Source organism: Juglans regia, chromosome 13 (assembly GCF_001411555.2).
Source record: "Juglans regia cultivar Chandler chromosome 13, Walnut 2.0, whole genome shotgun sequence".
Lineage (NCBI taxonomy): Eukaryota > Viridiplantae > Streptophyta > Magnoliopsida > Fagales > Juglandaceae > Juglans > Juglans regia.
Genome location: NC_049913.1, coordinates 9,102,257 through 9,675,906, shown reverse-complemented (window position 1 = coordinate 9,675,906; position 573,650 = coordinate 9,102,257). Strand labels below are relative to the sequence as shown.

General features: G+C 35.9%; 49 protein-coding genes, 6 long non-coding RNA genes, 8 other non-coding genes and 7 pseudogenes across 102 annotated transcripts; 32 read left to right on the top strand and 38 right to left on the bottom strand.

Annotated features, from left to right (window-relative positions):
- The first annotated feature begins 12,599 nt into the window (after positions 1-12,599).
- LOC109019476 (lysine histidine transporter 2-like) lies at positions 12,600-15,329 on the top strand. Its single transcript, XM_019001766.2, has 7 exons — positions 12,600-12,960; positions 13,435-13,818; positions 13,907-14,300; positions 14,376-14,481; positions 14,567-14,658; positions 14,743-14,811; positions 14,938-15,329. Exons 1-7 carry the CDS (start codon positions 12,788-12,790, stop codon positions 15,034-15,036), a joined length of 1,317 nt encoding a protein of 438 aa, XP_018857311.1. The 5' UTR covers positions 12,600-12,787; the 3' UTR covers positions 15,037-15,329.
- A 7,867-nt stretch (positions 15,330-23,196) lies between these two features.
- LOC109019496 (TLC domain-containing protein At5g14285-like) lies at positions 23,197-24,618 on the bottom strand. The gene has a single exon (XM_019001786.2). It carries the CDS (start codon positions 24,247-24,249, stop codon positions 23,500-23,502), a length of 750 nt encoding a protein of 249 aa, XP_018857331.1. The 5' UTR covers positions 24,250-24,618; the 3' UTR covers positions 23,197-23,499.
- A 2,927-nt stretch (positions 24,619-27,545) lies between these two features.
- On the bottom strand, positions 27,546-29,829 carry LOC118344275. Its single transcript, XR_004798018.1, has 3 exons — positions 28,342-29,829; positions 28,058-28,140; positions 27,546-27,799 (listed from the first exon to the last, which is right to left on the bottom strand). It is a non-coding gene; the product is annotated as an uncharacterized LOC118344275 (long non-coding RNA).
- A 298-nt stretch (positions 29,830-30,127) lies between these two features.
- LOC109019358 (putative F-box protein At1g67623) lies at positions 30,128-31,003 on the bottom strand. Its single transcript, XM_019001638.2, has one exon. It carries the CDS (start codon positions 31,001-31,003, stop codon positions 30,224-30,226), a length of 780 nt encoding a protein of 259 aa, XP_018857183.1. The 3' UTR covers positions 30,128-30,223.
- Positions 31,004-35,988: 4,985 nt separating this feature from the next.
- On the bottom strand, positions 35,989-39,574 carry LOC109019502 (protein Iojap-related, mitochondrial). Its single transcript, XM_019001794.2, has 4 exons — positions 39,204-39,574; positions 38,626-38,713; positions 38,185-38,282; positions 35,989-36,327 (listed from the first exon to the last, which is right to left on the bottom strand). Exons 1-4 carry the CDS (start codon positions 39,507-39,509, stop codon positions 36,256-36,258), a joined length of 564 nt encoding a protein of 187 aa, XP_018857339.1. The 5' UTR covers positions 39,510-39,574; the 3' UTR covers positions 35,989-36,255.
- A 7,792-nt stretch (positions 39,575-47,366) lies between these two features.
- LOC109019366 lies at positions 47,367-48,184 on the bottom strand (annotated as a pseudogene).
- A 54,182-nt stretch (positions 48,185-102,366) lies between these two features.
- Positions 102,367-109,236, top strand: LOC109019517. Of its 2 annotated transcripts, none has more exons than XM_019001814.2 (7): positions 102,367-102,686; positions 103,071-103,499; positions 103,626-103,734; positions 104,232-104,352; positions 104,475-105,224; positions 105,684-107,622; positions 108,449-109,236. In XM_019001814.2, the coding sequence occupies exons 2-7, from the start codon at positions 103,307-103,309 to the stop codon at positions 108,874-108,876; spliced, it is 3,540 nt and encodes a 1,179-aa protein (XP_018857359.2). In that variant the 5' UTR covers positions 102,367-102,686; positions 103,071-103,306; the 3' UTR covers positions 108,877-109,236. The 2 variants fall into 2 exon arrangements, with proteins under 2 accessions (XP_018857359.2, XP_018857354.2); XM_019001809.2 differs by having other exon boundaries at positions 102,367-102,732.
- Positions 109,237-112,652: 3,416 nt separating this feature from the next.
- Positions 112,653-123,982, top strand: LOC109019534 (ATP-dependent DNA helicase Q-like 5). Of its 3 annotated transcripts, none has more exons than XM_019001839.2 (20): positions 112,653-113,875; positions 113,954-114,007; positions 114,295-114,407; positions 114,572-114,784; positions 115,226-115,304; positions 115,627-115,680; positions 115,797-115,871; positions 116,035-116,088; positions 116,632-116,676; positions 116,761-116,855; positions 116,947-117,076; positions 118,811-118,909; positions 119,104-119,159; positions 119,256-119,358; positions 119,505-119,633; positions 120,940-121,109; positions 121,288-121,312; positions 121,405-121,520; positions 122,431-122,565; positions 123,267-123,982. In XM_019001839.2, the coding sequence occupies exons 1-19, from the start codon at positions 112,718-112,720 to the stop codon at positions 122,516-122,518; spliced, it is 2,856 nt and encodes a 951-aa protein (XP_018857384.2). In that variant the 5' UTR covers positions 112,653-112,717; the 3' UTR covers positions 122,519-122,565; positions 123,267-123,982. The 3 variants fall into 3 exon arrangements, with proteins under 3 accessions (XP_018857384.2, XP_018857377.2, XP_018857390.2); XM_019001832.2 differs by having other exon boundaries at positions 123,263-123,982; XM_019001845.2 differs by lacking the exon at positions 116,035-116,088 and having other exon boundaries at positions 123,263-123,982.
- A 350-nt stretch (positions 123,983-124,332) lies between these two features.
- Positions 124,333-127,282, top strand: LOC109019550 (uncharacterized membrane protein YuiD-like). Of its 2 annotated transcripts, XM_019001863.2 has the most exons (6): positions 124,333-124,458; positions 124,574-124,874; positions 125,627-125,783; positions 126,011-126,061; positions 126,203-126,295; positions 127,074-127,282. In XM_019001863.2, exons 2-6 carry the CDS (start codon positions 124,747-124,749, stop codon positions 127,143-127,145), a joined length of 501 nt encoding a protein of 166 aa, XP_018857408.2. In that variant the 5' UTR covers positions 124,333-124,458; positions 124,574-124,746; the 3' UTR covers positions 127,146-127,282. The 2 variants fall into 2 exon arrangements, with proteins under 2 accessions (XP_018857408.2, XP_018857401.2); XM_019001856.2 differs by having other exon boundaries at positions 124,333-124,874.
- A 1,807-nt stretch (positions 127,283-129,089) lies between these two features.
- Positions 129,090-137,367, bottom strand: LOC109019562 (2,4-dichlorophenol 6-monooxygenase). 2 transcript variants are annotated; one of them, XM_019001873.2, is made up of 11 exons: positions 136,993-137,367; positions 136,447-136,529; positions 136,189-136,324; positions 135,373-135,866; positions 135,241-135,288; positions 134,915-135,089; positions 131,034-131,146; positions 130,835-130,931; positions 130,478-130,697; positions 130,058-130,211; positions 129,090-129,793 (listed from the first exon to the last, which is right to left on the bottom strand). In XM_019001873.2, exons 1-11 carry the CDS (start codon positions 137,210-137,212, stop codon positions 129,362-129,364), a joined length of 2,172 nt encoding a protein of 723 aa, XP_018857418.1. In that variant the 5' UTR covers positions 137,213-137,367; the 3' UTR covers positions 129,090-129,361. The 2 variants fall into 2 exon arrangements, with proteins under 2 accessions (XP_018857418.1, XP_035540475.1); XM_035684582.1 differs by lacking the exon at positions 136,993-137,367 and having other exon boundaries at positions 136,455-136,529.
- A 5,513-nt stretch (positions 137,368-142,880) lies between these two features.
- On the top strand, positions 142,881-146,022 carry LOC109019570 (uncharacterized protein At3g61260). The gene is made up of 3 exons (XM_019001892.2): positions 142,881-144,535; positions 144,721-144,802; positions 145,650-146,022. Exons 1-3 carry the CDS (start codon positions 143,727-143,729, stop codon positions 145,857-145,859), a joined length of 1,101 nt encoding a protein of 366 aa, XP_018857437.1. The 5' UTR covers positions 142,881-143,726; the 3' UTR covers positions 145,860-146,022.
- Positions 146,023-149,457: 3,435 nt separating this feature from the next.
- LOC109019582 (cyclin-dependent kinase G-2) lies at positions 149,458-157,783 on the top strand. 8 transcript variants are annotated; one of them, XM_019001969.2, is made up of 10 exons: positions 149,458-149,587; positions 149,737-149,783; positions 150,395-151,758; positions 152,980-153,115; positions 153,227-153,315; positions 153,505-153,616; positions 153,705-153,811; positions 153,920-154,540; positions 155,652-155,737; positions 157,392-157,783. In XM_019001969.2, the coding sequence occupies exons 3-8, from the start codon at positions 150,422-150,424 to the stop codon at positions 154,017-154,019; spliced, it is 1,881 nt and encodes a 626-aa protein (XP_018857514.2). In that variant the 5' UTR covers positions 149,458-149,587; positions 149,737-149,783; positions 150,395-150,421; the 3' UTR covers positions 154,020-154,540; positions 155,652-155,737; positions 157,392-157,783. The 8 variants fall into 8 exon arrangements, with proteins under 8 accessions (XP_018857514.2, XP_018857509.2, XP_018857504.2 ...); XM_019001964.2 differs by having other exon boundaries at positions 149,737-149,792; XM_019001959.2 differs by having other exon boundaries at positions 149,458-149,783.
- Positions 157,784-158,549: 766 nt separating this feature from the next.
- Positions 158,550-163,004, bottom strand: LOC109019668 (annotated as a pseudogene).
- A 1,288-nt stretch (positions 163,005-164,292) lies between these two features.
- Positions 164,293-169,477, bottom strand: LOC109019660 (lipoxygenase 6, chloroplastic-like). The gene is made up of 9 exons (XM_035684580.1): positions 168,871-169,477; positions 168,000-168,277; positions 167,682-167,919; positions 167,249-167,581; positions 166,976-167,061; positions 166,777-166,884; positions 165,989-166,290; positions 165,502-165,768; positions 164,293-165,312 (listed from the first exon to the last, which is right to left on the bottom strand). Exons 1-9 carry the CDS (start codon positions 169,262-169,264, stop codon positions 164,553-164,555), a joined length of 2,766 nt encoding a protein of 921 aa, XP_035540473.1. The 5' UTR covers positions 169,265-169,477; the 3' UTR covers positions 164,293-164,552.
- Positions 169,478-178,102: 8,625 nt separating this feature from the next.
- LOC109019684 lies at positions 178,103-180,666 on the bottom strand. Of its 2 annotated transcripts, none has more exons than XM_035684579.1 (3): positions 180,594-180,666; positions 180,056-180,207; positions 178,103-179,946 (listed from the first exon to the last, which is right to left on the bottom strand). In XM_035684579.1, the coding sequence occupies exon 3, from the start codon at positions 179,908-179,910 to the stop codon at positions 178,246-178,248; it is 1,665 nt and encodes a 554-aa protein (XP_035540472.1). In that variant the 5' UTR covers positions 179,911-179,946; positions 180,056-180,207; positions 180,594-180,666; the 3' UTR covers positions 178,103-178,245. The 2 variants fall into 2 exon arrangements, with proteins under 2 accessions (XP_035540472.1, XP_035540471.1); XM_035684578.1 differs by having other exon boundaries at positions 180,087-180,207.
- Positions 180,667-182,107: 1,441 nt separating this feature from the next.
- LOC109014748 (urease-like) lies at positions 182,108-191,631 on the bottom strand. 2 transcript variants are annotated; one of them, XM_035684576.1, is made up of 19 exons: positions 191,530-191,631; positions 191,167-191,360; positions 190,913-190,986; positions 190,583-190,628; positions 190,106-190,211; positions 189,460-189,602; positions 188,358-188,468; positions 187,893-188,056; positions 187,379-187,754; positions 187,181-187,289; positions 186,528-186,667; positions 186,167-186,304; positions 185,979-186,070; positions 184,697-184,826; positions 184,460-184,618; positions 183,722-183,889; positions 183,202-183,336; positions 182,618-182,689; positions 182,108-182,508 (listed from the first exon to the last, which is right to left on the bottom strand). In XM_035684576.1, the coding sequence occupies exons 2-19, from the start codon at positions 191,290-191,292 to the stop codon at positions 182,287-182,289; spliced, it is 2,511 nt and encodes an 836-aa protein (XP_035540469.1). In that variant the 5' UTR covers positions 191,293-191,360; positions 191,530-191,631; the 3' UTR covers positions 182,108-182,286. The 2 variants fall into 2 exon arrangements, with proteins under 2 accessions (XP_035540469.1, XP_035540468.1); XM_035684575.1 differs by having other exon boundaries at positions 191,434-191,613.
- Positions 191,632-195,328: 3,697 nt separating this feature from the next.
- On the bottom strand, positions 195,329-199,076 carry LOC109019734 (adenylate kinase 4-like). Its single transcript, XM_019002091.2, has 6 exons — positions 198,697-199,076; positions 198,117-198,262; positions 197,915-198,034; positions 197,658-197,825; positions 197,162-197,251; positions 195,329-195,648 (listed from the first exon to the last, which is right to left on the bottom strand). Exons 1-6 carry the CDS (start codon positions 198,806-198,808, stop codon positions 195,547-195,549), a joined length of 738 nt encoding a protein of 245 aa, XP_018857636.1. The 5' UTR covers positions 198,809-199,076; the 3' UTR covers positions 195,329-195,546.
- Positions 199,077-203,095: 4,019 nt separating this feature from the next.
- LOC109019720 (probable pre-mRNA-splicing factor ATP-dependent RNA helicase DEAH4) lies at positions 203,096-215,277 on the bottom strand. The gene is made up of 16 exons (XM_035684577.1): positions 214,964-215,277; positions 214,259-214,351; positions 214,047-214,151; positions 213,660-213,877; positions 212,024-212,076; positions 211,773-211,889; positions 210,002-210,093; positions 209,435-209,521; positions 209,098-209,312; positions 208,918-209,010; positions 208,014-208,137; positions 206,849-206,996; positions 206,214-206,283; positions 204,206-204,366; positions 203,380-203,555; positions 203,096-203,270 (listed from the first exon to the last, which is right to left on the bottom strand). Exons 1-16 carry the CDS (start codon positions 215,161-215,163, stop codon positions 203,120-203,122), a joined length of 2,103 nt encoding a protein of 700 aa, XP_035540470.1. The 5' UTR covers positions 215,164-215,277; the 3' UTR covers positions 203,096-203,119.
- A 1,314-nt stretch (positions 215,278-216,591) lies between these two features.
- Positions 216,592-219,585, bottom strand: LOC109019379 (annotated as a pseudogene).
- Positions 219,586-222,915: 3,330 nt separating this feature from the next.
- LOC109019742 (NADH dehydrogenase [ubiquinone] flavoprotein 1, mitochondrial-like) lies at positions 222,916-227,427 on the top strand. Its single transcript, XM_019002104.2, has 3 exons — positions 222,916-223,038; positions 224,449-225,919; positions 226,721-227,427. Exons 1-2 carry the CDS (start codon positions 223,036-223,038, stop codon positions 225,904-225,906), a joined length of 1,461 nt encoding a protein of 486 aa, XP_018857649.2. The 5' UTR covers positions 222,916-223,035; the 3' UTR covers positions 225,907-225,919; positions 226,721-227,427.
- Positions 227,428-228,009: 582 nt separating this feature from the next.
- Positions 228,010-236,412, top strand: LOC109019749. 3 transcript variants are annotated; one of them, XR_004798017.1, is made up of 10 exons: positions 228,010-228,342; positions 229,030-229,779; positions 231,151-232,007; positions 232,301-232,586; positions 232,691-232,897; positions 233,726-233,899; positions 234,790-234,987; positions 235,078-235,191; positions 235,457-236,047; positions 236,165-236,412. XR_004798017.1 is itself a non-coding variant. In XM_019002122.2 (9 exons), exons 2-9 carry the CDS (start codon positions 229,084-229,086, stop codon positions 235,877-235,879), a joined length of 2,955 nt encoding a protein of 984 aa, XP_018857667.2. In that variant the 5' UTR covers positions 228,010-228,297; positions 229,030-229,083; the 3' UTR covers positions 235,880-236,412. The 3 variants fall into 3 exon arrangements, 2 of the variants coding, with proteins under 2 accessions (XP_018857667.2, XP_018857658.2); XM_019002122.2 differs by having other exon boundaries at positions 228,010-228,297; positions 235,457-236,412; XM_019002113.2 differs by having other exon boundaries at positions 235,457-236,412.
- A 4,849-nt stretch (positions 236,413-241,261) lies between these two features.
- LOC109019763 (UPF0481 protein At3g47200-like) lies at positions 241,262-243,724 on the top strand. The gene is made up of 2 exons (XM_019002129.2): positions 241,262-241,454; positions 242,237-243,724. The coding sequence occupies exon 2, from the start codon at positions 242,271-242,273 to the stop codon at positions 243,564-243,566; it is 1,296 nt and encodes a 431-aa protein (XP_018857674.2). The 5' UTR covers positions 241,262-241,454; positions 242,237-242,270; the 3' UTR covers positions 243,567-243,724.
- A 136-nt stretch (positions 243,725-243,860) lies between these two features.
- LOC109019778 (OVARIAN TUMOR DOMAIN-containing deubiquitinating enzyme 4-like) lies at positions 243,861-246,808 on the bottom strand. Of its 3 annotated transcripts, none has more exons than XM_019002155.2 (7): positions 246,686-246,808; positions 246,382-246,448; positions 245,594-245,715; positions 245,187-245,227; positions 244,832-244,930; positions 244,467-244,631; positions 243,861-244,086 (listed from the first exon to the last, which is right to left on the bottom strand). In XM_019002155.2, the coding sequence occupies exons 2-7, from the start codon at positions 246,395-246,397 to the stop codon at positions 244,071-244,073; spliced, it is 459 nt and encodes a 152-aa protein (XP_018857700.1). In that variant the 5' UTR covers positions 246,398-246,448; positions 246,686-246,808; the 3' UTR covers positions 243,861-244,070. The 3 variants fall into 3 exon arrangements, with proteins under 3 accessions (XP_018857700.1, XP_018857706.1, XP_018857692.1); XM_019002161.1 differs by having other exon boundaries at positions 246,597-246,708; XM_019002147.2 differs by lacking the exon at positions 246,382-246,448 and having other exon boundaries at positions 246,686-246,806.
- A 685-nt stretch (positions 246,809-247,493) lies between these two features.
- Positions 247,494-247,656, bottom strand: LOC118344383. Its single transcript, XR_004798155.1, has one exon. It is a non-coding gene; the product is annotated as a U1 spliceosomal RNA (small nuclear RNA).
- Positions 247,657-249,769: 2,113 nt separating this feature from the next.
- Positions 249,770-252,113, top strand: LOC109019795 (annotated as a pseudogene).
- LOC118344395 lies at positions 251,972-252,134 on the bottom strand. The gene has a single exon (XR_004798168.1). It is a non-coding gene; the product is annotated as a U1 spliceosomal RNA (small nuclear RNA).
- A 3,605-nt stretch (positions 252,135-255,739) lies between these two features.
- Positions 255,740-262,551, bottom strand: LOC109019801 (U-box domain-containing protein 45). The gene is made up of 6 exons (XM_019002180.2): positions 262,221-262,551; positions 261,089-261,181; positions 260,260-260,445; positions 259,952-260,059; positions 258,516-259,684; positions 255,740-256,652 (listed from the first exon to the last, which is right to left on the bottom strand). Exons 2-6 carry the CDS (start codon positions 261,137-261,139, stop codon positions 255,866-255,868), a joined length of 2,301 nt encoding a protein of 766 aa, XP_018857725.1. The 5' UTR covers positions 261,140-261,181; positions 262,221-262,551; the 3' UTR covers positions 255,740-255,865.
- Positions 262,552-271,049: 8,498 nt separating this feature from the next.
- TRNAL-UAA lies at positions 271,050-271,132 on the top strand. The gene has a single exon. It is a non-coding gene; the product is annotated as a tRNA-Leu (tRNA).
- Positions 271,133-273,489: 2,357 nt separating this feature from the next.
- LOC109003152 (proteasome subunit beta type-5-like) lies at positions 273,490-277,488 on the top strand. The gene is made up of 8 exons (XM_018981168.2): positions 273,490-273,628; positions 274,510-274,633; positions 274,743-274,872; positions 275,191-275,297; positions 275,624-275,758; positions 275,844-275,947; positions 276,856-276,956; positions 277,034-277,488. The coding sequence occupies exons 2-8, from the start codon at positions 274,523-274,525 to the stop codon at positions 277,159-277,161; spliced, it is 816 nt and encodes a 271-aa protein (XP_018836713.1). The 5' UTR covers positions 273,490-273,628; positions 274,510-274,522; the 3' UTR covers positions 277,162-277,488.
- A 2,184-nt stretch (positions 277,489-279,672) lies between these two features.
- On the top strand, positions 279,673-283,886 carry LOC109003149 (receptor protein kinase-like protein ZAR1). The gene is made up of 2 exons (XM_018981165.2): positions 279,673-281,541; positions 282,897-283,886. Exons 1-2 carry the CDS (start codon positions 280,005-280,007, stop codon positions 283,532-283,534), a joined length of 2,175 nt encoding a protein of 724 aa, XP_018836710.2. The 5' UTR covers positions 279,673-280,004; the 3' UTR covers positions 283,535-283,886.
- Positions 283,887-288,514: 4,628 nt separating this feature from the next.
- Positions 288,515-301,224, top strand: LOC109003147 (pre-mRNA-splicing factor ATP-dependent RNA helicase DEAH7). Of its 2 annotated transcripts, XM_018981154.2 has the most exons (18): positions 288,515-288,768; positions 290,099-290,149; positions 290,318-290,459; positions 290,652-290,864; positions 291,946-292,022; positions 292,907-293,159; positions 293,518-293,691; positions 293,804-293,949; positions 294,156-294,253; positions 296,466-296,574; positions 296,802-296,979; positions 297,136-297,365; positions 297,500-297,676; positions 298,342-298,413; positions 298,532-298,708; positions 298,917-298,978; positions 299,074-299,226; positions 299,313-301,224. In XM_018981154.2, exons 2-18 carry the CDS (start codon positions 290,144-290,146, stop codon positions 300,907-300,909), a joined length of 3,864 nt encoding a protein of 1,287 aa, XP_018836699.1. In that variant the 5' UTR covers positions 288,515-288,768; positions 290,099-290,143; the 3' UTR covers positions 300,910-301,224. The 2 variants fall into 2 exon arrangements, with proteins under 2 accessions (XP_018836699.1, XP_035540467.1); XM_035684574.1 differs by lacking the exon at positions 290,099-290,149 and having other exon boundaries at positions 290,328-290,459.
- A 537-nt stretch (positions 301,225-301,761) lies between these two features.
- On the top strand, positions 301,762-306,129 carry LOC109003155 (protein kish-like). 2 transcript variants are annotated; one of them, XM_018981172.2, is made up of 6 exons: positions 301,762-302,008; positions 303,569-303,615; positions 303,708-303,814; positions 304,816-304,850; positions 305,502-305,592; positions 305,798-306,129. In XM_018981172.2, exons 2-5 carry the CDS (start codon positions 303,613-303,615, stop codon positions 305,567-305,569), a joined length of 213 nt encoding a protein of 70 aa, XP_018836717.1. In that variant the 5' UTR covers positions 301,762-302,008; positions 303,569-303,612; the 3' UTR covers positions 305,570-305,592; positions 305,798-306,129. The 2 variants fall into 2 exon arrangements, with proteins under 2 accessions (XP_018836717.1, XP_018836716.1); XM_018981171.2 differs by lacking the exon at positions 305,798-306,129 and having other exon boundaries at positions 305,502-305,796.
- Positions 306,130-309,501: 3,372 nt separating this feature from the next.
- Positions 309,502-311,894, top strand: LOC109003153. The gene is made up of 3 exons (XM_018981169.2): positions 309,502-309,771; positions 311,000-311,077; positions 311,183-311,894. The coding sequence occupies exons 1-3, from the start codon at positions 309,558-309,560 to the stop codon at positions 311,641-311,643; spliced, it is 753 nt and encodes a 250-aa protein (XP_018836714.1). The 5' UTR covers positions 309,502-309,557; the 3' UTR covers positions 311,644-311,894.
- Positions 311,895-312,822: 928 nt separating this feature from the next.
- LOC109003148 (mannosyl-oligosaccharide glucosidase GCS1-like) lies at positions 312,823-326,545 on the top strand. 4 transcript variants are annotated; one of them, XM_018981164.2, is made up of 22 exons: positions 312,823-313,291; positions 313,388-313,461; positions 314,201-314,452; positions 315,562-315,724; positions 316,001-316,087; positions 316,215-316,283; positions 316,669-316,765; positions 317,578-317,660; positions 318,240-318,347; positions 319,012-319,133; positions 319,485-319,592; positions 319,742-319,815; positions 321,922-322,047; positions 322,530-322,597; positions 323,425-323,574; positions 323,655-323,705; positions 324,176-324,232; positions 325,294-325,443; positions 325,565-325,656; positions 325,780-325,889; positions 325,986-326,049; positions 326,132-326,545. In XM_018981164.2, exons 1-22 carry the CDS (start codon positions 312,992-312,994, stop codon positions 326,274-326,276), a joined length of 2,550 nt encoding a protein of 849 aa, XP_018836709.1. In that variant the 5' UTR covers positions 312,823-312,991; the 3' UTR covers positions 326,277-326,545. The 4 variants fall into 4 exon arrangements, with proteins under 4 accessions (XP_018836709.1, XP_018836708.1, XP_018836707.1 ...); XM_018981163.2 differs by having other exon boundaries at positions 323,652-323,705; XM_018981162.2 differs by having other exon boundaries at positions 315,998-316,087.
- A 3,454-nt stretch (positions 326,546-329,999) lies between these two features.
- On the bottom strand, positions 330,000-332,538 carry LOC109003157 (annotated as a pseudogene).
- A 769-nt stretch (positions 332,539-333,307) lies between these two features.
- Positions 333,308-337,864, bottom strand: LOC109003158 (F-box/kelch-repeat protein At1g67480-like). 3 transcript variants are annotated; one of them, XM_018981176.2, is made up of 5 exons: positions 337,662-337,864; positions 336,982-337,019; positions 336,510-336,577; positions 335,504-336,372; positions 333,308-334,258 (listed from the first exon to the last, which is right to left on the bottom strand). In XM_018981176.2, the coding sequence occupies exons 4-5, from the start codon at positions 336,028-336,030 to the stop codon at positions 333,631-333,633; spliced, it is 1,155 nt and encodes a 384-aa protein (XP_018836721.1). In that variant the 5' UTR covers positions 336,031-336,372; positions 336,510-336,577; positions 336,982-337,019; positions 337,662-337,864; the 3' UTR covers positions 333,308-333,630. The 3 variants fall into 3 exon arrangements, with proteins under 3 accessions (XP_018836721.1, XP_018836719.1, XP_018836720.1); XM_018981174.2 differs by lacking the exon at positions 336,982-337,019; XM_018981175.1 differs by lacking the exon at positions 337,662-337,864 and having other exon boundaries at positions 336,982-337,087.
- A 10,684-nt stretch (positions 337,865-348,548) lies between these two features.
- On the top strand, positions 348,549-351,709 carry LOC109003159 (small ribosomal subunit biogenesis GTPase RsgA 1, mitochondrial). The gene is made up of 5 exons (XM_018981177.2): positions 348,549-349,473; positions 350,033-350,254; positions 350,364-350,558; positions 350,698-350,891; positions 351,319-351,709. Exons 1-5 carry the CDS (start codon positions 348,793-348,795, stop codon positions 351,500-351,502), a joined length of 1,476 nt encoding a protein of 491 aa, XP_018836722.1. The 5' UTR covers positions 348,549-348,792; the 3' UTR covers positions 351,503-351,709.
- A 2,332-nt stretch (positions 351,710-354,041) lies between these two features.
- On the bottom strand, positions 354,042-355,366 carry LOC109003160 (probable signal peptidase complex subunit 1). Of its 3 annotated transcripts, none has more exons than XM_018981179.2 (2): positions 355,237-355,366; positions 354,042-354,713 (listed from the first exon to the last, which is right to left on the bottom strand). In XM_018981179.2, exons 1-2 carry the CDS (start codon positions 355,246-355,248, stop codon positions 354,441-354,443), a joined length of 285 nt encoding a protein of 94 aa, XP_018836724.1. In that variant the 5' UTR covers positions 355,249-355,366; the 3' UTR covers positions 354,042-354,440. The 3 variants fall into 3 exon arrangements, with proteins under 3 accessions (XP_018836724.1, XP_035540464.1, XP_035540465.1); XM_035684571.1 differs by having other exon boundaries at positions 355,124-355,351; XM_035684572.1 differs by having other exon boundaries at positions 355,220-355,351.
- LOC118343768 lies at positions 355,116-355,266 on the bottom strand. Its single transcript, XR_004798129.1, has one exon. It is a non-coding gene; the product is annotated as a U4 spliceosomal RNA (small nuclear RNA).
- Positions 355,367-357,057: 1,691 nt separating the features above from the next.
- On the bottom strand, positions 357,058-359,607 carry LOC109003161 (60S ribosomal protein L17-2). The gene is made up of 7 exons (XM_018981180.2): positions 359,518-359,607; positions 359,391-359,427; positions 359,246-359,286; positions 357,832-358,062; positions 357,646-357,748; positions 357,491-357,558; positions 357,058-357,370 (listed from the first exon to the last, which is right to left on the bottom strand). The coding sequence occupies exons 1-7, from the start codon at positions 359,518-359,520 to the stop codon at positions 357,302-357,304; spliced, it is 552 nt and encodes a 183-aa protein (XP_018836725.1). The 5' UTR covers positions 359,521-359,607; the 3' UTR covers positions 357,058-357,301.
- On the bottom strand, positions 358,322-358,450 carry LOC118344355. The gene has a single exon (XR_004798128.1). It is a non-coding gene; the product is annotated as a small nucleolar RNA snoR74 (small nucleolar RNA).
- LOC118344357 lies at positions 358,962-359,044 on the bottom strand. The gene has a single exon (XR_004798130.1). It is a non-coding gene; the product is annotated as a small nucleolar RNA snoR74 (small nucleolar RNA).
- A 906-nt stretch (positions 359,608-360,513) lies between the features above and the next one.
- On the bottom strand, positions 360,514-371,817 carry LOC109003163 (endoplasmic reticulum metallopeptidase 1-like). Its single transcript, XM_018981183.2, has 21 exons — positions 371,322-371,817; positions 370,880-370,965; positions 370,584-370,685; positions 370,018-370,124; positions 369,812-369,912; positions 368,716-368,803; positions 367,977-368,065; positions 367,244-367,383; positions 366,978-367,143; positions 366,689-366,824; positions 366,424-366,520; positions 365,338-365,467; positions 364,884-364,943; positions 364,668-364,786; positions 364,006-364,130; positions 363,095-363,319; positions 362,583-362,743; positions 361,961-362,124; positions 361,053-361,135; positions 360,881-360,966; positions 360,514-360,785 (listed from the first exon to the last, which is right to left on the bottom strand). The coding sequence occupies exons 1-21, from the start codon at positions 371,532-371,534 to the stop codon at positions 360,642-360,644; spliced, it is 2,622 nt and encodes an 873-aa protein (XP_018836728.1). The 5' UTR covers positions 371,535-371,817; the 3' UTR covers positions 360,514-360,641.
- A 9,090-nt stretch (positions 371,818-380,907) lies between these two features.
- LOC109003164 lies at positions 380,908-382,191 on the bottom strand. Its single transcript, XR_004798016.1, has 3 exons — positions 381,686-382,191; positions 381,494-381,549; positions 380,908-381,120 (listed from the first exon to the last, which is right to left on the bottom strand). It is a non-coding gene; the product is annotated as an uncharacterized LOC109003164 (long non-coding RNA).
- A 362-nt stretch (positions 382,192-382,553) lies between these two features.
- LOC109003162 (endoplasmic reticulum metallopeptidase 1-like) lies at positions 382,554-393,593 on the bottom strand. The gene is made up of 21 exons (XM_018981181.2): positions 393,231-393,593; positions 392,810-392,895; positions 392,512-392,613; positions 391,919-392,025; positions 391,713-391,813; positions 390,604-390,691; positions 389,885-389,973; positions 389,323-389,462; positions 389,057-389,222; positions 388,768-388,903; positions 388,509-388,605; positions 387,417-387,546; positions 386,975-387,034; positions 386,759-386,877; positions 386,125-386,249; positions 384,898-385,122; positions 384,403-384,563; positions 383,776-383,939; positions 383,075-383,157; positions 382,900-382,985; positions 382,554-382,804 (listed from the first exon to the last, which is right to left on the bottom strand). Exons 1-21 carry the CDS (start codon positions 393,441-393,443, stop codon positions 382,661-382,663), a joined length of 2,622 nt encoding a protein of 873 aa, XP_018836726.1. The 5' UTR covers positions 393,444-393,593; the 3' UTR covers positions 382,554-382,660.
- A 5,072-nt stretch (positions 393,594-398,665) lies between these two features.
- LOC118344196 (secreted RxLR effector protein 161-like) lies at positions 398,666-399,346 on the bottom strand. Its single transcript, XM_035684298.1, has 2 exons — positions 398,850-399,346; positions 398,666-398,753 (listed from the first exon to the last, which is right to left on the bottom strand). Exons 1-2 carry the CDS (start codon positions 399,344-399,346, stop codon positions 398,666-398,668), a joined length of 585 nt encoding a protein of 194 aa, XP_035540191.1.
- Positions 399,347-404,604: 5,258 nt separating this feature from the next.
- Positions 404,605-407,896, top strand: LOC109003165 (probable arabinosyltransferase ARAD1). 5 transcript variants are annotated; one of them, XM_018981187.2, is made up of 4 exons: positions 404,605-405,197; positions 406,396-406,506; positions 406,773-406,868; positions 407,256-407,896. In XM_018981187.2, exons 1-4 carry the CDS (start codon positions 404,712-404,714, stop codon positions 407,679-407,681), a joined length of 1,119 nt encoding a protein of 372 aa, XP_018836732.1. In that variant the 5' UTR covers positions 404,605-404,711; the 3' UTR covers positions 407,682-407,896. The 5 variants fall into 5 exon arrangements, with proteins under 5 accessions (XP_018836732.1, XP_018836734.1, XP_018836733.1 ...); XM_018981189.2 differs by having other exon boundaries at positions 404,607-405,197; positions 406,396-406,692; positions 406,773-406,885; positions 407,302-407,896; XM_018981188.2 differs by having other exon boundaries at positions 404,607-405,197; positions 406,396-406,692; positions 406,773-406,885; positions 407,256-407,460.
- An 8,560-nt stretch (positions 407,897-416,456) lies between these two features.
- Positions 416,457-419,253, top strand: LOC109003166 (flavonoid 3',5'-methyltransferase-like). The gene is made up of 5 exons (XM_018981192.2): positions 416,457-416,556; positions 417,542-417,627; positions 417,719-417,863; positions 418,243-418,374; positions 418,766-419,253. Exons 1-5 carry the CDS (start codon positions 416,506-416,508, stop codon positions 419,057-419,059), a joined length of 708 nt encoding a protein of 235 aa, XP_018836737.1. The 5' UTR covers positions 416,457-416,505; the 3' UTR covers positions 419,060-419,253.
- A 17,353-nt stretch (positions 419,254-436,606) lies between these two features.
- Positions 436,607-437,913, top strand: LOC109003167 (annotated as a pseudogene).
- Positions 437,914-442,886: 4,973 nt separating this feature from the next.
- On the top strand, positions 442,887-448,261 carry LOC109003169 (ELMO domain-containing protein A). The gene is made up of 9 exons (XM_018981195.2): positions 442,887-443,119; positions 444,438-444,547; positions 445,209-445,277; positions 445,485-445,600; positions 445,705-445,759; positions 445,885-446,005; positions 446,222-446,269; positions 446,402-446,496; positions 446,765-448,261. Exons 1-9 carry the CDS (start codon positions 442,963-442,965, stop codon positions 446,861-446,863), a joined length of 870 nt encoding a protein of 289 aa, XP_018836740.1. The 5' UTR covers positions 442,887-442,962; the 3' UTR covers positions 446,864-448,261.
- Positions 447,050-450,054, bottom strand: LOC109003174. The gene is made up of 2 exons (XR_001998103.2): positions 449,516-450,054; positions 447,050-449,101 (listed from the first exon to the last, which is right to left on the bottom strand). It is a non-coding gene; the product is annotated as an uncharacterized LOC109003174 (long non-coding RNA).
- Positions 449,966-450,068, bottom strand: LOC118344366. The gene has a single exon (XR_004798140.1). It is a non-coding gene; the product is annotated as a U6 spliceosomal RNA (small nuclear RNA).
- Positions 450,069-454,775: 4,707 nt separating this feature from the next.
- Positions 454,776-454,878, bottom strand: LOC118344365. Its single transcript, XR_004798139.1, has one exon. It is a non-coding gene; the product is annotated as a U6 spliceosomal RNA (small nuclear RNA).
- Positions 454,879-457,356: 2,478 nt separating this feature from the next.
- On the top strand, positions 457,357-462,501 carry LOC109003168 (65-kDa microtubule-associated protein 8-like). 2 transcript variants are annotated; one of them, XM_018981194.2, is made up of 11 exons: positions 457,357-457,971; positions 458,069-458,272; positions 458,569-458,826; positions 458,923-459,135; positions 459,498-459,653; positions 459,737-459,896; positions 459,992-460,143; positions 460,236-460,323; positions 460,685-460,758; positions 461,678-461,752; positions 462,020-462,501. In XM_018981194.2, the coding sequence occupies exons 1-11, from the start codon at positions 457,876-457,878 to the stop codon at positions 462,071-462,073; spliced, it is 1,530 nt and encodes a 509-aa protein (XP_018836739.1). In that variant the 5' UTR covers positions 457,357-457,875; the 3' UTR covers positions 462,074-462,501. The 2 variants fall into 2 exon arrangements, with proteins under 2 accessions (XP_018836739.1, XP_018836738.1); XM_018981193.2 differs by having other exon boundaries at positions 457,359-457,971; positions 461,961-462,304.
- On the bottom strand, positions 457,965-458,620 carry LOC118344274. The gene is made up of 3 exons (XR_004798015.1): positions 458,539-458,620; positions 458,153-458,264; positions 457,965-458,073 (listed from the first exon to the last, which is right to left on the bottom strand). It is a non-coding gene; the product is annotated as an uncharacterized LOC118344274 (long non-coding RNA).
- On the bottom strand, positions 460,733-462,019 carry LOC118344273. The gene is made up of 3 exons (XR_004798014.1): positions 461,944-462,019; positions 460,971-461,145; positions 460,733-460,824 (listed from the first exon to the last, which is right to left on the bottom strand). It is a non-coding gene; the product is annotated as an uncharacterized LOC118344273 (long non-coding RNA).
- Positions 462,292-463,958, bottom strand: LOC109003171 (DNA polymerase epsilon subunit C). The gene is made up of 2 exons (XM_018981198.2): positions 463,206-463,958; positions 462,292-462,376 (listed from the first exon to the last, which is right to left on the bottom strand). The coding sequence occupies exon 1, from the start codon at positions 463,825-463,827 to the stop codon at positions 463,399-463,401; it is 429 nt and encodes a 142-aa protein (XP_018836743.1). The 5' UTR covers positions 463,828-463,958; the 3' UTR covers positions 462,292-462,376; positions 463,206-463,398.
- Positions 463,959-474,858: 10,900 nt separating this feature from the next.
- Positions 474,859-477,305, top strand: LOC109003172 (transcription and mRNA export factor ENY2-like). Its single transcript, XM_018981199.2, has 5 exons — positions 474,859-475,027; positions 475,150-475,237; positions 475,528-475,622; positions 476,124-476,200; positions 476,860-477,305. Coding segments are annotated over exons 1-5 (336 nt in total). The 5' UTR covers positions 474,859-475,025; the 3' UTR covers positions 476,934-477,305.
- A 1,735-nt stretch (positions 477,306-479,040) lies between these two features.
- On the top strand, positions 479,041-488,189 carry LOC109003170 (mitochondrial import receptor subunit TOM20-like). Its single transcript, XM_018981197.2, has 6 exons — positions 479,041-479,227; positions 479,548-479,626; positions 479,716-479,885; positions 479,978-480,025; positions 483,258-483,344; positions 487,608-488,189. Exons 1-6 carry the CDS (start codon positions 479,129-479,131, stop codon positions 487,731-487,733), a joined length of 609 nt encoding a protein of 202 aa, XP_018836742.1. The 5' UTR covers positions 479,041-479,128; the 3' UTR covers positions 487,734-488,189.
- Positions 488,190-491,740: 3,551 nt separating this feature from the next.
- On the top strand, positions 491,741-494,747 carry LOC109003177 (cytochrome P450 78A5-like). The gene is made up of 2 exons (XM_018981200.2): positions 491,741-492,800; positions 493,886-494,747. Exons 1-2 carry the CDS (start codon positions 491,838-491,840, stop codon positions 494,495-494,497), a joined length of 1,575 nt encoding a protein of 524 aa, XP_018836745.1. The 5' UTR covers positions 491,741-491,837; the 3' UTR covers positions 494,498-494,747.
- Positions 494,748-497,607: 2,860 nt separating this feature from the next.
- Positions 497,608-506,444, top strand: LOC109003179 (CTD small phosphatase-like protein 2). Of its 2 annotated transcripts, none has more exons than XM_018981203.2 (8): positions 497,608-497,830; positions 499,554-499,610; positions 502,128-502,388; positions 503,806-503,942; positions 504,081-504,177; positions 504,299-504,838; positions 505,333-505,670; positions 505,889-506,444. In XM_018981203.2, the coding sequence occupies exons 3-8, from the start codon at positions 502,232-502,234 to the stop codon at positions 506,102-506,104; spliced, it is 1,485 nt and encodes a 494-aa protein (XP_018836748.1). In that variant the 5' UTR covers positions 497,608-497,830; positions 499,554-499,610; positions 502,128-502,231; the 3' UTR covers positions 506,105-506,444. The 2 variants fall into 2 exon arrangements, with proteins under 2 accessions (XP_018836748.1, XP_018836749.1); XM_018981204.2 differs by having other exon boundaries at positions 497,616-497,830; positions 502,133-502,388.
- A 411-nt stretch (positions 506,445-506,855) lies between these two features.
- Positions 506,856-512,414, top strand: LOC109003178 (meiosis-specific protein ASY1). The gene is made up of 22 exons (XM_018981202.2): positions 506,856-506,941; positions 507,056-507,112; positions 507,721-507,817; positions 507,916-507,984; positions 508,091-508,183; positions 508,337-508,463; positions 508,564-508,633; positions 508,763-508,804; positions 509,174-509,302; positions 509,389-509,502; positions 509,641-509,683; positions 509,792-509,833; positions 510,026-510,150; positions 510,316-510,328; positions 510,440-510,516; positions 510,608-510,709; positions 511,085-511,235; positions 511,330-511,406; positions 511,488-511,545; positions 511,652-511,821; positions 511,941-512,078; positions 512,195-512,414. The coding sequence occupies exons 1-22, from the start codon at positions 506,939-506,941 to the stop codon at positions 512,246-512,248; spliced, it is 1,851 nt and encodes a 616-aa protein (XP_018836747.1). The 5' UTR covers positions 506,856-506,938; the 3' UTR covers positions 512,249-512,414.
- Positions 512,415-514,336: 1,922 nt separating this feature from the next.
- Positions 514,337-516,006, top strand: LOC109003180 (REF/SRPP-like protein At1g67360). 2 transcript variants are annotated; one of them, XM_018981208.2, is made up of 3 exons: positions 514,337-514,598; positions 514,724-514,957; positions 515,316-516,006. In XM_018981208.2, exons 1-3 carry the CDS (start codon positions 514,590-514,592, stop codon positions 515,763-515,765), a joined length of 693 nt encoding a protein of 230 aa, XP_018836753.1. In that variant the 5' UTR covers positions 514,337-514,589; the 3' UTR covers positions 515,766-516,006. The 2 variants fall into 2 exon arrangements, with proteins under 2 accessions (XP_018836753.1, XP_018836752.1); XM_018981207.2 differs by having other exon boundaries at positions 514,721-514,957.
- Positions 516,007-516,533: 527 nt separating this feature from the next.
- LOC109003181 lies at positions 516,534-518,253 on the bottom strand. 4 transcript variants are annotated; one of them, XM_018981212.2, is made up of 3 exons: positions 518,159-518,253; positions 517,393-517,699; positions 516,534-516,807 (listed from the first exon to the last, which is right to left on the bottom strand). In XM_018981212.2, the coding sequence occupies exon 2, from the start codon at positions 517,675-517,677 to the stop codon at positions 517,402-517,404; it is 276 nt and encodes a 91-aa protein (XP_018836757.1). In that variant the 5' UTR covers positions 517,678-517,699; positions 518,159-518,253; the 3' UTR covers positions 516,534-516,807; positions 517,393-517,401. The 4 variants fall into 4 exon arrangements, with proteins under 4 accessions (XP_018836757.1, XP_018836756.1, XP_018836754.1 ...); XM_018981211.2 differs by having other exon boundaries at positions 517,398-517,713; positions 518,159-518,247; XM_018981209.2 differs by having other exon boundaries at positions 517,393-517,713; positions 518,159-518,245.
- Positions 518,254-520,983: 2,730 nt separating this feature from the next.
- LOC109003182 (F-box protein At1g67340) lies at positions 520,984-523,467 on the bottom strand. 2 transcript variants are annotated; one of them, XM_018981215.2, is made up of 4 exons: positions 523,287-523,467; positions 522,753-523,091; positions 522,339-522,501; positions 520,984-522,153 (listed from the first exon to the last, which is right to left on the bottom strand). In XM_018981215.2, exons 2-4 carry the CDS (start codon positions 523,025-523,027, stop codon positions 521,380-521,382), a joined length of 1,212 nt encoding a protein of 403 aa, XP_018836760.1. In that variant the 5' UTR covers positions 523,028-523,091; positions 523,287-523,467; the 3' UTR covers positions 520,984-521,379. The 2 variants fall into 2 exon arrangements, with proteins under 2 accessions (XP_018836760.1, XP_018836759.1); XM_018981214.2 differs by lacking the exon at positions 523,287-523,467 and having other exon boundaries at positions 522,753-523,200.
- A 15,767-nt stretch (positions 523,468-539,234) lies between these two features.
- LOC109003125 lies at positions 539,235-545,767 on the top strand. Of its 2 annotated transcripts, XR_004798013.1 has the most exons (7): positions 539,235-540,155; positions 542,431-542,536; positions 542,619-542,733; positions 542,898-542,958; positions 543,068-543,157; positions 544,277-544,340; positions 545,508-545,767. It is a non-coding gene; the product is annotated as an uncharacterized LOC109003125 (long non-coding RNA). The 2 variants fall into 2 exon arrangements; XR_004798012.1 differs by lacking the exon at positions 544,277-544,340.
- A 6,912-nt stretch (positions 545,768-552,679) lies between these two features.
- Positions 552,680-554,361, top strand: LOC109003183 (annotated as a pseudogene).
- Positions 554,362-563,361: 9,000 nt separating this feature from the next.
- LOC109003184 lies at positions 563,362-564,160 on the bottom strand. The gene is made up of 2 exons (XM_035684737.1): positions 564,053-564,160; positions 563,362-563,843 (listed from the first exon to the last, which is right to left on the bottom strand). Exon 2 carries the CDS (start codon positions 563,823-563,825, stop codon positions 563,532-563,534), a length of 294 nt encoding a protein of 97 aa, XP_035540630.1. The 5' UTR covers positions 563,826-563,843; positions 564,053-564,160; the 3' UTR covers positions 563,362-563,531.
- A 776-nt stretch (positions 564,161-564,936) lies between these two features.
- LOC109003185 (alpha-ketoglutarate-dependent dioxygenase alkB) lies at positions 564,937-568,446 on the bottom strand. Its single transcript, XM_018981219.2, has 7 exons — positions 568,153-568,446; positions 567,908-568,059; positions 567,003-567,361; positions 566,178-566,316; positions 565,999-566,065; positions 565,727-565,848; positions 564,937-565,412 (listed from the first exon to the last, which is right to left on the bottom strand). The coding sequence occupies exons 1-7, from the start codon at positions 568,257-568,259 to the stop codon at positions 565,273-565,275; spliced, it is 1,086 nt and encodes a 361-aa protein (XP_018836764.1). The 5' UTR covers positions 568,260-568,446; the 3' UTR covers positions 564,937-565,272.
- An 826-nt stretch (positions 568,447-569,272) lies between these two features.
- LOC109003187 lies at positions 569,273-573,207 on the top strand. The gene is made up of 5 exons (XM_018981221.2): positions 569,273-569,734; positions 569,811-569,914; positions 570,192-570,305; positions 572,609-572,692; positions 572,850-573,207. The coding sequence occupies exons 1-5, from the start codon at positions 569,467-569,469 to the stop codon at positions 572,904-572,906; spliced, it is 627 nt and encodes a 208-aa protein (XP_018836766.1). The 5' UTR covers positions 569,273-569,466; the 3' UTR covers positions 572,907-573,207.
- Positions 573,208-573,650: the final 443 nt, after the last annotated feature.

Sequence of the window (573,650 nt, the reverse complement as noted above, 5' to 3'; positions counted from 1 at the left end):
GCATTACAAAATATATATATTTTTTAATTATTATTTTTTAATAGTTAAGAAAGTTATTATCAATAAAAATTTGTGTATTTTTTTAAATATTTTTTTTAAAAAAAGAAAAGAGGAGAAGAAGAAGAAGAAAAAAAAAAAAAGCAATTACACTGATGATGCCCCCAACGTACGCCAACGGTACATACTAGGCGACAGGATAGCTGCTAGATGACAAAATTTAGTAGAAAGAATCAAAATCTCAATTGCGAATGACTTAACTCCCAAAAAAACAAAAGTCAAGAATCCCATCCCATGGAAACCACAAGTGCACAAATCTTGAGAACCCACTCTCCCACTTCCATGTCTCTTGATCTTCTCTAATCATTTCCCCATCCTCTCCATAAAATGATTAACATTCTACGTAACATTTACATTTTATTTTCATTTCATTATATAAAATATGTCATATTTATTATTATTAAATAATAAAAAATTATCAAATAAAATAACATCTAATAATAATAAATATGTCACATATTATATAATAGAATGAAAATAAAATAATAGTGTAATATATAAAATTGTCCTAAAATACCCTGATTTTCCCACAGTAATATTACAAATATTTATTGTTGTTGTCTTGTCCCCGTTTTGCTTCTGCACTGCAGGACAGCTTAATTAGCAAGCGATCTACCACAGAATCTCGTCATAAAAGAAGATGGATATTTAGCAGTTATAGAAAATGTGGGTAACATGGTAGTTTTATGAAGAGAATTCTTGTATTTAATCACATAAAGTTCTCGACAATACATGAAATCATGAAAAAAGACGAATATGTTGATTAAGGTGGATGAAGACGGATAAAGACAAAGTAAAGAGATGTTAGGAATATAATACAAACAATTAAATCTATTATTTTTTTACATTCAAATGTAATTTCAATTTTCTTCATTTTCTTTATTGACAATAAAATATCTTTCTATAAAAATAAAAAGCCCATTGTCCCAACATTATTAAGTTAATAACATATCTATAAAATCGTATGTTAAATTAAAATAAAGAAATAAAATCTTTTCATTCCAATGATTCTATGATTAAAGCAAGGATTGACAATTTTATTGCTTCTTATATATGGTCATACAGCTACTTCTATAGTAGTCAATCTGAGATATCCAAAGCCACTGAGTTGATGGCATGACTTCCAATCTTGTTGTTTGAAGTTCATCTCGTCTTTCACTAGCTTAATCTCCTCCAATATATGGCTAAGTTCCTGCAAAAATTTTAGAAATTCAACAATTAAAGTCTCTTGCCTTGTATGTTTATCTCTTTTACTCCTAGAACACTACAATCCAACCACTACAATCTGAGATAAATAGAACAAACCAGGTTTAGCTTAAATGTAGCATGCAACCATAAATGCTCACAAACTAACATCATATATATTTATGGTATACATTGCAAGACAACAATTGGTATACATCGCAGTAAATGCTCACAAACCAAAATCATATGGTCCTAACAAATCATTAGCACAGTTAACATAGCATGTACCCATAACAACAAATGTTTCAACGTCAAACCACCAGCAAATCACTACAACAAAAAAGAGCTATTGGGACGATTTTTATCTTGAACTAATAAAAATCGTTCCAAAAAATGAGATGCAGGGATGAATTTCAAAATTCGTCCCTAATAAGATAGCCGTTCAAATATCCAGAAAAAACGTTCGAACAAAATAAAATGAACATTTGAATGGAAATAATATATGGTTAAACGATAATTTGGCGCGTTTAGTGAAAACATTTAGCGGGACATTGACTTAACGTTCGAACAACATACAAAAATGTTCAAACTCTAAGGTAAAACAATGTTCGAATAGATATTATTTATAATCAAACAGTAAATTGGCAGGTTAAGTCAATAAATTTTGGCAGGACATTGACTTACCGTTCGAACATATTACTATATTGTTCGAATGGTAAGTTAAACAATGTTCAAATGTACATTAAAGTGTTCAAATGGTGGTTAGATGAATGCTACTTTACAAATTTTAAAATTATTTTTTTATCATTTTTTACGTTTTTATTTTAAATTTTATTTTATTCTTATTAAACTAATTGAATTGTTCTATTTATCATCTATACACCATATACTTATTATAGGAAAAATGAAAAAATAAAATAAAATAGGTAAAATGTGTGGCGTGTACTAGGGATAATAAATATAATTATTCTTATATTAACTAATAATTTATATAAAATTTATAAATTAAATAACAGGAATAATACAAATCAATAATTGATCTAGAAAAGACAAACAATATTTAATTCATAATTAAATCAAATTTACAAAATACCAGATATTATCCATACTAAAAACAAAAATAAATAAATATAGAAACTACTATGATCTCAACTCTATGCACACATCCTCAACTGCAGCTAAGTGTGTCTCTATCTATATCAGTCGAATAGTGATCGTGACCTGAGTCGCAATAATCTATGTACGTAACTCAGAGATACTAGCATTAATCTCTGTACATAATTATGAGATACTAGCATTAATTTCTGTATGCAACTCAGATTACATGGCAGTACGGACCTCCGTACGTACTGCATCTATCACCGCTTATGTGTGTCCACTAATCTCTGCAAACACTATATCGTTCATTCTCCTCACGAGTAGTTGTGTGTGATGCATCGACCTGCGTAGATGTCTCACCTGCCGATACTTCATGATCTTCCGACTGTGCATCTCCCTAAATATTAACCCGGTCTAGAACAGGTTCAGGAAGTTTTTACATAAGTTCTGAGTCAAAATTCAAGATATTTGAGAGGTTTGGGTCGCTTTGTAAAGCCGTCTAGCTCTTCCTCAACATCAAGTACATCTATAGTGTTAGAGAATGCGAATTCCAGGATCAAAGAGTTGATTACAAGACATCATGAGTTAGAGGCTCAATTGGCGAAACAAGCAGACATAGAAATGCGCATGAAATAGCAAAAAGAATGACAATAAGAGTTCAGGAAAGAGATGATTCTCCAAATGCATATGCTTATCCAACATTTCAGACATCCAAGCAACTGATTTTCATGTTTTGCATATATTTTGAGATTTAAATATAAAGTTCGGTACGGTTGACATTATTAGTATTATTATTTTATTTATTGAGTTCGGACATATGACTAGTTTTATTTGTAATGAATTTTTTTAAATATTATTTAATTATGCCTATTTTGTTTTAAATTTTTGGTTAAAATAAAACATTAACCGTTCGAACGACTATGAAATGTTTGAATAGGATACATAAAAAACAACCGTTCGACCGGTTGTTAACTGGCAAATCACTCAATCATTTCATTATACGTTCGAACATCTTACTCAATCCATAAAAATATAATTTCCGTTCGATCATGAATTTGTTTGTTCGAATGTTCCCTCATGTTTATTTGGTCAAACGAACTAGTATCGATCGACCACCTATGTAGGATATGTTCGAACATATGTTGAACGTTTTGTTTTGGCATTTGAACTCCTTTCTAGGATGAAATTCAGCTGTCCCAAAAAAAGTGGTCTTTTGAACATGTTTGAATGGCCCAGCAAACGTTCGTCCCAAAATACCTTTTGGGATATTGATATTGGGATGACCTTGAGACGTTTTATTTTCGTCCCAAAATATATTTTGGGACAAACACCCACTCTTTTGGGAAGAAAATTTTCGTGTCAATAGACATGATTTGTTGTGGTGAATGTTTGTTGGTGCAGCAAATGGTGTGCACAATATTTTACACTTCAATATTTACTTTAACCCAATTGTTCAAAGGAGGCCTTGTTGGTTATACTGAGAAAAATCTTTAGAGCACAATCCACTAACTAAAGACTTGAGTATTAGACAAGTCACACAATGACGATGCACATAAAATATAAACATGTCACTCACTTTATTTTAGATATTAATCATAGAAAATTTACAGCCAGAAAATCCAGCCTTGCACCTCCAAATATCCAAAAGACACATACATATTCAAGAAAATTATATCTAGACTTATCCATAAAAATAACCACAAAAATAACCCAAATCCAACTTAATCTTCCTTCACTCAGATTAAATCCAAAAAATCTACAAAAATATTCAAGCTATTTGGAGACAAAGACTTACCATGGGGGCGTCACAACTTGGAGGACAGAGGTGGTGTAATGGAGATGCGACTGGTTGTAGTCTTTGTCTACTGCAATTGGTTGATGAAGAAATACAATTTTTAGTGGTCTTTGTCAACTGCAAAATGTTGGTTCATATTCATCAAAACTAACCCTTTAAATTTGTAAAAGAAACAACTGGGAATAGAAAAGTGGTCCACTGTAAACTTAACAAAGAAAATTATTTCTCTTGATAAGTAATATCATTTTTATCTACTTTTTTAATACATTTATTTTTTTAAAGATTTTTTTATTTTCAGTTTCATAATTTCCAACAATCTATACATCAAAATTCATAAAACTCATCTATCAATCTAAAACTATCAACCTAAAACTCATCAATCAAAACATTAAAATTTTGAAAAGTGTAGAGAATGGAGTCCATTTTAACCATAAGAAGATACACAAGCACAAGCTCTGCCAATCAAACCAATGAAACAAATGAGTGTAGGTGGAAATAGACAAGCACAAGTTCTACCACATTAACCTAAATATTAAGCCACGGCCATTGTGTAATCCTAAAACAAATTGGAATTAAAAAATCAAATCTTGGGTCCTATTTCTAATACCACCTATCCCTTTGACATCAAATATTTAAATCAAGAATAAATACAAAATTAAGCCGATATATGATAAGAAAAAGTGATGATCTCTTTTGCTTTTCATTTTCCATCAATTTGTTGACAAGTGAGAGCTGATGAATCCAGCTACACTGGCTGTGGCATGTCTTCTTACAATCCCGATGGCTAACCTGAAAAAAAGAGAGAGGGACAATATGAGAGAGAAGCCGAGAGAGAGTGAGAGAAACAGACAGGGAGATAGAGATAGAGACTAAACCATACGAAGTGCAGTGTGGAGGGCGGAGGTGCTGCCCATCCGAGAGGACGAGAGCGATGTAGAGGGCGGTGGCGTTGCCCAACCGAAAGGACGAGAGCTGCATGGGTGGCGGCGGTAACAAAGAAATGCATAGAGAAACGAGAGAAACTGATGGGAAGAAGTAAAATTTATTATTTAATTTATATCTTAATACTCTCTCTCACGTGTAGACCAGACTCCCCCTTAATGATTAGGTCCAACACATAAAATATTTAATTAAATGAAGTGAAGTGTATAGTAGTCAGATTCGAACTTAAAACATTTGCTTTGATATCAAGTAAAATCACTATTTGTTCAAAAACTTTAAGTTAATAGAAAGTAAGGGTGTAAATTTAAACCGAAAAACCGGATCAGACTGGTTGGTCCGATTTTGAACTAGTCCGATCCGAAACCGGTTCCTATATTATGAAAACTGACCGGAATCGGTCCGGTTTCGGTTCCGTATTTTTTGGAACCGGACCGGTTGGAAATATATATATATATATATAAATTAATTTTATATATTATACAAAATATTTATATACATAAGTTTTATATATAATATATAATAATATATTAAATTTTTATATATAATTATATATCATATATGAAATAATTTTATATTATAATTTATAAATTATAACATAAAATGTTAATCTTAAATATGAACATTTGTAATTTATTTGATCGTATGTTATTAATATAATTATATATAAGATAATGTTATTATAATTTATAAAATAAAAGTTTAATCTTAAAAATAAAAATTTAATTGATCATATGCTTTAAACATAATATGTATATATATTAAATTATTAATAATATTTTATCATAAGAAGTAACATTTTATTATATGTTTTTTACATTTTAAAAAAACTGGAAAACCGGACCGGACCGGACCGGAAACAGGTAAAACCAGATGTACCGGTTTAGGAGGGTAACCGGGGCGTAATCGGATTTGAAAAATGAAAAATCGGTACATACCAATTCGATCCTAGATTCTATCTAAAACCGGACCAGACCGGTTACACCCCTAATAGAAAGAGATAATTTAATTATTTGTATTATATTCTTAAGATTCTTTCAACTTTCGATACTAAATATTTTTCCTAACTTTCGGCCACACTTACTAAATGTTGTCTTTAATTTCTACTCGGAACATTGGTCTCACAAATCCAAGGCATTTTGCAAATCAGGTAAGCATCGATGAAACTAATTGTCCCAAAATTATGGTTTCCTCTTGTCACTTTTTCTGAGACGATCTCTATTATTTTTGCAATAATTCATCCATTTTTTGGATCCGAGAAACAAGAATGCAACCAAAGAAAATAGGAAAAACAGAAACCCCCAAAAACCCGAAGAAAATTGAAAATAAGAGATCTTTAAGGATGATCTAGAAGTAATCGTTAAATATGGGGTGCTTTAAACTCTAATAATGCATAGAGACTCATTTTTCATCTTCCAAGTTTACTTTCTAATTCAAATAAACTCAAATTAGATAAAATGGTACGTTCAGGAAACTTAATATAGGCAAAGATCATTTTACTTTGGTTTTGAAAGTAAATATATCTTTAAATAATGTTGTATCCCTAGACTCTATAATGGTGTTAGGATCAATGTCTTAGACATCTGATTTAATAATTAAAAATGTATATATAGAATTATCTTTAGCATTCCCAATGAATACTACATATACTGTGTTGGGACCTAATTTCATTTTCTTGACTTTTGGAGCATTAACCAATATTTTAAATTCTGTTCTGGTGATCCTTTCGATTTAAGTACTGTAACAAAATATTTCAGTATCGGTACATTCCAGTTTGCCATTTCGGGATTGTATATATTTTTATATGTATATATAAACCGATAACTAATCAAATATACATGTATATGTAAGTGTGCATCATGTGCGTGCGTGCGTGCGTGTGTGTGTGTATATATATATATATATATATATATATATGAAAGAATTGACGATTTATCAAATAAATATATGTTAAAAAGATTAAAAAAATAGAGATATTAGTGTCAAAAGATAATATTAAAAAAATCATAAGCTTGAGTCGAGACACAAAAAAATAAAATGAAAAATACAAAAGCAAAGAAATTATAATTATATTTAAAATTAGACAAATACATTTTTATTTTGGAATTAATTAAATATCATCTAGACTAAATATTTACAACATACCATCAAAACTCAGGAAAATTACAAAAGTGCCATTAAAATAGCCATGAATGGAATGGGTTCATAAATGTCAATTTCGGTCGAAATGACCAAAATTTTATTGGAATAATTGAAGCGGGCCAAAACGGACCGAAATTTGAAACGAAATAGAACGGGGAGGTATAGTATACTAGGTACAATAGTGGTACGGAAAATTTCGACCGAAATGGCTGGAACGGAACAAAATTGAACCTTTGCAAAACAATCCAAACTCTAAAGAATTTAATGTTGGGCATTCTATCATTCCAGAGTTTATACGGTGTCTTGTCAGATACCTTAAATAATACTATATTCAAAATTTTATCATGCAAGTATTACTTCCCCCCACCATTGCTCACGTAAGTCAAAACTAGAAAGAATGCATTTGATTATATCTATCAAGGTTCTATTTTTTCTTTCAGCAACATCATTGGATTGAGGAGAATATGGAGGGGCTTACTCATATACAATACCATCATTTTCACAGTATTAAACCAAATGATTAGAGAAGTATTCACCTCTTATATCAGACATGATAATCTTAATTTTTTTCTCTAATTGATTTCACTTTCATTTTATAGATGACAAATTTATTAAAAAAATTACTTTTTGTTTTCACCAAATAAAGATAACAAAATTTGGACATATTATCAACAAAAGTAAGGAAATATTTATTACCACATTCTGAAGAGACACTGTCTAAATAGTAACCATTACCATGAATTGATTCAAGTAGTGACAAATTTTTTTACAACATATTTAAATGGCTTTCTAGGCAATTTTGATTGAATACATTAATATTTTTCATTATACTTTTAACATTATGATAACTAACATTACCTAATCTAGCATGCTATATTGAAGAGGAACAAGTAGAAAGAAAATGTTATTAGAGACAAATTTGTCTACTACATTATTTTAAATATTTATTACAAATAAACCATCACACACATAATCTCATGTTTAAGAGATAAACCAAAATGTTTCCATTAATGAGGCAGCTTGTCTATTGTACAAGCAATTTGGAAATGTTCGGTAATACCCATTTTCCGTTGGCTTAATTCATGGTAAATGATAGTTAACACATGAGCTTGCTCTATCACAGATTTGGAATCATTCATCTTAAAGACAAGAAATTAGCTTATGCTATATTTTTCCATTCTGGAATTTTGTATACTATATTTCTTATTAAGAGCATTCCAAATCTCTTTGGTAGATTTAATATGTAGGTAAATATTAAAAAGTGTATCACTTAAATAATTTAAAATCCTACATCTACGCAAATTATCTTTTTCTCTTTGTAGTTTTGCAATTCAACAGTATGTGTGGGTTCATGTAAATCATTATAATGAGGATCATTTTCAATAACAAAATATAATCCAAGCATTGTAAAAAATATTTTCATCTTTTCTTGCAACGCTTAAAATTTACTTCTCCAAGTTTCTCGGGTGCAATAGGTTTATTAGAAGTCATGATAATAGCCAAATAATTAACAATACATCTCTAGTTTAAAAAATAGAATTTCTACTCTAAGATTTTTGGGAAAATATGGGTATAAGAGATATACGTGCATACGCTTTGTGATGGACTTTTTTTTAGAGTAGATTTTATCTCCTCCAAATCTTAACATGTACTATGCTTCTTAACAGTCTACTCCTAAAATAGAACGTCGGTTCCCGTTAATTTCCTTTTTAGTGCACACAAAAGAAAATTCGCAGACCTTATATAAAATAGCCAAAGTCCAAATAAAGAAAAACAAAATGAAAGAGAAAGTGTTTCTCTAATTTTCTAGAGAATTTGGAATAGGTAAATTTTTGGGTAGGATTTTCTATTTATAAAGAATGAAATAGTACTTATAAAAAGTCACAATTAAAATGAAAGAGCACTCGCGAAAAATCACAACTAAAATAAAAAAGCATTCATGAAAAGTCACAACTTTTCAATTCACAGTGAACACATTCAAAAGGTTTCTAATTCACCAAAGGGCACAATTCTTGATGACCAAGCAGTTAAGGCTCTTATCCATAAGAGGCATGCATCGATTGAAGTCACCAAGATACATTTTCATTTAAAACTTTGACCATCGAACTGACACATTGAACAACGACAATGGTTTACATTAACTTTTTACTTAACAATAAAATATTTTAATCATCTTAAATCTAAAACCAACACATTTTTATCCTAAGATTGTTGTTTAAGATTAAAAAAACAAATATACATGTAGATTGATTGGTCTAACTATCCGGCCCTTGCGTCTGAATATACTTATCCGATGAGCCTGTCTCATTGTATTGTCACTGCCAATGAGAGATCAATGGCTATGAACTGTCTGGTGCATGTTAGGCCAAGTCATAAGAGTGATGCTTTAGAACTTCATGGTCAAGCTAAATATCTGACTCATTGTCTTAGATTTATGCTATTACGGTGAATTATAATCTCTCAAGTATTTTCCGCGGGCAATAGACTTAAAGTGTACATACACTAAGCAGATAGAAAGCTCTTCTACTTTGTTGAGGAAAGTCCTACTTGAGGCCAATTATAACGAGTTATGATAAAAGCAAAAGCGAGAACCAACGATGAACTCATGCAGATCACAGAAGAATTCCTTCGAAAAGAGGTTGATGAAACCAGTCAGTATTTCTGTGTTGCATGGTGCACAATTAATTAGGCCTTGATGTTGAAATCAGTTCACTATGCACAACCAGCTTCGTTTGGTTCTTAAAATCATCTCAACTCATCATAACAATTTTTTCAAATTTCAATACAAAATATAATAAATAATTCAACTTTTTTAAATTCTAAAATAATAATAATATTAAAAAATAATATTCTAACAATATTTTATCATCTCAACTCAACTCAACTCAGTTCAATATCTAAATGCAGTTGAATCACAAGCGATTAAGTTCTCTACTAACCTTTTTGTGAGCTAAAATATTATTTTCATCCTCTCTGTTTCTGAAGGAATGGTTTAATTATTAGCTTATTTACTCGTACTGTTCTCCTTGTATTATTTTTCCCTTAATTTTCTCATTTCTCCACTGTGGTTTTGCTGTTCCCACTTTTGGTTGGAGGCATAAGAAAAGGAAGGTCGTTCTCTACCGTTCTTGATGCAAACTTGCTGTTAATAGGAATCAACATTGGCACTTTGAAAATGACAGAGTAGAATAGAAGCAAGCAATGCATGAAAAATACAACTATAATCCTAAACGAGGAAACAAAAGCTGGGCAGCTACACCCAAGTTGTCAAGTATCATGCCCCTAATTAAATCAGGAGGTGGTCATTAAATAACCAACCTTTTTTAGGTCCATGAGGCTCCAGAGCATGTGCCATCTTTGCCACATCTTTCTTTTGCAAACACATAATTATGAGCTTCATGAAAATCCTTTACGTTTATCTTGACCTAATTGATGGCACGTTCCACAGATCGATCCAGCTAAGAATACTGAACGGCTGAAATGGTAAGAGAATAAGTGGTTGAAAAGAGGGATATATATAGCGGGACTTTCGCTGTAATTTTATCGTATTGTGTTGATATCACATTGTTCATTAAATTAATTCTACTTTTTTAAATAACAAATTAAATGATAGCTTATTAGATTATTGATAAATAGTGTCGTATGAGCATTGATATAGTAGAAGATTCAACTATTGAATTTCATCTATAAATGTATGCAAAGGAGGTGTTTGACAAACTATTAACTCATTTAATCAAATTATAAACCAACCCTAAAATGGGAAATAATATTTGCATTCGTAGAGTGTGCAAGCGCCGCACAATCTCTTTAAAAAAAGTGAGTAAAAAGGAAATCCACTTGAAAAAAAAATACTGATTTTTTAATAGTGGACTCAAATCTTTTTCAAAATGATTGCGCCACTTACACGCTTCACGACTGCATCATTAATCCGCTAAAATAGAAGTATTTTTATTTTATACAATTAATTCGTTTAATTACAAAATCGCGTGTTTAGTCTTTTATGGAAACATGTAACACTAATTTTGAAACTCAAAATGGAAAATTAAAAATTAGTTCTACATTTTACAGAAATTGACAATTAAGCACAAAAGAATTTTTAAACACCTTTATCTTTCTTTCTTTTATCTCTATTAATTTTCTCCCAACAGAAAAAGATGTATCTGACATCACTTGATATATAAGAGAGAAGAGAAAGGCTTCGTACTTTGGAAAATTAAAAGCTTTTAATGATTAATTATATTATATTGTTTAGTTATGTTTATAATCGTTGATGCAATTTTTCAACGTCTCACAAGTTAATTACGGTTGAATGACTTATGATAATGTTTTGACGTTGATATGGTACTGTTTGGTTGTTCATTCTTTAATTAAATAATAAATAAAAATTATAATAAATAAATAAATAAATAAAGAGATATTTACGTGGTAAGTAAATTTAAAGATGTTGTCGTCCTGGTAAAACTCTGAGATATATCAAAGAGAGTCCTAAAAGAGATCATCTTCTTTTATAGATTTATTTATTTATTTATTTTGAATTAACTAAATCGTACTTGTTTTATGTCACTTGTATATTTTTGTATGTCAATCAACTACTTTTAATTTTATCTTAATAAAGATGGAAGGATAGAGACGGACAAAATTTAAAAAAAAAATTAATTTTAATTTTATCTTAACAAAAATTTAAAAAATTACTTAAAAGCATGGATAAATATATAGGAATTTTCAAATTTGAATATAAAATAAAAATAAAAACAATTAATATATCAATTGATCTCAATATTCTTTCAACAAATAAAGATCATTAATTATCACGTTCTTTATGATTAATAAAGACAATCAAATTATTTATAAGAAAATTATTATTTATTTTATTTCAAAATTTTATCTTAATAATATTAAAAACTGAAAACAAAATTCAAATTTAAAATTATTTAAGATAAAGTTTTAAAATTATGTTAAACATAAATAATTGAACGGATGAATATGAAAAATGAATGTTGGATTCGAATAACAACCAATGCTAATTTGTTGGGATGAGACTCCGGTGCTAGAGATACCATACCTCCTCGTACGTATCCAATCAGATTCATCGTATGTACGATTTTATAGAGAGCCAAAATTACCAAAAGCAACTAGATCTTGAGTCGGTACGATAACATACTCACTATCCCATGCAGCATCATTGACTGCAGAATCGAGGGACTTTCATGTCATTTAAGACACCCCCGCACAGCTCAGAATCCCAATGAACGGCTAATTTCATAGATTCAAAATTCAGTTATAAGCAGAAACTTTCTGCCAGAAAGTATCGCTACCGATAATTACGCCTCCAATTGTCACGTTTCATTCTTAGCAAATTTGCTTTGCTAATAACTGTGCCATTCTCGATTCCCTCGGATTGCTATACATATCTCTCTCTCTCTCTCTATATATGTGTGTGTGTGTGCGTGTGTGTGGCCGTTTCCATTTGCGTAAGTTGATCGTTCTGCGACTCAGTCGGCCTCCATTGTTTGTCCTTAATTCAAACTTTAATTTCCAAAGGGTTTGATTCTTGAGAGAAGCAAATTAAAGATGGCGCAGAATGGGTCACAGAACGATGCAGCCAAGCAGAAGGAAATCGACGATTGGCTTCCGATCACTTCTTCTCGGAACGCCAAATGGTGGTACTCGGCTTTCCACAATATCACCGCCATGGTTGGTGCCGGTGTCCTCAGCCTGCCTTATGCCATGTCACAACTTGGATGGTATGCTTATTGATTCGTTTCTACTTAATTTGGATTTTCATATTTGGTTTCATGGTTTTGAGCAAAACCGACGATGTTTTTGTCACCTAAAACATGATGTTGAACAACGATAATGACCATAAGGTTTCCTTCTAGAATTTGATTCTTTTCGAACATTTTTTGTTGAATATTTAAGATGTCTACACTATGTTTCTTGCGTTTAAAAGATAAATTGCTTTCTGTTTGCCATTTTTGGAGGGCTAAAATCATGCAAGAGAGACTGTTCGATAAAATTTTAGAATCAGCATGATGTTGGTTTTTCCCCCCAACATGATCTTGTTAATTTTATTGTCAGACAAATTACCTAAAGAAATACCTGGAATATACAGTTTAGAATCAATCAAGTTTTGTGTCTGACCACAAAATAACAGATCTATCGTTGTCAACGCACGATGTAACCAGATGTTTTTTTTTTCCCTTCAATAATAATAATAGGGGTCCTGGTGTAACCATTCTTATATTGTCATGGGTGATCACCTTATACACTCTATGGCAAATGGTTGAGATGCACGAAATGGTACCCGGGAAGCGATTCGATAGGTACCATGAGCTTGGCCAGTATGCATTTGGTGAAAAGCTGGGACTTTGGATTGTGGTGCCCCAACAGCTGATCGTTGAAGTTGGTGTGAACATTGTCTACATGGTCACTGGAGGGAGATCTCTGAAGAAGTTCCACGACTCGGTTTGCCCTGATTGCAAGGAAATCAAGACTTCCTACTTCATCATGATTTTCGCTTCAGTGCACTTTGTTCTCTCTCATCTCCCAAACTTCAACTCTATTTCCATCGTGTCACTGGCCGCGGCGGTCATGTCCTTAAGGTGAATCCCTGTCTGTGTCAACATTGTCTGGAAGGTACGTACAATCATGAAACAGTTAGATTAATTCATATTGGTGTTATATGTGCAGTTACTCAACCATTGCTTGGGCAGCTTCTGCTGGGAAGGGAGTTAAACCAGATGTGGACTATAGTTACACAGCTAAAACCACATCTGATGCTACCTTCAATTTCTTTAACGCATTGGGTGATGTGGCATTTGCCTATGCTGGCCACAATGTGGTTTTGGAGATCCAAGCAACAATCCCTTCAACTCCAGAAAAGCCTTCCAAGGGACCCATGTGGAAAGGAGTGTTGGTTGCATACATCGTTGTGGCCATTTGCTACTTCCCTGTTGCTCTGATTGGGTACTGGATTTTTGGGAACAGCGTCGATGACAACATCCTCCTCACCCTGGAGAAGCCCTCATGGCTTATTGCTATGGCTAACATGTTTGTTGTTGTTCATGTCATTGGAAGTTACCAGGTGCGTGCATTTCCATAGTTCCAATGTCTGCTTTATCTTCATTTATTTTCTTTGCTGAAGTGTTGAAAACCGCAGATCTACGCGATGCCGGTGTTCGATATGTTGGAAACTTTGCTGGTGAAGAAACTGAACTTCCAACCTTCTTTCATTCTTCGCTTTGTTACTCGGACCTCATATGTTGGTAAGCCAGCCTTCTCTCTCTCACACACACAAACGAATTCTGAATTTCTTTACCATAAAACTCTGACTTGTTTGAATGACTACAGCGTTTACCATGATCGTAGCCATAGCAGTCCCCTTCTTTGGGGGCCTCCTTGGCTTCTTTGGCGGATTCGCTTTTGCCCCGACCACATACTTCGTAAGAAAAATGGATTTTCTTTTCCCTTCGTCACATGATAATCCAATATAATGCTAACAGATTTTGTTTTTTGACTCATTACAGCTCCCCTGCATCATGTGGCTCGCCATCTATAAACCCAAAAAGTTCAGCTTATCTTGGATCACAAACTGGGTAATGTTGACATTGCTTCAAACTACCAAACTAGATGAAACTCGGATTTTATTGAATTATTGTTCTTTTTCATGTTCTTTGCAATATCTATCTTAAACTGATTCTGTTTTGATTTCTACATGTCAGATCTGCATTGTGCTAGGTGTTATGTTGATGGTCCTATCACCCATTGGTGGGCTAAGGTCGATCATCCTTTCAGCCAAGAACTACAGGTTCTTCTCGTGAACTGCTGTAACAGGAATTCAGACATTTCCCCTGATGATAATGAAGACTAGTATCTCCCTTTATGAATATTCCAGTTTAAGGCTTCACAAGTTCTGTTTGTTTGCAGAGTCTACCTGTAAACACATGAATGTAGAATTTAGTACATAAAAGTGATCTGGTATTAGGATTCTCTATTTCTGTCTCGTATTGGTAATTATGGTCTGTACACATTCGAACATTTCTGTTATATATTATATTAAGCTGTTCTTTCAATAGTTTGATAAATTCAAATGGCACATATCTTTAACGGCAAACACACTTCGAGAGTTGTTCAAAATAATCCCAAGAAACTGAGACTGAAACTGAGCGAACGTCAAACAGCAACTATCTGATTAGGCTAACCCTGGTTTTTTATGTTAGCAGTTAGCACTAATGATTGAATATACCCTGCCAAGGATTTTTCTTCTCTCAAGTAAAACGCCCTCAAAAGTAGAGTCTGTATATCTTCAAAGCCAATTGATTTCTGTATGAAATGGATATAGTAGAAAGAGCAGTACTGCTCTTCTTCATCCTAATTCTTGTCATCTCCAATCTCTTTTGGTGATGTTGCACATTTCTAGTGAACGCCATTTAAGTAGTTGGCATATGAAGTCACTTAATATATGATACCTTACCATGCATCAAAATCTCAATTCCAAATGACTTAACTCCCAAAATAGAGAGACAAGAATGCCATCCCATAGAGCCCAAAATTCCCAGCAACAAGGGTTATAAAGTGCACAAATCTAGAGAACCAACTGTCCCACTCCCATCTCTCTTGATCGTCTCTAATCATTCCCCCTCCCTCCACATAAAATGACTTGATTGTCCCGAATTTGCTTCTGTAGTACAGCTAATTAGCAAGCATTCTACCACAGAATCTCGACATAAAAGAAGATGGATTTTTAGCAGCCATAGAAATGTGGGTGACAGGGTAGTTCCATGAAGAGAATCCATGTATTCAATCACATAAAGTTCTCGACAATGCGTGGAATGTTTAGTAAGGTGGATCAAAACGGATAAAGACAGAGCACAATTGGGTACAAATATCCATTTTCCATCGAAGCAAAGAGACTCGTGGCTGAAGCAATACCTCAAAAAGAAAAAGAACTTGAATCACAGCACATTTTAAAAAACGGAGGATTTGGTTAATATCAGCCGGAAGGAAGAAGAGTTTTATTAACTGATACCTGCTATACACAAGCAAAGCTACCAGTGGAATGTTAGCTTGTTTTCTATAATTAGTCTAAGATGGGTTCTCTTCATTTTCTATTTGAGCATTGTTGGAGTTAATCCTCATGATTCAGCATGCAAGCCCGAGTCTTCAGCAGATAAAGATCTCCCACAACAGAAGTCTGATATACATTCATATTTAAATTCAAATTCAAATATTGTATATAGATAACATCAGTTCAAATAGATATCAGTTCAAATAGATTTAAATTTTAATCGATAACATCTTGTAATCTATATATAACAAACTACATTACTCTGTTTTGGTATTGAGAACCAAAGCAATCCAATACACTGCGTAGTTTATTTCATGGTATCAGAGATATTATAAGCTCACGCTTTCTATCTCGATCCTTATGGCATCTTCTTCTGCTCCCTTCCACTTTCCTAATGTTGCTCAGCTTGGTACTATCAAGCTCGATGGATCCAACTATCTTAGTTGGATTTCTATCACTACTCCAATCCTTCGTACTTATGATTTGATGGGTATCGTTGATGGCTCCGAACCGTGCCCTCCAAAACTTCTATCTACTGACTCTATTTCAGGATCTGCAATCAATCATGCTTATTCCCTTTGGGTTAAGAATGATCAATTCATCTTGAGTTGGATTAATGCCTCTCTTTCTGAATCTATTCTACCCACCGTCTATGGTCTCCACACTTCTCGTGAAGTCTAGAATTCTCTTGAACTGAAATTTGCCTCTCATTCTCGCTCTTGGATTACTCAACTTAAACGCCAACTACAAACTCTTCATCAAGGGTCCAAATCCTGCACTGACTTTGTCACTTTTGCCAAATCTTTGGCTGCCCAACTTGCTACTTCTTGTCATCCAATTACTGATGATGACCTTGTCTCGTTCATTATTGGTGGGCTGACTCCAATTTTCAACCCTTTTATTACATCTTACTCATTTGCTTCTCGTGATTCAGCACTGTCACTTGCTGATTTCACTGCTGAGTTGTTATCCTTTGAATTTTTGCTGGACAACCAACACCAACAGATTGCACCCGAACCCAATGTTGCCTATTTCTCGTGCAACAATTCTCAGCTATCTCATAAAAAGCAGAAGCCTCCATACGGTAAATAAATTCATCACAAACAATCCTCCTCTCACCAAGGTTTTTCTTCCACTCCACAAGTGTCCTGTAGCTCCTCTCAACAAACTACTGCACCTCACTTTCCTTGCCAAATTTGTGGAAAGAGTAGTCACTGTGCACTTGACTGCTACCATCGGATGGATTATGCATATCAAGGTCGTCATCCCCCTGCTTAGCTGGCTGCCTTGGTTGCTCAGTCTAATTCTCTCTCTGATAATGATGCTTAGTTTGCTGACAGTGGAGCTAATGCTCATCTCCCCCTGCTCTTGAGAATCTCACTATTCATGAACCATATACTGGAAATGAAAACATTGTTGTAGGCAATGGTACATGTTTGGATATACACAACACTGGTTCTCTTACTTTACAAACTTCTTCTAACCCTTTCAAGCTTTCTCGTGTTCTTCATTGTCCCAATGCATCTGTCAATCTTCTTTCCATAAATCAGGTTGGTAAAGATAATTCTTGTTTCTTTATCTTAACCGATTCTTTCTTTTATATTAAGGACAAACACACGAGTCGCACTCTACTGCAAGGAAGGAGTGAAGGTGGTCTGTATCCTATCCATCCTCACAAAGTTCATAAATCCAATGTTCATACTGCCATGTTAGGGGTCAAAACTCCAGTTGATGTATGGCATTCCCGTCTCGGTCACGCCTCTTTGACCACAGTTTCAAGTCTTCTGTCCAGTCATAATCTCCCTCTTATGGGCTCTCATCGTCATTCAACTATTTGTCCTTCGTGTCAATTTGACAAGAGCAAACAACTTCCATTTCAGCAATCTACATGTATCTCCACTGCTCCACTTCAAACTATCCATTCAGATGTTTGGTGCTCTCCAGTTGTATCTCTTGGTGGATTTTGCTACTATGTCATTTTTGTAGACGATTTCTCCCATTATACATGGATGTACCCTTTATTTAATAAATCAGATGTCTTTCTATCTTTTGTTAAATTTAAAGCTCTAGTGGAAAAACAGTTCCCCTCCTCTATTAAACAACTCCAATCTAATGGTGGTGGGGAATATGTTTCAAAATAATTCAGTAATGTTTTGGAACTCCATGGTATTTATCACCAAATTAGTTGTCCTTATATTGCCCAACAAAATGGACTCGGTGAGCGTAAGCATCGCCACATTGTGGAAATGGGTCTCTCCATGCTTGCTCACTCTCATTTACCACAATCATTTTGGGTTGAATCATTACTTACTGCTGCTTACATAATTAACAGCTTCACACTCCAGTGTTTTCCACTGCTTGTGTTTTCCGTCCCTATAATTCTCACAAATTAATGTATCGGAGCAAACAATGTATGTTTTTTGGTTATGGCTATCGTTGCCTTGATCCCGTCTCTAACAAAGTTCTTGTCACTCGACATGTTATATTTGTTGAAACTGTGTTTCCACTTCTCCAAGTACCACCTTATCTCCTCCTACAAATGCAGCTCGTGTGCTTGTCCTTCTTCCTACTGAAGCTATTCCCACCACTACCAGTTCCAACTCAAGTATATCTATATCTTTTGAGAGTATAAATTCTGATTTTCATGACCAATCTCCAACCTTTCTTCCTGCAGGTTCCCATAGTTCTGTTTCTGACCTCCCATTAGTCTCACCACCTATTCAACCTCATCGTCATCTAATGATAACACGGTCCCATACAGGTTCTCTTTGTCCTAAAAAATTTTCCGATTATCAAATGTTTTATTCTACAAAGCATCCACTTCGTGCTTTGAGTAGTGTAATTCAACCAACTGAACCTACTTGCTATTCGCAAGCTTCCACCTCCTCTGAATGGCGAGCTGTTATGGGTCAAGAGTTTGATGCTCTTATCTCAGATGATACTTGGACACTATGTCCTAAACCTATTGATCACAACATTGTACGCAATAAGTGGGTCTATAAAATTAAACGGAAGCTAGATGGTTCTATCGAGCGCTTCAAAGCAAGGCTGGTTTCCAAGGGGTATGATCAACAATGTGGCATTGATTTTACTGAAACGTTTAGCCTAGTAGTCAAATCTTCCACTATTCGACTTATCCTTGCTTTGGCAATAAACTTTGACTGGTGCATTCGACAGTTAGATGTCTCAAATGCATTTTTACATGGATATTTAGATGAGATTGTTTACATAGAACAACCCCGTGGCTTTGTTGATCCTCAATATCCTTAGCATGTGTGTCGTCTGCACATGGCTCTTTATGGCTTGAAACAGGCACCACGTGCATGGTATTATAAACTCTCTCAAGTTCTCATGGAACTCGGTTTCTCTACATCTATAGTGGACTATTTCTTATTTATTATCCCAAAATCATATTATGATTTATGTTCTTCTATACGTGGATGATATTCTTATCACAGGCAACAACACTTCCACTATTTTCTCTGTTATCAAACAGCTGCAGTAATCCTTCGCCATGAAGGATCTTGGTGATCTTGGCTATTTCTTGGGTATAGAAGCTCATCAGACTTCAAATGATTTACACCTACAACACTCCAAATATATTTAAACCGTATACTGCTCCTTCGGTTAGTGGAACCAAACTCTCTAGTTTTGAGGGGTCTCCTATGTCTGAGACTGAAACTACTACATATAGACAGCTTGTTGGTGGATTACAGTATTGCACACTTACTCGGCCTGATCTCGCATACTCCGTAAATCAATTATGCCAATTCATGCACTCTCCCACTTCTTCACATTGGATTGCACTCAAAAGGGTCCTTCGCCATCTTAAAAGAAGTGTAGATTACGGCTTGTTCTATAGCAAAGGAAAGTCTGAAATCAATATTTATTGTGATTCGGATTGGGCTGGAAGTCCTGATAATCGACGCTCAACAACTGGTAATGGTGTCTTCTTTGGCTCATGCCTTGTCTCTTGGTATGCCAAGAAGTAGTCCGTTGTCTCTCGGTATAGTACCGAGACATAATATTGGGCTCTATCTTATGCTACAGCTGAAACATACTAGATACGCATGCTTCTACAGGAATTCCATCTTCCGTTATCCACTCCACCAACCATATGGTGCGATAATATTGGGGCTATTTCATTGGCCTCTAATCCGATTTATCATGCTCTTACTAAACACATTGAAATAGACTTCCATTTTATTAGGGAGAAAGTGCTCAACAAGGATATTATCATTTGGTTTATCTCTACCATAGATCAAATAGCTGATATCTTCACAAAATGTCTTACTACATCTCGTTTCACAACACTCCGTGACAAGCTTCAGGTTATTCCTCCTCCCATCAACTTGCGGGGGGCTGTTAGAGTTAATCCTCATAATTCAGCATGCAAGCTTGAGTCTTCAGATAAAGATCTCCCATAACAGAAGTCTGATATACATCCATATTTAAATTCAAATTCAAATATTGTATATAGATAACATCAGTTAAAATATATTTAAATTGTAATCGATAACATATTGTAATCTATATATAACAAACTACATTACTCTGTTTTGGTATTGAGAACCAAAGCAATCCAATACACTACGTAGTTTATTTCAAGCATATTTTTGGTTTTGCTAGATTATTGCATCGGCCCCTTCAACCACAGCAGACAGCTTATTGTTTGAACCTCTCACAGAGCTGCTAGCATATGCAACAAGAAAGCAGCCCCAGATGCTTATATTGGTGAGTTTCTGTCCTTCGATTCAATAAATCTTTGAACAGTTTTGTTTTTGAGTATGTAAGTTTCAGTTCTTCAATTCAATAATCATTTTTATCACTATTTTGTATCGAGTGAGGCAAGCATATGGAGAGATAAACCAAGTTGCTGATTTTCTTGTAAAAAAATGTGTCAAGGCGAATACGGTAGATATTGAACTAGCCCCAAAGGTGATTACAGGTTTTTATAACTATATATAGTTAATTGTTAAGGGCTTTTAGTTTTATCATTTCTGATCTTAGTTCATTTTACACTTTGGTTTTGGTTCTTTTGCAACCTTGAGGTGTTCGATTGATTCTACAGTATTTTTCCGCCATAAATAAAGGCTTTAATAAAATTTAGGTCTCGTTCTCTTATATAAAAAGAAAAATGATACTTACAGTCGTGAGTGTACAAACGCCGTGTAGTTATTTTGAAATAAATAAATAAATACAAGACCCACATGAAAAAAATTAATTTTTTAATAATAGATCTCATTCTTTTTTAAAGTTACTGTACAATACTTACGTACTCAACGACTATATGCAACATTACTCATTAAAAAAAAAAAAAATACGAAAGTTTCGTGAGATTGGCATTATTAAAATTTTCTGCAACTGGGACCTTTTGTTTTGCTGCTTATCATAATTGTTTTAGAGAAAAGTTATTTCTGATTCTTTAATCTCTATCTTAACGCGATGCAAACCATGACTTTCTTTTTCCCTCAGATAATGTCTTTTTTAAAGAAATAAAATAAATATGAACTCAGTAATGGTATGGCTTTTGTGCAGCCTCTTTTTGATATCCAACCACCTTATCTCAAGCATCAGGTGTTTGCCTTTCGACTTTCGATCCTAAATATCTTTCGTAACTTTCGGTCACGCTTACTGTATGTTGTCTTTTCGACTCAGATCACCAGTCTCACAAATCCAGGGCTTTTTGCAGAGGGAAATGCTAGGGGGGGCTCCCGGTTGATTTTTCGATTGTCTTTTTTTTTTTTTTTTTAATTTTTTAATTTTTTTTGAACTTAATTATTAAGAAAATATTATTTAATAATATTATAAATTTTTTTTAAAATATTTAAAAGTGTTAAAAAAATGATGTGTCACATCATTTTTTTAACACTTTTAAATATTTAAAAAAAATAAAAAAAAATCTATAATATTATTAACCAATATTTTTTTAATTACTAAGTAAAAAAAAAAAAACTGAAAAAAAAAATAAAAAAAGAAATCGGGAAAAAAATACGAGAGACCAAAACGGGCTGCTGCTAGCATTTTTCTTTTGCAAATCAGGTAAAGCATCGATGAAACTTGTCCCAAAAGTATGGTTACCTGCAATAATTCATCCATTTTTGGATCTAAGAAACAAGAATGAAGAAAACAAAAACCCCCCAAAAACCGTAGAAAACTGGAAATAAGAGATCTTTCAGGATTGTCTAGAAGTAGGAAATTGTTTAATATGCGGTGCTTAAACTTTCTTTATTGCGGCCAAAACCAAGTCAAGCTACTGCCTTGACTGTTCTTGCAGTGTTCATATTGAAAACTTAAACTTGCAGGACTAAAACATCGTGATGTGCTAGAGATTGTAATTTTGGAAAGCCCTCACGTACAGTACAACAATAGTTCTTACAAATTGGCCAAGCACAACTTCAAAAGAAACCTTGGCTCAAGGTTGTCCGTTTTTGTAGACTTTCAACCTGTCCGTCAGTAATGTTTTATTTCTCATGGGCGGGTATTATAATTCATCGGCCTTAAAAGTACAGAGCCTTTGGCCATTAAGAAAACATACATGGAACAAATTTTCAGTGCATTTTGCGAGTGAACCCCTTCACAATTTGGTATTTCAGGTCAAGATAGGTTGCTGCAGCGTGGATATTCTCAAACACCTTAACGGAGAGGAGATGTCCCCAAACCCAACAGATGGAAGGGGAACAACCAGTGATCGCATGAGTATATGTATATCAGGGTCGGCATGGTTGCTTCGGATCTAAAAGGGTAATAGAGTTGATTTATTTCACTAATCATTGGGTTAAAAAGGCTCAATTCCCTAGGTAGACCGACCATATTAGCTAGCTCAAGGTCACTCCAATTCAGAAGGATAGGCCAGAAAGTTGGAGAAGAATAGCTTAGAGAAACAAACGGGAAAACAATTCATTCTCTCTACTTCTTCTAAGCAAATAGGCTTTTTTGGGATATCTTCTTCATTGCAACAAACATCACAAATGCCCATTGTACATGATCATATACAGATAAATGTTGTACCTTCCCCACCACCATATCACCCATAAATTGAACTACAAAGTTACAAACCCTTTAATTACAGACCTTCATTATGAACATTTTAGGGATCCATAATCTCACTTCCAATTCTGACTTTGCCTGTTGAGCTGTTGAACCCCATGATTCCCAATTTCCATCCAGCTAAAAAAGAAAAGAAAAAAAAAAAAAAAAACCCACAGATTTTATTTTACCTGACTTTCTTCTGGGCTTGGAGACTTTTTTCTTTATACCAATATATCCATTTATTCAAAATCCATAATAAGCTAATCAAGATTGCAGAAACAATCACAACCATCCAGGAAATCCATGCCCACCTCGGAATAGCATTATCAGCTGCCCCACTTGCGTAAAACGCCCCCATCTTATACACCACCACCGTCCCCAAAATCCCTCTAACAACAGAATAGAAAACATAGAAAGGAGGAGACAGAAATTCGTACAATTTTGCAGCCGCAGGAACATCAGCTTTTTTCAACCTAGCAATGCTCCACACGTTCTGACAAGCACTGGTAACCTCAGCCAGAACAAGAAGCACGATAATCGCCAAGGCCCCATGACGAACCACAAAACGACAGGTCACAAACACGTATAGCGTGGCTAAATGGTGACTGATGAATAAGATGTCGTTAGGGAAGAATACCAGGTAGTGGATGAGGTCCATCAAGAAGTAAGCTATGCTGAATTCCAAGACAGTGTTTTGGAAAGCAACGTTCGGAGAAGCAAAACTACGCGGCGTCGGGGCGTTTCTTAGTGCGTGGATGGCCATGATAACAGCAGGAGTGCCATGGCTAAGAGAGAGGAGACAGCTTGAAGCGTCCGGTCGATGCTTTGGACCCCAGTTGCGAAGAATTACAAAGAAAACAAAGAGATATAGAAAGACAAACATGAGGAAGAATGTAGGGAAGGTTGGGCTGAAAAGATTGAGCAGAGTCTCCATGAAAACCCAGATTCAGAAACTCCAAGATAGACGATAAAATCAAAGCTTCAACTTCAAGCGTCGAGAGTATGAAGGAATTTAGCCCAACCAACCAACCAGCAGAGTCGGAGAGGTTGTGACGGATTGGAGGAAAGTCGTCCACACTCACAGAGAAGCGATGAAACCTCCTGAGTCGAAGACGAAAAACAAATTGGGGAAAGTTTTGATGCGTACTAGCGATCAATTAATCCGTAAAGAATGAACAATATACGTAGTTATAGATGAGACAAAATCAGAAGGGATCATTGAAGAGAACGGGCTAGGAGGAACACAAATTGAAATGGACGATGATTGTCGCGTGGGGCTTAGATCATTACGGTAGTCGTTTCGTTTTGGGGACCAAAACTATTTAATTAAGTTTTAAGTTACATATGATTGATTTGAACTAAATCATGATATTATTGCTTGTGCTTCGTTGGCTTTTTAAAAAGTGAGCATCCACCCACTCGTTCAATGACACGTTATTCTTTGTGCTTCCGCGTATGGTCATTTGGTAATTTGGTATATTCCTTTCAATTATAATTAAAAAATAAATAAACAATTGCGAAGCGATGATTTTAATTATAATTTTTGTATTTTATTTTATTTTCTTTTCTTTTTTAATAGTCAATAAATTAATCTCTCATGTTTTTAGATATCCCCTCTTTTTTCTAAAGAGGTATTATTCCTTTTAATTTGGAGTCACCCTTTTAGTAGTAGAGTCCCACTTAATTTAAAATTCTTCTATTTATTATTTTTATACTATACATTTTTTTAAAAAATATAAATAAAAAAATAAAAGCAAATATATGGTATAAAAAATAGAAATGATGAGTAGAATAACTCTTTTTATGTATCAATTAATCACTTTTAACTTTATCTCTTCTTTTTATTATTAGTGATAAATTTGTTCTAATAAACTAGACCATAGTTCATTTTATACCTAACAACGAGTATTGCATGCATATTGTAAAAAAAAAACGAAAATTACGTGTTAAAGAAAAAAAATAAAAATAAATATATTTAATGTGCAAATATATTGTAATAAGATTGGAAATATGGTACGAAATGTTTAAGAACTTTGGTTGCTTTTTAACGAATTAAATCTTTGTTTCGTTTTTCTAAAGTTTTCTGACAGCCAGCCTTACCACTGAACATTGTTTGCGTGTAATCTACCTATATATAATTAAGAATATATGGATATGCTTGCCGTGTGATGGTGCACAAACAAGTTTTCAGCAGTCGAGATAAATTGAGTTTTTTAAGAATAATAATAAGTTGAGTTGACTTCGTTTGATGAGTAAATTCATTTTAATTTATTATTATAATTTTTTTAATTTTTAATATAAAATATAATAAATAATTCAATTTTTTTAAATCTTAAAATAATATTAATATTAAAAAATAATATTCTAATAATATTTTATCATCTCAATTCAACTCAGTTCAACATCCAAACGCAATTTTAATAGAATGAGTTGTGTAGAACTCACTTAAGATGAGTTTAGATATTTTTAAATGTTAAGATGAGTTTAGATGTATTTATGAGAAGTTAAAAAATTATGAATCATGCGTATAAAGAGGTTTTGAATTGAAAAAAATTATAAATCATACATGTAAAAAAATTTTAAATTAAGATAAATTTAAAAATTTAATATTTAAATATTAAACTCAACTGAAACTTCCAAACTGATCCTTTCTCTCAAGAAATCAAATACCCCCAACAGGGGGATTTTTTTTCCAACCTTAAATAAGCTGGAAACTTCAAATACAGCAAGGCAACCACCCCCATCAGGAAGTACCGTGCCTCAGCCTAGCTAATTCCTACCCATTAGTTATTTATTTTTGAGAAATGCTGGGAGCAGCCGGAAGCCGCAGCACACTGTGATGAATTTTTTTTTTTTTTTCATCCCAACACGTTAGGTGTGCTGGGGCTTCTTCACACAGTAGAGTGTGAAAAAGAATTTTTCTTTATTTTTTAGTGGATTTTAAGGTTAGGCTATGTTTTGTTTTGAAGAAATATATTAGTTTTATGGAAAGGTTTGCGTACTAATCGCAGAAAATGGAAAGTTAACGGGAAATGGAATCACTTGATCATCGATCTCCGGCAAATGAAATGGATAGAGTAAGTAGAGGCATTAGAATTCTTTTTTTTCTAAGGGACTAGATCAAGTACTCAATCAATGACAATTCTACGTCACGTTAAAGAAATTAATCATTTTATTTTTCTGTGACGACGTAATGAATGGTTATGAAAACATTGTATCGTTCGAAAAGTGGCAACAACGTCGTACAGAACCATTTGGATGAGCAGCAACATCAAGAGTACTAGTAGTACTAGTAGTGTTGTGATGCGACTCTTGTTCATGTATTTACGTGGTTTTAGTACGAGGTAATATAATTCACTTCGGTTCTCCACTCAATGGTTAGAACTTGGTGGCATTCCAGACGCAAATTCATGTGAAATTGTGAACATTGGTGGCACATGAGCCACACGCGCAACCTAGATAGCTAAGCTCTTGAAGCACATGACTCTTATGTAGAAATGGAATGCTGCTTGCCCAAGCATGAAGATTGGCGTTAGGAGATGCTTGTTGTGGCCGGGTGCGTGTAGCGGCTTTAGAGAGGCCGCCAACATGATCAGTTGATCTTCTTCATGCATAGCTCTCTTGAAAAAACACAAGAGATATGGAAACCGTGGATTGAGGATGGAAAGGAAGAGGCGGCTTTGGGGATAGACAGTTTGTGGGGAACCCACTAAAACATACCGTATTGGCATTCGGCCTGGTAGTCAAAGTTCCTACCTCCGAGAAGAAATCCTCAAGCCATTCATTACGATAAAGACAGGTTGGGAAACCCACTAAACCTGTCCTATCGATCGGCATCATTCCTAGTCTTAAAATTAATAAAGAATATATTAAGCTTAATAATGCAGAAAGATTGAGCGACTATTTGATTCATTAAGACCACTTTTATTGCCTGCTTCTACATAATTTTGAGATCTATATGCTCATCTGTCGGTACCAAACAGTTGGGAGTATTTCCTACCTATTGTAATTTTTTGTATTATATAAATGCTCTGTCATCACAATAGCAGCAATTGCTCCCTAAAATCTACATTTCAACAATGAAAAACACAGGCAAAAAGAAAGAGTTTTTTTCAAAAACAAAAAAAATTGAAATATGTTGTTGCATTACCACTTATCAGGGTTCTTTAAGGCAAAAAGAAAGAATTTTTTTCAAAAACAAAAAAAATTGAAATATTTTGTTGCATTACCACTTATCAGGGTTCTTTAAGAAGCTTATTTGAAATTCTATCAAAACTTGCCAGAGTGTTATTTTAAAACCTAACCATCTCAAGCAAGAATGCTAAACTACATAAGCATCCACATAAATTCTTACAGGAAGTTGAATTTTGTGATATCAGTGGCATTAGCTTAACTGTGAAAAGCTCAAACGTTCTGCTTGGGCTTGACCAGGCAGGGCGGACACAGCTGACCTACATCACCATCCCTCCATCAATGGTCAACACCTGAAAGACAGAAATTGGGGGTCTGAGTAACAAACCGGGGAAAAACAGGTAAACATAGATATTGGAGCGATTACTGGTAACAAATAGACGGATGCTAACACAGACTTGACTCATTACATCAGAAAATTGGTCAAGATAATATATTGGGACCTCGATGAACAACACCCCCAGCAGGGCACTTGTGGGAGGGACTAACAGATCCTTATGAGAGAGAGAAAAGTATCTGAAACAGTCTCAAAACAAACTGTAACACTCAACCTGTCCAGTTATGTAACTGGCCGCAGGGTTAAGGGCCAAGAATTCTACTAGTCCAGTGACTTCTTCCGGTTGGCCATACCTTCCTGATTCCACAGTGTAAATAAAAACCGTCATTACAATCTATTCTTTATAGGTAAACAAAATTTTATTGATCATAAGAATAGGCAAGAGCCCACAACCATCACTACAATCTTAAGGAGACAAGTTTTATTATCATTCTTAACTATCCCGTCTAATCTGGCACTCTCGCATACGAAGCGATAAAGCCTTTCTTAAAGTCTCACCTAATGGGATGATCTCCAGCAGTTTCTTCTCAACGTCTTCCCCTAGCTTGGCTGTCATGTCAGCAGCAGTTCTTCTACTAACTCAGCGCAAGTATATCAACAGTCTGCTCCTTCGAAGTCAGATGCAGCATGCCAAGCCAATTTCCTCACCAATGGCAGCCTCCCTCAAGCTCTCAAAATTTGATTCCCCAGATTTTGATGATCCAACTCTATACCACAGCATTGTTGGTGGTCTACAATACCTCTCCCTCACCAGGCCCGACATCTCCTTTGCAGTGAATAAAATCTGCCAGTTCATGCACTCTCCCAAGGCATCTCATTGGAATGCTGTTAAAAGGGTCTGTCCTTCGGTATCTAAAAGCGACAATTAATTATGGCTTACTCTTCAAAAGGCAGTCCACATTCACTCTTCAAGCATACTCAGATTCTGATTGGGGAGATTGTCTAGATGATCGAAGATCAACTAGAGGCTTTTGCATCTATCTTGGCAGCCATCTAATCTCGTGGAGCTCAAAGAAACAAAAGGCTGTTGCTCATTCTTCAGCTGAGGCCGAGTACAAGTCATTAGCATCATCAGCTGCTGAGACCATATGGCTTCAAACAGTGCTTAGAGAGTTGGGTATTCCTCTTGCCAAGGCTCCAATATTGTGATGTGACAACATTGGAGCCACTTATCTTTCTGTCAACCCAATCTATCATTCCAAGACAAAACATATGGACATTGATTTTCATTTCGTGAGGGATCGAATTGCTGCCCGTACACTACGTGTCCAATTTTGCAGCTCCAAGGATCCACTAGCAGATGTCCTAACTAAGCCACTGGTTGCAGAGAAATTTACTACCCTCAGAACGAGTCTCAATGTGGTTGATACCCCATTGGACTCGAGGGGGCTATTAGAATAGCTGAAGCTCTGCGGCATTTTCACAAACAGAAGGCAGGCGTCCATGCCACTGTAGCAAGTAAAGAAGACAAATCACAGAGCCATTGCCATATACAAAAACAGAATGAAAAGTAACAGTAGAAAAATTAGTTATTGCTCCCAACGGTTATTTGTAACAAACTCAAATCATTTTTATTCCTTTTCCTCATGTAAAAAAACGCCACACATATACGAGCTCAATAAGAAAGAATTCTTCTTCTTCTGGAAAATATTCTCCTTCTCTAACAGCCAACGCAAGGTCGGACCTGACCCGAACCAACCACACCCAAAACCGGAGACCACTGCCGAAAGTGAACGTATTTACGGTCGAGGGTACATCCAAATTTCGCTGCGAATCTGAAGGCCAAGACGTCTGATCCGGCAATAGAATAAGCCATTGCAGCTCCGAAGGGTCTCCGAACCGTTGAAGAAGAAGAGGAAGAATGGGAAGCGAGAAGTTTAGACAGAAATGAAAGCAGAAAACTACGAGTCGATCTTATAAAGAGAAAACAGAGGAAATGTTTATGGCTCTTTCGGTTTCGGTCTTCGGCTTTGGAAGATCCGGAGACCGTTGGGGCAACCAGCCGTTCATTAATACATGCTTTAATTTTCATGTTTATATTTGTATAAAGAATAATTATTAATATTTTTATATAAATTAATATATATATATATATATATAATAAACTTCTATAATAATAAAGTGACTGATGCATTAATAAAGAGATCACTTATAATAAATAAATTATTTTTTAAAATTTTAATTTAAAAAACCTAAAAATACAAAGATAAAATCATGATAAAATACCAAAAAAAAAAAAAAAAAAACATATTATTCATCATTGTTTCAACTAGAATTACGCTTTTCAGATACAAAAGCTGCATGATCTCGATGGTATCATAACCCAGCTAGACTTACATGAAGCTAGCATTAATACATGCATGCATGGCTGGCTGGCTGCCTAGAAAGAATAATAATCTGTTCCAAACTGCCCATTACAGAACCAAGTTATTTCACGATTGCATCTGCAACCTTCGCAAAGCACATCGTCATATTCATCCACCTCCTCGTCCGTTGACAGCCATCCGTTCGTGATCTTTTGTATCTTGCATGGTTCCTTACCCAGACACGATTGTTGTCTTCTAACGATGATGTTCTTTTTTAACGACCACATGCATATCCACATCATACTCTTCGTTCTCTCTCGGCATTCTTTCATTCTCTGGCGTCCAGATTTAGCCTTCAAAGAAGACAAAATCTTCATCCCTTCCAGCTTTGATTCACGATCACCATCATCTCCCAAACATAGCAGGATAATACTGTAAACGTACGTTGCCTCCATGTGTCCTTTCTCTGCCGCTCTTTTCAAATACTCCAACCCCGATTCTGTCATTCCTTGCTGGAAATAATCGAGCATTCCTTGTCTATACAACGACTCGGGGTTTCTACATTCTTTGCAGCGTTCCAAGAATGACAAGATTTTGGGGTTCGCACTGCATGGAATCGCAGAAAATTTATCCAAGGATACGCGTTGAAATATTTGATCTTCCTCCGATAGTTTGAGAAAGTCTTTGCAACTCAGTTTTGCGTTGTATAAATCGGTGAAAGAAGCCGAGCCGACCTCTGCAAGAACTTCCGTCAGCAGTTCATCAGGAAGAGATTTGATGGAGGTCGAACCGGCCCGAAGCAGCTTGTATTGATGATGATCTGTTGTCTTCTTCGCCTTCATCAGCAAATCCATTAAGGCTTGAACTTACGTACCGACTGGAGAAGAACTTTCTTTAATAATTAATTACGCCTCATGAACATTCTTAGCTCTATATATAAATATATATCTGAAGGCCGCATGAAATTAAAAACAAAATCTCAGATAATCGGTCCTCTGTGAAGGAAGCGGGTCCCCAGATATGCTATATTTATAGAGAGATCGAGTCGAAATCCAAATCCTGTTGAGATTAGGAAGGTCTGAAAAAAGACCAAGCTATCACCGCCTCTCTCTGTCTCTTTTATTTTCATAGCTTCTATATTTGGTGAATCCAAATCCTGCTGAGATTAGGAAATTTGTATAGGAAAAAGTTATTAATCCCCAGCACCGTTGCTTGCTCACTAATTAATAAAGCCTCATTGGCTCTTCTTCAGATAATCATGTGAACCGAACGTTGAATAAAACAATTGAGTTTTAACTTTTTTATTTTTTATTTTTTTATTTTTTTTTCTTTATAAATGTTAGAAGATCCGACCATCGATCCAAAAATCTTATCACCGTTAGATATTAATTTAGTTAAATTTTTAATTCTCAAAATCAAAACATTCCCTTCCACTTTCGAATTCAATAGCTACATTAACGATATACTCTATCGATAATGATCCGATAGTATTAATTTACTTTTTGGCGGCTTTACTTGTCTGTTAGTATTAAATGACTTAACACGATACTCATACATAATATCAAGATACTTTAATCAACCAACCATAGCTATGATATCAATTATTAAAGATCTAACCAATATTGATCCAAAAAATTTATGATTGTTGGATACTAATTTGGTCAAACGTTTAACACTTAGAATTATAACATTAAAAATAATAAATATGAAATTCTATAATCTTGTTCTTATAATCTTATTGTTATATTATTAAATTTATTGTTTTTTTAAATGGATCTAATGATTTATAAACAATATATATATACACACACGAAAGACTTGAATAAATTGTTCCCTTGAATACCTAAACTAAATTCTAGCTCCAACTAATTATTTTAAAATTAACCGTAAAGCAAATTTGTCAAACTATAGTTTTTGAGAAATGTTTAACTATAAAAAAAAATTACAAAATTAAATAAATTGATAAAACGACATGCTAAAAGCCCAATACGTCACGCGCTAGGTGATTAAAATAGTGTGTAGCTTGTTGAGTGGAGCTGAAATGAATTGAGTATTTTATAAATAATAGTAAGTTGAAATTGTAGAGTAAGTTTTATGGGGTCCACTTAAAATAAATTTAAATGTGTTTGGATGTTAAGATAAGTTTAGATGTATTAATTATGAGAAGTTAAAAAAAAATTGTGGGTCTCACATGTAAAAAGATTTTGGGTTAAAAAAAATTATGGGCTCCACGTGTAAAAAAGTTTTTAGTTGAGTGATATTTAGTGATTTGGAAATTATGTGTTTAGATTTTAAGATAGATCTAAAACAGAATCCAATTCAGATTAGCTAACAAACGAAGCCTTATAGTTTTAAATAGGGATGTAACCGATCTGGTTTGGTCCCGTTTTGAACAAAATCTAGGATCAAACTGGTATGTACTGGTTTTACATTTTTCAAAACCGATTACGCACCGATTATCCTCCTAAACTGGTACTTTCGGTTTTACCGATTTTTTGTTTGGCCCAGTCCCATTTTTTGGTTTGTTTAAAATGAAATTTAAACAGTTTATCATTAAAAATCTGTTTATAAGAAAAAAAAAACCTGGTTTAATTGTTGAGCCTTCACAATTTATTCAAATCCTCAACCCCAATTGATAAACATTAAACATGACAAATGTTATTCAAGTAGAAAAATTACAAAACCATATCAATGTAATTTCACAAATCCAATCACAAAACACAATTTCACAAACCCAATCACAAAACTCAATCAAAGTAAATTTCATATTCAAAAAACCCTAATATCACAAATATCATCTATAATAATTTCAAAATAATTTCACAAACCCAATCATAAAACCCTAATATCACAAACAGAATAATAAACACAATCACAAAAAATCCTAAATTTCGGATTCAAAAACCCTAATATCACAAAACTCAATCACAAAATTCTCAATATCACAAAACCCAATCACAACAAGTCTAGTATGTAATTTAAAAAAAAAAAAAAACCTTTGAGGGGGCACTGGACAGACTCGGCAGAGAGACAGAGTGAGGCCGAGAGAGTTGAGACTTGTGAGAAGAGAGAGTGGGGGACGAGAGAGTTGAGAGAAGAGAGAGTGAGAGTGAGAGACGAGAGAGTTGAGAGACGAGAGACAAGAGACAAGAGACGAGAGAGTGAGAAGGGGAGAGGTCGCAAGACAGAGACGCATACGAGAGAGTGAGCGGACGAGAGAGTTGAGAGAAGAGAGAGTGAGCAGACGAGAGAGTTGAGAGAAGAGAGAGTGAGAGACAAGAGAGTTGAGAGACGAGATACTCGAGAGTGAGAATGGGCGAGGCTGCAAGGTAGAGACGCAAACGAGAGAGTGAGCCATGAGAGAGAGAGAGAGAGAGAGAGAGAGAGAGAGAGAGAGAGAGAGAGAGAATAAGACTTTAGGAATTAGGGTTTAGTTATAGGGGAAACGGCGTCGTTTCCTATTGAGTTAATATTTTAATGTGTTTTTTTTCTTTTAAATGGTGATTAAAACTTTTTTTGATGGTTTGGAAAATTGATTTAATATATTATAGTCTAATATATTAGACTATATAATAGTATTAACTATTAATATTAGACTATTAGTATAGTTATATATTAGTATTAGTTATAATGATTTAGTATAACTATATTAGTATAAGTATAACTATAGTTTATAATAAACTATTAGTCTATTAGTATTAGTTAAATAGTTATAAACTTATATATAGTATAGCTATATAATATATTAGACTATATAATAGTATTAATATTAGACTATTAGTGTTGTAACTATAGTTATATATTAGTATTAGTTATAAACTATATATTAGTATTAGTTATAAACTTTTAGTGATTTAGTATAACTATATTAATATAAGTATAACTATGATCTATATTAAAATATTGGTATTAGTTAAATAGTTGTAGACTTATATATTAGACTATATAATAGTATTAATGTTAGACTATTAGTAAAGTTATATATTAGTATTAGTTATAAACTTTTAGTGATTTAGTATAACTATATTAATTATAAGTATAACTATAGTCTATATTATATTTGTAATATATATATATAGACTATATAACATATATATATATTGAATCATTGATATATATATATATTTGTAATACAATTAATATACTATAGTCTAATATATTAGACTAAATAATAGTATTAATATTAGACTATTAATATAGTTATATATTAGTATTAGTGATAGTGATTTAGTATAACTATAGTCTATATTAAACTATTAGTATTAGTTAAATAGTTGTAGACTTATATATTGCATATCTATATAATATATTAAACTATATAATAGTATTAATATTAGACTATTAGTGTAGTTATATATTAGTATTAGTTATAAACTTATATATTAGTATAGCTATATAAATTATTAGACTATATAATAGTATTAATATTAGACTATTAGTATAGTTATATATTAGTATTAGTTATAAACTTGTAGTGATTTAGTATAACTATATTAGTATAAGTATAATTATAGTTTATATTAGACTATTAGTATTAGTTATAAACTTATATATTAGTATAGCTATATAAATTATTAGACTATATAATAGTATTAATATTAGACTATTATTATAGTTATATATTAGTATTAGTTATAAACTATATATTAGTATAGCTATATAATATATGATCAATTAAATTTTCATTTTTGAGATTAAACTTTTATTTTATAATAACATTATCTTATATATAATTATATTAATAGCGTATGATCAAACAAATTACAAATGTTCACATTTAAAATTAACATTTTATGTTAAAATTTATAAATTATAATATGAAATTATTTCATGTATATTATATAATTATATATTATATATAAAAATTCAACATATAATTTTATACATTATATATAAAACTTATATATATAAAATATTTTGTATAATATTAATTCTGTATAAAACTTATATATAAAATATTATTTTTTATATATTTTTTTATCAACCGGTCCGGAAAATCGTAAAACCGAAACCGGACCAGTTCCGGCCGATTTTTACATTACAAAAATCAATCATGGACTGGACCGGTTCGAAATCAGTCTAACCGGTTGGGATCGATTTTCCAATTTAAATTTACACCCTTAGTTTTAAGGAGGTGCCGACATCCGATCGAGTCTTCTTGAATCTTGTGCTTGCCATTTGAAAGAATTATTTAGGTGGAAGATTTGTTTTGAGAATTTTAGAGAAAATTCAGATGGCCTTATGAAAATGGTGGGATCTATCGTATGAAAAAAATATTTGGAAGTGTACAAAAAGACTTTTTTTCTGGAAAACATGCGTGAGCCCGTTGTAGTGTAAATAGCAAGTTATTCATGATATTGTTATTGGAATAATAGTTAGAGTGTGTAATTTTAAAAATAGTGAAACCAGCGCGAAACTTGCTTATTGTATAATTGATTTTCCTTGTTATTGTGATCAAAAGTGCAATTTCTTCGCGTTGAAACAAAATCCTGTCTACGATTCTGTACTCCGCCTGAACGCAACCATTGTGCAATGAGGCCGTCCTTGCTAGAATTTTTCATGGTAATAATGAAAATTGATACTAGTCCCACCACTCCCAGCTCCCTGGAGCTGGCGCTAGCAATTTTTGTATTTATTTATTTTTACTTCGTAATTAATGAAGAATTTTTAAATAATGTTGTGAATTTTTAACAAAAAAATATTAAAAGTGTTAAAAAAAAATACATGTAAATAAAAAACCAAAAAAAAATTGTGAGAAAAATATTCTCATCCTTTACAATAATTTCAACGGATTCCGATTGTGACCATGACTTGTCTTCTATGAAAACATGTTCAAATGTGACTTAAAATTTTTCATGGATCATTTCTTCGTAACTATTTCTACGAATTAATAATCTCATTTGTTGGTCCCCTGAGAACAGAACATTATGACATCCACATCTCCAACTCCAAGCCCAGAAGAAGCAGAGACGGCGATTTAATGTATCAACGTTGGAAGGCATGCAAGAACACCCTGATTAGATAACAATCCACAGTTTACATGAAACTTTATGACATAGAAATTAGAACGTGGAGTTGGACAAACATCATCGCATGGGCAAAAGCATCATGCACTTTGTTGCGGTCGTTTTTTGGAGTTGTTCTTGGGACGAACCTTCACGAAAGCTTTTTCCAAATCCTGAACACGTTAAAAAGATGAGCTCATATAGGGGTAAACGTGCAGCTTAAAATATTTTTCATCTACAAGCAAGAGAAGGCAAAAACACCAATACTGGCATACTGCCTTTTTTTAAAAAATAAAGAATGAAAAATACTAGAGAAAAGTGTCCATACGATTTCTCATTCTAGGTTTCGACGAACAATAATCACTCAAGCTGAGCAAGGACAATATTGAACCGTAAATGATAAATGGATTAATGAGGTTTCTACCATTGTCTTGGCTTGGCTTTTCTATCTATTAGACATCTTGAATTGCATTATGGCTTTTACAATTTCTAAAACAAGAGGTAACCTTTCATGGTGGCCAACAAAAGCATACCTCTCCCTCATCCTCCCCCGCCCAACCCCTGGTTTGGCAAGCTCAAAATTAGAATCAGCATTTCAATGACTAGCTGTGTTTGGTTGTTGAACTCATCTCAACCCAATCATTAATGGGACCCACTACTTTTTCAACTTCCTATAAAAAAGTTAAACTCATCTCAATCTACTTCATACATGTAAACATCTATCTCAACCTATTTACATTCAAACACATCTCAATGGGGCCTACAAAACATTATTATTCATAGATTAACTCAAATCATCTAAGATCGTATCAGAATCCAAACACAGCCGAATAACCAAAAACTCGTAGGGGTATTGAAACCAAAAATGGTTAAAACTCCTGGTAAAATACAGCCAATCAAAACCATATTCATTCGTCCATCAAGCCTTTTCACTGTGATTGGTGACTGACCCTTAGTGCGTATATGTACTGGCCATTGTTTAATATAACATGCTTAATTGTGCATGCAGGAGATTAAGGAAAAGAAACTATTTGCGCTTTTCACAAAGGACCTGGGATCCTGCAATCAGCAATGCATACAGGGGAAATGAGAGGGGGCATGCGAGCCTCACCTACCCAGGCACCTGCTCAAGCGGGGGGCCCCACAGGCCCCTCTCTCAATTAGCTGCCTGAATTGCAGAGAATCCCCATCCTTTCTAGAAAAATGATAAACACACATCACATTTCACAACACTTTACACAACAAAGTTTTAAAAGGATCAGTATTTTTGTAAAATACCTTATAAAACTAACATCATTTTACAAAAATACCCTTATTTTACAACATGTGTTGTGAAATATATTGTGAAATGTGTTGTGTGGGTATCATTACTCATTCAAATGACTATTCATCCCTCCAAATAGATGATGTGTGCAGCCATGCCTGCATACAGCATAGATGCAGCCACTGCCACCAAAAATCCATCTGCACAGTGAGGTCTCAGGGAGGGTGTTTGTCATGCACCACCATGCTGGAGCATTGTGGCAGCATAGTGTTAGGAACGATAAGAGAAAAAAAAAAGGGTGGAACCAATCATACACGATATAAGATTTACATAGCTCAGCAATGTGCCTACGTCCACGGAGCTAGAGATAAATTTATTTTCAATGATAACCAGATTTACATGGTTCAGCAATGTGCCTACATCTAGCTTGGGCTGATACAAGCTCATTGAAGATCTACCAAAATACCATAACAAATCCTTGGTTGGGTCATCAACCTGACCTCCACTAACAAAACTAGGCTTCACACAAAAAAGTCCCAACACATGGCTGGCAGCATTGGAGAAAAGAGCAGAGAGCATTAGCATCCAAAGATCAGGCAGAAGCACTTATGTGAATTCCAACTTGTAGGTGTTAAGAGTCAAATTAACCACAGCCGAAACCAAGTGATGATCAATGACTATTTTCAGTATATACGTTCAAATATTCCCTTAACAATTCAGCATAAGCTAATGAGTGCGAGAAAGTTTATAAGAAAACTCAAAGTACCTGGGCCGTGTCGTTTTGGGATTTGTCTGTGGTCCACAGACCCTCCAAATTGTAGTATTCTCTAGCCTTCTCATCAAGGGCATGAACAATCACTTTGCCTGAACAAGAAAAAACAAAACAAAAGAAAACACCACTATAAAGAACACAAATAGATAAATATATGGTACCAACAAACGATGTCATTAGATCCAAACATTGTGAAAAGTATAATATGGACATTATAAATGAATATACAGGACATCCAATTAACCATTTTGAATTCCCCTTGAAGTGCAAGCACCATTCACCATTGACTAATGGTTGGAATATCGACAGCTAGTTTATTCCTGACTGTTCAGTATCTTGCAGTAGAATTAGGGGATGGTACCGGTTATAACAGAATGTAAGTTCTAAACACTTTGAAAACAGCCGCATTGGGAATTCTACAAGAGCGGCACTGACCAGAGTCGATGACAATCCACTTTCCTCCCTCTTCCCCTTCCACACTTGGCAGCACTAACCGAGCCGCTCCTTTCTGCTTTTGCTTAGCCTGTTCATTCAAAATAACATAATCGCACAAAAAAATAATAAGTAAAGAACTTAGACAGATGAGGAGAAATAGCTAATCACAAAACAGCGTTACATATTAGCCATTGAGAAAAAAGGTGGAAAATATTTTGCTTCTTAGACTTATCATTATCTGCCCAATTTCCCTTTTATTTTTCCATGATTAATACAGCATAAAAGCCTCGGTGTTCTGTTCTCCATGAATTTCCTCAAAATTCTCAAAAAGTAAACAGGGAATTGGGAATTCAATCTTTTCTTAATCAAAGATAACAGCTGAAGGCATTACATATCAACGAAAATGAAGCAGAGCTTGAACTATTTTCGCTATTATATTCCGTCTGGCTACTAAGTGGGAAGAAAAAGGTACTGCGCTGAACTCAAAGATCCTTCTCATTTTATCTTCCTCCCGTATATTCCCGGAAACCAAACGGAAACTAGAAGGCTGAGCAAAACGGAGAAGGGACCGAACCTGCCTTATAGATTAGGGCTTGAGCAATATTCTTGACGTGCCAAGTAGACCTACCGGTGGCGACCACCATGAAATCGGCCCAGTCACAGTGCTTCGGGGCTGGTATGACCTTCACGTTGTCTGCTCTAACGTCACTCAGAACATTCTCGATCTCCTGAAGATCCAGCAGGCCTCTATCACTGGTAGAGGACGAAGCGGAGGTGGTGAAGTTAAGGTCGAGAAGCCCTTGCTTCCATGGTCTGAAGAATGCAGAAGATGATGAAGATTGAGCTGAAAACAGGAGGGAGCGAGATCGTAGAGCGCCCCACATATAGTCGGATATGAAGCAGAACGGCTAACCCCTAAACATTTGGTATTGCAGGTGCTTTTGGTGCTGATACATGTGTAAGGAGACTTACGGTGTCGTTTTGTAGACTATTTCCATGAGCTCTATATAGTCGTGCTGTCCACAAATTTCCTCGTTAGAAAATGCTAGTTTAACTCTCACTTTGTCCTCTCATTTTAATCTATATTTATTTTTTAAAAAATTTTCAATATATTAGTATATTTTTTTATTTTTTAAAAATATTTAAATATATTAAAAAATATTTTTAAAAAATGAGAAAAAAAAGACTAAAATAACCTAACGATCAAATAGAGCGATCATACTCAATGAGCAGAATATCACCGCTTGCTCTTCCTCAATTTTTAAGAGGTTGGAGTATGGATAGATATTTCACAGAGATTATGGATAATGATTCCAATAATATTTAACGTTATTATGTAAGATTCTTACATAATATTAACCCAAACATTATTATGTAAGATTCCTAGATACTATTAACCCATACGAATAATTAATAATTATGTGCATTAGATCGTTCAATTGAGATAAACAGATTAAGGGCTCGTTTAATTCCTTGGATGCACCCAGCTCAGTTGAATTCGGTTCAAATTAGATCTCTTCTAATATTCAAATACCAAACTCTCAGGCTTTGTTTAGAAACTAAACTCATCTCAATTCATCATTACAATTTTTTCAAATCTCAACATAAAATATAATAAACAATTCAACTTTTTCAAATTTCAACACAAAATATAATAAACAATTCAATTTTTTCAAATCTCAAAATAATAATAATAATAAATAATATTCTAACAATATTTTATCAATTCAACTCAACTCAACTCAATTCAACATTCAAACGTACCCTTAAATCACTAAATTTATCTCAGCTCAAAATATTTTTACATGTGAGACCCATAATATTTTTCAACTTAACACCTTTTTACATGTGGGACTCATAATTTTTTTCAACTTCTCATAAATACATCTAAACTTATCTTAACATCCAAATATATTTAAATTTATTTTTGGTAGACCTCACAGAAGTCACCTACATTAATCTTAATTCACTATTATTTATAAAGAACTTAATTCAGTTCAATTCAATTTAACATCCAAACACAGCTTAAAAGAATCTCTATTAACATTAAAGAGTTGAATTGCCCCTTAACCATGAGAGTGTAGCTGAACTAAGGGGTTTAAACAATGAGAGTGGCAGCACATTTAATCACGTTATATGCATAAAAACTAGCTCTGCAATGAATTTCGTCCTTCCACATTGATGGAATCTTGATAAGGGAATTTATGTCTTTAATTGTCTAGACGGAAACTAGAGATTGGCACCAAACAGAATAAATATTATTTTGATGATCAACTAAATAACGAAAACTAGAGATTGAAATTGAAAAAATGCAAACAGAAAGAAAATCCTGAAATTAGGATTTCTTTATAAAAATCGAATATATCCTCTGAATCTAAATAACTAAGGGAACAAATTATAATTATGACCAAATAATAAAATACATAATAAAATAAATATCTTGTTAAAATATAGCTGAAAATTTGGAATAAAATCGTTATTCAAAATAAGCACTACCATAAAAAAATAAAAAATAAAAAAATAACTTAAAATAACAATTTGAAACGGAAAACGACTAATTTTGGACTCAAAATGAGGACCATTAGGAATAACTTAATGAACATGACGTGTGTGCAAAAGAGAGCTTTATGAATTGAGGTCATATGTGCAATTCTAACACTTCTAGCTAAAATTATGACCAAAATACTGACATGTATGCAATATCATATCCATTTTCAGGTCAACCGATGAATGTTGTTCCTCGCCCAACCGATAAATTTTCATCATTTTCTTTCTTTTTTGCATTGGTCTACATTTTTAAGATAGTCGTCTAGTGCTATTAAAGTCGAATCTATCAGCCGAACATTATCGAGCTCAAATCCCCTGCATCAAAATTGGCTTGGAAGTAGCATCCATTACCATTAACAAGTCTTCTTCAAGATATAATTTTTTTTATTGGCACCGGGTGTCCAAGAATAGCATCTCAACTAATCTCGGGGGTGCACAGATCCTCGATAAGGAGTTTCCCGCAAATGCACCTCGAGTAATTCAAAGAAAAAATCTCCCAATTCGATGATCTTTAGAGATTGTTTGCATCCAAAGAAATTTGAACCTTAGATCTGGAAGAAACATACCACTAAGTCCAATGCCTTTATCACTTGAGTCAACCACTAAGAGTTAAGATATATGTTATTCATCTTAAGTTTTGCGGTTTATGAGATAGTAAACAATGTAAATTGTCTTGTTTATTTTCGCATATGAGATCAGATGATATTAAAGTTGAAATTTAAATAAAATATTATTATAATATTTTTTTAATATTATTTTTATTTTGAGATTTAAAAAAATTGAATTGTTTATTTTATTTTGTGTGAGAAATTGAAAAAGTTGTAATGATTAGATGAGATGAAAATAATTGTAAATAGTTATGAAAACAAAAAACAAAAAAACACAAGAAAAACGTAAATTTTCCAAATTGATCACCGGATGTGTCTCGTTAAAATGTGAATGAATAATTTGTATATATTTTAATCGATACTGTCTATTTTATCAATTTAATAATTCAAAAAGTATACTACAATATTTAAATAATTTAAGGGTTAAAATGTACCTTTTTCATATATTAGTCTACACCAGAATTGACTTCTATTCGTTCTAGGATTCATCAGAGTTGGAACTCAGAGATAAAAAGATGATTATGGCTTCTTGTCAATTCTAGGACTTTTTAACTGTCGTGGTTACAAAAAGCTCGACATAAGGTTCACTCAGTGATGGTTTCCGATTTGACTTTATTCTCTTTACTATCGCCACAAGGCAAATGTATGCACAGAAAAACATCCTAAGCTAACATCCTCCGCACTTGTAATGCAGGGACAAGTTGAAAATGCATAAATTTTATGTAACTTTTTTTTTTTTGTAAAAATATAGGTTAAAAAAATAATTTTTTATAGATTATTTTAGAATTGAAATTCACTTTTTTAATAAAATATTTGTGTAAAACTTATATATTTAAGGCTTGTATATGTTATTACAGGACCCATCTAGAGTCCGTACCGAATTGGGACCTACTAGTGCATTATGTTCTTTTTTATTTTTTATTTTTTGTATTTTTAAATTAAAAAATACTAAAAAATATAAAATACAATACTAAAAAATATACAAACATAAATACTAAAAAAACACACATAATCCGATATAAATGATAGGTACCTATACTTTTCTATTATTATTCGTTATATAAATAAGAAAAATTATATTCATCATTCCCAAACTACATACCACACATAATTTTTTTATTTTTTATTTTTTCCCTTAGAGCATTAGAATTGGATTATGTAAATACAGATGTAAAATTTGTATAATATGACATAATTTTGCATTTGGCTATTTCATTCAAAACTTATTCTCACATTGGATAATTATCCAGCTATTAGTCAAAATAATAATAAAATATTATAAATTTAATAATATTTTTTTCCAAATTTTTTTATTTTATTAATTTTTTTCTAAATTAATAGATATATGAAAATATTAATGTTATACAATATAAGACATGGAGTATACAACCATTCATGATACAAACATTAATTGAAAAATTAATACAATCGTTCAGTATATAACAATTAATATATAACAATTAATGTTCTTAATACTATAGGAAAAAATTTGAGTTTAACAATTATTGCTATTAATGCAACAGAAAAAAAAAAGAAAAAAAAAAAGAAAAGACAAGACAACAAAATACAAATGCTACCAGAGAGGGAGAAGACGTGGAAAAAAATGAAAAAAAGAAAGAAAGAAAGCTCAGTTGAAGCCAAAACCAAGAGAAAAGAAAGAGCTTGCAAGGAAGGAAAAAAAATTTATACCCTTTGATCATTATACAATGATTATCAAATATGACCCAAAGAATTAATTTACTGTAGCTAAAAGTCATTCATTTTTCCATTTGTATAATTCAATGCAACACATTTTAGGTTCCTATTAAGTCAAACCCTACGTTGGATTTGCATAATCCAATAAGAATATTCTAAATATATGATGTATGGATGATGAGTAAAAAATTAATTAGTCTAGAAGGAATAAAACTAAAAATAAATATGATGTGTAGTGTGTGCAATGATTAGCATTAAACTTCAAGGGTAATTCTACCGCCTCCACTCCTAAGTCCCACTCCCCATTCCCGCTTGACGTGGCATGCCCACGTGGCATCAATTTTAAATATTAAAAAAAAATTGAATTAGACTGCTTCCTTTCTTTCTGTTCTTGTTCTTCTCTCTTGAAAAGTTTCCTCTTTTATTTTTTATTTTTATTTTTTTGTTTTGGGTGAACAGACGAGACTCAGGCTGTGTTTGGATAACCAAGTATCCTCAACACTTTCCAAGTATTCTCGTACTTTTGAAAATACTTCACATATCAAACAACTTCAAATACTCTCAATGGGACCCACAAACTCACTCCAATCTCTACTCATAACTATTCACAAATATTCTATAATACTTATCACCATTATATATAAATAAAAAATAAAATCACTATAATATTTATTACTATTAAATATATAAAAAAAATCATTATAATATATAAATAAATAAATAAATCACTATAATATATAAATAAAAAATATTTATCACTATTATATATAAATAAAAAATAAAATCACTATAATATATAAATAAAAAATAAAATCATTATAATATATAAATAAAAAATAAATAACTATAATATATAAATAAAAAATAAAATCGCTATAATATATAAATAAAAAATAAATCATCACTATAATATATAAATAAAAAATAAAATCACTATAATATATAAATAAAAAATAAATCACTATAATATATAAATAAAAAATATTTATCACCATTATATATAAATAAAAAATAAAATCGCTATAATATATAAATAAAAAATAAAATCACTATAATATATAAATAAAAAATAAAATCACTATAATATTTATCACTATTAAATATAAATAAAAAATAAAATCATTATAATATATAAATAAAAAATAAAATCGCTATAATATATAAATAAAAAATAAAATCACTATAATATATATATAAAAAATAAAGTCACTATAATATATAAATAAAAAACATTTATCACTATTATATATAAATAAAAAATAAAATCGCTATAATATATAAATAAAAAATAAAATCACTATAATATATAAATAAAAATAAAATCACTATAATATATAAATAAAAAATAAAATCACTATAATATATAAATAAAAAATATTATAATATAAAAATAATAAAAAATCACTATAATATATAAATAAAAAATATTTATCACTATAATATATAAATAAAAAATAAAATCACTATAATATATAAATAAAAAATAAAATCACGATAATATATAAATAAAAAATAAAATCACTATAATATATAAATAAAAAATAAAATCACTATAATATATAAATAAAAAATAAAATCACTATAATATATAAATAAAAAATATTTATCACTATTATATATAAATAAAATATAAAATCGCTATAATATATAAATAAAAAATAAAATCACTATAATATATAAATAAAAAATAAAATCACTATAATATATAAAAAATAAAAAATAAAATTACTATAATATTTATCACTATTAAATATAAATAAAAAATAAAATCATTATAATATATAAATAAAAAATATAATCACTATAATATATAAATAAAAAATAAAATCATTATAATATTTATTTCTATTATATATAAATAAAAAATAAAATCATTATAATATTTATCTCTATTATATATAAATAAAAAATAAAAAACTAAAATATATAAATAAAAATAAAATCAATATTATATATAAATTAAAAATAAAATCATTATAATATTTATCACTAGTATATATAAATTAAAAATAAAATCATAATAATATTTATCATTATTATATATAAATTAAAAATAAAATCATTATAATATTTATCATTATTATATATAAAAGTAAAATAAAATCACTACAATATTTATTAATATTAAAAAATCATTATAATAAAATCATTATAATATTTATTATTAAAAATCAAATTACTATAATATTTATGAGATCTACATATTTTCCAACTACCTACTCAAAAGTCAACAACTCAACATACTTCACACATCCAAACAACTCAAAATAATCTCAATGGGATCCACAAACTCACTCCAATCTCTACTCATAATTATTCACAAACATTCTCAACACTTCTCAGCACACAAACATTCTCAGCTTTGAATCTTCCTTTCTAGCTTAATTTTTTATTTTTTAATCACTCGGCTTCTGTTCTTCTCTCCTGAAAAATCTCCACTTCGTAGCAGAATTGGGTAGCTTCATTTCTTTTTGTTCTTCTCTCCCCATAAAAAAAAAAAACCCTAACTCCACTCTCCACTTCGTAGCATTTTCCCCTGCCCTGGGCGAACCTCAGCTTCGAATCTTCCATCCCAACTCAAAAAAAAAAAAAAAAATTTGAATTAGTCGGGTTGTTCTTGCCTTCTTCGAATCTTCCATCTGAACTCCACATTGTAGAAGCTTCCCATGTTTTGTCTCTTTCACATCATCTTCTCCATCTCACCGGAAACAGTGTCTCGACGGTTGAACATTTGGACATAACCCAAAGCCTCAGGTTAGAATCAACGTACTTTCCTTTGTTGGATTTATTTTCTACAATCCATGGGAAAGAAAAACATTTTTTTTTATTAATTTAGTTTTATGCTCTGGGATTTTTAAAGGTATTTTGAGTAAAAATGGCTGCTTTTTTTATGGGTATTGAGATGTTGAGTTTAGCCTTTCCCACCGATGGCTGTTAATAAGTGTCTCAGTATGAGCACAACCTCTTTGACGAAATGTCTCGATTTTCCTTCTTCCGAATTGCTTGCATATCGCTTGGTCTTAATAAATCCATATGCACCATTTTAATTTTTCTGGAACTAGATTCTAAGTTATAGGTAATTGAGTTATGCTTTTATTATTGGATGTTTTTTCTTTATAAGTATGGATGCTTTTATTACTTCATTTTATATTTTGTGTATAAATATCAGCCGGAATAATGGGAACCCTGACCATCATCCAAAAACAGTAAAACTATATGAGAGAGAGAGAAGTTAGTGGAAAAAAATATAATATGATTTGTGATTCCTATATTAATATTGGTCAAATGGTTTAGGGGGATATAGACAATTACCCGAGGCACCAGAAAAAAAGTTGGTTTTCTTAGCCTTTCTTGTTGCTTTGGGCTTAGCCATTCTTTCTATTACAATTGGGTTAAGTCCTACAACAAGGTTGCTTTATGCATGTTGTATTGCTGTCTCCTTGAGTGAGGGAACTGAGTGTTGTGTATTTGTTGATAAAATGGAATTAAGTGTTTAATTGTCATTTTTAATAGAAACTTATTTAATTATGAGTGTCATTGCTCATGAAAGGTTGGAAGAGTTGGCATTCGATCCACACATCTTCAATAATGAAGTTTGGTTGTGAAGCTGAGCGTGGCTTTGATTAAACACTGGCAGGTAATGCATTCAGATAAGTTGTTCAGAAATAGCTAGCAATTATTCGACATTTGGCAATTTAGAAATAGAGGCTATTAATATTGATACAATGTTTGAAGCACGTAGCAGTAGTAGCAATATCTCACGCTCAAGAAACTCTTGTCAAAATAAATATCTAATATGCTTTTGTGGTATTAAAGCATGTCGACGAACTGCGCATACGGAGGATAATGAGGGGCACCAATTTTTCAATTGCCAAAACTTTGAGGTATGTTATTTAATTGTTTGCTAAGAAGTTACTTTTTAATCTTTGTCTATTTTACCTTAAACTAAAGCATGCATTTCGAACTCCACTCTTTATATATCACTCAATAGCGAGTATAAAAAGTAAAAACTCTTATAAAAAACTGTTACCAACTAACAAATACAAGCATATAAACAACATTGCCAACAAAATTTCCTTGCATCTTAACAAAAATGGAAAGAACAAAGTCACTCATATATGCCGCACCATGAGCAGAATGGCATTTGCTTCCAAAGGGCAATACCCCGTCAACTCCCACTTGTTGCAAATCATTGTCTTCCAATTTGATGGTTTGGCATTCTGCTCACTGGCACTCTCGGCAGCAGCACCATTGGCACCGCCCCCAGAGCTACCACTGCTGCCGCCCCCAGAGATGTCGTCACCGCCGCCACCATAGCCCCCAAGCCCCAAACTTATAGCCATGCTCTCTCAATTCTTCGATTGCTCGTCGTGAAGGAACGTGCCATTCTCTCCATAGGAGCAACCCTCCTCTGTGTAGAATTTCTTGCAATGCCGCCCCTTAGACGACCTCTGCGTCTCCACCACAAAATTCGAAGATCCCAATGACAGTATCTGATACTCCTCCCTTGACTCAGATGAAACCACTGACTTCTCCTCCTCATGAGCCGCCACGATATCCTGCCAATTTGGAAGTGGCCGCTGAAGCTCTTCAATGTTGTGGGCAAAATTACAGTTAGTTATATATGGGCACATTCCGACGCGGAATTCGCAACAAAGTTTGGTCTTGAAAAACATTTTCCCAATAGCTTTGAATCGATTGGAATGTAATGAACCCAATTAACTTTGAAGGCTTGATGGGCCTCTAGCTAATTGGTCTTCCTTGTTGTTCGATTGAGTTATTGAGTTTGTTTTAGTGGGCTGGAATTGTGATGTTGGCCCATATTTTATTAGCTTTAGTTATTGGCCTTAGACCTTAGTTTCTGAATTGGCCCAAGGCCTTAGTCATTGCTGTCTAATTAGGGGTCCCTTCCAGTATATGTACTGGAGGTAGCCTTTGTGGGAGGGGATCTGGAATGGAGTGAATTGTAAGAACTTTTATGGAGGAATTTGGGTGACCTTGAATACACCCATGTGTATGAATATAATGGCCCTTTTATCGTCTTCATTCTTTGATTCATCTACCATTACTACCATTACACTGAGAGCAAGTGAGGTTTATAGCAAGTGGTATCTAGAGACAACGATCTTGCCATGGAGTTGAGTAATGAAGAACTTTATGAATGTTTTCAGAATTATCACCGTGCCCTCTATGATGATTTCTATAGAGATCCTGGCCAAATAGTGCTTACAATGAAGTCTTCCAAAGGTAAAAACCTAAAATTTTAGTCGATTCTTCCTTCACTATTTACTATGTGAAGCTCAATATTGAATATGCATATGGGAGACACATATATCCAATGGAGCAACAAGAAGTGCGAGACAGAGGAGTTGTTTTAGAAGATGAGGTTATGTTGTTAGGGACGACGATATTTGACGATGGATATGTTGTTCTTGATATGGAGAGTGAAGAAGTTGGCTCAAAAAAATTAGAAGAAGGGGAAACAACTACTGATCCAACAGAAGAAATACAAAAATCGGTAGTGAACGAAGAGAATCAAAATGGTGGAAATCTGGTCATAACTGTTGGTTCTGAACTTGATGTATCTGATTGTCACGATTTTGTAGAACACGTTGCTATGCAACATACCAATTTGATCAGTGAGGTGATTGGCACCGAAGTGGATGATTTGAAGGAGGAGGTTGCAATTAGTACAGAAAGTCAAAGGTTAGCATCTGAGGAAGTGGAAGAAGAGATTTGGGATGCCTCTTGCTCTAAGAGGGTGAAGCTCTTCCTTGGATCTGAAGTTGAAGATGATTCTAACTTAGTTGAGCTTCATGCACAGCTTGTTTTGGCCCAGTTTGCTGCAAGCTTCCCTGGCAAAGATGTTGGGGTGAGAGTGAGTGGCAAGGCCTCTCCAATTGAAGCTGCTCCCGTCGAGGAAGTTAAAGATGCCCCTGCTAAAGATAATGTTACTGTGTATACAACTATTTTGGCACTAGAAGAGGGAGAGAATCATGTTGTCATGTAACAACCCGACCCTAAGATTAGGATATAAAATAAATTTTATGTAAAATTTTTCATATAGCTATAAATATTATTATTATTATTATTATTATTATTGTTATTATTATTATTATTATTAGATTTTTACTAGAGTTTTAGTTTGAATTTAAATCTTATTTCTTCTTATCTTAACTCATAAGCAACAACCTCATACTCATCCTTATCCCCTAAATTGATAAATTCGAATCCTATTAGAAGACCAACTCATATGAGAAACCCTACCATATATCCTTCAATTTTTCCTCTATAAAAGTTCATGAAGCCTCTACATTAAATATAACACAAAACAACAGACCTCCCTTGTTTTCTCTTCGTCAAAACAGAGCACCGCTGCGTTCAAGAGAAAACCACGAGTCTCCACCACGCCGAAGCAGCTATGGACGGCCCAGAAATTTTCCGCTGGTCATCGCCGGAATACACCTACCAACCATCTCGCTAGAAACCACCCAGGCAGCCACAGAAACCACCGCCCGAGCACTCTCCGTCGGCCTAGATCCACTGCACATTGCTCTCTACTGCCGCACTCACCACCATTAGCCATGGCAGCAACCATGTCTCATTTCTCTTCTCTCGACGCCACCACACGGTGCACGCACAGAGGAAGCCGACTAGCGACCACCGTGATTCTCAGCCCAGCCACCGTTCTGTCGGTCTCTATTTCTCTTACATGGTGACGAGTTACGAGGTGATATTCAGGAAGAAGCGCAGCAATTTAAGTAATTTGATCATAAATTAGGATCATCACAGTTCAGCTTATATATAAATATTATTCAAGCCAGTTCATTGACAACTATTATTTATGAACCACTCATGTCATATGCAAACATGTAATCCAGCATAACATACGATCATGTCATTCCACATCATGTTCAGATTCAGAAATTATAATTATGTATGTATTATGTCATGCATCTTATGTGTATAAGACACGTAAGCTATCTTAAGTTGAAAGTGCAAGATAAGATCATATCAGTTAATAAGATGACCATTCAGATGCATGGTACTAATGCAGTTCAGTTCAGGGTGGATGTGCAAGTCACGAACTCAATCGTGGTCCACCATAGTATGCCAGAATACTATCAGTGGCTCCCCTTGCGGCCGCGGGACGTAGGGCCGGTGCACAACCTTGCACGCAGGGTTTAGTGTGTTGGCCAGTCAGATAAATCAGTTAAATCAGTCAGATCAGTCAGTTAAGTCAGTTAATTCAAATAAATCAGTCATGCATAACATAAGCATCAGTATGAACAGTCATGAATTTTAAGTTCAACATGAAAGTTTTCTATGAAAATCTTATGTTTATTACGTCTACGTTGTGATGGATTTCTTACTGAGTCTTCGACTCATTTTAGTTTGTTTTCATGTTTTTAACCACCCAGGTGAAGATGATGATTACGAGCAGGCAGGCCAGGAATAGAATGAGCAGTTTAATTTTAGTTTCAGACTTTCTAAAATAAAACATGTTTTTATGACATGAATTTATTCAGTTTATTCATTTAATGTTTTTGGAAGACATTTTATTAGACAATTTTTCTACAAAATAAATCCTAAGTTCATTTATAAAAAATGAGATCTCTTACTGGATTTATTTTATGAAAAACACGTGACACACTTAGCCTACGGGAAGGGGGTGTTACATGTCAATGCACTCATCAAAACTAAGATTGGAGTTCCTATGGTAGAAAAGCACGACACGACATTTGGGTTGAGGAGGATTGATGATGAAGGCAGTGTGGTTGCGTTTGCTAAAAAATTTTAAGGGCAAGATTTTTTTTGCTCACTATTTGTTTGATGTATTGTCACTTAAAGTGATTTTTGAGACTTTTGATAGAGGAAGGGAAAGAACCCTTGTGGGAATAAATTTTGATGGCCAGGATGTTATGGAGGAACTTGGACTGGGTTCCAATGGAGGCAACATCTTGAAGATGTATCTACTTAAGTATGTGAAAGTGTACCATGGGTTCAGGGAGCTATCGGAGGAAAAAGTTGGGGCCTATGAGAATATGTTGTTACGGGATTCTTTTGATGGGCCTAATTATGCTCTCAATGATACTTTTTTGCTACTAGTTGAAGCCTACTTGTTTGCTCGGAATGAAGATATTGAAGACAAACCAAAGGATAATTCATATCCATGCACTATTGCGATTGTGCAGGGTACTGCTGTAAAAACAACTGTGAAGAAAAAAATAATTAAGAGGATGGCTAAAAACAATTGTTGCGGTTTTGCTCCCCAGTTGCTTGATATTTTGCCCCATAAAATTGTGTTTAGGCCTTTTGAGGAAGACCAAGGGCAGGCATGGCAGCTGATTTTCATGCTAGGGGTCTTGCACCAGATGAGGCTTTTGAGGGCTGCTTAAGAGTTGTGCAAACATTTTCTCTTGCACAGTTCCAAAATTGGTCTTGCAAAGCTTGCTCTGTTGTCAGGACATCTCTCATCTTCATGGGTTTTTGGAGCTATCAAGCAAGCTATGCAGCATGCACCTCACTTACCTGAATCACATTATTTACATGGGTTGGTTTGTGAGGCACGATTTGATTATCAATCTGCTGCTGCAACTTATTGGTTGGCATGCTGTGCAATTAGCAGTGTTTCAACTATTTTTCCAAATTCTCATACTTGAGATATATTACTTAATTTGGAAAGATCTCTTTGTAAGGCCGAGAATGCTCAAGATGCTTTGCAGGAATGTGAGAATTTGAAAAAAGAAGGTATGCTTGACACAGAGGGGTTGCAAATATGTGCTTTCTCTTTATGGCAGCTTGGCAAATGTGACTTGGCCCTCTTCGTGGTGAGAAGTCTGGTAGTGAGTATTTCTACCATGAAACAGACATCTGTGGCCGCCCCAGTTGGTTTCATATGTATAATGCCCTATTTCATGTCTTGAGTGGATTCAGTAATCAGTAATATCCTAAAAATGCCAAAGGAACTCTTTTCGAATTCAGGAATTAGTTTTATAGTGTTTGCTATTAATGCTCTTGATCAAATTGTTGGGCTAGAGCCAGTTGTTTCAAGCCACCGATCAGTTCTTAGATCTCATGAAGAGATCACTGGAATGCTTTTTTTTTTATATATAGCACTTGGTAAACTCATCAGACATGTGACAGAGTTTTGTCTTGGATTTCGGAGCAGAGTTGCTCATCTAAGTCTTCACAAGTTTCCTAACAGCATTTTGTTGAGGAACCCACTTGGTTATCTTCTGCTCTCTAGTACGGATTGGAATGACACTCATCTTGCAACTAGGTGTTACAATGTAGATGCCTAGACCTTGATTTTTACCTTCCAAATCAAGGTTTACCAATCAGCGATTGAAATTCTTGGTGCTGGAGCAGTTGCTTGTTATGCGATGGGCAATAAGAGTCCAAAGTTTTCTTTTCCACCATGTACAAACCACGGCTTCTCTAATTCTTTATGTTAAAGGCATACCTATGAGATAAAGGAGGAGGAGGCCAATTTGCAAGCCATGACAGAATATATGTTATTTACAATTGTAACATCTCATTCCTGGAGGTCCGGAGAGTTAGTGTTTGTAACCTAAATATCAACTCAAAATCACAACTATAAATAATCCAGAAACTCCATAAAAATATTCATTTACCCAAATCAAATATCTATGTTCCTTCATAAGGACAATACATAAATTCTTAATCAAATAAATTGAAACTCTCCAAAAGACTCGAAAATATCCTTAACTCATCAAATCAAAATAACTGAAAATAACCAAATTACTAACTAAGACTCTCAAATAAAAACTTGTACTCTCGGGTACTTATTTCTCAGCAAACATTAAACCTCTATAATACTGCCTACTCTTGCTCTGCAGTAGAACCATCAAGATTATTTGAAAAATGTTTAGAGATAAGGAGTGAGTTATCAGCAACTCAGTAAGCAGAGAGCATATACCAGTGTGTAAACATGAGCATTTATAGAGATCAGAATGCAGAACAAAATATTTTCATTTTCAGAGTGCGGAAGCTGAACATATGATCAAAATATTAGAGCAAAAATTCAGAAACAATTTCATTCAAAAATATCATTTGGCATAGTATAAATGATCATCATCATCATCAGAACATCATATCAGAACAGAAGCCATGTATAACCCCCGTGGTAGGATTGTGCATCTGCGGATAACCAAGTAGAACATAAATCACTCTGTCACCAAGGTGTGCACTCTAAACAGAGACCACTACTATAACCCGTGGTAGGGCCGTATCCACAATTATTACCCGTGGTTGGGCCGTATCCATTATTATAACCTGTGGTTGGGCCGTATTCTCTATTGTAACCCGTGGTTGGGCAGTATGCCACTATTATCACTCGTGGCAGGACCGTAACTGAACAAAGCGAAAACATAATCAAATTCAGAATCAGAGAGTCATGCCAAAGGTTTTCACAAATCACGTCTCATCCAAACAGAATACTGAACAAAATCTTCAGAACAGAACAAAATCATATCACAACGTAATTTATGCACAAATTTTATATTCGCTCTCTTTTTCAAATCAGAAACAGAATGCACAAAATTAAGCTCATGTCTACACCAGTCATGATAGAAAATATTTTATTCTTAAACAGAATCTCATGAGTAATGCAGAACAAATAACTGAGGTAGTTCAAATTTATTTTCATAACCAAATATATATATATTTTTCAAAAATCAACCTCAACTCATTTTATTTTAATGCAAAATCTAGCATTGGAATCCCGCTTACCTGGACTTCTTAGTTTGTTCTGAATTTTCCTAAAAAATGCCGAACAATGATTAATTGTCATATATAAAATAATCACATAATTCTCGTAAATTTCCAATCAATCACGTATTATTTTGATATTTAAGTCTAAGCTTATAAAATAATCTACTTTAATTCCTCAAAACTTAAAATCCTCATAACCCCAAAATATATCATCCCTTTCTAAAATCGCCAATGTCCATCTAATAACTTCGACTAAAAACATTTAAAAGTCTAACTTAATTACTATTGAAGTGTAATTATAAAATCTAAGACTAGATAATATAATTATATCAAAATATTTAAAATTATACAGCAGCTATATAATAAACTAAGTCATAGTAAAAATACAACATTATCGATTATTCTTTTGAAAGAAATAACAAATTTAAAGCACTTTAAGAAACATTTTTTACTAACATAATATGAGATGAAACTCTCGTAACATTAACATAAGAATTATCTGTAATGATACTGAAACCCTTCGTAAAAGTCAACCCAACCAAAAAATATATAAACTCAAACCACCTTGTGATTTGGCTTGTAACTCAAGGGTAAAATCGTCTTACCCTAGATCTAATCTTCCATAACCTTACGTAAAGAGCAAAACACCTCTATATGCAGGGCAACAAGTTACTGGAACCACAAATGCATGCGACGGAAACTCACTAAAACTGGAATTTAAGCCAACTAAACGCTAACGGCACTATTGGGATCCACTAAAATTGAAACTTGTTTTCAAGTCTGAAAAGAAAGAGGCAGCGACGAGGCTTATCGAGGAAGGAGGCTACACCAGGGATTCGGTTGGAGCTGAGTGGCTTTGGTGGATACGCTGGCAGTTGGGTGGCGTGCTAATGATGAACGTACGACTGATTAGGGCTGACGAAGAGTATTTAGACGACGGTTTGAGGTTGGCTAGGTGGTTTCCCGTCGTCTAACGAGGCTAAAAAACTGAGGAACGAGGCGATTTTCTTACTCTATTTTGGGGGGGCTAAAACATGGGAATTTTCGGTTCACTATGTAGGTGGTTGTCCTCGACAATATGGTGGTGGTCTAGTGGTATACGGTAGAGGAGCTGGAGCTCCAGTGATGGTCAAGTGGAGGTGGCACACGGTGAAGTGGAGCTGCGATCTGTGGAGATGCAGTGTATGCACGGTTTGCGTTGATTCTGCATGAGGTGGCGGCTTGCATTCTGTATGGTGTAGCAGCACTGCGGTTCACTGTTGTTGCTAGACGTTTTCTGGACGAGGACTAGAGGCCAGTGGTGCGTCGAGAAGGGGTGGTAACCTAGTCTAGGGTTGCAGGTGGTCGAAACAAAACGAGGTTTTGCGTGAACTGCTCGTGAAGTGAAAAACAATTATGAATAAATAGTGGTGCCATTAACCCTAGCGGAAATAGACGTGCACGCAAAGGATACGAACGTGCACATCGTGGGTTTTGGTACTATCCTACGGCTTGGGCTGTTTGGCCAATTCAAAAAACAAATTTCTTGGCTCCCCGACATAGTGAATAAAGAAGAATCAATGGGCTTTTTCATGTGTCAAACCCAAGAAAAAAAAATTTAGAGAGCGGACTTAGTGCTTTGGCCCGGATGTTACAACAATAATATTGGGAATTCCGCTACTGCGTTTGGCAAGGAAGGGCTTAAATCGTGCTCTATTTTTTTTAAGGTTGTATCAATGTTCTCAACCTTAAAGACAAGTTTCTTTGAAGGGGTGGATAATGAAATGAACTCAATTAACTTTGAAGGCTTGATGGGCCTCTAGCTAATTTGTCTTCCTTATTGTTTGGCTGAGTTACTGAGTTTGTTTTAGTGGGTTGAAATTTTGATGTTGGCCCATATTTTATTAGCTTCAGTTATGGGCCTTAGACCTTAGTTTCTAAATTGGCCTAGGGCCTTAGTCATTGCTGTCCAATTAGGGGTCCCTGCCGTTATATGTACTGTGGAGGTAGTCTTTGTGGGAGGGGATCTGGAATGAGTGAATTGTAAGAACTTTTATGAGAGGAATTTGGGTGACCTCGAATACACATGCGTATGAATATAGTGGCCCTTTTATCATCTTCATTCTTTGATTCATCTACCATTACTACCATTACATCCTGGGAATACCTCGATTTCTTGTTCGTGGGTTCGCTCCTAGAGCGACTTTGTGATTGCCTTTGGTCGTAATTCGAATTCGTCGACATCGTGTTGTCGCCATTGTTGTTCCAGGCTCGGTAATCGTCCTCCGTCGCCCACATGGCATGGTTGCGGCTAGACCAGTTGTCTGGACCACTTCCGGTGATTACTTGGACCACGTTGCCGCTGGAGAAATCCATCGGCAAAAGAAGAAGGTGCAATTTTCTTTCCTCAAAACCCTAAAGTGTTGATCGGAGTAGCTGAAATTGCCAGAGATTGAGAGGAATGGACGGGAAAGTGATCGAATTTCAACGATTTGAGAAATAGGTCTTTCACCATTTTAACAAATCTAACTCTAGATTACATAGATTCTCTGGGTTGCAAGAGTTCCCAAAGGAAAAGAAGAAGAGATGACTAAACTCTTCCGAACAACAAAGACAAGAGTAAGCGGATCTTAACAGATAAAAGAAAGAAAGATAATTTGAGAGAGTTTGCAAAATGGGAAGTGGGGTTAGATCCACAACATCGAGAAACGAAGACAAAAATCAGGGAAACCACCTACAAAATGTTGGTAAAAATGAAGAAAATCCTTCTAGGAATAAATGTTTCCTTCCACTAAGCACGGATGGTGTTAGTTATAGATTGAAAAGAAAGAATAGAAATTTAGAGAGAGATTTAGGACATGGAGCGAGCAATTGAGAGATCATAGAGAAGCCTCCTAGTCTCCCCCCCTCCCCCCGGCGCCAAAATAAAGGAGGAGAAATATATTTTTTCCAAGAATTAACGCGTCGGTGAAGATGGTGTTGGCGGATGAAGTAAAAAAAAAGAAGAGGTTGTGAACTTGAGGAAGCTGGAGAGGGGTCATTACGAGTGCATTTAGATATTAAATTGAGTTAAGTTGAGATGGTAAAATATTGTTAGAATATAATTTATTATTATTTTTATTTTAGAATTTGAAAAAATTAAATTATTTATTATATTTTTTATTGAGATTTGAAAAAATTATAATGATAAATTGAGATGAATTTATTTTCCAAACGAAGTATCATCATTTCGAGGGGGCATATGTATTAGTGCAGCATTGTTGACTTCGAAATTTTTTATGACTGTCAAAAATTGCAGTCATTGGTCTGGAGCAATGTGTTCTCAAATATGCGAAGGAAGATGGGTTAGGGAAAGTAAGGAAAACTCTTAACTCCGGCAAATTTGTGCACCGAAGTTCACCGAGAAGCTGACATGGATTAATTTAATAAAACAAATCGTTTTGATTTTAACCGAGCATAGTTTTGGATGTGGGATCTAAAGTTAAACGAATTCTTCATTGTGCCTCTTCCCCGCGTGCTCTCTCTGTTCTATGATAATCTTCTCTCCGTGCCTTCCATGCAAAAGCTAGATGGGTCATATCTTTATGCATTCAACAAGTACTAATTAATGAAACCTCTTTAGTTTCCCATTTTATGAGCTTTTTCTGTTTGGTTCCTCAGAAAAACCATGACCACAAAATACTCATGCAAAATGCTTCAACGCAATAAAGACCAGCTAAAACTTGCATGATTTTCTGCTATATAAGCACAGAAAAAAATAACAGAACTGCAAAGGGCAAAAAAGTTGTGAGAAAAGAAGAGGTAAATGAATATAAGAAACAAGTTTTGAGAAACAAAATGAATCACAAAGCAAAATGAGAAGGAGATTTTGTTTGAGCCTCAAGAAACGAAAACCACAATATTCGAGATGTGAAGACAGAGGAGACAGAGGAGAGAGATTGGCGCACAGATTTGAAGTGGAAATATTAAGAAGAACAGAAAATTTATGGAGACCAAGATGAGATTCGCGTTTTCCTCTTTTTTTTTTTTTTTTTTTAAATAAAAATTATTCTAACAACAGCAGGCCACGTAAATTTGGTACGTGGATTCGTCCGCTAAGTTGCTTGTACCTAGACAAACTTGGAAAGTAAATTGGGCCGTTTTGTGTAGCCTTTTAGCCTAATGCTGGCCTAGTAATTCAAAAGGTACATCATTAATGAGAAATGAAAAACATCAGCCTACATCCTCAACACACCGTGTTGAGTTAAAGAAAAAAAAAAAATTTTTTTGAAGGGTATGCTGCGGCTTCCGGCTGATGCCCAGCATTACCCATCATTAATATTAAGATCTAAAATGATAAAAGGCTCGAGAAAAATAAATAATAATAAATGTTTTGAGTTGTCATTGTTAATGGTATATTTAGGTTGGTTTGAATAGTTAAAGTATTTCATCTCATCTTATTATATTTTATCTAATTATAATAATTTTTTTAAATTTTCATATAAAATATAATAAATAATTCAATTTTTTTAAGTCTCAAAACAATAATAATATTAAAAAAAATAATATTATAATAATATTTTATTCAATTTTTAACTTTCATCTAAGACCATCCCATCTCATCTCACTATCCAAATCACACCTTAGTTTCAGTTTGGATATAAGAAATGTTTCATCTTATTTTATTCTATCTTATCTTATTATTATAATTTTTTTAAATTTTCACAAAAAATATAATAAGTAATTCAATTTTTTCAAATCTCAAAATAATAATAATATTAAAAAATAATATTTTAACAATATTTTATTCAATTTTTAAGTTTCATCTAAACTCATTTTATCTCAATTCATTATCTAAGTGGCACCTTAGTAAAATCTAGATGGATGATATAAATGTTGAGTGTAGTGTTAACCTACACCAGTATATCTAGGCAAAAAAAAAAAAAAAACATGTCTACCTAAAACCAATAAAATTTGACATATCTATTAATCTAAAAATTCCAAGAATAAGTTGCAAAGAAAATAAGAAGGCTGCAGACCAGTAGGGAAAAAACGAGAAGGAGAAGAGGAATAAGCAAGAAGAAGAAATAGACGAAGAAGGGAGTAGGAGTAGATGATGGCAATGAGCATATCTCATATAATGGAACGAAAACCAAAATATATAGGACACGATTTATAGGGCCAAAATATATATATATATATATATATATATATAATAAGCATTCCATCTTTTTATAATTATTTCTTTAGTAATTATAATATATTCTTTATCATAGATATTGTCTTAAATAAAATAATAATAACAACAACAACATCCTGGCAAAATAGTATATTTAGCCATTGTTTGGATAGTGAGATAATTTTAGATAAAAATTAAAAGTTGAATAAAATATTGTTAGAATAATATTTTTTAATATTATTATTGTTTTGAAATTTAAAAAAGTTGAATTGAGATTTGAAAAAGTTGAATTATTTATTATATTTTATGTGAGAATTTAAAAAAATTATAATAATAATATGAATTAAGATGATTTATAAATCCAAACGAACCCTTGTTGAAAAAAGTCACTTTTAGGACCCGAATACAACTAATTAAAGTCTTCTAGATACAACTTCAACCGAATAAACAATAAACACAGAGATAAATAGAGAGAGATATAATCAAAAGTAAGAAACAATACATTTGCATGCTTTTAAAATTTGTACATGTTCAACCTTTACTTCCTGCGACAGGGTACCACACAAACAGAGAGATCTATACTCAAAAATTATTATCACCTACTTGTATAACTATTACATGTGATCCAAGTACTTCCAAGAGTATAGCTTATCCTAATATTATTAGGATCTCACGAAAGGAATGATAATAATTATTATTTTTGAATTAATAAAAATGAATTTTATGGCAAGTGAATACACGTTATAAAGAATAAAAGGTTGAACAAAGGACTGGAAAAACACAAACAATAACGAGTCATTTGCCTAGCTATTGTTTATGGTACATTTATTAACATTTAGGTGGATTAATGAATTCAAGGGTTATGTGCAATGTTACAACCAAAATCAATACATCTAAGCAAAATAAAAACAAAAATCAACATATCTACCCAAAACCATCTGAGGTTGACAATGTTTATCAAAATCTAAAAAGTCCAAGAATAAGTTACGAAGAAGAACAAGAAGGCATCCCATAAATTTAATCCTCGATTATTATGTTAAACATAATATTCCAAGATTTTAACTTTTCAAATTTTCGCCCGGTGCCTTAATTACCTCCAAATCCTCATGGCGAATACATTCACAAGCATAGCATCGATCGTCATACACTCAGGGGTCTAGCTCAAGTCCAGAAATGTAAACATGAACAATGGAATTAAAAGCCTAATAATAATTCACCCCAAATTCTTATCTTAGTTTCATATAAAATATTAACTAGAACACACCAGATGATATAATAAACTCATACAAAAAGCAAAAGAAAATTCTCTAAATTTCGGGGTCCTTAATCTAACACTTGAATCATGAAAGTATCTAATTTGTGGGCTCTAAGAATTTATTGTTCCTCATAATTGTCAAAAATTGAAAATCCATGGGCACCAGATTTATGTTCTAAATGATCTCATGCCAGCTAATTTCGAAACCATCACGAAGTTTACTTCCAACCCATCATGCCAAGCTTCCATTACACACACTAACAAATTCACCACTACTTCCTCAATCTCATATTTACATCACCACCATGTCTATTATCATTTACCTCAGGTCACAAAAATCTCTTGTTCTAATAATTCTCACAAAGTTTACTTTTGAACCATCATATTATAAAAATAAACCCAAGCTTTTGTTCCGTACTTTAATAACTTTGCCAAAATGTCTAAAACTATGAGTCTAATCCATTTCAGTACCTACTAAGATGACTCTTACCACACTTTCATAGTAAACTGACTTCTTGTCTCCCAAATCCATGCACAAACACCTATACTCTTAAATACTCTCTTTCCTTCTCAACTGCAATCAATAACCTTTAAGTACACATTTATGTCTTATGACCTCATACCACTACCCACGCATCCAAAGCGTACCAACTTGCATAAAACAAATATCACCGTACCAATGTGGTAAAATTTGATGCTAACAAGAGTAATCTAAAAGAGTCTACACACGACATCTTTACCATTCTTTTACTTTGGAGTGATTCGAGAACTCAGAAACCTATACACTAAGTCAAGCTCATGGGGTGGATAAAGTCGAGTCTTCATAATGGAGTGGTTGGAAGCCAAAGATGAGGCTGTAAAATTTGAAATTTTCTTGTATGCATCCAATCGGTGTGAGAAAATTGATATAATGAATGAAATCACATTTAGGCACTAAAGGTGTGCTCCGCCAGGTGACTTTGGAAGTAATGTAGCTAGAATGCGAAGGAGCACTAAAGGTGTGCTCCAAATTTTCCATAAAATAAAAATTCATTTATTCAACCCAAATATATATGTTCCTTCACTAGGATACCAAATAACTACCTCAATGAAATAAATTATAAACTCTACAAAGTCTCAGAAATATCCATGACTCAAAGTACCAAAATAAGATAAAATCATAAACGTATTAATTAAGACTCTCCAATAAATACTTGTACTCCTTTGGCACTTATTTCTCTATGATCATTAAATATTGCTAACACTTTCTACTCTTGACTTCTAGCTGAGGCATTAAGTTATCTGAAAAAAAATATTGTGAAGATAAGGAGTGAGTTATCAATTACTCAGTAAGCAGAAAATATATACTAGTATGTAAACATGAATATTTTCAGAATTCAGAATACAAAACAAAATATTTACTTTCAGAATGCAGAATTAGAAGCATTTGCTTTCAAAATGCAAAATCAAAACACGTTATCAAAATTATCAGAGCGAAACTTTCAAAAAACATTCTTATTCAAAAATTATTTTGCTTATAAAAATTTGAGACCTCATCTTCATCATATATGAGCATCACATCGGCATAGATACCATGTTTAACCCTTGTGGTAGGGTTATAAACTACAATTATAACTCGTGGAAAGTCGTATGCCACTGTTATCACCCGTGGCTGGGCCGTATATCATGTTTAACCCCTGTGGTAGAGTTATAAACCACAATTATGACTCGTGAAATGATCGTATCCCACTATTATCACTAGTGACTGAATCGTATGTCACTTTATCACCCGTGACTAGGCCATATGTCACTATTATCACCTGTTCGCATAAAAATATATCTGCAAGTGCACATAATCATAACAAATAGTAAAGTATTTTAAAGAAAACTGATATCGAACCCACAGAGAATAATTATGCTATGAAGTATTGAAATTGACTAAATTAATTACTATTTAGAAAACCAAAATTTGAAGAATGAATTATCTAAATTAAATTGATGACAAAAGCATTAAAATTAAGATTTTAAAGATAATAAGAATAGATTTAGAGCATTTGACTTCACCTAACAAATCTTACACAGTTTATTCTTCCTTGTTATAGAATCTCAATTATCTCAAGTTGATGATAAAAATCCCTTAACTATTCAATATTTTCTCTCGAACAATATAAAAAATATTCCCAACTAATAACTTCATATCTCTATATGAATTTAACTAATTAAAGACTCATTAAATTCTTTAGATTTTTCTTGAAAATCACACTAGTTCCGGTAAAGTATATATGCTTTCTCTCAACTAATGGTGTTTAATCCTAGAGCTTTGATCACAAATCACATCTTTGTCTCATTGTGATTCAATAGATCGAACAATAGTTAGTTAGAAAATTTCAAGCATTAAGAACAAGGAATAAACACTAAATCATGAAAATATTGAAAATAAAATAACTTGAAATATAAACTGTGTGTTCAATGCTATGCTACATCAAAATTCTAAAAAATAGAATTAGTTCATAATAAAATTGAAAAGAAAAATAATAAAATTGGTGTTCTTCGTTGAAGTCGGTTGATGAAGTATGCGGTTCTCTCATCTGTCTTCCAGTTCCGTCTTCTCGAAATAACACTTAGGCTGCGTTTGGATGTTAAACTGAGTTAAGTTGAGTTGAGTTGAGATGATAAAATATTGTTAGAATATTATTTTTTAATATTATTATTATTTTATGATTTGAAAAAATTGAATTGTTTATTATATTTTATGTTAAAATTTGAAAAATTTGTAATTATGAGTTGAGATGAGTTGAGGAACCAAACGAGCCCTTAAAGAATAAATTCTGGAACTCTAAACTCAAACTCAAACTCTAAAACATAAAAACTCTCGACTCTGATTCAGAACTCTAAAACATAAAAACTCTCGACTCCGATTTAGAACTCCCTTTATTCATCCTACAAGACGGGATTACAAAGATGTCGAAATTCAAATCTGAAAACAAAATAAATGTGGCTACATTCTAGCCTCAAAATCTGAAAAATAGTTCTTAAAAATAGTTGTTAACATAAAAGGAAATTATCCCAAGAATATCATAATTATCTAAAATGGAAAATTCAGTGATATGCGACTTGAATTGCAGAATTCGGGAGGATTTGGCCGTCAATAGATTGATTGCGGAACTCGGAAGGGTCCAACCGGGTAGATGTCATGTGCACTGAATATAACTTGCAGGAAGGTTTCAAATGAACGGGTGTAAAGGTCACAAAGACCACATAGCCCTCTCCTCGCCTACCGAGTGGAAAGATTCCCGACTAGGATGAAAGACTCCTCTCGCATTTTTTAGTTGTTGCCCACAATGTCGTTTAGATTGGTCTTTTAAGTTGGTCGTTTAGACTAGTCACCCAATCTAACCGCCTAGAGCCTTGTCGCCAAATCTTCGCGCCTTCAGGTCGCGCCTTCAGGTCGCGCCTTCTGGTCGCGTTTCCTCGCTTACTGAGAGGTAAGTCTTCTCACCTTTGGGCGAGAGAAACTCTTTACTGCCTATGGGACAAGGCTCCTAGCCCAAATCTCATCGGCTCTCTTTAGATTTTGCTGCCTCTCATTGATCTGGATCCGGAGTCTCTTCATTTGTACTAAAATGCTCTCATTTTACACTAAATCTTCTCATTCCTTCAAATCCAAGAAAATAAATAAAAATATGTAGAAATAAAATAAAATAAATAGTATTGAAGGAAAAATGACATTTTTCATAAATAAAAGAGTGATAAAAATCACATAAAAATAACATTAATCATCACGCATGGCTGGGCCATATGCCACTATTATCACCCATGGCGGGGCCGTATCGAAACATAACATAAACATCATAATTAGACTTTAATCAAAATACAGCTTTAGAAAACATGCCAAGGTCTTCAAATGCCACAACACATCAAAATAGAGTACTAAATAAATTTAGATCATTTCACATCTTGGAAAAAAGATTCAGAATATTTTCATGTCACATGCAAAAATTATCAATCAAATTTTCATATTTGCTCTTTTTCTCAGTTGAGAAAACAGAATGCACAACATTAACTCATGTCTACACCTGTCATGACAAAAATACTCTTCTCTTTCATACAGATCTCATGAGTAATGCAGAACAAATAACTGAGATTATTTTCACATTTCTTTTCAAAAACATATCATGCACATTTTCATAAACCAACCTCATTTCATTTTCTTTTATACAAAGTTTAGCATAGAAACTCCGCTTACCTTGACTTCTTTATTTTTCTGAATTTTTTCACAATAGTGCCAAACAAATATCAATCGTCACCTATAAAATACACACATAACTTAAATCTCTAATTAAACACATAATTTGATATTTAAGCCTAAAATACTAAAAATGACCTATTTTCTAGAAAATATCTAAAAACACGTAATCCTACAATATCATCACTTCACAAATTAATTGATATCCAATTAATTTCTGTCTAATTCTAAATTATTACTGTAACCTAAAGTGTAAGGCTAACTCATTTACTCAATTAAAAATAAGCACATGTAAAACTTAACATTTGCTTAACATAATCCCAACTCAACACAAGTCTATTTTAAAAATTAAGCCCCCACATGATACTATAGTGGTGTTTGTAACAATTACTATCAGACCCAACATTCGACCAAGACCCACGTGAATGAAATAACCCAACCTGTCATGACTTACAAATAAAAGGTAGGGATGTAATTTAAAATTAAAGGAAAACTTGAATCTTTGCTAGAGGCTACGTGTGGTCTTACAAAAGCTACAGAAAAATAAGAAAACAAGTTTTAGAGGGCTACCGTGAGGGAGGAAACATGCGAGATACTCACCGAGAAAGATGGAGGGGTGCAATGAGGAAGTGAGTTGGTGGAGGTCGACAAAGGTGAGCTCGACGGCTGGGCACTCAGAAAAAGAGAGAGAGAGAGAGAGAGAGAGAGAGAGAGAGAGACCATTGCGAGTGATAGAAGGATGGAAAGGAGGCCGTGGGAGGATTAGCGTGGGCTTACTAGATTGCCACAGGGTGACTAGAGGTGGCATGGGCAGCAATTTCTGTGGCTTTTATTGGTGGTTCCCACTTGAGGCTAAGCAACGGGCGGTGGCATTGTGGCTCACCTTGGAGGAAAATGGGTGCCCTGTTTTCATGTGGAGAAACAAAGCCTTTTTGTGGTGGTGCAATTGGGTGGTGTAGTGGTCTGCAAGGAGGGTCTCACAGTGGTAGCGTGGTGGTGTAGGGCAGAGGCTTAAGGGCACGTTGAGGTGGCTTCCATTTGGGGTTGTTGTGATGTGATATAGAGGTTGAGTGTAGGCTAGGCAGTGGGCTATTACACGGCGGTTTTGAGTGGAGGGACGGCTCACTGTGTGATGGAGAGGTGGGCTATGAAGGTGCAACTGGGTGGGCTGTTGGTTGGGTGGTTCTGTGCATTCAGTTGCCATTGGCTTGGTAGTTGTAGTCTTTGTGCGGAGCTGTGCATTCAGTTGCCATTGGCTTGGTGGTGGTGGTGCAGGGATGGCAATAGGGACGGCTTAGCTTTGGAGTGTGGCTTGTGGCAGTAACAAGGGCTTGGGCAGTTTCTTCATGTAGTAGAGAAATACGTGTATATATATATATATATAGAGAGAGAGAGAGAGAGAGAGAGAGAGAGAGAGAGAGAGAGAGAGAGAGAGAGAGAGGTGATGGTAAAACCCTAGAGAAAAATGGGAGGAAGAAACATGCATGGGGACGTGCATGGGATGGGCGTGGGACTAATCCCTGTGTTCTCACGGGCTTGGGTTTCTTGGACCCATTTCAAAATCTTTGGCCCACGGATCGAATATTGTATGAGTTAATAAATTGGGCCAGTTAGACCAGTGCAAAAATCTCTTTGGTTTGTCTGAAACTTTTTGAATCAAGTATTTAATAAATATTAATGCCTTGACTCAAATTCTAAACTAACCAAATCTAGTCGTAAATTTTTCGGGTCACTTCCAAAATAAAAAGATCTCACTTGGTCCCTTAAATAACTTTAACCTAATGATCACACCCAATACAAATTAATATACTGCCGAAATAAATTTTGGGCCCGTAGCCTACTCTAAAATTAGTAGTTAAATCTCAAGTGGACCTTTCATAGATATTAACCCAAAATAAAATAAAATAAAAAATTTAGAACCTACGGTTAGCTTGGGCTTGGTGCTCGGCATGGGTGTTACAACTAAAATCAATATCAATCATTGTTACAGTCCACTAGAATCACAATTGAATTTTTGACTTAGATATAAACTTGTCTACTCAATCCTACTCTCAAACTAAGTTGATCTACCATCAAATAAAGATATCATTTCCAATAGTTTGCTATACCTATATCCTTAGATCCAATAATACTCGTTTGCCCAAAAATCTACATAGTCTATATCCAAGTCTAAAAATAATAGTGCTTACCGCTTGCAGAATTTATAACCTAAGATTCGATCAAACGTAGGTATTAAAATCTACATAATCAATAACCTCAGGCATCAAAATCACGTATCAAAGTCTCTAGTTTCTAAATCCACAAATCCACAAATCTTATAAAAATTGTTCTCCTAAAGTTCGCTGAATGTATAACCTTAAATATCGAATGAATTATTTCTTAATATTTACGTAGTCCAAATCTCAAACCAGGGGCGAAACCAGAAAATCTAGTTTGGGGGGGCTAAGTTAAAAAAAATAAAATTTGGGGGGGTCAAATACTAATTTTTATATAGTCTACTTAATAAAAACACCTTCTAAAACTTAAATTTTATCAAATTTTAAAAACTTTGGAGGGGCCAAAGCCCCCCCAAGCCATAAGGTAGTTCCGCCCCTATCTCAAACCTTATCGAGATCACTTCGTAAATGTCGTGACTGCTACTGGGTGTGGAGATGGACCCAAGCGATAGAGGTGTTGCGGCTTGGACCACGACCTTCTGTATGCAAGACTTCTAGGCAACATGTGTAGCTTGGCGGCGCACGGTGGTTGAGCAAAGGAAGGAGGTTGCAGCAGTGTGGTCTTCTTGGAGTTTGTTGTTTCATCCTATAAAGGGGCTGAGGGAAGACCGTGAGTGCAAAGTTATGAGACGTGGGACTTCACGGTGGGAGAAACCGCTGTGCGTGAAGTGTGATCTAGGTTTATGGTTATGTATATATACACGCTGTTGGAAACCCTAATGAAAGAGAAAGGGGAGATCAACATGCGTGGAGTTATGCAAGTGTCTAAGGCAGATCTTTTGGGCTTAGCTTGTGGGCTTTGGGTTTTGGATCCATTTCGAAACATTTGGGCCTACATCTTGGTGGTAAACTTAATAAATGGGTTTGGCCAGTTAAAGCAATCCGAATAATCTCTTTGACTTGTTCATGTTTTCTTAAATATTAATGGGTCTCGACTCAAATTCTAAAATAGCCTAACTTGTTTTATAAATTTTTAGAGCCAATTACCAAATAAAAAGATTCCACTTGGTCCATAAAATATTAACTGGATTTAACCAAATTATCAAGCCCAATAAAAATCCATATTCCATTATAACAAATTTTTGGGTCCGTGACCTATTCAAAATTACTCGTTAAATCTTAAATGGGCATCCCATAAATATTAATCTCAATAAATTATTAGTTTCGTGGTCTTGGGCCTGGGCCCGAGTGTTACACACGAACAGAAATCTACTAAAAATAAGAAAAAATACAAACAGAGACAAATAGCAAGATTGAAAGTTAGAGAATGAGAAGGAAATGATGGGTCTGGGAATTGTTATCAGAGACTGTGAAGGGGATTTGCAAGTGATTGCTCCAAGTGAATGTGTTAACTCAGTGTTTCTAGAAGAAAGCAATGCCCTTCTAAGAGCTATGGAACTTTGCCAAGACTTGGGGTTTCAATTTGGTTGAATTTGAAGGTGATGCTAAGGTAGTTATTGATGCTGTTAAGTCTAATTCAGATGATAATTCACGGTTGGGGCAAGTAACAAATGATATTTAGCCGATGATGGGAAGATACCCTTTGTGGCAGCTTTCTTTTATTCATAGATCTGGCAATAAGGCTGCTCATGTGGCTACTAAGTTAGATTTGAGAATAGATTGTGAGAGGGTGTGGTTAGAGGAGGGGCCTTCTGAGTTTTTTGTCTTTGTCGTTTTGGAAGACGAATTATATATTGGTTAATGCTTATGAAATGAAGTAATAAACAGAACCTTTGCATGATTGTAGAAATGTACAGCTTCAGGCAATATCACACAGAAATGCCTGCACGTACCAACAAACAAATTCTCACGCACCTGCACCCGCACCCGCACCCACACACACGCCACAATACCAAGCACACACATGCACACCTGGACACACGCATGTAAAGCATTGCACACACCAAACACCCAAACAACTCGCATGCGTGCGCATACTTGCACACACACTCACAAACAAGCGGAGGTACGTACATATGCGCACACCGAAATAAACAAGCACACACACACATATGCATTAACACACATGCACATCTGCAGATATCCTAATACACACCTGCACACACACATCTAGACACAAGCACACATGCACACACGCAAACAAACACACACAAGTACCTACAAACAAACCCTCAAGCACCCATACTTGCAACCACGTATAGGTACACTCACACACTCGCAAACCTGCACACATACCCACACACACACACTCAACACAAGCACATCAGCACACACAAGCAAGCATAGCACGAAACACATGTATATATACTCAAAAGCACGGACACTGGCGCACAAATACACACCCCCACACACTCAAACATGTAAAGAAGCACACATGCACATAAACACAAACACAAACACATGCATACACACCTGCACACACATCTGCATACACACCCAAACACACGTATACACACCTACACTCACATGCAAAAGCACGCACACCGACACACATACACACCCCCACACACTCAAAAGCCGCGTACCTGCAAGCACACACTCATGGACTTGCAACTTGCACACACACCCAAACAAATGCACGCACGCATATCTACACACGCATGCACACACATTTGCACACAGCCACACACCGAAATAGACACGCATGCAAAAATGCACACACACATACAACCATAAGCCATAATAAAAACAAAACAAAAAAACACTCTAGCACACTTGCGCACAATTCACGGAACCTGTAAACACACCGTCACACACCCACACACAAAACACGCATGCACGCACACCTGCACACACACATACACCAACAAACCATAACACACGTGCAAGATGCATGTACCCACCAACACACATCCATCCGTGTGCGCATGACAATTGCACAGACAAGCACGCACACACGAATGCATGGACGTGCTCGCAAAGACACTCACACCCACACACCCAAGCACATGCACCCCACCCATACACCCAAACACACGCCCGCACGCACATCTACACACAACCAAACACGCCCACACATGCAAGCACCAAACACACAACGAACACACGCACCCACCCGCTCACACGTGCTGACCCCCAAACTTAAACATCATAACAAAAATAAAACTAAAAAGTTAGTCCAAATTATACCTTATTGAAGCCATTTAGGATGTTGGGCATAACAACTCCAACAATCAATGAACATTCTATTAGTAATCCCAATATCTTCCTTATCATACGTATAATCTGGAATCAAAGGAAAAGTAATTGCCTTCTAGTAGGTACATATCTTTAAAAAATAACTCTAGGGTTGGAATACAACTAATTAAAGCTTTCGTCTTTATACAGATTCGATACAATAAACACACATAGACAAAAAAAAAAAATATAGAAAGCGAGTGAGAGAGCTATATTGAAAAGCTAAAAACGATATCATTGCATACTTATAGAACTTCTACAACTTCAACCAAAACCATGCATGCACATACGGACAAAATCAACACACACAACCCAAGCCACACCCAAACTCGCACACACACCCACACACCCAAACAACACGTGCGTACACACCCACATACCCAAACAAACATGCACACACACACATTTGTGCTAACACACACATCTGCACACACCAAAACACATGCATACACACCTGTACACACATCGACCCACATGCACACAAATGCACGCACGTACCCACAAACAAACCCTCAAGCACCTGCATCCACAACCACACACACGCACACAAACTTGCACATCCACGCAAGCACCAAACAAACCCACACACACGCACACGCACACAGACACAAACACACCCAAACACAAGCACATCTAAACACACACGCACGCACATCTCAACACATACATATATACACAAACGCATGCACATCGGCACACACATAGACACCCGTACACACTTAAACATGCATACAAGCAACGCACAAATGCACGCACGTACCTACAAACACAACCTCCTACACACTTGGACACACACATACATCCATGCAAGCATGCATCCCAAAGCCACAGAAAAATAGAGCTCTACTAAAAAACGAGAAACAATACTCATAGATTCAAATAGCAAGAGTGGAAGTGAGAGAGCTATACTCAAAAGTTAAAAAACGGTACCTTTGCATGCTTGTAGAACTGTGTAGGTTCAACCAATACAACACCCATACACAAGTGCATGCACGCACCCACACGCACATCTTTGCACAGCCGCACACACACTCACCCACAAAGGTGCATCCAATACCTTGCACGCACGTGTGCACCAAATACACACACTTGTACACAAGTGCATGCACCCACCCGTGCAGGCTGACTCCTGAAATTAAATATCATAACAAAAACAAAAAGTTAGTCCAGATTATACCTTATTGAAGTCGTTAGAATATATGTTATTGAGGCCATTAGAATGTTGGGCACGACAACTCAAGCAATCAACAACCATTCCATTACTAATTGCAATATTTCATTGTCACAAAGATAACCTGAAAAGAAAAGAAAAGAATTGCCTTCCAGGTCATACAAATATTAAAAAAGCAATTCTATGGTTTGAATACAACTAATTGAAGTTTCCTTCTTTATACAGATTTGATCCAATACACAGATAGAGACAAAACATAAAGAGAGTGAGCGAGAGAGCTGTAGTGAAAAGTTAGAAATGGTACCTTTGCATGGTTATAGAACTTGTACAACTTCAACTAATACCATACATGCACGTGCGCACCAAATACACATCCGTACACAAGTGCATGCACCCACCTGCGCACGGGCTGACTCTCGAAATTAAACATCATAACAAAAACAAAAAGTTTGTCCAAATTATACCTTATTGAAGCCATTAGAATGTTGAGCACAACAACTCAAGTAATCGCTAAGCATTTCATTAGTAATCGCGATATCTTCCTTGTCACGGAGATTATCTGAAAGGAAAAGAAAAATAATTGTCATCCGTAAATATATTTAAAAAAAAAAAGCAATTCTAGGGTTAAAAATACAACTAATTGCGAGTTCCTCCTTTACACAGATCCAATCCAATATACACACAGAGACAAAAAATAGAGAGAGCGAGTGAGAGCGCTGTATTGAAAAGTTAAAAACAATACCTTTACATGCTATAGAACTTGTATAGCTTCAACCAATACCATGCATGCACGTGGCACCAAATACACACCCAGACGCACACAACCCAACCCACACCAAAATCCGCAAACCCACCCATCCACATAGACACTGACAAATGCGCACATGCACAAACACACAAACAACGATCTACTAAAAAATAAGAAACAATACAAACAGAGACAAATAGCAAGATTCAAAGTGAGAGACATTTACTCAAAAGTAAGAAACAGAGTCATTGCATGATTGTAGAAATGTACAACTTCAACCAATACCACACAGAGGCACACGCACGTAGCCGCAAACGAACCCTTACTGTAACACCCGAGACCAGTCAAGATTTTTTGGGGTTTATAGTTATGAAAAATCATTTGGAATTATGAGTAAAATTTTTGGAAGAGAGAGTTTGGGCCTAAGATATTTTTGGCGGAATATAATTTTTTTTCAATAAGTTTGATAATTAGGTTTTAAAATTTTTAATGGACCCAATAGATGATCATTAGAAAAATTTATGGGATAAATGTATTATTTTTGTAGGTTGAATCAAGGCCTAAAAGTTAAGGTAAAAGTCCATGCAATAAGCCCATACATGATCCAAGACGTGGGCCAAGTATATATATATTTTTTTAGACTGAAGAGCCCAACCCATAGAAGTGTTTTTCCAGACTCTGTCGTATAATTTTCGTCCCTTTTTCCATTTTCATGCATTTCCTCCATCCTTTCCCTCTAGGTTTTTATTTCTTTACTATATATATATCGTATATATATGTGTGTGTGTGTGTGTGTGTGTGTGTGTGTGTGTGTGTGTGTGTGTGTGTGTGTGTGTGTGTGTGTTAAGCATCCTCAACCTAGATTCAATGCCTTTGCCCTCTCTTCACACTCTTAGCCATCCAAAGTTATTTGAGTCTCGACCCCTCCCCCATCGTGAACCTCAGTACAGACCGTAACCAGCCATCGCTTCTCCGTAAAACACCAACCGAAGGGCTTGATTTGCATCCAGTAAACCGCCACCCCCAAAGCCAATCCACGTGCCGTAACTCCACCAAACACAGTCTGTGCCGGTACCTCAGCCTCTCAAAGTCCACCACTCAAGCCGTGCACCACCACCCTCTCCGTGTAAACACCACCTATGTTTGCACCACCAAAAAACAGAGCACCAGCCTTCCTCCATGGTGAACCCAGCGCCGCCACCCAACTGCTCAGCCTCAAGAGGGAACAACCGAAAGACGCCGGTCGTACGCCCAGGTCCTCCGTGACCACCCTCGGTAAGTCGAGCTCTGTCTCGGGGCTTTGTCTCCCACCGTTCTCTCTCTCGCTCACCTATCCCTCTCTTTCTCTCGTGCTTAGTGCAGCTCAACGGAAGCTTCGCCGCACTCCTGCTCTTCTACCGCGCCACCTCAGCCCCTCCAGCCAGCCCTGTCGCGCCTTACCCCTCCACGCATGCCTCGGTTTCCCTTGGGTAAGCCCCTGCCGCCGCATACTGGGTGTTATTCCTGTGTATTGTTTGTTCATCTGGTTTTATTCTTATAAGTGTTATGTACATAATATTATATATATATATAAATATATATACTAAGTGTTAACTTGATAGTTGAGTTCTATTACCAGTTTTACCTCTAGTACTGTACTTTCCAGAAATATGTTTTCGGATGAGAGGTCTTTTTGGTTATGTTTAAATGAGTTTTGTTTTAAATCTCATAAAACATAATTTTTGTGAAGAAATATTTTAATAACATTGTTAACTAAAGGAAGTAAACCTATTTTTTAAGGGAGGAGTTTTTCATGCCGTATTTTATAAGAATTAGTCTAAGTATTTTATTAATTTATAATGCGTCGTTGGTACTTTAAATATTTTTAAATATTACTTTTTATTGAATTCCGTAATTGTCTTAATACTTGTTCGATTAAATCTCTTATTCGGTACAAATTCGATTAAATGGATATTGATGGTTTTAGAAAATGATGATTTTTTAGGAATTATGAGAATTTTAAGTTTTGAGATTTTAAAATAGGTTCTTTTAGCATTTTAGGTTTAAATATCGAAACACATGGTTGATTGAAAATTTACGGGAATTACGTGATTTTTATAGGTGACGATTAATATTTGTTTAGCTTGGTTGAGTAATTTTTTTTGAAATAAGGAGTCTAGGTAAACGGGGTTTCTATGCTAGACTTTGCATAAAAATAAATAAAATAGGCTGAGGTGATTTTTGAAAAAATATGCATGTTTTGTTATGAAAATAAATCTGAAATGACCTCAGTTATTTGTTTTACATGACTCATGAAATTCTGTTTAAGAATAAAGTACTTTCTATCATGACTGGTGTATAAATGAGCTTATTTTGACATTTTATTTCCGAACTGTGCAAAAGAGAGCGAATATGAAATTTTGTGCATAAATTATATTTTGTGAACTGATTATATTCTGTTATGAAAATGTCCTGTACTCCGATATGATAAGATGTGATTTCTGAAACCTCTGGCATGACATTCTTTTTCTGTTCTAACCTTACCATGGGTGTAAAATTATGGCCTCTGTTTGGGTTGGTACCAACTTTTCTATTTCTGGTGCACCCACTTTGGAAACAAAGTGGTTTTTTGCGTGGTATTTTCTATGTGCACACTCGGGGAGAATGATAAGGGGAAGATTCACATTCTGTTTCTGCTCGGTTGGCTGCCAGAGTTTGCACAACCCTACCACGGGGGTTAAACATGGAATTATGTTCTGATACGATGTTTCAGTTATGTTGTGCCAAGGAAATTTTGAATAAGAATATTTTTAAACTTTCACTTTGATATTTTTTATAACATGTTCTGACTCTGCATTCTGAAAATAAAAAAAGTGTCTTGTTCTGCATTCTAAAATCTGTAAATGCTCATGTTTGCATACTAGTATATGTTATCTGCTTACTGAGTTGTTGATAACTCATCCCCTTCTTATCTCTATTATTTTCAGATGATTTTTGGATATTTCAGCTGAGGATCAGGATTATGAAGAATTTGTGAGATGACTTAAGAATAGTATATTAAGAATAAAAAGCTTTCAATGAGTATCGGTGATTTTTTATAATTATATTGTTGAAATGTGAGTTTAAGTGATAGGTAGAGAAGTTGGTAATTTTTTGGGTTACTGTATTAAGGATTTTATATATGAGTATGTGTGGTTAATTAAACTCGAAGTGTTTACATTTGATTTGGAGCTTTTGGAGGTATATTAATAATGTTGGAGTTGATTATTAGGTAACGTGAGTTAACTCTCCAGACCCTTTGGAACGGGGTGTTACACTTACTCACCCGCACACACCCATAAAACAAAACACACACAAGCACACCTACACACAAGCACGAAAGCACCGCAAACACCCACACACCAAAACAACATGCACACGCGCACACAACTACACACGCACGTACGTACGCACCCGCACAACTAAACAAACATGCACACACACAACTAAACACACACGCACCTGCACAACTAAGCACACACTCACGTATATATGCACCATCACAACAAAACAAACACACGCACGCACGCACACACGCACGCACCTGACCACACGTGTTGACGCCAAAGATTAAAATGTCATAACAAAAACAAAAAGTTAGTCCAAACTATACCTTATTGAAGCCATTAGAATTTCGGGCACGACAGCTCCAACAATCCATAAGCATTCAATTAGTAAACACAATATATTCCTTGTCATAGATATAATCCGAGATGAAAAGAAAAGAAATTGCCGTCCAAGAGGTACATATATTATTAAAAAAATAACTCTAGAGTCTGAATACAACTAATTGAAGTTTCCTCTTTTACACAGATTCGATCCACTATACACAGACAAAAAATAGAGAGAGTGAATGAGAGAGTTATATTGAGAAGTTAGAAATGGTACATTCGCATGCTTTTAGAACTTATATAGCTTCAACTAATACTATGCACGCACATGCACTCTAAATACACACAACCCAACCCACACCCAAACCCAAACCCGCAAACCAACCCACAGAGACACAGACAAATGCACCCAAGCACGTGCACAAAAACAGAGATCTACTAAATAAATAAGAAATAATACACAGAGACAAACAACAAGATTAAGAGTGAGACATTTACTCACAAGTAATAAACAAAATCTTTGCATCACTGTAGAAATGTACAACGTCAACCGATACCACAAAGAAATGCATGCAGGTGCCCATAAACAAACCCTCATGCACCAGCACACACCCACATTACCAAACACACATGCACACACACCCACACATGCAAACAAGCACGCGCATTTACACACACACTCACGTACCCACTGGCATACAGACCCAAACACACGCACATAAACGCAGGCACATCCCTGCAAACAAACCCTAATGCACTCGCACCGACAAACGTGCCACAATACCAAGCACACATACGAACGTAAGAACCACAGACACCAAACACCCAAACAATACGCAAGTACGCGCATACTAGCACGCAAACAAGCAGACGTACCTACCCACACACCCAAACAAACAAACACATACACACATATGCACTAACATGCACGCATATCTGCGGACACCAAAACACATGCACGCACACATCCAGACACAAGCACACATGCAAACAAACGCACGCACGCACGCACGTACTCGCAAACAAATCATCAAGCACCCGTACCCGCAACCAAACACACCCAAATACGAACACATGCAAACCTGCACACAAAGCCACACACACACGTACATCAGCACAAACACACAAGCACATCACGAAACATATGTACATACTCAAAAGCATGCACATTGGCACACACATACACACCCCCACACTCCCAAACATGTATACAACCAGATCCAAACACACGCATACACACCTGCACACACACAAGCACACGCGCGCAAATGCACGCATGTACTCGCAGACAAACCCTCAAGCACCTGCACCAGCAACAGAACACCCACACACCCAAACACACGCACGCAAACCTGCACACCCAATCAAGCACCGAACACACCGACACACACACACTCAGACACCCAAACACACGCATGCACATCTCTACACATGTGATGTACACAAACCAATGTTTTGAATACCGTACCGGATGGCGTACCGGTCAAGACACTGGAACGAAATATTTCGATACCGGTACCGTTTTGTGTACCGTTTCGGGATAGTCGATATATGAATAAATTATATATATAAATATATATAACAATTATATTCTAAAATAATAGTTTATATATGAATAAATTATATATAAATACATACATACATACATATAAATTATAAATAGTCTAGTCTAAATTGGGGGTCAAAAAATGAACTTGTAGTTTGAAAAAACGAAAAAAAAATAAAAACACAGGCCGAAATATCGGCCGGTACCGGCCGAAATATAGGCCGGTACAGGCCGAAATTTAGGCCGAAACGGCCGGTATTTTGGCCGGTACGGAACATATATAGTACCTGTACCGGCCGGACGGCCGAAACGAAAAATTTCGACCGTACCGGCCGGTACGGTACGAAATTAAAAACATTGACACAAACGCATGCACACCGGCACACACATACACACTCAAACATGCATACACATGCACACAAACGCACACGTGTACCTGCAAACACACATACATCCACACACGCATGTGTCCCAAAGCCATAGAAAATAGAGCTCTACTAAAATGCATGAAACAATACTCATAGAGACAAATAACAAGAGTGGGAGTGAAAGAGCTACACTCAAAAGCTAAAAAACAATACATTTGCATGCTTATAGAACTATGTAGATTCAACCAATACCACACACCTATACACAATTGCATGCAGCATGCACACACACGCACATCTTCGCATAGCCGCACACATGCACACCCACCCGCTCGCATGCGCTGACGCCCAAAATTAAACATCATAACAAAAATAAAAGTTAGTCCGCATTATACCTTATTGAAGCCATTAGAATATACCTTATTCAAGCCATTAGGATATACCTCATTGAAGCCATTAGAATGTTGGGCATGACATCTCAAGCAATCAATAACCATGCAACTACTAATCGCAATATCTTCCTTGTCACAAAGACAAATTGAAAAGAAAAAGAAAAAAGTACTTGCCTTCCATGTCGTACATATATTAAAAAAAACAATTCTAGGGTCCGAATACAACTAATTGAAGTTTCCTCCTTATACAAATTAGATTCAACATACACGTTGAGACAAAAAATAGAGAGAGTGAGTGAGAGTGTCGTAGTGAAAAGTTAGAATTTGTACCTTTGCACGGTTATAGAACTTGTACAGCTTTAACTGATATCATGAACGCACGTGCGCACCTAATACACACACCTGTACACAAGTGCATGCACCCACCCACGCACGGGCTGACTCTCGAAATTAAATATCATAACAAAACAAAACGTTAGTCCACAGATTATACCTTATTGAAGTGATTAGAATGTTGGGTACGACAACTCAAGTAATTACTAAGCATTCTATTAGCAATCGCAATCCTTGTCGCAGAGATAATCTGAAAGGAAAAAAAAATGTAATTGCCAACCAAGTCGTACATATATTAAAAAAAGCAACTCCAAGGTTAGAATATAACAAATTGCAATTTTCTTCTTTACATAGATTCAATCCAATATACACACAGAAACAAAAAATAATGAGAGTGAGTGAGAGAGCTAACTTGAAAAGTTAGAAACGGTACCTTTGCATACTATATAACTTGTACAACTTCAACCAATACCATGTGCACACGTGTGCACCAAATACACACACCCCATAGGCACACAACCCATCCCACACCAAATCCTGCAAACACACCCACCCACCCACATACACACTAACAAATGTGCGCGCACACGCGCACACACACAAATAGAGATTTACTAAAAAATAAGAAACAATACAAATATAGACAATTAGCAAGATTCAAAGTGAGAGGCATTTACTCAAAAGTAAGAAAGAACCTTTGCATGATTGTAGAAATGTACAACTCCAACCAATACCACACATAAACGCACGCACGTAGCTGCAAACATACCCTCATGCACCCACACAAACACCCACAAAACCAAACACACATACAAACCTGCACACACACGATAACACCGTAGCCACACAGCAAAACAACACGCACGCACACCTGCACACACACACATAAAAGAATGCATGTACCTGCAAACAAACCCTAATGCACCCTCACTCACAAATGCGCAACAATACCAAGCACACACATGCACATAAGCACCACACCCACCAAACACCCAAACAATACACACGCGCGCACATACTAGCACACACTCACGAACAAGCGGACGTACGTAACCGCACACCCAAACAAACAAGCACACACACACATCTGCACTAACACGCATGCACATTTGCAAAGACTAAAACACAAGCATGCACACCTGCACACATGTCCAAACACAAGCACACATGCACACAAGCAAACAACTGCATGCACGTACCCACAAACAAACCCTCAAGCAGCTGTACCAGCAACCACGCACACACACCCACACACACTCAGACACACGCACATCAGCACACACGCAAGCACATCACGAAACACACATATATACTCAAAAGCACGCACACTGGCACACACATACACACCCCCACACACCCAAACATGTATACAAGCACACATGCACACAAACGCAAACACACGCATACACACCTGCACACACACCCAAACACACGTATATACACAAATGCATGCACACCAGCACACACATACACACCCCGACACACTCAAACATGCATACAAGCACACATGAACACAAACGCACAAGCATACCTACAAACATACATACATCCACGAACGCATGCATCCCAAGGCCACAGAAAAACAGTGCTCTACTAAAAATCAAAAAACAATACTCCTAGAGACAAATAACAAGAGTGTGAGTGAGAGAGCTATACTCAAAAGCTAAAAAATAATACCTTTGCATGCATGCAGAACTGTGTAGGTTCAACCAATACCACACACCCATACACAAGTGCATGCATGCACCCACACGCACATCTTCGTACAGCAGCGCACACACGCAAGCACCCGCTTGCATGCGCTGACGCCCAAAATTAAACATCATAACAAAAATAAAAAGTTTGTGCAGATTATACCTTACTGAAGCTATTAGAATATACCATATTGAGCCATTAGAAAATACCGTATTGAAGCGATTAGGATGTTGAGCATGATAGCTCAAGCAATCAATAACCATTTAATTACTAATTGCAATATCTTCTTTGTCATAAAGAAAACCTGAAAAGAAAAAGAAAAATACTTGCCTTCCATGTCATTCATATATTAAAAAAAAAAACAACTCTAGTGTCCGAATACAACTAATTGAAGTTTCCTCCTTATACAGATTTGATCCAATATACATAGAGACAAAAAATACAAAGCACTTGTACAGCTTTGCATGATTATAGAACTTGTACAGCTTCAACCAATACAAAGCACGCACGTGCGCACCAAATACAAACACACACCCATACACAAGTGTATGCACCCACCCACGCAAGGGCTTACTCCCGAAATTCAACATCCTAACAAAAACAAATTGTTAGTCCAGATTATACCTTATTGAAGCGATTAGAATGTTGGGCACAACAACTCAAGTAATCACTAAGCATTCCATTAGCAATCGCACTATCTTCCTTGTTGCAGAGATATCTGAAAGGAAAAGAAAAGTAGTTGCCAGTCAGGTCGTACATATGTTAAAAAAACAACTCCAGGGTCGGAATACAATTAATTGCAATTTCCTCCTTTACGTGGATTCAATCCAATATACACACAGAGACAAAAAATAGTGAGATCGAGCGAGAGAGCCAAATTGAAAAGTGACAGAGCCGTTTGTGTGCGCGTGCCAAAGAGAGGTGTACTTAAAAATATGAAGCAATACAAATAGAAACAAATAGTAAGGATTCAAAGTGAGAGACATTTACCCAAAAGTAAGAAACCAAACCTTTGCATACTTGTAGAAATGTACAGCTTCAATCAATACCACACAAAAACGCACGCACATAGCTGCAAACAAACCCTCATGCACCTGCACTAACACCCACAAAACCAAACACAAACGCACACTTGCACACACGCACTATAGCACCATAAATAGCCACACACCAAAACAACACGCACGTGCCAACACACCACACACGAGCGCACAGATCTGTACACCCAAACAAACACGCACACACATATCTGCACACACCCAAATACACACACATAAACGGACGCACGTACCTGCAAACAAACCCTAATGCACCTGCACCAGCAAACGCGCCCACACTACCGAGCACACACCTGCACGTAAGCACCACCCACACCAAACACCCAAACAATATGCACGCGCACGCATACTAGCACACACATTCACGAACAAGCGGACGTACGTACCCGCACAACCAAACAAACAAGCACACATGCACATCTGCACTAACACGCACGCACATCTACAGACACCCAAACACATGCATGCACACCTGCACACACATCCAGACACAAGCACACATGCACACACGCAAATAAACGCACACACAAACCCGTAAACAAACCCTCAAGCACCCATACCCGGAACCACTCACACCCAAACACACACACACACACGCACACAGAAACCTGCACACACCCATACACACACTCAGACACATGCACATCAGCACACACACACAAGCACATCACGAAACACATGTATATACTCAAAAGCATGCACACACGTACACACACCCACACACCTAAACATGTATACAACCACACATGCACACAAATGCAAACACATACACACCTGCACACACACCCACACACACGCACATCAGCACACACGCAAGCACATCATGAAACACATGTACATACTCAAAAGCATGCACACAGGCACACACAAACACACACCCAAACATGTATACGTGCACACAAACGCATACACAACGGCACACACACATCTACATACACACCAAAACACATGCATACACACCTGCACACACACACGCAAATGCACACATGTACCCCGCAAACAAATGCTCAAGCACCTGCACCCGCAACCACACACTCAAACACACATGCACGCAAACCTGCACACCCACGCAAGCACCATACACACCCACACACACGCACCTGAACCCAAACACGCACAGATCTGCACACATGCATGCACATCTCGACAAATGCTTATATACACAAACGCATGCACACCGGCACACACATACACACCCCTACACACTCAAACATGCATACAAGCACACATGCACACAAACACACGCGCGTACCTGCACACACACATACATCCACTCATGCATGAGTCCCAAAGTCATAGAAAATCAGTGCTTAAATAAAAAACAAGATACAATACTCATAGTGACAAATAGCAAGAGTCGGAGTGATAGAGCTATAATCAAAAGCTAAAAAATATACCTTTGCAAGCTTGTAGAACTGTGTAGGTTCAACCAATACCACACACACATACACAAGTGCATGCATGCACCCACACACATACACAAGTGCTAAAAAACAATACCTACACCCACCAGCTCGCACACACTGATGCCCAACATTAAACAGCATAACAAAAACAAAAAGATAATCCAGATTGTACCTTATTGAAGCCATTAGAATGTTGGTCAAGAAAGCCCAAGCAATCAATAACCATTCCATTACTAATCGTAATATCTTCCTTGTCACAAAGATAACCTGAAAAGAAAAAGAAAAATACTTGCCTTCTAGGTCGTACATATATTAAAAGAAAGTAACTCTAGGGTCCTAAGACAACTAATTAAAGTTTCCTCAATATACAGATTTGATCCAATATACACAGAGATAAAAAATAGAGAAAGTGAGTGAGAGTGTCGTAGTGAAAAGTTAGAAACAGTACCTTTGCATGATTATAGAACTTATACAGCTTTAACCAATACCATGCATGCACGTGCGCACCAAATACAAATACACACCCGTACACAAGTGTATGCACCCACCCACGCACGGGCTTACTCCCGAAATTTAACATCCTAACAAAAACAAATTGTTAGTCCAGATTATACCTTATTGCAGCGATTAGAATGTTGGGCACAACAACTCAAGTAATCACTAAGCATTCCCATTAGCAATCGCACTATCTTCCTTGTTGCAGAGATAATCTGAAAGGAAAAGAAAAGTAATTGCGAGTCAGGTCGTACATTTGTTAAAAAAACAACTCTAAGGTCGGAATACAATTAATTGCAGTTTCCTCCTTTACATGGATTAAATCCAATATACACACAGAAACAAAAAATAGTGAGATTGAGTGAGAGAGCCAAATTAAAAAGTGAGAGAGCCGTTTGTGTGCTCGTGCACAGAGAGAGATGTACTAATAAATATGAAGCAATACAAACAAAAACAAATAGTAAGGATTCAAAGTAAGAGACATTTACCCAAAAGTAAGAAACCAAACCTTTGCATGGTTGCGGAAATGTACAGCTTCAACCAATACCACACAAAAACACACGCACGTAGCTGCAAACAAACCCTCATGCACCCGCACAAACACCCACAAAACCAAACATAGACGCACACGCACACACGCACTATAGCACCACAAACAGCCACACACCAAAACACCACGAGCGTACAAACCTGTACACCCAAACAAACACGCACACACATCTGCACACACCCAAATACACACACATAAACGGACGCACGTACCTGCAAACAAACCCTAATGCACCTGCACCAGCAAACGCGCCACACTACCGAGCACACCTACACGTAAGCACCACACATACCAAACACCCAAACAATACGCACACGCATGCATACTAGCACACACATTCACAAACAAACGGACGTACCTATCCGCACACCCAAACAAACAAGCACACATGCACATCTGCACTAACACGCACGCACATCTATAGACACCCAAACACATGCATGCACACCTGCACACACATCCAGACACAAGCACACATGCACACACGCAAATAAACGCACGCACGCACCCGTAAACAAACCCTCAAGCACCCGTACCCACAACCACTCACACCCAAACACACACACACACACACACCCACACGCAAACCTGCACACACACCCACAAACACACACTCAGACACATGCACATCAACACACACACACACAAGCACATCACGAAACATATGTATATACTCAAAAGCACGCACACAGGCACACATGTACACACCCACACACCCAAACAAGTATACGTGCACACAAACGCATACACAACGACACACACACATCTACATACACACCCAAACACACGCATACACACCTGCACACATGCACGCAAATACACACATGTACCCGCAAACAAATGCTCAAGCACTTGCACCCGCAACCACACACCCAAACACACATGCACGCAAACCTGCACACCCACGCAAGTACCATACACACCCACACACACGCACCTAAACACCTAAACATGCACATCTCGACAAATGCTTATATACACAAACGCATGCACACCGGCACACACATACACACCCCTACACACTCAAACATGCATACAAGTACACATGCACACAAACACACGCGCGTACCTGCAAACACACATACATCCACTCATGCATGCGTCCCAAAGCCATAGAAAATTAGAGCCTAAATAAAAAACAAGATACAATACTCATAGCGACAAATAGCAAGAGTCGGAGTGACAGAGCTATACTTGAAAGCTAAAAAACAATACATTTGCAAGCCTTGTAGAGCTGTGTAGGTTCAACCAATACCACACACACATAGACAAGTGCATGCATGCACACACACGCACATCTTCGCACAACCGTACACACCTGCACCCACCAGCTCGCACACACTGATGCCCATAATTAAATAGCATAACAAAAAAAAAAAGATAATCCAGATTGTACCTTGTTGAAGCCATCAGAATGTTGGGCAAGACAACCCAAGCAATCAATAACCATTCCATTACTAATCGCAATATCTTCCATGTCACAAAGATAACCTGAAAAGAAAAAGAAAAGTACTTGACTTCGAGGTCATACATATATTAAAAGAAAGTAACTCTATGATCCTAATACAACTAATTGAAGTTTCCTCCTTATATAGATTTGAACCAATATACACATAGACAAAAAATAGAGAGAGTGAGTGAGAGTGTCGTAGTGAAAAGTTCGAAACGGTACCTTTGCAAGATTATAGAACTTGTACAGCCTTAACCAATACAATGCACGCACATGCGCACCAAATACAAACGCACACCCATACACAAGTGTATACACCCACCCACGCACGGGCTTACTCCAAAAATTCAACATTCCAATAAAAATAAATTGTTAGTCCAGATTATACCTTATTGAAGCGATTAGAATGTTAGGCACAACAACTCAAGTAATGACAAAGCATTCCATTAGCAATCGCACTATCTTCCTTGTTGCAGAGATAATCTGAAAGGAAAAGAAAAGTAATTGCCAGTCAGGTCGTACATATGTTAAAAAAACAACTCTAGGGTCGGAATACAATTAATTGCAGTTTCCTCCTTTATGTAGATTCAATCCAATATATACACACAGAGACAAAAAAATAGTGAGATTGAGTGAGAGAGTCGTTTGTGTGCGCGTGCACAAAGAGAGATGTACTAATAAATATGAAGCAATACAAACAGAAACAAATAGTAAGGATTCAAAGTGAGAGACATTTACCTAAAATAAGAAACCAAACCTTTGCATGGTTGTGGAAATATACAGCTTCAACCAATACCACACAAAAACACACACACGTAGCTGCAAACAAACCCTCACGCACACGCACAAACACCCACAAAACCAAACACAGACGCACACTTGCACACACGCACTATAGCACCTCAAACAGCCACACACCAAAACAATACGCACGTGCCAACACACTTGCACACACACGAGCGTACAGACCTGTACACCCAAACAAACACGCACACACATATGCACACACCCAAATACATACACATAAATGCACACAGGTACCTGCAAACAAACCCTAATGCACCTGCACCAGCAAACGCGCCACACTACCGAGCACACACCTACACGTAAGCACCACACACACCAAACACCCAAACAATACGCACCCGCACGCATACTAGAACACACATTCACGAACAAGCAGACGTACGTACCCGCACACCCAAACAAACAAGCACACACGCACATCTCCACTAACACGCACGCACATTTACAGACACCCAAACACATGCATGCACACCTGCACACACATCCAGACACAAGCACACATGCAAATAAATGCACGCACGCACCCGTAAACAAACTCTCAAGCACTCATACCCGCAACCACTCACACCCAAACACACACACCCACACGCAAACCTGCACACACACACACACACACACACATGCACATCAGCACACACACACAAGCACATCACGAAACACATGTATATACTCAAAAGCACGCACACAGGCACACACGTACACACCCACACACCCAAACATGTATATGTGCACACAAACGCATACACAACGGCACACACACATCTACATACACACCCAAACCTGCACACACGCACGCAAATGCACATATGTACCCGCAAACAAATGCTCAAGCACCTGCACCCACAACCACACACCCAAACACACATGCACGCAAACCTGCACACCCACGCAAGCACCATACACACCCACACACACGCACCTGAACACCCAAACACGCACACATCTGCACACACATGCATGCACATCTCGACAAATGCTTATATACACAAACGCATCCACACCGGCACACACATACACACCCCTACACACTCAAACATGCATACAAGCACACATGCACACAAACACACGCACGTACCTGCAAACACACATACATCCACTCACGCATGCGTCCCAAAGCCATAGAAAATCAGAGCTTAAATAAAAAACAAGAAACAGTACTCATAGCGACAAATAACAAGAGTCGGAGTGACAGAGTTATACTCAAAAGTTTAAAAATAATACATTTGCAAGCTTGTAGAATTGTGTAGGTTCAACCAATACCACACACACATACACAAGTGCATGCATGCACCCACACCCACATCTTCGCACAACCGTACACTCCTGCACCCACCAGCTCGCACACACTGATGCCCAAAATTAAACAGCATAACAAAAATAATAAGATAATCCAGATTGTACCTTATTGGAGCCATTAGAATGTTGGCAAGACAGTCCAAGCAATCAATAACCATTCCATTACTAATCGCAATATCTTCCTTGTCACAAAGATAACATGAAAAAAAAAAAAAAAAAAAAAGTACTTGCCTTCTAGGGCGTACATATATTAAAAGAAAGTAACTCTAGGGTCCTAATACAACTAATTGAAGTTTCCTCCTTTTACAGGTTTGATCCAATATACACAGAGACAAAAAATAGAGAGAGTGAGTGAGAGTGTCGTAGTGAAAAGTTAGAAATGGTACCTTTTCATGATTATAGAACTTGTACAGCTTTAACCAATACCAAGCACGCACGTGCGCACCAAATACAAACACACCCGTACACAAGTGTATGCACCCACCCACGCACGAGTTTACTCTGGAAATTCAACATCCTAACAAAAACAAATTGTTAGTCCAGATTATAGCTTATTGAAGCGATTAGAATGTTGGGCACAACAACTCAAGTAATCACTAAACATTCCCATTAGCAATCGCACTATCTTCCTTGTTGCTGAGATAATCTGAAAGGAAAAGAAAAGTAATTGCCAGTCAGGTCGTACATATGTTAAAAAAACAACTCCAGGGTCGGAATACAATTAATTGCAGTTTCCTCCTTTACGTGGATTCAATCCAATATACACACAGAGACAAAAAATAGTGAGATCGAGCGAGAGAGCCAAATTGAAAAGTGAGAGAGTCGTTTGTGTGCGCGTGCACAAAGAGAGATGTACTAATAAATATGAAGCAATACAAACAGAAACAAATAGTAAGGATTCAAAGTGAGAGACATTTACCCAAAAGTAAGAAACCAAACCTTTGCATGGTTGTGGAAATGTACAGCTTCAACCAATACCACAAAAAAACGCATGCACGTAGCTGCAAACAAACCCTCACGCACCCGTACAAACACCCACAAAACCAAACACAGAGTGCGCTTGCACACACGCACTATAGCACCACAAACAACCACACACCAAAACAACATGCACGTGCCAACACACATGCACACACACGAGCGTACAGACCTGTACACAGAAACAAACACTCACACACATCTGCACACACCCAAATACACACATAAACGCATGCACATACCTACAAACAAACCCTAATGCACATGTACACGCAAACGTGCCACACTACCGAGCACACACCTGCACGTAAGCACCACACACACCAAACACCCAAACAATACGCACGAGCACGCATACTAGCACACACATTTACGAACAAGCGGACGTACGTACCCGCACACCCAAACAAACAAGCACACACGCACATCTCCACTAACATGCACGCACATTTACAACCACTCAAACACATGCATGCACACCTGCACACACATCCAGACACAAGCACACACGCAAATAAATGCACACACGCACCCGTAAACAAACCCTCAAGCACCCATACCCACAACCACTCACACCCAAACACATACACACACACACACACCTACACGCAAACTTGCACACACACCCACACAAACACACTCAGAAAAATGCACATCAGCGCACACACACAAGCACATCACCAAACACATGTATATACTCAAAAGCATGCACACAGACACACACGTACACACACCCACACACCTAAACATGTATACAAGCACACATGCACACAAACGCACACATACACATACACACCCACCCACACACATGCACGCACATCAGCACACACACGCAAGCACATCATGAAGCACATGTATATACTCAAAAGCATGCACACAGGCACACACATACACACATCCACACACCCAAACATGTATACGTGCACACAAACGCATACACACCTGCACACACGCACGCAAATGCACACATGTACCCGCAAACAAATGCTCAAGCACCTGCACCTACACCCGCAACCACACACCTACACGCAAACCTGCACACCCTCGCAAGCACCATACAGACCCACACACATGCACCTGAACACCCAAACATGCACACATCTGCACACGCATGCATGCACATCTCAACAAATGCTTATATACACCAATGCATGCACACCGGCACACACATACACACCCCTACACACTCAAACATGCATACAAGCACACATGCACACAAACACACGCACGTACCTGCAAACACACATACATCCACTCACGCATGCGTTCCAAAGCCATAGAAAATCAGAGCTTAAATAAAAAATAAGAAACAATACTCATAGCGACAAATAGCAAGAGTCGGAATGATAGAGCTATACTCAAAAGCTAAAAAACAATACATTTGCAAGTTTGTAGAACTGTGTAGGTTCAACCAATACCACACACACATACACAAGTGCATGCATGCACCCACACGCACATCTTCGCATAACCGTACGCACCTGCACCCACCAGCTCGCACGCACTGATGCCCAAAATTAAACAGCATAACAAAAACAAAAAGATAATCCAGATTGTACCTTATTAAAGCCATTAGAATGTTGGGCAAGACAGCTCAAGCAATCAATAACCATTCTATTACTAATCGCAATATCTTCCTTGTCACAAAGATAACCTGAAAAGAAATAGAAAAGGACTTGCCTTCTAGGTCGTACATATATTAAAAGAAAGTAACTCTAGGTTCCTAATACAACTAATTGAAGTTTCCTCCTTATACAGATTTGATCCAATATACATAGAGACAAAAAATAGAGAGAGTGAGTGAGAGTGTCGTAGTGAAAAGTTAGAAACGGTACATTTGCATGATTATAGAACTTGTACAGCTTTAACCAATACCATGCACGCTCGTACGCACTAAATACAAACACACACCCGTACACAAGTGCATGCACCCACCCACGCATGGGTTGACTCCCGAAGTTAAGCATCCTAACAAAAAGAAAAAGTTAGTCCAGATTATACATTATTAATGCAATTAGAATGTTGGGCACAACAACTCAAGTAATCACTAAGCATTCCATTAGCAATCGTAACATCTTCCTTGTTGCAGAGCTAACCTGAAAGGAAAAGAAAAGAAATTGCCAGTCAGGTTGTACATATGTTAAAAAAGCAACTCTAGGATCGGAATACAACTAATTGCAGCTTCCTCTTTTACATGGATTCAATCCAATATACACACAAAGACAAAAAATAGTGAGTTCGAGAGAGAGTCATATTGAAAAGTGAGAGAGCCGTTTGTGTGCACAGGCACAAACACAGATGTACTAAAAAATAAGAAACAATACAAACAGAGACAAATAGTAATGATTCAAAGTGAGACATTTACTCAAAAGTAAGAAACCAAACATTTGCATGATTGTAGAAATGTACACGTTCAACCAATAACCCAAAAAAATGCACATGTAGCCACAGACAAACCCTCACGCACCCGCACAAACATCCACAAAACCAAACACACACGCTCACCTGCACACACGCACGATAGCACCGCAAACAACCACACACCAAAACAACATGCATGTGCACGCACCCAAACACAAGCACGTAGACGAATGCTCATACCCGCAAACAAACCCTATTGCACCCGCAAACACACCATAATAGCGAGCACACATGCACGTAAGCAGCACACACCAAACACCCAAACAATACGCACATGCGCGAATACTAGCACACACACTCACGAACAGGCGGACGTACAAACCCGCACACCCAAATAAACAAGCACACATGCACATCTGCACTAACACACATGCACATCTACAACCACGCAAATACACGCATGCACACCTGCACACACACCTCCAGACACAAGCACACATGCACACACGCAAACAAAAGCGCACACGCACCAACAAACAAACACTCAAGCACCCATACCCTCAACCACACAAACCCACTCAGACACACGCACATCAACACACACACACACAAGCACATCAGGAAACACATGTATATATTCAAAAGCATGCTCACAGGCACACACATACACACACCCAACATGTATACAAGCACACATGCACACAAACGCAAACACATGCATACACACCTTCACACACGCATCTGCATACACACTCAAACATACGCATACACACATCGACACACTCACGCAAATGCATGCATGTACCCGCAAACAAACCCACAAGCACCTACACCCGCAACCACACACCCAAACACACACGAACGCAAACCTGCACACTCACACAAACACCAAACACACCCACACGCACCTAAACACCCAAACACACATATCTGCACACACACGCATGCACATCTCAACAAATGCATATATACACAAACGTATGCACACCATCACACACATACACACTCCAAAACACTCAAACATGCATACAAATACACATGCACACAAATGCACGTGCGTACCTACAAACACACATACATCCACTCAAGCATGCGTTCCAAAGCCACAAAAAATCATAGCTCTATTAAAAAAAAGAAACAATACTCATAGAAACAAATTGCAAGAGTGTGAATGAGAGGGCTATACTCAAAAGCTAAAAAACAATAACTTTGCATGCTTGTAGAACTGTGTAGGTTCAACCAATACCATACACACATGCAAAAGAGCATGCATGCATGCATTGAAGCCCAAAATTAAAAAGCATAACAAAATCAAAAAGTTAGTAAAGATTATACCTTATTGAAGCCATTAATAATGTTGGGCAGGACAACTCAAGCAATCAATAACCATTCCATTACTAATCGCAATATCTCTTTCTTGTCACAAAGATAACCTGAAAAGAAAAAGAAAAGTACTTGCCTTCTAGGTTGTACATATATTAAAAAAAAACAACTCTAGGGTCCGAATACAACTAATTGAAGTTTCCTCCTTGTACAGATTCAATCTAATATACACAGAGACAAAAAATTGAGAGACTAAGCGAGAGTGTCGTAGTGAAAAGTTAGAAACGGTACCTTTGCATAGTTATAGAACTTGTACAGGTTTAACCAATACCATGCACGCACGTGCGCACCAAATACACACACCCGTACAGAAGTGCATGGACCCACCCGCACATAGGCTAACTCCCAAAATTAAACATCATAACAAAAAGAAAAAGTTAGTCCAGATTATACCTTATTGAAGCAATTAGAATGTTGGACACGACAACTCAAGTAATTACTAAGCATTCCATTAGCAATCCTAATATCTTCCTTGTCACATAGATAATCTGAAAGGAAAAGAAAAGTAATTGCCAGTCAGGTCGTATATATATTAAAAAAAACAACTCTAGGGATGGAATATAACTAATTGCAGTTTCCTCTTTTACACAGATTCAATCAATATACACGCAGAGACAAAAAATAGGGAGAGCAAGTAAAAGAGTTGTATTGAAAAGTTAGAAACGGTACCTTTGCATGCTATAGAACTTGTACAGCTTCAACCAATATCCTGCACACACATGCGCACCAAATACACACACCCAAACGCACACAACTCAACCCACACCAAAACCTATAAACCCACCCACCCACAATACACTAACAAATGTGTGCACGCACGCATACACAAACAGAGATCTACTAGAAAATAAGAAACAATACAAATAAAGACAAATACCAAGATTCACAAAGTGAGACATTTATTCAAAAGTAAGAAACAAAAACATTTGCATAATTGTAAAAATGTACAACTTCAATCAAATACCACACAGAAACGCACGCACGTAGCTACAAACAAACCCTCACACACCCGCACAAACACCCACAAAACCAAACACACATGCACACCTGGACACATGCACGATAGCATCGTAGACAGCCACACACTCACGTACACACGGGCGTACAGACCCATACACACACATCTGCACACACGCATATAAACGCACGCACATACCTATAAACAAACCCTAATGAACCCACACCTGTAGACGCGCCACAATACCAAGCACACGCACGCATGTAAGCACCACACACACCAAACACCCAAACAATACGCATGCGAGATCATATTAGCACACACTCACGAACAAGTGGACATACGTACCTGCACACCCAAACAAACAAGCGCACACACACATCTGCACTAACAAGCATGCACATCTGCAGACACGCAAACACGCGCATGCACACCTGCACACACATATCCAGACACAAGCACACATGCACACACGTAAACAAATGCAAGCACATACCTGCAAACTATCCGTCAAGCACCCAAACACACACCCACACACGCACACACTCGAACACAAGCACAACTGCACACACAAGCTAGCACATCACGAAACAACATGTATATACTCAAAAGCACACTCATCGGCACACACATACACACCCACACTCCCACACATGTATATAAGCACACATACACACAAACACAAACACTCGCATACACACCTGTACACACGCACGATAGCATCGCAAACACCCACACACCAAAACAACAAGCACGCGCGCACTTGCACACACGTTCATGAACACACGCACGTACGTACACACCCGCACAACTAAACAAACACGCACACACGCTCTAACACGCACACAAATCTTACACACCCAAACAAACACATGCACACCAGCACACATGCACATATGCACACAAATGCACGCACATACCTACAAACAATGCCTCAAATACCGGCACCCACAACCACACACACCCGCACACCCAAACACACAAGCACGCAAACCTACACAATCGCAAGAACCAAACACACCAACAAGCACACACTCAAACACACGCACATTTGCACACACAATCAAGCACATGTCGAAACACAAGAATATACATAAACGCACGGCACACACATACACACCCCCACACACCCAAACATGCATACAAGCACACATGCAGACAAACTCACTCATGTACATGCAATATCTTCCTTATCATAAAGATAATTTGAAAGGAAAAAAAAAAAATTACTTTCCAAGAGATACATATATTAAAAAAAGCAACTCTAGGGTCCGAATACAACTAATTGAAATTTCCTCATTTATATAGATTCAATCAAATATACACAAAGACAAAAAAAAAAAAATAGTGAGAAAGAGAGAGCTGTGGTGAAAAATTAGAAACGGTACCTTTGCATGCTTAAAGAACTTGTACAGCTTCAAACAATACCATGCACACACGTGCGCACCAAATACACACACCCAAACGAACACAACCAAACCCACACAAAAACCCGCAAACCCACCCACCCTCATAGACACAGGCAAATACGCCCACACATGTACACACAAACAGAGATCTACTAAAAAATAATAAACAATACAAACAGAGAATAGCAATATTCAGATTGTAGAAATGTACAGCTTCAATCAATACCACACGTACGCACATACCCGCAAACAAACCTCATGCACCCACACCCGCACCCACAGTACCAAGCACACACAAGCTTGCACACCTGGACACATGCACGAAATCACCGCACACACCAAACACCCAAACAACAAGCGCAGACGCACTCCTACACACACACTCACGAACATGCGCACGTACATACCCGCACACCCACACAAACAAGGACTCATGCACATCTACATAACACGCACGCTCTGCAGACACCCAAACACACGCATGCACACCTACACACACACATCTACACACATGCACACATGCACATAAACGCATGGACGTACCCACAAAAAAACCCTCAAACACCCGCACCCGCAACCGAACCATACCATACACACCCACACGCACGCATGCAAACCTGCACACACACGCAAGTACCATACACACACACACTCTAACACACACCCAAACACGCACATCTGCACACACATGTAAGCACATCTCGAAACACACGTATATACAAAAATGCACGCACATCACACACAATCACATTCCTACACACCCAAACATGCATATAAGCACACATGCACACAAACGCAAGTGCGTACCTACAAACACACCCTCACACCCACCTAGTCACACACATACATCCACGTATGCATACATCCCACAGCCACAAAACAAAAAAAACAAAAAAAGAGCTCTACTACAAAATAAGAAACAATACTCATATAGCAAATAACAAAAGTGAGAGTGAGAGAGCTATACTCAAAAGCAATGGTATCTTTTCATGCTTGTAGACTGTACAGGTTCAACCAATACCACACACCCGTACACAAGTGAATGCATGCACGCACCCACCCACTCACCCAAACACATGCACACATGCACATTTGCATGCATCCACACACCCAAACACACACACGCACAAACACACCCGAACACACACACCGCTCACACACGCTGAAGCCCAAAATTAAACATCATAACAAAAACAAAAAGTTAATCCAAATTATATCTTATTAAAGCCATTAGAATGTTTGGCACCACAAATCCATTGATCAATATGCATTCCATTAGTAAAATCTCAATATCTTCCTTGTCATAGATATAATCTGAAATGAAAAAGAAAAGTAATTACCTTCCTCTGAATACAGCTATAGGGTCTAAATACAACTAATTGAAGTTTCTTCATTTATGCAAATTCAATCCAATATACACACACAGACAAAAAAAATAGAGAGAGTGAGTGAGAGAGATAGAGTTGTATTGAAAAGTTAGGAACGGTACCTTTGCATACTTAGAGAACTTGTACGGCTTCAACCAATACCATGCACGGACATGCGTACCAAATACACACACCCAGACGCACAACCAAACCAAACCCAAACCCGCAAACCCACCTGCCAACCCACATAGACACAAACGAATGTGTGCATGCACACACACACAAATAGAGGATCGACTAAAAAATTAGAAACAATACACTTAAAGATAAATAGCAAGATTGAGAGCAAGAGACATTGACTCAAATCAAAAGTATGAAATAGAACATTTGCATGATTGTAGAAATGTACAGCTTCAACCATACCACACAAAAATGCACACATGTACCCTTAAACAAACCCTCTCACACTCGCGCACACACCTACAATACCAAACATACACACACAAGCACACTTGCACACACGCACGAAAGCACCGCACACACACCCAAACAACACATGCACACACACTCACGAACACATGCAAGCCTACATATCTACACACACCCAAACACACGCACGAACACCTGAACACACACCTCATACACCTAAACACACACGTGCACATATGCGCACGCATGCACGCGCACGCATGCATGTACCTGCCAACACACCCTCATTCACCCACTCTCGCGCACACACCCTACAGACAAATGCACACACCAGACACGACACACCTGCATGCGCGCGCACACACACACTCTTGCCCACCCATACCAGCCACATATACACACAAGCACACAACCATCCCACAGCCAAACACGAACAAAGCTCTATTCAAAAACAAGAAAGAATACTTATGGAGACAAATAGCGAAAGTGAGAGTAATTGAGAGCTCTACTCGAAAGCAAGAAACGATACATTTGCTTGCTTGCAAAGCTATACAGCTTCAACCAATACCACCCGCATGTGCACCCACACTCGCACGCACGCACAAGCATGCTCATCCGCAAGCACACATCCACCCACACACACCCATGTACACATATAGATTCCTACTCAAAAGGAAGAAACAATATATCCACCTGCTTGTTGAACTTGTACATATCCAAATACTTCAAAAACTAACTTATCCTCATAGAATATAGTGGAAGAAATGATAATAATTATTCTTAAACTAATAAAATGGATTATATATATTTCTTAGTAAAAGCAATTATTATTGAAGGGGAGAGAGAGAGCATATTATACTAAGAATAAACATCAAAATAAATAGTTAGTCGAAAGTATACCTCCTTGAAGCCATTAGAATGTTTGGGCACGACGAAAGCTCTAGCAATTAATCAGCATTCAATTTTTTTATGATCATTTTCAAGGATCACAATATGTTCCTTACCGTAGATATTGCCTGAAATGCAAAAGAAAGAATAAAGTTGTCATTTCAAAATACAAGGTAAAGTAGTACATATATTAAAAAAACAGTGTTTCTAGTGTCCAAATATAACTAATTGGAGTTTCCTCTTCGATACAACTTCAATCGGAATTTAGAGATACCGAGAGAGCTTTGCATGCTTGTAAAACTTGTACATATCATCCAGCACTTAACGGTGTAGCCTATAGGATCTCATGGAAGAAATGATTCTATTTATGTTTTTAGTTAATAAAAGTGGATTTTATATCAAGCGAATACAAAAGGGTGAAGAAACACAAAATAATATCTTTTAATCAATAAAAATGGATCTCATTGTCCAAGACATTAAACTGGGCCATATTGTTAAGTTGAAAATGGCTCTACCAAAAACTAAAATTGTGGAAGAATTTTATCGGCAAGATATATATTCTACACTATTAGCGTAATCAATAAATTCTTGTATTCGGTCCCTTTTTTCCGACAAAAATGCATATACTTTTGACACTTCGTGAGATTATCAACACAAATACACCAATGCAAAAAACAAGCACTAATTAAAGAGAACAACACAAAAATAAGCCTACCAAGATTTGGTTGAAAAACAAGAGCAAAGTAATGTCACTAACTCACTTCAATGCAATAAACAAGCAATTAATCCACAAAATAGGATGCAATAATTAGTAGAGAAGCCCATACACTTTTTTTTCAGCATCGATTGCAGGAAATGAATGCGCCAACACTTGGAAAAATTAGTCGAGTTCGCTGTAAAAATTCTTCTGGGGTTTGTGGAAGATTTGAAAGAAATAAAGAAAGTTAAAATTTTCAACATAGTATCCATTTTCAACTTTTACTGGTAGATTTATTTTAGCTTCATGCATCCCACTAAATCAAAATAGATAAAACGACTGTTTAGAAAAGCATGGAAACTGGTGTGCGTAAATTTGTTTTTCGGTGTAAAATGAGAAAATCCAAACAAACAAAAACAGTATGATAAAATGCCAATACATTACTGATACAATAAAATCCTATTGAATTAACCAGAACATGTACAAAATTCAAGGGAAATGTAAAACTAGAAAACAACATTACCACAAAGAGGGAGGGAGGGAGGTAGGGAGACACCCAGGGGGAGGGGGAAGAGATGGAGAGTTACGTTTCTTGGATATTTGAGTTTGGCAGAATTACAAAAACTTTTACGTGGAAATTATTGCGATGAAATAAGAGAGATGGAGGATAAGGACGATCTCTCTCTCTCTCTCTCTCTCTTCGCTACACTCCAACAGCCAGAGCAAAAGTTTTTTTAGCAACCCCTCGCACAGAAAATGAAATGAGCAAACTAGGAATTACGATTGACTAAAAAAAATCAAAAGAAACTAAATTCATATGGGTCTTTCGAAATTCAATAGAAAAAAATTTAAGAATGGATAATCCAAATTGGTTCGAAAAGAAAACCTGCTTCAGATTCTATCAGATTCTCCTAGGGAAATAAATCCCTAATGTCATAAATCTAGCTAACAGGTAAAAGAAAGCAAATCACATCATAAAAGAAAATCCGATTGCAGATTCAATCCAATGAAGCGAAAAAGGAATTTCATATAAAACCAACAGATCAAAAAGTGAACAAACAGAGATGAACTAAGAACTAAAAAAGAAATTTTGAAGTACCTCTGGCTGTTGCAGGGGAACGACAACTCTGGAGGCCTCTCTTGTTGTTATTGAGAGTTATAGAAAATAACGCCTTCCAAGCTCAACAACAATGATGATAGAAACACTTGAGACAACTGTTGTGCGTCTCTCCTCCTTCAGTGTCTGGGTGAGTCTGAGTCATCGCTAGCTCTTCAAACCCAAATACCGCAATCTCTCTACAGGGTTTTCTTTCTCTCTACAATGTCTGGGTGATTCTGAGTTGCTCTGTTTTTTCTCTCTACAGACAGAGTTTTGCAACTATGGAGGAACATTGTAAAATAAACAATACAAAACGATATCCTTCTTTATGAATATTCTAGCCACTAATATATTTCTCCAACGGGCTTCTTTTCAAAATTCCTCTCAGTTAGCGTCTAAAAAAAAAAAAAGTAGTAGTTTTGAATACAACGGCTAAATACGAAATACAACGGTCACTAATTTTACGTTTGCTTGTTAGTCATTTTGTATATTATGAAGAACATGATTATTATTTTTTTTTTTTTTTTAAATTTGTTTCTGTCGATGTGGGATATAAGATATGCTAGCCGCTCAACCTAGTACAACTCGGTTTGCACTAGTATAAGGTATACAACGGACTCGATGCCGGTGTCGGAGGACTATGAGAAAAAATGGAGCAGAAAGGGATGTCGAGGTTCTGAGATTCATCCAAAAACTCGGGATTTATTTTCGTTTTGATGTGCAGTTTTTCATTTTTTTAAATAATTAAAATAAACACGTGGCTATCATTTGAATATGCCACGTCAAGCGGGAAGGAGGAGCGGGACTCAGGAGCGGGCTGGAGAATTATCTAAACTTCAATTACGAAGGGTGTCGTTGCATGGGGGCATTTCAATCCTAGTTTGTCGTATTGATAGCCGTAATTTGCCAGCAACAAAGACACGGGGCGCACGTGTCCTTGGAAAAGGGAAAGTGGAAAAAAATTAGCTTTGAACTGGGGTTTGGTTGTATCGGTAGTCGGGCAACAAAATCTTTGGAATTTGGGAAGACCTCGTGGTAACGGAACTGCCAAAATGTACTTAACACCCCCGTAAGCCCCAAAAATTCAACCATAGACAGCTTGTCGTAGACTTTCTGTTCGGATCTCACTCATCTTATTCATCTCTCTTCTTTCCAAATAGCTCCGCAGTCCACTTAGCAGGAAAATAAATACTTTTTTTATAATTTTATTATAGTAACTGATATATTTATTTTAGCTTTTTAATAACATTGACTAATTATTGAGACACGTCAATAAATATGACTAATAATAATAAATAAAGATGATAAAGCATTTCTTCCAAAATATCTAAAGATTGATTAAATTATTCTTTATGTATAAGTAATGATTTGTACAGACTTCAGTAGGTAAATTTTATGCATTTTTTTTTGTTAAAAAATGGTTCACACCATGAAAAATGTAAGAAATTTATTCTATTTTAGCGAGATCTAATTTTTTATAAAAAAAAAACTTGCGCAAAATTTATCTATCTAACTATATATAAATATATATTGTATATGTACGAAAAAAAAAACTGATTTGATTACATAAAATCAAACTATCTCGTCTTATTTTATCTTATATAATTATTATAATTTTCTTAAATCCTCATATAAAATATAATAAATAATTTAATTTTTTTAAATTTTAAAATAAAAAATATATTATAATAATATTTTATTCAATCTCATCTCAATCTCATTTTTATTTAAACTGCATAATCAAACCAAATATAAACTTTTGAAACTCCTAAAAGTTAAAATCTGGATTAACAATGAAAGATTATAATCATTGACATGGTTCAAGCTTTTCATAACAAACATAATTTAAACGTTGATTTTCTTATTAGCACACAACTCTGACTTGATATTAAAAAGGGTTGAGACTTAAAACCAACCCAATAATTGGATAAAAACGAGCCGTCATCATTAACATGAATCCCTTTGAAGCTATCCAAGCCAAGCCACCAACCAATTAAAAAACGACATCATTTTAAAATTATTTTCATTGGTGGGTGTGGTAGCTAATGATAGCTTAGTTGTTATGTTGACTTTTTCCCATACTTGACCCCACACCCTCATCCGTTCCTTGTTTAGCACACCACATTTTGCATTATCAAACTACAACTGCAAACAGTTATTAAAATGTGTAGTCCCACTCAAATAATTAAGAAATAAAAATAAATAAATAAAATAGCCGTTGTTTTCATTGTCAGGTTGCTAAACCATTTCATGATACATATTAATCACCTTTTTTGATGGAGAATTGTGCCAAGAACATATGCACATGCAGCTGTTAATTATGTGTGTGTATTTAGTATGATTTAGTTAAGTACATGTATTTAATTATGTACCAATGTATGATGTTGGTTCACCATCAATAAGATGTGGCTGTCAACCTTACCTTTATTAGGAGCTGCAACAAATTGGCCTTTTATCTTGTTTTATATCTAGGAAAATATATCTCGAGCACAACACGACAACCATCATATTTTATAGAAAAATAATTTGTACAAATTTTAAATAGACGAGTTTCACGAAAAGTAGTTTTTACTTTGAGAAAGTGTAACAAAAATTATTATTTTTTAGTGGGATTTATTTTTTTACAAATAGCTTATGCATGACTTGTCTATTTGAGACTTGTACCTAACTTTACTCTTATTTATATTATTATATATTATTGTGTAAATCAATTGTCACAACTTAACCTAAGCTAAAACATCAATCGCCTTCGTTATATAAAATATGATTTTAAGGTCTTAAGTAATCTCTAAACACAACTTATAAACACAAATATCAATAAAGATCATCTTGAATTTTACTGCAAGAATTAGATGGTTAAAGCTGAAGAGAGATAGACATGTTACTTGAATCATACAAAATTTAACATACAAATCGGATAATATTTTTTTAATATGTGTATATTTCATATGAGTATTTAATGTTGTGGGGAATTTTATTTTTTTTAATTACGCCATCTAATTTGTAAAAAAAATAGAAAGAATCTTAATATCAAATATGAAAAATTATATTTGTAGTTCTAAAATATGCAAGTCTCGTGCATTCATTTTGAAATAATTTGAATAAATCTATGATCTACATGAAAAATTATTTTTTTAACGATAAATCTATTTTTTTAAAAAGATATATATAAGATTTATATTCTTTAAGACTGTATCTAACATTACTTAAGAGAAATTCATCCCACATTTATTACAAACTACAATAACAATCTGTACAATCAAACTTGTCACTTGAAATAAAGACATGGATTAAATGAATTGGGGTAAGGAATACAATTATTTTCTGAATGGGGGGTAGTGGTCATTTATAATCTATGTGCCAGAGGTATAGACTATAGTACTACTCGTCCAATTCTACACCTTCAATGAATATATACTTTGCAACATTATAATTGAAGAACCGCATTTAATTTAATGCCTTTTATTTTTTAATATATAATGTTGGGGTAAATTGGTAGAGCTTTTGTTTTTATTTAATTTTTTATTAAGTTCAAACATAAAAAATGTAATAGAATAATAAATACGTTTTTTTTTTTTTTTTATAAGTGAAAGAAAGAAAGGTAAAAATAAAATAAAATAGAAAAAAGAAAAAAGAAAAAGACAAGAAAAAATCTCATAGCTGAGAAAAGCTGAGAAAGGAAGAAAAAGAAAAGAAAAAAAGGGAAAAATGAATGCTTGCTGTGGAGGAAAGAAGCAAATCTAAACCACAACAGAAGAGGTTTTAGTTACTCTGAATCCTTGTTTTCTCGGAAAGGAGAGAATGCTGCGAAGTTACTTCAGAGTTCGTTGGAGCCGATCGATCTGTTTGCAGTTCTCCGATCCGAACGTCCTCGCAAAGCAATTAATGTTGCAGATCCCGAGTGTCTGATGCGGCATTCGTGGCATTTCGTAACTGGCGTTTAAGCTCTGCTTTCTTTTTGATCTTGAGATCGTGGTCGCACTCGACGAGGTTTCTAGCTCTCTCTGTTTGAATAATTTTGACTCGGTAAAGTTGGGTAAGTCGAGCTCTTGCGGGTAGTTTTCAGTGGTGAATTTTGCTCTGTAGATTCAACTCCATTGGCGGGCTTAGTAGTTTCTGCAAGAATTGGGGTTTAGTTGAGTTGTCACTGGCACTGTTGGGACTTTTAGCTGGACGAAAATCTAGGGTTTCAGATTCTCAAATTGGTGTTTTTTTTTTTTTTTTTTTTTAATTATTATGGACGTTGAGGCTCTACATTTTTACTGGTACAGTTGTTATAGTTTCCATGTAATTATATGCAATTCTGTGTTCAAGAATAAGATTGTACGCTGAGTTGACTTGGTCTTACAACGTATGGTTTTCGATTGGTATTAGGTTGTCAGAATTGGAATTAATTTAATTTGGCGAATTTGGCGTAGCCGGCAGATCAAAACCAAGCACGGTCTTTTGTACGAGTATGATTGTGGGCTGACCGAGCAGAAGAACATCTGTTTTTGTAGTTAGCCGGATAGCTACTATGCGGTTTTTGTTTTGGTTCAACTGTTGTATGATTTCGGGGCGAATGGACAGGTTGGGGTGACAATTCAAAAGTTTTAGCTTTTGGTGCCGTGATGCCTCCTTCTCCGGCATTGAGATGCTCTCCTGGGAGAGAGCCTAGAGGGGCCAATCACAAGCGAGGACGGAGTCTCGAGAGTGGATTGTTGTTCAGAGAGAAAGATGATCTTGCTTTGTTCAACGAAATGCAGACCAGAGAAAGAGACAATTTCTTGCTTCAGTCGACTGATGACATTGAAGACACATTTTGTAATCTTCTATACTGAACCCGGTTCTTTAATTTGTGTGTGTGAGTGTTTTTTTTTTTTTTTTTGTTCTGTTTCCCCTTAGATAACAATGCTGAATTTCTCTTTGAATTTGAATTGTCGTTTACAGCAACAAAATTGAGACACTTTTCTGCAAATAAGCTTGGAATCTCCATTCCAGCACGAGGAGAGAGTAGTGACCTGCTCAATGCCGATGAGGAGAAGAATGACTATGACTGGTAGGTCTTCTTTATCATAATCTGATTCTTAACCTTTCATCTTTGAATCACTATTGAAATTTTATTTTTTCCACATATATATTCAAATTTGAAATGATGCATTGAATGGGGTCAAAATTGAAGTGTCTTGTGGCTGGAAATTTTATTGTCTTGCAGAGTGAGAAATATTACCTATACGTACAAAAAGAAAAAAAAAAAGAAAAGAAAAAGAAAAAGATTATGTCTTGCAAGTAAGCAGAAAGAGGATTTAAATTGCAACAAAATTGTCTACTTCGCTCGTACACATTAATGGGAAATTACCTTCTTGATAGTCCGGTATTTCATCATGAAGCTTTAAATTTTACTGTAAAAAATTTGTCAAATTATTCTCCTGATCACAAGAGTTTGGTTGGAAGATATATATGGCACTTTTCTCCTGCAAGATGGTTTCTAGCTGGTATAATTGGATTTTTCATTTTTTGGTTCTAATGGAATGCCTGGTATTATTGATTTTACAGGTTACTAACCCCTCCGGACACCCCTCTGTTTCCTTCATTGGACGATGAGCCACAACCAGTTAATGCTGCACCCAGGGGCAGACCACGGAGTCAACCTATTTCTATATCAAGATCCTCCACAGTAAGTGTTTGGAACACTTTAATGATCATAATCAGCTTGCTTATACTAGAAGTTTCCTTGATGAAAAGCATGCTCGTCTTTGTGCTCCGGCTGGTTAGATAATTTGTGCATCGTTTTTGCAGATGGAGAAGAGTTTCAGAAGCAGTAGGGGTAGTGCCAGTCCAAATCGCTTAAGCCCATCTCCTCGGTCTGGGAGTGGCACATTCCAGTCGAGGGGAAGGCCTTCATCAGCAACTCATTCCAGTCCACCCCCAGGTCTACGGCACGCTACTCCATCACGGAGGCCGTCCACTCCTCCAAGTAAACCCTCAACACCTGCTCCAAGGTCTTCTACCCCAACTCCTCGGAGGGTGAGCACTGGGTCCAGTGGTAACATGGCCTCTCCAGTGACTAGAGGACCTTCCCCCATAAAGACAAATCGAGGGAACTCTGCTTCGCCAAAAGTAAGGGCATGGCAGGCCAATATTCCAGGTTTCTCCTCTGATGCGCCTCCCAATCTTCGTACTTCTCTGGCTGATCGACCAGCATCATATGTGAGGGGTTCCTCACCAGCATCCAGAAATGGTAGGGATTCTACCTCCAAATTCAACAGGCAATCAATGTCCCCAACAGCTTCTAGAAGCATCAGTTCATCTCATAGTCATGATCGAGACAGATTCAGCTCTCACAGCAAAGGTTCTGTGGCATCGTCTGGTGATGACGATGTAGACTCGCTACAATCTATTCATGTGGGGAGTTTAGACCGAGCAACATCAAGGAGAGTTGGTGCATTATCAAATAACCAAGCTCTGCCCTTCTCTAAGAAATCAACTAGAATAGTGTCCTCAATATCTACTCCAAAAAAATCATTGGACTTTGTCCTTCGACAGACGGTATATTTCAGTTACACTTTTGTTCTTCATCATCAGCCTTTTGCTAGTGAGCATCAATTGAGTTGGGAATAATTAATGTTCTCACATCTCTTGTTGAGATCAAATGACCAAACATAGAGGTTTAATCCTTAGAATAGCTGGTCTGTGTGCATATATTCTCATACTTAAAAAACTTTTTCTTAAGATTTGACTGTTATCTACTTGTAAAAGAAAAAAGATTGTTTACGTTCAGTGTACTTGGTTACTCCTATTGATATATATAATATTTTTACTTACAAAAAAAAAAAAAAAAAAAAAAAAAAGAAAGAAGATTTTACTGTTACGTTGCTACTAGAAAATTTTATGAGGATTCCCCCCTGCCCCTTGGTTTTTGCAACGGTGTGAACTCGTGAAGATTTGTCAATTAATAGTTCATATTTATTGTATCTGATGGGCTTAAGCTATTCAAAATTTGAGCAGGATAACCGGAAAATTCCTCAGAATATGTTCAGACCGCTCTTATCTAGTGTCCCCAGTACCACCTTTTATGGTGGGAAAGCAAGTTCTGCATATCGTTCGCTGATATCTAGGAACTCCTCAGTCACAACAAGCAGCAATACAAGTTCTGATCAAGGTGTAGGTGCTGCCCTTGATACTGAAGGTAGTGACCCGAACCAGGATGATGCAGCAAGTGAATGTGGGAAAGTTGCGTATCCTGACGTTCATGAAGAAGTATTTGCCTTTGATAAGATGGATGTAGTGAATGAAGGTATTGGGCATGAAGTGCCTGTTGTGTCACTTCACATTCAGAATGCTGACTTTGATAAAGGCCCTGCAGTTGACTATGTTAATGTTGACTCTGGAAACTCCAGTCACCATGGTATTGCCATGGGAATTAATTTGACTTCTGCAGCTTTTCATGCCAAGGCTGACTATTCAGAAGTTGATATTCTTGAAAATATGGAAATTTGTTTAAAGTGTGGCTCTACATACATTGCTGTTGATGAACCGGAAGGAGGCATTGAACTTTGTCCAGAATGCTGGAGGAAAGATAAAATTTTGAGTGCCATAATTCCAGAAACAGCCACCGTAGTTCCTGTAAAGTCCCCGTTGATGTCTACAAACATTTCTGCAGAAGAAAAACCTTCGGATGAGATGGAGCCCCAAATTATCATACCTGAATTTGAACACATTGCTTATGTGGGTGAACCAAACGTTTCACAGGGTGAAGAGAATGTTGAGCAAGGCCAGACTCCCCTGAGTGAGCAACAACATAACTACTCTCGAGAATATGCAAAGTCGTTGATGGAGGAGGCTGAGCATAGGGATGTCAACGAGCAAGAGAGGTGCCAACCAACTGTTGGTTACCGCATAACTGATAATGAAATTGGGGGTCGGCAATTGCATCACTATAATGAGTATCCAAATTTGAAGGTTGACTTTTCAGAAGGTACAGGCATCTCTATACTGCTGAAGAAGTCAAGCAGTAACAAGGGGCCTGTTTTTCAAGGCAGAACATTTACTGCTGCTACAATACCTTACGATGATCTTTCTCTTGCAAGAGACAGTGTAAGCAGTATGAGAAGCTCCATTGGGCATGGCAGTTTCTCAGCATCATCATCTATTGATTTCAGCTTAGCTAGACAAACGGAGAGTCGTGTACAACGACAGTTAAGCAGCAGGAAATCAGACCTGGAGAATTACCGATATGACATAAACACAAAGCCTCAAAGCAATGGGTCATCTTTATCTGGCAGTTCAAACCCTGCTCACCTTGGATCAGATCTTGCGTCAAGCACATTTATAGAAGAAAACTCTGAGGTTTCTGCTGGGAATGTAAAAGATGCTAAAGTGGAAACACCAACAGCATATGAAGAACAAGCGCTCGTGTTGGAATATATGCAAGCAGGTGCTACTGGTACATCTTTTACTGGGACAACAGTTGTCGAGAATGATAATTTTGAATGTGATGATGGTAGTAGAGCACTTGATGCTCCCAACTTTGAAATGTCCAGTCATGTTGTCAGTGTTCAGTTAGAGGATAACATAAATTATGAAGATTGTGTTTCTTGTGGAAATGGCCAAAATTTCACCGAAAATGCGAGTACCATGGATATGGAAGCATCAAATAGAACTCCAGATTCCTCTTTTGGAGAAGAATTAGCCTTGCTTAACGGTAGCATTGATGAAGTGGACGTTGCACAGGTTCCTTCACAGAGCACTTTGGTTACTATGTCAGATGGGAAAGCAGAACAATGCTGTCAGAGTACCCCTGGTTCACAGATTGATGAAGTCTCTCTGATTTGGAAGAGCACCAAGGGTGAATTGCAGGAATCTTATGTTACAGCCTCTTCAGAAGGGGATTTAATTGCTGCAGTTTCAGAGCCCAACACCTCTGATTATGCACATGGCATCCTTGGTACGCCTGTCTTGCACATCTTTTTTGTGTACTTTCTACTTGGGATTTACACTATCATAGTTGCATCTCATTGATTGCCCATGACACGTATGGTGTCTCAATTTTTGGTCTGAGCATTTTAATTTGCTACCAAATGGCTCCATCAAACCTTGAATGTACTTAGTTGTTTGTGCCACAGAAGTGAGTTTTCTGACATCTCAACATTATTTGCTTATACTCGAACAAACTTAGACAGACATGTAATGGATGATTTTGGTGACTGAGTTCTGTTTAAATGATTTTAGCTTGTCTTAGCAATAGGAATGTGATAGTTCACATTGTCCTGATTTGCTTTCTAGCATTCACCGGAAAAGGTAGATTATTCTATGAATGGACGGTATTCATAAGTTTATTGCCAAATAGCTACTAATTCCCAGACTTCATATTTGGGTTGGGATATTCTTGCAAATTTTTCCTAATTGAATGATAATTCATGCATTCAATCTATCCTCATTTTATGCCATCACTGCATACATTTTTATGTGCACCTGTATATTATGACATTGCCATGTATATTGATTTGCCTTCATTATCTGGTCTCGATTCTTCTCCTTTGTAATTTGTACTGGTTGATTCCATTTACTTGAACACTGCATTCCATCTTCTGCAAACCAGTTGCTGATCCAGTGGATATAATGGAAACCAACTTTTCTGACTTTGTTACCAGCTTTTACATCATTTGGAAATTCAGTTCTTGTGACACATTTGATGTGCTGAAGCCCTGTTTTGAGATAAAATTAACAAGTCTTGGGAAAGTTCTCTGACAAACTCCTAATGTTTTTGACAGAGGAATCAACAGTAATGGTAGACGGTCAGGGTGGAAGTAAGTCAAGAAGTCTAACACTTGAGGAGGCAACAGATACAATACTCTTCTGCAGCTCCATTGTCCAAGATCTGGCTTACCAGGCTGCCACCATGGCGATGGAGAAGGAAAGCTCAATCCCATTGGAAGGTTCCTGGCCAACAGTTACAATACTGGGAAAATCAAATTCTGAGAGAAAGGTTCCACGAGGCAGAACTGCTGGCAAGCGCACTTCGAAAGCCCAGAAGGCCAGGCAAAGGCAGGTGGAAACAGATGCGAAACCCGCATCCAATAAGACTGAGAATGATGAGAATGTTGATGACTCTTTGACCCGTTATGTTGGTATTCCCAACAAGGTAGACAGCATGAAGCCTCCAAAGCTGGAATCCAAGTGCAACTGCACAATAATGTGAAGTCCATTTTTTATTAAGGTCGTGCTCAATGGTGACCAACATGCTATTCCCTTGTATGTTACTGGCTAATGCTTGAAGGGCTGTTTGACTTGTTGCCAATCGGTTCCTGGTAATCCAATTTATTTGTGAGAAATGCCATGTTGTCTTTTGGGGCAGTAATTGTAAAGTAATTTTTTTTCTTTCCTCTTTTTTCTTTTTTTGGTTAGGCTGGCATTAGTGAGAGGCACTGGAGTTTGTGTTTGCCCCAGTAGCCACATTCTTGTTCCCTTTGGTTCAATCCTCCATAAGAGATGTGTGAACGAAATTCCACTCATTCTTATTCATTATGATTGTGAAGTATATAGCTTTGTTTCATTTGCAGTTTAGCAAGGCTGGCAACTCTTATCTCTTGAGAAACTAATTTCTAACAACTTTTATCATTTGGGAAGCATGAGTTTTGCTTCTGTTGAATTTTGTTATTCATTCCGGTGCATAGTTTGAAATTCCGTTTCATTCCAGCCATTTCAGTTGGATTTCCGTTCTTGTCTAGTATTCGGTACACTATACATTCTTGTTCCGTTTCGCTCCAAATTTCGGCCCCTTTCGGCCATTTCGGTCAATTTCTTGCCATTCAGTTGAAATTGGCATTTTGGGCCCTATTCTGTTTCGGATTATTTTTGTAAATTTTAAATTTAGTTGGTATTTAATTAATTCTAGAATATAAAATATATTTATATAATTTTAATTTTTTGTAATTTTAAATACGTGATCTCATTCTCTCTCTTTTTAAAATATTATTATTTTTAATCATTTCTATTCTTTTATTTTTTTTCTTTTTTTTATATCTCAATTCAAGTTTGTGATTTTCTCAATTTTCGTTTTTATAAATCTTCAATTCTTTCATACATCTCTGCCTATACTTAAAAGAGCGTATAATCGTTACTGTTCATTACTGTTCATCGTGAACAGTAAATCTAAATCAGCCTCTTTTTTTCTTCTTTTTTTTTTTCATATCTTATTACTGTTCATCGAAAGTATGATGAAGAGTAATGAACAGTTTTTATTTATTTATTTATTTTTTAAATTTTTATTTTTAAATCCGTGTGAATGTCAATGTGCGACATAATACCGCAATCGTGCGTTGGGAATGAGAGAGAAGAAGAAAGAAAAAGTATAAAAAATATTAATTTTTGAATTTTAAATGATCAATAAAGAAGATAATTTTTTTTTCTTCGCATGTTTTTTTCGCATATCCTATTACTGTTTATTATATCATACACTAAAAATCAACTTTGATTTATAAAATACTAATTTTTTATCATTAAATAAATGATGAAATTTTACTGTACATTTTTAAGAGAAAAAAACTATCTAATTAATTTGAATTTTTAATATAATTTAAATTTCATAATAAATGATGAATATAAATAAATAATAATTTTATTCTTATATATTAGACCATTTTAATATTTGAAATTACACTTTATTTTTTTCTTCAATTTGACAGATGTGGCAAACGTGCTTTTTTTTATCAATTAAAAAATCTTACGCCATACAGGATTTTATACAAGTACCACTAATTTCAAAATAACCAAGCCATTTATAAAATACTAATATTTCATCATTAAATAAATAATGAAATTTTGTTAAATATTTTTAAAAAATTATAACTATATAAATAATTAGAGTTTTAACATAATTTAAATATGATAATATTCTTAATTAACTAAAGATAACTGCTATAACTAATAAAAAAGTAACCTGAAAATATGTCATGAAGGTGTATTTCATTTTTTTATTTTTCTTTTCTTTTTTTCATGTATTTTTTTAATCATCATAAACATTTTTAAAAAAATAAAAAATTTACAACATCATTGGGTCATGAGGGAATTGATAATCTATTTCTTCCCAAACAAAATTATTGAGTTCGAGGAAGAGATTAATAGATTCTTAGGTTTTCAGAAACTTTTATATATTTTTTAAAATATTTTTTAATTTGTTAATTTAATCATTACAATTTTCTTAAATATAAATTTTTTAAATTTTAAAACAAAAACTACATTAAAAAATTATATTCCAATAATATTTTAACTTTTAAAATATTTTTATTTTAATTTTTTTCTCTCATTTTCTAAAATCAAATAAAATATCTTAATCCAAATAATTTTATATATTACTATTCACAAACCATATCACTATTATTAATACATCGATCCAAATCATATCTTTATATGATGTCTACATATGTTGTTTTTTAAAGGACGAGGCTGCTACTGGTACATTAAAATTTTTAAGATTTAAATCCAACCCTTCATTTTATCACTTCTCATTTTTTTTTCTTCGGTTGGATTGCTTTGATTTATGCAGTGAAGTACTATCACTATCACAAAAATTCTCCACATCTCTTTTCACTTGTTAGGTGCAGAAATTGAGTTCATAAAAAATTCTCTATATACTACTTATTTTACTTATGATTACGTTTTTTTTTTAACTCAAAATATATTTATATTTTACAAAATAAGTTATTTTTCAACTGGGCAAATGTGCCTCGCACATTATCCAACCGCTAGTATACACATATACATGATACACACATACATGTATTTATTCTATTAGTTCTTAGTTTATATATACATATAAATATTTATATATAATATATATAGTTAATCTCAAAATGGTACATCAGAATGCATTGGTACCGAAATATTTCATTTCAGTACTTAAACCAAAATGATCACCGGAACATAATTTAAAACATTGTTTTTGTGTCAAGTGACTATAAATTTGGCCATAAAATAATTTTAAAGATTTCATAACAATACTATTAAGTATTTATTATTAATTAAAGAAAGCCTATTAGGAAAATTCCATGATAAAACTATAAAATTGGAGATTAATAAAAGAAAAAATCGATTTAGAAGTTTTATTTTTTACACACTCGGGCCTCGGCACACATTGATCAGTAAGTTTTTAGAAGTTTTTTTTTTTTTTTTTTAGTGGGGGAGGTTGGTTTCGAACTTCAAACCTCCTTTTTAGAAGCTGTAGGTTATGTCAACTAGACTACAGACTTTTGACAATTTTTAGAAGTTTTTATAAAAGAGAAAATCTATTTAGAATTCATTTGTTAATATTTTAAATTTTTTTTTAAAATATAATAAGTACCACTATAAATAGTAGGCCCGACTCTTAAAGGCCAGTTTGGATATTGAGAATATTTTCAAAATTAAATATTTTAATATTGTATTTTATTATTTTTTTTATTATTTTTAACTACTATTCAATATTTTATCATTATTTACATAATATCTGAAAATAACTCACTACCTAAACGCAACCTTAATAAAATTATTATTCTTATTACACAAGCCAGTGACTAGTGGTAAATCAAAAAAGAAATCAAAGAAAAAGGATTTCAACCGTTAGAATACCTGAAGAGAAATGATTGTTACAGTCGTGAGTGTGCAAGTGCCGCGCAATCACTTTGAAAAAAATGAATAAATACAGAACCCACATGAAAAGAAATTAAATTTTTAACAATAGATCTCACTCTTTTTCATTTAAGCATGTGCCTGCACATGCAGTCCCCACTTCAAGACTGTAAATAGAATCTCTCTTTTCAAAATGACTACATGATACTTACGCATTCCACTACAGTATATAATATTACTCATTTTTTTTTTAAAACAATATATTTCCAAGGCTGTGAAGAAGGTTTTTTCTTCCTTGAAACTTCAGGGGTATTTTTGGTTATTCAAGCTCGAGATTAAACAGAAAGTCCCAAAGCGTTTGGCGGGAAAAGTATGAGGGATAGGATTAGGAATCCCTTCCCTCTGCTACTGTCAATCGATCCATCGATCTTTTCATGGAATCAGATTCAGAGTCCTCCGATGGCTCTCATATTTCTGCCACTCCTCCTAGAGACCCAAATCCACCACCACCACCACCACCACCACCACCACCACCACGACCTGCTCTTCGCTCTTCCAACAAATCCAGAATTAGGGTTAGAGCCTCCTCTTCCAATCACTCTACTCCCATTCTGAAGTCCAAAAAACTCTCTTCCAATCCACCCTCAAATTCCGATCCCAAACCCACACCCACACCCACAGCCAAAGTCCGCTCACCCATCCCCTCTCCCCTCTCTGGTCTCCCGTTCCAAATCCGCCGCCCGTCGGATCAAATTTCAGCAATCTCCACGGTCGAAACCCTCCCCGCCAGGCACCTGTCCAGCTCTGCATCTTTCTCGAAATTCCGGAGGCCCTCTCTCAATTTCGAAGATGACCCGTCCCCTCCTCCCGTGTTCGATTCAGAATCCCAGGTCGAGAGTAGCGGAACTCATCGACTTGCATCAGGCTTGGTTTCGCAAGAATCAAAAGGCGAAGCTGTCAATACTTCAAATCCGGTGAAGAGACATCCCAATTTGATAGGAGGTAAAGCTCCTCAGCCGCCTGTGAAGTTGCGGAAGTGTAGCAATGAAGGGAACTTTGTGAGGCTAAACTTGAATAGGAGTAAGCGCAGGTTTTTGAACAAAGGCAGTAGAAGTAGAAACAGTTATGTATCAGGTGGTCGAAAAAACTATAGAAAACGTAGGAGAAAATTGGAAGGTGAAGGTGAGCCTGAGAAGAGTACATGTGAAGAAGACGGTCTGGTTGTCGAAAGCGTGCAACAGAAGCAGAGGAAGGAGTCCCAAAGTGAGAAGTCAGATAGCAAATTGATTGAGGAGGTTGTATCTGTGACTAGAAATGAGCCGTCGGATGAGAACCTGGTGAAGTTGTTGAAGGTCATGTACGGTTATGATTCATTCCGAGATGGGCAGTTAGATGCGATTAAGATGGTGCTTGCTGGGGAATCGGTGATGTTGGTTTTGCCGACTGGTGCCGGAAAGTCATTGTGTTATCAGTTGCCAGCGATGATTTTGCCAGGGATAACGGTGGTGGTGAGTCCATTAATTGCGTTGATGATCGATCAACTGAAACAGCTGCCCCCGATGATTCAGGGTGGACTTCTTTGTAGCAATCAGGTACTTAATGCTCCCTCTCTTTTTTCACACAAAGTTTTTGTACAGGTTGCGTGATCAATGTGCTTTCTATTGTTATAGACAGCTGAACAAGTCTCGGAGACACTGAGGCAGATTCAAGAAAGGACCATTAAGGTGCTTTTATCAACAATCTATACATAGTTTTAGGTTTGTCAATTGTCTTTCGAACATATCTGCGCTAACACACACTGAGGATGAGAATCATATCGCTAGCATGATCTGGGTGTCACGTCCGTTTTGTATGCTACAAAGTAATTGTTGGTTTTCTTTCATGAATGTAATTTTTTTGATAGGTATTATTTCGTGAATGTAATGTTTAGATTCTACAGCACATCTAGAGTACAGGTTTTTATCACTTGCAGTAAATGCTGAAAGCTAAGGTATTGCGGTTTCTATTTCAGGTACTTTATGTCTCACCAGAGAGATTTTTCAATGCAGAATTCTTGTCATTATTTTCTACCAATTTATCTGCATCACTTGTTGTGGTAGATGAAGCTCACTGTATATCTGAATGGTGAGTGGTTGCAGTACCTCTTGAGTCTTGTCTACTTGGGTTTCGCCTTGTTGGCGAGATCAATGCTTATTCTAATCAAGATCATGTAATAGCCCTCTGTTTTCCTGCTAACATCAAATTCTTATGTGTAAATTTTGGATAAACCTATTTGAACAATTTTACAGGTCGCATAATTTTCGGCCTTCATACACGAGGCTCAGGGCATCAATGCTTCGTGCTTCGCTCAATGTTAAGTGCATTCTTGCAATGACTGCTACTGCCACTATCACAACTTTGCATGACGTAATGTTTGCCCTCGCCATTCCGCAAACCAATATTATCCAAAAAGCACAATTAAGGGACAATTTACAGTTGTCAGTATCTTTGAGTGGAAATAGGCAAGTGGAAATAGTATTTTAATATAGGGACAACTGCATTTTGCAATCCATGCTACCATTTTAATTTTAATTTGCACCATAAATTATGTATAAATCTAGTGTAATTGGATGTGCCAATGGTACGTAATGGGATTTAATTGGTTAATAAAAAAAAATGTATCATAAACTATCAAAACTGACAATCAGCACCTTAAACTGCCAAATTTTGGCAATTTGCATCCTTAGTTGAGATTTGACCTTGAGATTGTGCCAATTGTTAGTTTAGGTAATTTAGGATGCGTAATGCAAAATGGCCGTCGTTTAGGGGTGCAAACAGTAATTTCCCATTTATTCTATATTCGCAATTTTCCATCTTTAATTGATTACTTAAAAAAATATCCATCTTTAATTGAACTAATCTACTGTTGAATTTACCCATTATTACTATAATGAATATAATAGGTTGAAGGATTTGCTGATGTTGTTAAACTCCCATCCCTTCAAGGAAGTTCGTAGCATCATTGTATACTGCAAATTTCAGGTATGCACACGCAATTAATTGATTGTTGAAATACTTCATAGTCTATGGTTTGGTATTTTTTTTACACAACAACAGCGTTTGATTCCATAATGCTGTGTTCAAATGGTGGTTCTCTGCATCTCTGCAGGTTGAATCTCATCTATTGCAATTTTCTAAAAATGTCTCTTTGTATTGTGCGTTAGCATCCAAAGCTCCTGATTTTGGATCATGAAAGTGTGCACTTTAATATTTCTTGGTGTTGAACATTACATGAATATATGTATTTTTTTTTTTCATTTGCATAGCTTGGGTGGTCACTAATACTTGTATTTTGCTTTTGCAGTCTGAAACTGATCAAATAAGCAGATATTTATGTGACAACAATATCTCTGCGAAGGTTGGCCCTTCATTTTTCCAATTTTTATGTTAACAATATCTCTGTGATAACAATACTTTTATGGGCTTTTAATGCTTAATGGCAACCCTGACAATATTGATGCTGTTTGCTATTAGAGCTATCATGGTGGAATCCCTGCTAAAGACCGTACCCGCACACAGGAGTTGTTTTGTTCAAACAAAATTAGAGTGGTAAGAAAATTATTCTCAAGGCTGGAGTCTGAAATATATCTCATTGTTCAGTGTTCAAATTATATCATGTATTCACTTATTTGTCCATCTTGTTTGTGGTTCTATATGTTGTATTACGTACACCTTTCTCATGCCTGAATCAGTCACTTGCACTTTTTGGAAGGTTGTTGCAACTGTGGCGTTCGGTATGGGACTTGACAAGCAGGATGTGGGAGCTGTAAGAAAAAACCCATAGATATGATAATTGTTATTTCTCTGCATTATATTCTCATGAACTGGTGCCCAATAGGGAAGTTTTTGGTTCATTCATTAAAGGGGTACATTAGGATGGCGTGCCAAGAGTATAGTGAAACAGATTGTGTATACACACTTGTACAAAAAAAAAAAGGAACTCATTGTGCATATACCGTTGCTCCAGCATTTGTTGTGTCCTGTGCTCCAGGCTTCCTAGGGCTATCCTTCACTCAATTTAATTCCATCTCAAACAAATGACATTTTCTGAAGTAAATGTTTTTTTATGGTTAAGAGCAATAAATGGATACAATAATCTGGTGTTGGAATCTATGAAATGCTTCCATCTAGTCTGTCTATGACCCCGAGATATTAAAAGATTGGTTGTTCTCGGCTGGCATTTTTATGCACTGACACGAATGTTTAGCTGTCCATTTTGACATATCTTTCCATTGTAATATCCATGCTCTTGCGTGAAACTATCACAGAGCAATCGATATCAAAACCTCCTTCACTTTTTTTTTTCCAGGTAATTCATTACAGCTTGCCAGAAAGCTTAGAGGAATATGTTCAGGTGGAAATATGGTTATTAACCTCTGCTTGGTTGTCAGAATTTTCTCTATGTTTGCTCAATGAAATGAATGATACACTTGTGTAGGAGATTGGTCGTGCTGGAAGGGATGGGAGGTTGTCCTATTGCCATCTCCTTTTTGATGATGCCACGTACTTTAAACTCCGTAGTCTTATGCACAGGTAATCAAATATATATTGCACCTATGCTATTCACCTTTTCTTCTACGAGGCTTTATCAGTCCAGAACTGACTTGCAGTATGGTGTTCTCAGTGAAGGAGTAGATGAATATGCCATAAACAAGTTTTTGAGTGAAGTTTTCGCCAGTGAAAAGAATTTGCATGGGAAAATATGTTCATTAGTCAAAGAATCTGCATCTCGCAAGTTTGATATGAAAGAAGAGGTCATTTCCTTGTATCATTGCTGTATCAATGTTTTAAATACTGAATTACTAGAGATAATTGATGTTTATGGATAAATTTTGGGCATTTCTTGTGGCATCATCTCACAATTTCCTTTTTGTTAAGTGGTAAGTTTATTTTAACCCTTAGGGGTCGGCTCAAGTGGTAAAGGCCTTGGTCTTGGTGGTATGCTCTCTCCAGATCTAAGGTTCAAATCCTCTTGGATGCAAACAATTTCTAGTGGCCATCGGACTGAAGGATTTTCCCCTTGAATTACCCGAGGTGCACTTGCAAGAAACTCCTTGCGAAGGGCCTGTGCACCCCCGGGATTAGTCGGGATGCTATTCTCGGACACCCGATGCTAATAAAAAAAAGTGATCACTTTATTTTGATTATTGAAAAGAAAAAGAAAAAGGAAAATCTTTTTTTTTTTTTTTATAGGTAAAAGTAAGATTTATTGAAATAAGAATAGAAACAAAGTACTACTTAGGAAAATACAAATAGATCATGAAACCTAATTACAACTAGGTACTACCATACTAGTGAGAGATACAAGCAGGTCATGAAAAGTATCTGTATTACGAATAATGGCCGAAGCCCAAGAAAATAAAGTATTGTAAAAGAATCGCTTCAGCTCCCCCAAAGAATGCTCCATGTCTTCAAAGTACCTCTTATTTATTTCTAGCCACAAGCACCACATAAGACAATGAGGAATCATTCTCCACACAACAGCTAAACGTGCATTCCCTCTAATCCCTGTCCAGCAGCCCAGAATATCTCTAACTGTTCTGGGATTAACCCAAGCCACCCATGTCCTATTAAGGATCTCATTCCATAAACACCTTGCCACCTCACAATATAAAATAAGATGATCCACTGATTCCCCATCACGCTTGCACAAGAAGCACCAATCTACTTGATCATAACTTTCAGTGGAAGGTCATTTGGCAATGTAAAGTACCGTCTAAGATAGCTTTCCATGGAAGGCCATTTGCCAAAAGAAAAAGGAAAATCTCTAGTATGAGCAAGTTATTGATCGATCCAAACATTTAGAAGAATTTCAGACATGATTGAGTAAAGTGGAGTATGCATTCATCAAAAAAGGGATCAGTTCCTTAGGATGAAGTTCCTTACGTGGCTGACTTATGTAAAAGATCCTAGGATTCTAGGTATATAAGGGCTTGGTGAATGTACTTACCTTTTTACTAGTTATTTATGGAAGTATTTATATCAGTTCTGATTTCAGTTATTTATAAAGAGGTGGAGACGCTTGTTCTGATGAAGGAGACCCTGTTTTGCTGATGTCTTAAATTTGTTGAGGTTGATATGTCGATTATAATGGTACTCTTGTTTATGTAGGGTCCTTTCTTTCTCCCTCTGTCGATTTTCTAACGTGTAGCTGACAAACAATGTAATGGTTAACTTTGAGCTATGTGGTCTGTTTAGATCACTGGCATGTGTTATGAAGGCAAGGAGTATTTTCCTATTTTCCATGCAGCAGCTGAAGTTGTGGAAGATACTATGATATATGTTTTCTGTTGTCTCCTTTATCTGTTTCAGGACTATAGTTCCTATGATTGATGCAATACACATAATTTGCACTTTTGCATGGATGCTCGACACTAGCACTGTCTTCTTGGTGCTTGAAAACTGTGAATAGTGAGACGTGCCTTGTAGAATCTCCTCTAGCATATTCTATGTGCTGAATTGCTTGTTGCTGGTATTTGCTCTTGCAGGTGATGCTGACAATTCTAACTCACTTGGAGTTGGGAGAAGTGCAATACTTGCGCTTACTTCCACAGCTGAATGTAACTTGCACTCTAAACTTCCATAAGGCAGGTGGCAAACATTTTTTCAATATTTTTTTTTATTTTTTTATTTTTTATTTCTGTTAGCTTGCTTCCATGTTCTGATGGGTTCAGGAGGTATGCTATATTTTTTCTTTATTGAGATGATTTTTTATCTTTATTTATCATGTTATACCATGCATTTCATCATGCTTAAAGATTTTGGTATCTCTCAAGTGTAGACTCCCCCAGTGTTGCTTGCTGAAAAGGATATAGCAGTTGCAGCAATTCTTAAGAAGTTAGTAGACCTTCTAACTTTGATTACAAGCAACTAAATACTACTAGCTCATGGATCTCTTTAGTAAATCAACTTATGCTGAATGAGATTTTTCAGATCTGAAACTAAGCAAGGGCAACATGTTTTTGACATACCCACCACGGCGAATAGCATTGGGATTACAGCGACTGACCTATCCAATCAGTTGCAGAATCTAAAGGTTCAATATATTAGGCCACACCAAAGTTATTTCATGTTTTATTTTCTTCTCTAGTTCGAAGAACTTTATTATGTTACTTTCTCACTCTCTTTTAGATGCTAATTGATATCAAACTATTTCTCTTGTTCTTTTTGTTGTTATCTCAGTTAAAGGGAGAAATAACATATGAGCTGAAGGACCCAGCGTATTGTTATACAATTATGGAAGTCCCTGGGGATTTTTGTTCTTTATCAGCTCATCTTACAAAATGGTTATCAGAAGTCGAAATCAGCAAGGTGATTGATTATACTGTTAACGCGCATCCATCCATCCATCCATCCATCCATCCATCTATCTATATGTGCTTTTTGGCGTTGGATGTTGAATCACCTTTCCAAAGCTCCAATTGACATTTGGCGGTGTTGTCATGCCCAATGTTTTCAAGCCAAACGGCTGAAAGAACCGATAAAAGGAGAGGTTCAAGGGTTGGAGGTCCAACCGATGGGCGATGTCCATTGGGATTGGACCGTGACACCATAAATATGAAACATAAGTTATCCATAAATAAGTTTTTTAGATTTGTATACTTAAAATGATGAAAATCATTGGTCTCATGGTTGTATTTTTAAAGAGTAATGCTAGATACAGTCCTAAGGTGTGCAAGTCTTGCACACTCCCTTTGAAAAAGAGTGGGGTCTACCATTAAAAAATTTAATTTTTTCATGTAGGTCCCATATTTATTCACTTTTTCCAAAAGGAGTGCGTGGGGCTTGTACACTCTAAGACTGTAAATATCATTTCTCGTTTTTAAAATGATTATAAACCTTGAATTTAAGCTATGAAATTTGCAAATTAAATATTTTTGTGCTGATTTATGTATAAAAAATATCGTAATATTGTTAGGAAAAAAAGTTACATAATAGTGTAGGGCGAACGCAAGAAATATCTAGTTCTTGGTTGGATGGTTATAGTTCAAATCCTACCATTATTAAGCTTAATAAAATTTTCAAATTGACTCACGATAATTAATTTCATGGTTTGAACAATCCTAATTATATTTATATTGTAGGTGTTGCTCTTGTATATGTCCCATGTACTTGGCTATGCCTTTTTTTAACAAAATTCTTATTTACTGATAAAAAATTATATCGATATTGCAAAACTCTTAACAGTGTAGCTTTTATTGTTTTACATAAAAATGTCAAATTTGGTTGGACTGGCCCTAACACCCACAAAGGGCATGCTGGCCAACCGTTTTACCATTGATTTACCCACAAATGTACTAAACCAAAAGAAGACCAACTTGTGGTTCAATTGGTTCAGTTGGTTGGTTCAATTTGGATTTATAATATTGGGACAAGGGGTCCATAACATATGAACTTAATGATATGAACTATCTATTATTGCTGTTACATCATATAAATGTCATGTCTTAGCCATTTTTTATTGTATATAAGATTATTCATCGTTTAGTCTATAAGTTACTTTTTTATTAGTTATTAAGATGTTTTTCCTTTTTTCTTGAAGAGGGGTGGGGAGAGTCTTTGCTCTTTACTGTTTCAACCTACAAATGATACATGCTATACTTATTTTTTGGACTAGGTACGGAAGTTGAATGCAATGTTTGATGCTGTAGTCTTTGCGGTGAATGGGTGTGAGAAGATGCATGGTTGCTATGGGTGTCAACATACATCATGCCTTCAAAGGAAGATTGTGGCCTACTTTAATGGAGAAGATAATTCGGACATTTCTAATAAGACGAGTCAAAGCAGGTTGATATCTATCCGCACTACCATGACTTCTATCATAATAATATATTACACATGCATGTCTAAACTTCAAATGTGTGAATCCCACTGTTCATGTAATTAATTTGGAACCTCAAGTATTCATGTTTTTATTTGAAGATGCTTTTTCATTGAACTGATAACATATTATTTTCATGTGCAGCCCATTTTTACGAGCAGATATAAAGGTGAGATGTTGTACAGGGGTGCTTAAATTTTTTAATAATGGAGACTCGTGTTTAGCAGTATCAATATATTTGATTTGTTTTTGGCGTAACAGGTCTTTCTACAGAGTAACTCACATGCTAAATTCACCCCCAGAGCTGTTGCAAGGATAATGCATGGAATTGCAAGCCCCGCTTATACTTCTACAATGTGGTCTAAAACCCATTTCTGGTATATCAAAATGAACCTTCTTTCCAATTTTTACTGAAACAGTTGGGTTTTGGTTCATTGTTTAGGGCTTTTAGTGAGGTCAACATCATTCATCATTGATGGGGATAAGCCACTTAAAGACCTGGAACAAATCTTAACTTACATATTTTCTGTAACTCCTCTGTTCATTTGCTACCAGTGATTATTAAAATAAGCATCAGTGCTTCTAATCTATTGTATGATGTCAGTTTGATCGAGAAAAATGTCAAAATTATAGTTTTCTTGCTTCTTCTATCCAGTGCAAGGTCATGTGGGTATATGATGGGTCTCTATTAGGAGGTTTCCTGGACCAAATAATGCAGTCTGTCTGTTATAGCCTTCAAAGGAATGTTAATCTTTTACAGTTATCAATATCCTTAAGGAGCTCATGGAAATGTGGTTATCAGATTTTTTTTCCTTCTTAATAACTCTTCAGTGGTAGAAAGTTTCTAATGGGTCTTGAAAGGATTTGGGATTTAGCTCTTATGGATATTCTGTAAAAGAGAAAAACAAATGGAAAGTACATTCTGACCCAGAATAAATATGATCCTGCATAGTCCTTTTAACAGTCAGATCCGCTATCCATGGGTCATGATGGATTTGAATGTTTTGTGAGGTGTGAATAAAAATGGAATCATCTTATTCTAATTTTGATGCGATGAAGACACAATGACTTGATTGGGAAATTGCAATGCAATTCTTAAGTTAGTGGTTTTACTCAGTAAATGACTCCCATGTGAGAAAAGTCTAGGGTAAATCAAGCTTTAATTTGGATGCACTTGAGCCATTAGCATAGAAGTATGCTCTCGCAAACCATTTCTAGTTAGTGGTAGTTGCTTAAAATTCTTCGCCTAGGAAGAAGCTGAGCCAGTATGCTATTTCTGGGTCACAGGGGAAGATATACACAAATAGACTTCCAGATGGTAATGGAAGCGGCAAAAGCAGAACTCATGAATTTTGTTGGGAAGGATGCACTTTAGCTGTTCAGGATCAGGCATCCAGCAACTAAACTGCAGGGCTTCTGGAGGTAATATAATGGTGAAAATAATCTTTTAAGAATCATGCATTTCTTCAACTTATTTTTTCTTTGGGCTATGAGAAGCAGATGTTCCCTGGATTTATGGGTGATTTTATTTGTCATTGTTCAAAGGCGCTAACAAAATAAATGGTATGGACAATTTAGAACAAGGGACGTTGTAGAATAGATGAATGTGGGATGTATGTGGACAAAATCCTCTACAGCAACATAATTTGTGCATGATCGACTAATGTTCTTCGTGCCCGTACTTGCAGGGAACATCCAAATCCATATAGCCAAATATATTACAGCAGAATAGGAGAATTTATGTTCATATCCAGAAACAGTGGAATTCGTGTTTAATATATTCATTAATATAAGAATTGCCAAATAGATTTGTTGTCTATTAGCTGATGTTAATTTATAAGCTAGTTTTCTTTTAATTTTATTATTTACTTAAAAAAAATATAAGAATGATCAACTTAAAAAAATAAAAGAAATAGTTGGGCAATTGCTTCACTAGTAGTTTTCTGTATCGTCAACTACAGTGGTATTTCTATCCTTTTTATTCCTGCACTACAGTTTTGCTGTCCTGTCGTTGAAAATGTAGAACAAGTCATTTTTTACTATAATGGTTGAGTAATTATTGATTTCCTTCAAAATGCATCAAGACGAAGTGACTGTCTTTGGCATTGTTTTGTGGTAGGAAGGGTTAAGCCGAGATTCTGATGACGGGAAAGAGCTCGGGTCAAGATTCAAATCCTCATAGTTCTCCTTACAGCCGTCATCTTACCATCCTTACATTTGTGGCAATGTTATTCCAAGTACAAGGGGTTTAGGACCCATAAACAGTAGGAACGATCTAATCTGCATCTGCCATCAAAGGGATTGTAGCGGAGAAGGGCTAGAAGAAAATGAAGACTACTCCAGTTCTGGATTCTGATCACCATAGATTGCATCAAATCCGTGCCATTGGACTTGCATCGAGTTAAGCAGGTTTGCTTCTAAGGGGCCATAAACAAGTTAAAAGACTCAAACTATGATAGTCTTCTTGCAATGCTTACTACCAAATGGTAAGATGCCGTTAAAGCGGGGTTCATCATCAGCTTTACTATTATTTTGTAGGATTCATTAGAAAATATTTTCTAAGCAGAATTTGCATTCTTTAATTAGAAGTGAGACAGATGGGTTTGCAAGTACTTCAAAGAAACGGCACACCCTGTTGTAACTAAAGGAAAATGATTTTGGGTTTTGGGAAGGATCCATGAATACAAACTTTTGAACTCTCGATATGTAATATAACATGTGGATGCATATAAACCGGCTTACGAGTCAAAAATGTCATCTATTCGACACGGAAGACGATGTCATGGCAGGATAGAAGTTGCTCTGTTTGATTGGATTATAAAACTTTAGAGGGAAAAAACAGTCGCGCTTGAATAGTACGTTAGAAAAAGATTCAAAAAAAGGAAATTAAGGGAGTCGGTCCACGGCTGGCTCGATCAAGTTATAGAAACCTTCAACGCATGATTAGTTGAGATATCCTGTTGACTGACCCTTTTATTTTTATTTATTTATTTATTATTATTATTATTGGTCAATGGGTAATGTGGTTGTGACCACGAGCTGCACATACAAAGCTAGCTGAATGTGCGTGTATTTTAGCATTGAAAATGCTAGTAATCCACAAAATGCCTGCCCCGTAAAATGGAAATTTAGAGTGTTCCCTCAATTACGTTAAAAGTTTAGGGGGAAAGGAAGGAAAGAGAGATGTATAAATAAAGAAAAGAGAAGGGGGTAGGGGTAGAATATTCTAAGCCATGATTTGAGCAAGCGAGGAGGCTTTATTCAGTTGAGAGAGAGAGAGAGAGAGGCAGAGGCGAAGACCGTTAGTTAAATAAGGTTTTTTGGTTTGGTTCTGTCTCCCTCCTTCCTCTTCTCCTCGGTCTTCTCTTCGGTCTTCTCTTGTTCTATCCAAATGAATCGAAACTCGCCACCTAAAATAACGCTTTTGTAGGATCCCAGAACCAGCCGGTCCTATCTTTCCTCCATCCACTTCCAACGACCGTAGTCTCTTTCCCTCTCGACGAAAGAAACAGGTAATTACACCCGACAACACAATATTGTATCGCGGAAAATCGAGATTTGGGATTCCGTCTGTTCTAGCCACACACAGAGAGAGAGAGAGAGATGGGTGAGGTGGCGGCTACATCGGATTCATCATCGACCTTGTCATCTTCAATCTTTACGAATTACCCTCTCCTTTCTGCTCTCGCCGCCTTCGCCATTGCCCAGTCCATCAAGTTCTTCACCACCTGGTCTCTCTCTCTCTCTCTCTCTCTCTCTCTCTCTCTCTCTCTCTGTGTGTTAATGGGCTTTGGTTGTTTTCGAAAATAGAGATTGAAAAAAACTGGATCTTTCTTGGCTCGCCTTTTAATTTTTAAATGTGATGTTACAAGATTCATTGTCTTGTTTTGTTGTTTGCCTTGGATCAAATATAATTCTTCTACCGTGTCTTAAAAAGAAATTGTGATTTGGCTCTCTGATTACATCTTAAAATAACTGTAGCTTTGCCCCGATCTTGAAATGAATTTGCATGGCAACTTTGCGAGTCATTTTGACAAAAAGCCTTAAAACCCAAGTTCATTGTGTACTACTTTATTCTTTTTAATATCCAGCTGTATTTAAGTCCATCACCCCCATCAAAACCATGGGGGTGCGGCTGCTTTCCTATTTCTTCTCTAAATGACGACTTGTGGGGTTAATTCAGTATCAACCAATGGCACGATGGAACCAGCGCTAGATATAATACCGGAAAAGCGATATATGCATTGGTTGCCTTTCTAATCACCCAGTGGTGACATTATTATTATTATTATTTATTTTTATTTTTTTTTTAATAAGTGATATGGAAAAGGGAATGTTGGGTGAGTAATTACTTAATTATCTGAAAGCTTTTGTACCTTAAGTAAAGAGCTTTCTAGCTATATGATGCTTCGGCTTAGATTGGTGCTACAGTCCTGCTTAAATTTAGTTTATCCTGAGAGTCTTAATCCTTATAGATTCGCAGGTATAATGAAAGAAGATGGGATCTCAAGCAGCTTGTTGGATCTGGTGGAATGCCATCTTCTCATTCCGCCACTGTGACTGCTCTTACTGTGGCTGTGGGGTTCCAAGAAGGCTTTGGAGGATCCATATTTGCAATTGCATCGGTCTTAGCATGTGTTGTATGATTTCCTTTCTTTGCATAGTTGGGATTCACATATTTGAGTAACATAAATAAAACCCCCTTAGACCTTTGTATAAATACTATTGTCTGAACATCACTTTTGATGTTTGAGGTAGTCATCATTTATTTGCATCCTTTAACTATTTTCAAATGAAGTGCTAGAAGAATCATTCGAATAAAAGTTTTCCCTTAAGGAAATTCCTGATGTAATGAATTTGGTGGCAGGTGATGTATGATGCCACTGGTGTGAGATTACATGCTGGACGCCAGGCAGAGGTTTGATGCTCTTGTTGATCGTAGCTTTTGTTGTTTGAATTCATTTTGGTTTAGATCTCTATTTATAACATTGAGATGCGACTGGTCTTGCTTTCATTATAGTTAGTCAGTTTCATGTATTGAAACCGGATCTTTTTGCAGGTTTTGAATCAAATTGTGTATGAACTTCCTGCTGAGCATCCTCTGGCTGAGAGCAGACCATTGCGTGAACTTCTTGGTCACACCCCTCCCCAGGTATGCTTTATTACACAGATTACCTTTATGATTAGACAGCAGATCCGCATGACATACCTATCAGGATTGAAGGCATTTTAGTTTATAAATCTCGGAACATACATATATCTAGATTTTTTGTTATTTTCTTGTATAACCTGTCATGTTTTTGTTTAATTTATTGGATATTTTTCTAGATAGTAGCTATATGGATCATCGTAATATGCTTTGTAACAATATTTGCTCTGTAGATTGGTAGGAATGGCGATGTTGATATATATCAGCACTTAGTTGAATGACTTGTGCTAAATTCCTGGCTTAAAACTGTTAAAAAGCTCAGATTTCAGAGAATTTAAATGCCCATTTTCCTAGAAATTCTGCCTTTCACATAATGTATTGGGCACTGTGATACCATATATAGCCTGGTTACTGAGGTATCCTCATTACTATTCATTATTTTATTATTACTTTTCACTTACGTTTTACTACTATTCAATATTCTATCGTTACTTTTTCACTACTATTCACAGAATACCTCACTACCCAAACGCAACCAACTCATCAATCTTGTGTTTATGGTGCATGGATTGCTGATCACTGTAGAATTTTAATTTTCACGTTTATGAAGGTGGAATGTGAAATTCCTCTATTTTGGGGGCATCCCCGTTCTCTCAATAAAGAATGGTGCAATGAGGATCCATATTTTAAACTTACATGCATTTTTGTTTTTGGCTGAGCTAAAAGAAATCAATTGTGTTAGTTATTGTAATCATTTGTTCATTTCATTGTTTGATTACAGGTTATTGCTGGTGGAGTGCTCGGGATTGCCGCGGCATCTATTGGCCATGTGATCACCTTGGCTAGCAGCTGAGCTTGACGCTGAAGTAGATCTCGGATATCATCAGACAGCATCTCTGATTGCCACGTCTCTTTTGAGGAATAGGATGTCAGAACTGTCACTCTAGGTGGCTCCTTCGAATTTGAATACGAGGCTCTTGTTCATGGTCTCTTGTACGCATGTTCTTATATTAAGCTGCGTTCTTTTCATATAAAACAGCATAGCGTTTAATCTTTAAAAAAAAAAAAAAAAACCTTCTAATTGTACCATTCTCCATCTCAAGCAATCTAAAATCTCATATACTATTATACACCACCTACACTCATCAATGGGGTATTACAATCTCATCAAGTCCCACATTTTTTGTTGAGATAGGTTACCATTTGTATTACCCCAAGAGAAAGTCCAAGCCACATCTAAGCTATATTTCAAAATGACCGGTAATTGATATAATTAGAGAGAGTCTCTGAACCCTCCCATCCTATTGGACATTCCCTATTATCAAAATAGCAAACCATTCCTATCGTTCCAAGTACACTACATTAAACATAGAGTCACCATCTTCCAAACAGTCGCGATTTGACGATTGCCCCGTATTCCTCTCCAACATGACAATGAATCTATCACCCTCCTAGGCATTACTCATGCAATACCAAGCCTAGTAAAGATTTCATTGCATAAAAGCCTTAACCACATCACAATAAAGAAGAAGATGATCCACAAATTTCTCATTTTTTTTTATACATAAAACACCAATCCATTATAAAAAGATCACACTTTCTCAACTTATCGATAGTCAATATTTCTCATGAGAGGCTAACCAGCCAAAGAAAGTAATCTTTGAGAGGAACATTACTCCTCCAAATGTTTTTTCAAAGGAAAACAATGAAAGAATGAGTCGATATAACTTTATAAAAGGATCTGAACGAGAAGTTCATATTTTTCGAATGGGTCCAAAACAACCTATCCTCCCCTCTAGTATTTAAATTCAGCGCATATAAGCACATTAAAATTTAATAATATCCCCCACCTCCCAATCTTGGACAATTCTAATAAACCTCACAGACAATTGAAGAGAACCAGTAGAAATGTCCATGTTATCAACTACTAAGCACCTTTATCCAATGCAATCCTATAAAGAGATGGCAAAGCATTCTTCAAGGCAACATTACCATATCAAATATAATACCATTATTTGATTCGTGTTTCCATTCCCACCTCAAATTTGAAATTATTGAAGAAATCTTCCCATGCATTTTAGATAAATTTCCAAACTCCCACACCATATGCCCCTCTTCATTTGAGCAACAATCTCCCAAAATACTCTCATACTTAACATCAATAACATAATCCAAATAGCATCCTCTTCTCAATGATACCAACATAACCATTTCCCTAATAGTGCATTACTGAAGGTTCTCAATTTTCTAACCCCCAAACCACCACAAGATAAATGGATACAGATCTTATCTCACTTAATCAAATGGAATATTTTCTCATCCTCTAAACCCCCCACAAAAAATCTTCTCCAATCTATTCACCACCCCTGCAGACAAATGAAATAAAGATAGAAAGTATATTGGGAGGTTATTGTATTGAATGAGATTAGTTTTAATGACTTTTATGCTGAATTTCACAGTGCTTAACTTGTGATTAGGTTCATCTCTTATATACTTCATGTGTACTTGGGCCTTATCTAATTATATGGATTGATAAATTCTTCTTAAATATATATAAAAATAAATAAAAGAACTATAAAAAAAAACAAGAACTTCTCACTCTCAAGTAGATTGGGATTTCATAACTTACACTCGTTAGTCGGTATAGTTCAAAACAAAACTATCGGTCCCTTTTTTTTTGTCTCGTTTTCGTTATCGGTTTCTTTCGCTCTACACTTTTCCTGTTACGTCTTTAGGAGAGTGAATTGTTGCCACTTTTTCGTGAGCTGGTCTTAAAATTTAAAATTAACAGAGAACATTCAAATAACAGTACAAATTATTATATACCTGCAAAAGATAATACGGACAGCAAGCTTATAATAGCAGAAACTTCTGCCATTGGTTTGCTTCCACCCAAGAAATTTAAGGTCAAATTCCACGAACGGTCAAATATTCTATGAATCGTCTATAAAGAATTGATCAATCAGGTCTGCTCCAACATCCAGTTTGCAAGAGATCTGTGGCACCTGTTCTTGCAGGCAATAAAGCACTTTCCAAACCAGATGGAGAATTCAAATAAAGGTCATAAGATTAGTTGCTGGTTTCATAAATTTGTGTTGGCTTTACACCCAATATTGTGGAAAAAACCCTCTCCATCTCCATAATAGGATCCCCAACAATTCCCGACTTCATACGCCAAGCAATGTGCTCATCAGGCCTAACTAGAATGGCTCCTTTGTCAGTCATCTGACATATATCCCACCATGATGATGAAGTTGGTGACCTCTTCACTTCCACAACATTTACATAATCCTCCAAAGTGGTCAATGCCACCTTACTTCCTGCTACAATCCCTCTTACAGTTCCATTAGGCCATAAAACACATACCTTAGCAGAAGCTTTGAATTCCTTCGCCACCTTGACTGCAGCATGAGCAAGAGGCCAGGACTCATCAACTGGTGCTATAATCAGAAGGAACTCAACTTTGTCACTAGATACAAGATCCAGTGTTGAAATGATCTCCTACAAAAATGTTTTCTCACGTTAAAATTAATACAAATGGAAAACATGACATGCTAGCATATAAAAAGCATTCAAAACACTGCCAAGTTTGACAATTCGGGTATCAGGAGCTCAATTTCAATTTTCATCCAGCAATTTGTTACCTAAAGGTTAAACGATGTCTAATGTAAGTATCATACAAACATCTAGCAATCTTGGTATGACAAAAGGACCCTTTGAGGTAATTTCAAGCCAAAACTAAAACAAAAATAACTGACTACATACCTCACTTGATAGATCAGATAACACCCTCACATCCATATGGGGCAGCCTTGATCCTGGATCTGCAGAAGGAACATAGTCCCTCCGACGACCAGTAGGTGGTTCTGGAGCACCCAGTGAACTATTACTATCAGGAACTAGTGCTCCCTTGAGGTACCTAAATCAGTAGCCCATAATTAGACAGATGTTCAAAAACCACTCATTCAATTGATCTGACAAATGTTGATTAAAGGGGCATGTTTCTATGAAATCACATTATTAGTTAGAGCTACACAACACTAGGGACTAGTTCAATTGAATCAACTCTGGGATTTCAGCGCAGGGTTGAAGCCCACTTCAATAATCTTAAATTTTTTAGATAAGTACTTCAATAATCTTAAATGAAGCAGCACAACCAAATATTGAGTTGAAGAGATGTGATACCTGAAACCAAGATCCTCAGCAGGGAACTGAAGTTGAAGGCTCTTTCCTTCTTCAAATATACTTCTTAATCTAGCAAGCCTCAAAGAACCAAGTGGGTTTCTTTCATTCAGAAGATACTCAGAGAGCTGTGCACGACCTACTGTAAAAATTCCATCCAGAATTACTCTCTGTAGTCCATATGGTAAAACAGAACCAACTCCACCATTAATGATTTGATGTACTGCAATTCCAGAAAAAGGGACAATAAGTATCACGTCATCAGTGACAGGAAGTGAAAACATCTCAGGGTTTAAAAGGCTTGACTCATTGATTAGTGTACATAGATATTATTCAAGGCAATAAGATGTGTTGATTTACCAGAGTTTGCAACGGCTGGATCAAGACCAAGTGCTGCAGGAACTCCCATGGCTGCTCTAAAGTTTTGAACGCTAAGTGTCGTATTAAAAACGGCAATCTGGTGATGACGAATAATATAGGTAAAGGATTCACTTACATTCAGAACTAAAATTAATGGGAACCAAATTAGTTTTTTTTATTAGTGGGAATCAAATAATACCGGCTTACGTTCCATTTCATAAGTTTCGAGTATTGAAGATGGTGCAATACCCTTTACAAGAGAAGCTATTTTCCAAGCAAGATTGTGAGCATCTTGAATGCCAGTATTCATTCCTGCACAAGTTATGTAAATTATTTTTTTTTTATCGGTAATCAAAGATATTGTATTCATAGAAATAGCCTATTAGGCAAGGCCCAGGTACATAGGAAGTATACATGAAAAACACCTAGCTAGAGGTTACAATAGAAAGAAGATCATGGACACTAAGTCCGTTACAAACTATAGCCCCCGCCCATAGAAACGACGACTTAAAGAAGAAAGCTTTAAGCTCGACCAAAGTTCTCTCTTGAGCATCAAAACATCTAGCATTTCTCTCACTCCAAATACACCAATATATGCATATTGGTACCAATCTCCAAATTGCCGCTACCTAAGAATCTCCCTGAAGTCCTCTCCAGCTAGCGAGGAAGTCCACCAATCTACAAGGCATAACCCAAGACAATCCGACTCTTGAGAAGAAATCATCCCATATAGCCTTGGCCACCTCGCAGTGTAGAAGCAGATGATCAACTGACTCCCCATACTTTTTACACATACAACACCAATCTATGACAATAACTCGACGTTTCTTCAAATTATCTGTAATGAGAATCTTGTCCAAAGAAACTGTCCAGACAAAGAAAGCTGCTTTTGAAGGAGCTTTCGTCTTCCATATGCTCTTCCTCGGGAACATAGACATTCTGGAGTTTGTGAGCTTTTGATAAAAAGAACTAACAGAGAAAATACCTTTCTTAGAATGATTCCAAAACATATTGTTTCCGGAACCCTCTGGAATACTTGAGGAATATAATGCCGCAAAGAACTCCGTAAAAGACTCTAACTCCCAATCATGAGCTGCCCTAATGAAATCAACATTCTATTGAGGGGTGTCATTTGAAAAGACCAAAAGGTCAGCAATCGATGCCTCCTTTACTCTGGCAAGTGCAAAGATGGCAGGGAAGGTATGTCATAGGTAGTGGTTGCCACACCATATATCAAGCCAAAAAGGGACACGCAAACCATCGCCTACAACAAAATGTTCATGACCCCGAAAGGTCCCCCAAAGGCTTTTAATATTTTTCCACAAGCCCACTCCATGAGTACTTCATACCTCATTCGAGCACCATCATCCCCAAGCTTCCCCAAATTGAGAATTTAATAATTGACTTCCACAGTGCCTCCCTTTCATTTTGGTACCTCCACAACCACTTACCCAAGAGAGCTTGATTGAATTTTATCAAGTGGCGAATCCCCAACCCTCTTCCAGAAATTGGGGTACAAATTGTTGACCAATTAACCAGGTGGAATTTGAACTCTTCCCCCAATCCACTCCATAAAAAATTTCTTTGTAGCTTCTCAATGCGATTAGCCACATTTATGGGAAGCGGGAACAAAGACAAAAAATAGGTGGGTAAGTTAGAAATAGTGCTTTTAATCAAAGTCAACCTACCACCTTTTGACAAGTATAGCCTATGCCAAGCAGCCAATCTGCACTCCACCCTTTCGACTATATCATTCCAAATCCTTTCAGATTTAAAAGAAGCACTCAATGGTAAACCAAGATACTTCAGAGGAAACGAAGATATCTTACAACCCAGGGTAGTAGCTAGAATCTCCACATCGGAGGCAGCCCCCACTGGCACTATTTCTGACTTTGCGAGGTTAATGCTCAAACCTAACACAACAGCAAAGCATATGAGAAGCGCCCTCAAGTCTTGGACTTGTCCAAGGTGTGCACCACAAAAGATGAGCGTGTCATAAGCAAATAACAAGTGAGAAATGTGGAGATTGCATTCCCCACCGAGAAACCATGGAGTAACCCACCATCCACCAGGCCCTCAATCATCTTGCTGAGAGCTTCCATGACAAAAAGGAAAAGAAGAGGAGAAAGTGGATCTCCCTGTCTCAGGCCACGATAGGAGTTGAAGAAACCCACCGGAGAGTCATTTACCAAAATAGAGAAACGAGCTGAAGAGATACAAAATTCTACCTATTTCTGTCATTTCCCCCCAAAACCACATCTTCCAAGTAAGTAAAGAAGGAACTTCCAGTTGACATAATCGTAAGCTCTCTCCATGTCTAACTTGCAAAGTAGCCCGGGTTCTCTAGACTTCAATCGACCATCCAAGACTTCATTTGCGATAAGCACCAAGTCTAGAATTTGTCTACCTTTGACAAATGCATTTTGCGGCTTCAAAATTAGTTTTTCCACCACCGAACTTAATAATTTGCGATATGTAAAATTAAGATTAATTTTCTTAGTCTGACTAAAATAATTAGAAATATTCCTCCTCTAATCAACATAAGTATATCTCATCAAGCAGGACATGGACAATTGTTTTCATCTAATCCTACTACAAAGGCTACCTGGTTTCAGGAGTGTACAGTATCCATTTCTTTCTTTTTTATAAGTATGTACCGTATCCATTTCAAAATTATATCTATAGGTTAACTCTAATATCTTTTTTTTCTTTTAAAGTAATAAAATTTTATTGAAAAACACAAAATGTGAAATCCAAGTATACAGGAAATATACAAGAGAAGCACCTATCTAGAAAGAGAAAAGGCTACAAGAAAATCATTAAAATTAAGCCCATTGAAGTCTATAGAAGCTATCCAAAGGATGAGAATATTGAAAAGAAAGCTTGATATCCTCCATCGTCCATTCACAATTCTAAAAACGTTTATTTTTGGACAAGTACAACCCCAAAAATTTCTATCATTCATTTTCCTCCAAATACACCATATGATGCAAGTGGGAAACATTTTCCACAACACTTCAAAGTGGGCTACCACCTAACCCTCCTCAAGAGCCAAAAAGATACATTATTCTTCGGGACATGATCCAAGCCAACCCAACCTGACTGAAAAAATACTCCACCAAGCACTAGCCATCTTGCAATGGAGTAGAAGGTGATCCATGGACTCCCCCACTTCTGTTACACATGTAGCACCAATAAATAGCAACAATGTGTCTTTTTTCCTCATATTGTCAATGGTGAGGTCCTTTCCTAGGGAGACTGTCCAAGCAAAAAATGCAACTCTTGAAGATACCTTAGTCTGTCAAATACTTTTCCAAAGAAATGGATTACTAACATGGGAAATAAGATCATTATAGAAAGAACAAGCATTGAACTTCCCTTCCTTGGAAATAGCCCAGAGGAGCTTGTCTTCACCTCCTTGTCTCAAACTAATGGAGTAGCATGGAAAGCTAATTCTAGAGAAGCATGGAAGGTGATGACCCAGTAAACTATAGGTTTCACGAAAATATGTGGAAAACTCATTATCAGCATTTTTGCACATTAGCTGGCTGGTGACATGACTCCCACACCATGAATGTTTGACATATTTTTCAACATACAAAAAATCCCTGCATACTTCAGAAAACAAGTGCGTGTTGTTTATAAATGTCATAAAATCCTAAATTCCAAACCTCAAACCATTCCTAAACTGTCTAATATTCACATACAACCTAATTCAAGGTGAAAAGATATGCACGCTCAGTATGGAATCTTCATGTATACACAGCATTTCCCCCCTTTCGCATTGGCACCTTAGGGAATGCACCAAATCTAATTCACAACGCATTAATAGTGTCCAAGTATACAAAATAATAGCTTAAAGGCAGTAACTCCTGACATCCTCGGCAAGCCACAAGTCATGAAACAGATTCTCCCCAACCATCTCATTGCATGAAGAACAAATTCATTCTTAGTGATTCATGATTCTTTCTAACTTTAATTTAAAATAGTTCACAATGTTAAGACAAGCTTCAGGGAAAAACACTTTGCATCATATATACTAGAGGAATTGTAACGTCCACACAAAAGAGGGCTACTGACCAAAACCACCAGCAGGAGGAAATCGATGGGCAGCATCACCAGCAAGTATTATACGATTGCCATTACATACAAACTTCTCAGCAACCTCCGCATGCATCACCCACGGCTTTATATCAATCACATCTATGTCTGAAAGCTCTTGACCAATCAATTTGAATATCAACTTCTCGCATATCTACAAAAAGTTTAATCCTTCACAGAAAAACTAACAATAAAATTCATCACTATGGCTCAAAAATGCTCAGAAGGTTCATCACATGTAAAGTATCATGATTTTCTATAGGGCTTCTCACTCTCTCAAGCCACCTAGTAATTTTCCTTTATACCTTGGGAGTGAAATCTTCAAGGCTTTGCTGAGGCGGATAGAAAGGTATCTGTAAATTCATGAGCAGTTAGTAATTCAAAATTTGAGTATATAGTGCACATTATAATAGCATTATTACCTAATCATGAAATACCTGCAGTACAAACTCCCCTTGCTTGAGATCATGAGCAACAAGGACCCCAATGGCTTCAGTATTGAAGATAAAAAACAGCATACCGGGTCTCTCATTGATCAAGTACTGTCCAAGGTCTCTGCTTAGAAAATGGACACTGACAAGATTTTGTAAGTTTCTCTCACCTCTCAAATCTATTCCTACGAGCTTCCGGACAGTACTTCCAGCACCATCAGTACCAACAAGGATGTTACACTGAATATTCTTCCGCATATACTTCCCTTCCTCGAGAACAGCTGCAGTTGCTTTAACACATTGGCCAGTGGCATCAATGGACACACACTCATGCCCCAGCAAAATTTCCCTACCCTTGAGGGGCCTATGATTCAGGCCTTCTAGGGCTTGTGATGTGTAAACATGGAAGCTAAGATCTTCGAGCTGCTTAAGTAGTGATGCAGTTAACTTGTACTGTGAGAAGTGTGCAACAGAGACTGGGCTCACAACTTTCTCGAAATCTGGTGTGAAGAAACAAGAGGATCATGTCATGCTTGATCTTTTGAAGGTCACAACAGTCACATAAAGTGTTCTCATACCTCACATTGCCTACTTGTAGGAAATGACATACATCAACGGGCATCAAACACTTTTTTTAAGTACAAGGGCATTGAACACTTGCACAATAAACAAAAATAATACCCATGACTTCACATATAATTAACTAGCACACCACAGGTTTTAATCTCACAACCCTACATGAAAGAATGACTGCATGTAGGAAATATACCCAACAGTATTGCATAAAGAGTGGCAATATTAGAATACTGAAGAAAATCAAACCTTGAGGATGCATATGGTCCACTGAACCAAGAACAGAACCAGTGAGTGAAGTACAATATATGAACTTTCGCCATAGATTAACAGGAGATTGAGAGCTTTGGATCTCCTCTGCCAGCCTATCTATCTTGCGAAACACCTGACAAGGTAAATCAACACATTTAATGAAGTTGGAACTTTTTTATTAGTATAAAAGGAGTTCCAATTTGGAAAAAAAATAACCAGCCCAATTGAATTTTATTTTTATGCGTGCTAGCCAACCTCCATACTTCGATTGTTAATGAAATGTGCCTGTGGATGTTTAGAAAATGTCTTGGCTTTCTCCAACACCGCACATTTCACACCTACAAAGACCATTAGGGATGATAATTCAGCAGTGGAAAGAGAGAACTTTTGTAAAACTATAACCTTAAAATTGCATCACCCACATCAATGCGCAAGGGGGAACACCGAATGGTGAACAAAAAGAACGATAATAGCCTCCTACAACAACTCCCAACATTTTAAACGATGACTTGCCTTACAACATGAACCATTACATTCTCACACACCCCAACTAAAACAAAGTACCAGCATAACCAATTCCCACTAAAACCAGCATTCACTGCCCAATTAAACATAGAACTAATACACAACGATGGCACCAATATATCCAGATTCGCATTTTCATTATTATCCCAACAAAAAAAAAAAAATCTTTTACACAATGAATAAAAGCAACACATCCTGATTTCGTTTTCACTTCATAAACTCTCTAGGCAGCCAAACGAGATAGAAAAGAAATTACTAGGGTCGAAGAAGTAATACCCAATTTGGTAAGAAGTATAGCGAGAACGAGACCGACAGGTCCAGCCCCCACTATCAGAACCGGAAGCACCGTATCTTCTTGATGGCCGTTAAAAACGTTGGAGTCTGATAGGCCTCTTCTTCGAATCTGATTGAGCGGAGGTGGGTGTGCTTTGATTCTGGCAATACCATCGTTGTGTAGACCATTCAAGCTCTTCTTCGCGAACCCCAAAACCTTCATGATTGCTGAAAGACAAAGCTTCACAGCGGCAAACCGACGTCGCTATTTTCACACAGAAGCAGTCCGACTGATGAAAGAAGTCGGAGCCATGTTCAGGCTGGAGGGGTAAAATCACGTATAGAACATCATCAAAACGACGTCGGAGCGGTCCACAATGTTGGAAACGTTATTAATGGGTCAGACGTGGATCTGGTCGACAATGAACGACGTGGGTAGATATAATCCGTTACTTTGATCGAAGACTTGTGTCATCGGAACGAGAAATGATGAGAAAAGATACTTACAACCGTGAATTGCGTAACCGCCGCGTAATCACTTTGAAAAAAATGAATAAAACATGGGACTCACATGAAAAAAATTAATTTTTAAATAGTAGACCCTACTTTTTTTCAAAGCGATTACGCGGCGGTTACGCACTTCACGGTTGTATGTAGAATTACTCAGAAATGATACTTATAACAATGGTGCAACATCACGTAATTATTTTTAAAAAAATAAATAAATATGAGATTTATATGAAAAATATATATATTTTTTAATAATAAATTCTATTTTTTTTAAATAACTGTACCATACTTACATATTTTACAACTATATGTAATATTATTAATCAGATAGAGAGACATGTGATCATATACTAAGGCCTGGTTTGGTTTGATAACATCTCATGTAATTATTATAATTATTTTAAATTTTTATATAAAATATAATAAATAATTTAATTTTTTAAAATTTATTTAAAAAATTATATTAAATTTATATTCTAACAATATTTTATTAATTTTTTAACTTTTATATCATTTAATTTGTAATCAAACCAAATGATGCCTAAATATTTTGAATTGTACATATTTTCGTCTTAATTTAATAAAATGTTTGAAATTAGATGCTAGTTGAAAAATGATAAACATCAGATAAAACTTAAAAAAACGATAGTAAACCATAGATTGGAGCCCATATTACAATAAGCTGCCGTTGGTTTTCTTTGATGTAATAACTAATAAGCAGATCAATTGGTTGTGAATGTGAATCACAATTAGAAAAGACATTATAATTCTCAGTTCTGTAATTTTCCTCTGAAAATTCCACATTCACTAAAAAAACTCAATCGTTGGCAGTGCCTAAAGAATATTAGCCCTGGTTTGGTTTGAAAATTCATTTCAATTCATCTTATCTCATCATTATAATTTTTTTAAATTTTTACATAAAATATAATAAATAATTTAATTTTTTCAAATTTTAAAATAATAATAATATTAAAAAATAATATTCTAATAATATTTTATTCAACTCATTTAAAATTATTTCAACTCATTTTTTAATCTAAATAAAACCTTAGTCATTGTACCGGCACATGAGGTCCACGTGCACAACGTGAATAGAGTGTGAGAGCGTTGGTATCGGATTGGCTATTTTACTCTTTAAATTTTGACTAATATATAACTTTTTCATTTTTAACTAATCATTCAAAACATAAAGCCTACATTGAATTAGTCATCACATTATCTATAATAATAAAATATTATTATTTTTTATTTTTTTATTTTATAATTAATTTTTATTTTATAATTAATTCTATTTTCATAACCTCCTATAATCACTTATAATTTCTAATAATCATATTCATTTTCATTTTTATAATCCAATAAACAAAATCGATATCAATATTATCAAAACAATTCCATCGATCTTCAATACTCAGGAGAGAAAAGGGAAGAAGAAAGAAAAAGGAGACGGGGGAGAGAGAGCCAATATTAATAAACAATGTATTTAGAGGTAAAATAGTACTTTTCATATTTGAAGAAAAAGATGAATTTACTGTAGTTGATATTTAGGATAAAAAGTGTTTGGCTAATTCAATGTGGGCCAACTATTGATAAAGTTATTTAAATTTAAAGATGAAATGTTATTTGAAGAAGCCAATGTGAATGCTCTGAGATGGGTACCTTTTGAAGATAAGTAATCCTATATACGTACATAAATTTAAATTATTACATAAAATATAATAAATAATTTAATTTTTTTAATTTTAAAATAAAAATAATATTATAATAATATTTTTTTTAATTTTTAATTTTTAATTTTTATCTTACCTTATTTGTATAACCACCTAAGAGTTATCCAGCCCAATGGATTAACTACGTACAAGTTTCTCTTTTAACGGAGTTGGAGGACGCCGTCGATCCCATTAATTTATAACAATTCTGTGCAAATGAAATGAATTTTAGGGAGAAATGCTCCAAATGGATCCAACACTGACGATGCTTAAGGGCATGTTTGGATGGGCAGAAATAATTGTCAGAATTATTAAAACTTTTGATATTAAACATTACTCAAATATAAATTACTTTTCAATTTTATATTTTTAATTATTTCATCTAATTATTACCAAATAATTATTTAAATATAAAAAGTAATACAAATTTCTAAACAAAACATTAAAATCAATATAATTTTTACAAATTTTAAAATAAAAATAATATTTATTTTTAAAATTTATAATATTTTTAATCAAATTTTTTATTTAATTTTTTAAAAACTAATAAAACATATTCACTCAAATCATTTCCAATTCAAAAAATCACGAGATGTTTCAATTGTTCACACATAACTCAGAAGATTACAATTATTAATAAAAAGTGGTCTCTTTTGCAAGCAACATGGAATTTTCAGGATCAATGACTCACACGGTTGAAAAATAGATCATAATACCTTTGTTTTATAATTGAGAATGGAGCTTTTGGCTTTTCCTCTGCGCAGTTTCTGAAACAAGCTGGCAGCAGGAAGAAGGTCCACCAAATGGGGCTTAATATGTTACCCTGAAAGAGGCATATTCTCCTGCATTGCCAACATGGAACCATGTGGGTTTTAATGCTCCTTGCTCTGCTCACTGCAGTTGAAGATGGCGACCATTGCATACCCCTTTACAACACTCTCAGTACTGTCGAGTAGAACCAAAGACCTGGTCAAGATGGGGGCATCCAATCAATCCTTTAATTATCCTTTTGTACAATACATTACAGACCCCACAGCTGTTTGAACGCTCCTGGACAAGTGAAAAGGTTAGAAATCCACAGGCTTAATCAAGCATCAACAGGGGGAAAACGCTACATTATCTGTTCTAGCCTGCCCCACAGTACATCTAATAATCTGACACTCTTGCCAATCCTTCACCGTCCACGTGTCAGCCATCAAATCCCACGTTCAGGTAGTAACAATGACAAACAACAACCATCTTTGAGTTTGAAAACAACTCTGTTTTGAAGAGAGATGTACATATATTTTTTCCACTGCTAATAAATATTATGAGATTCTCTTATGAGTTATGAGTTCTATCACGGAAACTCTTTCCAAGATTCCGTTGTGGGTAAAAATGTGGGTTGCATTTGCACCCCCACCATGCAGAGCATTGGCAATGGGCTAGCCATTTACTAATATAAGTCTAAATTAGAAGTAAAAATGAGAAAAACCGTCTGCATTGGCCTAGTTAAATTGATGAAGTTTAACATTTATGCTATAGTATATGTTACCTCATCTCTATATCTGGCGAGCTACTATTCACGGACCAAATTATTATTTTATCATTTCTCTATTTTCCCGCTGATTCTTTCGCTCGGTTTTTCTCTGTATTCATCCCCAAAACCCTCCATTTCATCTTTCTTTCATTTATTTCTCCCGAAACTCCCTTATCTTCTTCGTTTTCTTTTTCTCCCGAAGCTTCTTCTTTTCTTCGCCCGTTTCTTCTTTTCTTCATTTCTTTCACCTGAAACTCCCTTATCTTCTTCGTTTTCTTTTTCTCCCGAAGCTTCTTCTCTTCTTCGCCCGTTTCTTCTTTTCTTCGCCCTTTTCATCTTCAACCCGCAAGCCATAATCTCCATTATTTTCTTCAACCCGCAAGCCATAATCTTCTAGCCCCATTCTTGCCGAGACATCGCTCTTCCTCAGCCCGCAAGCGTCCCCTTCTCTCCAGCGGTTGCCGTCGTCTTCGTTCTCTACAAACGTAAGTTTGTCTTCCTCGCTCTTCTCTCCCTCTTCTCTGTGTATTCTCTGTGCCGTCTCCTCTCTCCCTCTTCCTTGATTCTCACTTTATCTTCTTCGAGTGATTAAATCACCTCCTCTTTTGCGTTGCAAGGAGAAATAATTGTTGAATCGGCTTCATTCCACGAATCGTCCAGAAGGTTCTTCAATTTCCTCCACGAATCGGCTTGGCTCGACCCTATAAAGCATCTGCCACTACAAATTTGCCACTACTATTGTGTGATTTGGGTAAATACTTTGCTATTTTTTTTTCTTTTTGAGGATGAAATGGTATGGTGTAATTTGCCACGAATCGGCTTGATGCTTTTTGTGCTTAATTTCTGTTGGGAATCCAGATTGAGTTAAAATAATGTTGTTATATACTCAAATCCATCTCTTCCCGTGTCAAATTTATAGCAATTTGTGAATTGTTTTGAGGTATTTAGTGGGTTGTATTGGGTATTTGTGGACTGCTTTGGCTATTTGTGAATTGTTTTTGGGATAATTTGTAGACTATTTTAGCTCATTTGTAGACTGTATTGGGATAATTTGTGGATTGTATTGGGTATTTGTGATCTATTTTAGATAATTTATGGACTGTTTTACCAATTGTTGAACTGTTTTGAGGTATTTAGTGGACTGTATTGGGTATTTGTGGACTGTTTTGTGGACTATTTTTGGTATTTGTGATCTGTTTTGGATAATTTATGGACTGTTTTACCAATTGTTGAACCGTTTTGAGGTATTTAGTGGACTGTATTGGGTATTTGTGGAATGTTTTGTGGATTGTTTTTGGTATTTGTGATCTGTTTTGGATAATTTATGGACTGTTTTACCAATTGTTGAACTGTTTTGAGGTATTTAGTGGACTGTATTAGATATTTGTGGAATGTTTTGTGGACTATTTTTGGTATTTGTGATCTGTTTTGGATAATTTATGGACTATTTTACCAATTTGTGAACTGTTTTGAGATAATTAATGGACTGCTTTGGCAATTTGAGGACTGTTTTGAAATTTTCTGGACTGTTTTGGGGTAATTAATGGACTGTTTTGATAATTTGTAAATTGTTTTGGAATAATTTGAGGATTATTTTGTCAATTTGTGGACTGTTTTGAGATAATTAATGAACTGTTTTGGAAATTTGGCATTTATGTTTTGGGTAATTAATGTATTGTTCTTTGCAATTTGTGATCTATTTTGAGACTTCAGGATTGTAATCACAAAAGAATATTTGTGATTTATAACTATGCATGTAAATGAAAAAATTAGGTGGAGAGGAAAAATAATTAAAAAATAATAATTTTATTTATTAATAAAATAATTAATTAATATATCAACTGTCTTTGTAAAATAAAAAATATATATATTATTAAGATATATAATATTTTATTATTATTTAAAATTTAAGATAATTAATCTAATGTGAACTAATCTAACTACAAATCTATATTATAGCCAAAATTTAACATTCTCGCTAAATTTTAGACTTAACAACTGGGCCATTGTCAATGCTCATAGTCGGTGACTCTGTAGTACTGCTAACAAGGTTCGCCAATTCCCATGCAAATAATTAACTTTTTTTATTTTGTTTTTTATTTTTACCGTTGCTGCCAGATGTTGGCTGGTTCAAGTTTCAACCACGCAACTTTTCGTTATTATTATAATATCCAATGGATCTGGGTTCTGGAGTCTGGACTTCATCTCTACCTCTGCAACTCTAAAATTCCGTGTTTTTAAGGTTTTATTCTCTGCGGATAAGTTCCCAAGCAAAACCCATCTGGCAGTTGTGTTGTTGAACGTTTCGTACTTCAATCTTTTAGTGGTCTAAAGCATTTTTGAAGCTGTAATGCAGTTTACTTTATATATACCATGTGTTTTTTTCTCTAATTTGTTTGGTTAATGACTGTTTAGATTTTTTATTTTTTTTTGAGATAAGTTACTTCTTGTATAATTATTAGAGGGGGTCCCTTGCTGCAGTGATGGAAGTCTCAGATGTTTGGGGGGATTCCTGCTTCGTATTACTAATTCTTGTTTCGCTTTACACTTCTGGCAATATTTGTGTTTTAATTGCATGTAAAGTCTAAACCAAATTTTTCTCTAGCTGGTTGGTAGAAAGACGACTGTAGGCATTTCATTCACATGTATTCAGTTGTAGGCCATTGAAATCCCACTTCACTTTTGTGACCTGCCCATATCTTATCTCCTACATTCATAAAAGCTAGAGTTTGAGGGAGTATAAATGTGGGACTTAAGTCCAGATGCCCAGATTCTTGTTCAAAGTTCGAGTTTTAAGGAGGTTAAACACTAGGATTCAACAATCGAAAGTTCAAGATAGGATCCGAATCATATTGATTCCCTAGGTTCTGATGTGCTCATGGAATGCAGAGTTTTGAACTTCCATTCACAATGACTTGAATGGAGTTTTGGTCTGGTTGTCCTCCGTAACCCTTGTGAGGGCGCATATGGTGGGTGAGACTTAACTTAGTTGGGTGAAAATGAGATCTGTAGAGGACAAGGGGTGCTATGACCATGCAGGCCCAACGCAGGAGATTTCAGCGAGTAGTGCCACTAGTTTTGATTTTCACAAAGGGAATGTAGCTACTCGCAATCATAGGACTGCCCTGGGCAAACCGACACCATCAAAATGGGACGATGCACAAAAATGGTTGGTGGGGTTGTCAAGAGTGGGAGAGAAAAACCAATCATCGAAAGCCAAGCCACGAAATTCTAATGCCGATGACCTGAGACTAATAGCTCCCGTTCCTCAAAAGGAGCAGGGTTATTCGAGTGGTGAGGATGAAGGTGAAGAAGAACAAGATGGATATGATGTTTCTGGAATGACAGCTCAACTTGAAGTTGAAACAAAGAAGGTCGATGAGTCAGTTTGGCGTATCAATAAGCCTTTAGAGAATTCAACACCAGTTGTGCGATCCATATGTGTGAGGGATATGGGGACTGAGATGACCCCAGTTGCAAGCCAACAGCCTTCAAGAACTGCCACCCCCATCAGAGCTACAACTCCTGCAGCAAGGAGTCCAATAGCTTCGGGATCCTCCACCCCAGTTGGGTGTCAAAATGGAAAGCAGGCTGCTGAGGGCTATCACGCTGGTCTAACATCCACTGATGGCAGAGGAGAAGCCATTCCTATCGGCAGGGGAAATGACACAAGCAGAGAGTTTGAGGGAGACTCAAATGCTTGCAACATGCCTGAGAACAATAATTCAGATCATGCTAGAACAACGAATTCTCTAGAAAGCAGAGCAATGGCCTGGGATGAAGCAGAACGTGCCAAATACATGGCAAGGTTACCAAATAATGTTCTTTTCTTATGCTAGTGTAGTCATTCATGCAATATATTAAGTATGTTCTACTCTATTTCAAGGTTGAAGAGGTAAGTTTATTCACACTTAATAAACTGTCATAGGCCACCAGAGGCCTCAGAAAATTCAATTGTCAAGTATGATATGTTTGTTTGTTGTGAATCTGTAGGTATAAGCGTGAAGAGGTGAAGATACAAGCCTGGGAAAATCATGTGAAGAGGAAAGCTGAGATAGAAATGAGGAAAATGGAGGTACTCCTTTATAGATTCATAATTTCATACTCAAAAACATATAATCACCTCATCTTAGATGTCTTGCAGCAATATTTCTACCTATTTTTCTCATGGAATCTAACCAAACCGATTTCATAAGAAGAGATATTGTTGAACCCCCTTCCACTGTCATGCCTGCAGCACAAACTCTTTTGTTTCATTGTTAATAACACTGATAAGCATCGCCAATATGCAAGGTAGTATTGTATCTTTTTCACTAAAAAACAGTCTTTTGAGGTGCTCTCTCCAAGGAGATAGAATTCATTAATTGACAATGCATATTTCATAATACGCGAATGCTTCAAACCAGCAGAACAAAGATTCAGAGTCTAATCTAACAGCCTGTAACCGTCCTTTCTAATTTTTCTTTCAGTGTACCAGCATTACCAAGATCTCTTTCATAATAGGTACGAAAATGGTATTGATCTAATCTAACAACATTCAAGTTCTTGGTCATAAGAAAAAGAACTGGAATGGTATATATCTTCTTCATTCACGAGCTCCATTGGCCAAGCCATGTACAACAAAGTTACAAAAATTTCAAGCATGGTGGAAAGACCAGGAAAGCACATTGAAAACTTAAAACTATACGACTCTACATGATGGAAGGCAGTTTGATATGTTGGTTACAAATGCTGGCTCTCATATTATACTTGGCGAGGATTGCTGTAGTCATTGCTTAGGTGCCTCTGAAGTAATTTGAAAGAATTATGACTTAAATAGCATATCACTTCAACATATAATCTGTCAGATACGACCTTATACTGTTAACTTTACTGCAACATGTATGATATCAGCTTTCTTATTCCTAATGTTCTGTAACTAGGTGAAAGCTGAGAGATTGAAAGCTAGGGCACAAGAGAGGTTGGCGAACAAACTTTCTGCGACTAAAAGAATAGCTGAAGAAAAGCGTGCTAATGCAGAGGCCAAGCTGAATGAGAAAGCTATGCGGACTTCTGAGAGAGCAGACTATATAAGAAGGACTGGTCACTTGCCCCCCACTTTCTCCTTCAAGTTGCCTTCCTTTTGCTGGTAGCAACTATGCAGTAAATTACGTATAACCGTTGCTGGTAATTTTAATAACATGTTAACATGTGGATTGATTGTGGAGCGTTTACATATGTCCTGTTGCAAAATGCATTCATAGGGTTACTTCAATAAATTTTGGACACCCATATTTGGGTAAGTGTTCTTGGATATATAGTTTAATTGCCAAGATGAGCGAAGAAAGCAAATGACAGTCCAAATTCACACATCGGCCATTGCAGATATTCCTTTCTTGACTTGCTGATGTACCTACCTAGTCCACATTTTGCAGCAAACCTGACTGGCTGAGGTATATAAGGCTGCATCAGTTGTGAATATTCTGTTGCTCATGCCTAGCCTTTTGTTATGCTTGGCCTTTGAGATGTGATCAGTTTCTAAGGTGTTTGGTGTCTAAGTCCCACGAAGTTAGGCATCGTGTATTTGGATTACATTATAAACTGGAGGCAGAAAGCAAGCATTTATTGAGGCATCACCGCAACAAATAGGAGGCATCACATTAGAGTCTATGGTTTTTGTCAGTCATTTATAAACATCATTGTTGTTGGTTTTGTTTTTGGTTGAATTTGATTTTCAGTCTACCCCCGTGAACACCAATGCATGCCGTGCTTTAAAAAACAAACCCTGACATTGGAGTAGTGGTACCACCTATGCTTAAAAAAACCGCTCACAGTCCTCAAAATGTTATGTAATATCAAATAATGCACAACCCCCCGGTGGCCCCTGCATCAGACGGAAGGCTGGGGAGCTCTCTGCAGCAATGCCATGATTCCTACTGTACATGCTAAATCATGTAGGAGAGCTACTAAATATGCACAAACTACACTTCTATAAATAAAAGGCTTTTGTTCTAATTGCAATTGAAAAAATTCCTCCTATTAGACCTCATAGTGAAAGCATCCCATAATCAATGTTCACAAACAGTCTGGAAGGACATAATAATATTTAGGTGGAATAGTGGGTATATTTTATTTTCAAACCATCATCATCGGGGTAGAAGATTTTAATTCAGGATATGCCTCTAAAAAAAAAAAAAAACTCAATAGGGATAGCTTGCAGTAGAAGTTAGATTTTTTTTTTATTGATACCAGGTGTCTAGGAACAACATCCCGACTAATTTTGAAGATGCACAAATTTTCGGTAAGGAGTTTCCCATAAGTGCATTTCGGATAATTCATGGGAAAAGTCCTCCAATCGCCCCTAGAAATTATTTACACCCAAAGAGATTTGAACCTTAGACCTAAGGGAATATAGCCCTAAGCTCAAGGCTTTTACCACTTGAGGCAATCCCTAGGGTTAGAAGTTAGATCCTAATACCCAAAACATTGACACAACTCTTTTACAACATTTATACAAGCATATGTTAAATTGAATATATTTATTTAAAGTGATGTTATGTTATTTTATAAAAATATTCATCATTTAACACATTGTATAAAAGTTATAAAAATAATAGTAATTATATCATTTTCCTATATATTAAGGCTCGGGGGAGGAAAGAAAACCAAAGCATTTAACTGTTTCTTGATTTTCCTTAACTGCCACAAGCATCTCAACACTATCCAATTTTAACTTCTTTTTTTTTTTGGTCAATTTACAAAATTGAATTTTTCTAGAAGTGAATCACAACTTAAAAAAAAATAAAATCTGGATAAGTGACATTAGAAGGTTTTTTTTTTTTCCTTTCTAAGCAAGCAGTAAACTTCATTAAAATTAGAAAATATGATACATAGGGGGGTGGAGATACTAACAAATACCCTATTACAATAACCATAGTGCAAAGGTGGTGAAAAATAATAAAAAAAAATGGGGTTTTGGTACCAATTTATTTGTCCTTACCCTTACCCTACAAAGAAGGTTCTGTCTTAAAAGATAGTTTGTTGGTAAGCCACCACTGGAGGCGATATAAGCAAGTGCACTGCAATCAGTTGTCTTGAGATATTTTTTAGGGAGACCCGTAGTCTCTTTTTCAAGATTATTGGTTAGAAAAAACGATAACATAATAGGAAAATCAATATCGGAATGATAGATTTGCGGCGAAACAAAAGTCTTCCCATGCCCCTCTAGTTAGGGTTGTAAATGAACCAGTATGTTCGATAGCCCACTCAATACTTGTTCAGTTAAACTTAAATCAAATTCGACTCGTGAAAAAAAAAAGCTCGCTTGTGAAAGCATATACCCGCTCGAATTGTAAATGACACATACCCGACAAAACTCGACTCGACTCGGCTAAGACTCGTTAAGGCTCGCTCGTTTATACTCGAGTCGACTCGTTAACTCGATTTGATTAAAACTCAGTCATATATTAATAAATATATACATACACCTATGTATATATACACATATATATATTTGTAGTAACTAATAATATAAGCAAACCACTTTTATAATTAAATATATAATATGTAATCTAATTACTTATGTCTATACAGTGAATATACTTCATAAGTATATTTTATAATTTGCATAATAATTAGTCGATAAAACTTAATAATTTAATATACTAGTATGTTGGAACTATATATGAAATAGATATATACTATCATAATAAGTGTATGTACTAATAATATATGTAGGCATATAATATATTGTTATTTTGGATAAATATCAACTAGTTAGATATTAATTATTTATAAATTTTATAATTCAATAGAGATTCTACTTGTTAGTTGTATAAACTTAATATTAGATTTTTTTTTAATTTATGAATTATTAAATCTTATTCAAAAAATAAAAAAATCCACAATTCGAGCTCGAGCTCGTCTCGACTTGAACTCGTTTGTGGGACGAGCTCGAGCTCGAGTTAAGTATTTAGCTTATCGAGTCGAGTTCAAACAAAAAATAAAAAAAATTCGAGCTCGAGTATTTTGAGTCGAGCCGAGCTCGGCAAGCCAAAAATCGGTTCGACTCGATTACAACCCTACTTGTAGTGGTGCATGTGGGTCACGTGCTGATAGTTTAGAGGTGAGGTGAGACAGATTTGAAAGATCAAGAGGTGGGGGATCCACCGGTATGACACGTGTCACTGACGGAGGTGTCGGGATGAGGCGGTGGGTGAAGCTTACGTGCAAAAACAAGCTGCTTGTGTGGGCCACATGCCAACTTTTTTGGTGCAGTTCCACATCGTCCCGATAGATTAGTGGCTGAGGAGTGACATGGTGGGATGCGTGTCGATTGATGGTAGCTAAAGTGCGATAGATCTGAGAAAATAAAAACAGTAGAAGGAATATGAAAAAAAACTGCCATAAAAGCATATTCACACTTAGACAATGGAAATGAAAAGGAACAACCGAAAGACATGAAGAGGAGGGTGAGAGACACCAGGATAAGGATGAATTTTTTTCAAGAGAGAAGTCTGACCTTCTCTTTCTAAAAAAGTGACATTGGAAGTTATCAATGATCGAACCGTCACACGATCTGGGGTAAAATCGTAATTTAAGCGGATGGGTCTCGGGTCTGGTCTTGAGATGAAAAGACCATCGAGAGAGCCCAATGGTATTCGGGCAAAGCAACAGGGCCCGCCCAGATATTTTGGCATTCCCCAATAAACTAAACCAATAAAAATCGTGAGCCACCCTTTCCTTCCCAAACCCAAAAAGCAATCCCTCTCCTTTTCTCTCTCTTCTCGTCTTTGGGTCGTCTTCGATTGTGATTTTGAGGGTTCTCTCTCTTAGAGGCTGCGCTCGCCGACTTCTTTTGCCCACCCCCTATACCTCACCGGTAAGCAGTGTCTATCTCTCACCAGCCATTATCTCGCATGGGAAGTCGAGGATTCTCCCGCAGTTGTCCTAATTTGTAGTGTTTCTCTTCGTCTCGTGCTTCAATTTCTTGGTTTCTTTTTAATCCGATTCTTTTTCAATCTCCAATAGTCCGAGGGAAATTAGAGCTGAATTGCACGAAGATTGAAATTCTGCTGGTAATTGTGGTAATATGCTTTATTTTATCGTTTAAACCTCGTTTTGTTTTTGGATCTGAGTTTGTTTTGGTTTTGGGTTTCGCGTTGTAAGTTCTTGGTTTGTTTCTATTTTAATAGAGAAGTTGGGGAAATTTTATGTCTTTGATTTGGTGACTTTGGGTTAGGGTTTTATAGTGTTGGCATTGGGATTTTAAAAAAAATTGGGTGGAGTCATCTCTTTATAAGAAAAAAGAAATATGGCTGCTGGGAGGCACGGGGGATATCGCGAAAACGAGTTCAGGGACCGCGATTCCAGCAGTGAATTGTCAAGGAGGGATTTTGCGAATATCAAGGAAGAGTATGATCGAATTAGGAATAGTAATGGTAATCTTGACATGGAAAGGGGCCATATCCGGGATGCAAGAGATAGGGGTAGGGTTAGGCAGAAGGATATTAAAGAGAGGGAGGTAATGAATGGGGGGTATCGATCAGCTTCAAGTAGGAGTGATTCGGGCAGTAGTAGTGGTGGTGTTCGTGGGCCCAAGCGATGTGGGTTTGTGGCTAGGGCTGTGGATAGGGAACCCGGTGAGTTGTCAAGTGAATCTGATGATGCTATTGAATCTGAATCGCAGATTAAGGATCCCAATGATTCTAAGGCAATGGATAATGGGGTTCAGTCACCAGCTCCAGAGAGAAAGAGGAAGTTTTCGCCTATAATATGGGATAGAGATGACAAAGAAGTCAATAATTCATCGAGAAGTAGAGTGTCCTCAACAGTGAAGGCTCTTCATCGTCCCCCCCTTTTACCCAAGGCATACCATCAGTCACCTGATGTTGTTCTCGATGGGAGTGTACAAATATCTCCCGGTCAGAATAGCAAGGATGAGAATTTGCTGCGATATTCATCACCAATTAATCCCCCATTGGCATCTGAGTCTGTGGGGCATGGTGCGCCTGAGTCTCCAGTAGGCTTGTCTTCTGGGTCACCAAGCCAGCAGTGGGGTAATGATTTGGAAGCAGAGCAGCTAGAAAATGATGATTATGTTCCAACACGGAACATATCCTCTTCAAGATGGGCAGCTGGGAATAACTCTCCAGTTGATGAAGGCGAAATTATAGATGATGAGGGAGTACATAAAAGGAGAAAGAAAATGCCTTTGTCAGATTCATTGGAGGCCAAGGCACGTAACAAGTCATTGAGTCCAGAGCTGGGGGAACTCAGAAGAGAAGACTCTGAAAGATCTCGAGCAAAATCATCTGATTCTGATGAACTTGTCACCCGTGGAAGGTCTTTGAATCAGGATGATTATGCTGATAATAATTCAGAGAAGGATGACTCCATGCAAATTGATGAGGAACACCATAAGAAATATAGTAGTGCTAGCCAGTCAGATACAGATTCAGGGGATGAAGATGATTCTTGTGGAACACCAGAACCTTCACCTACTCCACTAAGGAGCGTAAACATGCTTCAGGGTTGTAGAAGTGTTGATGAGTTTGAGAGACTTAACAGGATTGATGAAGGCACTTATGGTGTTGTATATAGAGCAAGAGATAAAAAGAGTGGGGACATTGTGGCGTTGAAAAAGGTGAAAATGGAGAAGGAAAAAGAAGGTTTTCCATTGACTTCTCTGAGGGAAATAAACATTCTTCTTTCTCTTCATCACCCCTCAATTATAGATGTTAAAGAAGTGGTGGTGGGTAGTAGCCTCGATAGTATATTTATGGTGATGGAGTACATGGAACATGATCTTAAAGGACTCATGGAGACAATGAAACAGCCATTTAGTCAGAGTGAGGTTAAATGCCTAATGCTCCAGCTTTTGGAGGGTGTTAAGTATCTCCATGATAATTGGGTGCTTCATCGGGATTTGAAGGCATCAAATTTGCTTTTGAATAATCGGGGTGAGTTGAAGATTTGTGACTTTGGCTTGGCACGTCAATATGGGAGTCCATTGAAACCATATACTCATTTGGTGGTTACCCTTTGGTACAGGTGAGCTGCAGTTGCGTTTTTACCTTGCATCTCCTTTTGCATAGAAGATGCATTTGTCCTTGTTGTTCATTACAGAGACACCCTCACACATACTCCTGTCTTATATTTTTGGTCTTGTTTCAAAAAATCCATCTCTAGGGAACATCTTTTGATATTCCTTTCGTTAAAATATACGTTTTCCAATATTTTAGTTAATCAAAGACAAGTAAAGCAAAGAAAAAGGGTGTTAACTTTTCAAATGAAGTAGAGTATATTTGGAGAATTATTAAAATTGTTTCAGGACTCTTAGGGTAGAGGTTTTTGGACATTCTAAAATGAAATAGAGAACCGACACTATGGGAGAGAGTATATATTTCTGCATCATGTTCCGTACTGTTAACATGCTAAATTTGATCTTGTAGATTCATGTAATGGTTCTATCAGTTTTTTTTGTTTTCCTCTTCCCTCGCTCCCAACACCCCCTGCTTTAAAAAACAAAAACTGTGCAGTTCCTATGAACCTGAATGGTAATTGAACTTGATGTTGTCCTTTCCTTATAGTACTTTGTAATTGCTTTCCATCACTTTTGTGGTCAATTTGTTGACTGTTCAATACATTGTTCTTTTGGTAAGTTTTGGGGGCACAAAACTTGGTACCATCTTTTGTTACTTGAGTCATTCAATGTTTTTTCCCTAAGAAGTGACAGGATGTTAACCATGCTAGCTCAATATGGTAAAGGCTGGTAACCAGTTTTATATGTATGCCTTGTGCTTTGGTTTCAATGGATCCATTCCATTTGTTCTTTAGTCTTTTTTCTCAATTGAATTATCTCTCTCTCTCTCTCTCTCTCTCTCTATATATATATATATATATATATATATATATATATAAAATACACGCGCACACATGCTCACACATCGGTGTGTGTTTATATCTAACATCAGGAACGCAATAGAGATGCATTTTGGAAGTTTTTTATAAGCACTCTACTTTGCTGGTTCTTTGCTATTGTACTCAAGGATGGGGCTGTAAACAAGTTATTGTCTTTGTTTTTCTAAGTTTTAGAATGTAATTAGGTGTTTATTGTGTATACTTCATGTGTACTCGGGCTCCGCCTATTACATCGTGCTTAATAAAGTAACTTATAAAAAAAAAAATATATCTACACAGACACTCCTATCTACACATTATTGGCATAAACATCGCATCGTGAATGTTTTTTCCAATTGACTTGTTTTACAGGGCACCTGAACTTCTATTGGGAGCAAAACAATATTCCACGGCAATTGACATGTGGTCGCTGGGTTGCATCATGGCTGAATTCTTATCAAAGGAACCATTGTTTAATGGGAAAACCGAGTTTGATCAGCTTGACAAGGTAAATTAGAGACGGGTGAATTTTGCTTGTTCTTGATCTTTTTGACTCCTAGCTGTTAGGGTTCCATCATGACTTTCAGTACTAAAGTTTAAATGTCTTAAATGTTTGCAGATTTTTAGGATTCTTGGCACACCAAATGAGACAATTTGGCCTGGGTTTTCCAAGCTGCCTGGGGTCAAGGTCAATTTTGTCAAGCATCAGTAAGTATAAGTGATGATCTATATCTAAACTTCTACCATTTACTGTGATTATGGTTTTCTTATTTCTGTCACTGTTTTCCCAGGCTTCCAGCTTTGGGTGGTTCTGGTCTGGCTATCTGGCCTCCTATGGTGACACTTTCAGTTGGACAGTTTTACATGTTTGTATTAACCATGACATGTTCCTTTCAGGTATAATCTATTGCGGAAGAAATTCCCTGCTACATCATTCACTGGATCTCCCGTTCTCTCTGATTCTGGATTTGACTTGTTGAACAAACTTCTAACTTATGACCCTGAAAAGGTAAATTACTAGCAAGCTGTTAAATGGCTTACTTCTTTTTTTTAAAAAAATTCTGGTATAGTGACTAGGTCCTCTGTGATGCGTGCAGCGAATTACAGCTGAAGCTGCTCTTAATCATGAATGGTTCCGTGAGGTACCTCTTCCCAAGTCCAAAGAGTTCATGCCTACTTTCCCTGCTCAGCATGCTCAAGACAGGTATTATTGACATTATATGAACAAGAAATAGCTGCCAGTGTGAATTCTGGTTGCATTATCCTTGATCGTGCAATAGTTATGATTTGTGTTTGTTTCTTTTTATACTAGACGTGTGCGGAGAATAATGAAGAGTCCCGATCCTCTGGAAGAGCAGCGTAGAAAGGAGTTGCAGCAGGGGCATTTAGGGACTGGTGGTGTGCTTGGTTAAGTTAATGAATCTGCAGGGTGACCTTGATCTCCTTGCTTTTGTTTTGTTGAACGCTGACTAGTAATGTGGTTGAGGTGAGAAGACATGCATTGAAACGAAGTTACAAAAACTGTTTGTTGGGAGATCATTCGTGCTGTTTTTTAGCAGGCACTATTCAGTGATTTGGGTGGACACTCTTATAGCTTCCTGTCAACCAGACTTATTGCAGGTTAACTTTGTTCTCCAGCTTTGGTCATCATTGCTTGCATTGCAAGGTGTGGCATGACTGCCTTTCTTCTGAAAAAAGAAGTTTCAGCAGAAACTTGTGTAACATATTCTCTTTGCTACATTGCAAACATTTCTTTTGAATTTTTTTGAATATTATAAAAGTATGGAATTTCCCAGCTATCAGTTCTATCTTTTTTTTTTTCTTTTAATTATCACATTGTGTTTGCAAGAGACGGTTTGATTGGTGTGAAGTGGAGGGGATGCTCTTTGCTTTCCATTGACGAAGTAACTGTCAGTAATCATAATGCTTCAAGGTAATTTATCCACTTGATGTCTTGTAATGCTTCCATGGATCAGGGTTATGTTTTCCATCCATGAGGGATAACCTTTATGATTTGAAATAGTAGCATACACTGATTTGGTGTATGTAGGTTCAGTTGCCATGGTGGGTGGTTACTTTCCATTACTCGACCTGCATTAATTGTTGGTTGGTGGTGGAATATTTTCTAGGGTTAGCAACCGTTTTTGCTGTGCGAGGGATTGTTAACCATGTCGAAAATGCATTAAATGCTTCTGTGTGTTTTGTTCTGAATGTGCTGCTGCTGCTTTCATTAAAGGATTACTGCTACTGAGCTTCATACTCATTGTAATGGATTTCATTCCCGAGATTAAGGTTTTGGTTGTTCCAACTGTGGCATTTTGAGTCTTTTCTTTCATAAAATCATCTTCATGTACCCGTATTTTACAAGGCGTGCTTATGTGCATTGGAAGAATTGAAATACGAGAAGGCAAGCTAGAGACCTGGCATTGTAAAAGTGCTAATTTTTTTTAGGTTCAAGCATGAGTCATTTTTTGAAGGCAACTAAATAATGAAGATTATGTTAGTCTATGCTGGAGAGTTCTAAACTGAGTCATTTTTAGAAGGCAACTAAACAATACAATGCGTGTATACCCTAGGAATGGGCTCTTTTAACATTTTTCCACTGTATTAGTGTTTTCTTAGGTGTGATTTAGGCCCTGTTTGGATTCAGATATGAGTTGAGATAGTTTGAGATAAGTTGAATAAAATATTGTAAGAATATTATTTTTTAATATTATTATTGTTTTGAGATTTGAAAAAGTTGAATTGTTTATTATATTTTGTGCAAGAATTTGGAAAATTTGTAATGATGAGATGAGTTTCTAATCCAAACCGAGGCTTAGTATTTAAAATTGCACCGGCACTGGCATTTAAGTGATGATTAACTCTACAATTGCAATCCTGTTCTGTTCTGATTAACTCTACACATCCTTAAGAAGGCATGGAACTGAACGAATTCTTGGCTCTGTCCCCTGTTATTCTCTTTGTACTGATGGTGTTAGAATGATTCAAGCTTTAACTAGTCCCGGAAGTTTTATGACATTTGTCTGCGAATGTCACTGCAGCATCAAAGCAAGCAGGTTGAGGAGGTTTCCTGTCTACACTGGAATTTATAGATCTTCAATTAGGTGTTCGTTCTGGCTCGTTTAAGGTACAATGCAAACCTTTGTTATAATGCGTTATCCTAGTGTCATAATTTATTGTCCCTTATTTTTTAAGATATTCAAAAACAAATTTAATGTATGCGTTGGTTTGATGTACACTTGAGAATTCTGGGGTTGAATGCACATTGACACTGTCTGCTCGTAAAATTGAACACGATGGTTACTTGTCAAATAGTTGACTGTACTAAATAGACTTTCATTAATTGAATTAGTTGAATAAAAGCAAGATCAAAAGATGGTGAGAGATTCTATCCAGAATTTGATGCTAGGTGTAACGTGCCTTTTGGTTGGTTATATTTAGTTTTCACATTTTGCGAAAATGAACCATGTTATCTAATTATCGACTTCCCACTGAGTAGCTTTTTCCACAATCATTTCATTTTCTTCCTATTTTTTTCCCTTAAAGTGGAATATTTAAATTAAAGAAAATAGTTTAGCATCTTGACAAGGTATGTTATCATTACAAGTATAAACTGCTATAGATGCATTGCAAAAGTTGATGTATGAGTCTGAATGCTAGGATGGGATAGAACTTGCTTGATTGGTTAGAATTTCAAATATGGGAGTACCCTGTGGATCTAGTAAATAAAGGAGGGTATTATAGTTTCAATCTGATAACTTACAAATTCTAAAGCACAATTTTTATTTTCCTTGACTGCTATTCCCAATTTTACTAGAATTATTAAATGATATTACTATGTAGGATCCTTTTCAATCCCCATCTTGTGCATAGCTGTGCTGATCATTGTTTTTTTTTTTTTTTAATTTGATGTAACTTGGTTTATTCAGATTTCTTTGTTAGCTGTTGACATCTTTTGTAGCTCACATGTGATCCAATTATTATGAAAATCATTTTTTATTATTATTATTCTCTCATGATCCCTTGACATGACATCATATGATTGGCTCACGAGTGGAACACAGCAAATAGTCTTCAATAATTTAATACCACATTATGGAATGGTTGGAGAATGATAATAATAATAAAAGGGATGGTTAGTAGCATTAAGCCATTAATTACTAAAGTATTGTAGGCCCAGCTGGAAGAATGGGTTTACTGGATATGGAAAAATTACTGGATAAAGGCAGATTTAGTAGTTGTAAGTATAGAAAAGGGAACTCTATCATTGTATCGTAACTGGTGTCCAAGAGGTTGCAGGATCTGGTTGAGAACCTTTTGCCCCTGTTAGTTACTTTTTTATTTTATTTTATTTTATTTAAAGTCTCCTTTTGGTGGTGGTGAGTTGCTCTATCTGCTCCTTTTAGGTAGCTTAATGATATTACTACAGTAACTATTTTATGAATTATGAGGAAATCCGTTTCAATGTTTTACTTGAGAATCACTTATCGTGAGTAAATCTTAAGTTTATCCAGCGATTGTTTCTGTCGGTTGGCACCAAATAATTTTGTAATATGCAAATTTGGTGGCTGAGAAAGCTGCTGCTACCCCGCGACCAAAAGTAGAATTGAAATAGGATATTTTTGTTGTTTATAGTTGTTGAAAATGAAAATGGATTCTCTCCTCGTTTTCTGTTGTTGCTCAATGATGTAGAATCTTCACCATTTCGGCCATTCTCATATCTTACCAAAACATGTCAGATTTAATTTTTTTTAAATTTTGACCGTATTTTCTGACATCAGCTTTGGGCCCCCCCTCCGCAGTGGGGTTTATGGCTACGTAGCTGCATCCGGCTTGACCTACATGCTTGATGCTCGCACGTCTTTATGAAGAATGGCGTAAAAATTGCCTGTAAATTGTTAATAAACTAATTTTTTAAGTTTCTTTCTGAATATTGTTATTCAACCGACCCTCGATAGTCTCTCCTGTTTCTTTATGAATGCTGTCGTTGTTCCTAAGGAAATAAAGCAGGCTGGCAGAACCCCCACACGTTTGCTGTCGTGTGCACATGATAATTTTCTTTTTCTTGTAGCATGTTCAGTGCAATGAGGGCTTTAAAATGAAGTTAGTGATGTTGGTTACGAGCTGGATGATGATGATGCATTATCTGACCTTAAATTAATGTTCTTGTAAATCTTTAGCCCTTGTCCGTTCTGTAACCTATTCATCAATCACCATTTCGCTTTGTTCGATCCTATAGATTGTTTAGGGTTGTAGTTGCTGTACAAGACAGCTGCCCCCAGGAATGCAGCTTCTTTAAAAAAGAATCCTCTTTATTTTTTGCACAAATTTTTTACTAAAAACTGATAGCATCTGTTTAATTAAAACATGCTATGCTTGGTAATCTAGTTTTCTTAAAAGATATAATGATGCTTCGTATTTTACAATAAATGAATGGATTCATCTCCAATAGCATGCATGCTGCGCACTAGAGATACTAAAACCCATCAACATCTAGAGATTTGGGGTTTTAATGAGATTTTATCTAGCATTTACTCTAAGACCTACAACTTATGATTTTAGCAATTGGTTTCTATTCATCCAAAGACTGTAAAATAAAAAGGATAATCAATCAGCATTTTAGGCCAATCGACAATGAGTTCAACAAGGAAGATTTAAACCAAATCTGGGATTTACCATCTATATAAATTAGAAAAATTCTATTTAATTTTGTCGTGTAAATAGAAAACTCTAGTAGCGTGCTCTGGTTGGAAAGCTTTCTAAATCCGAATGATTGGGATGCTAAATAACGTGGCAATTACCATGAGAAACTTTCGTGAAAACTGATCATTCTCTTAGAATTTAGTCAAGATAAAAAAAAATGATTCTTAAGCGAAGAAACAGAATAAATTTTTAGAAACAAATATTACATTAAATAAAATTGAAAAGACCTGCTGAAGCCTAAATCACAGGTCTGAAGTTAGAGTTCTGGTGGGTCGGGGAAACCTTTGTGCTGGTGGGAGTACAAATCTTGCAAAACAGAAATTTGAGAGAGATGATTCCAACGGTCAACGGTTGTCTCGCTCTAATGAACAGTAGTTACCTATGACACCAGTCACCATGTTTCATCCAAAGGATCAAGGTCTTTGCATTAACCACTTCAGATGAATGTTAAGATATCGCAACAAAAATTTGGAATTCTATGTGTAGCACCAGGTAAACATTATCCAGAAGATCTGAGGTAGCCCCTGCAATGGCTTCACAGTTTCCTCGACTACTTTCCTGGCGCTGATGTTGACACTCAAGAGTGTGGAAGATCCGAGGAGCAACCATGGCGTGATGGAATCTTTACTCAGTTTGAAGTGAAAACTACTGTCTTGCCGAGCAAAAAGGTTACCAGAGACAGTTCGATGAAAAATAGTGTGTTGAGGAGGGCCCTATCAACCGTCCAACCAAATATCGTGATTCCTCCAGGATTTGTCTGCAAATAAGTAACTGCATTACAATACCCGAGATAAGTGTGGATTAAATGCAATATACAAAAAGGTCAACAGTATTGCATATATACCAGATGTTAACTGAAACAATGTTGAGTCTTTATAAGTAAAATACCAGAGCTATTTCCACATTTAGATTCATGCGCAGCCAGTCATCGTAAAAGCAAAACAGGACACATGAACGGAAATAATTCAGCTGCCAGAGATGAAAGCTCCACCAGGGACTGTTTCTTGTTTCTCTTACGTTTTTTACTTTCTTTTTAGGAGATTGTCATATGTATGTACACTTTTCAAACGTGAGAGCTCTTATTTTACAATAATATTCTATATTCCACTGACTTTTTTTCCCCTGAAAGTAAATGCATTTGAATGGGACAACTTCAATGTAGATAAGAAAGGGATCCTTACACAACCTAAGCATTTCATTGGAAAACATAACCAGTTTTAACCTTTGGGGGTGTTCTGTAAGTAGTAATTAAGTTGCATTAAGCTTTTTTCTATAAGCTATCTTTACTGTTAACCATGTGATTTGACAGTATCACACGCTAGTGCAGCCAAATTATGTGATTTGATTATAGTGTAGTGTGCTCTAGACAATGCGTTGGGTTTACACAGTGATGCAAATAGTGTAGCCCAGAGAAGGTCTCATACTGCTCGCTTTTGTTTGATATGTTCATTTGGAACAAATGAAAGCTACAACTACACTTAAAAAGTGAGAGTATTGTTGCAAAGTCCTCAAAAGTTGCAAGGAAGCTTCCAGGAGGTAAAAGGCGACAAGTGGGCTTATTTTGCTCATGAACATCTTAACCAACGTACCGCATTCATGAATTACAAACTATTTTTCAATTTACAGCTTTAAAAATATCAGTGCGTCGAGATAAGGAACACTTGCTAGAGGAACTCAGAAGATTCTTTTTCAACACTTTTTTCTGTGCAATAGCTTTAGATTTTAATGGGCTTAATGTTCATGATTTCCTTATAATATTTCTTCTTCCTAGTTAGATGTTTTCTCTTGTATACATCCAGTGTACTTGGCTACTCCTACTGATATTAATAAATTATTGGCAAATAAATTCTAAGTGTGTCTGATGAAGTCATCAGGTTTGCAGTTTTTTTTTTAAGTAATTGGTGCAGCAGATTTCAATTGTGGAAGCTGATCAATTTCAACTACTGAGCACACCAACAAGAAATAAAACATGATTCAATGCCTATTGCGGAGAATATAAACACAACTTCATACAACATTCATATCAACTTTAGGTTAAATCAGAAGCAATGGAAAGTAGCTATGGCATTTAGCATTACAGTTAATTCTAGAAAGCAGTCTACATCCAATGCATTTATTAGTTGATTAGTCTTGTTATATGGTGGATCATGTCATCTGTAAGCAGTTATTATGGGAACCAACTTCAAGAAACTTACTACTCATGTATGAGAAGAGAAATTGTATCATCTGCGTAATTTAATTATCCTAAGCAATAAGCATGATTACTTGATCTCTGACTGACTAAAAGAAATTGTACAGAAAGAGAAACAGATGTAATATTAAAAGAGGATGTATGAATTTCATACCAAAGGCTTGTCTTTTGTGATATGAGGACATATAGGAAGCCAGTTGAGCATTAATAGGAATTGGAACATAATCTGACGAGTCCAAATCACTTTCAGAGTAATTTATTTCCATGGAGTCCAAATTAATTGCAGCCTCCAAGTTCCCCACATTGTTGGAAACTCTGTTATGTAATGAATCTGTTGAACTGCATGTTAGCAAAGCATGCCACCTGCTTGCAAGAGATGCAATACCTTGAGCTCTATGGGAAATTTTTGTGGCTGCATGCAAGCAAATAATAATCCCAACAACCTGAACAATTGTGGACACCTGAAAAATTGAAGGAAAAAATGCTTGAATGTATTTAACAACTAAATTTTTTAATAGATGGGTATGATGAAAATAAGAAAAATGATATGGATTCAGTGTGAACATAGCAGCTACTGTTGCCATTTAACATATAATTTTGTTTCTACATGTGATAAGCTTATAGAGTGAAAAATAGGAACCAACTTACTGCAAAATGGCCGCCATTTATTATAGTAATTATTCCACTATATGCTGTGGTCCGCAGTAGGGTCACAAATTGACTTGCTGTGACGACAAAGAACCCTAGAAGAAGATAAATTCGGAATCTATGGCTTATCTTAGACAGATGATACCGCAAACGGATGTGCTCCTCCATAAAAACCAAGGCATCTGATTCTCTTTCCAAGAGCTTCCCGTAATCATCAAAGTGGATAACTTGCAGATTGCAGACCATGTGAAACAAAACGCTGGCTGATAGAGAGATCATACTCACATAAGTCCAGGGTATAATCAAAGCTAATAAAATAGCAACTGACTGCCACCATGATTCATGATTTACATACAACATGCGGATGACTTCCCGTGCAGTCTTCAGAGCGACACATGGCAGTGCCCAATATATGAGCAGGCGTAAAGAAGCCTATTATATCCCAATAAATGAATTCAGTTCATCATAAATCAGAGTCTTATGAAAACACTCTAGAGGTACATCTGGGATTAAATTCAAAGAAGCCCCATGATTCATGATGTACATATAAAATGGGATGACTGCACATGCAATCTTCAGAATGGCATGTGGCAGGGTGCAATAAATGAGCTAGCGTAAAGAAACCAGACTATCCCAATAAATTATCTCAGTACATCTTAAGATTCATAAATTTGAATCGTATGACAAACCTGAAGAGGTAAATCTGGCTTCAGATTCAGAGACGAAATCATCCCAAGCACAAACTACTCGCATACTCTTGAGAAGATACATCTATGTCCTATTCAGAGTAGTGCCTTTAGAGAAGGAAAGCGTTAAAAAAGGGATGACCTTACTAGAGACTTAATACCTACATGAGTGCATGTGCTATGCGCTTCTTTTGAGGATTTGAATAGAAAGGAAATCGTGGTAATTTTGGTAAGCACATTATGATCGTACAACAGACGCCCCTGCCACTCTCACAAAATATTATCTTTTTTCATTTGTTATAATGCATTCATACTCGTTATTATAGACCTCGATTTATGATCACCAAAATCCATCTCATTTTTCTACATATTTAGGGAATTATAATGAATGTTGATCATGGGATACCAAATCTGCATGGATTATCAAATTTTCAAGCACATCAGACAAGCAAAAGCAAAACGCATTCATAGATGTTGGTAAATGCTCACCAAAATCTGCCTAACGTAAACGTCATGAAAGCGTGACATTTGGCCATTGGATCGGTCAACGAAGAGGAACTTTCGAATCCCATACTTGCGGAGATTGTGGGAAATGCAGAGCAAAGAGACAGCAGCGAGGCACGCCTGCGAGGCCACGATGTCCAGTTCGAAAGCCTTAATCTGGTACATCTCGCACCCCGAACAGTCGGAGAGCTATAGCACCACAACAGGGAGTGCCACACTTATGAGCACGAAAGCAGTCCAAGACACAGCTGAGCTCCTCCAAGACGACTGCTTAAACCCGAGGAAAGTGAGAAACTTTTCCAACTTTTTGAGTGTCTGATCTAAATGGGTCTCTTCGTTTTGTCGTTGTTGTTGTTGCTGTCGTGGTTCTTGGGGAGGAATGTGGTTTTGGTTTGAATTGAGAAGTGGGGTTTGGGCGGGAGGGTTTTCTGCGTGCACAACATGAAGATCAGCCATGAAGCAAGCGCTTAATTGGAATTCCTAATACAGAGATTGGAGAACTATCAAATATCCTTTTGGACGATAATGCTAGAGACCCGGCCAAGATATTGGAGGTGGTTTTGGGAATGGGATTTGCAAATATCTGAGGTTTCCTATGCTTTTCCAGCCTCTATGGGATGGAAAATTGTGCACAATGACCCTCATACACACACAATGACACAAAAGCAACAACCGACAAAAATGGGAATGACGAGGAACAGACAAATATCACCTAGACAAAATGGTACTAGTTCTGGTCGGATCTCTGTTTCTCCAAGCTCGTCTTGTCCCTGACTGTTGGGAACACAAAACAACCAGTTGTCTTCAAATTATGGCCCATGAAATTGGTTTGGACAAAATTTCAGTCAAAGTTCGTAAGTTTTGAGAGAATAATTTTGATGGACGACCAGGATTGGAACACGACTTCGGACTTCGGAGCTCTGAGCTTTCGTTAAAGATTGGCTTTAACGTTTTTTTCCCATACATGGCATAGACGATCTCAATTATCTAATTTTAATTTGTTTTTCATTATTATTTACAAACCATCTCAATTCATCTCATATCCAAACGGGCTTTAGTGTGTGATTAGTTCAAATTAACCTCACCGTAAGTCTCGGATCGTTTCATAAGGTTTATGTTCCAGAAAATCACTTCACTTCAATTTCAATGACTTTTGCCATAGTTTGAGTGTTTTGACTGTTTATTAAAGGAGTTCTACTTGCAAATCGGAATAGAAGATAAAGCTCTTCATATTATTGATTCGTTAAGACTTGAATTATAAGATATCATTTTTCAGGACTTTTATCAAATAAAAAAATATTTGTTATTTATTCTAAATTTTTTTAATTTTCGAATTGCACTGCCACTAAACATGTTACATTTACATGTGCGAATCAAAATGATAACGTAAAAAGTAATATTGTAATGGCCATGTGGACTGAGCAGCATTGACGTAGGCTTGCACTGAGCCCAAATGGGGAAAGAAAAGTTATGACTCAACCATAGGCCACTCTGTAGTGAAGCTTATATGTTTTGACTGGGCTCATTTTTCAGATGAGCACGGGTCAATCAAGGTCTTGCTCTCTCTATTTTATTTTAAAAAAAAAAATTGTAAAAACCAATTAATATAAATTAATTTGGTTTTTATTTTAATTTTTTTGGAAAAATAGATGTTAAACATGCGGCAGCCTTGCAAGGTTATGGTAGACGAGATTTTTTCGCTTATTTTCACAATTTTTTTTAACTCATCTTATCTCATCTCATTTAATAATTACATATTTTTTAAATTTTTATATAAAATAAAATAAATAATTCAACTTTTTTAAATTTTAAAATAAAAATAATATTAAAAAAATATATTCTAATAATATTTTATTTTATTCTTAATTTTAATCTTAAATTATCTCAAACGAGACATTCAAACTAGTAATTCTCGAAAAAAAAAATGGCAGAAAATATCAAACTGGGGAGTTGGTAGTCCAAATTTTTCTTTTATACAAATGTATTTGTACATTTCACATCATCTTCAGTAAGAAGTACGGACCATGCAGAACTTACAAAAACACTATTAAATAGTAAATAGAATGGGGCCATTGGTGAACGTGGAGAGTGTTTGAAAAGGACGCCTACATTATAAGGCTTTTGTTTTTCTGACAAGGCAATGGTAACTAAGCACCAAGTATGGCGCCAAACATGAGAACCCTACAAAAACTTCGCATCAGCTAAATCCATCAGATGGAGATGCTATTCGGGATTCCACGACCCGTGACTCCAGGACCTGATGATGGAAGGAGCAGCTCGTAGGGAGGAATACCTGCACCACTTCTATTTCTGAGATGATTGTCTTTGTTTCTTGCATTTATTATCTCCTCTATCTCCTCTAATCTAGCAGAGAATTTCTTGAACAATTTTAAAACTTCATTGTCATTGATCCAATGGCTGAGTAGCTGATTCACCTGACCCAAGTACTCTTCATCTGGAGAGTGAGTCGACAGGGTGTCTTGAACTGCCATTACTTTGGTTGCTTGAAGTTGAGTTGCCAGAGAAGACAGGAAAGTGTGCTGAGGGTTATGAATAAACTTCTCATAATCAGGGTCATCTTCTTGTGGAATGAGTCTTCTCGTAAGGGTAGGACGGTTAGGGACATATCCTCCAAAAGGATACTGCCCAAAGTTGATAGCTGCATGCTGACCTGAAGCAATCCAAATCATTGAGGTAAGAATGCGGGATAAGTCCTCCTTGGTATTCAATTTAGGCCACCATGGTTCATTCCTTTTGTCATAGTGACCCTTGTTCTTGATTTCATTCCACCAGGCTTGCAGCTCAAGATCAGATGTGACAGAATTTGGCTCAGTGTAGAAATGGTTCACATAATTTTCCACCCATTCTTGAGTTGCGGACCATATGAGGAGGCCATCCGCAGCATAAGGGTAGTCTTCAATTACAAGTCTCACACCACATGGCATCGAAGGATCCTCCACCGCCATGCCTCTGAAGAAAAAAAAGACAAGTATTGATTATGCTGTCCTCTCTACCAGAGTGGAGCACCAGTGGCGATCCCAGGATAGAAAAGGTTCAGAAATGGTGATAAAGCGTACAGACTAGGACACTAGAGAGAATGGTGTTTAAAGACAGTCAACAAATTTAGTTTTGAATGCATTTACCGCATGAGAACCATACCTCCTAAGAAGATCCGCTGGCAATGCCTCCATGTCAAATCGCCACAAACTCTTGTAGGCTACAGAGCTAAGCTCCATGGCATAATTTCCTGGACTGAAACAAGCCTCAATTATTCCCCCTCCATTTATCAAACTTTGCCGTGCGAGTGCATTAATTTCTAAGGTGTAGCGCATATGGGGGTGAAGCAGCTTGTAAATGGGGTGCATTGAGCTGAGCTGCCTATGAGTTGCAATTATATAAGGTTCCATGCAAGCATGAGTCCTCAACCTGAATAAATTATCAAAAAATTAGTAGCCTTGTCTTACCTTTATAAAGCATGTAACTTAGCCTGCGTGAATGAACCATTTTCTTTGTTCTGAAAAAGGCTTCTAATCCAGATAATGTGTTCTCAACTTCAGTTATATTCTAGGCTCCTACATAGTCTTAATGTGATAAAAAGTAGTTCAATATGATACAGTCTAAAAGATAGTATATTTCATCTTTTTACCAGTGATTCACTAGTTGATGGACACCAGCATCATTTGAGCAAACATGAGCTTTGGCTAGCTTCCAAGTCCAATGCATAGTAGCATCATGCCCATGAGTGTAAACACGTTTATTTTGAGGTGAGGAAGGCGCTGGAGGAAGCGAAAGCTCGATAGCTATAGGCCTCAGCAAACCAGTCTTGGTATAGAAAAAAATTGTCCTAGAAGCATAAGATTTCCTTCCAGGCAAGGAGTTAATCTTCTTGATGAATGGTAAAAGCATGTCATGGTAATCAAGTATAAACAGTCTCTTTTCCTCGATAGCCTGTATCATCAAATGTCAAATAGGCAGAGTTAGAGAGGCAGATGATGCAGAGATACTTTGAAAGTAAGTAAATGCCTCTGCAGTTTATACCTTTCGGACTTCTGCAACTGTATTTCGTTGTCTTTCAAGGGTTTGAGTAAAATAATGACAAACAAAATGTGAAAGCCGGATGATACAGAAAAAGTTTGGTAAAACACTATAAATATAAAGACGTGAATTTACTGGATAGATATGCCACCAGGTCGACAAAATCATTTTCATTCATATCACATTTGAAGTGCACCAAAGGGGATGTGGTTGTGGATAAAATTAGGCACTTTGCCAAACAGAAAACAGAAGTTGCACATAGAAAATCTAAGTATCCCTTTTCTTCGGAGTCAAAACTAACAGGCATGCCGCATATGAATTTTACCAAATTAATCAAGGTATATACTAAGCAAGAGAAGATATAAAACCATATATCATAATGCAAGTAGATATTGATACCTTTTCTACACTCAATCCATTGAGTTCTTGCTCTATCAATTCCTTTGTGAGAGCCGACTCTGGAGGACCATAGACAGCAGGGTCTAGCTCGCTGAGAATTGGAAATTCCTGCAAATATGATCAACTCAAGGACTCCCTATACATGACTGATGAATGTGAATTCAACAAAATAATTGATAATAAACTGTGTTAGTATTACCTTCAAAATCTCAATGTTCACTGGATTGAGTCCAGCTAAAGTCTGACGTGAAAACTCATTGTCTCGCAGCCAAGCAAATCTATCTCCTGAAAACAGTAACCTCATAAGTTGCAAGAAAGAATGAGCTTTAGAACCAACAACACTTTCTTTTTGAGTAGATGATTAGATGTGGAATGAAATCTGACAAGAGCATCTGTAACATAATTGTAAGATATGAGCCTCAAGAATAAATTATTTTATAAAACTGGAAAGAATACAGGTATGCATACTAACTTTTTATAATGGCTGGCGTTTCATACTTCAACAACCTTTGGCCCACGCTCATAACCTGTTTCACCATCCTACCCAGCAATAGATTCTCAACTACATCTTTATTCTCATCATCTTTCAAGATAACACCATCATTATATAGCTTGTCGATATCAGAAAAGCACTTAAAAGATATGTCTGAACTTGACAAAGTAGCAGCAATGGATGGTATAAGATTGTGGAGCACGGCTTTCAACCTTCCAGTGGAGAAAGTATCCTGCTTAATCTCCTCAAAAGTTTCATCCCGTGGAACATACACTGGATGGGGCTTTTCGATTCTAGTCTCAGAAAATGGATCTATTACATTTCCATCCAAGTCAAAACACATAATTAATATTAGCTATATGGAGAAAAGATATTTCAAAGAATTACACTGACACTTTCAAGAACAGCATACCTGATTTTGTTGGAGGTCGGCCAGTTCTACAGCGCCTGGGATAAGGCCTCTCTTCGCAACCAAGAACTGGCCTAGCAAGATCTATGTCCTTGTCTGGATTACCCAAATCATTATAAAGATCATAATCATAAATCCTATCATGGGGCTTTCTCTCGCCTTTCCCATTTCCACGGATGCTCAATAAATCTTCATTTCGAAGATCTTTAATGCCAGGAGGTGATTGTGACGGTAAGTATGCCTGTTCACAACAATGTGACAATGAGCATTGGTTAAGCAAAACCATCGACTGAAAACTCCTTGATTTTTGAAAGTTCTCACTTGATTTTTGAAAATAATTCTACTTTCAGAATTATCTTTCCGTGAATGAATCCACGTATTAGCTGGGAAGAAGATGGGGCCTCCATCAAAACCATGAATGACAATCTCCAATAAGTAGAACTCCTTGCCATGAAGATTTGTAACGAGAATGGCCCCAGGACACCCAAAGTCATTCGGGACAGTGAAATTAGCAGCATACTCAACAATTTGTGAATTGTTCAATGGCCTCGTCAACCAGCCCCGTACAGAGGACTGGACACTCTTTCCTGAATTGGTAACTGTAAAAGGCAGATTAAACAACCGTTATTTTGAAAAGATGATAGATACTGACGGAAAGCAACTCATTCAGAAAATAAAAAATGTACAGAGGAAAAAGAGGAATGACGGATAACATCCATATGCTTACTTTTGGTGAAAAAGGAGAAACGGATAACCAGACTCTCTGTATACAGTTAGCAATAATTTCCCCTCTCGATAAAAGCCAATGAAAAAAGCTTTGATAATGAAGAATTAGAATCAGAGATCCTTGACAGAACGATGGACTAGTATAAAGTGTGAAAATTCAGGAACCTCGTATTAATACGTAATTAAGTATATCAAGAGTTAATTAAAAGATTAGACAACTGAATCAAAATCCCACTAAGGACCCAGTTCAGACATCTAACCTTCTTCCATTTCTACTTTTCTTACACCATCATATTAGCCGTTGTTCAGTCAAACCTAAAGGCCAGGTCATATTCTTTCACTTTACTGCATAAAAGATCATATATATACCCATGAAAGAAAGCACGACATCTTATTATGATCAGTTGATCCCTAGCCGAACAAAAAAAAGCCTTCAACATAAATGAAATAACACTAAGAGACTAACCGGGATCAATCTCTGCGCTTATAAGCTGAATGACGATGCCCTGGCCAAATCCGTTGACAAAGAACTCCCACTTGTCCTCTACTTTCTCCGTGATCGTCTCCTTCATTTTCTTCCTCACAGTCACCACCGCCCTTACTTCGATCCCTCCTCCCGAAGACAACAAAGACCCATTACTCTCTTTGCCTTCCAGGGTACTAGCAGCTTCCAAAGTCTTGTCGCCACTGCTGATCACGGCCCGGATTAGCCCGTTCCTGTTGACCCGAGAACCGAATACCGGTAACTGAGTCCTCCGAATAGGGGCTACGCTGCTTTCACCGAAGAAAGCCGGAGATGTCCTGAGTACCCCGCCGGAGATGTCAGACTTGGGAGGACCGGCCGGGTTGACCGTAAACATCTTGGTCTTTGTATACGAAAAACAAAACGAGCTCCTCGGTTCACTGTTGCTTAGGTCCAATATGAAAGAGAGAACGTTGATTGATATTGCAGAGGATGTAACAAACGGCGTCGTGCGGTTCAGTGGTATCGCTTATTGTTTGCCGTGAGTCTTGACGGAGGTGGGCGGTTGCCTGTTGATTCCCCGAGAACGGAACGCAAAACGGTGGCACAGGACAAGATAAGGGGTGGTTTGATTTTTATTTATTTTATTTTATATATATATATATAATGACTGGATTGCCCTGCTGTCTGGGTCTTCATTAACGAGACTCTCAAACATGAGCGCTTGAAATCACGGTCCAATGGTTCGGTTAGAAATCAACGAAAGATGACCCGGGAAACAAAAATTATATTTATGACCTTTTTAAGTGTTGTTTGGATATAAGAAATTTCTCCTCTCATTTAAATATTATAATATTTTTAAATTTATATATAAAATATAATAACATCTCCTTAATCATTCTTTTTTAATTAAATCTAACCACGTTGCTTTCATTTTATTTTGTAGTCTTTTTGTGAATCTAATCTTTATTTATTTATTTTGTTGTTTGAAGTAATAATGATAACTGATGAACTATTGAACAAGAATCTTGTACAACTTTCTCTTCATAACTTCATAATAATATATCGACCATATAATATTTAGTCATGCCCATTAATCCTATTCATATGAATCTTTCAAACAATACCATTATTATAAAAGCTAAACATTATGATTTTCATTTGTTTTTGCATAGATTGGTCTCAACATTTTAATTTTAAATTTATTACTCCTCGTACTTTTGATTTTAATCATTTTTTATTTTTTGTTGGTATTGAGTCAAAAATCCTGTGAGTTTTACTACTCATCATTCTTACACACCACACACCATATTTATTTTAATTTTTTATTTTATTCTTCTTAAACTAATTGAATTATTATACTCATTATCCATACACCACATATTTGATAAGAGAAAAAAATTTTAAAAAAAAAATTATGTGTAGTATGTGGTGTGAGTATGATGGGTATAATTTTCCTTAGAGATTGTTTGGATTGAGAGAGCCTTTCAATTCATCTCATCTAGTCATTATAATTTTTCTAAATTTATACATAAAATATAATAAACAATTCAATTTTTTTAAAAGAAAAATAATATTCTAACAATATTTTATTTAACTTTTATCTCATCTCATCTCATCTCAACTCACTGTCTAAACCTCTTTAATCACAACCTAGACTTATGCTTAGGTGAGGTGATCTCATTACGTCTGTATGTTGAAGTGATCTAAAATGATCCGTTAATAATAGTAAAAAAATAATGAATAGAAATTATAATATTTTTATTATATTTTTTCTCTCACACTTCTTAAAACCTAATAAAACATATTAACTCTAATAATTTTATTTCTATTTATAAATATATTGAAATATTCTTCGTATGCAAATGGACCCTCAAGGCTTCTTTATCATTTTAACATTTATTTATTGTTTGATTATTAATTTTTAAAATGATGTTATTAATTTTTTTCACACGTGTCATCTTATACCTAATAAAACATATTAACTCTAATAATTTTATTTTTATTTATAAATATATTGAAATATTCTTCGTATGCAAATGGACCCTCAAGGCTTCTTTATCATTTTAACATTTATTTATTGTTTGATTATTAGTTTTTAAAATGATGTTATTAATTTTTTTCACACGTGTCATCTTATCAATGAAGCTAAGTGATATATTTAATGGAAGTTCAACGGTACAATAACATAATGATCGAATTTTAGTTGGTATAATTTGATTTATAAAATTTAAAATTTATTTTTTAAAATTAAATTATACTGTATATAAAAATTTTTAAATAAAATTATTATTCAACCTTTCACATCACTGAAATGTTACGAAGTGATTTTCTTTGTTACAAAAAATTCAACTTTTAATTTTTTTTAAAATTAAAATATTATATTATCAATTATAATAAAAAAAAGCGCGTGAGATGTGAAAATAATAATAGCTTTGGTTGGAAGTTGGAAGAAGGTGAAAGTCAACTAAAAGAGAAAAAGAAATATATAAATTTCAGGGGTAAAATGTGTTCTTAAAAATGATAAAAAGAAATGAAAGAAAGAAAGAGGGACTGGTGGGGTGTCTTGTCTTGAAATGAAAACCAATTGACAAAAATCCATCACGTGGGATATCTGACATCCACACATCATCCTACTCTCCTTCGTGGTTTCCTCTTTCGATGACTGCTTTCTGGTGGGAGCAGTGATTTCAGGCTCTGTTGAAGATGTATTATTTCCCTAGGCAGTGATTGACAGCTCATTTACAATTTATAGATAATTTTAAATATAATAATATTTTTTATTATATTTAAATACATTAAATTTAAATTAAATTTAAAATAATATTATTTTATTAGATAGTTATATACAAATTATTATTTAGCATAACTTTATCATTTGCATTATTTAATAGCACACCATAAACTTTCTTAATATATTCACAATTATTGCTTACTCCTACTCCCCTCAATTATTGCCTACTCGTCTCTTCCTTGTTACCAAATCATATTATTTTTGTCTACAGTTTAAAAATGTTTGGTCTAGCATATACTTTTTTTTAAAAAAAATAAAATCTATAAAAAAAAAAAACTAACTTTTTCATTTTAGTTTCCATATTTTTTAAATATAATATTCCAGATTTACAAAATGGCATTTCTTTTTTTTAAGAAGGAATAGATTTTACTATTAAAAAATACGATCGACTTTTTATATATATTGTTGGAAATATTTTCAAAATAAGGATATATTATATTTATTATTTGTATTATTTTGGAGTTGATTTTGAAAGTTGTGAATTATTTTAGAAAGAGAGAAATTAAGGTAAGTGACATTGTGACGTATCTTGAAGTAAACTTTTCTCTCACTATTTTATCTTTTGCAACCATTTTTGCACCAACAATCTTAAGACAATATTTGATTATTAATGATGCATAGTTTGAGAGAGTTTGGTTCAGTTTTATAAAACTCGAACGCTTTGATGAAGCCAATTTTCGACTATGGCAAAAGTAAATGCACTTCCTATTAGGCCAACATATTCGTATAGAATAAGAGATAAGGCTTAGAGACATTAATGAAGAGCGTAACTCTTTGACGTCCAACATGTATATGGTAGAGAAAGGAAAGACCCACAACCCCGGACAACCCAATAAATCTAGATATGAAAATCGGAAGAGAAATAATAATTTTGGAAAAAAATAAAATCACTTCCAAAATGAGAATCAAAAGAATTTGGGGGTAAGTTGCTTTCATTGTGGCAAACAAGGGCATTACAAAAGAGAATGTCGTTTTATTAAAAAGAAAAAACAAGACTCGGGTTCTAGAGATAATTTTGAGGCTATGGTCTCTGAGATCAACACTCTTGAAGGAGATAATTTCTGGTGGATTGATTCAGGAGTAACAAGACATGTCTGTAAGGACATGAGTCTCAACAAGACATGTTTGTAAGGACAGGAGCCTGTTCAAGAGTTACGAGCCAATGGAAAAAGGTCATATTCTTTATATGGGGGACTCATCCACTCTCATAGTTAGAGGCAAAGAATAAAAATAGAGTTTACCTCCAAAAAAAATCTTACTCTAAAAAATGTTATCATGAACTAGAAGTTCAAAATAATATTGTATCTAGTAGTCTTCTGAATAATTATGAGTTTAAACTAATTTTTGAGTCAGATAAATTTGTACTGATCAAAAATGGTAATTTCATGGGAAAGAGATATCTCAGTGAAGGCGTTCGAGGCATCAAGGCGTGTTAGCGCGTGTGGAAATAAGCCGCGTGTGAGTGCCACACGCCGAGCTTTTTGGCACGACTACGCATCATTCTAGTAGATCGGTGGTTAGCAAATGTGGTGATGGGACGCGTGTCGACTAATGGCAGCCAGAATATAGTAGATTTGACCAAATATTTCATTCATAAACATCACTTAGATACAATATATTTTTTAATTTTTAATTTTTAACTTTTTTATCTAATCAATACAATTTTTCTAAACTATTAAACAAAACATAAAAAATAATACTACTTTTTCAAGTTCTAAAACAATACTTTTTCTCACACTTCTTAAAATTTAATAAAATATCTTAACTTAAATAATTTCATTACTATTCACTTATATATTGAGATGTTCTAAATATATAAATAGACCCATAAGCCTTCTTTATCATTTTAACTTTTATTTATTGTTTGATTATTAGTTTCTAAAATGATGTTATTATTTTTACGTGTCATTTTATCAATGAAGCTTACGTGATATATTTAATGGAAGTTTAATGGTACAATAACATAATGATCAAATTTTAGTATCATATAATTTGATTCGTAAAATTTAAAATTTATTTTTTAAAATTAAATTATTATAAATAGTATGTAGTATAAGATTTTTTAAATAAAATTATTATGGACCTTTCACATCACTGGAATATTAAGAAGTGATTTTTTTTTTTTTACAAAAAATCAACTTTTAATTTTTTTATAAATTAAAATCTTATATTTTCAATAAATAAAAAAAAAAAAACGCGTGAGATGTGAAAATAGTAAGGGTGATACTACAGCCCCCGTTGGGGGCTCCCGCTGGGATGTAGTGTTATTTTATATGTGTTTTGTTTAAGTAATTTTTTATATAGATCTTTTATTATTTTAAAATATTTTAAAAAAATAAAATAAATTTAAAACATCATTCAGAAAATATTTTCTTAATTAGAATGTAAAAAAATATAAATTAAAAAATACTTTCTTAATCATGAAGTAAAATAAAAAATTATAAAAAATATTAAAAATAAAATAAAATAAATTTAGAACATCATTAAAAACACTTCCTTAATTAGAAAGTAAAAAAAATTCATTAAAATATACTTTCTTAATCACGAAGTAAAATAAAAAATATTTTTTTATGATTTTTTATTTTACTTCGTGATTAAGAAATATGATTTTTTATTTTACTTCGTGATTAAAAAAAATATTTTTAAATTTTTTTATTTTTTAAAAATAGTTAAAATTATTAAAAAAACCTATATAAAAAATAATTTAAAAAAAAACACATAAAAAAAATATACTAATCTCCAGCGGGGGCTCCAAGCGGGAGCTCCCAGCGGGAGATATAGCATTTTCCAAATAGTAATAGCTTTGGTTGGAAGTTGGAAGAAGGTGAAAGTCAACTACCATATATAAATGAGAAAAAGAAATATCTAAATTATAATGAGCGCAGGTGTAAAATGTGTTCTTAAAAATGATAAAAAGAAATGAAAGAAAGAAAGATGGACTGGTGGGGTGTCTTGTCTTGAAATGAAAACCAATTGAATGGCGAAATCTGTGCAAATGACAAAAATCCACCACGTGGGATATCTGACATCCACACATTATCCTATTCCTACCACCTACGACACTGCTACTGATTCCTCTTGTCTGGTGGGAGCAGTGAATTCAGGCTTCGTTGAACATTCATTATGAATAATGTTAGAGCGGAGAGCTCGTTTTTTGTGTGTTTTTTTAAGTTACTTTTTATATAATTTTTTTTAATAATTTTAAATATTTTAAAAAATAAAAAATTTAAAATATTATTAAAAAATATTTTTTTAATCAATGAAGTATTTTTTAATAATTTTTTAAATATTTTTAATGATATTTTTAATTTATTTTATTTTTTAAAAATATTAAAAAAATTTATATAAAAAATTAATTAAAAAAATACATAAAAACACATGAAAACATATGCTATAGCTCTAACAGGAGCCTCAAGTGAGAGCTGTAGCATCGTCCATTTATTATTTCATAGCGCATCAGAAATTTTTTCAGAAAAATTGTATTCATCATTTTATACATTATATATTTTTTTATATATTTTTTTTGTTATATATTTAATACATAAATAATAAATAGAAAATTTTAATAAATTAAAAAAAAATAAAATCAAAAACAAAATTTAAAAACATTTTAAAAAATAAAATATATAATATGTAGAAATAATAAATAGAAAACTCTATTCACAATTATTGCCTACTCGTCTCTTCTGGTTACCAAATCATTTTTTTTTTCTACAGTTTTAAAAATATTAAAATCTATAAAAATAAAAGAAATATAATTCATCATGTAAATAATGTAAGGGGTGTTGGCATCAATGGCAAGAACCATTTTGACGTGAGGTTTGGCTCCGTTTGGTTTCTAAATTCAATTGAGCTTATCTGAATTTAATTTAACTTTAAATTGAATCTAATATCTAAATATTTAATTATTTAATTACTAAATTCATTCTAATTCAAAATATTTTTATATATAAGACTCATAATCTTTTTCAACTTAAAACATCTTTATATATAAGATCTATAATTTTTTTTAATTTTCTATAAAAGTATTAAATTCATATTACTATCTAAACACACTTTAAACATATTTATACTTAATTCATTATTATTTATAAAATAATTCAATTTAATTCAACTTATCTTAACTTAGCTTCGTTTGGTTCCTTAAATATTCTCAATTCATCTCAATTCATCATTACATTTTTTTCAAATTTTAACACAAAATATAATAAATAATTCAATTTTTTCAAATCTCAAAATAATAATAATATTAAAAAATAATATTTTAACAATATTTTATCATCTCAACTCACTTCAGTATCCAAACACAACCTTAATATCTAAACGCAATCAAAGTCATCACAACATACTCAAGAGCGCGTGACGCTTTCCAAAAAAAAAAAAGTTTGGCAAACAACACGTCAACAACAGTAGCTCCGGGAACGAAGCCAGAATTGAAATGTCGATTGACCGATATTTTGGGATCTAATATGTGTGGTTTTTTATTTCTATTTTTTAAAATAACATTATTAGGATTTCACTTCTTTCAATAACCAAATGGAACCTCTTGTAAACGTAAGCAAAGCGCACAAATATTAATCTCATTTACTTCATTTAAGTTTCATTTTGTTAATCAAATGAGATAGAGTTGAAAGTTAAATATAATTTTTTAATATAATTTTATTTTAAAAATTTAAAAAATTAAATTATTTATTATATTTTAAATAAAAATTTAAAAAATTTATAATAATGAGATGAGATAAAATAATTTATATTTTGTTACCGAATTTTAACTTTTTCAAAAAGGAAAAAGTTTTTTTTTGAAAAAAAAAATTATTAGTATAAATTACTATTTATTAATCCACATCTCACATTCTATAAAAAATATTCATACATCTTATAAAAAAATTATAAATATGAAATGTGAGAATAAACAGTAAATGATTAATAGAATTTCTCTTTTTCTTTTGTCAAATATAGAAAAAGGTTAATCAAATGGAAAATGGGTAGGATAATACTAAAAAATAAATAAATAGAATTCATGACGAAACAAGGGCAACTTTAGTCGGAACAAATTTTGAAGTGGCACTGTCAACATACCTCGCCGGCGATCATCTTGTAATTAGATCAAAGAACTAATGAGGAAGTGAAGTCGTTCGACATTTAATGGATTCCACAAAGGAGAAGACAAATTAATACTCCCAAATTACAAAAGAAAAAAAGATAATAATTATCAACCATCTTATATAATTAGATCAAGATGCAACATGCATGGTAAATCTAGTGGTACGTGCGCATGGGTACGTAGTGGCAGATTGTATAATATGGCACTTTTCTTTGTAGTCAACGTTTATTTATTGTGTTCTTCCGGTGATGATCAGTTGATCAGCTAATTTTAGTATTTGCTATTATTATTGTAGTTTTTTAATCTTATTCTTATCATTTTCACGTTCTTTCATTCTGGAAAATCCAAAATCCGAAAAAAATAAATGTCACTACGATCATCTCTTATCGATCCATACTGTATGCGATTCATTCATCCACGCAACACGTGTATATAAATATATAGCAAAACTCTATTTAAATATATAACTTTAGGGCTTATAACTTTAAGTAAAAAATTTTATCATTAAAAATCTATTTACTGATTAGTAACCATGTGTTTGAAGTACTTTCGATACATTTTGTTTGTAAACAAATTAAAAAAGTATCTTTTGATGTTGAAAAGATAATCATTTAATTTTTTAAAAATTATGATCATATTATTGAAAATTTAAAAATTGTAATTTCTTAAAGTTGTATGGATATTTTCACAGCCTATTGACAGTCTTTTTAAAACTCAAATTAGGTTTCGCATTATCTAGAAAAGAACGTTTAAAAAAAAAACACAAAAATGATGTTTTTCCTTAAATGTATTTTTTAGCTTATTTAAGATTAAAAAATATTTTAATACATAACACTCAAATAATCTAATTTTTTCACTAAAGAGTTTTTAAGCTATTTAAATAATTTTTAACACTCCTAACGTAATCCCAAACAGGCCCCAAGTATTTCACATCAACTAGTAACTATGCTAAAAAATTATTGATATTTGGACTTTTTTAAAACTACCGTGAGTCTCATAATAATAAGTAGCGTGTTAATATAAAGGAAAAATATTTGCATCAGCCCCACACCAGCACACACTCAACCTATTGAGTGTAAAAAAAAAAAAAAAAAAATGATGTGAAGTGTGTGCTGGTGTGGGGTTGATGCATAGCATTTCCCTAATATAAATAGGCCAAAACTCAAATATATATAAAATAGAACTTATACATTAATGAAACTCTCCCACTTACAGATTGTTCCAACAAGTACATGAGCCACCTAGCTAGTGCAACCTCAATTTTCTGCCTCTCCTTGACCATTATAGAATTTCATTTTTTAGTTGGGTGTTTCCAAACGCAGTTCTCAACTATATATTTATTTTCACGTTTAACTAAATACTTCAATTCAAATAGATATAAACAGCGATAAATGCTCATGTGCAGTCTATACAATACATAAAAATTCCATATGACATCATATCCTCATGATATACCGTCTATTTCTTTATAATCTTATTGCTATTGAAGCATATTGCGACTTCTAATCTTGCGTGTGGCACAAATACTCTCTGAGCCCCACAACCAAGTAAATAAGTGGGAATTGAATTTGCATTGAGTACATGCTACAGCCAAGCCATTAAATGTGGTGCCACAAGTATCACACGGAGCAGAGTACTCGTTCTTCTGGACAACAGTGAGCGGCTGATGTTGATCATGATATTCACGACATGTGAAGGTTCTTCCAAACTTGATGCGCGAATACTTGCCAATAACACAATCGGGATGCGCAGCAAAGTCGCATTCCTTACAATAGTAGAACCACTTCCTTGAGTCTCTACTTTTCTCGCAAATAAAACAATAGTATTCTCCAGAATCGTCTTCAACACTATATGTGAGTGTCAAGTAATCATGTAAATCATATTCATACCTAATTCTATATGGAAGAGTTGCGCATCTAACACACAAGCCGAACGTCTCGCATTTTTTGCATACAAATAAGTGAGAAGGACGATCCTTATCATAACAACCATTGCATATTATTTTATCACGATTCAAACCTATGAAGAGGGAGTGTTGGTGACCTTCATGCTTTAAAGTTTCCGGAAGAGAAGAGCATTGAATATCGAATTTGTTCCTGCACAAGTCACATCTATAACAGAAGCCATGTTGAAAACGGTCACAAGCATAACATCTGAATATGCCACTTGGGGAAGATGCCTGTAAGAGGAGGGTGAGTGGGTGTCGGTGAAGAAGGTGTTGCTTCTTGGAGGAAAGTATAGTACAGCGACCGTGCAGAAAGAAGTTACATTGCTCACAGCTGTAAAACGGGGGCGAGATTGAAAGCATACATCCCTCGCAAATCTTATCATCCTCGAGCTCCTTTTTACTGATGATTAATTTGTGTTCATGACTAATATGTTTGATCTCCGAGACCAAATCAGATTCACAAGGTACCGACTCTGTGGTTGCACTCAGGTCCATGTACTCCCCTTGACACTTTCGTGCGCATTGCAAGTGGGCAGCATATCTGCAATCTTGACAATAATAAACTCCGTACTTTGTTTTTACCTTTCTATGGCAAAGTTTACATAATATGTCGTCCTTCTCCTCTACCATTTGATGAAGAGAACATGTGAGAGTGAGAGAGTGATTATGTACAGTTGTACTGATGGTGCGTGGATAACCAGCACATTTTTGGTGAACCAAGAATCGACAGATGCTACATAGGTAAGCGATGTCCTTGGTTTCCTCACCACAGGCTTCGCAAATGAATTGGATCTGATTCAAGATGGGGACGAAGAGATGTTGGCGACATTCATCGATGCTACTTCGCCAGCGGTAAACACAATTGATGTCGAGGTCAAAATCACACGTATCACAACGGTAAAATAAGCGTCTACTGCATTTCTCGAGGCAGGCGTCACATGTATTAGATTTTGATGGCGCTCTGAGAATAAGGGTGTGGTTTGGGTGCAAACAGTGGTGGTGTATTTCGGGGGGTAGTTCATGGCATGATTTATGAAGTAGGAAGTAGCATTCGGAGCATTTGTAGCCGGGACCCAACACTGGTTCCTGGCACCTCGAGCAAACAGCTTCCTTGTTCCCATCATTTTCCAGATCTTCTTTGAAGACCAACGGATGCTCATGGATGAAATCAATATAATTTACTCTTGTCTCCTCCATCTCCTCACTCTCTCACATGCACACATGCAAGAACATCTGCATTCGTGAGGTTGGGACAAAGGCATAAAGCCACGGTCAAATCCAAGACATAGCCCCAGTGACAATAAGCAATTAAATTTGAAATTAGCAATTGATATCATCTTACATCGAAATCTTTTTTGGAGTAGGAGCCTGACCTGGAAGAATTGCGGATGTTTAGGACGCTGATTTCCGATGACGTTAAGGATTGGAGTCCAAATGGGGCAAATGAAGATCGGTGTCAAGGTGTAGGCTAGAGAAGAAGAGTTCAATACACGTCTGACCAAAAAACCAGAGTTTAACGTTGAGAAAAATATACCATTCACACCAAGATTCTTCTGGTATCAGTATATCAAACCATCACAAAACAGATCTATCCTCGATTTTACTGTCACTATGTATATAGAGTAACCCGCTTTTGATGATGAAAAGTTTGAAAAAAGCAATAGACATCAGATCTAAGATCGGGAAGTTACATTAATAGATGGGGAAAAACTGGCAAAGAGATAACAGATCTGAGGAAAGGGAAAATACAACTATTGTAGATGGATTGCAAAAAAAAAAAAAAAAAAAGAGAGATGGATTGCAACAAAACTACTTAGAACTAGAACTGCAAGCAAGTTATGTGAACTGAAGCTTGAAAATTACAGGATAAAAAAAAGTACCTGCTTGTTGTGCTTTGAGAGAGATACTAAAGGAGTGAAAATACTACTCCAATCCTTATCATCGTGTTTAAATGGACCCAGTATCATGCTGAAAAAAAAAAAATAAAAAAAAATAAATAAACGTGGGGTCGGTACTTTAGCGCTTTCTTTTTTATGTTTTTTTGGCATGATTCATTGACTTCAAGTCTTCCTTTTGTCGCTTCCTCCCCAAAAGGTAAGCACCGGTTTGATATATAAAATTATTCCATTTCATTTTAATTTATTATTATAATTTTTTTAAATTTTTATATAAAATATAATAAATCATTTAATTTTTAAAATTTTAAAATATAAATTATATTAAAAAATTATATTTTAATAATATTTTATTCAAATTTTAATAAAATATTTCACCTCATTTTATTTCATAACCACGTAATATCACTATTAAAATTACGTGTACAGCCACTAATTACAGAAATAGTAATGGCTGGAAAAATAATTGGGTACCTAGATTATTAAATTGGGATGTCAAATCCCATAACTGTCAAACCATACGGAGTTGATTACATATTCTTCCTTGCAAGTTTTTATAAAGAAAAATTCTTTTCCTAAGTTTCATACAATACACATCAATCTTTTTATAATTTCTTTAATTTTATTTTCTTATTAAATGTGTAGTATATAGATTATGAGTAGAATAATTCAATTATTTTAAGAATAATAAAACCAAAAAAAATTTTAAAAAAATAAAAAAATTTTAGTGTGTGGTGTATGGACTTATGAATAGCAATGCTCTTTTACAAAAGGTTATGAACGTCTGTCATGCCTTTACAAAAGGTTGATGGCGAATCCATTCCTTCCAATTTTGGAGTGATGAAAAATATAGATTCGGAGGGTAATGGAGGGATAGAGAGTTTAGTTTCTTCCGTTTCACATTTCACACCAATATTTTCCTTAAGATTTATTTTGCACATTTTACACCAATAATCTGTTTGCTCACCAAGAAAATGCAGGAAAAGAAGTTTTCCTCTTCTAATTGCTCATGTATATTTCTTCAGTTTTGAAGAACTTTAATCCTCTACTTTTTATGCACATTTTTTGGGTTTAGAGCAGCGTAACGCTCTAACTTTTTCACTACCCGAAAGAAAGAGAGGTGTTGTCATAGGTTACCTCCTATGGGTGGGTTTGGGATTTGGGGGAGCCTTCTCCCGCCTACAACGCATCGAATAATGGTTGTTTCGATAACTTTTTCTTTGTCTTTTTGGTTTTTTAATTATAGAATAGGTAAAAGATTGAAGTTAAAAGTTAGAAAACGATGTTCTTACATACTATTTTACATTGGGATCTTATTAAATCCCGAAACAGTCTAGCCATAAGAAGTTCATGACATTTTTTAACTTAGCAAAATTTTTAAACCCAAAATCATTTGTGGTTATCCACGCAAGTCCATTCAAGGAGAGATTTTGTGTTCGTTGATTTGTTACGAGGAAAACAAAAAAAGAGTTACAAAGTAAAAAGGGCAAGAATTAAAATTAGAGGTCAAGGGAAGAGCGAGGAGTAGTTCAGGTGGAGACGGAGTAGACATCCAGTCCAAGAGTCTATTAGGAAAGTGCTATTTCGGTTCATTTTGGAAGCATCGTCATTTATTTCAGTTTGGAAAGTCTACTTCAAAACATGAACTGGTAGAGGCTCAGACATATTACCAATATGCCTAAAAGAGGAAGTAATTCCGAGAAAGAGGAACGGTGGTGGCTGCAGCACAGGTAAGAACCTCACCATCGGCTGTGACCGTGTATGTCTCTGGGTCCACCGTGATGTTTGGAAGTGCATTGTTGAGTTTCATGTCAGCTTTGGTTAGCTGCCTAACCTTGCTCACAGCTTCTACTCTCTTGTTGAGTCCGTATGCGGCTTTAACTCCAATATTCAAAGCTGCCTGTTTGTAAGGGAGATATAAGAAAGGAAAACAAACACAAACTTACTTACAAGAAAGAAAGAGAGGGAAAAAAGAGAGAGAGGGGAGAGGGCAAATTAGAGATTCATGCCTTGCTGACAAAAGCAATGGAGTGAGCACTTCCAGCCTTGCCAAATGCTCCAAACATGGGCCTCATCATTACCTGAAAACGTTATCGCAGTAAGAAAGGAGCTTGATGCCATTTATCTTGAATTCTCTGTACTAATCTCAGCAGAACCACTGTGATTACTGTCAGAATCTGAACAAGATTTTTCCTCATTCATACAATCTATAACTTTCTTTTGAGTCCCCCCCCCCCCCCCCCCAAATCGAATGCAATTTTTCTAACCATCCAAAAGTATGTGAGACCTTTTAATGGTTGGAAGTTCTCGAAGTAGGTTCACTTATGTCTTAAGTAATAAACTTGTGTTTAATTAGTTCATGCATCAAAGTTGGGCACAACCGGCACCTCCGAGTCAGATTTATTATCAAGTTGCAGGTCAATGTTCCAACCCAACAATGAGACCATTTCAAACTGTGGGATGTAATTTCCATTGATGTAGTCAACATATTATAATATCATAAATTCAAAACAATTGCTCGATGTGGATAAACCATGCTCATCAATCTGTCGTGTAACATGCTCCAGAATATAGAAGTCAAAGGAAACTTTACCGGTTCAGGTGTGGGAATGCTTGCGTTTGGATCGCCCATATTAGCCCACGCAACTGCACCACCTTTTACTATCATTTCTGGTTTGGCACCAAAGAAGGATGGCTTCCAAAGAACAAGATCGGCCAACTTTCCCACCTGGAGGAACAAATGTTACTAAGAAAAGGGGAAAATTTGATACACTTCATATTAATATAAGAACAATGTTAGAACTTTTGATAAATCATCCAGAACCCACTGGATCCCATCTTCAAGTCAACTGCAATGTCACGATTTGACAGAATTACTGACTGCAGTTAACTATATCCAGATTTTGTGATTAGGGTATTGGTATCAACTTACTGTGAATGGGTTGGCTTCCTATATTGGATACATTTAGGGGGGGACCAACCAACCACTGATGAACTAATCAAAAACCGAACGAGACTGAATCCAAGTGAATGAGTGAACAAGATAAATGTGATACATTTACTTTTATTTGGCCGACATTGTATTGAGCTCTTAGATACTAGAACTAGCATACCTCAACTGAGCCAACATATTCAGAAAGCCCATTAGCTATGGCAGGATTTATTGTGTATTTAGCAATGTAACGCTTGATACGAAGATTGTCATTGTCTGGTCCACTAGGGTCAATCGACCCTCTTTGTAACTTCATCTTGTGGGCAGTTTGCCAAGTTCTGCTAATCACCTGGTAACAAAAGATTTTGCAAGACCTCTTCAGATACGAAGACTATTAATGCTGTCATATATAAACATCTGGATAAAAAAGACAATATGAGCCACAATAATTAAGGGAAGATTGATAGGACAAACGTTAAGCAGAATTCATCTGTTGGAGTGCACTCAAGAGAATGCTAAGTTGCAAACTTAATATAAGATCATAACTTGTCAACATTAGAGCTTAGCAACAAGCACTTCATTTTATCATGAGGTGACCCTGTCCTACATCCTCAGTAGGATTTGTGTTGTACGTTTGCCAGAGTCATGTTGAGTGGCTGTATCAGCACCCAGAGCCTGTCTCCATACATTGGAAGATGATTTTTCTTAGTTACCTTTAAAAACAGTGAATGTATCTTATCAATCAGAATAACTTGAAATCCACAGTATCAACTAAGCTACCAGGTCTCACGATGTTCTAATGTTTGGTTGACTGTTTTATCAGACAAGTTCTGAACATCATTGCAAATACTAACAGAATTATTCCAACAAAAACCTCTGCGAGGGAATGAAAAGAGAAAAAAGAAAAGGAATTATTAACCTCTCCAATGCGACCCATAGCTTGTGCATCGGAAGCAATGATGCTAATTGCCCCCATATCATGCAAAATATCCTCTGCAGCAATTGTTTCAGCCCTTATCCTTGATTCAGCAAAAGCAACGTCTTCTGGAATATCTTTATCGAGGTGATGGCAGACCATCTGTATGTATTAAAACCCAATTGATAACTGGACATTCAGGTTGCACACTGTATTATTATTTCCATTATTTTTGCATACCAGCATGTCAAGATGCTCATCTATAGTGTTGAAAGTAAAAGGCCGTGTGGGGTTCGTAGATGATGGCAGGACATGTTTTACACCACATACTTTAATGATATCTGGAGCATGACCACCACCAGCACCTTCACTGTCCCAAAGAATCAAGGAAGTAGGACAACCATCAAAAGCTGGAAAGGTTGAAAATAAGGCAAAAAGTAAAAAGTAGATGAACTTCTTGACTCCTATCAACAAGAGAAAGAATTAAAATCACCTAAAATGCTGCAATCAGTCATAGTTATTAGTCATGACAACCTGAAGCTTAGGAAGGATAGGCAGCAATATGCGAAAATATGAACTATGGAAAGGGTGAGAAAGTACTCCCCGTATGACCAAAAAGGGCAAGATGTCAAAGCCACTTTTAAGTAAAATTCCCATCAAGGGGTATCACGGAACATAATTCCTCAATAAACAAATACAAAACATTGATGGCTTTGATATCACTGTGTTATGCAAAAGTAACATTTTAGTTGGCTAACAATAAAGAAGAGGGAGGACGAAAAAAGTCAATAACATATAAGGGCATAGAGTAAGTCCACATTGAAGACAGTCAGGAAACCATTTTTCTGACAAAGACAGAGTATAAAAGGCAGTGGCAAACACCAAATCCAAAACCCAATACACAACAACTCAGTCACTCATAATGAGAGCTATCTGTTAACACTAATTAACTTAGTCCAGCTATTTTCTTCTCTCTATGTTTAGAAAGTGCCGACAAGTATATATAGACCAGGCGAAACTTTACCCATGGTGTGAGGAAAAGGAGCCTCAGTCATATTGCTCCTGAAGAACTAAATTACTGTATGCAACAGCCAAAAAAAAAAAGACGAGACATTGACCAAAAAATGCATTTAATGCCTTGCATAAAGAGCTATAATGCTATAACACTGTGGTGGTAAACTAGCCCACTAATGTCAAGAAACCAACAATGTCTTCTAAGGCAAAAGATTGTCATGAGGCAAAAAGGTGGCCAAGAAAATTCCACAAATCCAGCTAGCTTGAACTCCATGAACGACTTGGAGAGGCTGCAGGACTATCTGAGTAGTGGCTTCTTAGCCCAAATAAATGGTCGGCTATGTTGCTGTGGCTTTCGCGCATAAGAATTTTATAAACCTATTCTTATTCTTATTTATCATCAATTTTTACATGAAATCTAACTTAGAAGACTGAAAACAAATGCCACAAGTATGCACATGCAATTTTTTTTTTCTGGTTGATATTGCAAGCAGCATGCAAATTGTACCTGTGGTAGGTATGAATAGTTCTTCCTTTAAATGCAGCAATAGAATGTTCAACAAATCCTGATTCATTCAAGGTGTCCGTGTGGATATTAACCTGTCCAAAAAACAGATGAAAAACATTTGGGAAGTGATGTTGAAACTCAAAATGGTTTACATAAATGCAAAAGAAATATTCAAACATAAAAAGTGCCTGGATGTCATATTGTTCTGCAACATTCAAAGCATTGTCTATTGCGGCAGGAGTAGTTCCCCAGTCCTCATGCAGCTTCAGTCCCATTGCCCCGGCTCTAATTATTTCATGTAGTTCATCAGGTTTTGCACTGTTCCCCTGAAAAACAAAGATGATAACAGAAGAAAAGTATAAGAAATTGATAGGGATAGAAGAAAAAAGAAGAAACCCCAGGGGAAGCACTAAGCAGGAAAAGATTTTAGAATTCAAAGTTTGCGCTGCCCATTCATATACATAATGACTAGTAAAAAGTCTTCCATAAATGTGTAAAGGGGAAAAAAGCAGAGACAAATTTATGAAACCTATAACAAATTGAGCATACTTTTCCTGTAAAACCAAAATTTAGAGGCATCTCGTCAGTTGATTGCAGCATTAACTTCATTTGTGATATTGCTGGAGTACAAGTTGTCGCACGCGTTCCATCAGCAGGTCCTGTTCCTCCTCCAACTAATGTTGTGGTTCCTACATATAATTATGTTTCAGAAAAACGAAGTAAAAATTACGGAGAGATGATTGTTTCAGTAATTTTCTTTTACATCCAGAGGTTACTCAGATTGCTCAGGGACAGACACCTGAACTCCAGGCACCAAAAAAATAAATGTACTTCATAAAAGCATGTCAAGCAGTAATGAATGATAACGTGCAACCGGACCAAAAATATTTGAGTCTGATTCGCTTCAAGTTATTAATTAAGTTTGATACTATGGAATCGAAAAAGCATCTATGCTGTCCAGATATAACATAAGCATAACAAGATGATTGAGCTTTAATACTTTGTCATCTATATTTAACATGCCACCAATTTTATGAAAGTACAGACACATACCAGTAGTTAAATATTGATGTTTACAAGTTTCCAGTATAGACACATATCATCTATATTTAACATGCCACCAATTTTATGAAAGTATAGACACATATCAGTAGTTAAATATTGATGTTTCACAAAAAAGTATTTCCAGTTGGGTAGCTCACCACTTGATATAGCTTCATATGCCAATTGAGGGCATATGAAGTGGACATGACAGTCTATGGCTCCTGCAGTTACAATCATTCCTTCTCCCGCAATAACCTCAGTGTTAACCTTATTATTGAAAAGGGATGAGTATGTGCAATTAAAATGGTGGGTAATTGAACCATCAATACTATCTGCACTGTGAGTATGGCATTTACCCCGATAATATTTGAAAATACACCATCCATGATGTCTGGATTGCCTGCTTTCCCAAGGGAAACAATAAAACCATCCTTGATCCCAATATCGGCCTTAAAAATTCCACTATAATCAATTATCACAGCATTTGTAATAACTGTATCCAAAGAATCAGCAGGTGGATGCCCACATGACTGGCCCATTCCATCTCTTATAACCTTCCCACCTCCAAAGACACATTCATCACCATAAATAGCAAAATCTCTTTCAATTTCAGCATACAGGTCTGTATCACCAAGCTTAATTTTGTCACCAGTGGTAGGGCCATACTTGTTGACATATTCCTCATGAGAGATTATTTTGCTGAAAGCGGAATGTTCTCCAGTTAAGCCTTCACTGCAAATTCAGTTTGAGGTAAGGCTTTTGCATTTATCCTTATCATTAAATGAAACAATGTACTTATTCAACCAATCCAATTGATGTCCAAAATAAAGTGAAACAAGCAGCACACAATTGCCCAACAGAACGCCTAACCTAGCATTATTTTCTTCCAGATTCCCAAAACCTCTCAAGTTTACAGCTCCCATGACTTCTCTAAATTTAGCATGATCAACTGGACCATCAGCAATGCCATGTCCTCCTCTGATCACTTTCTTACCTCCAATGCTTACAAGTATGACACTTTTAGTTTCCCCAGGCTGGCCAAACAAAACATTTGTAGTACTAAGAATGCATAGAGTCAAATAGCAGAACATGTCTGAACACGTTGATGTAATAAGGGAAAAATAAAACAGTATTCAATTACAATATGATTTAAAAAAACAAGAAATATTTTGCTAGGGAAAAAATTTCTTACACATGAAGGTCATAAAAAGCCAAAAATATAGGCAGAATATTAATGTACAGAAGATAAACCACCCCAGAAGTTTTTGCTGTATTTTCTTGGATAATAGCAAATACTTAAAAAATAAAAATATCAATGAAGGCTGCAAGTTCAACCTCGAATCGTGTAGCTGTCCCTGCTGGTATGTTTAGGCGCATGCCATATGCTTTCCATCGATCAAAAATCAAGTAGGGATTCACCTCAATAAAGTGATAGTGGCTGCCAACCTGAAACAGCGTGGATTCGGTTTTCCATATATTTACTCAGATAAAGACAATATATATGATATGTTTACAGGCTCAACCAGTCATATAAATTGGATGATTCAATATTTTGACACGAATCACTATGCAAAACAAAGTATGTCCATACAACAAGAATCTTAAATTTTTCATTCCTGACTGATGCTGTGTGAAATCACCACTTGTCCCAAAAACTTAAGCTGATGGGAAGAGGTAGATTTTATTATCTTATATCTTAGCACTCCCCCTCACTTGTGGGCCAGACTTTCCCTCAATGAGTAAGCCCAACAAGTAGAATATTTAATTAAATAGGGTAGAGTGTAGAGTCAAGATTCGAACTCAGGACCTCTGCTCTAATACCATGTAAAATCGCCACTTGTCCCAAAAACTTAAGCTGATGGGAAGAGGTAGATTTTATTATTTCATATCTTAACATGCTGCAAGTAAGAACTACCCAAGAAAAACAATTATGTAGGGTATTTGGCGTCTAATTGGTGAGAGGTCTTTGCTATGGTGTGTACCCAATCTCATTGACACCCGCTGTATGCCAGCAATGCCCTATCCCAGACCCATGTTTGATGTGAGGAGCTCCAAAACTGTCTACGCACCCAACATAAAATAGACTCGCAACTGACTGTCAACCACGTAAGCTATACAAACCAATTCAGACTACAGAAAGGGTTTCAACTCTCCAAATAACATAGAAAGCTGAAAAAGTAGGCAGCCTGCCAGTCAAAATATCTTCGAATGATTTTTTGCTTCAAATAAATATCACAATGCAGTATTATAACTCAGAAAACATTCCGAGTTCCATCACCAAATTCTGAAGCTGCAAGGGAATATAGTAGGAAGATGATTGCAGTTAAGTAGATAATTTCCAACTAAATAACCATGGATAAATGCAAATGAGGGAAAAAGGAAAAAGGAAAAGACGAGGATCCCACAAATATAAGGATTAATAGGTTAAATGAAACACCTGAACTGGCCTGTCTCCAGTGTTGACAACTCTGAGGATTACTGCTTTTTTTCCATGATTAAGTGTAATATTTCCACCTCCAAAGATAATCTCGCCAGGAATTTTATTATCTTCTACCCCAGGAAACTTTTCTAGAGAAGGAACTGCCGAAACAAAATGCTATTTCAGCCATGCACATTCAACTCTAAACGTGGTGCATACTCTGAAAAGTTTCTCACAATTAATTGAAAAATGAGAACATGAGGAATTTTATTTTATACATGCATGTAAAGGAAGGGAACAACACCTAGAAAGTGTTTATCAATCACCACAAAAAGCTCATGGATTACTAGAAAATTTAACTTCCCAATTGAGGATCTTCATGTATGCAAAATATTGGTTTAATTCTGATTATGTCCTCAAGCCTTTTTTAAGTTAAATCGCAAGGATGCAAAGTGCCACATCCAGAGACAACAGATGGAGAGTAAGATTTAAATTCTCCATAGGATGCTTCTGCTGACAATAACCTTTTTCCTTCCAAAAACCATATTATTACTAGGCATGATGCTGATGCTGTATTATAGTACCATTACCGCTACACAATCAAGGATAAATTGCTTGTGAAAGAAAGTAGTTCCAAACTTTAAAATACAGGGCCTGGCCTTACCTGGAAGAAAAGAACCATGTAGAGCTAGCTCCAGATTTCCATGTTCACTAGCAATTGCATCGTGAACGGTGATTAACTTAGTGCCATCAGGAAAGGTCCCTTCAACCTACAATTAAATTAACTTGATAATGCAGTTCAAAGCAAGTTTCTTCCTTTTTTTCTCTTTTGATGTTCTCTCTTTTTTGCAGGGGAAGAGGAGGGCAGAGTTTCAGGGTATAACAAGGTGGAAGTTTGATACATGTTTATCATCGCGTAATATGTTTTAAGCTTCTCAAGCCTCAAATCAACAAGTAAACAGAACAAAATCCAATCAACTTTCATACCCTAAAGCAAAATGTACCAGTAAATATTAACTTTCTGAGGTAAATCGCTAGCTCGAATTATTGAAAAAATAAAAAGAAAACTAAAAACTCAGCATCCCTAATTGATGAGTTCACAGGAAGTTCAATAGTAATTTGGAACATAATCACTTTATACCTGTACAGAATCCAAAAGATATGGTACAGCAGGAAGAACTTGTCTCCTGTTAACACACAAGACAACATTTAGTTTCTATACGTCGGAACCTCTGATGATTCACAATGGAATCAATACTTAAAACAAGCTACTATGAACCAACTCTGTGCCTTGTACAACCAACATTAGAGAAAACCAAATTATACATACAATTGACAATACTACCTGGAAAATTATTCGTATATATGTATGTATGGATTTGTTTGTGTATCTAAGTCTGTACCAAAGCTTTGTACAAACAAGTGAACAACGTCATAACAAACATGTAACATACAGAATTCACAATAATACCTTCCTAAAAGTTGTTTCCCAACGTCCATCAACTCCGCCACCGATTTATCACCATCGCGTACGAACTCCAGAATCTTCAAAAATAAAAATAAATAAAAGAAATGAAATTAGTGGTAAAACACCAAATTCTTATTCTCCATGTTCCAAAATACACCGCAAAGATGCAGCTCACTCAGTATCTACACAAGGTTTATACAGCGCATATATTTATTTCTACTTCACGTTTGGTACAGTGCCTCAGAATTATACAGCACCTGCGTAGCAATGAGAGCCACAGCTTCAGTGTAATTGAGTCTTAGACCACGAGCGAGACGCTTCTGTGCTAGGTACCCGGCATTGTGAAGACCCAGTTTCTCCACCTCTCTCGGTGTGAGTTTCATATTTCAGCTCTCACTCTCGAGTCAATGCCTTCACTATCGCGTTTCTTCCTACGGGAAGCAAAGAATTCCTGATCGACCAAGCAACTAAATCAGCAATTTATCTCATCTTAATCGAAAATCTAAAAGAAGACGTAATCGTACGAGGAAATCGAAGATATAGATATAAGTCCAGGTAAATGACAGGAGAATTTGGACCAAGATTCCTGTGGGAAAATTGGGGAAGATATGTGAGTGTACAGTTTGAACTTTGAACTAGTGCGGTCCGACGTTGCACATGGAGAGACAATAAGCGAGACGTGAGTGCTTCCAACTTGTACGGTCCAACGTTGCACTGACAGAGTAGGAGGAGAAAAAAAAGGCTGAGTGCTTTCTACCGATGTCAATGCTTATAAAAAAAAAAATTATATATTATATTATCTTTTTATTTTTATTTTATTAAATATGGCGTAATATATTTATTATTATTAAATAATTACGATCAAAATAAAATAAGAGTGTGGTATATATTATTATTCATAAAAAAATTTAAGTCACGCTAATAAATATGATATTTAAAATTTTTAAAAAATATTTGACAAAATGAATTTTATAGATAAAGTTGTAAATACACGTAATACTACTCTTATTTTATTCTTTAAAATTATCAAAATTTAAAATTTTGAATTAAAAATGTGAGGTAATATTCTTGAAAAATGGTAAACAAAATGAAGTTTTCGAGTCTTGAATGATTTATCTTTTTCGTTTTTGAATTTTAGACATTACCTTTTTCTTTTTAATGTTTACAATTTTTCAAAACATGTCATTTAGTTAAAATAAGATAAAAATAAAAGAATTCGTATAAAAACCTCAAAAGTTCTTTCAAAATTTTGCAAAATCTGTTGATCACTCAGAAAAAATAAGAGTCAACTTTGTTATTTATAAGTAACTTAGATCTTCTAGACAAATAATAATTTAAAATGATATCAAAATTGAATATTTCTATACGAAAATGAAATGAAATAAGCAGTAGATAAGTTTTCAAAGGGTCACGCTGTTCAAGGTACCGTCGCATTAACGGTTGATTTAGATTTAGAAATGGAATGAGATGGTTTTAAATTAAAATTAAATAAAATATTATTTTTAATATTATTATTATTTTATAATTTATTAAAATTAAATTATTTATTATATTTTATAATGATAAAATAAAATGAAACGAAATATATTTTAAATATTAACGGGACTAAAAAATATACAAGTGAAGTGACCCGTTGAGGTCACGAGGACGCATTTGACAGGCCATCCAACTTAACTCGACCAATCCTCGAGTTCTTGTAGAAACGACAGGAGTTTGGTGCTTTTTAGGGATGTCAGCCACGGAGCCAGTATTAATAAACACGGTTTTAGAGAAGGAAAATACAAATGCTAGTTTTACTTTAAAGAAAGCAAAACGACAAGGAGAAGTTAATCAAATCTACACTGTATATATATATATATATATAGGATCTATATTGCAAAATAACTTGGTTCAAGTCATCGTGCTGTCGTTCTCTCCGACACGCACGCTCTGCCCTCAACTGACGTTACCAAGACTCTTTATTATTATTTTTTAAAAGGGTCATGAATCATGACCTGAGATCTCTTCTTTTTTTAATAGTTTTTTTGTTTCATTTGTTTTAATTTTGTAACTTTTTTAGACGAATATTTCTTCAGATCTTCATCAAATGATTAAAGGAAATTTCAACTTGTTAAAAACTAATCTCAAAAGCTAAGAAATTCATTTAAAAAAATAAAAGTAAACAGAAACCAAGACCTAAAAAATGAAGAGTAATGTTGCACAATTTTTCTAATTTTTACGTATTATATTTTTTAAAATTTTAAAATTTATTTTTTAAATTAATTCAATTATTTTATTTATTATTTATATATTAAATATTTGATAAAAAATCATAAAAGTTAAAAAAAATATGATGTGTAGAGATTGTGTAGATTTTTTAAAAAATGAAAAACTTAAAAATAGATTTAAAAAAGAAAAATCAGAGAAACAAATAATTCCAAATCCTTAAACGAGATTTGAAGCGACAGTGAATGAATATTTATACAAGAAATTTTTAACATCATAATATGTTGTAAAAAAGAATTATTCTCATAAGCCGGTTTAAGATTTTCACACCTCACACCTTATGTGATAAACCGAGTTCATTAACAAATGAACCGATTCGTACTCTCTCGCCCGACACGCCATCTCCTCTCCTCTCCTCCCTTCTTCTCTGTGAAGTCAAGCTCCCCTCTTCTCTGTAAATCAAGCTCACCTCTTCAATGACTAGTACCACGTCATATATACTCTAAACACATCCTAAACATCTGCAGACAACATAATTACAATCCAAATAACAACGTTTGGGTTATAGGCAAGGGTAAGGCGATGCTTGAGTTGCGCCATGCATCAAGATTAGTACAATTTTATAATTATTTCGTATTTATTCTCCACCCAATTTTATGAATATCCCAATTCTTATGAGAAATATTTCAGCTATTTCTCAATTGGATAATACCTTGAAAAGCGTGACACATTAAAATACTATTGATTATTTTATAAAATACTAGTTATACTCTGGACTCTCCTATTGTGAGTGACCCATAAATTTTGGTGTATCTACCATTCAATAGTATGTGACAGTGGACAATACCAAACACTTCCCGTTTATATTATTAGGTCGTACGTTGTGCTCAGTGATCAGTGAGAATTGTTAGGGCTGGTTTTAATCAAACTATTTCATTTTATCTTATTATTATAATTTTTTTAAACTTTTATATAAAATATAATAAATAATTTAACTTTTTTAAATATTAAAATAAAAGTTATATTAAAAATTTATATTATAATAATATTTTATTTAACTTTCAACAAAATATCCCATATCATATGAACTACGTAACCAAAAAATAAAATATTGCGTTCATAAAAAGAATTATACAAAATTTATTTTACAAATTGACGTATAAATTATATTTATTTTTGTTGTAAAATATCATATCAAAATACATCATTTTCTAAAATAGTATATTTTATAATTCATTTTATTTATGATTAAAGTATTTTCCTTTGCACCAAATTGTAAGCCAATAATTAAGGATGAACTTGATTAGAAAAAAAGGATGAACTTGATTGTGCATGATCAATGTCGGTCCTGCTTGATTTTGTTTTTGTTTTTAAAAATTTTAAATGATTTTTTTTTTTTTTTTGCTTTTTTCATGCTTAATTATTGGCTTACAGGTGACCTATCAAATGACACGACATAATTCTAATAGATAGAACAATTTGATATTTCTTAAAACCACTTGCAATTTGAGTTCAAGGAAAACCACAACAACAATTTTGTGTTTAAACTTTAAAACATTAAAACCTCCTTTTAAAAGAGACAGAATGTTGTCTATCTTTGCAGTATACGAAAATGTAATAACAAATAGCCTGAAACATTGGACTATGTTTCTTTAGCGGTCTTATCGGATCGGACAATTAACATAGGCTTTACCTTTCAAAAAATAACATGGGCTTAGGTCTAATTTATTGGAACCTTTACGCCACTTGTTTTTTATTGGGTCACTCCCTCTGAATCTGTCTTTAATTTAATGAAATTTTGCTTTGAAAAAAAAAAAAAAAGGCAACCTCCGTCTAATTTTATATGCTTCGGCAAACACCAATTTTCAAAGGACTCTACTACAAGGTTAGCTGGGTCTGCTATGTGAAGAGTGCACTAAACTTTTTTTATAGGTATATGAAGAGTGCACTAAATAAACACGATAACAATCTCTGTTATAGAGTATATAGACAACAACATGGTAAAGGAGGAAAGATGGTGTCCAGATTACCAAATAATGTGCATGAACAATAATAAATATCATCCAGACTACTCCCAGTTTTAGCATCATTTTTCCCTTCTGGGCATGCAACTGAATATGAAAGCTGCAAAGCATTTTGACCCAGTGATAAACTACCTGGAAATGTGAGTAGGGCGGCGTATTGCCCTGCTATAACCAATGCCTTCATGGACGGTTTTTGAAGAGTCCTCATTTTCAAATAGTGTCACAAATTTCAGAAATTTCACTGTCAACTTTTTTTTTATTATGCAGCCAAGTCAACAGCATCTATGAAAACTCTTAAAAACAGCAGCAACTGCCTCGAAGTCAAGGCACATAAAACTTGAAAGAAAGGGGAAAATCAGCCGATCTGAGAATGTCTCAGGTTACAATAGAGTAGATAACAAAAAAAGTTTACTGCGAGAGAACCTTCTGAACCTCAGTAGTGACCACATTTGGGGGTTTCTCCGCATGAAGCTGTGCAAGAACACCCTTCTTGCCATAATAATCGATAACCTGCAGATTAAACATATTTAACTTGTTCAGAATATAAACAAGTACAAGAAAAAAAAAAAAACAATACACATAATAAATCAAGAGCTAAGAGTAAACAGTGGACTTTCAAGGATACGAGAATTTTGGTCATGAGCTGCTCTAGTTTATGAGATTAGCGGGTTCTTGAATTAAGATAGCTGAGGTAATGGATTTTAAAAATCACCATGGAATCGTAAGTGTAGCAAGAGCCATAAAAAATACAAATGTGGTTTATGTCTAAAAAAGAGGACAACTCTTTGTGAAAGACAGCCCATATTCGCCTATTGTGGTGTAATTAGAGGGAAAGGAGTAATAAAATTTTAAGGACAACGGGGGAGTTTAAAACCACCTTCAGCAATACTCTGTTCCTTCGGGCAGCTGTTATAAATTTTAGTATCAGAGTTTTCATGACTTTCTTGTATCTTTTTCTACTCTTAATTAGATGTTTCTCTTGTATACCTCCTATTTACATGGGCTATGCTTTTTGTGCTATTCAATAAAGTTTTCGGTTACTTGATAAAAAATACAAATGTCTAACAATATAGACAGAAGATCATGTTTTGAGAGGCTTATTGACACAACATAAATTAGGTAAGGAAAGACCACAACTGACTCTCCTAAATGAATGATGTGATCCATAAAATTCAAATGGACATCCCTCGAGAATTCCGACAAGCAAAGGCAAGAATTTCTTCATGGTGCTTACAAAGTAATCCAATATTGTGTCATTGCCTCGTTGCATGTCTCAGAATTGTTGTTGGCCCATCTCTCTATGCATTATAATGGGAACCAAAATAACTGAAATAGATGAGCAGTTGCACATACTTTCATGCCAAATTCTGACACACAATAGTCTCTACTCGCTACGCCTCCTTGCTTCCACTAGGGGGGAAAGGGGGATTCATCAATCCAAAAAATCACCACTGAGTAATGTTTGATACAGGTTTAAGGCGTGCAAGTCTTTTGAAAAAGAAGTATGACTCACTATAAAAAGTGGGTTTTTTTCAGGTGGGTCCCATTTTTTTTCAAAGACTTTGCACAGAACTTGCAGATCCTAGGCTTGCACAAATCATTTTCCAAAAGGTATATTTATCTTTTTGGAGTTGGGCTAAAATGTGCTTTCATTTCCATATCTATGGCAAAATAAAATGTCTCCCCCTTCCAAATACAACGAGTTCCTTCAAACTATATTACTAGAATAGCTGCAAATAAGAGTGGTATTTCTCAACATTGACTCTGCAATATACATGCAAAGAAAATTGTAATGCTGTATTTTGATGTCAATTGCATAAACTTAAAAAATAACTCCACAATTCAGCAGATTCAAGTACACAAAAATAACTGAATGCAAACTATATTTGATCTTAAAGAGATGTGACATATAAATAAGAAGAAAAGAGTTCAGACTTCACCAGGGCAGCAACATCAATACATCATTCATATCAACAAGAAGACACTTTTAAAGAAATTTTCATTATAGGTTGTAGAAGTGTACTGGTTTGGTTTGTGTATGAAAGGCTGCTAGCCTTGACTTGAGAACTTCCGGATTATCATCTTTCCGTTGCATCAAAGGTTCTCCTGTGACCTTCAGTGAGAAAAGTAGAAGATCAAAACTTATGATTCACAGAAGTAAGAAACACCCCAAATTCAGAAGGTTGGCTTCACCTCATAAAATTTGAAAAATGAAATTGTTAAGCTGATCAATCCATTCAAATTCCAACCTCAACACAATATGAAAATGCATTTAAATATGCATACAAAACTCAGAACATGAAGTCCAGATTTCTTTATCGTGTAGATACAAAGTATTGCTTGGGTTATCAAGCATCTGTTTAGACTATCATGACAGGATGTACCAAACACAGAAAAACAAAAAACAAAACAATAACCCAAATCATAGCATCTCAAATTAATGTAGCAAGTTGACACTCTGGCAAATGTCAATTGTCATCAATACAGAAGTGGTCAGAGAACAAATGGCATCAACTTACATCATCAACACCAGGAACCTTGGGAGGTGCAAATTTTGTGTGGTAGGTTCGACCACTCGAAGGGTGTATCCAACGACCAGTGATCCTCTCCTCCAATATGGAATCATCAATTGCAAAGTCGAGAACCTTGTCAATTTTAACCCCCTGCTTCACAAGCATCTCATCAAGCTGCATTAATTAATGAGATCAATATATCAGAGATCTACAACAAGAAGAACATTAGATAAAAAAAATAAAAAATGAAATCTGAACACAACCTTTTGTGCTTGAACCACGGTCCTCGGAAAACCATCCAGGATGAAACCTTTTTGACATGATGGTTTCTTCATAGCTTCGTCAATGATCCCAACCACCAAATCATCAGATACAAGTTCTCCCTATGAAACAAAACCAGATTCAACGACTGAACCAATCACATACAAGAATGCCCACAAAAAATCAAAAGGCATATTATATTACCTTTTCCATGGCTTCTTTAGCCTTGATTCCAAGAGGAGTTTTAGCAGACACTGCAGCTCTCAGCATATCACCAGTTGCCAAATGACACAAGCAGTACTCATCCTTGATAATTGGCGACTGTGTGCCTTTTCCACATCCCGGTGGTCCTGCGATGTTCATACAAATTAACCGAGATGATTATTCACAATCAACATCAGCCACATACCAAAAAATTATCATGCACAATGCTATAGATAAGCCTCCAACTTACATCAATCTCGAATAACAAGGCTAAGTGCAATACAAGAAAACTTTCATATTCAAAATCGCACGTGAATAAAAAGGTCTGCTATGTGTGCGATAATTAAAGTCAAACACATCAAGGACTTCAAACGAAAGTCTAAATAACTAGGCTATTTGAACAGATCCAGACCAACCGAACAAATTGTTATGTCATCGAAGCAAAATCCCTAGGGAAAAAAAAGGTCTCCGTTTAACAAATATGAGAATTGATGATAAAAACAACCGTTCAGAAAAATAAAAAACTAAAAAAGACAACAAACTACATGTGTGAAAAGATGTGTGTGTGTGTGTGTATTACCGACGAGAATTAGACGCTTGTCAGGCTTGGAGGAGCACTTGAAGCGGCGGAGGAGTTCGGTCATGATATCAACAGAAGGTATGTCGTCCAATGCTACTCCAGAACTCGCCATTCTTGGTCTCGCTCTGTGTCTGCGCGGCTCTATCACGGTCCAAACTGGTTGGTTGGTTGGTTGGATATATGCGTACTTGTGTTTGTGTTGGTGTCGTTATTGCTGTTGCAAATAGTACAAAAGGAAGTCTTTAAAAGGAAGAGGGCGTATGGTGACGGAGTTTTCAGAGCTTTTCAAATATGGTGGGAGGTAGGTGTTCTCATCTTTGTCATTTGGGTAAGAGTGGTGGTTGCATGTCGTACCTTTTGTGGTTGGTGATCCTTTTTTTTCTTATTCTTTCTTTTTTTTTTCTTGGCTCGTGGGTTGGTGATTTGCTTCTTGACTATGTTACTTCTGGATACCGAGCTTTGAATCTTCCCTACTTTTTTTTTTTTTTAGTATAAAAAGGCTGTGCTCTTCATTCTTCTAGTTCTAAGCTGCGACTTCAAGCCAGCCTACACTCACGTTTTTATTTTTTCCTCTTTTAAATAACACTGGCACAAAAGAAAGTGGTTGGTGATTTTCTCTTCATTTTTTTAATTTTTATCCTATGTATAATTGCATGTTTAGTTTTTGAATAATGCGAAAATGATATTTATAGTTATAGAATATGTAAGTATCACGTACTTCTTTTAAAAAAAATAAATAAATATAAGACATACATAAAAAATTAATTTTTTATGAGTAAATTTTATTTTTTTTTATAAAAGTGCGCATCACTTACACAACTTATGAGTCCATAACTGTAACCAGCAATTACTCCATATGACTTTCTCATCTTACACCACTTTCATTAAAAAAGTAGAACATAAGGAAAAAAAATTGTGAAAAGCCACTAGATATATAAATTTTTTGTGAATACATATAACATTTTCTTTAAATTTTTGGTGGAACAACCTAAAACTCTAACCATACTCTCCTTTAAAATAAACTCTTTTAATTTTCACATAATGCTAACACAATAGAGAGTGAATTGATGTGACTTTAGAACACCTAGTTACCGCTTGCACAAATTTGTTGTTTATTTTAAATATTTTTTTAACATATTTAATCATTAAGAAAAAAAATATAATTTCACTAACAGTCATTTCCTTAACCACCAAGTAAAAAGAAAATTTAAAATACTCGAGCAGTAACTTTGAGTAGTAACATTAAGAGGACTAAGTAGCATTTTCCTTTTGTGTAATCCATTTGTGGCTAAAATTGTTTAATCCATTTGTGAGAAACAAAAATTGTGATAAGCCAGTGAATATATATATATATATATATTTTAGAGTTATACTACATTTAGTCATTTAGTCATTTTTATATAAAATTGTGCAATTATTTTATATTAAAAAAAGTAACACAACTAATCATATTAGTGAAGTGCGTAATGAGTACACAAAAATAACTATACATAAAATTTTTGTTAAAATAAACTCATTTAATTTTCACATAACACTAACACAAGAGAAGAGTGAATTGATGTGACTTTAGAATACTAGTTACTGATGGGCATACCGCTTACACAAATTTATTTATTTCTTTTATTATTTTCTTTTAAATATTTTTTTAACATCCTTAACACTTAAGAAAAAAATATATATATATAATTTCACTAATAGTCATTTTTTTAACCACTAAGTAAACAAAAAAATTTAAAAATTTAAAATGCTCAAGCAATAACTTTGAGCAGAAACATTGCGGGGTTGAGTAACATTTTTCTTTAATAATAATATAGTAAATGTATCGATGAGGTTTTTTTAAGCAGTGCTTCAGTATCATTTAATAATTATATACTAATTACAATCTTGCTGCTTTTTTTTGGGCTATCCATTTTTCCATTCCAGACTCCAGTTTCTTTATATATACATACACACACAAACATACACACATTGGTCAGTAGGCTATAATATTCGTTGCTACTAATACGAAAGATGATTTCATCACCAATTCAAATACTACTCTTCGGCGTGCGCTTCCCAAGTAAACGATCTCATTAGTGATGAAATCATTTCATGCCCCATTAGATCATAGAAATCCGAGATGCCCAAGAAAATTTAAAAATAGATTTGAAATTCGAGAGGATTGAGAAAACTTTTAATCCTGATTCCTCTATATCCAACCTTTAATCAAGACTCCTTACGGCTCCTTTGGTAGGTAGGATATAAATTTGAGAGTATTGAAAAACAAAATGAAATAAAAGTAATATTTTTTTTTTCTAGGGAATAATACATTTTTGTGCCATCCAGCTACCCTTATTTTACACTTCCCTTCATCAACTACAAATTCTTGCTACACCTTTAGAGTATTAGTACTGGATTCAACAAAATTTGGCCAAAATTTAACTAGAAAATTTACTTCTATAAATTTAACTAGTCACTTTTCAATAATACCGAATAACAAACTCTCTAAATTTATCACTATTCTATTTAAATATTAATTTTGACATTTTCATTTAACAAGATTTTTATGCCCTTGTGCGGGACAAATAGCAAGCGGGAGAATAATTTTTTATGCTCAAAATAATATTTAGCTAGCAACTTGGGCCGGTCAGATTTGGCCAGTGAAAAAATCTTTTGGCTAAAACTACTATAGTTATATTGAATCCATTGTAGTCATTTTTTATGCAATCTAACTGAAATTTAACTAAATTGAGTCCACTACTAGTGCTCTTAAGCTATCAAAAAATTATAATGTACACCCTTCACAATTTGACCATCAAGAATATGCCATACTACTTGTTTTGTTAAGTTGTGCCATAACAATTATTTTTTTACTCGTCTATACCGTATATCTATCTTATTTAGTTAAACAACATATCAATTTTGATAGTTTCAAATACAAAATGTAGATGATTGATGATTAAAAGAAGCAAAGTATTATGTTTCGTATTTTCTATCACTATCGTTTTGTAGAAAAATTGGAAAGGAACGAAAACAACCATTATTTTTCTGTTTGGTAGTTTTTTATAAATAATAATAAATTTGGCGATTTCAATTATTTTTCCATCCAAAATAATATACCCATACGAACATGACTTCATCTTTTACCTATATTATATGAAAACTGAAAATTTAAATAATGAGGTTTGGCTGAAATTAATTTATGTTTTTTAAAAAAATACTAATCCCACTTCCTTTCTCCTCTCACCAGAGAACCGGATCTTGTATTTTCCAATGAGCAACAGAACTTTCGTACCACAAATTCAGGTTGTTGGAGTGCGTACCTGTATCTCTGCTTCTCATCGTCCATATCTGAAACTGCTTTAACGCACCCTATCGGCCTATCCACTTCTGCAAACCAGAGACGAAGTGCTACACTTCTTCCACATCCTCTTGTAAACAGATCAGGCAACTCTACCAAATGGCAAGAAACCCCTCATCTTGTAGTATCTCCTTTTAGTTCCAGACCAGTTTTTGTAATAATATCACTGAGCCACAGCCACGTCATTCTATTTCTCTTCCGTACGAAGGATAACATTCTCAATATGTGATTTTTGTAATAATGTACAAATGTAACTCTCTTGAGCAACCGAAAAGACATACACCTTACCAGGAAAAGAAAACGCCAAGTTTAAAGGACAGGTGGCTCACACGGAACAATGTAGTTCAAAGAATATGCAGTTAAAACCCAAAAAGTGGCATGAAGAACAAGAGAATGCTAGAGCATCTTGTTTGTCCGAGAGGTATGCAGTTAAAAAAATGTCAAAGCAGTTTGATAAATGTCGTGCAATTTTATAATAAACGTGAGACTTGTAGTTCAAGTTAGATTAAAAAATATGTAGCATCAAATGGTACAGAAATATAGCATGACATTTGATTCAATTGATACATAGCCAAACATAATTAATGTGAAGTGTGCAAGTCAGGAACCTGCCCTTACAGCCAAATAGGGGAAAGAAAACGGGGAACTGCTAGCATACCTTAACAGTTGTACAGAATAGGCCAAGCCTGCAAGGACACCAAAGTAAATATGCTCCTCGTGGTAAAAGACAACCATATTTCAGCACACAACTAGTGAAAACTGTAGCTGTGCTGGATCACAACCTTCAAGGCATACACGTCACAAATGCATATCCTGGGTAAGATTAAAACGATATTGACTTGAATAAAAAGGTCTCAACAGGGTTAACAATCATATTTTGCACTTTGCATGACTTCTGTTAGTATCAAGTCGGCAGCACTTACCAGGATATCCCTCCTTTTTAGAAGTCTTTACCGCCAAACTTGTCCCCTATAAAGGAATCCTTAATTCAGAAGCCATGGCCCCTGATCCCACCGTTCTATCATCATACCAACTACTAACTAGGCTCACTTACTTTCAGATCATCAAGAGCAAAAATGAAGCTCATTTCTTTGCCTTACGAGAAAGAAAACGTTCTCTAGCTGCCTGAATTCTATTTTCATGGTCACCAGGGACCCCATCAATGTTAATCTCTTTCTTCGGCACGTCTGAGAGTTTTTCTTCAGTTTCTTCTCTAATAGGACCAGTCCCACCACTGTTCCATAAGCAAAAAGCCTCAAGGTCAACAATGTTCATGTGCGGCCTTAAATTAAATACAAAACCAGTTTTCACCTGTAATATGCTTTAGGACAAAACTGACTTACCTCAGTTTGTTTATATTTATCTTCTTAACCTTGTTTAGAATGGGCATGACCCAATTCATCTCTACAGCACATACATTGCGTAAGTATGGGCGTGAGGTTGCAATGAGTTCATGGTACACAACATACTCTGGGAACTTTCCCTCTGCATCTGGTTTCAGCACTGAAGACGGATGCACCTAAAATGAAACACATTTTACCGTCAGGTTTCTTGAATCCATGGGTAACGAAGACCACAAATATGAGCCACTGGTTCTAGACTTCAATAATCTCATTGCTAACTGCTTTCATTAACTTAAACAAACTAGACCTCACCACAATCTCTTTCCTAGTTAAATCAAGCTTTTCAAATATGAAACTGAAGTAAAGTTCAACCATCCAAAAGTTGAGTAAAATCGACAAAATTTGTAGATCATTTCTTTGTAACTATGTTTGAAGAAGATAAAGGGGATGCTTGGGGAATGAGATGAGATGAAAATTGTGAATTGTAGTAAGATGGTTGGTGAATAGTTGTGAGATAGTTTGAGTTAAGTATTTATTGGATTTTGGGAAATGAGAGAGAAAATGTTGAATAAAAAATATTATAAAGTTAAAATATTGTTAGAATATAATTTTTTAATATAATTTTCGTTTTGGGATTTGAAAAAAGTTGAATTGTTTGGAAGTTTGGGAGAGTTGTAATGATTAGTTTGAAAAAATTATAATGATTAGTTTGAAAGTGTTTGTGTTTTAATTATGTTTGGAAATGAAATGAGATAGGATAAGATGGAAATTGTTTCCAAACATCCCCTTAGTATAAGCAACATGGAATAGATTCCAAACTAATTACCTGAACTACTTGGGGCTTAAAACCTAGAGTTCGATAGCCATTGTGATGAATCATTCTCTCAGCCAGCTGATTTGCAAAACCTATGCACAAAGCTTTCCTCAAATTCCGGTAATCAAGCTCACTCTCTTTCCACCTTCCATTTTCCTGTACATCTAGGGATCCTGTTTTCCAGATACCAAATACCACATAAACCATGAAGAGAGTGAAGAAGAATAACATCCATAAAAGGTATCAAGTGGAAAGAAAACCAGAACCAGATCAATCACAGAATACTACAATAAGTAAACTGAAAAACACCAAATAATGGGAAATTTGTTACATCTTCCTCTTCCATACTGGCAGTTTCATCTTTAGTCCAATTCCCATAACAAATGCAACCATGTTTATCCTGCTAATGTTAAAACAGGGTGATCCCAAAGGCTCTCCGAATGGAGTGAGGGGTAACTCTAAATATTATTTGTAAACCATATAACTGGCTCTCATTGCATTCTAATTGCTCAAACTCTTCTTAACCCACTGAAACAAGAGCTTTGCTTCCAAGCATTACACGCTCATACTAACGGTGACTTTTTTTTTTTTTTTGTCTTTGAATGTGAAGGATTTATGTTATAGATCATCAAAATTGTAGTTTACCAGTTCATTAACTGCTGGTGTTTCATGTTCTACATAATTAGCATCTTTATATGTACAATCTCTAGATCCTAACTAGGTGTTCTCTTGTATACATCATGTGTACTTGGGATACTCCTATTTCTACTATTATAAAAAATCTGTTTTATGTATCATATTAAAAAGCATCCCCATATGTACTACTCCCTTGCCGTTTTTTCAAATTAACGACCTTTATCCTTTCAAGAATTATTTTGAATTATTTTTCATTACCATTTCTAAGTTTAATAAGAGATGGTAAAATCAGAGCTCCTTCACAAGAAACAACTATCAGTTTGTACAGAGACAAAGAACACCATGAGCTCGATGGGGGAGCCTAGATGCCAAGCCAGCAAATTCAGGCTCCCAATCTCATCGACCCAATCTAGCATTCGAGAGAAGCAAGAAGAAGAAACACAAAGACACAGATTTCAAACCAAACTAATATTTGTTTCTTCCGTACAACTGAAAGTTGCCAAAGACACTTTCACCCAAAATAAGTAAGCACTGGTGTGGGTCTGGAGGGCCCTGCCTTGGAGAGGTTCCCCGACATAAAAAAAAAAAAAAAGTATGCGCTGGTGGATGGGTCTCAGGTTCAAATTCTATGGAATGCGCAATTTAATTACCAATAAGTGTCCAACTACAAATAGATCTTCACACTTCGACGAACAATAGAATATGGATAGGAAAGTGTCGAAGTCCATAGATTTTGACCAGCAGGAAAAGATTGTTTAAATGATCTTTTTACCAAATCAACGGATTTGTAACATCAACAGTGTTCATCTCAGTGAATCAATAATCATATAAATCATAGCTTATAATCATTATAATATTGGAATCTATTATGAGAGCTTCACATATTGTACACACAGAATAAGTCATTGTTCTGTTAAAGAATATGGTTTTACCATGTTAACAAAAAGGAAGCTCAATATTGGGCGTGCCAATGATCTTTGGACCAAATGTATCAACTACTAAAAGCTTATATTGAAACGTAATGTACGTTTAAACCATCTTCTTAGATAAAGACCATGGATGGGCAAATGACGGAGCAAAAGAAAGATCAACAAATTTATGCCTCAAAAGAGATTAATAATTTCACACTTGTCAGCACTCAGCAGGTGACCAGAACATGAGATTCCAATATGTGGAGTTAGGGGTGGGCAGCGGGTACCCCCCACCCCGCACCATGTGGGTATCACCCCTATGTGGAGTAACACCAAGATTTTCGTGGAGCGACACCAAGAGGAAAATCTCAAGATTACCTTCTCTTTTTTGTAAGTAAAATCTTAATACTACAACGATAATATATGATCAATCTGCTTCAAATATAATCTCTTCAATAATGTAGAATACTAACCCTTAGTTATTTTCTGCATTATCTGAGATAATTGTTTCCGAACATCTTTGACAAACAACATCCCCCGCACCTACAATCAGAAAGTTTGAAAAGCATTATATATCAGGCCAAGATTGCAGATACCCTATGGCCCCGTTTGGTTACAGAAACGGTTTCATCTTATCACTATAACTTTTCCAAATTCCCACACAAAATATAATAAACAATTCAACTTTTTCAAATCCCAAAACAATAATAATATTAAAAAATAATATTCTAATAATATTTTATTCAACTTTCAACTTTTATCTAAAATCATTTCATCGCATCTCACTATCCAAACGGGGCCTAAGTCTAATTCAGCTATACAATTTGGTGGCACTCCCTTCTCACAACAAAAGGCCCAAATGCATGCTGGAAAAAGAATGACAAACTAGTGTACTCATCAAGTACCCATAGCAGACTTCTTTGCCCCATGGCTCAAGAAAAGTAACAATCTGAGCAATGCATGTCATACTGGGCCCTACTTCATAGATTTGCAGTAATGTTACTTGCATGACTTTATCCAAAGACCTTGGCATTAAATAATTGACATGGAAATGTCTTACAGCAAGCTTGTAAATACAGCATGCCTTCTGAACAGAATAATATATTACCTGCAAGTCATTGTCTTTGCACCAACCAATATTATAATTAGTTCTATCCCAATGCTCATAGATCTGAAGCAGCTGGATGTGATCACCCCAGCCAGACCCATCAGGAAGGTTTGAGGAATTGTGTTTCCTCTTTTTTTCAGTATTCTTGCTGCAAATGGAGCCATGGAGGTAAAGCTATTATCAAACAGAGCTTTACCGGGCCACGTAAAAATTAGCAGAGAAATGAAAACTTGTTTACACAGTCACTGTGATGCACTCATAAAACTGCTTCTTAATCCATGACGACTAAGGGCTGTTTGGTGGGGCTTTTTGTAGCTTTACAATTTCTCCATGGATGATTTAACTTTTAAAAGCAAATTCAGCATGCAGCCTATTTTGATAAGGGTATTTGGTCATTTCTAGATGACTTTTGCAAAGCAGTCCAAGGGTTGTTTCTCAAAACCTGTTGCAGCTTTTTATCTATAACATATAAAATTTCTTTTTTTTTTATCTATAACATATACAATTTCTAAAGTAAGAGCTCTGCTTTTTTTTTTTCCATGTCAACTGATTTATCCAATAAATTTTGACATTAAGATTTTTTAAAAGAAGAATTTGAAGACAAAAGGTTTCATACAATTTATGATTACTTATTCAATAGAGACGGAAAAAAAAAAAGATTTTTCATCTTATTGTAGTTATTGATTTCCCATTACTTGCCACTTTGCCTTCCCCACCACTTGCTCTTCTACCAAATTATTATTACTTCTCGAAGAAAAAAAGACTTCTTATTGCAGTGATTGAGTCTTCATTAATTACCCATTTGCTTTCCTCACCTCCTAACTAATCTATTTTGAACTCTTTGTATTCTCACTGGTTAATTTTAATGTTTATTGATATCTAAAAATTGCCCTCCCTCAAGATTATAGTAATGTTCCCGCAATTTAAAATCTTTGAAAAAAATTTTAGACAATGAATGCATGACAGTCATGTAATTATTCACATATAACGCAGTGATCAGTTTTCTGAAAAGCCGCACCTCAACCAAACTAGCCCCAAGTATCCTTTTTTTTTTTTTTTGGGGGACACAGTATTGACCGACCACACAGTAAAATCTTGAATATAACAAAACAAAACTTTTATTGCATCCACAAGAAGAAGACCTATAATAATTCCATAAGTTCACCTTCGACCAGGAAGCAATGAGGTTTCCGCTGATAACATGGCAGCAACACTCAAAGCCTGGAATAAGCAACCACACTTATTTGCCTCCATTAAGGTTCTGGAGAGTGAAGGTTCTAGTGGGAGCTCTGGATAAAATCAGATGAAAATGCTAAGTGAACACAAAGTTCTAATCCTCAAATGGAAATAAAGGAAACATACACTATGCACCCCCTAATTACCAGAAGTTATTACATTTTCCACCCAAATTACCAAAACTAGCATATTACACACTTTTTTTTATAAGTAGCAAATTACATACAAACTACCAAAAGCTGACAAATAGCTCCCTTGTCTAATTTCCACAAGTACAATAGATGAAAAATAGGGAATGTGACATGCTGTCAAATCTTAATAGATGATTCACATTGCAGCTTTTTAGTAGTCTGAGGATACAATGTATAGTGTTAGCAGTTTGAGTGCTAAGTGTAAAATGCCTGGTAGTGCAAAGTGTATTTTTCCATAGAAATAATGTCCAATATAGAGAATTATCAAATAAAAAATATTGCTTATGAAACGATGCTAAGCAAAGAAATCACAATCATATGATACTAGTAAGGGCAAAAATGATACATAAAAGATAATGTATTGAAGCAAAATAAAAATTATGATGTTCAAATGTAAGTGCATAAAAGAAACATAAATAAGACTTGGTTTCGTCATCTATCAACCATTTGTAACCTATTCATCAATAAGAAACTCATCTAAAGCACTATTAACAAATCCCAAACAACCACATTAGGACTTTACGAAAATGATGTTGAAAATTTCAAGTTACTAGAAAACACGCATGGCACAAGATGATGGCTACACATTATTATTATTCACCATCATCAAAACACTTCATACTTAGGATGAGAATCTTGTACCAGCCATTGTTCGTCCAACACTTGTGATAGAGCCATTTTCATTAATAGCATCAATGAGATATAACTGCTTCAAAGCATCTTCTAAAGACTCAACTGCAGCAAAGCCAACAAGATCTAAAGAGTAAAATCATAATTTTATGCATGAACAGTGAAGAAAACAAAGAAATTATGCCTTCTTACGTGAAGGCGGATCAAGAAAATCAAACTTGAGAATATCCATATCAGAGAGGTCCAGTGATTTCAAATAGAGAACACTCCCAGCGAGGGAAGATCGCTGTATTTCAGGAACTGTTACATCCAGAAATTCATCATGATAAACTGTGGAAGGGTATAACCGATAGCACTTCCCAGGGCGAGTTCTTCCCGCTCGGCCTGCCCGTTGATTAGCTTGCACTCTGCAAAATGCAATAAATGCAACTGGATTGCTCATCAGCCAGCACAGAAAATCATTCAGGCTACCAAAATCATTTACATATGCTGCAAGCGACATTAAAACATGATATCATCAGCTGCATACTTGCTAATTTGAACAACATCGAGGGAATACATGCCAGTTGATGGGTTGTACTGCCGTTGCTTGACATAACCAGAGTCAATAACATACCTATCATTATATTATTCAAAATATAAGTGAACTGTTTAACAAGAACCTACTATACCAATATCAATGTTCAAGATCACAATAAGTAACCCCTAATTATAAGAAGGAAAAAATCAATTCAATTACACAAAAAATAAAAGGGAAACAAAAAGAGCAGTGTATCTAGCCGCATCAACCTGAACGGGGGGAGGGTTACACAAGAGAGGGCGTGGGTGTCTTCCAACTGTTTTTTTTTTTATAGGTAATCAAGAATTTGTATTCATAAGAAGAGAAGGCATAACCCAAGTACACAAGAAGTATACATGAGAAGTACCTAACTCGGGTTTACAACCGAAAGTAGAAAATCATGGACATTAAGTCCATTACAATCAAGAGTTTCCAACTCTTAAACAGATGGAATGCACATTAAATAAATATAGACTAAAATACAACAGATGAACATAAGGCGAATGATAAATTCGACACAAGTATCAAGTCTCTTACACAACACCGTCAACCGTCAACGAAGTTTCAGCAATATTTGTGGCAACTATAAATCGTCGGCAATTCGGAGGTGGAGGACTAAATACACGCACCTGCAGGATCATAGAAAATCCAATAACTTTATCATTTTATATAATTCTACTGAATCAGCTCAAGGCAGTTAACAATTATATTTGAAATAGGATGCATTTAGGATGCAATGAAGTAAAAGATTACAAGCTATATTTCCAATCAAACCCAAAGACAGCTCATTTAAAAATAAAAAATCAACCAGACTCGTGTGCTTTATGAAGTTGTGGCACCAAATATGTTAAATCAGGATTTCAGTTAGTCAAGGCAAAAAGTGATTTGTTACAAACGAAAAACCAAAAAACTCTTTGACCGCTCATACAAAATACTTTAGCCATATCTGATGACCTAACTAAATGGTTTACTCAATACACAATTACCACATTATTTTTTTTTTTTTTACAAGTAAGAAGTTTTATTAATCCACGTAAAAAGGTAATGCCCAAGCACATAGGAAGTATACAAGAAAAAGCCTAGTGACAAACTACACGCTACGGAAAGTAGCATACAAGTAATTAAAACTCACTCCATTCAATACAATAGAAGAGGCCCAAAGCAACAAAGTGTGATAGAAAAAGGCCCTAAAACTATCCGGAGCGTTCCCTATTTTCAAAACATCGACCATTTCGTTCAATCCATGTGCACCACATTAAGCATCGAGGCACCATCTTCCAAACAGCTGCAATGTGACGGTTGCCCCTAGTCCCTCTCCAACACGACAATAAATCCAATACCCTCCTAGGCATAACCCATGCAATACCAAGCCTAGTGAAGATGTCATCCCATAAAGCCTTGACTACTTCGCAGTGGAAAAGTAGATGGTTTGCTAATTCGCTGCTGTGTTTACACATGAAGCACTAATCGGTTAAGTAGAGGCCTCGCTTTTTCAGCTTATCAATAGTCAATATCTTCCCATGGGACGCCAACCAGCCAAAAAAGGCAACTTTGAGGGGAGCATTGCTCCTCCAAATGCTCTTCCAAGGAAAGGCATTGGAGGGATGAACCGTCAAAAACTTGTAATAAGAGTGGACTGAAAAATTTCTTGTTATCGGTGTGTGTCCATAGTAATCTGTCTTTCCTATCTGCTTGCACTTTCAGCGCGTATAAAACATTGTAGAAATCAACAATGTCGTTCACCTCCCAATCCTGTACAGCTCTAGAAAAACCCATGGACCAATGAAGAGAATTAGTGGAAATGCTCATATTATCAGCCACGGAAGCATCCTTGTCTGACGCAATCCTATAAAGAGAGGGGAAAGCATTTTCCAAGGTCACATCGCCACACAAAATATCATGCCAAAACCTGATTTGCATGCCCCTTCCCACCTCAAGTCTGAAATTACCGAGTATGTCTTCCCATCCATTCCGAATGAATTTCCAAACACCCACACCGATATACAAATAACTAAGATAAACCATTGCACATAAAGAAAAAAGGTTCTTATACACATGATTTTGTAGGAATAAAATGGGACCAAATGTTCTTTTGGAAGAACTAGAGTGTTTAGTATCATGCTACAGACTCTAAAACCTAACAGGTAGCCAGTAGGAATAACATTAAAGAATCGAACACCTTAAGAGAAAGAAATATTTAAATCTTCTTCAAGTTCCATCCAGAAATTCATATCAATAATATTATCTCTTACGTATCAAAAAAAAGTTCCATCCAGAAATTCAAAATATATAAGATGAAAAAACCAACCTGCATTTCAGGTGGCAAAGAACCATGAAGGGGAAGGATGATGGCATCCATACAGGAACCCTCATCTAGACTTTGAACTCGATCCTCCAACTTTGATACCAACTTCTCTATGTCATCCTACATAAGATGTAACTTTTTCAATCAATAGAACCATTGCACAAGAAGCATTAAAAAAATAATTATACTTCAGAAGCATAAATCACATGTATAACATGCACCCCAAAAAAATAAAATGAAAAATAAAAGCCCACCTGTCCAGTCATGAATATTAGGACGTCACCCTCTGGTTGCCGAACGTGTATGTCTACAAGAAAAAATTAGTCAGCAAGACTCATACACGAGTGAAAACTTCAGTCCATAGCATACAGGAATAAGAACCTAGAGAACAAACATAAAACTTCAAACATGAAATGCAGTGGACGATGTTCTAAGTGTAGAACATAATCAAGCTAACCAATATCTGATTAACATGGCTACTGCTAGGGAAGGGCGTGCTGCCTAATTGTGAATGCAGGCTTGGGGATGCGAAACTTGAGTAATTTTAATAAGGCATTGTTAGGGAAGTGACTATGGAGGTATCAAATGGAAGGGGACTCATTGTGGAGAGAGGTTATTGATCGAAAAAACGGAGTTGATTGGGGGGGATGGTGCTCTAAGGAGGGTAGGGGATCTTATGGTGTGTGTTTATGGAAATATATTAAAAAGGGGTGGGACAATTTTGTAAAAGATACTAAGTTTGAGGTTGGAGAGGGTGCAGGAATTCGTTTTTGGTACGATGAATGGTGTGGTGAGAGAGCCCTTCATTCTATTTCCCGGTTGTTTTCAGCTTGGCTGGAAATCAGCAGCCTGCTGTTTCAGAGATGTTGAGTCGTGCTAGTGGGACTATGCATTGGAATGTTACTTTCTTCAGAAATGTACAGGATTGGGAACTTAATGAGATTGCATATTTTTTCAATTTCTTGTATTCTCTGGATATAGGAGGAAATGAGAGGGATCAAATGTTGTGGAAACACACGAGGAGCAAAAAAAATTCTGTTAAATCTTATTATAAAGGTGTTGTCTGGTTAGCAGCAATTCTCTTTTTCGTGGAAGAGAATTTGGAGGGCGTTTGTGCCGTCTAAAGTTGCTTTTTTCACTTGGACAGCTGCACTTGGGAAGATTTTGACGAATGACAATTTGAGGAAACGTGGCATGGTTGTTATGAAGTGGTGTTTTGTGTGTAAGAAAATGGTGAATCAATTGATCATTTACTCTTACATTGTGAGGTGGCTAGGGAGTTATGGGTTGGGGTTCTTAGTAGAGCTGGGTTGAGTTGGGTTATGCCAATGAGAGTGGTGAATCTACTAGCATGTTGGAATAGGTGGCACAGAAGCTCTCAGTTGACCGCATCCTGGAGAATGATTCTTTCGTGTATTATGTGGTGTTTATGTATAGAAATGAATGAGCTGTGCTTCGACGATAAGGAGCAAACCGTTGAGGATATCTGGAAATTGTTTGTGTCTTCCTTGCTGCAATGATTCTCGGTTATTTTCCTTAAGGGAGGAAATGCTCGTGAGTTTTTGTTTTCTTTTCAAGTTTCTAGAATGTAATTAGGTGCTTCTTTTGTATACTTCATGTGAACATGAGCTTCACCTAGTTTCATTAAATAAAGTTTTTCTTATAAAAAAAAAAACACAGTTACTGCTACCTATATATCCTAAAAATTAGGGATCTTGGTCACCATATAAAAAGCATATATACCCTCTGCATTAACATTTCATAAATATTCCATAAGTGCATGACAACAAAACAAAAAAAACCTACAAAACAACAGAAACAAGCTACACAAACTTATGGTATAGAATCTCTTATCGTGGCATTAGGAATGGACTAATAGCTTAATCATACCAAGAGCTGCTTTTAAAGACGACTCAAGATAGCTTTTAGGGCGCTCGTTGCTGTACAATATCTCAACAGGGTATAACTTCCCTGGGACAGTTAGTATGGGGCAATTTGAAAAGAATTTTGATACTTTTTCACCATCAAGAGTTGCTGAAGTGATAAGAACCTTTAAATTGGAGGCACGCACTCCAACCAAGCGTTTCACTAGTCCCAGCAATATATCCCTGACAAAATAATGTGTCCATGGTTAAAGTGCATACTCAAAATGCACACAGAGTTGCAAAAATAGAAAATCTACATCTTTAAAAAAACAGGGAACAACACATGATGTAGACTAATGGCCTCAAACCAAACCGAAACTGACATAGAATAGGCACACAGAGTAAATCTTACGTGTTCAGACTCCTCTCATGAGCTTCATCCAGTATGATTACCGAATACTGATTAAGCTCAGGGTTAGATAGACTCTCACGAAGTAGGACTCCATCAGTAAGATATCTGAGCAGTTCACCAGATCAAAATTAATGACATTGGCTCAACAAAACTCAAGTGACAATTATCAATCTATGATTGAAGTCTCAGTTAACATATAGTAAATCTTTTACTTGATACGAGTCCTCTCTGAGGTTCTATCTTCAAATCGGATAGCATATCCCACTTCATCCCCAAGCGGAACACCAAGCTCCTGGGCAACCCGCCTGTGAACATTAAATCATCAAATGAGAAACCAGTAGAAAATTCTGGTCAAGGATATTAGCAATTGAATTTTCTCTTATGAACTGTTTTTCACTTGCCAAAAACAATACACATTTTGATGTCACTCAAAAAACTAAAACAGAAAAAATACATTATTATGAGTGAATCAGCCGCACAAATACTTCCAGAAAACAGAATTTGCACAACCAGCTAGCGCAACAGCCAACTGACAATTCAAGATCGCATGTCCCTCTTTAGCAACATAACCAATATCCACTGTTTAGTTGCGAGTGAATTGAAGCAAATATTAAAAGGGGCACCATTTTCAATCAAGTTTTCCATAATCTTTTATTAGAATACTCTTAAATTTGAGTCAACGAGGCAAAATAACGGTATGAGGATGAATTCAGTGGAATTTGATTCTTTCAACGGTTTCCTACATTGGGAAAAGTAACATTCCTCTCCTCAATTTTCTCAGGAACAATAAAAGCATACATGATTTTTCGTAAGAACCTTTAACAAACAACACTATCATAAACAAATTCGTTCTTTGCTTTCAAATTACACCGTCGTCCCAAAAACCCAAGTCTATCGTCGAAACATTGGAACTCTACCTAGCCACGGAGACTGCGGCAACTCGGCGAGGCTGAGTGACGCCGACGATTCCAGACTTGGTGTAGCCTCTCCGGTGTAGCATCTGAGAGAGCTGGGTGCTCTTTCCCGAGCCAGTCTCTCCGATTATCACCACCACTGAGTTCCGCTCCACCGTCTCTATGATTTGATCTTCGAACTGAATGATCGGAAGGTTCGCCATGGATGATCCAAACAAATCTCCAAGCAGCAGAGTTCAAAAACTAAAACGGGTTTTTAGAGATTCTATTGGAATAAAAAGGAGAATTAGGGTTTTAGAACCCAATTTTTGAGTGCCCGCGCTTTAGAACGACCCTTTGATTCTTTATTTTTTTCTATTTAAATGGTACACTCGCCTAATTCTAACGGTTAAAATTTATAGAAAATATATATTTTTTAAAATTACATGTCATAATATTGATTTTTTTTGGTAATTTTTTTTTACGTAAAATCATTTTTATGTATTTTTTATTCATTCAACTAATGTGATTAATTGTTTTATTTTTTTATATATAAAATAATTGAATTAACCAATTACATTAATAAAATATAAAAAATCAATTATATGTAGTAAAACTCTTTTTTGAAGGTAAATATATTTAGTATAGTATTAATATTTTTTTCTAAAAGAAAGTACTAATATTATTAAAAGGGATATCTTGAACCATTGTTGCAAAAAGTTTCAAAAATAAAATTATGAAAACAAACCAGTAGAGTGGAATCCATTGATCGATTGCCCAAAACTCAACAAAGGGACTATCGTCGTGACTCGTGGTCGGTTGCATGAAACTCACACACGTATCCGTTTTCAACATCGTTCATCATAATTTGAAGATCAAAAGCTTTTGGTTCCACCAGCAACATGCAGGCCAAAGGTGTTCTAGGCACATTAGATCAAGCTTCAATCATCAGTGTACTACAAAATCAAGGAAAAAAATTAAGAAGTTTTGAGAATTTTAAAAATTTCATGTCTACCTCTGCATTCAATCATCCTCTTAGGTCCTGTTTGGATACAAAGAATTGTTTCATCTCATTTCATTATTACAATTTTTTCAAATTTCGACACAAAATATAATAAATAATTTAAAATTTTTAAATTATACAATAACAATAATATTAAAAAATAATATTTTATTAAACTTTCAACTTTCATATCAATTCATCTCACTCATCTCAACTCACTATTCAAACTGCACCTTAGGCCTCGTTTGTTTTCATAAATGAGATGAAATAAATTAAGATGAAAGTTAAAATTTGAATAAAATGTTATAATATATTTTTTTAATATTATTTTTATTTTAAAATTTTAAAAAATTGAATTATTTATTTTATTTTGTATAAAAATTTAAAAAAATTATAATGATTAAATAAAATAGGATGAATTGAGAATAATTATGAAAATAAACTAGGCCAACCTTGGCCTCTTTGAGGTGATTCCATTAATCTTAAAACTTTTGTTTTGTATCTAGTAGTGAACTACGCTATTGAATTGTCATTTAAAAGTATAATGATTTATACAAGCTTTACTATGAAAAAGTAAAGAAAAATATTTTATTTTATAATGTGACCCAATTTTTTTTAGATATAAAAGATCCGTGCGTTGTAGTTATAGTTACTCTATTTCGCATAAAAGACATCCATTTACGTGCTGCTCTCTTCCCTTCCAAAAATAGCTGGCTCGTGTCACAAGTTTGATTCCCCGCACCCAAAACTCAGCCATTTCAACCCCACCATCACATACAAAATGCACCACCTTATTGTCTGTAGTCACCACGTGGAACATTCCGGGTTCAACAGCATCAAACTTCCTCCTCCGATTCCATCGGAATGCATCACTTGGTCCAACCTCAGCACCCTTACAAATCACATTTCTCTTGTTTGATTTCCCCCACCTTAAAATCCCAACATTCCCTACCATACTCAGTTTTTTACCATGAGGAGCTCCTTTACCACTCTTCGTGTGCTTCATTACACGAGTCCCGCCCAGCACTAACGTCCGCGCAAGCTCATCCATTATCACACGCTCTGCTGCAGCGTCTTTTCCTGATCCATTCTTCCTAATTGCCAGCGACAGCGCAGTCTCGTGTCTCTCGTTCTCAACGTCGCATCTTGCTCCACAAGAGATCAAGAGCTCACACACCTTGCCATGGCTTCCCATGGCTGCCAACATCAGCGGGGTATATCCATCGTCGTTTAACGCATTAAGATCGTAGCCCCTAGTCGTTAGTTTCTCAGCAGAATTTATGTCTCCGTGGTGAGCCGCATGATGTAGAGCATAAAATCCAGAAGAACCATTGCAGCCTTTTTCTAGCTCATGTTCATTCTTATTAAGCTTTTGAAAGATTCCGCTATTTTGGTTTACTTCAAATTGGCTGGCGGCCATCTCGCCCTGTTTATCATGTAGCTTTTCATCGGCCTCTGCATAAACACGTAACTGGAAAGCCTCCACACGATTCCTTGCTGCAGCCACCATGTTAGCTGAGAGTCCATTTGCATCCTTTTCGTCTAAATTAATGTACGTACCCTTGATGATTTTCTTCAGAGCTTCCATATCGTTAGCTTGAATTATAAACGACAGTGGAGAAAATATCGATGCGTTGCTTGATTGAACAACCTTGCCTGCTCGAATTACTTCTGCAACTCCCTGCTGGAAGCCAAGGGTCCATCCAGTTGAGTTTGCGATTGAGCTTGCACATTGACCACCTGTTGAAGCCAGAATCTTAAGGCACTCTGCGTTCTTATGCCTTGCACATATCATTAATGCAGTGTCTCGAAATTCCGTTCGAGAGTTAATATCACAGCCAGAACTTACCAAGCATTCAAGAACTTCTGAACGTCCAAGTAGTGCAGCCAAATGAATGTGGCGCAACTCGGATTTCGAGGTTGTTTTCACCGAAAATTCTACATCCGCCCCACAGTGTAACAGAACATCTACTGCTCTTGCATTGTTACATAGGATGGCATGGTGGATGAGAGTCCTCCCATAGTGAAGTGTGTTTGGGGAGAGATGTTGGAGAAGCATACGCAAGATTGCACCACTCGCTTCAAAATACTCCACAGCACACCAGGTTACAGGGTAAGGCTCAGCTAGCCCTGCACCCACCCGGAATTCTTCTCCTGTATCCATGTCCCAAGACCAGGCACCTACCTGTACCTTGATATCTGTCCTGACGCCCATCTGTTTGCCAGTCGAAACCATAATAGACTGGTCATACACAATCTTGATACAATTAAGTTGCTTGTGTAAATAAAATTGTCCAAAAACTAAGAGTTGTGGTAAGCTAAATACCAATTTCTTTTCCTTTTCCTTTTTTTTTTTGTTTTGTTTTGGCAAGCTATGAAAATAAACATCGTGCACTAGTAATTTCAAACATATCCATACTTCAGAGGGAGATTGAGCTATTGTGTGAAGAGCTTACCTGCAACAACAATCCTACAACAGAAACTTGCCGACTAGCAACGGCAGCAACAAGTGCATTGCAGTCAAAATTAGTGTGCAGGAAAGGCTTCGAAGATTGAGCAGCACCCTGTCAGATGCATTGGCATCCAGACCACACTGCCAATAGCACAAAACAAATTTACTGAACAATTTCAACTTCTCAAACATCGAGATGGATCACCATCCTCGACTCATGGAATTTCAACATGACCCTATCTAGCTCAAGAGATGCCTTATACCGTCACAAAATCAGGATATTTTTGTTTGAATGATAGGTTGCACGAGAATTTAATATATTTGTTATCAAATCTCTCAGAAAAACAGGTGTGAATCTAATATCTGTCTTCGCAAATGAAAAAGAAAAGAAGACATTTTATTTGCAAAATTAAGTGTCTACATGCCAACATGATAAAGTTACCTTAATGAGTGCATCAACAACATTAACAAACCCTCTGCAGCACGCAGAGACAAGGGCATGCAAAGCAACTTGTGGGCGGACCATGTCAGACCGCATAAGCAGCTCTACTGGCCTGGCTATCCCCAGGTAGCTTGCCTCCAACAAAGACTCCTCGCATGCCTGCTGAGATGCCCCAACATTTATCAGCACTTCCAGAATTTCCGTATGACCCTCCCTCACTGCCGCCGTGGTCGCATAGCCCCGGAACACTTTTTGGTTTACGTTAGCTCCAGTACTCTGTCAAAGCACATAAAAAATAAGCCTTTTTAGTTCTTAATAATTGGTTTAAAGCACTGGAGCAGATCATATCGTTTACTATTTTCATTCAAAAATATCAAATTCGTACGTCTAAATTACAAATACATAGAAAATCCATACATTACCAGTAGCATCTTGACAAGTTTCAAATTTCCGGAATGAGCAGCGAGGAACAGCGCGGTGACCTCGGTCTTGAACTCCTCGTACTCGACGCGAACCCCGTGAGCCGACTCATCGTGCAACACAATCTCCGCCTTCCTCGTCTTCAAGCTCACTGTTCCCACGAAGTTCACGTCCACGAGAGGATTGATGATACATTCACATGCCAGCTTTAAATCGTTGCTGTACGAAGCATCCACTAGGCGCTGCGAAACCTGATCTGCGTCGTAGTCAGGGGGTAAAACATGATTTCCGGCGATAACTCCGGTGCCTGAGCAAACGAACACCGTCATTGCCGGCTGACAGAGCTTTGATCTCCACGTAACGTAAGTGCGTGCGTTGTTAGTCTTTGCCTCAGTGAATGGCTTCAAGACTTTTGGCTTGTAAGAGAAGCTATGACGTTGAAAAGCCGATCTATCGAGGAGAGGGGGGAAAGCGAAAGTGGGTGCAGCTAACCTCTCCAACCTCTTCTCATGTATCCTCCTTGTTTCTTCAGCTCGTCTTGCTGAAAAGAATCGCATCAGTTTGATACGTTGTTGAATCACTTGTCCCACGCATGGATTTCTGGTTACGTATTGCCGTATTTGGTCTGAATTTTACGCTCGGATTTATAGAACAATACAGAAGTGATTTGCGTTAAGAATGATGATATTGTTCCTAAATGAGTACCAATTAGAAAGCTAGAAAAGGACATAACAAAAGCATTATATATGTGAATTGTGCAATGTGGCTGCTGACTTGTTATTTTCCTCGGGGATCTCGCCATTTTACAAAGCCAGTTATAAAAAAGCGATATTGCAGTCTCCACTTTATACGTTTATTGGAAGGGTAATGCACTGTAGAAAATATAAGTGTCGTCGTTTTAAAAAAAATAAAATTTATTATTAAAAAATTAATTTTTTTCATGTAAATCTCGTATTTATTAAATTGATTATATAGTAATTATGTACTCACGACTGCAACTATTATTTCTCTAATTAAAATGAGAAACGATATTGATAGGAAAATAGCTAGTAAATATTAAAAAAATAATAATTTTTTAATAATAATTTTTTTTAAATAATTATGTAATACTTAAACACTCTACGATTATATATAGCATTATTTATTAAAAATTTGCGCTTAAGATATGTAGGGGTCAAAACAAGACCAAAAAGTTAATCTCGAAATAAAACCAAAGTCAAGTTAAGAGATAAGATTAAAAAAATATAAGGAAAGACACTCATGCTCCTAAAATGAAATAGATTTAGACTTCTAAAAAGAAAATGCTTTACAAGGCAAGTTTGACTCAATCATTCCAATGAAATATACCTCTATATAAGGTAGAGATCCTACAAATCCGACGATCTCTCCATAGGCTCTCCAGATAAGCTCCATATGCCTAAACTCCACCACACACAGTGACTCCAAAAGATATTCCATAAATTCCTTCATTATATTGTGAGATATGTGAAACTATAAGAGATTGTAAAATTAAAGAAATCCATGAGGCAATGTGAGATTATTCTTTAACACAAATTTATGAGATGAGTGAGATTATGTTCATGTTTATAAGGAATGAACAATCATCTATTGTTGAACTGATTTTGTTATATGAGTTAAACCCATTAATTTTTTCATGATATCGATGCTTGCCACAAAACAAATGAGGCCCACACTACATTCCCCACGATAGTGGTCAGAAAAAATATTTACTTGCATGTGAGGGAGGGTGTTGAAGAATAATTACGCATTGCCTGTAGACAAGGTCTTAGGCATGTTTATAAGAAATGAACAACCATCACTTGTAGAATCGATTTTATGAGGTGAGTTAAGTCCATTAATTTATTCATGGTATCAGAGCCTCCCACATGACGAATGGAGATCCACACTACTTATCCCATGACAAGGACCAGGAAAAATACTGGCATGCACATGAGGAAGGGTATTGAGGAATAATCTCACATTGTCTGTAGACAATGTATTGGGTATGTTTATAAAGAATGAATAATTTTCTCTTGTTGAACCGGTTTTATGAGATGAGTTAGTCATATGAATTTCTTTAAAAATCACATATCATAATGAATTTCGCTTCCAAACAACTATTTGATGTAGGCATTATACCGAATCATATAAATTTTAATATCTATTTTTATTTATTTTTATTCACTTATTTATTATTTATTTTATGGATGAACGTAAAGATTTTCGCATCAACGTCCGAATCATCATCACGAGCCAAAAATGATTCTTTTCTCCCTGCGATTTGTTGTATTAACAAGATATTTCTCCAAAGTTGATCTAACAAATTAAAGAACTCTTGATCATGCTGTCTTGTTTGATGTCTCCACTTCATTGCAATCCTTACTCGTGTCAAGCTGAATACGTTGGTTCTATTAAAAAAAAAAAAAATGAATATATTGGTTTTATTTTAAAAAAACTATATTCGCAAGTCTGTTCATTCACATAACTATATAGTACTGGTATACATACTTATAGAGTAATTTGAATTTTTTAAATTGAGAATTGCTATAATTATAATTTTTTTTATAAAAATAAATTAATAAACTAGCATGACTTTATGTGGTAGGTAATATTTATTTTATAATAAAAATAAATTTACAATTTAATATAATACATGAAGTCGCATCAATTTATGAGTTTATTTTTATGAAATTTCTTAAGAACTAAAGTATTTATCTTTAAAATTATAGTCTGACAACTTGTAAGTAGTGAGACTATTATTTAAAGAAAAATATTTTAATTATAAAGAGATCTTATAAAAATAAATCTGTAAATTAACATGACTTGATGTAATATATTAAATTATAAAATTTATTTAATATTTCATTTAAACTCTCTCAACAAATAACATTATTCAATATACTTGCAAAAAGGGTGTTTTATTCAAGAGAACTGCTACACTCACAGAAGATTTCCACCGAAATCTTCTACCGAAAGGCAAATGTTTTTTTTTTTTTTTTGCTTTTTTTTCAATCATTTTTTTAAACACTTTAAATATTTTTAAAAAATATAAAAAAATCATAAATTCATTTAAAAACATTCCTTAATCACTAAGTAAAAATAAAAAAATAAAAAAAATAAAAAATATAATTTCGATAGAAATTTTCGGTGAAAATATTCTGGAGGAATAGCATTTTCCTTTATTCAAACCAAACACCAAGCAACACCACTTCACCGCCACATACCACGTCATCGGAGTCTCAAAAATCTACAAGCATCCTAGTTCAAAAAGAAATAAAAATCTCCAACATCGATTAATGCAATGCAACATGTTGGAATCAATACGCACCTCATTTGTTTTTGCGTTGAAATTAAAATTAAAAATAAAATAAAATATTATTAAAATATATTTTTTAATATTATTTTAATTTAAAAATTTGAAAAAATAAAATTTTTTATTTTATTTTATATAAAAATTTAAAAAATTATAATAATAAGATAAAATAAATTGATAGAAATTGGGAAAATAACGAAACTCATGGGCTAACAGAAGAGACTGCACATGAAAAGGTTGGGTTCGGACTCTTCAGAGAGTGTCAGAAAGCCCAACTCAAAAGTTTGCTACGTGTAATCTATGTCAAGAATCTCAACCATTAGATCTACCGGTGTCCGCGAGTGTAGGGAATCATTTCCCACCTCCAAATCTTCTTCGTTCCGTTTAGTCCCTCTTCCAGAAGTCCTTCTTGTCAATCACCTGAGAACCGCCTACGAATTAGAGCTCATCGGCAACTTCTCCCCTTATGGTACCCATTTTACTTCGCTCCGCTCTCCATTTATCATCCTTATTTTAATTTTATGCCTATTTTTACCTTTACTTTGAGGTTTTCTCTCTTGCCGTAGGGTTTTACTTAGGTAACTCATTTTCGTGTTTTAATCAATCTGAGTGTTTTCGCGGCCTATGAATTTTTATTTTATCCCGAATTGATCTAGTAGATCCGATTTATTGCTCTATCAATTTGGGAAAGTTTTCTCAAGGTTAGGAATCTCTGAGTCAGGTTCGATTGAACTTCCCCAACGATTGAAAATTTGCGAGCTGAGCTAAGATTTTCTATTTATTTTCCTTCCTCTACAATGGTTCAGCTGGTAAGTGCAGAGTATTAGGGGGTTCTAAGAGGAAATAACATTTGCTTACTTAATTAATTAAGTTTTGTTGCGACTTCTAGACGCACTTAGCAAGTTCTCTCTCAAAGTTTTCGTTGCGTGAGATTGTAGACAGATGTTTACTCGGCCTTTTGAAATCCATCTTCAGTTTGTATAGAAATTTTTATTTTGATAGAAATATGTGCTGCTCTTGGGAAGCTAAGTTTGATCGAGATTTCATTGGTTATTATTTTATCGGTGTTATTTCAATGCACCCATTGGGGAGGCCATAAAGATCGGGTATAGTAATCCTGACAACTCATATGAGTTTTGGGCATCATCACCTTGCAGTCTGCACCTGCTATTGGAGATCATAGAATCAGATTCTGATGATGTTGTCCACCTTAGTAAGGAAGGCGCATGTTATCTGACCAAATATATTTCTCCAAGAGTTTTTTAAGAAAAAATTTACCTATGGAAATATTTTCCATGCGACTAACATTAGTCTAAACAAATGGAGCCTAGAGCTAATGCTCACATAAGATGACACCCACCCCCAAAAAGGAAAAAGAAGAAAGAAAAAGGAATTGTTCGCAAAACAGATACATACATACACACATATATATTTTTTTTGATAGGTAAAAAGAAGTTTTATTGATCCACGTAAATAGGCAAAGCCCGAGTACACAGAAAGTATACAAGAAAGAGCCTAATTACAAACTATGTGCTACTGATAGTAGTGTACAAAACATTAAGTCTCGCTCCATCCCATACAATAGAAGAGGCCCAGAGCAACAAAGTATGAAAGAAGAAGTCCCTACACACACACACACACGCGCGCGCGCGCATGTATTTCTGAGACCAGTTTCCACTGTTGATGTTTTTCACCCCTTGGGTATTCGTTTTCCAGTTATACTTGTATGTGTGGATCAGGTCATGTTGGTATATCTAAGGTAGGTAGTATTGGTTTTTTATACTTGAAATGGGCTTAGATTATACACAGAAGAATTAATTCAAATGAGTTAACTTCTGAATTTATTTTGACTGCAATATTCACATGTAATATTTGACAGGCACCCATCAAGGGTATTCCTTATTTGCGAAGGACAGCTTTGGCTTGGCGCCACAGTGACTTGAGGGGCCTTGGCTTTAGAACATTCAGCACTCAGGGTGCCACAATCGCTAATACTCCACAGCCTCCACCACCTCCCCCACCGCCAGAGAAAACCCATTTTGGTGGTTTGAAAGATGAAGATCGAATTTTTACCAACTTATATGGATTGCATGACCCTTTTCTCAAAGGTGCCATGAAACGAGGCGACTGGTACAGAACCAAAGACTTAGTACTCAAGGGTGCTGATTGGATTGTCAATGAAATGAAGAAGTCTGGCCTCCGTGGACGTGGTGGTGCTGGTTTTCCATCCGGCCTAAAGTGGTCTTTCATGCCAAAAGTATCCGATGGTCGTCCTTCATATCTTGTTGTCAACGCTGATGAAAGTGAACCTGGGACCTGTAAGGACAGGGAAATTATGCGGCACGATCCACATAAACTATTGGAGGGTTGTCTAATTGCTGGGGTAGGGATGAGGGCTAGTGCAGCGTATATCTACATAAGAGGTGAGTATGTGAATGAACGAATAAACCTTGAAAGGGCCAGAAAGGAAGCCTATGAATCTGGATTATTGGGCAAGAATGCATGTGGATCCGGTTATGATTTTGATGTTCATATCCACTATGGAGCTGGGGCTTATATTTGTGGTGAAGAAACGGCACTTTTGGAGAGTCTTGAAGGGAAACAAGGGAAACCAAGATTGAAGCCTCCTTTCCCTGCTAATGCAGGGTTATATGGCTGCCCTACCACTGTGACAAATGTGGAAACAGTGGCTGTTTCTCCAACCATTTTAAGGCGTGGACCTGAGTGGTTTGCCAGCTTTGGTAGGAAGAATAATTCGGGGACAAAATTGTATTGCATATCTGGACACGTGAACAAGCCTTGCACCGTTGAAGAGGAGATGAGTATACCATTGAAAGAATTGATAGAAAGGCACTGTGGAGGTGTTAGAGGTGGATGGGACAATTTACTTGCTATAATTCCAGGTGGTTCATCTGTGCCACTGCTTCCCAAGCACATATGTGACGATGTGCTGATGGATTATGATGCACTCAAGGCTGTCCAGTCAGGATTGGGGACTGCAGCTGTGATTGTGATGGATAAATCGACAGATGTTGTAGATGCAATTGCAAGGCTCTCTTACTTCTACAAGCATGAGAGCTGTGGGCAATGCACACCTTGTCGGGAGGGGACAGGATGGCTTTGGATGATTATGGAAAGATTGAAAGTTGGGAATGCAAAGCTGGAAGAAATTGACATGCTTCAGGAGGTAACCAAACAGATTGAAGGGCACACAATCTGTGCATTGGGGGATGCTGCTGCTTGGCCAGTGCAGGGTCTTATTAGGCACTTTAGGCCAGAGCTTGAGAGAAGGATCAAGGAGCGTGCCGAGAAGGAGTTACTGGAGGCTGCTGCTTAAGCTTTCTGCTCAGGTTATTATTCTTTCATTTTGTATTTATTAAATGATGAGAAAGAAAGAATATAGCTGCTTAACTTGGGTGATTTGGTCGGTAATGTTACTAGATAGAAGACAGTTTGTGTTGCCTTTGTTTAGTGATCATGTAGAGAGGACTGTAGTGGCTGAATGGCCTCGGCTACTATTTCTCACTTACTGGAGGGCATGTAGTTTTAGTAATGTTGCTGCTTTCATCATGGAATCCGACTAAATTTTTCTGCTTCTTGGAGGAATATAAGTGGTTACAGAACATTACTTGTTCAGTTGGGCTATGCATTCTTTCATGTCGTCATGGTTCTTTACTGGGAATCATGTGAAAACACATAAGAAAACATTTTGATCATTGCTCACGGGCACTTAGCATAAAAAAGAGGCTACTTCACCTCATTGCATGACCCCACTTCATGTTTTGAGTCATTTGACTGAGGAAAAATCAACTGTATTGGTATGTAAGACATGCTGGACGAGCAATCCTGTTTACAAAGTTCAGTTAATGATATGAGACCTTAATATATATGAAAGTAATTCTTATGCATGCTTTTTCTCAGAATACTGAAAAAGAGAAAGAAATAGACTCCAAAATAGGCTCGACATTGCTGTGTTAGTTCAACAGGAAAAAAATGTTTAACATAGTCCAAGTAGATTTAGAAATCACCTTGAGATCTTCCACCGTCTGGAGGGTAGGATATGTTTGTTCGTTGCTGGTTGCAGTATTGGTAATAAATGTCTTGACAAATCTTTGCTGTGGGCTAAGGATGAATTTGTTTCTGTTTTGTAGGCTAAATGCTTTACTAGTGAATATCATTGAATAAAATGAAGACAGGGTCCCCAGATTTTGGGAAGATGGGTTACTCAGGCTTCTGGTGGTCCATTTGATATTCTGTTTGTTGCTAAGCTTTATCAAATCTGACTTCATTCACTGCCCCAGAGAAACCATGATTCGTTCTGGATATGCTGGGAAGGGATTAATTCATGTTTAAACGTTTCATTAAAACTTCTTTTTTATGTCACATCACATGTTGAGGAATTTTGTCAATAATATTTGCATTTTTTCTGTTGTGACATAGAATGATCATATTCAACAGCTTATCAGCAAAAAACGAATAGTACTGCGTGCTATAATTCTCATCGATTCAGACCCGAAACACAAACAACTGCAAAAAACACAAGGGTGTCTCAGGAAGTCATATGAATTGGGCGGTCTGATCTCGAGCTGTTTAGATAGTTGGAACTTGCATAGACGATTGAGCCGATCGTGGTCAACTCAAACTCAACATGCACCCGTGAAGCATGTGGTTCGTGTTTACGAGATTGGAAACTTAAGCCTATTAGAAATTAGAATGGGACTTCCATCTTTGTTGCGAAACACCCTTGCTTCTTAGTAGGCACATCTATTTTTCAGTAATCAGCAAGTGCCGTCTTCGGAGGGACACATGCAACTCCAACTTTTCGTTGCCGTCCAAAGGATATAGAACTTGAATATCATGGAAGTCCACTGATATTTCCCATTCATTATATTTGTCAAAGGCAAGCACCTTCATTGCGAACTTTTCATAAAAATCTACCATTTTCATCAGCAAAAGGCTCCAGCATCGTCAAAATAGTAATATTACATACAGTTATGAAATACATAAGTGTCGAGAAATTATTTTAAAAAAGAGTAGAGTCTATTATTAAAATATTAATTTTTTATTATATAAATTTTATATTAATTTTTTTTAAAAATAATTACGAGACATTTGTACATTTTATTTTATGACTGTAAATATAATTTATTATGATAAAAAAATCAGAAAATGAATAGAATTAGAGATCTATTTTGACTTTCGATAAATGGGCTAGAAAGGCTAATTTAATTTTGTTACTCATCATTTCACACATGATAAATTATATATATTTTTATTTTTTCAAAATTTTCTTTTGATTTTATTATTTTTAAATTTATTGAATTTTTTATTCATTATTTATATATTACACATTTTTTGATAAGAATAAAAAAAATATATATATATATTGTATGGTTTGTGAAGATGATTATAGAATTTTTCAGGCCGAAAACCCAATAACGTCTTTGCCTCGGCCTCGCTCCTCCAGACCGATGCTCTCCTCTCTTTATCGTTCCTTTCCTCCCCACCTTTTTCTAGGCCTTTCAGTTTACCTAAATATTATATTCATTAAAGCACGCTTTTCACACTCGACCTCGAAAGAAAATGAGAGCTCAACTCTGACAAGCACTGCACCAACAGAGAATCCCAACCTCTCTGCGTTCTCTTCTGCATTCATCAGTCTGAATTCGCGGCCAATTCTCTCTGTCGCTCTCTCTTGCTCCCGCTCCGGGACTTAATTTTACCGCACGTGCGTTCGCTCTCAGAGCTGCGTCCTCAACCTTCCATTTTCGTAGTTATTGCCTTTTCCCTTATAACACCCGCTTCGACAATCTTACCACTCGTGTTTGATTCTTTTATCTAGATCTGCTGCTTTTTTTCAGCCATACTATGCATTACCGTTTCCGTCTTTTTCCTCTTTCGTCCTTGATTCATTGCTCTGAATGTCATGCTGATTTTCTGTTTTTCTCTTCTTTTTCAAGTAATTGTATTGACTGCGACTGGAACTTTTTAGATAGAATTTTTCATCTTCATCTTCATTTTCTTCTCTTCCCAACTGTTACAAAACTGCTTCTACAGGAGTTGGAATTGTTTTTGCTATTTTGCTCTATCCCAGAGACTATGAAGCGTATGCATTTAGAAATGATTGTTTACTCTGCTATTATTTTGTTTTGGTTCGGTATACTCTAATAATATTTTCTTCATTGACTAATCATTTGTGAGACTCTTCTCCTGGCATATAAAATAATGTTTAGTGTAGTTGAATGAATGGAGTGGGTTATATGTACGCAAGCAAGACTGTTAGAAAGTTTTAGATTTGTTTCGTTCTCTTTCTTACTCTCAGAATCGAAGATCTTTCTTTTTTATATAGGCACCTTAATCCTTATATAATAAATCGGTGGACTTCTCCGCCAGTTTTATGGTTCTTGTAGAGTTCGCGATTCTGATTTTGTTTAATTGTGTTATGGTTTCATAAACATAGATGCATTGTGACTGATCGTACCAGCTAAGGGCCCATCGGCAATATTCAATCACAATGGTGCTTGGGCTGAGATCAAAGAGTCGGAAAAGTGTTTCAGTTCAGGTTGATTACTTTATCCATGTACAGGAGGTGAAGCCATGGCCGCCATCAGAATCTTTGAAATCTTCTCGGTCACTGTTGATTCAGTGGGAAAATGGTGATCAGAACTCTGGGTCCTTTACTTGTGGTGTTGGGGATGGAAGAATTGGAATCGGCGAGTCTTTCAGGCTTCCGGTTACTTTATGTAGGGAAGTATCCAGAAAAGGCACAACCCGTGAAAGTTTTTTGAAGAACAACTTAGAGTTTTACGTGTATGATGCTCGAAGGGAGAAGGCGGTCAAAGGTCAACTCTTGGCGACGGCTACGATAAACCTTGCAGATTATGGAGTTATCAAAGAAACCATAACCATTAGTGCTCAGGTGAACTGCAAGCGGAGCTTCAAACACTCGACGCTACCAGTTCTTTACGTGAACATTCAACCTCTTGATAAAGATAGCTCTAGCTCGTCACCAATGGGCAGCTTGTTGAAGGAAGTGTCGCTGGACAAAAGCGAATCGTATTCGGAACTTACTAATGAAGGGAATGCTGAGGAAACTGAGATGGCTTCATTTACTGACGATGATAATGATGATCTTTCACCTCATTTATCACAAACCATCACCTCTTTTGCTTTCGAGGCTAGAGGATGGTCACCGCCTAAAAGAAATCAGGTGCACAATATCATTGCTTTCTTATGCGTTCTCAACGAGTGCATTAAAAAAAGAGTAATCCTTTAAAAGTATGCAAGCATCGTGCAGTTATTTTAAAAAAGAGCGTGGTGTACTATTAAAAAATTAATTTTTTTTCTAAGTTGGTCCCATATTTATACATTTTTTTCAAAGAAATTATACTGTGCTTCACTTCACGATTGTAAATATCATTTCTGTAAAAATCATATCCCCTTTTTGTTTGGATTGATTTATTTCTGTTCCTTTCATTCGGAATACATATTAGCTTTGCTTCGTTGCTTGAAGTTGAATTGGAAATAGGAATTTCATTTCTATGTGATTCGAGATTCTGGATGTTGTATAATTCTTGGATATAATATTTGTGTAATCTAATATAATTACCTGGATTTAGTGTGGGAGGGTAGTGAATGAGTCTCACATTGCTTAGAAAGAAGAAGTTTTCACCATTTATGATGATTCTAAGAGGCTCCAATTGTAACATTGAGGAGTATATGCCAAGATGTGGTTTGGGGGTTGTTGAAATCAATTCCAAACTAGGCCCTATTTGGAGAGTGAAAGTGTCTTATTTCATCTCATAATTACAACTTTTTCAAATTTCATACCAAATATAATAAACAATTCAATTTTTTCAAATTCCAAAACAATAATAATATTAAAAAATAATATTCTAACAATATATTATTCAATTTTCATCTCAACTCATTATCCAACGGCACCTAAGTGAACTGTCAAACTGGAATTGGGCTAGTAATCAAAACCAATGTCTGGAGCCCAGTTCCATGGAATAGAACATTGAAATCAAATTTTCATATGCCTGCATGTAATTATGGTCTTATTGGGTGAAGATGCTCGAGGCTGTCCAAAGATGCTCGAGGATTCAGTATGGCAACATGGGATGGCTAGTTGGATGCATAAGTCAATACGTAATTGTATATATCTGTTCCAACTTGATGAATTTATTCAAGTTGTACTCTATTGAAGTTCTTTATAAGATGATAAAAAAAAATAATGTATGTTTTTCTAGCTTATGGTATATTCTTAAGCCATACTAGCCACCCATCTGGAAGTTATTTATTGATTTTGTCCACCTAGTTAATAACTCCAACCAATGTATCTATTCTTATTTTGAATGAATAATGGATATATTTTACAAAAGGCTCATAGTGAAGTGTGTAGACATTATGGTCCTGAACCTTGCAAATGGGTGAGTTAAACGAACTGTAGCTGTGACCTGCCTGTCTACTATGCTCATATTGGAAGAGGGACGATCTGATTCGTTGCCTTTATATTTTCCTAGCAGATTTCTTTGTGCAGTTTTGGGTTCTTTAACAGTCACTTGTCTTTAAATCGCAGATCAAATCAGAATCAGCTAAGGATAGCACAGAAAGGGTTAATATTGGAATTTTGGAAGATGAAGAGACAAAGGAGCTGCAGGAAAATGGACAGGGAGAATATGGCTTACAAGTGGAGCCATACAATCTAGAAGAAAAACTAGTTGGCAAATTATCAGAACATTCTGCCCTAAATCAAGTCAAATTCAGGAATGATACTCTTTCATTAAGGAGGAATTCACTTGGATTTGCGGAAAGTGTCAATAGAATTAATGAACTAAAACAAGTGAAGTCTGCCAATAGCAGTGTCATGATCAGCACTAGTCAGCTCAGGGAACAGGGAGACAACATTATTGCTCCTGAAGCTGCTTGTACCTCAAGTTATTCAACTAATGAAAATGAAGCTACATTGAGCAGCTTGTCTGATGGAAAAGTCAAGTTAGAATCTAAAATTGAAATGATTGAGGAAGAGTTCCCTTTCAACTCTGCCAATAGCAATGGGATGTTCAGCACCAGTCAGCTCAGGGAACAGGGAGTAAACATTAATGTTCCAGAAGCTGTTAGTGCCACGAGCTATTCACCTAATGAAAGTGAAGCAACAGTACGTGGCTTCTCTGATGGAAAAGCCGAATTAGAATCTAAAATTGAAATGCTCGAGGAAGAGTTGCGGGAAGCTGCTGCTGTTGAGGTTGCCCTTTATTCAGTGGTTGCGGAGCATGGGAGTTCTGCAACCAAGGTCCATGCTCCAGCTCGGCGCCTTTCTAGGTTCTATCTCCATGCTTGTAAAGCAAGGTCCCCAGCTAACAGGGCAAGTGCAGCTAGAACTGCTGTTTCGGGATTAGTTCCAGTTGCTAAAGCATGTGGAAATGATGTTCCGAGGTATGTACAAAACGCCTTTCATAGAATGTTTAAAGCATGCGCAAATTATGTTGCATATAAAAATTTGGCTGTGTATCATAGACAAAGTCAATCTTGTTTTGCAAATTGTCAAAACCTGAAGCCCCACTAAGCTGAAGCTAAGATGCTTGACTGTTATTTTAGTGATACATATTACTCATGCTTGGGTTCCTAATTCAACTCGGAAACCTTCAGGAGAAATCATAATCTTCCAGGCTTCCAAGATTCTAGATTTTTTTTAATTTAATTTTTTAATTTTTGCCTTCTTTAAACAGGTTGACTTTCTGGTTGTCAAATTCAATTTTGTTGAGAGCCATTGTCAGCCAGGCAGTTGATAAATTACAACTTTGCGCTGGACCAAACACCAGCCGTAGTGGTGATGGAAATGGGTTGGGTGAGAAGTCCTCCCCAAACTGCCAAGAGCCATCTCTTCACCTGGAACAGAAAAATAATACGGAGGAATATTTTGATGACTGGGAGGACCCACAAACATTTATAGTTGCATTGGAAAACGTTGAAGCATGGATCTTCAGCCGAATCATTGAGTCTGTGTGGTGGCAGGTCCAATTCTCTCTCTTTTTCTTCTGCTGCTCTAAGTTCTCTCACAAAGAAGATTCTGACTTACATTTGATGACTAATTTATTTTGTTATTTGACTGTGTTCAGACTCTGACTCCACATATGCAACCTTCTGCTGCCAAGGGCTCAGGCTTAAGGAAATCCCATGGAAGGAAATATGGTTTAGGTGATCAGGAGCAGGTGAACTTCTCAATAGATCTTTGGAAGAAAGCTTTCAAGGATGCTTGTGAAAGACTTTGTCCTCTTCGAGCTGGAGGGCATCAGTGTGGCTGCTTGCCTGTGCTGGCTAGATTGGTACATTAACACATTCAAAATTCCTACCTCAAATATGTGCCATAAGTATGAGATTTCTGGTTTGTAAATCGGAATGACAACTTCAAGTTGTGTTTTGTCCAATTGTGTCACAGTTGAAAATCAAATATGGGGAGATAAATTTCCTAGCAAGCCACTTATAAAAAAAATATATTCATATAAAAAATTTGATGAATTCATTATGATCAATGATGTATGCTTGACCTGATACATTGACGATAATAGCAACCTATTGGAGGGTATGTTGATGGCAATCTCTGTAGTTCTGTCATTTGCTGTGTGAGTATTGTGGTATCTATATTGTTGGTGCTCTATTGTACTGTGGTGCAAATGCAATGTGTGGCCTGTTACCAGCACTCTAGTTTGGTGGAATAGTTGTTGTTTCCAAGCTCTCATCAATGGAATTCTTTTTGTACTTATGACCATCCAAATTAAGAATCTTAGCCATAGTTTGCTTGATTGAGTTGTATTTGAGGTTTTCTAATGAAGGTAAGTAATAAAAGAACCTAACCTTAAATGTATTTTTAGGGTTTTTGGAATGGCTACCTGCTCTAAATCACCTCAGCAGCCCATATTGTTTTTTCTTGTAACTTACACCTACGGATGTGTAGTGTTTTACTTATATAACTACAAGGTCATGTCCCATATTATAAATACCTGGCTAGATCAAGTGCCTCAAAAGGAGGCAAATCCTGTACTTCATGTTTTCTGAAATTTGTTAACATGTTTTTGTGTTTGAGATTTGTATAATTGTTAGCATTCTGGAATGCAGTCGGATAGAAAACTTGTGCTTTTGTGTTGTATTTGTAGGTAATGGAGCAGTTGGTGGGTAGATTAGACGTGGCAATGTTCAATGCTATTCTTCGCGAATCAGCTGAAGAGATTCCAACAGATCCTGTTTCTGATCCCATTAGTGATTCAAAAGTTCTGCCTGTTCCTGCTGGAAAATCAAGCTTTGGGTCTGGTGCCCAGCTAAAAAATGCTGTGAGTTCTCCCTTTTTTCTCAGCAGGCCAATTTTATATCATTATCAATCAACCATTTTCATTATTTACTCGCCTTCTCATTTCATCTCCCAGGAGTTACTGTTCTAATCCTCTTTAGTGACATTCTTGAATATTTTGTTTACTACTTTCGTCTCCATATCACAAAATTTACACCCTTTTGATCAGTCGGCAGTATATTATTCAAAATCAACTACCCTGGGGGGTGTTTGTATTTTTCTCGACTTTTTGTGGGCCCTGAGAAATACAATGCTTAATGACATTATATCTTGCACACTAATTTTCACTTGTCAGAATATGGTGGCGAAGAATCGACTAAGTTCATTGGCCAAAGAAATAAAAATAAGTAGCTTAATTAATTGATAGACGTGACTTGATGATTACATCTTTTGGATGCTTTATACCATCTTTGTGAAGTTGTGTCCATGTTACTTCTGTAGATGAATGTTAGGTATCAGAAATGAATAGTCATCGCATAGCATCACCAGAGAGAACCCTTTAAGTTGTAAATTACAAAATTGATTAATTTGCTGGTCCTTGCTTCTCGAGAGTATGCAAGATGTGTCCAGTTTGATAACACTGTTTGGAGCCTTAGTTTGAGGACAAGTCTGATTATCTTAACAGCGGTCTTCTGTCAAATTTGTACAAGCAAAAAATTTCTTCTTTAAAGTTTGCTCCTTTTCAGCATCGGTTGGGAGTTAGTTTAATCTGCATTCTGTTGAGTTATAACAACTCATCTGGATTTGTTTGAAGTTTCTTGTTCTGTCTTTGGACTTCTCTGAAAGTATGAAAGCAAATGATAGTCTCAAGTCCCATCATTGTGAAGGAATTCTTGATTAAAGTTCTTTGCTCTCCTTTCTTTGTGCTTGCAGATAGGAAACTGGTCAAGATGGCTCACAGATCTATTTGGAATTGATGATGACAATGCCTCTGAAGATGGGGTTGAACTTGATGATGACAAGAAACTGGAATGTGAGACACCCTTCAAGGCTTTCCATCTCCTTCATGCATTGAGTGATCTCATGATGCTTCCTTTTGAAATTCTTGCTGATAGGTCCACAAGAAAAGAGGTAAAATCTTGTAACTTTAATGCTTTCGATTGATTTTCCCTCTTCCTGTTCTTTTGCTTTGCATCACTGTTTAAAAGTTAATGTTTGTAGGTCTGCCCCAAATTTGGTGGGTCATTAATCAAGAGGGTTCTTATTAATTTTGTCCCCGATGAGTTTTGCCCAGACCCAATTCCACTGGCTGTTCTTAAGGCCCTGGATTCTGAGGTTAGTCCATACCAAGCATCGGCTTATATTCTCTGTAAAATTTTGCTTCCCACATGCTTGTTAAGATTACAAAGGTTTCATTTGCTTCCCCTCATGGTTGTTATACGATTTGTTGATTTGCAATGATTCCTTTACTGGTAAAAAAAAAACAGAGAGTGAATAATAATTTTCATCTGATGTAGAATCTAACTAACATCATTTTCCATAAAACTCACTGAATTAGCCTTGATATTCCTTTTTCTGTTCGGCTTTATCTTTGATTTAGGACCACCTTGAGGCCGATGAATTTTCCATCACAAGCTTTCCATGCACTGCAACTCCTACAGTCTATCAACCACCTACAGCAGCTTCACTAATAAGCATCATAGGAGAAATTGGAAATCAATCTATGACAAGTGGCTCATCAGTGCTTCGAAAATCATATACTAGTGATGATGAACTTGATGAGTTGGATTCACCCATGACTTCAATTGTCTTAGACAACTTCCGGGTTTCTCCTACTTTGGAAAAACCCAACCTGATGCCAAGAGAGGTGGAGGTCGAAAGGTTGTCAGATACAAACTTCTGCGGGAGGTATGGAGATCAGATGGCGAATAGCAATGTTTCATTTATTTCTCTCACAGATGTATGTATGTATGCATATAAAGATAGAGAGTGCTTTTGGCTAAATAGTGAATCTGGGACATAAAATTTGTACTAAAATTGAAGAGAAGGTGAGGTAACGTTAGGAGATATAGCTGGCTTATCCTCGAAATCTTAATTTGATCGTTGCCAGAATCATGATGCATATTAGTTGATGATTAGCACTTAACAGAGATGTTTTGATCAGCTGCAGCCTGCAACACAATAACTAAAGGTGAACTTTCATGATATTTCCTGTTCAAGTTCTTTTCAACTATAGTTACATTTGTTCAATTTCTCATTTTTATTAATCACCACCTCCATCCTGTATCTTCGGAATTTGGCTATAAAGACGACTCGAGAGCTTGTTATGGCTTTAACCGGTAACCCGAGTAAAATCGCACTCGCAACGTTCAATGCATGCAATTCCTTACGGTAACGACTTATTAAGGCGGAGTATGGTTAAGGAGGCGGGCAAACTGATGGCATCGACAAGCCTTCGTATAATATCCTATTTCAAGTCAGATTTCCGTGCATCGCCAACAAATGCTATAGCAGCTCAGGTAGGTAGGAGTCAAATATTTGGGGAGCAAATCATGATAGGGGACGATTCCATTAAAAAATAATATTATTCAGTTGTTTAAAATATTATATTATTCAGTTGTTTAATTATTAATTCTTCAATAAAATTCGATATTATATCTAATTTTTTCTATATTCTTCTAACGACGAATTCATCAATAACTCTTGGGTTTTTTATGCTTTTTTTTTTATTTTTAGTTTTTCATATATTATTATATAGATTTTGCAAACTCCGGTGCATGGTTATAATTAGTTAGCCATTAACTGCTCGAGTTTGGATCACTTGTAGTGACATACTATTTTAATAATTATTCATTTAAGGGTAATGCTGGGCATCAATCGGAAGTTGCAGCACACCTTTAAGATTTTTTTTTTTTCCTTCAACTCAACACGGTGTGTTGAGGATGTAAACTGATATTTTTTATTTCTCTTCATTTAAACTGATGGGCCTATCACATTTCTGAATAACAGTTCTAATTAATGAGGTAAAAAGGCAATTAATGCCCTTGTTTGTTTTTTGTTTTTGTTTTTTTTTTAAAATATCTCATTTTTTTTTAAAGATAAAATAAGATGAGTTGAAATTAAAATTAGAAATTAAATAAAATATTGTTAGAATATATATTTTTAATATTATTTTTATTTTAGAATTTGAAAAAATAGAATTGTTTATTTTATTTTGTGTAAAAATTTATAATAATTAGATGGAATGAGATGAAATGAAATGAGTTGTGAAAAAAACGAGGCTAAATCAAAGAATATTCAATAATTCATTCTATTCATAAGTTGGTGTAAGAATACACTATCTATATCATTGATGTATTACGATTTGATTCGCAAAATTTAAATTTTTTAATTTTTCTAATTACAAATCAAATCTTGCTACCTCAGTAATGAATGTGTAGCCAACACTCTTAGCTTATGAATAGAATGAGTCCTACCCAAAAACTCATAGATTAATTGGGTTCAATGACATGATTATATTATATATATAGAGATCAGATGGTGCCTGAAAAGTCAAGTTTGGTTCATATACGTGTATCCACGTCTCTCTACATGATCTGCATGCTTGTCTGTACGCTAAATATAATTTACGCATGCTATAAAAAATTTTACGCAATATCTTCTCTTCTTGATCATGTATGTATATATATATATATATATATATATATATATATATATACATACGTTGTTGATGGATCCTGATTCCGTAAGAGCACAGAGTACGTACTAAAAACATAAACAAAACGTGAACGACATGATTGCCACCTCTCGATTTCTGATCTTCTACGATGCATGCATGGTGCCAAGATATATCTACAAACACAGACACGAGTGATTGATAATATATTGCGTTCAAATCACCTTAAGAGCTTTAAGCCAATTTTAGAGTGAAATTTATATATATTATATATCTAAGCTGCGATCTCGTAATGATCGATGATCATGAGTATTAGCCATTATTCCACTAAAGAGACAAATTTGTTGTGACACCTCTCCTTATTTTTCCATTCAGTTGTCTATTTTCTTCGTGGATTAGGTTCAGTTTCGTTGTCATGCTGCGTGGTGACAAGACACTTGACCTATTTTTTTTTTTTTTTTCCATAATTACTTATCTGTACTCCTCTTCATGGATTTGGTTCAATTTCGTTTGGAGATGACGTGGTGAAATTAAAATATATGATCTATAATATTAGTTGCAAATGATCCACACGATCATCATGTCCTCTTTGTTTCTGTGTCATGAGTGATGAAAAGCCTTACATATTTTAAAACGCATATATAGCAGGAGTTCCTTGTGACGACTGAGCTTTTGATCTTTTCAATCATATGATGATCATGCGAAACAAGATTTCACTCTGTAATTTTGTCAAAGGAAAAGGACAAAACCGTGTTAGCGGTTACATGCAAATCGACCACCTTAACTTAACCCGCAACATGTTAGATCAGCTGACTCCTTTGTTGAAGCAATTAATAAAACAAAAATGCTGTTTGCACCCAGGAGGGGGTACCCACCGCGTACTCGTGATTCCACGTCAGCTTATTGAAACGGTGCGTATCACACACTCGTTTTGCCTCCTCGCTTCTTGAAACATGAGCTATCTTCTCAGTTCCTAAAACTCAGCTCCTCATGAACTTTGCACCCTCGTGACGGTATATACTCTGTTTCGAAGAAACTCGAAATCCAGCAACCTGCACGGCCATGGAACCCCGCACAGAACACAACAACCTTCCCAAGCAACCTAAAGATGATTCACACAGGGAGGTCATCTTCTTCACCACCAACAAGCTGCCCCACGGACGTGCAGGAAGACAAAACACGAAGGGAGGTACTGGATTTTTGTCATCTTCTTGTTCACATGCCCTAAACCGAATCTCCTATTGGTATTGTTTCTTCAACCCATGATTTCGATGTTCCCAAATTAACCAAATGGTATATACACATTTTGAATAACTGGAAACCCTATACACAATAGGACAAGCTTGTACGTGCTTACCTTCACAAATAAAAGTGATTGTGAAATCAGGTAACCAAACAAAAAATGCATAAACTTACAACTCTAAAGTTTGTTTGCAACAACAGAATCCAAACTCCACAAGGGTTTCACCACGAGGAGGCCACCACTGAAGGACCTGTATTGGAGTTACAAAGGGCACAAATCACATTCAGTGGCTTTTCTATAACACAAAACTGAGGTAAACCTCAACTTCTTAAGTTTACTATCAGGAATATTACTTCAAGAAAATACATTACACTTCAAGTTCTTAATGATAGCATCAAGAATATTAGATCAAATTATACATTACCCTTCGCATAAAACAGAGGCAAATAGAACCAAAACCTTTATAAAACAAAGGCATAAACCAGTTTTCATACCCACGACGGCAAACGGTACCCCACGGCGTGAACCTGTAGCACTATTGGACGTCACTCTCTAACACAGAAATCTGATCTATCTGCGCAGATGAGGGTTCGGTTCGACGGCACAGCGTTCGCAATGTAATGATGTTTCTTCTAGGATGGGTTCTACGCGACGATGGACGACGGCGATTTCACTTTCGTCGTGGTTCGTTCGACGATGATTTCAACACCACGATGCGGTTGGTTCAACGACACTCGTGGATGCAAAAATGGTAATGGCGGATGGAAAACGATTTTGGCGCTAGAGAGGATTTTGATTTGTCTGAAATCCTGAAATCGAGTTTTGTTGTTGTTGTTTTTTTTAATTAAATAATATCGGCTGAGCCGATTCCGCAAATGGTACGCATGGACGTGTACCTGTAACACTATTGTTAATAAAATCTATAAGAAGTTACACGCGACAACTTAGGCCAGGTTTGTACAATAAATTAAGATAAGATGAGATAAAAATTAAAAGTTAAATAAAATATTATTTAATATTATTTTTATTTTAAGATTTGAAAATATTGAATTGTGTATTGTATTTTATTTAAAAGTTTAAAAATTTTGTAATAATTAAATGAGATGAGATGATCAAATTATAAGTTGAGATGGTTTCAATACTATCCAAACTAGGCCTAAAGATTTGTTAATATTTTTAATTACTCTATATACTATTTGCATGTTCTAAAGTTAGTCTTTAGGTTTATATTTTGGTGTATATGTACATGCAAATGTGCGCATGTTTATGAGAAATACTTATCCTGCGCATAATTTTTATGAAAGAAAACTTATATATTAATATGATTCAATGTGATATATCAGATTGTAAAATTTATTTTTATAAAATAATTTTAACTTATCATATTGAGTCATCAATTTATAAATTTATTTTTAGAGAAATTTTTATAGGTCTAATAATTTTCCATGTCTATAGAGTTGGGATAGCCTGCATACCTGAATATTTTTAAGTATTCTCAGAATACTTCACTACTATTTATTATTTTATTACTTTTTACCTATTTTTTACTATTATTCATTACTTCACTATTATATAATATTCTATTATTACTTTTTTTTACTAATATTCACAACTTCTCAACAATTCTCACTACCCAAACGCTGGATGGGGATAACTTTAGTCAAAGATTATTTGGTTGAGATTTATCATGAACGGTACTCAAATGAAATAGTTGTTACAAATGAGTAAACGGTGAAGATTAATTGACAGTATGACATTCGTATATATATGACTGCAATTTAGTTGTCAGATTTAATTCTTTTTTATTAATTAACAGTCATAAGCCTTAACTTACTCTCATTAACTGCTTATTTTCAAACAATCAAAATCTATCCAATAATCATTAACTGCCATTAAATTTCTTAACGGTAATAAACTGTCTAAACTTGCTAATTTTGACTGAAAACATACCTAACTGGCCTGTGCTATAAATTAATTACATGTACACTATCTGAATTTCTTCTAATTTCTTCTTATTCCAGAACTTTGTATTTCTATAAAAAAATTGTGGTAATTAAGAACTATCTAGCTAGTTAATCATTTGTCAGAACTGTCATTCTTTAGGTTATTTTATTTTATTTTCTTTAGGTTATGGTAAGAAAATATATAATTTATGCGCTTCTGCAATGTGTAAGTTATCATGTGCATTTAAAAAAAATGTGGATAAATCTAAGGGTCATATGAAAAATTAATTTTTTAATGATATACGATATTAATTATTTTAAATGAAATGTGTGACTTGCATACTCTAAACTGTATCCAACATTAATCTTTAAAATAATCGAGAACATACCAGTTGATGAGAATTGGTCATTGCGTAAATATTATCTATAAATTAAAAAAGTTGTTTAATTACGCAAAGTAATTCTCGTGACACAACATAATTAAGTTTATATAATATTTCAAAAAGAGAGAGAGAGAGAGAGATAAGTCTATATAAAGACAGGAGAGAAGTTAGACGTAATTAATCTCATGTGTTATGACCTACAATATTGCAGTATGCACTCCTATCCTTCACATACGTACGGCTTAATTTAATGGCTGCCAAAATCTGAAGTTGCAGGATCAGTTGTTGATAATTTGCACTTACAGCAAGGGAGATTATTCTTTCAGCCAGCTGCTGCACAATTGATGATCGAGGTAGGCTAGGCTCTTTATAACCTCTTATTCAAAATTTATTTTTTTATTTTCTAGTTTTAAGCAACCAAAGTCATCTTTTCCTGAACCTTCAATGGCAGCAGTACCGCATGTATTTAATCTGTTAGAAATTATTTCTTTCTTCCAGTCAGTGCCCGGCCATCTTTTCTTTCAATTATTTCTTAGCTTTGCTCTGGTTGGAATATTGAAATTAATGGTGATATGCAATTTCCTTTTATCTTTGATAAATGAACTTCACCTGATCTCCTTCTCTCCTTACTCTTGATCTCTTTGAGGAGGCAAGTTTGTGATGCAATTACTGGGTAGCAAGCTATTGCCAGATTCTGTCATTGATTTCTTTGCTCTATCACAACATATGTACAAGCAATAGTGGCAACCTCCAAAGACTCAATTTGTTCCAAACACAAGGGCTGCTATAGTCACACAAAGAGATCATTACACAAAAGCAAATAAGTAATCTTACAAACTGACGTGGTTTCATGTGATCTGTTAGATCTAATTTATAATAAAAGTAACTTTACAATCTGACAAATCATATAAAGTCACGTCAGTTTGTGAGATTATTTTTGTATAATCTATTTGTGACTAAAATATTTCTCGTTACACAATAGTGGCAACCTATCACAACGCTCCCTTCTTCTTGCTGGGAATAATAAACTTGTCCCAAGTTTGAATTAAATATTGTGGTTTTCTGGTAGCATATAACTGGACAATTAAGATTATTGATGTTTATTTTGTAATTTGCTTTCTTGCTCTCCTGATAGCTTTTGGTGGGTTTGGAAAGTTGCTTGAGAGAATATGATGGGAGAGACAGATAGAACTGCGCAGGTTTCAATTGAAATGTCCGACTTAAATAGAATGTTAGCCTCATCCATCAGTGAAAAGCTGCGAGATAACTCACCTTCCTTGCTAGTGAGCAGCATTTTCAGAGTCCCTCAGAAACTTCGTCGGCGTAATGAGAATGTTTATGATCCTAACATAGTCTCAATCGGTCCCTATCACCGTGGCACTAAAAGACTAGCTCCCATGGAGAAAATAAAAATGTGGTATCTGGGTTCCCTCCTCAAAAGGTTTCCACTGCCTCCAGATGAAGCTTTGGAGCACATTGTTGAGAGCATCAGAGAGTTGCAGAGGCGTGCACGTGATTGTTATGCAAATCCATTCAAGCTCAACGAGGAAAAGTTCATTGGGATTTTAGTTGTTGATGGCTGCTTTCTCCTTGAGCTCTTTCGGAAAGATGCATACATAGCCCCAAGACACAGAGATGATCCTATATTTAACACGTCCTGGATGTTTGAAAACCTTTATCATGACTTGATTTTGATGGAGAACCAAATTCCGTGGTTCGTTCTCCATCGTTTATATGAGCTAACAGCATCTACCAGCGAACAGGAACCCGATTTTCTAGTCAAACTTGTTCTCAAGTTCTTCGAGACGATGATGCTGATGACAGTGCCAGCCGAATACAGATCAAATGGCCGTGAAGTCAAGCATATTCTTGACTTGCTGCACAGTTGCTTGCTTTCCTCATCCGGGGGAAGAATTCCTCAAAACAAAAACTTGGAGTTGTTTCCTCCAGTGATGGATCTCTTGCAGGCTGGAGTCAAATTCAAGAAGGGAACTCCTGATGACATCTTGAACATCAAGTTCAGTAAGGGATCATTTGAAATCCCTCCCATTAAAATCCGGGGGAATTCGGAATCTTTGTTCAGAAATCTTATAGCATATGAGCAGTGTGACCGCCATTGCATGGATCAATTCACGTCTTATGCAGTATTCTTGGACTGCCTCATCAACACCAGCAAGGATGCGGACTTGCTCTGTGATGAAGATATTGTTGTGCATGCCTTGAGCACAGAAGACATTTCCCTTCTCTTCAACAGGCTGTACAATGACACACTCATCTCCGAATTCTATTATGGTGGGATAGCTCGTAATATTAACGAGTATTATAGATCTCGATGGCCTAGATGGAGAGCAACCTTGATGCGTGATTATTTCAGGAATCCATGGTCGATTTCTTCATTCATAGCTGCAATTTTCATACTTATTTTCACCTTTACACAGACTTTGTTTACCATTCTCTCTTATTAATCTGGCCCTTATCCTAGTAATTATTTTTCTGTACAAAGTACAACATTCCAAAGGATTGAATTTTGTATTGCTTTTTCTCCTAGTTGGTGCGATGATGTTCCATTTGTTAAATGATTTATGCTTTATCCGGTGAATTATTAATACTTTGAAGGATCATATCTTGAAAACCATCCTAATTAGGTCATTGTTACTGTGATCATAAATAATAGACCGTCCTCCAATTCAACAGAATTTCATGGTCCCTACCAAATTGAACAAAAAAAAAAAAAAGAATGCACTGGTGGCCATGACGAATTCATTATCCACACCTGGAAACAGCGGCATGTTTGCAATTTAATTTGCAGAACAAAGTTCAGAGTTTTATTGGAGATGATTTTAAATCCATTAAGAATGATACTGTTTCCAACATCAAATAGAGAACCGTTCTCTTTTAGCATTTTGCAAACACCACAAGGTACACTTCAAGATTCCTAAGATGATCCCATATTCTACTTCCATATCCCTTTATTTTTTCTTGTACCTGCCAATACCCCACAAGAAAACTCATGAGATTCATCACTACTATTTAATCCATATGCTCTATCTGTACTTATAATAAAGTGTTGCATAAATTAAATCATAAATCCCCTGTAAAAGACCCTATATATGAGACATGTATACATTAATCAACCTGGTGAAATGGAGTAGAGATGAACGACAGATACAAGACAATCCATGAGTATCAAAAACAATATAATATCCATGTTATCGAGGCGACTTTAACAGTGATCTCAAACTAGCTTTAAAAATAATTCATATCTGCAGGCTAGAAAGAAACCACAAAACTGGAATCATGTAAATATTTCCAATGCATGCAGTTAAGCTGTGAAAAATAATTAACATGAAGGCAAGAGATCTCACCACTTGGATTCTGCGCCACCAATTGGGCTGCGCAATGCATCATAGTGTCCATATCCATGATAAAGAACACGGATAGGGTTATCCTTGCCATACTCCTGACCATACTCAGCTATGATTATGAGGATACCAGATTTCTTGTCCTTCATGTAAACAGTGATTGGCATCCTACAAATGGAAAATTTTATATGATAATGTAATGCCAAAAAGCCATAAACAATGGTCAATCTGGTACAGATCATTTCTACCGGCCTCTATGAGAACACCCCTGGCCACACTCTAGTTATTGGAATTTTAGTAAGCAGCAAGCAAGCATGAGCGAACTATATAATTGAGGAAGAGTTTTAGAGATGAGAAAAAGGACTTACTGTAGGACATGGGAGGCCATCAGCAACTCAGGCTCTCCTCCCCAAATGTGTGGCTGTCGCATCTCTCCAACATAGTTGTCAAAATCACCTTCAAGAAACCTGCCAGTGAATTGAAGACTTGAAAACTTGCATGAGGGTTGAAGTTTATTTCAATTGCTACAACAGGAAGTAAATCATCAGGTTTGGTGGATTCCATAATGTAAAAGTTTCCAATTATAATAGTATGGTATAAACATGGGGGTCCTCTTCTTAAAACAAAAGGGCAGTCCACTGTCAAATCTCCCTACTGTATTTTGGGGCCAATTGAAAATGAAACAACAGTGTAATCCCACCAAGTGTTCTCAAGAAAACTTACCATTCGGTTTCTGCTCTCCTCTTAATGAACTCATCTGCAACCTGTCCAAACCATTTGATGTTATAAGTCACATAAAAACTTGATTTGGGGCATGAGCACCGAAGAAAGTGATTAGGAAGGAAACGCAGAAAGGTACTAAAAGCAGAGAAAAAAAAAAGGAATCTAATTTTAGCTCCCGCTCTCTTCAAAACTGGGCTTGCTGGTTTGCAAGCAGTCTCTGTCCAAAAGATATGCTTGGTGATTGGAACAATTCGACCAAGTTTAATGTAGTTTTTATGTGAAATAGATGTTGCTCAGACACCATATTAAACAGTTCAACAATGAAGCAAAAGCAGTAAAAGTCGAAACATGCATATAAAGCATCAGTCTCCTAGTGAAATTAGGAAAAACTTGAGTTTATTTTGTACTTTAGCTCTGAGCTCATCTGCAAGTTCTTTCTGACGGCTATCACTTGAAGTTGGCTTCCCTGCTCTCAGGCAAGCACCATGAACTACAGACCGGAACAAACATCTTCCATCTCCAGGTATGCCTTGACCAATCAAACACATAACATGTTAATATATTCTTGAAATCAAGCAATAAATTTCACAGCTAGCTAACATTGATTCAACGTTTGCAGTGCAAACAAATTGATTCCATTCCATTGATAAGTCTAGCAAATGAAGAAAAGGGAGGATTCATGCTTATTGAGATGCCACCTTTCAAATCCTACGCTAACAACGCATGTCTTGTTATTTTGAGTTGGCAACTGCATACCCAATCTATGCAATTGCATTCATTTTCCATGATTTACACTTTCACCATGTTCTTAGCACCTCAATGAAGATTACAATTTTTTTTTTTTTTTTGACAAGTTACAATTAATTAATGCTCACTTGTTTCAATACAAAATGAAATAAGAAAAATTAGTATGGCAAATGAGTGAGGCAGCTCATAAAAAAAGAGAGTGTAGTATGACTACCGAGTTATAGGCATCATATCCAAGTACCAATAATATGAATCTCCAAAAGTACATAACAAAAGGAAATAACAAAAAATTTATTTCCTATAATTCTAAAGAACTGCAGAATTGTTGCAAAAAGATAATTCTCTTCGGAACTAAAAGGAGAATCATTAATTACGAACACATTTGCTGAGAGTCTTGCAATTAAGAAAGGAAAAATTTGAAGAGAGAGAGAGAGAGAGAGAAACAAACCTAGGCCATAATCCATGGTAATGATCACAACAACTTCTCAAACGTCAAAAAAAGAAATCACAACTCCCTAACCAGAAAACAAGATCATTAACTAATAACAAAACTTGAACTTGCACGGAAAGCATCAAAACAAAGCCAACCGTAAGAAGAAAAGCACAGAAACTACTTGTCCACCAAGTAGTTTAAACTCCTTTTGTTTCTTGTCTCATTCTTACCTAAGCGAAGGGTTTTAACATAAGATCACGAACACGAAACAGGAACAGACAACACACACAAATCATTAGAAATACAGGTGGGTCGTTACCAAGAGAAGTTTCTGGTTTCGGCTCCTTTCGGGCATATGATAAGGAGAAAACCATGCCCAATCAGAAGAATAAGCACGAGCCCTTGTAAAATGATGTGAAGCTGCAAAGTTAGCAGTGAGTGAGAGTGACTTGGTCATTCTAGGGGTGTTAGGAGTGCCACCCGTCCATAGCTTTCGGGGTTGTGGTCCCAAAGCTACCATCGAAGAATCGAATTCCATTCTTTTGACAGAGAAGCTTGGGTTGGACATTTTGGGTGGAATAATTATTTCCATATGCATCAAATAAATATTATTTATATATTGAATTTTGTACGAGGATTCATATATCTTTGTATATGTTCGTAAATGCTAATTTGTTTGCCTTTTATAATTTGATCCATTGGATGTTTTAAATTGTGATGAATTCCCCAATAAAAGTTATATAAATGATCATTTAGTGTTCGAATATATAGTTCATTAAATTCACGAATTCTTGTCAATTGATAAGATAAGATGTCCACTTTTCCTTGCTAATAGAAAGAAAAACATGCAACTATGATCATTTACGTTTTATGCGATTATTTGAAAAGCAACTTTTGACGCAGAAGCTTGCAGTTCGAATCTTCCTTAATCCTTTCCCTTCTCTTTTTTGGGACCAACTTTCTCCTCGAAAAAGGGAAAAAAAAATAATCGGGAATATATCAACTCTTGTTACAATAGTAGATAAACCTCATTCAATTAAACACACAGACGGCATGGCATTCTATCAAGCACCTCACTTGCGAAGGAAAGAGAGACCCACAAGAAAAATTTGCGTATGGAATTTGGCACGGGGGCCGCGCGAACGCAGGCCCCCACTACCACAAATTATGACGTAGGCTCTGCCACTTTGGGCAGACCTTAGGGCAGCACCCCTCCGAGAGTGCAATGGAGGTCACTGACCTAGGCCATAGGCCTTCTTGATCACCCATTGACCCCGTCCAGGTAAGTATGTTCTATAGGACCCGTGCTTTCCCTTATATATGAGCGCCTTGGCGTGGTCCTTCTTGCTCCTTCTTAATGTGGGATAATTATATGGGCAGTGCTACTCCCACCGGGAGGAGCCATCCAACGTCCAAAAAACTTTTTTTTTTTAAATATTTTTTAAACCCCTTAAACATTTGCAAAAAATAAAAAATAAATAATATATTACAAACTTATAGAGATGTTTGGATTCGCAAGTCATCTCAGCTCATCTCAACTCATCTCACTACTATTCATTACTATTCAGCAACTTTAACTCACAAATCTCATTACTATTCACAACTCATCTCATTACTATTCACAATTCATCTCAACTCATCTCAGCTCATCTCAAGTCATCTCAAGTCATCTTCAAATCCAAACGTAAAAAACACTTCCTTAATTATTAAATCAAAAATAAAATCAAAAGACGAGTTTTATAGGCGGGGAGTAACTTTTATTGAAAAATTATACTCATCATCCTTACACTACACATCACACATTATTTTTTATTTTTTTCCTTAACAACTATGTGATATAAGGATGATGAATAATAAAACTTAATTAGTTTAGTAGGAATAAAATCAAAATAAAATAAAAATAAGTATGATATATGATATGTGAGATGGTGAGTAGCAAAGATCTTAATTATTATATACACACGAGTCTTTGACCCGTGCAATGCGCTGATAGTTGTGTATGTTGTATATGAGGGAGAGAGACCGAATCTTATAGTGGAGAAATTCAAAATTATTTATAAGGCGGTTTATTTGACAAAACAATATAAATATTGAAATAGTACATTTGGATGAAGACTTGAACAATTTTATATCTTTATATGTAAGAAAATAAATGAAACTTAAAAGTTACAACAGTTCATAATGAAATATTAAAACTTAAAAGTTACAATGATTCATAATGAAACATTATTTTTAAAAGGTTTACCAGTTCATAAACATAAATAAATGAAACTTAAAAGTTACAATAGTTCATAATGAAACATTAAAACTTAAAAGTTGTAATGGCTCATAATGAAACATTGTTTTTAAAAGGTTTGTCGCTTCATAAACATAACACTTTAAATCTAATGGATATAATGTATATTTTTATGAATAGAATGTCACGTCATAATTATATGACTTCATTTTTATATATATATTTATAGTAATAGAGAGGAGGAAAGTAAAGTACGCAGGTCTCAAAGTCAAAGGTCAATTAGCTTGTTGTCTACAAGAATTGCTAGAGAAGTTTTTTTTTTTTTTTTGGGTGTGAGTAACAATATATTTCATAATATATGTTGTAAATTAAGAATATTTTTATAAAATGATGTTAATTTTATAAGGTAGTTTACAAAAATGCTCCTCCTTTTAAAATATTATTGTGTAAAGTATTGTAAAAAATAATAAATATTTATCATTTTTCAATTGTAATTAGCTTCTGATGCTACCGTTAGTTATGTTAGTTACACGTTATTTTATGTTAATATGAATTCGTCCTACATCAATTAAGGGATGATGAAATGATAATTGCTGTTTTATTTATGAAAAAATGACAATCAACGTTCTATTGTGAAATTAAATAATTAGTAAATAAATAAAATATGACAAATAGTTTTTAAATTATTTAACGTCACATCCAAAGATAAAAAGAAGATGATAGGGTAGAAGATTTTGATCTCATTTGTTTTCATAACTCATCTCATCTTATTTAATCATTATAATTTTATCAAATTTTTACATAAAATTAAATAAATAATTCAACTTTTTCAAATTCAAAAATAAAAATAATATTAAAAAATATATTCTAACAATATTTTATTTAACTTTTAACTTTAATTTTAACTCATCTTATCTTATCTGTGAAAACAAACAAAGTATATTATGACCTTTTATCTCATATCATCATTATAATTTTTTTAAATTCTCATATAAAATATAATAAATAATTTATTTTTTAAAATTTAAAATAATAATAAGATAAAATAAAATAAAATTTTATTTAACTTTCAACTTTTATCTAATTTCTGTGTGTCCAAAACGGGACCTATCTCAGCTCACGTGTATTTGACTTGGCTTGAAAATTTTGGTGGAAGCTTTCTAACAATTGAAGTTTCGAATGGAAGCCTCATCCCCCTTTTTTCTTCCTATAAAGCCCTCTACCCAGAATTGTTAACTCACCAAGCAAGTGAGGAAATCCACTAGCAAAAAAGGCATTCCCTGATTCAAACAGTTTCCCAACATATCTTTACATCACCAAGCATGTCGTTTCTAACAAGCATGCCTTCAACAACATCTATTCTATCAACATATGCCTCCTTCTCTGCATTCGCAATGCTGGTCCGGAGTATGATCAGCGAGGTCAAGACCATGAGCAGCCAACTCATACCCCAACAACTCCAAGTGAAACTCTACTCCAGGCTTGGACGCCTTTTCGGTACTCTCTCTTCTCAAATGATTCTCATCATCGATGAATATAATGGGTTTTCCGTAAATGAAGTATACCAGAATTCTGAAGTCTATTTAATTTAAGCACAAGAATCACCCCCACGATCGAAAAGCTGAAAGTTTCTAAGGCCCAGCGTGAGAAGTGCCTCTCCATCACCATCAACAGAGGAGAGCAGATTCATGACATATTCGAGGGAATCCATTTCACATGGGAATTCGTTTGTACTGAATCCCAGAAATCTTATTATGATTGTGAAAGCTATACCGAATCAACAGAAAAGTCTGAACGTAGGTCACTTCATCTCAGTTTCCCCAAGAAATACAAGGAGAAGGCACTCAGCACTTACCTGCCATATGTAGTGGACAGAGCAAAAGATATAAAGGAAGAAAACAAGGTGGTGAAACTCTATTCACTGGGAAGCTTCAATGGAGAATATGATGGGGGACCATGGGGATCAGTCAATCTTGACCACCCATCCACTTTTAACACACTGGCTATGGATCCAAAGCTGAAGAAGGAGCTAATGGATGACTTGGACAGGTTTGTGAAGAGGAAGGAATTCTACAGGAGAGTGGGAAAGGCATGGAAACGTGGGTATCTGCTATATGGCCCTCCTGGTACAGGCAAGTCAAGCTTGATAGCTGCCATGGCTAATTACCTGAAATTTGACATCTATGATTTGGAGCTTACAAATCTAGGTAGCAATTCAGAGCTCAGGAGACTTTTAGTCTCTACTGCAAATCGATCTATTCTTGTAATTGAGGATATTGACTGTAGCATTGAGTTACAGGACCGACAGTATGGAGAATTCAATCAAACCGACAGCAAGGTGAGTTTATATATTTGCAACTCCTCTTTCATCACTTCAAAATACCCAGCAAAACATCTAGGATCAACCATGGTAGTAATTTATTGAACTATTCACTCTAATTGACAGCTAACACTATCCGGCTGCTAAATTTTATTGATGGACTGTGGTCAAGCTGTGGAGATGAGAGAATAATAGTGTTCACAACCAACCACAAAGACAGACTAGACCCTGCATTGTTGAGACCAGGCCGCATGGACATGCACATCCACATGTCCTATTGCACTCCATGCGGGTTCGAGATCCTTGCTTCCAACTACCTCAGGATCCAAAGTCACTGCCTTTTCAATGAAATTCAAGGGCTAATAGAGGAGGTGGAAGTCACCCCAGCAGAGGTTGCAGAAGAGCTGATGAAAAATGAAGACCCCGATCTTTCCCTTGCAGGACTGGTTGCATCCCTCCATCAGAAGCAGCAGATGAAATGTGTTCAAGAATCCAAATTCGAAGGAGGAGGAGCGGTAAATGAAGAAGACAAACGAAGCCCGAAAATGGAGGAAGTAGGTAAGAAGAAGAAGTCAAGGAAAGCGAGGAGAGGTAAAGGCAAGCGATGAAAGGCATATTATATAAATATATATATATATATATATATATACACATATGGAAAACTGTTCGTGTGATTTGAGCTGGTCTCTCACTTGTCCTTGTTACAGATTGCCTCATGATGAGTGATATACTACGCTTTTTATAAAATAAATCCGTCTTTGCATATGGAACATGTCTCTCATACTGATCCACATAGCAGGAACTCATAATTCTTGAAATTTTCGTTAGTAGCCCATGAACAGCAGTCTCTGAACATCAGTCACAGAGACTGCTATTCTAGACGTGACCGAACCCAGCAATCAACAATATCTTTGAAGTTTTGAACCTAACAGTGTGACCTATGACATTTTATCAAACAGATTACCTGCAAAATAAAAAACGGCTACAGCTGACACTCCGTAATGGCTAAGCGTCCACTAGCAAAAGAGAAGTTTTGAGCTAGGAATGCAACAGGGGCCGCGCGAACGCAGGCCCCCGCTATCACAAATTATGACGTAGGCTCTGCCGCTTTGGGCAGACCTTAGGGCAGCACCCCTCCGACAGTGCAATGGAGGTCACTGACCTAGGCCATGGGCCTTCTTGATCACCCATCGACCCCGTCCAGGTAAGTATGTTTCAGCGTGCGCCGTGTTGTTCTATAAATAAAGCGTCTCGGCATATTCCTTCTTGCTCCATTTCGATGTGGGACTAAGTCGGCAATTTATGCATATAACTATAGTTGAAGGACATGATAATACGTGTCATATATCCTATGTAAGTGTACGGCGTTATACAACTGGTGGTCGGTTGAATCTTTGAACAACCAGCGAAGAAAAAAAAACAACAATATCGACCGACCAAAAAAACTCATGGACACGAGGGTTCTAAGATTATGAAATTAATAAAATGTCTTCATTATAATGGAACATCTTACTGCAAAAGTATTTTTTGGACCTATATTCTAAGTATGACGAAAAGAACTTGAAGCCCTCTTACGGTGATGGAAAAGGATCTGAACCGGAACATGGAGATCAACCTGTGATGAGAAGCTTGACAACAGAGTTTATTTATTGGAATTTGTGATTGATTTGGAGTGGTTATTGCCAAGTATTTAGAGGATATCCGGGCCCTCTCGTAGTGGTAGGGAGCAAAGCGTTGGGACGGACACTTGAGGACCCAAAAATCAAAATACAATAAGAACAATTTATCAATTCAAAGGTGGGTGAATTTATCACTGAACAGTTGAGGTAATTGGGAGATTTTCGTTAAAAGAAATATATCACTTCAACTTTGAAAGGAAGGACAAATTACTTATTCCATTTTGAAATAATGGGTCCTTTTATTGTTTTCTGGGTTTGGGTTTGGGTTCGTTTTCTCATTAGTTTGCTCATGAAAAAATTAAAAAAAAAAAAATCTACTCATTATTCCTACACTATACACTACATGATTTTTTTATTTTTTATTTTTCAATTCTTTTAATTTAGCAAGAATAAAACAAATTAAAAAAAAAAAGTATTGTGTGTGGTAATGGTATAGGGATGATGAATAAAATGGCTCAAAGATAAAAGGTGACTCTCAAATCGTATCCATCCCGACCAAGAGATTGTGAACACAATGAACCTGTTAGAGATCTCGATCAAGTCTCTAAACACTATGATCTCCATGCTCAAGATCTCTTTGAGATGATCGAAAGCTCGTTCCTCTCTTGCTTGATTCTCGAACAATTGTCACAATGATGACAAATTTGGTAAGGTGAGGTTAGGTATTTAAGCTTGAATTGGTGTATGGAATGGTGGTTAGGATGATGAAGTGTATGGGCTTCAATGGGTGAAAGGGGCGCACGGCAATGGAGGGGAATTAGGGTTGGCACCACTTAGGGTTTGGATGATGAGGCTAGAGTTTTAGAATTAGGGTTAGGATGTTGGGCGGCTAGGGTTGGACGGCCACAAGGTATATGACTTGATTGGTTGATTGAGAGATTTTAGGAAGGGTTTCTAAAATCTTGAAACTCAATATGGAAATGGATATGGCCGGTTATAGGAAAGGATATGGTCAACTAGGGTTCCTAAAATATAAGAACACCAATATGAAAAGAAGAGTGGGCGGCTAGGTCAATCCTAATAAGGCAAGTGATTGCCCAAATTGAGTTGGATGATGGCAATGATCTTGTATTTAGCTAGGGCAAAAGATGATGAGGCAAACAATTTATGGAAAGTTGATAAACACTAGGGTTGGTCGAAAATATGGATTGGAAGAGCAAAATTGTGATGAACACCAAGAACATAATGAATAACACTCAAGAACAAAAGCATAAAACACTTAAGAACTTGAATGAACAAATGAACAATAATGATAATTCAACATTTGATTCACGAATTGCACAAGAATTGAATAAACCTCATATATTGATAAACACAACTTGGATTTACGAATTGTACCAAGTTGCAAAAACAAGATAAATGAATCACACATATTCAAAGAATTGCAAGGTGTGATCATCTCTTTGAGATTCACGAATTTCACCCAAAAAGCTCAAGTGCAATGTCACCGTTTATGATCTCTCAAACTATAGTCTTCCCTCTAGGAAATTTTTCAAAAGATTTTAAGGCAAGTAAATAAAGTCTTATTTATAAGCAATACAATTTGGAAACCCCCAATAGATCCCTTGAAAATAAATAAATAAATAAAATAAAATAAACATGATAGTGGCATGGACCAAGCTTGGTTGTGGCATACATGAGCCTATGGTGGACTAGGTTGGTGCATGGTGGTCTTCGGGCTGGTCCATGGCTAAGTGGTGCGGCATGGCTTGCTATAATGAGCCATGTGTGTGCGCTGCATGGCCCAGGCTAGTGACCTAAGCACTGGCTGCATGGCCCAAGCTGGTGGCTTAGGCGTTGAGGCTGCAAGGCATGGGCTGGAGCCATGCGCTGGATGGCATGCCTGGTGGGCATGCCACTGGCCTGGCCAGTAAGGCACGGGCTAGAGACGTGCGCCCTGGTGGGCATGCCACTGGCCTGGCCAGTAAGGCACGGGCTAGAGACGTGCGCTGGATGGCATGCCGTGAGGCATGCCACTAACCTCGCTGGCATGCTGCAGGGGGTTATGCGTGGGAGCACGTGCTGCTGGGCTATGCAGCGCAGGGCCACGCAGCCCATAAGCATGCGCATGGGCCTGCACACTAGGACGCGCATGAGCGGGCGGCGCGATGCTGCGCACAATGCCTTGCGCATGGGTGCGCGGTGCAGTGTTGCGCGCATTGGCAGGCGCTCACTAATCTCGCTGGCCAGCCTGTTGGGCGCCTCATGTGTGCCATCACGCGGGCCAAGGCATGCATGCATGCTGAGCGCCCCGTGCATGTCACCCCCATAGCCAAGGCATGCTTGTGGGCTGGCTAAGGTGTATGTCCCCACTATAACAAGGGCATGTGAGCATCTCTAGAGGCAACTCAACATGAGGATCTAACAAACCTCAATGTAGAAAATGGGTCTGTGTACCCCAAGCTAGTGACCTAAGCACTGGCTGCATGGCCCAAGCTGGTGGCTTAGGCGTTGAGGCTGCAAGGCATGGGCTGGAGCCATGCGCTGGATGGCATGCCCACCGGTCTGGCCAACAAGGCACGAGCTAGAGACGTGCGCTGGATGGCATGCTACAGGGGGTTATGCGTGGGCGCACATGCTGTTGGGCTATGCAGCGCAGGGCCACGCAGCCCATAAGCATGCATATGGGCCTGCACACTAGGACGCGCATGAGCGCGTAGCATCGTGGGCGCACATGCTGTTGGGCTATGCAGCGCAGGACCACGCAACCCATAAGCATGCATATGGGCCTGCACACTAGGACGCGCATGAGCGCGCAGCGCGATGCTACGCGCAATGCCGTGTGCATGGGTGCGCGGTGCAGTGTTGCGCGCATTGGCAGGCGCTCACTAATCTCGCTGGCCAGCCTGTTGGGTGCCTCGTGTGTGCCATCACGCGGGCCAAGGCATGCATACATGCTGAGCGTCCCGTGCATGTCACCCCCTGAGCCAAGACATGTTTGTGGGTTGACTAAGGTGTATATCCCCACTATAACAAGGGCATGTGAGCATCTCTAGAGGCAACTCAACATGAGGATCTAACAAACCTCCCCCCCCCTCCCCCCCAAAAAACGGTAATGACAATCCCATCCAGACACTACAGATTCTTTTCAACCAACCCATAATCCTTTCCCAAAAGTGGCAAGAGAGAAGACCAAAATTAAAAGAGGCAAAAATTCCATAAATTACAAGGGGCTGTACATCTCTTCTCTATGAAAACAAAAGGCGATGCCCATGGGAACAGGACAGAAGAAATTAAAAGGAAGAAATTTACAACAGATACAGCCTAACATTGATAAACTGAATAGCTCTTGCTTTTCCGGAAGAAGCTAAATGCTTTACCCATCCTTCTTCTTGAGATTGATTTACAGAGTGGATTTGATTCCAGGGCAGGCATGGGCTTTTCACTATTTTCAGCCAGCTGATGCATCTCAGTAGTTGGTTGGTCTCGTTGTCGCTGCTCCCTAAACACCATCAAAAGTTTCTGAGCCTTCTCTCTCCCCCTCGAGGTTCCATTCACTGAGATTGACACCAGTGCAGGTATTACCCCTTCTTGTAAAACCATTTGACTGCATTTCTCATTTCCTTTGCACAAAATAAAGAGACATGAGGTTGCTTGCTCCTGTTCGATAGGTTCACCAATGTCCAGCATTGCTGCTAGTCCACTAATAAGGCCAGGTGCGGATACAATTTCATTCTTTCCCGACTGACATGAAGCCAGGTTTACAAGGACAGCAATGACTTTTTCCGCCCACGTGTGATCACGAGAGGCTGCAAGAAGGGATTGGAGACCACTGACGATGCCAGCTGAAAGGAGATTCGGAATATTGGAGGGAAGAGTGGAGAGATTATAGAGGGCATAGAGGGCATCAAGCTTGCACTGGGGTTCAGGATTTGTTAGAAGGATCTGGGTTAAGAAAGGGACAGCCCGACTTGAACCAATGACAGGCTTTGCTCCTTCAATGAAGGACAGATTCAGGTACAGTGCTGTGGCAGATTCATGGGAATTGGGGTTGGAGATCATCCCCTCCAACAATGAAATTACTCCTGCTGCAAACATCATTTCCTTATTTCTGAAAAAGAAAAATTCAAAAATAGCAATTACATCAAAAATTTTAAAAGATCTTAATAGTTTAATTTGTAAACAAATGAAAATGTATCCTAAACTACCAAATCTTGGCAATTTACACCCTCACTTAAGATCTGACTGTTTAGTTGTGCAAAATGTAGCTCCCAAAAAAAAAACACACACAGAGAGGCAAGAAGTTTAATATGCCAAACAAGTCAACAGACCAAACCCATATAAGGGTTTCAAATTCTTATAAATAAAACACTAGCTTCTAACAATTGATTTTTTTTTTTTAATTAATAAGAGAATTTTATTCTAAGTAAAATAGGCATAGCCCAAATACACAGGAAGTATACAAGAGAGTACGCCTAAACTTTAGAGCAAAACACGACAAAAACCAAACATGAAATTGATAAAAATAATGATATAGCAAATGTAATGTAATTAGCCTCGTTTAGATTCAAAAATCATCACAACTCATCTCATTTCATCTAATTATTACAACTTTTCCAAACGTTCAAACAAAATATAATAAACAATTCAACTTTTTTAGATCCCAAACCAAAAATAATATTAAAAAAATATATTCTAACAATATTTTATTCAACTTTAAACTTTCATCTCATCTCATCTCATCTCAACTCAACTCACTATCCAAACCTAAGTCCTTCTAAGGATGCATGAAGATTATAACGAATGCTTTGACATACAAAGACGCTTGCACCCATGGTGTTTTCTTATTTTCAAAATAAAAAAAGGGCGACACATTCTTTTGAAAGAAATTGAAAAAGAACAAAATCGAGAAACTTATGATTCATAGCTCATACGGTCAAAATTCTGAAAACGTGGTACGTAAGCACAAGTGAAAATTCAAACTAATGCCAGCTTTTAAAAATTACAATCTCCATGTCTTTCCTAGTAAGAATTGACATTAAACCAAAAAGGAAAATAAAACTTAGCCTCAACAACCAAACTACCATTAAGGAGCACAAGAAGACAATTGAGGGGAAATTACATCCACATAACACACTAGTTTATATAAGCCAGATCACCCAAAAGCATTAGCAAGTTGACTCTTTTGCATTTCAAACAATAAACAGGAATGAAATTATATGATGATAAATAGTATTTGCCATAATAATAAAGAAGGTAAGGAAAGTTCAAGTACAAAATTTCCTTATAACCAGATCATCGTAATTTTGATCAATTTATGACACTGAATTTTTTTTAGGTGATCAGTTTATGACACTGATAATAGAATAAAGAAAAATTCTATGCATCAGCCACTATTCACTACCCCACACCCTATAAAAAATACCTCCACACCCTATGAAAAAAAAAAAAAACTATAGGTGTGGGGTGTGAAAGTGATTAGTGGCTGATGCATAGAATTCCTCTAGAATAAATATATGAATCAAGGGAAACAAAGATGAAGATGAGTTGGCAACCAGATCATGTCTATAGTTTTTTGATCGGTAAATTAATTCAACTAAAGTGCCTATTGGGAGATTCGAACAGATCATGTCTATAATTATGGTTTAATTCTTTGGACGAGCATCTTAGGACTCGTTTGTTTTCACAGATGAGATAAAGTTGAAAGTTGAATAAAATATTATTAGAATATTTTTTTTAATATTTTTTTTGTTTTGGAATTTGAAAAGGTTGAATTGTTTATTTTATTTTGTGTGGGAATTTGGGAAAGTTGTAATGATTAAATGAGATGAAAAGTTTTTTGAAAGTGAACGAGGCCTTAATGTTTTAGTACTGTCATAACTCCCATAAATTCTGCCATGCTTCCATAAAATATATGGTCAATGGTCATGCTTGATATTGTAAAACTCCAGAAACATTGAACAAGAATACATACCTGCTATTGTTGACAGATAGGTTGAAAAGAGCCATGGCTCCACTTTCCTGAGCCATTGCATTCCCTTCACGCACAGCCGACCCTAGAAATCGCAAAAGAGCTTCCACAAACCCATTGGCTCCCATAAAAATCCTAGCCTCCTCGTCATCCTTCAGCAACAACCTTATTTGCTCCACCACCACACATTTTTCCCTCAAGTCTTCCCCCTCATCCAAGATAGACAGAAAATTCTGGTAACTTTCCAATACACCAAGCTCACACTCTTCCAGCTTAGGAGACAAACTATCTGTTTCATTTCCTTCAGCCTCCTCTATGACACCACTCTCCTCTAAAGGAACAACCTTAACCCCCTTCAACTTGCAAGACCCAACACTGTCCATAGCTCTTGAATTTGTAGATTCTGACTCGGACAACACCAGCCTCCAATAGTTGAGGTCAAGAGACTCGGGGGGACCATCAGGAATAGAAACTCCATTCTGTTCACACCAACTAGCAATGAGACCTTTAACACAGTAATTAGGGGTCAGTGAGAGATGTGAGAGGTTCTGTTGAGTCTTTGGGCAGGTGTTATGCCCATCACCAAACCATTTCTCAATGCAGATCCTTTCATATGTTTGCCCAGAAGCAATGATCACTGGATCATGCATAAGCTGTAACGATATTGGACACCTCAATTCTTCAGGCGGCATCTGCCCTGATCTCCTGTTGTTTGGCTTGAAATTAAAAGAACCAACTTTTGACAGGTGTCGTTCAAAGGCATGACCATTGCCACCAGGTCCACCATCATCAAGAGAGCCCTGAACAGTGGGAGAACAAGGTGTAGAACCTTGTGAATCATTATCATCAAAGATCTCACTTCTAAATAATTTGGAGTACTTTCTCATTAGATGTAAAAGATAAGCCACAATTGATTCCTTCCTCTTGTCTTCCTCCGCACGAGCTCTTTCTATGAGTTTCTTGAGAGCTCTTCTCTCAGAAAGAGCTGCTCTAGAAGAAGTTATTCCAAGCCTAGTAGCAGCCTGGTGAAAGCATTCTAGCTCATTACTGTCATTACTGTTGTTGAATTTTTTCCCCTGTTGGAGCAGTGCAATAATTTCATCACCAACTTGCTTCTCTAATGGATCGAGCGAGAACACAGTACCCTCAAGTTCACTCACAATCTCCTGAATCTAAATGGAAATTCAATTACAAAAGGTGTCAAAAATACTCCAAAATATTCTAGACAATAGAAATAGCAACAAAATACCACAATATCATCAAGAACGATAATTTATAGTTATTTATATAAATTTAATCAAAATCTAATAGCTCTACTGGAAATATGACCCCTAAAGAAAAAAGTAGTCTTATTAGTATGAAGCCAAAACCCATTAACTACAAATATGCACCAGAATCATTTAGAGGAGCATCCACATGAGAACTTGAATTATAATTACCTGGCATCCAATTGATTGTGGGACAATATCGTCAACACGCCTGAGGCTATCTTCAAGTGCACATCTTGCCCTCTCAAACTTTAAAAGAACAGAATCCCCAGTTATAGCCTGCACAATAAGAAAGATTATATCACTAAAAACTCCCCGGCAAAAAAATAAATTTACGGAAATAAGAACAAAGAACAAAGAATGCATAGTTATTCGTCTACCTGATATAATAGATTGAACATAAAAAGAAAATTAGCTCACTGCATTATAGTTGAACACATTCCCACTATAAAAAATGTTAATCCAATAAATAATCATACCAGATATAGTTTACTGCATTCTGAGCAGTGTTGAAGAACATTCCTCGCCTTCTCAAGTGCTACATGCAATGCACACAATGCCTGAATGCCAGATTTGCTCCTTGGGCGTGCTGCTTCCAAAGAAGGGAAAATTGATATTACTCTGCAATATATCGCAGAGAGTGTCTTGCACATTTCTCCATGTAACTGCATAAGAAAAATAATGTGAGCTAATTACCCAGTGTTATGGAACTGTATTCGAAGTATGAACTTCAAAAAGTTAATAGCAAATCCAACAATTCTATACGACTGCAGTCCCAAATAAGGAAACCCTTGTAGGAGAAAAACCAACTTATAGTACAAACTAGATGACCAAATTCTCACCAAACTCATAGATCCAGTATAACGTCTACTTGTTAGTCATTTTTTTCTGGAAAGTAGAATTAATTATCTATGAAGGAAACCAAGTACAAAATTGTAGATACAATTTTCACCAGCTAAATAAAAGTAATTCAGAAAATGCCATGACTTCATCTAGAATCCCACTCCAGATGCTAATCACCATGACAAAGGAAAAACTGAAGCGCCAAAGTATCAACTATATAGTTTCCTTAAACAACCATAATAGGGCATGCACACACATATATCCGCAAAAAGGGGGCATACACACATAGGCACAACGGATATATTTAGAATTATACAAATACATTAACCAGCCTCACGTATATAGGATCGTGTCTCCACTAACTAAAAACATAAAAGAGAAAATAAATAAAGAATTGCTCAGATAACATTTTTCACAGTAAAAGCTACCGGTAATTTGAATTCAATCCAAACATTGCACCAATACCTTGGCATCAGTAGCTGCAAACAAATTTTCTTCTATCTCTGTAACGTCCATTATTGAGATCACCGTGGAAAATTATGGAAAACCTTAGTTCATCTGCGTTAGAAAAAGAACAAAATAAATTAACAATTGCATAGGACCCAATTAACTCAATAAGAAAAGCAGTGACCAGGCCAAACTGCTACAGCTAAAGACCCTTCGTTGCATCAGCTACTTTACGTGCTAACGAATCCACATGCAAATTATTTTGATAGAATACACTGGAATCAACAATATACATGCAAAACCAACAAAAGAACGATCAAACTGTTTGGTACCTTGAAAAACAGTTGAAAAGGAAATAAAAACGAAGTTTAACATCACGATTCCGTCATTTGAGATTAAGAAAAACGATTAATTGAGGTGAATTTGGTGAAGAGCGCACCCCAACTACGCCAATCATTGTGTTGGGCTATGTTGGTGAAAAAGGAAAAAAAAAATCGTCCTACATTCTTTCAGTAACCAAACAAGGCTCTAAAAGAAAAACAGGGTCTTCAGCACGGAGTACTACTTCGTTTTTTCTATCAAACGCAATGGATCCAGACATGACAGTACGAAAGGAATGAAGAGAAAATTAATTAAATAACGATCTGAATCTGACATTTCATCAAACGCGTAAAATTTAAAATTTGAAAGAGAAAAAAATCACAAACAAAGAAAACAAATGAAGCAGGAATGATGGTAGGAAAAAAAAAACACAAATTGATTTGAACATTTACTCAAATACCGACGATTCAAGATTCCAAAAAAGCGGAATTCGAAATGACTTCCTAGATAAAGCTTTTTAGCTGGGACGAGACGAAGAAATCACCCAGAGATAATGAAATTCCAAATACAGCGAAAAAAGCAGTGCATCCACATTTATAGGAATTGGTTAGACAAATAAAGCAACTCCTAACCATAATACGCGAATTAGCTACGGAATGTGATTTACACCCAAGCAGGGAAAAAAAGACACGGAAAGAAGATCACAAAAAACAACAGAAAAAAAATTGAACACTTCCGTAAACCAAACCACAGCTCAAGCGAAAAAATAGAAATCCAGAAGTGAACTATTGGGCTTGAGGGAAGCTAGGGTTTGGAGCCCAAAACGCACCAGAAAAATACGGAATCAAGCCAAGGAGGCTTCATACAATAGCACGTAAAATGAATCCAAGAAACCAAACAGGAAATTAGGGTTGCAGTGATCTCCTAACTTCCATCTCATTGCAGTTTGTTAGGTATTGGAGGGTTCGAACCAGGGAGAGAGATGGACTGAGGAAGATTAGAGGCTTTCGATTGTTGTAGGTGGCGAAGGATATTGGGAATCGGAAATAGATTTTTCAAAGATTCGAAGGTGTTATTTAAGGGAAAATAAAATAACAGTGAAAAATAAAATGATTGTTTATTCGCGAGTCTTTTTTTTCCGGAAAAATAATAACAATAATAAGAGGGGATTGGAAATTATTTCGCCGCTATTGTCTCCCCGGTACACCGGCCGACAGTTGCCGACCTCGTCCTTTGTCGGTTAGTAGATCTGTCATAAATGTACCCAATTGACTAAATTATCCTCCTCATTGGTTATTTCTGTTTTTTTTGTTTTTTGGCCTTTTAAGCAAGTTGATGGGAGAAGATTGTAAATTTTAGGGCAGGAGCCCTCCACTTGATTTCAATTTCCATTCCTTAATCCTGACAATTTGGGAGGCTCTTATTTCACTTTTATCGTATTATATAAAATGTAATATTTGTAAGCTTAGTTTGGATAGAAAGATATTTTCATCTTATATCATTATATCTTATTTCATTTTATCATATTTTATCTTAATATTTAAATATTATAAACACAAATACAAACACTTTTTAAATTCAAATTTTAAATTTTTCATCTAATCATTACTTAATTATTACAATTTTTCCAAACTTCAAAACAAAATATAAAAAATAATTCAATTTTTTCAAATTATATTAAAATATTATATTCTAACGATATTTAAATTTATAATACTTTTATTCAATTTTTTCATTCTTTTTTTTCAAAACTCTATAAAACATTTTAACTCAAATCATTTTTAACTCATCACATCATATTTCAAATATCTTACTACTATTCACAAATTATGTCAACTCATTTCAACTCACTATCCAAATCAAGCCTTATGACTATTAGATTATCCTTTTATTACAAAAAATCAAAGGTTGATCAGCAGTATCGCCTAATTATAGTGAGATAAAAGTGGAATAAGAGTGTAGTATATAAAATTCTAATTTTTTTAATAAGCATGTATTTAATTAATTGTTTACAACCGAAGACATTGTATCAAAATAAATATAATAATATAGCATTTTTGTAAAATATAATCCTTCTCTAAGACTTGATTGGGTAGGTTTAGATTCGATTTCACTAAAAGGATAAAATAATTTAATTGGGTTTTTAAGTTTATTTTATGAAAATTATTCTTATCAGTCACTATTTACTATTTTCACACCCCACAACTTATGAAAAATATATCTATATCCTATGAAAAAAAAAATTATAAGAGTGAATAAATGTGAAAGTAAATAATGGCTGATGTATAGCATTCCTTTTATGTTATGAGTCTTTTGAATTGTAACATGGTTAATAAATAAGATACTTCTTCCTCATTTTACTTCTCAATTTATATATTAAATACTAGCTCTTTTTTCCAATTTAAAACAATCTTTTTTTAATCATAGTACCATCCATTGTACTTGATGTATAAAGATCTACATTAATAAAGGATATTTTTCTTGGTATAAAATAAATTTATATGGAGTATATTCCATTGTACTTGATCTACAAATATCTACATTAACAAGCATGCTTAAGTTACATCATCATGCACTTATTGTATGTAAGCATAATGAATAAATTACCTTTAGTTTCTAACGCTAGTATCAAATGCCCCTTTTAGAAAATTAATAATTATTCATATCAACTCATCATTTCCCATATCCTACATGGTGTGTGTATATATGTATTTACAATATTTAAATACTTTTTTGTTATTTAAAGATAAAATTTATAAAATTACTTAAAGCCTTTCGAAATTAAGAACTTGAAAATATAGCAATCAAACAATGAATTATTAAAGCATCGTAAAACATTGCAAGCCGATGATTAGAGGGAGTAATGTGGCCAAAAGCTCTATAAACTTGCATACTTTTCTATATTCATTAATCATGCTACTAAACAATAAAACATGATAAGTTGTAAATAGAAGTGGCAACAGGTAATACGACACATGAATTTAATACAAACACGATACGGAAATAATGGATTTGAATTTGAAGTTAACGGGTTGACCCGTCGATACATGATTTATAAAATGGATCAACCAGCTTAACCCAAAATCAACCTGTTTTGATCTATTTGTATTTTATTTCAAAATTACAACTTTATTATTGTTAAGTTGTAATATTGGTGATGTTAAAATTTGAAAAATGTTGACATTTTTTGTTAGTCGGCAATCTTATTTGTTTAAAATATATTGTGACTATTAATAAATATAGATTTTAACTTTTATGTGAAATTATATTAATCAATTCAATATGATTCATGCGTGTTATTTCAATTCATTTATATGAAATAGATCCAAATTAGTTGTGTTGTGTTAACTTATTTCTAATGAATTATTAAACAAGTCTAAACGGGTGACACAACACAATCCGTTATTAAAATAGATTGAGTTAGATTTTGAAAATTTGACACATTTAGTTTAACAGATCGAATTCAAATTGACATATATAGTCGAATATTCATAATTTAACATGACACAAATACGATCCAAAAACAATAATTGTTACCCTAATGGGAGGTCTATCATCGTTAACCACCATGTAGGTTTAGGGAGTGAGATGATAATTTTTTATTTTAGATAAAAGTTTAAAATATTAATTTCAAATATTATTATTTTGAAATTTGAAAAAATTGAATTGATATTTGAAAAAGTTGAGTTGAGATTTGAAAATTTTGAATTGTTTATTATATTTTATGTGAAAATTTGAAAAAGTTGTAATTATAAGATGAGATGAGATTTAGGCTTCGTTTGGTAACTAAATTCATCATTACAAATTTTTCAAATCCCAACACAAAATATAATAAACAATTTAACTTTTTCAAATTTTAAAATAATAATAATATTATAACAATATTTTATCATATCAATTCAACTCAATTCAACATTTAAACGTAATCTTAATCTCATATTGTTTTTGCCTCTAAACTTGTATATGAATTAAGATAAAAATTAAAATTTAGATAAAATATTATTTTAAAATTTTAAAAATTAAATTATTTATTATATTTTATATAAAAATTTTAAAAAATTATAATAATAAAATAAAATAAGATGAAATATTCATTATCTAAACGGCCTAAATATTCCGCATCACATCACGTTATTACAAAAGTCGCACGAGGGTACACTCGTCAACCTGAATAAAAATGATTTCAATGGCAGCGGATGTCTCCAAGCAGGAGTACGGGAACAGGAATCACCAATTCTGTCTGATTATAAAAATGCGGGTCCGGTTCGCGTCCACGTGTTGTGTTTTTAACCACAAATTTTAACAGACCTCTTTCACCGGACAGATTAGTAGAATCATCACCTAGATCCGAAACTCACGGAGTTAGCTTCTGTAGCTTTCCCTCCAATCAGGGGTGAGAAAAAGGGGGTCTTATCTCGTTAACGGGTTGCAAATCTCACACGCGCTTTCACCACGCGAGACCAAATTCAAATAGCTTTTTCTTTTAATAAATTTATTTTCAAATTTTCTTATTATTTGGTGCGGAGCAGTTAGATTTGCAAGTTTTAAAATTTAAAATTTTCTTTTAAATCAAACTATATTATATTAACAGTATTATAAATATGAACGGCTTAAAACTCTACACCGATTTATAAATATAATTTTTTTTATAAATATAATATATTTCATAATAAATAATAAGTTTGTAAATAGATAGCATAACTCGTTTTCTTTAAAATTTTATTAAGTTTATCTTAATCCTACTCAGTACATCCGTACAATTCGAACTATATACATAATATTCATAATTGATAAATTTTTTCAAAACTTGAATTCTACATAAATCTAACACAAAATTAATGAAATAGACGAAAGTATTACCAGTTTAATTATATATTCATGACTTTCAGCTTAGAAAAGTTCTTAAATATTTATTTATTTTATTTTTTTCATATTTTAATTGTGTATTAAAGGTATCAACAGTGCAAAAGTAATATTAAAAATCTATTTATACTATCAGTAAAATTACCATTTATTTTAAAATTTTAAATTGATAAAAAGAAATAAATTTAAATATTTGTATCATATTCTTCAATTAACTTATGTTGCTATTAGAATGTCTAATAACAACCGTTGGATCTCCAGATATTTGTAGATCTGAGTGGATCAATTACTTTTTTTTAAAAAAAAAACTTTATTCCAATATAACAGATAACAGCCAGCAGGTAGATGGCCAACTGTTTATACGCGTTGGGTGCGCGCGTGTAATCAATGGGAAGTCCAAACGGTGCTTACAGTTAGAGGTACATGTGGACGTCTTCTGAAACGAAACACGTGGACTTCGTTTGTTAAGACATTCCAATTGTTTACTTTAAGAGTGATTGTAGGAAAAGGCGGGATTTTTATTTTTCTAGTTTAGTTGCATCCCTACATTTGGCACGTTACCGGCAGCTACATATGATTTTGTTCCAAATAATTCCGATTTTCTATATATGTGGTCGGTTAATTGAACCGACCGCTCTCGATGAAGCCACTATTATATTTCAAAGTCCCATGGATTAATTATTATTATTATTGTGATTGTATATATATACTAAGAACATAAAAATGTCGGGGACAAGGCAGGTCCTGTTAACCAATTCCAAACCCTTTACATGATTTCCAATATCAAACATAGTTATTGTCTTCATGGTATGCTATATAAGTTGTTATAAGTTAATTATTATTGTACGTGACGGATTTAAATAATACCGTTAAATATCTTATATTAAAGGATTGGAGATATATATTTATATTAACGTACGGATGCAATTTCAGTAGACATGATTGGGATGGAAAAATGTAGAGAAGATTACTGTTATTTTAAATTTTGTATACTTTCACGTCATTTAAATAATAAAATTTGAGTTGTAAAATTTAAAATTTAAAATTGATTTTTTGAATAAAATTATTCCATGTAAGTAATATATTAAATACTATTTTTTTTTTTTTTGTTGACTTTGATCAAAAGAATCCCAAGTTCAAAAATCCGAATGGATCGGACTTTAACTATGGTAAGGACTAAGAGCATTAGTATTAGATTATGTACCTACATATTCACATAATATGACTTTAAATTGGGCTGCATTGAATTATAAATATCTAAAAATTTATATAATTATGAACAGTATTTTTACAAATTTAAAAATATACTGTTCACTTGTAAAAACTTATTTTATTATTTGTTCTCTCTCATCCCCCTCTCTCTCTACTAACTCGTGATAGAATTTTAGGAAAAAAATTATAGTAGATGCTAAATGATAGTATTTGTAATAATGCTAATTGTAAAATATAAAATAATAATAATTTTTGGAAAAAAATTTATTATTATTTAATTTAAAAATAAAATATATAATTTAATATGAGAGTTTTTTTTATATAAAAAATTAATATTTTTGAATAATTTTATATATGCATGTAAAAAAATCAATACTGATGCTTTAGAGGTAAGAAACGAGGATTTTCTTTTTTTTCCCAAGCGTAATGATGTGGGCCAAGATTAGTCCAGGACTCCTCCTAGCCCTATATGCCAGAAAGCTGAAACCGTGGCGTCGGTCCCAGGAAGCACTAAGAAACAAGAGGTGTCACGTCTCCGAGTCAGAGTCAAAATTTGGGATTTATGCACCTAACAACATGCGGATCCATTCTCAAAGCTTCACTTTTTTTTGAGAACACAGCTTTCATCGACCTCTGACCAGAGACTCGAGTAACTTTTAGTATTAATATTTTGTACAAACGACGAGTGCTGATCGTCTATATATAAATATATATATATATATATAAAACTCAGCGTCGTTTTCTCTCTTAATGATATAGGTACCCACAGTGCTGTCAATTTGGCAGCTCATTTCATCCGAAAAAAGGCTGTAACTGTGTCTTCTGCGGCGAATAACATGTCGAGTCTTTGAGATTAACATAGATCAAGATTTGGATAATTATATCATTTGTATGATGGGTTACTTTCAAGATTGTGATGGATTTGTGAAGTCTTGTTGATTGTTGTGGTAGTTTGATTTTGATGTAATCGTTAAATAATTCATTATAATTTTTAAATGAATTTTCAATAAAGCTTGTGCCATGGAGCGTGGGCTCGGGTTGAAAGTGGGCTCGAATGAAATCTAGATAGAGAGTTCACTCAATAGTCGTTTGACTCGGTACTCAAGCGAAAATCAAATAAAGAGTTCGCTTGATGCGTGTTCAATATTCCGCTTGAGCAATTGTCGCAAAAAAGTAGAAATTAAAATTGAATAATTCTACAAACAATCGTGAAATGCGTAACCGTCGCATAATTGTTTTGAAAAAGAGTGAGATCTATTATTAAAAAATTAATTTTTTTTATGTGGGTCTCATATTTTATTTATTTTTTTCAAAACGATTACGCGGCGGTTACGCAATTCACTGTTGTAAGTATATTTTCTCATTAAAATTTATGTCATGTAACCCTATAATATGTTTATTTTATACAGTACTACCGTTTTTAAAGTAAAAAATAGTTTCAAAGTGTATATTGTGATTTCTCAACATAATAAAATTATTTTCAGTTTCGTAAACATAGTCACGTTACCGAATCACATAAATTTATGTATTAATTATTTGATTATGTATTATTTACTTTCACTTTATTTGTTTAGCTTTTTTTTATAATTATGTTTAAAATAAAAGAAATTGAAGAGAACTATATATCGGAGATGGAAGCTCCTTGTTGCTATTTAACTACCACTCGGATCTTTGCCAGGTGGTTTTTTCTTTTTCTTTTTCTTTGGGGCTGCTCGGAATTTCACCACGATCATCACTTCTGGTTACTTGGTAAAAAAAAACAGCAACGTGTCGGTGAATGTTTTTGAAACGCACGCAGCCCAAGGCCGGAATTTGCCACGTTGGTCTACTTTTGAGCTTCAATTCCTGTTGTCATCATTAGTTTTGATGGCTAATCCAACTTCTCGTGGTTCAGACCCAGAAATTAAAAAGGAAATAGTCACACATATACACCTTAAGCTTATTATTTCCTTGATTATTGGACATTTTTATTTGAAGAATTATGAGTAATTGGTACTTATATTTGAATAACTATCCGTTTGATCTTGCTTAAAGTTCTTTGATCAGCACCTCGGCAAGATATCCCATTATCATTTGAATTTCCAGCTTTTACCACTTAGTGTTGATCTTATGATTGATTTTACAAGCTTTAAGAGAGTAATCATGAAGGCATGTAAATCATCACACACACCTTCCATCACAGCCACCAATACAATATTTTGGGTACATCATCATTTGGGTGTGGGGCGGGTCCAACCTAAATCGGACGTCCTGAGTTGACCATGTTCACTTTATCTTTGAAACAAAGTGGCCGTCGTTTGGTCTTACTTGAATGTTCATGTCGGGTGTATTATTATATTTTTACAGTGCAAAAAGAAAGGGAGCACTCATGGATTGATCGTTGTTAGTTAATTAATTTTCATGCAAAATGTGATTAAGAAAAAAGGACTGTAATGGCGGCGATTTACCAGTGAATTATAATTTAATCTTTTAATGCCGCTGACTTTTGCATAATTATATCCTACCACGTTTGTGAATGAAAGACTGTTATAATAAAGAATAAATATAAATGGAAGTTATTATTGAGAGTATTTATTTTGTATATATGATATAATATCATATAGATTACATATTTTTTTAAGTGAGTGTTGAGAACAATTAATTAAAAATAGCCACGCAGTGAGTACAAAGTATGTACTGCTATAGTGACTTCTCTCTAGCATTACTCTATAATAAATATCTTACCTTAATTTCTTCGTCTCCAAATTAAAGAGTAATGGTAAATATAATTTTAGGATGCTTAAGTCTTGTATATTTATTTATTTTTAAATGGATAAATTTAAAATTTATATGAAAAAATTATTTTTATATGATAGATTTCCTATTTTTTACAAGTCGCACGCTTCATTCAAAAAAAAAATTTGAGATTTACATGAAAAAAAAAAAAAATTTTTAACCTTTTTTTATAAAAAATATGCAAAACTTACACATCATAATAAGACTACGAATACGTTTGGTTACCAAATTCACTTCAACTCATCTCAACTCATCATTATAATTTTTTAAATTCTAATATAAAATATAATAAATAATTTAATTTTTTCAAATTTTAAAATAATAATAATATTAAAAAATAATATTTTAACAATATTTTATCATCTCAATTCAATTTAACTCAATTTACTTCAACATCCAAACACATCCGCATGTATAATTTCTTGAGTAGAATCTGGGTTGGGAACCCGAACTTGATGATTAGGTTGTGGCATAGGATAGGAGGCCTGTAGGCAGGACCAACTGGCAACTGGTGTGTGATATGTATGGTTGGAGTGTTAGGGGGCCTCATGGATTGCATGTGATAATCAAAGTTGCTGGAAGTAAAGTCCACGTTCTATGCATGAATCTTTTTATATATTATTAAGAGTGCATGCTAATGATTTGACACAAAAAAAAAAAAAAGTCCCATGGGTTGTATCCTTTGTCATAGGCAAACGTTTATTGAGGGTCCCGTACACATCATTAATTTTCAAACCTACCTCTCTTCTTTTACTGATTGAGGGGGGGTAAACATAGATATTGCATTTCAGAATATGCCCATGTGCTTGCTGGTTTGCCCGAGAGGTTAAGGGGGAAGACTTAAGATCTTCTGCACATAAGTGCGCATGGGTTCGAACCCCATAGCCAGCACTCTTTAATCCCTTATTTTTGGAAGTTGCGGACTCTAATAAAAGGTTCCATCTAATATATGAAAAGGATCCAATTTTAAAGGATAATAATCAATCCAGTGAATCCACCATATTTTAATTTTGAAGTAAATCGGGTGCAGAGTCATCACACTGCCTTATAATTTGAACCATTTTGTGTGCTAAAAGCATAAGCCTTCCCTATGAACAATCTCATTCATGATATACATAGGATTTAAACCAAATCACTTTCTAGTTTCTTACCCTAAACTCGGGTTGAGGAATTGAATCTTCATCGACTAATTTTTTTTTTTTTAACAAGCAAATATATTATTCAGATAAGGAAAACGAGAGACATGAGGAGGGGGATGAGTTTCTCCAACAAACACTACATTACAACAACCAGAACGTAGAAGTAAAAAAAAAAAAGTTTTGAGATCAAATACTTGGTCCCCACCCATATCCTATGAAGAGGGCACCGTCTTAAATGACAATTTTTTGCAGTTCGTACAACTGTGCGAACTATGAAGCCATTGTTGGAGGCGGTGGAAATTGAAGGTGTAATGCGGTTTGTTGTCTTGAGATATTTCCTGTAAAGACCTATATTCCCTTCCTCGAGATCATTAGTTAGGGAAAGAGAAAATATAATAAAAATACCGACATCGGATGGACTGGATTGCGATGGGCCAAGTTTCCTCACGTACACCCGTAGAAGCGTGTGGAGACCACACGCACAGTGATTATGAGACGGAGTGAGACAAATCTTGAAGATCTTTGAGGTGGATAATTTATTAGTGCGGTGCGTGTAGCTGACAGACACATTATGCAGCGGTGCGTGACGGCCACGTGCAAAACAAGCCGCACGTGCCATTCCGCTTCGTCCAGGTAGACTGGCGGCTGGACAATTACATGGTGCGGCTTATCGTCGATAGTTGGTCGTAGGAGTGTGATAAATTTGACCAAAATCAAACCGATGGAAATGAAATATAAAAAATATTAGCAAAAAAAAATATATACATATTAGTATTGAAAATGAAACAGAAAGAAGGATGAGAGCCACGCTCCGCCCTTGTCTCCGATGGAAATATTAAAAAAAAGATGTGTAGCTTTCTCTTTCTAGTAATGAAAAGGCGGACAAGTTAAATGTTAAAACCCTTGTATAATTCCAAATAATCACCCAAAAAAGAGTCATCGACTGATGTTGACTGCCTATGAATATATGATCGGTTCATTTAATAAGCTTTTCGATAAGTTACGTCGATTGCTACCTATATATTTGAATCATTTATGAACTAAGTTTATGGTTGTTTTTTTTTTTAATAAGCTTTTCTTTTTTTAATTATAGGTCCAATAAAAAGGCCAATTCTAATATGATTATACTTCTAAAAATCATAATATAGCAACACGGAGACGATCAAGCAAATATAGGGTATTGTGACAACCGAGACGACAACAAAGAGAAGAAGACAACAATTAGGAGGGAGAATAAAGCAACGACAAAACACAATTAGCGAGAAAATCGCAAGAGATTGCTCGGTTTGGATCGAGATTAATCTCGATCCATCTCATTTCGTTTGATTATATTATTATAATTTTTATACAAAATATTTAATCTCGATCCATCTCATTTCGTTTGATTATATTATTATAATTTTTATACAAAATATAATAAACAATTAAATTTTTTTAAATTTTTAAATAATAAAAATATTAAAAAAATAATATTTTAATAATATTTTATTCGATTTTCAACTTTTATTTCAATTTATCTCATCTCAACTCACTATCTAAACCTAACCTAAAGAGAGGTGTGGGTTTCGAGTGATATTAAGGTTTTTAACAGCAAAATGATGTCGTTTGAACCAAATTAAGTTAAACAGCATGTTTCATGTAAAGATTTTTTCCGAAGAAAAACTATAATATATTAAAAATTAGATATGATATATATTTGGTCAGTTGAATTCAACTTCTTTTTTCAATGTGAGCTATTCGCCTCATATTAAATGAATTCTAGTAATGCTATCTATTATATTTTTATTTTACTTTTAGCTCGTTATGTAAAATGCGACACTTTTATTATTTTTAATTTATTCCTTAATTTTATAAAATAAGACGAGAGTGTAACGTGTAAAATATTTTTTAACGAAAGAACACAACTAACTCAGAAAATTCAGAGCACAGCCAAGTTTCAGGCAAAAATATCTGACAAGTGACATCCAAACAAATTGGGCTGCTTGATGCTGCCCAAAGCCCATTAAAATATTTTTTGCATGAACGTGTACTTGTTAAAAAAAAAGTCGATGAGCCCAATTTCGAACCCATTTCTCAGTGCAATATATTCCTGGCCTGGAAATATACTTTACGGACAAAACCTAGTCATCACACTTAACCTGAAGGGCAAGAAACCCACGTCATCTTCTGCAGTCTCGCATTCGATCTCTCAGCCTGTTATTCGTCTTCGACTCTTCGTTTCCGTTTCGTTGCCTTGTCTACCACAAAGGTAATTTGAAAATTATCTTACATCCCATTGAATTTCGGTTTCTCAGTTACTTTGTAAATATAGAGGCGATTTGGATCGGGTTTTACTTCCAGGGCTTACGAATTGCCCCTCCCCCTTCCTTTTCTTTAGTCTTACGATTGTGTAATTAGGTTTTCTATATGTCTGTCCAGAAAATGTAAGAAAGAAATCAGGCATTGAACATTAGTTTTTTTTCTGGGTCTGCGAAAATTAAAATAGTTATTGGACCGAGTCTATTACGTCCTTAAGGTGTACCTAATCTGATATTTTACACTATATTCTGGTAAAGAAAAAACACAACAAACAATTGCTTTTTTCTAATTTGGGGCGACTTTTGTCTTTTGATAATTGAATTAGGTCGAAATTTGATCGGATATCTTGCTAGAAAGTTAAGCTGTAGGTTTTTTCTCCCAACGCTGTGGAACTAGCTCAAGTTCTGAGTTTATGCATATTGTGTCTTGCCCTTATGTGTTGATAGTCCAAACGGATCCAGAATGCGGTGGAACTAGCTCTGGCTCTGATTTTATGCGCATTGTGATTTTTCTTTATGTATTTATATTTCAAATGGATCCAGAATGCTGTGGAACGAGCTCAAGCTCTGATTTTATGTGCATTGTGATTTATTTATTTATATACCGTTCAATTCTGTATGTATTTATATTTCAAATGGATCCAGAATGCTGTGGAACGAGCTCAAGCTCTGACTTTATGTGCATTATGATTTATTTCTTTATTTATATACCGTTCAATGGATCCAGCGATGCTATATTTATTTTGGTCGCCATTGTTAGTTGTGCAATTCAAATTTCATATTAGTTTTGCAAGGACTCATTGTTCAGGTCAAACTCAATTCCTTGTCACAGTTTATAAAAAAGAATGAAGCTCGATACTAGTGGTCTTGAACCAACTGCACCCTTTGGGTCAAGCAATGAACTTAATGATGGGTTTTCAGCTGCCCCATCCTTTGAGATTCCTGATACGATTGATGTGAGTTCTAATCGGTGCTTCTTCTATTATATCATTTCCAAATCATATTAGAGACGTCAGGAGTTGTATCCTGCTTATTTGAAGCATTTTCTTTCTGCTTCTGTTTCAGTTTGATGGCTTTCAGAAAGAGGCTGTACAGATGGTGAAGCCAGCAAAGGGAACCACCACGCTTGCTTTCATATTCAAGGAGGGTGTCATGGTTGCTGCTGATTCTCGAGCTAGCATGGGAGGCTATATCTGTATGTTGACTCTGTTCCTTTTTTATACTTTGCCAGTAATTTTAGGTTTTTGGATACTGATTTTCCAGTTTCGCTTGATAAAATTGACTTGTTGATGAAATGCTTATGTATTCATGGTCACATGCACAAACATGCTCACCCTTGTCCCGGCCTTAAACATTCTCTTTTGTTAGTTTATGTGGCAGAGCTTATAATTGTTTCTTCCACGAATAGTTGACCATTTTCATGTTGGAAGTAACATTAGTGATGGTATTTGTTTGTGTTGCCTTTGGAATGAAAAAGATTTTGGATTTATTCTCTCTGGCTTGATCTTATCAGCATCTCAGTCTGTGAAGAAAATTATTGAAATTAATCCTTACATGCTTGGCACTATGGCTGGAGGAGCTGCTGACTGTCAATTTTGGCACAGAAATCTTGGCATTAAGGTAATGTATTTATGTTACTTTTCTCATGTTTTTAATACTCGTTTTCAGGAATGTTAGATGCAATTAATCTTGAGTGGATGGTTTTATAGCTGGTATGATAGGTTAGTGCTGTTTGCTCTGTACTGTGAAGTTTGTGGTGCAGATGTTGTCATTAAGCTTCAATGTCTTAAACTAAAGTTTTCGTAAGTGAGATTTTAATGCGAGGCATTATACCATAATGCATGTGAGTGGTGGGTTATTCAACTAGAATGCGGTCTAGTGGTGGTGCTTTTTATGTACTGGGTTACCTTCTTACATCATTTGATGGATAGTTTTGTCTTATTTAGTGCCGACTGCATGAATTAGCAAACAAGCGCAGAATTTCAGTTACAGGGGCATCAAAGTTGCTGGCAAACATTCTGTTCTCTTACCGTGGAATGGGTTTGTCCGTTGGGACCATGATTGCTGGATGGGATGAAACGGTATCAACATATGAATCTCACACGTCATTTATTTACATTTTCTTTTAATGAGACTTTTTTAACGTATTTTTTTCATGGGCTGTAGGGTCCTGGGCTATATTATGTGGACAGTGAAGGAGGAAGGCTCAAAGGAACAAGATTTTCAGTTGGATCTGGTTCACCCTATGCTTATGGTGTGCTGGATAATGGGTGCGTGACCTTTCAATAATTTTTGCATTTTCTTGTGTCCTATTGATGACTGAGCCCTTGTTTATCGAAAATGAATGTCCAAGTATCCACTTGAATTTGTTGAAGGAAACAATATGTGGCATTACTGTGAAAATGATAATAAGTAGGTAGTTTTATTTTTTGAAACGCGAGAACGATAAGCTAAAATATATAAGAAAAGAGAATGAACAAAAAAAAAAAAAAAAAGGATCAAGAAGTAGGTGGATAGTGTTAAAGAACCGGATGCATGAAAAAGCTGTGTGAAGTATGGGAGACTGGATTGTGGGCCTTTTTTATTGAAGGGTTGCAATTGCAGCAGATAGATGATGGAACTTTGTTTTTAATAATTCCACAGTTGATCAATCTTAAACGGACTTCATAGGAATGCACAGGATTCCTGAGAATGTTGTGTGGTATATAGGGAATGCAACTTTAGAGGAACTTGGCTGAACATGGCAGCCTTATCCATATTTTTTGTGCAAATTTTCAATGATTTCTGCTACATACAATCACTTTTGTATACTCTTTGCACACTCCACTAATGTGATTGGTCAAAACAGTTATTTTATATTAAAAAAAAATATCGCAGCCAATCACATTAATGGAGTGCGCAACAGTGACTGTATATAGAGTTTTTGTTTTTCAATATGTAAAACTTGTATGACTTCCATTGGAGGATGCTGCCTTACACTTTTTTCTGATTCCATCGCCCCTTGAGTTGAAGGGAGCCCTGCTTTTCTTTTCTTTTCTTTCATATTTTCTTTGGCAATATGATTGATTGTTTTTCTTTTTTTGTTTTGACCATCTTTTCTTTTGTGCCTGATTTTTCCCGGAGTTAAAATGTATTCTTATATGTAAAATTTCCACTGTTTATGTGGTACTTGCACCAGTTACCGGTATGATATGTCAATTGAAGAAGCTGCAGAGTTGGCTAGAAGGGCTATTTATCATGCAACATTCCGTGATGCAGCCAGCGGTGGAGTTGCTAGCGGTACTCTCTCTCTCTCTCCCTCTCTCCCCGGTAATGTTAATGATTTAAAAATAATTTGACCTTCTGCTTTTTATCAGTTTATTATGTGGGACCCAATGGGTGGAAGAAGCTATCAGGTGATGATGTTGGGGAACTACATTACGAATACTATCCAGTTTTGCCGAATACAGTGGAACAGGAAATGGTTGAAGTAGCTGCGGCATAAGGTTCATATTGCACTTACACCATGCTCGAGATGTTCTCCCCTTGAGAGATGAATTCCAAGCATGCTTAAAGGCAGAAAATCATTCAAGTGCACCTGTATTTGCGTTTGATCTTTGAAACACTTCATAAGTTCATAGACAGACTAATCTTCAAGCCAATGTCACGAGAACCCAAGCATTCATGGCCGTTTATTGTTATCTAGCAGTTTGTTGTTGCTGATGTTCTTAAGTGTTAACCAAACCCTATTTTGGGTATGGTAGATTTTCCTCTCTCTGAACGATCATACTTGATTTAAATTAAACCTAGGCTTTAGGCTTTATGTTTGCAATGGTGGGATTGATTTACTGCTTTGGTGACGCGAGACAGTTTCCGGGAAAATCCAATTGAGAGGGGTAACTAAAAACTAAAGACAAGAGTTGGATGACGAAATTGGTTGAAAGTGATGCCCAAGCAAGTGCGAGCGTCAGGATTCCTCAGGTTGGCTGGTTTTAATTTTTTTCGTAAGCTCGATAGATCTGAAAAAAACGCCGGAGTAAAAAGGGCATCAAGATGTGAACATCACAAAAAAGAATGCCCTAACATTTATATGATAGAGACAGAGATGTCATAAGTGAGGAACTCAGATATCATAATGACCTCTGCTGCGCAGGCACAGTGGACATATCTACAGCTCTATTAAAAGACAAAGACCAGACCAAGGGGCCGCTGAAATTAGACACGGACTCACCGAGGGATAGATATATATAGAAGGAAAAGTGGCAGAGAGAAGGGTTCCGACTCTGGGAGGTGTTTTTAAGAGTGTAGATAGTCTGCTAATTAGTGAGAGCAACCAATCATATGGCTGGCTTAGTAGTGTGAGATCAGTGAGAACCTATTTGAGCTGCAAGGGACCCACGGACGGGTTCATGATTAAACTGAACCACCAGAGGCTGATTTTGGGTTAGAATTCAAACCATGTACACCATTTAGATCCCTTAAGTAGAAAGCAAAGGGTTATTTTCTCCTTCCTACTCTTTTTCAATCCTTTTGTCCGTGAATACTCTGCTTCTGCTTCCGCCAAAGGAATATATATATATATATATATATTTTTTTTTTCTTTTCATGACTTTTTAGGAAACTTAAAGTGATCATTTTTTTTGGTACTTGGAACTTAAAAATTGGAGAACTAGTCGGGGGCTTGGTTTTGATATTACCATAATTTAAAAATCATATGAAGTTTGAACTGTTTTTTTTTTGAAGAAAAATTATTTTTATCAGTCACTATTCACTATTTCATTCTCCACATCTTATAAAAAACATTCATACACCCTATGAAAAACACTCATATACCTTATGAAAAAAAAAATAATTATAAATGTGAGATGTAAAAATTAATATATAGAATTCCTTTTTTTATAAATACGTACTGGATCATCCTACTCTTCCCCATCTAATAGGAAACCTCAAAACAAAAGAAGGATAAATGGATTCCAAAACATACTCACTGCTTAGAAACAAGACATAAAAGGATAACCAAACGCTAGTACAAGGTGGAAACTGAAAGGACAAGCTTTACGTCACTCTCTTCTCTACGTGCTTGTGTTAGCTTCTAAGTATGTTTTCATGATTAAGAATAAGATATAATCATCAACCAGAGTTCCACTCAACAATTAAATATTTATTACTTTAGTTTACATCAGTTGTACGTAGTAAAACAAAAATAATTGATAACGAAAAAGAACTCGAACCTTGAATTGAAAAATATGAATGAGACACCAAAGGAATCCATTCAAAACGTGGAAACTAATACTAGTGCCCAAAAAAAAATTGGTCTTCATTCGGACGCAGAAGGTGGTGTTGGTTGCGTGAAAGGGATGGGATCGCTCTTACAGGCAATTTCAAGCCCTTATTAACATAACGAATTAAACTTTCTTTTGGGGGGTTGTTTCCTTCTCATTATGAAGATAGTATTTAGTGTACTTTCCATTCAAGATACAATAATGTTGTTTCCATTTTATTAGTGGTCCTAAAGAACAAAAAAAGACTGTTAGGTACTGGTCATCAGCACAACAAGTGCAAAAAAGAAAAAAAAACAAGCCTTGAAGCATTTCCTAGAATCCCAAAAACAACGTAACAAAAAGTTGACGATGTCTCAAGTTCAACCTCCTCTTTGCAACACATTTTCACTTATGTCTAGTTTGAACTGAAAAATACTCTAAATTTATCTCATCATTATAATTTTTTTAAATTTTTATATAAAATATAATAAATAATTCAATTTCTTTAAATTCTAAAATAATAATAATATTTTATTCAACTTATTTAAAACTATTTCATCTCATCTCTCAATCCAAATTAGAGCTTAAAAAATCTTCTCAATATTGCATTTTACAATATTTATTATTCATTTAATATTATCTAAAATGGTTATATTGAGAATAATAATTACGATAAAATCTACTTCGTATGTCATTCACTATGAGACTCTAAAATTTCGACAATAACTCGTGCATGATCCATTAACATCGCCATCATAAGTTAATAAGACAATAACACGGCCAAACGCACGTACACGCGAGACACTGTGCAATTGCTTTTCTTCTACTTCCCCTCTTCCCGTTTCCGTTAGCTGGTCATCTTCTCTCTTTCCTTTTGGCGGGAGGTGGCCCCTCCTGCCAATCTCTTTCTCATAAATACTACACCTACCATACCCAATCCCCACGACACCATCCCATCCTCCTTCAACCTCCACGCCTTAACCCTCACTGTACTAATTTCTTGCTCGCTCCTTTTCTCTCCGCAATAGCCTATTAACCGTACCAAAGCCAGTCAACCCAATCGTCCAACCCTCTCACGTCGATCGCAATGAAAGACAATAAGAGTGTGCCGTTCTCTGTCGTAATCTCCTTCTACTTCTTCGTTCTTCATTTTGGAATCTTGGTAAAACTCGCTCTCTCTCTATCCCCAGACGGCCTGTCGTTGTTGTCTCTTAAGTCTGCCGTGGATCAACCACCGGATGGTTTGACTTTCTCCGACTGGAACGAGAATGACACTACGCCTTGCCGTTGGAGTGGCATTTCCTGCATGAACATCACGGGGTTCCCCGACCCCCGTGTCGTCGGGATCGCCCTTCCCGCGAGGAATCTTCGGGGTTATATTCCGTCCGAGCTAGGGACCCTGCTTTTTCTCCGGCGACTCAACATACACAGCAACAACTTCTACGGTTCATTACCTTCCCAGCTCTTCAACGCTACCTCGCTGCACAGCCTCTTCCTCTACGGTAATAATCTCTCCGGTTCTCTTCCTCCTTCGATTTGCAACCTCCCAAGGCTCCAAAACCTCGATCTCTCAAACAATTCTCTCTCCGGACCAATTCCGAAAGCCCTAAAGAATTGCAAGCAGTTGCAGCGGCTGATTCTCGCGAGAAACCAGTTCTCCGGCAGTATTCCGACGGGATTTTGGCCGGACATGGAGAACCTGGTCCAACTCGATCTCTCGGCGAATAACCTCAACGGATCGATTCCGGAAGATATTGGCGAGCTCAGCTCTCTCTCTGGCACTCTGAATCTCTCGTTCAATCATTTATCAGGTAAACTCCCGAAATCGCTGGGGAATTTACAGGTGACAGTGAGCTTCGATCTCCGAAACAATAATCTGAGCGGCGAAATACCTCAAACGGGGTCGTTTGCGAACCAGGGACCCACCGCGTTCCTCAATAATCCTATGCTTTGTGGTTTTCCTCTGCAAAAAACGTGCCGCAATTCCGACCAAGCATCGGCGTTTAGTCCAAATTCGGCTCCAAACATTGAGAATGGTACAAGAAAAGGTCTAAGCCCCGGTTTGATCATACTGATCTCAGTAGCTGACGCAGCTGGAGTTGCATTCATCGGCCTTGTAATAGTTTACGTATACTGGAAAAAGAAAGACAATTCAAATGGCTGTAGCTGCACTGGGAAAAGCAAATTCAGAGGAAACCACAAAATGCAGCTCTGTGCTTGTTGCGTGTGCGCCAATGGCTTCAAAAACGAGGACTCTGAATTGGAGGACCGTGAGAAGTCAGAGGCAGAGAAAGGAGGGGAAGGAGGAGAGCTAGTGGCTATTGATAAAGGGTTTACGTTCGAGCTGGACGAACTTCTGAGGGCATCGGCGTACGTGCTGGGGAAGAGTGGGTTTGGGATAGTGTACAAGGTGGTCCTGGGGAACGGGATTCCGGTGGCGGTGCGGAGATTGGGAGAGGGAGGCGATCAGCAGAGGTACAAGGAATTCGTTGCGGAGGTGCAGGCCATTGGGAGGGTCAAGCACCCCAATGTCGTGAGGCTGAGAGCTTACTATTGGGCTCCCGATGAGAAGCTTCTGATCAGCGATTTCATCTCCAATGGCAACCTGGCTTCCGCTCTCCGAGGTGAGCGTACTTTTGAAATCTTTAATCCTACGCCTTTTTGGACCTGTGTTTGTTTGTCTGTTGGTTTGCTCGTGGTTGCCTGTAGTTTCTGGATTTGGGATGCGGTCAAAAGGTGCTTCGGTGCCTTGGACTGGGTTGTGGTTACCATGTTAGGATTCGTGGATGAGAGTACCATTTAATTATTTTCCGAATTTACTAGTGAGAATTGGATCTTACCTAATTATCCATGCCACCATTAAGTCCACGTGGTTTTGTTTAACGTTGATGATGTCTGACACGCGTCGTGAGCTGGCTGACCATTCATCATATTGGACACCAAATGATGAGTAGTTCACCTTTCACCCTACGTTTTCTTTTTCAAAAACATCCACCTAGGTAGTGATATTCTTTTGTTTTTGCACATGGTGCATGCGTTATCGTGAATTCGGTGGTATTGAAGTTGAATTAATGTTAGAATTGAGGCCTGCAATTATATGCAAATATAGCCCATTATTAGTAGTACTTTGTACTTGGTTGGCTGCTGAGCACGATTTGTTGCCGTATGTGAGATGCAACTTATGTTTATGATTGGTCCCGCATTGCACGCTGTGGACCATGTCGATGAAGTGCTCGTAAAGGTAATGAAGTGGCGGTGACGTAGGCTTTGAGAATTTTACGGGCTCTTGTAAAGCATTGTTTGGCTGGTCAGAATAATATAAAAACCAACGAGTTTTAAACCACGCTCGATTCCGGTAAAAAAAAAAAGGCAGGCGGCTTTTCCATAATCCGACATTTCCTGATCTTGAACCGTGATGGAAACTTGGACTCTGTTCAACAATGTCTGTCGATGATCGTGTTCTATTATGGTACAGGTTGATGATTAAAGTGGCCCTTTTCTGCAGGTTCAGAAAGAAAGAGAGGCACTTTTGTAGCGGAAAAACATGGCTTTGTTTGTTTAGTTAAAATTAAAAGAGTGCGTCTTTCTTTATTCAAAGCTCAGTCATTCCTTTCATTACGTGGGTCCCCACATACAGTGTCCTCTTCTTGTTGCTCTGTTCTTTTTACTTCTCTATTCTTTGCCCCCGCGTGACGGATCTACACCTCAACAGCTCAACTAACTTTCTGAAAAAAAAAAAAAAAAATAGATTGGAATTTTTTTTTCACCTGGAATTGCATTTTGCACATTGAAACTTACCGATTGGTTGATGATACGTCGGTCTATAAAAGTATTAACAGATTTATATGTCATATTTGTTGTTGATATTCTTCACACGTGATCTGACGATCGATTGTACCATTGAAATTTATTATGTTACTTAAAATATGTCAACCGTAATGTTCTACATTTAATGCTATAATTGGTTCTATTGTTATAGGGAGAAGTGGTCAGCCGTCCACGAGTCTCTCATGGTCAACCAGGCTGAAAATTGCAAAGGGAGCAGCAAGGGGCTTGGCCTACCTCCACGAATGCAGTCCAAGAAAGTTTGTGCACGGTGACATCAAACCATCTAACATCCTCGTTGACAATGAATTCCAATCGTACATCTCTGATTTTGGCCTCCACCGATTGATTAGCATCACGGGGAGCAACCCCTCCTCCTCTGGCGGCTTCATGGGTGGAGCTCTCCCTTACCTGAAGTCAGTCCAAACCGAGCGAACCAACAACTACAAGGCCCCTGAGGCTCGTGCACCGGGCAGTAGACCCGCCCAAAAATGGGATGTCTATTCCTTTGGAGTTGTGCTGCTTGAAATGCTTACCGGGAAGTCCCCGGAGCTTTCTCCAACCACTTCTACATCGGTGGAAATCCCAGACCTAGTAAGATGGGTGAGAAAGGGATTTGAGGAAGAAAAGCCTCTCTCGGAAATGGTCGATCCAATGTTGCTACAAGAGGTGCATGCCAAGAAAGAGGTGCTGGCAGTGTTCCATGTAGCCCTTGCGTGCACTGAGGCAGACCCCGAGGTTCGGCCTCGGATGAAAAATGTTTCCGAGAATCTTGAAAGGATTGGAACGTAGAGAAAGTGGTGGCCTACCCTTATGCATGGTGTTGGTGCTGAGATTTTGCCCATGTGCACAAGGCACTTCACTGTCCCCATGTTGTTTTTGGCTGAAAGGTTGTGGTATGATTCAGAATTTTGCTTCGGGCCGCCAGATAATATTGAAAAGGCTAACGTTTTGCGGACAAGTGGAACAACAGTTCTGGAGATGATCTGGTTATACATTTGCTTTCCCTTCTTTTCATTTTTTGTGACAATTGTAAGGAAGTAGCTATATTTTGTAATTCGAAATTGTACCCTTGTCTCTTTAGGAAGTGATTGTAACAATAATGTTTTTCATGTCCTTTATATTTAAGTTTTTTTCCCCCACAGAGCAAATACGTCTTGTAAAATGTGTTTTCAGACTCGTTTGCGTTCAATTGATTTCCACGTTACGTCAATTTATCCAGATAATTATGTGCGCTCAAAATATCCACAGGGTAATGATTTGTACAAATTTAAATATATAAGTATCATGAAGACATTCTTATAAAAAAGTGTACACCTTTTCATGGAATGGGTCTATCTTCTTACAGAGGCTTCCACGCGATTTACATGGAGCATTACTTTAAATTTCAAATATTTAGAGAAATTTCTTTCCAATAGATGAAGGAAAAATCACATTTTAGGACTAAAAAACTTGATTATATCTCCTACCCACAATTTTAGATTCATTGATGCTTGATGAACAACACAAGAGAATGATAACCAAATTTCCAAGAAGTGATGCGGTTCATCCATCCGAGCTAAGTTTGGATAAAAAAATTATCTCATCTCATCTCATCTTTATCATTACAAATTTTTCAAATTCTCTTTTCTAAATTTTCACATAAAATATAATAAACGATTCAATTTTTTCAAATACCAAAATAATAATAATATTAAAAAATAATATTTTATTTAATTTTTAATTTTTATCTAAAATTATTTTATCACATCTCACTATCCAACTGCCACCTAAAAATGGAGGAAATGCTAGGCAGTTTTCTTTTTGGAAAATGATTTATACACACCATTTTTTATAATATTTTATCCAACTATATTTTAAATTAGGGATATTTTTGTAAAATATCTTATAAAAGTAACATAATTTTATAAAAATACCCTTATTTTATAATATTGTTGTATAATATATTGTATAATGTATTGTGTATATATTATTATTTTTTATTTTATTTTTTGATAAGGAATGCTTGGTAGTTGGTAGCGCTATCAAATCTCCAAAGTAATATGACGTGGGTTTCTTGCCCTTCAGGCTTTGTGTGAAGACTGGGCCGGACTTGGTATGGATGTCAAATATTTTTGTCTGAGACTTGGCTGTGCTCCGAGTTAATTGGTGTTTTTTCGTAGAAAAAATTTCTCGTCCCATTGTATAAACATAACCCAGATTTTTCCCAAGCCCATCTTGAGGAGCCCAGGCACTAGCCCCTCAAGAGAAAAACCCAAGCCAGCCATTTATTAAAAAAAAAAAAAAAAAAGGTTCTAGACGCACCGTTTTGTCGAAGGGAATTTCCTTTTCCCACTACAAGAAATATTTCTTCCTCCATGACTGCCGCTAGAGGGAAATAGTGGACTTATGGCTCAAAACGCTTCCGTCGCAATAAGTTTTGTCATATATGACGAGATTTCGTGTGTCGAGTGAAAAACCTTGGAGAAAAAAGACTTTGGCGACGAGATTTCATTCGTGTTAAAAGGGTTTGAGAATTACTAATTTTGTGCCCCAAGATGAGCTTATTCCACGGTAATTTATAATCGCCGAGCCCTCAAGTACTAGCGATTTTGCCTTCATCTTGCAACCTCACTGCCGACGGTGGTTTCCTTGCGTCGCCGACCTTCGACGTCCACTCACTGCCGACAGTTGCCGCCCCGTTCAACCTCACTGCCACCAGTTGCCGCCACTCACGACTTGGGCATTGATTACTGTCAACTCCAATAAAGGTGCATCTCTCTCTCAAATCTTTGCCTATTGATGATTTCTCTTCTCAAATCTCTGTCTCTCCCTCTCCCCCTTGGTAAATCTCTCGCCTATTGTTGCCTCTTTTATGTGTGTGTATTTCTGGTTCATGAGCTCGGTTTCTTCTTCACAATTTTTCATTGTCTTTGTTTAGCCACGAATATGCATAATTTCTTGAATACTTGCGTCCCATTAATTAGGTTCTGATCCCTTGTGAATCCAACTCTTTTAACTCCTACATTCAGATTCATCACCTTTAAATTTAGAATGTTATGTGCTAAAGATTATTGAGTTATGAAATTTTACTCCTTCAAAGTATGCTCATTTGTGGTTCGTAAAATAGTTTGAATTGATTGCATGTATATATAACCTGATGTGCTAGTATGCTAAGAATTTGAATGTGTGCTCCCAAATTCCCTTCTGTTTCTTCCCCCGACGGTTCCCTCCTTTCCAGTTTCTTCTCCCTATTCTCTTCCCGTTTTACCCACTCACCCACGTCCCACTCCAATTCGGATTTCAGTCTCTGTGAATCTTGTCGTCCAAACTCCACCTCAGCCTATCCATCGATCGACAGTAACCCCGGTCACAAGGGATCATCGAACTCCACCCTTTCACGCCAATACCAGACCACCACGAGCCACCGTCGTCCATTCCACCGAGCATCTCGGTATGTTTTTTTTCTCCCTCCCGATCTGTCCTTTTCCTCTTTCCCGTTAATTTCTCCGCCTTCAGCCACTAAGCGCCGTCGCAATCTCTCCCTATCTCTTCGATTCTCTCTCTCTCGGTTTCTCTCCCTCCCCTTTCTCCGTCACTCTCTCGCATCTGTGTTTTCTCTCAACTGCACCACGCTCACCCCTGCCATACACACACACAACAGGCTGTCGTAGGCCGCTGCAACGCACAGTCCTGTCCAAAGTTGCTGCCAACAAAGTTAATGTTGCACATTGCATCTTTGCCGTGAACAACTGCCATGCTGTTAAGCTTACTCTTGCTCTGTCTCATTCTCTGCCTCTCTTTATTTCTCTCTGTCTAATGGGTTTTACTTCGATTTCGCCATCCACTATTTTTGTCTAACACCGTTACTCCGTTTAGTGTGAAGCTGCCATCATCAGACAATAGATAATTTCAAAACTCTATGATGGACTTAATTGATGATTGGTTTGAATAATTGCTGGGAAATTAAAATGGTTGGATCGGGATTACCTGGAAGTTTAGGTGTGGTGGTTATATTTTGGTTCCGATCGAATCAATGGAGTGTTAGAATGGTGGGAGTATGTGAATGGTAAAGGGTCTATGATTGGTGATTGTGGAGTTGATCTAAAACGGATTTTGTTAGGCTTTGGGTGGTTGTGATGTTTCAACGAGGTTGAATGGATTTTTTATGTTTGAATGTATCAGGTTAGTGCTTAATTAGAAGTTGGGGATGTTGATATTGGGTCGAGGGATTTTATGGCAAATTTGGTTTGTATGAGAACTAGTGTCACCTTCGGGGTTAAGTGAAGGTACTGGAACGGTATTGAAGTGGAACCATGGGGCTATTTTTTTTAGTCGTTTAGTATGTTTTAGCTTATTTTAGAGGCTCTAGTTTAATTCTATTAATTCATAGGTTTGTATTAATTATGTTAGGGCTGTTTGGTTTTCGCTTGGCACTGGTGTGAGGAAATTCAGAGATGTTAAACCGCTCCTATGTTAAACTTTGCATCAAAAGAATGGATTAAGATTGATTTTATGAAAACATGCATTTTTTTTGTTATGAAAAACCTGAAAACAACCTCGGTTATTTTATCTGCATTACTCATGATATTCGTATAAGAAGAGAATAATATTTTTTGTCATGATTGGTGTAGATATGAGCAATTTTTGACATTCTATTCTCAGTTGTGTAAAAAGAGGGGTTATGAAAAAATGAAATTTGTGCATGATTATATGAAGATTATTTGTTTCTGTTCAGCACTTTGTTTTTATATGAAATGTTGCATCTTAAAACCTTTGGCACAACTATTTGTTTCTTCTTCCATTCCGACTTTACCACGAGCGTAAAACTGTGGCCTCTGTTATGATGTTGGTACCAACATCTCTGTTTCTGGTGCACCCATTTTGGAAACAAAGTGGTTTCTGCGTGATCTTTTCTGTATGCACACTCAGGATTTCAAGAATAATAAGGGAAGATTCACATTCTGTTTCTACTCGGTTGGCCGCCGGAGTTTAACCCTACTACAGAGGTTAAACATGGAATACATTTTGTTATGATGCTGTTCAGCTTTGTTTATGCCAAAGGATTTTATAAGTTCTAGTGTTGTAAATAAGTTTTTTCTGAAGTTCGCTCTTGTTTCTTACCATCCCATTGGCAGCTAAGCTCCGTTTGATAAGATGATCTCGGCAGTGAGAGACCAATTGCTGTATATACATATATATTGCCTTTTCACTTTTGGACTTTGGGGGATTCAAACCTCCGATAATAAAATTTGAAGTTCTGTTTAATAGGTGCCAAAGTAGCCTTCTGCATCAGATATGGCATAAAAAGCAATGTGCATGCAAGTTGCAACACTTTTCACATTCAAAAACATAAAAACAAAAATATAGTCGTTGTATTTTGAGGAATTTTCTTACAATAGGGCATTTTTGTTAAAGACAGCCCATCTATATGGTACCTAGTGTTTATATATTAATATATGTACAAGGCCTTTTTTGAATAGTAAAATTATCAACTCATTTCATTTCATCTAATTATTATAATTTTTTTCAAATTTTCAACAAAAAAACTATTCAATTTTTTGAATTTATAAAATAAAAATAATATTTTAATAATATTTTATTTAATTTTTATCTTCTCTCAAATTACTATCTAAATCACGCCAGAGTTAATTGTAACATGTAGACCAGTTAGTAGCTAAATCTTACCACCGATTTCTTTATTGAATTGGTATTCTTAAAAAAATATTAGATATAAAAAAAAATTATAAATACTTAACGTGATATATAAATTTATCTTATTTGAAAAAGACTTCACAATTTCACCTATGGTCTACCCGATCCAGCCCCTTTTTGCTTTCGGTTTTGCGTTTATTTTAAGATCTGTTCGTTGATCAAACATTTGTACAAAGCTGAAAGCCCGAGACGCATTCCCGATTCCGAAACGAACCTTGTCGTTTTTCAATTTTCACATCGCCTTCATTCTCCGTGCCGCTGCCGGCCTCGTGCTCAGCGCCGTTACCTCCGCGCACCGCCAATCTCTCCATCGTAGACGTCAATAACCCAAGGTGAGCCCCCCTCCGTCTCAACCTCTCTCCCTCTCTATGTATTTTGGTACAGCTTGTGTTTGAAGATACTCTATTGGATTGGTAGATTTTCTTTTTCCTTTTTTTTTTTTTGTTTTTAATTTTCCGTTTTACCGTTTTGGCTTTGAGGAATTGTGGGTGGTTTCTTGATTCAAGCTTTCTCGTGATGGGGATTTTCTCTAATTTCGATTGGGTTGGTTTGATGGGTCTGTTTGATTTTCATTTCTCCCCGAATTTTCTCTAAACATGGAATACATTTTGTTATGATGCTGTTCAGTTTTGTTTATGCCAAAGGATTTTATAAGTTCTAGTGCTGTAAATAAGTTTTTTCTGAAGTTCGCTCTGAGAATTTGATAATCTATTTTGTTTTGCATTCTATACTGGCTCATGTTTACATACTAATATATGTTCACTGCTTACTGAGTTTTTGAGAACTTATCCAATTATATTCAATATTTCAGATGATTTTGATGGTTCAGTTAGGGATCAAGAATAGGAAACGTGGCAAGATTTGCTGAGCTTAGTGGGATAAGTACCGTAGGAGTATTGGAGAGTTGTACTCGGAAACATATGTCATTATCTTTTGATAAGTAACATATGTCGTTATCTTAGTTGGTATTTTGGGACCCTGTTGATTATATATGTATATATATATATATATATATATGGAGGATTACAGTGATATTTGTAGAAGAATTTATAATTTGATTATGGGAGTTTTATGAGTTAGAGTTGTATTTAGAGTTATTGGAGTCTATAAATATACTGTTGGGATGCGATTTTAAGGTAACAGGAACTAACTCCTTGGACCTCCGGGTATAGGGCGTTACAGTTGGTATCAATGCCAGGTTTGAGATTTTGCAGATTTTAAAAATGATTTTTGAGATCTAAGGTTTTAGAATTCAACAAACTCGAGTGATGATTTTGATGAGATTTAAGGTTTCAGATCTTGCAGACTTTATGGAACGAATTTTTGGAAATTTGAGGTTTTTTCCCTGGGCATTACAATGGCATTTGCGTTGTGGTTATGCGCCCATCAGTTGATTTTGTCGCCTTTACAATATTTGGAGTTTTGTTCCATTAGGGTGTACAGCCGCATCATACAAGTTGCTTGTACACGTGATTTTAGATAGAAATGTAGGAGTGAAAAATCTCGAGGAAATTTTAGGTAAACTCATGTTGGTATATTTCATAGACGTTAGAAATTTTGTTTGCAATCTAATTTCATCTTCTAGATGAACATATTTCTTTATTTTATGTATTTAGCTCGTTACTGTTGGTTTGCTTGATTTCATTATTGCAATATGTGCAGGTGCAAACTATTGTGGGGCTTAATATATAATTTTAGCTATTACACATGGAGGTTAGTATCTTATCACCGAGCTTGTAACACTATGCTCTATATTTTCCATTTATAGCCTTGTTAGTGTGTCCTATTTTAAATCCTACAAATAGTAGGTTGCACTTTTGTGATACTAGAATTGTATTGTCAATACATATATTTCAATTTTCTGATGTTCTTGCTTGTTAGACATGTGGAGGTGATGCTGGAATTATAGATGTGGACAAGACCACAGAGACATTGGAACCTGAGAAGATGAGCAGTGGAGGATTGTGTCTTCCTGGGAAGGATAGAGTGGAATTTAGACCTCCCGAGAGGAAATCTCTTTTAGGTGTGCTTAATTTGCAAATATATGATAACGTACAATGTAATCATACTGATTTTTTTTCACATGTTTCCTATCAGTCTGGAGTCAGAGAATCCTAGTGCTTTTCTTCCAAAGATATTAATTGGAACGATACTTGCACGATCGATAGGCAAAAGTTGCTGTTTGTTACACTAACTGTAATTTACCACATAACAGGGTTAGATGTTCTTGCTATTGCAAAACGAGCAGAGTCTGTCGCTGATGGTGGATTCAAGGCCCCAAGAGAAAGAGTTGCTTCTGTTTTGGCATCTTTAGAGGAAGAGGAGAATTTTGAATCCTCTGGATTAGATGAAGTTGGAACTGATGGAGACAATCGTAGATCCAATCATGCTAGTAGGAAATATCGTGAATCAAATTCAAGCAAAACGGGTAAAACTTTGTTGTTATATTGTCTCTTTTTTCTTTACTACTCATATCAACCAGGCATTTTAACCTTGTAAAGTTATGTGGACATGATTAGCTTGCATGCTGCAGTGTCTTCTTTCTGTGTAACACAATGTGGTTATAGAGATGATCAAGTAATTTTTTCCTGAAATTGTAGTCTTGAAATTTTCATTCTTGATATACTACCCAACAATAATTATTAGTAATTTGTTTCTTTGTGTTGCCATTTAGTTAAAAGGCATCGCCTCTTATTCTTCAGGAAGGTGTTTTGGTAGTATGTGTTATGATAATATTTTAGGGGTTGGCTCAAGCAGTAAAAGCCTTGGTCTTAGTGGTATGCTTCTTCCAGGTCTAAGGTTCAAATCCTCTTGAGTGCAAACAGTATCTAGAAGCCATTAGACTAGGGGAACTTCCCCTTGAATTATCCGAGGTGCATTTGCGGGAAACTCCTTGCCGAGGGCTTGTGCACCCCCGGGATTAGTCGGTGCCAATTAAAAAAATGTGTTATGATAATATTTTAGAGAACACGGTAATGCATGCACTTGACATCATCACTTAACATTTCCAGATTTCAGATGAGTTTTACTTGAGGAGAGAAACAATAGTTGTTTACTGTTGTATATTGTCTTCAGAAGAGATATCAAGGGGATTGCATCAAATCCTTCATTTAAAAGTGTATTCCTCCAACTCTCTGTTACCCAAACTTTTTCTTTCCAGAATGATGGTGACCCATGTAAAGGTTTACTTGTGCCATAAGTATGAAAATTGTTGAAGGTATATGTTTTATCACTTTCTAGCTCCTAATTTGTTACTAGGTGCTCTCTGTTGTATACATCCTGTATATTTGGGCTATGCCTATTTACTTGTTTCAATAAGATTTTATTTTACTTATTAAAAAAAGTATGAAAATTGCATCTCTCGTATAAACATGTATTTGATGTGCTTTTGATTCATCAATTGCATACATCATGTATCATTTTATTCAGTGTGTGGGAACGGTTATATTCCTTTTTGTTTTCTTTTTCTATTTTTATTGAGCCAAAAATATGTATTCTTTGTATTGCAGGAAGTATAGTGACTCAAGAAGACCAAGTTAATGATACACCTCGGTCTCATCACTTGAGTGAATCTATGTCTTCAGATGTAAGTCAATTTTATATCGTGTTATCCCATTTGTATTGAAATGATTGGCTTGTCTAAAAGTTGAAAAGAAGCGATACTAAGTGATATGAGGCAAAATTCCATGCATATTATTCCTCACTAGAATACCTGTAGGCTGTTACTCTTGAACCTTTGGATGCTAAGAACAACCATGAATTAGCCATAGCTCTACATGCACCCGACCTCTCACGATGGAACTGAGTAACATCAAAGCCTCCTCTGTTGCACTAACCAACTTATTAATTCAGCCAACTCCATCCCATGGAAATCGTGGCCTTAATTAAGTTCGTAGACTCCTGTTAAGGCCCACACAGTTTGATATTATTACTTATATAAAAAAGACCTTTTGAAGCACAAGTTAGCCAATATAAAAGCCTTCTATGTCTCAAGTTCTATCCTTGGAGCCATTGAAACATCTAACTACAAGAATGTGAGCATGACAGCGATATCAGCAATATCAATGCACTGCATACAGGATTCAAGTTAACACATCTTACTTGCCTCTTGTTCTTGAAAGCTTTTGTGTATTTGTGGTAGCCTTTGCAATTCTATGTTCTTGTTCCTGAGTTTTTTGTCAAAATTATTTAATTGAATCATTGGTGGTAGGGACATTTGAAGGTTTGTAAGCATCTTCAAAAATACGAATTGCTGTAATTGGTGGTAGTGTAGATAAAGTCACGACACTTTTGAGTTGAAAATGGATTTGTTCATGCTTTTATTAATCTGATTGTATCTTGATGCTTAAACTGTTGAGTTGCTTCAACTTGGTTTTAGAATATGTGCTCCTTGTAATTAATGCTACAATATATTACTGCATTTGTTGTTGACAAATATTATTGATCTGCTGCTTGTTTCTCCATTTCAAGGCTTTGAATACTCCGATTAGAAGTCACCAGAATTTTCAGTCTAGGAGTCCCATGTATGACAGAGATAACCGAGATATTGAAAGAAAAGATTACGGGGATAACAGTAGAAGTGAAAGAAGAAGAGTGAGTCATAGACAGAGTGTTGATAGAGAGAATTATCATAGAAGGGAAGCACGTGGTCGGCATGATCAAGACTATGACGGAGAATATGGAAGAAAACGAAGCAGATATGAAGGTTCAAGGAGGACACCTGGTATGTAATACTTATCTTTGGTTTTGCTTAATGTTTTTTCATTCTTGCAAATATAGAAAATGGAAGAGGACAAGGTATGGATGAATATTATGTTTGAAATTGAAAATCCTCACCAATTCCAGAAACTGGCCTTTGGAAAGGGTTTTTTTTTTTTGATAAGTAACTGGCCTTTGGAAAGGTGACCTATAAGGTGTTGAATATACACATAGTTCATTGAAAAGGGACTTGTAAAAAGGAAAATGAAGTAAAGAACATATGCATACTGTCTATTCAATTTGTTAGCGTTAGTTCATCGAGGGGATACTTCCATATATCTTAAAGAAGTACAATATTACTCAATCTAATTCAAATCTTGAAGGTAGATCTGACTGGGATGATGGAAGATGGGAATGGGAAGATACACCACGCCGGGATAGTCACTCTCATACCAGTAGGCGCCATCAACCTTCACCATCCCCAATGCTAGTTGGGGCATCACCAGATGCACGACTAGTTTCCCCTTGGTTGGGTGGCCAGACACCTCTATCTGCTGGTATGTTCTCTAGATGTGAATGATTCTCCTTATATTCAATGGAACTGGGTGTTTATGACCATTTCTGTTGATTTTGGGCCTGTGACTTTGGCTCAATAATTGTTAAGCGCAGGTTCTGCCAATTCTCCCTGGGACCATGTCTCTCCCTCTCCAGTTCCAATACGTGCTTCTGGATCCTCCATGAGATCCTCAAATTCTAGACATGGTGGAAGGTCCCATCAACTTAATTTTTCTATGGAAAACTCAGAAACATTTGAGGTATTATGCTTGTGGTCAAGGAAGTTTTCTCCTCCTTTTTCTTTCATTTATTCTGGGGAATAAGAGTCATGCATGTTAAACTCTGTTTCAAGAAAGTATATTTTATCTTCTTCACCTTGAATAATGGTGATAGTTGTGGATTTCCTTGCCTCATATTATCACATGCTTTCAATCTACTGGATTTTTCATTATTAATGTATGTGCAGGATGGAGGTGCAGATAAGTCTGATGCGTCTGAAGAAAACAAGTACGAGATTACTGAAAGTATGCGTCTGCAGATGGAATACAATTCAGACCGTGCATGGTAATTAGTTAGTGAATAAGTCTTTCTTAGTTGATAAGATTTGACTTTTTGGTATTTACTGCATGACCACATCTAGATGCCGATTTCTGTAAAAGGATACAGGCATGATAACATGAAACTGTGGACATCATTTTGCTGCCTTGAATTTTCCTGATTTGCAATTCATGCTCACGATATTTTGGAATCTTTTACTTACAAAAATTATAAGAAAAATGCTAGTCACCAACGTTTGGGTCCCGATAAATTTTTTTCTTTTTCTTTTTTCTTTTTTTACTTAGTGATTAAGGAATTGTTTTTTAGTGATGTTGTGAATTTTTTTAAAAAAATATTTAAGAATATAAAAAAAAATGAATGAAAAAAAAATAAAATTTTTTTTGTTCTTCTCGGGACTGGTCTCCTGCTACATCCTCAGTGGATGTAGCACTGCTCAAATTATAAAGTTTGGAATCTTTGACCAAGCAGTAAATTTAATTGGCCTTTTGTTTTCTCTTGTATACTTCCTATGTACTAGGGTTACGCCTTTTTATTGATTCAATAAAGCTTTATTCTTATTAAAAAAAACTAATTGGTATCCGGGTCATCTTTATCTCCAAAAAAATTAATTGGCTCTTAAGGAGTAGACATCCTTAAGAGCCATATCTCCAACCCAAGCGTCATGCCAAGAACTGATTCTATGGCCATCCCCCCATACACAGCCTAATGTTGCAAGAGAAAGACCACCAGCCTTTCCGAATATGCTTCCATAACCCCACCCCATACGGCCCCCTAACTTCCTTAGAGCACCAACCCCCCCTTATACTCCCATACTTACTATCAATCACCTTCTTCCATAAGGCTTCCCTCTCATAATTATATCTCCATAGCCACTTTCCGAGAATAGCTTTATTGAAGGCCCTCACATTATGAACCCCCAATCCACCACCCCTCAAGGGAGAGCACACCTTGTCCCACCCAACTAAATGGAACTTAAACTCATCTCCAAGTCCACCCCACAAAAAGTGACGTTGAAGCTTCTCAATCCGCAAGGCAATGCCAGCGGGAAGAGGAAATAATGACAAGAAATAGGTGGGAAGGTTGGAAAGGGTACGCTTTATCAATGTAATCCATCCCCCTTTAGACAAATACATCATTTTCCATCAAGCCAACCTACGCTCTATTTTCTCTAACATACCATCCCAAATAGTCTGCTCCCAACGGTAGGCCAAGGTACTTCATAGGCAACGAGAGACCGCACATCCCAATATATTATTTAGCCCCTGACATTACGCACATTACCCACAACAACCATCTCCCTTTTTGAGAGATTTATTTTTAACCCAGATATCACTTCAAAACACATTAGAATAGCCTTTAAAGATTGTGAGTTTGTTAGGGCCATATGGAATTATTTTTTCAGCAAAGTGAGATTGGCATGGGTTATGTCGGGAAGGGTGGTTGAATTACTAGCTAGCTGGAGAGGGATCATGGGGACAACACAGATTGCAATTGTGTGGAGGATGACTCCCATTTGTGTTTTTTGGTGTATCTGGAGAGAAAGAAATGATAGAAATTTCGAGGATCGTGAGCGCTCCTTGGAAAAGTATAAGGCCCCGTTTGGATAGTGAGATGAGATGAGATGGTTTTAGATGAAAGTTGAAAAAAAATATCGTTAGAATATTATTTTTTAATATTATTATTGTTTTGGGATTTGAAAAAATTGAATTGTTTATTATATTTTGTGTGTGAATTTGAGAAAGTTGTAATGATGAAATGAGATGAAACATTTTCTGTATCTAAACGGGGCCTAAGAGTTTCTTTTGGAAGACTTTATTTATGTGGGCCATCGCTTTAGATTTAAATGGTCTCAGTTTCCATGACTTCCTTGTTACCATTTCTTAGTTCCTAAATAGGTGAAATCACATGTATACCGCCTGTGTACTTGGACTATGCCTATCTTTATATCAATGAAATATCTTCTTACTTACAAAAAAAAAAAAATTAATTGTCTTCTTCGATCTAGAACTAAATTGTCCAGGACTTTTTCTAGCCAAAAAAGAGGCCTCTTTTAGTGATTTAGCTTTATTTGTAAATATTCAGTCTTTGATTTCATATTATAACATTTTTTTTATATAAGTAACTTTTATAACATTTATTAGGGCTACTTAGCTGTCAAGTTATTATTTTGATAAGCAGTTGTCAACTTCTTTTGACCAGTACACACTTTATTTCATAGGTATGACAGAGAAGAAGGTAATACAATGTTTGATGCAGATACCTCATCATTTTTTCTGGGAGATGAGGCTTCTTTCCAGAAGAAAGAAGCAGAGCTGGCCAAAAAACTGGTATTTTAAAATGAATTTAGTTTCTGGAAATATGCTTGAACCATTTCATTGGTAATAAATATTGTACACCACAGTTACATTAATTGGTGCATGCATGTGTCTACCTGTTATCGTTCTCAAATATAAATGCAAAAGTATAAACTGTTTAAGATAGTAGTGCAGTTGGTGATTATGTCGGAAATCAACATTCTTGTCATCCCCATAAATAGTTGTGATCTCCAATACAGGTTCGCAGAGATGGTACCAAGATGACACTTGCTCAGAGCAAAAGGATGTCTCAGCTCACTGCTGATAATGCTCAGTGGGAGGACCGGCAACTATTGAGATCTGGAGCTGTTAGAGGGACAGAGGTGCAGACGGAATTTGACGATGAGGAGGAGCGCAAAGTTATTCTTCTTGTACATGGTAGGAAAACTTACAATACGCCTTCTCAATTGGTTGGTGGATTGAATGTCACTTTGCTGTTTAGAGAATCAGTGTCATCCAGTGCCGCAGGGATAATTGAGAAAAGATATGTCTACCTCCTGTAGCTAAAATATCTCCCATCTTTTCTTGTAACAGATACTAAACCTCCTTTCCTAGATGGGAGAGTTGTTTATACTAAACAAGCAGAGCCAATCATGCCACTAAAAGACCCAACATCAGATATGGCTATAATTTCACGCAAAGGATCTGGTTTGGTTAGAGAGATTCATGAGAAGCAGAGTTCGAACAAGTCACGCCAACGTTTCTGGGAGCTTGCAGGCTCAAAACTTGGTGATATTCTTGGTGTTGAAAAAACAGCAGAACAGGTAATGGTGCTTTTGCATGAAGATATGACTTTGACCCTTTAATAGGTTTTAAGGTCTCTTCATTCTCTGTTTTTTTCCTTTTGCTTTTTTGAGCAGGCACAAGCTTAAGACTCATCTTTTTATCTTAATGCTAGATTGATGCTGATACTGCTGTAGTGGGCGAAGAAGGTGAAATTGACTTTAAAGAAGACGCGAAGTTTGCCCAGCATTTAAAGAAGGGGGAAGCAGTGAGTGAGTTTGCAAAGTCAAAAACACTAGCGCAGCAACGACAGTATCTGCCAATATATTCTGTGCGAGATGAGTTATTGCAGGTTTGCCATTACTCCCTTGGCACATGTATGTTTGCTCCTAATGACTGATCACTGCTTGCAGTCGTGTGATTGAGGCAGAAAGGAATATCTATTTTTGAAATTGATGAATGTGCTTCGGGTTCTTAAATCTAGGTTTTGGGGATCAATTAGTCTAATCTAGGTTCTTAAATCATATTCTTAAATCTAGGTTGTTATTTTTTCAAGAATATTAACTACATGGTTTCGACCACCCAATTCTTTTCTTCGCTTTATATCAAGTCTCAACTAATTTTACAACCAACCAGTGGTAGTGCCACATCATAAAAAATATTAAATTTTTTTATTTGAAATTCAAATTTTACAAACTGCCCTTCATTTAGAACGGAGTTGCAAAGAGTTGTAAAAAAATGTAGCATGTGTATAATCTGCTGATTGGTTGAAAAAGGCCTGTTAAATAATACTTTGGTACTTAGGGTTGTGCCCCTTTGTGCTCTTAATAAGATCGAATTACTTGTAAACAATTAGTTCTTTGTTTTTTTCCTTAATTAATTTTGATACATTGCTTGGAATTCATTTTACAAGTGTATTTCAGAGTCATGTATATTTTTCTCGTTTAGCAGTACCCTTCAAACAATTTATATTACTCCTTGATGTGTCCTAGTTCTGTTTGAATGTATATTGGATAGGTTATTCACGAAAATCAGGTGGTCGTGGTGGTCGGAGAAACTGGTTCAGGAAAGACAACCCAACTAACACAGGTTCCTTGAAGCTTTATTAGTCAAACTACTATTATTGTGATCATTATTTCTGTTGCCATTAATGGTTGAGGCATTTGGCCTCCTAAACTGAAATCTGATATATGGATTTTGTTGACAGTATCTGCATGAAGATGGCTACACTACAAATGGTATAGTTGGTTGCACCCAACCAAGACGAGTTGCAGCTATGAGTGTTGCAAAAAGAGTTAGTGAAGAGATGGAGACCGAGCTGGGTGAAAAAGTTGGTTATGCTATTCGTTTTGAGGATGTGACTGGGCCTAACACCACCATTAAGGTGATTTTTTGGGTATTCAAAAGCACAGTTGTTGAAATTCCTAGCACTTTCAATTGTGGCTTTTTCTAATGGATTTCCTTTTGTAACTTCTTATTATTCTTGATGGTTGTTGAAATAACTCATGCTTTTTTAAGGCTGTGAATTTTGTGAGTTGAGAGATTGCCTTTATATGATTATATGCTAAATCTTTGCTAGTTCAATATTACAGTACATGACGGATGGAGTACTCTTGCGTGAAACACTCAAAGATTCTGATCTAGAAAAGTATCGGTATGGGAAGTTGGAAATTTTGTCTATCTTTACATGTAGTTGTTCAATTACCATCAGAACACAATTATTTACTGTCAAGGTCATTACTGTTGCAGTGTCATCGTGATGGATGAAGCCCATGAGAGGTCACTAAGCACAGATGTGCTGTTTGGGATATTGAAGAAAGTGGTTGCTCAACGTCGTGATTTCAAGCTCATAGTAACATCTGCAACTCTGAATGCACAAAAATTTTCAAATTTCTTTGGAAGGTAACCTTGTCATTTGACCACAACTCTATTATGTCATCGTATCCCAGTCACTTGCGTCAAATTACTAATTTCTGAATTTGCTGCAGTGTACCGATTTTCCACATCCCCGGCAGGACATTTCCTGTTAATATCCTTTACAGTAAAACTCCTTGTGAAGATTATGTTGAAGCTGCAGTGAAGCAGGCCATGACCATCCACATCACCAGCCCTCCAGGTGACATCCTCATCTTCATGACTGGCCAAGATGAGATTGAGGCAGCCTGTTATGCCCTTGCGGAGCGTGTGGAACAGCTCATGTCATCCACGAAGAAAGCAGTTCCAAAACTCTTGATACTCCCTATATATTCACAGCTGCCTGCTGACTTGCAAGCAAAGATATTCCAGAATGCTGAAGATGGGGCCCGGAAATGCATTGTGGCAACCAACATTGCCGAGACATCTTTAACTGTAGACGGGATTTTTTATGTCATTGACACGGGCTATGGTAAGATGAAAGTATACAACCCTAGGATGGGTATGGATGCTCTCCAAGTATTTCCTGTCAGCCGTGCTGCTGCTGACCAACGTGCTGGACGTGCTGGTAGAACCGGCCCTGGGACATGTTATCGGCTGTATACAGAGAGTGCATACCTAAATGAAATGCTGCCTAGTCCTGTGCCTGAGATCCAAAGGACAAACCTTGGGAATGTAGTTTTGTTGCTAAAATCTCTCAAAGTTGAGAACTTGCTGGATTTTGATTTCATGGACCCGCCTCCTCAGGATAATATTCTTAATTCTATGTACCAGTTGTGGGTCTTAGGTGCTCTTAACAATGTGGGGGGCTTGACTGATCTTGGCTGGAAAATGGTGGAGTTTCCATTGGACCCCCCACTTGCCAAGATGCTGTTGATGGGGGAACAGCTAGGATGCTTAGACGAGGTATTGACAATTGTTTCAATGCTTTCAGTGCCATCAGTATTCTTCCGTCCTAAGGACAGGGCAGAGGAAAGTGATGCTGCACGTGAAAGATTCTTCGTGCCAGAATCTGACCATTTAACGCTATACAATGTTTACAATCAATGGAAACAACATCAGTATCGGGGAGACTGGTGTAACGACAACTATTTACATGTTAAGGGATTACGAAAGGCCAGAGAAGTGAGATCCCAGCTGCTGGATATTCTCAAGACTCTAAAAATCCCTTTGACATCTTGTTGGCCTGATTCAGACATCGTGAGAAAAGCCATCTGTTCTGCATACTTCCATAATTCAGCAAGATTGAAGGGTGTGGGGGAGTATGTAAATTGCAGGAATGGGATGCCTTGCCATTTACATCCGAGCAGTGCTCTGTATGGTATGGGTTGCAATCCAGAGTATGTGGTTTATCACGAGTTGATTTTGACGACGAAGGAGTATATGCAATGTGCTACGGCAGTGGAACCTCAGTGGCTAGCTGAGCTGGGACCGATGTTTTTTTCTGTTAAGGAGTCGGATACGTCATTGTTGGAGCATAAAAAGAGACAGAAGGAAGAGAAAACAGCCATGGAGGAGGAAATGGAGAGTTTGAGAAAGGTGCAAGCAGAATCTGAGAGACGAAACAAGGATAAGGAGAAGGAAAGGAGGGCAAAGCAGCAGCAACAAGTCTCCATGCCAGGTCTGCGGCAAGGTTCTACCTATTTAAGACCGAAGAAGTTTGGTTTGTAAGTAGAAATTGTACTGTATGAAATAGTTAATTGTGTTTCGTGGAGGAGAATAGAGCTGTTGTCAACACGGGAAAGAAAATTGTTGTTCTTGATTGTGCAAGAGACATTGGGTAAAAATATAAACTGAATTTGTTGAAAAATTTAGGCATTGGTATGCCTCTTGTTTCTTACCATCCCATTGGCAGCTAAGCTCCGCTTGATAAGATGATCTCGGCAGTGAGAGACCATATGCTGTATTTACATATATATTGCCTTTTCACTTTTGGACTTTGGGGGGATTCAAACCTCCGAGAATAAAATTTGAAGTTCTGTTTAATAGGTGCCCAAGTAGCCTTCTGCATCAGATATGGCATAAAAAGCAATGTGCATGCAAGTTGCAACACTTTTCACATTCAAAAACATAAAAACAAAAATATAGTCGTTGTATTTTGAGGAATTTTCTTACAATAGGGCATTTTTGTTAAAGACAGCCCATCTATATGGTACCTAGTGTTTATATATTAATATATGTACAAGGCCTTTTTTGAATAGTGAAATTATAACAACTCATTCCATCTCATCTAATCATTATAATTTTTTTCAAATTTTCAACAAAAAAACAATTCAATTTTTTGAAATTCTAAAATAAAAATAATATTTTTATAATATTTTATTTAATTTTTATCTTATCTCAAATCATTATTTAAACCACGCCAGAGTTAATTGTAACATGTAGTAGACCAGTTAGTAGCTAAATCTTACCACCGATTTCTTTATCGAATTGGTATTCTTAAAAAAATATTAGATATAAAAAAAAATTATAAATACTTAACGTGATATATAAATTTATCTTATTTGAAAAAGACTTCACAATTTCACCTATGGTCTACCCGATCCAGCCCCTTTTTGCTTTCGGTTTTGCGTTTATTTTAAGATCTGTTCGTTGATCAAACATTTGTACAAAGCTGAAAGCCCGAGACGCATTCCCGATTCCGAAACGAACCTTGTCGTTTTTCAATTTTCACATCGCCTTCATTCTCTGTGCCGCTGCCTGCCTCGTGCTCAGCGCCGTTACCTCCGCGCACCGCCAATCTCTCCATCGTAGACGTCAATAACCCAAGGTGAGCCCCCCTCCGTCTCAACCTCTCTCCCTCTCTATGTATTTTGGTACAGCTTGTGTTTGAAGATACTCTATTGGATTGGTAGATTTTCTTTTTCCTTTTTTTTTTTTTGTTTTTAATTTTCCGTTTTACCGTTTTGGCTTTGAGGAATTGTGGGTGGTTTCTTGATTCAAGCTTTCTCGTGATGGGGATTTTCTCTAATTTCGATTGGGTTGGTTTGATGGGTCTGTTTGATTTTCATTTCTCCCCTAATTTATCTATCTTGCCGTAAAGTTTTCACCTGGGAAAAAAAAATTTGAAACTATGTCATGTGATTTATTAGTGTTTAGATGGCCCCATATTTTTTTAAAAAAATGGAAAAATTTAAACGCCCGGAATCATACTCTAAGGAATCTGTTTGGAGAAATTGCCAGTCGGCTTCAGGGCACAGTATTTGTGGACCTGTTAGGTCCTAAAACTAGGGCTAACCCTGACCGATACAAAATTTTGGATCACTTGCACCCCTGTTATTGTGTAGTTCTTTTATTTCTTTGACGGGATCCACGATGTTCTTGAGGCTCCTCAGTGTTACTTTATACGATTCAACTTTACTGGCCATGAATGACCTTGAGCCTCAATTATTAACACTATATCGAGGATGATATCAATGATTTAACGTTTGTGGGGTAGGACATTAATTATCATGGTTGTTTATTGATAAAATGGTAATGTATTCATGCTTAAACTGCTCATAATTATCAGGAGAAATATAAGACGAGACAAAATAGTCTCCACAAAACAGAAGTTGAGTACCCCTTTTTGAGTGGATTTGGACTTTCCTAATCATACTTCATATTCTTAGTAACTTCTGTCACTGTCTTTTCAACTTTCAGGCCTATGGCGGCACTCTCTTTTGTGTTTTAATATCATGCCTGTGAAATCAAACTTATTTTGAGTTTTGGCACTGCTCAAGACTGCTCATAGGATGGCACTCCCAACCAATTTGTTGAAACTAAAACTCTCGACTGTATGATACCATCTCAATGCTTCCTTGCTCTGGGGTTTTGCGAGCGCTAAGGCTGTGAAAAATAGTTTCGGTACCTATTTGTATTCAATCATATTGGATAAAATGTAGTACGAGGAAATTACATTTATTGACAGTTTTCAGTTTAGACTGTCCAGTTTAAAATATATATATATTTTTTTATTTTAACAAAAAGGGAAAGTCAATTGAAGCTTAAGAGTGAAAAGCATACCACTATTCTTTTTTTGATAAGTAAAAAAAGCATACCACTATTCATTTGAGTTAAACTCCACTTTCTCTGTTTCCAAACTGAAAAATAAAAAGGGTAGTGTTATGTGTAATCTGGTTAAATTCAATTCATATATGATACCATGAACAAATAATGAATTTGAATATTGCTGTGGGCATTAGATTTCTTTAGTACAAAGGTTCCTTAGGCATCACTTCTGCTTGCCTGGTATTCATGTGTTTGATCATGTGTATCAGATTTTGTGAACCATACTATTGCTCATGAAAAATGGCTTGCTCATTATATTTTATTTTTTCATTTTTTGTAGTGTGGAGGAAGGAAATAAGTTATCAAGTTTGAGGACAACTTGACATGGTGATGCCATTTTTCATGTTTGAATCTCAAATTGTTTACGATGATTTAGTTTTGAATCAGTACAGTTTTGACATGGTTTTTGTGGGATCCAGTCAGCACTCTTCAACTTCCATTCGTTTTTAACGGTAGTGCTGTTGGGGATCTGCGCCTGCACTTATTTGAAGATGCATTTTCCTGCTATCTTTGAACAGAGAACTGGGTATGCTATCTCTGTTGTTCTTACTGAGATTACTTGTATAAGTTTTTGGTATGATTGATAGATAGTTCTAATTTTTTATTTGTTATGATTTGATTAGACTGATACATACTCAACCATTTTCTTCTCTAATACGATTCATAAAGTTGCAGCAATTAATGGGAGAGTGATTTAATTTTATCTTTGAGCGTTATGCAGTAAACTTGCTTGCTATTCTAGCAGTTAGCCTGTTAGTTATAATTAATGGGTTAACTAGCCAATCAACTCAGCAAACAAAGCGTGCACGCTTCAAATAGCAAAATGGGTGTACCTCATTCACACTGAAGAATGAGGGATGTTATGTGTCATTTAACACAGTCCCAGGATCCTACACTGGAAATTAAATATATATACCCACTGCTTTGAAGATTTCCTTATAGCTTGGATACTGAGTGAATTCTTTTATTGCCACACATTGTACTGTGCTGGCTGATCTCCTTTCGCTCTTCTGGAGAACATTTGAGTCTCTGGCTCTAGATAATACGACAATGTCAATCTGTACCCTCTTCTATCAAAGTTCAAACAATTCTCTAATATGCTTTTAAATAGTTTTCAGTAGATGACAGAATGATTTCTTATGTAGAGAGTTTTATTGCAGGTTGTCTATTGTGATAGTCACTAGACAACCTGCAGAGATATTTTATTCAGGTTTATCTTTCCCCCTCCCTCCCTCCATCCCTCCCTTGTACACACATTACACGTTGTCTCCCTCCTTCCTTACATTGTAGCTCTGAATTTGGCGGATTACTGAAATTTGTCTAAGCTCAATTAATGTCAATTTTTGTTGTGTTTTTTTTTTCCTTTCTAAATGTATGTGTTGAGTCCATTATTAGTTTGATTTACCCTTGTTAAACACAGTTCAGTGGTGTTGCAAGATTGATTGCAACAGTAACCTGTGTTTTCTGGTGCTGACTGTTGATTTTTTTAACAGTGGGTCCTAATGAATGTGTATGCATATCCAACAGGTTTCGCGGTTTCTTTTGGAAGGCAGCCAGAATAGGTGGGCCTTCTATTATTATGTTTTACTGTCATCTGTCCACAGAACTCCATGTTTTCTTGTTTCACTTCATTTTTCTTTGACTTCTCTTGGGGAGTTCTTACCTTCCCATTTCCTTATTTTCTTCTTTGGAGTGGTGGGGGTGATAATTTGTGAAGTATGACACTTTGACATTGGGGACGCAGCAAACCTTCCTTGGGTTGGCATGGAGGTGAATGTAAACCGAAAAATAGAAAAGGAAACTGTTTCTTGAATTGATGCTCTCAGTTGTAAAAAAAAAGGGCGCCCTTAAAATCCTGGATGTGATGACATCTCTTGCCTAAATACCTATTTATTTTGCATTACACTACGAATTCTTAAGCACAGAAGTAAAGAGAGATGCTAATTTGGGTTATTGATCCAAAAAATTATCATTTATTTACAAAGGGAAGGGATTGATTTGGGAGTTTGCAATACAGCTGGTAGCATCATTACCAAAGGGTCTGCAGAATTGCAGATTGCCCATTGATTGATGTTCAGCCTGTCTGTTGAAAACTGGGGACGAGAAAATGAAATAGCACCTATATTTTAAACACTCTGAACTTCTATTTTCAAAGTCTATCTTGATCTGCAATCTGAAAGGCTGACCATTCCTTGTTTGGTTTTTTGAAATAGGTGAGCGCTTGAGTCCATGGGTGGCTGTTGGATGCTTCACCATGGGTGTGTCAATTATCTTCTTCTAAGCCACGTATTGTTATATTCAGATGTAAGCTTCAGCCTTTGGTTTTTTCTTTCTTCATATGGCAAAACTCTCACTCCTTGAAATTTGATAACAAAAGTTTTGTATGTTGAGGACTTTTAACCTCTATTTCATGACCTAGTTGACATACTCATTAAAGGCAGGCCCTTCTCTGGAACTCTATTGTATCATAATTCAACTATTCAATGGAAACTTTGATCATTCTTTGCAGACATTTCTGTCATAGTACAGGCATCGAGCGCCAAGCAGAGCCTTTTGATGGGTGTTATCATAGATTCTTAAACAGGCCTGTTAAGTTGGAAATCTGACGTGAACGCTGCATGAAATACTTATTGTTGCTGTTTGGTATTGTCACAATTTATATATGTTGCCAGATTTTAGATTCCGAGACTGGAAGCTACTTAACAGCAAAAAATATAAAATTTTGTAATCAAAGCATGCTACGAGTGGCATGTTATTCTATACTTGTATGTGCATGTAAGAGTAGAATGAAGGAAAAGTCCCGTGTTTATAGGTGAGGTTAGACTCACCATAATATGTAAATTCATCGATTGTTCATGAAACAGTGAGATTCGGAAGAAGATAGGAAGACAAAGTGGGAGATTAGGCTGAAATTAGGGCAGTAGGGGTCTTAATGCGAGCGGGGAAACATGCGATGACATAAATTACGAGCTTACATTTGAATCTCCTTAACAACAAAACTTTGTCTCCACCCCAGTGAAACACAGATAGGATAATCTTCTTCATGATTCTCTTTTGATTACTCCCATCGGCGACCCTCCCCACATCTTCTTCGTTGCATTCATCATCTCCTCCCCATTGAAGAGGATAACTTCTCAAGAACACCCTTCTAGTATTGTAGTTCTCCTCACGAAAGCTTCTTGTTCTCATCCCATCTCCCTGCTTGCCTTTCCTATCCATACTGGAAAAGATATACTATTGAACGGTGAACAAAGTTGACTTTTATACAAGGAGAGAGACTGAGAGGGTGAGAGGCTTGGAAGCTTGATGCAGACAGGATGATCCTAGGAGAAAGGGAATAAGAATTATTAATTCTGTAATTGATATGCTAGTGAGACTCTTGTAATTGGATTTCATAACTCCAAATGGATATACTTTATCCAATCATAAACTATGATTGGTAGACCTTCGATACTTGAGTTGTTGTGCAATCATCAGGCCATGAAGAGTCCTATTGCTTCCATCTTTGCCAGTGTATAACACTACACCATAGGAATAGGTGTGTGTGTGTGTGTGTATGTGTGATTTCTTTTATTAAATCCTCTGTTCGCATGTGTATGATTTTATCTTTGCTAAAGATGCTCCTCGTGTTCTCCGCCTAATTGCTAAGAGGGATCAATTGTCCTTCTAAAATGAAGGATGGATAACTTTGGTTACACTGCGAGTTCAAGGTTGCTATGTTTTAAGTCCTGTCTTCAATCAAATGGGCGTACTTGTAGCCGCCCAGCCACACTGCCGCCACGGGTACCAGTTGCCTTGGCAGCAACACATGAGACCTTATCTGTTATCACTTCTATAAACAAAGACAAAGTAGATAGTTTTCTGTTGATGCAGCAGTCAACGGCAAACTATAAATTTTCATAGTTTCTTGTTTGACGAAGTAGTCAGAAATAATTTTTCAGTAGCATCAGTGGTACGAAGGAACCATGATGGAGATATTTGAAAATCAAAACAGAAAAAATTCAAACTTCAAACTCACTGATAGCTGAAGCTTCAACGATTTAGCTAGCTTCCAAAATGGCAATTCTTTAGAATCTAGCAATTATTGAAGGCTATGCCCAAAATGTCGTCACAGCTATAGAAAGTCCCGACTCCTCACTGTTCTGGCAAGTCTCCCCATTATTGTAGACATTTAACATATCCTCTGTCATCACCAAGGATGGAAACTAGCCAAAACTCATCGATTTCTAAATGGATGTGCGCACTCAGTGGCACAGTGGGCAACAACCAATCTTGCTTTTGAATGCCTACCCTTAGATAAATTTCTTAGATATCTTTTATATATTGACAGTGGAAAAGACCCACCTTAAACTCTTATAATTTGGTTTTAATCTATAATATGCTTGATTTCAAAAAAAAAAAGAAGAAGAAGATAGTTTGCCGTTGAGGAACTATATATCAATAACTTTAACTTAAATCTCTAAGTTAATGCCTAGGGAATTCTTCATACGGGTAAGGTATGTTGAAATCAATGGCAAACGCTACGAATACCACTTTGTTTGAACTACAATTAATCAATGCAATAAATACCCTTGTCTTCTAATACAAGTATCGTAGCTAGTTGGCCTTGGTTAGGATTCCCATTCCAGTGTGAACACAAAGTCAACAGATCCCCCTACTACGCCTCTCTCCACCCAAAAAATATAAACAAAACATACACGCGCACAAAAAAGCTATATTAAGATTTTCAATTTTTAATCATATAGTTTAAAGTTGCAGTTTTGTAAGATATTGTTAAAAGTTCAACCATTGATCTAAAAGTCTTAGAACTGTTGGATATTAATTTAGTTAAATTTTTAACTTTAAGGATCATAACATTTCATCACGCTTCCGAATTCGACTTCATGGCAGACTATTATATCGATACTGATCCGGTGGTAGCCCTTTCCTCTTTGATGCATTCACTCATCTATTAGCATTCAATGACTTAACACCATATCCATATATAGTACTAAGATATTTTAATCCAATCTATAAGTCGCCCCTTCCGTGACTTGAAGATTGTGACGAAGTCCCTGGCTCTAATACCAATTGTTAAAGATCTAACTATTGATCCAAAAGTTCTAAAACTGTTTGATGCTAATTTTGATTAAACCTTTAAACCTGATAACATTATATACTTACTGCAGTTTGCGACTGGATTAATTTAGAAATAGCAACCAATAGGACACTAGAAATAGAAATAAAAAATAAATATCCACGTTTGGCCATTTGCTCTGCTTGTGAAGACTGGTTATTTGAATTCAAAACCAGGTGAAATTTAAAGTCTAATAGGGGGAAAAATGGGATTCGATCTTTGGGTTTGGAATACTCTATCATTTCAACATATGCGGTTCAATCAATCCTTGGTCTAATCATTATGTCTAAATAGTTGAATATTAATAAGTTGTTAATGTTTAAACACATTCTGGATGCCATGATTCTCGTTTGGTTTAACTTTTTGGTCTCTGATGCACCTAATATTCAAATCCCATAACTACCGGATAAAGAGAGAACATATAGTTGGAGTTATTTTTACGCATTTGCCTATTGAATACGCAAGAGAAAAGATGGTCCACCATGGGAGGAATTGACAATATATATATATATATATATATATATATATATATATATACTGATATGATACGTCAATTTTAATTTGTAAATTTTCCTTTTATTATTTTGTTTAGAGGAATATTTTAGCAATAAAGAGATTTTATAAAAATAAAATCATAAACTAACGTAGCTTGATATGATTCGTTAGATTGTAAAATTATTTTTATTGTAAAATAGATATAATATATTATACGAAGATATGTTAACTTGTAAATTTATTTTTATAAAATTTCTTTATAACTGTAAACTTGGAAATATTTCTCTAATACTGATTTATGAGAATCATTGCTATTATTGGAGTTATTGGGTTGTTGGTTGTTATGAAGATGTGTTTAAATAAATATCAATGAAAACTCAGTTCCAACTTCAAAGTTAGCTTTCTCCTTCCTTGTCTTGCACCTCTAAAATAGTCACTAAACTAAAAGAAAACAAACAAAAAAGGAAAACTTGAGGAAATTTGAAGGGACCCATGTCTGCAAGTGCCATTACTTCGCTTTCAAGACCGATCAACTCCCCCCACCCTAGAATTTAATTTTCTTTCTTAAAGCATAAAGCCAACAAACTTCCTTGTTCTCTTTAGCTCTCTCATTCTGTCTTCAATTTTTCAGAAAGCAAAATCTGATCGAATTCCTGTAATGGATAAATATAGCAATCATTTGGACGTGGGGAACTCTGCTCCTGTTTCTACAACCTCGGACTCGGCCCTGAAACTTCAATATTGGTCCAGTACTGGTTCTAAGCCGGAGATCAGCATCTTAACTGAATCTCTGTTCAAGAAAGACATAGTCAAAGGCCAAAACTCAATTGCTGAACATGCTTTGATGCCTTTAGCCAGTTCTGGTAGATCAAGTATGTTTCTAAACCTTGACAATTCTGTTGAACACAATGGATCGGAATAGGTCTGGTTGTCATCCTTATTTACGTTAACATTGTCAGTGTGTTGATTTGTGTCCTTTTCTTTATATTGTATTGTTGGAATTGATCTGAATAGTTGTTCTTGGCCTGTTTCTTACTATTTTTTGCCCAATATTCTGCATAATTGTCAACCTGTATTTTCTGTTGTCCTGAGTTCTTGTTTCAGCGACACTATCCTTGGCTTGTTTGAGATGTATCTCATATGACTTGAAATTTGTAGATTCTTACTTTTTCAAATTGATCAAGAGACTGCATTCTAAGTTTTAAAAACTTGTCGGTAATATGGCAACCGCCAAAGAAGAAGATGACGAACGGTTGTTTGGTAGTTAGTGTTGTTGATTCCGGGTCGACCCTGGTGTCTTTCAAACATGAAGCAGATCATGATGGCGGAGGTTGGGAGACTTGTGCAGTCCTACAATCATAATTGGAGAGTTTGTTAATTTGTCTATGCGAAGACGTGAGGATATATTTGGATGAGTAATATTCTTATTCATTGTTAATTTTTGCCGTTCTTAGTCACATGATTTGGTGTGATATGACAAATTTCAAGTGGTTGTAATTTAAGTAGTTGATAGAAGAAGTCACTTGAAATGTGATATATTATAAGAGCTATTCTACATAGAAGCCGATTCGCGGATTAATGTGGACTATTTTATTAAATGTTTATTTTTAAATCCGTACTATTTCATTAAAGTCTATATTTCCACCTTTAACATTGATGTGCGTATTGGTACGCAAATCCGTTTACAACCAAATTTTTCCATATTATACCATGTGTGGTTGGAGATGACAAGATTTAAAATTTTGTTTGGATGATAAACATCTCTCAACTCATCTCAACTCATCATTACAACTTTTTCAAATTTCAATATAAAATATAATAAACAATTCAATTTTTTTTAAATCTTAAAATAATAATAATATTAAAAAATAATATTCTAACAATATTTTATCATCTCAACTCAACTCAACTCAATTCACTTCAACATCCAAACGCAACCGAAGAGTAGCATTGACTCTATTTGAATACACATGCGTTTTGAAACCGATTTCTAATTTCGCACCACGCAAATAGAGTGTGCTCATTTTCCTGATCTTGGCTTGTTCGTGAACCCATGCATATAGCCCTCTTTAGCTGAATTGCGTGTCTCATTCCATGCAGGTGATGATGAGGAAATATATTTTGATCCATGGCTTCGGTTAGAATCTGACTGTGAAGATTTCTTCAGTGTCAGTGGGGGTGAGAATCGATATTTTTCAATTTGTTGGAGAATTTTTTTTTTTTTTTTTAAATCGTTTTTTCTTTGTTTGTTACTGAAGAATCTTCTACTTGTTTTTATGCCAGATACTACCCCATCTTGCCGCAACACTCCTATCCACCAAAGCTGCTGCTTCCAAGAAACTCCTCAAGTAGATAAACCTCTGTCAATTTACATGGACAGTCCACCCACTTCCATTTTTGAACCACCCTCCCCAACAGTCATGAAGAAACAACTGATTGAGCTTTTTCAAGAGAGTTTCAGGAGCGATGCTGTTGATCATGTCACTCAAAATTTGCAAGCAAGGTCAAAGGCCAATCGTTCCATTCTTCACATTCCTCCAAATTCTTCAAATAAAAGCCTTTATGATCGTGTAGTAAACTCTGCATGCAGTAGCGAGACAAGCCCTGACGTCACAAGTTACAGCCCCAGCAGGAAGGGGAGATTCGCAAAGTCCGTGCGGTGCTGCCTCCCAAATTTCGTGCCCAACCTCAGCTCTGGCGGCGGGAGGAAGAGGCTGAGCGTTTCCCATAGTTGTAAACGCTAAAAGCCTAGCTTCTAAAAGAATCTGCTTCTCCTAAAAGGACATAAATTGGAATCTGGGAAGTGGGAACCCTTTTTCATATCACTTGTCTTGAGGTCGGATAGGCAGTGCTAAAGTGAATTGCTAGTACTTATTACAGCATTTGTAAAAGAAAAATGTTTTAGAGAAATTTTATTTGCAGTCTTGAGTGGGAGATTGCGTGTGTAGTTTCATTGATGAATAAGGTAAAATGTGAAAAAAAATCATTTTAAAAATGATATTATTGTAATTTAAATTTTTTTTAAAACATAATTGTATAGACTTGCATGAGCAATCTTTATTTAGAAACTGTATGTAGACTATACATAACATTTTCTACAATACATTTTACAATAATGTGTTAAATGATGGATAATTTTATAAAACACTTTATAAAAGTAACATTACTTTACAAAAATATCATTATCTTACAATATTGTTGTGAAATATATTGTGAAAATGTGTTGCGTGTATATTGAATATAGGAAAAGCTTTTGCATGCTCAATTGTATTGAGAATATAGTTTTTTTTTTCTTTCTAAATCTGTTAAAATCCCTACTACTATTTTATAAGATGTGAAGATATAGGAAATTCTGATATCCCTACCACATTTGACTCTATTAATTTACTAAACACATCACTTTTAATTTGTTCTCCTTCCATCCACCAACGGTTTTCTTTGATAATTCATCTTTCTTAAACGAGTCATAAACAGCCTTGCAATGACTATGTCGCAAAAATTTAAATTGTAATATAACATTTTTAAATAGTAATGATACACATATACATTTTTACGACATTTTTGACATTTTTCTTATGTGAGAGAGATAATTTTGTAAGATTTAAAAATTAAATTTATAAAATATTATTATTTTTTATGAGATGGTACTATCGCATTAGTTAATTATAAAATACACTATAAAATGATTATAATACCATAATTCCTTAATTAAATAATTATTATTAAAAAATGGACGGATAAGAACGATACATTGCGGCCGGCCCAATCTAGGCTTCGAAGAAAGGCCTTGATTTAAAGCCTCACGTGACCGATACCGGATCTTCAGCTCAGTAATGGAAAAGACCGTTGGCAGTTGGCTGTGGCTTCTGCCTTGGGAGCCCAGATCCTACTGTTCAAGGACTCGACTCCACTCCTGCCCGGCTCACTTATTACACTGTTCCACTAGAACTGGTCGAAGAAACGGTCTTGAATTTCTTTGGCGTCAAAGTGAGTTTCATCTTTTGATTCGCTTATCATCGCTACCTTCAAACTACGTAAATCGGCATATGCATCTATGGATTTGATTTCGGAGTGAACCCAGATAATTTGGAAATGGCTGGAGGTGGCCGAACAAGTGCTAGAAGTAGAATCAAACCCGCTGCGGATGCCAACGACATAGACGATTCTCCCCGCAACGCAAAACGTAACCTCAAAGCACGTAAAGATAGAAGTAGAGATCACAACTACATTAGGATCTTCGATGTTAATCTGAAAGTCATGCTAGGGATGAGCGCTTTCGCGTTTCTAGTGATCCTCTTCCTGATTCGTCATCTCGTAAATCCTGCTGAAGAAGCTCGGAGACCTAGGGTTGTTACACCGTTTCCGGCGCCAAAAGTCATGGACCTTCCTCAGGTAAAATAGTCCCTCTCTCTCTCTCTCTCTCTCTCTCTCTCTCTCTCTCTCTCTCGTATCACTGTTTATCAAATATGGATAATTTGGCAATGGCAGTTTCAAGGCGAGCACCGAGAGAGCTTGTATTGGGGAACATATCGCCCTCATGTTTATCTTGGAATTCGTGCCAGGTATTTCATTGCCATTGCGAAAATTTTACTCGTCCACGAATTCTTGTTAGCTTTATATATTTTTGGTTATTGGAACGGTGATATATATTTTGAATTGTGGCATTACAACATACTCTTGTAAAGTGGACTATGTGTAGGAAATAGGCATGAAAGGAACAGTGGTCATAATCCAGGTCATGGTGGTTATCCAGAATCTTCGGGGGAAAGAACGGACCAGTTATTTCTAATGTTGATTTATGTGTTTTTGGATCGGACGTTATTAATGTATAGCTGCATAATAATTCTAGTCGTGAAGATTAAGTGTAAGAAAGCAAGTAGTTGATAATGGGTGTTCATATTTTCCATTGAAGTATGCATAAATCTGGTTTAAAGATAAAATGTGAAAAAATTGTAGCCTTTTAAGCATGCTTAGATAAATAGACTGAGTTTGAGCATCAAATTTAGTGACGTTACGCCTACAGGCATGATTGTTGTGTACTTTGAGTTCATGTTTGAAAATGATTAAAGCCACTCTAATTACTAAAACAATGCACTTGGTCATGCTCCAAGAGGTAATTGAGTTCCCTCAAAAATTAATATTGTTAGACAGATCATTTGGCCATTATTTAGAAAAAGAAGAGGAAAGGATGAGATTTTTTTGTCACATGTTATGGCTTTTAGATTTGTTCTTATTCTCCACTTTCATCCAACTTTATGTATTACAAAAGATGTGGTGGTAATAAGCTGCTGTAACTGGCAGGACTCCACAATCTCTGATTGCCGGTTTGATGTGGATTGCTGTGAAGGATGGAAGATATTTAATGAGACATGTCTGTCAAGATTCTGATGAGCTAAGCACATATGGTTGGACACATCATAATGGACGTGATTTTGGACACCAAGTTCTGGTTGACCAGGACTTAATGTTGACAACAAGTTTCTTGAAATCGAAGGTTGATGGCTGTGGCTATGGAGGAGACTGGGCTGTTCGGATAGATGTTCAAAGCAAACAGTAAATGACCTGACCTGTTTATTATGACATCTGCTTTATGAAATGCATATGCCATGTTAAGCCTGGTATTTTAGTAATATAGCCTTCAAATTGGTGAGAGGGGAGTTGCAAGAAAGTAAAAGTAGCATCTGAAACTGACTTGAAAAATGATGAATCTTTTAGAACTGCATCAAGTAATCTCTCAGTCGTTCTGTCTGACTCTTATTCATGAACACCGCACTACAGCATTTTGAGCTGTGTAAAGAAATTTATATAGTTAATTTATATAGTTTCTCTCTCCAGAGAAGTTGCTTATGCTTTTTATTTCTAGCGCATAGCTCCTGATTATCTTGTCACGCACGTGTTTTGTTTCTTAATATCCTGGAGAAAAGTGACTGGGCTTTGCCTATTTATTCCATTTCTAGATCCTAACTTGTAACTAGGTGTTCTCCATGTATACTTCCTGTATACTCAGGCTATGCATATTTACTTGATCAATAAAATCTTATTTTACCTATAAAAAAACCCTCTTTTTTTTCTTTTTTCTTTTTTCCTTTCTTATTTTTTTCTGGTTTTTCTTGGTTTGGAAAATCTCACATATAAACAAAGAGCCATTTTGTAGAGACACGTGCTCTAGCAAACCGAACTAAAAAAGCTAGATCTAGTGTTTAAACAACTAAAATGCATCAAATTAAATGAAGATGCTTTAAGATGAGTAAAAAAACTCTAGTGCTTTGCAGATCTAATTTTGCAATACGAATTCTGTACTTCTGGTCTATACATGAGGTGCATAATTAGGCAGAAGACAAGTCTTGCTCCAAATAGTTGTGTATCTCATTCATTCTTCATGTTATGAAGCATGAAACTTTGATTGCTGCTTGAGCCATCTTAGCTACAGAGACCCTGAAGGCATGAATGTTATGTTATTGACATAATGGCTGCAGCTACAATGTAGTTTTTTTTTTCTTTTAGGGATGAAGAGTTTGTACCACCATGACAACTTTGGTAATAACCCCTACATACTTTTTACAATTCCAATGCATATGGATTTTGGCTGAATAAGGGTGTGCCAATTAGCCAGTCAGTTAAACTTCATAACATTCGTTGCAATTTTTGTTGTTTATCCCCAGATCTAAGTGGAATGAGGACACTACGCATCTATTTTTCTATATGGCTGATGAAGATGGCAATGCTCTAAGTTTGAGTAGAGACTTTGACATTCATGAGGATTCTATCCTTGTGTCAGGTTCACGAATGGATGTTGGAGGTTGGCAGCTTCATTTAAAATCAATGGTATGTTGGCAAAGGAGTGTACCTGTGAAGTGAAATATTTCTCCCTTTTTGGATTTTTGGATGATAGAAGTGCTGCCTTTGATTAATCTTGTACCTGAGCCACCAAGCTTTTTGGATGTACTTTCTGCTGATACTATCTAAGGAACTGTGCCATGGAGCAGCATGGTCCTTGACATTTTCCAATTAGCAATAAAAAAAATATTATTGGAGGATCTTTTGCCTTCTTAGATTGGATTCTGACCCGTGGTCCACTTCTTTGTGTTTTCTCTTTAGCAGAATAATTTGGAAGTCCATTTTGCTGGTTTTAAGACAAACCACATTCACAATTTATCTGATCTAGTTCAGCAAAACCTTGGGTCACAAGTATGTCAGATTTTCGTGTACATTGCAATTTCTCATTCCATATTTGTGTTAGTTTGTAGAACAACGGTGCAGCTTCAAATTGCTAACCTGATTATTGATGTCTTTCCCTCTGTGTGCATGTCATCAGGCAAGAAAGTTTGGTCGACTGCAGCTATCTGACACTTCAGACGATTCTCCAAATATTCTAGTTTTTCAGGTATGTGGTTATAGATTTAATGAGTTCTACTTAGTTTTGAAAATATTTAAGGATGTTAAAGCTACGGGTTATCTGCCTTGAAAATATTTAACTACATAAATATTTAAGGATGTTAAAGCTATGGATTATCTGTCAGCTGCTCAAGATTTTTCTTATGTCTTCTTTTCCTAGTCCATTGGAGGCCACTTGAACTTATGGACTACTTAACAAAATGTAGCAGCTCCCATCTCCCCCTCCCGTTAAAAGGATATGCCTAGTGAAAGTGGGTTTCAATCCGTGGTATCGGATATGCAACCAATTGTTAATAACCAAGCTAGCTGACTACTTTCATCCTTGGATGCTAAATTCTCACAACATTCTCCTGAGGCTTTCCATTTCTATGCAGATTTCTGCTCAGATACCTTTCAAAATAGATATTGCGTTTGTCTCCGGAAATGTTTCCCAAAGCTCAAGAGTTGAAGAACGTGTCAGAAGTCTCACTGGTGCCCTCCACATCCATTAAATATGATAATATAACTATCATATGCATTTTCAAATGTTGTGTTTATCTCAAATTTGAGTCTTGGCATGTCTGCTGCGCTTCATTAAAGCATAAAGGACGTGTCTATGAGAAACCCCAGAAAATGTACAAGGTTAAAAGAGGGTAAACATAGAATAATGAAGCTCTTGAGCTGCATAAAATTACAGCTCTTGCTGGGGATGCGTGGGTTTTATCTTTCAACCATCATTTTAGCTTACAGATATGACTAAAATGCTCGACCTCTTTGCACCGTTTGTTGAATCTGACTGCTAATTTGCTTTCTATCATGGTTTCTGTAAATTCCGTAAATTATAGTCCTCTTATTTTTTATAGGATTCATTACTACAAATTTATTTAGGATATGTTACTCTATATTCAGATCTGTAGGCCTTTTCTTTTTGAGTGATGCTACGTACAGTCGTGAAGTGCACAAGCGCCGCCCAATCGTTTTGAAAAAGAGTGTGTGGTCCACTATTAAAAAATTAGTTTTTTTTCATGTGGATCCCGTATTAACTCACTTTTTTAAAAGGGATTCCGCAGCGCTTGCACACTCCACAAATGCAAGTATCATTTCTCTTTCTTTTTATATTCTTGGCTTGATAAGTTTGAAGCTAGGGCCTCATCCCCCAATTCCCACAGCTCCCTTTCCATCTTAAGCAAGGCTCAGGGGCCGGACTTTCCTAAATTTCAGGAAAGTTTTTGACTCTAGCTTCTAAATGAAAAGTTGTTATTTGTCATTTCTAGCTCTCTTTTAACTTCACTGTCAAATTTTAGGAACCATACTGACTGGTCAATTGAGAGAGAAGCAAAGAGAATTTGACGCTAAATACGAGAAGAGCTTCAACCTGGCTGACATGGTATCAAACTGTTGATCTTTGGAACTATTTCTGTTTACTTCATTATCTTTGTGGTTTGATACTGCATGTAACACACTGTTGCATCATACCTGGTTGTTGAATGTCTTGAAGTCGGTGTCATTTCCCCATTATGATAGTGCATTAGTTCTGAATGATATGGTGGAATGAGGAATGTACTGGACTAGCTTATTATCTTGGTAATTGAATTACTTACAAAAAAAAAAAAAAACTCCTGGTAATTGAATTAGTTTGTCCACCATCTTGAGTACTTTGATGTCATTATTTGATGTCATATCAGAAATTCTAAATTCTGAAACAATTAATTAACCGAAACAACTATAGGGGCTGGTTAAATACGTTCATGAAAAAAAGTGCGAATCAATCTTTGAGTTCACATTTCCATGACTTGACACTTTCTACATGTGATTTAATTCAAGAAAATGGGAAATACTCGTGCAAATTAATGGAAGGCAGAAAAGTCGTCACTCATTCCTAGTCTTTTTTCCTTGATTTTCCTTTTACGCAAATAAATATTATTGTGCTTCAACTTGAATTAAAAATATGGTTTTGTATTTTCAGATTGATTCTGAATCTCTGAATGTCGGTAAGGCTGCTCTTGGAAACTTGTTGGGTGGCATAGGATATTTCTATGGCCAGTCAAAAATTTCACTTCCACGAGACCCCAACGTAAGTAAAGTGAATTTGTTGAAGTTTTATATGCTCTTTGATGCAAGATCACTTTTGGTACCATCTTAAGTATTTAAGTGATCAGCATTGATAATCCCAAAGATAAATGATGAATCTGTCATATGACTTAGTCTACATATGAATTAATTTTGTGTGACTGCATGTACTGAGTCGTACCATTCAGCATTCTCAAGCTTGATTTCTAGTTAACTTGATCATAGTGATTAAAATGGAGTTTGAGATCTTGAGAAGTATTTTAGTTGGGTATCTACAGAATAATCAATAGATAAGAAGCAAATGAAGCCATCAGGGGTTTCCTGTCTTTCTTGAGGGTTGCCAGTAACAACTAGATAGGGACTTGCTGAATAATGATCTATAACTGGATTCACTTCACATACGGAACCAATGATGTTCAAAGTAGAAGCATATATCAGAAATTAAAATAAAAACAAGTATTAGGTGTTAGGCCTTTTGCATTTCCTTCCATTGTTTGTGATTTTGCATATCTTCTGACAAGCTTGAAGATAGCGCAGTTTCATTCTTTATTTATTTTGCATTGTTCTTTTCCTTCCCTCACAACTTGTGAAACTGCTATTATTAGTACTTAGCATCAGCTGTTTTGGACATCTGACAAAGTCATGCTGTGGGCCATTTTCTCTTACAGCCTGGGGATCATGATAATCTTATTTCATATTGGCCAGCTGAGCTTTACACAGCTGTTCCAAGTCGACCCTTCTTCCCGAGGGGATTTTTATGGGATGAAGGTTTTCATCAGCTGCTGATCTGGTTAGTGGTCTCTTTTATAGTTCAAATCAAAATTCTATTGTTCCATTTTTCACAAGTGAAGGCTTCCTGGTTCCTGCATGTTTTTCGAAATAGGTGATCTCTTCAAATTTGATGCTTTAACTGTTGGTAATTTGCATATACACCATATAGAAGTCTTAGTGATAGATCGGTATGACATGTGCAAGAAGAGCAGGGACACAACAGATCATCTCTTCTTACACTGTGAAGTGGCTAGAACAATATGGGTTTTGGCCTCTGTTTTGCGCTCTTTCAGTTAATATTTTCTTTAGTTATCTAAGAAAATTCTGATCAGGTGTTACTGATAAAAAAAAAAAAAAAAAAACTGACCAGGCGTTGGGATGTTCACATTTGCTTGGATATCATTGGGCATTGGTTAGATCTAATGAATGTTGATGGATGGATTCCACGTGAGCAAATTTTGGGTGCTGAAGCTCTAAGGTGATATAAAATATCTTTATTTGACTATTTCATTTTTTTGTCACTTAAAAAACGGTTACATAGGGTACCTTTTTGAAATACATGGCATAAATTTAGTGTTTAGATTTCTCCAGTGAAGTGATGCAAAGTCTTTGGTGGTGTACTTTCAGTAAGGTCCCAGAGGAATTTGTTCCCCAGCATCCCACTAATGGAAATCCTCCAACTCTGTTTTTAGTGTTACGTGGTAAGGCTCTCTCTCAATGAACTTTTTGTAAAATTTTGCTCCAAAGCCTGCTTCCCATTATTATATTATGTTGAAATTTTGAATCATTTGTAAATTAAGATAATGCCATTGAGTTGTTGGTGATGCTTCTGTCGATGCTGTTGTGTTGGTGCTTCTGAGCTGTGAAGGGTAGATTGGTAATTTAGGATTATTAACTCATTGCTCAGCAAAAGATCAAGCTTTTGTTAACTGGATTGTTTCTCTTTGACAATCTGTCTTTTTCTGCGCTTCCAAAAGTGATTATTAGCACAAAACTTACAAGTGAAGGGAAGGACAATGATAATTAAGGAAGGAAAGAACATTTGATAATGAGGGAATGGATCCCTTCAAAACACATTTCCACATGATGCATCAGTTCATCACTTGCCACTTCCTAGGTGTGGATAATCAGAATTGACTGTTTATATCTAATGAATACAGAGTCAGTCAATGCTGAAGGAACAAATGAACTCTAAAACTGATCGCAGGCTTTACTGCTCTTTCATACCACAATGCTAGATGCATGTATGGATGTAAAACGTTAATGAGAGATGAAATTGTGTGAACTTTTTGGGAAGCAGATCGTAATGATGAATACTACGAGAGGTAGATTCCCTGTGGAATGAGGTTTTGAGTTGGACAGGATTACATTGGGTAATGCCTAGAGAAGTGGTGGATTTTTTGGTAGGGTGGAAGGGTTTGAAGGGCTGTAAGAAGGCAGCGAGAGTTTGGAAGATGATTCCTCCTTGTCTTATATGGTGCATATGGCTTGAAAGAAATGGGAGATGCTTCGAAGATAAAGAACGCTCATTGGGAGATCTTAGGGATTTTTTCTTGAGTTCTCGAGTACTTTGATTCCTCATTGGGAGATCTGTTTTAGTTTTCTAGTGTTAGTTTCTTTTCGTTTTTGGAAGTTGTAGGTGTTTCCTTTGTATACGTCCTGTGTACTTGGGCTTATGCCTATTTCTTTGAATAAAATTATTACTTATCAAAAAAAAAAAGATTCCCTATTTATATAACTGGTGCTTCAATGCTTGAGAATTTTTTGGAGCTTCTAGCCAATGTTTCTTGCTAGAAAGCAGAATGGTATTTAAAGATTTATATGCGACTCAGTTTTTCAAAATGGACTAATGCTAAATAAATATCTCCTCAATTCAGGTTGGGATTATTAAAATAAAATTTTGATCAAATGAATGAAAAGTTATCTTGATGTGAAAATCTACAACAATAGCTCATATTTTTTCATTGGGTAGCAGATTCATGATTCATTTAGCTGTATTGACTACAAGTGCAAGGTTTTGCTGTTGGTTAAAAAATAAAATTGGACTATACTGAATTGAGAGCTGTGAATGGGATTGAAAATTGGACTACAACTCATGTTAACTGATTTTGTCAGGCTTGGTAACATGTATATGACAATTAGGCATCAGAGCTGGAATACAGTCATTTGGACTTAGTTTTGATTTTGATCACTTCCCGATTTGTAAATTGAATGATATTATCAACCTTCAGATCTTAGTGAAAAAACAAATAAAATTCACCGTAAGACTTTTGAGTCCTAATCCTGATTGAGTAAATGAGGAATCGAGGATGCCCCTTCAGACCGAGTTTTGATTTTAATCACTTCATGATTCTTAAATTGAATGATATTATCAACCTTCAGATCTTAGTTAAAAGAATACAAAATTCACCATAAAATTTGTCTGTCCTAATCTTGATTGGGTAAATGAGGATGGCCCTTCAAACAAGGTGAACACCAACCTTTGCGGTTATACAGAAGGTGAACATCCTGTACCTATAAAAAAAAAAAAAAAAAACAGAAGGTGAACATCCTGTGCCTTTATGTGCTGAAGAATTGAATTGAAAGCCCATATCATTTATGTGTATCCATGATTAATTGTCTAAAACAAGAATTCTTTTAGAATGTGCGTATTTTGTGTTTGTTTTTCAGTTATGCTTGACAACAGGAGATTTTTTATCACTTGCCACTCTTTCTTTTCATATTAAAGATATACATATATTATCTAAGTAAAAATATACTTCTGTGAAGCTAATTCTAAATATGCTGTGAAACTTTCCTTCTTCTAGAAATCACCCATAGCTTAAAGGAAAAAAGGTTCGATGCCACTGAAAGTGAAGAGATCTCTTCATTTCTAGAACGGGCTTTTGTTCGCCTGGAAGCATGGTTCCAATGGTTCAATACTACCCAGTTAGGTATATAACATTATCTTTATTTTCTTCTTTATCTTTTTCTTTATTTGGGGTTGGGCAGGGATGTGTATGTTTATAGGTTTTACATTAAGTTTTCTAAGAACACAAACCTACTTTCTCCGACTCTGATGCCGTCTGGAATCATATGATATGTATAATGATTGTCTATATTTTTATTCAAGGATATAGATTGTGTAGAGTACTTGCGGGCATGATATTTATGTGCATGCTAGTAATTGAATACCTAAACAAGATATGTAATTTTTTTTACTTTGGTCATCTACCTAATGCAAATCTCCCTAGTCGGAGCTTGACAATATCCATCATAATAGATTTTCTAAACAACTGGAATCTCACGATGATGTATGCATGCTTGTGCATGTGATTGATTTGTCTCTCTTGTATTCCCTGTGTGCTTGGATTGTGCCTTTAGCGCTTTAATGAAATTTTAATTACTTACAAAAGAATTATATTTGTTAACCCAGGGAAGGATAGGAGTAGCTATTATTGGCATGGGAGAGACAGTACGACAACTCGTGAACTAAATGCGAAGGTTCTATTCCACAACATTTCAAAAGTCTTGAAGATACAGATTCTTTTTCCCATCTCTTTCTGTTCTAATTTTTAATTTAGGTACAAAACTTTGTGTTTCTTTAAACAAGCTAGATTTTTTTCACTTTTTTTTTTTTTTTTTTTAAATCATTTAGACCTTTTTTTTCTATCTTTATTATATATTGCTTGGTGACAGAACAGCACGATTTGGTCAGGACAGGACCAGTTGTGCATCAGGGCAGATTATTATCATGAAACATTTAGGCAAATGTAAGGTTGTTAAGGGGGGTTTTTCACATCGTGCTGCAAAGTGCAACCTATTTTTTCCTTTTCGTATTTTTTCTAACTGCATTTCTGATGCTAGGAATTAGAGAGACCCATCTCTTGTATACTCCCTGTGTACTTGGGCTATGCCTATTTATGGTAATAAATCTCTTATTAATTATCAAAAAAAAAAAAATTAGAGAGACCCAGTAAAACCACTGTGCTTTATCCAAAATTCTGACTCGTTTTGCCCCTTAAATAAAATTATTTGGTGGCCAAAACTCATCTGGGTGTAGAGCAATGTGCAACTTTGCCAAACATCATTACCACCCACCATCTGAACATAATTTAGTTCTGGCAAACTTGACGCTATTGATTTTTTGGTGGTCTTTAGTACTAATACGATTTCATACATAAATTCCAAAAACTGGATATTATTTTTGGTGTCTTACTCTTATTTATATCATTACCATGTAATGTTGGATTACTGAGAAAAGTTTTACCAATTGAAATTTTACCGACTGAAGATAAGTGATAAATTGGCATTGTTTCTGACATCTCCAGACACTGTCATCTGGGCTGGATGATTATCCACGAGCTTCACACCCAAGTGAAGATGAACGTCACTTGGATCTCAGATGCTGGATGTATCTTGCAGCAGATTGCATGCATTCCATCGCTGAGCTTTTTGATAAGGATAATAAACCCAGAAAGGTATAATAATTAGAAAAGATATCCAGAAATCTATGAGCACTCATATATCAATAATTGATATTTGAAATGAAATGAAGCAGGATTATGGTACAACAGCTAAGCAGCTCTCAGATTTTGAAATTCTGAATCAGGTTTGTTTTATTATCATGCTGTCTGAAAGTGTTCCTCATTTTTCTGCTTTTTTATGCTGCTCAATTGGTAATCCGTGAAATGTTGGGTTTATTTTGTACCCTAAGCATGTAGTATTTCTGGAATCTTTGTCGCAAGTAATTCTTCCCTCGCTGTTTTTGGGAATAAAGAAATGAGGGTGGTTGGGTAAGTTATATTGGTGTTTATTTATTTATGCGGGACTGATGTTTCAAAACTCTACTAAAATCGCAAAAAGAGGGGCTGTACCCAGCAGAACATGGTGTATACAAAGGGTTGCCCCTGAAAAGAGAAAGATTAGGCCCACTGAAATGCAAGTCAAATTCAAAGCTCAATATTTAAACTCTAGGAAATGACTCAAAAGCCATAAGGATGTAGTTGATTATTAACTAGACTAGATGTTTAGCTGAGTACATTTAATTATATACCTCATACATGCTTGATGTTTGATCAGATGCACTTTGATTATGCGTACGGAGCTTATTTTGATTTTGGAAATCATACAGAAAAGGTATGCTGCGCGTACGTCTTTTTCCCTCTCAAAATGTGATATTCTTCCTTTGATTGCATTTTCATAATAATAACTGCACTTGGTATATGGGTTCTCCACGATTCTATGATTGTGTCAATGATGCAAGGATTCCACACGATTCTTTCCCAACGGTTGTTATTGAAATGTTTTCGCCTATGATGTCCATGTTTTATTCTTGTGGTGAACAAGTGCTCGGGAGATGACCTTTTTCTTTACTTTTATTTTATTACAAGTAAACATAAATTTTATACATGAACTTGCTTAACAAACAAATGGTAAAAGAGCTATAAAATCCTGAAAATTAGAAATAGAAAAAGAAGCACAATAATGGGCTTTTTCCACTGATCGTTCGCTGTCCTCGAAGCTATGCCGGTATCTTTCCCTCCATATGCCACATAGGATGCACAATGGGACCATCTTGCACAATGAAACATGCCAATGGTGGCTTAATAGTCCATTGCAACATGTTAAAAGCTCCACCACCCATTAAAGCATCACCCACTTGATCCAGAAGAGATTGAAGAGCATGCTCCATGAAATACTAGTAACCTCACAATGTAAAAGTAGGCGATCCCCGTCTCCTCACTTTTTCTACACATGCAACACCAGTTGACAATTATCATTCCTTGTCGAAGGTAAGGATTTTCTCCTCAGTGCCGCTGTCCAAGGGAAGAAAGCCACACTTGGAGGAACCCTATTTCTCCAAATAAGTTTCCACAGGATTGACCTTTATTCTGAAACCATGAATGTTTATTTATCTTATCATTTGTTGAGTTGAAGTTCATTAGCAACCTTCAATTTTATATTGCCTGTGGCTAAGTGAATAATATTTGTTGGTACGGGGACTGTAAATTTCTGGGCTTTTTAGTATATAGAAGGTTCATATGTACCATCATCATTGAAACTAGAGGCGTATAAGGATTCTGTAGTCAAATAGGCTCTTGCCCTGGCTGAATCAGACATCCAGTTGGTGAACTGCCATAACCTTTTTGCTTACAAAATTTACCTGCTTGTTTTGGATTTTTCTTTTACCATACTAGGTTCGTTTAAGTTGGAAAGAAAAGAAGGTTGGACACAATTATGCAACTAGAGAACTTGTGCGTGCAGTGTTAGAAAGGCCTGAGTTGAGATTGGTTCCTCATGTTGGTTATGTTAGTCTTTTCCCATTCATGGGGAAGCTCATTCCACCTGTAAGTTACCAAGACAATCTAATCTTGATGAGAATGTTTGAGCACTAATTTGGTGTTTGTCTTGGAATAGTTGTGTCCACTTGGTATCATATAGACATCTCACACGTATTGGTCGACACAGGGATCATGGATTCTGGAAAAGCAGCTTGACCTAATCTCCAACCAGAGCATCCTATGGACCGACTATGGACTCCGTTCTCTTGCCAAAACAAGGCGTGTCATCTACTCTTGTAAATCAATATCATTTATGCATGCATTTATTTTATGATGACTTACTTGGGACTATGTTGATTCTAGAATTTATCTTACTAAAGTGATAAATTTTGTGTACTGCAGCTCATTATACATGAAACGCAACACAGAGCATGATCCACCTTATTGGAGAGGTCCAATTTGGATGAACTTTAATTACCTAATTCTTTCAGCACTCCACCATTACTCTAACGGTATGCCTACTCGGTTCATAAAAGAGCTAAAAAGAACCAAAAGGAACACAAGAAGAAATTCTTTAACAAAAAATTCTTTTTTGGTGATTGCCACAGAGGATGGACCATATAGGGACAGAGCTAGAGCCATCTATAATGACTTGAGGGGAAATTTGATTAGGTACTGTTCATATATGTTGTCTGCATTTAATCTCACCTGAACTTGCCAATTAAATTTGAATTGCATTAATCCCTTGCTGCAGAAATGTGGTTCTCAATTATCACCAGACGGGGTTTCTATGGGAACAGTATGATCAGAAGAAAGGCAAGGGCAAAGGTACACGGCCTTTTACTGGTTGGACATCACTCGTGGTATTAATCATGGCAGAAGCTTATGGCGAAACGTAAAACACATTATTATAGATTATTTAGGACACTTGGAATTATTTGTGTCGTTCCCATCCCAAAAAGGATAGTTAGATGATTAATCGTTCAGATCATGATGCATGCAATAGCAGTAACCTCTGATGGGAATCATCATGCAAGCATTAGCGTAATGCTTTGCACGAGCCTAAATTGCAGGAGCTTGTGATTTAAAGCATTTTGACATTTTTGTAAGATGTAAACTGAGGATGTGGTACGACTCGGGGTGCCTTCTGAAATCTCTTTTTTGCAAATTATTTAGCTCATTCAGTTGAAAAGGCTAGGAAGATAGATGGTCATTGATGAGTATGGGAAGTGAGGTATTCAGTCAAATGAGCAAAAGATCAGTCTTTCGGCGCAGCCACCCATTCAAACGACGTAGTTGTGCTGAATGTTAGGCTATGTTTGACTTTGGTAAGCAGTGGATATCTATTAGGGACCTAGGTCAAGTCTCTAAACACTATGTTCTCCACGCCAATATGGTTGTTGTGATGACCGAACCTCCATTCCTCTCTTGCTTGATTCTCGAATAATGGTGGTCAAGGTGACCACTTGGATGGGATATGGTTAAGTGTTTAGGTTAGATTGGATGAATGGAATGGTGAAAAGGGTTGGTAAAGTGTATGGAGGCAAGGGTGAAAAGTGGTGCACGGCAATGGGTAGAATGAGGTTGGCGCCACTTGGAATTAGGCTAAGGTTTGGAAATATGATGATAGGCGGTTAGGGTTTGTGTTTAGGGTTTAGGAACTAGGGCAAGGCTTGGGCGGCTAGGGTTGGCCGAACAAGCTTGGGGAGTGATTGATGGAAGTTCCTAAATTCTAGGAATTCAAATGGAATGATTTGGCCAAATGGGATAAGTGTTTGGGTCAACTAGGGATTCCTAAGTTATAGGAATCCTAGTTTGGGAAGTGGAGTGGGCGGCTATGGTTGTTCCCAATTTGGTTAGTGTTGGCTGAATGGTATGTGAGCACTATGGAAAAGGATGTTCGGCTACTAGGGTTGGAAGAGTTCAACAATTTATGGAAAGTAGATTAACACTAGGTTAGTCGACTTTTATGAGTAAAATGGATTGAATAGCCGAAATTGTGGATGAACACCAAGAACAATTTGAAGATCACTCAATAACACAAGTAAGAACACTTATGCCTTGAATAATAAAAAGAACAATAAGATAATTCAACACTTGATTCACGAGTTGCACAAGAATTGAATAAACCTCATATATTGATAAACACAACTTGGATTCATGAATTGAACCAAGTTGCAAGAACAAGATAAATGAACTACACTAATTCAAAGAATTGCAAAGTGTAATCATTTTCTTAGGATCAACGAATATCACCCAAAAAGCCCAAGTGCAAAGACACCGAAAATGATCTCTCAAACAATAGTTCCCTCACTAAGAGTTTTGTCCAAAAGATGTGAATGAAATGACTAAGGGTCTTATTTATAAGTTACAACTTAGAAACCCCCAATAGGTCCTTTGAAAGTAAATAAATAATAATTAATTAAAATTAAAATAAAAACAATAAGATAAAGCCATGGACTAAACCATAGTGTGACATGCATGGGCCCATGGTGGGCTAAGTGGTTGCATGTTGGTTGATCCATGGCTAAGTGGTTCGGCATGGCCCAAGCAGGTGGCTTGGGCATTGGCTGCATGGCACGGGCTGGAGCCGTGCGCTGGATGGCATGCCTGGTGGGCATGCCACTGGCCTGCTCCGCAAGGCACAGGCTGGAATCGTGCGCTGGATGGCATGCCCCACTAACCTCGCTGGTGTGCGGCAGGATGGGTGTGGGCGTGCAGGCGTGCGGCAAGAGGGCCATGGGCACGCGGGCGTGCGGTAAGGTAAGTTTGGGCGTGCGCGCGCGCATGGGCTGGACTGCCTGTGCAGCGCATGGGCGCCCGCATGGTCTTGCGGCACAAGGGTGCGCACAGGGCCACGCGGCCCACTAATGTGCGCACGGGCCTGCGCACTGGGAAGCACTTGGGTGTGCGGCCCGCTGGGGCGCATAATGTCGCGCGCATGGGCGCGCAGTGTTATGCTGCGCGCATGGGCATGCGGCCAATGCGCACATGCTAGCCTCGCTAGCCGGCATGCTGGGAGCCCCATGGGTGCCATCACGCAGGCCAAGGCATGCATGCATGTTGGGCGCCCCGTGCGTGTCACCCCATGAGCCAAGGCATGGTTGTGGACTAGCCAAGGTGCATGTCCCCACCATGACTAGAGCATGTGCGACTCCTCTAGAGGCAACTCGACGTGGGGGTCTAACAATATCCCAACTATTGACAAACTAGTGAAAATCAAATCACCCCACCAAATGAGGATGGCATTGCAAACAGATCAACCCTCCTAGTATTCGTAATTGTGGATACCGTTACCTCTTGAAGCCAAATGGAATCGTTTAACTCCTTGGATTGCTAGTAATCCCATTAATGTAAAACAATCAGCTAACGGAACCAAAAGGATCATATTTTACCGTCAGCCATTAGCATAACCTATATGCAACGCCCAACCTTCAGGGAGAAAAGTTTCCTCAAAATTTTGTTCAAACTTGATCATAAGTGAAAAATAAATACATGAAATAAGCTTTATAATATTTATTACTATCCATAAAAATATTTCGGATAGCATTAAATGACCAATGAAGGCTATATATGATAAGGCTCGAAAAATTAAAATCAAGTGAGGACTGCTTCAATCAATCAGGTGTTTCATGACAATTTTGAATCGGTTATTTCAATATTGATAAAAAATATTAACAATTATATACAATGCAATTACAGCTTTTAATATCATGTATAAAAAAGTATAAAATATAAATTATTGACTAGTTTTAATAAAAATATAATATGAATCTAAATAATTTTAATACACATGTAATTTATGTATTTAACTTTAATTATCAACATTTTTTCACTAATACAAAAAAGATAATGATCAGGAAGTTATAAGCACATGACAAATGTAGTATTTTATACACAACCACAAATTTAATAAACACTCGTTCATCTCTTAATTATTTTGCTCAAATAAAGAAAATAAAGTACATGTTTTTGCAATTTTTATTGACTACAATGATAAAAAAAAGCTAATATATATTTAATTTTATCATATTTTTGTGCAAGATTTAAAAAAAAAAAGTCAGTTGTTAAAGAATTTAAAAATAAATACAATTTTGAATCGATTGGAATCAATTTAAAATCAGTCAATTGAAGCAGTTTAATGAGCGATTTAAAATGTTCATTAAAATCAATTCGATTTCTAACCAATTCAATTTAAATCGACTTCAATCGAACCGTTTTTTCGAGCCTTGAACTATAAAATTCATTTAATATATCTATCTCTCTCCTATTTAAAGCCTTTAAGCTGGAGAAAAAACTTAAAAAGGTTCCTTGATCCCAACCATCAGATACCTTCTCACGCAATTCCGTATCAATCTCTATAAAAAATGTGCTTCAAAACTTCTTCGGATGTGATCCATTCAAAATTCTCTTTCAGATCTTATAAAAAAAATTGAATTGTGATTAGATGAGAAGATATCTGGTGCTCAGATTTTAGATAAATTCCCGCTATTCACGTTAAACTTTCTCTGGATCGAGAGTTATATCAGCCACCACTGCCTTTTTGCTAACCTCAGATGCAAAAACTTGGTAACAGATGGTAAGCATCACTGTAAACAAATTCGGGAGTGCCTACGGCTTCTTTATACTATTAGCTTAGATCTTCTGTTTTGTTCCCTGTCCGCGGCCATTATGATCTTCATGTCCCTGACATCTCGCTTCAAAATATTGCCAAGACCAGCAATGGCTTCCGTTTGCTGTTGTAAGACCTGACCCACAAAAACAAGAATAAATACATGAACCTTACGCACCATAAGTTGTCATAAATGACATCATAAATTTTCAAAGTAAAGATACGGAACTTAACCCAAAAAAGGGTTATTGAAAATAATTCAACGGTGGAAAGAAAAAAAAAATTTACAGCTTTCAAGCTTCTTCTAGTCTCACCTCCTGCATATCAGCAAAACTCTGTTCATCGATTTTGGATGATCGTTAAAGATAAACAGTACCGCCAGCACCAATGCCATTTACTTGAACACGAGACAAAGACAGCAAGTTTTGTACCCTTCTAGAAAGTTCTGCTCCAGATCTTTTCAGCTGAAAATGTGTCTACTTGTAATCACCTGATTACAGCATAAGAGTAGGAAGCATCAAAATGAAAAGACTACCTGTCTAGTTATTGCAGCTAACTTCTCAGCCAATTCAGCTTCCCCTTTAATTAAGGGTAATCCGAAACCCTTACCCTCCAATGCCTCCACCATTCTCATTACCTTCAGGCATAGCAAACAAAAAGACAGTGGTCAGGAGTAGATTAGCAATAAACAGAAGATTAGAACAAAACAATGACCATCATGTCCAGCAGCAATGGCTATCCCAGCTTGGGCCATTCATCAATAACATCTCCATCTCAACTATGCATCACCGTGATGAAAATAAACAATGCCATGCTGTATTAATTGGAAGTTTTTGATAAGTTGTACTAATTGGAAGTTCTGGTGCAATTAAATCATATTACACAGTTACCCCAGTTTATTATACATGGAGCAGAAATTGTCCCCACCCTTAAAAGACGCCTTTGAAGACCTTTTTCCTTCTGTCTCATTCTTTCAATCCGTGGAAGAGTGTCAGCTTAAAAATGTCTTTGAAGCTGCAGATATTGTTCAATATGCAAATTTCCAATATACGTAGAGTACCATCTTCACATTACTTTGGGTATTCGCAATCTCTCAGCATCTGAAACAAGGACTTCATCTTGGAGCTGCATTTAGCCAGAATTATAAAATGTTACACTGGCCAGTCACGCCCTAACACAAAAACTATTTGCAGGACACTGGATTTGTACTTTTTTCTTTTTTTTTGGATTTTTTCAAATTCCTTTTTTTCTGGATTTGAAAAAATCTACGCATCATTTTTCTTATATCCAAGTCCTCATTGAATTATCACACTATTTTTTATTCAGACTTCTAAAAGGATGACTCATAATAGAGTAGTTTTATTCTTCAAATTAACAGATTTTACCTTAAGTCGTTGTGAAAGATCCTTAAACCCCTGAACTAGCTGGAGCCACAGGCGGTCCCTGTCAGCTCTGTCCAAACCCTCCAGCTTCCCCATAGCCTCTGTCCACATAATCTGGCAATGCAAACTTAGCCGAAACATACATATAGAAGAAACATTTGAAGTTCACAGCACACATACCAAATAAAAGGAATTAAAAGAATAATGAAAGAAAAAGACTCACATCTGATACACCAGCAGGCTTCACCCTAAACTGTGGATCCGTTACGCTGAACAACAAATGCTGCAAAACTAATGCCATCATCAACACATAGCATAAACTCCGATAGCCTTTTTCTCTATTCCTTTGCTCAGAAATGGCATGGGAATTAACTGAAATCAACATATTTCACTCGACAAGTATAACCAAAAAACGATCACGAACAAGTTTTCCAGAATCATGCTTCTCTTTAAGATTTTCCTTATTTTCTCAGGAAACAAGCAGACCTTTTCAGTCACGAGCGGGAACTAAAGCATTTGAAAATCTAAACAGAGAAAACTCAAAAGATGAACAGACCTTAAAGCATATTTGGGGTTTCCGGGCTCGTCCTTGTAGGCATCAACAATTGCCTAAAAATACGGGGGGAAAAGTCAACAACTGTAAATTAAGCGAAAGAAAAAAAGGTCCAGGGTTAGGGTTTTCCAAAAGAAAATAAGAAGTCCTACTTGAACATCACGATCGGAGAGAAAAGGGAAGGGGGGCCACGGGAGCCATCAGAGTAGTCAATTGCGCATTGGGGAAAGTAGAGGGCTGCGGCTTAGCAAATGGTGTCGTTTGGAAGCTGAAACCCGTAGAAGCTGGCTTCTGAAACGACGGAGGCTGTAGCTTCTGTTGCTGTTGCTGTTGAGGCTGAGAAGAGAATGGTGTGGCGAAGAGAGAGGAGCCGAGTCCGGTGGCAAAAGACGGCGTCGTTGGTGTCCCGAACGCCGGGGCCTAAGTCGGAGTAGCAAACGCTGGGGTCGAAGACGCAGTACCAAATGCAAGTGTCGAAGACGGAGTACCAAATGCAGGGGTCGAAGACGGAGTGCCGAAAGCGGAGGAGGAAGCTTGAGCTCTGAACATTGCTGTTGTTGTTTGGGTAGTGGAAAGATGGGAAGGAAATTGGAAAATTATGGAAATCTCCTTGAGCAGAGGGCGCCATTGAAAGGTCATTCAAATAAACCGGATTATATGTATTAAGAATTTTTAACCCTTTTTTTCAATTTCTAATTGGATACCTCCATTCATAGTATATAATCGGGATTATTTAGTCACGTATGAATTTCATTCGTGACTGAATAAATTGTTTAAGTCTTGTAGTCTGGTTGACATAATTTTAACAGCTATTTTAAAGGTCTAAAATATAAATTTGGAGTTCGAAATCCCCTAATCCAAATAAAAATAATTAATTAATTAATTAATGGTAATCTTGATTAGAAAAAAAAATTAATGGTAATCTTGACACAAACTTTGTAGTCACAGGACATTGGAGAGGTTTGGATTCAAAATCTACCTCAACTCATCTTATCTCATAATTATAATTTTTTTAAATTTTCACATAAAATATAATAATCAATTCAATTTTTTCAAATTTCAAAATAAGTTTTTTAAATTCCCACATTAAATATAATAAATAATTAAATTTTTATTTTATTATTCACAAACCATCTCAACCTATCTCCGAATCCAAACCTCTCCTGAACAAAAGCATGACAACTAACTCCAGACATTTTGTGAAGAAGAAGAAATGCAATGTAGAGTGATGTATATCATATAAGGTATATATGCCAATAAAATTTGTTCACGAAAACTTTGCAAAATAATAAAAATACTATTCACTATCACTTTAATTATTAAAATTTTAATCATACCTTAACGTGACAATATGTGATTAACAAATCAATGAAAAATAACATATAAATTTCTAATATTTTACGTCGCATTAAGAAATGAAAAACGCCCCTCAAAAGTCCGAAGAATAGTCCGACCAGACAACAAATGCATTAAAACAGAGACAAGAACTGTTCTAAAAAATAAAAATTGGCACCCACAACCCGACAATAATACATGACAATAATACAATGAGTGCAGTCGTTAATATAACACCCAACTGCCAACTCGAGAAAGGAAACGGGCACTCGTTCATTAGTCAACGCAGAAAAAGACCCAGCAAAATATTCAGACACATTCAAGAGTCGAGACTATTTGAGAAGATGATCCTCAGCTTTCAAGGACATCGGTTACGCCTTGATCGTCACACAGCACAAGCATAAACCAGACGGCTTTATATCAGAAGTTTGCCACTCAGAGCCTGGGGCTGCATTTGGGTCATACAACAGAGTACGGTATCCAGGTTCCTCATGGACAGAGAATAGCAACAATTTGCCACCCAGTATTCCAAAACGAAAACCAATACATGAGCTCCCTGTCAATGGAACTGGTACCATCTTCCATGAATTGTCCTCTGGAGTGAATATTGCTAGCTTGCGCTGGTTCTTCCACTCCATACAAAAGAGATTCTTTCCCAACACGGCATGAGCCGTGACCATGACACAACCGTTCTTCATTTCACACCAGGCGTGCCTCTCAGTGTTGTATACATCAACACACTTCGAATTCCCAATTGTGAAGTTTGATCTCCCACCCATGACATACAGCTTTCCCTCAAACCCGTAGGCAAAGCAACCCCACCTTGGGCGGCGAAGACTTTCCATTAGGGTCCATCTGTTAGTATCAGGGTTGTACATCTCTGCACTAGATAGACTGTCTCCATCCATCCCATATCCTCCAACTGCATAAACCATACCATTAACCTCTGCACAAGCAAAGTCGTACCGAGCCGCATTCATCTTTGCTAATTTACTCCAACTGCCATCACAAAAAAAAAATATGTCAAGAAGCTAGCAAAAGAGACCGTCAAAAAAAAAAAAAAAAAAGTAAAGAAAAGAGTGGAACTCTTATAAAAAGCTCAGCCTTTGGGATTCCCTCACTAAAAACCAAAGATCATTTATGGCAGTTGAAATTATGGTTCAGATGTTAAAAACCCAATTGAAGACCTAAAACAAAATGGAAAAACCCCAACAATCTTTTTTTTTTAGAAGTAGAAAAAAAAATCCCAACAATCAGCATAAATAAGATACAACTTGGTACACAGCATCCAAAAACCCAACTACATCACCTCAATTGACATCTTATGGATGGAAACCAAATCAACTGAAAGTGTTTTGTTTGCTTCTGCAACACTCAGTATGGGCATAAAAGATGGAGCCAACAGGGATAAGTCCCATTCTATACCGGAACTGAGGAAAATTGACCTGAACCAAGTTGAAATATGCCCAGATAATTCATCTGAAACATCAACTCAGAGCAGGATATTGCAACTGGGGTGTCTATGACATCTATACTACTTACTGCTACAGTGAAAGGAAGGTTATAATAAAAAACAGTCATTTGTGGGCAGGAACAATATGGCATATTCCAGAGAGCAATGTTAACCCGTTAAATGATATTGTGGATAAAGCACGGACCTCTGCAGCGAATCTGCTTTCACAGAACACTGAGGTGATGTAATCCTACTTGTAATTTCAAGTGAACTTCTTCATGTTGACGGGCAGCAATGTTATTAAATAGGGAAAATTATGAAGCAATAATAATAGTCCCTCAAACTACCACTCTATTCTCAGACACATTGACAATTATGACACGTGAAAATTTAACCTCCAAAACCTCTTGTTATGAAACGCCTATGAGTCAAATTGAGGTGTTGAATTGGATGGTAAAATGATGATACCATCCTCATATATAATACAAACAACATAATTTTCTTTCATTTAAATTAAAGTTCAAAAGAAAAAAGAAACAAAATTAACTCTTTTAGGGGGGCAACCAGCATCACCAAGTTTCGGATGCTTTAATTAAAAGTTCATTGTGTATAATAATTAAAAAAATGTGCTAAAAAAACTCCACAGTAGAGATTAGATTTCCTAACCAGCATAAATCACAAGAGACTTTTAGTTAAGTTTGAAAACTGGTCTGAATCTATAGCCTAACTAGTTTATATATCCTGAAAAGCAAGAGAGTTCCAGACTTAAAAAAATGCAACAAAAAACAAACCTGTTGAGACAGGAATCATATTGGTAAACATCTGCAGAGGCAGAACCAGTCCCATCAATCACAGAAAAGCCAGCCATGACAAGAAGCTTGCCATTAAGAACCACCAGCCCAAACCCAGATTTCATGGGACCAGGCATAGGTGGAAGAAGCCGGTGTTTCTGGCCCATACAATCCAGAACCTCCCAGTGGCTTTCCTTACCTCCAGAATCCATAATTAAGACATAGAGCCATTCCTCAAGCATCCCAGCTAATTTCCGCTCAGTAATGAATTCTTTGCTTTGAATAAATGACCTCCACCTTTTGGAGACACCACCCATAGCTGGGAAGTTGGAACGAGGAACAAGAGCAAGGCAATACTTTGCCACATCATCAGGCAACCCAGGTAGAATGGCGCTGTCTAGATCATCGACAGCCTGAGAAGATAACTGTGAATTGCATTTCGAACAAGTGGGAATATTTTGCTTGACAGAATTGGAAAGACACATATTCACTTTTGTTCTCTTCTTTCCACTCAAGAACCCCGGCATAGTCTGAATTGAACAGCTATGTGAATCTTGAAAGATATAGATGGTTCTTGTTATTGATCAACTATATCACCCGAAGAACGTCTCAATAGATTTGAATGGCAAGTGTTAACTAAAGAAATTCGTGATATCCTTCACCTATAGGGATTCTGCAAGACCAAGGCATGAAAGATGTTGCTGACCGAATCACCTGAGCTGCAAATGCCGAGGATTTTCTGTGTTTCGTCCAGTCTGATTCAAATTCCATGCCAGAAGTTTTGTTCTTACTGTGGTTTGGTCCAGTTCTTCTACGCAGAATACTTTCTAAACAAACGCTGTCTCTTTCTCCACACATTGCCCAAATATCTACATTTTAAAGAATAAAGTTAATGCAACCTGGTCTTTAGAATGAAATGTAAAAATTAAAACAACAGCAAACACAATAATAATAAAACCAATGTTTAATCTAAAAATCAGAATTAAAGAAGATGGAAAGCTCATACCAGTCAAGGCCATAAAAATCAGAGTCTTAACCCCCTGTAACTTCCATTTGATTCAAGTGCAGAGCAACCTAAGCATATGAAAGGAATTCGATTCAAACATCACCAAATACTAAAGAGCATAAACAAAGCAATGAAACAGCTACAACTGATATTCTCCAAAGCATCATCAATACAAAACTAAACAACCATCCTTTTCAAATCACGGGGCCTGCAAGGCTCGATAAGTTGCTGGAGAACACCATATTTGCAAACAAACAAAAAAAGTAAAATCCAGCTTCATGCGTTAGATTTTAGACGTCAAGTACCAATGCCCAAACAAAACTGTATTAATTTATTTAAATTGGTAGACAAAAGAAATGGACATAAATAAACAGTCCAGACTTATTCTTTTAAGAGAATTCTGCACACTTAAACCCAAAGACCAGCCAGCCTCCCACCAAGATATTGACCAAGAAGAGGAGTGTGAAATTACCAAGACGAAAGATCCACACGACTGTAGCGCTGAGCAGGCTTCATTGAATTGATGAATTTTTGTTTTTCAGTTGAAAAGAGCACAACCCAGATCAGATCTAATATAACTACCCAGAAATTTAAAAATAAAAAATAAAAAAAGAATAATATAACCAGATCAGAAGCCAATCAATTGACTATCGTATGACAAAGTGAAGCAAAAGATAAGTTCGAGGAATTAAAGCTTGTACAACAACATAAGTGCATGCAAGTGATTGCTAAGATGGAAAGTAACGATAAATCACGTGAAAGATAGACCTCAAAAATTGAAATCCATCCTGGGAGAGCGCAGGGAAAAATCCTTCGTGTATGTTTTTGCACATGCGTGCAGCTCTTAGCTCATTAACAGCAAATGAGAGAGCAATTAAACATGTTTAGCATTGAAAAAACATCTTTCAATTACTTACCAAAAAAACAAACAAACAAAAGATACAAACTTGGTGATAAATCTTGGTCAGAACAACTGGTATTAGCGACAACAAGCAAACAAGTACATTATTTGAATATATATATATATATATATTGCAATGAAGAGTAAATCAATCCGATCCGTTAGAAAATATTAAGAAAAAAAGTAAAAGAATCAGGCGAACAAATGTCGATGGATCTAAAATCAAAATCTAGAGAGAGAATGAACATTACCTGAAAGAAAGAAGAGGAAGTTATCCAAAGAGATCGTTGGAATGGGGAGGATATATAGGAAGGCGGGGGGTGAGGTGGTCGCGAGCGCAAAATGAGAACTTGAAGGGACCCAGAATAGCAGGAAGGATAAACTTGACAGGGAGCGACCACGTCAGAGAAGAATGAGATAATCCCCCAACCGGTTAGGAAAGAAAAAGACCGGCACTCTTGCGAAATAAATAAACGACTCTGAACAATTCCTGTGAAATTTCTGTCTAATCTAGAAACGAAGGGTGGGTGAGGTTAGGTTTGGGTTTGATTTACTCGGACAGACTGGTCTTTGGCTTCATTTGGATGACAAACATCTTTCAACTAATCTCAACTCATCATTACAATTTTTTCAAATCCTAACATAAAATATAATAAACAATTCAACTTTTTTAAATTCTAAAATAATAATAATATTAAAAAATAATATTCTAACAATATTTTATCATCTCAACTCAACTCAACTCAACTCATTTTAACATCCAAACGTAACCTTTGTATGCACGTTCCAAACCGCTCCATTAAAAAATATATATTATTATTTTATTACTATTTTTATATAAATAACCTATAAATTTAAATTACTTGTATTTATGTAAACGATTTGTTTTTTTTTTTTACTCGTAATTTTCCTTTTTTGAGATTCTGAAATAAAAGTCGAGATAAGGACAGGGTGCCCTCGTTATTAAATGGAAAAAGCTAGGCATCCTATGGACGAGATGAACGGGTGAAGAATGAGAAAGAACCGCTTTCTACGTATGGAGTATTCGCTCAGGTAACGCTATGATGAGGGCAACCTCATAATTTATAATATGGTATTCTTATTATTTTATTTAATATTTAAATATATATATTAAAATATAATAATAAAAATAACAAATCATATTTTAGTGAAGTGAATGTAAATAGTGTAAAATTTCTTTATAACATTTCTTTTTTATTTTTTCTTTCTCTGCCATGTACATAGAATTTCAAGGTCTTGCTCTTCACCTACGGATTTATCATTTTTCTTTTTTTTTTTTTTTTTTTTTTTTTTTTTTTTTTTTTTTTTTTTGTGGTACCATAAGAAAAATTATTTCTTTGATATTATTTTTTTTCTTATTTAAAATATACCAAAATCGTAAGGAAGCACGAGATTACAAACTTTGAATTATAAAATTTAATCTCAAGAGTTATTTTGTTTGCCTATCAACACATTTTAATTTTCTTTTAAATTATTACCACGAACATGTTTTTCCTAGAAAAATAAAAAAAGTTAAAATCGCATTGGATTTAATAATTTAATTTATATAAGAACAAAATTTATATGGATAACGCATGTACTTTAGAACTTATTGGTCCAAAAATTCTGGAGGTGTTAAGATATAGCTTGGCTAAAAAAAGGTACACCCCACATGAAAAATTATGTTTATCAATCTCCTATATCACATACTAATTTTTTTATCTTTTATTTAAAGATACGTATATTAATATATAAATATATATATTTAAATAAAATAATAAAATAACATATCATATATTAATATATGGAGATAATATAAATCACACTCTATTGTGCATAACACACTCTGCACACTAAGTGTATTGGGTGAAAAAAAAAAAAAAAACCACAGCACTGGTGTGCTACGGCGATTGGCTGATGCCCAGAAGAGCTCTAATATATGATATGGAATAATAAATAACATTTATCGATCTCTCGTAATTTACATTCAATTAAATTCGCACAACAAACAACAACTACTACAAGTGGTATCCAAATTTGCCAATACAGTGGAGTTACAAAAACTGCCAACATACCCAACTACCGAGACGGATTTATTATGCCCACATGGTTTGATTTTTATCAAAATAATAGTGATAAAAACATCCGATTTAGTAACGAACGTTACATCTTCGGATTCCCTAAGATCACTCTTTAGAGATACACCCTGAAGAGAATCTTATCCAAAACCCCAAATTCCAATAGTCCATTGCATGGTGATCATCATCACATGAGATGTCAATTATAGTTGATCCCAACATCAGAGGTTGACTTGGACACGTGATAACTTGGCACTTTATCAATCATCATTATACGCCACTAACTTTCATGTAGCCTGATGAATTAAACCACTGAAATTCGACTTTATTCGGAGAAAGCTGTAACCGGTGGAAGTCACACTCTCACTTATCATACACGTGTCCAGATTGACGCGACGAGTAACATGGCAGACAAGGTAACTTATGTTAGGAATTGCGGTTATTTCGTCGAGCTGAAATGAATTCGGGATTCAAAAAGTCTCTGGAATGTTTTTTTTTTTTTTTTTTAATAATTAAGTAAGTATTTTTTAATAATATTATAAATTTTTTATTTTTTTTATATATATAAATAATAATTAAATATATATATAAATAATAATAAATAAAATAAAATCGACTATTCGATAAATTGCTTTGGATTACTTTTTCGATAATTCTAGCAGAACTCTTTGTCGGGAGGGGATAAGGTTTTTTCTTCGAGACTTCGACGGGGATTGTTGTTGACGGGTGGAGTGATGGAGTTGTTGGATGGCTTGGGTCAAGCGTGGACTTGGACTCTGGAGTCGGGTCGAAGTTGACGGCGCATGGAGTTAGTGGTAGTGTGGGGAACCACGTAGATGCCAAATGGGAAGGTGAATGGCGGTCGAGTAGCTCAGGCTGCCCGTTAGGGGCTGGGCAGCTTCAGCTTTTTAAATGGGTGTTCATTTTGAGAAAAGAGACGTATGCTTTTGTCAGCGTAATGCTGCTTGCGCTCAATTCTATATAAAAATGGATCACAGAAGAGAGGCGCTGAACCCGACTATTGTCAATTGTGTAATGACTGGTTTGTTTTTATTTTTCATCTTATTTTATTTTATTTTATTATTATAAATTTTTAAATAAAATAAAATAAATAATTTAATTTAAAAAAAAATAAAATAATAATATTAAAAATATATATTATAATAATTTTTTTAACTTTTAATTTTTATTTCAATTTATTTCATATTACCTTATCTATCAAAATAAATGAGATTTAAAACTACTTTTTACACCAGCCAATACAAAACTGCCACATCATAGATTTGTGAAAAAAACTTACATGCCTGTCTCACACAATCTTACCTCTCTTCCCCCCTAATCTCGTGTCTTTATAATTTTTTTTCGAATAAATCTTCTACTGTGTGAAGAAGCCCCAGCACACCTAACGTGCTGGGGTGAAAAAAAAAAAATTTATGAAGGGTGTGCTGCGGCTTCCGGCTGATGCGCAACAAAGCCCTTTTTTTCTCCTCTCTCTCTCTCCTCGAGTAGATATGCATGTATGCAAATGGAAGTGGATCCCACAACACCATGGTCTTGGTTACGGTCGTGATGGCAACAAGAACATTTCCCTCTAGAGCTCGAGCCTTTAGGGCCTCCATATATGCCCCGTTTACATCATCGAGAGCATAAATGAGTCTACCATGCCTTAGAACATTGGCATTTTATCAATATAAATCCATAATTTGATTAGATGTGAAAAAAAATATCTATATTAGACTAGCTAATAATCCAAAACTCAACATACGAGCTACAGTAAATTAAGAGAATTCCCCATTATTAGTTAGTTACTGTTCATACTATATCTCATTATTTTATTATTTTCATCAACGTCCCCCTCTCTCTTTCCCTTGTTTTTTTTCTCTCTCTTCTCTCGTATGAACTGGTTGGATTCTCCCGTCTTCTTCCAGGCTAGGCCAAATGGTAACTCTTCCTTACTTTTCTCTTCCTCTTTTCTGTGCATTTTCTCTTAGTCTCTCATCTCCCTCTTCTCTCATTTTTTGCTCCAATTCTAATGTACTCCCAAAAATCTTTCATTTTCTCTTCAATAAGCAATTAAACGGAGTCATCGTGGTGGCAAATTCGTCCTTCCTCTCTAGGTACATAGCTGCTCTTCCATTTTCCCTTCTCGGATACGCACATTAAAGCTCATTTTTTTCCTACCCTTGTGTTAATTTTACTCACTGAAACTGAACTTCACCACCACCAATTTATTCTTTTGTTTGCTTCGTTTTGTCTGTGATTTTCTTTATGATAATTTTGTTTTTATATTTGAGTGTGCAAGAGTGTTGAGTACATTTTTTATTAGCACATTCATTTTTTAAAAATGTTTTATCAATGCACCTTTATGCGGTATTAGCATTGGTAATTTTGCTCAAGTTTTATTTCTCTTTAGCTAGAACAAATAGGTTATTGCAGATATATAAACTTCAGAGCACCCCTTGAGAGTCATGTAATACCAAGCACCTTAGAGGTTTGCATGATAACTATGGCAAAAGTCTGAATAATTAGGTACGATTTATCTAAGCCTAACCTAAAAATTTTGCTCGTGGTTGCACTGATACAAGATAGGTTTTAGGCTAAGAAAATTTCTCGTAAAATTTTTCTTTTTTCTCCTATAGTGGATTGGAGAATATGAAAAATATTGAGCATGCAAGAAATAAGAATATATCGTTAGTTAGTAGCTAAAACGTCACATATTGCACTTGTTGCACAAAACGATATTTTTATTAGCACTTTTTAATGCGATATTAAAGAAGTCTAGACCTAATTTGTTTTAAAACTTATTGAAAGTAGTGGTGTTAGTGATAATTCCTAAAAATTTAGAAGTTGGATGGTCAATCATTGACTTAGTGGTATTATTTCACAGGTGGGGAAATGATATACTAAAATATGCCATGAAAGCATAGGATGATGGATGTGAATCTTGAGAAATTGAAGATTTTCTCGCTAATGAGATCCCTCTCATTTGTTTAGAAGAGTCAAAGAGAAAAGGCAATATGAGCATTTTCTATGTGAAAGTTCCTATATATGCACACTAAGGACTTCGATAATAAAAATATAGTTTCATCATATAAATAGGATTCCAAACTTTTTAAGGAAAATATATTTTTTTAGTTGAGATATTTTTTTCAAAATCATAATCATATAAGTTATATGATGAGAACAATTATCTCGCAATTTATTGACTTGTTGAGAATTGTGTTATAAATAAATTATGGCACAAAGCAATTGTTACATCACACTTGGATTAATGTAATATGGTATTGCAACCTTAATTCTGATTTGTCATCTTTAGATCGAGTTCATTCACTTTTGAGAAAGGCTGAGTGACTATTTTGTGCAAACGTGAATTTTATTAAAAATCAAGAGGATCTAAGTTTGATCATTTATTGGTTGAGTCAATAAAATTACTCGTATTTTCGGCGAAGGTGGGAAATTGTGGATTTTTGTAACACTTACTTTTTTGGGAAGAACGTTTTCATCGCGTTTCATTCCACGTTACTTATTTTTTGAAAAGAATGTTTTCATCATGTTTCATTTCACATTACCTTAACCTTAATATTTTTAAAATTTTTTTTTTTTTATAAAAGATCGTAGAAAATAGTGAGAATAATTCAACAACGAGTGGGAGTATACCTTTGAGTTAAGGTATTCCATTAGTGATAGTGACTCACAAAAGTTATAGAATATAAGGATCCTCATAAATAGCGTGGTAGCTTTATATCAATATTCTCTCGTCGTTTAGAGACTATGTGAAAGAGAACTCCACCGTAATATGTATTTTACACTACATATGCTTTTGCGACCAACAGTAGAGGTGAGTGAATGGTTCCCTACTTCCTCACTGTGTGAGTCCTGTAGGTTATAATTGATGACCTTAATTTATTTATACCCTTACGAGACCTTTGACTATGTCACGAGGTTGATATTTTAATATCTGCTACTTTAACATGTTATCTATGGCCATGAATGATGCGGTCTAAAGAGGCATTGCTGGGAAAGCGACTAAACTGAAACTAAATGACATGAGCGCAAAGGGAATACTATTTGGTAATACATCGATAATGATGTATACTCATTGCCGGCAAGTTATGTTGCTTCTTGGGAGTTGCAATATAGCTGTGAGTACATAATGTTTTATGGAGATTGAGTATTATTCTGAGTCATTTGGACTCGAGAGAGATTATGGATGCCTAGTCTGATGTGACCAAATGAGTCAAGGCATAACGAGACACTTTTAGGGATGTTGCTATGCTGGTCTTCTCTCATAGAGATTTTGCATATTGCTCCCATTTTTCTTTTACAGTTGTGATCGATGGTCACACGGCCAATTTACCAGTATGAATAAGATTGAGAACATATTGAGAGATGCAGACCTGGGGTCATGCCCATTATGTGTGAGTGAGGGATGTAAGAAAGTGGCACCTATAGTGGGCACCCATTTACCTTATCTCGGAGGTTATGAAGTGGTTCTTAAACCACTTCATGAGGCTTGATGGCTGGCCATTAATGGCCAGCTGTGGATTACGTTTAGAGGGGCTATTTACATAGTCTCTCTCCCTCTTTGGATGATACACTTTGATAAATGAGCTCTCTCTCTCAAATGGTTCTCTCTAGTCATGACATCTAGGATGTGGAACTTGTGAGTGTTGCTATGGTATTACCACGTAGCACACTCTACCATCGATATGGGAGACTCCGGATGAACGATGACGATGATGATGACAAAGAATCCGTAGAATAACCGTACTATATCCTAGATATTTATGAGATAATATCGATTCTATATTGTACTTTGATTTAGTATTTCTAATAAATGGGGACAACTTTTTATCTCTTTAGGCTCACTCCCATTTATCTTTGTGGCTGAGAAGGGTGTTTGATCCATTGGAGGAAGGGCCGGATCCTCCCAATTGTGTTTACAGAGTAATGAGGAGTTAGGCGGTAGGGGAGTGGGAGGTAAGATTGTGTGAGGCATGCATGTAAATATTTTTTCATGAACCTATAACATGGCAGTTTTGTATTGGATGGTATAAAAAGGAGTAGGACAGGTTTGGAGGTGAGATGATAATTTTGTATTTTATTTTGAAGTTTAAAATATTATGTTTTAATATTATTATTATTTTAGAATTTGAAAAATGTGTATTGAGATTTAAAAAAATTGAATTGTTTATTATATTTTATATGAAGATTTGAAAAATGTCTAATAATGAGATGAGATGAGATGAGATGAGAATTTTATGTTTTGTCTTGTGTCCCAAACCTGCCCGTAACTCTACCCTGTTTGAAGTTAATCTCATCACAGAATTGTAAAAGAAATGTGATCACGACCCAAAAATAAAATAAAAATGGTGAAATATCCATTTGGTAAGATCTTATTTCACGTGTTTTTTTTTTTCTCTTAAAAAATAATTGTATTATTTACCAACGTTTAAATACACTTACACTTACAGATATTTGTCGTGAAAATCCAATTACAGTACTCACGTTTTTAACTAATTAGGGTTAGAAAAGCCAGGCTAGCTAGCTAGCTCAATTTCTCTTTTATACGGACAATATTTTAGGACTCACTTCAAAGCAATGAGCCAAATTGAAGAATATGGATCGTATTTTTATAAAGAAAAAGCTTAATTCGATGGCGTTACCATTTGTCTTTGGATCAAACCCCACTATATATATATTATATATATATATATATATATGTATAAAAAGACCCCACCATATATATATATATATATATATATATATATATATAAAAAGACCCCACCATATATATATATATATATATATAAAAAGACGAGAAAAAGGTATTGAATCAAAAGTCTTTTTTTTTTTTTTTTAATAAGAATCAACCTCCATAGTTGATTCAAAAGTCTAATATCTGAATCCACCTCCATTGATTGGACTTGATCTTAGCCAAGATGCCGATACACGCATCCTTGAGATTGCCCACTATAATAGAATATATAGTCGTATACATGATCCACCGGGTGAATCATAAAATATAGAGCAATGATATCCATATAATATATTTTACAACATATTTCATAACATATATTTTAAAGTGAAGATATTTTTATAAAATAATATTATTTTTATAAAATACTTTACTAAATTACTATTCATTTTAAAGCATGATTGTGTAATATGTCATGAAAAATAATATGTATTTATCATTTTTTCATAATATAATGACAAAGTCATGTTATTACCTACCGGTTCTACCATTCATGTCATGCTATCACAAATGTAAACAGCTCGTGATCGTCAATGTGTTTTGTACTATTAAGGGTTGGTTTGGATTCAAAAAAGAGATGAGATAGTTTTAGATGAAGAACAAAACTAATTTGCCTCCCTAATGCACTGCTCCATTTGACCGTTTGACATGGATTTTTTTTTTTTTTTTACTTAGTGATTAAGGAAATGATTTTAAGTGTATTGAGATTTTTTTTAATCTTTTTTAAATATTTAAATATATTAAAAAACATAGTCGGTCAAATGGAGCGGGCTACTCTAGGCGGCAGAGTAACCTGACTCTTAGATGAAATATGAAAGTTGAAAAAAATATTGTTAGAATATTATTTTTTAACGTTATTATTATTTTAAAATTTGAAAAAATTGAATTAGAATTTAAAAAATTTGAATTATTTATTATATTTTGTGTGAAAATTTTAAAAAATTATAATAATAAGATAAGATGATATAAAATAAAATAAAACGCTTTCGAAATTCAAATGCCGTAAATATGCATGGGAAGCTGGAAAGTCCAATCGAGAGTCATGTCATATATATATATATATATATTGCTTTTTCATATATACATATATATATTTTAATATTTTTTAAATATTTTTTTAAAAAATAAAAAAGTCACAATATTATTATATATAATATATATATATACACACATCATAAATAGGAAAAAGGTAGTAGTTGATCTCATTAGCTGCAAGTCACTTTGCGGAAGATGATGAATTATTCTTCCACGCGAATATTAATTTTAGTACTTATTGTGTATTTATATGGATCGGGGTTGTACCGTTTTAAGGGACCCTCAAGTGGGCTAAAATTCTCCTCCGAAAGAATTTAGAGAAAATCTATAACCCACAAGTGGAGTGGGGGTATAGAGAAAAATTATATATATATATATATATATATAATGAGTTATTCTATTTTAAAATTGGTATATTGAATATATATCATTCACATCATTTCAACAAAATTGGTATATATTCTATTCTAAAGTTGTGTCTTGGTACATTAGATTTATAAATAACAAAACTTTTGAATCGATAGTGCATTAGGGTCTTGAGATCAGCCTAAACAATCCCAAACTGTAAGAGGGAGCCTATATTGGGCAATAGAGACCGTTTGGAACTCAGACTCACATCAACCCATCTCAAATAAATTATTGTTGGGATCTATTATTTTTTAAATTTTTTATAAAATAGTTAAATTCATCTCAATCTACTTCATCTATTTAAGTACATATCTCAGCTTATTTACATTTAAATACATCTCAATGAAATTTATAAAATATTATTATTTATAGATTAATTCAAATCATATGAGATCATCTCAACATTCTAGCGCAGCCAGTACAACATTTAGAAGATCCAAAAATTTAGGCTGCATTTGGATGTTGAGCTGAGCTCAATTGAATTATTTATGAATAGTAATGAGTTTAGTAGTACTTTTTATAAGAAATTAAAAAAAGGTTGTGAGTCTCACGTATAAAGATATTTTAAGTTAAAAAATATTGTGGATCCCACATGTAAGAAGATTTTGAATTGGAATGAGTTTAATAATTTGAAAGTTGAATATTTAAATATTAGACTGAATTCAACTGACTTAACTAAATTTGAAAATCAAACACAGTCTTAATGTGCTTGGACCTTGTTTAGGGGTCCTCACGCAGGATGAGAGTTGGCCAAAATATTAGTGATTATATAACTTTCAGCCCAAGTATAGAAGCTGTATAATTAGGCGTGAAGCCTATGTGAGGTGGCAAAACCCACTTTAAGGCAAGTTTTTGGGCCTGAGTTCATGCCCATGTCCACTATTTTAAAGCTTTAAGAACTCATTTTAACTTATTTCAAATAAATTATTGATGAAATTTATTAATTTTTTTTTAATTTTTTATAAAAAATTTAAATTTATCTCAATTTATTTCATATATTTTAATCTAAAAGACTAAACAGATCTTATCCTAAAAAAATTAAATCTATCTCAATAAAACTTACAAAATATTACGATTTGAAATTCAACTTAACTCATTTCAACATCCAAACGTAGTCTAAAATTAGCAATCTTATATAAGACTCAGATTAGGTGATCTCTTGATGCAATCTTATATTCATTTTATAATTATATTTTTACTGTTTCATTATGTGATATTAAATAACTAAAGACGTCGTTATATCTATTTGCGAATTAATTACTTGATGTCACGCTATAAGAGGTTGAGAAGTGATAGTAAAATTGATAATAAATAGAAATTTATTTAATATCAACCACTTAAAGTTAGAAAATTATAAAACACCAGTTACAAGCATTCTGCCACTTCAAAATTAAATTGAAAAAAAAACACTCGCAAAGCAAATCAATGCAAACACTCAGCACCACTAAACAGATCACTAAAACGAGCATTGTAGAGATGATATAACACAAGCCAATCAAGATCAAGTGTTATGCAACACTCAGTTTGTGTGGTGACTCAAAACAAGGTTCCAGTGAGCAATTGATACTCATCTCCAGAGGGTTAGTATGGGAGAGAGGCGTTGGCTCGGCCTGATTCGCGTATGGTCTGGTGCGACGCAAAGGATAGGGGGCTTTTGAAAATTGCTGGGGTTTGTGATGCCGTCCAACGATGACCACGGCGGGAAGCACAACGCAATGGAGAGGAGGGGAGAGGTGGAGGGGCGCGGTGCGAAAATATTTGAGTGTAGATTGTGTTTGAATTTTAACATGCAAGAGCCTTGGTCTGACAGGAAGACAAAAGAAAGAGAAAAATAAATGCCACGTAGGCTTCGGCAGTAGACAAGTTGTAGTCGGTAGTAAGGGTATCGTAACATCGTTACCCTTTTCGATTTTAGAAGGCTGAACGCTTGATAACACGAGGAAACTGCAGGACACTGCAATTCAGCCTCCACCGGTGGTACCACCGTACCAGCCAGCAGCAATGGATAAAATGCCCAACTCTTGACTCTTCACCGGCTCTCCCATTCCCTCTCTCTCTGAACGAATTCAATCCAAAATCTGCAACCAAACAATTTAAAAACTCATGCCAATCGCCTCCGTTTCAATCATCCGCCACCGAGCCATGGCCTCCCTCCCGACCTTCAACAACCTCCTCCTCCGGCGCTTCTCAACAGTCCGATGCCTCTCGGTCTCCGCCAAACAAAAAAACCCTAGCAATGTCTCCAAGAGACCCCAACCGGACAAGAACCTCCTTAGAGCCAAGCAAAACTTCAGAGACTACTCCTCCTCTCTGGCTCCAGTCCTCTCCCCCCGAGACCCGCCTCCTCTCTCCGAATCCCAAGCCATCGGCACCGTCGCCGCCGCCCAGGCCAACTTCATGCGCGTAATCGTCCAATCGCTTCCATCCTCCGAGCCCTCTAGAAACGTTATCAAGGGCTCGGAATCTTCTGGAATCGGAGTTGAGCTGCTGTGTGTGGTGAAGGCGGTGCTGAAGAAGATAAAAAGAAGGGTCTTGGTTGGAGACAAGGTGTTGGTGGGGTCCATCGATTGGGTGGACCGGCGGGGCATGATCGAGAACGTCTTCCAGCGGAGTTCGGAGATTCTGGACCCCCCGGTGGCGAACGTGGACCATTTGCTGGTGCTCTTCTCGTTGGAGCAGCCGAGGCCCGAGGCTTTCACGCTCACGAGGTTCCTGGTGGAGGCCGAGTCGACCGGGATTCCGCTTACTCTTGCACTGAATAAGTCTGAGCTTGTGGATGAAGAGGTTTGGGTTCTTTAAAATGTGTTTGTTTGGATGTGAAATGTTGTTATTCGAAGCAGATTTTAGATGCTGGAGCTTCCTTTGATTCTTTTAGTCAATAAAAATGACAGTTGCATTTTGCTCTTTTCTATTGGTTATGAATGAAACTGAGGCATTAGATACTTGCTCATCGGAAATATGCATCACTGGAACTAGATTGTCATTGACACAAATTAGGGTATATTAACATCGAACATCGAATCTCAAACTCAGACGAAGAATTACTCTACATAATGCGATCGATGATTCGCTGTGGCTTATGCTATTAGTTTGTACTGCATGACAATAGTTTTGCTAGCCTTAGTCTTGGTTGCAAAGTGACAAATTTAGTGCTGCCATTGATAGTCAGTATAAACTTCGGTTGCTAGGGTGATTAAATTTCCAACATATAGATCTCTAAAAGATTCAAAAAAAACCGTTATATTGCGGATCAAAGACAACTGATATATATCCAAACCACTGTTAGCTTTTTTTTCCCCAGCTATTCACTCTGAAGTTTGTTAGCTTTTGATGGCATATGCAGACACTGGTTGGATGGAGGAACAGGCTACGGAGTTGGGGCTATGAACCAGTATTTTGCAGTGTTGAGTCTACATGTGGATTAGATACTCTTGCATCTTTTATGCAAGATCAAACAACTGTAATTGTGGGTCCAAGTGGAGTTGGGAAGTCTAGCCTGATTAATGCCCTGAGAAGCAACCATCATGCTTCTGATGCAGCAGAAGAGGATAATTGGTTTGATCCTGTGAGTTTGATGTCTCTCTACTTCACGTCTTGATTTTCTAAACATCTTTTGCCTATGTTTGCTCATAAGATGGTACATGTTCCCCCATAAGTTCACGCACTTCTTTCAGATTCTCGGCAGCAAATGGTTTGAGGAACAGCGTGTTGGGGAAGTTTCAATAAGAAGTGGCAGAGGGAAGCATACCACTCGCCATGTTTCTCTGCTTCCATTATCAGGAGGGGGTTATCTTGCTGATACTCCTGGGTTTAACCAGCCTAGTTTGATGAAAGTAACAAAACAATCTCTTGCACAAGCGTTCCCTGAGGTTTGTGCTGTTTGCTAGACACTATGTCCTTCGTTTGATTTATTGACACAGGATCCTTCAAATCTTCTCAATAAAATGCCGAACCTCATCTGAAATTTGTCTGTTTCAAACATGGCTTCTCTTTAACTTCCATCTTCAGATCCAGAAAATGCTTAGTGATAATGATCCTGTGAAATGTTCATTCAATGATTGCTTGCATCTCGGGGAACCAGGGTGCATTGTGAAAGGGGATTGGGAAAGATACTCGTACTATTTTCAACTTCTTGATGAAATCAGAATCAGGGAGGAGTTTCAGCTCAGGACGTTTGGAACCAAAAGAGAAGGTGATGTGAGGTATGTTAAAGTTATGTATGGAATGTGTTTAGTCAAGCATTTATCATATCATAGTGCTTGTTTAACTATTTGTGGTGCACAAATCGCTTCTGGAGCATTTTTTAGTGGTCATTGTTACAGAGAAATAAGTTTTCATCGTGATTATTGGCATTTTATTTGACCATAAAATTTTTATAATTTTCTTTTCTTTTTTCTTTTGTACTCAAGTAGTTAAATTAGAATATCTATCTATGTGGTATGAACTATAAAGTCTTAACCCTGGGTTCTGGGTCATGTAACTTATATGCGTTCTCTCATGTAACTTCTTCCTCTATTCTTATATAATAACGCTTGGACTCTTATTTTCATTTTGTTAGCATGCTTTCCATATTTCCCATCAAGATTTTAGAGTCTCATTAGCGATTCCAAATGAGTCAATTCTTTGCAGGTACAAGGTGGGATATATGGGTGTTCAGCAAGCAGAACCGCGGTTGGAGCCTAAGAAGCATAGGAGAAAATCTCGTAAGAGCATCAACCAATCAATACTAGATGAGTTGGACGACGACGACGACGACGACTTAGAAGTAGAAAATGATCCTATCTTAAGGGCAATGAGAAATGAAAACCAGTAGAAAGTTGTGTACCTCCTACCATGAAATGTAAATATCAAGTTTCCTAACCCTCCTTGTTTGAGAGGTTAAACTCCAGTCACCAGTACAGATTACAGTGAGGCTAATTAGATTTCTCTTTCTGTTTTGCTGGAGTCAAAATACTCATTTGATGGCTGATAATCAGATCTGACTAGAGAACTAATCCGCTAATGCCAATGTTCACTTTTTGCATGCTTAGGCTAAAACCAAATGACCCGCTTAATGTAACCTGACCCGACCTGACTTATACCGGGTTGTTATGTGATCGGGTTGGAGACCCGACTATTAACGGGTTTTTTTTATGTTGCTCTCAACCCATCTGAATGTAAATATCAACTTATCTTCAAATTTCAATTCTCAATTTCTCAGACTCAAGCCCTAGTTGCCACTGCTTATTTCTCGGCCTCTTAAGTTGTGGGTTGTCTTTCAGACAAGCATTGGTCGAGATCGAAGATGGAGTGTGATCGGAGAGTTGGGGTTGCGGGGGACTTTTCTCCTTGCAGCAAGAAAACGTTGAAATGGGTTTTCGTATTCCCCCCCCCCCCACCTTGTTTCCCAAAAAATTTCTCTTTGTTTTCTCTTTTATTTTACTCATGTTGGTAAAGTAAGAAGAAGATGCTTGATGTTTCAACTTTCAACTGCTTGTGCTTACACCCCCATGTCTGACTAGAAAGACTTTCGCTACTTTCTTAGACTTAGATTTACAATGTGTCAATTTCATGTGATTTTCATATTAAACATACAAAGATCGGGATGAAATGTAAACCATAAAGGACTATCATTCAAAAAAATTTCAAGAGAACTCTAGAATGGATTCCACTTTCATCATGTGAGAGGGTTTATTAATTTTAGCTATTTGAACTAAAATATTTCATTCCAAATACCTTTCGACTTTTTATCCTTATTTTTTTCTTCCTTTAGTGAAGCCATCGCCGCCTGCATCGTGTTCATAAAGATGATTGCCAACGAGGAGAACCGCAACTCTTATGCAAAGTTGCACTTCTCATTTTTTGGTTTTTGGGATGTTTTCTTGCGAGTGATGATCTGAGCTTGATAATTTGGTATTGTGATCAGGTTTAAGATATAGATAATAGAAATATTTTGTAAATTGATGTGGATGTGTAGAATATAGATTTTTTTTTTTTTTTTTTTTTTGCCCGATTTGGTGAAGGTCGGGTCGCATGGGCCCAACCCGATTTTGGTTTGTTTGGGTCGGTTCGGTTCAGGTTGGCGCCTTGGATGGTCCCGTTTGGGTTGGATTGAGTGCAAATCCAGTTGTCTCAGGTCGGATTGCAGGCCTAGTATATGCAACCTTCAAAGCCGTTTATTATTTGGCTGGACCATTCTTAAACCGGGCAGCAATGGACAAGCCTTTTTCTTGTTCGCAAAAGTTCAGGAGACTTAATCCAAGAAAGGGTGTTGATGCTAGAGAATAAATCTTTGGCGCTTATAGAATTTTAATCTGTACGTGTTTTTTTGGGGTATATAGAATGAAGAATTTCTGTAGCAGTTGGACTTAGGCAATGGCAAATTACACTTGCCGATGAGTGAATGTTGCTGTCTGACTGAGGTACCCTGAAGGGAGTACGTTATCCCCATGGTGCCGTGAGTATGTTATAACCCTGTGAGGTTGTCTCTTTAGTTAAGGCTTGTGCAAGTCTGATGTATCCTATTTCGATAGGATTGTTTGGTTCACTACATTGTAAACTACTCACAACATAACCAATTTTACTTCAGAAAATTTATTAGACGTGAATATGTTTTGTAATTCACCTGAACACGTTAGAACCAAATGCAACTGTTTCCCCAGATGAAATAGAAAAAAGAAAACGTTTTGCAATCTTAATCGTACACACGAAAAAACACATCCATTGCTTGCGAAGTCGCGAGTACGAGAAAAAATGAGTCACTAGAGGAGTAAATGGTAACCCCACCAGCGAGAGCCACAAAGGGGCCAGAGTCTCAAAAGCTAGGTGTTCACACGCCTATCACCAGTGTCATGAATATACAGAGAAACTATCATGCTTCTAAAGCACATGGTGAATCCTAGGCCAAGAACTTGCCATATGGCATCCGAACGCAATGGCACATCCCATGCTTTCGACATATAAACTTACGACAAACATTAAACATCTGTAACTAACGGGCAGAAAACAAAAATCCAGCTGCAAGAAAAGAGATCAAAGCAAAGCTATCTAACTCAATTATCAACAAAACTGCTAGAAGAGCACCCAAAACTGACGGCTACATTTCAGTCCGGGAGCATAATATCTCTAGAACATTGGACATGTGACACAAGTAGTTTTGGGGACAAAAACTTAGAACATATTTCATGATGGAATCCAGGAAGCCATTATTTACCACCATAATTGTCAATTTCATAAATCTACTACACGTACCAATTTTTTCGCGATTGGTAAGCATACGTATTGTTTGGACAAGAACTGTCGGCTACTTGGACGGACACCTTATCTGAAATTTATCTAGCCTCTATATCAACTGCAATTTCAATCACACCCAAACTGAAAATAGGTAGATTAACATAAACCTTATGAACATAAATAAAACAAACAGAATCCCATTCAATACCCTCAAACCCTAATCATATTCAACCACCATGGCGCAATCATAGCTTGACTATTTGCCGAAATATATTGCATTAAGCAAATTAAAAAAAATCTCTCTATGTGCTAAGAGTAAGGCAAAGCCACATATACAGTCTCTTTCACACAGAAAATTAAGAAATATTTTTTTTTCCAACCATAGTCTAGAGGTTCAAATTTTAGGGCAATCAAGTGCACTGAATTGTCTATTTCGGAAAAGATTTATATATATATATATATATATATATATATATATATCAGAAGGCATTGTTTCAATCCAAAGAAATGCCTATACTAAGATCAACATAAATAACCTACTACTTGGCGGGTTTCTTCTTGAAACTAACGGCCTGCTGCGGCTTCGGATGCTTCTCGGACTCGCTTGATTCCAACCACTTGAGCGGGTGGCGATTGAAGAGGGGCCAATTGGGGGCTGTCAACAATGTGGTCAGAACCACACCACCAGCATATATTAGAACCATCATCTGAAACGATCCATATATATAGCCCGTAGCGAACGATATCACAGCGAATGCCAACAGCATTATCTGCATCAGCTCCTCCGCCAATTTCTGTCCTTGCCAATCCATCTAAAAATCATATAAAAGAGAGGGGGAGGGGGGGAGATCACTTGGTATAAGTATGAACCCTAGAATCTGATAAACCTAAATTGATAAAAAGAATGAAAATTTAAGGACAGAGAGGGTTACGAAATATAAGTAAACCCTAGGTAATATCCATTACAATTTAGAACCACAGATCACTCCAATATAAGATGAGAATCGGGCGAGTATGGAATTCGGGACCCTGGAATTAAGAACAAGAACCAAGACAATAACTCCCTACTTAAGAGATAGTAGCTTAGCCGACAATGCGATGGTACAGTTGTCAATCCGAAGAGAAGAAATGAAAAAATATGCTAAGTATTGTCAAAGCTGGACAACCAATCAATCGAGCAACAAGCAAATAAAGTTCTGAATATAGAATTGTAGGGTTTTACCCCGAAGGGAACCCTTCCAGAAATTCTCGACGGCCTGGGCTTAACCCAGGCCGAAGAGGGGGTTTGGAAATAGTTTTCAACCAGCAATAGACGCGCCTCGGTTAGAACCTCACTAGCTGCGTCATTGCCCCAAGCGCAAAGATGAAGAGGAAGAGACCCTCCTTCCCCTTCTTATTTGGAAGTATCACTCCCCACTTTTCCTCTGCACCCAATGTGGGACTAAGCAGGAAGACGTCCGACCACAACGTATTTGTAATTATGTTTATTCAAAGATAGATTTTCTCAGCCCATGCACCTTAATAATTATTATCTTTGAAAATCAAAATCCCTTCTTATTTTCGCTCTAGTGTTCATCGAAATTATCGGTTAATTGTTACCCCCAAATGATGAAATGATTATAATTAAAAAAAATGATAAAAATAATTTTTCCTTCGACAATAAAATATATAGATCATTTTTTTTAACAAAAAATAAAGAGATCAGAACAATATTTGTTTTTTTTTGCTTTTTTCAAACAATTTTTTAAACCTCATAAACGTTTTAAAAAATAAAAATCACATATTCATTAAAAAAAATAATTTTTTAATCATTAAATAAATAATAAAAATAACCACAACAATCGGTGGGAAGTTCCATTTTCTAAACTTTATTTTTATAATGCTCGTAATATACCCAATATTAGTACATTTTTCATGATGGGATTATGGAGCTAAAACTAGAGCTTTATTATTGTAGTTACTAGAGCTTTCTTTTATTTTGGGTTTGTTCCTTTTTATAATGATCGTGGAAATGAAATGATTCGTTTGATATAGTGGTAAAATGATGCGTTTCATATTTGCCTTCCCTCCGTTGTCTTTTCTAATGAAATCGAGTCACTTCTTTAGACCAACTCTTCAATCTCTCTAGTATCCCTCCCTTCAACTTTTCCACGAAATCAAACTCTTCTGCTCTCCAATCTCCCTACCTTCGTCTTCCCCACGAAATTGAAACTCCACGAAATCGAAGACCACGAAGCTCTGTCTCTCCCTCGTCTTCCCCACATCTTCTGAGCTACCAAGATCCTTTTCTTCCCACACGACGACCCACACGAAGACCATGAAACATTGCCTCTCCCTCGTCTTCCTCACATCTTCCGAGCCATGAAGATAGTTTTTTTTTTTTAAGAAAAACATAATACTCTAATGTTATTGATAAATCAATTTGGAAAAAAGGTAAATTATTCTTTGAAGAGTTTTCAAATTGTAATTTTCCACATAGAAAGAGGTATGGTCTCAAACAAGAATAAAGATCATGTCATTCCTCTCCTTTTTAAACTACTTTTCTCTCATTTGTAATGCAAAATTAATGAATTTTTGACACTTTGAATCTGGAGAAGATCTCCAGGGGCCAAAACAAGACGAACCCAAAAAGAAAATTGGTCATGAGCAAACTTGAGGAAATCCACAGGCCATGGGCACAAAAATTGAGTCAAAAAGTCAAAAGCATGAAACCCACGAGTTTGAGTGCATGAAGGCAAATGTGAAAAACAAACTTTGAATCTCTATTTGAATACCAAGCCGAAGACCGCATGAAGCCAACGCAAGATGTGAAGAACAAGCTCTGTTTGAAGAACAAGCTAAAGACCACACGAAGCCAACTCAAATCTCTTCTTTTAGATTTTGTCGATTTCATTATTTGTTTTTTAAATATAACGACTGACGTCAACCGACTCCCCACCAATTGCGTGCCCCAAGTGTCTCTAGAAGAACTGATGTAAAAATAGACTTTTATTGCTTTTAACAATGGAAAGATGACGTACCGAAGGGTGTAAAACTCACATTCTCACCGCATCTTAAGGGTCTCTCTAACCTATTATTACTATTATGACTAATATTAGGTACAATCTCTAAATAGACAAACCACGTGTAAACTTTTTGTAAAAATATAGATCCCACTAAAAAAAAGCCCTATAAAACTATTGCATTCATAGGCTTTCCAACCACAAATCTCCGAAAAAGATCCCACTTTCAATGAAGTTTGAACTAGAAATAATTTGAAGACGAAGTTCATCGTAATCACCAATTCATTCTATATGGAAAAAAAAAGTAGTAAAACGAAAAACAATTCTCGTCAAAAGGCAAAAGTGCAGCAGCATGAAATTTGAGGCACTCATTCAATTGTTAGTGCTATAACTGCCATTCAAGAAGAAGCACCACTGCGCAGAGCTTGACTTTTCTTTGATTTGCTAGTTGCTAACTGTGTCTCTGGCTGCAGAATCAACAATGGTAAATGAGAAACAAACCATAACCAAAAAACAATGCACAATTTCCCTCCACCGGCACATTCCTCCTTTTTCAACAATTTACTCGATGCAATAACAATGAATACCTCTTTCTTCACTGGTTCCTCCTTCTCAGACAAAATCAACTCAATATGGCAGGGGGATGACATATAGGCTGCCCAAGACATAAGGGAATATAAAATCAATAATCATAACAAATCTAGAAAAACCAAATATAGCATTACAAGTCCTCAGAACATACGATTAATTCTTCCATGAGCACGGTAGGTACGCCGCCTTTGCTTTTGTGCTTGGTTCACCTGGACGTGAGATACGAATAGAGAATCGACGTCCAAACCCTTAACCTGGAAGATTTTAAGTAACAGTTATTAGTTAAAAATTAAGGATGAAATCGACAATGAATATGGTACAGGCAGAAGTCACATACTTCAGCATTACTCTCAGCATTCTTGAGCAAATCTAGGATGAACTTGGCAGACTTCACAGGCCAGCGCCCTTGTCCATTTGAATGCCTGTTCTTTGCCTGAGCAGTCCTTCCAACACCGCGACAGAAACGTCTGAAGGGGATTGCCTGTTTGTGGACCAGAACATCCTCTAAATATCTCTTTGCCTTTCCCAATGGCAACTTTCTGATGGCATGGGCTGTCTCCCGAGTGTTCTATAAAAAAAATGCAAAATTCAGTTTAACACCATAAAACAGAGCAAATACATTTTTTTTATTGATAAAACAGAGCAAATACATTATAAATATTAAAAATACAATTAACCAGTACATTACTTTGAAACATAAATTTCATTGAAGCTCAACACCAGTCAGGCCTCAATTGCAAAAGATGCATAATTACAAGCACCAACTAACAGAGAAGTTCGGAACAAAAAGAGCAACAAAAATTGAGCAAAATGGCAAAATGAAAAAGGGATGTAGCATCATTTACTGAACCTTCAGTCACTAACAACTACATAGGTTCACCCAATAACAATGCAAGTACTTTCCCTGAAATTTACGAGAGCCCTCTTCACAAAAGGCAAAAGGGCACTGCTTTTTAATCAGGTTCCAGCAAATGAAGTGGAGAAAATTTGGACCAATAACTGCGAAAGCTCACCAACTTTACATCTTTCACAAAGAAAGTGTGCCAAACAGAATGCTCAAGTTCAAACTGAAAATGCTGTATTATCTTACCAGTTAACCGGATTTTCTTTCTGATGAATAGTTCACTAACTCCAATTTCAAATTTAAAAAGGGCAACAACTCTTAAGATTTTTCCTCAAAACTATTTTCTGAATTGCTGAACCTGTCTCAAAATCAGAGACTAGTCTGGCAATATCCAAGCCGTATTGATATGGGATACAATTCAAACATTGATAAGCAGTTCCGGAGTATCAGTGCTTCCTAGAATCCAGCTGACTTGGTGTCTAATGGAGAGCCATCCTAAAGGCAACAGACCTCAGCTTCGCTCGTCCCATCATGTCTTACAATTCAATCTTTACGAAAAAAAAAGAGGCTTACTCATATTCAAGTTTTAAAAAAAGAGTACAAAGCTTCTACGACTGAATAGTGAATATCCCATCATTTACTGAACCTTCAGCGACGAACAACTAAAAGAGGTTCACCCAATAATAACGGCCCCCTGACATTTTTTGATCGGTTATTACAACCAAAGAAATTGCAAACAAAGAAAGGAAAAAGAACAATATCTCACACGAAAATTGCAATTCCAACATTTAAAAATAACACAACAGAACTACAGACTTGAACTTACAAATATGTAGATATATATATATATATACACCCTTTATATATAATATATAATGACAAGACAGCGACAGATCTTAGTACGTACCTTAAAATGAACCCGAAGGTCAGAGCCCCTGGCCTTGCAGGCTGGAGAAAATCCAAACAAAAATGGAAGTATCAGAAGGGAAATGATAAACATTGAGAGGAAAAAAAAACGAAAATGCGAACGTAAAGATGAAAATGGTACTTACACTTGGTGGGGTTGTCGGGCTCTCTAGAGTACTTTACCTGAGAAACCAAATAGAATCAGATTTTTTAGATTATCAGGGGAACAACAATGCTTCTTTGAATTTGAGAAAGATAGAATATGTTGGGTACCATTGCGGCTGGCTGAGGACGAGGACAACGAGCAGCAGAGAGGCTGAAATGGTTAGCAAATGGAGTGGGTGAAGATATATGAAACCCTAATCGTCGTTGAGCTTGGTTTGGGCTGGGCTTTAAACTGAGGCCCATATAATAAGCGGCCTTATACTGCTGTATGCTTAATTTTATGAAAATACTTTAACTATAAAAAAATTATATAAAAATAAATCTATTGAATTTTATTATTTAGTAAACTTTTTGTTAAGCAAAGACTGACATTGTCATTGCCTAATCAACGTGAGTCGCGGCTTAAATTTTATAAAAATTTGTGTAGAAGTAATAATTCTCTTATAATTAATTATCTCTATTTAAATAATATCAATTATTATTTTTAAATTATGACAGTAAATACACAATTATCTTTGATCACATCCTATTATTTTAAGATACGATAGTCGTGTTTATATTTGGTTATGCATTGTAAGCGTAGTGTTTATTTTCCTTTTTTTTTTTTTTTGTTCTTTTTCACTATTTGATGGAAGTCTTTTAGAGCTTTTTCTCAAGATAAAAACAAATACATGTCATGGGTTACATCATAGGTTAAACTTTTCCAATAGTTTAAAAGCTCTAAAGCAAATTTATGTTGCCTACGGAATATGCTTTGTCAATTATTTCAGTAAGAGAAATATTTTAGCCACGAATTAATTACATAAAAATAATTTTATAAATTGATGTGATTTCATAGAGCTTGTCAAATTGTAAGGTTACTCTTATTATAAAGTAGATTTGACAGATCACATAAAATCACATCAGTTTATGTGATTATTTTTATATAATCCATTTGTAGCTCTAGTACTTCTCCTAAAAAATAATTTTTTTTATGTGAGTCTCGCACACTCTACAACTGCAAATATCATTTCTCATTATTTATGACCATTTCTCGAAGATACAGTCGTGTAGAGCAAAATGGGAGACGATTGTGAAGAACATGGAGAAGAATGAAGCATTGGATGTTTTCAGGACTGAGATTAACTTTATTAATCTATCTCATGCGAGATTTAAATTTCCCAACTAATACGGGCAAAGCCCATTTCTTGGTATTTTTGGAAAAAATAAAAACAAAAACTGCCAGTGTGGGATTAAAAAACATAACTGGACATAAAGCTAGAATAAGCAGTAACATCCACCCAGTCCGGAAAAAGGCTTTTCAACTTCTTTGCCCCACCAACTAATTTCTGGTCTAATACAGCAACTTCCACTCTCAAATCTTCAGAACTGCTAGCCTGCCAAAATCACGAAGTTGTGCATGATTTAGTAACGGCTTCAAGAAAGATAGGGGCAAAAACATAAACTACTACTAATAGTGACCAGGCTTTACCTCTAACCAGAAGGTCCAATTCTCATGGCTGGCTCCACTAAGTCTGCATATATATGAAGGTGGACCACCGTCTAATGTTTCAGGAGCTGTACCGGTTTCACGATGTTAAAATCTATACAAGGGGAAATACCATAGGCCAAAATCAAATTGGAATTGGAAAGAATTTTCATACCTGGAAGAACATTATCTGCAAATGACCAATTGGATAAGGGACCAGTAATGTTTAGGACTGTAACCCAAACCTCCTCTAAGGAACTGCCATGAGCATAACACTTAAAGATGTTCAAACTTGTAGCCAGATAAAATGGTTCATAATATGTGATGAAAATTTAAGTTTTCAACTATCTCTAAACATATGAATGGACCGTTTCCATCCGTGTAAAACAAGTTACTGTGTTAATGCCCATGCAGATCAGGGAAAGGTGCGAGTAGCATGTTACTATGTAATGATAATCATGTAAAAGAATTGCTTTCACTCTATTGCAATGAGCATCCCTATGTCAAATATGTCATTGTTATGGATTTCACACTATAGCAACAAGAATCCCACGGTGAAAACAAAGTTATACTGAACTTTTTTTTTTTGCCTGAAGCAAATTCATAGAAGGCACCTTGTATCGTTCTTTGATTCTTCCCTTGTTTTTGGGTGCATTCAAGCATGCACCAATTGTGTATTACAATAAAGGTTTCTAGATAATGAGAGCACATCATGAATTCTGAACTACATGAAGACACAAATGCAGTGTGGATAAGCATCTGTGCATAGAAGCATAAAGTTACACCTTAACGAAACATAATTACAGGGAAACAAATGGGCACAAGTCATTCAAAACAAATAACAGGAAATCTTCCAGAAAACAAGTCCAACATATTGGAAATAAGTAATTTGAGTAAAGGAAAATCTACATTGATAATAAAAATATAAAAAGTATGAATATTTATCACTTTCAATATTAAACTATGCCTATGTCTGCCGCTAAATGTGTTCACAACTTTGAAATTGTAAATGCACATGAAAATGTTTGTCATATGCAGAACAATGTAACTTCATGGATAACTCGTGCATTTCAAACCACTCACCCTAAGGAAAATTCCAAGTGAACTCTTCGAGATCCCTTGCTAGAAATTGTATGTTGCTTATAAACAGACAAATGGGGGAAGTATTTATACTGCTTCAGAATGCCATCACTTTGTGTAGGGAACTTCAAGCTTCTTGAGAATAAAAAAGAAACTGGAAATAGTGCCTGCAGAAAGAGAGAGATAGATAGGTCCTCAGATGTTGCATCACTTTGCTTCACAAATTTAATGGGGGATGACAAAGCTCCATATTTGTGTCCAGTGTTTTTGTTTATAGTTGTGGCCATCCATTTGTTGCAACAAAACAATTGGTTAACAAGCCTAGTATATATCTGTGATGCGTGTGCGTGTGCGTGTGTGTGTGTGTGCGTGTGTGTGTGTGTGTGAGAGAGAGAGAGAGAGAGAGAGAGAGAGTTTTGCTGAAAACCAGCATGTTAATATTGCTCAGATCTTGAAGAAACAAAAGAATATGGATTTTCATGCAGGGATGAGGGGACTACCACTTGACAAGGACATCATGAGTTTGAAATGGAAAAGGCCAATATCCATACCTTTAGAAGGCATATAAAACAATCAAATTCATGTATTTAACATAACAATGGCTTGAAACTTCATTGTCACATACCATCCAAGTCTCCCGGCGAGACAATGTAGCAGCTTCGAAAGAAAACTCCGAACTAACGTGTAATTCATTTGCCACTTCAGGTGCATATTTGAAAACAAAAGCTAAAGAATTGGAATCCACTACAGAAAAGTCATAAGAAGAGTCCACAACCTGATTTCCATCTGTGAATTCCAGAAGTAAACACATTTTTTTTGGATTAGCAACCAACAGAGGAGGTTCTTTTGAGGGGTTTGGGGTAGCTGAGACCACTACTAGAAACAGCATGCTAATACTCAAAAATCATAAACTCTAAGTGTAATACTGGTCAAAATATAATAGTATTTAACTTGTTAGATATTGAAAAGTTATGAAATAATGTTTTGTAGTGTTTTCTAAATATATATATATATGTTTTTTTAACTTTTGTAAGTGTTTCTGAAGATAGTTTGAAAACGTTTCTGAGAACAAAAAGAAGACTTCCAAAATATGTGTTCTCTAGTTCATTTAACATATAATACTGGCAACTTCAGTACCTGCAGTAAGAAATGTATGCTGGAAGACAACCCTCTTAGGTGCATCTGTGCTGTATGGAAAGAATTGTGATGACAGAGCCAAAGCAAGCACGGTAAGATGCAGCAAAAGTTGAAAAATTGATGACCTCGCCAACCAATGACCACATATAGGTATTAGGGGGCCCACACACCAACCCATTGCAACTCCAATTATTGCTGCCACTATTATGTCTGGAAGGAAATATCCTGAAAGCAAAGACCTGATAATCATTACTAACACTAATTTCATAAGACACGGGTGATTAAATATTGCAGATTGTTGACTTTGAACTGCCTTGTAGAAGACAACTTAAAGTTATAAAAAAAAGTTCAAGAATTCAGACTTTCATGAGGCAAAAATGAATACAAATCAACCTAGCAGAAGTTGTGAATAAGATACATGACTCAGCCAGTTTATAAAGTTTCTCCAAATAAAAAAATTTTAGTTGTAAGGTATAATTCATTGATTAAAAAAGTGGAAACATCTATTTGATTGACTTTAACTGCCACATCTCTGATCTATCCAAGTGCCCACTGAGTAGTGCAGCCATAAATAAGTTCCACAACTAATAATATACAGGGAGAAGGATTTCCAGGGATGCAGGCTCTTCACTAAAAGTATATCAACGCAACGCAAACAAACTGCATCCTTCAGTATATCAAAACAATGAAGGCAGTACTGATTTAAGTAAAACATTCTTGCTACAGCTCACACATCAAGACTCTAGGCTTCACAATAGCCACCCTGTATAGAGTGAAAAATGAGTCCGCTCCCCACCCACGCCCTCCACTATAAGAAATCTAAAAACAATTTTGTGCTAGTCTTGATGTAAATGAAGGTTAATAAATAATTAGCAGTGCAAAAAGAAAGATAGAAGTTCAGAAAAACTAACCATAAGGGGGTGGAATAGCACCCATCATACCCATCTTTTCAATCAAAAATTGAGCAAGAAACCCCCCAAAGTAAACACAGTACGTAAGGCATGGAATCAGGGGTATTATGTAAAATACTGTCGACCTGACAAAACCAAAATCAATCAGATTGCAATTTTCAATATGAACTAGATGTACAAACATCTGATGAAATGACTCTGCAATCTCTGGGCTGAAACAAGAGAAAAGGCATGGTGCGACAGAGAATCTGAAACAAGAGACAAGGAGTGTGTTGTCCCAACCTCCAGATGAGAACGAAGAAAGTCCACTGAAACATCTCAACCATTTCAATAATTTTGGCAAATCCTGTGTTTAGGTATTGTAGCAATAGAGAATCTGGAAAGTGCTACCATTCCCACTTAGATACTTTTACCTTTCTCTCAAGAGATCAATTACCTTAATACAAGGTCCCCAGACAAGCCCAACACACTCCTTTTTTCCTTCTTTGGCTGGGCTGAAGCCTAACACACTCCTTTGCACATGTAGGAGTTTCACTACCCATAAACACTTGGAAACCAGACATGACATAATTTATTAATTGACTTTCAAATGAACTTCTTGTAAAATTTATATAAGACTCACAGAAGAAAGAAATCAAACAGATCACCATTGAAAAGAGTACCTGAGTGAATGGCATCCGAAATATTTGACTGAGAAGCAAAAGGAAGGCCATGCAGCAAGCATAGAGGCAGACACAAAAAAAGTCAAGAAGCCTCCACTCAGACCAGCTACAAGATAAGCCTGTTTTTATAAAGGTTCTTTAGATATTTTGAATTCTTTTGCGTTTCAATATAACTACATTTGACTAATAAAACTAATTACAGTGGCCAACACGTACCAATGTGAGTATGGCATAAAACCCAAAAGCTCCCCAAAATCTTGCTTCGTTAGATAGTGCCTACAAGATTTATCTTTCAGATCAGTGCTAAAACAACTGCATTAAGCATCTGCGGTGGTTCTAGAAACTTGAAGTAGAGAATGATCCCAACAAATAGATTTAAGTAAATTTCGAAATACAGGTGCAGCAAGTTGTGCCCAACACTTTGGGATCCATGCCATGGGCATCAGGAGAAAAAACTAAATAGATTAATTTTAGCAAGATCCACTAAATCAAAGTGTGCTGACACTTTAACAGATGAGAGAGAGAGAGAGAGAGAGAGAGAGAGAGGCCTATCCATCTGCTTTGCCAGGAAAATAAAAAGAAAAAAATAAAAGAAAACAAATCTATGAAAGATAGTATGATAATCTTGGCCTTGATCAAGGAAATATAAAAATTTCCAATAGAAATGTACCTCTCTTGAAGTTTTCAGATCTGAAACATCTTGAGACAGAGGAAAACAACTCCAAACAATTCTTGGAGTTAACAGACCAACAAGTGAACAGGGGACAAACATCATAAAAGCCAAGTATGGATGAGCAAACCTGCATAATGGCTCAGCATGTTTAGAAGAACCTTGCAATGCAGTGATACTAAAGTGCAAAAACTCAATCCTGAAATGGAACTAGAGCTATTCTAAAGAGTAGGGAATTTGTGTCATCTAGAAGTTCAACACCATAAAATTGGATGGGAATTAAAAAGTAACCATATTATTTCAATATATCATCTGAAATCTTGCAAATACTTTATCACTTTGTGCTTGGTCGAATGCTTTTGGATCTTTCTCTGAGGCATGGTCAAGCCTAGAACACAACATGTTCATATCATGGTCACTTAGAGTCCGTTTGGCAACACAATTGTTTTAAAGTATTCTTAGATATTTCCTTCCCAAACAAACACAAAACACTTTCAATTTCAATTTCAATTTCAAATCTTCAACTTTTTCATCTAATCATTACCTAATCATTATAACTTTTCCAAACTTCCAAACAAAACACAAAAAACAATACTACTTTTTCAATTTTCAAAATAAAAATTATATTCAAACAATTTTTAACTTTATAATATTTTTATTCAACTTTTTCTATTTTTTTTTTCCCAAAACCAAAAAAACATCTTAACTCAAACAATTTCATTACTGTTCACAGATGTACAGAGATATTCTAAGCATCCAAAAGGCCCTTAATTTAGCCATGACTTGCCCAATAGTTGTAATATGCCACAGGTTCAACCAGAGAATTCGAGAAAGTATAGTCAAGCATAAGGAAGAGCTTCCTTGATGGTAACAAGTTTTCTCGGCTGAAATGAATTGCCTTGAAATAAAATATTATAACATAAAACTAGAAACTATTTTATCAATTATTATATGGAATCCCAAACTCTTATAACCTACACGATTTCATGGACAATCAACACGGCATTCATTCAACACCAATACAAATGACAATATTAGCAAGATAATTTTACAGGAACGGTAATTAAAAAATATATATCCACCCACCAGCTCATTGCATGACCAGAGAACAGCAACCTTAGGATGGAAAATAAAATTGGGAAAATAATTGCAAGTATAATCCCAGCAAAATGGAACAGCATTCCTGTTAAATCAACAATTTTGACAGCAGCGTCAATGCAAATAATGATGATGATGATGATGATGATGATTAGAGAACTAAAATTCTTAACTGGAATATATTATGAAAACTGAACATTGAAGGACAGTTTCAGGAATTATTTACAAATAAAAATCAACACTGACCATTTACCTCTTGTAAAATCACAGAAGATTGCAAACCAAGAACGCAATCCAGAATACAGTAAACACAAAATGAAGGGAACACTAAGGAAGATGGCAACAGGAATACTGTGAAGTACCACAGCAACTCTTCTTGAATAGAATATCTGAAAGATTTATATTAAAAAAAAAAGGAAGAGATAGAAAGAAACAATATTAGTCATCAAGTGTGATCGTACTTGTAGACAACTAATGTATCATAATCAGATCATTAATTATTTCTTTGATAAATAAATCATTAATTATAAATGAAAGCATACCATGAACCATGTTAAGTAATCAAAGAAAATAGCCTGTTCGTCTGTATATTCATTGGAAGTAGTGGCAAAAGATTCTCTATCATGGGTATTCTGTAGCTTAGAAGAATTGGTGAAGGCCTTAATTAGGCTGAACAAATTTTCTCCACGTGCCTGGATGCTTCCGGGTCTGGAGACATTAGGATGTATAAGAGAAGTTTTTGAGAACAAAATAACATAAAGATCTCAATTAACTAAATATGTACCAAAATAGCAGATGTAATGCATACAATAGTCTCTCCATTGTATCATAGGAGGTATGATAAAAATAACCATCAAGGAGAAAGATGATATCCAGCCCAGGAATGTTGCCATAATCTTGGGAAAATATTCGATAATCTGTGTCTCCAGGAATAACAGGAAAAACATCCTGCACATAAAAAATAGAATCTTTGCAATTAAATCAGTTTTGCTGAAACGGGTGAAAACTGCAGCCAAAGCACATTAAAATGTTGAGGGGATAAAAACACGTGTACACATCCTCATGAGCAAAGAAGCTACACAACCTCCCCAACCTCCACACACCACATTTTTTCAAAATTTTAAATTTTTTAATATTTTTTTTTGAGTTTATTCTTTTTAAACTAATTCAATTCTTCAATTCATTATTCATATGTTAAATATTTGATAAAAGAAAAAAATAATAAAAATTAAAAAAAGGTGGTGTGTGGAGGTTGTGTGAATAGTAGGAAGTTTTGTAGATTTTTCTTGTAGATATAATGCATTGCCCCAACCTCGTTTTGAAATTGTAAATATGGCCAACATGATTTTTGAAACATTAAACAAAATCATGTAAATAAAGGTTCAAGAGGAAATGTGAAAGAACTGTGCTGTTTTTACATCATAATGAAAGTCAATATTTGGTACACATGAATCATGAAGAAATGAAATGATCAACACCTAGATTTGAATTTAAGACTATAAGAAAGTTGTTCAAAAAATAAATAAAAGACCAATAAAAACCTGGGCTGCACTATGTGCCATTGGGTATACTGCAGATTGGGCATAGACGTGAGAAGGCCAAGAACCAGGTCCGGACTGGCAAACTAAATCTGTTAAATTGGAGAGCAGAAACAAATCAGTGTGTTATGGCACCGCAACAATATATATGGAATGGGAAGAAATAACGAAATTAGAGTTCTTATCCTCTATCAACAAAGAAGATGATTCTCAATATATCAATTGTTCCTATCGTTTTTTTTAACTGTAAAAGAGATTTTATTAATACTGAGATAGGCATAGCCCAAGTAGACAGGAAATTGTTGCTCCTTTTTTAGTAAACATGTCATCAGGAACGGAAAGCAAGCACAAGTTAGTATTTATTGCATATACATTTCATCTCTGTTGAAGTAGTTTGTCAAACATTTCATAACAAGGCAATGTCCCCCATTATTTTTATAAAGCAAGCACCAATTAGTATTTATTACATATACATTTCATCTCTGTTGAAGTCGTTTGTCAAACATTTCATAACACAACAATGTCCCCATTATTTTTTGAGTTAGTCTATAATACAGTTGGATTATCCTAGGAAGTTGGTTTGCATGTTTTCTCGGTGATTGGTTGCCGTCTAAGTTATCCCCTAAAAGGAAAAATAAGTGCAGACCAGTTAGTTGCAGAATTGTACTCCTGCATACAGCCATAATAAGCATGCGATCTAAAATTTTTCAAAAAATAATACAGGCATTGGATCATATCCTACCAAGACCTCCAGTGCCAGATGCCTCAACATTTATAAAAGCTCCAACTGTGTCATGCCATTTATGTGTCTTCATGAAACCATGTGAACCCTGAAACAGCAGATGCAAATAAACATCTCATAAGCTTACCCGTACTAGGAGAGCATATGACAGGAAGAAAGAAAAAGTAAAATGAAATTTCAGATATATTAACTACATAATTTTCGGCTAGCATAAATTGTGATGGCTGCTTTTTTGTTGTTCACTTTGGTTTTACTTTTTGTATCGCACTCTGGCTTGCCTTATTTTCTCATAACAACCCAAGGAAAGCTCAAGGCATATATTGGCATATACTTTAAACGGAATAGTCAAGGTTACAATTGGAGCCCTTTGGAATCATTATAAAGGGCCTAAGCTTCTCCCTCCCAAACAATGTGGAATTCCATTTATCACCTCCAATATAGAATCCGGGGTATTGCAATCTCGCCCACTTAAATTCACGACGTCCTCTTCAAGCCATTCAATTAGCTTTGAACCATTTATAACGATTCAAGGAAGGCTAAAGTCAAATCCGGGCCTATACTCTAAAAGGACTAGATAATGTTACAATTGAAGCCCCTTGAAATCGTTATATAGAGCTTGAACTTCCCCCACCCAAACAATGTGAGATTCCATTTGCCGCATTCCTATACACAATCCGGAGTATTACATTGCCATATGTGTTTAGGAGGGTGCCGTGCCACATATTTCTATTTACTTCGTTTAATTAATTAGTTTGTAAGAGATAGCTTTAGAAAATTCTTGCCTCTGTCAAATTGTGATAAATTGTAACATATGTCCTACTTTATAGAAAAAGAAATGAATAAGTATTCTAAGGGGTGGATCATATTAAAGCCAAACAAATTGAACTTGTACTGTTGTACATCTGAAAATTTTAAGTACTCGCATTGACTTAGTCATAATCTTTTTTCAACCATGCAGCTGATTTGAAGAGGCAAAAGCCTAAATAAAACAACAGGACACCAGGTAAAGCACATACTTGAGAAAGTTTTAGAGGGAGGAAACAAAAAAGTTGGTAAAAATGATTCCAAAGCAATACCATTATGTCTTAATTCTTACCAACATAAATAGCTCTTCTGCACCATTAAAAAGAAAAACAATAGGCCGAGGAGGGACCCAACCAGAGTCTACAGTGAGTCTTGCTACTTCCAGCATTGATGCTAAACAAAAACAAAAGGACAGAAGTAAACATGAGAATATAAACCGATCAAGCAAGAATGACCAAGATAATATCTCTAACAGGAGTGGATTTTCATTGTACCCACCAACACAGGAACCACAGTCACCAGCACCTGGGGAACCAAGGGGGCTATCAAAATGGCCATTCAGTAAAAGTGACGGGTCAGTGTCTAGTGAATCTGCCGATGACATCCTGTCATTTGGTGCAGGTTAATCCATACTGGCATGCATAAAATAATAAAAATATAATGCTTTATTTATTCATATAAAATACACAGATTAACAAGTTTCCTCTTACAATCCTGTGCATTTTACAAAGTTTCCAACTTAACGAATGTTATATTCCTGGAGTCTTTGTCCAGATGCTTCCTCATTCTCTCCTAGTAAAGCACATTTACAAGTTATTCCCTACCTCTCTTCTTTTTGTCCCTTTCATTTCTTCTATAAAGAGGTCGTCGTCCCCACCCCACCCCACCCCCCCCGCCGGGCGGCGCGGAATAGCATCAAATAATGAAGCTTCGCATGCTTGTCTTGATAGTTAAATGATAATCCGCAATACGACTACCTCACATGTAACACTGGACGTGCGTGGGACCCAGTAGTAAAAACGCAAATAACCTCAGTACAAATCAATCAGAATAATGTGAAGTACCTCGTAACAATGTTTGTGTGATTTCTATACGCCAAAGTTATGCTGTAGCCTAAGAACATCATGTTGAAGGAGCCATTAACAATGGTCTCCTCGACATCTACTCTGCAAATTAACAATCGGGGCACAACTGCAAACTATCAAAACGCAAATAAACAAACAATTCCTCCAACTTAACTGCAATAATACCGGACAAAATCGAACTACAACTTCGGCGTTGGACATAAAAATGAAATAAACAAACAACCATAAAACTGAAGGACAAAACTTCATAACACCATGGAAATGAATAGACCAACCTAATATGGGACCCGGCCCGCTCCTTCGTCATTTCCAGCTGGCCTTTGATATAATGAGCAGCTTCTTGCAAACCAGGACGCCCTTCCTGTAAAATAATCCAACAAAAAAGCTTAAAAAGAAAAAGGCTTCTCTTACGGTTCACAGCCCCCCTCTCTTCTTTGTTGGTAAAAAAAGGCTCACAAAGATACGTTAAAAAAAAAAAATGAGTGAGAAAAATGTAAGGAAATGAAATTCGTAATTTTGAAACAAAATAAAGAAACAAAAAAAATCAACTTATTTTCCTTCTATATCCTTTCCCGGAAACTAAACGGAGCATTAACACTAACAAATCCAATTAACCACGAAACAAAACTTCATGAAAATAAGAACTTTGAAGACATCTAATAGAATTCGATTTTTATCTCAAAAACAAAACGAAGCAGCCAAAAGAACTGGTCTCACTTGGCGACCATCGATCTCTTTGGACAAAATTCGGACGTGTTCGACCGCCCTCGCCTCCGAGAAGCGATCGAGCGGCGCGTCGATCCCGAGCGGCTTTATGAACTTCATGTGGACGACGGAATAGGCCAACATCGTCATGAGCCCATACATGATAGCCAGAGAAAGCAAGAACTTGAACCCGGACACATCCGCGGCACTCAACCTCCAAGCCATTCTAATTCTGCTCCTCGTTTGTATCGTCCCCTCCGAGTTTAAACACACGAGCAGAACAAGATTTACACATCCATGTATACGTAGGAGAGGGAAGGAGTGACAGAGGTAGGATTGGTAATGGCAGTGACTGATGGATTTGGAATATGCTGGATTTTGTCAGCGGAGTCGGCTTGGAAATAGAGAGATTAGATAGATACAAACGGAGGCACCTCCCGCGACGTTGCGTTTGTTCTGGGGAACCAACTCCAAATATAATACGAGGGTTGGACCTTGGACCGGTTTTTCGCTCATGTTTTTGGTACAGGCTCCATCGCATTAATTTTCAAAACATTTTCTTCGTGAAAAGATGTAATTTTATACATGAAAATCGAATGCTTGAAATAAATGACAATTAAATGCTTAAATTATTAAAAAAATTTACAAGTCAGACATGAATTATTTATCTAACTTCAATATTTCATCACTCAATTCGATTACTATAATTAATATGTGATAAAATATTGAAGATAGATATTTTATACTGGGTTCAAAACTCTCTACCCTCATTATATAAAAATATATATATATTTATCTCTACTATTAAAAATGATAAATATTAAATTAAGAGTAACGTTAACCCCGCAAATATTAACAACTTGGTTAAGATAATATTATTTTGATGTAGGATAATTTATAGAAGAATTCTTCTTATCAACCACTATTTACTATCCCACATCCTGAGCTTCCGAGCCCACGACTATGAAACCGGCTCAAAGCTTTAACTTAGGGTTAAGAGGGCAACAACTGAAGAGCCTGCAACCATAATTACATGGTAGATAACTCCCATAAAGTAGGAGGTCTGATCCACAATTGGATGCGATTACCCTAGGGAAGATAACTCTTATAAAACAGGACTTATCCCCCTTCCGATTAATAAGGGATCATGAAGGATATACACTTGGGAATGGTGATTAGAGTCAGTTACCGTCATGCCACATCCATGCACTTCTATAAATAACCTACAAGAGGTAACAAACATTTTTATCTTCATCTTTACATACATTTATTCTCATATTGTGTTACTGACTTAAGTATCGGACATTCTCCAAGGTAACCAGTGCCGCCCCTTTGTTGTTGTAGGTCATCCTTACAGTTGGTGGTGTGAACACGTCATTTACAGTGTCACCGTTTGTAGGATCTTCTTACATATGTTAAACGTGAGTTTTACATGACAACCGTCACACAATCACACGTACACTGAGATCCAGAAACAAGCACGGTGGAAGTGGAGATGAGGTTAACAGAAACAGAAGAAAGACTGAAACAAGTAATGACAGTTGTTGAGCAATTGCAAAAGGAGAACGAAGAGTTAAAACGGCATAAGGATAACCCCCCAGCCCAGAACGAGCAAGTTGAAGGAGATGGACACAGTGCAAATGGGGTAAATAGCGAAGATATGGAAAAGAAAAGGATGCACGACGAGTTGCGCAGTCTGGTTGACAAGTACAAGGAGATGGCAAAGAGGATGGGTGGTTCCTCTTCCGTGGAGCAGCTCCTTACGCGAACAGACCTCCCTTACAGAGAGGAGGTCATGGCGGTTCCACTACCGTCAAAATTTAAGGTACTGCAAATTGACCTATATGATGGATCCAAGATCCTGTTAATCACCTTGAAAACTTTAAAGCACACATGACCCTCCTCCACAGCTTCCCCATGGAGGTGGCTTGTCGCTCATTCCCGTTAACATTAAAGGGAATAGCACGAGGTTGGTTTGGAGCCTTACGTCTCGTATCCATTGGCAGTTTTGAGGAGCTAGCAAAACAATTCCTTACACAGTTCATGGCATGTAAAAGGCGCCGTAAGCCAACCACCTATCTACTGACCATAAAGCAAAAGGAGGGTGAGAACCTGAAAACCTACCTAATGCGTTTCAACAAAGAAAGGCTCACCACGGACGATCAAGATGAAAATATCACATTGGCCACCATTTTGGGAGGAATATGGACCCGAAGCCTGTTCATGGCTGAACTGGCCAAAAGGACTCCATCCACCTTAAGGGAGTTCATGGACCGGACAGACAATTTCATTAATGCATAGGAAACCAAATTAGAGAATAGGAACCAAAACAATTCCAAAGATAAAGACAAAAGGGCCAACAACCGAGGGCACCAGGATGATAAACGCGACTGATACACCATTCACCAAGACCAAGGGCGCCGCCTAATTCACAACAACCGCAATGTGCAGGAGAACAGTAGGGTAGCAAGAAAGGAAGAGCATTCACCAGGCATGGGCCAGCGCCACTGCACATATCACCAAACCAACTCCCACTGGACCGAAGATTGCATCACCCTGAAAAAGAAGGTCGACAAGCTGTTTGGGAGTGGGGAGTTAGAAAGGATTCTGGCCGATTACATCAGGCTGCGAAGGGAGGAGAATCACCGTGAGAGCAAAGGCAGGAAAGACCAAGAAGGAATAACTTTCCTCGGCCAGGAAGGGACAAAGATTAGGCCCCTCTTGTAGAGATCTGCATGATAGTAGACGGCTTTGCTGGAGGCGGCGCTACGACATCTAACAGAAAAGCCCACGCTCGCAAGGCAAGGTATCACGAAGTATACATGGCAGACAGGCCATGCAAATACGCCAGGACTGGGGCAACCCCGACCATCTCATTCGGGGATGAGGATTGCGAGGGAGTTATGTACCCCCATGATGACGCTTTGGTAGTGATGTTACTGATAGCTAACTACACGACCAGACGAGTCTTAGTGGACAATAGGAGTTCAGCCGATATCCTATTTTGGGATAAATTCACTAGAATGGGCATTAACCCCGACAGATTGTGACCATCACCTTTTTCGCTCAAAGGGTTTTCGGGAGAAGCCGTTTAACCTATTGGCACCTTTACGCTTCCAATCACGGTGGGGTAAGGCGCCCATGCGGTCATTAGCATGATGGACTTCTTGGTGGTCAAAGCTTTGTCCTCCTATAACGCCATACTGGGGTGCCCAACCCTCAACAACTTGAAGGTGGTGACCTCCATTTACCACCTTAAAATGAAGTTCCCAACATAAGTGGAAGTTGGCAAATTTCGAGGTGAGCAGATACTGGCCCGAGATTGTTACGTCCAGGAGTTGAAGGTGGGAGCGCCGGCAGTATGTTCAGTGGGTAACTTAGGGGAGCGATAGCCACCACCACCTCAAGTAGAGGAGGAACAGGACATAAAATCCAGAGATGAAATCAATCTACTCCAAGCCAAGGCCAATGAGCCCTTAGAAATAGTAAAGCTACACCCATAACGCCTGATTGCCACCACAAGAATGGGTACGAAGCTCCCACTAGAATACCGAGAGGCCCTACAACAATTATTGATCGAACATAGAGACATATTCGCCTGAAGTCATGAAGATATGCCGATAATTGATAATACGGTCATAGAGCACAACCTCTGCATCAATCCAGAGGCTAAGAAAGTAAGACAGAAGGAGGAGGTCATTCAACACAGAGAAGTGCACGGCCATAGCTGAGGAGATCAATAAGCTCTTAGCTGCAGGTTTCATACGAGATGTGCACTACCCTGAATGGCTCTCTAATGTAGTACTCGTAAAAAAAGCCAACGATAAATGGAGGATGTACGTGGACTTCACTGACCTCAACAAAACTTGTCCCAAGGACAGTTTTCCACTCCCCCAGATTGACATTATTATAAATGCCACAATCGTACATAAATTTTTGAGCTTTATGTATTCCTACTTCGGGTACAATCAAATCAGGGTGAATAAGGTGGATGAGGAGAAGATGACGTTCATAATCGGCAGAGGACTCTACTGCTACCAATTAATGCCCTTTGGGTTGAAGAACGCTGGGGCGACATACCAAAGGTTGGTTAATCTAATGTTCAAGCACCCGATTGGGAAGACCATGGACGTGTAAGTAGATGACCTACTGGTGAAGAGCAAGGAAGTCACCCAACACTTAGTAGACCTTAGGGAGTCCTTCGCAGTGCTGTGCAAATACAAGATGAAGCTTAATCCATCTAAATTCGCATTTGGAGTGAACTTGGGCAATTTCCTGGGGTTTATAGTCTCGGAGAGAGGAATTGCAGCCAACATTAAGAAGATAGAAACAATCTTGAACATGGCGCTACTACGAACTATCAACGATGCCCAAAGACTAGCAGGAAAGGTGGTAGCCTTGAATAGGTTTGTATCGAGGTCCACGGATAAATGCCTCCCATTTTTTCGAGTTCTAAGGAAAGTACATACTTGGAATAAAGAGTGTGACCAAGCCTTCCAAGAACTAAAGAGGTACCTGACCAATCCACCCTTATTGAGGCAGCCTAATCAAGGGAACATCCTATGTGTTTACTTGGCGGTATCCCCCCAAGTTGTGTCCGCCATCCTAGTAAAGGAGGAAGAAGGAAACCAGACGACAGTCTATTACATGAGTCGCACCCTAAGGGGCACTGAAGTCAGATACCCACGAATGGAGATGCTGGCATTTGCGCTAGTGATAGCCGCCAGAAGGTTGCGACCATACTTCTAAACTCACCCAATAAAAGTATTAACAGAACATCCTCTCAAGAGAGTGCTACAAAGGCCAGACTCCTCAGAACAGCTGGTCGAGTGGTCAATTGAGCTTAGTGAGTTTGAAATCAACTATGCACCCAAAACGCAATCAAGGGCCAAGCCCTTGCAGACTTTGTAGCTGAGTTCAACGGTTTCCAAGCAGAGATCACAGTGCCACCCCCTTGTCGACCTTGGACATTTTTTGTCGATGGGTTTACCTGTCAAATGGGGGGCGATATCGAGATCCACATTATCACAAAAGCGGGTCGGAAGCATCACTATATGGCAATGCTCACCTTCAAGACTACCAATAATGAGCAGTGGCGGAACCAACAATTTTTTTTAGGTGAGGCCAAATTTTCTAGTGTGTGACACATTGAAATTCAAAAATAATAAAAACATAACTATAAATAAAATTAGATCTCGATAATTTGCAGTATACAAGTAGAAAAAAAAAATCTAAAAATACAACGTCTTAATATATATTTCAGATTTTTTATGTTAAAGTTTTATGAAATAATATTCATCCATTATTATTTTTGTAATGAAACATTTAGAATTTATTTGCTTTATAGAAACTATCAAGTGATCTTTTAGAATGTCATCTTTCATTCTAGTATCTAAACTAGTTTATTAAGTTTCATGTATACTCTAGATATTTTTATGTCACATTAAACATATAATAGTCTATAATAAAGACCTTAAATAAGTTTTTTCTTGCTCAATGAAATCTAGAGGATAAAACCTCTCAACTATTTTCCATATAGATCACCAACCTTAAATGATTTTTCTTATATTTTTACTTTGAACTCCATATTAAAAAACTTAATATTGTATAATAAAAAACTTTGGGATCCATATTAATAAGTTTGGAATTTTATTAAATTTTATAGAGCATATGGGGATTATAAATGTTTTTGGGGTGGCCATTTTCTATATTTATAAAATTATGATTAAACTAGGGTATATTTTGATTTTTCAAAAAAACTTAGGGGGGGCATGATACACGTAGGTCTATCACTGATAATGAGGCAGAGTACGAGGCCTTGATAGCAGGACTATATGCTGCCCAGGCGTTAGGCGCCAGACAGGTTGAGGTAAAAGCTGATTCCTAGATAGTGGTGAATCAGATAACAGGGGCCTACGCCACTAAGGGAAAGCAGCTGAAGAAGTATCTCAAGCAGGTACTAGCGCTCCGCGACCAATTTGAGTACTTCTCTATAGTACAAATTCCAAGGGCAGACAACCCAGTAGAGGATAGGTTGGCAAGGGCGGCATCAACGAAGAATGATGCAGAATTGCCATGGGAGGTGCAAAGAAAGCTGATCGAGGTACCAGCCGTTGGGATCTTAGTAACATAGGTGGGCCCGGGACACCAGAATGGGCCATCAAGATAGAAAACTACCTAGAAACAGGGAAGCTCCTCGAAGGAAAAGAGGTGGTGAGGAAGATTAGGTGGAAGACGTCGCGGTTTGTTAACATCGACGACGTCTTGTACAAAAAGGGTTTACAACACCCATACTAAGGTGCATCACACCCGAAGAAGCGCAATATGTCCTCGCAAAAATACACAAGGGCATCTACAATAACCATTCGGGCGGGAAAGCCTTAAGGACAGGGTACTATTGGCCCAACGCCCTCATGGATGCCAAACAATTTGCCAGGAGATGCACTCAATGCCAAACATACACCCCAGTCCCACACTGCCCACCAGAAAAATTATCCTTCATCACCTCCCCATGGCCTTTTGCCTAGTGGGGGGTCGACTTGGTCGGACCATTCCTATCAGGAAAGGGTGGGGTGAAGCACATGATAGTAGCAATAGACTACTTCACGAAGTGGGCAAAAACAGAAGCTCTAGCCACCATAACAGCCAAAGTCGTCACCAGGTTTTTATGGAAAAATGTCGTGTGCAGATTTGGGATCCCCAACACTATAATCTTCGACAACGGGAGGCAATTCGATTAAAAACATCACAGAGCGTGGTGCCAGGAGCTCGGGATAAAGGTAAGGTACTCATCGCCAGGGCACCCTCAGGCAAACGGGCAAGCAGAATCAATAAATAAGTCTTTAATCGGGATCTTGAAAAAGAAACTGGGCGACCAAAGAGGCGAGTGGGCAGAAGAGCTTCCAAGAGTCTTGTGGGCCTACATAACTTCGGTGAAGACCCCAACATGGGAGATGCCTTTCACTTTAGGATTCGGAAGTGAAACAGTCACCCCCATGGAAGTTGGCTTGCCCACATACCAAACCAGCCACTTTAATTGAACGGAGAATGACTAGGCTCTCGACGAGCAATTAGACCCACTCCAAGAGATAAGGGAAGAGACGGAAGTCCAAAACATCCTCAGAAAGAGAAAGACCAAGCGATACTTCAACAAACGGGTTAAACCCAAATCATTCAAGGTCTGCAACCTGGTCCTATGGAAAACGGGGGTCACGACCCAAGATGAAGGGAAGCTCTGCCCACAGTGGGAAGGGCCCTACGTAGTGACCACCAACAACCATCCAGGGTCATACTGGCTCAAAGACAGCGAAGGAAGGGAGTTACAACACCTGTGGAATGCCGAACACCTCAAAATGTTTTACCATTAAGAAGTTTATTTTCTTATGCATTTATTTTAAAGACAATTTTGGTTTTCGAAATGTATATTTTGACGGAATTCAAGGCAATAAAAGTGGGTAAGCATTCAACCCATCATAAACTAACAAGGGCGTGGAGGTCAAAAGACTCAACTGCCCTCTCTATAGTTAGCCACCAAAGGTCGAGTTACATACTCACGGTGTACTCAATAGTTAGCCACCAAAGGTCGAGTTGCACACTCGTGGTGCACTCAATAGTTAGCCACCAAAGGTAGAGTTACACACTCGCGGTGCACTCAATAGTTAGCTACCAAAGGTCAAGTTATACACTTGCGGTGCAACCAACAAGGGCGTGGAGGTCAGAAGACCCCATGACTCTCTTAACAGTTAGCCACTAAAGGTCGAGTTACACACTCGTAGTGCACTCAACAGTTAACCACCAAATGACGAGTTATACACTCGCAGTGCAACCAACAAGGGCGTGGAGGTTAGAAGACCCCACGACCCTCTCAACAATTAGCCACCAAAGGACGAGTTACACACTCGCGGTGCAACCAACTAGGGCGTGGAGGTCAGAAGACCCCACGACCATTTCAACAGTTAGCCACCAAAGGTCGAGTTACACACTTGCAGTGCACTCAATAGTTAGCCATCAAAGGTTGAGTTACACACTCGCGGTGCTCTCAACAGTTAGCCACCAAATGACGAGTTATACCCTCGCGATGCAACCAAAACTGGTGTGGAGGATAGAAGGCCCCATGACCTCCTAACTGGTAACCACCAAGATCGTGTACAACTCATGGGGCAAGCACACGGGCGTGAGAGCCAGAAGACCCCAGAGCCAGCTATTGGCTAGCTCCCCCAATAAATCATCATCCATAACAGATGGCTGAACAAGCAAACTAAGCTACCGAGAGGCAAAAGCAAAACTACATGGCGTAACAAAGCAACTGTTCAGAACCAACTCAAAAGCCATATGCAAAAACAAATGGCCAATTCAAGGGCCAAGAGAAAATAAATTGTTCAGGTACAATATCCAAAGAATACAAAGAACCCAAAAAAAGGGCAGTAACTACGAAAAGCCCAAAATAAGGGCCCAACACTAGCCACAAACAAAGGAATAATTCACTCTGGCAACGGGGGATGTGGGAAGGCGTCAGGCATCACGTCGCGACCCATAGCATCTGCATACTGGATCGCAGCAGCATCCGGCTCAAAATCCTTCAAATTTAGATTCCTTAAAACGGTCCGAGGACTGGCCAGCAAATGCACTTGCAGACGAGCCAGTCTCGCCCCGTACCCATATCCAAAGGCCTGGTCTCGAACGGCTTTGGCGACGGACAATTGGGAGTGCAGGCAAATAATCTTGTTGTTAGCTGTAGCCAATTGGGACTCCAACCTCTCTCCACCCCTACAACCCTTTCACCTGCTCAGCCACCTGACCACATTTGCCAGTGTTTGGTCTTGCAGGGCGTCTACTACTACACGCTACTTTTGATACTTGTCGTACCTAGCTTGCGCTTGGGATAGGTCTGCTTGCAGATAAACTATCTTCATGTCTCTATAGTGGCGCTCCTTCCAGAATGCCTCCTTTTTCTAAGCCAACTCCTCGACCATTTTCTCACGCCTCTCTTTGGAGAAGGCTAAGGCAGCAGCCGCCTCTTGACTTTTCCTTTTAGCATCACCTCGAGATTGTTTTAATGACTCTAATGCTCTCCTCAGGTGCAAATTTATGCTCTGGTAGCAGCCCTCTTCATCTCCACTATATGCAAAGCAAAAGTATCACGGGCGTGGAGAGTCTGGACACGGAGGAGCTTGGAGCGCAGGCCACACTAGGGGTGAATTCGGTTCGGTCTAGTCTGTCCCCAGGAGTTTTTGTGGACCGAACCTATTCGGTATAGGATTTTTCCACCCTAGACCAGACCAAGTACTACATAGGACAGGACCAGACCGGTCCCTTTCCGTCTGGTCTGGTCTAGTCGGTCCACTCAGTTTGGACCATGCCCAAAATGGGCCACTCAGCCCAATCCAAATTTGGTTTTTTTTTTTTTGCCCAATTTCAATTATTTTCGGCCCACTTCACATTTTGTACATTTTAAAGCTAAAAAATACTAAAAAAAACTTGCTCTTAAAAAAAATGATAAAAGAAAAATAATCTATATAAACAAGAAGTAGAAAAACCAAAAAAACGAAAAATAATACAGTTTACAAGAATAGATTCCAATAGTCCAAATAAAAGAAAAAAGAAGTTACAAAACCAAAAAAAAACACACAAAAGTTATTACAAATTACAATCCAAAACATTCTCTCTAAGATACTGCAGTGTCCACATGTAAACACTAATATTAAATAAGATGAGTTAACAACTTAACATAACTAACAACTAAGAAGAATACAATTATAGGATGATCCAAGCAAACTCAAACTGCCAAAAGCCAGGTCCCTTAGCAACCTATCTACAAAAACCAAGCCAAGTCAGATTCAATGAGTAAAAGCAAAATAAATCTATAAGTTGTTTAATTGATCAGATTATATTGGAATCCACCGACTAGTCTTTCTTTCTAATAACCATGCATGATCATTGATAAATGTAAAGTTTCTCTTTCTCTTTTGGGGTGGGTGCATGCAGATCATACCTATAATTGGGTTTACAATTATATATGTTAATTAATATAGCTGATGATGATCGTACTATATATGATTGTCAGACAACAGTATAAATAACGATGATTCAATACATATGATTAGAGTTTTAAAACCGGAGATAAAGGTAATCATAATGGATTAAAAAATCAACAATATTAGAAACATAACCAACAATCTTCTCACCTCTTTAGTCTTTAATCAGCATTGGATGTAGAGCCAGTAGGCATTGAATTTGACACCTCCACATAATTAGCAAAATCTCCAATAAGTTATATCAATAAAAATTAAAACAAAACAAATTAAATTAAGTTACATAACATAAAAGATAAAACAAAATAAAGTACAAAAGATATTAAAAGTAAATTTATTACATACTCATATCAAGCTGCTTCTCAAATTCATCCACTTCATCTATTAAAGTCCTAAGGTTTATTGGAGTAGAAGAAGAATGAAGCCAATTTTGTGCACGTATGAGACTCTTAAACATCATCGGATTTAAACTATTTCGAAAAGAGTCAACCATCATTTGTAGAAGACTCCATCTAGAAAAATAAACAACCAACAATTACATTAGATATAAAAGAGTTATTTCTGCTTATGCATAAGAAGCGTAATGTTTATTTTCCTTTTTTTTTTTTTGTTCTTTTTCACTATTTGATGGAGCCTTTTAGCGCTTTTTCTTAAACTTTTCCAATAGTTTAAAAGCTCTAAAGCAAAATTATTTGACCTTTGGAATATGCTTTGTCAATTATTTGAGTAATGCTATATATAGTCGTGAAATACGCCAGTATCACGTAGTCATTTTGAAATAGAATAAAATTAACTATTAAAAAATTAATTTTTTTTTCTTATGAATACCACATTTATTCACTTTTTTTAAAGAGATTGTACATCACTTGCACACTCTACGACTGTAAATATCATTTCTCATTATTTATTACCATTTCTCGACGATACATAAGTGTAAAGCAAAATGAGAGACGATTGTAAAGAAGATGGAGAAGAATGAAGCATTAGATGTTTCCAAGACTGAGATTAACTTTATTAATCTATCTCATGCAAGATTTAGGTCTCGTTTGGTTATGTAGTTTAGATGACATATTTTATTAAAAGTTGAATAAAATATTGTTAGAATATAATTTTTTAATATAATTTTTATTTTGAGATTTAAAAATGTTGAATTGTTTATTATATTTTATGTGTGAATTTGAAAAAATTGTAATTATGAAATGAGATGAGATGATTTAGTGTATCCAAACCGGACCTTTTAAATTTCCCAACTAATACGGGGCAAAGCCCATTTCTTGGTATTTTTGGAAAAAAATAAAAATAAAAACTGGCAGTGTAGGATTAAAAAACATAACTGGACATAAAGCTAGAATAAGCAGTAACATCCACCCAGTCAGGAAAAAGGCTTTTCAACTTCTTTGCCCCACCAACTAATTTCTGGTCTATTACAGCAACTTCCACTCTCAAATCTTCAGAACTGCTAGCCTGCCAAAATCACGAAGTTGTGCATGATTTGGTAACGGCTGCAAGAAAGATAGGGGCAAAAACATAAACTACTACTAATAGTGACCAGGCTTTACCTCTAACCAGAAGGTCCAATTCTCATGGCTGGCTCCACTAAGTCTGCATATATATGAAGGTGGACCACCGTCTAATGGTTCAGGAGCTGTACCGGTTTCACGATGTTAAAATCTATACAACAAAGGGAAATACCATAGGCCAAAATCAAATTGGAATCGGAGAGAATTTTCATACCTGGAAGAACATTATCTGCAAATGACCAACTGGATAAGGGACCGGTAATGTTTAGGACTGTAACCCAAACCTCCTCTAAGGAACTGCCATGAACATATAACACTTAAAGATGTTCAAACTTGTAGCCAGATAAAATGGTTCATAATATGTGATGAAAATTTAAGTTTTCAACTATCTCTAAACATATGAATGGACCGTTTCCATCCGTGTAAAACAAGTTACTGTGTTAATTAATGCCCATGCAGATCAGGGGAAGGTACGAGTAGCATGTTACTATGTAATGATAATCATGTAAAAGAATTGTTTTCACTCTATTGCAACGAGCATCCCAATGTCAAATATGTCATTGTTATGGATTTCACACTACAGCAACAAGAATCCCACGGTGAAAACAAAGTTATACTTTAACTAAACATAATTACAGGGAGACAAATGGGCACAAGTCATTCAAAACAAATAACAGGAAATCTTCCAGAGAACAAATCCAACATAATGGAAATAAGTAATTTGAGTAAAGGAAAATCTACATTGATAATAAAAATATAAAAAGTAGGAATATTTATGACTTTCGATATTAAACTATGCCTATGTCTGCCGCTAAAGGTGTTCACAACTTTGAAATTGTAAATGCACATGAAAATGTTTGTCATATGCAGAACAATGTAACTTCATGGATAACACGTGCATTTCAAACCACTCACCCTAAGGAAAGTTCCAAGTGAACTCTTCGAGATCCTTCGCTAGAAATTGTATGTTGCTTATAAACAGACAAATGGGGGAAGTATTTATACTGCTTCAGAATGCCATCACTTTGTGTAGGGAACTTCAAGCTTCTTGAGAACAACAAAGAAAATGGAAATACTGCCTGTGGAAAGAGAGAGAGAGGTCCTCAGATGTTGCATCACTTTGCTTCACAAATTTAATGGGGGATGACAAAGCTCCATATTTGTGTCCAGTGATTTTGTTTTATAGTTGTGGCCATCACCATTTGTTGCAACAAAACAATTGGTTAACAAGCCTAGTATGTATCTGTGATGCATGTGCATGTGCGTGTGCATGCACGCACGCGTGTTCGTGTGTGTGTGTGTGAGAGAGAGAGAGAGAGAGAGAGAGAGAGTTTTGCTGAAGACCAGCATGTTAATATTGCTCAGATCTTGAAGAAACAAAAGAATATGGATTTTCATGCAGAGATGAGGGGACTACCATTTGACAAGGACATCATGAGTTTGAAACGGGAAAGGCCAATATCCATAACTTTAGAAGGCATATAAAACCATCTAATTCATGTATTTAACATAACAATGGCTTGAAACTTCATTGTCACATACCATCCAAGTCTCCCGGCGAGACAATGTAGCAGCTTCGAAAGAAAACTCCGAACTAACGTGTAATTCATTTGCCACCTCAGGTGCATATTTGAAAACAAAAGCTAAAGAATTGGAATCCAGTACAGAAAAGTCATAAGAAGAGTCCACAACCTGATTTCCATCTGTAAATGCCAGAAGTAAACATATTTTTTTTGGATTAGACAACCAACAGAGGAGGTTCTTTGAGGGAGACCACTACTAGAAACAGCATGCTAATACTCAAAAATCATAAACTGTAAGTGTAATACTGGTCAAAATATAATTGTATTTAACTTGTTAGATATTGAAAAGTTATAAAATAATGTTTTGTAGTGTTTTCTAAAAAAAAATTTTTTTTTTTAACTTTTGTAAGTGTTTCTGAAGATAGTTTGTAAAACGTTTCTGAGAACAAAAAGAAGACTACCAAAATATGTGTTTTCTAGTTCATTTAACATATGATACTGGCAACTTCAGTACCTGCAGTAAGGAATGTATGCTGGAAGACAACCCTCTTAGGGGCATCTGTGCTGTATGGAAAGAATTGTGATGACAGAGCCAAAGCAAGCACGGTAAGATGCAGCAAAAGTTGAAAAATTGATGACCTCGCCAACCAATGACCACATATAGGTATTAGGGGGCCCACACACCAACCCATTGCAACTCCAATTATTGCTGCCACTATTATGTCTGGAAGGAAATATCCTGAAAGCAAAGACCTGATAATCATTACTAACACTAATTTCATAAGACACGGGTGATTAAATATTGCAGATTGTTGACTTTGAACTGCCTTGTAGAAGACAACTTAAAGTTATAAAACAAAGTTCAAGAATTCAGACTTTCATAAGGCAAAAATTAAAACAAGTCAACCTAACAGAAGTTGTGAATAAGATAAATGACTCAGCCAGTTAAAAAGAATTTTAGTTGTAAGGTATAATTCATTGATTAAAAAAGTGGAAACATCTATTTGATTAACTTTAATTGCCACATCTCTGATCTATCCAAGTGCCCACTGAGGAGTGCAGCCATAAATAAGTTCCACAACTAATAATATACAGGGAGAATGATTTCCAGGGATGCAGGCTCTTCGCTAAAAGTATATCAACGCAGCACAAACAAATATCAAAACAATGAAGGGAGTCAATGAACTTCTCCTTGGAACCTTATAAAAAGCAAGAACTTCTCATTCCCAAGCAATGTAAGATCACATACACCACCTACCCTTATCCTTATCATATGGGGTATCACAATCCCCCCCCCTTAAATTTCCGACGTCCTTGTCGGGCTTGTCCTTCGTAGATGGCACGGCTCAAGTCCCACATTTTTTGTTGGGATAGGCTTTGATACCATTTGTTTTGTAACACCCTAATAGAAGGCTCAAACCGCATGACTTATACTATAAAAGAACTAGTCAATGATACAATTGGAGCCCCATTGGAACCTTATAAAGAGCAAGAACTTCTCATTCCCAAGCAATGTGTGATTCTTATACACCACCTACCCTTATCCTTTTCATATGTGCAGTACTGATTTAAGTAAAACATTCTTGCTACAGCTCACAAATGAAAAATGAGTCCCGACTCCTCTCCCCTCCCACCCCCTCCACTATAAGAAATCCAAAAACAATTTTGTGCTAGTTTTGATGTAAATGAAGGTTAATAAATAATTAGCAGTGCAAAAAGAAAGGAGTTCAGAAAAACTAACCATAAGGGGGTGGAACAGAACCCATCATACCCATCTTCTCAATCAAAAACTGAGCAAGAAACCCCCCGAAGTAAACACAGTATGTAAGGCATGGAATCAGGGGTATTATGTAAAATACTGTCGACCTGACAAAACCAAAATCAATCAGATTGCAATTTTCAATATGAACTAGATGTACAGACATCCGATGAAATGACTGCAATCTCTGTGCTGAAACAAGAGAAAAGGCATGGTGCAACGGAGAATCTGAAACAAGAGACAAGGAGTGTGTTGTCCCAACCTCCAGATGAGAACGAAGAAAGTCCACTGAAACATCTCAACCATTTCAATGATTTTGGCAAATCCTGTATTTAGGTATGAATTGTAGCAATAGAGAATCTGGAAAGTGCCACCATTCCCACTTAGATACTTCTACATTTCTCTCAAGAGATCAATTACCTAAATACAAGGTCCCCAGAAAAGCCCAACACACTCCTTTTTTCCTTCTTTGGCTGGGCTGAAGCCTAACACACTCCTTTGCACGTGTAGGAGTTTCACTACCCATAAACACTTGGAAACCAGACATGACATAATTTATTAATTTACTTTCAAATGAACTTCTTGTAAAATTTATATAAGACTCACAGAAGAGTACCTGAGTGAATGGCATCCGAAATATTTGACTGAAAAGCAAAAGGAAGGCCATGCAGCAAGCATAGAGGCAGACACAAAAAAAGTCAAGAAGCCTCCACTCAGACCAGCTACAAGATAAGCCTGTTTTTATAAAGGTTCTTTAGACATTTTGAATTCTTTTGTGTTTTAATATAACTACATTTGATTAATAAAACTAATTACAGAGGCCAACACGTACCAAAGTGAGTATGGCATAAAACCCAAAAGCTCCCCAAAATCTTGCTTCTTTAGAAAGTGCCTACAAGATTTATCTTTCAGATCAGTGCTAAAACAACTGCATTAAGCATCTGCGGTGGTTCTAGAAACTTGAAGTAGAGAATGATCCCAACAAATATATTTAAGTAAATGTCGAAATACAGGTGCAGCAAGTTGTGCCAAACACTTTTGGGATTCCATGCCATGGGCATCAGGAGGAAAAAACTAAATAGATAAATTTTAGAAAGATCCACTAAATCAAAGTTTGCTGACACTTTAACAGATGAGAGAGAGAGAGAGAGAGAGAGAGAGAGGCCTATCCATCTAATTTGCCAGGAAAATAAAAAGAAAAAAAATCTATGAAAGATAGTATGATAATCTTGGCCTTGATCAAGGAAATGTAAAAATTTCCAATAGAAATGTACCTCTCTTGAAGTCTTCAGATCTGAAACATCTTGAGACAGGGGAAAACAACTCCAAACAATTCTTGGAGTTAACAGACCAACAAGTGAACAGGGGACAAACATCATAAAAGCCAAGTATGGATGAGCAAACCTGCATAACGGCTCAGCATGTTTAGAAGAACCTTGCAATGCAGTGATACTAAAGTGCAAAAACTCAATCCTGAAATGGAACTAGAGCTATTCTAAAGAGTAGGGAATTTATGTCTTCTAGAAGTTCAACACCATAAAATTGGATGGGAATTAAAAAGTAACCATATTATTTCAATAAAAAGTAACCATATTATTTCAATATATCATCTGAAATCTTGCAAATACTTTACCACTTTGTGCTTGGTCGAATCATCCTTTTGGATCTCTCTCTGAGGCATGGTCAAGCCTACTAGCATACAACATGTTCATATCATGGTCACTTAAAACACAATTGTTCTAAAGTATTCTCAGATATTTCCTTCCCAAACAAACACAAAACACTATCAATTTCAAATCTTCAACTTTTTCATCTAATCATTACCTAATCATTATAAATTTTTCAAACTTCCAAACAAAACACAAAAAACAATACTATTTTTTCAATTTTCAAAATAAAAAATATATTCAAACAACTTTTAACTTTATAATATTTTTATTCAACTTTTTCTCTTTATTTTCCCAAAACCCAATAAAACATCAACTCAAACAATTTCATTACTACTAAAAAATGTACCGAGATATTCTAGGCATCCAAAAGGGCCGTTAATTTAGCCATGACTTGCCCAATAGTTGTAATATGCCACAGGTTCAACCAGAGAAATTGAAAAGGTATCGTCAAGCATAAGGAAGAGCTTCCTTGATGGTAACAAGTTTTATCGGCTGAAATGAATTGCCTTGAAATAAAATATTATAACATAAAACTAGAAACTATTTTATCAATTATTATATGGAATCCCAAACTCTTATAACCTACACGATTTCATGGACAATCAACACACGCCAGTCATTCAACACCAATACAAATAACAATATTAGCAAGACAATTTTACAGGAACAGTAATTAAAAAATATATATCCACCCACCAGCTCATTGCACGACCAGAGAACAGCAACCTTAGGATGGAAAATAGAATTGGGAAAATAATTGCAAGTATAATCCCAGCAAAATGGAACAGCATTCCTGTTAAATCAACAATTTTGACAGCGGTGTCAATGCAAATAATGATGATGTTGATGATGATTAGAGAACTAAAATTTTTAACTGGAATATATTATGAAAACTGAACATTGAAGAACAGCTTCAGGAATTATTTACAAATAAAAATCAACACTGACCATTTACCTCTTGTAAAATCACAGAAGATTGCAAACCAAGAACGCAATCCAGAATACAGTAAACACAAAATGAAGGGAACACCAAGGAAGATGGCAACAGGAATACTGTGAAGTACCACAGCAACTCTTCTTGAATAGAATATCTGAAAGATTTATAATAAAAAAAAAAGAAGAGATAGAAAGAAACAATATTAGTCATCAAGTGCGATCGTACTTGTAGACAACTAATGTATCATAATCATATCATTAATTATTTCTTTGATAAATAAATCATTAATTATAAATGAAAAGCATACCATGAACCATGTTAAGTAATCAAAGAAAATAGCCCGTTCGTCTGTATATTCATTGGAAGTAGTGGCAAAAGATTCTCTATCATGGGTATTCTGCAGCTTAGAAGAATTGGTGAAGGCCTTAATTAGGCTGAACAAATTTTCTCCACGTGCTTGGATGCTTCCGGGTCTGGAGACATTAGGATGTATAAGAGAATTTTTTGAGATCAAAATAACATAAAGATCTCAATTAAATAAATATGTACCAAAATAGCAGATGTAATGCATACAATAGTCTCTCCAATGTATCATAGGAGGTATGATAAAAATAACCATTAAGGAGAAAGATGATATCCAGCCCAGGAATGTTGCCAAAATCTTGGGAAAATATTCGATAATCTGTGTCTCCAGGAATAATAGGAAAAATATCCTGCACATAAAAAATAGAATCTTTGCAATTAAATCAGTTCTGCTGAAACTGGTGAAAACTGCAGCCAAAGCACATTAAAATGTCGAAGGGATAAAAACACATGCACACATCCACATACACACAAAAGGAGTATGAAAGAGAGTGATAACATTATGAATGTAGAAAGATTGTAGATATAATGCATTGCCCCAACCTCGTTTTGAAATTGTAAATATTGCCAACATGATTTTTGAAACATTAAACAAAATCATGTAAATAAAGGTTCAAGAGGAAATGAGAAAGAACTGTGCTGTTTTTACATCATAATGAAAGTCAATATTCGGTACACATGAATCATAAAGAAATGAAATGATCAACACCTAGATTTGAATTTAAGACTATAAGAAAGTTGTTCAAAAAATAAATAAAAGACCAATAAAAACCTGGGCTGCACTATGTGCCATTGGGTATACTGCAGATTGGGCATAGACGTGAGAAGGCCAAGAACCAGGTCCGGACTGGCAAACTAAATCTGTTAAATTGGAGAGCAGAAACAAATCAGTGTGTTATGGCACCACAACAATATATATGGAATGGGAAGAAATAAGGAAATTAGAGTTCTTATCCTCTATCAACAAAGAAGACGATTCTCAATATATCAATTGTTCCTATCGTTTTTTTTAACTGTAAACGAGATTTTATTAATACTGAGATAGGCAGCCCAAGTAAACAGAAAATCGTTGCTCCTGTTTTAGTAAACATATCATCAGGAAAGGAAAGAGAGAACAAGTTAGTATTTATTGCATATACATTTCATCTCAGTTGAAGTTGTTTGTGAAACATTTCATAACACGACAATGTCCCCCATCATTTTTATAAAGCAAGCACTAGTTAGTATTTATTGCATATACATTTCATCTCTGTTGAACATAACACAACAATGTCCCCATTATTTTTTGAGTTAGTCTATAATACAGTTGGATTATCCTAGGAAGTTGGTTTGCATGTTTTCTCGGTGATTGGTTGCCGTCTAAGTTATCCCCTAAAAGGAAAAAAAAGTGCAGACCAGTTAGTTGCAGAATTGTACTCCTGCATACAGCCATAATAAGCATGCGATCTAAAATTTTTCAAAAAATAATACAGGCATTGGATCATATCCTACCAAGACCTCCAGTACCAGATGCCTCAACATTTATAAAAGCTCCAACTGTGTCATGCCATTTATGTGTCTTCATGAAACCATGTGAACCCTGAAACAGCAGATGCAAATAAACATCTCATAAGCTTACCCGTACTAGGAGAGAATATTACAGGAAAAAAGAAAAAGTAGAGTGAAATTTCAGATATATTAACTACATAATTTTCGGCTAGCATAAATTGTGATGGCTGCTTTTTTGTTGTTCACTTTGGTTTTACTTTTTGTGTAGCACTCTGGCTTGCCTTATTTTCTTGTAACGACCCAAGGAAAGCTCAAGGCATATTTTGGCATATACTTTAAACGGAATAGTCAAGGTTACAATTGGAGCCCTTTGGAATCATTGTAAAGGGCCTGAGCTTCTCCCTCTCAAACAATGTGGGATTCCATTTACCACCTCCAATACATAATCCGGGGTATTGCAATCTCGCCCACTTAAATTCGCAACGTCCTCATCAAGCCATCATTCCATTAGCTTTGAACCATTTATAACAATTCAAGGAAGGCTAAAGTCAAATCCGGGCCTATACTCTAAAAAGACTAGTCGATGTTACAATTGAGACCCCTTGAAATAGTTATAAAAAGCTTGAACTTCTCACTCTCAAACAATGTGAGATTCCATTTGCCACATTCCTATACACAATCCAGAGTATTACATTGCCATATGTGTTTAGGAGGGTGCCGTAACACATATTTCTATTTACTTCGTTTAATTAATTAGTTTGTAAGAGATAGCTTTAGAAAATTCTTGCCTCTGTCAATTTGTGATAAATTGTAACATATGTCCTACTTTATAGAAAAAGAAATGAATAAGTATTCTAACGGGTGGATCATATTAAAGCCAAACAAATTGAACTTGTACTGTTGTACATCTGAAAAATTAAGTACTCGCATTGACTTAGTCATAATCTATTTTCAACCATGCTGCTGATTTGAAGAGGCAAAAGCCTAAATAAAACAACAGGACACCAGGTGAAGCACATACTTGAGAGAGTTCTTTTCAGGGTAAAAATGATTCCAAAGTAAAAATATTGTTGCTTCCAGACAAAGCAATACCATTATGTCTTAATTCTTACCAACATATATAGCTCTTCTGCACCATTAAAAAGAAAAACAATAGGCCGAGGAGGGACCCAACCAGAGTCTACAGTGAGTCTTGCTACTTCCAGCATTGATGCTAAATAAAAACAAAAGGACAGAAGTAAACATGAGAATATAAACCGATCAAGCAAGAATGACCAAGATAATATCTCTAACAGGAGTGGATTTTCATTGTACCCACCAACACAGGAACCACAGTCACCAGCACCTGGGGAACCAAGGGGGCTATCAAAATGGCCATTCAGTAAAAGTGACGGGTCAGTATCTAGTGAATCTGCCGATGACATCCTGTCATTTGGTGCAGGTTAATCCATACTGACATGCATAAAATAATAAAAATATAATGCTTTATTTATTCATATAAAATACACAGATTAACAAATTTCCTCTTACAATCCTGTGCATTTTACAAGTTTCCAACTTAACGAATGTTATATTCCTGGAGTCTTTGTCCAGATGCTTCCTCATTCTCTCCTAGTAAAGCACATTTGCAAGTTATTCCCTACCTCTCTTCTTTTTGTCCCTTTCATTTCTCCTATAAAGACCCACCCCCCCCGCCCCCGGCGGGCACGAGCAGAATAGCGTCAAATAATGAAGCCTCGCATGCTTGTATTGATAGTTAAATGGTAATCCGCAATACGACTACCTCACATGTAATACTGGACGTGCGTGGGACCCAGTAGTTTTACAGCTCACTGATAACTACTTCAAAAATCAGCAAAATAAAAACACAAATAACCTCAGTACAAATTCAATCAGAATAATGTGAAGTACCTCGTAACAATGTTTGTGTGATTTCTATACGCCAAAGTTATGCTGTAGCCTAAGAACATCATGTTGAAGGAGCCATTAACAATGGTCTCCTCGACATCTACTCTGCAAATTAACAATGGGGGCACAACTGCAAACTATCAAAACGCAAATAAACAACCAATTCCTCCAGCTTAACTGCAATATTACCAGACAAACTCGAACTAAAACTTCGGCGTTGGACACAAAAATGAAATAAACAAACAATCATAAAACTGAAGGACAAAACTTCATAACAACACATGGAAATGAATAGACCGACCTAATATGGGACCCGGCCCGCTCCTTCGTCATTTCCAGCTGGCCTTTGATATAATCAGCAGCTTCTTGCAAACCAGGACGCCCTTCCTGTAAAATAATCCAACAAAAAAGTTTAAAAAGAAAAAGGCAGCCCCCCTCTCTTCTTTGTTGGTAAAAAAAGGCTCACAAAGATACGTTAAAAAAAATGAGTGATAAAAATGTAAGGAAATGAAATTCGTAATTTTGAAACAAAATAAAAATACAAAAAAATCAACTTATTTTCCCTCTATATCCTTCCCCGGAAACTAAACGGAGCATTGACACTAACAAATCCAATTAACCACGAAACAAAACCTCATGAAAATAAGAACTTTGAAGACATCTAATAGAATTCGATTTTTATCTCAAAAACAAAACGAAGCAGCCAAAAGAACTGTTCTCACTTGGCGACCATCGATCTCTTTGGACAAAATTCGGACGTGTTCGACCGCCCTCGCCTCCGAGAAGCGATCGAGCGGCGCGTCGATCTCGAGCGGCTTTATGAACTTCATGTGGACGACGGAATGGGCCAACATCGCCATGAGCCCATACATGATAGCCAGAGAAAGCAAGAACTTGAACCCGGACACATCCGCGGCACTCAACCTCCAAGCCATTCTAATTCTACTCCTCGTTTGTATCGTCCCCTCCGAGTTTAAACACACAAGCAGAACAAGATTTACACATCCATGTATACGTAGGAGAGGGAAGGAGTGACAGAGGCAGGGTTGGTAATGGTAGTGACTGATGGACTCTTTCGCTTTGGAATATGCTGAATTTTGTCATCGGTGTCGGCTTGGAAAGGAGAGATTATATAGATCAAAAGAATAATGATAGGATTATTATTTTATTATTATTTATTTATAATTTTTTAATATTTAATAATTAGAGAAGTGTGTATTAATAATTAAAAATATTAAAAAAATATTTAAGAAAAAATAATTATTTTTTTAAAAATACACTTAAATAATAAATAAATAATAAAATAATAATAATCCTATCATTACCCGATCTCTTGCTATATCCTCCGAGGACGTAGCACAGGCTCCGTCGCATTAATTTTCAAAACATTTTAATTATCTTCGTGAAAAGATTGTATTTTTATACTTCAAAATCAAATGCTTGAAATAAATGATAATTAATTAATTAAATGCTTAAATTATTAAACAAAATTTACAAGTCAGACATGAATTATTTATCTATCTTCAATATAAGATAGATATTTTATCTCGGATTCAAAACTGTCTACCCTCGTTATATAAAAATATATATATATATTTATTTGTACAATTAAAAAAGATAAATATTAAATTAAAAGTAATGTGAGCCCGGCGAATATTTACAACTTGGTTAAGATAATACTATTTTGACGTAGGATAATTTGTAATTTCCATTTCATCGTTTTTTTATTATTCAATGTTGAGGTATTGTTTAAGAATAATGTTAGTTCTTGTCTCCTCATTTTGATCACTATTTATGTATTTAATTTTTTTTATAAAAAAAATTAAAAAATCTGTTTACTAATTAAGAAAGTGACTATTAATATATTAGTATTTTTTTATTTTTTAAAAATGTTTAAACTTATTTTAAAAATGCTTGGAATAAAAGGCAAAAAATAAAAATAAAAAATACAAATTACACTAGAGTACACCAAGTAAACAAATCGAAGGAGCATAATAGCATTACCCATTAATAAGTATTAAAAGATAACTTCAAATCAAATTCTTAATTTAATATTTCTCTCCGAGAATAAGTAATAAAAATCTTCAAAAATTTCAATAGATATGGATACTTCTCAAAAAGTGATAATAACGTGATTTCTATGAACCCTACGAATTCGGCCACCAAGGTGGTCGGCTGGCCGGCTGGCCTAGTTTATTTTTAGGGATAATATGAGTAGAGATTAAAGTTAAAAAAATTAAATAAAATATTATTAAAATATATTTTTTAATATTATTTTTATTTTAAAATTTTAAAAAATTAAATTATTTATTTTATTTTATATTAAAATTTTAAATAATTATAATAATAAAACGAGAGATTTTTTAAAATTTAAAATTTTAATCTTTGAAAGAAAACTAGTGAATGCATGCATCTAATGTGATAAGATATAAATTGCGACACAGTTTAATGAGATCCAAATTCCAAGTAAGAGCACTCCCAATGGCTCTTGTAAAACTCAATTTTTTGTAAAATTTAAAGAAAATAGCTCAAAATATCTCTCTAATGGGTTATGTATTTCATCTTTAAAATACAGTTTACTACAGTATCACCGCTATATTTAGTAGATACTGTTCACAAGGGAAATGCTATGCATCAACCCCACACCAGCACACACTTCACATCACTTTTTTTTTTTTTTACACTCAATAGATTGAGTGTGTGCTGGTGTGGGGCTCATGCAAATATTTTTTCCTGTTCACAAATGTATAAATTTTTTATTCATTTCTCTCTTTTACCTTCTACTTTTTTCTCTCACTGCAGAAACTATAAAGTAAACTTTATTTTCATTTCAGCCCCAAGTTCTTTTCTTTCATTGCATAAACTAGAAAGTAAACTTTCGGAACATGGTGGTGCAGAGTAGGGGTGTAAATTTAAACCGGGAAACCGGAAAACCGGTCCGGACCGGACCGAACCGGACCGGTTGGTCCGGTTTTGAACCGGTCCGGTCCGGAACCGGTTCCTATTTTATGAAAACCGGCCGGTTCCGGTCCGGTTCCGGTTCCGTAATTTTTGGGACCGGACCGGACCGAACCGGACCGGTTGGAAAAAAAAATATAAAAATTAATTTATATATTATACAAAATATTTATATATATAATATATAATTATATGTTAAATTTTTATATATAATATATATAATTATATATCATATATGAAAAAATTTTATATTATAATTTATAAATAATAACATAAAATGTTAATCTTAAATATGAACATTTGTAATTTATTTGATCATATGTTATTAATATAATTATATATAAGATAATGTTGTTATAATTTATAAAATAAAAGTTTAATCTTAAAGATAAAAATTTAATTGATCATATGCTTTAAGCATAATATATATATTAAATTTTTAATAATATTTTATAATAAGAATTAACACTTTATTATATGTTTTTTACATTTAAAAAAAACCGGAAAACCGGACCGGACCGGACCGGAAATCGCTAAAACCGGAAGTATCGGTTTAGGAGGGTAATCGGGGCGTAATCGGTTTTGAAAAATACAAAACCGGTATATACCGATTCGGTCCTAGATTTTGTCCAAAACCGGACCGGACCGGACCGGTTACACCCCTAGTGCAGAGTGTGTAAGGGAAATCGGGATCATATGTATTGAGAAAAGAGATTATTTTCTGGGGTGCAATAGCAAACCAAAATGTCCTTTGGTGGTGAGCGTAGTTGCAGGTATATACCATGCTCTATTTTATTGAATTAATTTATATTTTAGTTTAGTTTATAAATTTGAATTAATTTAAAATAAAACATAATTATATGACATTGTATATGAAAAAATATTGTAAATATCAAAAGATATGAATATATAATTGGTAATTAGAGAAAATATTTGAAATGAATAAAAAATATTAAAAAATATAATATTAAAATGATATGAAGAAAAAATAGATAAGCTGATGTATGATATATTGTAAAAATCATTATGTAAAATAAAAAAAGTAAGTTTTTATCGTGATGTATTTTGAATGATAGGATAAAGAATCCATTGGGAGTGCTCTTAGGCTTCGTTTGGAAGTTGAGCTAATCTCAACTAATCATTACAATTTTTTCAAATCCTAATATAAAATATAATAAACAATTTAACTTTTTCAAATTCTAAAATAATAATAATAATAAATAATAATATTCTAACAATATTTTATCATCTCAACTCAATTCACTTCAACATTCAAAAACACTCTAGACAACCCAATTGAAAAGCATACGTGACAACCAACAAATCAGATGGACGTGTCACGTGTGATGATGGAAACCTCGCATTGTCAGACCCTACGCCACTGGAGTTAGAGAGCAATGGTTCTCCAATATGTACTATGGAGCACAGCAGTTGCAACCTATTCATCATCAACACCGACAAACACAAACCTTTTATCATTTTTAAGTTGTGTTGGGTTCTTATACCAAATTCAATTCATTTTAATTAATTTTTATAAAATTTATTATTTTTCTAATTTTTTTATAAAAAAAATTAAATTCATTTCAATTTTAAAATTAAATCATTTCAAATAAAAAAAATTAAATTCTTCTCAATAAAATATTATTACTATTTACAGTTCAATTCATCTAAACATAATCTTAATCATTTAAAATACAAGTAATGCAACGATATATGTATTTATAAATTAAGCAATGCCTACACAATATATTGTTAGAATGCACAGCGGAAAAATGCCTCAAGCTCAGCTTAAAGAATTGCTCCACAAGTTTTTCCAAATTGATAAACTCCAAGCGTTTCCTCTTAGTGGCGAAAGTGTACTACGTAGTATGGAACTAGAGTAACACTTAACAAATCCACAGCCTAAGTATTTTATCAAGAAAGAACAAAAAGAGAGAGAGTCTTTTTCTATTTTTCAAATGGTGCCAAAAACACAATTGAGGAGGACTATATATAGTCCAACTATGCATGGCTGGCCTTAAAGGCTAGCCTTCAATTGCATTGTAAACAGCAGTAACGCATGGCTTAAAGCCATGCGTTACAAGCAGGAGGGGGTCAGCCCCACGTGGGCGCCCCTCCATCTAATATATCACACTCGCACACAGTGGGCATGACCCCAGGTCAGCATCTCTCTAATGTTCTCAATCTTGTTCATACAAATAAATAGACCGTGCGACCACTAAGCACATCTGTAGAAAGGAGGGAGTACAAACACCAAATCTCTCCCAGAGAAGACCAGCATAGTAATATCCCTAACGTGTCTGATCATGTCCTAGATTTATTCGATCGCATCAAGATCAAGCATTTTCGAACCCTCTTGAGTTTAAAAACTCAGAACAATGCTTGACTACCTCCAAATATTTCAATGTGTTCACAACCTTTAGCCGCTACCGAGATGTAACGTCATTTGTATGACTTCAGCAAACACTATCAAAGATACGATATTGAATAGTCTTCCCTTTACACTCATATCACTCAATTTTGGTCGAACTGCTTTCCCAACAATGCCTCTTTAGACCGTATCAATCATGGCCATAGACAGCATGCCAAAGTAGCAAACATCACAACCTCCATCTCGTGACATAGTTAAAAGTAAATGACATTTTTTAAGAAATGAGACTCACACAGTGAGAAAGAGGGAAACATTTTACTCACTTACTCATTAGTCGTATAAGCACATATAGTATGAAACACATGCTACGGTGAATTTCTCTTTCTCAAAGAGCATATGTCTATATCAACACCGTACAGATCTCAGTCTAGCCGCTCCTTAAGCGTCTAACTCGAATTCCTCAATTTGCACGTCTCCAAGGCGTCAAAGAGGAACTCGCATCTGTCTTACTACAGGCTACATGGATGGTGGGGTAACCGATGCATAGTCCTATCAATGGACCTCATCTTAGCTCCCACTAAGGCGACATAACTTTGTGCCAACCAACTTATCCCTTTGGACAAGTACCTAGGGACACAATGTCTCATCTCTACTCGCTACTTAAGCGCTAGAGGCGATCGCTAGTGTGAGTGAGCCGATCTAAGCTTGTTGACATATCTTATGTGTGTGTATTAAAAACAATACGATAAAGACAAAAATTGAATCATATTGTATTAATATCCCAAAGGAAATGTTATATTTTTATGTCATTTGAAACACAAATTACATTTATAGTCTACGCAGTCTTAGATTCCTAACACGAGCCTTAAAGACATCTCTTGCTATAGGCTTCGTTAAGGGATCAGCAACCATGCGACTCGTAGAAAGATGTTTCAGAACCACTTCATTTTGCACTATCATATCTCTGATGTAGTGATATCTGATATATATGTGTTTGGTTCTTCCATGATACTTTGAGTCCTTAGCATATGCGAGAGCTGCCATGCTATCGCAGAATATTGTCACCGGATCTGATGTATCCGTGCCAATATCTAAATGCTTGAGAAACCTCCGTAACCAAACAGCTTCTTGAACTGCTGCAGAACATGCTATGTATTCTGCCTCCATGGTGGATAACGCTATACAGGGTTGTTTCTTGCTGCTCCATGTAATGGCGCCTTGGTTGAGCAGAAATACATACCCAGTGGTTGATTTGCGCTCATCTAGGTCGTTGCCCCAATCGGCATCACTGTAACCTCTTAGCTGCAAATCTGAACCCTGATAGCACAGCACATAGTCCGCAGTTCTCTTGAGATATCGCATAATCCTTTTGACCGCTTTCCAGTGAGCTAGTCCGGGGTTTGATTGGAATCTACTCACTAAACCAACTGCATAGCATATGTCAGGTCGAGTACACATCATTGCGTACATCAGACTACCCACAGCATTAGTATAAGGGACACGGGCCATCTTTTTTTTTTTTTTTTTTAGTCTTAAGACACATCACTTTAGACAAGTTCTCGCTCATTGCAACAGGGGTGTCAATGGGTTTACATCCATTCATTAGGAAGCGCTCGAGGACTTTCTTTATGTAAGTCTGTTGAGACAAACACAAAAGTCTCTTTGAGCGATCTCTGTAGATCTTAACTCCCAGAATGTATTCTGCCTCACCCATATCCTTCATCTCAAAATTGAAGAATAACCACTCTTTTGTGGCGACTATCAACCCTTTATTATTTCCAGCTAGTAGTATGTCGTCAACATATAATGACAACATTATGAAACTCTTCTTAGACCTTTTGACATAAACACAATGATCCTTTGTGATCATCGTAAACCCATTCGAGAGAATGGCTCGATGGAATCTGAGGTACCATTGTCTAGATGATTGTTTTATGCCATATATAGATCGTTTGAGCTTGCACACTTTGCGCTCTTGACCTTTGACCACAAAACCCGTTGGTTGATCTATATAGATCTCTTCATCTAGTTCTCCATTGAGAAATACTGTCTTAACGTCCATCTGGTAGAGTTCCAAATCCATGTTTGCTACTATAGCTAGAATCAGGCGAATCGAGGCAAATCTCACCACTGGTGAAAAAGTCTCCTCATAGTCTATACCTTCCTGTTGGGTATATCCTTTCGCCACTAAGCGAGTTTTGTACTTATCTATTGATCCATCCGACTTGCGTTTGACCTTAAGAACCCATTTGTTCCCAATAGTCTTACGCCCTATTGGTAGATCAACCAGATCCCAGACCTAGTTAGTCTTCATAGACTCAATCTCATCATTAAGAGTTTTCATCCACTCATCTTTAGTAGAAGATGAGAGAGCCTCATAAATTGTCCTAGACTCGTCATCATCATGCGGAGCTACCATAAAAGCTTCCCCTTCAATCTCAAAACGACGACGGGGAATACTTTCACGTGTGCTTCTAAGAGACTGAGGTTGTTGTGATTGATTGACAAGTGATGTACTCCCACTCGGATTCAAATAATTTGTAGGAGCTTGAAGAATTTCTTCCTCATTCTCAACTAAATTCCTTGGAGCACTTTCCTCTTGTTCCACAATCTCATGAAGTTCTAAACTCCTATCAACCTCACCTCTACTTGGAAACTGATCTTCAATGAAATTCACATCTCGTGACTCAATCTCAGTCACACTTCCATCAGATTGTTCACCTATTAATACATATCCTTTAGAGTGTTCTGAGTACCTTATAAAGATACACTTCTTCCCTCTAGGGCCTAACTTCCCATACTTATGAGAAAGGTTGTGAACAAAACCCGTTGAACCCCATGGCCGCAAGTTACTCAAATTGGGTTTCTCGTCGGTCCATAGTTCATATGGGGTGGAAGTTACTGATTTGGAGGGCACTCGGTTAAGAATGTAGGCAGCAGTCAAAAATGCATCCCCCCAAAAAGAAATTGGTAGGTTTGCTTGCGCCATCATTGACCTAACCATTTCAAGCAATGTTCGATTTCTCTTTTCCGCCACGCCATTTTGCTGCGGCGTACTCGGTATCGTCAACTGTCTTTTGATTCCTTTTTCATCACATAGCCTTTTAAATTGCTCAGAGAGATATTCTCGTCCTCGGTCAGTTCTTAGAGCTTTTAAACTCTTGTCTAACTGATTCTCAACCATTCTTAGATATCGCCTAAAGCATTCCAATGCTTCAGACTTATGAGAGATTATGTAGACATGACCGTAACGTGAAAAATCATCTATAAATGCGATGAAGTAGACACCTCCGTGTCTTGCCCTCACACTCATTGGACCACAGATGTCTGAGTGGACTAATTGCAATGGACAAGATGCCCTTGTGGCTTTTCCAAACGGTTTTCTCTTAGCTTTTCCCATTAGACAATGTTCACATGTGGGCAAGATGACCTTAACGAGATTGCCTATTAGGCCTTCTCTAGCTAACCTAGTCATTCTATCTTGCCTTATATTGCCAAGCCTAGCATGCCATTTATATGAATCCAAATTATCAGATGTAGAAAGAAAAGCAATAGACTCATTTATATTTGAATACTCCAAATTCAAAATCATAAAACCGTCTTGAAGAAAAGCATTGCCATAAAACACATGGCCCAAATGAAAAGAAACATAATTGTTTTCAAAAACAATTTGAAAACCAAGTCTTAATAAAGTGACTACAAAAAGTAAGTTTCGTCGGATCTCGGGAGCGTATAGCACATTGTGAAGGAAAAGAGTGCAGCCACCCCGCAAGTCCAGCTTGTAGGTACCAAGTCCCAGTACCTCCACGCTAGCTCCATTCCCCACCTTGATATCACGATTCCCAGCTGGAATCCGGCGATACTCAACAAATCCGACTCTGTCTCGCGCTATGTGTTCGGTTGCTCCTAAATCAACAGTCCACACAGGATAGGAGTGAGCAACCATCACATGTCTAGTTACAAAAACAATGCGAGAAAAGTCAGAATGTACCTTCTCCGGCTCAGTGCAGTCATGAGCGAAGTGGCCATTATTTCCACAGTTGAAGCACTCTAATTTCGACTTGTTCTTCCTGCGCTTGCCCCTCTTACTGCGCTGAGAAGTTCCTGACACCTTCTTAATTTGTCCAGCAACTACCTCATTCTTGGACTTCTTGCGCTTAGGCCTTGATGCCTTACGCGACCAGAATCAGCCACATAGGCCGTGTGATTGGGCTTGGCAGCCTCTAGGCGCTCAGCCTCCAATTCCAAGTGACGCGAGACATCATCAAAGTCTTTGATATTCTCGTTATGCGTCAGGTTCTGGCTCATATTCTCCCAAGAATTCGGCAGTGATCTTATCACTGCCTGGACTTGCTGTTCATCAGTCAGGTTGTTTCCTGCCGACTTAAGTTTGCGGATCATGGTTGACATAGCCCTAAGATGCTGCTTCATCGTGTGGTCAGAGCGCATCTTATAGGAGTCAAACCTCATGGTTAACCCACGCAACCTAGTGGCTGAAGTTTCACCAAACTTCAATTTTAAAGCCCCCCACATGCTTTGCGCAGTGTCATAGATCTCGAACTCACACATTAGATCATTGTGTATGCTGCTTAACATTATTATGCTCGCGCACCGACTTTTCTTAGCCCATTGAGTATAGACTAGTTGATCTATTATGTGTTGTTCCGAGGTCCCTTCCCCGGGCTGAGTAAGAGAGTGAGATAAGGCCTCAAATACCTCTTACTCATCTAAAACATATTGGATCTTGCGATGCCAAATGTCGTAGTTCTCCCTATCCAATTTCCCCACTTTGTTTAAATCGGCAACTATACTCTTGAATGTCATTTCACTACAATACGTAAAGAAGGGATATTACACACACACCTAAAAAATCTGCCGCGTCCATCCAAGTTAGAAAAAAAATAATTTAGACATGTTGCAAAATCGAAAAATCGCTAGGCTTCAGAATCATCTCTTGCGCCACAATATCCAATTATTAAATTTCTAACCTAATTCCCGCGCAAATTCAAAAAAAAAAATGGGAGAATTAATCATAAATCTCAACCATACTTCCACTATCTTAAGTAGTCATCTAGTTCTAGTCACATGTAAAGACATAACCTACTAAAATCGCAGTAACCTTTTGGGCCAGTCTACAAGGACAGTTACTCCAACCACAGTAACCTGTTGGGCCAGTCTGCAAAGATGGTTCATATAAGACCATTACAGTCCATTTTTCTTGTTCCATCAGTGCATTTACAGTTCTTACTAGGGTCACTGTGGTCTTTTGGCTATACAGTGCATTTACAGTTCTTACTGGGGTCACTACAATTTTTTTTCAGTCTATCATTTACACTGACAATTCTCACTAAGACTACTTAGTGGGAATTTTTCTATTTTATCAATAAAGACTAATGTTTAAACATTCAAGCCTAACATTCATAGATGATAAAATAATCACATATCTACATGTTCAATTCACATATACATGTAATCACATTTAATATAACAAATTAAATAAAAGATCACATGTAATATAACATAATGAAATAAAAAAAAATAGCATGAATATAACTATATATTCACATGTGATCAAATTTAATCTAAAACATTAAATAAAAAATCACATGTAATATAACAATATATCTTAGCATATATTAAGTCATGCAAATTTCATCCCCTCCTTTTATTTTCTGTTAAAAAAAATATGGGCTTGAATAAAGTTGGGCTTTAAAAAAAATGCCCAATTTTTTTTTTCTAAATACTGAAGGGCCAAAACAAATTGGGCCAAGCCCAGCCCGAGTCATAAAAAAAAAAAAAAAAAAACTGTTTGGGCTGGGCCGTGAGGCCCAAGCCCATGGAAGGCAGATGACCTAATGGTCATCTTCTTCCTCTATTCGGCTACTGTTCACGTGAACAGTAGCCGTTCCACAGCAGCACGCTGCTGCACCTCCGTGGTGCGCGCTGCATCGCGGTGGAGTGCGCAGCACCACTGCGTTGGTGTTCGCAGCACCACCTGGTGTGCAATTTTTTTTTTAACAGATAAAAAAAAGAGAGGATAAAAAAAAAAAGACACCATACAAATTTCAAGCATATGCGAGAAAATATTATAAACTGGAAGCAATTTAAAAAATAGCTCTGATACCAATGTTAGAATGCACAGCGGAAAAATACCTCAAGCTCAGCTTAAAGAATTGCTCCACAAGTTTTTCCAGATTGATAAACTCTAAGCGTTTCCTCTTAGTGGCGAAAGTATACTACGTAGTATGGAACTAGAGTAACACTTAACAAATCTACAGTCTAAGTATTTTATCAAGAGAAAACAAAAGAAGAGAGAATCTTTTTCTATTTTTCAGATGGTGCCAAAAATACAATTGATAAAGACTATATATAATCCAACTATGCACGGCTGGCCTTAAAAGGCCAGCCTTCAATTGCATTGTAAACGGTAGTAAGCCATGCGTTACAAGTTAAGCATGCGTTACAAGCAGGAGGGGGTCAGTCTCACGTGGGCGCCCCTCCATCTAATATATATTTTATAAAATATATTTTAAAGTAAAAATATTTTTATAAAATGATATTTTTTTTGTAAAATATTTTATTAAATTATATTTTATTTTAAAATATAATTATGTAGTATATTGTAAAAAGGGACAGGTGCTTATCATTTTTCTTACGAATTTGGTACATCTCGAAGACTGTGGTTGTGGAAGAGTGGGGAACATGTTCACAAAGGACAAAAACACTTTTCATCGACAAAAAAAAAAAAAAAAAAAGGACAAAAACACTACGTTCCTCCTCTTCGTCACTTTGTCTCTTAGACAGACCGAGATAACATGTACGATAACGATGGTTGGTGCAGATACACCAACGCCAAGTCGTAATATCTCCGATAATGTACGGAAAAGCCACGCTTTCTCTCGTTTTCGCTCTCCTCATCGTCCTCCTCCTGATCTCGTACTCTATCTTAATGGGGACCGTCAATTTCAGATCCTACTTCCTTCCTCTGCTGCAGTCACCCGCGACTGCGCACCCCCTATGTGCAACCAACCCGCCTCTCCGGGTCTACATGTACGATCTCCCGCGCCGGTTCAATGTGGGCATGCTAAACCTCCGGAACCTGGAACAGACCCCAGTGACGGACCGAAACTGGCCGTCGTGGCCCAAGAACTCGGGCCTGAAGAGGCAGCACAGCGCGGAGTACTGGATGATGGGCTCGCTTTTGTATGAAGGAGACGGTGCGGAGGAGAGAGACGCGGTTAGGGTTTCGGATCCAGAAATGGCTGACATATTCTTTGTGCCGTTTTTCTCTTCGTTGAGCTTCAATACCCACGGGCATGTAATGACGGATCCTGAGACCGAGATTGATCACCAATTGCAGGTACGTGATCGGTTTACTGTGGTTGTTTTTATTTGTTTGGGTTAATTTTGTGTGTTATTTAGTTCTTTTGTGCTGTTTATGCACGCACATATTTTACTTTTGGAGAATTGGGAAAACGGGCATTGAATTTTGTCGTTAATGGCATTGAATTGGGTGCTTTTGCTTAGTTTTTGAGCGGGTCTTTAACTATATATTGTCCTTCTTATCATGTACCAAAATAAAGGGAAAAGGGAAAAAAGAAACCCATTTAGTGTAACCACAGTTGAATAATTTGGTTGAATATTTTCTTGTTCATATTTTCCTTTGGATGAAGCAAGGTTGATTGTAAAACTCTTATACATCCTTTACTCAATTTGCTTAAGAACTGATTGGGCCGTAGGCGAACTAGTAAATCTCTTGGACAAGGAGTAAAATTGCCAACTTTCAGAGCCATTATACTTTCGGATGATAGAAGTAGCATCTGGACAATTGGATTTCTTCTTTCGAGTCATTTAATTGAACTGGCATACAAAGCAGTTGTGCGGGATTGGGAACGCTCGGATTGTAGCCTATGATAGATGGGATGGTGTGATGAGTGATGCATTTGATTCTGGACATGCAGAGGTTTTGCAATTGTGCTGTTGATTTGCCTTGTGTTTAGTTGGAAGTTTCATTGGTGGCCTTCTGTGATGATCATCACAAAGAGGTGGAGATCGAATGATTTTAGTTCTTTCGTCAGTCACCTTTCAAAAGCTTACCGAGATTTTCTTTGACTATATACTAGAAAATTATACTTGGTTCAGTTGATTGGCATTTTCAGCAATGGTTTGATAGTTCATCAGTTATAGGTCTGTTATGACCAGTTGCTTAGCCCTTGTGTTAGTTTAATTTATCGGGTTTTACCTATAAATTATTTTATGTAATGCTGCACATTTTAATTGAATATCGATTTGTCCATTATCTTAAGTTCTTCCTGTGATACTCTCTTTTCCACATCAATGTTCCTAAGAGCAGTGCATCTATCGATATCACCATTGCGGATTTTTGAAATCATAATAGCCTATTTTGACTCAATTGGTCGAGGTTAAATTATTGAATCATTCAATACTCTTTAGTTTTAAGGGAAACGGAGATTGAAAAAAAAAATCAATTGCTACACCTTTTTTGAACTTGTATGTATTTTTGTTTACAGTTCAGTATGGGTTGCTTCTGATTTCAGATTGATTTAGTGAAATTCTTGCTGCAATCCAAGTACTGGCAGCAATCTGGAGGCGGAGACCATGTAATTCCTATGACACATCCCAATGCATTCAGATTTCTACGAGAACAGGTAAATGCATCTATTCAGATTGTTGTAGATTTTGGACGCCACCCTAGAACCATGTCAAACATAAGCAAAGATGTGGTGGCCCCGTACGTGCACATTGTGGATTCGTTTACAGATGATGACTCTACAGATCCATTTGAATCCCGTACCACACTTCTTTTCTTCCGTGGGAGGACATCCCGGAAAGATGTGCGTCCATTTGAATCTTGTTACATCCTTAAATTTTACGAATAAACCATTCAATTAGTGTGGGTCTTGTTATGCTGCAGGAAGGCATTGTTCGTGTTAAATTGGCAAAGATATTAGCTGCTTATGATGATGTTCACTACGAGCGGAGTGTTGCCACGGATGAAAATATAAAAGTGGTATTTAGTACTAACCTGTGAGTTTTTTTTTTTTTCTTTTTTCATAGAATCTGGATATTGCATCCTATTTCTACCCGTAAGAGAGCACCAATTGTAATTCTTCTTCTTTCTCGCCAGCCATTGCTCTTAATTATGCGCATAGGGATGTAGTGATCTTGTCAAAAGAAAATTTTAAGTACATCGTAATCATCAATTTATTCATCTTCATGATACATGGCTTAGTTTGTTAGTTAGAAATGTGAATATATAGATACATGTTGTTACATGGAACACTCAACATCGCACCATGGTTGTGGCGTATAGTCTCTGATCTTCACCATGGCTATTCCTCTTTGCATTTGTATACTTTCCCCTCTTTCTCATTTCTTTCTTCTTATGTTATACCAGTCTTCACAAGGAATGCGTTTGTCAAAGTTCTGTCTGCATCCTGCAGGAGATACGCCTTCATCCTGTCGCCTGTTTGATGCCATTGTGAGCCACTGTGTTCCTGTCATAGTGAGTGATCATATTGACCTCCCATTTGAGGATGAAATTGACTATGCCCAATTCTCAATATTCTTCTCTTTTGAGGAGGCATTGAAACCTGGTTACATGGTTAATGAGCTACGGAATTTTCCAAAAGAGAAATGGATTGAAATGTGGAAGCGGCTTAAGAAAATCTCCCATCATTATGAATTCCAGTATCCCCCAAGAAAAGAAGACGCTGTCAATATGCTATGGAGGCAGGTTAAACACAAGCTTCCTGGGGTCAAACTTGCTGTTCATAGAATTCGGAGGTTGAAAGTTCCGGACTGGTGGCGGAGGAGAAGATGATTTTTCAAATTTTGTATTTTGTATATTTATACTCACTTCATCATTCATAGGGACAACCCTTAATTAAAGGGAAAGAATCAAAGCTAGTTACAAGCCACAATTGTCAGTTAAATCCAAAGGTTGCTGATATATTTTTTTTATCTTATCGTTTGGTTTTGGCTCTGTCTTCACTCTATGTTGAATGACACCCTCCTCACTCTACAGTGACATATTTAGTTACATTCTTTGCTGCATTTTTTTTATTTTTTATCTTGTGATGAAAAAAGAAATTGACGAACTTGGGTTGGCGCTAGTGTTTGACTTTCAATGGTGCAATGTGAGTTCTTAATAATGTAATTACAGAGATTGTTTATACACTTTCAAGCTCTGATGAGGTTACCTACGTCTCAAAAATTTTCCGTGAGTTGTGTCTCTCCATTCCTGCAAAATCCATCGCCGCTTCCAGGAATTCAATCTGTTCACTGGGGGGAGGGGGGAGGAGCTTTGCCTCCACTCACCTCCCTTCCTCGCCAACCTCAGCTCCTGTCTAGTTACCTGTTGTCTAGTTAGCTTTTATCTGTTAACACCAAAACTAGTTGATCTGCTACTTTTCGGCGAGCCAATGCCGACACGTGCCCCGCCATCAGCCTCCCCAGGCGCTGATCTTTAAGCCGGCAGAAAAAATATGTCCATACGAGCGGCGCATAAGCCTCACGCATGGCTTATGCCGTGCACAAGTTTCACTCGCCGCCACCCCTAGGGAAGTTTTGGTAGGACCCCATGTTTTGTGACCCATGGTCAAGCCACTAGCCATGTCATGACAAGGCTGGTTAGCCCCACATCAGCCCCATAGACATGTCAGCCACATGCCAACAGCCATGCCTATGGCCCATGCCATGAGCTAGCCATGCCCACCCATGGGCTCATGCATGCCATGGGTTAACTTGGCCCATGCCAATCATATTATTTTTTATTATTAATTTTTATTTAATTATTTATTTTTCAATGGACCTATTAGGAGTTTCCAAGTTGTAATCCTTATAAATAGAACTCTTAGGCTTTGCATTTACATCTTTTGACAAATTTCCTAGTGGGTAGACTATTTTGTTCTTGAAATCACCATTCGGTGCTAAGGTACTTGGACTCTTTGGGGTGCAATACGTGAATCCCCTAAGAGAGGATCACACATTGCAATTCGTGAATAGGTGTAGTTCAATCTATCTTGTTCTTGCAACTTGGTGTAATTCGTGAATCCAAGTTGTTGTTCTCTTTGTTATTTTCAAAATCATCAATAAAGAGGTTTATTTCATCTATGTGCAATTCGTGAATCATAGTTGAATTGACTATCTTTTGTTTACTTTGTTCTTGATTATTTATCACTTGTTCATCGTGTTCTTCATTTGTTCTTGGTGTACATCCATTTCATTGCTCATTTGATCCATTACATACTACATACTCGACCACTATAGTGTTTATCATCATTTCCATAAATTTGTCAACTTACCATAAATTGTTCCCTCCATACACCTTGCCCTAGCCCAAATACACATAGCATCCACTCTCACATACATCATTCGGCTAACCCTAGTATTGCCCTACTTTCCATATTGGTTCACATTTCAACTATTGACTTACCATCTCAATTCAAATTCGAATTCCCAAGTCCCTCCAAGATTCCTACCACTTAGGAATCTTCCTTCAATCATCTCTATCTACCAATCCTAACCAAATTCGAATTCCCTTATTCCCTCAAAGATTCCCTCCATTTTTCAAACTTCCATATCCATTTCCAAATCATCCAAAATCTAGCCAACATTCCAAAGGACAAGTCAACCCAATCCCTTCATCTTAGCTACCCAACATCTAAAACCCTAATCCCACCTTACCATTTCGGCAACCCTAGCCAACCAAACCCTAGCATCACTCTTCCACCTCATTCCTAAACCCTAGCATCATCCTAAACTCCAACCTTAAGCCAACTATTCCAAATCTCGAAATCCACCCTAGCCACCTTACAAAACCCTAGCTACACTTCACCATTCCTACCCTAATCACCATCCAAGTGGCCCAAACATCAATGACAACCCTTAAGCCATTCTCATTGCATCAAACACTCATAATCCTAAGCCAATCTTCCAAGACCACACCAATCCTAATTCTACCATAGCCCACGACATCCCTAGTTGCCTCCAACCTGAACCCTAACCTCATCTCATTCATTCAACCTCCATCGTCTTGGCACTTCACTCAAGAACAAGTCTAGCCGCCCACATTGATTTGCCTTAGCCTAAACACTTAGCCTACTCAAATACATTATCATCTCATTACTCAAACACCATCCTTTTGTGGAAGGCCAAACAAATTGGCAAGAACACTCGGTCACCATTATCACCAAGACGAGCCCATAGACCTTAGTGTTAGGGACAAGACTGAGGTCCCTAACAAGTTTTCAGCCATCACGCGCGGCACTGACAGGATCAGCGGTGTCAAGTCTTCGAAACCTGACCTCCCACTCCTCTCCAGGTGTGGAGCATGTACTGCACGTGCCGCCACAGACAGTGGTGGCCCCTCATCGACGATTCGTCTTAGTTTCTAGTTGCTTTCCTATGTTTCCACTTTCCCTAACCAAAGATCAAGTGAAAGTGGATGAAGTTCCTTCCTGCCAGTCCAGTCCAACATGTTGCAATTTGCATCACAAAACCTTTTACTGCGGCTTCTAGTTGTAACTTTATAGTCTATTCAGCAGACTTTTTTAAAACCGTCAACAAGCGGTCTCCCCTTGTGGGAATTGGGTGGGAACCATTTTTTGGCTCCGAAACCGGCCTTCTGTTTTTCTTTTCTGTGTTGTAATATGTTGGCTTTGGAAAGACTGTAGGGAACTCCACATCCCAAACTTGTATCTTGTATCCAATAGTTTATCTATAAATGTCTTATTTAGAGAAAAAAAAAAAAAAAAAGATGATGCTACAGCTCCCGCTAGAGCTATAGCATGTGTTTACATGTGTTTTTTTTAAGTTGTTTTTTATATAGATTTTTTTAAATATTTTTTAATAATTTTAAAAAATAAAATAAATTAAAAACATCATTAAAAACATTTTCTTAATCAAAAAGTAAAAAAAAAAAAGTTATTAAAAACTACTTCTTTAATCACGAAGTAAAATAAAAAATCATAAAAAAATATTTTTTTATTTTACTTCGTGATTAAAAAAGTATTATTTAATAATATTATGAATTTTTTTATTTTTTAAAAATATTTAAAATTATTAAAAAAATCTATATAAAAAAAACTAAAAAATATATATAATAAAATATACTAAATAAAGCTCTAGCCAAAGCTCCCAGCGAAGCTCTAGCATTTTCAAAAAAAAAAAAAAAAAAAAAAGGCTCTGATGAGGTTGTTTCTTATTGGTACCGGAGAAGATCCTTTTGTCGTGGAGATAAATTATTGTCGACGTGATGGGATTACGCGACTTGGATCAATGAATCAGAATTTGGGTCGACCCCCTGGCTCAATTCTTTTCCATTATGCTTGGGGAAAGATCCCAAAAAATAAGTTTATTAAAGAATTAATAAGAAAAGCCTAAATACATAAAAAAACTTAAAAGAAGAAGGAATATCGTATTCAATGTAATCTAAGAATATTTATGGTAGTTTACACCAAGCATTAATGAAATAGTAGAAACTTGGGGAAGAATGCTCGCCGCATTCAAATGCAGATGATAAAGTTTGGAGAGAAAGACATGCTGCATTAATGAGAAATGAAGAATTCAGAAAAGAAAGCATATTGCATTCAATGTAGCACAGAGCTCGGACTACACACAGCAAACCCAAATGGTTTATAGCTCGGCGAGTAGGCTACACAAATATACGAACTCCTACAAAGTAACACCCCACTATCATGGAGACCAAGTCGGCAAGTATAAATAGACATTACCTGCAACCAACAAATTAAGAGGTTAACTTCTACACTCATTTTCATTATTAGTTTCTCTTCATCTCTTACATCAAAATTAACTTAAGCATCGGAGGTAAAACGGAACTTGAGGTCCCCTTTTTTTACTGTGCAGGTGATAGCTCGAGCACTGTCTGCGTAGAGTTGTCCAAACTTGCGAAACACGACAACAACACCAACCAAACCAAGCACTAGAAATTGAATTTAGGGAAAGCCTATGGAAGGGGGCCATGAAATTCCCTCCGCCGCGGGTAATCCCGTAATGTTGGTGTGAGAATTATTGAGTATTAATGAACATCAACAGACCTATCTTGCTTTTAAGAAACAGGAAAATAATTTCTACAAATGCTAAGTTTAGGTTTTAAAGTCTACTATTTTTTTTTCCCACAGAAAGGTGGAATTTGAGGCTATAATTAGGGGGTTGGCGCGGGTAGGGGTGCCACAACCATATGTATAAGATGATGGGTTCAACAATCCAGAACATGAATTCTTATACGCTGTATCTGTATCGGGTTAGGTTAAAAGGAATCTGCTTTGATAACAAGTTAAAGAGTTCTGATCTAATTTCCAAGTGATTTCTTTAAGGGAAATGATATTCCCACCAATAAAGTATATCGATTAAGTTTTTTTCTTTTTTTAATAGTTAAAGGAAATATTTTTTAATGAGTTTATGATTCTCTTTAAATGTTTAAGAAATTTTAAAATATCTTAAAAAAATTGTACTATCAATAAATTTTTTCAATACCCACTCTTAGATTCTATTTGGATAATGAGATAATATGAGATGAGATGAGATTTAGATGAAAATTAAAAATTAAATAAAATATTATTAAAATATTAATTTAAAAATATTATAATAATAAGATAAGATGAGACGAAATTATTTTTATATATAAATTAATAAATGTAGAGCCATCTTTATTGACTTTGAACAGTTTAAATTGTGCTTTCTAATACTGAGAATAATTATAATTATTGAAAAATGTTAAAAGAAATGTACGTTTTTAAAAAAAAAAATAGATTTTCTCAATTAAAGAGAGAGCTCTACTACTCTTATTAGAAAAAGCAAGGGGGACTATTAATCTTATAATAAACCATGCGTTTTTTACTCAAGTAAACATTATAATTCAATTGATTAAGTTGAAGGAATTTCATCCAAATCAATTTTGGGGGAAAATATTATCTCAAGGAGGGTTCGGCTTACCTCCAGTGCATCATTAACAAAGACATCTCTGACTATTCTAATAGCTAAGCATTGAAACATGTATTTTTCCCAACAAACTCATGAGTTTTTAAAACTCTATTTTTCAAGCATCTGCCATAAGGAATATATATGTGTATATCAGTATATATATAATTTACTATTTTATGAGCATAATTATAAAATATTATAAATATATTAATATTTTATATAAGTATAATTTATTACAGTTATATATATAAGGTGTTTAGTAATTTGAGTTACGATGAATTTAGTAATTTGAGAGTTAGGTGTTTAGATATAGACTCAACTTAAAATTAAACTGAACTCAACTTAACTCAGCTAAATTTAAGAACCAAACGCTGCAACTCTGGCTAGCCATTACTCAACTCGAATTCAAATCAATTACAATACTACGTCCTGCTATTTTAAATATATATATATATATATATATATTACTAGCAGTAGGGTAACGTGCAAGGGACGTTTGCCTAATTTTTTTTTTTTTAATCTAGTGATTGAGGAAGTGTTTTTTTAATGATGTTATGAATTTTTTATTTTTTTTAAATATTTATGATGATTAAAAGAATACATGAAAAAAAAAAATACACATTCAGGACATATTTTCAGGTTACTTTTTCGTTAGTTGTAGCAGTTCTCTTTAGTTAATTAAGAATATTATCATATTTAAATTATGTTAAAGCTCTAATTATTTATATAGTTATACTTTTTTAAAAATATTTAACAAAATTTCATCATTTATTTAATGATGAAAGATTAGTATTTTATAAATTAAATTTGATAATTTATTTATGATATGATATTTATATGTTAATTATCTATTTTAAATTAATTTAAATCAGTATTTAAATTTTTACCAATTGATCAAATTTGAAAAGTTATGATGAAATATTAGATTTAAATCCTAAAAAATTTCATTTTCGTCTCGCTTTCTCTTTCTCCATCTCTCACATTTTTTTTTAATCTAGTGATTAAGGAAGTGTTTTTTAATGATGTTGTGAATTTTTTATTTTTTTTAAATGTTTATGATGATTAAAAAAATACATGAAAAAAAAAGAAAAAGAAAATAGTGAAATACACATTCAGGATACATTTTCGGACTACTTTTTCGGTAGTTGTAGCAGTTCTCTTTAGTTAATTAAGAATATTATCATATTAAAATTATGTTAAAACTCTAATTATTTATATAGTTTTACTTTTTTAAAAATATTTAACAAAATTTTATTATTTATTTAATGATGAAAGATTGGTATTTAAATTAATTTAAATCAATATTTAAATTTTCACCATTGATCAAATTTGGAGAGTTATGATGAAGGGTTAGATTTAAATCCCAAAAAGTTTCTTTTCCCCTCACTTTCACTTTCTCCCTCTCTCTCCTTCCGCTCAGCCACGGCTTCTCTCTCTCACCCGATCTCCTCCTTCAAACAGCCGTGCGCCACCGTGGGTGTCACCGACCACGTCACCGGCTTCCCCTCACGCCGGCTAGCAAACCCCACCGTCGAAGCCCCTTGGCAGCTACTCCCTTCGCCGCACATGAGCAACCCGAAATGAGTCTCAACGCTTGCGCCACTGCGCCATCGCACCACCACCATCGAGCTCATTTTCCTCCGACGATCACCCCCATGGACCCCAGCCACTGTCGAAGCCCCCAAGGCAGCCCTCGTCTCCCCGCAACTCCCTCTCCTGCATGGGTCTCACACAGTTTCTCCACCATACCGCCGCCGTACGTTGTCCCCATACCACCGCACCACCACCATCGAGCTCATCTTCCTTCGGCGGCCACCCACATGGACCCAAACCATCGTCGAAGCCCCCATGGCAGCCCTCGTCTCCTCGCAACTCCCTCTCCCGAAATGGGTCTCTCCGTTTATTGATCATTACATATAATTCAATTAAAATATTTTATGCGGTGATTTTGTGATCTGTTGTGGTATTTTATTATAATTTTTGTGATATTTTGTGGTAATTTTGTGAAGAGGATTGCTGTGAGGATGTAGAGATAGACGAAGAAAGGAAGCGTAAAATAAGAATACTGTTTATCATTGTTCATTACTGTTCATCTTACTATTCATCAGACGATACACACTTTTAAATATAAGGAGATATATATATATACGCACACATATATAAAAGGTTAATTGGCATCCTAGTATAGTAAGGTCGGCAATGACAGAAGCATCAGATCGGTCAGACGACAGTAATTAATTAGTTCATATTTTGTTATTATTTTTTTTTCTGTTTGTTCTATTTATTTAATTAAGTGATTGCGCTAATCTCTAAAATGAGCTTGGTTATTTTAAAATTAGTGGTACTTGTGTAAAATCTTATATGGCGTAAGATTTTCTAATTGATAAAAAAAAAAACACATTTGCCACATCTGTCAAATTGAAAAAAAAGAAGAAGTGTAATTTCGAATATTAAAATAGTCTAATATATAAGAATAAAATTATTATTTATTTATGTTCATCATTTATTATGAAATTTAAATTATATTAAAAATTCAAATTAATTAGATAATTTTTTTTCTCTTAAAAATGTACAATAAAATTTCATCATTTATTTAATGATAAAAAATTAGTATTTTATAAATTAAAGTTGATTTTTAGTGTATGATATAATATTATTTTCTTAAAAATGTTCAGTAAAACTTTATCTTTTATTTAATGATGAAAAATTAGTATTTTATAAATTGAAGTTAATTTTAAATGTATGATAGAAAATTTATATTTTAATTAGAATAAATATAAATAGAAGTCACTATTGGGAGCATCCATTTTGCACACATGATATGATATCATGTAGACCACACATTTCCCCAAGTGCAAGTGAGTGTTGGGAACAATCAACTAGAAGCAGTCACGCAGTGAGTGCAAAGTGTGCACTGGTATAGTGGCTTCTCTCTAGCATTACTCTTTTAATTATCTATTTTATGTTAGTTTAAATCAATATTTAAACTTTTATTGTTAGATTAAATTTGAAAATTAAAGATAAAAGGTTGTCATTTAAAACCTAAAAACTAATATTTTTTCCTTTTTTTTTTTCTCTCTCTCATTCCCCACGCACGATTGTGGTATTACGTCGCACATTAACATTCACATGGATGAACCCAAAAAGAAACAAAAAAACTAAAAAAAAAAAAAACTGTTCATCATGAACAGTAATAGAGATATGTGAAATAAAAACATTTGAAAAAAAAACTTCTTTACTGTTTATGACTGTTGATGAACAGTAATAAACAGTAATAAGAATATGCACTTTTAAGTTATAGGATTATATATATATATATATATATATTATATTCTTTATTTGGGGTATTCTTGCTGGTGGGGGGGTTTTTGCGATTTTATTTGTAATCAGGCATAGATAATTTGTTCAAGTTGTTGGTATATAGAAAAGTTAGGGCAGATACTTGAAAAATAGAGTTTTAATACTCATGAATTTGAATCTGTTAAAAAAGAATACATAGCTTAGTTATTAGAACAAGAGATGTCATGTTAATGATGGGCATAAGGTAAGCCGAACCCCTCAAGGAGAATCCTTAATTGTAAAGCGTCAGCGGGATGGAAAGAATAGACAATGGTCCACCTCAAACAGTGGGTTCTGATCTCGAGTTGCTATAAATAGAGCTGCGGTTACAGAAGGAGCATACGTGAAAAACTTCTTTAGAAATGGCAGCCAGCAGAGCAAAGACAATTCTCCAAAGCCAAGCCCTTCTAAAGGTTAGTTTTCCCATTCCGTTTGTTCAATTATGATAAACTATAGACAAATGTTTTAACTACAAAGAAATTTTGGTTTAATTTTATAAAATCAAATTTACAAATTGATATGATTGTAGTATAATACTAGATCGTAAAATTACTTTTATTATAAATTAAAATTAACGTATCATATCAAATTATATTAAGAAATCTTTTAGTGATATCTTTTTATTTGTGACTGTAACAGTTCTCTATATTAAAACAAACCAAAACTGAAACTAGTTTTTAAACTTTTCTGTCTTTGTTTTCTTGCTTTTCTATGTTGTCTTACTATATTCAGGCAGAATCTTATAAATTCAGGTGTAAATGTTATATCCTATGGTGTATCGATCTCAGTAGCAAGATTTAGATCCTTATGGTGTAAATTATGTTATTCATCTTTGTTTTGTTTCATATTAGAGCATTGATATTAGATTAGCCAAATGCCTTTTCATTTTTAAATTTAGCAAATATCATCCATATTTGTTACTCCACATTGAATTAGCTAAATTGTTTTCATCCAAACTATAAGTTACAGTAAATCTATTATTCATTTCAAATATGAAAAGAACTATAGCAAGTCTAAAAGTATTTTTTGAGATTATTATATTATAAATATGAGATTTTTATTCATTACTACCTATATACATATGAGATTATTATATTATAAATTGTTAGATTGTGAAAATAAAAATAAATATGATTTGTTAGAGGTTATTGAAGATTATGAAAATAAAATAAAAATTAATTAAATAATATAAATAATAAATAATAATAATATTTTATTACTATAGAGAGTGTGATAATTAATTCAATGTAGACTCTAAGTTTTAAATAATTAGTTAAAGATAAAAAAATTATATATTAATCAAAATTTAAAGAATAAAATTACCCATCCAATTATAATACTCTAAATGGCCGGAATGCAACCGAAATTTGATAATGCATTTGGTATTTATTATTACAGTACATTCTCGAAACAAGTGCATACCCCAGAGAGCCCGAGCATTTGAAGGAACTCAGAGAGGCCACGACCGAGAGATACTCATATTTGTAGGTTATTTCAGGCGTTTATATATGCATTTTAGTTTTCTCGTCATCTATATGATAGTTTGTAGCTTTGAGTTGTGTTCACATGTGGCAGGAGTGTGATGAATGTGCCTGTCGATGAAGGTCTATTCCTCTCGATGCTTCTTAAGCTAATGAACGCCAAGAAGACATTAGAGATCGGAGTCTTTACTGGTTATTCTCTTCTTAGTACTGCTCTAGCTCTACCTGCTGATGGCAAGGTAATAATTAGTGTCAATGTTTTTCTAGTCCTGTTGGGCTCTCTTCCTTTTCCTACCAACTTTCAACCCAATGATCCTTGCCAGAAGACCATGGTACAAGCGAGGTTGGGTTGTTGGCTCCAAATATGAGGTTCCTTTTTTTCCTTTTTTGAGCAAGATGAATACAGCCCAAGATTACAGAGAACTGAATCAGGGATTCAGGGGCTTGGTCTCTGTTCTCGATGTTGTTTGACTATGGCTTGCAGTGATCAGAGGCAAGCTCTAGGGGACACTATAGAGAGAGTGAATCTTTCTTAGATTTAGTTGAATTATTACAGTTGCTTTGTGCTTTGGATATGTCTCCTGATAACATAAAGTTGCATTTTTTTTTTCCTTTCAGATAATAGCTGTTGATCCAAACAGGGAAGCATATGAGGTTGGATTGCCATTTATTCAGAAGGCTGGAGTGGAGAACAAGATTAGCTTCATCCAATCAGACGCCTCATCGGTTCTAAATGATCTAATTACCACCGTAAGATTCTAGCATTATGCATGACAAGATGATAGTTCAAGTAGACTTCCATGTATACAATTTAAACTTCTAAGATAATTGATAATTTAATGTAGTATAAGAATAATGGGTATGCTTGTAAAAAAAGAGAGTTTCAACTTTGAACAAACATCATTAATAGTTTATCTGAGTTTCTAACATCACAACAGCCTCTTAATTATTATTATTTTTAATTTTTGTGCAAACATTAACTACATTGACTTCATGTATCTACATGCATGCCCGAACTTCTCACATTTCTTCCCCATGCAGTTCCTACATTGACTTCAAGTCCTTGTGTTAACTTCATAGCAATCAAACTAAACGTGCGTGTTGGGTTCATGTACACATTCTGACCTTTGATTAAAAGCAGGGCAAACACGAAGGGAGCTTTGATTTTGCATTTGTGGATGCTAACAAGGACGGGTACCTCAAGTATCACGAGCCGCTTCTTAAACTGGTAAAGATTGGTGGAGTAATTGCGTACGATAATACCTTATGGTATGGGACAGTGATCCTGTCCGACGATGATGAGATGGAAGACTTTTTGAGGAAAGACAGAGAACATATTGTGCAGTTTAACAACTTTCTAGCAATTGATCCTCGTATCGAAGAATCTCTCGTTTCGATCGGTGATGGCCTTACTCTCTGCAGGCGTCTTTATTAGAGAAATCATCATCAAATTCTAAGTTTGTTGATACATTAGTTTGGGGCTATGAAATAAATGCGTAGAACAAAGTCATTTTGAATGATCTTGGGAATGGGCATGACAATTTGGTTGTTCAATACTCGGATTGTACCATGCAAGTATGGTTCAATTTTCAAGTATGAAGAGAATAATGCTGTTAATTTCGTCGAATTATGAAGAGAATAATGCTGTTAATTTCGTCGAATTTTCTAAAACACATGGTCAATTATATATGCAATTGGTTAAGCATGATAATCTTATAATTCTTGCATGCTCCTGTTTATGGGTAAACATAGACCAAATTACTCATCTGCTCTCATTTGAGACAAGATTTCATTCATAGTGTTAATGCGTAAAATTGCACAACAGACCGGAAGGGAAGAAATAATTATACCCGGCCCATGATGGTGATAAGGGCGTCAATACAGTGGTCTTCGATCGTGTTCATCCATAAAATAATTAATTAATAAGGAAATACACAATGATTTACGTGGTACGGCATAAAAACTTACATCCACAGGTTGTTTGGCGACGAAATCCACTATAATGGATGATTTTACAATCTCTTATGGCTCACATATCTCATGAATTTAGGGAAGATCATTTTGAGTTGTTATGTGTAGTAGAGTTTGGCATAGAGAACTTCTGTCTAGAGAGCTTGTGGAGAGTTTGTCAGATTTGTGGGAGATCTCCTCCTTATATAGAGGTATATTTCCTTATAGTGATTTAGTCCAACTTACCTTGTAAAGCATTTTCCTTTTAGAAATCTAAGTCTCTTTCTTTTAAGGAATTTATGTGTCTTTCCTTTTAAAAGTCTGAGTCAACTTGTCTTATCTCTTCTTGGCTTTATCTCTTAGCTTGATAATTTTCAGCCTTAACTCTTAGCTAAATTATAAGTTGCTGATTTAACCCTCACGCATAGAAATTAATATTTTTTCAACAAAAAGAAATATGAAAAAAATATTTTAACAACCAACATGGCTCGATATGACATGTAGATGGTAGTTTTTTAATTTACAATAGATCAAATTTTTTTTTTTCTAATCAAGCATATTATAAATAAAAAAGTACAAAAGTTTAATGTGGATCTTTTCCACTGTCAATATACAAAAAACAACTAGGAATATTATCTAAAGGTATGCTTCCAAATACAAGATTTGTACCTGCCCATTGCGCCACCGAGTGCGCACATCGATTTTGAGATCGATGTATCTTAGTAAATTTCCAGTCTTGGTGAAGTTGGGAGATGTGAAGAATGTCGTCAATAATAGTTTATATGTTCCAGAAAGGAGTCGAATCTGGATTTTCAATATATGTAAATATCGACTGAGCATCCCTTTCTATTATTGCAAGATTCTGATTGGAAGCAGTCTTAGATGCTAACAAAGTTGCCAAGGCTTCTACGACTAGAGGAGTAGTGGTTTGGAATTTTTCCATTTTTATTCCCAGAATATCTCATCTATGATTTCTTTGTATTACCAAGCCTACTGAGAAATGATCACGCACTGCTGCATCAAAAGAGAAGCTTTGATGATTATACGGAGGAGATTTCCACTCTTCTTCTTTGATGTGTTGACTCTTTCTCGTCTTCCAGGCTTCTTTATAATCTTCAAAAATGTGTTGAAGCTGGATTTGTGCATCTGGGAATGATAAAGATGTGTGATTGTGGACTATGTCATTCCTCTTTCTCTAGATAAAATCTAACATTATGACTGCAAATAGCTGGAAATGATGATTTTCTTCTGATAGAAGGCCCAATTCTTTATCTGGATAGATGATCATCCGAATCCAATCTGATATGGAATTTATAGGCAGTCTTGCAAGATTTAAAGGCCAGCTGCTCTGTTGCCACAAGATTCTGATGATAGGACATTGTATAAAAAGATGCAGTAGAGTCTCTTTCTCTTGGTTGCAAAGTGGACATTCTTTTGAATATTGGTGAGTAATGAATTCACCAATTCGTGATTTGGTAGGAAGAATATTCCAAAGAAGTTTCCACAACATCAATTTATGGCGATCATGAATTTTAAGGTTCCACATAGGCTTGAAGAGTGATATAAAGAAGCTAGGCTGAACTAAAACTTGAGTATGCAAAGATGCATGATAGGCTGTTTTGACAAAGTATTTTCCATTGTGACTGAGTACCCATACAACTTTGTCTTGCTCAATCGATCTTACCGAGAGAGGGATTTTTATAATTTCTGATATGCTTTCTTGATCAAAAAGGTTTCGCAATTTTGGTACATCCCAACTCCTAGGATTACTAATAATGAGATCTGAAACTGTAAGAGTTGGGTGATCAAGAGTCATACCTTGTATTTGCTGTGGCTTGAAGTTATTTAGTGAAGGAACCCATGGATCTGACCAGATATTTATAGATTCTCTACTATAGATTTGGAAACATCGACCTTTATTAAGCAACTCTCTTGTTTTAAGTATTCCCTTCCACATGCATGAGTCAGTTGTTTTTTGTGTCGCCTCCCAGAAAATTGTGTTATTTAGATATTTAGCTGAAAGAATTGAATGCCACAAACCATTTGAAGGTCCACTTAATTCCCAACCTGTTTTGGTAAGCATCGCTTGATTCATCATTTCCATTAATCTGATACCTAGCACACCTTCCTTTTTGGCAAGCAGATAGATTTCCAGGACTTTAATGTCATATGATGAATTTTGTCCTTTGAGAATCCCCACCAAAAGTTCTTAAAAGATTGATCAAGCGATTTGCAGACTGATTTTGGTAATTGAAAAGAGGTCATATGATATGTTGGTATCGTGCTTACAACAGACTTGATTAACATTGTTCTGCCTGCCTGAGCCAGTAGCTTTAATTTCCATACTTCCAATTTATCCCCCACTTTGGCTAGCATATCACTGTAATTTTTTTTTTTGTTTCTATTGAACGAAGTTGGTAATCCCAGATATTTCATTCTAGCCGATGCAGATTTATAAGGTAGCCATTGGGAAATAGAAGTTTTTTGTTACTTGGCTTGTATTTCTGGTGATGAACATTGAAGACTTACTCAGGTTTATCCTCTGTCCTGACCAACGTTGGTATTTTGTCAAACACTCTGATAGGTTTTTTGCATTTTTTTTCGTGGCCTTTGTGAAGATAATAGTATCATTTGCAAAGAGTAAATGTGACACAGCTAGACTATTTCTACTGATTTGAACCCCTTCCAGTTCCTATTGAGCTTCAACCTTCAATAAGATTCTTGATAGTGCTTCTGTGACCAGAGTAAAAAGAAAGGGTGATATTGGATCTCATTGCCTTATACCTCTTTGTGACTTAAAGAAACCTCTTGGTGAACCATTAATGAGAATGGAAAAAGATACTGTAGATATGCATGCCTTTATCAAATTTATCCACTTTTGACTGAATCCCAAATTCTTCATCACTGCGTAGAGAAATTCTCATTCCACTTGATCAAAGGCTTTTTCCATGTCCAGCTTAATAGCCATCAAACATTTTTTTCCTGATTTTCTTTTGAGATGATGGAAAAGCTCATGAGCTATGATAGTATTTTCCTTGATGTTTCTGCCAGGGACAAATGCTGTTTGGAGAGGTGAGATGATTTTTGGGAGTAGATCTTTGAGACGGTTTGCCAAAATTTTGATTATGATCTTGTAGCTGACATTCGTAAGGCTAATGGGACGATATTGAGTTGGACAATTTGGACAAGAAGTCTTTGGGATAAGAGCAATGTTGGTATGATTAATCTGCTTTAGAAGTTGACCACTACTAAAGAAATTCTGCACTACTAGTATGACTTCTATTTTAACAATGTTCCAGTAGTGCTTGTAGAAGAGGGTTGTCATTCCATCCGGTCCTGGAGCTTTGTTACTGGGAATCTGTATTAGAGCTTCAAATATTTCATTTTCCTCTGGTATGGCAGTTAGAGAATCATTCTCTATGTCCGAGATTTGTTTTTCAAATAGATTATCCAATTGTTCAGGAAAGATTGGATTTGAAGAGGAATATATGGAGCTGAAATGATTAATAAATACCTGGTCCCAGTTTGATTGTTTCAATTGCATTCCTTCTTCGATGAATTGTTGTTGTCAAGTGATAAAATTTGGTGTTGAGATCCGTTGAAGTTAACCAAGTAAGTCTGGATTTTTGTTTCCATAAGATTTCTTCATATTCACGTTGCTTGTGCAGTCTATGTTGCAAGAATCTTTCTTTTTCTTGGTTTGAATGAGTCATAAGATTGCCTTGTATCTCGAGAAGTTCATTTTCAATCTGAAGGATGTTGTGATTGATCCGTCCGAAGTGACTTTTGTTCCACATTTTGAGCGCTTCTTTTGTAGACTTGATATTCTTGCACAAGATATAAGATGGGTTGCCTAAGTGTGGTTTCTTCCATACTTCACTGATTATTTGGTGGCTCAAAGGTTCACGAGTCCAGAATTCTTCAAACTTGAATGATGGAGCTTGACGTATATTAGCCGTTGTTTGCAATAAGATTGGATGATGATCCGATGCTGATGATGCCAAGTGTTGTAATGTTGCATCTGAGAAAAGTAGTCTCCATTCTTGATTAGAAATGGATCGGTCTAATCGTTCTCTTATAAGTGCATTCCCTTGTCTATTATTGGTCCAAGTGAATTTTGGTCCCATATAACTAATATCAATCAGGTCATTTCTGTCCATAAAGGCTTTAAGACCCTTATTTGGGTTGAAAGGAACAGGCCTACCCCCATATTTTCCAGACTAGTTAGTAATATCATTAAAATCACCCAAACAAACCCAGGGCCCAGGAAAAGCTTGAGATAAGTGAGTAACCAAGGTTGGTGTGGGGGATCAGAGTAAAGTAAAACAGAAATTACAGTACTATTAATATTTACAGGCTCAAGCTCTACACCCAGACGCCACAAAAGAAGAAGGCCCCCTTTTTTACAAGCAGCAGGAGTACAAACAAAATGATGGAAACCTAGACTATGAACAATAGATATGGTGTGATCATCTGCCACCAAGGTTTCCGACAAAAAAACTACATCCGGGTTATATATCCTAATATTGGCCCTAAGGTTTCTGATTGCTTTAGGGCGGGCTAATCCCCTGCAATTTCAAGCTAATGTCTTCACTTGGCTTGTGGAGGCATTTTTAAGCTTGCCTCAGAAGCTGTTTTGGATTTTCCTTGGGATGATGGTCTGCTGTAGGGATTATAATTTGCTTTCCCTTTTAACTTTTTCTCTTTTCCCGAATTTCCAGAATGCATATCTAAAAGTGCTTGAGCCATTGAAGTTTCATCTGGAATTGAGTAGTCTTTCGGGTCTTTTTTCTCTATTTTGATGAGTCTTTGAGATTTCCTCTTAGGAGCTTCTGAAAGCTCAATCATCTAGTGCCTTTTAAGAGATGGAGTAATCAATTGAAAATCCATTGGAGAGACAGATTGGTCTTCAATACTCACGGGTTCTTGGCTTGATTCAACACAGTGGGCTTGATGGAGACCCAGCCCAATTTCTGATCCAAGCCCATCGATTTTTTGCTGATGATGATAAGTCTGCATCGCATTGTGGATAGTCTTCCATTGCGTCTTCCATGGAGAGATTTGCTCTGATGCCGCATTAAAGGACGAGATGACCAGCTGAGGTTCGGTTGGTGGAATAAAGTTTTCTTGCTCAGTCGGTGCTTCCGTACTTGAAGTTAAGAGGGATATTTTGCTGAGACTTGAATTGAAGCTGCAGGAGAGAGTATTAATTGATACTTGCTCAGTCGGTGCTTCAGTAATCACATTTACACTTGTAGGTGAGAGTATTAATTGAGACTGATCACTGTAGCTAAACAGTGTTTGAGAAGCTAGTGGAGTTGTTCCCTTCGCAAGTTCATTCGGGTTTTGGAGAGAAGGAGAAGGGAGAAATTGCACCAGATCCGGAATTTTTGCTGCATTTTTCTCAACTTGAACACTGGTAAGATTACTCTGCCCACCCAAAGTTATCTCATAATTTTTCCTTGGGAGAATAACTTGCTTTCCTTTGCTGTAACCATCTACGGATGAAACCGGAGGAATAAATTGTTCAAAGTGTTCTGTTGCTTCGTGTTGCCCACTATCTGTTTGTTGGTTTGGCTGAACACTATCTGGGTTGTTGTTAAACTCAGCTCTAAGCCAAGGACCGTATGAAAGTCTTGTAGAAGGTGAGCTTAGATATCCACAAAAGATTTAAGAATGTCCAAGTCTTCCACACGCATAACAAATGTCTGATAATTTTTCATACTTGAACGCGACCCATACCTCATGATTCCCAGCTCTCGGCATCATGAATCCTTGCTTGAGAGGCTTAGTTATGTCTATCTCCACTTTAATACGAATATATTTTCTGAATGCTAAACCATAAAGAGGATCTACTTCCACTTTGATCAATGAACCGAGGGCTTTTCCAATTTCAATTGCATTTTCAAGAGTTATATGATCTAGTGGTAACCCATGTATTTGCACATTGAAAATAGCATAATTTAAACTAATTTCTTGAAGAGTAGCACCTAGTGGCCAAGGTTTCAGAATAAGTAAATGCCCTTTAAAGTTCCAAGGGACCTGATTTAGCACTCTGAATTTATCTTGAGTGGATCTAAAGGTGAAAATAAATTTGTTTATCTCCAAATCCTCAATGAGAAAATGTTTGATGAAGTTCCATGAGGCCTTTATACTTGAATGGATTGCAAATTTATTCAGAGGCCGATCAGCTACTAACCTTCCTATCAGGATTTTGTCTGAGTTTGTTTTTGCAGTTTCTGGAGCAGGTTGAAGATTCATATCACTCCATGAGAGAGCTTCCGTTTGTGAGATTAGAGATTCCATGTCCATCAAGATGCTCGTTTAGGTTGAAGAGATTGATGAGTGTAAGGAAGTGTGTAATATTAGTAGCTAAGCAACAATAAGTGCAGAAATATCACCTCCTAAATAGAGAAGCTCTGACTTCTCTCTAGCCGGTTCATATTCCTATTTTACAATAGATCAATGTTATTAGGTCAAACTACACCTGCAAACAATGAAACGGCCATAAATACTAGGTCTATCGAGCTCAAACTTTGATATTTTATTTATTTTTATATTTACTAAAATGCACTCAAAACTCTCAACAAATCACAAGTTGATTTGTAGCTTCTCTCTAATATTTTCGCTCTACCAGAGGCGTTATTTTCTCTCTACCAAATGACCCAATCATTCCAGCCTCTTCGCCCAGAGGGGGGTGGAACTTCGGCTCCTCCCTCCCTCCCCCTGTCTGGCCTACGCCGAAACTGTCCATAGGTTTTTTTTTCCCCCATTTTCTTTTGTTTTTCGTCCATAGCATCAAAATGTGCTGATCTGTTGCCTACCAGCCTCCTACGACCGCCATGCGCCCCACTATTAGATTCTCCAGCCGCCATTTGTTAGGCTGCAGAAGAAAATCGACCAAAAAAGCGACGTATACGTCTCACACGCCACTGCACCATGGGGAGTTTGACTCCACCGCGTGCGGCACCATCGGGACTAGTGGCTTCGGATCTCTCAGACTTGACCTTTACTTTCTTTCCAAGAATTACGCATGTGCTATATACACGCACCTCCACAGCAGTAATGGTCATTCGCCGACAAATCGACCCATCTTTCGGTTGCTACTTTCCTATATTCCCACTTTCTTTAATCAAGGATCAAGATGAAGTGCTTGAGAAAGTCTCCTTTAGCCAATTTAGACTAACATAATGCAACACGCTGCAACTTGTAGTCATAATATTATAGTCTGTTTATCCAGTGGTAGAGCCATGTTGGAATTGACCCCCCCCCCCAACTTTTTGAAAACACAATATACCCCCTAGACTTTATATATAATTTTATAAATATAGAAAATGGCCCCCCAAAAAAATTTATATTCTCCATGAGCTCTCTAAAATTTCCTAAAATTTCATTATACCTAAAAATGTCCCTCTCTAGTTTTTTTTCTTATAGTCCCAAAATTCTATTTAATTTCTATATATTATTTATTTTCAAGGATGTGGCATCTTCAAAATTAAACTTAAAACTAAGTTTAGGAGAAATAATAAGCTTATTAATATGGATCCCAAATTTTTTTCTTATACAATATTGAGCTTCTTAATATAGAATCTAAAGTGAAAATACAAGAAAAAATATTTAAGGTCGATGATCTATATGAAAAATAGTTGCGAGATTTTATCCTCTAAACTTCATTGAGCAAGAAAAGAATTTATTTAAATTTTCAATTATAGCATTATATGTTTAATGTGATACGAAGATATCTAGATTTTGCATGAAATCTAATAAAGTAGCTTAGAGCATTAGCATTGGTTTCATCAAAGTCATTTCTAAAATTTAGCTAAAAGTACACGTTTTCCATAAATTCAAAACCATTCAAGACATACCCCACATTGGATTAGTCAAAATAATAATATAATATAATTTTTTTAATAATAATATTTTTAATTTATTTTTTTCATATTTTGCAACTACACTAACCATATGTTAATTAATAAATTAATTTTTACTTAAGTTATTGTTTTCCAACTAATTTTTTTCTTCAACCTAATTTATAAAACCAACTTATTCTTGAAGACTAATATGTGAACCTGATATGTGAAACCAAATATACAAGACCAAGTATAATATAGAAGCAGATCTTAATATATCAAAGCAATTATGAGTAGTTGGGTCAGAATTGAGCAGTTGGGTCTGATATTTTACAATAAAATATCACTTTTGAAGATGAAAAATACATTTTCAAATATGTAGAAACACCTAGAAGCCACTAGTATTTGACTAATCCAATGCAGATGATTCCATCTCTATTTATTCAAATTTTGAAGATGAACTGGCATTTGACTAAGCCAATGCTAGTGTTCTTACATACTAGAATAAAAGATGACATTCTAAAATATCTCTTAATAGTTTATATGAAGAAAATAAATTTTAAATATTTCATTACAAAATAATAATAGATGAATATTATTCCATGAAAAATTATCGTCAGAATCTGAAACATATATTAAGTTGTGCTTTTAGAATTTTATTTACATGTATGTAGCAAATTACCAAGATATACTTTTATATGTAGTTTTGTTTTTATGATTTTTCAATCTCTTTTTAATTTACATAAGAGAAATGATGTTGGTAGTCCTAGGATGTGCAAGCTCCGCCAACTCCCTTTGAAAAGAATAGGTAAATCTATGACTCAAATGAAAAAAAAATTTTAAATGATGGACCACACTCTTTTTTTAAAGTGAGTGCATAGTGCTTACACACCCCATAACTGTATCTATTATTACTCTTTACAAAAATGTGTCACATAGTAGAAAAGTTGGCCCCTCCTCAACACAATTGTTGGTTCTGCCACTGTGTTTATTAGGCTATGCTAAAACCAGTTCAAGCGGCTTTCCCTTCGTGGGAAATGGGTGAGAGCCAAATTTTTGGCTCCAGATCCCTCTTTTTTATTATTCTTGTATTGTTTTTATTTGTTTTGGAATGACTCTTGTGGACTTCCACCCTAATGAATCTAGTATCTTGAAACCACTTAGTTTATCTATGAAATGCTTATTTCAATTGCTATGTTCTCTTTTTATAGCATAAAAGAGAATGATGCATGGGGTACTACAGATTCTAAACTTATGGGAATGCCCTCCTTTTGTAGAAATAAAAACAAATAATGAGAAATTGTGGATATAAGCATTCCGGTTGCACATACATGCTGAAAAAATATATAATGCTGGAAAATGTAAATGCATTTTGGAAATTGAAAAAAAAAAAAATTGAGAAAGCATAAAAGTTTTGTTCCAAGCACCAGATATCAAAATAAAACAGAGAAAACCAAGAATCTTAATGACCTTAATATTGCCTAGTCTAACATAGCCAATTATTAGTTGAACAAGTAGTAATAGGCTTATAACTTAGGGCACTCTGGTAAATTTTTCTTTTTTGGAGTTCTGCTAGGTTTTGTTGGTTCTAGCCTCTCATGGCTGCCGCCAGGGGCCATCCAGGCTCGCAGGCCACGGCTGGGCGACTGCGCACCTTTGCTGATATGGTTGCGCAGTCTCCCCAGGCCCTTCCGGAGGTTGTTGTCCCACAACGACCTTCAAAGTTGATTAATGGGGAGGTTTGTATTATTTTTTCGAAGGAAGAGATTGATCGCTCCGCAGAACCTTTCAAATTTTCTTTGGTTTTGAAGTTCTTGCGCCAACGTCCAATGTTGGATGCCATTCGCTCGTTTATTCGAAGTCATTGGGGTTTGGTTTCGCCACCGGTAATGTCTTCTATGCGCAGACCACAGAACGTATTGATTAAGTTATCTAATGAGGAAGATTTTTTTAAGGCTCTTTCGAGAGAAACGACTGATATTGATGGTGTGCCGTACAGAGGATTTCATTGGCATCCTGATTTCAACAAAAGTATGGAGCCATCACTGGTACCCGTTTAGATTGATCTGCCAGGTTTGCCCCTAAACTTGTACCATGAGTCTTTTTTAGGAAATCTACGTCGAGATAATGCAACGAAGTGTGCTACTCAGACTGATGGGGCTCGAGTGTGTATAGAGATGGATGCAGCAAAGGAACCCCCTCATGGGGTCCAGATTGGAATCCCGCATCAACAATCTAGTTTGTATGTCGAGATTGTTTATGGATTCCATGTTAGTAGTACACTGGCTTGAAAAAAAACGATGTGGCATTTGGTATCTTGAGGATTACTGGGAAGAAATTCAAGACATTCTTTCTACCAGACAGTTTGTGGTTTGTCATATTTTTAGGGAATGCAATACATAGTACTCTAATTTTCTTGCTCGTATGATTCCAACTTTGCCTACTACTTGGGTGATATATACTGATATTCCTCATCTCCTTAAGGGTATCTTGAAATTAGACGAGTTAGGCCTTCCTTTTTTGCGATGCTAGTTCTTTACTTCTGTTGATTTTTGGCAAAAGTTTTTTTAGTCCCTTGTTGATTTGTTTGTTCTTTATTGAGCATTAAGATGTTGATACCACGGTATTCCTCTACCAAAAGTGAGGTTTTCTAATATAGTTTTGCCTTTAAAAAAAAAAAAGGCTTACAACTTAGAAACAATTTATAGACAAGTTTAAATATAATAATATTTTTTGTTAAATTTAAACTTATCAAATCAAAAGTAAAAATCAAAATAATATTTAAAATAATATTATTTTATTACATAGTTATAAACAAGTCATAAAGTAATAAGTATATCATTTCTCTTCATGCTATAATTATTATCTTTATAATATATATATATATATATATATATATATACACTAGCGGTGGCTAAACGTGCTTTGCACGTTTACCACATCTGCCTAATTGAAGAAAAAAAAAATTATATTAAAAATTTAAATTAATTAGTTAGTTTTCTCTTAAAAATGTTCAATAAAACTTCATCATTTATTTTTTAAAAATAATTGTGTCAGCCTAATATATATATATATATATATATATATATATATGCACGTATGAGCTTATGTGATATTATATTATACTACACGCACACCAACTCATCTAAAAAAGTCGGGATCATTTTTTGTCAATACATTAAAAGAGTTCAAAACCTTTAGAAAATGAGAAAATATATTTGTAATTGTGAATTATACAACCGTCGTGTAATCGTTTTAAAAAAAGTGAATAAAACATAGGATCCACATGAAAAAAATTAATTTTTTAATAATAGACCCTACTCTTTTTCAAAACGATTATGTGACGTTTACACACTTCACAATCATATGTAAAATTATTCTTGTAAGATACTACACGGGAAATGATAGGCGGAATAAAAGGTGTCCATAGAAAACACTATTTATTACTGTTCATAAACACTATTCATTAATATTCATAAACACTATTCGTTAATGTTTACAACATTATTTATACCAGGATACGCACTTTTAAGATATAGGTACTGTTTATAAACACTATTCATTAATGTTTATAAAAACTATTCATACCAGAATATGCACTTTTACGTACTTTTAAGATATAGGTACTGTTCATAAATACTATTTATTATTGTTTATAAACACTATTCATTACTGTTTATAAATATTATTCATACCAGGATACGCATTTTTAAGATATAGGAGATATATATCTTCGTATAACTTAAAAGAGGCTATCTTCCTATTACTGTTCATTAGGCAAACGTGCGTGGGGAATGAGAGAGAGTGAAAAAGAAAAAGTGGAGAAAAATGTTAGTTTTTGGGTTTTAAATTCCAACCATTCATCTTTAATCTTTAGATTTAATCTAACGGTAGAAGTTTAAATATTAATTTAAGTTAACATAAAATAGATAATTAAAATATAAATATTCTATCATACACTTAAAATTAACTTCAATTTATAAAATACTAATTTTTCATCATTAAATAAAATATAAAGTTTTACTGAACATTTTTAAAAGAATAATATTATATCATACACTAAAAATCAACATTAATTTATAAAATACTAATTTTTTATTATTAAATAAATGATGAAATTTTACTGTATATTTTTAAGAGAAAAAACTATCTAATTAATTTGAATTTTTAATATAATTTAAATTTCATAATAAATGATGAACATAAATAAATAATAATTTTATTCTTATACATTAGACTATTTTAATATTCAAAGTTATATTTTATTTTTTTTTCATTTTGATAGATGTGGCAAACGTGCACGTTTACCATTGCTAGTATATAATATACATATGAAAAACAGATCTGACCCATTTTTGTTTTTCAAAATAAACTTCAGAAAATCTTGGTAGTTATGATTTTAATGCTGTACTGCAACCATGCATTGTGACTTTTCCAAATGAGCATTTATCACTCTCATTTACATCAAATATATACGATATGATAAATACTAATTAACCTGATAAGTGTTAGGTGGGTAGATGTATAAATGAAAGAGAAATTCTATTTGCAGTCCTGAAGTGGGGATTGTATGTGCAAGCACATGCTTAAATGAGAGAAAATATTATTTTAAGATGGATAATTTTGTAATTTTATAAAATTTTAAAGTTAAAATAGCTTAGGCCTGCACATGCAGTCTCCAAGTGGGGACTGTACCTAGCATTGCTCTAAATGAAATTAATTAAAATCTTTCAAACTTCATTGAATATTAAGATGTACGTCCAATAGACTTACTACTTTATAGCATGAAATTGGAGTCTAATGTTTGGAATCTATAGCTTTTTCTTGTATTAATTCATTTGGATATTAGCCTTGACTAAAATGAAAGTTAATTCCATTGGAACCAAACTAAACTGAAACATATTAAAATCAAGGGAACTGCTAAGCTAGCCACCGAGAGGTGGTCCCGAGAGATCCTACCGATAAGTGTAAAATCATTTTTTTATTTTGTGTGTTTTTTTACAAGTATTTTTTAAATTACTATAAATATTTTTTAAAAAAGATTCACAAACTCTTAAAAAATATTTCTTTAATCATTAAGTAAAAATAAAATAAATCAGTAGAAACTCTCGAGACAAATTTTTGGTGGATTAAGCATTTTCCTAAAATCAAATCGTTTGGTTTTCTTAATACAAATCGCGATCGGTTTCCATTTAAAAAAATATTGAACCGAACTAGTCGGTTTGATTTGCCGGGAATCGAACCGATTTCAACCCTGTTAAATGTAAGAAAAATTTAACTTTTAGCTATTCCATTTACATAAATCTCCACGTTGGAATAACTATTTTTTTATTATATAATAATAAAATAATATAAGATGAATTTAATTTTAATTATTCACATCAAATCTCCACATTAGATTATACATTTATTTATTATATAGTAATGAATAACTAATAATTTCAAAAATATTTAATATTCTTAATTATTAATTTATTTTATTTTATCATATTTTACTATTCTACCTATTATATATTAATTAATAATCATATTCTTATTAAATTAATATATCACTAACTCAAATTAATATATCAACTTCAAAAATATTTTAATTTTTTTAATTATGAAATTATTTTATTTTATCATATTTTACTATTCATAATATTATATATTAATTAGTAATCATATTCTAATTAAATTATGGATTAAAAATAGAAATTAGAAAGACATTGATGGAGACCTCGGGAGAGAGAAACAAATGATATAAAATGGATTTGATGAATAAATAGTGTCTTTCAAATTTGAAAATAACTTTAGAAGTTGCTGTAGCTATATTCATCTTTTCTAATGTGATACATTTTATGGTTCAATAGCTAAATCCTCTTTGGATTTAGCTTTTAGCTAATCTAATGAGAGTGTTCTTAGTGAGCTTGCTTGCGATTGTGGATGTTTTCCCAATTCCTTTAAGATATGCATGTAGGACTGCACCTCTCATGGTGATAAATGTTATGGGTAGAGACATGACATATGGGAAAGGATCACGATTCATGAGGTGGGGGTATGGAACACTAATAGTCGTGTGTGCTGGTAGAAGATAATTCTTTTTCCCATGAACTACCATAGTGGTTAAAACTTTTTTTCGTGGCAAATAAGGTTTCATCTAGTATAATATGGTGGGCAATAACACCATTTTTCATGAGAAGAGGTTGTGGCAAAAAGTGTTTACCCATGACATATTTTCGTGGAAAAAGTTGTCTTTGGTATTTTCGATAAAATACTTTCCTGAAAAATATATATTTTTCACAAAATATTTGGTCGGAAATACTTATTTTACGAAGAAATCTTATTGCAGAAAATAATTATTTCCAGCAAAAAAAAAAAAGTAATTGCCACGAGTTGCATTCGAAGCAAATGCTAAGAGATTTCAAAAAAAAAAAATCATAAAATAAAAAAATGATTCAGAGCCAAAAATAATCATAACAAATAGTCTAATATAGGCTAAAATAAATATATCCGAACCTTGGAGATCCAAATTGACGCTTATATGAATTTTAAAAAAAAACATGTACAAATATGCTAACATTCACAAGAAAAACTTCTAATAAGAACCCAATTTATACACACCATACAACCACAAAACTTTACAAGTTTCAATTCATGACTCCACAAATAATGGGCCGTGGTTTAAAAAAATCCACTTCATCCCAACTCCAAGGCTAATGGCATAAAAAGGAAAGTAGACACAACAATTGATAGAGAGTTCTTTTTCCCCATAACTAAATGCAAAGATCAGGTTCTGGTAACTTGAACATTTCCAATGCAACACATGCTTGCAAACTTGAGCACAAGAACCTGAAGTGAAATTATTTAGAAAGAAGAGGTGAAAAAGCAAATCACTTGATTACTCCCAAACTAAATAAAACGGGAGCCTCTTCACTGACAAGAAACACCTCTTCCGTTGGACGGAAAATGGGAGCCTCTTCACTGACACTCCTTACCTCTTCCGGACGCCACCTTGCTATTACATGTTTACAAAAAATCAACCGACAATGAACGTCATGGAAACAAGGGAATCTGTCCACATAATGCTTCCAAATTTTCAAGTGCAATAGAAAGTTTGACCTCATAATACAAACTGGATGGTTAACTAAGAAGACCAACCTTCAGACAATTACTACAATCAGGGCATCCACGAGTAACTCCTTTTGGAAATGCCAGTTTTAGGGAGATCTTGCAAAAGAAAGTAGTACCACTATAACTACCACTCGTTTCGAAAAACAAATCAAACAGATACTGCTTGTGATGTACTACACTTATTAACACATGAATCATCCATAGGTAAGACATACTCTAAGCTTCACCTTTAAAACGTCTAAATACAATCACTCCATGCACACAACCAAATCATCATCTGCATTCAGCTTCCTATGTTTGTCCCTATATAATTTTATAAGTAACCATATACAAATATATTTATTTCTTTCTTGCCTCTTCAATATCAATGTCCTCATTTCAAATTAGAATAACGATACAATTTTTCATAATACGGAGAAAGATAACAAAGCATGCACCTATGTGTTTATGCCTCTCTTAACATATTCTTAGGCACTAATTAGGCACTAAGTTTAAGATGAGAAATGTAAAATAACAACACCAATCCACACCTATGTGATTACAAATTTTTTAAATTCTCACACAAAATATAATAAACAATTCAATTTTTTTAAATCCTAAAATAACTTTTCCAAATTTCTATACAAAATATAATAAACAATTCAACTTTTATTTTACTATTCACAAATTATTTTAACTCATCTATGAAATCAAACCACTCATATTTCGAGATTTGTTGCATGAGTAACTTCTTACTCCGGCCGGCCACTTCAGCAAATTATCAGATGATCATTAATTCAAGAGTACTATTAACATGATATATATATAGCAAGGCTGCATATGTATCTACATGGTTGAAATTTTCACTTCCCTTCCAAGCTGATATATTGTTGTTAGTAGTGCTACTGTATATATGTTGGCGATCTATATACCCTCCCTGGCCTTAAGCATATCATATATTATAGCAATTAAATTTAAGTACCTTGATAATTAAAATGCAGGGCAAAGAAGAAGGGACATTTGATTTTGCGTTTGTGGATGCTGACAAGGAAGGCTACATCAAATATCACGAGCTGCTTTTGAAACTGGTTAAGATTGGTGGAATAATTGCGTACGACAATACCTTATGGTTTGGGTCGGTGGCACTCTCTGAGAATGATGAGATGGAGGAATATATGAAGAAAGGCAGAAAATATTTGATTGAGTTGAACAACTTTCTAGCAAATGACCCTCTCGTGTTGAATCATCTCTCGTTTCCATCGGTGACGGCCTTACCCTCTGCAGGCGTCTGTTTTAATTAGACGTCAAACCCACCACCCAATTTGAAGTGATCCATTCGTACGTACTCGGAAATAACTACGTACGAAGATAGGATAAACAGTCTTTCTTAAATAATATTCTTATGCATGCATGCATCACATATCAATCAGTACGCATGCATGCATGTCATCATGGACTGCTCAATATTTAGACTGATCATCATCGGCCCGTACGTACGTGTGATTTTATGCCACAAACTCCACATGACTCAAGTCCGAGTTATTTGGCAATGGGATCGTAGCTAGGATTAATAAACTATATAATGTACGTACGTAGATCAATTTCGTACGTAGCACATGTGAATATTTTTTCGGTTTCAGCAATGGGCCGGAATGGCAAAAGAGAAGACCGTCCTCAAAAGCCAAGCCCTTCAAAAGGTTAGTCCTTAATCTTGATCTTCATTGTCATCTATAATATCTGATCACTATGACACTATTCCGGCTGGACTTCCATCGAAAATTATTTATTAGAGTAATGCTATATATATATTATAGGTATTATATACGATGTGCTTCGAGGCATTAACTCAGAGAGGCCACAGTCAAGAAATATCAAGCTCCGTAGGTTAATTAATTATGCCAATTATATATTTCTCTCCGCTCAGTATATACGTACTAATTATTATCTAAGGCTGTATTTTAATTATTAGATCATCATGTTTAAGCATTTTAATTTGCTCTGCATCTTTATTAATTAGTATACTAATTATTAGTATTTTGTATTTAATTACCGATTAATTGTGCACATATATGTATGGATAAGGAGTGTGCATGATGAATGTGACAGTGGATGAAGGTCTATTCCTCTCGATGCTTTTGAAGATAATGAACGCGAAGAAAACAATAGAGGTCGGAGTCTTCACCGGCCGGTTATTCTCTTCTTAGTAGTACTGCTCTAGCACTGCCGGCTGATGGCAAGGTCGCGGCCAGACGTTTAATTTAGTGTTATTTTTCTTGTTAATTTTGCTAGTTACTGATCTTGCTAATTGGCATCTAATTATTATTTTATACTAATTGAGCATTTGAAATAAATTTGGATCATGTTCATTTTAATTTGCAGATACTAGCTGTTGATGTGAGCAGGGAAGCGTATGAGGTTGGATTGCCATTTATTCGGAAGGCTGGAGTGGATCCAGCAAAAGATTAACTTCAATGAATCAAATGCCTCCTCACTTCTAAATGATCATCTAATCGCCAATGTAAGTTTCCAACATAATACTACATGAGGTATATATGCTGAGGGAAGTCCTTCCAATTTAATTATTTAATCAATCCCTAGTCATTAGTATTTTTTATCTTTTGAAGATTAAGTCATTAATTAATAACATGTCGGATACCACTTGATCAATACAAACATCTATGCTAGCTGTTGGAATATTATGCTCTTCATTTTAATAGGAATTGATAGTATTCATTAAGTGGAAATTTTATAAAAGTAAACTAACAAACCGATGAACATTCATGTGATACGTTAATAGACATGATTTACAATAAAAGTAAATTTACAATCTGACGTACTACATTAAACCATATCAGTTTATGAGTTTATTTTTATTAAATTCATTTGTGGTTAAAGTATTTCTCTAGTGTAAAATATATATAATATATTCTAAGCATTTAGCATATCATGCCGATCGAGTCTAGTCGTTATTGCTCGACAATCATGCAATAAGCCACTCTGATCTCTTACGTGAATCAGGACACAATATCCCATGTTTTACTCTCGTCATTATTTTATGTGTTGCATACATTTGACCTCCATAAAATGCAGGGCAAAGAAGAGGGGACCTTTGATTTTTCATTTGTGGATGCTGACAAGGAAGGCTACAAGCCTACATCAAGTATCACGAGCTGCTTCTAAAACTGGTTAAGATTGGTGGAATAATTAATTGCTTACGATAATACCTTATGGTTTGGGTCAGTAGTACTCTCTGAGGATGATGAGATGGAAGAATCTTTCAGGAAAGAAAGAAAATATATCATTGGAGCTGAACAACTTTCTAGCAACAGATTCTCGTATCGAATCATCTCTTGTTTCAATTGGGGATGGCCTTACCCTTTGCAGGCTTCTGTATTAGAGAAATCACCAAGATTTCAAGTTCTTAACTGCTTATTACATTAGCAGCATACTTGGGAAAAAAAAAACTATATGTTTCCAAAATGATTGCAGTACTTTCTTTTCTTCATTGCAACGGCAAGTAGTTTTATGGATCCAATTTTTGTAAGTCCAAAGGAGAATGACTTGTTAGTCCAGCCCAAACTCAGATCTTCTTCTACACAAAAATCTCTTTGTAATGTGATCTTCATTAGATTATGGATAAAGAAATACTCTTAACTCATCTCATTTTCTCATTACAATTTTTTTAAATTTTTATATAAAATTTAATAAACAATTTAATTTTTTCAAATATCAAAATAATAATAATATTAAAAAATAATATTCTAATAATATTTAATTTAATTTATTTAAAACCATCTCATCTCATCTTACTATCCGAACTAGTTTAGTTCAAGGCATAAGTTGTATTTACATATTTAATATCTGGGCTTGATGTATTAGATAATAATATTTTTGTAGTTTAAGTGCATTTTAGAGATCCTTATAAAAAATTAATTTGGAACATTAGATGTGTTTGATTGTTGAAATCAACTCAACTCATTTCAAATTAATTATTAAAAAATTTAATTAATTATTATATTTTATATAAAAATTTGTAAAAATTATAATAATTAAATAAAATAAATTGAGATGCATGCGTTTTACTTCCCCAAAGTGCAGTTTTCCATTCATTAATGAAAGCTACTAAAAAGCGACCAAAACCTCAGAGAATTAGGGAAAAAAAAATCTCAAAACAATATTCGAGAGACAGAAAAATAAGCACTGTAATTAATGGACGACAACATTGTTGGGTAGGACTTTTCCCCAACACCTCACGTGACCTTATTTGTTTTAGCATCTAATCCTTTGAGAAGATGGCAAATGTTAATGCTGTTTTGAGATTTTAACATCGTTCTGAAATAAGAGTTTTCCGGCAGTTTGGAATATAATTATTAACTCTTGATTGTCTTTACGACCGAGCGAGTACCACCAAACAACCTTTTATAACGCAACGTCAAATCTCTCGTTCCTCTAATTATTAATTGTCCAATCTAATTCAAAAAAAATCTTATTGCAGCAGCTCTTATAGTTATAATGCTGGCTAAAATTATAATTTCACCACTCATTACCGAACTGATCTTTTGACAAATCACAATGATCTCATAAAGATACCAAATTATTTCCCCACCATGATCCAAATCACTTCTCCAGCAAGGGTGGCTAGCTAGCTGTCACACGTTTAATTAGCTTTCAAGTCCTACCCGTAATTTTAAACAAAAATAAAGACATCCTTTAAAAAATAAAAAATAAAAATTCTTGCAAGCGAGTTCGTATATCAAACCGCGTACTGATGCTGATATATAAGACATACATTTAATGAAAGAAAAATGCTTTGGATCCCGAAATTTGTGTCCCAAATAGGATTTTTTTTTCTTAGTGATTAAGAAATTATTTTTTAATAATTTTGTGAATTTTTTATTTTTAAAAAAAAATATTTATGATGATTAAAAAAATACATGGAAAAAAAACTACTATTCGAGACCCTTTTTGGTAGTTGTAGCGCTACTCTTAATGAAACGGTATGAATTGAGACAGAAATAATTTTCGTGAGACAGAAGACCTTCTTGTTCTTTAAAAAAAAAAATCTTTTATTTTCTTTTCAATAAAAAAAATCATGTCACCGTCGGTATTCGGTTTGGTGTGTCAAACGGCTTGACGCACCAAATCACGTATCGACACTAACATTTTTTTTTTATTGAAAATAAAAATAAAAGATTGAAAATTTTGAGAGAATAAGAAGGTAATCTGTCTTATGAAAATTATTTCTGTCTCAATTTATACTGTTTCATTAAATAAATGTCTTAATGTTAATATCGTTGCGTAATTTGATGCGCGAACTCGTTTGTAAAAAAAAAAATTTCTTTTCAAAAACTTTTTCTTTTCTTATAGTAATAATTATTTTTATGGGGCAGATATAGAGGATTGACGAATTGATAAGATGGCTTTGGGGGTTCAAGATTGAAGGAAATCGAGTTTAATAAAAATCAGTAGTTTTCATACTCTTAACAACATATTAGGAAACCCACGAAAAACCAGCCATGTGGCTGCTGGTAAAAGCACAGCGTGGGTGACATTCATGATTCTTGTTGGCTTGCTTTTTTCGTTCGTTTTGTTTGAATCATTATTGTTGGCTCCTTGCCGTGCTTTTAAGGCTCAAAGATCGATGAAAAACACAATGTTAATGGAATTAATTGGGTGACATTCAGATTTTCTTTTCGTTTTTTAACCATTTAGTATGAGTACTGTATATAAACGAATTGAGATTTTACTTTTAAAAACTTAAACGACATGTAGAATTGTTCAAAATTTTAAAAAATAATAAGTTAATAAAGTGATACTATTCAATCTAAGAGTGTAGCCGATTCGGTTCAATTTGGTTTTAGTCATATTTTAAAACCGAATTGATATATATCGATTTTGAGATTTGAAAAATCGATACCGCACCAATTATATCTATAAATCGGTACTTTCGATTTTACCAGTTTCGGTCTGATTTTTTGATTATATATTATATAATACATATATAATATAGTATATTATAGTACATAATAATATAGTGATAATATATTATAGTATATTATAATTATGGTCTCGTTTGTTTTTATAATTCATCTCATCTAATCATTACAAGTTTATCAAATTTTACACAAAATATAATAAACAATTCAAAATTTTCAAATCTCGAAATGAAAATAATATTAAAAAAAATATTCTAATAATATTTTATTCAATTTTCAACTTTCATCTCAACTTATTTCATCTCATCTTAAAAAACAAACAAGGCCTATATTATAAACTATATATAGTGATATATTATAATTTCTTATAATATATAGTGATATAGTATTAATATAACTATTAATACAATATATTATAGTGATAATATATAGTTATTTATATAGGATTTTAAAATTTAAAATTATATTAATTAGTAATCTATCATATAATACAAAATTATATAATATATATAAATAATTATATAATATATATAAATTATATATAATATAAAAAATCTTATAAAAAATATTTTATACAATATAAAAAATTAATATATATATGAACCGGTCAGGTCTGGTTCGGTCCGATGTTAGGAAAAAGAAAATCGAAACTGAACTAATTTTGACCGGTTTTGAGAAAAATGAAACCGGTACAAGACCGAACCAAACTCCGTACTGAACCAAACCTATCAGTACAGTCTAGTCCGATCCAATTTACTTATTCACCGGTTTTTTTTTTCACCCCTAATTCTATCAAGAGAAATACTTTAGCGATAACAAATTACATTAAATGAATTTATAAATTGATGTGATTTGATATGATATGTTAGATTGTAAATCTAGTTTTATTATAAAGTAAATATAATATATTATATGAAATCATGTCAGTTTATGTGTTTATTTTTAGTTGACTTTATGATTGTAGAACTTATCTTACGTTAATCTTAGGTCCTGTTTGGATTTAAAAATCATTTCAACTCATTTCATCTAATCTAATTATTACAATTTTCTTAAAATTTTAAATAAAATATAATAAATCATTCAATTTTTCAAATTTTAAAATTTTAATAATATTTTATTTAACTTTTATATTTTTTTATATAATTCTAACTCATTATTCAAACATCCTGGTTCACATTCTTGTTATTCTGGTACCCTTTTACTTGACTTTTTATTTTATTTTGTTTTGTTTTTGTTGTTTTTATTTTTTTATTGAATTCCCTTTAACCCAAATAAAATAAAATAAACACTTTCACAAAGCTTTTTGCACAAAAAGTCGCCCTTTTTATTAGTCAGCGGTCGGGATTTTTTTAGGACAGGTTGCCACGTGGAACCTAAAGGCTGTGTTGGACTTTATGCCCCCCGGAGAGATACGTGATCTCTACATTTGGCCAAAATTGCTATTCTCATTTCTCCAAAATAACACTGGTGTCTTCCCCTTCTGACCAGCCTGAACTAACTTGACAAATTGCAGGCTGACCATGAAGGGGCTGACACAAAATTCCAAATAGCGTCTGGCAATTTCTTTCTCTTAAAAAATTGAACAAAATTATAGCTTTATAATATGTTGAAGTCGTAAGGCTTTGACCAAACTTAACTACCCTGAGTCCGTTGCAAGTTCGGCCGAAACTCAATTGTTTTTTCAAAGTTAGAAAAATCATTATATAATTATATAAAAATTAATTTATAAATTTATTTTTATATAATATTTTCGTGAATAAAATATAGTTGTGAGGGGGGCCTTCCAAAGAGTGGCCTAAGCCCAAAGTGATCAAGTCGCGGAAACCCAAAACACACCTGGAGCCCAAGCCAGAAAGCCACGTGCCGGGCCCACGACCCGACAGTCCATCCGAAAAGGACTTGGCCCCAAGCTCGACCCGATCAAGGAGCCCACCATATGCCCGAGACCTCGAAGCCTGCAATAGAGTACGTAGAGGACAATTGTAGCAGGGTGCAGGCGTCTGGGCATGTCCTGAGGGAAGACTCTTTGAACTCTTCTTCTACACTTAACACACTTAATTTTCTTCTCACAAGAATATCCCCCTTCTACACTTTGACATCGAAGTGATCTTAGATGTCATCGAAATTCATTATTCTTCCTAGTTGCAAGTCTTGAGAATTTTATTATCGTGATATTGTTCGGACTACAAAATACGACATCAACAATACTTCTAATATAACCATGGGAATTGTCGAATCGAATTTTTTTTTAACTGAGCCAAATACTTAATTCCTTATTTAGTGCTAGACTGACAGGTGAGAGGAGGGCAAAGGATGAGTGTAGTAATGTGTAAAATGGAATAAGGAGTGGGGCTTTTATGTAATTACAGTCTCTCGTCTCATCTACCTTACTCATCCACAGGGTCACGAGTCACATATACTCGCTCAAAAAATGTTGGGAAGTGGCTTTCTCTGTCTTCAGTCTCTGTCTCTGTCTGTCTCTCGCAGCTTTCTGAGGGCGAAAAAACTAAATGCTAAGTAAAGGCGAAGACAGATTTATTTGTAGGAGTAGGAGCGATTTGGGCGTAAAGATGAGCATGGTTAGGACTCAGGGAAGCTTCCTCGCGATCCGTACTCTATCCCCTTCATCGTCGATGCCCCGATGCTCTCACGGTTCTGATTCTTCAGGTAACACACCGGCCCCATTCTTTGCGACTTCCGAGCTTAATCAATATCTCTGTCTATTCTGATATTCTTTTTCTGAAACGTTCTCTATATGGATCTATAAGCAAAAAAGCAATACCTTGGCTCGGTTTTTTCTGGATTATTTTCTAGTTGAGTAACACACTGTAACAGATATATTTGGATCCATCTTTTGCCTGGTTTCTTTGATATTTACAGTCCGAGAGAGCACCGGCGATCGACAAACCCTTTTTACGTTTGCACGTGTGTTCTTCTTTTAATGTATTTTTGATTGTGTGCACCGTACTTTCCGATTCATAATCTTAGACCTTTGTGATAGTTTTGGGTTTTTGCTTGGGAACCAATGCTTTAAATATCTCCGGTGGAGAGAGAGAGAGATTTGGGTCAGTTTCGGTGCCGGATTACGCGGCAGTCGGGATATTGTGGTAAGATTAGTGGACCGTACAGTCCAATGCATGCAATCATTGACCATCCATACCATCTCGTGTCCCGTCTCAACGCGGGCCCCATATCATGCTTACGGTTTCTCACTGGAGACATCTAGAGACTAGTTTTAGGGCCTACAAAAAAACAGTTTTAGGACCGGAAAATTTATTTATTTTGTTCTAAAGGAACAGGCCTACTTTATTTTTTTTAGTCTGCCATTTATATTTCTCCTAATAATCTCTCTTTTTTTTTTTTTTGTTGTTGTTGTTGTTAATTTACGTTGTAAGGTACCGACGGGCATGGGACTTTATTTAGTTCTGTTTATTTTCATAAATAAGATTAGATGAATTAGAATTATAAAATATTATTAAAATATATTTTTTAATATTATTTTTATAAAAAAATAAAATAAATGTATAATAATAAAATAAATATTTTTTAAAATCTTCAAAATTTTAAATTTTAATGTCGAAAACAAATCCGGCCTAAATAAGATGGGTTGACACGTGCTGAGCTGTCGTCTGTCGCTCGAGTCCGACAAAATAAAGTAAGATGGGTTAGACACGGGTTGAGCTGGAACCTGGGACGGGACCCTGTCCGACCACATGGTGTGTCCACGTGGGCACTTGATCCAATCTGGTCGGATTACGCCACGTACGCTCTCAGAGGGGGCGCGAGTACGCACGTTATGATACTCACCTCGAATGAGAATACCAGTCGACTGTAATTAATTCATAAACTAGATGGCCAAGGGAGTTGGTAGCAGTTAATTGAATTACTTCGCGACGCCATTAATATGATAAGATGTGTCCATCTGTAATTTTCACAAGGCGATTCATTGGAAATTCAAGCTTAACTTAGGAACTCTTGCATGCAGATGATGCAACTTGTGGGACGCCTACATGGATTGGTAAAGGCCTTACATGTGTTTGCTTCAAGCGAAAGGGAAATTATGAGCGGATCTGCATTAACATGACACCTCAACAGGCAAGTATACAATATACATAGAGATGATCAAGAATGTAAAATAAACATTAGGAGTGAAATAAGTTAGAACCACAAAGGGGAAAAAAAGAAAAAAAGGAAATATCATACATATGTTGTTTTTGTTGCTGTTTACTGAAAAATGATTGGTCGATGAAGAGAATTACAAAAAAAACTGTTTTTTGATATGATATGTTAAATTAAAAAGAATTCATCAGTCACTATTCACTCCCACACGTCACACGTCACACCTACAGCTTTTTCATAAGATGTGGAGGTACTTTTTATAGGATATTTCATAGGTTGTTGGGTATGGGGTAGTGAATAGTAACTGATGAGAAGAATTTTTTAAATTAAAATATTTTTTTATTATATGACTGATGAGAAGAATTTTCTAAATTGAAATATTTTTTTATTATAAGATAGATATAATGTATTATATTGAATCACGTGAGTTTGTAAGCAATCTTGTTTTGGCCCCTACCATTTATCATATAGATTAAAACTGGCTTTATCAACTGTTTGAGCACTAATTTCGTTGGATTGGTAATATTCTCAGGTTTTGTGACTCTTTCTGGTTTTTCAGTTCGTGCTGTTCTGGCATATATTTGTCTCCATGGGTGCTGTTATACCATCTTGAAAAGATTTGCTCGCCATCTTGCAGGAAGAAAGACTGAGAAGATTGAAACACCGAATGAAGGTCTACTTTGATGCTTCTAGGCCAGATCACCAGGTGTAATATTTATCTTCTTAAATTTAATGCAGCATTCGCGCTTGTTATTAGTAGACTTGTCCAATGATGACAACCCATGATATTGAAGCATCTGGAATGGAATGGTCTTCTCTCACGGCTAATTCTCTGCTATGGCATAATTTTTGGTTTTGGTTATATTTCACTTTGTTCTTCAAGGTACTCATTAAGAAAGTTTTACTGGTATAGGATGCTTTGAAAGCTCTATGGTCTGCTACATACCCTGGTGAGGAGCTCCATGGCCTGATATCTGATCAATGGAAAGAAATGGGATGGCAGGGAAGAGATCCATCAACTGATTTCAGGTTCATTTCCAAGTCTTGCTATCACTGTAACTCTGCATTTTGCTGTCCCTGATCATTTTGGGGGTCCACATATTCAGTTGCTCTTGAAAATTTTACTTGTACAGAGGAGCTGGATTCATTTCTTTGGAGAATCTGCTGTTCTTTGCAAAGACCTTTTCAGTAAGATCCTAACCTGGCTCTTCAATGTAAAGTTCGGAACAGTCAGGGCAAATGATTAATTTGGAAACAAGTCCTGTCAGTAAGACATTATATAGGTTTTTTTTTTTTTTTTTTTGCCATCGCAGTCATCTTTTCAACGTCTATTGAAAAAGCAAGGAGGAAAGCGAGCTGATTGGGAATATCCATTTGCCGTTGCTGGTGTAAATATCACTTTCATGATCATGCAAATGCTTGATCTCGATGCATGTAAGAGCACACAGAATGCCTTTCTTCCAGATTTTAATACTTTCATCTTGCATATGAGAAGGCCATTCCTCATTCTCTGGCCTGTCAAAACGGGAGTTCTAATGAGTCATGACCTCATTCTTTCGTAAAAGACCTAGATGAACCATATGGCAGGAAATTTGTATGTTTTTTTCTTTTGAGGTATACTGGTAATACTCGTAGTTTCATTGTTTGCAGCAAAACCCAGGACTTTTATCAGAGCAGTGTTCTTGCAGATGTTGTCGGGTAAGAGGTTGCGCCAGTAATTAGTAAGAAAGGCAGCTTGAGGGTAGTTTTTGGGCTTAAGCAAGCACTATGTCTTGCTAAATGTAGTTTTTTCCATGATGTCCTTGATGTTCTTCTCATTTGTGTTTTCAGAAAATGAGTGGGCCTTTGACTTGCTGTATTGTGTTGCTTTCGTGGTAATGGACAAGCAATGGCTCGATAGAAATGCTACATACATGGAGTTCAATGTGAGGAAACCATGCTTTCCTTTTTATTTATGCTCACAACATTCATACCAACTTTATTAAGGCATAAATCTAAGCAGCTTACAGACGGCCATATGAAGAAAAAACATGTTTCTTCAATCGACTTACAAACGTGTAAAGAAAAAGAATAGAGAGGAAAGCAAACAAAACAATTCTTCTGAATTTCACGTATGATTATTTAATATATAAGAAAATAATTTTATGGGACTTTTATGCTGAGTGATTCTGACTAGAGTGTGTAATTGTATAGGATGTTCTAAAGTCCACTCGGACTCAACTGGAAAGGGAACTTCTTATGGATGATGTCCTACGGATAGAAGACATGCCTTCTTATAGTCTTCTCTGTTAATGGTAGTCTACCTGAAAGCGAGTGCAGGAATTCTGAGACCAGTTCAGTCCTTTCTATCCACGGATGACCTTAAAGTTGTAAAATCTCTCTCTCTCTCTCTCGATACATCATACATACAAAGGTAGGTACCGAGACTTTTGTATGTAACTGCAATAGTTTTCACCACCATGATTAGCGATATTGTACTTATGATTTTGAGTGAGCTGCCACTGTTTTTTATGATGTAATTAGCGACTGCTGATCAGAATACAAGTTGGATACTCAGGTAACTCAGCTTTGACTGCTGATGAAATATTTTATGTTAACATCTAATTCATACCCAAGCTACTCGTATATATCAAAACATGTGAGCCTTCCCTGATCTAAATTCTATTCAATTGGTTGCTTGATTCTTTGATTTCATGTGATGGATTGGTTTACGTCCCCACGTACGTGTGAGACTTATATACAGTTCTCACAAAGAAAACATGAAAAATGTGTAGTTAGACGCACGTAACACCGGTATTACACTTTGACTCTCTCTGTCTTTCGTCTCCGCCCTTCGAGAACAAACAAAAGGGTCCGTTGTACAGCAAAGGGTATCCGATCCCCACACATTTTTAGAGGGAATGGAGGGAAAAGTTGTTGATCGCGTATTAGTTCCTTCAGACCTTACTCTAATGTAGGCATTATGGTACCATCACATGTGGCTCCTCTATCGAATTCTGAAGCACCCCAACAAGACTCTTGTCGGCATCAATGTCGGCATCAATGTCGGCAATTGCCTGCTTCTGGTTGCCTGCTTCTGGGCCCAAGCAATGACGGAGAACTTGTCCAATAATGGCGTTCTTGCTGTGCAGCAACTTCGAAACAATGTCATGGCATCCACCCTATTGGCTTCCACTGCTAAAGCTTATATCTCTCATTCCCCTCTTGATGACAAGTGGTAGCTCGGACAAAAAGGAATTTCACGTGTTTGGAGACAGAAGCGAGCTTGGCTTCTCCATATTGGTCTGCTTCTTGGTGGCTTTCCTATTCAAAGTGCAGTCAATAAGTTATTGCAGGCCTGCAAGCAGCCTTATCAAGATGCCCTTCAAGAAGATGTCATCCGATCAGCACTATCAGTATCTCACAGCTGATTGTGTAGCCAGGACCATGAATAGAAGCAGCTATTTCTGGTCTTTAGTCTTGCAAGCCTTCTACTTTTCTTTCCCTTTAATTTGTTGTTGAGGATCCTTGGATCTACCCCCATGTTGCTTTCCTGCTTTGTCTTGGTTTTCATGCTATGTCCTGGATGCCACATTTGAATCTGGGTGGGGCTGTTGCTGTTTCTGACCATGACCGCCTCAAGGATGAGGAACTCGGGAGGGAAACTTGAAATTGACCACTGACGTGGTGGGTATGTAGTAACACTTTTAAGCAACACAGCATACAGGATAGCATAGCATAGGATGGCTACAAGGTTGGATGAAAGGAAAGAGTATTCCAGCGAAGTTCTACAAGTTTATTGAAAGAAAACAAGAGCAATCCCAATTCAAATTATTAAGTTGCACATCCAGTTGTTATAGCTTGTACCATTATGTTTTAAAAGTAAGTAAATATACACCTCAGTTTTTTTTTCTATTCTGTTGATCTCATGACCACGCTATGGGGCTTGAATTCATCATTCCAACAACAGAATGATAAACTGGTTGCTAAAATTTTACCAGTAAACTCCATCTTAATCACAAATAACAGTCTTAAGTAATCTTACGTTCATAAATCAAGTGAACATACCTCTTCATAGCTCCTGCAAAGGTTCTATCACCCCTTTACAGCAACATCATGTTCTGATAAAGCACATCTTACCTGCCAAGCTCTCACAAGTTACTCGTCAAAACAAACTTGTTACCAGGCTTTACCCAGGCGTCCAGACGAAAGCAATATATCCCTACCAAAATCTGCAAACAAACCACCACCTGAATCCAAATACCCTCATTGGGCAGAACAATTTGGTATGAAATTTCAGGCGCCAAGAGTTCCTTTCGAGAGCACGGCCATGAAATGCAGTCCGATCAGGTTTGCAAGGTCAACTAAAAATTGCCACTTGGGGAAGGGAAATGTGGGAGAGGCGCACTTAGGAACAACATGGCCCGTGGGAGGCTAAGACAATTAGAGGGGACACATCAAGTTTGAGATTCAATGCATAGGATATTGACCCCAGTGTAACCATCGACTTGCTCTTGTAAAGTTTCAGTCCTGTTGGGACTTCTTTGACAACTATCACAAGGAAGATTTGCACGTTAATTCACAGCGATGCAACATCAAGAAAATAAGAAATCTAAATCACAGAAAATCAGCAAAAATAAGCACTCAACAGCATCCATATCATCACTACACAGATTTTCTTTAGATTACTAGGAGTCTATGCTGCGACTTTTCAATGACTTAGCAATAACCTCCCTCCACAGCAGGATACAAACCTAGAAAATCCTCATATAATTCTGATACACTTCAAACATAACCTTAGTAATTAGCACATCTTCACCGTAATTTAAAAAGGGAAAAAAAGGTCTAGTTCCAGGAAATCTTTGTTCCTGTTGATGTTAACCAAAACAATTTTACAAATAGATGGTGGCTGTGCCGAAATTATTCCCTATCTAGTAGATCCTAGCTTGCAAGGACCAAAAATACCTTGCGATTGCACCTCCAGGAAGTCTTGGTTGTTTGAGTACTCATCCTCCTTGAGACCAACGAATGATATAAAACACAGTGATAGGAAAAAAAAACTACAAAAAAGAGAAGCAAAGGAAACAACGAAACAGAAAAGAAAACTCATTGATTTCTGTGAATTCAGGGACAAAAAAAATTTGTTCCTGTTGATGTTAACCAAAACAATTTTACAAATAGATGGTGGCTGTGCCGAAATTATTCCCTATCTAGTAGATCCCAGCTTGCAAGGACCAAAAATACCTTGCGATTGCACCTCCAGGAAGTCTTGGTTGTATGAGTACTCATCCTCCTTGAGACCAACGAATGATATAAAACACAGTGATAGGAAAAAAAACTACAAAAAAAGAGAAGCAGAGGAAACAACGAAACAGAAAAGAAAACTCATTGATTTCTGTGAGTTCAGGGAAAAAAAAAAATTTGGACCATTTCTCGATTTGTGCGTGTCATCCTTGCGCAGGGGCCATGCTAATCTTCTCTGTATCGTTCCAATTTTATCGGATGTCCCCAAAGGGACGCTATGAGTTTGGCTTGTTTACGTTTATAAACCGTTCGAGATTTATTCAATTGAACAATGTGGGACTTGAGAGTTGCTATGGAACGGCCCCAGTTAACTAGCCCCGCAGTGCACAGTAAGTTGACATATTTTTGAATAAATATAGATAGAAGTTACTATTAAAAGTATCTATTTTATATATATGATATGGCATCATCTAGACCATACATTTTTTCAAGTGAGTGTTAAAAATAATCAATTAGAAACAGTCACGCAGTAAATGTAAAATGTACACTGCTATAATAATTTCTCTATAGCATTACTCAAAATTCCTTTAAAATAAAAAAACTCTATATTTCAGTCAGTTTTTTTTTTCCTTCTTCTTCCGATTTTCTCTCTTTCAATCTAGTGTAAGGAAGCTGATGCCGTTAGCCACCATGAAGAATTTTATGCCATCGTGAACGCAACGATTCTATCTTGTGAAGAATTAATTATGCAGATCAATACTAATGAATTTCAAATTAGTACTAATGAATACTACTATTCATGAATCAGAATCACGATGGAACATATTTTGCTTGATAATTATTCGATGTGGAGATCAATACTCATGCTTTGTTGAAATTTAAATTTTTTTTTTTTTTTTGTAGTCTTGATTTTCTGGTTATTTTCATTAGTTCAATTGATTTTTCACTTTTCTTTATCCTTATATTTTATTCTTTCAAAAAAATACTACTCACATTATCGTCATGTGCCACATTAGTCTTGGCCTTGCCCTACTACTGACTTGGACTAATTTATTCGTTCAAGAACAAAGCCATAAATGAAGGAAAGTTAGAAACTCAATAAATCTGAAAACAAAAAATATATAATAACTCCAATTGCACAAGTTAATGTCATAACAAAATCTTACGGAAAATGATAATATGTCCATTTAAATGTGTCTACTTATATTTTTTATTGTTTTATTTTTTTTAATAGTTAAAAAGTAACTATTAGTAAATTTATATTTTTTTCAATTTTTTTAATGATTAAAGATGTTTAAAAAATTATTAAAAAATTAAAAAAAAAAACTCATTTATACTAGTGTGCATATTTGGTAGTCACTCTAGTATTATTCAAATTATTATCCAAGTTTAATTGTACCATAAAAAGTAAGAGAATTACACCAAAATAAAAGCCATTTTAAATGCAGAGAATTACAATAAAATGAACAGAGTTTTTTTATTCAGCATTTGGTTTTTTATTTATTTAAAAATTCGAAAAAGAAAGGAAAAAAACATGTTTTACACTATCAGAACTCAGAAGAAAGAAAAAACATGGGACGTCATCCGCGGGGCTAATTTACCTACGTTCCCTAAACTTTTTCAAACAAAAAACTTTCTAGGGCATCTTGAGTACGAACCAATCTCGTTGTTTACTTTGCGAGGACCAGCACTAATTTCTTTACTGATTTTCCATTCTAATCGCATCTCATTATTTTGTCGAGAAGAATTGATATCTCAAATGCACAAAATTCTTACCGGATTTTTATGAAAAATTGAATACTACCGTTAAAAAGTATGAAAAACTAATCTTCTTTTGTTAGAGATTTTTTTACAGAAGACTTACACAAGAGTTGTACATTTGAGATTTACCCCTAACATTATAGCAATAGAAAATCATATCAAGGGATTTCGCTCATTCACGTTAAAATAGTGTTCATTTAACACCTAAAATCGACACAATAAGTCGGAAGGGGATCTGGGCCTCGATCGGTGTCGTGTGGAGCCCTCGGTAGTAATCTAATACGGCTATACGGTGTCAATACGTACATTCATGGCAGTAAAAGGAAAATAAGTACAGGGAAAGAAAAGAGAGGGAGACACAGATTTATATGATTCAACATAATGTCTACGTCCACGAATCGTTTGAGGGGAAAAATCCAACTATAATATACTTGTTTTATAGTATCTCATAATCTATTGTCCTCACTGTACGATGGACTTCAGAGGTCTATCTCTTGGTGGATATATCGTTGCTGGAGCTCCTGTCGTGAGGTTGAAGAAGTCAAAAGTCCCTGAAGTCGTCTGATTCCCTTCTCTTTATCTTCTGTCTCTTGTTCCTTCATGTCTCATACCTCTCTTTTATGTCATATCCTCACTTTTTTTCCTGACACTCTATCTTCCCTCAACCTTTTACCCCTCCTTCTTTATCTCTTTCTTCTCTCTTGATGAGTCTCCGTCATGGGGGCCTAGAAAACACCATAGACTTGTTATATTTTATCACTTCCAGTTCACATGTACAGAAACGTAGGCAAAGCAAGGATTGCGATCAAAACTGTGCCATTGGGTTCTAAATTATAACAATTCCAACTGCATTGAAGTTTTTCAAATCAAGGTATTTCGCTCCTTCGCAAAAGTCAAACAGACCACTCCCCTCTCTCATTGTTTCATTCCATGGCTCTTGCGGTGCTTTTCATGTCGTTGCAGAGCAATGTCATCTGCAAGTTAGCATTTCTCCAAACTCCACAAGCAAATTCCATCAGAGCTGAGAAAAGCTTACCACTAATGGCAAAGTTTTCTTCACAGAAAAAAATATGGCTGCAAACACTATCGCTCCATATTTGCTCTAGAAAAAAATACAACAGCATCCCCGGTTGGTCATTTAGTGGCACAGTTTGGTATGTAACTTCAGGTCCCAAGACCTCATCGCCGGGAATTGACCATGTTGGGTCAGGGTGGCAAAATCTACCAGACTTTCAAATCCGACCGGAACTACATGGGCTATGTTCTCTCATTCATCCTTGTTCCTGGGAGTGAAAACTGTTCCCAAGGACAATATGAAAAGGAAATATGAGAGAGCCACGCTTAAACAAAATCAGCTAATAATCCATATTGTAAGAATAATATTAAAATAAATAAATAAATCATTAGAACCACTTCCAAGTTCCAAGTTCTAACTAATAAACCAAACCCGAAATTCTAGCTATCTATTCACTAGTTGTTGCAATATTTTTTTTTAACAATGCTCCCCATCCACCTTTTTTTCTGATAAGACACCCCATCCACAAAATCAATTGACTAAAGCAATTTTTTAAGCATTAGTCAGAACAAGCACCTGTACCTACAAAAACTGCTTGCTTATAGAGTCAGTTTAAGCCTAAAATCTTTGGTCTTTGCACAGATGAAGCACTCATACGGTCATACCACAACTACTTGTACTATAAGTGGCACCAAGACTTGCTGGAGGAAAAGAACATCAAACGAGAACCCAATCATAAAGTGTTTAGATAAACAGAGAAACAAATAAATCAATGAATATGTCAATTACACTAGTCTAATAGCTCCATTGAGCGGATTTTACTAAATGAAGAACCAAATGAAATGCAATCTTCACTCCAGAAATGGTCTGTCATAAGGACAGTGAAATACGTAGACTCCAAGCACTACTTGGTCCCTGAAGGCAGGGCAGCTGTCGAGATCATCTCAGGCGGTCCCTCTGGAATCCTAACCACAGTTGGGCCAACTCAGGGGATGCTAATGACTCGTGTTTTGGAAATTTCACGAGTTGGGCCAACGCAGGGATGATCATTCAGTATTTGATAATGACAAGCCACGGCAATGGTTCTGCCTATAATCACTCTATGACATTCAAGACAGACTCAAGTCCAACTCCTATCAGTTAGTTTGGCGAGCTTCTATGAGAGCAGAAAAAGTGATCACGTGTTCAGCGGACCTGTGCGTGTGCGTATTCCTTCATTATGAACGAACACTCCTAAATTCCTAATGATGATAAGAAGCTATAGTCAGAAAGAGTAATTTAATACTGGAAAATAAAAAATCTGGAACCTCCCTCGAATCTCCAAGGCAGCAAAGAAGATTTCCACACCTACAAAAATCATTTCTATGTTCTCCTCCCCCTGCAAGAACAACCAGCAGTCCTAATGTTCCATAATAACACCTCGTGACACAAAAACCTCCTAAGCTTTAACTGTGGAGAAACATCTCAAGCTTCGATATTCAAAATAACAACATCAACACTCGTAACTGCTCTAACCTTCAATATGTACCAGAATTAAAATTATTATTTACAGAAGCAGAAAAAAAACCCTAGTTTCACAATGACTTGCTCGGAATCTCAAATAAGACATGAAAGATCTCAGCTTTACCCATTGAGCACCAGTACAAACGCAGCGGAAGCCATTAAAGAGAGCTTGATCAAAGAGAGGCATAGCCACGAAATCGCAGAGCAAAATTTACCAAAAAACAACATCAACACTCGTAACTGCTCTAAGCTTCAATATGTACCAGAATTAAAATTATTATTTACAGAAGCAGAAAAGAAACCCTAGTTTCACAATGACTCGCTCGGAATCTCAAATAAGACATGAAAGATCTCAGCTTTACCCATTGAGCACCAGTACAAAGTACAAACGCAGCGGAAGCCATTAAAGAGAGCTTGATCAAAGAGAGGCATAGCCACGAAATCGCAGAGCAAAATTTACCAAAAAACAACATCAACACTCATAACTGCTCTAAGCTTCAATATGTACCAGAATTAAAATTATTATTTACAGAAGCAGAAAAGAAACCCTAGTTTCACAATGACTCGCTCGGAATCGCAAATAAGACATGAAAGATCTCAGCTTTAACCATTGAGCACCAGTACAAACGCAGCGGAAGCCATTAAAGAGAGCTTGATCAAAGAGAGGCATAGTCACCAAATCGCAGAGCAAAATTTACCAAAAAAAATTTGGACCATTTCTCGATTTGTGCGTGTCATCCTTGCGCAGGGGCCATGCTAATCTTCTCTGTATCGTTCCAATTTTATCGGATGTCCCCGAAGGGACACTCATCTCCTGCCGTGCTTTGCGTTATAGACATGTAATTCACTCTGTAACTAGTCGATGTGGGAGTACTTGGAAACCCACTACATATAACATTTCAAGATAGGGAGACTAGACGATATGAGCCTCATTGGCTTCCAACTAGAAAGGACTATTTTTGCTTTTCGTCTTCAGTCTTCACCAATAAGACAGCACGCCTACGCATCCTGATTGTGGACTCGAGCTGACTTTTCTTTACGAGATTTGAGGGACGGATTGAAGGGAAGTGCTCCCGGGAATTAGGATTTTTCTTTAGTTTTTTTTTTTTTCTCCAATTTTTTCTCAAATCGATATATATTTTATGTTTCCATCCAATCACATGTTATACTATTAAAAACTAATATATAAGTGAGTGATTTTAACTATACGATATTTTTCTGATTAAAAATCTTATTTATCATCCATTTTATCAGCTCATCTCAAGATCTCATAATATAATATTAAATAATTAATTCACTAATAAGATATAATAAATATTTTCAACCAATCAAAAAGATTATTTTTAGGATGATGGGTAATTTTTTTTTTTTTTTTTTTTTAAGTAGTGACATTAATTACCCTTCTGTAATAGGACTATTCCGCACCATTCATAAAAGAGAATTATAAAATATAGGGTAATGCTAGGATCCCGATGGAGGATCCCCGTTGAGCATCCTGCTCCAATTGGTTTTATTTATTTATTTATTTTTGACATAATTTTTTAATACTTTTAAATATTTAAAAAAAAATTCACAATATTATTAAATAATATTTTTTTAATCACTATATAAAAAAGTTAAAAAAATTAGAGCAGGATATTCCAGCAGGATCCCTATTATTTTCCTATAATATATTATCAAGTGAAGTGCTCCTTATATTGACGTGAGGACATTAAGGTAGGGTTTTGATTGTGGGATGAGATGAAATAGTTTTTAAATGAAAGTTGAATAAAATATTATTATAATATTATTTTTTAATATTATTATTATTTTGGTATTTGAAAAAATTGAATTGTTTAATATATTTTATGTAAGAATTTAAAAAAATTATAATGATAAATAAGATGAAGTGAGATGAAATAATTCTTGAATCCAAACTGAACCTAAAATTTAAGATATAATTTGGTTATACATATGAGATAAGATGAAAAATCTGTAAATAATAATAAGGTAGTTTGTGAACACTAATAAAATAGTTTGAGTTAAAGATATTTTATAAGATTTTGAAAAATGAGAAAGAAAAAATTGAATAAAAATATTATAAAATTAAAATATTTATAGAATATAATTTTTTTAATATAATTTTTATTTTAAGATTTAAAAAAATTAAATTTTTTTCACGTTTTGTTTGGAAGTTTGAGGAAGCTATAATGATTAGGTAACTTCATTTGATATGTTTTAATGATTTCAAATAAATTTTATAATTTTTTTTTTTTTTGAGAGTTGAAAAAATTAAATTATTATTTATGTTTTGTTTGAAATTTTGAAAAAAATTATAATAATTTAAAAATTATTACAGAGAAATGAAGTATTTGATATTTTTCAGTAACTTCTCCCAAGATCCAAGGATAAAATATCAGTTTGTTTTTCAATTTCTGTAATTAGATATAGTTATTTATTTTACAGATATAAAGAAATGAGAAATTATATTTGTAGACTTAAATTGTGTAAATTTCTTACTTTTTAAAAAAAATAAATAAATTTGAGATTCATTCATATGAAAATTTATTTATTTATAATAATAAACTTTATTTATTTTTTTAAATAAAATACGCAGAAAGAAATATAAAAATATTTATATCAAAGAGATAGTGGACAACGGTTGGGACGTTCGTTCTATCCCATTAATTCAAGACTCGTTTGGTAGAGTACAAACCTCGTCCGAATACTGTAGAAACCGTTGTCACTATTTCTAGATCTCCCTTCTATTTATTATTGACAAAAGTTCTTTTTAAAGTACAAAAGTCAGTTTCAGCTCTCTTTATTTATACCCACTAATATGTCCTTAACACTCTTGGTATCATATTCTCTCTCTCTCTCTCTCTCTCTCTCTCTTCCTAATGGTGTGTTTGGAAGGTAATTACATCCAAATCGTGTCTTCAATCACAAGATCAACCTCTTACTTTTTGGAACATAGTTGTTGGGGCAAGAAGGTGAAGAAGGTGTAGTGATTTGTTGAAAACGAGAGAGTATCGAAACTGATCTAAAAAGTTGGTTTTTTCTACCTATAAAGAAAGACGTATGTCACCTATCGATCAAATAACTTACATATATGTTCCGTATCCAACCAGGAATATTTAGCTGGAAAATGGTAACAGTAAAATTAATGAAGCTTATCTCAAAACTAAAATTAATAAAGCAGTAACACTTTTTTTCTACCTATAAAGAAAGAAGCATGTCACCTTTCAATTTTTGTGGGCTTATATTTTGAGTAACTTAAAATATATTTCTAATCCCAATCACTGATCCTCAATCAGCAAATCCAATCCAATCAAAACATATTTAAGTGAAAAAAATCTTGATCATTACTGGGCACATTAACATCACACGGTCCAGATTCGCCCACTTGCAAAGTGACCCATTGCTGAGGCTGCAATCGATATTGGTTCCAGAAAGCATGACTTGAGCTGTCTACATTTCAGGCATAAGATTGCTTGAGAGCCAAGTTCTGTTCTGAAATACTATTTATGTCCAAACTAAGAGACCATATATGTTAAAGGAGAGAGACATTTTTTTTCCCAAATTATATAATTCAAAATTCTAATATTAGGAGAGGGAAAGACAACCTGAAGAACCAAAAGAAACTGATTGATCCTTAAATTGAAAGCTTCAACATTACCTATCATTGTCACCTTGTCTTTTAAGCAATAACCCACATCCAAAGCTCCCACCCCCACCATACTTACTTTCTCCACTTTTCCCTCGATCCTAATGAACTTCACACGACAGCAGCTTGAGTATCTGTGAGCTCCTCACAAATCAAATGGACAGTCAGAGAGGTTCATTCCAGGCGCCGGGTAGAATGAGAAGCTCTGCAGTGTTAGAAACTTCATGTGGATATTTACTTCAGGAATTGAAGGCACGAGCTTTCTTGTATTCTCTTGTATTTGTATACAAAAGTAATGATTATGATTCTCATTCTCATTCTGTCTTCTTTTACCACAATATTGAAACAGATAATCTGGGATGAAGTCGGAGAAGATCAGTTTGAAAGAGAGAAGGTTCTACTAGATTTAGAACAGGAGTGTCTAGAAGTTTACAGGAGAAGAGTTGATCGTGCAAATATATCTAGAGCTCGCCTGCATCAGGAGTTGGCAGAAGCTGAGGCTGAATTCACCCATCTTCTTTTGTCCCTTGGTGAACGATCTCTTCCTGGAAGGGTACCCTACTTATCAACCCCGTCCGGTTCTAAACTAGAGTAACAACCTCAAATAGGAGCATGCATAAAATATGGAATAGAAATATACATAGAAAGCGTCTAATTAAAAAGTTTCATTTAAATCAGAAATTAGTCACAGTGGACGTGAAAGCATATTCATGGCTGGAAGTCAGCCATGGAACAATGAAATTCTGAATTATGATGTGTATATTCCTGAGCTAAGAATCTACTCTTGATATAGAGAACTCTCAATCGAATTATACTCACCTGGACTGATACTAAGTCTCGTCTGAACAGCCAGAAAAAATGACAGGAACACTGAAAGAGCAGCTAGACTCAATCACCCCAGCTTTGAGAGAGATGCGGTTGAGGAAAGAAGAGAGGGTGAACCAATTCCGAGCAGTGCAAGGACAGATTCAGAAAACTTCTGCAGAAATAGCAGGCCAATCAGAGTACCATGATTTATCATCAATTGTCAAGGTGAACGAAAATGATCTTTCATTAAAGAAACTGGAGGAGTATCAGGTTGAGCTACAAAGACTCCACAATGAAAAGGTACCATAAGAATAGTTGAGAAATTCTTTTGAGTACAATAATCACATTCTTCAAATTAGTTAGTTCTTATTCTTGTTACTTTTATTTGCCTTGAAGAATGAAAGGCTCCAAAGAGTGGAAAAGTACATAGACAAAATCCACAACCTATCTGCAATACTGGGGACGGATTCCTCAATGATCATCACCAAGGTTCATCCAAGTCTGAATGAATTGTCTGGAATGTCAAAAAATATAAGCGAGAGTATTTTGGCAAAACTCAATAACACAGTAGAGTCTTTGGAGGAAGAAAAGCAAAAGAGGCTTGAGAAGGTAAGACTTGTGCTGCTGTGACCTATTCATTTGATAAATTATTTGCAGGAGCTGGCACCTGCCCTGCAGCAAAACTAGTTATTTGCTGACCAAATCTAATAATATATGTACACAATGAAATGTAACTTGAACAAAATGAAGAACAGACCTCATGCAAGGTCAAATCAAATAAATTCAATACTCGTAATGTATGTACACAATGACATGTAACTTGAGCACGATGATGAATAGACCTATGAAAGGTAAAAGCACCTCCTGCTTCAGCCATTTGATTTTCTAGTTTCCTTTTTCATGTATGTTTTGCTTTTAAGTGGAAATATACGGATAGATAAAGTTAGCATATGCCTCATCTATCTTTGCAGCTATGCCAACTTGGTAGAGCATTGACAAATTTGTGGAATCTAATGGACGCACCCTTCAGTGACCGTCAATTATTTTCTCATGTTAATGATTTATTATCAGTCTCATCCAAAGACGTATCAGATCCTGGAAGCCTTACTCTAATCATAATTCAGCAGGTATGTATATAATGTTTATGACACTCAAAAAAAGTATTGGAAACAATAAGGCATAATAATTTAGTGAATTAAATTGTTCCAAGGCTGAAGCTGAAGTCAAGAGACTGGACCATTTAAAAGCAAGCAAGATGAAAGAGCTATTCCTCAAGAAACATAATGAGCTGGAGGAGATATGCAATAAATCACACATGGAGATTCCTTCACAGTCAGAGATGGATAACATAATAAACCTCTTAAATTCTGGTGCGATTGAATAATATGTATTTGTTGTCTAGATGTGTTGTGTTGTCCTTGTTTAAAATTGAAGAATCTCAAGCACTGACCTAAATGTACAAAAGGGGAGATTGACCACGCCAATCTCCTCATGAGCATGGATGAACAGATATCACGAGCAAAAGAAGAAGCTTCTAGCAGGAAGGCTATAATGGAAAAGGTGGAAAAGTGGATATTGGCACGTGATGAGGAGCTCTGGTTGGAAGAATATAACAGGGTTATTTTTCTCTTTACATTGTTATATAAGATAAGTTGCATCCAGCCCTTTACCATTTCAATTACATGTTCTTTATCTAACAATGCTTTCAGGATGAGAATCGATACTCAGTCAGCAGAGGTGCTCACAAGAACCTGAGACGCGCAGAACGTGCCAGAATAACAGCCAACAAAATCCCAGGTTATATTAAGAAGAGTTTCTTTATGCCACATTTTTGCATATCTATAATGGGAAATGGGAGTTTTTTGAAGGCCCGAGTGCAATGAGCTAACCATGTAAAACATATAAAAATAGAAAACTTCTCAAGGTGCATAAACAGACTATGCAGATGCTAAAACATTTTTCCTACACAATTACTAACCAAGTAGATTGTACAATAGAACATATCAATGAATTAAAAATAGAAACCTACTGGTTTTGGACAGCACGTGACACTTTACCTTGAATCCAAAAGATTATAGACTACTACATGGCACTCAAGTCATGGCAGCTCTGATAATATATCTGACAGTATGTGCCTTCGGCGGTGGTTCAACTGCAGCTTTGGTATATTTACTAATAGCAAAGACTAAAAGCTGGGAAGAAGAAAGAAAGAAAGTTTTCTTGTATGACGAGGTAGGTATTCTCTTGCTTGTGCTATGTTTGGCTAAATATGATTTCCGATGATTGCATGACAATAATCTGCATGAAGTACCGGCTAATAACATGAATAAGAAACATCATTTTCAACTTTTGTGAAACTTGATGTTAAGAGATAGTAAGAAAGAATTGACAACTAGAAGTTCAGAAACAGTAATGTTTACAAACAAAATAGAGATAGACATTACCATTCCAGTCAAAGGCCCCATTGGGCCATTAGTCTCTATCCCAGTACAACATGCTCAAACAACAGGGGCTCACATGCTCAATTTTTTCCATTCAAAGTCTATACGAAATTAGCAGTCCCATGTTAGCTTTAATATCTAGAAGTCAATCCGGTAAGTCATTGTCCGGTTATCGTGCCTAGAGGCAAACAAAAAACACATAATCAAAGTTTATGTTGATTTATCTAAAAGAAAAAACAATAAACCAACTTTTTTTCTTTGATACGTATTATCCCTGATGTTGATCACATTCAACCTTGAAGAGTGTTTGGCAAAAGTTGAAGTTACCAATAAAAATATATAGGCCTCGAAGGAAAAGCTTCAATCTTGAGACTGCAAATGTACCAGCTTGTCATAAATTTCTCTATTCACCCAACAATTTCAAAATGCAAACTGTTTAGTATGAACAGGTTTAGTTTAGTATTGTAGACTAAATGAATTCTTATAATAAGCATATGATAAATTTAAATATCAAAAACCTGAAATCTAGTTTTGAGGAAAACTCGTCAAATAAGTGGTACTCCAACTCCTAGGTTCTTTTAATTCCTGACATTTTGAAACTACTAAAAGGTTACAATTCTATGTCTCCAGTTGGTATCATGCATCTCGACAGACTTATTTGGTAAACCATGTAAACTAGTAGATTGAAAATTACTTCTTCTGCTGTCTAGGTACCTCTCCTGGCAATTTTGGAAGAGTATAACATGTTAATGCAGGAAAAGGAGCAGGAGAAGCAAAGACAAAGGGTATGAGGAATATGATGACAATGCAATAGCAAGTTCATTTTTTTTTTTTTTTTGGTTCTTTTTGCTAGTCAATTTCTCCTACTCTTACAAGCATCTGTTAATTGATCTCCCTTCTCAAGTGAATTTCTCCTGTTAAACATACTAAAGACATGCACGTCATCAACATTTCACAGTAACCAGAACATCCTTACCCTTCTTTTTCACACAGGAAAAGAAGAAGGTACAAAGCCAAGTAGTAGTTGAGCAAGAAAATTTGTTTGTGTCCAGGCCAGGTACCAGCAACCGGCGGCTTTCAAACAGGAGCTTGAATGGAGGATTTAGCAATGGTATCCCTTTAAACAGAAGGCTTTCTCAGGGAATTCAACGCTTGGGATCAAATAGCATTTATCCAGCAACACAGGGCATGTCCTTGATGAAGGAAGGAAAAATAGCACAAGTTGAAGGCATGTTTGATCGACCGAGCCAGCCTTCTCGTCTCAGAGATGAAACAGCTTCAGTAGTGTCATTGTCAACATTTTCAGGCCCAATATCTCCTTAAAATTTGATTCGGACTCATTGATCTTCATGCATGAGGACGCAGATAAGATCCGTGCAAATTTAGTCTGGAAAATAATATAATAAATCCTGTAGATGGATATATTCAGGCTTTTATTACAGATAGAAAAGGCTACATATTTATGTGTTTCTATGCGTTAAGCCGCCCTGACCTCATCAGATTTGTGATTCCAAGGGCAAATAAAATAACTTTTAAACCCACATTTTCTTACTGACACATATGTACATGTTTGCAGTTTTAGAGGCATATCCACCTATTTGATTATTTACTAGACCGGCAACAATTAGCATTAGAGACGATTTTATTTCATAAATGGAATTAAACTTAATTTTTTATGAATAATAATGAGTTAAAATAATAGAATAAATTTTGTGAGATTTATTTAAAATATATTTAAATATTAAAATAAATTTAGATGTATTTATAAAAAATTAAAAAATATTGTAGGTTCCGTGGGTAAATAAATGTTGAATTTAAAAAGTTGATTGATCTCTCGTGTAAATAAATTTTAAATTAAAATGAGTTTAATAATATAAGAGATAATATTTGAATGTTAAACTTAATTTAAAATTAAATTGAAATAAATTTATCTCAATTGAGTCAAATAACCAAACCGTTTAATGTAATGACTTTCGGACATTCAGTTGGAAGCACGGCAGAATATTACTTTTGAATCAATAGTTAAGCCCGTTACAGATCATTTCTTTCGATAAGTTCTGTAAATTTTCGGGACACAACAAATAGATTAATAATATCACATGCTCATTTCAGCAACCACATGGTAGATGGATCTCAGTCCATTACAAATGGCAGTTCAGAACATAAGACATGAACATTTCTGCCAATTCCTTGGAGAATGAAGCTAATAAATGAAAGGTTGAACATTAAATAACATACTTTGCTGGTCAAGCGTAACACCTCCGTTAACATAATCATCAAATTCGCCTACGCATTTGGCCAAAGACTGTCCCCGCCACAATTGAAATCATTCTATTAGAGCCAGATAATCAAGAATACCAAATCGGAGTGGCTTTTGGTACAATTAATAAGTAGGCCCCAAACTTTTCCAGTGCTACCATAGAAAAATAATCTACGACTCTTCGTTGTCGATCTGACTCGGGCTTTTGTTTGCTGACTTGTTGAAGAAGTCATCAATCCGCCGAGTGCCAGCTGGAACCGGTTTCTCAGCGGCAGGACGAGAATGGCTCTGGTCAGTTATTGGATGATCCGAGGGCTGAGCAGGCAAAGGAAGCGAGTCTAGGAGAAAATCGTTCGTCGGCCGGTGACTCTGGACAGCGATTCTGATGTGTTCAAGCTTCATTATCCTTCGTTTCTTCCCTTTTGCGACCTCTGCGGATTTCTCAGCAAGGAATCGGATGAAGAGCTCGGCGGAGCAAGAGACGAGGAAGAGGGCTTCCGAGTTCACCTTGTTGATGTCCTTGTCTAGCTTCATTATCTTCTTGACCCGGCCGGTGGGGAATTCTGGTCGGATCGTCTCGGTGTTTTCTTCTTCCTCCATTCGATGGAACGCAAACGTCGATTGAGATGCCAGATGCAAGTTCGGTTATTGATTGGGGAAGATTTTTATCTAAGGATCTCGAATTGGCGGGAAATCTAATTTAATGGCTCTCTCTCCTCCAATTTTTAAGCATTGTCGGTCAACATTACCCTTGCATTACCCCAATTATTAACTGTTAAGTACGTTTCTCAAACGTATGCGAGGGTGCTTCAGTCATATTCAGGTTTCCCGCCAAAATTTGATGCTTTTCCCGCGTAAAGGAAATTGTACTTAGAATTTTGATCCTTTTTTTTTTCTTTTTCTTATTTTTTTATTTTTTTATCACCCTATCTTGTAATAAATTTTAGTGCTTCTACCCGCACATTCGAATGAGAGTGTCTCTTTCCTGTCCCCGATGGGTGAGGACGGGGTCAATTTAGGGCCTCAGCCGTTTGCCCACCATTAGCCACTATCGACCCATATAAAAAACCAAAACCAATGCTGTGAAAACAACAACCAAAGATCCAAAACTAACCTAGTAAATGTATATACCAGCTAGGGTGACAGTGAGAGAGGGGAAGAGAGAAAGAGAGAGACTACAACGACAATTGGTTGGGACTATAGTAGGGGTGGCAATATGTAGCATGACCCATTAACCCAATACAAATACAACATGATAAAAATAGGTTAGAGTTTAATCTTAACGAGTTCGGGTCAAAACGGATTAACCCATTAAAATATGATTGCTTAACGGAGCCGTTACGAAAATAAAATTTACATTTATATCCTTAGACCTAAAACTCAAAAAACCCTAACTCTAACACTTCTAACCCCCCCCCCCCCCCCCCAATTTTTTTTTTCAAATCCTAAAACTCAACACTTCATTTCCTAAGTCCTGATTGCTAACCCACGTTGCCCCCCCTCCAGTTCTCTTCGCATCGCCGCCCCTTTTGACCTCTTCAACCTAGTAACTCACGCCGCCAGTAGCCACGCAGAGTCACGGACTCTCAAGTCCACGACGCAAGGCCCACGGCTTGATGGCCCCACGCCCAGTCTCCCATGGCTCATGAGTCTTTCAAACCATCAGCATCCTCCTCACATAAGCACAAATCGGCAGCGTACCAACCTCTATGCCATCGGTCTCCCCCTCTCTTCTTCTTCCAGAGACCACAATCCACTATAAGTCAATCTAGTCGAGATTTCTGACTCTACCTTTACCTATTGTTTGGTTGTTGAGAAAAAAAGATGGGAAAACGATGCTCCACGGGAGAGAATACCTGACTCATTATTTTTCATTTTCCTTTTCATTGGCTTCAGTGGGTACAAGCTCATATTTGCAATGTTAGATCTATAAAGAATTAGCATTTCTTATTGATGTGATAAAAGTTTGTAATTTTGTTCTTGCTTACCTTGGCTGAGAATTGGAGCTTAGTTTTTTTGTTGAGAAAATTAAGTTAGATTTATCTGCATATTCGTATCAGCTTGGAAATAGATATCGCAAAGGATTTAAAATATTTGGCTCTTTTGTGCCCAGTTTGGAAGATTGAGAGTAACAGATCAATTTTTGTGCCCAATTATTCACACACACACACACATAGACAATTGGTTGAGGTCAATAATAAACTTGTAGTAAACTTTTGTCAATGTGAACACCAAAACTAGTCTGAACTTTTTGGAGAAATTGTGATGAACTCTCTGATCTAGGTCTGGTAGTGGTTGAGCATGCATGCATACATATATATAATCTTTTAGGTCTTGATTTTGTGAAGGATTCCTTGTGATCTTTTAGGCCTTGACTTTTACATGCTTGCATATATATATAAGAGTAATGTTACATACAATAGTGGAATGCGCAAACGTCATGCAGTCGTTTTGAAAAAAAGTGAGGTCCACTCATAAAAAATTAATTTATTTTCATGTGGGTCCCATATTTATTCACTTTTTTCAAAGCGACTGCACGGCGCTTGCACACTCACGACTGTAAGTATAATTTATCTATATATAATCTGTGAGATCTCTAATTTTTGCTTGTGTTTTAAATCCATATTATTTTTAATTGATGTGTTATTTTGTTATTTTAATTAATTGTGTTATTTTATTGTTATTATAATTTATTTTGGCATGTTTTTATTTTGAGTTTTTATCTCCTTAATATTTAATTATATATGTTATTTATGTTATTTTTGATGTGTTTTATTTTTAGTGGGCTATGTGTGTATGTGTTTTTATTTGTGTTGTGTGTGAGGAGAGGCCCAACCCGTGTGAGAACCTAGCCCGTGCGATTGAAGACCCAGCCCAGCCCGTGCGGTTTAAAAACCCAGCCCCTCATTTATCAATACGGCGCCGTTTTGAGGAACCCTTAGGGTTCCATCATGTTCTCCTCCTACGCCGCACAACACTTCTCCTCTCTTCTTCTTCCTTCGAGCTCCTTCCTCCACGCAGCAGTTGCCGACACCAAGCTTACCTTAGTCAAGCTTTTCTTCCGCAAACCACCACCTCCTCCTTCCTTCTTTCTTCTCCGTGTCGTTTTGGTGGGGCTCCAAATTTTGCTCGCTGTCAAGCCATCCTTCCACACGGCTACCATCGTCCACCTCGAGCTTCATCGATTGCCTCCGTGTCCTTCGGCAACGCCTTCCCGCATCTATTGTCAAGCCATCGCGACCCTCATTGCCACGCATCAACTCCACGGCTTGATGCCGTTTTTCTCTTCTTCTACCCGTGTGACACACGGGCACCTTTTACTGCCACATTTGGCCTATAAATAGGCCAGGGATTCCTCACTTAAATTTTCCTTGAATTCTTCACTTCCTCTTGTGTTTAAGTTTCTCACCTCGCTTCTTAGTGTGTAGTTTTGTGCGGAGAGTTTTGGCTGAAAACCCGAGTGTTAGAATTGTTTTGCCGTAAGCACCACCGTGAGCCGCCATGTGCACCGCCACGACCCACCTTAGCAGACCCCTTTCTTTCACCAATTTACATCTTGACTGTATTGCCCTTGAGAGAAACTCACCAAAAAGGGCATTGTTGCCGCCGCTGTGCCGCCACTTTTGACAACACTCCCTTCCACTTGATCTTCCAGATTTATTCCCTTTTCTTGTATGTAATTTTCTCGTTTAATATTATTGTTGTATTTATCATTTGTAAACTGTTGATTGGTTGGTCTGTTGGAATTGGGCCTCGGGCCATTGAAGAATTGAGATTTTTTAATTGGAGTTGTTGGAATTGGGCCATAGGTCGGTTTAGAGGACGAGATTTTACTTGTATTTGTGAAATTGTGAAATCGTAAATGAATGACTAATTTATGTAAATGAATTATTTAATTGTATATTCCAGTTAATTGTTGAAATGTATATTTATGGTTTTTATTAAAAATGTATCGTGATGTCACATGGTCTGTTTGTAATGGTGACTGATTATGTGGGTGCGTGTGTATCACGACCCCAAGTCGAGATGGGATATTATCTCGGTGGAGCTCCTCTGGTCACTCGGGAGCGTAATAGACTGACGTGACGTCCCCTGAGTTGTTGCAGGGCGACGATGGGAACGGACGCGACAGTAACGCTCTCGTACTGATTCCGTGAGCTTTTGGCTGGCGAGGTTAGATGATGCTTGGCCATGTATACGCTGGGCGCGGAACTAGGCATCGCTTGTTACGAAGTCTCATGCACAGACGTTATCCGTGATGTGACGATGAGAGCCAGGTCGTGTGGACGGTCCATATGGGAGACCGTGGTGCATGCTTTTTTTAATTAATGGTTATGATTAGACCAAAAATGAAATTTTTGGCGTGAATTGTTAAAAATTGTATTTTTGGAAAAAAGAACATATGGTGTTGTTTTATGTGGATTATGTCCGTATGGAGACGCGTGTTATTTTTATATATCTTTTGGATGTTATTTTTGGTTAATTACTTGCTGAGATGTCATAATCTCATTGTGGTGTTTTACCCTACGGTTTCATCCTATGGTATCATAGAGTCTAACGCAGAGCCCGAGTATGAGCCTGAGGGATCAGCTCCGCCGGAGGTTTGAGTTGTTGAGTTACTGTTCAACGTTATGGGATTTGTTTCCCTTATGTTATTTCCTGTCTTTAATTTATTTCTCGGATGATTGTTTAATTCTTGTAAAGTTACTTTACTGTTTTTGAACAATTTTGGTACTTAATAAAGAAAGACCTTTTATATCTTCGCTGCGTATATTATTTTGTACACTTATTGCATAATGTACACACTCTGAGCACTGATCGTTGGGGTGCATGATCCGTGTGATCATCATCTCGATATCATGAATTCCACAAAAATAACATGTGAGGGTCGAGGGCGACACATAATCTTTGATCATCCATCTCTCTATGCAAAAAATCAAACCTTAAGACATAGCTGCATATACCAGAATTTACATTTGTTCTTGTTATTTGTTGTCAGATGAGTGAGACAGTAGATGAAAATTGATTTGGACCCATTTGACTCAGAAAGTTTTAGTGAATCTTCTTTTAGTGTTGGTGGGTGTATCATTAATCAGTTTATAAGTGCACTAAAAACAGATATTGTTGAAGCATTAGTATGTATAAGATATTAGTTATATGGTGAGAAGCAAGCTAATATTAATTTTATTTTATTGAATAAATGACTGTAATTTTTCCATACAATAATATTATTTGATATAAAACTTTACTGATACTTTTTTTTAATAGAAACACAAGAAAAAGTTAAATTAGACGAGTTAACCGAATATGTAATGGAGTTGGAGAACAACAAGGGCAAGGAGGATGCTTTATTTCCTTCTTCAAGTTCTAAATTTGTTTAGATATGTGTTTTTATCATATTTGGAATTGTAACATTAATATATTTACAATGTGTGTTTTGTTTATTATATTTGAGATGTAATTTTAATAATGAATATTAGTATAATGTGTGTGGATCATATTTGTGTGTTTATCATATTTGGTACTGTTGGGAATTTAAATGTGGTATTTTGATTGTTTGGATTGTAATTTTAGACTTGTAGTTAATTTTTATTTTTTATTTTTATAGATATTATTTATATTTAAATATTTATTTAAAATCAATCAGGTCAAATGGGTTGTATCGTGTCTATTCAACTCATTAACGTAAACGGGTTGAAACGGGTCGTATCATGCCGTGTCATACCGTGTTTGTTCAACCCATTAACATAAACGGGTTGGAACGGGTCGTATCGTGTCAATTTATTTTGTATTCACTAACGGGATGTGTCGTGTCAACCCGTTAGTTTATCGTGTCGTGTTAGGGTTTGAGATTTTGACACAAAATCCTTAACGGGTCGTGTTCGTGTTGACTCATTAAGTATAATATACATACCTTGACACAACACACATGACCCGTTAACACAATTTGCCACCCCTAGGTTATAGCGACGTGAAGTTTAAGCAAACTAACATAGAGACTAAGGCTGCGTTTGGATGTTAAGCTGAGTTCAGCTGAGTTCAGTTTTTTATGAATAGTAGTGAGTTGAGAAGATTGAGTGAGTTTTGTGGGGTCCACTTAAAATGAGTTTATGTGTGTTATGATGTTAAGATGAGTTTAGATATATTTATGAAAAGTTGTAAAATAATTGGGACCCACCACTGTTGACCTGACATTTTTGTTCCCCACGCGCCGTTCACGGAGATTCTATAAAAAAGAAAAAAAAAATTGTCCCCCACACAAACCAAGAGAGAGATGATAGCAAAAAGAAAAACAAAAAAGAAGGAAAAATCAGCTTTTGTTAGGAGAAAGAGAGAGTTGACGGCAACAAAAAGTAAAAAGCAATCGTAAGCGTCGGCTTTTTCAACCTTCAGTCATGTCCATCTATAAGAAATGAATTCACCGAATTCATGTCTTGATGCAGTTAAGGTGGAGTGTTTGGATGGTTGAATGAGTTTAAAAGTTGAGGATACTCAATTCAATTTGGGATCCAAACGAAGCCTAAGGGCTGGTTTTGGTCACACAAAATCAAATTATCTCATCTCGTCTCATAATTATTATAATTTTTTCAAACTCCCACATAAAATATAATAAATAATTAAATTTTTTCAAATTTCAAAACAAAGATTATAATAAAATGACCTAAGAGAGGAAAGAGAGAGAGAGACGTGGGAAGAAACATTTTAAACCAAAATTCTATAATAAAATGACCTTGTTTTATTAAAAAATTGTTTATATATATCATTTGGACTAGGTGGGCTTTGGCCCAACCCAGGCTTCGTCTCCTGATACTCAAATGCGGGTGGGCGGATCATCTATAGATAGAGGGTCCCATATATCTTAGGTGGGGGCTGGACGGGAGGGGCAGGGTGGTAGGGCCCTACCACATCGTCCAACACTAAATGAACAAGTGAAAGACAATAAATAAATAATTTTTAATAATTTTATACAATATCAACAAATATAAAATGATAATTGTTAAGGACGTGTTTCACAACTACACATTCTCGACCTCCTGCAACCAAAGAGTGAGAGGGCTTGGGGGGCAGAAGGGGGCCCTCCGATGCCTAAGTCAGTAACGATATGTATAATCTTAGAGCCAAAAATATTCCAGACCTTTATTAGCATACATGGATCCTTTAAATAGAGAGCTTATCTCCTTGAGATCACCTAGATAAACTGCATACATTGCCTTCTATTTGAAATTTGAATCCTGGCTTCTTCAAGCTATCCACTTATTTCGAATGAGTGAATATCCTAATGGTCTCAGGATAAATGGGCAGGCGTTCCCCTTAGACTGTCCATAATCCTATTGGGTCAGGGAGTGTTTAGGCCTTAAGTGATTTGTTGTGCCTCTGTGGCCTAAGGCCCAGAGTGGTATTAAAGCATTTCCAGTTACCACGTGAAGTCTCATTACACACGGTATGATGGAACTTTTATATTAGGTATCCTTGAGCCCTCTCAGTTAACTTAATTCATGCCCCTCCAATTACCCTGCGAAGTTTCATCGTATGCCATGTGATGGGCTTTTTAAATTGTAAAGTGTTGGGCCTTGCAAGTTAGGTTGAAGCCCCCATCCTCTGGTTACCCCGTGAGTTCCTGCCACACGCAATTCGTTTGGTTTGGGGTAACGCTTGGGGTTCTGCTTCGATATTTCCCCAGGGTGTCTGTCAGAAGCTAATATACATTCCTCCTTATCAAATGCCTCTAGCATAGTTTAGGGCGAAAAGGTTAAGGGAGAGCAGGATTTGGCCGCTGCGAAGAGTGTTTTTAAAAAGCACTACCAACATCTGGTTGCTTCTGAAAACAAAGTATCTGGGCTGAATCAAGAGTTTGACCGTTTGCAGGAGCAGATTGATTACCTTATTCCTCATATTAACTCTGCCTGTGCAATTTCGGGACCGTGGTTTTAGCCTTGGTTTCAAACTCAATAGTAAGCAACTGCGGGAGCTTTTACTTGAACATCCTTAGACAAACCTCCGCAACGTAAAGTGGAGGGAGATAAAAGCTAGTCCTACTGCCTTTCATTACTTTGACTCTATCGGGTGAGATGTGATGCCAGATGTCTTTCCCCCTCCTTATATTCATTGATGTCTTATTTTTAGCATTTCTTAATTATGTTTAAATTTCGGATAACTACCCTTTAGTAATTGTATATTTTGGCACTTCTTGGTTTTGTCGAGTAATATGAATGTTTGCAATTAAAGACTTTATTCCTTTTCTTTATTCTTTTGTTTTAGTAATTGCATATTTATGGAGTGTAAACGTAACTTGTTACATTTTGAGTCAAGTTAAATAAGGAAAAAAAGAAAGTGAAGATGGACTTAACTTATCGAAAATTCAGTTGCGTGATTTGGCTAGTTGTGTGGTAATTTGCTCGACTGTGTAATCTGGGCAAGTGGATTACAGTGAGAGAGTTGCTCGACCTCTTATTATTGGCAAGAAGGTGTAGCGGGAGAGCTGCTAGACCGCATAACCTTGGCGAATAGAGTACGACGGGAGAGTTGATCGACCACTTAACCTTAGTAGGAGAATTGCTTGACTGCTTAACTCTGGTGAGTGGCGTAACAGGAGGGTTCATCAACCTTGTAGCCTTGGCTAGAAGGTGTAGCGGGAGAGTTCTCGACCGTGTAACCTTGGCGAGTGGAGTATGGCAGGAGAGTTGCTCGACCGCTTTACTCTGGTGAGTGGTGTAACGAGAGGGTTCCTTGTCCGTGTAACCTTTGGCAAGAAGATGTAACGGGAGAGTTCTCAATCGCGTAACCTTGGCGAGTGGAGTGTAGTGGGAGAGTTGATCGACCGCTTAACTTTGACGAGTGGGGTAACGAGAGGGTTCCTCTACTGTGTAGTCTTGGCGATAAGGTGTAGCGGGAGAGTTGTTCAACCGCTTAGTTCTAGCAAGTTGAGTATGGCGGAAGAGTTCCTCGACCGCGTAACCTTGACAAGTATAAAAAATAATGAAAACAAGAATATAATATAAATAACTGAGCTTAACAAAAATAAGATCCTTCAGCAAGAATAACATTGTGTAAAAAAATGTCTTAGGCACTAGGGGTGTAAAAAGGGGGGGGGGGGGACTGGAAAACCGGACCGAACCGGTCCAGAATCAATTTTTGTAATGGCAAAACTGGCCGAAACCGGTCCGGTTCCGATTCTAGGCTTTTTAGGCTCAGACCTGACCGCTTCTATATAATATATATTTTAAATTATTTTTTTCATATTATATATAATATTTTTTATATTATATATAATATATAATAATATAAATTAAATTAAAAATAAACTGAAATTGTAAAACTTTAAACTTAAATTGATAAATCACATCAATTGAAAAAAAAAATACTAAATATTAAAATATTTGAATTTAAATAACAAAGTTGCAAATAAGCTCACTAAAATATTATTTACCGAAAAAAGAAAGAAAATTACTCAAATATTATTATCAGATTTTTATGGCCTAATAAATTCTCAATATATTGTTTTTGATGAGTACATAGTACATTAATAAATTAGTAATACTAATATACATTAATATATAATGTATATTAATTATAATTTACATTTTATGGCATAATACTAATAGTCTAATACTATTAGTTGATTGTTTAAAGAGAAGATTTCCTTATTAAAAACATGTCAAGAGGTGTTAGGGCAGTTATTTATTTATTTATTGATAGACAGATTTTGGCATAAATGTATAAAACATATTTTTTTTAAACAATTTTTTTTAATAAACATATTTTTTTTTACAAATTTACATTTTATTAAAACTGAAAAATCGGACTGGAACTGATAAAACCAGATGTTTCGGTTTAGGGGGTAACCCATGCGTAATCAGTTTTTGAAAATGAAAAACCGGTACATACCAGTTTGGTCCTAAAATTTTGTCCAAAACCGGACCGATTACACCCCTATTAGGCAAAACAATTTTATAGCGAAACTTTAAGCATAGAACTTTCTTATATGTTTAGCATTCCAACGGGTGAGACAGTTCATGCTCTGTCGTATCCTTTAGGTGGTATGCTTTCTGGCGACTGGATCTTGTAACCACGTATGGCCCTTTCCATCTTGGGCCCAGTTTTCCTTCTTTTGCAGTGGTCACTCCAGTCTCCTTTAGCACCAAGTCGCCAACTTTGAAGAACTTTGGTTTTACTCTCTTGTTGAAATATTGCTCTGTCTTCCTCTTGTAGGTGGCCACCACTGTCTCAGCACATTCCCTTCTTTCTTCTAGCAGGTCCAAATGCTTTTCCAACTTTCTTCCACTTTCATCAGTGTTGAAGTGGAGCATCCTATGGCTTGGTACCCCCACTTCTACAAGTATCAAGGCCTCGATTCCATAAGCTAAGGCGATGAGAGTTTCTCTTGTTGATCTCTTGGGTGTTGTCCTGTACACCTATAAGATCTCGGGAAGTTTGTCTGCCCATGCCCATTTCTTTTCACCTACATTCTTCTTTAGTTTCTTGACTATAGTTTTGTTGGTTGCCTCACTTATCCATTTTTTTGTGGGTGTCTAGGAGATGAGTATTTGAATTTGATCCCGAACTTTGAACCCCACCTACAATAATGCTTTGAATCGAACTGTTTTCCATTGTCAGAGATGATGCTTTGTGGTATCCCGAATCTACACACGATTGTCTTTCATATGAATTTTGTCACATTTTGAGCAGTCACCGTCACCATTGCCTGGACCATCATTGACTTCAATTCTTCTGGTGGCATGCTCGAGATTGGTGCGTGCAGTTGGCATTGGTGCTTGTAGTTGGCACTGAACCATCATTGACTTCAAATATACGGCTCTACGTACCATTACTCGAAAGAACATTAGCGGTCTTATCACCCATCAGTGATGCGAAGAGAGGCAAACTCAAGAGGCTGAGCTTTGGACAAGAGTGGGGAAGCGGGAGTAGCCTAGCATGGATTGAAAGGAGAGGACGAGAGCAAAGTGGCAGTAAGAGAAGTACAGCGCATCATGGACTGAGAGGAGAGGAGCGAATGAGCATGATGGCGCCAACATGGGCTGAGCCCACATGAAAGGAGATGGAGTCAGAGCCACTGCATTAGGTTTAAAACTTTAGATTGAACAAATATGAGATATCTCAAGAGTGAAAATGGAATTGAGAGTTATAAATATAAATTCCTAAACCACGACGTATATTGGTAGATTCTTATGCTATATATTGAGATTATTAATAGAGTAATATTACATACAGTCGTGGAGTATATAAGTACCGTACAATCACTTTAAAAATGAGGAGGTCTATTATTAAAAAATTAAATTTTTTTATGTAAATCTCATATTTATTCATTTTTTTTAAGTGATTGTACGACGCTTACACAGTTATGATTGCAACTATCGTGATAGCTGCGTAATCACTTTAAAAAAAGTGAATATATACATGACTCATAAGAAAAAAAATTAATTTTTTAATAGTAGATTTCATTCTTTTTCAAAGTGACTGTATAGCACTTGCGCACTCTACGACTGTATATATCATTACTCTTAATATTAATGAGAATAAAGTTTATATATGTAAAATGATGCAATTAACTATATAACAAAAAGAATAGTGTGTGGCTTACTAATATAATTTTTCAAAAATAAATGTTTGGGATCTGAAAATCTGTGTCGGATTCAATCGCACACCGACTTAACATCAACGCACATCTCTAAAGAATCCGTAACTATTTGCGCGACTCCTTCCCGCACCTACACGTTTCCGGCTCCGAGTTGCGAGCGCGAAGCTTCGGACACAGTTTCATCAGCATCCCATCCGATAAAATGTAAGTCCCTACTGGTCACCAATTGAATCAACCAATTTTCAAGAGCCACTCTAAATTTCCTTTCAGTATGGATTATGTCGAAAATCATATGCGAATCAATATTTTCGTTTTGTGCGCTATAGGAAGACTTCGATTAATCGCCCACCGACACCTGATGCGGAGGAGGATCAAGATCATCAACCCACTCTTCAAGAAATCATTAACATCAAGGTCCTTGCTCTCTCAACTCTTTGGTTCTTTTTACAATTTTATATTTCTTTCTCCCTTGTCAACCTACTCTGTAAGAAATCGTCAACATCAAGGTCCTTGCTCTCTCAACTCTTTGGTTCTTTATACAATTTTATATTTCTTTCTCCCTTTTTTGTTGCCTATTTCTCCGCATGTCTCTAATTTATTATCTTAAGAAGAGGACTTAGTCTAGATTGTTTTGTGTCGGTTTTTAGACATTGTTTGATTGGTCTGTGAGAATTGTGAAATCTATTTTGGTTACACGCGTGCAGATGATTGAGAGCGGTGAAAAAGAGCGATTAAAGGAGCTTTTGAGGGAGAGGCTTATAGAATGTGGTTGGAGAGACGAAATGAAAGCTCTTTGCAGGTTCCCCTCTTATCACTTATCAGTCTCATCGTCATTATTGTCGTTTTTAATCAAACGGCTCATAGTTTGATTGTTTCAGCTTTTACCATCTTTACCTTGTGTTAATTTCTTTTCCCTCTCTAATCCACTGTTTTCAGCGGAGTTAGAAATCTAGAAATTCCAATCATCTTTACAATTAGAACCCTATTTCGGGTTATTGTTACAAGCCGGGGCATTCTCTTTTGATACTGAACCGGACAAAACCAATTCATTCGTTCTAGTATATATTTTAGAGCAGTCTTGGACAAAAACGGTGGACCTAATTATATAGCATGGCACTTTCTTGGTTTTGGATCTTGAGTCTGCGTTAGAACCCCATTTCGAGTTTTGAATGATTCAATTTACTTATAATTTCTTATTGGTCTCCTAGCATAACTTATGCTGTTGTGCAATACCATGAACTGCATATACTCACTTCGCAAATTTCCATAAGAAAAACCTGTTTGCAATTTATTTGCCCAGGGCATTTGCAAGGAAGAAGGGAAGGAATAATGTAACCGTGGATGACCTTGTACAAGTTATTACTCCTAAGGGAAGAGGTGGGTTTATTTCCTTTTCTATTCTTCCATAGATACTCATACACTATTAACTTCTCACTTATAAACAAGCTCTACCACTTCTTCGTCTATGATCATCAGTTTAGAAGTCTTTCTTGAAATTAAATTCTTCCAGCTTTCAATCAGTCATGATGATGGTAATTAGAGTAACCTAAGTTGAATGATACATGGATTATTAGTTACAACTAAAACATGTAAATTGGATGTCAAATGACTTCGTGCTTTGGGTCTTAGTTCATTTAGGGACTGCCAAATTGCTCGGTATCTTAAATGTCATGTTACTCACACAAATAATTTTACTAAAGGTGTAATGTTGGTTGTTATCTAGGATTTAACTGTTCGAGTATTTTCCATATTTGCTGTCAATGTTTGAATGCTGAACTTTAATTAACTCCATTTCTGCTTGAATGAGCTATCTTCATCTTTAATCATAAAGAGCCAAAAAAGAATTCTGAAACCTCATTTGGTTTTATAACCGTGGGTTATGGTTCGCTTTTCAGTCACTGCTTTAGATTGACGCTTTTATGTACATTACTTCATACATTGACACGTGCTATTTTATCGCTGTCGCTCAAAATGTGGGTATTTTTACACTTATCCGCCTTGCAAAATTCTTGTCTGCATTGGTTGTGTTTATGCAGCTTCTGTTCCTGATTCGGTGAAGGCTGAGCTGTTGCAACGAATCAGGACTTTTCTTACATCAGTTTCTATTTGACATTGTTACATGATAGGAGGCTGTCCTAAAGTCTTGCCTGCAGCTTTCCTTTACAAATGGACTTTCTCTGCTTTATTATCCCAAGTTTGTTTGGATGAAATCTTATCCAATAACTTCTTACGAAGAAGAGGCTATGATTTCCTTTGGAGTCACAAGTTGCATCTAAGAACAGAGACTGTACAGTTGAGACATCCACTTTTTGGGCTTGTATGGACAGTTATCTTCTTCTTCTTCTTCTTGGATCTGTACATTCTTAGCCTTATTTTAGACCAATATATCTGGCATTATTATATAACCATGGAAAATGCTGGATGTCCCTTTGTTTTGCTCTCGGGTTTGATTGTTCGTGTATTTTATTTTATTTTATTTTTAATCGTTAAGAAAGTAACTATTAGTAAATTTGTATATTTTTTTTAAATGTTTAAAAAATATTTAGAAAAAAAAAGTGCAATTATATTAGATATATTCAGTGTTACATGTTGGGTGGTAGAGTAGCATGATCTTATAACCATACGTTGATGTCACATAATGGTTGATGTGAAGACTAATATTTATGTGAAGACTAATGATACTATCATAGAACCCATTTTACAATTGATTAATGTCATAGTGTTATTTTATCAAAAATACTATTTTTTAATTAATTTTACGCAATCGTAATCTATTTAAAACAGCGTTAAAAAAAAAAGTGTCGATTCCAACCCACCTTGTTTTTCTACCGAATTGGGAGATATGCTTGCAACAATCACGAGCCTATCTATGTTGGAAAATGCTAGACTTACCGAGAATTGCAACAATTACGAGCCTATCTATACTGAAAAATGCTAGATTTAACGAGAATAATTTTTATAATAAATTATTTAATATAAAAAATAATATTTTTAATATTTATATAAATATATATAATTTATTAAAAACTTGATGTTGAATTCAAGTTAATGAATTACCTTGACCTCCTAAACCAACTTTTATATAGGATGTCAAAACAATATAATAGTCATATTTAAGTAATGTGAGACTTATTTTGAGGTCAAGACAATCCAAAATAAAACTTTAATAAGTTTATATTATTTTTAAATGTATAAATTTTAATTTATAATTTAAATTATATTATAATTTGAGTCTAAAATTTTGTTAGACAAAAAAATTAATAGATCCAATATTCATTGGATTGAACGAAGGGCGGGGTTGGGCGAGGTTTCAACCCTACCTCTCGGGGATGGGAAGCGGGTGCTACCCGCATCACACCTACGAGAAAGTGTACCGAATATGTGTATTGAAATGTATTTTTTTTTAAGCATTTGTGTGTGTATTTTTTTTTTAGTATAAAAAAATATATACACATATACATTAAAAAAAATAGAATACACTCTTCGGTAGCCATTTTGGTATCGGAAGTCGGTGGGAGTAGCACTCCCCAAATTTATTTTTACAGATTGAGGGATAAATAAATAATAATAAAACAATATTTTTAGTGGCTTCAATTTACAACTATTTTATTCTCTAAAATAGTTTACAATTAAATAAAATGTTAACCTTATAACTACTTGTAAGATTCTACATGAAATGGAGGGTAGTTTTATAATATTAAACTAATTTTTAATAGAGTGAGATGATTTTATTGATTATTTAAAAGTAAATTTTAAAAAAATTATAAACAATTATAGGTGTATTCAACTCTTTAAACTTCAAAGTATACTAATTCGGGGAAAAATAAAAAAGACATTTTTTTTTAATTTCGTTTATTTTTTTAAATGAAATGAGATGAAAGTTAAAAATTAAATAAAATATTATTAAAATATATTTTTTAATATTATTTTTATTTTAAAATTTAAAAAAATTAAATTATTTATTTATTTTATATAAAAATTTAAAAAAAATTATAATAATTAAATAAAATAAGAAGAAATAAATTGAAATGAAATAAGCCATTCAACTTTACAACTGTCGTCTGTAGTCTGTACCTCTGTTGGTCGGCACTCGGTAGTTTTTTGGGCTGAACTTCCCGAGTTCATGGGTTTTGTTTTTGTGGATCACACCGGTCCATGTTGCTTCCCACGTGCGAGCAGCGGAAACCTTAAAGACGCGCGTCACCATTTTAAGGAACACATTTCAGTTGAAGGCCATCACAGTTCTCCTTTTAAACCCTAGAAACCTGCAACGACGTCAAACATACTATTCTCAACCGGTCCATCATGGAATTCTCTCAGGATGACCTCGATCGGCTTCTCCTGTTCGAGCACTCTCGCCAAACTGCCGAAGCTAACCACGCCAAAAACCCTCTAGATGCCGATGTTCGTATCTCCTTCTCACTCGCTCTCTTTATGTCTGTTAATCTCAATTTTGTTATTGATTATTTTCAACATTCTGAAACGCATTTAAAGACCTGTTTTCTGTGTGTGTTTGCGTGTGTGGGTGTTTATGGATGTAAGTATGTAGGTATTTTCTTTCTATCGGTAAAACTGTTTGTTTCCGTTGGAGTTAATTCCCATTTTATATGTTTTAACCCTATGGGGTTCGCAGATATTAGATGATTGGTCGTTTTTCTTGTTCTCGTTATTGTTACTTTAAGTTTTGAGTTGTGAAATTTTTTTTTGGGTCCGTGTAACTGCAGAATCTAACCAAGTGGGGAGGAGCGTTGCTTGAATTGTCGCAATTTCAAAATGTCTCCGACTCGAAGCTAATGATTAGTGGTATTCTAAGCATTCATAATTGAACTGGAACCTCTGTTGCAAAGAATTTTTTAACTTCGTATTTATGGACTTAAATTTGAATTTTATAGATGCCGTTTCGAAGTTGGAGGAGGCTTTGGTTATCAATCCAGTAAAGCATGATGCTCTATGGTGCCTGGGAAACGCCTACACCTCCCAAGCATTTCTCACTCCTGACCCTGATGAGGCAAAAGGTTCGTTTGATAAGGCGCATGACTGTTACCAAAAGGCAGTTGATGAGGTAAATTTTCTAGTTCCCAACACTTCAAATTTTACTGTACTTTGACGTCCTAAAAGCTCATAGAAGCTTTACAGTGGAGTTTGTTTTTGTAGGATCCAGCTAATGAGCTCTATCGCAAGTCTTTAGAAGTCACTGCCAAGGTGATTTTTAAGTCTTAACTGTTATTTCATTTGGACCATACTACCTATTACACTGCATTTTAATATGATGACTTGCACTGCCTAGAACAAAGAGGATATCTAATTGTTTTGTTAGTTTTTTTTTTTTTAAAATTGTTTTGTGAGCTTGTGTGGTAGTAATAGTTATCCATCTGAGAATATAGGGCTTACTAGTTGGTTGGAAGTTTGAAGCGTGAAGAACTTTTCTCTATGCAGTAAAGTTAGTTTCCTTTATATTGTTTTTCAATCCTGCTATGGCAGTAAATGGTTCTAAAAGGTTTGTTCTGGGTTGGTGGGCTTGAGATTGTGATGAGATATTCAGACCAAGTGGCATTGTGGTGGTAAAGGTGCTACAAGTATATGCCAGTGTCATCTTACGTAGTGTGCGTACCTCTTATTAGATGAACACAAGCAAGGCAAATACCATGCTGCACAAGAAAGCGGATATTGTTCTATGTTTTACTGGCAACACAGTTAATTACATAGATAGTGGTGTCGGAATTTAAGCAAGCAGGTTAAAGCAACATGCAATGTGTTGAGTTGGGATAGGCTTGGGCCATAGATTGATGTAATGCCCCAATGGAAAGTCCAAACCACATGGTCTATACTCCAAAAAGACTAGTCAATGATACAATTGGAGTCACATTGGAATATATTTTTTTTTTATAAGTTAAAAGTTTTATTAAGCACAATGTAATAGGCGAAACCCAAGTACACAGGAAGTATACAGAAGAAACACCTAGTTACATTCTAATACTAGAAAAATGAAGACAAGAACTCGTTTACAGCCCCTCCTTGAGTACAATAGCAAAGAACCAGCTAAGTAGAGTGCTTATAAAAAACTTCCAAAATGCATCTCTATTGCGTTCCCTATCATTAAAGCACCTCTCGTTTCTGTCCAACCAAATACACCACATAATACACATAGGCATCATCTTCCATTCAGCTGCCACTTGGGAACAAGTATGCATTTGAAAGTTGGTCCAGCTTGCTAGAAAATTGACCACTGCTTCTGGCATAACTCAGCTCAGTCCAAACCTTCCAAACACTCCATCCCATAACACTTTAGCCATTTCACAATGAAGTCGTAGATGGTTCACTGATTCCGCTTCTTTCTTGCACATAAAGCACCAATCCAAAACAATCATTCCGCGCTTCCTCAAGTTATCTATGGTCTGAATATTCCCTATTGCTGCTGTCCATACGAAAAAAGCCACCCTTGTCAGAACATGAGCCTTCCAAATCCTCTTCCAAGGAAAGCAAATATGATGGTGATTTAGTATCACCTTATAGTATGACCGAATTCCAAACTTTTTAGAGGATGTTTGTCTCCAGCTGGTCCCTGCCCTGTCTTCTTATCTCCACTGAGTACAACAATCTGAAAAAATCAGTAACCTCCTCTACTTCCCAATCCTGGGCAGATCTGGAGAAACTTACATCCCAAAGCACCACTCCATTGGAAAGACCCATCAAATCTGAAACTGAAGCTTGCTTATTAGTCGCCAATCTGAAGACAACCGGAAAGGCTCTAGACAATTCAGTATCCCCACACCAAACATCAGACCAGAATCTGATTTTTGAACCATCACCAACCGAGAAGTTGACTTGTTTCAAGAAACAACCCCAACCGTTCCTAATAAACTTCCATAGACTCACTCCATACGAACCCCTACATTCCTTGGTACACCAACCTCCCCAATCACTACCATACTTTCAATCGATCACCCCCCTCCACAATGCTTCCTTTTCTCCATGGTGTCTCCATAGCCACTTCCCCAACAATACCATATTAAAACTACATAAGCTATGAATACCCAAACCTCCATCAACAATCGGACACCAAGCTTTTTTCCAACTCACTAGGGGAGTTTTAGTCTCCTCTCCCATGCCTCCCCACAAAAAATCTCTATACCATTTTTCAATACGATTGGCCACACCAATTGGTAAAGGGAATAAAGATAGGAAATGTGTAGATAGCCGCATGCGGGAAGGGGTGACGGGGGTCCTTTGTAAGTTGGACATGGAAAAAGCATATGATCATGTAAATTGGAATTTTCTTTTATATATGCTTAGAAGATGCGGCTTTGGAGATAAGTGGTGTGGCTGGATAAGCCATTGTATTTCTACTGTCCGTTTTTCAGTGCTTGTTAATGGGCAGCCTTGTGGGTATTTTCTGAGTTCATGAGGTTTGAGGCAGGGGGATCCCTTATCTCCCTTCCTATTTGATATTGTTATGGAGGCTTTGAGTCGCATGGTGGAGGCAGTGGTAGGAGCAGAATTTATCTCGGGTTTTTCAGTGGATTCTAATTCTAATAGCCCTGCTACAATATCACACTTGCTTTTCACTGATAATACCCTTATTTTTTGTGAGGTTGTTGGTGAAAAAATTCAAGTTTGAGGGCTGTCCTGCTGTGTTGTCAAGCCATCTATAGATTAAAAGTGAACTTAAATAAATCGGAGTTGGTACTGGTGGGAGAAGTCCATAACATTCATCATTTGGCAGAATTTCTGGGGTGCAAAGTTGCTTTTCTGCCCATAAAATATTTAGGAGTACCGCTAGGGGCATCTTTTAAGGCCAAACACATTTGGGATGGGGTGGTCGAGAAGATAGAGAGGAAGTTGGCAACATGGAAAAGGACATATTTATCTAAAGGGGGTAGGATTACTCTTATAAAGAGTACTCTCTCTGATATCCCTACCTACTTTAAAGAGCAAGAACTTCTCATTCCCAAGCAATGTGGGATCTCATATACCACCTCCCTTATCCTTATCGTATGGGGTATCACAATTGATTTGGTTGGACATAGGTGGATGAAGTGGGATCTCGCCTCACAAAATTGGACTTCAGATGATTTTATGAGGTGCTACATTTATGATGGGCAATTATTGGTGGTGAAATAAATTTTTTTTTATAGGTAATCAAGAAGTTTTATTCATAAGAGAAGGCAAAGCCCAAATACATAGGATGTATACATGAGAAGTACCTAACTAGGGTTTACAATCAAGTTGATGGTGAAATAAGTTTTACAAAGATTATGATTCTTTTTTGTTGCTCCTAGTGATATCCTTGCTTCATATAGTGAAATGATGTAAATCTAAGCTTTACATCATTTCATTGTTATGCCAATTTATTTGTTTTTTAGTTTTCAATACCATTGGCTTGATTTTTTTTCATGTTGTTAATTTGATTCTGTTGTTTACTTTATCTAACTAGGCACCAGAACTGCACATGGAGATCCACAAGCAAGGGCTTGGTCAACAGACTATGGGCGGCGCATCTTCTGCTGCTTCTAATGAAAAGGTGTTGCTTTGATTTTTTTTTTTTTTTTAAAAAACTATATTGAAAGGAGTTGCACTTTATTTTTTATTTTTATTGGCACCTGGTGTCTAGGAGTAGAATCTTGACTAATCTCGGGGGTACACAGGCCCTCGGCTAAGAGTTTTATGCAAATGCACATTGGATAATTTGTACTTGGGCTATGTCTATTTGTATTAATATAATATAATCGCTTACCTATAAAAAAAAATTGCACCTCGGGTAATGCAAGGGGAAAATCTTCCAGTCCGATGGACCCTAGAGATTGTTTGCACCGAAGGGGACTTGAACCTTAGACATGGGGGGAGCATACCCCCAAGCCCAAGGCCTTTACCACTTAAGTCAACCCCTAGGGGTTTTGCACTTTATGTAAGAGGCTTCTATAAACTTTAGTGCATAGAACCTGTGGACTATGTGAGATGTGATATATGTAGGTTACCAGTGAGATTAATATGATTAACTTTGCATGTTTGGACTATATCTTTGTACATCACTCCAATATATGTCACATCAAATTTTGTGACTGATTCCATCTGGATTGTTAAGCTGATTGGGGTAGGGTCTAGTCGGTCTTCTCATCCACAACAGGATGTTGCAGTTATATAATCCATTAGTAACGAGGCTATCGTTTGATCCAATCTGCGGATGAATGATTTTGCTGAATTTTCTTGCATGAAAAATTTTGCAATCCAAAATCCTTGCCAGGTCGATTGCTTTGGATATCATCTGGATTATTGCTAAATTTAATTGTCTTAGAGCAAAAGTCCTCTCATGTTTACATTGTTTATTTGGATATCACTTATGATCTATGAGCATATTCTCTTCAGCAGTTATTGGTGTGTGGAGCATCTTTATGATTTGAACACAGTCTATCCCATCTTTCCTCTGGTCGGAAGCTTTTACTCGTTATTTACAGTCATTGATGCATGCACGTTTGAAAAGACATAATAGCAAGTGCATCATGGCCCTTATTGTAACACCCCCTTCCCGTAGGCTAGGTGTGTCACGTATTTTTCATGAAAATAAACCCGGCAAGCGATTCTCTAATTTCATAATTGAAAAATAAACTGAAGTAATTTATTATGAAATAAAAGGTCTAATAAAAATGTCTTCCCAAAAACATTAAAGGAATAAACTGAATAAATTCATCATAAAAGACACATTTTATTTTAGAAAGTCTGAACAAAAACTAAAATGCTCATTCTACTCCTGGCCTGCCTGCTCGTAATCATCATTTTCACCTGGGTGGTTAAAAACATGAAAATAAACTAAAATAAGTCGATGACTCAGTAAGAAATTTTTTTTTTTTTTTTTATAAATTAGAACTTTATTAGGCACAATGTAATAGACGAAGCCCGAGTACATAGGAAGTATACAAAAGAAACACCTAATTACAAGCTAAAACTCAGTAAGAAATCTATCACAACGAAAACGTAATAAACATAAGATTTTCCTAAGAACTTTCATGCTGAGCTTAAAATTATGACTATTCATGCTGATGCTTATGCTATGTATGACTGGTTTATCTGGACTAACTGACTGATTTATTTGACTGGCCAACACACTTAACCCTGTGTGTAAGGTTGTGCACTAGCCCCACATCCCGCTGCAGCAAGGGGAACTGCTGATAATATTCTAGCATACTATGGTGGACCACGACTGAGTTCGTGGCTTGCACACCACCCTGAACTGAACTGCATTGGTACCATACATCTGAATGACCATCTTATTAACTGATCTGATTTTTATCTTACACTTGAGTTTAAGATGGCTTACATGTCTTATACACATGAGATGCATGACATATTACATACATAATCATAATTTCTGAATGTAAACATGATGCGGAATAACATGATCGTATGCTATGCTGGATGACATGCTTGCATATGACATGAGCGGTTCATAAATAATGGCTATCAAAGAACTGGCTTGAATAATACATACATATAAGCTAACTGTGATGATCCTAATTTATGATCAAATTTACTTACCTCGATGCGTTTCTTTTTGAATAATACATCGTAACTTGAGACCTATAATCAATAAATAACTATCACTAAATTGTTTGGAAATAAATAAATGCTAATATCTTACTTAACTAAATTCACAATCTAATAGGTAGTCAAATAAATCTTTGTGTAACACCATAATCAATAAAAGTATTTAAATTACTTAAAATACTAATAACATAATATAATTTAGTAGAATACTTTAGCTATTTTAAAATAAGTCATAAAACTTCAATTCTTAAAATAAGTTTCCTTTCTTAACATAATTATTAACTCTTATAAGAAATCTAATAAATATTAATATCATTTAAATATTCTTAACATATTTCTCTATTTTCAACCTACAACTTTAATAGTATAATTATAACAACATCTATTAAAGTAGACAGTAGAATCTCATTTAATAAATCGTTCAAAATAATTTAAAAACTCTTACTGCTGAAAAATGATATCTAATCTTTCAAATATAATTTAACTGTATATATATATATATATAAATCTAAAATAATTGGTGGAAACATTTGATTAATAAAAGTAGACTCAATCATAATATTATTCAACACTCATAACTTATTCCTTAATTTATTTTTAAAGTATAACATAATAATTTTATTAAAATCTGACTAAATAGATAAAAGAATATTAAATAAACTATAAGCTCCATAATATACCTTTAAACACGTTTTAAATTCCTTAAAACATTTTCTTAAGCATAACCCAACAGCAAATAATCAATCTCACAAGAGTCAAGCCCAATTAAAACCATATACTAGTTTATAAAATTAGCCCCTTTTCATAAAATAGGAAAACCCGAGGCCCGCATGAAGAAGTCCACAAGGAACTAGGGCTTTCGGACAGATGGGCTTTAAGGCCCACGGCCCATCATGAAATGAAGGGTGACTACCCTTCAGGCAACACACGGCAACACGGTTTGAAGGAAAACCGTGCGATGGTAGGGGACTCACCGAGGAAAGCGGCGCGGATCGGCGGCCCTGGGCGGCAAACGGGATCACGGTGGCGGACTGGAGGCTCCTCTGAGCATGGTGGTGAGACGCCGAGAGAGAGAGAACGTGAGTCGGAGAGAGGGTGCTCTGTCACGTTGAAACGCCGTCGAGAGAGAGAGGAGGGTGGCGACGGCAGTAGGCTTCCCGGAAGGGAGTAGGTGCAACGGGACTAGGACGGCCGGCAGTTTCTGTGGTGGCTGGTTGGTGGTTCAACGTCCCTCTAGGTGGCTACCGTTGAAGCAAAACAGAGGCTTCGGCCTTCACGTCTGTGGCTGCTGCGACGTGTCTTCACGGCTGGGGATGGTCCAGTGTCTTCTAAGGTGGCCGGTGGTGGCGTCGGCGTGTTCTAGGCAGCTTGGAGTCGCCTTGGTTGATGGTGGTGCGAAGTCTCTTCACCGTGGCGTGCACGATTGTGCATGGTCTGGACAATGGAGTTGCCGCGGTGGTTCTAGTTCTATCGTCAATTTTGGTTGCTGCCGTTAGTGCTTTGTTGAGGAGTAAAACAGGGCTGAAACGCGCATGCATGGGGAAAGGTTTGTCCATGGTTTGTGGTGTATTTAATAAGAGGCTTCGTGAGCTTTTATAGAGGAAAAACTATGGTAGGGTTTTCTCATACGAGTTCGTCTCCTAAAAGGATTCGAATTAATCAATTTAAGGGATAAGGATGAATGTGAGGTTGTTGCTAACGGGTTGGGATAGGAAGAAAATGATATTTAAAATTCAAACTAAAACTCTAGTAAAAAAATCTAATAATAATAATAATAATAATAATAACAATAATAATAACCTAATTATCAAACCTAATAAAATATCCGTGTAATTATCTCTAATGATATAGGATCGGAATGTTACACTTATCCATGACTTATTTACTTCTATCATTTTTACACAAGCAGAAACAAGCCTGAAATGTGTCTGCATGCATGTGTGTGCAGACTGAAGTACAAGAAATTTGATTAAAATGTTAAATAGGCGTAGCCCAAGTACACAAGAAGTCATTTAAGTTAAACTTAAGCTTGATTTTTATTTTAACTTATCAAAAAAAAAAAACTTAAGCCTGATTTTTGAGATTGCCATAGACATGCTCGCACGCACACACTCGGAGGTTGCTTCTGCATTTTCCCCAATATAGGGAGAACGTCTAGCTTTTTTTTTCTCAAGTTCTTAATAGGTGCAGATGCGCATCAATTCATTTCTATTGGAGGTTGCTATTAAATTATATTATTTTCCAGAGTTCCAAGAAGAAGAAAAGTGGTGATCTCAAATATGACATATTTGGATGGATTATACTAGCAGTTGGAATTGTTGCATGGGTGGGAATGGCGAAATCCCACATACCTCCCCCTCCTCCAAGATGAGCCTTTTGATCATATTCAAGGCAACCTTGCTGATACTTTGCTGGCAGTTTCAAATTTGGGCTGATAGATTCAACAGTCTGGAGATATGGTAAATTCAGTCATACATGTGGTATGCTATCCACATACTGATTTTGACTAATAGTGTCTCTTTCCTGCTTTGGTAGGCTGATTATTTCACTCTTGTGATCTTTGCCTTTTGTTGGTTGGTTCTGCATTGGTAGATAGTATATTGAATTGAGCTATTTGTATCTATTTCCTTTATACACTCCTGGAGGGGTGTGATTAGTGAGTCATATTCTTGGCTTTCTGGGGTTATGATATTAGTACTTTACCAAACAAAGGGTTGTGATGTAACTAATTCTAGGATACTAGAGGCACATCTTTTTTATCTTCTTGGTGTGGAACCTTGGATCGTTGTCATTTTTTAAAAGTAATGAAGACTGTTATTGACTAGAACAATAGGTTATAGTTCAAGTACACGGGATCTTAGATCTTCAGATCATTGCATGTGCGGGTGTGATTATTTAGGGCTTAATTGGTTCTATTTTCGAGTATTGAGAACGTCGTTTGCATACTAGTTTCTTTCATCTTTTTTTCCTTCTTTACCAAGATTTTTGTGGAAAGATTCAGCTTAAAAACACTTTTCAAGGAACAAGACACTGAAGTTTTTTGGATGATTGACAATTGAAGTGGTGGTGTTTATGTAATGACTCACGGGATCATTGCAACAATTGGGTTTAGACCATTTAAGACTACAAGTAGATTTCCTTGGAGCCATTATAATTTGTAAGAAATCCCCATTCATTGACAATGTAAAAATGAAAGAAATTAAGGATTGACTTCAGTGACCAAGCGGATGATTATAATCTGGGTTATTACAGAACAATGAAAACTAACAATGGTGTTTAGTCACAGGTGCTTTCATCTTCAGAATATTGCATCCCGTATGTTTTAGCACTCCCAAATTTCAAGCGCCCTATATTCATTTTTCATAGTTAGAATCCAATTTTTTTCAGAAAAAGAATATAATAACAGCACAGGACAAGCTTGAACTCCTGAAAAAGGCCATGGAAATCAATCCGACACCTCGTGTTGCAGTCAGCTTATCTGTGATAGGCTGATGGCTCCATCGTTTTGCAGTCAAATTATCCGTCAATAAATGATTTGTCTAATGTCTCAGTGATGGAGTCAAGGTTTCAAGATATGGCTTCTTGTTGAAAGGAAACCTAATCTAGCACTCCTCTGTTTTGCGTCAAATACCCCCTCGAGTAGCTTTTGAATAAGGAAAATCATATTCCTCACAATTGTTTCCTGCCATTACTGAGACTTTCCTTTATTCAACACGTCCAGCAAATCTTGTCGAAATATAAAACTCAATGGTCCCCTGAAGCAGGCTTTATCCTGCTGTATCAGGCCCCACCACTTTCTCTTCTCGGCATGCAGTGGTGGGTAAGATGGCAAATATGGTGCTGGCCATAGTGTTATTAGTGGGAAGAAATCTCACCAAACCAGTATATTATATAATCACCAATACCAATAATTTTTATATGCACTCTGGTATTATTACATTCCATTGAAGTCCTTGTGATAATGTTAAAGTATCAAAAGTTAGCAAAAGAATTCAACTTTAGTTATCTTTTTTTCCTTTCTTTTTTTTAATCTTTCAGGGAAATCTCCCAGAAGGATCTATGTATTTTCCTGATGGCAAAGACTTCCTACTTTTTTGCACACACACACACACATATATATATATTCTAGTCTTTTGATCTCATTCCTGTTGGTGGAGTAGCTATTCAAGGTGTCTGTCGTAAATGTATTTGTTTTTGGCCACGCCTATAGGCCATTATCTTCTTCACTCCTCCAATAGTTAATGGCCGCGCCAATAACTCACAACTTAGTGCTGTGCTTTATTATTTTCCCTACAGGAGGTATGTTTGCTTTTGTAAAAAGTTGAGTCCTTTGTGATCTAAAACAAAATTTATATTTTGGGTTGGTGAGATTATGTGGGTAAAGAAGCATCCACGCGTCTTCCTTTTTTTTTTTTTTTTTTTTTCTGAGATTAGTTTATACATTCTGGATCAGTGGTCCTCTTATGCTTTGTTTGTTGAGTTGAGTTGAGTTGAATTGAGTTAAATTTTTTATGAATAGTAATTATAAGTTTAAATATATTTATGAAAAGTTAAAAAAAATTATAGATCTTATATATAAAAAAATTTTGAGTTTGAGACGAATTAGAAGAGGTCGAATATCCAAATACATTCTGAAATTAGTTAATACATTCTGGACTAGTGATCGTCTTACTGTCTTGGCCCCGATTATATTGGATGCCTTTTAACTCGTGAAATGAACAGTGTTCCGGTTGGGAGAGAGGTGGTACGTACTACGTAGCTGTATGCAAATCCGAGTGTTCAGATTGGTCGAGCAGGCAAGCCCAAAATCTAAACACAGATGAAACATATCTATTGAAGTTTACACAGTCCGTGCATAAACACGTTATTGGATTTGTTTAATTATAAAAAAGAATAAACACGTTATTAAAATGCAGAAGCAATCGTCATATAATTATTTTTAAAAAAATAAATAAATAATATAATTTATATAAAAAAATTAATTTTTTAATAATAAACTTTATTTTTTTAAAAATAATTATGTGGTCTTTACGTACTTTACAATTATATGTAAAATTATTCTTTAATTAAATATTCGACATGTTGAATCTATTTATTGAGAGAAAGTTTAGTCCAAACATAAAGATTAATGTTAAGATATAAATTTAATAATAAAATCTATATCTTCTTATTAGCATAAACTTTTGGGGATGTTACATCATTACCATATTAATTTTAAATTCTATGGCTAAAGGTAGATAACATTATATTAGTATACGTGAAAACATAATCGCATGGAATAAAAAATTGGTATAATCGTTTGTTTTTGAGTAATGATACATCTATAATATTTTATATAATACATTATACAATAATGTAATAATGTGTTAAATAATGGATATATTTATAAAATCATCTTATAAAAATAAGATGATTTTATAAATATATCCTTCATTTAACATATTATTATATAATATATTGTACAATTTATTGTAGATAAATCATTTTCCTTATGGGAATGTTGCCAGAAGAGGGATCCATTAACGGATCGAAAGGTGTCACAAAATAGAGGGGATGATTGGACTTGTACTTATGAGTTAGTGCAAACTATAGTGGATCCTCGCACGCTGGATTACATAGAGGTTCTACGGGAAACTGGGAAAGGGCCTAATAAAGTGTACGGAAGATATTTGCTCTGTCGCACGTACAAATTTTTTTTTTTTTTTTGGTTTGTTGAGAAGTGATAAGTGTAATGGCTTCTCAATGAACCTCACCTGAAAAATAATCCATGAACATTGTTAGATTACGATCCTCCGAACCGCAACTTTAGAGGGGATATTAAATTAAGAAATATTTGATTTAAATAAAGATTTTATTAAAATAAATATATAAATTAACATGACTTGGTCTCTAATACTTTATATTTAAATTTTTTTATTATATAATAAATTTAACATATCACGTAAGATATTATTATTTTATAAAATATTGAAAAATTCTAGTAAAATAGGTCAAAAAAACAATTAGTCTATGTATCATTGAGACACTTGTACCCAAAAAGAACGTCGACCCTAGTAAATAATATAAAATTATATATGTAAATTAATAAGAAATACATGATATTAAAGAAAGTATACGCGCGCGCAATGAAATTATTTACAGAAGAAAAACAGAGAACATAGGATATATATATATCAAAACCTCTTGTAAAATATATTGTATACATATAATTTGAATCCATGATTTTCTCCCGTGGCTTTGGAGAAGCGCGCCCCCACGTACATGAGGGCTAGCACGCACATACGTGCTAATTAACCATGGTTAGCAGATCACTGACCACACTTCAACCAGGATCACTTTCCACGTTCTATAAATTCAAATCGTTTACATGCAATCCTCCTCCAACAACAGACGTCTATCTCGTCTCTAGACAATTCCATTTGCTTTCTCAATATATATTTAGTCCTTTCGCAGCTTTCAGCTCTTTGGACAAAACATGGCGGACTCCGTCGTGCTAGCCAACCTCTCTCTTTTATTGCTTTGCATTGTAGCCACACACCTAAGTACTTATCCATGGCCTCTAATTATCACAATCCTTTTACCGTGTTTGTTTATGATCTTAGCAATCCTCCTAAATTATTGGCTTGTCCCGGGGGGCTTTGCATGGAGAAACCACCATCAAAACTCTCCCAAACTTCGAGGTCCGTCTGGTTGGCCAATATTCGGTACCTTACCCAACCAAATGAGCACTCTTGCTCATCGTAAGTTGGCTGCCATGGCTTCCTCGCATGGTGCTACTCGGCTCATGGCATTCAGTCTAGGAACCACGCGTGCAATCATCAGCAGCCATCCGGAGACCGCAAAGGAAATCCTATGCGGATCTTCTTTTTCAGATCGGCCCATGAAAATCTCTGCTCGTTTACTCATGTTTGAGCGCGCCATTGGCTTCGCTCCCGCCGGTGACTATTGGCGTCATCTTCGTAGGATTGCTGCAAATTACATGTTCTCCCCTAGGAGAATTTCTGGGCTAGAGGCACTAAGGCAACGCGTGGCTAATGAAATGTTGGAGGGAGCTTTGAAGGAGATGGAGGGCAGAGGGTTTGTGGAATTGAGAGGTATATTTCAAAGAGGATCTCTAAGTAACATACTAGAGAGTGTATTTGGAAGTGGCTTAGAATTAAAAAGAGAAGAGTGCTTGGGCGAGATGGTCAGAGAAGGGTACGATCTCATTGCAAAATTTAATTGGGAGGACCATTTGCCTCTGAAGTTTTTAGACTTTCAGGGGGTAAAGAGAAATTGCCACAGATTGGCAGGTAAGGTTAATAGCGTGGTGGGTGAGATGGTAAAAGAAAGAAAAAGAGCTGGGGAGTTCAGTGCTGGGAATGATTTTCTTAGTGCTTTGCTATCCCTGCCCATGGAGGATCGACTAAGTGACTCGGACATGGTAGCTGTCTTGTGGGTAAGGACTCTATAGCATGCATGCATTACAATCAATACTCGCACTCTAACAATGCCATGCAATATTTCCCATAGTACTTTATACATACGTACATATATATATATATATATATCAACATGCTGAAGAGTTAAATGATAAAGAATTAAATATCAGGCAACAGATACCATATATGAGTAATTTCTGAATCATCCCTATCATATATATGAATATTCTTAAGCTTTCATGTTGATAATACTTTACATGAGGATTAATTTAGAAAGAATTCGTGCTGATGATATATATGTGCAAGAAAAAATTATAAGAGGTAGAATTAATTTCGCACTGATCTCTAACACACCCATCCACACACACACACATATATATATTTATTCTCCCCATAATTGTTGCCAGGCATCTCTTTTGATCAGCTTGTTTGACGTACACATGAGATATTTTTTATCATGATTTCAGATATTTTTCCAGTTTTCATCCTAAGAATATTCCTTCGGTATAAATCTTCACAACTTTTTTACACTCTACATCTAATATTTTTTATAAGTTTTATTATTTTTTTCTTTTATCAAATATTTATTATATAAATAAAAAATAAAAAATAAAAAATAAAAAATAATTAAAAAATAATAAACTAAAAAATAATTTAAAAAAAATTAAAAAATTTTAAATTTTAAAAAAAATATAAAATATATAATACGAAAGAAGTTATGTAGCAAAACTCTTATCACCAATAGCACGTACAATACGTACTGTGCATGATCGGTAGCTTACCAAAATTATGAAGCTTTGGCTAGATTTTGAAATTGTGTTGATCTCTTATTCATCTTCAAATCTAGCAATAATTGCTGATATTAATGAGTGGCCCTTTAACAAGCCTGGTTTTAAAAGTTCTTTTAGCTGATCGAATTATACCTGCAAGGAATCATCATCACAAAGTACATGACCTCATGGAAATATCAAATGGGTTTGGGACCACATATATTACTTTAACTTAACAAGATAAGATATTTCTAAGCACTTTTGAAGCTGCAATCTAGCTAGTTGGTTTTGTATTTATAATATTATTTTTCTTTTCCTATGACCTCATGCAGGAAATGATATTTCGAGGAACAGATAATATCTCCGTACTTCTCGAGTGGATCATGGCCAGGATGGTTATTCACCAAGACATACAAAAGAAAGTCCAAGATGAGCTCGACACGTGCGTTGGCAATCACAGGCAAGTTCAAGACTCCGATATTCCAAACCTCCCTTACCTTCAGGCCATAGTCAAAGAAGTCCTCCGCATGCACCCTCCAGGCCCATTACTCTCGTGGGCCCGTCTTGCTGTCCACGATGTCCACGTTGGAAAGATTCTTGTGCCAGCTGGCACAACAACAATGGTGAACATGTGGGCCATAACCCACGACCCATCCATTTGGAAGGATCCATGGGTCTTTAGACCCGAACGATTTATTGAGGAAGAGGTATCCATCATGGGCTCTGATCTAAGACTTGCACCATTCGGATCGGGTCGTAGGGTGTGTCCTGGCAGAGCACTAGGTTTAGCCACGGTGCATTTGTGGCTCGGACGGCTTCTCCATGAATTTAAATGGCTTCCAATAGAATCTGTAGATCTTTCAGAATGCTTGAAGCTCTCCCTTGAAATGAAAACGCCGTTGTCATGTTGCATGATCCGTAGATGTGGCATAATGAGCATATGAAAAGCTAGTTGCATGGTGTAATTAGAATAATTTTGTGCATGTGTGAAGGAAAAAATGGTGTGATCGATTAAGTTTGTAAGTCCAGTAGTGCTTATGTGATCATGAATTGGGGTTAGAAAGGGACTTAATCCTCAAAGTACCTCAATGTATATGTGTAGCATAAGTTTAAGAAGACTAGTGCTTTTTAATTACTTATGGGAAGTTTGTTGACTTTGAGTACTTATAATTATGCAGGTTCAATTGATCCAAACACGCAGGTCTCATATATAATATTGTTTTACAGACAACCAATTCCATAAGATGAATCCGATCGAAGAGAGACGTATGTACTTAATCTCATATTAAGTTTCTAATTAACTTGAAGCTAGCGGAACCCTTAATAGTTTGTGTTAAGATATAAAATAAATAATAAAATTTATCTCTTTTCATTTGTTTAAGTTTTTGGGATAAATTGTAATTTTTCATGGTATCAGATGAGAAGTTTGGCCTATAAGTGGGAGGGAGTCTTAAGATATAAAATAAATAACGAAATCTATCTATTTCCATCAGTTTAAATTTTTAGAACAAGTGGTAATTTCACAGTTTACAACATATAGTTATCAACGCCCAAGATCATTATCCTCCAAAATGTCCAATTTTTCTTCTTCCTTTTTTTTTTTTTGAAATTAAAAAGGTTAGGCTAGAGGAACCCGGTGAAGGAAATAGATCACATCGAAATCATTTTTTAAATGAGGGCTGCTATAGCCATAAAGAGATTATAAAAATGTAATCCCACAAACTGACGTAGTTTCATGCGATCCGTTAGATCTGTTTTATAATAAAAGTAACTTTATAATCCGACGAACCAAATGAAATCATATCAGTTTGTGAGATTACTTTTATGTAATTTATTTGTGATTAAAATATTTCTCTTTCCAAATTGATGTATGGTGGGAATAAAGTTAGAGCTTTTAGCCAGGAGCAAACAAAAGTGGCACCTAATAACATCGCAAGATACGCTGTTTTTCTTTATATATGCATGTCATTGTATTAAAAGTAACTCCGAGCAAGATTGAGCCTAGCTAGCTTAACACCTTTATTTCATTATTTGTTTGTCAATCTGCTTTTGCAATTATATTTTGACATGCTTATATATATGGGACCTGTCGAAACACATATAACCTCACGTCTTTTCTATCTTTCTTCATAAAGTACGTTGTCCACCATCGATGACCAAAAAGCTTGTCTATTTTTCTCTAATCAAAGTGACAAGAGCTTGGAGCAGCCATTTCATGTAGTACTCGAACAAATCAACATACACCCATCATGATTTTATGATTTATTTTCGAAGAAAGATTGCGAGCCCCATGAAGATTTGATTGCAAATCATTAGATTCCAAGTATGACAACATCCCAAGATGTAAGATTGTTTAAATATACATGAGAAACGATTCAAGACAAATCTATATCATGTATATATATATATGGACTTTTATTCTAAATATGACTAGTAGGCGTTATAATTAAATTCGTTTGAGATCAACATTACAATAAACAAAAAGAATTTGTTTTTCTCAAACAATATGAGATTTCTATAAAGCTTGGTTTCAAGCTAAAATTGTTATAAATTTATATTGATTCTAATGAAATATGATTTTGTATAGTCATAGAGCGTGTAAACTCTGCGCATTATTTTTAAAAAAAAGTATGTAAATTTGAAATTCACACAAAAAATATATAAAACTTACACACTTTCGTACTGTCCCTAGCATTATGGTAATATTCTTAAGATATAATATTATGTGATTATTATATATGTAATTTTGTCGTGATTGCATTATTTTTCATCTATAAATATGTCTCTTGTACAGCGCAAAGACCCTTACAAGAATTAGATATTTAAATATGTCTTTTGGACAAATATTTTCGTCGGCGAAGATATTTAAGGCTATATATATTATTATATGTACCAAAAGTTTTAGCTTTTTTTAGATGCAAATCTATAACTTTAGAATCTACCAAAGTAAGATATGTCCTTATCTGTCCATAATTATAAGATTGATATTGTTTTAATCCATTAATCCTTGCGTTTCGTATATGCATATTGCACCATATCGTATCCGGAGACTTCGCCCACAGAATTGCCCCCTTGTCCAAACTCACGCGAAGCCGAAGCCTCTGTTGACTACACCCGCTCATGGGCTGACCGAATTCATCTTTGGATGGGTCTTGAAGCCCATTGATCTAGGTCAGGCAGGCCTCCTTCTCTTCGGTCCAGTTTGAAATATTTTTGTTTGATGAGAAATTTTGGATATACCTTACCAACAAACAACTAGTTAAAGTTTTGTTTAGTTATATAGATCAGATGAAAAATTTATGAATAATTATGAGATAATTTATAAATAATAGTAAAATTATTTGAGTTAAAATTTTTTATGAAATTTTGAGAAAGGATAGAGAAAAAGTTGAACAAACAAATTATAAAGCTAAAATAAAGTTAAAATATAATTTTTTAATATAGTTTTTGTTTTGAAATTTGAAAAAATTATTATTATTATTATTATTATTATTATTTTGTGTTTTATTTGAAAGTTTGAAAAAATTATAATGATTAGATGAAAATTTAAGAATTTGAAATTAAAAAATACTTATACTTAAATAGTATTTAGATGTTGAGATGATATGAGATAGAATGTGATTGTTTCAAAGATTTGTGAAATCAAACCAAGTTAAGAATGTTCACAATGGGTTAGCTGTTTTGCGTTTAAATGTCAAATGGTTAATCTTATGGCCGAAATTACAATGGGAGTGGCACAATGAACGGCTCTCAAGAGTCTAGCTCGTATAAGCAAATTACTGCTTGCATTGGGGGTTATTCTAAAAACATCATAGAAAGAAGGGATGCCTATTAAAATTTCATGAAGTAGAGACACTTGTCGAAAACTAATTTAAGACAAATCCAGTCCACTGAACAATACGACCCCCTTTAAAGTAACTGTTCAAACCCGGTCCGGAAACTGGGATGCAAACCCAGGACCAACCCGGTCCGCGTACGGGTTAGAGACTCGGGTACCGGGTTTAAACCCGGTATCCGGGTCTTTTTAAATATCAAAACGACGCCGTTCTTATGGATAAAAACTCCACCCTGACTCTCTCTCTCTAGTCTCTCGCTCTCTCTCTCGTTACGCTGCGGCAGCAGCAGAAACCCTAGGTCCCTAGCCGCCATCATCGTGACCCCGTCGCCGTCGCCGCATCTCCGTCGCCGTCGATGCATCTCCGTCGCTGTCGGTGCATCTCCTTCTCCGTCGCCGCATCTCTGTCTCCGTCGACCTTTGCCTCTAGGGCGTTGTTCGGGTACTCTCTCTCTCCTTGTAACTATGTTTCTGTGCGTGAGTACAAGGTCATTGGGTATGTGAACTATTTACCGTTGAAATGGATCGTGCGGTGGTGGATGGATGCTTTGACCATCTGTTTGCTGGTGGCCGTGTGCTTTTTGGAATGTTTTACGTTTGAAATGTGTTGGGAAAAGAGTTGGCTACGACTTTTATTTGGAAACTTCTTTTTTTTTTTTTTTTAATTTGATACTGGTTTGGGTTGTTTATGGATTCTTTCTGTAATCTGCATTGGCCCAATCGACTTGTTTATGGATTCGTTGAGTCTCTATTTTGCCCTTTTTAATGAATCTGTTTGGTTGTTGGGAAAGTTGAAGGAAAAAAGCCCAAGTTGGTTCATGTTATTTAATTCATGAATTATGCGATTTCTGAGGTTAAGCCAAAAAATAAGAAAGATTGGAAAAAAACACAAACTCTTTTGGTGGGGTGTTCCTCTGGACATATCTGAAGCTTTTGTCATAAACATTTGTACGTAACTTATAAGTCATGCCGCAGAGGTAATATATGCTTAAAAAAAGCTATGCATTTCTTGCTTCTGGGGAGATTTTGAAGAGACATTTTATAAATGGGAGAGGGAGAGGGAGAGGGAGAGAGAGAGAGAGAGAACATTGTCTGGTTAAAGAGTATGAGCATAATATTGGAGTTACATGTGCAAGCACTATAAATGATCAAAATAGTGTGATTAGGAATATAATCCCTTGGCAGTTTGGATCTTTGTTTGACTTCGTGGGTAAATGGCCCTTGCTTCCCTTCAGCTTTTATTTCAGTGTCTGGCTCTCACTTCACAGAAAAACATACATAGTAGGAAATATAAGTTGAATGTTTCTCTTCGAGAAAAAAGCAAAGAGATAAACCACGTTCTTTATGTGATTCGGAGTCTTACCTTTGATTTGATTGTCAATGAAAGAATCCCTTCACTGGTATATTCTTTATGAAAAGGATATGTGTGTATGATTATTCTACTCGGTAAACTTCCCAACTTTTCCATTCAAACTTACCAACAAAATTTAAAACTTATTAATTAGTTTAGATATATATATATACATACACACACATGATTAAATTTTCTTTAGATATATTCTGAGTCTTCTTTTTATATTCACACCTGGTGCGTTGTGTTTGATTTTTTATTCTACTATGTTTCATTACTCAATAACAGATGGAAGAATATTCTGTGGGTTGTAATGTCAGTACAACCCAGGGGGTTAGTGGTGACTATAAAAAATACAATTATACCTGACATCTAGGGTGTGGGCTAGAGAGAGCGTTTTAATTGTATAATTGTATTATTTGCTGCTGCTAATAAGACACGCGCCTGCTAAATAAGGCGAGTAGTTATTATATTTGTAGCTGCGGCACGTAAACGCTTATAGACTGCCTTGGCAAGAAACTTTTTGAAATTATTATCGGAGAAAAAAATTCTGGTAATAATTACTTGTTGAGAAAATCTAAAAAATCCCCCCGATATTTATTTATCTTCTCATCCCTTTGTTCGGGAAAAAATAATTTTCGATCACTCGTCATTTTCCCTCTCATTTTTCCCAACCTTTGGAGGGAAAAACCTCCGAACACTTCAAAAACAAATCCCTGCTCACATTGGTAAACAAAATCTAGGGGTTTTTGTTCCTCAAATTCCACTTGTTTCATTTTATGAACTAATTTACTGTTCAAATTTCTGAATGCAGGAAAAAGCTCCCGCGATCATCATTTCTCTGATCTTCGCTCATTTGGTTCTGTATCGGGTACTAGTTCTGGAATTTTAGTTGCTTTTAGCTCAGGCTGTACCTCTAATTGTTATTTTCGGGGTCCATATTATTGTCAATGAAAGTTTTGCTTTTTAGGGTTTGCTTGGATATAGTGCCCAGCTTGGACTGTGCTTTTTATAATTTATTATTATATTGGATGCTTGAATTTCAGTGTTTATATGGCGTTTTATTTTTGGAAATTATTGTGGGTTTAGTTGATTGATTCGTTGAGGTTTTTGGCCTTACTCATCTGGAAAATGAGAGCTTTTGCAAATCTATGAATGGATTGGAAAAATTCAGAATCAAGTGCATCTCAGAGAGAGAGAGAGAACTCTAATATTTTTTATAAGTAAACAGTTGTATCAATAATAATAGGCATAACCCATGATCTGTGGGAAACCTCCCAGCACTGTTCAGTTGGCCAGCAGCACTGTTATGAGGGCGGGCATAACCCAAGCTAAGTCTAATCTATGAAAACTTCATCCCATAGCGCTCTAGCAAGCTCACAATGCAGTAAGAGATGATCGACGGTCTCGCCAGTTTTCTTACACATGCAGCACCAATCTATTATGATCACCTTGCGCTTCCACAAATTATCCGTCGTCAAAATCTTACCTAGAGATGTTGTCCAAGCAAAAAAATGCCACTTTAGGAGGTGCCTTGTTTCGCCAAATCTTTCGCCATGGAAACTGAATGTTTTACGACTGAGTGAGAGACTTATAGAAAGAGCAAACCAAGAATGTGCCTTTACCAACGGGTACCCACCACAGCGAGTCAACACTTAGAGTGCTCGGTTGCAACATGGAATACAAGAGACTCAAAAATTCCTCAAAGCTACCAACTTTCTAGTCTTAGGCCGCCCTGTTAAAGTTAATGTTCCATTGGACTTGGTCCCCTTATATCACCATTATATTAGCCACTGAAGCTTCTTTCTCACTTGTAACACGGAAAACTTAAGGGAATGATTCCTTTAAGGCATTATTACCACACCAAAGGTCTCTCTAGAATTTTCTTCTAGAGCCATCTCCCAACACAAGTCTAGTGTGATGAGTAAAAGAGTAATTCTACATATAACCGTGAAGTGCGTAAATGTAACGTAATCGTTTTGAGAAAGAGTGGGATTCACTATTAAAAAATTAATTTTTTTCATATGGGTCCCATGTTTTATTCATTTTTTTTTAAAGCGATTACGCGGCGATTACACAATCCACGGTAGCAAATATTTTTTCTCCGAGTAAAATTCCCCCACCCACATCTAATGTGTTTCCACACTCCCACTCTATAAGCTCCACTTACCTCTCTAGTGCACCAACCCCCCTACTCACCTCCATATTTGCAATCAATCACCAACTTCTATAGGGCTTCCGGTTCTATATTATATTGTTACATCCATTTCCAAGTAAGGCCTGGTTAAAAATCCTTAAATTTCTAATTCCCAAATGACCAGATGAGATTGGGGTGCATACCTTATCCCAATTGACTAAATGGAATTTGAGTTCATCCCCCATGCCACTCCATAAGAAATCACGATAAGAGAGAACTCTATTTTATATGCCATTATATTTACTATGGAAGTATTTTCAAATGAACATGCATGTCAAGGAGAGATATGTAGTGTTTTCATATTAACATGGAGAATATATCATAAGGAACTTAAAACTTTCAGCTTTTAGCCAATTTCATGTTGCTGTGGAAAATAAATTACAAGCTTTTCCCTTCCTTTCTCACTATTTTTAACCTATTTTTTTTAGAAACATTGGTATATAATGCTTGGATATAATGGTTATTATTACTATGAATGTGAAGGTTTTTAATATTAGTTTCTCCTTGCATTAAAAATATATGTGCCTAGTTATATTCTTATACTATGGATTTAGTATTACTCTCTATTAACTTAGCTATACTTACTATAATTGTATATGAATTATGATGAAAAATAAAGTAACAATAACAGGTACGCATATTAAATCTAGGCATCCATTTTATGATCACTCAATTCTCCCCAGCTATTGTGAAGGCTTCTTTATTTCTCCATGTTATAAAAACCATTTTTTTTAGATATAGGTACAACGAGGGCAAATCTCACCTACATTCTTTTCCCCAAGACGTATATTTAGAGCACAATACAATTTACTTATTGGAATGAAATATGGGAAGTGTTTGATCTAAGCAATTCTATGAAATAGTGATAGCTGATGAGAGTTATTTATAGAACACACAAAAAAGTTACTTATAAAAAAAAAAAAAAAAAAAGAACACACAAAGAAGTCAGAGATTCATTTGGGTTAATCTCTCAATTTCAATAAAATGAAACTGGGTCTAGGAACATATATATGGATAGAACTTACTGTTGATGATCTGCCAAACTTTTATGGTATACGTGGTGGTATTCGCTATTCTGGTTGTATGGAGAATCTTAATTTTATTTTTCCAAGATTTAAAGGATTACTAAATCTCATTGTGTCAAATTGCTTTGACCTATCCTTGGCTGCTGTCTGATGGATATTGTTACAGAACAGGACAGTTTTTGTTCAGGAGCTGTAATTTGAATTTTGTTACACCAAGCCAAGTTGGTATTGGAAGTCATCTTAAGTTGGAGAAGTCTTCCTGAGATAGAAATGCAAACAAAGAAAAAAAATTCTGGAGGAAGTGCTGCTTGTGGGCACGCCTGTCCCAGGGTTTCAAGAGCTCAGCAGAAGCTATCTGAAAATGTGCAAGGTGTGGAAAATAAAATTAAAGACTTGATTACATCTACAGCTACAAAACATAGACTTGGTAAGTTGTTACCTTCCTACTTATTTACATAAATTCACATAATAGTTTTGAGAAAAATCTTCGCATGTGTATGTTCAGAAACCTTATTACAATTTTAGTTATATAGTGTTCCTAATAAGTGTTGACGACTGAAAATCTTAGAAGGAGAGGTATGTACATTGCCGATTGGTGTGTCATGTGCAAGAAGGATGGGGAATCTGTTAATCATCTCTTTCTTCATTGTGAAGTGGCCAGGTTCTTGTGGAATGAGGTTTAGACTCGGTTTGGTCTTCTTTGGGTAAAGCCCAAGGAAGTGGTGGATTTATTGGTAGGGTGGAAGGGATTGAAGGGTAGCAAGAATGCTGTTGATATTTGGAAGATGATTCCTTGTCTCATGTGGTGTCCATGGCTTGAAAGGAATGGGAGATGCTTCAAAGATAAAGAACGTTCATTTGGAGACCTTAGGGATTTTTTCTTTAGTACTTTGAGTTTGTGGGCTAAAGCTTTTGTAATGGTTGATAATTTCCAGAATTTGTCTTAGATTTTCCTTTTGGTATTAAAAAGTAGTAGGTATTTTCTTTGTATACGACCTGTGTACTTGGGCTTATGCCTATTCTTGGGAATAAAATCTCTTATTACTTATAAAAAAAAGAGTTCCTAATAAGTTACAAATTTTTAAAGCATTTCTTCTTGTATCATTCCTGGTTCATGCCCTTTTTTTCTGTTTTTTTGTGTCATTTTGTCAGTTTAAGTTATTTTAAAATTTAGTTTCTTCTTTTATTCCCCCCATGTATTATTACATATGCCGTAACAACTTATCAATGGTGTTACAGATGGCTCTACATATTTACCATATATTTATAGTTTTGAATATCAAGTACCCCCCCCCCCCAAAAAAAAAAAAAAAAGAAAGGAAAAAAAGGATAATTAATGTGAAATACTCCAATGTGTTAAATCCTAAAGCAAAAATTATATTAAAAAATTATATTCTAACAATATTTTAACTTTATGATATCTTTTATTCAACTTTTTCTCTCTCATTTCCCGTAACCCAATATATAATTAACTCAAACTATCTCATTATTATTCACAAACCATCTTACTGCTGTTCACAAAATTATCATCTCATCTCATTCTCCAAGCATCCCCTTAATGTTTAGTGCAGATCGCCTGAAAGACATGTATGTTGTGCTCTTTATGCCTTATAATATGTTTTATCATGCAGTTTTACCAATAAAAAATATAGTATGTTTTATCATGCGATTTGAAATATTAGCAACCACATCGTGATGAATTAGTTAGTGATGGTCAATAAGCTCAGTGATTTAAGTGACTATCAATAGTTCTGTCATTGGTCTATTCAGTGTACTTATTGTCCTCTATTAATCCTTCCCTTTTCTATTAAATTTAATTGTCATATTCCCACAATAAATTTCAGCTGGTGCTGTTCCAAAGAAGAAAAGGGAGCCTGTTGTGGCAATGAATTTAAATGCTAAATATGAGTTGTTGCGTAATGAGACTCCTGATGTTTGTTTGGGGCATGATGTGGTTAGTGGTGCTTCCTTGGATTGCAAGGTAATCATTCAGCCCTATCATGCGTGCATGCACATGTTTTGGTGTTGCATGCATGTTCGCTTCCATAAGATCATCTCATAATGACTAATGCCATTTCTTTGTACAATGTCTTCTAACATTTCTTAAAATATATTGCAGAGTTGCAGTGAGGAAACTGCTAATTGCATGATGGAAACCATATTTTCTCCATCCTTTCACATTTCTAAACATGCTGGAGGGGAAATTGCCAATGGAGGTGGGTTTACTAAATTTGATTCTTCAATTTGCAAAATGTTATTCTTAATAATTTCTATGGAGAATATATTCTTGTATTCACTAGTTTATTGACGTGAAAATTTCCTTTCCCTCCCTTGTAGTTGATTTTGTCAAATACTTTAGGACTGGAGACCAGAGTCAAGATCGTGAGACAGAATACCCCCAGGTTGATGTGTTGAATGTTCATAAAGAAACTTCTGAATCGCTTATTGGGGAAGAGACTAATTATCCAGAACAGACAGTGACTTTACCTGCAGATATGGATATAGATACAAAAACATCATCCGGAATTTTGAATTCCGAGAGACTTGGAGATCAGATGAATACCATAGGTAGAAATGATATAGATTCTTGTTGTCATGTGGATTTGGAGGGAGCAAGTCTTTCATCTGAAGTTTCAGCCATCTATCTTGCCATGAAGAATTCTAAGCTTGAATGCATCGATGAGCATGGTCAAGATTCTATGTCAGCTGATGTTTATGTGGAGGATGATCAATATGAGGAATTTGATGACTTTGATCCTTATGTTTTCATAAAGAATTTACCAGACTTGTCATTAGTTGTTCCAACTTTTCGCCCCATGCTACTGCCAAAACAAACGCGGAGTTGCCCTCCTACTACTCTTGTTTTGGACTTGGACGGTAAGAAAAAGGAAACAGTTATCTATATTGTATCATTTTCATCATTTATTTATGATGATGGATAAATCTGGTGTACATTTTAGCTTTTAATTTTCTGCCACTCATCATGGTATTATTGTCATCATTAAAGTGATGGATGGAGCATCAAATCACCAGTTTCATCTTCTAAAATTGTGATGCATTTGGTGGTAGTGGATCTGAAAGCAAAGCAACTGCTTGTAGTTTCCTGTATCAGATTGAACCTAGCAGTGGAATATTTGTTATGACTTTCTTTCATATGACCCTCTTCCTGGGGACAACTTTTCAGGGGATCAGCTTTTTGCATTCTTTCTTGCTTAAATTTGGACATAATGTTGTATGTGACTAACTTTTTCTTCAACTTCTGAGAGAAAAAAAAAAGATTTACCTTGTTCTTGAATTGTCATTGCTTGTTGAGGCACTGCTTGAATTTTGCACATCTATGCTTGTATGCTGAGAAAGACTTTAATTTGCAGAAACTTTGGTGCACTCCACCCTAGAACCTTGTAACGATGCAGACTTCACGTTTCCTGTAAATTTTAACCTCCAAGAGCATACAGTCTATGTTCGATGTCGTCCTCATCTCAGAGATTTCATGGATAGAGTTTCCAGCCTTTTTGAGATTATTATATTTACAGCTAGTCAAAGCATTTATGCAGAACAGCTACTTAATGTGCTTGATCCAAAGAGAAAGGTATTTCGTCATCGTGTTTACCGAGAGTCCTGTGTTTATGTGGATGGGAATTACCTCAAAGATTTGTCAGTTCTTGGTCGTGATCTGGCACGTGTTCTCATAGTCGATAACTCTCCACAGGTACTGTAATAAACTTCCTCTGTCAGTTTTTCCATGAATGATTCTGCAAGTGGTCTATATCGTCAACTCAGAATAATCATTTCTCTCACTATCAATGAGAACGAAACTTTGAGAATATGCCAATTATGCAACATATGGCATACTTATGCTCATCCTTTACACAGGATATATCCATAGGTGGAAGTCTTTGTTTTGTTAACATTTTGGCTTTCTCTTAGGCTTTTGGGTTCCAAGTCGACAATGGAATACCGATTGAAAGCTGGTTTGACGATCGCTCGGATAAAGAACTGCTTTTATTACTTCCGTTTTTGGAGAGCTTGGTTGGAGTTGAAGACGTTCGGCCATTGATTGCAAAGAAATTCAACCTTCGGGAGAAAATAGCTGCAGCCGTTTGTCCTCTAAACTCAAGTAGAGGAGATCCTTTTGAAAGATGAGCCTCAATGTGAATTCCAGTTCTACGTTTCGTTGCCACTTGTGCCAGTTTTTTACCTGTATCATTTTATGAAGTTAGGTTGTGATTTCAAAGAGGAAGAGAGGAGATGTGATCGAGGTGTAATCAACACAACAGTTCAAAAACCTTTTTATACAAGGAAGATGTCACTCGGTTGTGCTCCATGGATAAATTAGCTTGAGAATAATTAGTTTCAACTGTAACTTATATGTAGTATGATGGAAGGTGATGAACATTGTTATAATGGAAAAACGTGTTGGCCTTCGAAACAGGGAAGAGAATGAAAATTTAATAAAGCAACAACAGTACTCAGGTTATAACAATTTGCTGTTTTCGCTTGTGCTTTTAATCAGGTGAGAGAAGCCGCATCGCGTGCTCCTTCTCGTAAGTGAAATTGCATTGTATATGTGATCGAGCGAGCTATTGTGAATGGGGCATCGCTAATTTGGTTTGGAAAATAGAAGGAAAAGAAAAGGGGCGTCGAGGCGGGGTCTGTTGCCACCAAGCAGGGATGTGAACATTGTGAAGGCCGAAGGGTATGATTAAAAAGGCCTAACGAACACCTCCTGCCCCGGCACGTGATCATGGCGATCCGGGCCCACAATTTAACTGCTCGTCGAACAATTTTTTTTTTTTTTGGTAATTGTAATCCGACTCCTTGTTACAAGTACAGTGGACTACAACTATAAATTCCCCGGTTTCTTCGCCTCCCGCCACATTTTTCATATCTTTACTCCGATTCAAATTCTCAAAGAAAACTCACCGGGCTTTTCTCCTCTTGCTCCGATTCTTAATTTTCTCTGAAAGCGCTGAGACCATGGTGAGCCGAGAAAGCTCTCTTAAATTATTGCTTTCTACGTCGTTCGACTTCTCTAAACATGCCAATTGCCCATTCGCTTCAGAATCGCACTTGTAACGTCGTTGTTTTCCCCAGGTTGTGGCGCAGAAAGTGAAGGAAGCTGAAATCACCGAGCAGGATTCGCTTCTTCTGGTGATCAGCATCAGAATTCCCTTTTTTTTAATACTTTCATATGTTGGCTTTTAATCACGGACAATCGCATTGAATGAGATTGTTTGTTGCTATTTTTCTAGTTTTGACTTGAGAGTGTAGTACATGAATTTAAATGATCGGATTCGGCTTTTTTCATCTTCTTTTTTTACTCTGATCAGTATTCAAATTAGTTCATGCGTCAGTTGTCGAATACAAATCTATTTCATCTGGTCATGAGAATTGAATTTGATACTATGTATCGGGTCTGAACTTGTTAAGCTTGATGTAGCCAATTACTGAGTTTCCAGTTATGCCGTTTCTATTGAATTTTGTGAATAGCGACTAATCCATTCCTCATGCGGACAACTTAGAACGAATTATGTCAAGCTCAAGCTTGACATAATTCGTTCACTGAAGATTTTTCGCTTTTTCTCAAGCTTACACTTGTTCTGCAATTATCATTCCTATAGTTAGTGAGTTACATTCGTAATTTCATCTCTGTGCTACATATAAATTTGGTTCGAAGTGAACGGAGATCCTCACTTTTTTTTTTTCTTCGCGTCTGCTAGATCTTAGAGCTTTAATCACTTTTTTGTGAATTCAAACAGACGAGGAACCTGCTCCGCATTGCTATATTCAATATTACCTACATCAGAGGCCTATTTCCAGAGAAGTACTTCAATGATAAGTCTGTTCCCGCTTTGGGTAAGCTCTCTTCAGTCAGTTGTTTTTTTTTTCTATTTTAATAGTTCAAAAGTTCAAAATTCCTGATGTTTTCTTTGGAATAACAACGTAATCTTCAGAGATGAAGATCAAAAAGCTCATGCCGATGGATGCAGAGTCTCGCCGACTGATTGATTGGATGGAGAAAGGTACGTCTAGTTTGAGCCTCTTGATCTGAATTAACTTTTTCGTCATTGTTTTAATTACGTTAATTTGATCGGATCATTTCCACGTTCCTTCATATTGCGTTTTCAGGTGTATACGATGCATTGCAGAAGCAGTATCTGAAAACGCTTTTGTTCTGCGTTTGTGAGACCGTAGACGGACCAATGATTGAGGAATATGCATGTAAGGTTTCAATATAAAGTTCGATGTCTCCCGAAATTATTGTCGCAATCATTTAGCGAGACACTGATTGGTAACTGGAAAGATTCTTGTGCTAAAAATGAGTGAACTAGGGACATTTACAGAGGATTGATCTATTGGAATGTGCCACTGCAGTTTCTTTCAGTTACTCCAATTCTGATAGCCAGGAGGTTTCAATGACTCTCAATCGCACTGGAAACAAGAAACAGGGTGGAACATTCAAGTGCACCTCCACGACCGAGATTACTCCAAATCAGATGAGGTAATAAACATATTAGAACGTCTTTTGTTGATTGTCTTGTCGTGGCTCGTGATCTTCGAAGCGAGACATTTTGTTCATGTTAAGCATGTTGATCTTTTAGGAGTTCTGCTTGTAAAATGGTTCGGACACTGGTTCAGTTGATGAGAACTCTGGATAGGATGCCTGAAGAGGTAAATCATTCACACATGGCGCCACTTGATATTACGCAACGTTGTCTGAGATTGATTATGCAGTTCTATGAGATATGATAAATTGGTGAACTTACCGTCAAGTATTTGATTTTAATTTTGTTCCTTCAGCGTACGATTCTCATGAAACTGCTCTACTATGATGATGCGACTGTAAGTTATTTTATAAATGTTTCCTCATAACTCGGTTTCAAATACTTGGTAATTGTTATGCCTTTCTGTTTTGTTTTTGAAATTTTTCTATATAGTTAAATATAGATCGGGAAGCTAATTATGCAGTTCTGACATTATCTGCATATAACCTCAATACATTTGTAACTCTTGTGGTTTTCTTACTTTGTTGGACTGGTTAAACATAATTGTGGCATTCATGACGTTTATAAGATTTTGGAATTAGGGTAAGGTGCATGTACATTTTGTTAGCTTTAAAACACCAGTCCAAGAAAGAATTTCACAATTCATTCTCACTTTCCTCTTTGATGAAGATACACAACACATAATTGTTATTTTCTATCAATGCAGCCTGCGGATTATGAGCCTCCATTCTTCAGAGGCTGCACGGAAGAAGAAGCTCATAATCCATGGACCAAAAACCCTTTGAAAATGGAGGTTGGGAATGTGAATAGCAAACATCTCGTATTGGCTCTCAAGGTAAAGGATGAAGACGGGAAGAATGACTGATATTCAGATCTGTTGTTCATAATTATAAAGTCTTGCTGAAAGGATTCAGTGTACAGGTAAAGAGTGTGCTCGATCCCTGTGAGGATGAAAATGAAGATATTCAAGATGATGAAGTGAGCCTAGGAGCTGATTCTGTTCTGAAGGATGACTACTCTGATTCTGACAGCGAGGTGAACAGCTACATTACTCCAATTTTATGTTTTAGTTGCCCGTGAAGATTCAACTACGATTGAATGGTTCGGATTTCAGATGTACTGGTACAGAAATTAAGTTCAGAGAAAGTTGTTAATATTTTTTATTACCTTCAGGTTAACCATTCAGATGGAGATCAATATATAGTTGCACCAGTCGGTGAGTACTTGAGCGTCCCTTTTTACACCATTTTTTTGTCCCTAATATTTCTAACTTTCAAGTTTGAGTTAACTAGAAGTATGGAACTAACAGTAGAATTCTTAACAGATAAACATCAACAGGAAAATAACAATGGCACCGTTGATGAAGGTAACGTTAGAAGTACACATTTCTACTTAAGCAGCGCAACTTAACTCAATGACTAATCAAAGACCCGTCAATATTTTTATTAACTCTCAGCTTCTTTCCTAACTCTTTTTTTACCTCATTCTAATTATTGTGGTTTTGTGTGCCAAACGCTGGGCCGTGGCTATTCTGATTACCGATCTAGTATATATGCAGATGATACTCAGGATCCAGAGGAAGATGAAAACCAACTGGCCCGAGTTAAGGACTGGATCAACTGTCGTCACGTCGATACTGTTGGGCTTACTGATGTTCTCTCAAATTTTCCGGACATCTCCGTGGTAAGGACACTTTTTTTTTTGGTACAGTTTGGGAGATACAGTGGCACGAATGAATGTCAGTACGATTAGCCACTTCAACTAATTTACGAAAGAAATTTTTTTAATCTACCATAGTTCCCACTTTGTGCAATATTAATGATATTGTTTGTGTTATTGTAAATGCAGGTTTTGAGCGAAGGTAAATGGAGGCTTTGACCCATGTTAAAGCCTTAAACAAGGCGAAGCACATTCATATTTTGAGATTCATTACAATTATTCTTGTTTCTGATTCTATTTTATTGGATTTCAGAAATCATGGAAAAGCTTGTTAAGGATGGTGTTCTATCTAAAACTGGAAGGGACAGTTATGCCATTAACAAGCAAAGGGTTGCTTTATCTTCCCCAGCCCATTTTTTAATTGCACCGAAGGTATCTGTATCAGATGGTTAGTTAACTTCTTTGCTTTTGAACAAACTAGGACTCTAGTTACGAGTTCACAATGGTGAAGGAAGAAATAGATGGGCAAGTAGTTCCTGTTGGTGGCAAAATCCCCCAGGTCGAAGATCACATGTATATGAAGGTCAGATTTATTTTATTCTGTTTTCCTTAGTTTGCAGTCTATGGATTCGATTTTTCATCTACGATGCCAACGATTTTGCCTATCTGATCAACACGTTTATGTGGAACTATTATGCGATTCCTATGTCTACAACTTACTGCATGTATGTTGAGAATGGTTTCCATAGAAGGATCATATCCTCAACGTTCCCAAAAATTTCTACAACTACAAGCACAAGAACTAGAACTAGCAGTTGAATTAGGTCATTGGCTTTGTAGATATAGGGAAACCATATTTACTTAATTTCTGATCGTTTCCAATTTATATTAAGGTGTCTTGTGATTATGCTCTACACATAGCATTTGCTAACTTTTTTATTTTTTTTTTCCATATCAGGCTTTGTATCATGCTCTTCCGATGAAATACATAACCGTTTCGAAGCTTCAGAGCAAGCTCGAAGGAGAAGCCAACCAGGCCGCTGTTCGCAAAATAATCAATAAAATGACTATAGATGGTTTTGTTGAAGCCAAAGGCAACCGAAGGCTAGGTGTGCAGTCACGCTGAAAAGTTTGTGCTTGGCATAGTTTTGCAGTATCATATTGCGGTCGACTTACTTTTCATTCATCTATTTTACCACATAGGCAAGCGCGTGATCCATTCTGAAACGACTAAGAAAAAGCTGCTAGAAGTCAACAAAGTCTTCAACACTACGGCAATGGTAATAACCAGAAACTTTGTTTTGTGCACATACCATCTAATGTAGTTGCCCTGTTCTTCTTTGACAAATCAAATTGAACAGGAAGTTGATACTAACGAACCACATAACAAGTCCAACCATGTAGAGTTCCAGGCTATAGGTACCTAATCAAAGTTTCTTTCTTCCTTGAAGTTCAGCTTCAGAGCTTTACCTGAGTCTTTGTATAATCACTTTATATAGACTTCAATCTGCTATATTGATATCAGGGAATAACGACAAGGACATGTCCACTTGTGGTGTCCTACACTCCATCGGATCAGATCTCACCCGCATGAGAGTGAGATCTGACTTAAATGAGAATGGCCCGATCCGGAGCGAGCAGACAATTTCAAAGAGAAAGGAGCATGGAAACACCCCCACAAGTAGGGTCCAGGAGGTAATATAGATAACACGAAGAGAAATTGGAAAGGCAGGGGGGATGGAAAATTTTACTCTTTTTCATTTAGTCTTGGGATCTAGAGCCACCTTCTAAGTAATCAACTCCGGATTGTGCAGCCAGTAGCTTCAAGAGAAAGTTTTGTGCCAGGGTACGAGACTGGAAGACTAAACGGAAACACAAATTTGTGTGATGAAGTTGATGCGGTTATCTGCAGTAGGCCCAGTCAAGACAAGCGATCCAGAAAAACAAGCATGGTAAGCTTTAGATTCCATATAGAAACGACGGGCTGTAGTTTACTTTCTGCATGGAGGGCAAGTGAAAGACGATGCCCCTATAACACATGGTTTCCGCGACCTTTTCTCTTTTGCAGGTGAAGGAGCCTATTGTCCAGGATGTGAAGCGCCAAAAATCTCAGGCTTCCTGAGAAGTTTTGGAAATGTGATGCTACTAGGTTGCCTTTTTCTTTGTATTCGTTTTCCACTTTTTTTTTTTATTACAAAGACTTTTACGATTTAAACTTTTTTGTAAACTCAAGTAAAAAGTGCTACGAGCATTATGGCGAATGAGTAACAGGAAATTGAACTATGCAATTATGCAAGCTCTTGTGAAGTGCCTTTTGGTACACATGGGTCTTTTTTATCATCTGGAAATAGCCAATAGGGCAATGCAATTGTAGAGAATTTTTTTTGTGCTAAACCAACTATAGGATTATATATATATATATATATATATATATATACGAGTCCAAAATTCTAGAGGAAATGGTAGATTTTGGAGTTAAGAAGATTGCATACTTCACAAGTACAAGAAACATCAGTGGTGGTGTGCATATGCTATACCTTGGAAGTTAAGAGTGGGGGAATTAAAAGCCCGGTCGGTAGACTTGGCTATGAATTGTTTTTTTTACAATCTAAACACGCTTTAAGCTATGCCTATTCCAGAGGCTAAAATGGATGAAAAGTGCCGTGTTGGTGAGCCAAAATGTGAAAATACAACCTTTGAGAAGACCAAGCATTTACTTTAGGGAAATTTTAGGATGGGTTGGTAGCTGATGCCTTTCAGGCGATGCTGCGTAACAAAGGGTGAGAAGTCGCTGACGTAAACGACTACATTGCGTTACAGAACCTTGGTAGCTGTGACTTGGAATCGTGATTTATCGTGTAATTGCTTCCAGACTATTATTTTGTGCAGGGAGTTTGCATTTCATAGCTGAACACTTGAGTGGAGACGCTCTTCCAATGTCCCATAGCCAATCCCGCTTCAGAGCATAGCATCAGTCTCATCAAATGAAAGTTTTCATCAAAATTTGATGATTTGGAGGTTAAAATACTGGTATTGAATACGGTATATTATCAAAGCTCAAATTTTGAACTAAAGTATCTTCATCTTCATCTTTATATTTAAAAACTTACTATTCATTCTCTATTCTTATTATTTTATTATAAAATGTATTTATTATATTGTAATGTAATTCTTTCATCTTTTCTTGAGTGCCTTTTTTTATTAACACTACTGCATAGTGGGTGTTGATGTATTTTCTAGCCTTAACAGTATAAATGACCCTCTAGTTAGTATCAATAATTTAAGTATCAAATTAAATTATTAATGTATATATAGTTAGTGTAATTATAAAATATAAAAAAAAAATTAAAAATATTATTATTTTGATGAATCTAATGACTAATCTAATGTGAGGTTATGAATAAGGAAGTTTTGAATTTATAAAAAATATATATTTTTTATTAAATTTTAAAGGTAAATTTAATGAAACTAATGCTAATGCTATATATCATACATATCAGGATTCAGAACAACAGTAGAATGGAAAAATCCCCCCTCGGTTTACAATCTGGCAGCCAATAATAGGAGCACCGCATAAAGATCCTCTTGTTTTTACATCATTGCTATTCTCCATTTTGAATAGATCTAGACTTCGTGTTTAAACTTTAAACTGTTTAAAATAAAGCTATGCTAGAGTTAACAGACCATTTTCACGGAAAGGTGGATTAGGTTGTATTTGAATATTGAGTTACTATGAAATAAAATGAATTAAAATAAAAATTAAAAATTAAATAAAATATTATTTAAATATATATTTTTTTAATAATATTTTTATTATCAAATTTAAAAAAATTATAATAATTAAATAAAATAAAATAAAAATTTTATGAAAATGAACTAGTTCTAAATTACCACAACAATTGGCCAATTAAAGAACAAATGGTTTGTTTGAGAATCTCTGATCTGCTTGGAATGATTAATAAAATGACGCCTACAAATTAACCTCGTACAATTTGGATCAGATATTTATTATTGAAAGAATTTTTTTTTTTTTTTTATATTTTTTAAATCCAAGATCTGTGTGCCTATTCCCACTGTGACCATTTAAACTTTTAATTCTGTCCACAAGCTTTGTCGACGAGGGGACGACGTGGGCCATGCCCTTAAAAGCATTCCCTAACCTAATGGGCCATAAAGGCCAGGTGCCTTGGAAACTCCGACCAACGTGTCATCATTCGCCACGCGTCCTTCCAGAAACTTCTACTCCCAGAGTAACTCGAGTCTTGAGCAAGCCGATTATCGCTGAAACTGCTGCATCGGTATCACTAACCCGGTCCGATGTAACAACGTAGCAAAAGGCTATTCCGTCGCCGTTACTATAAATAACGACTCTCTGCAACCCACATCCCAAGGGTATTTTTCAGTTACTACGCCACCAAAATCTGCTGTAAACTTACGCAAAAGAAAATCAACTTTGATTCGCAATGGCCTCTGTAAGCTCCTCTTCTTCCTTGTAAAACTGCGCCTTTTGTTTGTTCTTTTCTCAATTCATGGTTTATTGGCTTCAAACTCTTGTGCATTTCTTTGCTCGAAACCTGATGCTATATTTTCACAGCAGGATACGGAGACCGAGACAAAGAATCAGCGACTGAAGCACCTAGGGTTCGTGAGGATGGCGGCAATTCACACCCTGGTGTGCGCGTCGAATCTTTACGATTACGCGAAGCAGAACTCGGGGTCTCTGCGATCCACCGTCGGCACTGTAGAGGGTGCCGTGACCACCGTTGTGGGCCCGGTTTACGATAAACTCAAGGGCGTGCCCGATGATCTCCTTGTTTTTCTTGATAAGAAGGTACCGAACATTTGAATTTTGATCGCCTTTTTTTTATTTGGATCTTGACATTTTTTTTTTCCCTTGAGACTGTTTTCATGTGTTCGAAAACATCGACAGAGTCACAGACCACAAGCCTTGGATTTGTTACGTTGTTGATATGATTTAACTTCCTCATTTTATTTCATTCGGATGCTGGTGTGATATTTTTGTGTTCCAATTTAAAATTAGTATTCGTGCTTCTTGTATTGTAGGGCCTTGTATATACCTTTTAGAAGCATCAAAATTTACTATCATTTTGCAATGGTTATGAAGAACTTCACAGTTGACAGTGTTTTATGCTTCTTCCATTAACTTATAATTCGCTCGATTACTGCAGATAGATGAAACTTCACAGAAGTTCGATGAGCATGCTCCACCTTTGGCGAAGCGGGTTGTGAGCAAAGCTCACGGTTTAATTCAGAAGGCATCTGAAAAGGCTCAAAAACTGGCAAAGGAGGCTCAAATTGGTGGTCCTCGTGCTGCTGTGCACTATGCTGCTTCAGAGTACAAGCAGTTTATTCTGTCGCAAAGTGTGAAGATGTGGATTGGACTGAACCAGTTTCCACCATTGCACGCGGTGGCTAGGAAGGCTGGGCCTGCGGCTGCTCATTTGTCAGATAAGTACAATCACGTGGTGAAGGACATGACTCAGAAGGGCTACCCTATCTTTGGGTATTTGCCTTTAGTTCCTCTCGAGGAGATATCCAAGGCAGTTAAGCAGGATGGGTATGGAGAGAAAGCAGCAGCAGCAGCAGAACATAAATCAGACTCTTCTGATTCGGATTAAAAGTGTTCCTGTTTCGTTCAAATTTGCTTTGCATCTCATTGTAATCTGTTCCTTGGGGACCTAGTTGGGTACATGGGCGTGGGAAATGTGGCCTGGTTTTTATTGTAATTGACTTTTCGTCTGTGTTTCAACTTCTTTCTAAGTATGAATGAATGATTGTGGTTCGTTGGTTGGTTTCAAATGTACCTGGATTTTGTGGTTCAGAACTTAAAGATGGATGTTGGTTTGTGTTCTCCTCTAAGACCGGGCTCTTGTTCTACTGGAGATCTTGCTTTCAAATTTTCAATGATTTGCTATTTGATTCCACGTCTACCTGATTTCAGTACTAATAAACGCATGACTATTAGTATATTACAGCTTCTCCCACACTGCATGCACGGATGCCTTGACATTCATTTCCGGTCTTTTCCAGCCACCAGGTGTCTGAGATTGCAATTTCGATACAAGGTATAATCAAGATCACAAGAGTTGACCTTATATCGTACTTTCGATTGCCGACCTCTGCCTTGTGAATTTACACTTCCCTCACTGCAGATTATGGTGAGTGCAATTACACTAGTATAAATCCAAGTTTCCATCCTTCCCATCACTTATTTTGAAAACCTAGTATTTGGTTGTTCCAATACTAGCAAAGCAAGGGAATACAATGCCAAATCCAGCTGGAAAAGACAAACCCTCTTGTAAACGCTTGCTTCTCCAAGATTATGGTAATAGGACAATCACAAGCTACAACGAGTAAATAGAACGGAGGCGGATTCAATCAAAAGCTTCCTCAAATCGTTTTTCGGATGAGATTGACAGAAGAACATAACAATCAAATCAGAAAGATAATAAACATTCCAAATGAGCGTCTTTCATAAAACTAGAGTTATATGAATGCTTATTCAAAGTCATGGATGAGTCATTAAAACAAGTGCTACAAACCAACCGATACTCCTGCTGCACAATACATGGAACGAAAATTCAATAGAACAAGCTCAACTTTCTCGCCATTTCCTTCAGAAAAGCTTTAATTCACTTCGCAGATGGCATACAGAGATTTCTGCATCAGTAAAACAAAATTGATGAATAACCGATGCAATGGTTCAGTTCAGTTCAATTCAGACATGATGTCCCCCATCAACATTCTGATGGATTTCCTTAAATTGATGACTAACTGCATAATTCTGAAAACAAAAGATGTTCCAAGCTCAACCAATTACATGCCACGCAAATGAGAGACACGATCCATTCCATATGACCTGATCTTCAACATCCAGTCCAAGAGTTCAATATAAATTGTGTATATTTCTTTGCATGTTTAATATATGTCAAACAAATGTCTAATATTTAGGAGAATAACACACAGATGCTCCACCAGAAACAGCGCTAACTCATCCTGACTAAGGCTGTGTTTGGATGTTGAACTTAATTGAGTTGAGATAATAGAATATTAGTAGAATATTATTTTTTAATATTATTATTATTTTGGGATGAATTGTTTATTATATTTTGTATTGGAATTTGAAAAAATTGTAATAATGAGTTGAGATGAGTTTAGTAACCAAACAACTCATGGCACAAAAAAGTATCACACCACACATTGTGAATTTTAACATATAACAAACACAAAAGCTGGGAAAACGACCTCACTTCTTCATTTCGGGGTATCATGGCTGTGCTGAAGGAGGTCATCATAGGGGTCCCTTCGGCCAGGCACCTGGCTAATCTGAGCATCCCACTTCAGCTGAGAGTTGTGGCGATCGAAGGTCCAGAAACCGTAGGGACGGAGAGGATAGCTCCACATCTCCTTGGTCTTGTTACACCGATCCTTAACTGCATACACGTGCTCCCTGAACTTCCTATCCCTCTCCTTAGGGTCCTCCATTAACCTTAGTACCAAATTCTCTGCAAACTCCATTATAAATCCCATCTTGATCTCTCTTCCCCAACACCTTGAATCAAAACCCTAGCTTAATCAGTATTTCTTGTTAGAGGTTGAGCATTCAGATTTAACACAAAACTGATTCAACAGTACAATAAACAAAGAATCCGACGAAACAGAATACGCGCTCCGGTAAAACAAAGCTTGATGTTTATCTGATTTCAAATAAAGACCGGAAACTCTCCCCCTTGGCAAAATCAGCTGGATTATGGAAATTTCGTGTCCTTGAGATAACAATAGAAAAATTCTGAAATCCGATAAATTCATTTTCTTTTCCTACAGTTTCTCAGCAACCAAACATATCAGGTGGTTCCGAAACGGAAAACCCCTTGACAAATGCACAAACGCCCCCAAAAAAAAAGGCGGGCTCCAAATCGAAGCCCTAAAACAGTGATTGCGCGAATGAAAAATCGAAATCGAACAAGATAGTTTCAGGAAAATAATCGTTAGAAAAGTGTGATATTATTACCTGGTAGGAGCTTATAGAACACACGAAGCAGGAGAATGGTGAACGAATTTCGTTTATAAAAACTGGGGAGGCGAAGCTTGGAAATTGAACCTTTGGGCGAGTCCCACTATCTCCAGAGCTCATATAATTGGGCTTCACAAGTTGAGCCTGTCTGATAAAGTAAAAGGCCCGAGCCCACACAGCTTATGTACAATTCCAACCTTGGGCCCAAGTTCTCAGGCTTCTCAATCGTCGTTAAGGGCGCTGCTAGAGTCACCGATAAGAGTGTAATTTTTTTTTTTTTTTAAAACATTTTTTTTATAAAAAAATAAACAAACACAAATATTAAAACAAAACAGCACAAATAAGTAGCTGGCACGTAGCTCGCAAGTGAATCCAGCTTGGCACTCAGAAAACCTACGCATTGTTTTACGTTCTAGCTCAACTCAAGCGATAATATTCCCCAACTCGAGCGTTTCACGAAACATACTGAGCTAGCCTGCAATTTTTATACATCTAGTTTAAGTGTGTGCACAAGGCATCCATTCCCAGGACCATTGGATTTGGAGTCGATGTTACTTCTAAAAAACGGATCTCGAGTCTTTAGCACTTTTGAAAACATAACAAAACCCAACAATATCTTTCCTTTTAATTAATAAAAAGAATCTTGTTTGACATAATTATAAATACAATCAACTGATACCACGTGTTGACCAACAATTCACGGGCCACATAATTCTCCATATGAACAACAAAAAAACAACCTTGAAACATTAAAAAATAAATAATAATAAAATACTATAATGTAATAACAACATTTTTATATTGTTCTGGTGAAAGGTCATGACAAGATTCCCAATAATTCATTTATTTTCCTTTTTTCTTCTGATTACCCAAATAAATCATCCTAAGGCACGCATGGAAGTTAGATAAAGGTTTCTTTATAGTTAAGGTAGGTCAATACTTGCTTAGGCAATACAATGTTTCAACACTTGCTTAGACAGAATTGGCAATTGGTTAGGATTTAGCAGTCAGCCAGAGCCTTCCTCACCCCCTTGGTGTTCCCTAAGGTGAAGTAGTTCAAATTGAAGGGGCAACTTTGCCCTAAAGAAAAACAAATTACATACGAGAATAATTTTTTTCATCAGTCGCTATTCACTACTTCACACGTTATGAAAAATACCCGACACTTTATGAAAAAGAAATTGTGAGATGTGAGTGTGAATAGTGGATGATGTATAAGAATCCACGAATTTTTCTTTTTCCAACCATAAAGATGCAAGTAAATCCGAGTAAAATAATGAATGAAACTTGGACCACGTAGATGGGTTTTCAACCACCTTACCAATTCCAACTCATGCTTATAAATGGGCTGGCTGGGCGTGGACCACCTTGCATGCATGGATACTCCCATTTTGAATGCAACTGAATTACGGTAGACCATGGCGAAAATACTTTAGGGTTGTAATCAAGTTGAGCTGAGTCGTCTTTCGCTTGCCAAGCTCAGCTCGACTCAAAATATTTGAGCTAGAGATTTTTTTTTTATTCTTTGTTTGAGCTCAACTTGATAAACTTAACTCTCAACTCGAGTTCGTCTCACAAACGAATTTGAGTCGAGTGGATCTCGAGCTCGATCTAGAATTGTTTTTTTTTATAATAAGATTTAATAATTAATAAATTAAATAAAAAAAATAAAAGATCTAATATTGAATTTATACAATTAACAAGTAAAACCTCTATTAAATTATAAAATTTTAAAAAATTTATAAATAATTAATATCTAACTAATTGATATTTATCCAAAATAACAATATGTTATATGCCTACATATATTATTAATACATACACTTAATATGAAAGCATATATCTATTTCATATATGGTTCTCACATACTAATATATTAAATTATTAAATTTTATCAACTAATTATTATACAAATTATAAAATATACCTATGAAGTATATTTACTATATAAACATAAGTAATTAGATTACATATTATATATTTAATTATAAAAGTGGTATGTTTATATTATTAGCTAATATATATATATATATATGTATATATAGATATGTATATGTATATATTTATAAAGATATGAATGAATTTTAATCGAGTTGAGCTAACGAGTTTATCAGAGCATAAACGAGCGGGCCTTAACGAGTCTTAGCCGACTCGAGTCGAGTTTTGTCGAATATGTGTCATTTACAAATCGAGCGGGTATCTTCATTCACGAATAAGTTGTTATTGTTATTGTTGTTGTTGTTTTTTTTTTTTTTTTTTTAACGAATCGATTTCGATTCGATTTTAACCGAGTGAGTACTGAGCGAGTTATCAAATAGATTGATTCATTTACAATCATAACAAAAACAAAATAAATAAATGAAAAAGGAATCTGAGTTTACAGCGAGCAATCTAAATATCTAAACTCACCATTTAAGAAAGGTTTAGATTCAAAGATAAGTTGAGATGATTTATAAATAATAGAATAAAAATTAAATTATTTATTATATTTTATATTAAAATTTGATAAAATTATAACAATAAGGTGAGATAAATTGAGATAAATTTTAAATTCAAACCTTTCCTAGTTCATTGCAGTTTGCAAGACGGATGGCCTCCCCCACTTTTCCATTTCTTAAAATATAATGTGTCCAACCCTTTTTATCTTTGACCACCAAAAAGCCATGAGAAAAGCTCAAAAGTAAACCTGGAAATAATGCTATATTTTCACCTACCATGATAACTCATGTCGAACTCTCTCCATTTACCCTTGCCTGTCTTTTTACCCAAATCAATCAATCGTTACCATTTAGATAGAGTGTTTGATGCAGAATATCACCAAGGAATTAAAACCGGTGTTTTTTAATTTTCCGAAATTAAATCCGATTTCCCTCGTTCTTCGTAAGTTAAGGCTGACAACTTCTCTACAGTACAAAAGGTACAAAAAAGAACAAAGAGAGAAAAGAAGAAGGCCCCCCCAATACTTCGTACAAAAAACCCCCCCTCTATACAAAAAAACGGAGACGGGGGAAGAACACAACTCCGTGCTACCCAACCGTCCCAACGGCCATTTCTTTTGCCCCCCAAAAAAATCCCCGTAATTTATAGCTTTTTACCAAAATGGCCTCATTTCTCTTTTCTTTTCTTTCTTTTTGTTTTTCCTGCCTTCTCTGACTTTTTATTTATCCTATTAACCCACGTTATCTGCCGTCATCGTTCCGTCATGGTAAACGTTACAACTAACTCTCAGCAATGACTTCATCGTTTTCCCCATTAACTCCGCCATCGTAATCTTCCGCATCGCCATTAGCGGCGCCGTCGCCGTCATCGTCGTCCACCCACCGTTCGGTAGGAGTACAGTCCGCCTTATGCCGCATCTTCCAATCGAGGGCCTGACACGCGCGGGAACAGTAGTTGACGGTGCCGCAAACTGAACATCGACGGAACTCGTGCCTTCTTGTCTCGGGACGCCCGCAACTCACGTGCGAGCAGAGCCTCAGACCCTGACCCGGGGATCCGCCCCGTGACGCGAACCACTCAGCCAAGAACCGGCTAGCCGGGTGGGCCTCCGGCGCCGGAACGTTGCACCCGAAGTCGCTCAGCAACGGACAACCCCCGCAGTTAATGTTCCGGGGATGGGGATGCGGGTGCGGATTCCACGTGAACCAAGAACGCGTGGGGATGGCTGAAGCAGAAGCTGAGGATATTACGGTGGCGAGCTCCCGAGCGTTCGCTTGCACGAGAAACCGGCGCCCCTCGGTGATGTTCTGACGCACGCCGTATCCGTCCTGTAGGCAGTGGCCGAGCTCACGGAGCGCGTCGATGTGACCTAGGAAGGCAGCTCGCGCACAAAGAGCAACACCGGCTCGGAGGTCCTTGTCGTTCTTGGAGCCACCGCTGCCGTTGAACTGTATTACGGCCAGCGAGTAAAGGGCCTGTGCGTGAGAGCTAATCGCGGCCTTGGCCATCAGCGAGGCTCCGCTCCCTCGATTATGCAAGCAGTAGAATCGAATCTGCAACGGACAATATTCAATACTCGTCAGTTTATTTTCGCAATCATCCGAAGAATGTTCAAAGCTTGTGAAATGGGATAAGAATTTTGACTAAATTTACATATAAACTAATTCTTGAATAATCAACAAACATTTGTTATTTTAGTGAGTACTTATATAAGGTATGAATATACGGTGAGACTGACCATGCCGAGAGAGTAGCAGGCCTCCACGTTTCCTGCATCGGCACACTGTTTCAAGAAGCGGTGAGCGGAGTCGGACCAGTTCTTCGCTCTTATCGCAAACGTTTTCTGTGAAGCTTTGGATAATACTAGAGAATGGAGACCCAATCCGTTTAACCTCTTGCACCTGTTTCAAATACGACGAGTTATGCGAGATTCAAAACCCAAATATAGGTAAAGGATACCATCAAATTCAGAATTTGCAACGTAAAGGAACCATCTTCATCCAAAAAAGACGATACTTTCGCAAAAAACCCGAGGACCAAGAAGGAGATCAAATTTCTGAATGAATGGCCGGAATAATTCACTTCCCGGTAAAAAGATATCCAAAACAAGGAAGAATAAAGACTTAAAAGCGGAATATGGAGAAGCGCGTACGTTATCAGAACGTTGATGAAATCGGAGGGGCATCCGGCGGTGGAGCTGAGTTTGCAGAGAATAGAAATGACAAGATCATCAGGCAAGGCATCGAACAAGTCAGACTTCCCGGCAACAACCGACGAATTCCGTTTCCTTTTCCGGCAAACCATGTGTTCTCCGGAGAAATCTCTTCTCCTCTTCTTCACTACTTCAGTCTTCTCCGAGAAAAGGAATACGTCTCCCCCTCCTCCACATCCTACTCGAGGGTAACAAAGCCCTCTCCTTGTTCTCATCGCTAAGCTATCTCTATCTGTCCCTTCTCCGTCTATGTCCGGCCTCTCTATCTCTCTTTCGGAGCTGAAGAGAGAAAAAAGACAGAGAGAAGTTATATAAGAGAGAGTCTAATGGCAAGGGGAAAGTGGAAAGAGCCTAAAGAACGCCTACAAAGAGACCACAACAACAACAACGACACAGCCGAATGCTTATAAAGAAATTAATTAACAAATAGAATGAACAAAACCCCGTAGAGGTAAGAGAGAGTAGTGGGTGTACTTATTTTACACTTCTACCCCTTGAGTTGTCGTTTTTCCGGTCAGACATCGTTGACCCAGATCCGTCTGTTCGTCGTCGGTTTGTTTTCGCTCCCCCTCTCTCTCTGCACAGAAGAATCCTTCTCCCTTGTACGCACGCTTTTGTACTCGCCCACATACTCTCTCTCTCTATCTCTCTTTCTAAAGAAGAAAGGGCTAAAGCCTCGTCTCTTTATTTGATGGTTGTTGGGCACAGGTGGGTGTTTTATTTATCTCTCTCTCTCTACAAATATTTGGGTTTATCTCGGAAGCGGTTAATTTTGTTGCAAGTAAAACAACTAACTGCGGTTATTTTTCGTATTCGGCTTCACCCCAAGGTTAAATCAAACTTACTCGAAAATTTTAGGCGCGTGAAATATACTCTTCAGCATCCGTTACAGATTTTACCGGACCGTGTGTGCCGCGCATCTGTAGGCGAGTGGTGCAGAGCCAAAACCAGATTTTAACAAACTCAGGTAGCGAATTTTGGGCAGTCGTCGACGACCAAAACCATTTAAAGGTCAAAACTCAAAACGTATGAATCTGCGCAGAGGTTCAGTTACTGTTATTTGTTTTACTTGTCTATTTATAATTGTGCGCTTTTTCCTCGTATACCCTTATCGCATTTTTCACAACAGTCTACAGATTGTCCCTACGAGACTGCTAAATTGAACAACTATATCACTAACAATTTATTTTTGATAGTAATTGTTAGTTTTTTTTGTTACTTTCCAAATAAACGGAGGTCTTTTTTTTTTTTATAAATATTTTTAGAAAGCACGTGTCATTTTAAAACACTCGTGCGACATTACCTAGTTTGGTTAGCTAATACAGATAAAAAAAATCTCTTTTAGAGTTATATCGTACAATAATTTTGACTATCTAAATACAATATTTGATCGCTTAAGTTTTAAAAATATCAACTTAAATGAACAGTAAGTAAACAATATAACAATAAAAATTGACATGAACAATACGTAAACAATATCAAAATTAATGTAAACAGTACATGAATAAGGCATGAATAATATATGAACAGTACATAATTCGAGTATTCTATAAATATTGTGGGACCTATATATTTTTTAAATCTTAAAAATTAAAAATTATCTCATCTCATCTCACTATCTAAATATGTATTTTTTTACAAACTATTTCATCTCATTTTAATTGAAAAAATCTCATTACTATTTAAAATATATCATCTCATCTCATGTCTAAACCGTGGCTAGCTAATGCAATATCTACTTTTTATGCTCTCCGATTTAAATTACAATGCAGATATCTTTATTTGAAAAATTTAATGATTATAAATACCTGTAAGCTTTTACAAAATTCAAACATAAAATTAACCTCAAAACCTTGATTTTCTTTTCCCACATCGACACGTCCTAGGTTTTATGCTTAAGCATATATAAATTAACACGGTTGTTTTTCTTTCTTTTTTGGTTTTGTTAAAGTTCAACCGTGTAAGAATCGTATTTAAAGGCCTACAAGATTGCAGACGCCTGACCTGTATATTCAAGCTAAAACCTTACACGGCAAAAATCAGAAACGTGATTCTCCGTAGCCGTACTGAAATGGAAATTAACCGCGTTTGGTGGGATCATGCCTCAGCCTGGCTACTCAAATCCCTTAATTTTTTTTTTCCAGTCCAGAGTGTGGATCTTCGAATTAAGACAGCCAGCCAGTCTAGCCGTTGTATACACAGTAGAAGAAGTTCGGTTCCCATATCTTTTCTCCGTGCAGACACACTTCAGCCTCTGTTGGCGCTACGGCAACCTTAATGATCCAACGTATATATGTATTATTTCTGATTGGAGTTAAATTTTTTAGTCTGTTAAATTATAAAATTATTTTTATTATAAAATGAATAATGTTATATATAATTATAGAATGTATAAATATTATGTAATCGTTTTGAAAAATAATAAGATTTATTATTAAAAATTAATTTATTTTTATATGAGTATCATATTTATTCATTTTTTTTAAACTGATTGTACAATACTTACAAACTCACGATTGCAAGTATCATTTTTCTTATAAAATAAATATATCAAATTTTATCTTGAATGCAATCAAACCATTATATTGTATTCAGCTGCATATCAGAATAGTGCAATCCGAATCATCGAAATGTACTTATTATTCTAAAAAGTCAACAAGATGTTTATCTAGCTAGCTAGATTAGATCACTCAATTTGGAGCTGCTCCGGCAAAATTTATAATGCTTTGATTCTTTAACACAAGTACAAGCTTTACGTTCTTTGTTATGTATGTAGGTGGGTTTCCACCGATCTCTCCTTGTCTAAAATGACGTCGTGGCAAGTGGGAACCCCTTTCTTAGTTCTCACATTGAGCCTTCCTGTCGATCGATCACTTTGAAAGGGATGCAGTTCGGACGGTCATGCAGATAGCAATTTACATTTCACGGGTCAAACTATCGCCCCTCCTCGTTTAATTCTTTTCTCTTCTGACCAAATCATCTGTTTATAAAACTTGCGAACTCAATTATCCCTCAATAATAATAATAATAATATTTCTTACCATTATAGAGAAGTTCTAGAGAGCCACACTGTGGGTCGCGTAAGGAACGTGAAAACGTCGGCCTGCTGTCACGTCGCCGTAAAATTAACAATTCCCGTCACGTCAAACAATGACGTTGTTGATAGTGTAGTTTGAGTTCATTTTGTTATTTCCTATGACGATTAAATAAAAACATCCGACGAAATTAACATTTTTTTAAGGAACCAATTCTCATCTTACAGTTCTGTCACGTTCAAACCGTCACCAACGGTTTAATATCACTGTTACTTTTGTTTTGTTTTGTTTTATTTTATTTTGATTTTGTTTTAATTACGAAGGATTACTATCCCCCAATTTACACGGATTATCATCATTTCTATACATTATATATTATTATTTTTTAAATTAATTGAGTTATTTTATTTATTATTCATATACTATATATTTAATAAAAAATATTATTATATATCATATATGATGTGAAGATTATGAATAAAATATATATATATATGCAATACTGAACAGAGGGAGTATTTAACCAAGATTTTGGTACAGCATGAAGAAACGAATTTTCTATAAACCGTACGTGGAGTTGTGCATCTCACCCTTGCATTCTAGCGGGCTTTTAATTTTGAGCATTGCTATTCATAAGCTCATACACCACACACCAAAATTTTTTTATTTTTTTAAAATTTTTTTAAAGTTTTTTTTGATTTTATTATTCTTAAAATAATTGAATTATTCTACTCATAATCCATATACCACACATTTAGTAAGAGAATAAAATTAAAAAAATCATAAAAATGTTGATGTGTGGTGTATGAGGTTTATGAATAGAATTTTTCTTTAATTTTTATATGCGAGCAAGAGAGAGAGGGGAGGAGGTTACTTTATTCCGTATCAATGGCACCTACGAGTGACGATAACAATACTTTATTTAACGTGACGGACGGACAGACAGTGGGAGAGGGAACGGAACTAGTGAAAGGTTGGATAAGTCGAGGGTGACGTGGACATCAAGAAGTGATGTCGACCACTCAAGTCATACCAGCAGGGTCCCACGTGTCCCCCCTACACACCTTTTCTTTTTCTTTGTGTATGTTTAGCCGCTTGGTTGTTTTAAATCGACGATTCGGTGGTATTCTATTCTCTTCCACATCGAGTTGAGAAGTGATCATTCAGAAAAAAATAAACCATAAAAAAAGAAAGAAGAGATAAATGGATTGGGGCCTAAAAATCTGGACAAACTTTCATTCGACATTTTGATTTTCTTCAAATATAGAATATTAAATATATGCACAAAAGTTTTCAGTCAAATCAAAGAATATATGTAAAGGAAAATGATAGATTACTATATTCTTATTATTACGTAAGATCTTTAAAAATAAAAATGAGATATTTATTTAAAAAAAATAAAAATCATTTTATTAAATTAATTTTTAAATAATTTTTATATTTTTTATTGTGTGCAAAGCTCCATAATACTAAATCTAATATTTAATATAATTAATTATTTATATTTTAAATATTTTTTTTAAGATCTTATTAAATTGATAAAGTACAAAATTTACATTGAAATCTCATTTTACGATGTCGTATTATTAGTAAAATTATTAAATTATTACTCTCTTAAAATTTGTGAACATGCTAAAGAGAGATAAATATAATCATGTAAATTGAATTCTAACACTTGTTATATCATGTGAGTTAAACTCACTTAAATTGATGCAACACATGAATATTCAATTAATGAGAGTAGTTTAAACTCGACTTAATCATCTAAAAAAATAAATATAATTATTTAAAATATTTTCTAATTTTCTTTTAATATCTAAAAGTTATTTTTGTTACTTATCTAAAATATTTTGTTCATTAAATTTTATATAGAAAAATTAAAAAAATTATAATTATAAAATAAAATAAATTGAGATAAATTTTCAATCCTAACCAAATTTACCCGTTCAAATAAGGCGAAAAATAACCCTACTGGAAAGAGAATTACCGAGGAGAGAAGAAACATATAATACAGATATATTTGGAGAGTCACAAAAGGATGGGGCCCATATATTACATAATGTAAGGGAGTATGGGGACCGTGTTCTTGTTGCCAACCTGCAAAAGCAATGGATGGCCCCCGCAATCAGCGTATCCGAATTTGGTTCCAATACCTTTGCACAACCAAATTTGCGTGCTCACTTGGGGAAATGGTTATGGCAATTGTCAATCAGCTCCATCTCTCTCTCTCTCTCTCTAACCATTTTGGGGGATATATATGGTGAGGGGATAATAATTATTCAATAATAAATATAGATAAAAATTATTATTAAAAATATTCATTTTACATATATGATGTGGTATAATCTAGACCATACATCTCCTCAAGTAAATGTTAAGAACAATCAACTAGAAGCAGTCACGCAATGAATGTAAAGTGTGCACTGTTATAATGGCTTATCTCTAACATTACTCATTACTTAATATATCTGCAAGATAATCTGATGAATAGAGTGAAGTTTTTTTTTTTTATTATCATTATCAAGATGAGTACTACTATTATAAATAAAGTCAAATACACCATAGTCTGAGTAGTTTAATTATACATGAGAAAAATGTGGATTATTTTCATTATGAAAATTCAAAAGTGAATGGGATAATTGGATTAAAGGGATATTGTCAAAAGTTTGTGTCGCCGTTAAATTATGTGCGCATCGATTCTTGAATCGATGAATTTTACTGACTTTTCAAACATTGAGAGTGAGGAGTTGATGTCTGATGTCATTAATGATTGGAGATAAAGTCCAATCCTGTACCACTGAAAGTCAAGTCTATTAATCAGTGAAGATCACTAATTAGTACAAATAATATATATATAAAAAATGAATATTGAAACACTCATGGCCCATTTTCGCGACCTAATTATATTTATATCGCATTTAATAACAAGAGAGATCGAACACATTAATAATTGAAGACGCTCACCTTCTAGCTAGCTAGCAAGTTTGGCTATTGCATGCAGGCTACAGATTCTCCGTTGATTTTCTTCAGCTTGAAGAATCTAGTTTGGGGCTCACCTTCTGAGCTCACAACACACATGATAAAGTTACTAATTAAGTTTCAATAATAATATAGATAGATATGGGGCTAAAAAACTAACTCATGATAAATAACACATGTACCGCAACTACTTTTGAGGATCGATTTCAAAACGTCTAGGATCTCGTTTTATAACTTATTGAATTTAAAATCATAATAATAATAATAAATAAATAAATGTAGTACTTAATTAATTATCCATAAAATACTGAATTTAGTAGTGAGAAATATAGCTTGATCAATTTTAACAAATATATATGATTAATTATATAGGCATATTTCTATCTATCTATCTATCATTATGTAATTTCTTTCTCAATTCTCATAATATTATATATCTTCTAGTTAGGTCAAACCAAGTTAATGAAGCGACACACATGACAATTAATTATACAAGTAAAATCGTGATCGTTGGTTTCTTAACTTAGAAACGAAGGGAGTTGATTATGTGGATCTCTCTGATCATCTAAATTAATGCATGGGTCAAAGACGTACTACATCAACATTTTGTATTTTGTCTTTTCAATATTTTGCTGTTTTAACTTTCAATATCTAAAGAGGATCGGATCTCTCTCCCGATTGTGTTTTATTTCTTTGTCTCTTTGGATGTCTCTTGGATGGGATAGCTTTTGGTATTTGTTCGATGATTTCGCAATAATTCTTCTACCTCCTCGTTGGATTCTTCCCCCGCCACCAAATTTCTCTGCCTGTCTCGCTCTCTCTCTCTCTCTCTCCCTCAAATAATTGGAGCATGCAGAAATGTTTAAATAATTAAAACGGCTTGACTAAATGACCATTATGATCAGTATTGGAGAGTGATCACCTTTTATCTCAAAATCGAAGCATTTCAAAGACGCATGATTAACCTAAAATCAAGCACGTACGTACTTACGTATTCGTAATATTCACATGTTTCCACGTAATTAGTACTTGGATTCATCTAGACATCTTCGTAGAAATAGTGTTGAATACGAGCATGACAAACAAATCAATTAAATGTTCACAAAAAAAAATAAAAAATAAAAAAGTTATCTCAAAGTAAGAAAGTATAAAAGCAAGAAATATTCTAGGTGGAGGGGGGGTACTAATGTAAAAAGGGTTGAGGGCTTGTGGGACAGACATGTTTTATTAGCAATAACATCGTTTACGAGTCTAGTAAGTTCCAAATTTATTCACGTAACAAGAACCTTGTAGTTGGTCTATCGATCAGAATCCGTGAGAGTGGGACGTCTGGATTCATGCAAGTTGCTTGACATCGACTCTTCCCTCTTGGGTTTTCAAGCAATTAGGAGATATTTCGAGGCTCCAGCTTTGGAGTTTGGATTTGGGTTAGGCTGTCCGACAGGTGACACGTGGTGGGCTAGCAGAGAGAGAGATGCGCATTTGAGCATAGATAACACAAAGTGTAATTTGGATTTGAAAGCAAATGTACGTTTGAGAGAGAGAGAGAGAGAGCGAGAGGGGGAGAGGGAGAGAGGTGTATGACGTGTCAAATGGCGGCCTCCTTCCCTGATACCTTCTCCACAATAGGGATAAAGCAGAAATTAAATTATGTTTCTTTTTCTTTTTGTCAGGAAAAAGGCTAACCCACTTTTCATTTTTTTTATTTTTATTTTCTTGAATAGGTTTATGAAATTGTATTTATCTGAGATTAATCATTTACCAAACATCTGCTTTAATTTGTGATAATTCGATCGTGTTTTGGATGGTGGTGATTTTGAGACCCAAGTAAGAAAAGTATTAAAACACAGGCACGTACACGAGATGCAAAAGGCAAAAAGCAGAGTCTTAAAACACGTTAGGTGATGTCTAGCTTTGTTTCTGAGTGTCATTTACCAAATTGCACGCTACCTAGCTACGGTGTGAAATATCGCGTACTACTGTAAGCCATTATGATCAACTTCCCACTTAATCCGGTAGTTAAATTTGTAACTTTACAGCTTGCATCCTTACTTTCGCTTCGACTACAATTAATCTAGTGCAATTCGCCGTGGCGGCTTCGTTTTGCATGTGTTGATCAGAACGTCGCAGTAAAAGGTCGAAGAAATTAATGATTTAAAGCGTTATAGACCCGTAGGCCGTAAATACAGAAAAATGAAAATAAAAGTTTTCTGCTTGTAGTTTTTTTTTTTAATTAAAAAAAAACAAAAACAAAAAACAAGAGGACGATAATGTCGATATTTTAGTGCATGTATAAATGGTCGTATGCGGTTGAGAGGTTTGTACTTTGTTGCGATGAATGAGGTAGGCTGAGGCTCCAACCATTTAACTCCAAAACCAAGAGTATGCCCTTCTGCTATTTTAGGACAGAATCTGTTGAAGTGAGCTGTCATCTGGGACCTACCTTTTGTTGGGAGGTTTTCAGACAAGTGAGTTGTTCCCTCTGAGCGATGCACGTCTCTTTTCTTAGCGAGCCACGTGGCTTAACTTTCCTCCCATTCGTTAGATTATGGCAGATCTTCCACATGCCACGCAAGACAAAAGTCGAAGCAGACTGCATGAAGTGTCGCAACCACGCTCTCTCTCTCTCTCTCCCTCATTTCCCTTTGTTTTCTCTCTACCAAGGAAGAATAAACCTGTTTTATTTTGCTCCAAAAAAGCATCCTGCGTTTTGAGACCTACTTTAAATTATTTGTTCACGTTTTTGGGATGTATCGGTTATTTTAAACTTTTTCGAGGGGATAATATTATTCATGTTTTGGCATTATTTTGAAATACGATACGAGTGGTGGGATGCATGTGAATAGACAATACAACATCTTTCTTTGGTTATTATTCAAAGCAAAACCATACATGAAAAAAGACACAAGACATTGCTAAAAAGCCGCTATGTGAAGTATTTTTTTTTTTTTTTCTTCCGCTCATACCATTGTTTACTCTCAAATGAATTATTACTAGTTTGACCCCGCTTTTTCCTTGCGTTTTGAGAGTGATTTTTCTTCCCAATTGGGGTAGGCCGGCTAGAGAGAGGCGACGCATTCACTTGTAAAACTCGTGTGATTAGAAAAATATTTCCCCAAAGCCCTATACCTAACCTCCTATGAACTGATGAGAGAAAATGAGAGATCAAATTAGGAGAAAAGAGAGAGTGGATGTACAGGGAGAAGAAGAAAAACTCATGGGGAGAGGAGAGAGATGGCAGAAATATCTAGTTATCTAGATTAATTTGTGTTTTGAGAGTTACTACATGACACTAAAGTAGATGGAGGCAAGTGACAAGGATGGGCACCCACTTTCTATATGCACATCAATTTCAGGATCAAGCCCGAAAATAACCACTTGATTTGAAGATAATAAAGTCATTTGATGCCAATCTTTTTCCCTTTACTGGACCACACAAAAGAAATGGCTTGGTACCATCTGCGCCACACCCGAATATAGCGCTATTATTTGCTTTTAAAAAATAAAATAAGAGCAGGCAGTGTACTTTTATATATAAAGTCCATTTCTTCCTGGGTATAATTTTGTCGTCCAAGATTTGGCTACGTGCCAATTCTTTTGCCACGCCACACCCTCATTTTATTTTAATTATATTAAAAAATATGTAACATATTTATTATTATTAAACTATAAAAAATACAATAAATAATAATTTAATAGTAATAAATATATTACATCATATTTAATAGAATAAAAATGACATGGTAATATAATGTATATAATTTTTCATATATAAAAGTGGTTTAATTAGCAAGCATATAAATATTAATTAATTAAAAACTTCTATATATATATATATGTAGGATTTAAACCTATATATGGAGAAGAGTGAAGGTTAATTTATTAATTTACTTGAGAGGTTATTATAATTAGGGTCACAGAATACAGATCACGGAAAGCTCTTGCGGGATATTTTAAGAATATGACTATTTACAGTCAAAATGAGTCTGTTTTAATCATAAATAATCTTTTCGTCACAATTAAATGGCTACAAAAGTCTATTTTTCTTATAGTGGTAGAGAAATATCAATCTCATTCTCATTCCTCGTTGGGATAAAAGAAAAATGCCTTTAACTTAAGCAACTGGAAAAGATCTCTTAATCTATAAACTATCGTCACTGACTCTGAAGAGAATTTGAGGGAGACAATGCAGAGGATGTTGCTTAACTCACTGGCCATTCATTAGCTAAGGGGAGGGACCCCTCGAAAAGTGTGTGCAAAAAATGGGCTAGCTGCAACTAAGATCACGTGATGTGCTTTCAGCATTGCCACGGTTGAGTATTGTCTAAGCCATTTTTTGCAGCTTGTTTAACTTGTGCTGTGGGAATGTGATTATCTTATTAAGCATCGCTAGCTAGCTTGCTTCAGTGTAAGAAACGTATCCCCCAACTTTGACTGTTTAATAAAAAATGGTTTGGCTTTAAAATTCATCGTACAGTAAAATATGATTAAAAATTGGCGACCTAATTATTTGTACAACAGTCAGTTGTGGTCAACCTTCGATGGTGGGTTTGTCGGGCCACATGGAGAGAGCCAGAGTTCTTTCCTTAACCCTTGGGTATTCCAAGCCTTACCCAATATATATATATATAAAAGTTCGATGTTCTCAGGTTTTAACTTAAATGACTGAAACACCCCTATCATCTACATAGAAAGGGCAGTAAGTACATGATGATCTTCAGGCTGACCAAACCTGTTAGCTCTCAGATTTGCCATGCATGTTGAATCTGAGCCGTTGATGTAACTACACGTGATTCTCCTGGTTGCACGTGACATGGAAATCCCAGAAGTTTGTCAGATAGACAGGTGTTTGACCGGTCTTTTTACATCATGTGAACCTTTGGTAGCTGCTGCTGCTGCTGCAATTTTCTTTCTCTTTTCTTTTCTCCCAAAGGCTAGCTAGCTTTCACAAGCAGGTGGCCAGATTGGCACGCCACCTCATGATACTCAATGGCAATTTAACATTTTGTCCATTGTCTCTGCTAGCGTGACAATTCATGGCAGTAAAGTCGCTCTCTCCTTTGTGGAGGAGGAATTACTCCACGACTCTGATATGAGTTGAGACTCTTCAAATGACAGAAACATCCTCTGAATGGAGCTATTTCACCCGGTGGTCTTCGGGGGCTTTCTTGGCAACTAATCAAACTTTGATATCAATTCTCGTTGGCCTCAGTATTTGGCCGTGCAAGCAAGGAGTATGTTGCTTTATGCCTCCTAGTCCAGGGACAAGTACAAGTTTGCCTTTACGTGCATGGGAAGTGAACTTTCAAAATGACCAAGGCCACAACAGTCATTATCTTTCTCTCTTCAGCTTGTGGAATTATCACTGTCCCCGACTCTCCGGAAAGATTTTTCTTTTCCCTCTCCTACAACTTATGGAGCCAATGAAATAGCGACACATTCCTGGTCTTTGTTTCTGCCACGAAATTCACAAGAAGGACAACTCAATAAATACACTTAATATCACGATCTGCTATAATATATAGATCATGAAAAGCTTATCTTCGAGACAACGATGGAAAAGGCCAGGTAGTGAAAAGATAAGGTTTAGGATGTGGAGTGGGTGGAACACATCTTTTCATTTCTCACCTTACGGCCTGGATCGATGAAATGTTGTGGTAGAGAATACTTTTTATCTAACATGATAGGACTCTGAGAAAATAGAGAGGACCAAAAAAAAACTTAGTACTTGATCACAAATATATATATATAGATAGAGTAGTACGTCGGTACGAGGATATATTTTCCGCCAGAAAAGATAGATGCCCACCCAAGAAATTAAGATTAAAAAATAGACCACTTAGATATATATATATATATATAGATCATCTGTTTTGAATGCAAATTAAAACGCGTTTTATCAATATATAATTTAAATGATGGTGAGCATGATATATATATATATATATATATTACAAGGTGTTAGACATTCACAAAATACAAAATCTGCATGCAATCACTCTCAAACGTACAGTGCTGATCTCAAGGATCAAGGGTTCTCTGATATTGATCTCTCTCTAGAATAGTAAAAAAATTGTGAATTATTTAGTACTCGGCCTAATCATGGCTAGCCCATGCCATGCCACATGACCTTGCGTATTGGTATTTTAGTTGTTGCTTGAGCCAGTGTCTAACGAGTATGAATTTAATTGGGAGTTTTGTTTCGTCAATTTTTACTTTAATTTCCAAATTAACAATTAATTTCAGTCAAAGTACTTAATTCAAATCAACTACGTACAATGAATTACAAATACTTACCAATACAAATACTTTACATTAACATCTTTTAACCATATAATTGATCAACTTAAAAAAAACGTAACTAATAAATTGAATTATTGCTGAGAGAAATAAAGTGACGAGGATTTATATATACACACACACACACCCCAAAGGGCACAGTACTGAATCATTGCTCGTTACCCGATAGAGGATTCAAATAAAACTTAAAGAGTTAGTGCGTATATGTCAATTAATTAAATAAATGCTGTTACGAATCATATATAAATATATATATATTTTATAATGCAAGGTCGGTGACTAACCCTAACGTGTAAGGATCAAGGAAGCAGCTAGCGTACGTAGCAGTCCCGATACAACATTTTTTATTCTCAGTTTTAAAACACCCTCATATAATAAGTCAAGAGAAATTCTACTCATTATCTTTATACCACACACCACACACCACATATCTATAATTTTTTAACTTTTTTTCCTTATCAAATGTGTGTTGTATGGATGATGAAAAAAATTCAATTAGTTTAGGAAGAATAAAACTAGAAAAATAAAAATAAGTGTGATGTGTAATGTATGGAATGATGAATAACAAAACTCAAGTCAATGAGAACATGAGATGACATGCCACCCTCTTAAGTCTTAACCACTGTTGTCCGATTGCTCGCGTTTCTATTCTCTCAAGCCATATCTTCGTGGGAAAATTATTAGTTATTTATACTTAATATACAGATGACATGCATGATACTTCAATCCTATTATAAAATATCATGTAATATTTAAAATTATTTGTGTAAATACTAATTTTAATTGATATGATCAAAACCTATATATATATATATATATATGATAAGATTGGAGTAGTACTACTATGTCATGTCTATATTTCGAAATTAGTTATTAATTACTCGTATAATCCTATATTTATATATAGTACTTGTGTGGATATTTTTTTTTAATGATTGTATCATCAAGATATACTTCGAAATTAATATATTTTTAAATAATTCAAAACAAAATTACCAAGGATTTGCTACTTTAGTCTTTAATCTGGCGAAGAAGTAAAAGAAAGAAAAAAGGTAAGATATTTTTCCCTTGGCGTTCTCACTAATAATCTTTATAATTTAGGTGTTAATTTAAGCTTTTGTGGTATTTTAAAATTAAATATCGTAGATTTTCTAAATGTGTTCATGAAAATCTTGATGATAAGTCTTTCTAAAAGTAAAGTCTTTCTTTCTAGTTCAAGAAGCTATGATTTTCGTTTCTTTCTATGTTTTACGTGACACTCAAGCACGTTTAATTTATATGTATAAGCTTTTTATAATCTAAGTTTGAAGAAAATATCTAAATATATATATATATATATCTTCGAACCATTGATATGATGACGTTGACGTGCATGATATATATATATATATATGTAAGTGTTTAGTAACCACGTACATTATCGTTATATATAATATTTTTAATACGAATTGACGTACGTACTAGCTAGCTTCTAACCTCTAATTAAAAACATGAATATAAGTTACAACTTGCCCAGTAAAATAAATAACTACAAGTGGAAGAAGAGTGAAATACGTGCGAAAAGTCGATCGCATAGCTAACCACATGATTATTATCATTACATACACATACACATACATGCAGTAAAAACAAGGAAAAAATTAAAGCTTCACGGCAGCTCAAGGTAGCGTGAAATTCCGTCGTACTGATTCCTAAATACTCTAAATAAGTTGAATATTGGGATTTGTGAGAATTTAGCGTAACGAACCATAAATGAGATTAGGGAGAGGGAACTAAGGGGATGTTGCTTAACGCATTTGGCAATTTTTTTTTTTTTTTTTTAAATTTATTTTATTTAGGAGAAGAGCTAGGGACCGTCCACCACCCTCGTAAGTCGTGCAAAATCCCAGTGAGCTTGCACACGTGCTGGCCCAACTCTTTGAGTGATTTTGAAGCCATCTAGACAATCTCTGCCACATAATCTAAAAACAAAATTAATCTAATTCCTTAAATATTACAACGTACGTCCTTTGATTACTTATAAATAAAACCATATGGAAGGAAAAGGAAAAGTTATGGGTTAGTATCCTCTTTATAAATCTGTCCATTAAAAATAATGTTTTCGTAGTCAAACAGACAAAAGCAAACTCGATGGATGCCTCTGGCCACCTAAACCCACCCAGGCTATCATTTCATTATTTTTTTCCTTTCACTTTTGCTGTGTTTTTTTAGAATATAATTTTTTTTTTTAACAAAAAAACTTTTAGGACAACGTTTCAAGATATGATTTTACTGATAATTTTCCTTTTAGTTTTGTTTGTGGCATTAAAATCTTGTAAACTTGTTGGGTTTGATCATTTTTTGTCAAAGTCCAAATTAACTCCAATATATATATACATACATATATATATATATTATATATATATATGCTGGATGGGTCACCTCAGGTTGAGTAAGTAAGTAACTATTAAAAGATCATATGTTTTACTCATTATGGAGATAAAACCTTTTGTTTGGTGCAATCATGATAAAGATCAGCAAATTAATATATATAATAGTGATCATGATCATGATCCTGATCTGGAGTCTTGAGAATGATCACTTCATGCAGATATATTCAAGTATGGGATCACATCCAAATTTACTTTCCTTTCCAAGGACCCACTTAAAAGAGTCTAGTAGTATAACTAAATAATAAAAATAAACTACCATTTTCTATGTAGTAGTGGTGTTACTAATGATATCTTTGGTCTAGAGATAAATAATTCATTGTAAACTACTATATATATATATGGAATTTATGCATATCATAATTCACTTTCTGGTTTTTGATAGACCCCAAAAACTATATATTAAAGAAATTAAGAAAGAAAAAGATATGTTCAAACTTCAAACAAGATGATCAAGAGTTTACAAGGAACACGCTATATATGGCCTGGCTCATGGGTCGACATCGATCGTCTTGAATTAATTATATATAGATATATATATAGAAGTGCATTAACTGGAGGGGCGTTGATGTCTTGAGAATTACTCAAGCTAGCCGCTTTGCTTTTTTCAACTTCAAAAGTCGAATTAAGAGGCTGGCTGATCGCTATTTAAGTGACCAATGCGGTGCAGTAAGATTGCTTACTGCTGCCTGGTCTTTGGACAATCTTAACGTGCTTGGTAAGTGAAGTTAACCTTAATTACAGCTGGTATAGCCGCCCCCTGCTTTTCGTTTGTAAATTAAATTAACAAAACAAAAAAAATTCTTCCTTCGATTACGGCTTGACGTACGTAATTAATTAAGTACCTCTCCTGCAACTACACATGATGAACAAGATACATAACAATCACAATTGATCAAATTGTAGTTAAAAGAAAAAGGCACGCACGTAGTACGTACTGTTAAGTGGTGTATATTAATATATACATCAGTAGATGAAAATAATATTAATGCAGCCATTAATATCTGTACATGCGTCTTCGTATATATATAAATGTTTTATTTTATCGCCGAATATATAACGGCGAGCTGGAAAATCTTGAAAATTTAACAAGTGATCATGGGAATTTGAGTTACGGGTCAAAACATGTTTACTTATTTCTATCTTGTCCTGTAAGGTAAGAGTATATATTCTATTATTGTGCTAGCAAGATGATCATCATCTTGTTTAGTCACCAGAATTAAGGCGCCTAAAGTCTTATAAATAGGCTAGCTAACCCCTACATGCATATAGCTAGGTAGCTAGCTAGCTAGGTAGGTAGGTAAGTTATTTTTTTTTTTCTAAATCTGTAAACTCTCCTAATTAATTACTCACAAGCAACACTTTTTATTCGAAGTATAGGAAATGGCCGGAAATTGTCTAATAATGCCAAAAATATTAATGGCATAAATTTTCTTGTCATGATCTGTTATTAATGCAACGTCGGAATTAATAGTGCCCTCTTTTAGCTAACAAGCTAGCGTTGCATCTGAACGTATTGAAAGAGTATTTATATAAATATATATATATATATATATAAATTTTATTCTTTTTTTGTTAAAGTTAACGTGTTATTCTAAATCCGTCCATTAACTGTAAAAAAAAAAATTCGGATAATAAAAATAACAGATCACACATACCTCGAGCCCTCTCTCCTTTACAACCGATGTTGCCGCCCTCAAAGTGACGGATTTGGCTCAGCATTCAGATCCGCCATGAATCTCAACCCTCAACCAGCCCTTCAGATTCGCTATCGCACGACGTCTTCTCTCTTTCGATAAGTCTTCGCCCACAATTTTTTTTTGTCTATTTTATCCTCTCTCTTTTTTTTTTTTAATCAATGTCTGTGTTCTGTTTTATCTCTGTGGGATGTGAATTTGAAGTGTAATTTGAATTTTTATTGTTGTTTCGTTTATTCTGGATTCAAAAGATTTTGTAGATTTTTTTTTTTTTTTCATCTTTTGCTTGTTGGATTTTTTATCTCAATTTTTGTTTGTTCGATGTGAATCTTCTTATTGGATTTCTGTTTGTTGGTATGGACCATTTTTTTTTGGGTTTGCCATTTGCTTGGATGTAAAATTTGTTATTTTTTCTTTCGGATATGCGACGTTTCTGAGCTCTCTCATCTGCTTCCTCTCTCGCCAAAACTGGGAAAATCCCAGCAACCCTTGTGTTTTTCCCTGTATCTTTCTGTCTCGTAGGTGGCGTTTCGCTATCTCTCTGTCGTTTGGTCACACGCACACACAGCCCTTGACTGAGAACACATTTCTTTGAGATGCTATAGAATAATGATCGTGCAATTTATATGCTATTTTTCTTGATTGGTACAAATTCTGATTTTGGATGAGGCTGACAAGCTATTGGATTTGGGGTTCCAAGATTAATTTGATTATATCTCACTTACCAAAGCTTCGTAGAACTGGTCTTTAGCTACTCAAACCGAGGCAGTTGAAGAACTATCTAAAGCAGGGTTGAGGAATCCTGTAAAGGTTGAAGTTAGGGCAGAAACAAAGCTGGCGAATGGTCCTTCATCGTCAGGACAACTTAACTTTTCAAAAACACATTCAGGCCTTCACAACGCGGTACATTGTGTTTCAAGTTGTTTTACCCCCCATTTTATGAAATTGCACTTTGACTTGGATTACCCGTTGGTTTAGAGTCGTAATGTTGTCTGACTGATGCTTTGACTATATCAAAGATTGGTTGGTTCATGAAGGTGTTTGTGTATATGGTGTTGTTTGAGAATGTATGTACATTTAGTTTATTGGATGCTCTCTAGGATGGCTTCTTATTCTATATTTTTTACACAATTGGGAAAAAAAAAAACTGCCACATCCTTATGAAGTCATGTTACTTGGAACTTCATTTTAAGTTGAGTTGAAGATAAACTTTAAAAATGGATGATTTGTGATGCTGTCATGTTCTAAGATTGAGAAACATTTTCAACCAAATGTATTAGAACATCTGATACTCATACCAAAAACCATGTAAATTTTATTACATTGGCTATTGTGTCTCTTCAAGAGTTACGCCCTTATCTGTCCTTCATCAATCTTAATTTTAATTAAGTTAAAGTCTCAATTTTTCTTGTAGTACATGGAATGTGAAGCATATAAGAATCCTAGCTTGTTGATCTTCTTATCAAGAACAAGTCAATATATAAATATATATATATACTAGCGGTGGTAAACGTGCAAACATCTGCCAAATTGAAGAAAAAAATAAAATGTAACTTTGAATATTAAAATAATCTAATGTATAAGAATAAAATTATTATTTATTTATGTTCATCATTTATTATGAAATTTAAATTATATTAAAAATTCAAATTAATTAGATAGTTTTTTTTTTAAAAAATGTATAGTAAAATTTTATCATTTATTTAATGATGAAAAATTAGTATTTTATAAATTAAAGTTGATTTTTAGTATATGATATAATATTATTCTCTTAAAAATGTTCAGTAAAACTTTATCTTTTATTTAATGATGAAAAATTAGTATTTTATAAATTGAAGTTACTTTTTAGTGTATGATAGAATATTTATATTTTAATTATTTATTTTATGTTAGTTTAAATCAATATTTAAACTTCTACCGTTAGATTAAATCTGAAAATTAAATATGAAAAGTTGTAATTTAAAACCTATAAACCAATATTTTTCTCTACTTTTCCTTTCTCCCTCTCTCTCATTCCCCACGTACGATTGTGATATTAAGGAGACGTTTGGATTTGCAACTCATCTCAGCTCATCTCAACTCATCTCACTACTATTTAGGTTATGTTTGGATGTTGAAATGAGTTGAGTTGAGTTGAGTTGAGATGATAAAATATTGTTAGAATATTATTTTTTAATATTATTATTATTTTGGGATTTGAAAAAGTTGAATTGTTTATTATATTTTGTGTTGGAATTTGAAAAGGTTGTAATGATGAGTTGAGAGTATTTAACTAACCAAACGAAGCCTTATTATTATTCAACAACTTTAACTCACAAATCTCACTACTATTCACAATTCATCTCATTATTATTTACAATCCATCTAAACTCATCTAAACTCATCTCAAGTCATCTAAAATCATCTTCGAATCCAAACGTCTCCTAAGTCGCACATTGACATTCACACAGACGAACCCAAAAAGAAATAGAAAAACCAAACAAACATGAAAAAAAAAAATCTGTTTACTGTTCATTACTGTTGATGAACAGTCATGAACAATATAGGGATATGCGGAAAAAAAAAAATCACACAGCCTCTTTACTGTTCATTACTGTTGATGAACAGTAATATGATAGCCTCTTTTAAGATATAGGCATATATATATATATATATATATAAATTGAAGTTAATTTTAAGTGTATAATAGAATATTTATATTTTAATTATCTATTTTGTGTTAGTTTAAATCAATATTTAAACTTCTACCGTTAGATTAAATCTGAAGATTAAAGATGAAGGGTTGAAATTTAAAATCCAAAAACTAATATTTTTCTCCACTTTTTCTTTCTTCCTCTCTCTCATTCCCCATGTACGATTGTGGTATTACATCGCACATTGGCATTCACACGGACAAAAAAAATAAAAACTAAACAAATATGAGAGAAAAAAAATAAAAACCTTTTTACTGTTTATTACTGTTGATGAACAGTAATAGGATATGTAGAAAAAAAAACATGCGAAGAAGAAAAAAAAACATTATTTACTGTTCATTACTGTTGATGAACAGTACATATATAGACGCTTTTAAGTAATAGACAGATATATAATGTAAGTTATGCCAACATATTATGGTTTGCATTACCTCATTAAAGTATTATGAGTTAGTTCGTAAAATTATTTTTCTTGCCTTATGTAGATATTACATAACTTGTGCTTGTATTGATTATTGGAGGGTCGTTCTTCCACGCCTTTCTGTTTTGAAGGGGTTCTCTTTGATCCCGTTGCATGGCCAGATGAAGCAGGTAATATTAGCACACTAAGTCAGTATTGAGGAGTAGCTTTTTATGGACTAATTGTGAATATCCTAATTTATCATGATTGTAGACTGTGAGGGGAAAAGGCATTAGCTTCATTTAAAGCTCTTTCAAGTGGTATTCTTTTACGTACTGATCTTGCAGCACGTGGACTTGACATTCCAGATGTTGATTGTATCCTGGAGGTAGCTTAATAACTACCTAGATTGGTGTGGCCTATCTGTTATACTATCTTTAAAGATATATATTTTTTAATTTTACTCTTAAAGCTAAGTGTTAAGTGGTGATTTATTTATTGGTTGCTCTTACAATATGATCTTCCTAAAAATCTAGATGTTTTCATACACAGAGTCGGCCGAACTGCCTGGATGGGTAGACAAAGAAATGCCATTGTTTTTCTATTGCCAAAGGTGAATTTCTTAGATCAGTATCCATGTGATAATTAAGCTCTATTTTCATTCATTTTTCATCTGTTGGTTTTAATTTAAGATGAGAGTATTTTTAGTTCTATTCTTACAGGAGGAAGCTAATGTAGAATTCTTACATATAAAAAGGGTTTCTCTTGTAGAGAGGAAATGCTCAGATGAGACTGCTGATGTTGTTCCTTGGGTAAGCATGAATTTGTGCCACTCTCTCTCTAAAATGATAACGTTCTTTTAGAGAAAAATGGTTTAAAAAATTTAAGAGAAATATGTACAAATGTTCTTATTTTTTCGTTTCTAATCTTGCACATGATAGTGCAAGTGTTGGAGAAGGTTGTTCAAGATTTATTGCGATGGTTTTGTTTTGGTCAAGAAGTGGAAATATATTTTGGATGAGAAACAAAAAAGGACAAGGCAGTGAGTTTACCAGTGTATCTCAAATCTGAAAGAAATGCCCAACAATCGCAACACCAACTACAAACTAAAATCGCAGGAGAGATCCACAAGACCAACAAACGTTAATTGGTTAGACATTTTCATGCACATATGTTTTTATCAGTTACATACCCTTTTGGGATGCATGCTTCTTGGATCTACAAAACGTTTTTTCCCCTTTGAATGGATATGCATAAGCCCACAATATTGAAATATATTGTGATCCTACTTTTCATATTCATCTTTTTTACTAGCCAATACTGTAACGTTAGTGATGACAGATGTCATCTGACCTTGCTCTTTCTTGCCATTCCATGTGGAATATTGAGGGGTTCTAGAAGGGAAAGATTGTTAAGTAAGTTTATGGAAAGTGAGTGTGAAAAAATAGACCGACTTATGAAACTTTATATGAGGTGGACTGGCCCATCTTTTTTTCCCTTATACTATTAAATGATCAGGAATAGACTTAGGATTGTATGGAATTTGATAATAAGGCTCTTAATAAGGACTTTTACACCGATAATTTTCATAAAAAATTAGTGACTGCTTATGCATCCAACCTGAACTTCACAACCAATGCCAACTAATACCATGGAGTTCATAGCTTTGGTGGTTTCCATGAATGGTCACATTTCATCTCTGGAATGGCATAACTTTGTACTTGCCTACTCTATTATAAGTTAGAAAAGATCTATTTGAGAGCCATTATCTTCAAATTAATCTTATTGTTGATAATCGTTGATTGGACCCCAATCCTTTTGCTATGATAAGAAAGATTTCAAAGATTGATTGCCCAATAAAAGGAACAAAAATAATTTGGAAACTGCATTCAAAGGCTTATATTCTCATTTCAAGAATATTGAATTTTCAGATATTCTGATAGAGTCAGAACAGAGACTGACCAGTTGGATAGTCTTGAACTTGATGATTTAGAGGTTATTTTCTATCTGCTTTGTTTCTGATTTCTGTATGCCATTTGGAATAACTTCACTTTCAATTAGAATTGAGGTTCACTTTTCTTCCGTTCTACAAATGAATGAAGAAGAGAAGTACAATCGGAGGCTAGAATCTAGACTCTATATCCTTCAGGTTAGATTTTGTTTTGATGACCTGTCAGTTTTAACCATCAAAACGGGTTTTTTGGACACAAGCATAGGCTAACATAATGATCAAAATCATCAGTGATACCTTATTCAATCATTGGGTTTTCTTTTATTTTGTTAGAGATCCATCAAGCATTGCCAGCTTACCAGTAAAAAACCTGAGGAGAAAATAGAGGACATGTTTTTTCCATTAATACTTGTAAAAGAAATTAATTCAAATGTATGAAAATGGGTACTTTTAGTTCAAATAAAAAGCTTTAATTGTATTGTGACCCTGATTCCAATTATGTTTGGCAAAGATTTGAGTCCATTAAATCTAAATTGTAATTCCATGGATGGGTTTTCAAGATAAGGAGAAAATATTGTTCAGCAAATGAGAAATTTCTAAGGCGAATAGGGTTTCCATTTGCAGATTTCTCAATCAACTAATACTATTCCCATTAATCATAGTTACCTGGGAGAAGAGGGTGAGAGGTGGGTTTAGGTTCAAGTAACTTACCATGATAATTTTGATAGGAAAAATAAGGAGAAAATTTACCTTACTGTAGAGGAGTTCGATAGATGTTTAAGCAATTTGAATTGTAGAAGATCATATGGATAAAGCTAAATACTGTGCTGGTCAAGTCACTTTATACATTTTAAAGGTGCATAATCTCTCTCATTTTTCTAATATTTCTAAATTTATAGAATTTGTTCTTTTAATTATTGATGGGGTTATTTTTTTTTTGTATATATTCTATGTACAAGGGTTTTGCTGCCTTGCATTTTTATTGAAATAAATACTATAGGTGATCCCTATGAAAATATACTTCCCACGCCTTGTTGCTTTCAAGTTCTCCATTTGCATTTTTGGGTTAGACCTCTTTACCTATGATCCTGCAGTTAATTGCCGTAATCTTAGGTCATCTTTGGTGCTCTGAGTAAGCATTTGTGTCCAAGTTTTAGATACTATTCCTGTTTTTTTTTTTCCATCTATTAAGTTAATATCTATACGTGCAGGCACGCTCAAATGAGAGCCAAAATTGAATTACTACTAAAGCAGCAAAAGCTTGCTCGGAAGGACATCAAAGATATACTTATAGGCTCCCTTTCACTCCAACTATATTAGTTCAGCCTAAGATTTCTGACATTGTCTTTGTAGGTCTTATTCAAATTCTCATACTAGCCATGATAGTTGCTATATGATATGTAAAAGGGTAGTCATCTACTACCCAAGTGCATTTCAAGTTTCATAAAAATTATGGGCGATATTATTTATTTATAAGACCATGCTATAGCTTCTATTAATGCTTTTCTTTTATAATATATCACAACGTGTAATTATTTATAAATTACATAAATATTATATCGGTATTTAATTAACTAAAAACATTACGTCTTTATTAAGGAAAAATTAGATCTTCACAAAAAAAAAAAATTTAAATATAAACTAAGCAAACGTGCATTGCACGTTGCTTTCACCTAGTGTCTATATATATATATATATATAGAGGCTGTAGTACGTGGATCGATCGTATGTACGTGCTAATTATTTTAATTGAATCACACTGAAGTCTGAATTAAGGCACAGTTCTTGCTTAAGCCGTCTCGCGCGTCCTAATCTTCTGAGATCAACCGATAGAAAACGATATAAATTAATTATTTGTAATTATTGTTGAGTGCTAATTATGTACTGTTTAGATACTGATATTTGATTTTCTTCTGATGTAACAGCTTCTAGATCATTACATGATGAAATGGCGGAAAAAAATAATATATGAAAGTTTCTTATTTTCGACTCTGGGTAGTACTTGCACTAATTTTTCACCTACGGCTACTTTTTATTTTTATTTTTCATTTTGCACACTAAATAATAAAAGTTTCATTAATTTGTACTCTTAACTTATCTATAATATTTTTCAATGTACACATTCAGTACTTAATAATATCTAACGTCAAGATGAATAAAAATTGCATTGGCAACCTTGCAGAGTCTTATTATATGGTTATATATTATATATAATGTCATTTGAATTAATAGTACTAGGTGTAAAGTAAAACTTAATGATAGTTTATAGTACTAAAAATTGAAACTTTTATTAATAATTAAGGTGTAATTAAGTTGAAAAGCCTGAAAATAAGTTTATTTTCTGATCATTAATTTAAAATCTCATTTTGTAGGTAAAGGTGAAGCGATGCCATTTCACTGAAAATATGGGAACTTAATTTCCAACCTAAATTCGAATGAATTCTATAGTCAAAAGATCAATATATAACCTCAAACACATGCATGCCGAAGCTAGCTACTTATATTATATAATCATACGTCAAATCCTCATAATTTAGAAAAAGACTGAAACATGCAGCCTTATATTTTATATATATATATATATATATATATATATATGTATGTATGTTGCTATATATTTGTTTTGGTCCCGCAGTGATATATGAAGGTAGCTAGCATGCACGCACCTTGAGTCCTTGACGGATACGGCCCAGATGGAGGTCATGTTGAGGGCTCCATTCCATTTAAATATTCATCTGATCTTAATTAATTTCCTTTTTGACTTTGGAATAAAACAAGTATATATTGTTGGAATTTTCTAATTGCTTATGATCATTAACATCCTTTGATGAAAATGAAAATTATAATAAAAACTACGAGAAATTCAATAAATAGTATTATGTTTGAATGCGACGTACGGCACGTACTTAATTACATGCATGGCTTGATGATGATATACGGCCGTCCGAAACACCACACCAACATGCTGATATGTATGGATTGATGCCTGTGAAAAGATATTTGAAAGAGTCGGATTAGTTGGCATAGCAAGCAATGTTTGCATCATTTGTGCGTATTAGAAACAAAATTGTGATGTTTGGTCGGCATCTAATCTTTATTATAAAGTTTCTCCAAGAGATTATGACTCCCGAGTTCCAGGGCGGGAATAATTTGTTATATTTTGTGTACGTATTTTCTGTTGTTAATCAGTCCACTTCACCTGAAAGGTCACAATGTCCCGTGGGTTAGGAAGATTATTTAGATTCCAAAGCTCAAGTGACAGCATAATTTGTCGTGTTTGGTATCATTTTTATTATTATTTATATATTTTGCTTGGAGACCTCATGAACAATTTCGTGCAGGACTACATGAATTAATAACAAAAGAGTACGTAGTTGCTTATCCTCTGTTTGGATGCTTAGAATTATGTGTAGGAAAACGATCAATGTCAATCCATATATAGATTTATTGTAAAGCAACGGTGTCCAAAACGTTTGATATATGGTTAGTTTAGGAATGAGATCTTCCAAATTACTCAGAGACCAACCTAATTTATTAACAAGTACTGATATATAGTTTTTTCTTTAATTAATTAGGTACTGCAGTACTGGCCGTGAAAATTCAAACTCATCATCATCATCATATTGTTTAGGGCTTCATGATAACTGCATGATTCCAGACAGAGGATCGATTATATCGAATATATATGATCAAGCTGTATCCAATATTGTGATAATCATGATTATATATATATATATATATATGCAAGAGTTTGACTTTCATTTAATTTGCAGCTTGGTAGCTTGATCACCACCAGTTATATTAATTAGCTAATTCTAAAAGTCATGACGTTAATTTGTATCTGCAACCTCATTATCATCATCTTCATCATCGAAGCAAGCATGCATGCATGCATGCACGCACGTTCTGCTAAATGATGTAAGGGTTAAAGTTGACTTCATATTAAACTTAATTCTGTCACCTCCAAAGATATTAAGCTCTGATTCATTGTAAGTTTGCAACATTAAATAAATAATTTTCATATTTCACAGCTTTAAGTTCCTATTTTCCAAGGTTTTTGCTTTTGGGTTTTGAAGGATATACAGGAAATTCCATTACTGTCATGTCAAACTTTGAAAACATGCAAGCATATCAATGATTAAAACGAAGGTATATATAATATATATATATATATGAATAAATATAGATAAAAGTTACTATTGGGAGTATCCATTTTGCACATATGATGTGGCATCAAGTAGACCACACATCTCTCCAAGTGAGTGTTAGGAACAATCAACTAAAAGCAGCCACGTAGTGAGTGTAAAGTGTGTACTACTATAATGACTTCTCTCTAGCATTACTCTATATATATATATATATGACTTATTCTTGAGAATTTTATTTTATTTTTTTAAAAAAAGTTCGCAATAATATTGGTCTAAGGCCCTATCAATTCACCCGCATGCAAGCACATTCACTTTCTCCCTGCTAGCTTGAAGGTCTAGGATTCCCAAATCCCAGTCTAAATATATATATAGCATAATCCGATCATCGATCATTAAAGATACTCCGAACTGATCATCGATGATCTGTCCCTTGAATTTTGTTTTCAGAAAACTGTGTCAAGAATAAAGTTGACCTAGCTAGGTCAATAAGATCAAATTTATAACTACTGACTACTTTATATTAGTTGGAGTGGTTGGCAACTTAGCCCGCAAGTTATAAAGAGAGGTGACGGTAAGTTTCAATGGAGATGGTACTGCACAATGCCTTGGACTCGTCCAAAATATCAAGTAAATCTATTCATGATTCTAATTAATTAATTGTACACTAGGCCACTTGGTTTCACAGGCGGCGTGTCAAAATCTTTTTGGTTAATTTCCCCTTTTTTTTTGGTGGCAAGTAATTAAAGTAACCAGATCAGAATCTAAATAAAACTAATACTAAGTACCCATCTCCACCCATGATTTTGATCGATGCAGCATTCTGCGTCATGAAACACTACGTGCCTAGTTAGCTATATATTTACCACTGATGAATGCTGAACTTATTTTAAATCTGATACTCAAGTGACATTTAAATATACAATACTCGTTGAGTGAGTAAGCTAAGCATTGCGTAATCATTTTGAAAAAGTGTGGAGTCTATTATTAAAAAATTAATTTTTTTTACGTGATTCTGTATTTATTCATTTTTTTCAAAAGGATTATGTAGCGCTTGTACACTCCACAATTGCAAATATAATTTCTCTTAAGACAAATGAAGAGACATCAAATTATATTTCGATTATTAACAGTTTTACACTGTTTCCTTCCACCAGTGTCTTGTTTTGTTTTTTTTGGTAGACTAATTACTAAATTATATTCATAGAAATTTTATGGGGACGAGAATGAAACCAGATATAAACAAGTATATACCGAAGTTATATCAGTGTGAAATGTGAATTGGAAGGGTACTCAATCTACATCCCTGCATTCAGACAGCTTCTGTCTTCATCGCTCTCCACTCCGACTGTGCTGAATTGGCTCTTGCTTTATGACCACATTCGGCCCACATAAAGGGGGGGGCCCATTTGAAAACAGTGGGGCCCATTTGAAGACAAGGTTTTTAGTAGCAACTTGCTCCAAGATCTAAATCATGGTAATGTACTAATGTGGAAAGAAATAGGTAATAAAACTGATCAACCCTCCCCCTAAGATATGGATGATCTCCAATTTATCACTTTATATGATGGTGATGTTGCAGAAATTGCACCCATAAAGTGAAGATTAATATCCCAACAGTCACTCTAGCCAATATTAAATTTCTCTGGGTGTAGTACTCACCAAACTGAAGATCACAGCTTAGCTTCGTCATTATTGGTATTGGATTTTCCCCCTCAACTACATCTTTTGAAACTGATCTAATCTATGAACAATGGAACGTCCCCACCCCCATGTGAGTATATAGCGAATATATATATATATATATGGTGTGAAGATGAACTCAAAAACAGAATGATAATTTTTGGGGCCGAGTAAGGAAGAGTCCGACACAATAAACCTAGCTTTTTAAGAGAGGTTTGGAAAAGTTGTTCTGGTCATTATAACCAACAACGTCCAAATGTGGCATTATTTAGCCCTTTCAGAACAAAACTCACAAGGAGTGCTGTTCTTTCTCCAGCACAACCCAATGATGCCACGGACTACTGCATCTTCGCATGTTGACTTCGCAACTAAGGAAGAATTAATGAAAACGACCCATCGACCAAAGTCTATATATTCCACATTATATATAGACCCCATGAGAGAGAGAGAGAAACGGTACCACTGGGAGATCATGTATTATCATTTTCAGATCGACCACATAATCAGAAGACAGTTTATACCATAATTTCTTTTAAGACATAATTGCAGCGCTAATGGGAAGCACATGCAATGCTTGTTTGCTTGCTTGAAAAAGTATGATAAGGAGGAATCCAAGGAAACTAGGGAAAGCAGAAACACGTAAAGCTAGGATTTGCTATCTTTCTAAGGTTGCTAAATCCTATCAAACATGCGTTGATGTTGTTGGTAGACCTCAAACAATCGCTAATTACGTTTCAGATATATATGATTACCACCATATATAGCAAGCAACGTCCCATTTGCTTCCTTAAAACCCTTTTAGATTGCACAGTACTAAATTCCCCTAGCTGGGGTCGGTGCTTTACTGTAAATATTATAAGTTGTGCACTCGATCATGCTTTCTTCTAACCCAACCACCTAAGACGTCCTTAATTAACTACTACATTTGTAAATCAATATCCCTGAATCATTTGCTCTTCCTGCAGATCCGGTACTGTATATGTACTTCTAAAGTACTGGATTTTTACGAGTATATGATGCATGGGTGGGGATCATCATGAGGAGGTACTTGAGATATATGTTTTTTTTTTTTTGAGTAATCTAGATTTAATAGAATCCAAAGGAGAAATATAATTCACTCAATCATAATATATATTCCATCAACTCATAAAATTAATATGTAAGATTCATGAAAGCACCAAATTAATACAGCCTAGCTAGCTGTTGTTTTGTTTTTGGATGGAACTGTTAAGCTTCTTGCAGCCAAGAAGTCTGCATCTCATTTGGGTTATTATCGCTTGAAGCATTAATATTCCATCTTCTATCTGTTGTAATATTTCCTCCAATAATATTGTAGATTTTGGCGTTTCTTTCCCACCATATGTGATGTATGATTATTGTGGTCCAAGCTAGTTTAGAAATCATTGGTCCCAATCCTTTGTATTTCAAGCTACCAACTCAATTCATCAGCACCCTCAATCTTTAAATTGATGTTTTAGTAAGCTGTCATTTGATGAGGACAGCTCTTCATAATTTCCGACAAAACACAAAGAAAAAAAAAAAAAAAAACATGATACATCCCCATACCCCGAATTTATGCAAGCCTATGATCTCTAGAGAATAGCTCGTTTGTGGCTCTGATCAGACAACGAATAAAAACATACATGCTTGAAATTATTTTTGAATACGACATCAATTTCCATTAATTTCTTGTCTCTCTGCTTTAATTTCTAGCTCCTGGATATGACATTCCAAGTTCTAAAACAATTTTGTTGCCCTGACTATGTTTCAAATTTCAAATTTGCAACAATGATATCTTTGTTTAAAAAAAAAAAAAAAAATCAACCCATTGGTTTTGCCGGGAAAAAAAACAAGAAATAAAATCTGTGTATTGAATCATGACCACCTTCGATGTAGATGGACTGCCCACGGGAGAGAGCAAGTTGATTGAAGAAAACATAGAACATGGGGGCTGTGGGCCTCTCTTTATCTATGCTTCAGAGCGATACAACCATGATTTTGCTTCGAGAATGAAGATAAGAAGAAGTAATATTTCGTCTAGGATTAATGCATTTTTCACGTCTTAATTTTTTTAAGGAATTTAAGTTATATTTGTAACGTATATGTACAAGTTAGTGGAATGTTTTGTACTTGGTATTGTTTGAAGGTTCCAACAAACTCAATTATTAGAAACTTACAAAAATATAGGAAAATATAGGATAGACTCGACTTTCATTAAGGAAAGAAGCTTTCAAAAAGGTCCAGAACGAGCCCCTTTTTCGGCCCAGCCTTAGAAGCATTATTGGGCCATAAGACCCATTAAAGATCCCACGGGCTTGCTTCATTGGGTCATGAATCACTCTAAGCTTACAGGCGATAACCAATTTCATTTATCTTGAGAGCCGATGCGAGGACGAAGATGGTCATTCATGTTAAACGTTTCAGTAATTTCACTCTAACTTAATGGAATGTTTTGGATATATCAGCCGTGTGGGCTCACAAATCAGAACGTGAACTACCAATTTCAGATTATTCCAGGTAGGCCTTAAAACTTGAGGTGGAGGAGATTGATATCAGATTCTGCATTCCACATGGCAACCCAGCATCCAATTGCACCTTCGCTCTCGTATCCTTTAAGATAAGCTCCTGCTTACATTAACAGATTTCCAGGCATTTGCTTTCCATACACCAATCCAACGCAGCACCTACTCATTGAAGGAAATCTTGGGCTGAAAATGGCATCTGCTTGTGCTTCCTCTGCCATTGCTGCTGTGGCCATCTCTTCCCTTAGGCAAGTTTCTCATATTGTCTCTATCCCACAACCACGATCTTTAAATAAAATTGTATTCTATATGATCACATATTTGCATTCAGGCTCTAATGTTAATGTTAAGACTCAATTGTACTTACAAAAGGAAATGCATATTAGTTTTATAGTATGGTGTTAATGACTGGTTTTAAGGAAAGTTTGAGGATAGAGTGTGAACATGGGAAGAGATGTCTATTATGAATTAACTATGAAAGTATTGTGTAAACTGCAGTTCCCAAAAGAATGGATCTATATTGGGTGCAACAAAAGCTTCTTTCCTTAGTGGGAAGAAACTGAGAGTGAGAAACTATACGGCACCCAGTGGAACACGATCACTTTCGGTGTGTGCAGTCGCGGCTGACCCTGATAGGCCTCTCTAGTTCCCAAGCAGCACCCCTCCTCCATGGCTCGACGGCAGCCTCCCTGGTGACTTCGGCTTTGATCCTCTAGGTCTTGGTAAGTTCTATCCAAATTTAGTCGTATCAATTTTTGAATTTTTTTGAATCAACTCTAATCTCCCGTTTTAAATATTGAGGCATTTAGGCCTCATTTATTTTTGTTGGTTTTGTTTAAATGAAGAATTGTCTGTGTTTTTACTTGCAGGATCTGATCCTGAGAGCCTAAGATGGAACGTACAATCAGAGCTTGTGCACTGCAGATGGGCAATGTTAGGCGCTGCGGGTATTTTCATCCCAGAGTTGCTAACAAAGATTGGCATCCTGAACACCCCATCATGGTACACTGCCGTTGAGCTGGAATACTTCACTGACACGACCACCCTCTTTGTCATCGAGCTAATCTTAATTGGCTGGGCTGAAGGAAGACACTGGGCAGACATCCTCAAGCCCGAATCTGTAAACACTGACCCCATCTTCCCCAACAACAAGCTCACAGGAACAGATGTTGGGTACCCTGGAGGACTTTGGTTCGACCCACTTGGATGGGGAAGTGGTTCTCCTGAGAAGATCAAGGAGTTGAGGACAAAAGAGATCAAGAATGGGAGGTTGGCAATGTTGGCTGTTATGGGTGCACGTGGTTTCAACACATCTATACTAGCACAGGCCCCATCAACAACCTTTTTGCCCACCTTGCTGATCCTAGTCATGCCACAGTTTTTGCTGTAAGTGCAACCTTCTTCTTTTAAAGAGTTTTAATTAGTAACAAGTACATATGATTTCTTGTACTTATAGCTTGTATGGTTTGTTGCAGGCCTTCACCCCCAAATGAGGATGGATTGGATGCTATCAATGATTTCAAGCTTGGGAGAGACAATGGATGAACATTTTTACAGGGCAGCTTAGAAGATGTGTGTTTTCATAAGGAATATTTGTATCTGTGGAACTTGTATTGTATTTGATTATGTCTTCTGCAGAATGCTCATGCAATGTACAAATGCCTCTTTTTAATTAGATGCACTGAATATTAGCTCAGATGGCAATTAAATTCGCTTATATAGTTCAAGTTATCATGTATCATCTGAGGTTCCCCCTTTCACGACAATCAGAGCAACTCAAGAAACAAAATTTGTAGTCATATAAACGAATAATATAATTGATAATAATAATAATAATAATAATTGTTAGAATTCACAGCGGAAAAATACCTCAAGCTCAGTTTAAAGAATTGCTCCACAAGTTTTTCCAGATTGATAAATTCCAAGCGTTTCCTCTTAGTGGCAAAAGTGTACTACGTAGTATGGAACTAGAATAACACTTAACAAATTCACAGCCTAAGTATTTTATCAAGAGAGAACAAAAAGAGAGAGAGTCTTTTTCTATTTTTCAGATGGTGCCAAAAATACAATTGAGGAGGACTATATAGTCCTCCTATGCACGGCTGGCCTTAAAGGCCAGCCTTCAATTGCCTTGTGAAACGGCAGTAACGTATGGCTTTAAGTCATGCATTACAAGCAAATAACGCATGGCTTAAAGCCATGCGTTACACTGCAGGAGGGGGTCAGCCCCATGTGGGCGCCCCTCCATCTAATATCTCCCACTCGCACACAATGGGCATGACCCCAGGTCAGCATCTCTCTAAAGTTCTCAATCTTGTTCATACAAATAAATAGACCGTGCGACCACCAAGCACATCTGTAGAAAGGAGGGAGTACATACACCAAATCTCTCTCAGAGAAGACCAGCATAGTAACATCCCTAACGTGTCTGGTCATGTCCTAGACTTATTCGATCGCATCAAGATCAAGCATTTTCGAACCCTCTTGAGTTTAAAAACTCAGAACAATGCTTGACTACCTTTAAATATTTCAATGTGTTCACAACCTTTAGCCGCTACCGAGATGTAGCGTCATTTGTATGACGTCAACAAACACTATCGAAGATACGATATTGAATAGTCTTCCCTTTACACTCATATCACTCAATTTTGGTCGAACTGCTTTCCCAACAATGCCTCTTTAGACCGTATCAATCATGGCCATAGACAGCATGCCAAAGTAGCAAACATCACAACCTCCATCTCGTGACATAGTTAAAAGTAAAGGACATTTTTTTAAGAAATGAGACTCACACAGTGAGAAAGAGGGAAACATTTTACTCACTTACTCATATGGTCGTATAAGCACATATAGTATGAAACACATGCTACGGTGGATTTCTCTTTCTCAAAGAGCATATGTCTATATCAACACCGTACAGATCTCAGTCTAGCCGCTCCTTAAGCGTCTAACCCGAATTCCTCAATTTGCACGTCTCCAAGGCGTCAAAGAGGAACTCGCATCTGGCTTACTACAGGCTACATGGATGGTGGGGTAACCCATGCATAGTCCTATCAATGGACCTCATCTTAGCTCCCACTAAGGCGACATAACTTTGTGTCAACCAACTTATCCCTTTGGACAAGTACCTAGGGACACAATGTCTCATCTCTACTCGCTACTTAAGCGCTAGAGGCGATCGCTCGTGTGAGTGAGCCGATCTAAGCCTGTTGACATATCTTTTGTGTGTGTATTAAAAACAATACGATAAAGACAAGAACTGAATCATATTGTATTAATATCCCAAAGGAAATGTTACATCTTTATGTCATTTGAAACACAAATTACATTTATAGTCTACGCAGTCCTAGATTTGCGCTCATCTAGGTCGCTGCCCCAATCGGCATCATTGTAACCTCTTAGTTGCAAATCTGAACCCTAATAGCACAGCACATAGTCCGCAGTTCCCTTGAGATATCGCATAATTCTTTTGACCGCTTTCCAGTGAGCTAGTCCGGGGTTTGATTGGAATCTACTCACTAAGCCAACTGCATAGCATATGTCAGGCCGAGTACATATCATTGCGTACATCAGACTACCCACAGCATTAGCATAAGGGACACGGGCCATCTTTTCTTTTTCTTTTTGAGTCTTAGGACACATCACTTTAGACAAGTTCTCGCTCCTTGCAACAGGGGTGTCAATGGGTTTACATCCATTCATTAGGAAGCGCTCGAGGACTTTCTTTATGTAAGTCTGTTGAGACAAACACAAAAGTCTCTTTGAGCGATCTCTGTAGATCTTAACTCCCAGAATGTATTCTGCCTCACCCATATCCTTCATCTCAAAATTGAAGGATAACCACTCTTTTGTGGCGACTATCAACCCTTTATCATTTCCAGCTAGTAGTATGTCGTCAACATATAATGACAACATAATGAAACTCTTCTTAGACCTTTTGACATAAACACAATGATCCTCTGTGATCATCGTAAACCCATTCAAGAGAATGGCTCGATGGAATCTGAGGTACCATTGTCTAGATGATTGTTTTAGGCCATATATAGATCGTTTGAGCTTGCACACTTTGCGCTCTTGACCTTTGACCACAAAACCCGTTGGTTGATCCATATAGATCTCCTCATCTAGTTCTCCATTGAGAAATGTTGTCTTAACGTCCATCTGGTAGAGTTCCAAATCCATGTTTGCTACTATAGCTAGAATCAGGCGAATTGAGGCAAATCTCACCACTGGTGAAAAAGTCTCCTCATAGTCTATACCCTCCTGTTGGGTATATCCTTTCGCCACTAAGTGAGCTTTATACTTATCTATTGATCCATCCGACTTGCGTTTGACCTTAAGAACCCATTTGTTCCCAATAGTCTTACGCCCTATTGGTAGATCAACCAGATCCCAGACCTGGTTAGTCTTCATAGACTCAATCTCATCATTAAGAGCTTTCATCCACTCATCTTTAGTAGAAGATGAGAGAGCCTCATAAATTGTCCTAGGCTCGTCATCATCATGCTGAGCAACCATAAAAGCTTCCCCTTCAATCTCAAAACGACGACGGGGAACACTTTCACGTGTGCTTCTACGCGGCTGAGGTTGTTGTGATTGATTGACAAGTGATGTGCTCCCACTCGGATTCAAATAATTTGAAGGAGCTTGAAGAATTTCTTCCTTATTCTCAACTAAATTCCTTGGAGCACTTTCCTCTTGTTCCACAATCTCATGAAGTTCTAAACTCCTATCAACCTCACCTCTACTTGGAAACTGATCTTCAATGAAATCCACATCTCGTGACTCAATCTCAGTCACACTTCCATCAGATTGTTCACCTATTAATACATACCCTTTAGAGTGTTCTGAGTACCTTATAAAGATACACTTCTTCCCTCTAGGGCCTAACTTCCCATCCTTATAAGAAAGGTTGTGAACAAAACCCGTTGAACCCCATGGCCGCAAGTTACTCAAATTGGGTTTCTCGCCGGTCCATAGTTCATATGGGGTGGAAGTTACTGATTTGGAGGGCACTCGGTTAAGAATGTAGGCAGCAGTCAAAAGTGCATCCCCCCAAAAAGAAATTGGTAGGTTTGCTTGCGCCATTATTGACCTAACCATCTCAAGCAGTGTTCGATTTCTCCTTTCCGCCACGCTATTTTGCTGCGGCGTACTCGACATCGTCAACTGTCTTTTGATTCCTTTTTCATCACAGAACCTTTTAAATTGTTCAGAGAGATATTCTCGTCCTCGGTCAGTTCTTAGAGCTTTTAAACTCTTGTCTAACTGATTCTCAACCATTCTTAGATATCGCCTAAAGCATTCCAATGCTTCAGACTTATGGGAGATTAAGTAGACATGATCGTAACGTGAAAAATCATCTATAAATGTGATGAAGTAGACACCTCCGTGTCTTGCCCTCACACTCATTGGACCACAGATGTCTGAGTGGACTAATTGCAGTGGAAAAGATGCCTTTGTGGCTTTTCCAAACGGTTTTCTCTTAGCTTTTCCCATTAGACAATGTTCACATGTGGGCAAGATGACCTTAGCGAGATTGCCTATTAGGCCTTCTCTAGCTAACCTAGTCATTCTATCTTGCCCTATATGGCCAAGCCTAACATGCCATTTATATGAATCCAAATTATCAGATATAGAAAGAAAAGCAATAGACTCATTTATATTTAAATACTCCAAATTCAAAATCATAAAACCGTCTTGAAGAAAAGCATTGCCATAAAACACATGGCCCAAATGAAAAGAAACATAATTGTTTTCAAATACAATTTGAAAACCAAGTCTTAATAGAGTGACTACAGAAAGTAAGTTTCGTCGGATCTCGGGAGCGTATAGCACATTGTGAAGGAAAAGAGTGCGGCCACCCCGCAAGTCCAGCTTGTAGGTACCAAGTCCCAGTACCTCCACGCTAGCTCCATTCCCCACCTTGATATCACGACTCTCAGCTGGAATCCGGCGATACTCAACAAATCCGACTCTGTCTCGCGCTATGTGTTCGGTCGCTCCTGAATCAACAGTCCACACAGGATAGGAGTGAGCAACCATCACATGGCTAGTTACAAAAACAATGCGAGAAAAGTCAGAGTGTACATTCTTCGGCTCAGTGCAGTCACGAGTGAAGTGGCCATTCTTTCCACAGTTGAAGCACTCTAATTTCGACTTGTTCTTCCCGCGCTTGCCCCTCTTGCTGCGCTGAGAAGTTCCTGACACCTTCTTAATTTGTCCAGCAGCTACCCCATTCTTGGACTTCTTGCACTTAGGCCTTAATGCCTTATGCGAACCAGAATCAGCCACATAGGCCGTGTGATTGGGCTTGGCAGCCTCTAGGCGCTCAACCTCCAATTCCAAGTGACGCGAGACATCATCAAAGTCTTTGATATTCTCGTTATGCGTCAGGTTCTGGCTCATATTCTCTCAAGAATTCGGCAGTGATCTTATCACTGCCTGGACTTGCTGTTCATCAGTCAGGTTGTTTCCTGCCGACTTAAGTTCGCGGATCATGGTTGACATAGCCCTAAGATGCTGTTTCATCGTGTGGTCAGAGCGCATCTTATAAGAGTCAAACCTCATGGTTAACCCACGCAACCTAGTGGCTTAAGTTCCACCAAATTTCAACTTCAAAGCCTCCCACATGCTTTGGGCAGTGTCATAGATCTCGAACTCACACATTAGATCATTGTGCATGCTGCTTAACATTATTATGCGCGAGCACCGACTTTTCTTAGCCCATTGAGTATAGGCTAATTGATCTATTTTGTGTTGTTCCGAGGTCCCTTCCCCGGGCTCTGTAAGGGAGTGAGATAAGGCCTCCAAGACCTCTTGCTCATCTAAAACATATTAGATCTTGCGATGCCAAATGTCGTAGTTCTCCCCATCCAATTTCTCTCATTTGTTTAAATCGGCAACTATACTCTTGGATGCCATTTCACTACAATACGCAAAGAAGAGATATTACACACACACCTAAGAAATCTGCCGCGTCCATCCAAGTTAGAAAAAAAAAAAATTTAGACATGTCGCAAGATCGAAAAATCGCTAGGCTTCAGAATCATCTCTTGCGCCACAATATCCAATTATTAAATTTCTAACCTAATTCCCGCGCAAATTCAAAAAACATATGGGAGAATTAATCATAAATCTCAACCATACTCCCACTATCTTAAGTAGTCATCTAGTCCTAGTCACATGTAAAGACATAACCTACTAAAATCGCAGTAACCTTTTGGGCCAGTCTACAAGGACATCTACTCCAACCACAGTAACCTGTTGGGCCAGTCTACAAAGATGGTTCATATAAGATCATTACAGTCCATTTTTCTTGTTCCATCAGTGCATTTACAGTTCTTACTGGGGTCACTGTAATTTTTTCAGTCTATAATTTACACTGACAATTCTAACTAAGACTACTTAGTGGGAATTTTTCTATTTTATCAATAAAGACTAATGTATAAACATTTAAGCCTAACATTCATAGATGATAAAATAATCACATATCCACATGTTCAATTCACATATACATGTCATCACATTTAATATAACAAATTAAATAAAAGATCACATGTAATATAACATAATGAAATAAAAAAAATAGCATGAATATAACTATATATTCACAAGTGATCACATTTAATCTAAAACATTAAATAAAAAATCACATGTAATATAATAATATATCTTAGCATATATTAAGTCATGCAAATTTCATCCCCTCTTTTTATTTTCTGTTAAAAAAAATTGCTTTAGAAAATTGGGCCTTTTTTAAAAAAAAAAATGCCCAGTTTTTTTTTTTAAACACTGAAGGGCTGAATGGCCCAAAAAACAAATTGGGCCAAGCCCAGCCCGAGTCATCAGGAAAACAAAAAAAAAAAAAAAATGTTTGGGCTGGGCCGTGAGGCCCAAGCCCATGGAAGGCAGATGACCTAATGGTCATCTTCTTCCTCCATTTACTGTTCACGTGAACAGTAGCCGTTCGAAGCAGCACGCCCTGGAGCCTCCCACGCAGCACCGCAGGCGGCGGAAGTGATCGGTCCAAGCAGCAGGGTGCTGCCGACCACCTCGCCGGTGCACGCTGTGCCTCCGTGGTGTGCGCAGCACCTCTCTGGTGCGCGCGGCACCGCAGGGGTGCGCGCTGCACCGCGGTGATGCGCATAGCACCTCGCTGGTGCGCACTGCACCGCGGTGGTGCTCGCAGCACCACCTGGTACGCGCAGCACCACTGCATTGGTGCTCGCAGCACCACCTGGTGCGTTTTTTTTTTTTTTTTTTTAACAGATAAAAGAAAAGAGGATAAAAAAAATACCATACAAATCTCAAGCATATGTGAGAAAATATTATAAACTGGAAGCAATTTAAAAAATAGCTCTGATACCAATGTTAGAATTCACAGCGGAAAAATACCTCAAGCTCAGTTTAAAGAATTGCTCCACAAGTTTTTCCAGATTGATAAATTCCAAGCGTTTCCTCTTAGTGGCAAAAGTGTACTACGTAGTATGGAACTAGAATAACACTTAACAAATCCACAACCTAAGTATTTTATCAAGAGAGAAAAAAAAGAGAGAGAGTCTTTTTCTATTTTTCAGATGGTGCCAAAAATACAATTGAGGAGGACTATATATAGTCCTCCTATGCACGGCTGGCCTTAAAGGCCAGCCTTCAATTGCCTTGTGAAACAGCAGTAACGTATGGCTTTAAGTCATGCGTTACAAGCAAATAACGCATGGCTTAAAGCCATGCGTTACACTGCAGGAGGGGGTTAGCCCCATGTGGGCGCCCCTCCATCTAATATAATAATAAAAACATTTTATTATTTCGAGCACTGCCAAGATCTTCTCAAGTGAAAGGAGAGTGGGAAAGGCAAAATGCTCCTTTCAAACTATGGTCGAAAAGGACTTCTTAAGCATTTTCTAATTCCAGTTTCCATTTGACCTCGAAGTGATTATCGTGCGTAAGATCACCCAAATCATCTACTTGAAGCCAGCTGACTCGCGTTTGAGATCGTAAACATGTGATTGTTTCGTGTTCTTGGGAACTAAATTCGGACAAAAGAAAGTACGCGAATACACCGGGCGGCATGCTCAAGCGTTTTCTCCCAACAGGATTCCAAGTTCCACACACATCATACAACCCCATTTAAAAGATTGCAGCGCCGTAGATAGTAAAGGAAAAAGCTACTTTGCCTCTCAAGTTGTACCGCTCAAATGGTAGCTTGTCAATTTTATTTTTTTAACTACTTAGTGATTAAGGAAATGATTTTAAGTGTATTAGTGTTTTTGTTTTAAAAAATATATTTAAAAATATGAAAAAAAAAAAAAAACTAGCTGTCATTAGAAGCGGCTACTTAGACGGCAAATAAGCACCGCTCTAAATGTTGAGATCCCAATGTGAGTTTGTGTGTTTTTCATTCAAAGGATTCCGATGGTGTCATTTGTACGAGGAGATAGTCCCATTATGTTCCATGGTCCTACTTCCGGTGCTCTGGCTCAACTATTGTACAAGTAAAATTCGAAGGCCGCTTGGGTTGCCATCTAATAGCTTGAATACCTAGATTTAGTTTAATTACCAAATTATAATTTGTTAGATCTATTCATTGTCTCCTTTCCCTCACAAGTTGTCACATAAAAAGTTTAGCATTACACTATAATTTCGAGTTTCTATTTACATGTTAGCGTAGAAGACACATGTTTCACGCTATTTACATGTCAAGTTTTGATTTAAAAGAAACTTGATTTTTAAACTTCTCTTGAAAACTAAATCATGCTATGTCAACGGCATAGAATGCATGTCTTTTTCTACACTAACTTGCAAATATAGTTTTTCTTTAATTTCATATGCTACTCTTTCGGATAGCTAATGGAACATAACTTTCCAATAACGTTAATAGAAATAGAATTAAAATTGTTAATGCTTAAAATCGGCACAACAGGTTGGAAGAGGAGAAAGAGTCATTCCCGGCTCGATATGACTATTTAAAATATGAACACACAAGTTTACGTAGTTTGGCATATTGCCTACATCCACTGGGCGTTTGGGGAGACGAAATCCATAATAATATACTTGTTTTACAATCTCTTGTAAACTCTCATCCTTACTATACAATGGAGATCTGAAATCTATTTGCTGGAGTAAGTCTTTTCTCTAGAACACAGGTCGTGAGGTCTATAGAGAGGTTGAAGAAGCTTTTTCAGAGAAGTCTGGCCAAAAGGTCCCTGAAATCGTTTGGTTCCCTCCCTTTTATCTTATGTCCCATTTCTCTACTTTATGTCTCTTCACCCCTCTTTTATGTCACATTACCTCTCATCTATGTCCACTCACTTCTTTTTTTCTTGACACTCTTCTCAGCCTTTTGTCCCTTCCCTCTCTGTTCTTATTCTTTCCACCTGTTGAGTCCCCCCATCATCAGCTGGGCCTAGAAAACACAACACCTTGGGCCTGTTTTTATTTTATCCCTTCCAAAAATATCAAAATGTCTTGAATGAACTGATTTGGAAAGTGAACCAACTTTCTGATTCTACATTTATCCTTCTTAGCCCAATTTTGGTTTGGTTTTCTTTCATGATTCTAATGACTACAAAACTCTTGATATCTCACTTTATAAAAGTTTCGATGCAATTATAGGCCAATTAAGCAGCACTTCATCTTTGCACCAAATCAAACTCAAACATATCGTGATTTTCAATGCAAATAACAAAGCCAGGCTACACTAAGCAAAGTATGAATTACTGGAATGTATAAAATTACCCACTTCATAAGAATTTCATTATTGTGTATTGTGACTAAAATTACAACTTGGATGATCTCAAAGCCTCTCTTTCTGGAAATATAGGAGAAATTGAACATATAAGAGTTAGGGGGACCGTAACAGGGCTCTAGAACAGAACAAGACGCGTTAAGAGGGCGGGTTAGGTGGCCTTACGATTAGTTGGGCCGGTAAGGGCCTGCCCGTACCAGTCCCTCCACAGCTTCTACACACCATGATACCCGATCCGGCACATGTCCGGTAGCCAACATCGCCATCGGACCAACGGGAGCAGAGGCACGAGACCCTGCCGATTCCGTTGCAACTGAGGCACCATGGGAACGGGCCAGCCATGGGATTCTGGTCCATGATCGACTTGACCAGGGCCGCCCCGGCCAACACGCTCAGACCAGTCACCAGTTGAGTCAACACGATTGGACCCATACTCGATCTGTCTGACCACTGACACAGAGAGAGAAGGAGAAAAAAATCTGGCCTCTAAGGTATATGCAGTGAGAGAGAACAGAGGATGAACGAAGAGATATATCTTTAACTTAACTAAATTCTCCATTAAAAAAAAAAAAAACATAACTAAATGCCAAAAATCTTCAACTTTTAAAAACCACCAAACATATCAGTCTTATCAGGGACTACATGTTCCATCTCGTTACCTCTTCATTTCCGTTCGATTATGCATGTTTTTCTGTGGTCAGTAGGGTGTTTTTTGTTAGTTTGCTCTCTCTCTCTTCCACGGCCTCCTTTGGGTGGCCAATGGCGATTATGATTTGGGTCCTTGCAAACTTTTTACAAGTGGATGGATCTCTCTAGACTATTATTTTTTTTCATAAACTATCTTATCTTATATTATTTAATTTTATCTAATTTGTGTACCAAATAAAATATAATAAATAATTTATTTTTTTTTAAATTTTAAAATAAAAATAATATTTTATCTCATCTATGTACCAAATGACATCCAGTGTGTTTGTTCCATTCGAGTGGTTGTTTGTGCTTTGCCATTGATATTTTTAGGCTGTAAAATTGATCTCAAGGAATGTCTTGCCGGGACTAAAATGTGAGAGAGAAGTATCGGGATTTATCTTCATCTTACTACTGTTTTCAATTTCAATTTCAGAGATTTTACCACATTATCATTTCTTATTTTCATATTAATTTTCGACGCATTTTTTTTTCCTAATTTGAAAGTGACAAATATCGATATAATGAGATTTTTATCATTGAAATTGAAAGCAACTATCAAGAGTTTTAAAGAAATTCACACAATAAATAATTCTAAAAGATCAAGAGGATCATAATCCATCGACAACGTGGTAACATTTTATAATTTTTATCTTCTTAGACTAACTATTAATTTGCAATTAGAATATAGACTTCCAACCTATTTAATTGACACCATAATGGCATAATGTTTACAATGTTATATCCAGCCATTAAGAATGTGTTGTTTGAATCAGTTTGATTCATTTCTTGACTATTTTAACGTCAGAATCTAATAACAATGCACAACGATTCACCTACTATTTAATTATTAAGATTTTAATATAAGTATAAGAATATAAAATAAATAATAGACCATAAACAAATCAAAACAAAAGGTTCAAATCCCACTCTCCACGATGTACTTTTAACCAACAACAAAACAAAATGCATAAACTCAGTCGACGCCTGCCTAATATTTTACAATTCTGACCGCTTCCAATCGATTCTTTTTATTTTCTGTTCTTCTGGTGCCAATAATTTGAAGCCCAAAGCCAGGTTCAAGACCGGATCTCCTTACACTCGGCAGCCAGAATCCATAAATCTTCTCATGTGTCAGTTGCCACTCTAAAGAATACAATATTGGTGGGGAGAGAGAACAAAAAAAAAAAACTTAAAAGACTTGTCTGATATTTATATTGATTCTTGAAGTTCTGATATATTCTAAGTAACAATGATCGTCTTCATGTGAAAACTGCAACTCAATGGGGGTGATTTCAGCATGTTCCTTGTCTGTGAATATCCGGGGCACACCTGTGACAAAAGAAACCAAAGCAGATGTGCTATGGCTATGAGGCAAGTAAAAGGAAATTCATGGAACTAACCATTATACAACAATTTACTAATCTACATTTTGAAGCGAGACTTCTAACGCACCAATGAGCTCAACTCAAATGGCACCTCATCCCCCTATAAAGCCCTATAAAACATGGTGGAAGAGAGATCGAATATAAAAATCTACTGACCGCAAGTCCCCCCCCCCCTTCTATAAAGATCAACAATAAAATATTAAAAAATTTGAAGTGGACAAAAGAAACTGAGCATTCTAGCTGAAGGTTTACACTTACCATGAAAGCATTCCCTTGCCTCTCCAGCCATAAGAACAATATCACCACTCCGAAGGAACATTGCTAAAGGAGGATCCTCTCTAGACTTTCCTCCTAGAAGGAAAATAGCTTTGCAGCCCAAACTGAGGGAACAGAATGCTAGAATTAGGTCCTAACATGGTATTGGCACCCTTGCTCTGTACTTCTAAAAGAACAGAAATACATACATACATACATACATACATACATATATATATATATATAGAGAGAGAGAGAGAGAGAGAGAGATCAACCTCATGCTTACTATAGGTTTGCTCCAATCGGCTTCCATGTCATCAAGGTGGCCCCCAAGTGAATCACCTGAGCAAAAACAACAACAAATAGTTTTTTTCTTTTCAAATTTTAATGGAGAAAGGAAAAATACTCTTTAATCCAAAAACAATCGATTTAGATCAGCCATTCCAAAGAGCACCTATCCCAAAGTAGTTCACTATTGCAGCTTCTGGCTGGAATTGTTCCCCCTCGAGCATTGCAGGTTCTGCCATTCTTTTAGCTAATTGACAGAGTGCAACAGGGATCTTGTTGTGTGGTAGAGACACATCATAGTTTCGCTACATCATGAACATCCATAGGTTTAGAAATTCATTGAAAAATTACCATGCTGCTTATCTTTCAAAATGGTATGGATCTTCATACGTTTGCTTGCACATAGTGACATAGTCCAAGTCGTGATTCCAATAGCAAATGAATACTTATTACTGCACAAAATATGACTTCCATATAATCCATCTTAAATATCACCTAAGACATGAAGTTTACATAATCTTCCGTTAACCAACAAATTTGATTGTTTCAATAATTAAAATAAAAGCCCAGATTAAGCTATTAAACTCAGATCAGGAAAAACACCGTTAAAACTTTGACCGCCAAAACTGGTGGTCAAAACTCCTCAATAAAATACTTGTTTACTGATTAAAAAAAAAAACCTTTGACCACCAAAACTGGGTGACAACTAATAGTGCAATGTGCATGCCGTGTCATGAAAATGGTATACAACTTGGTGCATACCTTCCATAGGCTACTTAAGCTTAAATTAAAACAGATTGACAAGCATTATATGTGATATACAGTTCCTACGGTTTGAAATATAACTTGCTAACTGAGCTACTACCTTTCCTTGAATGTTTTTGGTTAGCAAATCTGTTTCTAGTACTCAAATTATATATACAGCAAAAACACGGTGGCAAAAGGTTTAATAAGATAAAGGTGAACAAAATGAACATGGATCAGCATGTACTTTGGACCAGTCAAATTGCAAGCCAAGCGTGCTCCAACGCAACTTCCGCAAAAGAACAGCGGCTGAAACTGATTTGCATGGATTTCCTCCTGAAGACACTGAATGTTCTCCATAAAATTTCCATCTATGAACGTCATCATTGCTGACGGAAGGACCACTATTGGACTCTAAACTAGTGGGAACACCTGCTTCTTCAACTAATACTTTGTTTTCATTTGCAGCAATAAATAAGTCATGTATGTGCCCATAAAATGCATTGTGATTTGTTCTATTCGGAGGCTGGGGGAAGTTGTTTAAGCTCTCCCTTATCCATTGACATTGTTCTTCTACACTTAATGCTTCAGGAATGAAGAAAAACCCTGCATCACAATAGACAATGTAATTTCTTTTAGGGAAAAATTAACAAAGGCTAACTATACAAAGGGATGATGGGAGTCTGTCCTTGCAGAAAAGATACCGAGAATTCAAATCTCTCTAAAATAATACATACATAAACACGCACACAGAGATATATTGGGCATTCTAACATCCGCAGTTTATCAACTCTAAAAACGTGAAATACTGAAATTACGAAATTTGCAAAGAAGAACGGGCTTCTATTTTGGTTGAAACCCAAAATACGAATGGAAAACTTCAGTTTGCTGTCTTACTGAAATGAATTGCAGAAAGCAAGTCTTCAGCGATAGTCAAACAAAGTTAGTAATGCAGTAAGCTATGGCAATTTTTTTCACCAATGATTCCAGCACTTCACCCAAAGCTCCTATGGAACTGATTGTGACATTGAAACGTTGCTAATAAACCTAGACCCAATTCAGTCACCACCAAACGCACCAGTCACAATGCAGAGCAATTTACATAACTTGCTTTACAAAAACAATAATTTATCGATCGAAAGAAAATTATACCAGGACGGCTTTCCAAGCAGAACACGGGACGATGGAGATCACTTTGAAGAGGGATTATTCCTGGTAGAAGATCTCCATTCTCAACTTGAGATTTTAGGATGGACTTAAAATCGAGGACCTCGGATAAATCCACGCGTTTTGGTTGTTTTTTCCTGAGAGGAATACTCAAAATACGTTAACAAGCTGTTTGCAAAGTAAATATTCTGTTTTGAAAAGGAACTCAGGACAAACATAGAATTAAGTACTTTTTGGAGGATTTGGAAGTATCGTCGTAGTAAAGCTTGTACTTCTTCTCGGCTTTTCTGAATGCGGTTCGGTCAGAGTCGTCGGAGACTCTCGCCGATCCGTACATTTCACCTAGTCCTATCCGCCCGTAAGTTAAATCGGAATCGACGGATAAATCAAATTCAGGATTTTGGGACTAGGGTTTCGTCAAGGCTCGATCTTTTTACCGCAACGCTTTTGAAATTGGAAACGGGTCCTGAAATGACCAAACCCGGTAGGGTTTTCACCACCATTTTGCGGCGACACTGGTTAAGACATGTTATGTTCAGATGCATAGTATTACTTACGATTTTTTTTTTAGAAGATTAATTTTAATTTTTATATGTTTTATTATAATTTATTTTGTTAAGTTTGGAAAGTGAAAGTGTTTGAGAATGTTTGTGAATATTTGTAAATAGAAATAAAAAATAATAAATAATAATAAAAAAATATGTGAAAAATAATAATAAAATAAGAAATAATAGTGAGAGTACATCAAGAACTCTTACTATTTAAAAGTAATTATTTTAAGATTTTTTGAATACTTGAAATATTTTAAAATTATATAAAAAAATAATGTAATAATTTGTGAGTATAAATAAAATTATTTGATTTAAAATGTTATATTATGTTCTGAGAAAGTAAAATAAAAAATTGAATAAAAATATGATAAAGTTAAATTTTTATTTGAATATTATTTTTTAATAATATTTTTATTTTAAAATTTGAAAAAAGTTATATTATTATTTATATTTTTATTTGAAATTTTAAAAAAATTGTATTGAGCTTTATATTTGAATAATGATTAGATAAATATTTTAAAATAAAAAAATTATATTTAAATAATATTTAAAAAAATATTATAAAAAATTTTAAGAATATCTCGTTATCCAAATAAGGTCTTATTGTATTGAAAATACATATTGCAAAGGAAAAATTATATTATTAAATATTTTGATTGTAAAATTAAATATATTAAAAATTGTCAATTGATTTGTAGTTCAACTCGACTAAAATAATAATTAGTGGAATAAATTATGGCAGTTCATGAATTTAATAATTTACTCATATTAAACTTTTTTGTAACTACATCACTTCCCTATCTTGGAAGGAAATAAAAACGTGAGATTTTTGTTTGGACCTCAAATTTTCTCATGTTGCCAACTAGCAACGAAGTCGTAACATTATCTTCTTGATCTTCCTCGGCTTTTCCATACAATGAGTCCGTAACCCCCGATATAAACTTGACTATATACATATTGATATACACAATCTTTCCATCGATAAGGAGCTGAATGGCGTGCGGGACTGCGTTACGTTTCGTCTTTTTAGCAGAGCCGTGGCGACCCGTTCTTCTCGATCGAACCTTCGCTTGCGCTTCGCTGAGGATCCGTGGATCTTCTACGCCCAGGTGGAGCGGGAAGTTCCGGACCCTCAGAGCCCGAGATTCTCACACGGCGAAACTAATAACTCAACTCAATTGCTCTCACAACGAAACCCCATCGGCGTCGTCTCAGGACGACCAAGGTCCGCCTCAAGAAGCTGTTCTCAAAGCTATTTCAGGTTCAACTCCGAAAAACACGCTCTCTCTCTCTCTCTCTCGAAATTGTTTTTAAACTCTTGTTTGTATTGGATGCAGAGGTCTCTAAGGCGGAAGGAAGAGTTGGACAAACCACAAATGTGGTGATTGGTGGCACCGTAGCAGACGATTCAACCAAGGAATGGCTCGCTTTGGATCAGAAGGTATGATACGGATAAACCCAGCTCAAGTGGTTAGCTCGCATGCTCTTAGGTAGCATTTAATTCTAAAATACAATTTGTTTGTTATTTGGACACGTATTTCTGCAGCGAACCAGTTTATTGCACGTAGAGTTTAGACGTTCTTAAATTCAAGTTGTAAATTTGTTGGAAATATGTTTTCTCCCCTTTTCTGCATATATATATGAAAAAAATTGAATTAGTTGTGGCCCAAAGCTATTGCATTTGTGGTTCAGCATGTGTGGTCTCCTACTTTTGATAGGTGAACTCATACCCAACAGTAAGAGGCTTTACAGCGATTGGAACTGGTGGTGATGATTTTGTGCAAGCTATGGTTGTTGCCGTTGAATCTGTAATCCAACAACCAATCCCCGAGGTAGTTATCCCTTGTTTTTTGGTGAATTTTTTTATGTAAGTGTTAAAAGTTGATCTATAGCAATATAGACTTTTTGGAGCATGTGTTAGTTCTGGAGTAGCTGTAGACAAGAGTGTGTGGTACTTAAATACCGGACCAAGTTTGAATGTGTTAAGTTGTTAACCAACTTCTTTGAAGGGTTATGCTATAGATGGTATTCCTTTGCAAATTCATTATGTTCAAATTATATGGTTTTGGTTTTTTAAACTTGACATTAGTGAATCTAAATGACATTGAGTTAAATGAAAGCAAAGTACTGTTGACATACTTGCTAGTTGAGATGGGTAGATGGTTGGTCCCAGCAGTCAAGGAAGTTCGACCAGACCATAATAGATGCCTCTACAACTCATTATAAGGAGAAAGTTGATGACGAAACAGTGTTTTGGTTCAAGGGATGACAGAATCCTCTTTTTTCTCCCCCATATCACACCATGGGGGCAATGCTTGCTAAGTAGCAGGATCGGTTACACCATGAGTAGAGAGACCTTCAGGCCCTCATCTTTCTGTTAACTAGAATCTCCTACACAATATTGCTGCAACTTCTGATAAGAAGGGAGTATCATCATTCCGATTATATGTTGGTACAAGAAAATTAAGTCATGTCTCTAATGCTGCCAAACAGAAAGAATATTGTTCCAATTGGATGCTCTTAAAAGGGGAGGTGGAGGACTGGAAAGAACATGTGATTACATTGGAAAACATTTGGAACCTATGCTATTGCCAGGGTTGGATTTGTTATGCTGCATCAAGTAGTTTGGCTAACCTTGCAAACTGGATAGAATGAAACTGAGCTTGCAGTCCAAAGAACTATGCTACCACGAATTATTCTTAACCACCTTATTGATTTTGTTTTGATGATGCAGTTAAGGAAAAGGATCATCTGCTTAATCATTCTTTATGACTATGCCTTAGTTTATGGGCAATAAGTGCTTTAGTATCAATTAGGTTGCCAATGATTGCATAATGGGTTAACATGGCTATTATATAGAATATATCAGAACTATAGTTTTCGTAGTTTAATCTTCAGTCCGGAGGCTTGGTGGGAAATTTGATTCTTAACATGGAGAGAATTAAAAACACAATAAAAGTTTATCAGCGCAGTGCATGATGAACTTTTTTTTATTCCCAAGTTTGCATCAATTTAGTAATGCAATCTAGTTCTGGAGTTTTTTTGTTATTCCCAAGATTGCAACATAATATAGATAATTTTTGAAGTGTTTTTACTGATGTGTTTTTGACAGCTGAACTTTTATTAAGAACTAAGCCGATCAAGAAAATATAATGGTAGCACTCATACTCAGAAAATATAATGGTAGCACTCATACTCTAACCCTTGTTGAGAGAGAAACTCTCACTTCTCTCTAGAAAACTCAATCACTTCGAGTGCCTTCGTTGGAGAGGAGGGTACCCTCCTCTCTCTTCCCTTTCCACTACCGTAATGTGTATACATTTTCATGGTAGTGTTTTTTTTCTCCCCCCTCCACCGGTTCGGTTTTGGTCAGATCTATTGCACTCTAACTTGCATCAGTCAACACGTGCCCCACCACTCCATCCTACAGCCGCCAATCTATTGAGACGGAGTGGAATCATGCCAAAAAGCTCGAAGCGTGGCCCTCACGCGCGGCTTGTTTCCGCGCGTGGTCTTCATGCACCGCCACGCCACGACACCTCTGCTGGTTACATGCGTCGTACCAGCAGACTCCCTACACCGAGATCTTCCAAATTTCCCCTACCTCACCTCTCTACCACCGGCTTGTGGTTGCCACGCACAACCACAGATGCGCGGGAAGACAGATGACTGGCTGCAGATCAATCCATCTGATATGTGCTTTCGACTATGTTATCGCTTTCCCTAACCGATGATCTTGAAAAAGGGATTATGAATCTCTTCAAAAAACATCTCAAGACAACAAACTGCAGGGCACCCACAACTTTCACCACTTCCAGCAGAGGTTCCACCGCCATCAGCAGTGATTTCATAGTTCGCATGACTTTGTGAACTGCTAACTACCATCTTTTAAGACGGCGCCCTCTTTGTAGGGCATGGATAGGGACCAAGAAGTTGGTCCCAAAACCCCCTTTATTTTTTTTTTTCACCATTTTTACACTGTGGTTATTGTACTGGGACGTTTGTTGGGGAACTACACTCTCTCCTCATGTATCATCCTTTCCGTTTCTAATAGAAATTTGCTTGTTTAGAAAAAAAAAATATATATATATATAATAGTATAAATGCTAGTCTAATCAACATCATGTTTTAACAGGGTCGTGTCAGGCAGAAAGTGTCATCAAGAGGCAAATATGTATCTGTGAACATTGGACCCATTCAAGTCGTTTCTAGTGAGCAGGTCTCTCTCTCAAACATGCAACCCGATGCCAATGAAGTTTCTTCTCTCTAGAATATTTATTGTTTTTTAAATCCACATTGGCCAGAAAAAATTGGTGACCTAATATTGTTTACAACTTGTCATAGTATTTTTTAACATGAAAATTTTTGTGCTTCAGGTCCAAGCTGTATACAACGCCATGAGGAGAGATGAACGGATGAAGTACTTTTTGTAGTGCGATTTTTGTATAGATTGCTGGTCGTATATGCTGTATGATTGGCCCCTTTCTGTCTACCACACTTTCTTTCGCTCTCTTTCACGTCAACCTGGTATGTTCTAACCCATGGTATCTATGTAGGTAAGGAAAATGATGGCGCAAAATTAATATAGGGTATATGTAAAAGATCTCTTTGTAATTCATGGTCTTCCGTACGTAAAAAGATCACGGGTCTATTGTTTTACCATTGAATTAGAGCATCCTCGTTGGATTATTTAAATGTAAATGCAAAATTTACATAATATCACATAATTTTGTATTTGACTATTCCACTTAAAACCTATTCCCACATTGGTTATCCATCTATTAATTAAAATAATAATAAAATATTTTTATTTAATAATAATTTTTTTTCTAAATTATTTTTCCTATTAAATTTTTTTCTAAATTAAAAGCTACAAGGAAATATTGTTTTTCTTTCTTTTTTATTAATAGTAAATATTACCTACTTCAAGGTAAGGTTAATAGTCAATAAATTACATCAACCCACAATTATAATCCAAAAAAAAAAAAACGATGAAATTATGCGTTGCATGAACTTTTTAATAACAAACGTAATTTTCTTCGTTAATTGAGTTCGGGAAAATATTTTAGTCCCTAGTTCAGAGCGAGAGAGAGAGAGAGAGAGAGAGAGAGAGAGAGGGGGGCCTGCAGGATTTCATTTCTAAAACACAACACTAGAGCAGTTCGGTAGAAGAACAG

Excerpts from the sequence above, each read along its gene's own strand:
- LOC109019476 (XM_019001766.2), top strand. The coding sequence starts at position 12,788 with ATGGCGCAGAATGGGTCACAGAACGATGCAGCCAAGCAGAAGGAAATC. Across the intron at positions 14,301-14,375 it reads ATGTCATTGGAAGTTACCAG|ATCTACGCGATGCCGGTGTT; the intron begins GTGCGTGCATTT and ends TGAAAACCGCAG. Across the intron at positions 14,482-14,566 it reads TACTCGGACCTCATATGTTG|CGTTTACCATGATCGTAGCC; the intron begins GTAAGCCAGCCT and ends GAATGACTACAG.
- LOC109019496 (XM_019001786.2), bottom strand. The coding sequence starts at position 24,249 with ATGGAGACTCTGCTCAATCTTTTCAGCCCAACCTTCCCTACATTCTTC.
- LOC109019358 (XM_019001638.2), bottom strand. The coding sequence starts at position 31,003 with ATGGATTTGCTGATGAAGGCGAAGAAGACAACAGATCATCATCAATAC.
- LOC109019502 (XM_019001794.2), bottom strand. The coding sequence starts at position 39,509 with ATGTGGGGCGCTCTACGATCTCGCTCCCTCCTGTTTTCAGCTCAATCT. Across the intron at positions 38,283-38,625 it reads GTGGATTGTCATCGACTCTG|GCAAAGTGATTGTTCATGCC; the intron begins GTCAGTGCCGCT and ends TTTCTTGTTCAG. Across the intron at positions 36,328-38,184 it reads CCCAAAACGACACGGCCCAG|GATTTGGAAAAAGCTTTCGT; the intron begins GTACTTTGAGTT and ends TAACGTGTTCAG.
- LOC109019517 (XM_019001814.2), top strand. The coding sequence starts at position 103,307 with ATGCCTCCTTCTCCGGCATTGAGATGCTCTCCTGGGAGAGAGCCTAGA. Across the intron at positions 103,735-104,231 it reads GAGAAGAATGACTATGACTG|GTTACTAACCCCTCCGGACA; the intron begins GTAGGTCTTCTT and ends TTGATTTTACAG. Across the intron at positions 104,353-104,474 it reads CTATATCAAGATCCTCCACA|ATGGAGAAGAGTTTCAGAAG; the intron begins GTAAGTGTTTGG and ends TCGTTTTTGCAG.
- LOC109019534 (XM_019001839.2), top strand. The coding sequence starts at position 112,718 with ATGGAATCAGATTCAGAGTCCTCCGATGGCTCTCATATTTCTGCCACT. Across the intron at positions 115,872-116,034 it reads GTTCAAACAAAATTAGAGTG|GTTGTTGCAACTGTGGCGTT; the intron begins GTAAGAAAATTA and ends ACTTTTTGGAAG. Across the intron at positions 121,313-121,404 it reads TTTTACGAGCAGATATAAAG|GTCTTTCTACAGAGTAACTC; the intron begins GTGAGATGTTGT and ends TTGGCGTAACAG.
- LOC109019550 (XM_019001863.2), top strand. The coding sequence starts at position 124,747 with ATGGGTGAGGTGGCGGCTACATCGGATTCATCATCGACCTTGTCATCT. Across the intron at positions 126,062-126,202 it reads ATGCTGGACGCCAGGCAGAG|GTTTTGAATCAAATTGTGTA; the intron begins GTTTGATGCTCT and ends ATCTTTTTGCAG. Across the intron at positions 126,296-127,073 it reads TTGGTCACACCCCTCCCCAG|GTTATTGCTGGTGGAGTGCT; the intron begins GTATGCTTTATT and ends GTTTGATTACAG.
- LOC109019562 (XM_019001873.2), bottom strand. The coding sequence starts at position 137,212 with ATGAAGGTTTTGGGGTTCGCGAAGAAGAGCTTGAATGGTCTACACAAC. Across the intron at positions 135,867-136,188 it reads GGACCATATGCATCCTCAAG|ATTTCGAGAAAGTTGTGAGC; the intron begins GTTTGATTTTCT and ends TCTTCACACCAG. Across the intron at positions 130,932-131,033 it reads ATGAAATGGAACGTAAGCCG|ATTGCCGTTTTTAATACGAC; the intron begins GTATTATTTGAT and ends CGTCATCACCAG.
- LOC109019570 (XM_019001892.2), top strand. The coding sequence starts at position 143,727 with ATGAGATCTGTAGAGGACAAGGGGTGCTATGACCATGCAGGCCCAACG. Across the intron at positions 144,536-144,720 it reads CGTGCCAAATACATGGCAAG|GTATAAGCGTGAAGAGGTGA; the intron begins GTTACCAAATAA and ends GTGAATCTGTAG. Across the intron at positions 144,803-145,649 it reads TAGAAATGAGGAAAATGGAG|GTGAAAGCTGAGAGATTGAA; the intron begins GTACTCCTTTAT and ends TTCTGTAACTAG.
- LOC109019582 (XM_019001903.2), top strand. The coding sequence starts at position 150,020 with ATGGCTGCTGGGAGGCACGGGGGATATCGCGAAAACGAGTTCAGGGAC. Across the intron at positions 151,759-152,979 it reads GTGGTTACCCTTTGGTACAG|GGCACCTGAACTTCTATTGG; the intron begins GTGAGCTGCAGT and ends CTTGTTTTACAG. Across the intron at positions 153,812-153,919 it reads GCTCAGCATGCTCAAGACAG|ACGTGTGCGGAGAATAATGA; the intron begins GTATTATTGACA and ends TTTTTATACTAG.
- LOC109019660 (XM_035684580.1), bottom strand. The coding sequence starts at position 169,264 with ATGTTTACGGTCAACCCGGCCGGTCCTCCCAAGTCTGACATCTCCGGC. Across the intron at positions 167,582-167,681 it reads CCGACCTCCAACAAAATCAG|ATCCATTTTCTGAGACTAGA; the intron begins GTATGCTGTTCT and ends GAAATGTAATAG. Across the intron at positions 167,062-167,248 it reads AACGCCAGCCATTATAAAAA|GAGATAGATTTGCTTGGCTG; the intron begins GTTAGTATGCAT and ends TACTGTTTTCAG.
- LOC109019684 (XM_035684579.1), bottom strand. The coding sequence starts at position 179,910 with ATGGAGGAGACAAGAGTAAATTATATTGATTTCATCCATGAGCATCCG.
- LOC109014748 (XM_035684576.1), bottom strand. The coding sequence starts at position 191,292 with ATGAAACTCACACCGAGAGAGGTGGAGAAACTGGGTCTTCACAATGCC. Across the intron at positions 186,305-186,527 it reads ATTTTGGTTTTACAGGAAAA|GGGAACAGTGCAAAACCTGA; the intron begins GTATGCTCAATT and ends TTTGTTTTTCAG. Across the intron at positions 184,619-184,696 it reads ATGAGCATCTTGACATGCTG|ATGGTCTGCCATCACCTCGA; the intron begins GTATGCAAAAAT and ends TAATACATACAG.
- LOC109019734 (XM_019002091.2), bottom strand. The coding sequence starts at position 198,808 with ATGGCGAGTTCTGGAGTAGCATTGGACGACATACCTTCTGTTGATATC. Across the intron at positions 197,826-197,914 it reads CCGTGGTTCAAGCACAAAAG|CTTGATGAGATGCTTGTGAA; the intron begins GTTGTGTTCAGA and ends TAATTAATGCAG. Across the intron at positions 195,649-197,161 it reads TTCATACACAAACCAAACCA|GTTATCGATTATTATGGCAA; the intron begins GTACACTTCTAC and ends TTTAATCTGCAG.
- LOC109019720 (XM_035684577.1), bottom strand. The coding sequence starts at position 215,163 with ATGGCGAACCTTCCGATCATTCAGTTCGAAGATCAAATCATAGAGACG. Across the intron at positions 211,890-212,023 it reads TAATATTCATGACTGGACAG|GATGACATAGAGAAGTTGGT; the intron begins GTGGGCTTTTAT and ends CATCTTATGTAG. Across the intron at positions 209,011-209,097 it reads TTTTCTTGATCCGCCTTCAC|TTGAGTCTTTAGAAGATGCT; the intron begins GTAAGAAGGCAT and ends GCTTTGCTGCAG.
- LOC109019749 (XM_019002122.2), top strand. The coding sequence starts at position 229,084 with ATGGTGCTTGGGCTGAGATCAAAGAGTCGGAAAAGTGTTTCAGTTCAG. Across the intron at positions 229,780-231,150 it reads CACCGCCTAAAAGAAATCAG|ATCAAATCAGAATCAGCTAA; the intron begins GTGCACAATATC and ends TTTAAATCGCAG. Across the intron at positions 235,192-235,456 it reads TTAAGGCCCTGGATTCTGAG|GACCACCTTGAGGCCGATGA; the intron begins GTTAGTCCATAC and ends TCTTTGATTTAG.
- LOC109019763 (XM_019002129.2), top strand. The coding sequence starts at position 242,271 with ATGATGGGAGAGACAGATAGAACTGCGCAGGTTTCAATTGAAATGTCC.
- LOC109019778 (XM_019002147.2), bottom strand. The coding sequence starts at position 246,740 with ATGGTTTTCTCCTTATCATATGCCCGAAAGGAGCCGAAACCAGAAACT. Across the intron at positions 244,931-245,186 it reads AGGAGAGCAGAAACCGAATG|GTTTCTTGAAGGTGATTTTG; the intron begins GTAAGTTTTCTT and ends ATTCACTGGCAG. Across the intron at positions 244,632-244,831 it reads ATGGCCTCCCATGTCCTACA|GATGCCAATCACTGTTTACA; the intron begins GTAAGTCCTTTT and ends TTCCATTTGTAG.
- LOC109019801 (XM_019002180.2), bottom strand. The coding sequence starts at position 261,139 with ATGGACGTTACAGAGATAGAAGAAAATTTGTTTGCAGCTACTGATGCC. Across the intron at positions 260,446-261,088 it reads TTGCAGCTACTGATGCCAAG|TTACATGGAGAAATGTGCAA; the intron begins GTATTGGTGCAA and ends TTTCTTATGCAG. Across the intron at positions 259,685-259,951 it reads CACAATCAATTGGATGCCAG|ATTCAGGAGATTGTGAGTGA; the intron begins GTAATTATAATT and ends ATTTCCATTTAG.
- LOC109003152 (XM_018981168.2), top strand. The coding sequence starts at position 274,523 with ATGAAGCTCGATACTAGTGGTCTTGAACCAACTGCACCCTTTGGGTCA. Across the intron at positions 274,873-275,190 it reads TAGCATGGGAGGCTATATCT|CATCTCAGTCTGTGAAGAAA; the intron begins GTATGTTGACTC and ends TGATCTTATCAG. Across the intron at positions 275,298-275,623 it reads ACAGAAATCTTGGCATTAAG|TGCCGACTGCATGAATTAGC; the intron begins GTAATGTATTTA and ends TGTCTTATTTAG.
- LOC109003149 (XM_018981165.2), top strand. The coding sequence starts at position 280,005 with ATGAAAGACAATAAGAGTGTGCCGTTCTCTGTCGTAATCTCCTTCTAC. Across the intron at positions 281,542-282,896 it reads CCTGGCTTCCGCTCTCCGAG|GGAGAAGTGGTCAGCCGTCC; the intron begins GTGAGCGTACTT and ends CTATTGTTATAG.
- LOC109003147 (XM_018981154.2), top strand. Across the intron at positions 296,980-297,135 it reads AGTTATTCTTCTTGTACATG|ATACTAAACCTCCTTTCCTA; the intron begins GTAGGAAAACTT and ends TTCTTGTAACAG. Across the intron at positions 297,366-297,499 it reads TTGAAAAAACAGCAGAACAG|ATTGATGCTGATACTGCTGT; the intron begins GTAATGGTGCTT and ends TCTTAATGCTAG.
- LOC109003155 (XM_018981172.2), top strand. Across the intron at positions 303,815-304,815 it reads ATCTTTGAACAGAGAACTGG|GTTTCGCGGTTTCTTTTGGA; the intron begins GTATGCTATCTC and ends CATATCCAACAG. Across the intron at positions 304,851-305,501 it reads TTGGAAGGCAGCCAGAATAG|GTGAGCGCTTGAGTCCATGG; the intron begins GTGGGCCTTCTA and ends TTTTTGAAATAG.
- LOC109003153 (XM_018981169.2), top strand. The coding sequence starts at position 309,558 with ATGGATAAATATAGCAATCATTTGGACGTGGGGAACTCTGCTCCTGTT. Across the intron at positions 309,772-310,999 it reads AGCCAGTTCTGGTAGATCAA|GTGATGATGAGGAAATATAT; the intron begins GTATGTTTCTAA and ends CATTCCATGCAG. Across the intron at positions 311,078-311,182 it reads TTTCTTCAGTGTCAGTGGGG|ATACTACCCCATCTTGCCGC; the intron begins GTGAGAATCGAT and ends TTTTTATGCCAG.
- LOC109003148 (XM_018981161.2), top strand. The coding sequence starts at position 312,992 with ATGGCTGGAGGTGGCCGAACAAGTGCTAGAAGTAGAATCAAACCCGCT. Across the intron at positions 322,598-323,424 it reads CTCGTGAACTAAATGCGAAG|ACACTGTCATCTGGGCTGGA; the intron begins GTTCTATTCCAC and ends TGACATCTCCAG. Across the intron at positions 323,575-323,651 it reads AGGATAATAAACCCAGAAAG|CAGGATTATGGTACAACAGC; the intron begins GTATAATAATTA and ends AATGAAATGAAG.
- LOC109003158 (XM_018981176.2), bottom strand. The coding sequence starts at position 336,030 with ATGCCGGGGTTCTTGAGTGGAAAGAAGAGAACAAAAGTGAATATGTGT. Across the intron at positions 334,259-335,503 it reads TATGATTCCTGTCTCAACAG|TTGGAGTAAATTAGCAAAGA; the intron begins GTTTGTTTTTTG and ends TTGTGATGGCAG.
- LOC109003159 (XM_018981177.2), top strand. The coding sequence starts at position 348,793 with ATGCCAATCGCCTCCGTTTCAATCATCCGCCACCGAGCCATGGCCTCC. Across the intron at positions 350,255-350,363 it reads AGGATAATTGGTTTGATCCT|ATTCTCGGCAGCAAATGGTT; the intron begins GTGAGTTTGATG and ends CACTTCTTTCAG. Across the intron at positions 350,892-351,318 it reads AAAAGAGAAGGTGATGTGAG|GTACAAGGTGGGATATATGG; the intron begins GTATGTTAAAGT and ends AATTCTTTGCAG.
- LOC109003161 (XM_018981180.2), bottom strand. Across the intron at positions 357,559-357,645 it reads TGCTCATGGAAGAATTAATC|CCTATATGTCATCCCCCTGC; the intron begins GTATGTTCTGAG and ends TGTCTTGGGCAG. Across the intron at positions 357,371-357,490 it reads AGGAACCAGTGAAGAAAGAG|CCAGAGACACAGTTAGCAAC; the intron begins GTATTCATTGTT and ends TTGATTCTGCAG.
- LOC109003163 (XM_018981183.2), bottom strand. The coding sequence starts at position 371,534 with ATGGCTTGGAGGTTGAGTGCCGCGGATGTGTCCGGGTTCAAGTTCTTG. Across the intron at positions 367,384-367,976 it reads TGGCACATAGTGCAGCCCAG|GATGTTTTTCCTGTTATTCC; the intron begins GTTTTTATTGGT and ends TTTTATGTGCAG. Across the intron at positions 364,131-364,667 it reads TTCGGATGCCATTCACTCAG|GTCGACAGTATTTTACATAA; the intron begins GTACTCTTTTCA and ends TGGTTTTGTCAG.
- LOC109003162 (XM_018981181.2), bottom strand. The coding sequence starts at position 393,443 with ATGGCTTGGAGGTTGAGTGCCGCGGATGTGTCCGGGTTCAAGTTCTTG. Across the intron at positions 385,123-386,124 it reads TTCTGTTCCACCCCCTTATG|GATATTTCCTTCCAGACATA; the intron begins GTTAGTTTTTCT and ends CTTTGCTTTCAG. Across the intron at positions 383,158-383,775 it reads CACTTGGAACTTTCCTTAGG|TTCCTTAGAGGAGGTTTGGG; the intron begins GTGAGTGGTTTG and ends TGTTCATGGCAG.
- LOC118344196 (XM_035684298.1), bottom strand. The coding sequence starts at position 399,346 with ATGGCCCGTGTCCCTTATACTAATGCTGTGGGTAGTCTGATGTACGCA. Across the intron at positions 398,754-398,849 it reads GCATATGCTAAGGACTCAAA|TCGCATGGTTGCTGATCCCT; the intron begins GTATCATGGAAG and ends TCTTTCTACGAG.
- LOC109003165 (XM_018981185.2), top strand. The coding sequence starts at position 404,712 with ATGTACGGAAAAGCCACGCTTTCTCTCGTTTTCGCTCTCCTCATCGTC. Across the intron at positions 406,693-406,772 it reads GGAGGACATCCCGGAAAGAT|GAAGGCATTGTTCGTGTTAA; the intron begins GTGCGTCCATTT and ends GTTATGCTGCAG. Across the intron at positions 406,869-407,255 it reads CGGATGAAAATATAAAAGTG|TCTTCACAAGGAATGCGTTT; the intron begins GTATTTAGTACT and ends ATGTTATACCAG.
- LOC109003166 (XM_018981192.2), top strand. The coding sequence starts at position 416,506 with ATGGCAGCCAGCAGAGCAAAGACAATTCTCCAAAGCCAAGCCCTTCTA. Across the intron at positions 417,864-418,242 it reads CTCTACCTGCTGATGGCAAG|ATAATAGCTGTTGATCCAAA; the intron begins GTAATAATTAGT and ends TTTTCCTTTCAG. Across the intron at positions 418,375-418,765 it reads TAAATGATCTAATTACCACC|GGCAAACACGAAGGGAGCTT; the intron begins GTAAGATTCTAG and ends GATTAAAAGCAG.
- LOC109003169 (XM_018981195.2), top strand. The coding sequence starts at position 442,963 with ATGCTAAGTAAAGGCGAAGACAGATTTATTTGTAGGAGTAGGAGCGAT. Across the intron at positions 445,601-445,704 it reads GATCCATCAACTGATTTCAG|AGGAGCTGGATTCATTTCTT; the intron begins GTTCATTTCCAA and ends TTACTTGTACAG. Across the intron at positions 446,270-446,401 it reads GTTCTTGCAGATGTTGTCGG|AAAATGAGTGGGCCTTTGAC; the intron begins GTAAGAGGTTGC and ends TTGTGTTTTCAG.
- LOC109003168 (XM_018981193.2), top strand. The coding sequence starts at position 457,876 with ATGGACAGTCAGAGAGGTTCATTCCAGGCGCCGGGTAGAATGAGAAGC. Across the intron at positions 458,827-458,922 it reads AAAGACTCCACAATGAAAAG|AATGAAAGGCTCCAAAGAGT; the intron begins GTACCATAAGAA and ends TTTGCCTTGAAG. Across the intron at positions 460,144-460,235 it reads GGTTGGAAGAATATAACAGG|GATGAGAATCGATACTCAGT; the intron begins GTTATTTTTCTC and ends CAATGCTTTCAG.
- LOC109003171 (XM_018981198.2), bottom strand. The coding sequence starts at position 463,827 with ATGGAGGAAGAAGAAAACACCGAGACGATCCGACCAGAATTCCCCACC.
- LOC109003172 (XM_018981199.2), top strand. Across the intron at positions 475,238-475,527 it reads AAGAAATCATTAACATCAAG|ATGATTGAGAGCGGTGAAAA; the intron begins GTCCTTGCTCTC and ends ACACGCGTGCAG. Across the intron at positions 475,623-476,123 it reads GAAATGAAAGCTCTTTGCAG|GGCATTTGCAAGGAAGAAGG; the intron begins GTTCCCCTCTTA and ends TTATTTGCCCAG.
- LOC109003170 (XM_018981197.2), top strand. The coding sequence starts at position 479,129 with ATGGAATTCTCTCAGGATGACCTCGATCGGCTTCTCCTGTTCGAGCAC. Across the intron at positions 480,026-483,257 it reads CTTTAGAAGTCACTGCCAAG|GCACCAGAACTGCACATGGA; the intron begins GTGATTTTTAAG and ends TTATCTAACTAG. Across the intron at positions 483,345-487,607 it reads CTGCTGCTTCTAATGAAAAG|AGTTCCAAGAAGAAGAAAAG; the intron begins GTGTTGCTTTGA and ends ATTATTTTCCAG.
- LOC109003177 (XM_018981200.2), top strand. The coding sequence starts at position 491,838 with ATGGCGGACTCCGTCGTGCTAGCCAACCTCTCTCTTTTATTGCTTTGC. Across the intron at positions 492,801-493,885 it reads ACATGGTAGCTGTCTTGTGG|GAAATGATATTTCGAGGAAC; the intron begins GTAAGGACTCTA and ends GACCTCATGCAG.
- LOC109003179 (XM_018981203.2), top strand. The coding sequence starts at position 502,232 with ATGCAAACAAAGAAAAAAAATTCTGGAGGAAGTGCTGCTTGTGGGCAC. Across the intron at positions 504,839-505,332 it reads TCTTGTTTTGGACTTGGACG|AAACTTTGGTGCACTCCACC; the intron begins GTAAGAAAAAGG and ends TTTAATTTGCAG. Across the intron at positions 505,671-505,888 it reads TAGTCGATAACTCTCCACAG|GCTTTTGGGTTCCAAGTCGA; the intron begins GTACTGTAATAA and ends GCTTTCTCTTAG.
- LOC109003178 (XM_018981202.2), top strand. Across the intron at positions 508,634-508,762 it reads TGGATAGGATGCCTGAAGAG|CGTACGATTCTCATGAAACT; the intron begins GTAAATCATTCA and ends TTGTTCCTTCAG. Across the intron at positions 512,079-512,194 it reads GATCCAGAAAAACAAGCATG|GTGAAGGAGCCTATTGTCCA; the intron begins GTAAGCTTTAGA and ends TCTCTTTTGCAG.
- LOC109003180 (XM_018981207.2), top strand. Across the intron at positions 514,958-515,315 it reads TTGTTTTTCTTGATAAGAAG|ATAGATGAAACTTCACAGAA; the intron begins GTACCGAACATT and ends CGATTACTGCAG.
- LOC109003181 (XM_018981212.2), bottom strand. The coding sequence starts at position 517,677 with ATGGGATTTATAATGGAGTTTGCAGAGAATTTGGTACTAAGGTTAATG.
- LOC109003182 (XM_018981215.2), bottom strand. The coding sequence starts at position 523,027 with ATGAGAACAAGGAGAGGGCTTTGTTACCCTCGAGTAGGATGTGGAGGA. Across the intron at positions 522,502-522,752 it reads TTCATCAACGTTCTGATAAC|GTGCAAGAGGTTAAACGGAT; the intron begins GTACGCGCTTCT and ends TATTTGAAACAG. Across the intron at positions 522,154-522,338 it reads CCTGCTACTCTCTCGGCATG|ATTCGATTCTACTGCTTGCA; the intron begins GTCAGTCTCACC and ends TGTCCGTTGCAG.
- LOC109003184 (XM_035684737.1), bottom strand. The coding sequence starts at position 563,825 with ATGGGTCCAATCGTGTTGACTCAACTGGTGACTGGTCTGAGCGTGTTG.
- LOC109003185 (XM_018981219.2), bottom strand. The coding sequence starts at position 568,259 with ATGTACGGATCGGCGAGAGTCTCCGACGACTCTGACCGAACCGCATTC. Across the intron at positions 568,060-568,152 it reads ACTTCCAAATCCTCCAAAAA|GAAAAAACAACCAAAACGCG; the intron begins GTACTTAATTCT and ends TATTCCTCTCAG. Across the intron at positions 565,849-565,998 it reads AAACCTATAGTAAGCATGAG|TTTGGGCTGCAAAGCTATTT; the intron begins GTTGATCTCTCT and ends CTGTTCCCTCAG.
- LOC109003187 (XM_018981221.2), top strand. The coding sequence starts at position 569,467 with ATGGCGTGCGGGACTGCGTTACGTTTCGTCTTTTTAGCAGAGCCGTGG. Across the intron at positions 570,306-572,608 it reads TCCAACAACCAATCCCCGAG|GGTCGTGTCAGGCAGAAAGT; the intron begins GTAGTTATCCCT and ends ATGTTTTAACAG. Across the intron at positions 572,693-572,849 it reads AAGTCGTTTCTAGTGAGCAG|GTCCAAGCTGTATACAACGC; the intron begins GTCTCTCTCTCA and ends TTTGTGCTTCAG.